The 556883-nt window shown below is 53.3% G+C and overlaps 23 protein-coding genes, 3 long non-coding RNA genes, 1 other non-coding gene and 2 pseudogenes across 60 annotated transcripts; 16 read left to right on the top strand and 13 right to left on the bottom strand.

Moving 5' to 3' along the window:
- Positions 1 to 23829: 23829 nt before the first annotated feature.
- IL12RB1 (interleukin 12 receptor subunit beta 1) lies at positions 23830 to 43172 on the bottom strand. The gene is made up of 17 exons (XM_055590901.1): positions 43162 to 43172; positions 42436 to 42495; positions 40946 to 40953; positions 38555 to 38672; positions 37966 to 38135; positions 36492 to 36631; positions 36047 to 36080; positions 35191 to 35313; positions 34353 to 34435; positions 33277 to 33514; positions 29842 to 30009; positions 29022 to 29159; positions 28362 to 28517; positions 26615 to 26749; positions 25346 to 25451; positions 24960 to 25041; positions 23830 to 24195 (listed from the first exon to the last, which is right to left on the bottom strand). The coding sequence occupies exons 1-17, from the start codon at positions 43170 to 43172 to the stop codon at positions 23830 to 23832; spliced, it is 2136 nt and encodes a 711-aa protein (XP_055446876.1).
- Positions 43173 to 49831: 6659 nt separating this feature from the next.
- Positions 49832 to 56539, top strand: LOC129623681 (uncharacterized). Its single transcript, XR_008700621.1, has 3 exons — positions 49832 to 49913; positions 56042 to 56073; positions 56444 to 56539. It is a non-coding gene; the product is annotated as an uncharacterized LOC129623681 (long non-coding RNA).
- A 2305-nt stretch (positions 56540 to 58844) lies between these two features.
- Positions 58845 to 91407, top strand: MAST3 (microtubule associated serine/threonine kinase 3). 2 transcript variants are annotated; one of them, XM_055541471.1, is made up of 28 exons: positions 58845 to 58967; positions 59244 to 59333; positions 67653 to 67741; positions 67844 to 67916; positions 68104 to 68124; positions 68641 to 68719; positions 69171 to 69331; positions 69515 to 69590; positions 69897 to 70106; positions 70216 to 70317; positions 70587 to 70719; positions 72230 to 72297; positions 72707 to 72792; positions 73561 to 73769; positions 74456 to 74594; positions 79293 to 79425; positions 79576 to 79741; positions 80530 to 80631; positions 81317 to 81439; positions 82532 to 82641; positions 84488 to 84627; positions 85150 to 85394; positions 85846 to 86052; positions 86540 to 86766; positions 87005 to 87127; positions 87893 to 88029; positions 88144 to 88325; positions 89337 to 91407. In XM_055541471.1, the coding sequence occupies exons 1-28, from the start codon at positions 58921 to 58923 to the stop codon at positions 89867 to 89869; spliced, it is 4011 nt and encodes a 1336-aa protein (XP_055397446.1). In that variant the 5' UTR covers positions 58845 to 58920; the 3' UTR covers positions 89870 to 91407. The 2 variants fall into 2 exon arrangements, with proteins under 2 accessions (XP_055397446.1, XP_055397437.1); XM_055541462.1 differs by lacking the exons at positions 58845 to 58967; positions 59244 to 59333 and adding an exon at positions 65187 to 65385.
- Positions 91408 to 92493: 1086 nt separating this feature from the next.
- PIK3R2 (phosphoinositide-3-kinase regulatory subunit 2) lies at positions 92494 to 105136 on the top strand. 2 transcript variants are annotated; one of them, XM_055541450.1, is made up of 16 exons: positions 92494 to 92615; positions 94413 to 95156; positions 97870 to 97962; positions 98297 to 98338; positions 98445 to 98576; positions 98667 to 98880; positions 99377 to 99462; positions 99606 to 99714; positions 99792 to 99890; positions 100028 to 100208; positions 100319 to 100438; positions 101698 to 101840; positions 102074 to 102250; positions 103195 to 103266; positions 103450 to 103620; positions 103933 to 105136. In XM_055541450.1, exons 2-16 carry the CDS (start codon positions 94835 to 94837, stop codon positions 104138 to 104140), a joined length of 2169 nt encoding a protein of 722 aa, XP_055397425.1. In that variant the 5' UTR covers positions 92494 to 92615; positions 94413 to 94834; the 3' UTR covers positions 104141 to 105136. The 2 variants fall into 2 exon arrangements, with proteins under 2 accessions (XP_055397425.1, XP_055397413.1); XM_055541438.1 differs by having other exon boundaries at positions 100313 to 100438.
- Positions 105137 to 107611: 2475 nt separating this feature from the next.
- Positions 107612 to 111009, top strand: IFI30 (IFI30 lysosomal thiol reductase). The gene is made up of 7 exons (XM_055566486.1): positions 107612 to 107783; positions 108797 to 108979; positions 109069 to 109143; positions 109398 to 109490; positions 110317 to 110469; positions 110596 to 110649; positions 110738 to 111009. Exons 1-7 carry the CDS (start codon positions 107670 to 107672, stop codon positions 110798 to 110800), a joined length of 735 nt encoding a protein of 244 aa, XP_055422461.1. The 5' UTR covers positions 107612 to 107669; the 3' UTR covers positions 110801 to 111009.
- Positions 111010 to 138211: 27202 nt separating this feature from the next.
- MPV17L2 (MPV17 mitochondrial inner membrane protein like 2) lies at positions 138212 to 141425 on the top strand. Of its 2 annotated transcripts, XM_055541403.1 has the most exons (6): positions 138212 to 138505; positions 138792 to 138935; positions 139145 to 139315; positions 140295 to 140371; positions 140505 to 140633; positions 140935 to 141425. In XM_055541403.1, exons 1-6 carry the CDS (start codon positions 138274 to 138276, stop codon positions 141025 to 141027), a joined length of 846 nt encoding a protein of 281 aa, XP_055397378.1. In that variant the 5' UTR covers positions 138212 to 138273; the 3' UTR covers positions 141028 to 141425. The 2 variants fall into 2 exon arrangements, with proteins under 2 accessions (XP_055397378.1, XP_055397387.1); XM_055541412.1 differs by lacking the exon at positions 138792 to 138935 and having other exon boundaries at positions 138235 to 138505.
- Positions 141426 to 141942: 517 nt separating this feature from the next.
- Positions 141943 to 147220, bottom strand: RAB3A (RAB3A, member RAS oncogene family). The gene is made up of 5 exons (XM_055541425.1): positions 147034 to 147220; positions 145685 to 145912; positions 144429 to 144547; positions 143285 to 143409; positions 141943 to 142332 (listed from the first exon to the last, which is right to left on the bottom strand). The coding sequence occupies exons 2-5, from the start codon at positions 145910 to 145912 to the stop codon at positions 142142 to 142144; spliced, it is 663 nt and encodes a 220-aa protein (XP_055397400.1). The 5' UTR covers positions 147034 to 147220; the 3' UTR covers positions 141943 to 142141.
- Positions 147221 to 151617: 4397 nt separating this feature from the next.
- On the bottom strand, positions 151618 to 163492 carry PDE4C (phosphodiesterase 4C). Of its 3 annotated transcripts, none has more exons than XM_055541363.1 (15): positions 163296 to 163492; positions 159492 to 159683; positions 158887 to 158923; positions 158726 to 158799; positions 158458 to 158510; positions 158079 to 158191; positions 157906 to 157999; positions 157207 to 157370; positions 156910 to 157008; positions 156322 to 156486; positions 156136 to 156235; positions 155406 to 155560; positions 153908 to 154030; positions 153469 to 153651; positions 151618 to 152949 (listed from the first exon to the last, which is right to left on the bottom strand). In XM_055541363.1, exons 1-15 carry the CDS (start codon positions 163439 to 163441, stop codon positions 152572 to 152574), a joined length of 2076 nt encoding a protein of 691 aa, XP_055397338.1. In that variant the 5' UTR covers positions 163442 to 163492; the 3' UTR covers positions 151618 to 152571. The 3 variants fall into 3 exon arrangements, with proteins under 3 accessions (XP_055397338.1, XP_055397347.1, XP_055397356.1); XM_055541372.1 differs by having other exon boundaries at positions 158079 to 158188; XM_055541381.1 differs by lacking the exon at positions 163296 to 163492 and adding an exon at positions 161500 to 162069.
- On the top strand, positions 161909 to 166210 carry LOC129623646 (uncharacterized). Of its 2 annotated transcripts, XR_008700607.1 has the most exons (4): positions 161909 to 162268; positions 163840 to 165575; positions 165737 to 165892; positions 166144 to 166210. It is a non-coding gene; the product is annotated as an uncharacterized LOC129623646 (long non-coding RNA). The 2 variants fall into 2 exon arrangements; XR_008700606.1 differs by having other exon boundaries at positions 165737 to 166208.
- Positions 166211 to 180533: 14323 nt separating this feature from the next.
- CIST1 (colon, intestine and stomach enriched 1) lies at positions 180534 to 185487 on the bottom strand. 2 transcript variants are annotated; one of them, XM_055566484.1, is made up of 4 exons: positions 185304 to 185487; positions 182319 to 182708; positions 180796 to 180947; positions 180534 to 180679 (listed from the first exon to the last, which is right to left on the bottom strand). In XM_055566484.1, the coding sequence occupies exons 1-4, from the start codon at positions 185410 to 185412 to the stop codon at positions 180632 to 180634; spliced, it is 699 nt and encodes a 232-aa protein (XP_055422459.1). In that variant the 5' UTR covers positions 185413 to 185487; the 3' UTR covers positions 180534 to 180631. The 2 variants fall into 2 exon arrangements, with proteins under 2 accessions (XP_055422459.1, XP_055422460.1); XM_055566485.1 differs by lacking the exons at positions 180534 to 180679; positions 180796 to 180947 and adding an exon at positions 180979 to 181299.
- Positions 185488 to 186453: 966 nt separating this feature from the next.
- On the bottom strand, positions 186454 to 199194 carry IQCN (IQ motif containing N). The gene is made up of 2 exons (XM_055590775.1): positions 198519 to 199194; positions 186454 to 197428 (listed from the first exon to the last, which is right to left on the bottom strand). The coding sequence occupies exon 2, from the start codon at positions 197396 to 197398 to the stop codon at positions 186527 to 186529; it is 10872 nt and encodes a 3623-aa protein (XP_055446750.1). The 5' UTR covers positions 197399 to 197428; positions 198519 to 199194; the 3' UTR covers positions 186454 to 186526.
- A 12322-nt stretch (positions 199195 to 211516) lies between these two features.
- Positions 211517 to 213735, bottom strand: JUND (JunD proto-oncogene, AP-1 transcription factor subunit). The gene has a single exon (XM_055541350.1). The coding sequence runs from the start codon at positions 213456 to 213458 to the stop codon at positions 212205 to 212207; it is 1254 nt and encodes a 417-aa protein (XP_055397325.1). The 5' UTR covers positions 213459 to 213735; the 3' UTR covers positions 211517 to 212204.
- Positions 213736 to 221818: 8083 nt separating this feature from the next.
- Positions 221819 to 227009, top strand: LOC129641911 (uncharacterized). 2 transcript variants are annotated; one of them, XR_008709504.1, is made up of 3 exons: positions 221819 to 221889; positions 226407 to 226626; positions 226822 to 227009. It is a non-coding gene; the product is annotated as an uncharacterized LOC129641911 (long non-coding RNA). The 2 variants fall into 2 exon arrangements; XR_008709505.1 differs by lacking the exon at positions 221819 to 221889 and adding an exon at positions 222408 to 222631.
- Positions 227010 to 231787: 4778 nt separating this feature from the next.
- LSM4 (LSM4 homolog, U6 small nuclear RNA and mRNA degradation associated) lies at positions 231788 to 244096 on the bottom strand. The gene is made up of 5 exons (XM_055541337.1): positions 243962 to 244096; positions 239596 to 239637; positions 236979 to 237077; positions 234276 to 234459; positions 231788 to 232422 (listed from the first exon to the last, which is right to left on the bottom strand). Exons 1-5 carry the CDS (start codon positions 243962 to 243964, stop codon positions 232331 to 232333), a joined length of 420 nt encoding a protein of 139 aa, XP_055397312.1. The 5' UTR covers positions 243965 to 244096; the 3' UTR covers positions 231788 to 232330.
- A 7493-nt stretch (positions 244097 to 251589) lies between these two features.
- On the top strand, positions 251590 to 516790 carry KXD1 (KxDL motif containing 1). Of its 2 annotated transcripts, XM_055541278.1 has the most exons (6): positions 251590 to 251593; positions 509325 to 509360; positions 511918 to 512039; positions 513048 to 513200; positions 514965 to 515011; positions 515835 to 516790. In XM_055541278.1, the coding sequence occupies exons 3-6, from the start codon at positions 511939 to 511941 to the stop codon at positions 516062 to 516064; spliced, it is 531 nt and encodes a 176-aa protein (XP_055397253.1). In that variant the 5' UTR covers positions 251590 to 251593; positions 509325 to 509360; positions 511918 to 511938; the 3' UTR covers positions 516065 to 516790. The 2 variants fall into 2 exon arrangements, with proteins under 2 accessions (XP_055397253.1, XP_055397261.1); XM_055541286.1 differs by lacking the exons at positions 251590 to 251593; positions 509325 to 509360 and adding an exon at positions 510446 to 510465.
- Positions 260354 to 301826, top strand: PGPEP1 (pyroglutamyl-peptidase I). 8 transcript variants are annotated; one of them, XM_055541194.1, is made up of 6 exons: positions 260354 to 260399; positions 261000 to 261043; positions 263628 to 263680; positions 284946 to 285062; positions 291653 to 291885; positions 297263 to 301588. In XM_055541194.1, the coding sequence occupies exons 2-6, from the start codon at positions 261013 to 261015 to the stop codon at positions 297453 to 297455; spliced, it is 627 nt and encodes a 208-aa protein (XP_055397169.1). In that variant the 5' UTR covers positions 260354 to 260399; positions 261000 to 261012; the 3' UTR covers positions 297456 to 301588. The 8 variants fall into 8 exon arrangements, 7 of the variants coding, with proteins under 7 accessions (XP_055397169.1, XP_055397179.1, XP_055397188.1 ...); XR_008700598.1 differs by lacking the exons at positions 260354 to 260399; positions 261000 to 261043 and adding exons at positions 261431 to 261545; positions 301597 to 301826 and having other exon boundaries at positions 297263 to 298927; XM_055541204.1 differs by lacking the exon at positions 260354 to 260399 and having other exon boundaries at positions 260998 to 261043.
- Positions 272454 to 272560, top strand: LOC129642514 (U6 spliceosomal RNA). The gene has a single exon (XR_008709783.1). It is a non-coding gene; the product is annotated as a U6 spliceosomal RNA (small nuclear RNA).
- On the bottom strand, positions 272633 to 279234 carry LOC129641238 (60S ribosomal protein L30-like; annotated as a pseudogene).
- LOC129623609 (coiled-coil-helix-coiled-coil-helix domain-containing protein 2-like) lies at positions 279490 to 280244 on the top strand (annotated as a pseudogene).
- On the top strand, positions 342175 to 344606 carry GDF15 (growth differentiation factor 15). The gene is made up of 2 exons (XM_055541180.1): positions 342175 to 342457; positions 343496 to 344606. Exons 1-2 carry the CDS (start codon positions 342175 to 342177, stop codon positions 344137 to 344139), a joined length of 927 nt encoding a protein of 308 aa, XP_055397155.1. The 3' UTR covers positions 344140 to 344606.
- On the bottom strand, positions 347245 to 351108 carry LRRC25 (leucine rich repeat containing 25). The gene is made up of 3 exons (XM_055541166.1): positions 350793 to 351108; positions 349477 to 350267; positions 347245 to 347558 (listed from the first exon to the last, which is right to left on the bottom strand). The coding sequence occupies exons 2-3, from the start codon at positions 350256 to 350258 to the stop codon at positions 347420 to 347422; spliced, it is 921 nt and encodes a 306-aa protein (XP_055397141.1). The 5' UTR covers positions 350259 to 350267; positions 350793 to 351108; the 3' UTR covers positions 347245 to 347419.
- On the top strand, positions 365818 to 381785 carry SSBP4 (single stranded DNA binding protein 4). 11 transcript variants are annotated; one of them, XM_055541083.1, is made up of 18 exons: positions 365822 to 366271; positions 374659 to 374731; positions 375113 to 375174; positions 375262 to 375346; positions 378141 to 378230; positions 378597 to 378662; positions 378879 to 378938; positions 379024 to 379093; positions 379243 to 379310; positions 379392 to 379462; positions 379788 to 379833; positions 379920 to 379955; positions 380056 to 380110; positions 380198 to 380268; positions 380348 to 380426; positions 380781 to 380809; positions 380926 to 381149; positions 381396 to 381785. In XM_055541083.1, the coding sequence occupies exons 1-17, from the start codon at positions 366213 to 366215 to the stop codon at positions 381133 to 381135; spliced, it is 1230 nt and encodes a 409-aa protein (XP_055397058.1). In that variant the 5' UTR covers positions 365822 to 366212; the 3' UTR covers positions 381136 to 381149; positions 381396 to 381785. The 11 variants fall into 11 exon arrangements, with proteins under 11 accessions (XP_055397066.1, XP_055397048.1, XP_055397058.1 ...); XM_055541114.1 differs by having other exon boundaries at positions 365870 to 366271; positions 380926 to 381033; XM_055541091.1 differs by lacking the exon at positions 379920 to 379955 and having other exon boundaries at positions 365818 to 366271.
- ISYNA1 (inositol-3-phosphate synthase 1) lies at positions 382060 to 385312 on the bottom strand. Its single transcript, XM_055541020.1, has 11 exons — positions 385218 to 385312; positions 384983 to 385111; positions 384669 to 384830; positions 384172 to 384304; positions 383896 to 384089; positions 383559 to 383708; positions 383262 to 383477; positions 382986 to 383150; positions 382785 to 382898; positions 382492 to 382709; positions 382060 to 382366 (listed from the first exon to the last, which is right to left on the bottom strand). The coding sequence occupies exons 2-11, from the start codon at positions 385100 to 385102 to the stop codon at positions 382165 to 382167; spliced, it is 1674 nt and encodes a 557-aa protein (XP_055396995.1). The 5' UTR covers positions 385103 to 385111; positions 385218 to 385312; the 3' UTR covers positions 382060 to 382164.
- On the bottom strand, positions 388797 to 468204 carry ELL (elongation factor for RNA polymerase II). The gene is made up of 12 exons (XM_055541009.1): positions 468009 to 468204; positions 417883 to 417930; positions 411078 to 411199; positions 410533 to 410696; positions 408078 to 408352; positions 404192 to 404316; positions 398601 to 398697; positions 396985 to 397468; positions 393190 to 393256; positions 392749 to 392920; positions 391689 to 391733; positions 388797 to 390997 (listed from the first exon to the last, which is right to left on the bottom strand). The coding sequence occupies exons 1-12, from the start codon at positions 468141 to 468143 to the stop codon at positions 390881 to 390883; spliced, it is 1851 nt and encodes a 616-aa protein (XP_055396984.1). The 5' UTR covers positions 468144 to 468204; the 3' UTR covers positions 388797 to 390880.
- FKBP8 (FKBP prolyl isomerase 8) lies at positions 479404 to 489687 on the bottom strand. Of its 4 annotated transcripts, none has more exons than XM_055541043.1 (9): positions 489666 to 489687; positions 487887 to 488200; positions 484800 to 484969; positions 484591 to 484679; positions 484072 to 484292; positions 483082 to 483254; positions 480987 to 481064; positions 480356 to 480487; positions 479404 to 479924 (listed from the first exon to the last, which is right to left on the bottom strand). In XM_055541043.1, the coding sequence occupies exons 2-9, from the start codon at positions 488173 to 488175 to the stop codon at positions 479838 to 479840; spliced, it is 1239 nt and encodes a 412-aa protein (XP_055397018.1). In that variant the 5' UTR covers positions 488176 to 488200; positions 489666 to 489687; the 3' UTR covers positions 479404 to 479837. The 4 variants fall into 4 exon arrangements, with proteins under 4 accessions (XP_055397018.1, XP_055397021.1, XP_055397028.1 ...); XM_055541046.1 differs by lacking the exon at positions 489666 to 489687 and adding an exon at positions 489555 to 489650; XM_055541053.1 differs by lacking the exon at positions 489666 to 489687 and adding an exon at positions 489451 to 489578.
- Positions 516791 to 517893: 1103 nt separating the features above from the next.
- On the top strand, positions 517894 to 520392 carry UBA52 (ubiquitin A-52 residue ribosomal protein fusion product 1). 2 transcript variants are annotated; one of them, XM_055541314.1, is made up of 5 exons: positions 517894 to 518032; positions 518955 to 519065; positions 519334 to 519420; positions 520012 to 520114; positions 520196 to 520392. In XM_055541314.1, exons 2-5 carry the CDS (start codon positions 518963 to 518965, stop codon positions 520287 to 520289), a joined length of 387 nt encoding a protein of 128 aa, XP_055397289.1. In that variant the 5' UTR covers positions 517894 to 518032; positions 518955 to 518962; the 3' UTR covers positions 520290 to 520392. The 2 variants fall into 2 exon arrangements, with proteins under 2 accessions (XP_055397289.1, XP_055397299.1); XM_055541324.1 differs by having other exon boundaries at positions 517900 to 518032; positions 518952 to 519065.
- A 1559-nt stretch (positions 520393 to 521951) lies between these two features.
- Positions 521952 to 524637, top strand: REX1BD (required for excision 1-B domain containing). 2 transcript variants are annotated; one of them, XM_055541254.1, is made up of 5 exons: positions 521952 to 522110; positions 522205 to 522287; positions 522583 to 522787; positions 523698 to 523777; positions 524417 to 524637. In XM_055541254.1, exons 1-5 carry the CDS (start codon positions 522009 to 522011, stop codon positions 524487 to 524489), a joined length of 543 nt encoding a protein of 180 aa, XP_055397229.1. In that variant the 5' UTR covers positions 521952 to 522008; the 3' UTR covers positions 524490 to 524637. The 2 variants fall into 2 exon arrangements, with proteins under 2 accessions (XP_055397229.1, XP_055397239.1); XM_055541264.1 differs by having other exon boundaries at positions 524398 to 524637.
- A 314-nt stretch (positions 524638 to 524951) lies between these two features.
- On the bottom strand, positions 524952 to 535653 carry CRLF1 (cytokine receptor like factor 1). Its single transcript, XM_055566483.1, has 9 exons — positions 535542 to 535653; positions 530205 to 530486; positions 529756 to 529885; positions 529436 to 529605; positions 528279 to 528436; positions 528020 to 528188; positions 525921 to 526108; positions 525764 to 525806; positions 524952 to 525269 (listed from the first exon to the last, which is right to left on the bottom strand). The coding sequence occupies exons 1-9, from the start codon at positions 535651 to 535653 to the stop codon at positions 525256 to 525258; spliced, it is 1266 nt and encodes a 421-aa protein (XP_055422458.1). The 3' UTR covers positions 524952 to 525255.
- A 6087-nt stretch (positions 535654 to 541740) lies between these two features.
- On the top strand, positions 541741 to 548355 carry TMEM59L (transmembrane protein 59 like). 3 transcript variants are annotated; one of them, XM_055566481.1, is made up of 8 exons: positions 541741 to 541999; positions 542939 to 543098; positions 543182 to 543285; positions 544797 to 544862; positions 545424 to 545526; positions 547151 to 547268; positions 547369 to 547486; positions 547730 to 548355. In XM_055566481.1, the coding sequence occupies exons 1-8, from the start codon at positions 541835 to 541837 to the stop codon at positions 547856 to 547858; spliced, it is 963 nt and encodes a 320-aa protein (XP_055422456.1). In that variant the 5' UTR covers positions 541741 to 541834; the 3' UTR covers positions 547859 to 548355. The 3 variants fall into 3 exon arrangements, with proteins under 3 accessions (XP_055422456.1, XP_055422455.1, XP_055422457.1); XM_055566480.1 differs by having other exon boundaries at positions 544710 to 544862; XM_055566482.1 differs by lacking the exon at positions 544797 to 544862.
- The last annotated feature ends 8528 nt before the right edge of the window (positions 548356 to 556883 follow it).

Genomic DNA, 556883 nt, shown 5'->3' with positions numbered 1-556883 from the left:
CCCCCACCCCTGTCCTCAGGCAGGGCTCTTTGGAGGGGAGCATTGAGTAATTGAGTACTAAGGCACTGGGTCTCATTGTCCCACTTGAATTCTTCTTCTGCCCATCCCTGGCTGTGCCATGAATTAACTTCTCTGGACCTCCATTTCCTTATCTGTGAAATGAGCACAATGATGGATCAGGGTTCCATCAAGGTACAAGATACCCAATTAACTTTAAGTTTCAGATAATTTTTTTTAAATTTTAGTATTGTTGTTCAGTCGTCAAGTCGTATCTGAATCTTTGTGACCCCCATGGACTGCAGCATGCCAGGCCTCCCAGTCCCTCACCATATCCTAGAGTTTGCCCAAGTTCATGTCATTGAATCAGCGATACCATCCAACCATTTCACCCTTTGTCATCCCCTTCTCCTCTGCCTTCAATCTTTCCCAGCATCAGGGTGTTTTCCAATGAGTCATCTGTTCGCATCAGGTGGCCAAAGTATTGGAGCTTCAGCTTCAGCATCAGTCCTTCCAATGAGTATTCAGGGTTGATTTCCTTTCAGATTGACTGGTTTGATATCCTTGGTGTCCAGGGGGCTCTCAAGAGTCTTCTCTGGCACCAGAGCTCAAAAACATCAATTTTGATATAAATATAGGCAATGCAATATTTGGGGTTATACCAAAAAAAAAAAAAGTGTCAGTTGTTTATCTGAAATTTGAAGTTAACTGAGTGCCTAGATGTTTATTTGCTAAACCTGACCCCTCAGTCCCCTTTTTTAGCCGTGCCATGTGACTTGCGGGATCTTAGTTCCCTATCCTGGGATTAAACCAGGGACCCAGCTGTGAAAGTGCCGAGTCCTAACCACTGGACCATCAGGGAACTCCCTGACCTCCCTTTGATGAAACCTCAACCACTGAAGTTTGTGAACATCCTGAGGGGATCCCAGGCCAGAAACAGAGAAAGTGGTACTGCCAATGGTTCATCATCCTTGTCCCCTAGGAGCTCAGGGGAACGGATCTGTTTTGATGATTGACTCATAAATACATCATCTGTCTCTGGGGACCAGAGCCTGGGGACAAGAATATCTCCATTACTCGAGAATTTCACCAGAATTGTCTGCAAGAAGCTCTGGACCACAGGGGTCCACAGGAGGGTTGGGGGTCCAAGTTGTGTCCGAATCTTTGTGACCGCATGAACTGCAGCACGTCAAACCTCTCTGTCCCTCACTAGCTCCCAGAGTCCAAATTTCTTCATTCGCCGTGTCCCCCAGAAGTCAGAGTCTGGCCTGGTGCCCTGCAGGGCTCAGGAAAGAGTTGCTGAATGAATGGAAGATGGGATTCAATAAGTAGTTATCAAATTCAGTGATTGATCCCATCACTGTTTATTGAATACTTACTATTTGCCAAGTAAGTATTGCCTGCCCAGGACTTGCCTGCCCAGGACTCTTCATAAACAAAGGAAATGGATAAGTGCAAAATTATAACCTGGACAGGACCTGTCAAAGGAAGACACCCCCCGCCAAGTGCTAGGACCACCAGCATGGACTCCAGAAGGGCTTCCTGAAGGGACCTGACAGAGACCTGGAAAGGGAGATATATAGGTATTATCAGAGGGAAAAGAGTTGGAGGCAAAGTGCACAGCATGTGCAAAGGTCCCAGAGTGGGAGGGAACATGATTTCAAGGGCTCTTTTCATACCACCCTCAGTTGCTTTGACAATTTGCAGACTCCCACGGATAGTCAGTAAGGCTAGGTTTAGGGTCACCAAGGTTGAGTGGCAAGTTGGGCAGGACATTGTGTCCTGAATCGCCCACATGGAAAAGGATGAAAGCCCCAGAACAAATTCAGCCCTGGCCAGGGCAAGACAAACAGCACCCAGTCCTGCCTCTGCCCTGGAATTTCCAGAGTCTTCTGCCTCCCGGGCATCCCCTGCTCTCCCATGATGTCCTGGCCATCTCAGAAGACGCAGGAGGAATGGGATGGGACACAGGCTGCTAGGTGGGGTCAGGAGGGAGAGAGAAGAGCTTCAGGGTGTCCAGCTGGGAGGTCTCAGAAGCAAGAACCAGGGCTGAAGGGCAACGATAGCAACCCCCATAATAGTAACCGTGGCTGTTGACACCTATGAGTGCCAATAGCCAAGCCCCCCAAACCATCAGGAATAGGAATATAAATTGCTGTAGCCACTATAGAAAGCAGTATGAAGCTTCCTTACAAACAAACAAAAAACCAAAAACCACAGAGCTACCATACGGCCTGGACTTCCCAGGTGGCGCTAGTGGTAAAAACCCGCCTGCCAGTGCAGGAGATGTCAGAGATGTGGGTTCGATCCCTGGGTTGAGAAGCTCTCCTGGAGGAGGGCATGGCAACCCACTCCAGTGTTCTTGCCTGGCGGGGGACAGTCCATAGAGTCTGAGTCAGACATGACTGAAGCAACTTAGCAAGTGCGCTCACACACCATATGACCCAGTAATCCCACTCCTGAGTATATATCTGGAAAAGATGAAAGCGAACTTGAAAAGACACGTGCTCCCTAATGTTCACAGCAGCACTGTTTACAACAGCCGAGACACGGAAACACCCCAAGTGATTGTCCACAGATGACTGGTTTAAGAAGATATATACACAATGGACTGCTACTCAACCATAAAAAAGAATGAAATATTCCCATTTGCAGCAACAAGGATGGTCCTGGACAATATTATGCTCAGTGAAGTAAGTCAGAAAAAGAAAGGCAAATATTATATGATATCACTTATATGCAGAATCTAAAAAATAATACAAATGAATCTATATGCAAATCAGAAACAGACTCACAGACATAGAAAGCAAATTTATGGTTACCAAAGGGGAAAGGGAGGGTGGGGGTGATATATGAGAAGTATAGAACTTTGTGATATAAATAGATAAGCTATAATACGTAAGCAATAAGGATTTACTGTATAGCATAAGAAACTATAGGGCTTCCCAGGTGGAGCTAGTGAAAAAAATCCACCTGCCAATGCAGGAGATGTGGGTTCTATCCCTGGGTTGGGAAGATCCCCTGGAGGAGGAAATGGCAACCTGATCCAGTATTCTTGCCAGGAAAATTCCATGGACAGAGGAGCCTTGCGGGCTACAGTCCATGGGGCCACAGAGAGTCTGAAAATGACTTGAGCATGCACGCACAAGGAAGTATATTCAATGTCTTCTAATAACAGATAATGGAAAACAGTCTGAAATACACATATATAACTGCATCACTTTGTGGTACACCTGAAATGGACACAATATTGTAAATCAACTATACTTTTTTAAAAAGCCCCATCAGCTGGAAACAGGATCCAGAGGAAGAAACAGCTGGCTGAGGACTCGTAGTTGAGCCCAGGATGCAGCAGATTTTACTTTCGGTTGCTATGACAAAAATACCAAAGGTTGGAGAGCTTAAACAATAGACATTTATTTCTCAGTCTGAGAGGCTGGAGAGTCCAAGATCGAGGTACCGGCAGATCTGGAGTCTGGTGAAACCCACTGCCTGGTTTGCAGACAGCTGCCTCCTTATTGCATCCTCACATGGCAGAAAGCACAAAACAGGCTCTCTCAAGTCTTAGAAGGGCACCAATCCCATCAATGGGAGTTGCACTCTGATGGCCTGGTTACCTCTCAAAGGCTCATCTCCTTATAGCAACACTCTGGTGATTGGGATTTCAGTTTATGAATTTTGGGGACATATATCCCTGGTGGCTCAGACAGTCAAGAATCTGCCTGCAATGTGGGAGGCCTGCATTCGATCTCTGGGTTGGAAAGATCCCCTGGGAAAGGGAATGGCAACCCACTCCAATATTCTTGCCTGGAGAATTCCATGGACAGAGGAACCTGGTGGGCTACAGTTCATGGGGTCGCAAAGAGTCGGACACGGCTGAGCGACTAACACACATGTATGTGGGATATAAGCATTCAGTGTATAGCACCACCCACTTTTCCTTTTTAAAAAATTATTTTAAAATTAATTTTAATGAATTTATTTGGCTGCACCAGGTCTTAATTGCAGCACTGGGGTCTTAGTCCCCTGACCAGGGAGGGAACCCGGGCCCCCTGCATTGGGAGCCTGGAGTCTTAGCCACTGGACCACCAGGGTAGTCCCTCTACCTTTCCCTTTAATAATCTTTTTTTCCTTTTGGTCACATCACACAGCATGCAATATCTTAGTTCCCTGCCCAGGGATCAAGCCTGTGACTCCTTCAATGGAAGCAAGGCATCTTGACCACTGGACCACCAAGGAAGTCTCTTAATTTTCACTTTTAAGATGTGGAGATGAAAACCCAACATCTAGGGCCAGAATTGAGGCCACAGGACCCACTGAGGCATTTGTCTCTAGCCTCAGTAGTACTGGCTGTAAAATGGGACTTTGGCCAACTGTGGCTATGTGCAGGCAGACCCCTCACCCCAGGCCCTGGGCTCACTCTGGGCTCAGCCAAGGGGGATTGTGGCATGACAAGTTCCCATCTCCCTCCAGTTGAATCTTTAACTCTGACTCTCTATATCCAGTGGGAAAAGATGAATGAGCTCACTCAGGACTCATCACTTATTGTATACCTGCAGTCGGGGAGGAATTGGTTGTAAAAGGGGCCCAATGGAATATTGGGGGTTGTGGGAATATATCCAGATTGACAGTTCCAAGACTATGCATTTGTCAAAACTCATCTAACTGTACTCTATGGTATGTGAATTATAATCTAACCAAGCAGACCTTAAAAAATAGGTATATGCTGGGCTTCCCTGGTAGCTCTGTGGTAAAGAATCTGCCTGCCAAGGCAGGAGACACAGGTTTGATTCCTGATCTGAGAAGATCCCATATGCCGCAGAGCAACTAAGCCCAATCACCACCACTACTGAGCCTGCACTCTGGAGCCCGGGAGCCACAAGAGAGGCCACGACAGCGAGAAGCCCGTGCATTGCAACAAAGAATAGCCCCTGCTTGCCCCACCTAGAAAACAACCCGATGTGGCAACGAAGACCCAACACGGCCAAAAATAAACAGAAATTTTAAAAATAGGTATGTATTTTATTTGAGACTTTGGGGATAGGGGACAGGGTCGGGGGGTGGTGAGGCAACATAAGAACAAAAATCTAAATGCATTATTATTGGAAGTCTGTGTAAGGAAGAAAAGTGATATCTTACTATATCTCTTATAACAGTATTTTTATTTTATTTTATTTTATTTATGGGCCACGCTGAGTGGCTTGCACTAGTTACCTAGTCACCTGCACCCTCAGCAATGAAAGACTGGAGTTGCAAGTGCTGGGCCACCAGGGAATTTCCTAACAATCTTTATTTTGAAGTCTCTTTTGTCTGATACGAGTATTGCTACTTCAACTTTCTTTTGATTTCCATTTGCATGGAATACCTTTTCCATCCTCTCGCTTTCAGTCTGTAAGTGTCTCTAGCTCTGAAGAGGCTCTTGCAGACAACATACATACGGGTCTCGTGTTTGTATCTATTCTGACAGTCTGTGTCTTTTGACTGGCACATTTAATCTGCTGTACATTTAAGGTAATTGTCGATATGTATGTTCTTATTGTCATTTTGTTAATCATTTTGGATTTGTTTTCGTAGGTCTTTCTTCTTCCTTTCCTCTTTTGTTCTTTTCTCTTGCAATTTGATGACTATCTTTCATGTTGTGCTTGGATGCCTTTTTCTCTTCTGTGTGTTTATCTATCCTAGATTTTTTCATTTGTGGTTACCATGAGGTTTTGATACAGCAGTCTCTATGTTTCCATGGCTGTTTTAAATTTCTGGTCTCTTTATTTCAAATGCATTTCCAGTATCCTGCATTTGTACTCCATTTCTTACTATATACTCTAGCAGTCCAGATGGGCCAGGAAATATTCTTTTCCTCCCTTCAAAATAAAAGACATCTGGGACTTCCAGGGGCTACATGTTCCCAATGCAAGGGGTCTGGGTTCGATTCCTGGTCAGGGAACTAGATCCCATATGCCACAGCTAAAGATCCCACATGCCACAACTAAGAGCTAGTGTAGCCAAATAAATAAACAATTTTTTAAAAATCTGTATTTTAAGTTGTGTCAATAAAAACATGCTATGTATGAAGCATTTGTGAAGGATATGTGAGCACACCATAATATAAAAACAGAAAAAGGTTAAAAAGCAATCCATTTGGAAATAGAGGCATTATAGCTGTCACAGCTGCCCTGAGACGCTGCCCTGATGAGGCAGCCCTGTACCATCATCTGTACCATGGGGGTAATGACCCCCATCTGCTGCGTGGGGCTCTTGTGGGGATCAGGTGGGTTGGGGGTGATGCACTCGGTGCCATCAGGATAAGATAAATAAAGCCTGGGCTGGATTGAGTATCCTTCTGATGCATTTATTTATTTTATATTAATGAAAGTCAACTTAAAGTCTAGCTCACATATCTCACCATTGTCCAAATGCTCAGACTGTTAATGTACAGGCCCGGCGAGGTCAGGGCCACCCTGATGAGGCAGCAGCACTGTCCCAGCCTCACCCCAGTGCGCAGCTGCCCCTTGACCACGGTCTAGTCCTGGGCCTGCTTCTATTCAAGAACAATCTTGGGGGTGGTGAGGAGCCCCAGGCTGGTGTCCTGGGATCCTGGAGTCTCTGGATCACCAGGAGCTGGACTCAGGGTGACCAGTGGGGGAGCTCCTGGCCTGGCAAGGGGATCTGGGGAGGCTGCTTTGGGGACTCAGCAGTGTGACCAGCAGGATGGGGGAGGGGTTTCACAGGGTCAGGGCAAGGTGGCCAGGCCCAGGTTGGACCCAGTGTGTGTAATTCTGACCTCATCAGAAAGTCCAGCCTGTCAACCATTCTCTGGAGGTTCAACAAGAGCTTGTAGGTCTCTCTCCAGCTCAGACTGGAGGTCCCAGGGGAGAGGTAAGGGTTGCAGGGAGATCAGACAGCGGACTCAATAAACCTGCAAGACAGAGGGAGACATAGATACAAGAGAGAGACAGGGATACAGAAAAAGAGGGAGTGCCTTCCAATCCACACAGGGGTCACGGGTTCGATCCCTGGTGCGGGAATCAAGATTCCCAAATGCCATGGTGCACCCCACAACTAGAGAGAACCCCTCGCACCACAGTGAAGAGCCTGCCTGCCTCAACTAGGGCCCAATGCAGTCAAATAAATTAATATTAAACACAAGAACTCTGCAATGACCTATGTGGGAAAAGAGTGGATATATGTATACGTATAGCTGATACTCATTGGAAGGACTGATGCTGAAGCTGAAGCTCCAATACTCTGGCCACCTGATGCAAACAGCCGATTCATTGAAAAAGACCCTTATGCTGGGAAAGATTGGAGGCAGAAGGAAAAGAGGGCAACAGAGGATGAGATAGTTGGATGGCCTCACTGATTCAACGGACATGAATTTGGACAAACTCCAGGAGACGGCGAAGGACAGGGAGGCCCGGTGTGTTGCAGTCCACGGGGTCGCAAAGTCAGACACATCTGGTGACTGAACAACGACAACAGTCACTGCTTCACTTTGCTGGACAGCAAGAAACTAACATTTTAAATCAACTATACGCCAGCAAAAAATTTTTTAAAAGAAAGAAAGATAGGGAGAGAGACGCACACAAAGAGTGGGACAAAGATCATGAGAGACAGACAGACACACACACAGAGATAAGGAGTGAGAAGATGAGACAGGAAGAGAGAGATGGATGAGAGACTGGGAAAGAGAGAAATGAGGAGAGACAGAGAAATGGAAATAGAGAAACAGAGAGTAAGAGACAGATGGTGGAGAGACAGAGGGGAAAAAACAGAGAAGAAGAGAGAGAAACGATAGGAAGGACAGAGGGTGGGGAGAGAGATTTGGGGGCATTAATCCCACCCTCCTGCATCTGGCCTGTGGACCCCTCCCCAGCCCCAGCCAGACTGGTGCCCCTTTGACATACAGACGGGGAAACCGAGGCCCCAGCTCCCGACCTGCCGCTGTGACATAGGCTGGAACCCTCAGGATAGAGATGTGCCAGTAGGGCCCCAAAGGCTGGGAGGCAAGGAATGAAAGCGACCCTAGCTTCTGGTGAGTTTCAGGGGTCAGGTTTGTCCTGTAAGAAGAATTTCACATCTTGGATGAGGGGCATGACCTTGGGATAAACATGAACCTTATAAGGTCACGACAGGGGTGGGTAGCGTCATGGACGTGGGGAGAGTGTGGCCTGCGTCACTGTGAATCTGGGGATGGCCCTCGGGCCACTGTGTATTCTTAACTGCAGGGCACATTTGAAAGTTTCCATGACACAGAGCATTTTTAAATGAACTCTGGGCTCCTGAGGCAGATCCCAGGCCTGATGTCCAGGATCAAGGAAAATCTCAGCTCTTCCTGGAGACTGGCCCAGAGGCACCAGAGTGGGGGATGCTGAGAAAATTCTGAGAATGACCAGGGTCTGAGATGGAGGCGCCAGACAGCCTAGAGGGGGTGGCTGGGAATTCTGTTCCTGGCATCCCCCCACCCCCGCTGTGGCCATTGCAAGAACACATGATGCACACCCCCACACCTGCTGGCAGGGTGACCTGAGCAGGGGGCTGCCCCTTACCCCTGGGGAGGCACTTGCAACAGACGGAGTGGCCCCCCACCTCCCATCAGCTGCCTCCCTGGGACATGCTGGAAAGGAAGCTGGAACTAGAGAAGGAGGGGAAGGGAGAAGTGGTGGCCTAAGGTTTCAGGGGACTTGGGGACTCATCTCATTGTCTGAGACTGGGGTACTGCAGCTGGCCTTATCATTGAGTGTTAGGTGCTCAGTTGTGTCCGACTCTTTGCAACCCCATTGACTGTAGCCCATGGGATTCTCCAGGCAAGAATACTGGAGTGGGTTGCCATTTCCTCCTCCAGATGATCTTCCCGACCCAGGGATCAGACCCAGGTCATCTGCATTGCAGATTCTTTACCATCTGAGCCACCGTTATTGTTGATGTTCCTGAGAAAATGGGCTGGAATCAAAAAGATCAGAAATGAAACCCATCATTTCACGAGGAAAAAATTCTGAACCATGGCTTCCACTGAGAGCGAGGGCAGAAGGTCAGATAGGCCCGGAGCTTAAAATGAGCTCGACGTGCATCCCAAACTGGGCAGGAAAATATGCCGGCCATGTGAAAGTGGGCCTATCTGCACAGAACAAAACAAAATTCAGAAAAGAAACAGACAGAAATAAAAAATACCACGCGTGAAAACAACCCTCAAAGTGAAAACAAGTAAGCTGTAATAAAACAGAAAATCAGATGGAGGGCCCGCTGCATCAGGGAAGAGTAATAAATGAAACAATTGATGTTCTCAGCCCTTCAGGGAAATATAAACAGCAGTACTGAGATTCTAAGGAAGTGACAGGGATGGTGGGTGTATCATATTCATGGACAGTGAGGTTGAGGCTCAAGATGCTGATTCTCCCCATCTGAAGTTTTAACAGCCCCAGTCAAGTTCACAACAGGATTGTGACTCCCCCCTGGAACCGGATGAGTCAAATTTTTATCTAGAAGAACAGAGTTTTGCAAGGATGCTTCTACAGAAGAACAGAGTGGTGTTACCTGCCCTACCAGATACTGAGAGCCATTACAGAACCTATAATTGAGTAAGAGGCACAGGGAGAGACACATTGACCAATGGATTGGAATGAAATGCCTTCATACAGCCAATGCAGGTCAGAGATTTTGTTCCAAAGTGGAGAAGGTCTGTCCTAGTTGTGGGGAAGGGAGAGTATCTCATAAAAGAATCTGGGAAGTGAGAGTCCAATTAAGTTGGATCCTTACATCACACAAAACTCAGCTTCATGTGGGGGAAGGGACAATATGGAGGAAAAGAGCTTGAATAAAGCTTGAATGTCTTGGTAGGAAATATAGGTGAACTTCAGGAAAGAAAGATTTCCTTGTAAAGAGCACCAAGGCTCTCTATGTACATGTTAGTCACTCAGCTGTTTCTGAGTCTTTTGCGACTCCATCAAGCTCCTCTGTCCATGGGATTTCCCAGGCAAGAATACTGGAGTGGGTTGCCATTCCCTTTTCTAGGGATCAAACCCAGGTCTTCTGCATTGCAGGCAGATTCTTTACCATCTGAGCCACCAGGGAAGCCCAAGACATTGTATACTATGCAACAAAATATTGATCAACTTGTATATATTAAGACTTTTTGTTAATCAGAGGTACTTTGAAGACAGTAAAGAGACAAATTGTAAACAAGGGGAGGATATCTGCAACGCACTGGACTGACAGAGGAGTAGTATCAAGCATATATAGGGAACTCCTATGACTAATCATAGAAACGGTTCCCAGGTGGCGCTAGAGGTGAAGAACCTGCCTGCCGACGCAGGAGACGCAGGAGACACAGGAGACGAGAATTGGGAAGATCCCCCGGAGGAGGAAATGGCAACCCACTCCAGTATTCTTGCCTCAAGAATCCCCTGGACACAGGAGTCTGGTGGGTTACAGTTTATAGGGTTACAAAGAGTGGGACTCAATTGAAGTGACTTAGCATGCACGCATGCCTGACTCATCAAAAATAGTAGGAAGAAGCAAAGGGGAAACCCATGTGGCGACATGTTCAGAATCAATAGGACATAAGGAAGATGCAAACTGAAACTCCAGTGAGATGCTGTTTGATTGACAAAAGCTACAAAAACCAACAAAACCAGTGGTTCCCAAGTCACAGATTCACAAGAAACTCAGACTTTCTAACACTTTAGGAAACCATCTGGAGTTTCTACAACCCTGAAATCCCCAAAAGACACGCCTCTCTACTCCTGGCCAGAATGCCCCAGGGGTAGGCACCCCTGTCTCAGGGCTGGGAGACCTTCGGGAAGACAGGGAGCAAGTTATTTGGATGAGAGGAAGCGTGGGAGTTTCCTGGGGAGAATCTGTCCAAGGCCTCTCTCCCGGCCTCTGACTGGCTGGCAGAAACGCTTAGCATCCCTTGGCTTATAGCAGCATCATTCCAGGCTCTGCCTCTGTCTTCATATGGCTGTCTCTTCCCCCTCCTTTCTCTCATTTTATTGGGACACTTGTCATTAGATTCAGGACCCATCCTAATCCAGGATGAGCTCATCTCAAGATCCTTACCTTAATTATATCTGTGCTCAGTTGCATCTGACTCTTTGAGACCTTATGGACTGTAGCCCACCAGGCTCCTCTGTCCATGGGATTTTCCTAGCAAGAATACTGGAATGAGTTGTTATTTCCTACTGCAGGGGATCTTCCCCACCCAGGGATCGAACCCTTGTCTCCTGAATCTCCTGTACTAGCAGGCAGATTCTCTACCACTGAGCCACCTGGGAAGCCCTGAAAAGACCTTATTTTCAAATAAAGTCCCATTCATCGGTACCAGGTAGACATGTCTTCCAGAGGATAACCATTCCGAGTCTCAGGGGAGACTCTCAATCTTAAGGTCACACCCTAAAGTGAAACAGCCATCAGCCTGAGGTTCAAAATCTGTGTCCCTGATATTGTAATTCTTGTTCCTCTCTGTGTCCCCAGCTCCTGGTGAAGACTTGGCACAGAGCAGACTGGAGGTGATTCCAGAACAGTGAAGTGAATAAATCTTGGCTCCAGTGGGCTGGGGTTTAAGTCCTAGTTCTTCAAATCAGCGACCTGATATCTCTGTGCCTCAGTTCTTTGACGTATAGAGTTGATAATATCTGCTTGGAGAGGGTTGAATCATGGTCCCCCGAAAGATATATCTACCCAGAACCTCCGAATGTGACCTTACTGGGGACAAGGGTCTCTGCAGATGTAATTAATTGAGGATCTTGAGAGAAGATCAACCTGGATTAGGGACTTCCCTGGTAGTCCAGTGGTTGGGAATCTGCCTGACAATGCAGGGGACACGGGTTCAATTCCTGGTCTGGGAAGATCCTATGCCGCCGAGCAACGAAGCCTGTGCACAACTACTGAAGCCCGTCCACCTAGAGCCTGCGCTCTGCAGCAGGAGAAGCCCCCGCAATGAGAAGCCCAGGTACTGCAACTAGAGAGTAACCCCTGCTCCCTAAAACTAGAGGGAAGTCCATGCAGAGCAACAAAGGTCCGGTGTAGCCAAAAATACATAAGTACATAATTTTTCTAAAAAGATCAACCTGGGCTAGGGTGGCCCTAAATCCAATGACAGGTGTCCTTGTAAGAGACAGAAAAGGAGAAGACCAAGAGAGACGGGGAGAAGATGGAGACAGAGGCTGGAAGGATGCGGCTGCAAGCCAAGGAATGCCAAGGGTTCCTGGCAGCCTCCAGCAGCCAGGACAGAGGCAAGGGGTAGATTCTCCTTCAGAACCCTCAGAAGAAACCAGTTCTTACCCCAGTCCACACCTTGATTTCAGACTTCTGGCCTCCTGAGCTGTCAGAGAATACACTGTTATTGTATTAAGAACCAGATTTACGGGCGCCTGTTACAGCCACCACAGGGAGCTCAAACATTGCCCCAGAGGATTACGGGATGATGTTTAAGCCAGTGAGTACCTGGTACACAGCCTGGCATGCACGTAATATATGCTCACTGGGAAAATAAAATGTGCCAATATAGCAAACATGAAGTATGCGATAGTTGTTGATTGAATGAGGGATCAAGGCTAAATGAGGATGAGGGGTCAGCGCACCCCCAGGCTCCTGACCCCTGACCACCCCCAGGCCCCAGCAGCACCCTGCCTCTCTGAGCCAGTAGGTTAGGTGTGCCCTTAGCTCAGATACTCTCCTGTAGGCAGCAGTCCAGCAAAGCTCCCCGGGTGAAGCAAGCAGTTGGACCCAGACGCTATTTGCAAACTGAAACCCAGGCCTGCGGCTTTAGCCACCCACTTGTGCAACCAGCTGCTGCTGCTTCTTCCCCATGAGAAAGTCCCCTGGTGAGGCTCCTCGGTGGAAGGGCAGGGCGCCTGGAGGGGGCGGGCTCTGTTCCCAGGGGACAGCACCTCCGTGCCTCAGTTTCCCCATCTGCAACTGGGCCGCATGGGATGTGTGTGGGGGGCAGGGAAGGGGATTGCAGGCTCCAGGCAGGGGAGATTGGACCTATGGAGGCTTCTCTTCACATCTCTGAACCTCTATGTGTGAACGAGTGAGAGATACCCTGCCGCCAGAGTGAGCGCACGCGATCATGTCTTTACCTTGGAGACACAACAGTCCTCTGCCCTTGCCCCCTGAGACTCCCAGGGTGCCTGCTTGCTTTTTTTTTTTCTGGCTGCACTGTGTGGCATGCAGGACCTTAGTTCCCTGACCAGGGATTGAACCTGCGTCCCCTGCATTGGAAGCGTGGAGTCTTAACCATTGGGGCCAGTGAAGTCCTCACTGATTGTTTCTAAGGACCATCACCCTGGGACTTCCCTGGCAGTCCAGTGGTTAAGATTCTGAGCTTCCGAGGCAGGGGGTGCGGGTTTGATCCCTGGTGGAGGAACTGAGACACCACATGCCATGCAGTGTGGCCAAAAAAAGACAGAAAAAAAAAAAAGACCAACAAACTCCCTATAGCCCTCAAGGTCCCATGAGGTCCAGCCCTCCTGCCCTTGCCCCATCATCTCACTCCACAGCCTCCTTGCCAACAAGCTCATTCCCGGGTCAGAGTCTTTGCCTGTGCCTGGAACCTTCTCATCACACTTCCTGATCTCTTCTTCCCCTCATTCAGACCTGGACCCCAATGTCACCTCTTCCAGGAGGCCCTCCACGACTGTTCATTCTGGAAAGACCCTCCCTCTGGTCCTGTGTCCCATTTTATCTGTACTGTCCATCTCTCTCCCTTCTTCCAGACCTTGAGTCCCACAGGAGCATGGATGCCTCCACTGTCCCCAGCTACCAGCCCAGGCTTGACAGTAGGCATCTGAGTTGTGAGCTCATTAACCTGACACCGCCGTGAAGAAAATCGAGACTCCTGAAGGCAGGAGAGGAAGAAAGGGCAGGTGGGCAGGAGTTGAGCCAAGACCTGAAGGAGGTTCAGAAAACACTTGGGTGACTCTAGGAAGATGGTCCCAGGCAGAGGCACTGCATGCACAAAGTCCCTGAAGCACGAAAATGCCAGACTTATTGGAGGGGTTTTGAGGAGGCCGAATGTGACCAGAGCTTCTCTGGTGGCTCAGCGATAAAGAATCTGCTTGTCTATGCAGAAGACCTGCATAGGTTGGAGCCCTGGGTCAGGAAGATCCCCTGGAGGAGGGCATGGCAACCCACTCCAGTATTCTTGCCTGGAGAATCCCACGGACAGAAGAGCCTGGTAGGTTATAGTCCATGGGGCTGCAAAGAGTGGGACACGACTGTGACTCAATCAAGGTTAAGAGGAGAAAGGAAGTGGGAGCAGCAAGACCAGCAGGGCCTTGTGGTCTCGAGGAAGACTTCGGCTTTTACCTTGAGGGAGGTGGGAGTCATGGAGGTTCTGAAGAAAGGAAGGATGCATCTGACTCGGGAAGAGACTACAGGGGAAGACGGCAGGAGTGGGGAGGACAGGGACGCCTGCGCTGGTCCCATCAGTGATGGGGCTGGACTAGGTGGGGGGGGGGATTCTGGAGCACTTCGCTGGTGCATGGGGGTGGGGGATGGAGAGTCAAGGATGCCTGCTTGGTCCCATTTCACAGACGGGGAACTGAGGAGGCTCTTGATCTGAGTAAAGGAGAGGCTGAAAGGGTCACCAGGAAGTCAAGAGGCAACCGAGTCTGGGAGGGAGCCTTACACCACACCCTCCTTTCCCAACCAAGTGTACCAGCTTCCTTCTGATGCAACTACTCTCTTTCGGTCTCTGATTTTATCTCTATAATTTCAAACCTTGTCACAGGAGGAGGTTTACCATTCACAGTTGAAGACAGGCCTGACCCAGCTTCACACAGATTCACTTACTCCCGCAACAACCCTGAAACAAGGGCACCATACCCATTTTACAGATGGGCAAATGGAGGTTCCGAGAAGCAAAATGGTGATCCAAGTCAATGAGTGACAGAGGCTAGATGTGAACCCTAACTTGGGGCTCTGGGGCCTGGGCCTGGGACTGCACCGCCCCCCCCCACCCCACAAAGAAAGGAAGGATGCGTCTGACTCGGGTCTCCACATTGGGAGGAGACTACAGGGGCAGACGGCAGGAGCGGGGAAGACAGGGATGTCTGTGCTGGTCCCATCAATGATGGGGCTGGACTAGGTGGGGAGGGGGCAGAGTGGGGTGCAGATGGGCTCGTGTGTGCTGCATGCTTAGGTGTGTCCAACTGTTTGCGACCCCATGGACTGTAGCCCACCAGGCTCCTCTGTCCATGGAATTTTCCAGGCAAGAATATCGGAGTGTGTTGCCATTTCCTCCTCCAGGGGATCTTCCCAACCCAGAGATGGAACCCGTGTCCCCTGCATCTGGTGACTTCCTGGTGACCCTTTCCTTGGCAGGCAGATTCTTTACCACTGCCACACGTGGGCTGCCCGGGGGCGCAGACACACACCGTCAAATGTCCTTCCCTCCCTGGAATGTATTATTCACTTCAGGCTTCAGACGCAGGCTACAGTGGGAGCCCCTGGGGGGAGAGGGAGGCTAAGAATTCCAGCTTCAGTGTTTAGGCCTACGTTTCCATGGTTCCAGGATGCATGTAAATCATGCGTTTGTTCACTCATTTGCTCACCGAGCCACCGTCAGGTACCTGCCTTATTTGGGTCAGTGTTCAAGGCCCCAGCTTGAGAGAGTCCCGGCCCAACACAGATACCTGCCACAGGGGTACCTATGGTTCCACGGGGTCAAGGCCAACCCAGAGGGACGTACTCAGAGCTGGGGGTCCCCAGGAGTTTGGGAGGCAGCAGGAGATGCTTCCAGAAGAGGGACCCTCAGTCTGCAAAGTGGCTCCCTCCCTGCCCCACCCCCGCACACACCATGATGAAAGCCAGCAAGAGTGGGAACACTGTGGGACCCACCTCAGACCCCACCCTCCGGTCCCCATTTCCAGCTGGCACTAGGCAGCTGCCAATGCCACTGGGACACAGCCCGAGCCATCGGCCAGCTCTGCCACCAGGAAACCAGCTCTGGGAGGTGGGAGTGTCACTGCCTGGCCTGTCTGGGTGGAACCAGGTCGATTACCATTCACCGGGCAGGCCAAGGGCAGGGGTGAAGAGGTGGACGGGGGGAAGGGGAGACTGGAGGGCCGCCTGAGAGCCACAGACCCTAGAGGCTGGACAAGGATGATGAGTGATGGCCCTGGAGCTGGCGGCTCTGGACAAGAGTCTTCATGATACAGGCCTTAAAGTCAGTCACTCAGTCGTGTCCGATTTTTTGTGACCTCACAGGCTGTAGCCCGTCAGGCTCCCCTGTTATGGGATTCCCCAGACAAGAATACTGGAGTGGGTAGCCATTCCCATCTCCAGGGGGATTTTCTCAACCCAGGATCTAACCCAGGTCTCCCTCATTTACTATCTGAGCCACCTGGGAAGCCCTATACAGGCCTCAGTTTCGCCATCTAAACGAATCATGGGGGAGGAGGAGTCGGTGTGTCCAAGACTGTGGGTTTTGATCTGCTGGGCTTTGGGGGGTTAGAGAGAGACTCTTAAGCTGTTTGGTGTTCCAGGCAGCAAGTGAGGGCCCCAAGCTGCCTGGATCCTCACCCTGAGGCCACGGGGGCGGGAGGTGGGGGGGCGGCTTCAGGGAGATTAGATTGGACCTTGTCTCACGGAAATGTGGGCTTAAGACACTGGTCAGGCCTGGGCTGAGCTGGCTGATGCAGGCCTGGTCTAGGGGATCTGGAGGAGATTTTAGGGAAAGACAGAGACCGTGAGAAATACAGAGAGACAGTGAGAGCTAGAGAAGTGAGGTTGAGAGACATAGACAGGGAGAGATGAGACAGAAGAGAAAGGGAGGAACTTCCCCTGTGGTCCAGTGGCTAAAACTCTGGGACCCTGATGTGGGGTGGGGTGACCGGGTTGGATCCCTGGTCAGGGAACTAGATCCCACATGGCAAGTAAGAAAAAATAAGGAGGAGGAGGGCGAGAAACAGGAGAGTTGGGGAGACAGAGACAAAGAGAGAGGGAGGTGGGCAGTTAGGGAGACACAGGTGCCCCACCTGGCCCCCTGGGCGGAACTAATCTCCCTGTGCTCTTGAACAAACCATGACTTTCATATTATTGAGGATGAGGTTACGGACAGCTTCCAAAGGTGTGTGCTTCCAGAGCCAGCCACCCTCTTCACCTCTCACAACACCGAAGGAGGGTTTTGTGTGTGTGTGTGTGTGTGTGTGTTAGTCAGTCGTGTCCGACTCTTTGCAACCCCATGGGCTGTAGCCCAACAGGCCCCTCTGTCCATGGGATTTCCCAGGCAAGAGTACTAGAGCAGCGTAGCCATTCCTTTCTCCAGGGGATTTTCTTGACCCAGGGATCGAACCAGAGTCTCTGGCATTGCAGGCAGATTCTCTACCGTCTCAAGCCCTAACTAACTCCCATCCCACCGATGGGGAAACGCGGCTGGAGAGCCCCAGGCTGCACAGCCAGCTGGAGGCAGAGCAGAACTCGGCCAAGACCTGAAAGACGTTTTCCCGTCTTCTGAGTGACACTGCATCCCTCCAGCCTCCCACCTGAGAGCGCACCAGGCTGGTGAAGAAACCTGCCCCGCCCCCCCTCCCCACCCCACCCCACCCGGCCCGGCTCGCCCGCCACAGATTATTTTTCTTCTCTGCTCCTGGATGTTAGGGTTTCATCCGGAACCGCCTTACCCGCAGGCGGTTCCCGCCCGCCAGGGTCAGCCCAGGGCAGGGACCGGAGCCAGAAGCAGCTTGAAGGGGGCGACCTCCGCCATCACCCCAACCCGGCGACCAGGCAGGTTCCCTCCGTTCCCTCCGTATTGTGGTTTCCCCACCTGGAAAGTTGCGGGCTCCCACGCGTGGCCATGGGGGAGCGGCGCTCGATGTGGCCAAGGGGCGGGTGCCTACGGGCGGGGTTTCCCGCGTGGCTGCCAAGGTTTTGAGCGCTCCGTTATTAAGCACTGATGGGAGCTGCCCGGGGTCTGCCAGGAGGCCTCCCAGTGCGGAGACAGGGTTGGACGGCTGATGCCCCAACAGGAATTGATGGTGGGGGGCGGGGCGGGTGGGGGGGAGGTCAGCGCTGGCTGGAGGGAGAGGCTGCACAGCGGCAAGTGTGTATCTGTGTGTGGGGGGCGGGGGGATCAGTCGTGTCCAACACTTTGCAACCCCATGGACCTCTGTGCATGGGATTCCCCAGGCAAGAATTCTGGTGAGGGTTGCCATTTCCTTCTCCAGGGGATCCTCCTCACCTAGGGACTCAACCTGCTTCTCCAGCTTCTCCTTCATTGGCTGCTGCTGCTGCTAAGTCACTTCAGTTGTGTCCGACTCTGTGTGACCCCATAGATGGCAGCGCACCAGGCTCCCCGTCCCTGGGATTCTCTAGGCAAGAACACTGGATTGGGTTGCCATTTTCTTCTCCAGGGGATCCTCCTCACCTAGGGACCCAACCTGCTTCTCCAGCTCTTCATTGGCAGGTGGATTCTTTACCACTGAGCTACCTGGGAAGCCCGTGCCTGCAAGAGGGGGCGTCAAAGACAAGGAGAATTCTTAGATACGAACCTAAAGCGCAAGGGACCAAAGGAAAACACATAAATTGGACTCCGTGAAATGTAAGACTTTTCTTTGATAAAGGACACTTAAGAGAGGGAAAAGCCAACCCATGGAATAGGAGAAAAGATTTGCAAATCATACATCTGACAAGAGATTAATATGCAGAATGTATGAAGAACACTCATAACTCGATAATAAAAAGAGAACCCAGTGAAAACTGCACAAAAGACTTGAATGGACATTTCTCCAGAGAAGATGTACAAATGGCAATATGAACATGAAAAGATGCTCACCATCATTAGTCTTCGGGGAAATGCAAATCAAGCCCCCTGAGATACCACTTCACACTCACTAGGATGACCAGACTCAAAAAAAAAAAAAAAAAAAAAAAAAAAACTTGGAAATAATAGATGTTGATGAGAACGTGGGCAAATAAGGAGCCCTCACACACTTTTGATGGGAATGAAAAATGTGCAGGCACTTTGGAAAACAATCTGGCAGTTTCTTAATCATTTAAACATAGAATTACAATGTGATCAAATAATTCTGCTCCTAGGCATTTACCAAGAGAATTGAAAATAGGTTTTCACACCAACCCTTGTATGCAATGTTCATAGCACCATTAGTCACAATCGCCAAAAGGCGGAAATAACCCAAGTGTCCATCAGTAGATGAATGGATAAACAACACAGCCCATCCATACAACGAAATATTACTCAGCCATAAAAAGAAATGAAGTGGGGAATTCCCTGGCAGTTGGTTAGGATTCCAAGCTCTCAGGGCTGGCCTGGATTCAATCCCGGGTCTGGGAACTAAGATCTCGCGAACCTTGCAGTACCGGCAAAAAAAAAAAAAAAAAGGAATGAAGTTCTGATATGCACTACAGCGTGGATGAACCTGAAAAACACCAAGCTGAGTTTCTTTAACAAAAGAACAGACACAAAGGTCACATATTATATGATCCCATTTATACAAAATGTCCAGGCAAATCCATAGAGACAGAAAGCAGATTAGCGGTGGCCTGGGGCTGGGGGAGTGGGAATGAGGGTGACTGGTCATGGGGATAGGGTTTTCTTTTGGGGGTGATGGGAATGCTCTGGAACTAGATAGTAATAATGGTTCCATAACATTGTGTATGCCCCTGAATTTTTCACTTTAAAAGCATAAGGGGACTTCCCTGATGGTATAGTGGATAGGAATCCACCTGCCGGTGCAGGGGACACAGGTTCGATCCCTGGTCCGGGAAGATTCCACATGCCTCAGAGCAGCCATGCTTGTGAGCACAACCCCCGAGCCCCCGCTCTAGAGCCTCCAAGCCTCAAATGCCCTCATGGTGCAGCTACTGTAGGCTGTGTGTCTAGAGCCTGTGCTCCGCAACAAGAGAAGCCACTGCAATGAGAAGCCCGTGTAGGGGAACAGAGAGTAGCCCCCACTTGCCGCAACTAGAGAAAGCCTTCGTACAGCAACAAAGACCCAGTGCAGCTAAAAAAAAATCAATCAATCAATAAAAGGGTGAGGGAATCCCCCGAGGTCCAGTGGTTAGGACTCTGTGGTTCCACTGCAGGGGGCATGGGTTCAGTCCCTGGTTAGGCAACTAAGATCTCCCATACCTGGAGGCCAAAATAAATTTTAACAAATGAAAGGAGGTTAGACTTCCCTGGTGCTACAGTGGATAAGAATCTGCCTGCCGATGCAAGGGGCATGGGTTCGATCCCTGGCCCAGGAAGAGTCCATATGCCACGGGTGACAAAATCCTATGAGCTGCAACTACTGAAGCCCGTGTGTGTAGAGCCCATGCTCTGCAACGAGAGAAGCCACCACGATGAGAAGCCTGGGCACCACGATGAAGAGCAGCCCTGAGCGCTGCAACTGGAGAAAGCCCTTAATGAAAGGGTGAATAGTGTGGTATGTGGATACAGCCTTAAAAAAAAAAAAAAGATGAATGGGCAAAGATGCACAGTTAGGGGAAGGGCATTTCAATTCAGGCCAAGGGCCTGGCATCTGCAGGGTGAGGGCAGGGTCACATAACAGGCCAGGCCAAGGCTGTTCTGTGTCACCTTCTGCACCCCAGAGATCCCTGATATCCCAGCCCCATCCTGGCTCAAGGGAAGAGGCAGAGACAACATCTCTTTATGACCAAACTACCCAGAGGCTGCTGGAGTGACAGAAGAAGCAGGTTATCTGGGGAGGTAAACTGAGGCAGCCTGTCTCCCTGATGGAAACGTGCATCTTGACTCATGGGGGGATGAGTCTCTTTGTCTCTTGAGATCCTCCACCTCTCTTGCTCCAGAACCTCCCCTCCAACCCCCCACAAACTTAAGAATAAAACTCTTAGGTTCCCCAGGCTGCTGGAGGCTGTGACCTCTATTCCCACCCCCACCGATTCCCCACCAACCACATCTGCCACAGGGCCTCTGCTCCTGCTGTTCTGTCCTCTCTTCACCATTTGGCCCCAGCACCACCTCTTCCAGGAAGCCCTCCTTCACTTCTGTTCCTCACACTTTCACTTGTCACTCGCCCAGGTTTATTGTAACTCTCTTTGTGATGATTAGATTAGCTTTTGTCCTCCCTACCCAACCAGGAGCCCTTCATGACTAGACCAATTCTGACCCAGGCAGAACAGGAACTGGTATACGGTAGATGTGCGATACTGATTTCCTGAATCAAGGAAGGAAGGAGACTGTGAAACAGGGTCTACCACAGTCTTGATTCCTGGAACTGCTGGGAGCAGCTGAGGAATCAACACTCAGAGAAGCCCTAGAATGATGAGGACACAGCAAGTGCTCAGTTAACACTGGGCCAGGGCTCTGCTAAGTAGGATAGCCCAACCCACGGAGGTAGGGCCCTCAAGCCAGTGCCCTGAGCCCTCTCCTATTACACAGATGGGCAAGTAGAGGCCCAGAGAGGAACTTCTTATGGGTCATTTTCTAGCAGCAGAAACAGAGCTCAAAATGCCTTTAACAACAAGAAAAACCAGAATTTTGGGCTTCAGGCATGGCTGGATCCAGGAACTAGGACGCCATCTCTCTGCGTTGCTATCCTCTCCACAAGCTTCTCTTCCAGGCATGTTCAACCTTCCCTGAATACAAGCAGGGTGTTCAATTTTCTCCATTCATTTCAGCAAAAATTTCCAGTGGTGCTCCATAAATATCAAACTCCTAACTCCATGGACCCAGGAGGTGAGTTTGCCAACTCCAAGGGCCACCTAAGTGGGTGCTGTGCTACTGATGGGTCCAATACTGGTCCCATACTGGGACGGCCAGCATGGGGCATTTAGTTCCCTGAAGCACCATGTACATGTGTATGTTGGGTGAGGGAGAGGGGAACTCTGGACTTGAGGTGGGGAGCTCCGAACCTCTGGGGGTCGGGTCACTCTGGTCTTTCTCATGAGTCTGCTAACCCAGCATCCCTTCTATCCTGTCCACTTGGTCCTGCCACTGTCCAGGCCTCCTCCTCACGCTGCAGCCCAGCCCTCAGGAATGAGGAGGGCTAATCTTTAGGGGAGGGTTTATCTAGCAGAGGGCACAGGTTGAGTACTTGGACCAAGTCTTCTATTTCCCCATCCAGATGGGGAAACAGAAGACCCCAAAGAAGAAGGGCCAGGACCTCTTGATTCTCGATCCTACCGGCTGCCAGACCTTCTTCACCCAGAGGTCTCATCTTCTTTTGCCATAAAATTCAGTGGTTCTGAGTTTTAATCTCTATCCTGTCCGTGTTTAAAACCGGAAGAGCGTGTTTTGCAAACTCTCTGGGAGGTGGGAGGAGGCTGGGCGGACTGGGCGTGGGAGACACGCGCTGCTGCTGCCACCTGGTGGCCGTAGAGGGAATCAGCACCAACTCGTTTAAGAATGAGGGAACGTCTGGTCGGGGAAAGTATCGGAAGCTGTGGTTTCAGGGTGTGTCTGGGGAGTAAAAATTCTGCTGCAGGTGTTCGACGTTAGGATGAGCGAAGAATCCCAGGTCTCCGCCGGAGCCCTGGACAGAGAAATGGGGTTGGGAGCAACCAAACCTGCTCCTGTTATTTATTTATTTATTAAGCCTTAGACACCCCCTGCCCCAGCAGCTTGTGAGGTCTACATGATCATCACCCTTATTTATTTTTTAATTTTTGGAGTTTAGGTGAATTTTATTCTAAACGGGGTAAGAAAACTTAATAGTAACAAAAGCAGTTAACTATTAAACTTAATGACTGATTCAGTAAGTTTAAAGTCCTATCTTTTTATTTTTTTTAAATCCTATCTTTTTAAAACCACTCAATGATTTTTAATATTTAATACAATCAAACCCAGTGAAAGCTCTTTTTATCTAAACCTTTAAAATGACTGGAAAACTAAAGCTTAATTCCCATTCATGACTGCATTGCACTCTTTGCTAATGCAATAATCTATACCTTCCTAAAGACGTTGTGGCTTATAGCAAGGTAGTTTCTTCCTCTCCACCCTAGGTTTACTGAATTTTCTCCTTAGTTTTCAGTTTTTCATTTTCTCTTACAATAACTTCATATTTCTCTTTCAATTTTTCCAGTTCTAGGCAAAGCAGCTCTATTTCTGGATTTTCTGGGGTAGCAGCTCCCGAGTGATGCTTTAAAAAAAAAAAAATCCAAAGCACTATTAGGTTTCTCTGGTTCTTCATATATGTCCAGGACTCCCAACTTTTCCAGGTACCTCTGGAACTGCTCAGCAGTTTTGTAATGTGATATAGTGACAGCAGGAGCGACCTCCCCCATTTTATTATTTGTTTTATTTTATTTTTTCACCCCCACATTACAGGCGAGACATCTGCGGCCAGGGAGGGGCCATCACCTCCCTCAGAATGTTTAGCCTTCTTTCCCCTACATCTGGGTCATCCAAGCCTGGAGACCCTGCAGTGCAACAGAGAATTCAGCACCCAGATTCCCCATTCAGACAGGACGCCCAGCCCAGGATCTGGGATCAGCCTGAGCCTCTTTGGGCCCCTCTTCAGTCTATCCCACACCCCTTCAACCGGCCAACCACAGCACCCTACTCCATGGATGCCAGGTCCTGGCCCTGGGCAGCAACTTCCGTTTCAAGGTGGTTTTTAAGGTTCCCACCATAGGATTGTGGCAGCTGGTGCTGGGCAGAATCAGCGTCTATGGAGGGGAGCAGCTCCAAAGCCTGGGGAGTAAGGATGGAGTCTGAGCCACTGGGCGTGGATTAGAGTCTTGCGTGTGCTGTGTGGCCCCAGGCCAGCCACTAGCCCTCTCTGAACCTCACTGAGGCTCACTAAACTAGGTCCATAGGACAGCCATGTCACTCAGGGGCATCACGTGAGTGTCTGGAAAGAGCAGGCTGAGTATGCAGTAAACAATAACCAGCCGACGTGGCGGCAGTCGTCAGGCTTCTCTGTAGGAGGAGGCAGATGCTCCTGCTTCTCCCTGGGAACCGAACCTGGGGGTCCGCCCTAGGCCCCCCAGGAGCAGCAGTGGGGACCTAGCCGCCTGGGCAAGGCTGTCCTCCACCAGACCGTCCTGCCAGCCAGGCCCCGGAGCCCCAGCCTCAGGGCATCCTTGCATCCGCTTCCTGTCCTTCAAGTCCAGGGCTGGCTTAGGGGCACGCAGAGGCAGCTCCATCTTCTCCTTGAGAGTCCCAAGTGTGCCCATGTCAGCTCCCTCGCCTTTTTCCCAGGATATATTCACCATCAGGGCCTCTTGTGGAGACACCTCCTCCGGGAAGTCTGCTGGGCTGGTCCACTGCCAAACCTGGAGAGGGAGGGCGGGGTCAAGGCTGTGGGCGGGGCCTTATTTCTCATCCCCACAAGGATGGAGTGCACCAGGTCCCTTCGAGCTAAATTCTCTAAAATCCTGAGGCCAATTCAAGGATCAATAGGAAGGGCTCCCCATTTCTCTTTGGAAAACTGTCTCTCTTCCTCTGATGAGTGATGTGGTTGGGCAGGGCAGTAGCCCCAGACTGGTTCTTGCCATCAGCATGTGATCCTGGCCCAGTCGATCAGAGCATTCCAGCCCCCTGGTTCCAGTGATAGGCTCACGGATGGGCATGTGACCCAAGCTGGGCCAATCAGTGATGGCCCAGAATTTCGCTGCAGTTAATGGGAAAAAGGGATACCCTGTTTCCACAAGAGGAAGGCTGAACCTGCCTGGAAAAGAAGCCTGCAGGGAAGCTAGCACCCCAAAGAGATGGAGTCCTCATTCCTGGATCCAGCCATGCCTGAAGCCCACAACCTTAGAATTTTTTTTCCATCAGGTTATGTTGTGAAGTCATTCGAGTTCTGTTTCTGCTACTAGGAAATGATCCACATGAGGGTCACTTTGGATTTCTATTTGCTTGTCTATAAAATAGGGTAGGTTTTGTTGTTGTTGTTGTTTTGTTTTGTTTTGTTTTGAGTCCTTGCACCAATGGTTTGGAAAGAATAAAATGAGTTAACGCATGGCCATTACTCTTCAGAGCCCTAATCCAGATACGGACCCAATAAACAAGACCTGGAATTAGAAAGAGGGGCCCTTACCTGCTTCCCCTGGCTGCCAGAGAACTTGATGGCGGTGCTGGCACCAGGTGTGGGCAGGGGTGGGCACAGGTGCCTTACAGCCCTGGGGAGAGAGGGGAACCGGTCAGTGCTTCTGTTTGTTCTTACTTTTTCATTGTTCTGACTTATTTTTTTCATCTCCATTAGGTTACAATAAGGGGAGTGAAGATGCGACTGAGAGGTCAGAGCAGAGGGAAACTGTCAGACCCAGGGTGAAATTCCAGCACTGCTCGATGCCCTGGGCCTGACTATCTGGGCCTCAGTTTCCCATCTTGAAAGTGGACATAAAAACCTATTCGGGGCCAACAATTATTATTATTCATACTACCACTATTACAGATCATCTCAGGGGAGGGGGTGCAAGTTACCTGTTCAAGCCGAGGTACCCAAAGATTCCCAGGAGAAGGATGCTCACGAAACTCCCCAAAGATGCGAGGAAGATGGACAAGTCGGACAACTCAGAAACCTGGACTTCTAGGAGCAGAAGAGCTTGGGCTGAGGGAGACACACCTTCTGCCTCTCATTGAGAGGGGCACTGGCAGGGGCGGGTCCCCCATCAGCTCACTGCTGACCCTGGCGCAGCGCGAGCTGCTCTGAGCCTCAGTTTCCTCCTCTGGGAAGTGGGGCCCGGCCTGCCCTGTGACTGTGGGATAAAGCCCTGGGACACTAAGTGCTCAGGACATCGTAGCGCTGATCACCTGCAGGTGGGGCTCGTGTGGTTGCCCCCCTGGACCCAGACCTGCCCACCACACACCTAGTCTGACTCACTGCTTCTTTTACAACCAGATTTCACTGCGAGGACAACAGGTAGGGACTATGGCAAGAAGAGGGGTCATTCGGTCCCCAAATCTCCCACTTCCACATGCCCCAAGACAACAGAGCCCACCAACTTCCTTATGTCTGTGATGAGAGATATTCATTCATATTCATTCATTCCCTCAATAAATACCCACCCCTGCTCCCTCCCTCTCCCCAGTAGCTCCAAGGTTGGGGGAGGCAGAGCCCAGAAAGACACCCCCACCTGCTCCCAAGGTGTCAGGCTAGGTAGGCGGGGCAATCACAGCTGGAGGGGAGGGGGATGCCCCAGAAGGAAGCCTGGAAGGCTTCCTGAAGGAGAGAGCTTTTGAGCTGAGTTATGAAGGGTGAATAGGAGTTTGACAAGGAGACCAAACATTCTAGGCAGAGGCCTGCAAGGGCAAGAACATGGGAGTGTGAGAAAAGGTTTATGGGAGGAAGATACAGCAGAGGAAGCTGGTGAAGGAGGTGGGAGCAGGTCAGCCTGTGACTTGCTCCTGAAGGAGATTCATGGGGAGCAATGGAAATCTGGAGGGTCAGGGCAGAAATGCTTGTTGATGTGGGATGTGGGGCAATGTATGCTGGGTGAATACAGGGTCCACCCCCCACCCTCCTCCATTCAGGCTTCCCTAGTGGCTCAGATGGTAAAGAATCTGCCTGCAATGCAGGAGACCCAAGTCCGATCCCTGGGTTGGGAAGATCCCCTGGAGAAGGAAATGGCAACCCACTCCAGTATTCTTGCCCGGAGAATCCCATGGACAGAGGAGCCCGGCAGGCTACAGTCCATGGGACTGCAAAGAGTTGGACACGACTGAGTGACTGTCACTCACCCCCTCACTCACCGATGGTGAAACGCAGGGGCTGGCTCCAGGCGCCCCTCCACTTGGCTGTATCTGCGCGAACCTGCACCTTGTAAGCTGTGCCAGCCCGCAGGCCTTGGAGGGTGACCTGGGTCTCTGTGGGCTTCACGTGCAGCTCTGTGAACGGGAGGCAGCCGTGAATCCCCAGACCCCCTTTATTCTGAGCTCCACCCTGGGAGGTGAGGATGGGGGTGGGGATCACAGACATTTTGTGGAAAACTCTTCCCTAAATGCACCCATTCGCCTCGAGTTCATTTGGAAAAATATTCTTCATCAAAATCTTCAGCAAACGATGCTATTTTTCTCAAATTCTGACCAATATGCCCTTCCCCCACTCCTAGCCCACTCTCTGCCAGCCACGTGTGCCTTCTCCTCAGAGCTCCCTAAAGGCATCAGGTCCCATCGTCAACCTCAGGCCTTTGCACTGGCTGACTCCCTGGCCGCGTTTACCCTTTCCTCAGATGACTACATGGTTTCCTCCCTCACCTCTTTCCCATCTTTCAGGTGAGGGTCGGGGTTACCTTTGTCTAAGTTGTTCCCCCACAGTGTCCCCAGCACCTCAGCACCTAGTAGGACCTCAACAACTGTTTGTGGAATGGGCTGACTTAAAAAAATAAAGCACCTTATAAAAATCTTTAAAATGAGAATACAGTTGGTGGTGGTTGTCCAGAAGAAAAAAATTCCTAGAACCCTAAATCCATATTCTTTGTAAATATCCACGAGGACTATTCTTCAAAAGAAATTTCAGGGAAGTCGGTACATTTGGCCAAATGGGCAGTTGGTACATGAATCTTCAGCAATTTGGTTTTTGGCAAATCGGTTTTCAGCAAACGGGGCTGTTTCTGGCTGTGCTGGAATGCATCACCAACTCCCATTAGGCTTCATTTATCCCCTCTAAATCTACCTGTTGGAGATGCAAGAGATGCGTGTTCCATCCCTGGGTTGGGAAGATCCCCTGGAGTAGGAAATGGCAACCCATTCCAGTATTCTTGCCTGGAGAATCCCATGGACAGAGGAGCCTGGCGGGCTGCAGCCCACGGGGTCGCAAAGAGTCAGACACGACTGAGCGACTGACAGTGCATGCGCGAATGCACACTCCCTCTAAACATCACAGGGTGACCAAACTGGTGGCAGGACGTCTACGTCTGAATCTGGAGAGCCCCCATCCCCCCATCCCCCCATCTCCCCTCCCCCTCCCCTCCCCCTGGCATCATGCCTTGCCCCGTTCTGGGCTTGTGCAGAGAAGGCAGGAAGTAAACCCACGGTCTTGCTGGCCTGGCCTGTTGCTGCAGGAGATGGTTGGATGAGGCTGTATCTGCAAGGCTGTGCTAACCAGTGGGAGAATGAGGCTCCCAGTGCAGGAAATGACAGGAAGATCCAGCCTTGGTGAGACCTGCCCTGTACATCCTCATTTCTTTCCCTCTTATGGGGCAGGAAGGGGCACCTGAGTTCAAATCCAGACTTGCTTAACCTTTGGGCAGGTGAATCCCAGGTGGGCAGGTGAAACTGGGCAGGCCTCAGTTTCCCCATCTGTGGAATGGGGACAGTCATTCCTGCTCCATGGGAGTTGCTGTCAGGGTCAATCAAACGATGAGTCCAACTCTATCATTTTATGGGTGGGGAACCCAAGGCCCAGAGAGGGACAGTGAGGTGCCCAGGGTCACATAGCAAGGCAGACTCCAGCCCAGACCCCTTTCCCCGCAAGCCAGGCCTGTGCTGCCTCACCTACCAGATACTTGGTTGCTGTCCTCCTCCTGGCAGCACACAACGTACTCCTTCAGGACACCAGGGCAAGTGCTCAGCAGAGATGGTGTCCAGTCCACAGACACCGAATCCTGGCTGAGTTTCCTTACCGACACGTGCTGTGGGCTTCCGGCCTCTGAGGCTGCAATCACACCATTGCAATGGTCATTTCCAAGGGTGCTGGCTCAGCATGTTCTGCCTGCCCAGCTGGTACCGTCCAGAGACCCAGGGAACCAGGACCACCAAGTCAAGTGGGCCTGGGTTCAAATCCTGGCTGCACTACTCTGGTACCATCACTTCCCCTCTCAGAGCCTCAGTTTTCGTACCTATAAAATGGAGCAGTGCCTCTTGGGGTGTCTTAGAAGTCGATTGAGTTGACTCTTTTGGGGTTTTTTGGCCTCTCCACGAGGCATGTGGGATCTTAGTTCCCTGACCAGGGATTGAACCCACACCCCCTGCAGTAGAAGCAGAATCTTAACCACTGAACCACCAGGGATGTCCTGACTGAGCTGACTTCTAAGTGTCTGGCTTTTGGCCAGCCCTTGATAGGCAGTAGGTGCCTCTAAAAGGTATTCCCCGTTCCTTATATCCAAGGACCACTGCTGAGTCCCCAGAGGAGACCACCCTGCAGGTTTGGGCCACTCACCATTGCCTCCAAAATGGTAGGTGGACAAGACTGTAGACCATGAGGTTGGCTTCTCTGGGTGTGCAGAGGCAAAGATGGTGACGCGGTAACATGCCTTCTGTTCCAATGCCCCAGATTCTTGGCTCCAGCTGTGAGTTGCTGGAAGGATTAGCAAGGGCCAGGCCAGTAAATAGGTTGTGTCAACACCTTTGTACCTGTGCCATCTACCAGGAACTTTTAGAACACTCCTACTCATGCCTCAAAACCCTTGCACCAATGTGCCTTCCTCCAGGATTCCTCCAGGATTCCTTTGTTTTGCCCTCTCCCAAAGCATCCCCAGCACAGCTCTTACTCCGTGGTGCCAGGGGTGTCTGTGTCCAGCCTGTCTCCCCTGGCTGGAAGCTCTTGGAGGGCCAGGCTAAGACTGAGGATTTTGGGGGACCTGGCCAAGACCAGGGCAGAGAGCAAGAGGCTGCCTGGGCCATTCAGTACCCTCTCTTTCCCTCCAGAAACCTCATTAATTTGCCACTAGCATCTTGCTAGTTGCCACCTTTCCTGGCACCAGTGAGTGTTTACAAACACCCTGGGACGTGAGACTCATTTCCTGCCAGGGTGCAACATGCCCAGGGCTGAGCCCTGGCAAACCAGGATTGCAGCAGGAAACTCCAGACTTGCGCGAGTAGGAGGGTCTGACAGGTCTTGGCCCGTCGCCACTTCTGTGTGACCTTGAGAAAGTAGCAAGAGCTCTCTGGGCCTCAGATACCCCACATGGAGGATGCCTATAGGTTTGAGTTGACTGGGAGTGCTAATGGAGGATTCAGGGTAACCAAAACTACCGTACCCATTCCAGCAGCGTCCGGGTCCTGGGGGGCCGTCACGATGCAGGCGGCAAGGTTCTCCTCCTGGCCCTGGAGCTGCCACTCAATGCAGTACCTCATTCCCTGGGCCCGGGCTGGCCAATGTATGGTGGTCCCGTTGGCTCCGGCACTGATATTCAGAAGCCCTGGTTCTGGAAGAAAACAAGGGAGGCACGTCAGACCAGCGGTCTTATGCCCCGCCCCCACCCACCCACCCAAGGCTCCGAGAGCCCCATCCCACTCTCTCAACAAACTCTAACCCCCAGGGGGCCGGGAGTGTTTGTATCTGACTCTGTCTCCCGGCGCTGGGGGCTGCCAAGTTGGGGGCTGAGCACCAAGGGGCAGCAGCGGCCGTTTGAATAAATCGAGCCCTTCCCCAGCCTGACCACGGGTTCTCTGCCAGGATGCCCACCATCAGAGCTCCCTATGCTGCCACTTCTACCCTGCCAGGCTGGTAAGCAGACGCTCCAGCAGATGCCTGGCCGCCCACCGGCCTCGCGCTGCGGCAGTGGGTGGCTGTGGTGGGGGAGGGGCCTCCTCGTCGGACCGGCGCTCAGAGGACACACCCACTCAGCCCTCTTGGGCTCATCTCTGCCACTCCCTACAACAAGGGTATCAGCGCCAACCTGAGAGGTGGGTACTGCTTCCAGTTCTAGAGAGAACAGCTGTCATTGACTGAGTTCTGACTGTATGCACCAGGCCAGGGCTGTTTTACAGTCACCATGATCAATGATATAAATCGTATCAATATCATACCACATCAATATCAAATTATATCAATGATATAAAAACTGAGGCTCAAAGACAGAGAGCCACCAGCTCAAGGTCACATAGCAAGGCCATGGCCCAAACCAGACCAGGAACTGACAGACTCCCTGATGTGCCGCCCTGGCAAAGTGGCTGCATCTGTCTGAGCCTCAGTCGTCCCATCTCTGAAATGGGCATCATCGTAACCACCCTGCTGGGTGCTCAGCAGGATCATGACTAAGGTGAAGCAAGCAGGGCACTTATCTTGGGCATGAAATTTAAGGAGGTGTCAAAGAATTCACTTATCAGTATCAATGCTCTTTTAATGCAATATTTTTTAAAAATAGAAATGAATGGAAAAATATGTACTGAGTACTATTCAGGGTTGCCAAACAATGGAAACAGCTTACATGTTCATCAGTGGAAAAACAGATAAACGAAATGTGGCCCATCCACACAGTGAAATATTACTCAGCCATAAAAAAGAATGAAGCATGACATGTGATACAATGTGGTTAAATCTTGGAGACATCAGGCTGAGTGAAGGAAACCAGACACAAAAGATCACAAAGCATACGATCAGTTTCTATGAAAAAGCCCAGGAACATCCACAGAGACAGAAAGGAGGTCAGTGATAATCAGAGGCTGGGAGAGGGGATGGGAAGTCACTGCTAATGGGGCAGGGTCTCCTTTTGGGGGTGATGAAAAGTCCCGGAACCAGATGAGGTGATGGTTGTATAACACTGTGAAGCGATTAGTGCAGCAAAGTGTGCTTGTTAACATGGTTCATTTTGCCATGTGAACCTTTCCTCAATAAAATATATGTGTATATACATACACATAAATCTTGATTTTTAAAATTTTAGATTTATTTTTTATTGGGGTAATGCTGGTTTATACTGGAGAAGGCAATGGCACCCCACTCCAGTACTCTTGCCTGGAAAATCCCATGGTGGAGGAGCCTGGTAGGCTACAGTCCATGGGGTCCCTAAGAGTCGGCTGAGCGACTTCACTCTCACTTTTCACTTTCATGCACTGGAGAAGGAAATGGCAACCCACTCCAGTGTTCTTGCCTGGAGAATCCCAGGGACAGGGGAGCCTGGTGGGCTACCGTCATGGAGTCGCACAGAGTCGGACACGACTGAAGCGACTTAGCAGCAGCAGCAGCTGGTTTATAATGGTATGTTTCATGAGTACAACATTATATTTCAACTTCTGAATACCCTACTGTGTGCTCACCATGGAAAATTTAGTTTCCGTCTGTCACCATAGAGTTGATCTTCTTTACCCCTCCCCTCCCCCGTCTCTTCCCCTCTGGTAACCACTACTCTTTTCTCTCTGCCTATGTGTTCGTTTTGGTTTGTCCGTTTATTTATTTAGTTAGTCAGTTAGTTTGTTTGGTTTGTTGGTTGGTTTTTATATTCCACATCTGAGAGAAATTATAGCCTATCTGTCTTTCTCCATCTGACTTATTTCACTAAGGATAACATCCTCAAGTCCATGCCTGCTGTTACAAATGCCAACATTTCACTCTTTTTACGGCTGAGCGGTTTTCCATTGTATACATGCACCGCATCTTTTTGCTCCATTGATGATCATTTAGGATGTTCCCATATCTTGGCTATTGTGAATAACACTGCAATGAACATAGGGGTGAATATGTTGTTTCCAATTATGTTTCTCTTTTCTCTGGATAAATACACAGAAGCGGAATTGCTGGATCATATAGCTCAGATGGTAAAGAATCTGCCTGCAATGTAGGAGATCTGGGTTTGATCCCTGGATTGGGAAGATCCCCTGGAGAAGGGAATAACTACCCTCTCCACTATTTTTGTCTGGAGAATTCCACGGACAGAGGAGCCTGGCAGGTCCATGGGGTCGCAAAGAGTCAGACACGACGGAGCAACTAACACTTTGACTTTTCATGGTAGTTCTAGTCTTAATTTTTTGAGGAATCTACATACTGTTTTCCCTAGTGGCTGCACCAACTTGCATTCCTACCAACAGTGCGCAAGGATTCCTTTTTATCCACATCATCACCATTTATTTTTTCATTATATGTAAATATATGTATATATTTAATATATGTATGTGCCTGTGTGCATGCTAAGTCGCTTCAGTTGTGGCCGACTCTGTGACCCTATGGGCCATAGCCTGCCAGGCTCCTCTGTCCATGGGATTCTCCAGGCAAGAATACTGCAGTGGGTTGCCATGCTCTCCTCCAGGGTATCTTCCCAACCCAGGGATTGAACCTGCATTGGCAAGCAGGTTCTTTACCACTAGCGCCACCTGGAAAGCCCTTAATATACGTATACCTGTATATAAAGTGAGCAAATTGCCTAGATTTTAAATGAAGACAGGATCAGCCCTGTTCTTGTACAACCCTGCCTCACTTGACACCCTGATCCTGCCTCTGGTCCCAATAAAACTTTATTTACAAAACCAAATGTTTGACCTGAGCTGTAGTTTGCCCGTGAGGTTATTTTTTGAACCATTCCATTATAACACTATGCCTTTTTAAAAACACTATGCATTTTTGATGACTAACTTTTGATACACTCCTAAATTAGACACCCCCTTAAATTTTTGTGCTTCACTTGTCTGACCTAGTCTAGCTGAGGTTCAGATGTGCTCAGCTCCAAGGGGCCCTCCCACCACCCAGCCAAAGGCACCTGAGTGGATGCAGGCAGGAATGTGCCATGTCTGATTGGGGCCGAGGCCAAAGCGATTCCGGGAAACGACGGCCAGATCATAGGCAGCACCCGAGAGGACGAGCTTTTTCTTCAGGCGCAGAGTCCTCTTGGCCCTGGTCTTACATGGGCAGGACAGCATGTGCAGATGGATGTGGTAGGTCACCTCCAACCCAGAGTCAGGCCCAAGGCAGCCTTCCGGAAGCTCCAGTTGGGGCAGCTGTCATGAGTGTGAGAGATGGTATTTTGGGGACCTGAACATGCTCCTTGTCCCCATGGGTTGACATCAGGATTCAGCCCATGAACACAGACTCATCCACAGGCCCAGGTGATGACTTGAGCAAAAATTTACAAACTAGTAAACCTCAGTGCTGGCAAGACTGTTGGGAAACTGACACGGTCACTGATCGTTGGTCTGGGGGAACGGGGGAATAATTTGGCAAAACCCACTGAAAGCCAGGGGAAAAAAAAGTTTCCATCTTTGAACCCAGTTGCCTCAAGTCTGGAAATTTTTTCTAAGAGAAAGGATTCAAATTATAGGAAACCTAGGAAGAGAAGGAGCTTCCCTGTAACTTCACTGTAACAGGTCACTGGGGATCTGGCTGAATCGATTATGGTGAAATCAGGGGTTGAAACATATGTTTTTGCCCCTGACTCAGGCAGGAGACTTTTCCTCTGTACCTCGGTTTCCTTCTCTGTAAAATAGGTACATTTGACCATACTTAATGAGTTGTTTGGGGGACTTCAAAGAAATTATCTCCCATCCAGACCAACTACAGTCAACTACTTCCTGGCCTCCCAGCTTCCACCTGAACCCCCCACAATTTATTCTCCCGATGGCCACCACAGGGAGCCTGTGAACACCTGAGTCCAGCCATATTCCTCAGCTCACACACCTACCATGGCTCCCCATTGCCTTCAGATTTCAACCTACAGTCTTTCCGGTCTCAGTTACCTTCACGGTTCATCTCCCTGAGCTTTACACATTTCCACTCTAGCCTCCTGTTGCCTTCTCTCTCTTCCCAGGCTAACCCACAGCCCAATGACAACCCTGTTACCTGCTCATGCAGGGTCACCTGCCTCCTCCCATCTGGGCGAAGCTGCTCTACTGAGAACCTCACCTCAGCCTGTGGAGGGGTTTCTGCAATGAGACAGCAAGACGGTAACACTGGGGGTGGTGCCCTGGCTCACAACCTCCTGCAGACCCTGGATGAAGACATGGGACCTTTTCCCTCCCTCCCATGAAACACAGGATTCTGCAGGTTAAATAGTTTGCAGAATCTGCAAACATGGAGATCCACCTCATGAGGGTGAATATACCTGATGCAATTGGCTAAAAATGGTTCAAATGGTCAGTTTTATATCATGCCCTTTTTTAAAAATACTACAGATTTTTTTAGACAAATCTGGCAACAACTGGAGCTGTTTCCCAGCAGATACACTCTTGGGCTGGCAGGAGGAAGCTCCAGTTCAAAGGGTGGGGGCCAAATATTGACAGTCACCCCTTCTCTCCCTTGCACCCCCACCTTGGGCTACATGTCCACTCTGGAACTGCTGGCTCCAGCTTCCCGTGTTGTTTGGGAAAATCCATCTTCACAGCACAGCTACATGCACCCATCAACTCCCTGTTCAGCTTTCAGAGAACAAAACCCACCAAACTAACCAGAAGGAGAGAAGGACTGAGAAATGTTTTCTTTTGAGATGACAGGTTGGCTGCATTTTATAAAGTGAAACTCTCTCACTGCCCTGTCACCTGGAGCCAGGTTCCCCTAATTTCTCCTGCCATCTTATTTCCAACACCCATCACCTTATTGCTAATACTCGCCACCTTATTTCTGATCCCACTACCATCTTTCAAATGCCTGTCTCCCTTCCTGTGGCCCAAGGTTTTCTCACCAGGGGGGATGCACACAGGGCTGCTCCAACTGCTCCAGGGACCTCTGGGGGCCCCTGGCCCCAGACGCCGCCGCAGCTGGAATTCCTGGGCCATGTCCATCTCCAAGGGGCAGAGGCATGACTCTGAGGAGAAGCAGAACAAACTTCAGGCCAAGGGGCTGTCCCACACAGCTAGCAGTACCCAGAGCTTGGGATGATCACTTAGCCACCATGTACATATGAAGCGCCAACTGTATGTGCACTTATTGAGCATCAACTGTGTCCGTGCACTTATGAGTGCCAACTGTGTTCATGCATTATTTGAGAGGTACCTGCGTGCCAGACCCTGGGGACAAGGACAGTCAGAATAGGCCAGGTCCTGTGCTCTGGGGCCTCAAGGATCACCCAGTTCTTACACTGTCTGGGGTTCGAATCTCAGCAATACCATTCCTTGGGATGTGACCTTGGCCTTATTGGGCTTCTCCAGCCCAAGCCTGTGTTTCCTCCCCTGTGAAATGGAAATCATCCAGTATTGAACTACAAGGGGGCACAAACAAGTCTACAAAGAATTTAGCACTGGGCCTACGACACAGTGGGGGCTTCTCCAGTGGCTCGGCAGTAAAGAATCTGTCTGCAATGCAGGAATTGCAGGAGATGCAGTTTTGATCCCTGAGTTGGGAAGACCCCATGGCAGAGGGCTTGGCAATCCACCCAGTATTCTTGCCTGGAGAATCCCATGGACGGAGGAGCCTGGTGGGCTACAGTCCATAGGGTCGCAAAGAGTCAGACACAAGGGAAGCGACTTAGCACTAGCACACCATGGGTGCCTAATTAGTGCTAACTTGCTGCTGCTGCCATTATTCATTATTATTCTCACCGAAGCCGGCATCATCCTGACGTCCGCAGTCACCCTAAAATGAGATCATATTTATCCATGATTTTACATTTGGTGTTGAAAATATTAGTTAGCTCTTTTGAAATCTTCAACAATTATTTTGCCAAATGCCACACAGAACCCTGGATTGGATCTGGGAACAGCGAGAGGACATCCTTGGAAAAGCAAATGAAGGACTTCCATGGTGACCCAGTGCTTAGGAACCCGCCTTCTAACTCAGGGGATGCAGGTTCAATCCCTGGTTTGTGTGAGCAAGGGCAGTCATAATCAGATCTTCAAGTCAGAGACAAACCCCAGAGGCTAACTATGGGGCAAGAGTGGAGGCCAGGTGGAAGGGGTGATAGATACAGAGACTGCAAAGCTGATGGGGAAAATGTGAAGGTGCCCTGTGCCCTGTCCAAACCGCTGATCTGGGGAATAAACTCACCAGCTTCCACGGGCTGCCAGGTGTGCGGTGCCGGAACTGTACCTGGGCACCATCCTGGCGGGCTGGGGTCTCCCACTCCATACGCAGCTTCCCGGCTGACTTGGACACCTTGATGTTTTCTGGGGGAGGGTCGTATTTAACTGGAAGCAGAGGTGGGGGTTGGGGAAGGGAAGCAGGCGTGTGTGTGAGTTGCTGGTCCTGAAAATCCCAGAAAACCTGCACGTGATCCTCCTGGTCCAGAGAAAGCCCCAAGGCCCACCCTAGCAAGACCCCTCTACGCCTGGGATTCTATGAGTCAAAGAGTCAAGATTCATACACAGGATCCTGTTAGTAAAAATATCTTTAAAATATTAATACTCATTGCTGGCAAAGCTATGGTGAGACATACTTCTGTAAATTGCTGATGAGAGAGTAATTAACTGGTTCTATGTTTCTGGAGGACTATTGGGGAACTCTTGCTAGCTTTTTAAACTCACTTCAGGGAGCCTGACCTAAGGAGAGACATCTGTCACCCTTCCTGTCTTTTGGTCAATGGTGTTTGATTCTACCTCAGGGCCTTGGCACTTGCTGCCTGAACCACACTTCCCTATCTTTATTCCTGCTGGACCTTTTTCATCCTTCAAGGACTCAGCTTGAACCAGGGGCCTTCCTGATCTGCCAGGAGTATCTCAGCATGTGTAATGATCATTCCCTGTCCATCACCCTACTTGAATCTGGGCTCCATGAAGCTTTGTCCATCACCCTATTTGAATCTGGGCTCCATGAAGCTTTGTTCATCACCCTATTTGAATCTGGGCTCCATGAAGCCTTGTTCATCACCCTACTTGAATCTGGGCTCCACGAAGTAGGGATAGGGTTCGGATTAGGGTGAGGAGAATGAGGCAGGGTTGTACAAATACAGGGTCAGATCCTCTCTTTATTTAAAATCTTGATATTTTGTTCGTCATGGCTTTTTTTTTTTTTTGCATCAATATTGATTTTTTTAAACATTGCATCATGATACCATTTATCTTGACTACTGAGGTTTTTCACCACTGCCCCCCCTTAAGTTCTGTGGCCAAGGAGGGTGCCTCATTCACCCCTCCCTCGTCCCAGCCCTGGGCTCTGACCTCCTTTGCCCTTAACCATGTCCTTTATGACTGAGCATGGCACACAGTGGCAGCTCAATACATCTAAACCAAGGGTGTGTTGTTAATTAAAAACAGATTCTAAAGACCCAACAGGATCTTGGGAGCATTACGGTATCAAGGAGAAACCAGAAGCTACCTAAATGTCCAGCAGTAGGGGATCAGTAAGGGAACCATGAAAGACTCTGCCAAGTCATAGGGCAGTGTTGGATGGGAAAACAGCTGGCACTATTCAACCCCTTGCCAGAAACCCAGAATCTCCCCAACCCCGGCTCAGGTCTTGGCTTGGGGACCAGAAGCTTCTCTGGGTGAGGAGAGGGTCTTGGGGAGGAGAGCAGGGTGCTGACCTGAGCTGTAGAGGTTCAGGGTAACGTTGGGGGACTTCTCTGTCCGGTTGGCGGCCCGGGATTCCACCCAGAGAGTGACATTATGGAGCACGGATATGCCATCCTGGTCAGAGAACTGCAGCTTGGTGGCCGAGCCTGTGGCAAAGTAGCAACAGCGGCCAGACTGGAGGCTGCGGGAAGGAAGGTATTGGTGCTGGGTCTCGACGGCCGCGGTGGATGACGTGCATCACAGCCCACTGTCCTTTCCTGCCTCTTCCACCCCTCCTCCCAGCCTGGGGGCTTCTTGGGGATCAGCCTGGGGGCTTCTTGGGGATCAGCCTGGGACTAAGGGTTTTAGAGGACCCCAGAATCTCCTAACAAAGCCTGTCACGGAGGGAAGGAAGAAATGAATGGGTGGATGAGTGAATAGAAGTATGAGTCAGTGGGAGGGCGAGGAGGAAGGAAGGACAGAGGGGTCCTAACTGCCCCCCAAACTGGGTACCCACCTGTGCTGAGCACCCACAACACAGAGCCCCAGCCAAGGCCCAGGAAGGGGCACAGACCCCGAGAACAGAGGCAGCCGTTGCGGAGCAAAGGGTAGGGTCCTCACCAGCATCTGAGGAAGTGGCTGACTCCAGCTGCAGGGCCCTCGTACTCCCAGGAGCATTCATAACCAGCGCTGCTGAACACCCGGTAGCAGCTTGGGGCCCTGGGGCCTGAAGCTGAGCCTGGAGGTTTGAGAATAGGCTACAGTGTCAGGGAGGGGGTGTCCGCAAACTGACTCAACTCAGGGAGGTATCTTTGTGACACTTATGTAACCCAGTAGTACCTCAGCTTAAATGCGCTGTGGCTTCCAGCACCTTCCACTGCGCTTCCCACCTGTCTCCTGCCATCTCCCCTGCACTTCCTGCTCCAGCCACTTCAGCCTCCTCCCTGGTGTTCAAACATATCGGACTCACTCCTACCTCGGGGCCTTCGCATGTGCTGTGCCCTCTGCCTGAAACGCCCTTGCCCCAGATCGTCACATTCCAATTTCTCCTTCAGAGTCACCACCTCAAACACTAGGTGATTTGAAGCAGCCCCTTCCCTCTCCACCTCCCGCTCTGCTCTGTTTATTTCATAGCACATCATTATACACAGGATATGCATTAGTGTGACTGTCTTCCACCCCCTGCACTAGGCTGTGACCCCAGGAGGACAGCTGGGTTCGCAGCTGATTCCTTCACATCCAGGACCGTGTCTGCACATAATAACTGTTCAGTAAATATCTCTTGAACAAAAGAATAGATGAAACGCCTGCCCGGGGCAGATCAGTGAATTTGTTATAAGCATGAGTGTTCCAGCAATGCTTGCTTCGGGGAAGGCAAAATGTTTAGCGGCTGCTTAACCCCCCATGCTGACCAGTCGTGTGACTCTGTTAGGGGGCAGACAAAGCTTACAGAGGTGGATGACTGCACTGAGTTTGATGCGGACAGGCTGTCAGGATGTCAGGGCAGGGCTCCCAAGACCCCACTCTTGGGCTGAGCAGGAAGGAGCTAAGGGAGGGGCTGCTAGGGAGGAGTCAGTCAGAGCCCAGCAGCAGCCCTCCCTTCCACGATGGGGAACTGCCCAGACCTGAGTCTGCATCTGGGTATGGTGGGTTCTGAAAACAGCATCCGACGGTACTGCAGGCTTCAGCTGCAAAGGCAATGAAGAGATAATGATAGTCTCAGCCTTTCACTGCAGAGGGAGAGGCGCTCACCCAGGGGTCATCCACACACCTGTCCACTTTCCCATCTATGCACCCCCACCCTTCCATCCAGCTTTCTATCCATCCGTCCATCCTCCCATCCACCTATCTATCCATCCAGTCATCTATCTGTCTTTCCATCTACCCGCACATCCATCATCCATCCACCCACCCACTCATCTATCCATTTACTCACCCACCCACTCATCTGCCCATCCATTCATCCATCCATTCACCCATCTGCTTCTCAGGCTGCTCCTCTAAAGCAACTCAGTGTCCTCTGCCCCCTCCCTTTTGCTGGTCTCTGGCACCCCACTCCAGTACTTTTGCCTAGAAAATCCCATGGACGGAGAAGCCTGGTGGGCTGCAGTCCATAGGTTCACTAGAGTCGGACACGACTGAGCGACTTCACTTTCACTTTTCACTTTCATGCATTGGAGAAGGAAATGGCAACCCACTCCAGTGTTCTTGCCTGGAGAATCCCAGGGACGGGGAAGCCTGGTGGGCTACCGTCTCTGGGGTCGCACAGAGTTGGACACGACTGAAGCGACAGCAGCAGCAGACCTGCCTGACCTCCTAAAGTCCCAAAACCTTGCTGATCTTCAGTTCACAGAAAGGGAAACTGAGGCACAAGGAAGTTATCCAAGTTTATGCAACAGCAGAGTTGGGATGAGAGTCCAGACTTGGCTCTTAGAAAGGGCTGAATCCTTTCCGTTGGATTCCACAAGATGGAGAGAGAGTATGTATGTTACATACACTAGATACATATCTATTATATACATACTTGCTCTTTATCCCTTCCTTAGCTACTCCTCACTAAACTCTGGCAAGTGGGAAAGATTCAGAGATTTAGCCCACTCCACCCTGTTAGCTCAGCTGGTAAAGAATCTGCCTGCAGTTCAGGAGACCCTGCTTCGATTTCTGGGTCAGGAAGATCCCCTGGAGGAGGGCATCGCAACCCACTCCAGTATTCTTGCCTGGAGAAGCCCCAGTGGCAGAAGAGCCTGGCGGGCTACAGTCCATGGGGTCACAAAGAGTGGGACATGACTGAGTGACTAAGCACAAAATACAGAAGACAAAATCAAGACCGGAGAGGAAATGCCCAAGTCTGACTTTAGAAGTCATAATTACTGTTGTCCCATTTGACAGAGGGAAAGACTGAGGCACAAAGACATGGAACCAAACCTGGAACCCAGTCCACTAGCCCTCCACATACACACAACCCCACTACCCCCAATAAGAAGAGGCAAATTGTCAGGGTAGGGGACTCACCGCCCTGTCTGTGGCACAAGAGGAGAAGGAGGGCAACCAGCCTGAACCCCCATTGCCCCATCCGGTCCTTGAAGAGGGCAGCAGCCCCAGATGAACTTCTGTGCTGCCGGTGAGGCCCCAGCCACCAGGTCTTTCCTCACCCAGGAACACGCTGAAGCTGATAAAGAAAGACTAAAGAGATTAAAAAAAAAAAAAAAGTTATGAGACACGGCCCCTCCCAGGGCAAGTCAAAGTGAAAGAGAAACCCAGGAAGTCAGCTTGGGGGTGGTGGCCTCATCTAGGCCACAAACCCACCTGAGCCCTAGACCCTGAGCTATACCCCCTGAGGGTCTGGGGTCTTCTCTGCTGGCTCCAGACGGGAGCAGGACACCAGGTGAGAGCCCTGTGGGTGGCCTGGGGCTCTGTGTACTTGGCTAGGTCTCCAGCCCTCTCTGAGAGAGGGCAATGGCAGCCCCCTCCAGTGTTCATGCCTGGAGAATCCCAGGGACGGGGGAGCCTGGTGGGTTCCCGTCTCTGGGGTCGCACAGTCGGACACGACTGAAGCGACTTGGCAGCAGCAGCCAGGCCTCTCTGGCCCACTTCTGAGATCCAGGAGCTCAATGAGAGGCCAGGGGCCTTTGGATGTCAGAGTTCACTCTTCTGACAAATTGTTATGAAGTGCATTCTATAGGCTGGACCACCCCCCCAAAATGTCCACCTCATTGTTTCCCAAACTCAAACCTCAGGGCACCCTGGGTCCTGTGTCTGAAGAATTTCCTTGTGTCCTTTAGATTCAACTTAGTCTTTTCTCTGTATCGGTTTCTCAGCCAGAGACGGGGAGGCTGGGGACAGGGGTGAGGGGGCGTTGTCTCAGTTTCTGATCTTCTCTCCCCACTGTCAACAAAGGTCCAAAATGTCCACAGAGAAGAGCTGATTCATGTTACAAAAAGTGGATAGCACCCCCAAGCAACATCCTGAGCGGAAAAAGTCAGACCCAGCAGCCCACATGTTGTACGATTCTGTATATACAAAACGTCCAGAACAGGTAAATCCACAGAGACAGAAGGTAGAATGATTGCCAGGGGCTGGGGAGGGGATGAGGAGTGACTGTTCACGGGGATGGGATTGCCTTTGGGGATGCTGGAAATGCTTTGGAACTAAATAGAGGTGATCATTGTACAGTTCAGTGAATGTTCTCAGTGCCACTGAATTGTATATATTAACATAGTTCATTATATGTTGTGTGATTTTCACCTTAAAAAAAAAAAAAGCTGTTCTCAGAACCCAGGTGGACAAAAAACAGGATAAGGGTGTCTCCTGGGGAAAAGCATCTGGGGAAACTGAGGCCCGGGGTGGCTGGGAGGAAGCACTTTTTCTGAGAGCCAGTTCCGAGAGGCAGCTGGGCCGGCCAGGGTCAGGCGCCCAGCAGGCCATGAAGTCAGAGCCATTGGAACAAAGAGGCAGTGTTCCAGGCCTGGCACAGTGGGGACGGGGACCCTGTGATCCTGTACAGAACAGCCTTCACTGGCAGCAGGGCCCAGGCCAGGCCAGGGGTGGAGTAGCTGTGAGGTCTGGGGGAGGGGCAGAGACAGAAAGAGAGAAATGAGAGACACACACAGAGAGAAATGTAAAGATGGAAGAGACCACTGGAGATGGGGTAAATCAATGGGCCCCCTCTCAATGATCCTGAGACTCTTACCCCAGGCGCCCCATTTCACAGATGGAAAGACTGAGTCCAGAGACACTCAGCCTACCCAGGGCTCCAGCTAGAGGTAAAGACATAGATGCAAACCCTGAGGCAGAGCCCCCCACACAGTGGGGCTGAGCTTCCATGAGCAAGGCTCATGCCCTAGGGCTACCTCCTATACCCAGGAAAGTCAGGCCTCCCAAGCTTCAGCTTCCTCATCTGCAAATGGGCTAGAGTGAGGATAAACAGGGCTTCCCCAGGGGCTCAGTGGTAAAGAATCCGCCTGCAATACAGGAGACACAAGAGACGTGGGTTCCATCCCTGGGTCAGGAAGATGCCCTGGAGAAGGAAGTGGCTACCCACTCCAATATTCTTGCCTGGAAAATCCCATGGATGGAGGAGCCTGATGGGCTGCAGTCCATGGGATCACGAAGAGTCAGACATGACTGCCCAACTGAGCCCAAGGATAAACAAGGGTTGCTGCCCACCAGACAGCCAGTACGATTTGTCATTCTTTGGGGGCTCTCAGTGACCTCTGCTCTTATCACACCTCTTTCCCATTCCCCCGAAGTTAGAGCAGCCACTGAAAAAACATCAAGGGGGTGGAGCAGAGCTAGACACAGATGCTCCCAGCTCCTTGGGGGTTAGGGGCTAGCTGCAGGGAGGGGTAGAGGTTGGGGGGCTCTGAGGGGGAACAGAGAGGGCTGCCCAGAGAGGGGAAGTCTTAAACTGGCTTTGTAGAGCTAAAGGGCATTCCCAACAGAGGTCAAAGGAGAGGCAAAAGTCTGGGGGATGTGCTTTGGGGAACACCAAGATGAACTGGCAGGTCTGGGGCTCCATGTGAGAGATGAAGATGGCAGAGTGGACCAGACCCTTGACTGCTGAGCTGAAGGGCTGGGCTTTTCCCCAAGGAACTGCGGCAGCAGTATGAGCAGGATTCCAGCCACGTATGAGGTGTTGTTTCTACCCTTATTGAGGTCACAGTTGGAGGCTCACCCTGAGGTTCACTGCAGCCCACCTTCCCCGTGTCAAAACTTTGTACGCCCACCTCTCTTGGCCTGCCTGCCACCTACTTCAGGAAGCCCTCCCAGCTGCCCCAGAAGCACAACTGAGATACGTCCCCAGCGCCGTCCCACTTTCAGATGCCCCACAAACTGAGGAGAGGCAGGAAGGATAGGGTCATAGGCCCCCCCTGCCCAGGAAATGGTAACAGGAGGAACCACAGAACTTCCCCACCCCCTCAGCTTCCGTCTTCTGTGGGGAGGGTGGGTAGTGACCTTTAGCCTGAGAAGAACTGAGCTGCCCTCCATGTGGTCAAGAGATCTGATGCCCTTGAGGGGTATCTAAGGAGGATCTTGAGGGATGAGTAGGAGTTGGCAAGGAAACGATCCATTAACCCATTTAACAAACACATTTATTAATAAGAACATTTTTTCACCAATAAGAGCATTTTTCATTCACTTAGCCAGGACTTTCTGATCCTCTCCAGAGGATCATTTGAGGATGTTTTAAAGGATACATAGTGGTGACCATTTTGTAAGGTATAGAAATATTGAACTAATATATATTATATTATATATGTATATTATATACTGATATAATGCGGTAGGTCAATATTTATTCAATTTTTAAAAAACATTTATTTAATTTATTTGGCTGTGCTGGGTCTTAGTGGGCTTCCCCCTGGCAGACTACAGTCTACAGTGTCACAAAGAGCTACTTAGCAGACACAGATGTCACTAGTGGTAAAGAACCTGCCTGACGATGCAGGAGACGTAAGACACGTGGGTTCGATCCCTGGGTCCGGAAGATCCCCTGGAGCAGGAAATGGCAGCCCACTCCAGGATTCTTGCCTCAAGAATCCCGTGGACAGAGGAGCCTGGCGGGCTGCAATCCCTGGGGTTGCAGAGTCGGACGCGACTGAGTGACTAAGCCCAGCACGCGATGGGTCTTAGTAGACGCATGTATGTGTATGCCAAGTCGCTTCAGTCGTGTCTGACTCTTTACGACTCTATGGACTGCATACCACCAGGCTCCTCTGTCCGTGAGATTCTCCAGGCAAGAATCCTGGAGTGGGTTGCCATTTCCTCCTACAGGGAATCTTCCTGACGCAGGGATCAAAGCCGCATCTCTTGCGTCTCCTTTGTTGGCAGGCAGGTTCTTCACCAGTAGCGCCACCGCGAAGTAGCGGCATGTGGGGTCTTTTTTCAGTCGTAGCGTGTGAACTCCTAGCTGCATGTGAGACCTAGCTCCCTGACCAAGGATCAAATCCAGCCACCCTGCATTGGGAGCATGGAGTCCTAGCCACTGGAACCCCCAGGGAAGTCCCTCATTCATTTTTTTTTTTTTTTAAAGAATACATACAAAGTGTGTGTGTTGGTTGCTCAGTCATGTCTGACTCTTTGCACCCCCATGGGCTGTAGCCCCCCAGGCTCCTCCGTCCATGGGATTTTCCAGGCAAGAAAAGAAAATCCCATGGAGTGGGATACCCACTGGAGTGGGTAGTCATGCTCTTCTCCAGGGGATCTTCCTAACCCAGGGATCAAATCTGGGTCTCCTGCATTGCAGGCAGACTCTTTACCATCTGAACTACCAGGGATGCCCATTTGCATACACATTATTCACTCCCTGATGCCCCTCATGGAGACATTTGAGGAGGGTTTTGATGAATATGTAGAAAATTGCAAGGAAAAAAAAAACCATTTATTTCCATTCAATAAATGATTTCTGATGTTTCTCAAAGAGAATTTGAAGTGGATTTTGAAGAATAGGTGTTCACTGTGGGAAAATTGCATTCAGTCAGTCCATCAGTTTGTCAGTTAACAAATGCTGCCTGTTGCCCGTTGAAGTGGTCTTTCGGGAAGGAGTTTTGGGAAGGAGTTCTTCAGAGGGATCAAGGACATTGAAACCTCTCTGGTGGCTTCCCCTCTACTAGCTCCTCATCTGTCCACCCAACCACCTCTGGTACATGAGAGTAACAGGGAGGAGGAAGGCCAGAGGTCCCCAAGCGGCAGGAGGAAATAAACTTTAAGTGGCAGACATTGTCTTCCTTCTCTACACAAAATTAAAAGAGGCTTCTTTTAACTATGTGTTGACGACACCTGGTTCTGCCTTGACCTCACCAATGCCTTTTTCTTACAGAGATGTTTTTCTTAAGCTATGTTAATGAAACTATGTATTTGTTTTGGAATCTGCCTTTCTTTATCTGCCTAAGACTAACTTTTTTTACTCTTCTCAAATCTTGGGCTGATAATGGCTCAACAAGCCAGTTTTCCTGGCAATTGTTTTATGGCCAGGGGATGGCACACCTCATGTCATCCTATTTTGAAAATACATGTTGTTGGAGAGGGGCCTGGTGAAACTCCCTCAGCCTTGAGGTGTCTCTCTTATCTGATTAACAGTTTTCTAACAGACATAAACAGAGAAGGCAATGGCACCCCACTCCAGTACTCTTGCCTGGAAAATCCCATGGATGGAGAAGCCTGGTAGGCTGCAGTCCATGGGGTCGCACAGAGTCGGACAGGACTGAGCGACTTCACTTTCACTTTTCACTTTCATGCATTGGAGAAGGAAATGGCAACCCCCTCCAGTGTTCTTGCCTGGAGAATCCCAAGGACAGGGGAGCCTGGTGGGCTGCTGTCTATGGGGTCGCACAGAGTTGGACACAACTGAAGCAATTTAGCAGCAGCAGCAGCAACAGACATAAAACACCTTGCTAAAAACTATCAATGGGGCACTCTTTCTGTCCACTTCTGATGTCTGTGTCAGAAGTTTTCCCTATCTCTATTATACTTTAATAAAACTTGGCTACACAAAAAGCTTCAAGTAGTCAAGCCTCATCTCTGAACCCGGATCGAAATCCTCTCCTCCGGAGGTCACGAAACCTGGTTTAACGTGCAGCTCGCAGCAACCTTTCACACATGGAACCTCTCCACCTCCGGATTCCGGCCAAGGTCCCAGGAAACATACTGATTGGCTGAATTTGAGTCACATCTCCATCTTGAGCCAATCACAGTGGCTGGATGCAAGACTCTAGGTCACATGTCCACCCCAGCCTGGACTACAATAGAACTTTTAGGCAGAACTAGCCAGAGACAGCCCACTCCAGTACTCTTGCCTGGCAAATCCCATGGACGGAGGAGCCTGGTATGCTGCAGTCCATGGGCTCGCTAGGGGTTGGACACAACTGAGCGACTTCACTTTCACTCTTCACTTTCATGCATTGGAGAAGGAAATGGCAACCCACTCCAGTGTTTTTGCCTGGAGAATCCCAGGGATGGGGGAGCCTGGTGGGCTGCCGTCTCTGGGGTCGCACAGAATCGGACATGACTGAAGTGACTTAGCAGCAGCAGTAGCCAGAGACAGAAAGTTGGCTATTTTAGGGCATGAGTTCACGATTTCCTGGGTGTATGCAAGCTCCAACTGAAGCCGATTTAGTGTAGGGTTGTCAGATAAAATACGTGACCCGCCTCCCCACCCCCGCCAGTTAAATTGGAATCTCAGATAAATGAAAGTGAAAAGAGAAAGTCACATCCAACTCTTTGGGACCCCATGAACTATACAGTCCATGGAATTCTCTAAGCCAGAATACTGGAGTGGGTAGCCTTTCTCTTCTCTAGGGTATCTTCCTAACCCAGGGATCAAACCCAGGTCTCCCACATTGCAGGCAGACTCTTTATCAACTGAGTTATCAGGGAATCAGATAAATAATAGAGGGCTTTTTGCATACTTACATCCCAATTATTGTGGAGAGTAATATACTGAAAAAGTATTCATTGTTTATCTGAAATGAAATGTAACTAGGGGTCTGTATGAGTTTGGTAGAACTGCCATAACAAAGTATCATAGTCTGAATGATTTCAACTACAGAAATTTTCTTCCTTATAGTTCTAGAGGCTAGAAGTTTAAGACCAAGGTGTTGGCAGATTTGATTTCTTCCAGGATCTCTCTCCACAGCTTGAAAATGGCATCTTTCCCTCCTGTCTTCACATAGTCTTCCCTCATACATATTTGTATACTAATCTCCTTTTCTTGACTATCTGAGCCCCCAGAGAAGCCCATAACTCCTCTTCTTATTAAAATATCAGCCATATTGGATTAGGATCCACCCATATGAACTCATTTTACTTTAATTACTTCTTCAAAGGCCTTTTCTCCAAGTACATTCAGAGGTACTGGGGGATGAGTATTTCAACTTACAAATTTGGGGAGAACACAAATCAACCCCTAACAGTGAGTGCTTTGGAAAACAGTTTGGTAGTTTTTTTTAAATATTTAAAAGCAGGGTTACCACGCATGCGTGCTAAGTCCCTTTAATTGTGCCTGACTCGTGACTCTGTGGACTGTAGCCCACAAGGCTCCTCTGTCCATGGGGTTCTCCAAGCAAGAATACTGGAGTGGGTTGCCATGCCCTCCTCCAGGGGATCTTCCTGACTCAGGGATCGAACCTGCGGCTCTTCCATCTCCTGCATTGGCAGGCAGGTTCCTTACCACTAGCAGCACCTTGGAAGCGCAAGCGACTATAGGACCCAGGAATTCCACTCCTAGGTATATTCCCAAGAGAACTGAAAGCATATTCATGTCCACACAAAAGCTTGTAATACAGGTAATACATGAATGTTCACAGCAGCACTCTTCACAAGAAGCAAAATGTAGAATAACTCAAATATCCATTAATGGATAGATGAATAAACAAAACACTCTCCATGCAATAGAATATTATTCATCCCTAAAAAGAAAAGGAGCAGCATTTGCTGCAATGTGAATGAATCTTGACAACACTGTGCCGAGTGAAAGACGTCAGACACAAGAGACCATACGTTGTGCGAGTCTATTTGTGTGAAATGTCCAGAAAGGCAAATTCACAGAGACAGAAAGCAGATTGGTATTTACCAGGGGCTGAGGGGAGGGAGAGTAGGAGGTGACAGGTCACTAGTATAGGGGTTCTTTTGGGGTTGATGAAAGTGTTGCGGAGTTAGATAGTGGTGCTGATTGCACAACTCTGTGAATATGTCTAAAAACCACAGAATTGTACGCTTTAAAAAGGTAGACTTAGGGTAGGCAAATTACATGCCAATTTCAACACATGTATGAGAAAAGCAAATTTTGCCTTGGAGTCCTGTATTTTTTTTTTTTAACAGGCTTCCCTGGTGGCTCAGTGGTAAAGAATCCACCTGGCAATGCAGGAGACATGGGTTTGATCCCTGTGTCAGGAAGATCCGCTGGAGAACAAAATGGGAACCCACTTGAGTATTCTTGTCTGGGAAATTCCATGGACAGAGGAGCCTGGCGGACTATAGTCCATAGGGTTGCAAATTGTTGGACACAACTTAGCGACTAAACAACAACAACCACCTATATTTCTATGTGCTCAGTCTGGCTACCATAACTTGGTGGGATCTTACAGTACCGCACAGATGATTAGCCAGGTCACCTCCAACCTGAGAATGTACAGTCATGTCAGGTGGAACATTAGGGTAAAAGAAGGAACCTGCGGCTGCAGAGACAGTGGGAGTTCCAGGGAAAGAGAGAATGCAGATGCCACCTTGGGACTTCAGGCTTTTTCCAGCCTCCCTTTCCCTTCTACAAACTCAGGTTGAACAAGTACCATCAGATACCTTTGAGGGGAGGTCCTCATGAAGCATTTAGTTGGGTGCTCAGTTGACACTCAGCAAAGGCAGTCATCATCAAAAAAGAAACTGACAACTAAGGTGGTTGCTTATTCTTCTAAATAAAGTTTTATTGGGACAAGGGCCAGGATTGGAGTGAGGCAAGCAGTCGAGGTCGTGCAAGGGCAGAGTCTGATCCTGTATTTAAAATGTTGCTGTCTAGTTCATCACGCATTTTTGCGTTAGCTTTGATTCTTTACACTATTGTTTTTAAAATGTTGTGTATCTTAAGGATTTTTGTGTGTGTGAGAGAGTCCTTGTTAAATTTTGCACAGCAGTGAATACCCCACCCACCTCACCCTTGTTGTGTGCCCCAGGCACATGGATCCTGAGCCTCAGTTTCCTCGTTTGCAAAATGGGGATAATTCTCTCTTCTAGGAAGATGTATCGAGAAGTGTTTACTTCTAGGGGCGGGGCGGGGCCTGGAAGGGCGGGGCAGGCTCTCCCGAAAGGGGCGGGCCTTTCGCAACCAGCTCGGGGAGAGGGGCGGGGTCAGGCCTCGTCAGCTGACCAGCTTGGCCAATGGCGCAGGGTGGCGGGGCCTGGCTGGCCGAGGCCGGGCTGGGAGCCGGCCGGCAGTGCGGACTAGCGGGCAATGGACGAGCCGAGCCTCCTGCGGCGCCGTGGGCTCCAGGTGAGGCCCCGTGCGAGCGGGCAGAGATCGCTGGTGGAGTGAACCTGCCTGGGTGCGGGGTGCGGGATCCGGACTTGGACGGACCAGGGGGAAAGCCGAGGCAGAGGGAGGGGCGCGCTCCGGGGGCTCCCGCTTGTGCACTCACATCTCAAAGTGCTTTTCGCTAGGTGAGAAGAGGGTATGCCCATTTACCATATGGAGAAACTGAGGCTCCTTGGGGGAAAGGGGCTGAGGGTTTCGCTCTCTCCAGCAGGAGCTCTAATAATACGAGCAACGACAGCCTTTGAGCGCTCATCGTATGTTCATGTCGTTGGTGTTAATCCTTTTACTAGTGATATGTTGTATTAATCTTTTTACTAGGGATATAGTAATATTAATTAATGTGTATTAATACGTGCTTCGTGCCTTCGCAGCGCCATCGCACCCCTGTCTCAGCTCACCCATAAGGCAAGATGGGGAGGCTGGGGCTGTCAGGCAGCCCTTTCATCAATCAGACAAGGAAATTGAGCCTCCAGTCTAAGAAAGTCACAATCCCGAGGTCCCCCAGCGGCATGTAATTTGCCCACCCTTAACCAGCTCTCTGGTGCACCAGCCACTGTCAACTGGCTGTGTGGCCTGGGGTGTGGGGGCAGGGGCGGTGGGAGGCACTCTTGGCGTCTCCGGACTTCAGTTTCCCCATTCACTATAAGGGCCCTCCTTTTCTGACCCCTGGCCTCGGGTTTGTGTTGCGGAGGCTGCGCCACGAAGAGATAAGAAAAAAGACATCACAACTAGCAGAGGCTGCCCTTCCGATGTGGGTGACCTCAGGCGGCAACTCCTTTGATCTCTCTGGACCTCAGTTTCCCCGTCTGTTCAATGGGAATTTAGACAATCTAGCCCTTTCCCTGGAGCTTAGACCACACATGTAGAAGCCACGAGTTGCAAGTGGGGAAACCGGGATTCATCATTTACCCAACAAACATTTATTGAAGAGGCAGTGGTGGTGGTAAGGGGTGTTCACCCCTGGAACTGCCCTCCTGGATCTCCCAGCTTGTTGGGGGAAATGAGTGCCTGAGCAGCTGTGACCCCGCCGAGGGGTCAGGTGCCATGGGGCACCCGCAGGCGCCCCTGGAGAAGGTACCTGAACTGATGGTTGCCAGTGGCTTTGGGACAGAGAAGGCAGCCCCTGGTGGCAGGGCAGGGGGTTGGTTTTGGGGGAATGAATGAGGCTGAGAGAAGCCAGAAAGGACAAGGGTGGGGAAATGGGCACTGAAGCTGAGGAGAATGGGGAAAGGCAGGCTTTGAAACTGGCTGCCAGACTGTGAACTTGTCTGAAGGTGAAGAGGCTGCGGTCACCTGGATTTGGGTTGGGGAACAGGGAGGGTGTGGGTAGAGCTGCAAGGCAGAGACCCTGATGGCATGGAGAAGGAGGGGCAGGAGAAGGGCAGGGGTCATTGCCCAAGGCAAGAGTGGGGGGGCCCTGAGCATAGACTAAGGGGTGCAGCTGGACTAGTGAGCACTGGGGAACCAGGCCCCGCCCAGAGCCCCAGATAGATTTGAGCCCCGCCCGCAGCCTCTTAAAATAGAGAAACTGCCTTTGGGTAGGCGAATGGGGGTGCAACTGACGTCAGAAAGTGGGGGCCTGTTCCATGGGGAGGAGGTACGCATTCCCTGAGGACGAATCCCACGTTACAAATGGGGAAACTAAGGCTCATAGACTCATAGGCTCTGTCCAGGTGTCCTGGTGGGTATCAGAGTCAGGATCTGAACCCACACAGACCTGGCTCTCCCTCCAGACCAACCCCACATTGGCAGGACTCCATCCAAGGAGGTGGAGGGACGAGTAGGGATTGCCCAGGTGAGTGAGGGCAACCTGAGCAGGGGGAACAGCACATGGAAATGCTCAGAGGTATGCAAACATATGTGTTTATGGGGCAACCAGAAGCCATTTCTTAGCACTGGAACTGGGCACGTGAAATGGATTCATCTACTTCCAGGGCTTCTAGCGCTGATTTTGAAGAGGTTAGACTTTCTCCCTAGGGTGATTAGGAGCTGTGGAAGGTGCTGGAGCAGGGGAGGTCATGTCAGATCTGAGAGCTTTGAAAGACTCCTCTGGAGCAGGTGCGGGTCTAAAAAAGAGCCAGAAACAAGGAAAGCATCTACAGTAAAGGACCAAGTAGGAGATACAATGAAAATATTTTTTAAAATAACAATAGGAGTGTAAATAACTGCTCACATTATGCGGCACCTACAAATGCTGAATGCTAAGCATGTATTTAAGTTTCCAACAGCCCAGGGGACTATTAGCTTTATTTATCAGAGGGGGAAACTGAGGCTCAGAGAGGGAAAGTAACAGCCGGGAAGTCAGAATTGAAATTCTAACTGGTCTGGCACTTGAGAGTGCAAAGATGTTGAGGGCTTAGATTTGGGGGATCAGTCACACATTCCTTTAATTGGAGCCCTGAGAGCCACCCCCCACCCCCAATCAGGGGGCAGCCTGCTGATCAGAGTCAGTCAAGTCAATCATTTATCCTGGAGGCTAATCTTTGCCACAGGTCAAGGAGTCAATTCATAAAAGTTTGAGAAAGTCATGAGCTGATTGAGCAGTCCAGACAATACATGGAGGTGTCCTGGCCAATCTGACTGTGGCCATGCAGGGTATGCTGTTGGTTGAGTGTTTTTGTTGTTGTTTAGTTGATAAGTGTGTCCAGCTCTTTGCAAGTCCATGGACTGTAGCCCAACAGGCTCCTCTGTCCGTGAGATTTCCCAGGCAAGAATACTGGAGTGGGTTGCTTTTTCCTTCTCCAGGGGATCTTCCCCACCAAGGGATCAAGCCTTTGTCTCCTGCATTGGTGGGCAGATTCTTCATTGCTAAGCCACCAGGGAAGCCTGACTGAATACTAGGAGGTCATAAATAAGACCTGTCTTGGCCCATGGGCCACCAGTTTGCCTTGGCTGTGGGTAAAGGGAAGAGGAGACTGGCTCTTCCTGGTTTGGGTTAAGCTCAGCCTTCTGTGTAGCGATTGTCGGCGCCAGTTAACATAAGCTGTTATTACTAGGATTACTACCACTATTATTCTATCATTATTTTCATTTCCCATTTGGCCCTTTGCTTCACAAATGACAGAATTTTATAACACCAGATCCCCAAACAGAGCATGCAGGGACAGAGAAATTGGCCAGTCTGTGCCTGGACTTTGTCTCTTGTTGCTGCTGGGGAAGCTCCCTGGAAGGACCATCTGGCATTCTCATGGCCCAGTTCCAACTATTCTCCTCCTCCAGGAAGTCCTCTGGCTGGTGCCATGTGGTCCCTACTGGTCTCTCTCTCTCTGCTCCAGCTGCCATCTCCCCGTGAGACTTGGTCCCACTGGGCTGAGTCCCACCTCCACCCTACTGCCTCCCATTAGCCTGCTGGTCCAACTTGAAGACCCCTCCAGGAAGTCTTTTGTCTCCCCACTCCCTCCAGCCCCTTCTCTTCCTCTGGGTCCTTGCTGGTGCCTCCAGTATGGGGGTGTCCATGCCTTCCCCTGTCTCCTTCAGACTGGGGATTCCTCCAGGTGGAGCTGAGGCTTCTGGTGAAGAGGCAGCATCACCCAGCCCAGAAGCGGATACCATAAATATTATCTTTAAAGGGCGGTTCCAGGGGGTTGGACCTGCGACACATACACACCTCCACCCCCTTTCTAGGCGAGAACCACTCCCTGAGGAACAGCTGGCAAAGAGGAGGCTGAAGGCAGAAGCAGATGGTTCAGGGAGCAGAGGGTCCGGGGGTGGTTCCGGGAGAGTTCCATGTGGGCCCAGTGTTCCACTGAGCCTATGCAGGGGGCTACTGACCTTCCCTCATTTCTCTTTGCCACTTTTCACCTTTTTGTATTTTGGGAGTAAATTAAAATGTGTAGATTAATTGTGATTTATCAACCTCACAAAACAAGTGTCTTGGCTTCTTTTTATCAAAGCCTTCCCCAGCATCAGGCCCTGAGCCTGCTGCTTGACTCCTTCAGGGCCCCATGTAACTGGACCATTTCCAAACAAGGAAACTGAGACTCAGAGGGATGAAGTTGTTTGGAGGAGATCATACAGCCCAGACTGGGGAGCCAGACTGGGAACCAAGGACTGTCAGGGTTTTAGAAGGAATTGGCTGGGATGGAGGGTATGTGTGTGTGTGTGTGTGTACACGTGTGGGCACAGCAAAAACCCCTGAGCTCAGATCCCAGCTCCTCACTGTTTTGTGGGTTAGTAGGGGAAGGAGGAAGCTGGCATAAGAACTCACAACAATTGGAGGGGGCCAATTAGGGGAGCCCCTAATGGTGGTGGGTCTGGCACCCTTTGCCCTACACGATACTGAGCTCTCCATCCCCAGAGGTATTCAAGCAAACAAGGAGACCTCAGGTTGGCAAGTGAGCCTCCTCCCATCTTGAAGGGCTCTGACTTGATTTTCTGAGCTCAAGGTAGTTGGGGTCCAGCCTCGGGGCTTCGCCCCACCCCTACAGATCCATTTCCTCTTCTGCCTGGAGACCCTGTCAACCTTTCCCAGCCCTGTCATCTCGCGCCCAGCAGCTTCCGGCCCCCTCCAATTGGCAGCGGGGGCTGATGACGTCATTGTTGCCATGACGAACGCCCAACTCTAGATGTGGGCAGCCCTGAACCCACCGAGATAAAAATAGTTGTGCATCCTCGACGCTACCGCCCCAGCGTGTGTGTTTGTGTGTGGTGTCCAGAGACCTGGATTCCCGACCCTACCTTAGTCAAGAGATGTGGGCAGCTGCTGCCCTCCGCGCCTCAGTCACGCTGCCTGTAAAAAGGCCTCTGCTCCTGGTACGTAGTAGAGCCTCAGTGAATGTGAGTAAAATTTAGCGAGTATTGCGATAGTCTGCGAAGGCCCTTGCTAAGTTCAAAAATAACACAACAACAACACACGACGGTAATAATTTCTGATCATTTTTACCCCAGACCCTGTTTTACATTATCTCCACATTACACGTGGGGAAACCAAAGCACAGGGGGTACCAACCACTTGGCCCAGGGTCCCACGGACAGGAAAGAAGAGATAATAGATCTGGACCCAGGTCTGAGTCTAAACTTAGGCTACACAGCCTTTTGAGAATTAAAAAGTCCTCTTGGGCAAACCACATTTGAGGGTGGACTCTGGGATCACAGTGGACCCCAAGCATAGGGATTTCTTGTATATGGTAAGGACACCCAGGATTGGTGCAGATCAGCTTGCTGAGCTCTGCATCTTCAATAGGGTTTGTGCCCCCAGCCCCCATTGATGACCAGGACCCAAACCTGCCTGGATTTTGCAGAGGGTGAGCAGAAATAGCTTTCAGATCTGGGAGGGCACAGGGTAAGGATGATGCAGGAATCTCCCTTTCCTCAATTGTTGTTGTTCAGTTTCTAAGTTGTGTCTGACTCTTTGCGATCCCATGGGCTGCAGCACACTAGGCTTCCCTGTCCTTCACTATCCCCCAGAGTTTGCTTAAATTCATGTCCATTGAGTCAGTGATGCTATCTAATCATCTCATCCTCTGCCACTCTCTTCTCTTGCCCTCAGTCTTTCCCAGCATCAGTGTCTTTTCCAATGAGCCAGCTCTTCGCATCAGGTGGCCAAAGTATTGGAGCTTCAGCTTCAGCATCAATCCTACCAATGAATATTCACAGGTTGATTTCCTTTAGGACTGACTGATTTGATCTCCTTGAAGTCCAAGAGACTCTCAAGAGTCTTTTCCAGCACCACAATTTGAAAGCATCGGTTCTTCACTCTCAGTCTACTTTCCTCGATAGAATATTAGTATTAATATTTAGCCACTACTGATAGAGTTCTTTTTAAATCAACTAATTTATTTTAAATAATGAAGTTATTTTTAATGTAAGGAGTCTGAGAGGGCTTCCTGGAGGGAAGGATGTTTGAGCTGAGAACTGAGGGATGAACTTCAATTAACTAGCACCAAAGGGAGGGAAAGTGGTCCTGACAGAGGATACAGCTGGTGCAAAGGCCCTGAGGCAGGGCTGAGTTCAGTGTATGGGGTAAGCAGAAAAGAGGCATTGGTTGGAACAGGGTGAACAAGGGGCCAACTGGGAGATGAGGTGAGTGGAAGGCTAGGGAAGTGAGGGGTTTGTCTCCATGGGAATGACTCCTGTTTTCTTTTCAGAAGGAGCTGAGCCTACCACGCCGGGGACGTGGGTGAGTTCACCTGGGGCCAGTTGGCTGGGTGGAGCCCTATGGTTCTGGGCACAGATATTTCAGCGGCAGCATCTGAATTGTGAATTTATTTAATAATTACTACAAAGCTTCTCACCTTGATCCTGCCCTGCCCCCTTTTCCCCCTGGTGTTTGCAAAGTGCTTCACAGGCACCTCACCACAGGCTGGGAGGTGAGGTACAAATCATGCCATTTTGCAGATGGGAACCTGAAGTGCATAAGAGTTGCATCACTGGCTCAAAAGCACCCACCTTGAAAGGGTGGCATCCAGGGTCCAGACTATAGAATTCCAATTTGGTGTCCTGGAATCGGCTTGCATGCCTCCCATGACAGAAAGCTCATTCTATTTCAGGGAACATCGGTGGAAAATCATACAATTCAGGGTCACATTAATGTTCCTGGTGGTTGGCATTGTGAGATCCCTCAAACTCAAAGAAGATTTGTTAAGTGTCTTCACTGGTTTGTTGATGTTGTTTAGTCGCCAAGTTATGTTCTACTCTTTGTGACCACCTGGACAGTAGTCCACCAGGTTCCTCTGTCCATAGGGTTTCTCAGGCAAGAATACTGGGGTGAGTTGCCATGCCCTCCTCCAGGGGATCTTCCTGACCCAGGGACTGAATCTGCGTCTCTTGTGTGTCTTGCATTGGCAGGCAGATTCTTTATCACTGAGCCACCTGGGAAGCGCCCAGGTTTACACAGGTTTATGTGTGAGCTACCCTGGTAGCTCAGTTGGTAAAGAATTCGCATGCAATGCAGGAGACTGCCTACAATATAGGAGACGCAGGATTGATCCCTGGGTCAGGAAGATGGCTAAGAGAATGGCTACCCACTCCAGTATTCTTGCCTGGGAAATCCCATGGTCAGAGAGCCTGGTGGGCTACACAGTCCATGGGGTCACAAAGAGTTGGATATGAGTGAAGCCACTTAGCACACTTGGCAGCATTGGTGGGAAAACCAAAGTCCAGGAAGGGGAGGAGTTTGCCTTGTGCTGGTGGTCTGGGGCAGTGTGATGGCAAACACTCCCTCTTTGGAGGCTTGGAAGCTGTGTTGGCCTGAGTTAAGGGTGGGAATTCCCTTGCGCCTCAGTGAAATCACTCCCTCAGCAAACTTCTTTTGAGTATCTACTGTGTACTAGGTTCTGTTCCAGGCACAGGCGACAGGGTGAGAAGTCAATGCTGGACCCTGTCATGCAGCTTGCACTCTCTTGGACAAAATGATGAAGTGATGTTCTATAGTACTGTGTGTTTGTGTGTGTGTGTGTGTGTGTGTGTGTGTGTGCGCGCGCTCTCAGTCATGTCTGATTCTTTGCAACCCCATGGACTGTAGCCTCCCAGCTTCCTCTGTCCATGGGATTTTTCAGGCAAGAATACTGGAGCGGGTTGCCATTTCCTACTCCAGGGGATCTTCCTGACCCAGCGATTGAACCCGTTGTCTCTTGGTCTCTTGTATTGGCAGGCGGATACTTTACCACTGCGCCACCTGGGAAGTGATGTTATACAGGGGAGAGATTAGAGGCACACAGAGTGGGCTGGGGGGTGGCTTTAGAGGAAGTGACATTTGAGACTAGATATGGAAGACGAGGGAGAGAGGCCAGGGGAAAGGGTAGGGGGAACAGCATTCCAGGTAGAGAGAATGGCATGGTCGAAGGTCCTGAGATGCAAACCTGCTTAGTATTGGAGAAACAGCATGGAGACAGGAGTGGAGAGAGAGGGAAAGGGGTAGATCCTGGGGGCTGGATGAGAGTTTTAAGTCTGGTGGTGGGGCTGGTGTCAGAGTAGCCCCCAAGTCCAGATCCTCTCTTGTTGGACGGAGGGTAGTGCAGCAGGTGGGGAGGGACCTGCGGGCCCCGGTAGGGGCGGGGAATGGACGCCGTCCGGAAGGCCGGCACTGTCCCCAGCCTTTGCCCAGGATGGGGGCGGGTGGTGGGCGGTGAATCAGTCCAAACTGCAGAGGGCGAAGTCCGGGACCGCTGCGTAGGACCAGGACAAACACTCCCTGAAGGCGGTCTACTCTTAGCCACCTGCGGTGTGCCTGACTCGTTCTAACCAGGATTTCTAGGGGGCTGCGGCCAGACACAGACAACCCCAGGCTTTCGGGAGTCTGGGCTGGGCAGGAGGGAGGCTGGGGCTCGGAGCGCCGGAGGTCCACTTGTATTAGGGAGGCTGGTGGGGCTGAATTCGGATATGAATGAGGGCGATGATGGTCCTGGCAGAGGGAACCCAGGGAAGCAAAGGCCCGGAGGCGTGGTCGGGGCCTCCGGTGTGCGGGGAGATGCTGACACCGGCTGCGGGTGGCTAGGGACGTGGGGCTGAGCCCCTGCGGCGGTGGCCAGTGGGAGGATAGGGGCGGGGCACGCTCAATCCCGGGTCAAGAGACAGCCCCCCCCCCGAGGGCGGGGCTTGGCGAGCGCCGGGTCTCCTCCGGGAAGGGGCGGGGCCAGTTGATGGAGCAATGAAACTGGTTGAGAGGGCAGTGACCGCCTTTCTTTCCGACTGTGCAGCTCAGTGACTCGAAGCCCGGCACCCTCGCCGGCCCTTCCTGGGAGAAGGTGGCACCGGTGCCTCCTGCCTCCCGCAATCCGATCTTTCCTGCTAGGCTGGGCCTGCGCGTAGGTGCAGGGCTCGGAGCCCCGCCCCTGGGCGGAGAGAGCCCGCCCCCCCCGCCCCCCCGCAGCCCAGCCCCCACTCCGCGTCCGCCTCGCCTGCTAGGCGTGCTGTCCTGGCGTGCTGTCCTGGCGTCCTGTGTCTGTCCGTCCGATTGCGACACGATCAGGGCGGCCACGAAGGGGGCGTCAGTACTCGGTCGCGGTCGCATAGACGCGGCCTCGGCATGAAGTCCCGCAGGGACAAGCTGCACATCCCGGCGCTGACCCTCGAGTGAGTGCTTGACCCTGGAAGGGGAGAGGGAGGGGAAGAGGGACAGGATGACAACCACCCTTCCTCCGTGTCTCTGTTCAAGTCGCCCCGAATCGCACCACCGCCTCCGGGGAGCCCTCCCGGCTTATCGATCTGGCCCCGCCCTCGTGGCCTACAGTAGACCCAGTATCCCCAGCCTCAGGCCCCTTCTCCCTAAGGGAACCACGCCCTGGTCCGTCTCCAGCCACACGCAGGGGCTGTTGGCAGGTTCACCGTCCCCGGCCTCTTTCTTTGCAGTCTGTCTCCAAGCAGCCAGAGCCCGTCCTTGCTGAGTCCCAGCAGCCCCTGCAGCCCCTGCAGCCCCTCGCTGGGCCTGCACCCCTGGAGGTAAGTGACCGTGCACGCGGGCGGGCCACGGACATTGCCCTGGCACCCCAGAGACTTGGAAGCCGCCCAGATCCAGCTCCCTCCCCCAAGGTACTGTGGGCTGGTAACTTGGACTCTCTGGGCCTCCGTTTACCCCTCCATAAAATGACACTGTGATCCACACTAGGACCATGATGGGAAAATTCCATATTCAGTCAGAGCCAGCGGGTCCCCCTTCTGGCAGATGGCCAGGGGGAGGCCAGAACTTGAACTGTTGCCCAAGGACTTCCTTGAGACAGGTGCTGGGTTCCCAGCCAGTTCAGGGCCTTGATGAATTGGCCTGGCCTCCTGGGCTGTGACCCAGCTGAAGCTGGCCTGAAAACTCCTCCCTCTGAATGTACACAAACACACACACACACACACACACACACACACACACTCACTCACTCATTCACTCACTCACCCCTAAGGCTGAGAGTCCACCATTGGAGCCCTGGCACTGAACTGAACCAGGCAGAGTGGTATAGGGAGAAAAGAACCAGCTTGACTGAGCACCAGCTCTCTACCAAATGCCTTCTTTTCCCCTCCATACCCTTGGGAGGGAAGCGCCCTTTCTGATCCCATTTCCGAGCAGAGGAAACTGAGGTTCAGATAGGAGACATCAGCTCTCCTGGTTCAGTATGTCTGGGGGCTAAGTGTCCGGACCAGCTTTGCCATCAGAGTCTGTTAAGGGTTTGAACTACCCTCTGTAACTGGCATCACCGACTCAATGGACGTGAGTTTGAGTGAACTCCGGGAGTTGGTGATGGACAGGGAGGCCTGGCGTGCTGCGATTCATGGGGTTGCAAAGAGTCGGACACGACTGAGCGACTGAACTGACTGAACTGATTGTAACTGGAGAAGTGGATGTCTCAGGCTCTTGCTCCTGTACAGGAAAGAACATCAAGGTTATAATGGGCTCCTTGCACAGCGTGGGCAAAATTTAGGGAGGTGACAGAGGTACAGGTGAGTGATGTCTAGAATTTGATGGCCTATCAACTATTTACACCTTAATATGAATGGGCTGCTCGGACTCTTTCCCTGGGCCTTTAATGGAGAGAAGAGAGAGCACCTTGGAGCCCACACAAGGTGCTGGGCACCTACTGTGTGCCAGGTGCTAAGGGCATATCTGTGAACCAGAGGTGCATAGTTTCTTCTTCTTGGGGCTCTCAGTCAGTTCTCAGGCAGCAGGCAATGAACAAGGGGATGGGCTAACAAGACACATTCAGGGGGAGACCTCTGAATATGGTGTCTGAGCCAAGGCCTGAGCAGAGCTAGGGGAAGGAGGGTGCCAAAAAGAGAGACGTGAACATGCAGAGGTTCTGAGGCAGGACCAAGACTTTTTATTTTATTATTTATTTATTTATGACCACGCTCCCCGCACTATGTGGGATCTTAGTTCCCCAACCAGGGATCTAACCCACACGCCCTGCAGTAGAAGCACACAGTCTTAGCAACTAGACCACTAGGGAAGTCTCAGAACCAAGATGTTAAAGCCTCTGTGGCCACCTTGGGGAGAGAAAGGGTGGCTGGGGACAGGAGATAGGAATGGAGGTGACGGAGTCAGAAAAGTGGCTAGGGCAACATCCAGGTAGGAGATGGTGTGGTCTGGACCAGGCTGGGGTGCCTCAGTGGAAGGCAGAGATGGTGTCGCCCCCTGTTTAGCAGAGGAGGCGATTACAGCTTAGGACCTCTGAGTGTGTTGTCCAGGGGCACCTTGGGAGAGAGTATCAGGCCAGATCTGACTCTTGAGTCTTTGACCTCAACCCCAGGTGAGGACCGGATGACGGGAGGGACCTGTGGAAAGCAGATAAGCCAGTTTTACCAGGAGGAAATGGAGACAGAGAGCTTGGGGCCCAAGCTCAGTCTGCCGGTCCCCTTTCTGGCCACCGGGGGGCAGCAGAGCCGCATTGCCTTGGGCCAGGCAAAGAACTGGGTCCTGGTCTCCTCTGCTCTGAGCACTTTAGGAATACGCCCACACTTGTCCCCTCAGCCTCCAAAGCCCTGTGGGTCCAGCCCACGGTGTGCCAGTAACTGTGTAAATAGGATAGTGTTAGGTGGACACAGCGATGCACCCCTCCACCCCCGCCCATCCATCTCTCTCTCCGGAGCTCACCTGAACTCATGTGGCTTCCTGGACTGCCAGAGTATAAGCTGGTCCAGCCTCAGGGCCTTTGCATTTGCTGCCCGCCCCCCTGCTTAGAGCTCCATTTTCTCTATTTACTCTTTTATTCATCTGTCAAGTCTCTGTCAAGCTCTCAGATAGGAAGCCTTTCCTGACCAACCCTCCCCGCCCCTGCCCCCCCATAAGGGCCCCAAGCCCCACTTACATTCATGTTGTACATCCTGACCCCCCCATGAGTGTGACGTGGCGGGCCTTAGTTACAGCACTCAGGCTCCTGGTCGACGTATGCGGGATCTTTCATTGCAGTGCACAGATTTATCTCTAGCTGTGGTACTCGGGCTCAGGATGTAAGCTCAGTAGTTGGGGCGGGGTCAATTGCCCCGCAACATGTGGGATCCCAGTTCCCCAACCAGGGATCGAACCCGTGTCCCCTACATTAGATGGCAGATTCTCAACCACTGGACCACCAGGGAAGTCCCTCTATGTTTTCTTGTGTGATTATTGGGTTGTTTTTTTTTCACCCAAAGGTTTGGGAGTCCCTTGAGGGCCTGACTTCATCTGTCCTGGTCATCCTATAGCCTCAGGCACAGCCTGGTAGACAGCAGGTGCTCAGTTAATGCTTGGGGCACAAATAGCAAGTGGCTGGGAGGGCCCCACCCGTGTTGGGGTGCAGGGAGCAGATTAAAGAGAAGGTCTTGAGTTGGGTCCATATGGCCAAGGGGACAACAAAGAGGCTGTTCCAAGCAGGAACAGCGTTGTCAGAGGAGGGTTCCCTCTGGCCTTAGATACCAAGGACAGGAAGATTTTGGATTTTCTACTGAGGATACTGGGAACCCCACAAGGTATGGAGCTTGGAGGGGTGTGGACAGCTCATAGGCAGGTGGAAGGGGCTGTGATCATCCGACCGATGTGGGGTAAGGAATGGGGGTCTGTATGTCCACCAAGGGCTTTCCTGTTTACACAGTTACTGGCACAGGCAGAGAGAGGCAAAGCCCTAGACAGAAAGCTAGGATCTGAGCTCTAGGAAAGGGATTAACCCAGGAGTGCGGATTTGCTGTAAAATGAGGAGCCATGGAGGGTGTGTGAGCAGGGGAGGACCTTGATCTGGTGGGCAGTGGGCTGGTGCTGGAGATTACTGGCTCAGCCAGTCTTTCATAGGAGGTCTTTGCCATGGCCATGGGTCCCTTGGATTGCCAGCTGTGGCCTGGTCTGCAGAGGAGGAAACTGAAGCCAGATGGGCGTGGGAGAAGCAGCTGCTGGGGATGCCAGCGCCGTGGGCGTAATGGGAGGCAGGCAGGCAGTGCAGGCTGGGAATGATGGGCAGCTCCTTTCCTAACTGTGTGTGCAGAAGTGTTCCTGGTACATGTGGTGGTGGTGGAGGAGGGGAGCTTGTGGATACAGCGTGTTAGTGTATGGTGCATGAGACTATGACTTCATCCCCACTTGGGTTCCTAGACCTATGGGACCCCGAATTCCTCCCAGGCAGGAGGCTCTGTTTCCTGTGCGTGGCTCTGGCTAAATACCTGAGGATCCTGGGTGACCTCTCTTATCCTCATCTCTTCATCTGACCCCTTAACAGCACCTCTTCTTTAGCCTCAGAATACATCCAGAATTTACCCACTTCATTCTATGGCCCCACCCTGGTCCAACCCTCAGTATCCCCCTCCCAGGCCCTGTTACAGCTCCTCACTAGCCTCCTGCCGCCTTCCACTCCTGCCCCAACAGCTCCTGTTCCCCATGGCAAACATGAGGGAGGCTGTTTTACAATAGTCCGGATCACACCCTTCCTCTGCACACACATCCTCCATGGCTCCCTATTGCCCCTGCAGTAAAACTGCCATCCTCCCTGCAGCCCACAAGGCCTGTATGGAGAGTCTAGCTGGTGTCTTCCTCTCAGCCCTGCCTCAGGGCCTTTGCATGAGCTGTGCTCTCTGCCTGAGATGCTTTTTCTCCATGGCTGGCCCCTCTGCCTTCTCAGTGTGTGGCTGGCTGCAGTGTCACTTCAAAGAGGCTAAAGTTGTCTTTTGCCAGTGTTGCCCCTCTTCTTTGCCTTCCTTGACTTCAGAAATTAACTGGTTCACGTAACTGTTTCCTGTCTCCTCTCTGCCTCCTCAGTCCCCAGACTGGGGACCCTGGCTGCAGGGATTATTTGTGTCCTGCATCCCCCGTGTCCAGTACAAAGGGTGTTTTTTTGAGTGAACGAGTGGCTAGGTATGTGTTGTTTGAGCCTCAGTCTGGAGGGCCTGGGGAGACACTCAGCAATATCTGGGCCACCTGAAGGTGACATCAGGCTTGGAGGGAGCAAGGTGGGGAGTCTGAGAGAGACTTGAGAAGCAAAATCAGTGGCACGATGGATGCTCAGGGTTAGGGCTATAGGGCTATGTACCAGGCAGCAACGCCCTCTGTATGCCTCGGTTTTCTCCTGTGTGGGGTCAGGCTCCAGGTCAGTCCTGCCTGGGCTAGTTCCCAAAGTGTTGTATGGCCTGTGGAGGGTTCACCTTCAGAGTGACACAGTCCCTGATTTCCTGGGGGGCTGTCATGAAAGGAGGAAGCATTAACTCACAGTCTACTGTGTGACACATTACATAATGAAGGTGATCTGTGCCCCAGCTCTGTATCAGGCACTTTCTGTGCCTCTGATTTCATTGTTATTCAGTCGCTAAGTCCTACCTGACTCTTTGGGACCTCATGGACTGTAGGCTACCAGGCTCCTCTGTCCTCCACTGTCTCCCAGAGTTTGCTCAAATTCATGTCCAATTGAGTTGGTGATGGTATCCTCTGCCGCCCCCTTCTCCTTTGGCTTTCAGTCTTTCCCAGCATCAGGGTCTTTTCCAATGAGTCAGCTCTTTTATTGCATTTTCACAAACAGACATGTGTAGATGGGGCCTGTAAACAGGCCTGAAGTTTACCTAATGCTAACATTTATCAAATGTTTACCAAGCACTCTTGGAGACACAGAGTAATCTTCGTGTCAGCCCCGTATTCCTCCCATTTTACAGTTGAGAATACTGAGGCTTGAGAAGTTAAATCAGGTGTCTGATTCCCGATAGTAGCCAGGCTGATGGCCTTTCCTGTCATACAGACAAGAAGAGGATATCAGGTGCTCTGACTCAGTTTGCTAAACACGTCCACTATTGGAAGATGCTGGGACAAAGAATCCCAAGCCAGGGGAAGACAGAGTTGGACAGACAAAAGAGAAGTCTTCCTGGACTAGGGGGACACTGGATTTTGCCAGACAGGAAAGGCATTCCAAGGAGTAAAGCTAGCGTGGGCGTGGTAGCACGAGCTGAACCAGGCCACTGGATGGGTCTGAGTGCCACACTCCCTCCCGAAGGGCTTAATGCCTAGGGAATGGGTAGAGGGAGAAGCTGTCGTATTTACATTTTGCTAGAAGAGAGCCAAGTTCCAAGGCCCTGCATCCAGGTACCGCCAACGCCCCGCCCCTGCCGCCTGCAACCCCGGCAATGTCCCGCCCCTCCGCCCGCGGCCCTGGCAACGTCCCGCCCCTCCGCCCGCGGCCATGGCAACACCACGCCCACTCGCCTGCACGCGAGTCCGCCGGCCTTGCTTCCGAGTCGCTCACCCCTCCCAGCCAGGCCAGGCCCCGCCCCCGCGCGGTCCTGGGCGGGGTTCTCGGCCTCGCTCCCGGGCGCGCGCTTCCTCCTCTCCCTATACCCCCAGCCCCGCGGCGCGCCCCCCGCCCCTCACCGTGGGGCTCCGGGAGCAGATTCCACGGTGAAGGTTCGCGCCCCGCCGCCGCTGGTTGCGCCCCCGTGCCTCTCGGGCCTCTAGCGGCGGCGGCGGCACAAAGGGAAGAAGCATGTCCGACCCCAGCTACTGGACGGCGGTGGCGGCGCCCGGCCACCGGAGCCGCCTGGCCAAGGGCGCGTTGCTGCAGCGCTCCAAGAGGTAGGGGGCTTCGCGCGGACCTACCGAGTGGCGCGGCGGCCGATCGAGCAGACACGAGTTGCTGAAAGTGCGTCTCGGCAGCGTGGCGAGGGCCACAGTGTGCGGCGGTGGGGGGAAGTGGGAGGATGCTTTGGGATCTAGGTATCCCCTGGGGTCCCAGGTACCCTCCTGTTACCGCTCCTTACCCAGACTGGAGTGTCTGTCCGCCAGGGCCAGCTCAGGTGGTGACAGGCTGTAGGGATTTGGGACTGAATCAGGATTCGAACCTAGGTCAGTCCTCTGGCCAGACCTGGGGAGGAGCTTCTTGGAAAAACTGAGGCTCTTTGGTCCTTGGGGCCCAGTCAGCGGAAATGTTGGTTCAGAAGTAAACATTTGCTGCAGGAGGCTGATGTGTATGTCGGTTATCAGCGGGGGTGAAAAATCACTTCGTTCTATACAGAGCAAAGTGGAGTCTCAGTTTCTCCTTCTGAAAAGCAGAGAAGCTAAGTGAGGGCTGTGAGCCCTGCTGGACCTGTGTGAAAATTCCAGCTCAGCCAATGTCAGGATCTGTGACCTCAGGCAGTTCCTTAACCTCTCTGTGCTTAAGTGTCTCACCAGTGCTTGGTCTAGGCATTCCCAGAGGGAACACAGGCAAAGGCTGAGTAATGGGACCAGCAGCTGAAGGACCTTGTATGCCTAGTTTAGGGTTCAGGCTCTTCTTCCAGAACCCGGGGAGCCGCAGAAGGCTCATGGGCATCTCAGGGATCAGGTGCCAGAAACTGACCTCAGGCCCCTCTTTTCTAACATACTTCTCACTCTCTGTTGAACCACAAGGGTGATTATTGAAAAACTAGGCAGCTTCTTGGGGTCCCATGCCTTCTCCAGGAACGGCTGAGCAAATAGTTGGGGCTCAATAGATGCTCAGGAATTGAACAGAGGATGCCCAGTTCCCCTTTGAGAGCTCAGATATAGCTGTTTTTGAGAAGGCCCTGTCTGAGAGCAAGAGGGAGGAGGCCAAGTGTTTTTCCCAAATGCTGTTGGAAGTGAAAAACGATGCGTCGGAATGAAGAGTCCGGTGAGGGGTTGGAAGAGGATGTGGGCTGTGAGTGTGTGTGTGTGTTGGGGTGGGGGGTTGACAGGAAGTTTTGCAGGAACCTGTGGGTTTCACTTTTGCTTCTGCGCCTCAGACTAGAGGACAATCTCTGTGGCTGGTGACATCCATGGCCTCAGTTTTCCCGGCTGGGAAATGGGTGTAGCCGGTCTCTCCCTCCTCTGGGCTTATTGGTATTGGTGAATGCTGGTGATTTCTCTGGCGAGTCATTGTCTTCTCTCCCACCATGCACCAAGCCCTGTGAGTAATGGATACGTACCCGCCACACTTCACCCTGTGCCCCGCCCAAAGCTGAGAATTGTGTATGCACCTTGCAAGGTGTACAGATGGGGAAACTGAGGCTCAGGGGGGCAGCGGCAAGTAGAGCAGTGGGTAGGCGGAACCCCTCCTCCCTGTGCATTGAGTCTCCTGAGCGGGTTGCTGACCTCGCCTTCCTCGGCCTGCATTGTGCCTCTGCCTGGAACACCGTTCCTGGCCCCGCGAGGCCCCAGCGTTTCATCTCTCCCTCTCTGTGCAGTTCCTCCGAGGCCGGGCTGCGTTGGCAGCTCGGGCTGCGTGGGCTGATGCACTTGTCGGGCGAGCAGAGCCGTTGCCAGGCGACTGCCAGGGTTGGGGGGGGAACCATGTTGCTCGCAACTTCCCTATGCCAGGGTGGAGGCTGGGGCCAGGGCCCAGGTGGGAGAAACTGGGCCAGGGATCTGGTGGCCAGGAAGGAGCTGGGATGAAGGGAGGAAAGCACGTGGGCCAAAGTTTGGCAGAACAAGATGCAACTGTGCATGATGCCGGCTTTAGGGTTTCCAAGGGTCACATTGGCGTTTTAGGGGGTCTCGGGGGAGGGGATTGGCCAGGAGATTGGAGCAGTGGTCCTGGGAAGAGATGCTTAATATGGAGTAGGGGATCTGCCTCAACTCCTCTGTGGGTTCCAGGGTCCTCTTCACCCCCTGTCTTGTTTGCCAGTGTTCCTGGCAAGGCTCTGGGAGTGGGATTGTGAACACAGAAGCTGGAGAAGCAGGGCCAGGGGCTCCCAGGCTGAACTGAGGGCCATGGGGGAGTCCACCTGGGGAGCAGAGAGGGCACGGTCATGCCCCTGAAGCTGCCGCCCATGGGCTCCCGGTTGGGCATGTGGTTCTCTGAGCCAGGAGGCCCGGGTCTGACCTTATCCCCCCTCCCCCAATAGCTGCCGCAGCGGGAACCGCAAGAGCCTGGTGGTAGGAACACCCTCACCCACCCTTTCCCGGCCCCTGTCGCCACTGTCCATCCCAACAGGTGAGTGCGGGGCGGGGTGGGGGGGCGGGGGAGGCAAGTGGGGTGGAGTGGAGGTGTCCTGTCTCCACTCCCGCTGACTCAGTTTCCCCACCTCCTCCTCAGCAGGCAGCAGCCCCCTAGATAGTCCTCGGAATTTCTCAGCTGCCTCTGCCATCAACTTCCCTTTTGCACGGAGGTGAGTGATTGCCAGTTTTGGGGGATGGTGGCTGATACCATGGGCAAGGGGCCAGGCAGGGGCCTGCTCTTGGTGGCTGGACCTGCCTCCTCATCAGCCTTTTCCCCCTCCCCTGGCCTCTGCCCTGCGTTGGTCCCCCCTCTGGCTCCCGCCCCTGGCAAACGCATGCATGCACGACCTCTTACAGCCACATCGCACGCACAGACAGGTAATTTCTAGGAGCCCTTGGGGAGGAGGTGGGGGTGGGGGTGGCATGGCCTGGTCCAGGAATCTCACTCACTGAAAGTTATTAATTCACCTAACAAGAGCTGGCGGAGGAGCTGTTGTGTGCCAGGTGTTTAAATGCCGTTTATTCATTCAACAACGTTTATTGCGTTCCCGTTGGGTGCCATGCCCTCCGCTGGGGGGCTGAGGAATGGAAGGCTGGACTTTGGCCCTCAGGGCATCCTCAGGCTGGTGGGAGTGGCCAGCATGTACCCTAGCAGCTGCAACTCAGAGAGCAGCTTTGATGGCAGCTGGCATCAGGGAGGACTTCCTGGAGGATGCGTCTGGAGAACAAGGAGAAAAACACAGTGGACTTGCTCCCCATGTATTCCTGTTCTTGGCCTTTGCAGAAGGTCCTTCCTCCGGCGGGGCCAGGATCTGCCAGCCATAGTGCCTGCCCTTGGTCCCCACAAACCACAGGGGCCATGCCTCCCTTCCAACGTCTCCTTCTCCTCCCCAGGGCCGACGGCAGAAGATGGTCCCTCGCGTCGCTCCCGTCTTCTGGCTATGGAACCAACACGCCCAGCTCCACTGTCTCGGTACACACAGTCCTACTTTGGCAGGCAGACCAGGGAGTGCCAGGTTGGGGGTGGGGGAGACACATCTTTGTTTTGTTTTGGTTTTTTAAGGTGTTGAATAGTTGTCTAGTCAGTAAACATCCTGGCTTCCCCCCTCTGTGCTCCATTTTGAGCGATGTGGGGGTCCCAGCCTTGGCCCAAAGGGCTCCTGGTCGGGTATACACAGATATCTGCATCCTTGTGTGGTCAGGGAAGGTCTGGTCAGAGGGGGTCCTGGAGTTGCCACGCAAGCAGCGAGGGCTTCCTGGAGGAAGGGGCATCACGGCTGGAGTTTTGAAGGATGCACAGGAGAGAGGCAGGAGAGGTACCATGCTGACCAATAGACAGCTGGGCCTTGAGAGTTAGGCTAATGCTGGGGTCCTGGCTATGGTGCTGACCGTGAACGCATGGCCCTGATACCCCCTCCTGCCAGTCGAGCTCATCCTCTCGGGAGCGCCTCCACCAGCTTCCTTTCCAGCCGACGCCGGACGAACTCTGCTTCCTGTCCAAGCATTTCCGCAGCTCAGACAGTGTGGCTGATGAGGAGGGCGGCCACCGCTCACCTCGCCTCCGCCCCCGCTCCCGCAGCCTCAGGTGGGCCTCCGCCTCTGACCCCAGCCCCAGCCCTTCCCTGGTCGCAGCTCCTCCTCCGCCACCTCCGGTCCTGACCCCACCCAAGCCTGGCCTCTAGCCCTGGGCCCTCAGTCCTGGCTCAGCCACCCTTCCCTGGGCTGTGTTTCGGGTCCCGTGTCTTAAGCCAGTTGTCCCCTCCTTCAGCCCCGGACGCACCACAGGGACCTTCGACAATGAGATCGTGATGATGAATCATGTGTACCGGGAGAGATTCCCCAAGGTGGGCAGCACCTGGTGGCTGGACCAGCCCCAGCTCCGCTCCCTCTGCTGTCCCTCCATGGCGTGCGCTGCCCTCTTGGTTGTGTCCCTCCCCCCATCTGTGCGTTTCTGTTTCTCCCTGTCACTCTGTCTCACACTGCACCCCCCGCCCCCTCGGCATCTGTGCACATCTCTTCCTCCCCTCCGATCCTTGGACCCTATCGTCACATCTTCGCTCTCTCCCGCCCCCATCTGCACACGTTGCTCCCAGGCCCCGTCCAATGACCAGGTTGCCCCATCTCCCCCGCCGCCCCCCACTTCTGCCTAGGCCACAGCACAGATGGAGGGCCGTCTGCAGGAGTTCCTGGCCGCCTTCTCACCCGGCGCCCGGCTGGCACTAGCTGACGGCGTCCTGGGTTTCATCCACCACCAAATCATCGAGCTGGCCCGCGACTGCCTGGCCAAGTCTGGAGAGGCGCTTGTCACCTCCCGCTACTTCCTGGAGATGCAGGAGAAGCTGGAGCGGCTGCTGCAGGATGTGCGTGTGGGTGGGGCGGGGGGCAGTGGATACAGGGTTTCGGGGTCCCCAGGCAGGGCAGGGCAGGACCAGGGGCTGGTGTATGATGCTACCACCCACCTGCTCCCAGGCTCACGAGCGCTCAGACAGTGAGGAAGTTGGCTTCATTGTCCAGCTCGTCCGGAAGCTGCTGATCATCATTTCGCGGCCAGCAAGGCTCCTTGAGTGTCTGGTGAGTATCTTGGCACATGGCCGGGTCCAGGCCTTCAGTAGTCCTGCTGAGATTAAAAAGAGACAGTCCCCATCATGTACTTTGCGAGGAACACCGGGGGCCACCAGACTCGGGTGGGCTTCCCAGAAGAGGGACCAGGAGCTAGGATCCCAGGGACAAGTCAGAGCCACTGGTAGAATGCTTCAGACGGAGGTTGGGGGCGGGGAGAGGTGTGCAAAGACCTTAAGGTGGGACCAGGCCTCGATTGACCAATCCCTCTGCATCCCCAGGAGTTTGACCCCGAGGAGTTTTACCACCTGCTGGAGGCTGCCGAGGGCCAGGCCCGAGAGGGCCAGGGCATCAAGACTGACTTGCCACAGTACATCATTGGGCAGCTGGGCCTGGCTAAGGATCCACTCCAGGGTGAGCTGGAGTGGGGGCAGGGCCAAAAGAGGAAACTGGGGTGAGAATGGGGAGGGGGCCAGGGTTCCAGCCTATGCCCGTGTGGCTCCATAATGTGCCGCACTGTCCTTCCCCTCCGTCTGGCCCTGTCCTCAGCCACCTGCAGGGCACATTTTGGGTAAGGTGCCCAGGATTCCAGGATAAGGTGGCCACAAGTTGGATCCCCTGACCTGCCAGCTGCCTTGGAGCCTCAGCTTTCTCAAATGCTAAATCGAGTTGGGCCAGGGTGCCAGGGAACCACCGTGAGCAGTGGCATTCGCTTGAATTCCAAAGCATTTTCCCAATTTCTTCTGACTGTGGCCCGGGAAGTGGGACACAGAGTTAGACAGGGCAATCCATGGGCACAACTGAAACGGCCAGGAACCTCCCCCAGTCAGGACAGGGAAAAAGACATGGTGCTGGGGGAAGCATTGAACTTGAACCTGGCCTAGTCTCGGGGTGGTCAGGGGAGCTCTGGGGAAAGATTGTTTTCAAACTGGGGCCTGGAGGATGGAGAAGCGACCGGGTGCAGATCGGGGGGAGAGAGGAAGTGAACCAGGCAGGGGAACCATGAAGGCAGAGGTTGCGAGATAGGCGAGTGTCTGGCCTTTTGGAAGAGCAGTGAGGAAGGGGTGTGGCTGAGGAAGGGGCGATGGGGTCAGCAGGACCCAGCCGCAGTGGCCGGCACCCACGGGGACCAGGCTGCCACTGTCCCATTTGAAGTTGCAGAGACTGAGGCTCTATGCTGTTGAGCAGGATTCAGGTCCAGGCGTGCCCAAGGCCAGATCACGCTCAGACTAGCTGTCTGGCCGAGACTGTGCTCCGCCGGCGGGGCTGTGGCCGGGGCGGGGCCCCAGTGACAGAGGAAACGGGAAGTGGCCAGGCAGACAGGTGGCAGCTGAGGCTGAGTGCAGATCACCCGCCCAGCGCTGCAGGGGGCCCTCTGAGAGCGTGAGGGGCTGCATCAGACCCCAGGCCTCACTCACCCGAGGCTGTGCTGCCCCATCTCAGCCTTGCTCTGTGACCCTGAGACACTGTCTTCATGGTCACCGTCACCATTGATGTTCATCAGCTACTCACTCTCACTCAAGACTGCCCCTGCTAAATCCCAGCTGAGGCTGGAGACTAAGGGGGCTACCCCAGGCCCTGCCCTGAGCTGAGGAGCATGTCAGCCACCACCTAGAGGGCCTGCGTCACAGCGGGTATTCACGGCCCCAAAGCATAGAGCCAGGATTCAAGATAGCCAGAGCAATCAGAACCTGGGCTTCCCACCGGCCCGTCTAGAAGGTTCCTCAGTCATTGCTCAGTCCAGCCTCCTGGATTTGACTGAAACCTGGACGCAGTAGGGACTCAACAACAGGATCATGGGAGCTGGTCAGGAGAGGCACTCTCTCCCCGTTCCAAGATGGGCCCTGGAGGCCTCAGGAAGTCTCTGACTGGTGGAGGGGCCGGGCTCAGAAACCCCATCTGAGGCTCCTCCCACATTTTACAGAGATGGTGCCTCTGAGTCACCTCGATGACAATGGAGGACAGCCACCGGCACCAGAGGAGTCCCCTGAGGTAAGACAGCATGGAGCTTTAGTGCCCCAACCTGTCTTGTTCTTTTGATGATAGACCAGGTGGCCCTGAGAGGGGCTAGGTTTGCCAGTTGCTGAGGGTTTGTATATAGTAGGTGTTTAACGAATGCCTGTGACTTTGGGAGAAGGTGGGGGCAGGTGAGATTGCCCTGCTGGGAAGGTTGGACAGGGCAGGGTTGGAGGGGGCACTGGAAAGTGGGATTTTGCAGGCTGTGTAGGAGTTTCCTGGTAGGAGGGCATGCATGGCTTCAGCTAAAATCTCAAACTTGGAGGGTGAGTTTCAGAAGTATGTACAGGAGAAGTAGCATTAGGTGCCAGCTGGGACTTGAGGGCAGGAAGAACACAGCCTGCTCTGAGCTGGGGCAGGACCCTGACCCCTGTTGCCCCGCCAGAGTCGTGCCCTGGTCGGCCCTTCACGGAGGAAGCCATGTGAGAGCGACTTCGAGACTATCAAACTCATTAGCAATGGGGCCTACGGGTGAGTCCTTGGGTTCCCCGTAGACCCATTTCTCAGATGCCCTTGGGGATGACTGAAGCCCACACAGCCCCTGAGTATGTAGACAGAGAAATAGACCTGCAGAGGGAAGTAAAGGCACAGCCCAGCAGGGACATGGCTTGGAAGGGTTCATCCATGATCTTGGTCCTTCCTCGCCCCGAGCGTAGGGTTCTAGGAGTTTGGGGACTGAGCAAGCAATGGCAGTAGTGTGAGCATTATTTAAATGCGACTTGGACAGATTTGCTTTGGCAGAGGTGGTAGGGGGGAATCCCTCATAGCTAAGACTGTCATGTAGGGGAGGGTGGACGGGGGAATTACGGAGGGGGCTTATGTGTCCAGGCTTAAGTGTCAGCAACGCGGTGGGGAGTCGCTGAGTCAGAGCGCTCCATCAGGCGGAAGCAGCTTGGGGTTTTCATAGCCCCAGCATTTACCTTATCTGAGGGTATGCAAAACCAACAGGCTCTAAATGGCTAAAAATCTGCTTATTTGAGTTGTAATGGACACAATTTGAGTTTGTGCCAGCGAGGCTCCTGAACTAACGGGTCTCAGTCAGCTGAGAAGAAAAAACAACCGAGGAGCCGTCTTTGACTCTTTATATGACACCAGGGAGTGTGGCTTAAACCCTCGGAGAGGCTGCCTGGGTGGAGGGCACAGGCCAAGGCACGGTGTGTGGGGTTCTGGACCCAGGTCAGGTCCCGGTGCCTGCCGGGGCTTCAGCAGGCCCCCACCCCCGCTGCAACCCCACCCCAGGGCTGTCTACCTGGTGCGGCACCGGGAAACGAGGCAGCGTTTTGCCATCAAGAAGATCAACAAGCAGAACCTGATGCTGCGCAACCAGATCCAGCAGGTCTTCGTGGAGCGCGACATCCTCACCTTCGCCGAGAACCCGTTCGTGGTCAGCATGTTCTGCTCGTTCGAGACCCGGCGCCACTTGTGCATGGTCATGGAGTATGTGGAAGGTGTGGTCACGAGGGCTTGCCTGCCTCCAGCAATGGGGAGCTCACCCCTTATCCAGGAGACAGTCTCTTCTTTGACCCAGCTAGAGTCTGCTCTGTCCTCCATGGGGTCCCAGCCTGCCTTGGTGAGAGGAAGGGCTCAGCCTGCAGTGGGGGACCCAGGAGTGGGGTTGGTGATGGGGAAGCCCAAAGACGAGTGTGAAGGCAGAACCCTAGGGGATAGAGTAGGGGTAGGATGGACAGCCTAGGCAGAGGGGACTGGTGGGCAGAAGCTTGGAGGCTGGAATAAAAGCAAGGGAGGGCAGGAGGTGTGGGTTGGAAGGACAAGGATGGTTGGAAGCCAGGCTGAGGAGTTGTAGGATCAGGTTTCCAGCTCAGGAAAGAATAGTATCTTCAGAATGGCAGGAACAAGCATTTACCAAGGTAGCTGCCAGGCAAGGAGAGGGAGCATGCACTTAGGAGGCACCAGCTCTGTACAAGGGAAGGGGCTGTGTGCTTAACAAAGCTGCTGCCCTGCCCAGGGCAAATCAGAAAGTAGGATCTGCATCCCCTCCCGCCCCTACCAGCTCCCCACCCCAATTCAGGACAGACTGGGGACACTGTGCCGGAGGTGGGGAGGGCAGGTGGGTACAAGTCTAGGCACAGCTGCAGAACCAAGGATCTCTGCAAGCGTGTCCACGCTTCTGCAGGTGGCGACTGTGCCACGCTCCTGAAGAACATGGGCCCGCTGCCCGTGGACATGGCGCGCATGTACTTCGCCGAGACGGTGCTGGCGCTGGAGTACCTGCACAACTACGGCATCGTCCACCGGGACCTCAAGCCTGACAAGTGAGTGACAGGGACCCCTGGGAGCGGGGTCTCTGGAGGGGGTCTGGGGCTGCTCTGAAGCACCATTATCTGGATCCTGCTGGATCATGGGGCCCCAGTGGCGAGCAGATAATTAATAGACGCCTGCTATGTGCAGGGGAAGGACAGTGCATTTATGGAGGTGCTCTGGCAAAGAGGGTGCCCAGACCAGACAGGGGAAAGGCCCATGCACTCAAGCACTGCTACAACGTAATGGAAGTGAACTTGACCATATGAGGCACCAGCTGTATACAAAGAGCAGGGCCATGCACTGTGCAAAACCTCATGTGTGAAGAAAGGGACTGTGCGTGTCTTGAACACCTGGTGTGTACTAGCGCAGGGAAGAGAGTCTGGGGCTGTTTATTTTACTCTAGCGTCTAGTAAGCATCTATTGAGCGCCAGGCCCTCTGTGAGTGGCTGGAAAACACACGTGTGAGTGTGAATGACCCCTCAGGCTTTGTAACCCCTCTATAATTTTCAAAGCACTCTCTTCCTGCATTAATTGAGCACCTGCTGTGTACACAGGAAAGGGCTGCTCTTATATCAAGTACCCTCTGGACATCAGGCAGGACATGCGAGTCTCAGGTACTTGCTGTGTGGAGCTGTGAACGTAAGCCTCAAGAGTCTGCGTGTTTTAGGACTTACTTTCCTGGTGGCCCAGTGGCTAAGACATGGCACTTCCAGTTCAGGTTACACAGGTTCATTCCCTGGCCGGGGAACTAAGATCCCACGTGCTGTGCTGCGCGGTGTGGCCAATGATTAGTTAATTAAGAGAGTCTGCATGTTTTCAGGCCATCTTATATTTTGCAAATGGCTTAGAAAACAAAACACATGTGTTTGGCACTTGCTGTCTACCTTGGGCCTGTGCTCTCATTTTAAGAAGCCCAGATGGCGGCGTAACTGACTCCTCACACACTGATGACTTTTGAGTTTATAAAGCACCTTTTTTTGCTGGTGTGTATTTATTGGTCACCAGCTGTGTAGAGGTGATCAGAGCACCTCTGCTTAATAAATGTGTTATTAAGCGAGGACTGCGGAGAAGGCCATGGCACCCCACTCCAGTACTCTTGCCTGGAAAATCCCATGGGTGGAGGAGCCTGGTGGGCTGCAGTCCATGGGGTCGCTAAGAGTCAGACACGACTGAGCGACTTCACTTTCACTTTTCACTTTCATGCATTGGAGAAGGAAATGGCAACCCACTCCAGTGTTCTTGCCTGGAGAATCCCAGGGACAGGGGAGCCTGGTGGGCTGCCGTCTGTGGGGTCGCACAGAGTCGGACACGACTGAAGTGACTTAGCAGTAGCAGCAGCAAGCAAGGACTGTGTGTCAGGCCCTGAACACTGCAACTGTCTTTTTATATTAAGTGTTTATGTTGAGGTCAGCATGGAATGAACACCTGCTGTATGCTGGGGACAGGGGTCCTTTTCTCCAATGAAGGTACTTGCCATGTGGAGTTGTGAACCTGAGCCTTAAGAGCCCTGTATGTTTTCAGGGCATCTTGTAGTTTGCCAGAGGCTTAGAACAGCGGTCCCCAGCCTTTTTGGCACCAGGGACCCATTTCATGGAAAATAATTCTCTCACGGACCAGGGTGGCACAGAATGGTTCCGGGATGATTCCAGTGCATTATATATATTGTGCACTTTATTTTTATTATTACATCAGTTCCACCTCAGATCATCAAGCATTAGATATTCGAGGTTGGGGACCCCTGGCTTAGGAAACAAGCAAATGTGTAGTTGGCACCTGTTGTATACCTAGGCCTCCATGCTCCATGTTCTCTGGCTGCTTGCTTTGTGCCCATCAGACCTCTTTGCGATCATCCTGGACTGGGGTCTTCCCAGTGTTCCCGAGGCAGGACTGGCCCCTCCCATGCTCACAACCCTCATCTGCAAAACGGGATGGGAATGGGTCCAGCCCCAGAGGGTTCAAGGAGGGATAGGTCCCCACAGTTGGTGCTGGAGATAAATAATTTTTCCTTTGCAGTTCAGAAAATTTCAGGTACACCCCAAGTCAAGAGAAGGTGCATTCATTTGCTAGGGCTGCCCTAACTAAGGGCTTAAACAACAAGAAATTTATTCTTGGGACTTCCCTGGCTGTCCAGTGGTTAAGACTCTGCACTTCCACTATAGTGGGCGTGGGTTCGATTCCCCGTTAGTGAACTGAGATCCCACATGCTGCACAGTGTGGCCAAAAATAAATTAATTAATTTAAATTTTTTTTAAAAAAAGAAATTTACTCTCTCAGTTCTGGAGGCTAGAAGTTTAAGATCAAAGGGTCGGCTCCCTTTGAAGGTACCAGGGAAGGATGTATTCCAGGCTTCTCTCCTGGCTTCTGGTAGTTCCTAGGCTGTGGTGGCATAATTCTAACCTTCGCGTGGTGTCCCCCGCTGTGTGCAAGTCTGTGTCCAAATCCCAGCTTTTTGTAAGGACTCCAGTCCTGCTGGAATTGCGGTCACCTGGTGGCGCAGTGGGCAAGGAATCTGCCTGCAATGCAAGAGCCCCAGGAGAGGCAGGTTCGATCCCTGGGTCAGGAAGAGCCCCTGGAGCAGGGCATGGCAACCCACTCCAGTATTCTTGCCTGGAGAATCCCTGTGGACAGAGGAGCTTGGCGGGCTACAGTCCATGGGGTCTCAAAGAGTTGGACACAACTGAGCGACTAAGCACAGCATAGCACAGCAGCTAGCTATGTACTTCAGAATGACCTCATCTTAAGTAATGACATTTGCAGTGACCCTGTGCCCAGATAAGACCCCATCATAGTTCCCGGGGGTGAGGAGCTCAGCGTGTGAAGTTGGGGGATACACAGTTCAGTCCATAACGGAAGAGGGGTACAGCCTCCCACCCCCACAGCTGTCAACGTTCATCCAGTCCCGTTTCCTCCCAGGCCGTTCAGTCCTCCCCACTGGGTGAGTTGAAGCAAATTCCAGGCATTGTCTCGTTTTCTCTGTGACAAGGAAACAAATTTCTAAATACCACATATAGTCAACATTCAAGAAATGAACTTTTAAAAAAGATTTATTTATTTGTTATTTTATTTTTATTTGGCTGCACCAGGTCTCAGTTTCAGTTTGTGGGATCTAGTTCCTTTAGCAGGGGTCAAACCTGGGCACCTTGCATTGGGAGCGTGGAGTCTTAGCCACTGGACCACCAGGGCAGTCCCAGGAAATGAATGTCTTTGAGGCAGGGACATGCCCATAGGTGCTCAGGAAACATTGGTTTGTCTTAGCAGAGGATGGCCAAAGGCCTGCCAAGAGGCCTTGGTTTTTGGAGGGAGTTGGCTTAGCTGGTAGCTACACCAAAGTGTTTCTTCCACAGCTGGTATACACAGTAGTTGCTAAGAAGCATCATTTAAAAAAAACAAACAAGAACCAGCAGAGGTATGGAGTGGGCACACAGAATTGTTTCTTTCTAGAGTTGAGGTGGGCTTCCATCTATGGGGTTGCACAGAGTCGGACACGACTGAGGCGACTTAGCAGCAGCAGCAGCAGAGTTGAGGTATGCAGTAGGTATCAAATAAATGACTCCTGCAACAACTTGGATACAAACAGTGAATTCTCCAGAAATTTATGTATTTAAAAATATTTTTAAAAAGACTTTTATTTACTTATTTTTGGCTGTGCTGGCTCTTGGTTGCTGCGTGGGCTTTGCTCTAGTTGCGGCGAGCGGAGGCTCCTCTCTAGTTATGCTGCTCAAGCTTCTTCTTGTGGCGGCTCCTCCTGTTGCGGAGCACAGGTTCTAGGGCTCACGGCTTCAGGAGCTGCGGTTCCCGGGCTCTAGAGCACAGGCTCAATAGTTGTGGCGCCTGGGGTTAGTTGCTTCATGTCATGTGGGATCTTCCTGGACCAGGGATCAAACCTGTGTCTCCCGCACTGGCAGGCAGATTCTTTACCTCTGAGCCACCAGGGAAGCCCCTATTTATTTGTTTCTCATTTTATTTATTTTTGGTTGTACCATGTGGTATGCACAATCTCAGCGCCCAGACCAGGGACTGAACCCATGCCCTCTGCCCTTGGGGGCACAGAGTTTTAACCACTGGGCCACTGGGGAAGTCCTGCAGATATTTATTTTTAAATGGGCAGGCGTACCCAGGAGGTGCATGAAAACATGACTTTATAAAGCTGATGCATGTGATTTTTATCACTTAAAATATTTATATATTTAAACTTGCAAGAGAACAGGAACAGCAGCGTACATGATAGGTGTGTGAGTTTTAAACAACTGGTGCACCCATGAGGGTCACAAATATTTCTGTATAAAGCAAGTGCTAAAGACATGTTCACTTCACAGTAGGTGCTTGCACAATATTTAATTTGTTAAAAATAATGGCTGTAGGTACAAAAATATGCTGCAGCTCTCCTGCTAGGAGGTGTTCAGGAAATGTTTTATTGCCCAGTGGGGAAATGCCATGATTCTCAGGAACTTAATTTTTGCACAGCAAAGTATACAGTAGGTGCTCAACGGTAATACCCGATGCACCCAGAAGATGCACAGAGATGTTTGCCAAATTTGTAATGTTCCCCAAGAACCTCTGTTTCTTTCAGTAATGTAATCAGGCATAGGACGTGTGTTCCGACCCTTGGTGGGGTTGGGCTACCTTGGATGGGACAAAGTTCGTGATGGGGGGTGGCAGGAGCAGCCAAGTACCCCCCAGCCCTGAGCGCCCCACCCACTTGCCCACAGCCTGCTCATCACCTCGCTTGGCCACATCAAGCTCACTGACTTCGGCCTGTCTAAGATTGGGCTCATGAGTATGGCCACCAACCTCTACGAAGGCCACATCGAGAAAGACACCCGGGAGTTCGTGGACAAGCAGGTGGGCAGCCTCCCCCTGCCCAAAGCCCAGCCCCGGGCTGTGGGGAGACTCTGCAGCAGAAAGGCGTATGTAAACCCTTCCCTTGATTCTCCCCACCCTTCCTTCCCCGACTGGGAGCCGCCCTCAGTTTCCCTGTCCCACCCGGCCCAGGTATGCGGGACGCCTGAGTACATCGCCCCCGAGGTGATCTTCCGCCAGGGCTACGGGAAGCCAGTGGACTGGTGGGCCATGGGCGTCGTCCTCTATGAATTCCTGGTGGGCTGTGTGCCCTTCTTCGGCGATACCCCCGAGGAACTCTTTGGCCAGGTGGTCAGTGGTGCGTTCCCCATCCCCGTGGCCCAGGTTTCATCCCTGTGTCAGGGAGGGGAGCAGCCCCACCTGTGGATAGATTGGGCACCTTTGGCATGCCGGGCCCTGGCTGAGCACTGGAGATACAGCCAAGGGCAAGATGGACAGTAAGGGAGATAAATAAGCAAACTATGGAGGGACTTTCCTTGTGGTCCAGTGGTTAAGACTCCACCTTCCTGTGCGGGGCTAGGGGTGGGGGGTTCGATGCCTCTTGGGGAACCAAGATCCCGAATGCCCCCCTTGTGTGGCCAAAAAAAACCAAACAAACTATAGAACAATCAGAGGCAAAAATGCAGAGGAAGAAAAGAAGCAGGAAGAAGGGAGGGCGTGGGGTGGCAGGTGGAGGAGCCCAAACGGGCTCCTCTGTCCATGGGATTTTCCCAGGCAAGAATACTGGAGTAGGTTGCCGTTTCCTCCTCCAGGAGCTCTTCCCAACCCAGGGATTGAACCTAAGTCTCCTGGGTCTTCTGCATGGCAGTGCAGGGAAGCCCCAGGTGTGGGGTAGAGGAGCTGTATTAAAAGAGTCACAGAGAATGACACTGGGGTGACATGTGAGCAGAGTTTTAAAGGAGCAAGAGATGGAGGAAAGGAAGGTGCTCAAGGCAGAGAGTGTGGCCAGAGCAAAGGCTGTGAGGGACCAAAGCTGGAATGCTGAAGGAGCAGAGCAGGCTGATGGCTTGGAGTGCAGAAAGCAGAAGGGCTAGGAGATGCTAGGAAGCACTAGCCCGGCTTCCTCACTCCCTCCTCTCACTTCAGACGAGATCATGTGGCCAGAGGGAGAGGAGGCCCTCCCAGCTGATGCCCAGGACCTCATCACCAGGCTGCTCCGACAGAGCCCATTGGACCGCCTGGGCACTGGTATGTTGGTGTGGGTGGGCCAGAGGCTGGAGTAAGCATGAGCTCTATTTGAGAGGCTGCATAGAGGAAGGGGACTTGAAGCTGGCGTTTTGAAGGATGCGTATGAGCTCACTAGGAACTTGCATAAGACTGAAAGTAGCTGGGTCTAGTGCAGACATGGGGCACTGAGGCTGTGTATAGGAGCCCGCCAGGTCACCATGGGCTGTGTCCTAAGGTCTCTAAGGACCAGCGCAGTGGGTCCCACTGTCCAAGTTTCCCCAGCCACCAAAATGGTGATAAGAGGATTATTTAATACTGATGCAGCCACCCAGTATGTGGCCACTACGGATCACTTTCAGGATGAAACTTGGCCACTGGAGAGGACCACGAGCACTGAGGTTGGGGAACGGGATACATTTGTGCAGTCGACTCTGCTCGTTGGGGTAGAAACATGTGGACAGGGGCCCCGGAAGGAATCTCTCCTGAGGTCCTGGGGTTTCTCCGGGTGTTGGGATCTCAGAATCCAGCCGAGGGAAGATCAGGGCCTAGGTTTTAGCCCTACCTTGGTTCCCCTCCGGGCTCTTAAACGACTGCTGTTTTCCCTTCCCATCTTTGTGGCTCTGCGCTGGCCAAGTTTGGGTTCATAACTGGCCTAGGGGGTCGTGGGGGGTGGGGCCCAGCAGGGCTCAGCCGGCCTTATCTGCAGGAGGCACCCACGAGGTGAAGCAGCACCCCTTCTTCTGGACGCTGGACTGGGCCGGGCTTCTGCGACACAAGGCCGAGTTTGTGCCGCAGCTGGAAGCGGAGGACGACACCAGCTACTTCGACAGTAAGTGGGGGCCCAGGAGACGGGCTGTGCTGTCCCGTACTCTCCTAGGGCAGCAAGGGGTCTCTGCCAGGGTCCCCATCCCAGCTTGGTGCCTCACACTGGGCCTGGAGCTTCTGACTTGCTGAGCTTTTCAGGACTCTGGGTATGTGTGTGCTGGCTGCCCCACCCCACACACCCCCACACCCCCCCCACCCCCGCTAGGATTTCCTTTGCATCTGAGCTCAGGTACTGCAGCACCCCCTCATGTTGCAGGAGGGGACACCAAGCTACTTAGGGTGGAAGACCCTTTTCTGGGATCCCGCATCAGGTTCAGCCTCCTGAATCTCAGTCCTGACCAGGCATGGAACCTTGCCTGTCACACAGGAGGGTGGGCTGCCTCACTCAGCTTGGGTGGAGGTGCTCCCCTCAAGCACTTCAGATGGGCTCAGAGAAATCTCCCTCTTCCTACGTGGGGCTCTGGCCAATCCCAGAGTAAATGCTCTTGGCTTCCAGCGCCTCCTCCAGAACTGGATGTGTGACCTTGAGCATGTCAGAGGTCCTCTGTGAACATCTGTTTCCTTTTCTGTAAAATGAGGAACATCCTTTATGTTTGAGCTGTGCAGTGTTACCTAGCCCTAGGGGACCCATCTCAAGAGTGAGGAAACTGAGACAGGAATTCCCATCCACGGCCCCACAACTTTTAGGGACACACCTGGGATTTATTCCCAGACACTAAATCTGCCAGGGGTTCCCTGGTGGCTCACAGGTAGAAAATCCACCTGCCAATTCAGGAGACGTGGGTTTGATCCCTGAGTCGGGAAGATCCCTTGGAGGAGGGCACACAAACCCTTCCAATATTCTTGCCTGGGAAATCCCACGGACAGAGCAGCCTGGCAGGCTACAGTCCGTGGGGTCGCAAAGAGTCGGACATGAATGAGCAACTAAACAGCAGCTGAATCTGCCACCCAAGCCTCCTCTGCCCTTAAACATACCAGGCATAGTCCCGCCTCAGTGCCTGTGCTCTGATGGTGTCTCCCCACCCGGGAGCCCTTCCCACATCACCCCTATGTCCACCTCCGGGGATCAGGTGGGCAATGCCTTTCCCTCCTGCAGCCCGCTCGGAACGTTACCGCCACCTGGGCTCTGAAGATGACGAGACTAACGATGAGGAGTCATCCACAGAGATCCCCCAGTTCTCGTCGTGTTCCCACCGCTTCAGCAAGGTAAGCCCGGGACCCTGGGTGTAGCTGGCACTCAGGAAACAGGGCAAGGTGTTTGTTTGGGGTTGTTTTGTTTCTTTGGGCTGTGTCAGGCCTTAGTTGCGGCATGTGGAATATTCACTGCAACCTGTGGGCTTCATCTCTAGTTGAGGCGCACGGGCTCAGCAGCTCACGGGCTTAGTTGCCCTGAGGCATATGGAAGCTTAGTTCCCCGTCTGGGGAATCAAACCCATGCCCCCTGCATTGCGAGGGGATTCTTAACCACTGGACCATCAGGGGAGTCCCTGTTTGGGTTTTTGGTTGTTTTTTTTTAATTTTTGTTTTCATTGTGGTGAAATATATATAACATAAAATATACTATTTTAACTTTTTTAAACTGTACAGTCCAGTGACATTTAGTACATTCACAGTGTTGTGCAACCATCACAACATTTATCTGGTTCCAGAACATTCCATCATGCCCAGAGAGCAACTTTGTACCTGTGGGTAGCCACTCCTTATTTCCCCCTCCTGTCTCCCCTTCCCTCACCCCTGCTTTCTGTTTCTATGCATTTACCTGTTCTGGACATATCACATACATGATGTATGTATGTGATACATGTCATGTATCACCCAGTCCAGCGTCCAGAAGAAGGGGTGCTGCTTCACCTCGTGGGTGCCTCCTGCAGACAAGGCCGGCTGAGCCCTGCTGATCCCCACCCTCCACAACCCCCTGGGCCAATTATGAGCCCAAACTTGGCTAGCACAGAACCACAGAGATAGGAGGGGAAAACCAGCCATTGATTAAGAGCCTGGAGGGGAACCAAGCTAGGGCTAGAACCTAGGCCCTAATCTTCCCTCGTCTGGATTCTGAGATCCCAACATGCGGAGAAACCCCAGCACCTCAGGAGAGATTCCTTCCGGGGCCCCTTTCCATGTTTCTACTCCATACACTCTGTGGGCTTTCGTGTCTGGCTTCTTCTTCTTCTTTTTAATATTTATTTATTTGGCTGTGTGGGCTCTTAGTTGCAGCACGTGGGATCTAGTTCCCTGACCAGGGATCAAATCCGGGCCCCCTGCATTGGGAGCTCAGAGTCTTAGCCACTGGACCACCAGCCAAGTCCCTGGCCTTTTTTTTTTTTTGACTTCCCTGCATGGCTTGTAGGATCTTAGATCTCTGACCAGGGATTGAACCCAGCAGCAATGAGCACTCGGAGTCCTAACCACTGAATCACTAGGGAAGTCCCTGTTTCTGGCTTCTTAGGGCTGATCTACGTGACAGCGTGTCAGTACTTCACTCCTAGTTATGGCTGAGTAATATTCCACTGTGCGACTGGGCCACAGTTTTGTTTATCCACTCATCAGTTGATGAACCATTTTGCTTTTTTCCACTTTGGGGCAATTGTGAATAGACCTGCTATGCTGGGTGTTACTTTATAGCATCATTAGCTTCACTCAAGTTCCTTCCTTTGTTTATAATTGGATCAAAAAACCTGCACAGGGACTTCCCTGGCGGCCCAGCGGTTAAGACTCCAAGCTTCCACTGCAGGGGGCATGGGTTCAATCCCTGGTGGGGGAACTAAGAGCCTGCATGCCGTGCAGCATGACCTAAAAAACCCCCAAACCTGCACTGCTTATGGGCCTGGGCCCCACGCATGGGAAACGCCAGCCGGGGCCCCTTGGTAACCAGGCCTGTCAGAGCCTCAGTCTCTCCATCTGTACAGTAGGGTAAAGACACTGTGTCTTTAAAGAAGTGGTGAGAAAGGATTTGAGGAAATGACTCAGAAGCGTCAGGCATGTCGGAAGCACTCAATTGAGCCATCCCCCAGGGATGCGGTTGTTGTGACTGTTATTTTTAATTGCTTCCCAGGTCTATAGCAGTTCTGAGTTCCTGGCCGCCCAGCCCACCCCAACCTTCGCTGAACGGAGCTTCAGTGAGGACCGGGAGGAAGGGTGGGAACGCAGCAACGAGGGGGACTATGGGCGCCGGCTGAGCACCACTGAGATCCGGTAGGTGGGCTGGGGAGTGGAGCCTGCTGGGAGGTGGAGCCACCAAGCCTAACATTGGAAAGAGCTGCCCAGTGGCCCAGTAGAAAAGGGCCAAACATACTGGCCAGCCTATCAGACCCCTGCCAACCTGGCCTGTATCATCACTCCCTTTGGATTTGCATTCCTAACCATACTAAAGGTAAAAGCAGCCATACACCATCATGCTTCTAGGCTTTTGCTTGTTTCCTCTGCCCAGAATGCCCTTTGCTCATGCTCACGAAGTCTCATTCATCTGTCAAAGTCCAGACTCAACACAAATAATCAGTGTCTGTTTGAGGAGGGGCATTGGAAGCTGGGTTTTAAAAGATGAATAGGAGTTCTCTGGGCAGTCACAGAGGATGGAGCAGGCACAGGGAGCTCACTTTGTCTTTACAGATTACCTCTGACTCTAGGCTGAGGGTTAAGATGCAGCCACTAGAGGAGACTGGGTGCTCTGGGGTGAGGGCACCGGGCAAGTGTGACACAGGCTGTTCCCCACTACAGGCTGAGACCCTGCACATCTTCTGGTTCATCTGGCCACTCATCCTCCTCCCAGCCTGAGCGGGGCCCTAGCCCATCTCTCCTGAACACCATCAGCCTGGACACGATGCCCAAGTTTGCCTTCTCATCAGAGGATGAGGGAGCTGGCCCCGGTCCTGTGGGCCCCAAAAGGCCTATCTTCATTCTAGGGGAGCCCGATGCTCCCCCAGAAGCCACCCCAGTGATACCCAAGCCCTCCAGCCTTTCTGGTAGGTAGAATCCAGGATGGGAGCAGTAGTCTTATGGCAAATCTCCCACAGGAGGGACTATTTAAGCTGGGTTTTGAAGGATGAGTAGGAGTTCTCTAGAGAGAACATTCACTTGTCTAACAAAGGCCTCAGTCTAGGGATGTTACCCTCAGCTTCAGTGGATCAGGACAGGAGAGAGGAATTGAACTGGGGAGGTCTGAGAGTGGGAGTAAGGATCTAACTGGAATGAGGGGGAGGCTTCGTGAAGGAGGGGACCTGAAGAATGGAGCTTCCTAGGGAGAGCAGTGCAGGAAGGGTGTGCAAGAAAAGGGAACAGCCTGTGTAACAGCCAGGAGACTGGACTGTGTGCATGCCGACCAGGAAGGAAGGGGCTTTGCCTTCTGAGGGCAGAAGGGCCACATGGTAAGCTGGAGGGTGGGGCAGACTAACCCCCGACCCTGTTGTCCCTCAGCTGACACCGCCGCCCTCAGCCACGCGCGCCTACGGAGCAACAGCACCGGTGCACGGCACTCCACGCCACGGGCCCTGGACACTGGCCGGGGCCGCCGCCTCGGGAGCCAGAGAGACTCTGCCCCCGAGAAATGCAGGACCTCCCCCAGCGGAGGCCGCGTGCCCAAGTCAGCCTCCGTGTCCGCCCTGTCGCTCATCATCACAGCAGGTAACACCCATGGCCCAGCCTTGTCTTGGCGTGCCTGCCCACGTCCATTTTTAACCACAGGGTGGAGGCCGTTTTGGCCCGTGGTAGCTGGCAGGGGTCCTTCCAGGTGATGTGGGGGCTGCTGTTTACGGCTGAGTCCAGGAGAGGGGAAGCAGCAGGGGGAGGGGACTGGCATTCTTGGCAGTGGGCACTGCATGTGCCAAGACTCGAAGGGGCGGGGGAAGGTGTCTGGGGGCATTGAAGCAGCAGCAAAGCAGCCAGAGTGATCAGTATGGGAACTTCCCTGGTGGTCCAGTGATTAAGACTCTGTGCTCCCACTAGAGGGGGCATGGTTCGATCCCTGGTCAGGGAACTAAGATCCTACAGGCTTCGTGGTGTGGTCAAAAAACAAAAACATGAAACAGCCATCAGTGTGCAGGGGGAGGGGAAGGTGCCTTGTGAGGGGCCCCCCAAGGCAGTGAATCCTCCCTGAACCTTGTCCCTGCAGATGATGGCAGCGGTGGCCCCCTCATGAGCCCCCTATCCCCACGCTCACTGTCCTCTAACCCATCGTCCCGCGACTCCTCTCCAAGCCGAGACCCTTCCCCCGTGTGTGGCAGCCTGCGGCCCCCCATCGTCATCCACAGCTCGGGCAAGAAGTACGGCTTCAACCTGCGGGCAATCCGCGTCTACATGGGCGACAGTGACGTCTACACTGTGCACCACGTGGTGTGGGTAAGTTGGCCCCGGGATGGGCAGGAACAGCCGGACCTGGTTGGAGTCCGGCTCTGCCCTGGTGTGGGGCTTTCCTTGCAGATCTGCGTTTGTTAGTCTGGGAAAGCTGGGAAACCAGGCAGAGTGGAAGCATCAGCTTGCTGGGGGCCCGAGGCTGACTCAGCTGGGCTGGGGTCTCTGTCTGTGGGGCCCAGACCACTGACCGTCTGCCCTCCGTGCCCCGCTACCCCAACCCCAGAGTGTGGAGGAAGGAAGCCCTGCCCAGGAGGCGGGTCTGCGAGCTGGGGACCTGATCACCCACATCAATGGGGAGTCCGTCCTGGGATTGGTGCACATGGATGTCGTGGAGCTGTTGCTGAAGGTGCAGCCCTCTTCCCCCCTACTCCCACCACCCACCCCGGCCTACCCATAGGGCTCTGAGCCCCCACCCCTGGTCCATCCTCAAAGTACCCTGATCTCCCCGCGCTGCTCCTGTAACCCCCGTCCCCTCCCCTTTGTCTCAGCTGCCGATTCCATGTAGTTCTCTCCCTCCAACCACAGCATTCCACTTGGGCCCTGCATTCCTCCTCCCCTCTGCTTCTTTCTTCTCTTTTTCTTCCTTCTTTTTTATTTTTTTGGCCAAGTGGCATGCGGCATCTTAGTTCCCTGAACAGGGATCAAACACGCACCCCGTGCAGTGGAATTGCAAGTCCTAATAACTGGACAGCCAGGAAAGTCCCAGCTTCCTTCTTTAGCCCTCTTATATCACCCCTCATAGCCACTCCTCCAGGAAGCCCCCTGGGGCCCCACTCCTGACCTTCCCTCTGGCCCACCTTGACCCTGTGGGGGTGGTATCTGGGCCATCTTTGCCTCCTGCCTCCTCGAGGGCTGAGGCCCAGGGGAGGAAAGGTGGGCACAAGTGAGGAGGCAGGCCACTGGGTGGATAGCTCCTGGGACCAGTGGGTGAGTCGATGGCTCATTGGATGGATGGACAGATGGCACACATCCATCTTTGGCCCAGTGAGTGGGGAGGCCATTAGTTGAGAAATGGGTGGTTAGGATCCAGGGCTTTTGATGGACGAGTAGGTGGGTGGAGGTCTCACAGGCTAGGAGGCACAGTGACGACCCCTCGCCATCCTTCCTGCAGAGTGGCAACAAGATCGCCCTTCGGACCACAGCACTGGAGAACACGTCCATCAAGGTGGGCCCCGCGCGGAAGAACGTGACCAAGGGCCGCATGGCGCGCAGGAGCAAGCGGAGCCGAAGGCGGGAGACACAGGACCGGTGAGCGGCGGGCCGGCCCCCGTGGAGGGTTGATGCAGGACGCGTGGCATGGTTGTGCAGCCCCGGCCACTGGGGGGGCGGGACTTGTAGAGAATCTGGGTTTCTAACCCCTAGGCGGAAATCGCTCTTCAAGAAGATCTCAAAACAGTCGTCCGTGCTGCACACCAGCCGCAGCTTCTCCTCCGGCCTCCACCAGTCCCTGTCATCCAGCGAAAGCCTCCCAGGCTCCCCCACCCACAGCCTGTCCCCCAGCCCCACCACACCGTGCCGCAGCCCGGCTCCCGATGCCCCAGCAGGTGGGTGCACCCCCCAGAACCATCCTGGGAAGAAGGACCACATGGGGCTGCAGTGGTTGGCCCAGGGAGGCGGGGCGAACAGAGTTGGAAGGATGAAGTGACATGATGAATGACTGCCTCAAAGGCAGCCTGGGGTGGGCAGGGCAGGTGTGAGGGCAGGGAAGGGCGTGTCCAGCAGAAGGGAACATCACAAGCAATGGGCGTCTAGACAAGAGGGATGCGGAAGCTAGAGGGAGGCTAGGCAGAGGGGATTGGGGGAATGGATCAAGCCAAAGAGCTGGGCTTAAATTGGGGCGGGGGGCAATAGGGATCCACAGAGAGTGAGTGAGCCAGAGAAGATATGGAAGGATAGTTCTAGAGCAAGAAAGGATGGTCCCCCTGAGGTTCCCCAGTCTGTGAGAGACAGCCAGAGATGGACACCCCTGTTTCCACTAGGTTAGCATCAGTCTAGAGGGAGAGAGAGACAGGCTGAGGCAGTCCACAGAGGAAGGAAGGCATCCTAGAGGAGAGCCACAGAGCTGCTCTCCCAGGAAGCCCTCCCTGCCTTCTGAGGGCCCCACTGCTGTCTCTCCCTCTAGCCTTCCCTGACCTCAAGAGGCTGGGGGTATCTATGCCATCGTTGCCCTTCTTAGACCAGACATCCTCTGAGGCTGAGGCCTAGGGGTGGAGAGTGGGTACAGGCAGAGGCAGGGCCCTTATTGGATAACTTCCTGAACCAGTGGGTAGATGGCTCATGGGATGGACAGATGGACAGTGGACAGGTACCTTTGGCCGAATGATTTGGTGGGACATTTAGATAAGAAGTGGGTGAAAAGGTGCTAGAGCTTTGATGGTTGAATAGGAGTTTACCAGATCTAAGCCAAAGGAAGAGCCCGTGCAGACAAAGGGAAAACCAGGCCTGATAGGTGACCACATGCCTGGAAATGATATGGGCTTTGCAGTCAGTCCCAGGGCCCACCTCGAGGCTGGGACATTGAGACTGGTGGCCTGACCCTCCGCTGTCACCCACAGACACAGCGTCTCCACCCAGTATATCCCCAAGCTCCAGCAGCCCTGCATCTCCAGCTGCCGCTGGCCACACCCGCCCCAGCTCCCTGCATGGCCTGGCCGCCAAGCTCGGGCCACCTCGCCCCAAAGCCGGCCGCCGCAAGTCCACCAGCAGCATCCCACCCTCCCCACTGGCCTGCCCACCTGTGCCTGCGCCCCCACCCCGCTCACCCTCACCCCTGCCAGGGCATCCGCCTGTGCCTGCCCGATCCCCAAGGCTGCGCCGAGGCCAGTCAGCTGACAAGCTGGGTACAGGTGAGCGACTGGACGGGGATCTGGGGCGCCGCAGCCGTGGGCCGGACTCTGAGCTGGTGATCATGCGACGGCTGCATCTGTCTGAGCGCCGAGACTCCTTCAAGAAGCAGGAGGCCGTGCAGGAGGTGAGCTTTGACGAGCCACTGGAAGAAGCCACTGGGCCACCCACCTTGGTGCCGCAAATTGCCGTGGAGGGTGCTGAGGCTGTGTCAGGAACCCTCGGACCCTCTGGGAAAGACTAATCTACCTGGCCTCCCCCTGGCCTGGCAGTCAATGCATTTTCTGTGGAATGTGTTTTCCATAAACTGACACCTGGATGGAGACTGAGCCACCAGCCTTTGACATCTGAAAGAAGAGAGGTCATCGCAGTTCTTGCCAGAAGGTGTAGACAGTGCCTCCTTCATGTTCTGGAGCTGGTCGATCTGGGGCCCGTAGGGGCAGGAATGGGAGACTAGGGTGGCATTGTAAATAGCAGCAAATCCCTGCAACTAATTTATTACTTTTTATAAGCGATAGTCAGACTGAGTCGCCACCCTTAAGGCGGCTGCCCGGGTCTTGCCCCAGGCACCTGGGACCCATTTGTAAACCCTGCCCCCCTGGGCTGAGAAGGAAGCACTTTGGACAAGTCAACGCGTGTTCATGTTTTATGGTTTTTCTGTTCTTTTAAAGTTTTTTTGTGTATTGTGTTACTTGACCCATCCCTGACTTAAGACCCATACATTTGAAGGGATGCAGCCTAGCTTATCAGTCCAGGCCCAGTTTGGATGACTTGGCGAGTCTGTAAACAATTCCCCTCCACCACAAAACGAAGTAATTCTGATGATGGACTGGATTCTGCAGGCCACTTCCCACCATCATGGCCTCCATCTCCAGGCCAGCCTTGCTAGAATCTGCCTCCAGTTCTATAGGCTTAGGGGTTGTGGGAACTGGGGCTTTGATGTATGAGTAGAAGTTCACCAAATACAGACAGAGGAGTCATGCACTTCACACTGATGCCCCAGGAGGCAGAGGCCTCAAAGGGCACTGCCAGGGTAGGGGAAGAATGTCCACCCTGGACAAGATTGTTTTGTATTTGATGCCTACCAGGGTGAGAACTTGACCATGATGTGTCTGAAACACCCCCTGGGAAGTGCCCTCTATATGTCAGAGCCTTGCTGGGATGAAATCCGAATAAGAAAATCCAACTGGGGGTCAGTGAGGCCCAAGTTGCAATCTTGGCTTCACTGGCTCTGGGAAAATGGCTTCCCCACTCTGTGCCTCAGTTTCCTTGTGTTTACAAAACTAATACTAATGACTATTTATTAAGTACCTACTGTATGCCAAGCGCTTTTACTTGTGGCTTCTCCCTCAGTCAGCCTTGAGAAGGCTAGGGGTGGTGGTGTCCTCCCCATAACTAAGGCCTGGCAAGGGGCACAGACATGCCCCACGCTTTCCTGGTAAGAGTCATGCAGCCAGCCCCTGTCCTGGGCATTGTCAAGGGAGCTGTGGAGAATCTGTTGTCAGATACAGCAGACTCCAACTCCAACCCTCTCCCCTGAAATGCTGTGTGACCCACCGGGCATCTCAGAGCCTCCATTTCCCATTGGGAGATGGCTAACGTAATGGCTGTGTCCCACATGATAAGGGCACTTTCCAGGCTCTGCAGCCCACTCTGCGTTCCTTCCGGAGACACCCACACAGCACTGCCTGGTGTTGGAGCTAGATCAAGGCTGTGCATGATTTTTGCTCCCGCCTTCCATCCTGGAGCTGACAGTGAATAAAAGCTCACATTTACAAAGAGGAGGTCCGATGTCTGGATTTCTGAGGGGCTGAGAAAAGGGTAAGGGAAGAGTGGGGTGGGGTTGGGATGAAAATAGACCCTTGGCTCAAAGTCACCTGAAGTGGGTTTTGAAGGCTGCTGGGAGTTCACCATTGAGATCCTTCTTGATGCCTTCTCTGATCCAGGGCTCCTGCTACCCTCTCCCGGTTGAGTACCTATCATGGGCTCTGTCCCTAAAACACCGTCTGGGCCTTGAAGCCGTGATAATAAATAAGCCATCTTTGTGACCTTTTTATACTGGTCTTCGCTTGGGCTGTGCCCTAAAATTCCCCTCACCACGTCGGAACCCAGCCTGAGCGCGTTCAGATTACTTCTGAAGTGTTAGGAAGGGTCGGAAAGCTTTGGCCACGCCCCTTGTCTCCGAGTGTCTTCGGCTCTTTCCGGAAACAGTCGTACGCCTGTGGGCCGGCATTGGGGTAGTTCTCTCCGCCCGCGAGTTCAGTTGTTTTCTAGACGCTCTGGGCTACCATGGAAACCCCGGCTTTGAAGCCTGATCCCTTCTCGGCCCTCAGCTTGTTTCCTGAAAGGTTCAGCTTTCTGTGGCGAGCCCCTTCCACCTAAATGCCACCTTCAGTTCCTTGAGCTCAGGGCCACCTCACTTGCTCTCGGGAGCCGTCCCTGCCTCGGCAGTTTCCAGAAGTGGGTAGTCGCCTCTGGATCTAAGTTCTCAGGGCCTCATTTGAGGCCAAGCCCACTTGGTTCTTTCCAGTAAGTTTCCGAAGTTTCGGGGGCCAGCCTGTTTTGCGAGTCCGGCTGGAGAGCGCTCGGCCGTTTCCAGAATCTTGGGCATCTCAGCACAGCCGAGCCTAGCCGAGCCCAGCCTCCGAATGACTCATCTGACCCGATTGTGTTCGACTGTTTCCGGAAATGATCGGCTGTCTCGGGGCACGTTTGCTCCGCGTTACCCTCCAGTCCCGCGGGAGTACGTTCGGCTCTTTCCGGAAGCACTCGGGCGTCCTCTGGCCCCGCCTCGGCCCCAGATCGCTCGCCCGGCCCGAATGCACTCGGCCGTTTCCGCCGGGGGGAGGGCCCGACCGTTCGGAACCGCGGCGGCAGCGGCGGAGGCGGGGATCCCGCGGCTGCGGCGACGGCGGCCGCGGTGAAGCCACGGGTCTGGCTCGGTTCGGCGTGACGGTGGCCGCGGCGGCAGCGGTGGCGGCTACGACCAGGTGTGAGCTGTCCGCGTGGCAGGCCGGGTTAGGGGTGCGCTCAGATGCGGGGCGCCCAGGCAGAGTATGGGGCCGCGGTGGAAGCTGGAACGCGAGCAGGGCTGCATCGGGCCCCGCGGGAACTGGGGGCCGCAGGGAGCGGGAGGCCTCGGGCTCGACCTGGCCCTGGTGCAGCCTGCCCTGTAAGATGAGGGTGGAACGGCGAACTGTAGGCAGAGATAAGGGGTTGGAGCCGCGGCCTTGAATTGAGGGAGGCCCTGCCGGGAGTGGGGCGTCGAGCAGTAAAGAGGGGGCGCCCAAGCATTGTGTGGGGCATAGTGAGGTGGTGGGGTGCAAGACGGTAGAGGGTCGACTGCGCTTCCGGCCCCCGAGCTTGGCTTCGGGGTCCACGCAGGCCCGAGTGCACGTTTGCACACGCGTGAGCGCGCAGGCCCTGCGTCCCCCGCCAAGCCCCCAGCCTGGCCCCTCCACCCCGCCTCTTGGATTCGGGGAGCGCTGGTTCCTAGGCGCGCACACCGGGGCGTGTGCAAACGTGTGCACGGCGGGGCGCGGAGGCGGGCAGGCAAGCGGATTCAGGCGGTTTTCTGGACGTCCCTGTCGCTGGGCCTCAGTTTCCCCATCTGTAGAATGGGGCGCCAGGGGCCAGGGAGCGGATAAGTTGGGGCGTCCTGGAATGTGGAGCTTGTGCCCAGTACTTGGACACCTCTAGCGGTTCCCCGCGGTCGACGGATAAAACCTGACCCTCTGCCTGGCCCCCAAGGCCCTGCATGGCCTGTGGCTTTCTTAAGGCCACTCTGAACTCTTGACAAGTATTTCTGGCTATCCAGCCTTTGCCTGTACTAGTCCTTCTGACCAGTGCTCCTCCTGTCCTCTGTGAGGACCCGCCTTTTGGAAAAGCACCGCCCCCCACCCCACCCCACCCCCAATCTCTCAGGAAGACCCAACCTGCAGGGCTGTGATTGAGAATGCGTCTGTGCTGGGCTGTGTCTCCTGAGATTGGTGGCTCCTTGGGGGTGATCATTGCCCCTGCATACAGCAGCCACCCGCTTGGCAGCTGCAGTGCCCTCCTTCCTTCTACCCTTTCCGAGCTCTATGTCTGTTGTGGGGCTAAGGCCCTCTTGGCCTCCCACCAACCCTTTTCTGTTTTAAGTACCTATTGTGGGCCTGAAGCTGAGACATGTCAGGGACCCCCACCACCACTGCCCCGTTCTCTCCTCCCCTTGCAGAGATCAGAGATCCATTTGCTTGGACTCACCTTTGCTTGTGCTATGACATCTGCTTGGACTTCATTCCCTATCTCTTTTGGCCCCTGCCGCCTCTTACTGCACTCAGCCATCCCAGCCCCTCCTCAGGGCTCCACAGCACGCTGAACATCATCACCCATACGCCCTGAGCATTCAGGGTTTAACTGGCCATTTGGGATGGATGCATCCTGGGCCTTGTGAAAATGGGCAGCTCTGAGCTTTTCAGTCCTGGCTTCCTGGCCCACTGAATGGTCCAACAGAGACCTGCCTACTCTGAGCCTTAGTTTCCCCATCTCTAACAGGGGCGAAGAAGAACTTGTTTACTGAACTTGTAGTATGCCCAGGACAGATTCTTGGGAGCTCTGCCCCCAACAAACCCAAGGGAGGGCTATTCACCCATTTTACAGCTGGGGAAACAGAGGCCCAGAGAGGTGCAGGGACTGACCCAAGGGTACCCAGTTAGGGGATTCTAACCTGGGATTTGGGTTTGGCTCTGAATTGAGGGTGGCAGGAGTTCAAACCGACTCATGCTGCCCCACCCCTCTCCCCCTAGGTCGGTGTCCCGAGCCGAGCATGGTGACAGCCCGTGCCCTCGGCCCCCTCGCCTGGCGCAGCTGGAAGAGCCGCCAGCCTCGGGAGCCGATGGCCCCCCACGTGAGGGAGTGAGCGACCCGGCCCCGCCCTACGGATTGAGGGGGGACGCAGCAGCTGAGTGACCTGAGATCAGGCTGCCGACCCCCTCCCACCAGTTGACGAATGGTGGACAAGCAACGAGTGACCCTTGTTAGGGTCATGAAATAATGGTGGGAAGCAAAGCGTGAGCATCCCGGGTGGTCACCTGTAACTTCTTGGTGAAAATCGAAGCCTGAGTCCCCAAGCCCTCCCAGCGGACCCTCCCGGCCCCCCACCCCGGGCTGATGGGGCCACTGGGGCCCCAAGCAGCCACCTGACCATCCAGACCCCACCCTGCCAGCCATGGCTGGCCCTGAGGGCTTCCAATACCGTGCATTGTACCCATTCCGCCGGGAGCGGCCGGAGGACCTGGAGCTGCTTCCGGGTGATGTGCTGGTGGTGAGCAGGGCCGCCCTGCAGGCGCTGGGCGTGGCCGAGGGCAATGAGCGCTGCCCGCAGAGTGTAGGCTGGATGCCTGGCCTCAATGAGCGTACCCGGCAGCGTGGCGACTTCCCTGGCACCTATGTGGAGTTCCTGGGGCCCGTGGCCTTGGCCCGGCCTGGCCCTCGCCCACGTGGCCCCCGCCCACTGCCCGCCAGGCCCCGAGATGGGCCCCCTGAGCCAGGTGAGCAGCAGACTGGGCCCCTGGCAGAGATGAGAGAAACCGGGAGTGCCCGCATACCCTCAGTTTCCTCTTCTTTCCCATGAGGCAATGGTGCTTCTCCCCAGAGAGGAGGAATGAGGATATCTGATTGGTTGGCAGGTATCAATTACACTGCTATGGAGGGCTGGGTGCAGTTCGTGGCTGGGCACCCAGAGGCGGACACACTAGCCTCGCCCTGCTCTCATGGGGCTTCTGGTTCAAGAAGTGAGAAGAAGGTGATTAAGTGATGACAGATGCCGAGAGAAAGAAGCCTCTCAGAGAGTAGGGGGAGAAGGCAGCAGGCAAAGCAAAGACAAAGGCCCTGAGGGAATGTCACAGCAGGTTCAGGGAACCAGCCCTGACAAGTGGAGCCGAGTGAGGAAGGGGCAGGGTCCTCACCTTGGATTTCATGGGATTGATTCTGAAGACAATAGGGAGTGTCCAGGAAGATTCAGAGGCTCAATTTAACTTCATCTTGTGGTTTGCAGACGGAATCCCTTGAGAAACCCGCCCCCCTTTGTTATAACCCTGGTTTTCTGATTTCCAGAATGATGGGAGCCAAAAAGCCCAAAGGTGGGCTACTCAGTTGAGGCCACACAGCACAGTGGCATGTGAGGATGCTCCGTCCCTTTCAAAGAGACCCTTGGCCCCCCCTCCCTCCAAAGAGCATGCTGGGAGTGGAGAACCAGGGCACTGAATGTGCATTGTGACTGCATGCCAGCCTGTATGCTGGGCGGGGAAACGAGGCACAAGTTGTAGGAAGGAGGCTGATGAGTGCTGAGCACCCAGCGTGGTCTGCCTCATCACTCACGGTGGCCCAGCGTGGCCCCGTGTACACATAGGGAGACCAAGGTGCTAGGGAGTCGAACCACTCGCTCAGGGAGTCACCCAGTGAAGGCCAAAGCCTTGAGAGGCACCATGGCCCCTCCCAATGGCCCACCTGGTTTTGTGCCCAAGGGACTCTGATGCCCAAAGAGGGTCAGCCCAGAGTCCCCATGGTGTGGGGTGGCGGGGTGCCGAGGCGGCATGCTGCAGGCTTGGGCTTTGCAGCATCTGGTGTCTCCGGAACCTGTGCCTGCGTCCCGCCTCAGCCTGGAGGAGCAGGAGGCGGCCCCATCCGGGCTCCCCGCCAGAGTCTGCCTCTCCCCCTGGTAACAGCCGCCTCCCTCCTCTGCCTGGCCTGGGTCCAGCCACCACACACATCCCCACTCCCAGGCAGCCACCCAGCTCCGCCCTCCCAATCTCCCAGGGCCACGTGACATGGGCTAGGGCCAGCCCTCTCCAGGCCTCGGTCTCCTCATCTGGAAATGGGGGGTATTGGTCCTTCTGTTCAAGCCCTGACCCTCTGAGGACCACTAGGCAACACGCTGTAGCTGCCTGCCTTCCCTCCATGCAGCTTTGCACAGGGAGCTGTGTGCCGAGCCCTGATGTCACCTGGGCCCCCGCTGGCCTGTGCATCTAGGGGAGCTTGCTCTTTTCCTGAAACTCGGTTTCTCATCCGTAAAATGGAGGGTGACGCCTATTCTAATGGGACCTCCCTCCCTGCGTTGCAGACAGGCAAATTTCAGAGTGGAGTTTCGGAACTGTGGCCCCCTTACCAGCTGGATGTCACCCACCTCCCCTTGTTTGCTCTTTTTTTTTTTTTGCATTTTTGACACAGCTGGGCCTTTCTGCAGTTCAAGCACCACCTGGCCCATCACTCAGGGAGGCCCCACAGGCCCTGGCTTGCCCCTGCTGTGTGCCAGGGCGTCCCCGCCAAGGGCCAAAGCTGCATCAAATGGTGGCTGTGCCGGCAGAGCGCCTGAACACAGAAGGTTGGGTGGGGCGAAACGTGGGGCCAGGAGGGGGCTGGGACACGGAAGGGGGTCAGCATTTTTAAAAGGGGGGACTTTTTTTTTTTTAAAACAAAGTGACTTAGAAAATGGAGACTTTTCTTGGGATGAGATGTCCTGACCCCGATGAGATATTTTCCATTTATTCTTTTCAACTGCTTTGTTGTTCCCGCTAAGAAAGGAGAGATGATGCCATTGACCAGTTTCTCAGCTGCAGGATCCAAGGCACAGAGAGGGTATGTCCTGTGCCCGAGGTTGGCCAGCAAGCAACAGCAGAGTCCTAAGCCTGCTGCATGAGTGTCCTGTGGCTGCTGTAATGAATTGCCACGAGCCAGGGGCCGTTCAAACAACGGGAGCGTGTTCTGCTGGTTCTAGAGACCAGAAGTCTAGCCCAAGGTGTGGGCAGGGCTGTGCTCTCTCCACCTTACGGGAGGAGCTTTCCTTGCTTCTCCCAGCTTTTAGGGGTTCCAGGCATACTTTGGTTTAGTGCGACATCACCCCAATCTCTGCCTCTCTCTTCAGATGGCCTTCTCTTATAAAGACACCAGTCCTTGGGTTTAATCCAAGATGGTCTCGTCGTGAAACCCTTATCGTCATTATATCTGAGAGATTAGGAAGTGGACATCCCATTTGGTTGACACTGGTCAATCCGCTCCACCTCATGTCTGAAGTTGTGTGAACTGATCTTTTAACCCAGAACACTGTTTCCCACCAGCTCAGCCCTCCCAGCTCCACCAGCTGGGCCTTCTGTCTCCCCCAGGGTAGTGGGCCAGATGCCAGGCCCTTGGGCTGAGATGCAGCAGGCAAAGATGGGGCTGGGGTCCTTCTAGGGACCCTGCCAACACTGCGTCCCCTCCTGCCAGGCCTTACACTCCCTGACCTACCCGAGCAGTTCTCCCCCCCTGATGTGGCTCCCCCTATCCTGGTGAAGCTGGTGGAGGCCATTGAACGGACAGGTGAGCCTTGGCCTGCCTGCAGCCCCTGGATTCTGCTTGCTTACCTCTGGGGATAGGCAACTCATCCTCTTCCCTGGGCTCAGGTTGCATGGAGAGGCTGAGTCTGGATGCTCTGGGTCTCCCTGTTGAGTTGGGGAAGGAATAACTCCCTAGGGAACGTGGACCCCTGCATAGCATGTGCCATGCCCTCTGCTACCATTTCCCTCCCCTCCCTCTGCTCTTACCTCTGGGAGGTTGAGTAGCCACCCCAGACCCCACATGGGGTAGAGGCAGCATTTCAGAGCTGGTCTTGGCACCTAGGGTGACGCTGACCTACCCTATCCCTTCCCCCCAGGGCTGGACAGCTACAGGCCTGAGCCACCCGCTGTGCGCACAGGTGAGGGCAAGCTTCAGTGGGTGAGTGGGAAAGGAACCTGCCCTGGACAGATGTGTCCCCCTCCCTGCGCCCGCCTTGGACCGAGGTATCCCCCTTGCACCCACAGACTGGTCCCTGAGTGACGTGGAGCAGTGGGATGCGGCAGCCCTGTCAGATGGTGTGAAAGGCTTCCTGCTGGCGCTGCCAGCGCCCCTCGTGACACCCGAGGCTGCGGCCGAGGCACACCGAGCCCTGCGGGGTAAATCTGGAGGGAAGCCCGGGCTGGGGAAGGCATTGGGCAGGCGGACTCAAGCCCTGGCTCAATTCAACCCTGGCCATCTGTCCGCAGAGGCTGCGGGGCCCGTGGGGCCGGCCTTGGAGCCCCCGACGCTGCCACTGCACCATGCGCTCACGCTGCGCTTCCTGCTCCAGCACCTGGGCCGGGTGGCCGGGCGCGCCCCAGCCCCGGGCGCCGCGGTCCGTGCCCTGGGCGCCACCTTCGGGCCGCTGCTGCTGCGCGCGCCGCCGCCGCCCTCTCCGCCGCCAGGGGGCGCACCCGACGGGTGAGAGGCCGATTCTGGGGGGCGGGGCTGAGTCGAAGCAGAAAGGGGTGGGGTTCTAGAGAAAGGTGTGGCCGGAGATGTAGCCAAGGAGGGGTCTAGAAAGGAGAGGAGAGTGTGGATGAGGGCCCCATGGGGAAGAGGCCAGAGCTGTGGTGATGGGCGGGCTAGGAAAGATGACTGGGGGTGAGACTTGAGCTCCAAGAAGACTCCATCAGGGCTTGGGACAAGGCGAAGGGGCTTGGACCAGAGAGCAGGCAAGTGGATTGTGTCTGTTCTTCTTTCTGCTTCCCCACCCCACGTGCTGGACTCCTGTTTGTTGCATGAGACTTACCCATCGCTTGCTGCATGTGCAGAGACAGTAGTGGGTCTCCCACGCCTGCCTGCAGCATCTACTCTTCTTCCACTCGCATGCTTTCACACGTACCCCCTGCCAGGTGTGCAAGCACACACAAGGCCATGTGCACACCAGCACTCACCACACTCCCCTTCCCCCTAGGACCGAGCCCACCCCGGACTTTCCTGCGCTGCTGGTGGAGAAGCTGCTTCAGGAACATCTGGAGGAGCAGGAGGTTGCCCCCCCAGGTGACCCCCACCCCCTTGGATTAGCTCTTGGGGATGAGAATGCTGACTCGGGGCCCTGCCTGTATCAGCAGGCTCAGTTGCCAGGGGAGCTCACCCTGGTATACAGTTGGTGCTCAATGCGTATTTGTTTTCCTGTCCCCCAGCACTGCCACCAAAACCCCCCAAGACAAAGCCAGCCCCCACAGGTCTGGCCAATGGGGGCAGCCCACCCTCCCTGCAGGACGCCGAGTGGTACTGGGGTGACATCTCCAGGTAGGACTCTTGGACAGGGCCGCAGAACCTGGGGGGCAGGGCCTCCCAGCGGGCACCCATCCCGGCTGTCTCCACAGGGAGGAGGTAAACGAGAAACTGCGGGACACGCCCGATGGCACCTTCCTGGTCCGAGATGCCTCCAGCAAGATCCAGGGAGAGTACACGCTGACCCTCAGGTGGGGGCCCATCCCTTCAGGGAGACTGGGACGAGGGGTGGGAGCGGGCCACTCAGGTCAGAGGACTAGGGGTCACACAGGCAGTGCCACACAGATGGACCTGCCGCTGGGCGCTGACACCCCCTCACCCACCCCAGGAAGGGCGGAAACAACAAGCTGATCAAGGTCTTCCACCGAGACGGGCACTACGGCTTCTCGGAGCCGCTCACCTTCTGCTCTGTCGTGGACCTCATCACCCACTACCGCCATGAGTCACTGGCCCAGTACAACGCCAAGCTGGACACCCGGCTCCTCTACCCAGTGTCCAAGTACCAACAGGTCGGGGGCTGGGGTGGGCGCTGGGGGCGGGGGTTGGCGGTGCCCGGCTGGCGCTGGGCCTCAGTTTCCCAGGTAGCTTGCCTGATGGCACTGGGTATTCCCAGGACCAGATCGTCAAGGAGGACAGCGTGGAGGCGGTGGGTGCCCAGCTCAAGGTCTACCACCAGCAGTACCAGGACAAGAGCCGCGAGTACGACCAGCTCTACGAGGAGTACACGCGCACCTCTCAGGTACCACGGGCAAGCACACCCCAGGGAGGCCTGGGTGCAGAGGGCAGTGCTAAGGTCGCAGTGCCAGACGTCCACTTCTAGGTCACAGAGCAGGCTCTTAGCACCAGGGACTGCCTGAAAACATAGAAATCAATGCGGGGGTGGTTTAGTTGCTGAGTTGTGTCTGACTCTTGCTATCCCATGGACTGTAGCCCGCCAGGTTCCTCTGTCCATGGGATTCTCCAGGCAAAAATACTGGAGTGGGTTGCCATTTCCTTCTCCAGAGGATCTTCCCGACCTAAGGATTGAATCTGTGACTCCTGCATTGCAGGCAGATTCTTTACCAATTGAGCTCTGAGGGAAGCCCAGAAATCAATATATATGGTTCTAAAAAACAAACAAAAACACAGATGAGGAGGTACCAAGCAGCCTCATGAGCGGCTAAGCCATGGGAGGTGTCTTGGTTGAGCCTCTGGGTCTCAGTCTCCCTATCTGGAAACTGGGACCATGAGTTTCAGTTCCTTTTCTTCTCCATCCCCTTCAACCTGGATGTTATCAAAATGATGGTAACCACCTCACCAAGAGTTGCCTAAGACAAAGGGTCAGGAGGTCATGGGATAGAGCAGTATCTTTTAAAAACAGGCAAGTGGGGAAAGGTTTTATCACTCCAGGACTGTGTTAATAAACTTCTTTTGTAAGTTGAGATGCAACTTATTCACATTGAACATCCCATCTCCATCAGGGAGTTTCTCTGTCTCCCCTGTAATCTCTGAGCAGTCTCTTTCTTGTCTCCTTTCTGAAGACAGGTTACCTGAGGTTCTGAGTGGACAGGACAATTGTCTGGGATCAGTTAGGAGCATCATGACCTTGGAAATGGCTTAGGCCTCCCAAGCCTCAGTTTCCCCATTAACAATTCTGACTTTGTGTAGGCTGTTGGGAGGTTTGATGAGAGGATGCATGAAAGGGGCTTGGTGCAGCATCTACCCTGAGAAGGAGCCCCACGAATTGTAGCAACTAGATTTATCATTAATTCTGAGCAGCGCTCACGCACCCAGTTGTTTTGTAAGATGCCCAAAGGAGAATCTAAAAGAAGAGTGGGTTGGGGTATGTGGGCTTTGAAGGCGGAATAGGAGTTCGTTCGGTGCAGCTAGAGGAACGGTGCCCCTGGTGGAGGAACCAACTTGAACAATGCCTCCATATCAGAGTTGGGATCTGCCTTTACCTCTCATGAGGGACTTGCCGGGAGTCCCAGGAGGTGCTCAGACTTACCCCTCTTTCAGGAACTGCAGATGAAGCGCACAGCCATCGAAGCCTTCAATGAGACCATCAAGATCTTTGAAGAGCAGGGCCAGACGCAGGAGAAGTGCAGCAAGGAATATCTGGAGCGCTTCCGACGTGAGGGCAACGAGAAAGAAATGCAGAGGTGAGTCCAATTCCTCTTCTCTGCCCTACCGCACCCTGCTCCAACACAGCTCAAGTGGGGAAAGAAAGGAAACAGGGTGGGCAGCCTGGGTTCCAAGAGAGGGAGAGGGTCAGTTGAAGTGGACTTTGAAGGATGAATAGGAGTTTGCCAGAAAGAGAAATCAGGGAAGCAGCCTGTCCAGAGGCTTAGAGACTGGGAGCCAGTCTGAGGCCTCTGAGCCACTCCTCCCACAGGATCCTGCTAAACTCGGAGCGGCTCAAGTCTCGCATTGCCGAGATCCACGAGAGCCGCACAAAGCTGGAGCAGGAGCTGCGGGCACAGGCCTCTGACAACCGAGAGATCGACAAGCGCATGAACAGCCTCAAGCCAGACCTCATGCAGTTGCGCAAGATCCGAGACCAGTACCTTGTGTGAGTGCCTGGCTCCGCGCTTGCCTGGGGGTCCCCCCATTAATGCAGGGGCACCTGGAGCGGTGACCTCTGCATGTATCTCACTCACTTTCTCCACCAGGTAGTCCCGTCTACCTCCCTACCCCCTCATCTGTCCACCAGCCCCCTTCCCTCTCGATCAGGCCCCTCCTGGCCCACTCAGAAGGGCTCTTGGACTTCCCTAGTGATCCAGTGGTTAAGACTCTGTGCTTCCATGGCAGAGGGCACAGGTTTGATCCCTGGTGGAGGAACTAAGCATGGTGCTGCCAAAAAAAAGGGCTCCCTGTACAGCAGCTCCATTCAGCCTCAGCTGTGAAATGGGAGCGCTACTGCAACATGGCTGAGTCACTGGGAGCCCCGGACAAATGCCAACTCCGTGACCCGGCATGCAGTGCCCAACCTGAGCCCAAGATCCCGTTTCTGAGGCTTCCCCCTCCCACCTGGACCTTTGACACTTGTGTGCACCTAGTGTGTGCTGAGCACCGTGCATACATTAGCTCACTTGGTCCTCTGAAATATTGTCAAGTTTCTCTTTTGCAGGTGGGGGAAACTAAGGTTCAGAACAGACAGCTGCCATGTGCAAAGGCGCACTACCGTGCAGCCCCCTGGACTGAGCTTCTGATGCTGATAACAGCTTGTGATGGCACAGTCTGGGGTCTCAAAAAGTGTTAACAGACGCGGGTTGGGGGAGCAGAGCGGGGTTCCCTGGCAGAGCCTGGGGCATCCACCTGAGTTGAAGCTGTCCTTGCCCTGGCCAAGGCTGACCCCTTGTGGTAACCGGGGGTACTGCTCCCAGAACCTACTCAGGTCAGCCCTTGCCTCCAGCCTGGCTGGCCAGGACCACGGAGGGCTTGCCTTTCCTATGCTGCAGCCTCTGTTCCCCTCCCAGCCAAGCAGCAGGAGCCCACCTTTCCTCTTCCCTCCAGGTGGCTCACTCAGAAGGGTGCCCGGCAGAAGAAAATCAACGAATGGTTGGGGATCAAGAATGAGACTGAGGAGTGAGTGACCACTTCAGGCAAGGGGTGGAGGGGTTGGAGGGGTGTTCTTAGAGGAGGGGCCGTTTTGTGTGGGTTTTGCAGGGTGAATAGGAGTTCACCAGGGAAGGAGCGTTGTCCAGGTGACAGGGGGACCTTGGAGGCTGGTGAGTAAGTGACCAGGGCTCCTCCCTGCCTCCCCCACAGCCAGTACTCACTGATGGAGGATGAGGATGACCTCCCCCACCACGAGGAACGCACCTGGTATGTAGGCAAGATCAACCGCACCCAAGCTGAGGAAATGCTGAGTGGCAAGCGGGACGGTACCTTCCTCATCCGTGAGAGCAGCCAGCGGGGTTGCTACGCCTGTTCTGTGGTGTGAGTGCCTGGCCAGGGAACTGAGAATGGCTGAATGTTGGGAGGGGGATCCACCCATTCCTTTTGAGGGCTCTCATTGAGCACCAGCTGTATGTTCGGCCTTGGGAGACAGCCGGGAAGAAGCCCTGGGTTCTTGGGGACAGGGGGGGAAGCTGGGGCAGGATCAAAGCAGGGTCGGGGCCTGGTCAGCAGCCAGCACCCAGGAGATGGGGAAGTAGGGGTCCCAGGCGGGGTCACCTGAGAGGAGCCGTGGGGCGGAGTTGGGAAAGCCTGCAAGGGCGGGCGCCCTTCTGACCCAGCCCGCCTCCGCAGGGTGGACGGGGACACCAAGCACTGCGTCATCTACCGCACGGCCACGGGCTTCGGCTTCGCGGAGCCCTACAACCTGTACGGGTCCCTGAAGGAGCTCGTCCTCCACTACCAGCACGCCTCCCTGGTGCAGCACAACGATGCGCTGACCGTCACGCTCGCTCACCCCGTGCGCGCCCCCGGGCCTGGGCCCCCGCCGGCTGCGCGCTGAGCAGGCGCGCCCCCAGGGCCTGGGCCCCGCCGGCTGGGCCCAGAGCGGAGCCGCTGCATCTGGAGTCTGTCTGTCTAATCTGTCTCTTCCTTGGGTCTCCTCCGCCTGTCTCTTCTTTGTGAATCTCTCCAGGTGTATGTTTTTCTCTTCCTCTCTCCGCAGTTCTGTCTGTCTCTCTGTCTGCTTCTCTCTCCATCTTTCTCTGAGTCTCTTTCTGTCCCCTGCTGTCACTCGGTCTCTTTCTAGCTCCATCTGTCCCCCGCGCCCCCCGTCTCTGTGTATCCGTGTTGGGGGTCCCGCCTCCCCAACTCCACAGCCCTTGCCCCCACAATCACTGCCCTCCAACGGCTCTGGCCACCCACAACCTTGTGCCCTGTCCCCCACGGGCCTCCGGGGGTCCCCAGAGCCCCACCTGGCTGCACCTGCCGTGTTTACAGAGGCCCCTGGGCTGCGTGGCCCCCGCCTGGGTGCCCCCATTTTTAAGCCATAGACCTGGGGTCAGGGCAGGAAGGAACTTCGCTTGGCCACTTCGAAGAACCTCAGCCGTGACGTCTGGGGCCAGGCGGGACCTGCCCCATAGACCCCAACTTCCCTTTCAAACCCTGAAGTGAAACCCGGCCCCGGGTTGTCCCCACTGTGGGGCTGCTGCCAAGAAGTACCCCTGAAAAAGAAAATAATTAAAAATAAACTCACAGGCTGACCCCAGGCCTCCCAGGAACTGAGGCCACCAGCACCTCCGGGCAGCCGGCACATAACGGTGCCAGCACCCTAGTCAACGCAGACTCAAGGCTTCTTCTCCATCATGTTGGGCTCTGGTTTCATTTTCCCTCAAGTGTACCTAAAGCCCTCTTTTCTCTCCTCTTTTGGGACGAGAGCCCTGATTTTCTATGCCACCCACGGACCCCACCCCCCTTTTCCTGCCTGTCTGGCTAGGCTGGCAGGCGGGTTTTGTATGGTACGTTGATACTGATAATGGATATAAAACATTGAACTCGATGGACGCTTCTGTTTTCAGTGACAGGCTTTAGCTCTGGGCTGCCGAATGGAGGCTGCCAGCCCCTGCCTCCTCCCCCACCTCCCTTGCCATCGCAGCTTAGACTGCTCATGTGCAGAGAGACTGAGACCTGCCTGAGGTCACACGGCAGAGAGGCTCAGACCCCAGCCTCTGCTGCAGGGACCCCAGGCCATAGCTCCCAAGTTTTGAGTTTGAGTTTGAATTCTGACACTCAGCCACCATCCCTGGCCCCAGAAAATCGCCACCCCTCTAATGTGCAGCTTCCTTGTGGCCAAGCAGAAAAGACTGTCACACCCACTCCCATGCCACCCAGAGGGGCCTCCTGTGTCCTGGATCCCCACAGTGTCAAACCCCTCTTCTCCACACCTGCCCAGTGCGGCCTGCCGTGGCTCTAGGGACACTGAGCTGGGTCCTCATGGTGGCACTGACCCGGACTCAGTCACCATTCCCTCTGCCCTCCCCTCACACACCCCCAGGGCTGGGAACCTCCTCTCCTCCCCAGCCCACGGCACCTGTCAGGACCCAATGTGGCTGAGACAGCCCCCAGGGATGAAGGAGCCGCTGTCTGATCCATCTCTCCCCTGGGCTCTCAGAGGGACAGGAGTTACCTTCTTTGGCCTCAAAGCTTCGGTCCTCCCCAAGCACTGTCCCCACTTGAGTGACTGACCAGTCAGGAGGCACCCTCTAAATAACTCCAGCCCAGACTCTGCCCCCACTGAGGGCTTCCCCCACGCCCTGAGTGGAAGCAGGGTAAAGCTCACCTTCTCAGTCCCGTGAGCCCAGCCGGGTGGAGCCTGAGCACAGAAGAGAACGTCCCACATAGCCTCTAGCTGGTCTCCACACTCAACCAACTGTGTCTCCTTGGGAACGTCACCTCCCGTTTCCGTCCCATTTCCTCTTATCAAGTAAGGCCAACAGTCTCTACTGGGCATCTCTGAGGATTTCATGCTCAAATGGGTGAGGTTACCTTTAGGAATTCCTCCAAATAAGGCTGGTGCTTAATACCCACTGGAAAAATTGTAGCAATTATATTTATTGCTATTTCTTCAGCCCAGTACAGGACTGAATACAAAGTTCCCCAAAGCCGTGTCGCTTAGCCTTGCAGAGGCTTCACAAAGGAAAGGGGTTCTGCGAAGGGTTCAAAAGAATGAGGTGGGATCTTCCAGCCATGGGGACTTCAGGGGAACCCCAGCACCCGAACCTGCTGCTATGAATGTGGCCATGTGGGCTGGGGTTTCCCCAGAACTCGAGGGGGACCTGGGCTGTGGAGCTGGGGGCTGGACTGATTTCCCGGCAAGGGTGGGGAGCGTTTCCTCCCGTGGGGCCCAAATCCTTGCCTTGCAAAGTCTGAACGTGTTGGTTCCTTCCCCAACACTCCTAGCCTCCAAGCCTTTATCTAGGTTATTCTCTCTGCCCAGTCTGCCATCCTGTGAACACCTTCCACCCTACCCCCATCCTGGGGCAATGCTCCCTCTGTTCCGAGCCCTTCATGATAGCTTTAGTCCCTAAACCTCACTTCTACTTTATAGAAAGAGAAGCTGGGGCTTCATCACCTGAGGTGTCCAGCACAGTCCTGGAGCAAAATTGGGTCTGCCTGATGCCCCTGGATTTGGGTCCTACAGGGCCATCCCACATCCCATGTATTAATACACCACACAGGCTTCAGGTAATGACTGCTCCAACCCAGGTGTCTCTTCTACCAAAGGAGCTGGCAGAGGGCAGGGGTGCATCCCTCCTCAAGCCCAGGAGAGCGGCAAGAAGGAAGACCAGCTTTCTCTTCCCACCCTCCAGCCAGGGATGGGGGTGCCGAGAGAAGTGAGGTGCCCCTCCCAGCACTGGCTTCTGCTTTCTGGCCCTGCTGTGGTCAAGCCTGAGTCAGCCCCACGCGACCACGCTGTCCGGGTTGGGGGGGAAGCCTGAGAGGGGGAGGGGTGAAGCTTGGGAATGAGGAGGGGTATGGGCCAAGCTAGGAGAGGGGGCCTGGCTGCCCACGCCGGGGCAAGGGATCACCTCCCGTGGGAACACAGGGTAGGGAGGTCGAAGAGTCGGGTCCATGGGCTAGGTCCGGGGTGGGGGCGGGGCAGGACTGCTCTAACGGCCCCCAGAGGAATCCGTGGGCACATAGAGACCTCCTATCTCTCGATCTCTCTGTTTCTCTGTCTCTAAGCCCCGACCTCACCTCTGCTCGAGGTGCTCAGCCTCAGTTTCACAGGGCTGGGCCGGGCTGATTGCGGGGAAGGGTTGGGGGAGACGGAAGGGCAGCGCGTTGTTCAAGAACTGCGGGGCCCAGCACCTGGCGGGGGGTGGGGGCAGGGAATGGGGCTGGGGTGGGGTTGGGATGGGAAGAAAGACCCAGAGAGAAAAGTAGAGATACCCAGAGGCACCAGCCCGGGCCCCCGTGGGGCGTGGGCACCGGGAGGCGGGTTCCGCCTGGGGGCCGGGCCACCGCCGAGTTAAAGGCGGCTTCTTCCCGGGGCCACGGCTCCCCGCCGTCGCGTGTTCGCCGCCGCTGTGATGGCCTCGTCGCCTCTCCTGTTCGTGCTGCTGCTGCTGCTGCCGCCGGAGGTCCCCGCCGCAAAGCGGTGGTCCTTGCTGGAAGCACTCCCCGAGGGGGCGGCCCCCTGCCAGGTAGCGTCGGCGACGCGGCGGGCGGGCCAGCCGGGACCCGCGCCCAGGTGGGGGACCGGCCGCTCCTCTCTTCCCACCACCCCCCCGACTTCGACGGGGACCACCGGGGTCCGGAGAGGACGCTACCCGGGGGGAGGGGGGTGGCGAGCCCCTCCCCAGCCCCACCCTTCAATCCGGCACTTTAGCCATACTTTCTTTTCCCTTTCGCTTTCCTATCTGAAGTCCGAGTCCCTCAGCTGTCCCCCACCCCATCCTCCCGCAACTCCCTCCTCCCCCCAAGGTGCATTGAGCACCAACTGTGTACATCTGGAGCGAGAATCAGAGTCTTCTCTTTTAGGCCAGGGGAAGGAAGCCCAGACTAGCTGAGCTGCCGGCCCCTGGCCACGGGCATTCATCGAGGGTGCGTTTCGTTCCGGGAAGAGCACGCGTTTTTGTGGGCCGGAGTAAACAGATGCCCCGGAGGCTAAACCACTTGCTCACAGACTCGGCCGCCCGCACCCCTCAGCTGGAGCCGGAAGTCAGCACCTATTAGGCGCCGCCTCTGCAGTAGCCTTGGGAGGAGTTCAGTGGGCTGGTGGAGAGGAAGAGTAAATAAGGAGTCAGTGAGGTGTAGGGCCTTGCTCAGCCCGGGGCCATGGCTCGAGGGGATGAAGTGGCCACAAAGGAGCAGGCGGTGGTGATACACACCACCGGAAGTCAGGGCTGACCCGCAGTGACCCAGGCGGGTGAAGGCCATGACTTCTTCCACCCTGTCTCCCCCTGGGTAAGAAGTTTCATCTCCTGGAGGAAAGCAAGTCTTGTGCCTCCATTAACTGCCTACTGTTTGCAAATCTGTGTCACATCCATCTTGCAATCTGACTGATATTTAGGAAGATTTAGGCTTTCGGTGAAGCCTCAGCATCAGACTCCCACCTGGCAAGGTGGGGAAGGAGTGTGAGATAGAACACCTACTGTCTGCAGCTTCCTTCCTCCGAGAGAGTTTAACTTGACTCACACCCCTTCCTCCTGTGCAGCTCGGTGAGCTGTGCCTGCAGGCATCGCCCCAGAAGCCTGATGTTCCCCTGGTCAACGTGAGCCTCTACTATGAGGCGCTGTGCCCTGGCTGCCGGGAATTCCTGATCCGAGAACTCTTCCCGACGTGGCTGATGGTGTTGGAAATCCTCAACGTCACCTTAGTGCCTTATGGGAACGCTCAGGTGCCTGGGGACTGGAAAAGGGAGGCACGTGGCCACAGGAAGGAGGTCTGGGGGAGGGGCCAGCCAGCACTCACCTCCTTGTTTTTCAGGAAAGAAACGTCAGCGGCAAGTGGGAGTTCACGTGCCAGCATGGAGAGCGGGAGTGCCTGCTTAACAAAGTGGAGGTGAGCAGCTCCCCTCTCCCCCAGTTCCCAAGGGAGGGGCACAGAGGCTGGGGCGACTGCCCTGATAAGGAAGGTGAAATCATGACTCAGAAGGGATTGCAGACAGCTCTGTCCCTTGCCTCTGTGCCTCCATTTAATCGTGTCTTTGTTCTCCACTTGATTGGTGGACACCTCGTGATTATTCCTGGGGTGGTCCTTGGGGTGGAGGGTGCTCTGAGCCATTCACATCCTTGCCTGCCCGCTTCCACCCCCAGGCCTGCCTACTGGACCAGCTGGAGCAGAAAATAGCCATCCTGACCATTGTCTGCCTGGAGGAAATGGATGACATGGAGCAAAACCTGAAGCCGGTGAGTAGCACCCCTCATTCAGCCTGGGTTGGGGGGCCCTGGCCTCCCTGCATCCAGACAGACTCAGGCTCAAGTCCTGGCCCCAACTGCCACTCTCTGTGCAGTCCCAGGAATACAGCCTCCTTTCTCAAAGATTCAGTCTCTGAATGGAGAGAACCAAGATCTTCTGCGGGCCTGCCTGATAGATCAGGGAGGGCTTCCTGGACGAGGTGCCTCTGAGCTGGGCTTGGTTGAACAGGAATATACAAGGATACAGACAGTGATCCTTCTCTGGGGTATGGAGATGACACCTCTGGCCCACCTCCCTCCCTGGAGGATTATGAAAAAGAACTCCCAAAAGGGTGACTCATCTGCCCTGATTGTTTATTTATTCATCAAGCATCTGGGCCACCCAAGAGACCTGAAGCCTCCCTAAGACACCTCCAAGCCCTGCAGAGTCATAGTGTGGCTGGGGGTGTGCAAAAGAGGAGGGAACACTCAGGAGACTCAGAGGAAGGAGGAGGAAAAGTGTTCCCGGCAGAGGGAACAGCGACTACGGATGCTCTGGGGAAAATAAAACACTGCAGGGGTGGGGCTGCAGGTCTGGTCTTCTTGGAGGTCTTCTTCCTGAGCCCCTGCCCTGGGGCCTCCACTCAGGCATGTCTTAAGCACTTGCTGTTTAGGAGCCTTGCTGCATCCCTGGAAACCCGACTGTCTCCTGTCGTCAGTAAGGAGGCAGAAACTGGGCTTGGGGGCGTGGGGGTTGCTAGAAGGAGGACCGTTGGGGAGATAACAGGGAGGAAGCTGAGGCAATGCCCCTGCTGACCAGCTCCCCATCTGCCCTCAGTGCCTGCAGATCTATGCGCCAAAGGTGTCCGCGGATTCCATCATGGAGTGTGCTACAGGAAACCGTGGCATGCAGCTCTTGCACATCAACGCTCAGCTCACGGACGCTCTGCGGCCACCCCACAAATACGTACCCTGGGTCGTCGTCAATGGGGTAAGAACTCTTGGGGCCCCCCGGCAGGGACTGGGCTGATGGGCATGTGCATTGATCTGGGAGGCAGGAGGCAAGGGCCAGACTGGGGGCCAGTGGAACTTTTAACCCCCTGTCTTGCTTGTTCAGGAACACATGAAAGATGAGGAACATCTCCTACACCTTGTCTGCCGGTTGTACCAGGTAAGCCAGGCAGGGAATGGAGGGATCTGGCTGGGGGGGTAGGGTAGGGTCTCCCTTCAGGACCCCAACTCACGTCCACCTTCTCCAGGGCCAGAAGCCAGATGTCTGCCAACTCACAGCTGAGCTGTCCAAGGAAGTCCACTTCAAGTGACTGACAACCGGTGTCCTGGAAGGGAGCTGGTGCAAGAAGAACGAAATCACACCTGTCCTTGTTTTTTGATCCCTGACTCAGCAAAGCCACTACTTCTACCTATTCTACGAAGCCCAGACTCAAAATTCTGCCCCAGGATCAAGAATCTTGTCTCACTGTGAATGGTGCTACATCGAAACTCACTTAATAAACACTTTTGGATTTTGTGATTCAGCAAATCTCCTTTTTCCAGATATGCACAATGCTGGGACCCCTGAGAACCTCCCTGTCCTGGGGATGAAGAGCCAGACAGATAGCCCTAGTCCCATGGGGCAGGGATGGGCCAGAGTGGGAGGCACCAGTACTAGAGGAGCCCAGAGGAGAAATGAAGGTTCTTCATAGGAAGGAGGGACATTAGGGCTGGGGTTTTGAAGGGTGACTAGGAGTTCATTAGGCAAAAAATATACCCGTTACATCAACACACATCCCTAGCTACTCTTTTACGCTGCCCCACACTAGGCGTTATGGGTTAAGCCAGAAAATGGTAACTGGAATCATGCAAGGCCACAGGTGGGGCAGTGACCTTGTCTGGGGAGTTTGAAAGAATATGTTTACTGGGGAGAAGTCATGGAGTTCCAGGGAAGGGGAACAAGTGTGAAAAGACCCAGACAGCAACAAGATCTGGAGTTAGAGTGCCAGGCTGAGACATCTAAGAACAACAGGCCATGTTACAGGATAACTTTCAAAGAAGGGGAACAAGTCATGGTTCTCACGCTGGTGTAAAATGAATGCATGTTAAAGATTTTCTCTATTTCATGATTTGTGAGGGGCAACTGGTCAGATATTCAAAGAACAAACAGGTTTATAGATCAGGAATATTGAAATGATTGGGCAAACTGACTCACAGGGGCAGAGAAATGATCAGCTTTCCCTTTTTTTGCGCCCAGTTTTATGATGTTTTTATAATCTTAATACAGTTGACCCTTGACCAACACAGGCTTGAACTGCATAGATCCACTTCTGCACAGATTTTGTAAAATAATTTTGTTTATTTATTTTTGGCTGAGCTGGATCTTCGTTGCTGCGTGCAGGCTTCCTCTAGTTGCGGCGAGCTGGGGTCTGCTCTTCACCGCAGTCCATGGGCCTCTCACTGCGGCGGCTTCTCCTGTTGCCGTGCACGGGCTTGAAGGCGTTCAGGCATCATGGCGGCCCACAGACTCGAGAGCACGGGCTTGTCGTGGCGCACGGGCTTAGTTGCTGCTCAGCATGTGGGATCTTAATAGACCAGAGATGGAATCGGTGTCCATACATTGCAAGGCGGACTCTTAATCACTGGACCACCAGGGAAACAGCCTACACAGATTTTTTCCCCCCAATAAATACAGTCCTACATGATCTGCAGTTGGTGTATGTGGTTAGAATGCTTAAAATTTACTTGCTTAGCAACTTTCACATGTAACAATACAGCGCTCTAACTATAGGCACCATGCTGTGCCTTAGATCCTCAGGGCTTATGGTAAAAGTTTGTACCCTTTGACCAACGTCACCCCATTCCTCACCCCATCCCCTAGCTCCTGAAAACCGGCATTCTTCTGTTTCTGTGAGTTGGGCTATTTTAACTTCCACACATAAGTGAAATCACGCAGATTTTAATCGTTCTCTGTCTGGCTAATTTCTCTTAGCATGACACCTACCAGCTTCATCCACGGTGCCACAGATGGTAGGATTTCCTTCTGTTTTTTTATGACTAAATAATATTTGAGCTGTCCCTTTTGTTAAAAATAATCTCAAAGAAAGACCTTCCTTGCCAGGTCTCATCGAATTTGCCCTGATTATTTTACATGGGTACAGCAAGAGTTCAGCTTGCTTTACTGGAAGTTTCCATAAGGAATCTCAAAGTGGACTTCCAAAAGCCTCTATCCTTTGCTAACTGAAGATACGAGCCTGAGCTTCACCTGCTATATCTATGCCTTTTGGTGAATTTGACTCTTCTTTGATGTCCCCGAAATCTGCAAAGGTTGGCCTGGCTGGATCTGTAAGGCTTACCCTGCAAGCTAGGGACAAGCCAGCTTTCCTGAGAGGGTTTTGTAGCACTTCTGCCAAAAGTCCAACTTAGTCTCTTGACACTGGTTGATGAAATCCTATCTGGGGATGGTCTCTCTTCCAGAAAGTGGAGCTTAATTCCACCCCCTCACCCCAACGCTGAGAGTGGGCTGGATTCAGGGACTCAATTCCAAAGAAGGGAAAGTGAGAAATGGTAACTCGATAGTGGAGCAGAAACAGCTGGCAGACAGCCCCTGAACCATGTGGTCCAGGTGAGGGTCACATGCTTCGGGCGAGCGTCACCAGGAGTAAGTCATGCAGTATCATGCGCTTTCTCACGGACACCTTTGTGAACCCCAATCTAACCACGAGAAAACAGCACCTGACCCCAAATGGAGGGATATTCTACCAAGTGCCCCACCGGTCCTCTTCAAAGGTGTCATGGTCATAAAAAGCAAGAAAAAACCCTGAAGGACAAGAAAAAAACCAGAAAGATCAGAGACTGGAGGAGCCTAAGGAGAGGGATAGCTAAATGCAATATGGTGGGATCATGGCCAAGTTTACATTTGAACAAATAACTGGAATTAGGACTGATAAGTCTGTCCTGTGGTTCCCTGATATCAGTAAATGCCCCTTCAGGAATCTGCCACATAGAAATTTTTCACAGAGCTAAAAAATGACAACTTGCTAGTGAATATACCAAAAAAGAGGCAGACTCCCAGATATAGAGAACAAAATAGTGATTACCAGTGGAGAGGGGTGGAGGGGCAATATAGAGGTAAGGGATTAAGAGGTACAGACCATCAGGCATAAAATATGCTACAAAGGGGCTTCCCTGGTGGCTCAGTGGGTAAAGAATCTGCCTGCAGTGCAGGAGATGGAAGCAGATGAAAGTTCAATCCCAGGGCTGCGAAGATCCCCTGGAGGAGGGCATGGCAACCCACTGCAGTATTCTTGCCTGGAGAATCCCATGGACAGAGGAGCCTGGTGGGTTACAGTCCTAGGGTCTCAAAGAGTCGGACACTACTGAAGTGACTGAACACACACACAAACACACACACACACACTCACACGCTACAAGGATGGGCTTCCCTGGTGGCTCACATGGTAAAGAACCTGATTACAATGCGGGAGATCACGATTTGAATCCCCCAGCCAGAAAGATTCCCTGGAGAAGGAAATGGTTTCTCACCCCAGTATTCTTGCCTGGAGAATTCCATGTTGCCGTCAGACACGACTGAGCGACCAACACACATATGCTACAAGGATACATTGTATATCACGGAAACTATAGCCAATGTTTTATAATAACTACAAATGGAGTGTAACCTTTAAAAATTGTGACTCTACAACTAATTTGTGTTGTTGTGACTGTGTACAACTAATTTATATACTAGGATATATCAACTATACATCAATGAAGAAAAAGAAATATGTCACAAGGAGGGCACTAGCCAAGCTTCTTTTTAATTAACTGACTAGAGTAATTATGACTACAAAATCCCTTCTAAAAATTAATACAGCATTGTAAAGCAACCATACTTGAGTAAAATGAAATTTTTTACAAATTCCTTCTAAAATACAACATCACATCATATTTGCCATTTTATCATATTCACGAGTTCTACCTACACTTAAGGAGGATGTACAGATATAAATCTGAGGCAGAAATCTTGGGACCATGTCTTAGAATGCTGCCTCTCACACTTCCTGATATAGAAAAATATACTCACAGTGAGAAGTAAAGGCCTCTGAATTATAGACACAACTGAGCGACTTCACTTTCACTTTTCACTTCCCTGCATTGGAGAAGGAAATGGCAACCCACTCCAGTGCTCTTGCCTGGAGAACCCAGGGATGGGGGAGCCCGGTGGGCTGCCGTCTCTGGGGTCGCCTAGAGTCGGACACGACTGAAGCGACTTAGCAGCAGCAGGCAGGCAGATGGTGGCTCATTCGGTAAAGAATCACCTGTAATGCAGGAGACCTGGGTTTGATCCCTGGGTCAGGAAGATCCCCTGGAGAAGGAAATGGCAAACCACTCCAGTATTCTTGCCTGGAAAATTCCATGGACAGAGGAGCCTGGTGGGCAACAGTCCATGGGGTCTCAAAGAGTCAGACACGACTGAGCCACTAAGCCATCACCAGGCATGCAGACAGAGTTTATAGCTTCATAAAGTTCAGCTGTGGCTCAAGAGGAAACAGCATAGGGGAAGTAAAATTCAGAATTCGATTTTGGGAAGCTTGTCCAAAACATGAAAGATTTGAACACTTGGTTAAAAAATTCATAGATTACTATGCAACCATTCTTCAGTTCAGTTCAGTTGCTCAGTCGTGTCCGACTCTTTGCGACCCCATGAATTGCACCATGCCAGGCCTCCCTGTCTATCACCAACTCCTGCGGTTCACTCACACTCACGTCCATTGAATCGGTGATGCCATCCAGCCATCTCATCCTCTATCGTCCCCTTTTCCTCCTGCCCCCAATCCCTCTGAGCATCAGAGTCTTTTCCAATGAGTCAACTCTTCGCATGAGGTGGCCAAAGTACTGGAGTTTCAGTTTTAGCATCATTCCTTCCAAAGAACACCCAGGGCTGATCTCCTTCAGAATGGACTGGTTGGATCTCCTTGCAGTCCAAGGGACTCTCAAGAGTCTTCTCCAACACCACAGTTCATTAGTAACTCTAATTTCCAATGAAAACTAGGAAGCAAGCAATTGTAAACTGTCTGTGGCCATACCAACATTTATACTAATGTCTATACCAATATTCTGCAGTAGACTCACAAAATTATGAATATATCATTTAATAATCTGTAGAGGCATATGCTTCCTTCTAATACAATTTTTTGATGTGGCAAAGGACACATTAGTAGTCTAAACATCATTAGTGCCTCTGTAAAAATTAAGAAGCCAAAGAGATAAGCTTATGTTTATTAATTAATATTGTAGTATTTTCCCTTATTTGAAAATGATCTACATATTCAATGATCCATCATTTCTTAACTTAGTGTAACTCCAAGGTTTCAAGCTTCCATAATGATTCTGGAAGTTATTTTTAAGCACACATATTGTAACACATAATTATTGTTGAAAAGCTCACTTATAAACGTGTATCTCATTTATACCTATTACTTGTTTTCTAACAATTATACTTAGATTACTCGTGAAATTTTCATGAGTCGTTAAATAGCTAGCCATGACCTTACTCTATTTTTCTTGTTGATAAATCAGGCAAGTGTCAAAAATCACAGAAGCAAAGAATATAAAAAGTTAAATATATGACTTCCTTTATATAATTTTTTAATCAATCGATTATTTTTGGATCTGCAGGATCTTTGTTGCTGTGCACAGGCTGTCTTTAGTTGTGGTGAGCGGGGGCTACTCTTTGCTGCCGTCCCCAGGTTTCTTATCGCGGTGGCTTCTCTTGTTGCAGAGCACGGGCTCTAGAACACTGGCTCAGTTGTGGCACACAGGCTGAGTTGCTCCCCAGCAAGAGCGATCTCCCTGGACCAGGGATCGAACCCGTGTCCCCTGCAGTGGCACGTGGATTCTTATTCACTGTGCCGCCAGGGAAGTCCAGACTTCTGTTATTTTAAAGTTTACTGTTGATATATGTCAAGCAACTCACTTTTATCATTTGTTTTGTCCTTAAGTTGAGTTCATGGTTTTAAAATCTTAAACATTTAGCCGAGACAGCTAAATTTGTTTGTTTGACTAATCCATGTAAGTACCTTTTTTAAAGCCAACTAAATAGAGCTCTTTTACAAGTTAATTTTTAGCAATACTTCCTAGAGGTAAAAAAAAAAAATATTACATACATGTAACAGTGTCAGGAAATGTTTAACAGGAGGATTCCTGTGTGCTGTTTTCTGTCTCTCATAAATCCTTGTTCCTTATCAGCTCCTGACAACAGGAACGAGTGGAGTGGCACGCTGCTCCCAGGAATGAGGTCATGAGATAAAACACATTTGTGGATTTCCTTCAGTAAACAGTCTCCTTACGACAAAACTGCTTGTTCACGACTCTCTTTCTTGACATATAGATTGTCTTCTGACCTTATGACCATTGCTAATTCCTTGTTTCCTTGATAACGGTTGTTGTACGTTTGGTTTTCTGATCTTTATCATTGTTTAAAGAAATTCCTTGTATACCAGCCTATATATACTCACAGAAAGATCATTGAAGCACCCTTGCTCCACCAGAGACTTGGGTCCCCGTGTCTTTCTTTCTCTCTCCCTCTCTCTCTCTCTCTCTCTCTCTCTGTCCCTCTGGCTAATTCTCTGGAGTGTGGAAACCCACTGAGCTCACTCTCCTGCCCGGGCTTTCAAGACCTCCTCGAGAGGACACCCTGTGCCTTCGTAAGTGGTGCAAGCCCTGTTCTAGGGTTTTATTGGTTTTCTGCGTAAACCAGGAAATACTAGCTTCTTTCTCTCTTTCACTTTTATCGTCGACTCTGGACCACCAGGTTCCAGTCCATTAAAGGACGCAACAACATGGATACACAGGCAATCATAGAGACAAAAGCAAACAGAGAGTTTGTAGCTTTTATTTTTAAAGTTTAGCCATGAAACAAGTACAAGAATTTTAAACTCATTATTTAAGAAAAAATAATTGGATGCAAATTGTGTTTCTGGCAGATGGAATAAGTTAACTAGTATTTGTGAAGAAGGCTTTTTGAAAATAATTTTATTTATTTATTCATTTATTTATAGCCATGCTGAATCTTTGTTGCTGCAAGGGCTTTTCTCTAGTTGCAGAGAGCAGTGGCTACTCTCTAGTTGATTCTCTAGTAGATTCACAAGCTTCTCATTGTGGAGAAGTTCTGGACATGGGCTTAGTTGCTCCAAGGCACTTGGGATCTTCTTCGATCACGGATTCAACTCATGTCTCCTGCGTTGTCAGAGGGATTCTTTACCATTGAGCCATGAGGGAAGCCCTTGAAAAAAGGCTTTTAAAACTTTTTTGCTTGCCAGTATGTTTCCAAATAGCCCTCTGATATATAATTCCATTTTAGCTTAGGAGAGAAGGCCTTGATTATCCTTCCAATCAGACTCTGAATATATCTCCAATTAAGCCAATTTCTCCAAATAAGCCATGCTGCTGCTGCTGCTGCTAAGTCACTTCAGTCATATCTGACTCTGTGCGACCCCAGAGATGGCAGCCCACCAGGCCCCCCCGTCCCTGGGATTCTCCAGGCAAGAACACTGGAGTGGGTTGCCATTTCCTTCTCCAATGCATGAAAGTGAAAAGTGAAAGTGAAGTCGCTCAGTCGTGTCCGACTCCTAGCGACCCCATGGACTGCAGCCTACCAGGCTCCTCCGTCCGTGGGATTTTCCAGGCAAGAGGACTGGAGTGGGGTGCCATTGCCTTCTCCACCAAATAAGCCATAGACTTCCTTAAAAAAAAAAAAAATCCTTTCAATATCTGGTTTCAGCTCAAACAGTAAAATTTCCCAACAGTACTGAACTCATTTTTTTCCTACTATTTTTAAACCAAAAGCATACTTATTTCAAGTGATTCAAAATCAGTCAGTCTCCTGTGACTAAACCATGGGTGCATGAAGTGAAGTGAAAGTGTTAGTTGCTCAGTCGAGTAACCCCACCAGGATTCTTAATCCATGGAATTCTCCAGGACAGAATACTGGAATGGGTAGCTATTCCTTTCTCCAGGGAATCTTCCTGACCCAGGTCTCCCACATTTCAGGCAGATTCTTTCTTATCTGAGCCACCAGAGAAGCCCTCTCATGGATGCATGAGATTTTCCCAAAGAGTGCAAAAAATGGCACCCTCTCAAATCCAGCAAGTATGCTAAATCGTGTCCCGCTCTTTGGGACCCATGGACTGTAGCCCACCAGGCTCCTCTGTCCAGGGGATTCTCTAGGCAAGAATACTGGAGTGCATTGCCATGCCCTCCTCCAGGGAATCTTCCCGACCCAGGGATCGAACCCACATCTCTGCTGTTTCCTGCATTGGCAGGTGGGTGCCACCTGGGAAGCCCCTTCAAGATCCAGAGCCTCTCTCAAAGATGACCAAAAGAGAGAAAGACTTGGACAATTTCCCTCAGAGGCTCAGTGGTCGGTAGGACCCTATCCACAAATGGGGTGCAAAATACATTTGTGTGTGGCTATCAGCATATTCTCAAGGTTCTCACCTGAGGGTCTGACACTCAGGACCAAACATGCCGGCATGTCCCGGCAGACAGAAAGCCAAGCCAAGCTCTCAGCACACAATAGGAAACATAGAGGAAATAGCTGTCCCTGGGAGGGAAAGGGTTGACAAGTGGGTACCCCACACAAAATTTACAAGAGTTCTGGGAATTTCCTCGTGATCTAGTGGTTAGGACTCAGAGCTTCCACTACCGGGGGCACAGGTTCCATCCTTGGTCAAGGAACTAAGATCCTGCTTTCCTTACAGCACGGCCAAAAAAAGAAAAAAAGCTCACAAGAGTTAACTACCCAAAGAACTAATCCTTTCAAATGCTTTTCTCTGGCCAATCCACCCGGAAAGAAAAAGATAAAGAGAAATTGTTTACCATCCTCTCTCTGCGAGGTACCACAGACAGCAATCAGGGAGACAGATATGGTAAGGATTCTAGCTTCTGCTCCAGCCTGGTCCTTGGATCTCTAAGTTGCAGACCCAGAAGTCAATTGCATCCCTGCCAATGCTAGCCCATTCTTGTCTCCAGAACCATAGTGGATGTAGAATTTTCCTCACCTTCTAGGGTCTCCAACTGAAACTGACATACAAGACAGATTAACAGGGGCGAAAGCACACAAAATTTATGTGTATGTGGGAAACTTTGCCAAAAAAAAAGAAGAAAATGAAGACCAAAAGACTTGTTATTTACTAGGTGGAACAGAGGAGCAACTACAGAAAAGCTATTGAAATACCTGGGGAGACAAGGAGGATAAGTTATTTCAAAAGACCTGTTAGTACGGATTGTCCTCATGGAAAAAAATCTTTTGAGAAAAATCTGACTCTGTCTCTGAGGATAAAAGGTTTCTTCCTCCCAGTATAGGGAAGAAAACTTTCCCATGGGAAGTTTATTTCTTGCTTTCAGGAATAAAAAGGAAGTTCCCAGAGCCCTTCTTGCATCTTGCTGTTATACTAATGCCTTGAACTCAAAATAATCAGTCTGCTAGAGTAGCATATTGGTGGAGGGGTGGCATGTTCTGAATTCTTTCAACAGAAACACTCAATATCACGTCCAGACATCAAAAGCTGTTCCTCGATGGGCGCTAAATTCTTTTGACATTTTGACCTTTAAGAAAAAACTTTGTCTACACCATGTGGATTCTTGGTTCCCTGACCAGGGATCAAACTCAACCCCCCTGGAGTGGAAGTATGGAATCTTAACCACTGGATAGCCAAAGAAGTCCCTAACTAGTCCCTGGGCACTAAATCCGGAATAGACCTTCCATTTCTTTTCAACCAGAAATCAGTAATCCATTGATAGGGAATGCCAAATGGTCATATAAAGCCAAATTCCCAGTCCCTAATGACATCGTGTGGGAGAAGGCAATGGCACCCCACTCCAGTACTGTTGCCCGGAAAATCCCATGGATGGAGGAGCCTGGTTGGCTGCAGTCCATGGGGTCGCTAAGAGTCAGACATGATTGAGCGACTTCACTTTCACTTTCCACTTTAATGCATTGGAGAAGGAAATGGCAACCCATTCCAGTGTTATTGCCTGGAGAATCCCATGGACGGAGAAGCCTGGTAGGCTGCCGTCCATGGGGTCGCACTGAGTCAGACATGACTGAAGCAACTTAGCAGCAGCAGCAGCAATGACATTGTGTGTGTGCGTGCTAAGTCGTTTCAGTTGTGTCCGACTCTTTGAGACTCTATGGACTGTAGCCTGCTAAGCTCCTCTGTTTATGGGATTCTCCAGGCAAGAATGCTGGATTGGGTTGCCATGCCCTCCTTCAGGGGGTCTTCCCTACCCAGGGATTGAACCCATGTTTCTGGTGTCTCCTGCTTTGGCAGGTGGGTTCTTTACCATCACCTGGGAAGCCCTGCCAATGACATCATCCATCAGCTCAGACTGTGGGCTTCCCTGGTAGCTCAGATGGTAAGGAATCTGCCTGTAATGTGGGAGACCAGGGTTTGATCTCCGGGTTTGGAAGATCCCCTGTTAAAAGGAACAGCTTACCCACTCCAATATTCTGGCTTGGAGAATTCCATGGACAGAGGAGCCTGGCAGGCTATAGTCCATGGGGTCGCAAAGAGTCGGACACCACTGAGCAACTTTCACTTTCAGCTCAGACTAGGACTTGAACCCATGGGGCTGGGACTGGAACACAGCCAAAACCCAGTCTTCCAACTGAGATCACAACACCCGGTTTCAGGGCCTAATGAAGCTCAGGTTCTTGATGTCTCATCGCAGAAAGAATTCAGTGAGAGACAAAGTGATAGGTAAGAAGTGGATTTGTTTAGAAAGACATCCCACAGACAAGCGTGTGGGCTGTCACAGAGGGCGAGTGTGGCCTCAAAATGTGGTGTGGTTAGCTTTTATGGGCTGGGTAATTACATCAGTTAATGAGCAGGTTATTCCAACTATTTGGGAAGGGGCAGAGATTTCCAGGAATTGGGCCGCCACATTCTGATCTTTAATGATCAGCCTGGGAACTGTCATGGCATGTGCGAGTGTGTGACTTAGCTTGTTGATGTGTTACAGTGAGCGTATACTGAGGCTCAAGGTCTAGTGGAAGGTGGCTTGTCCACCGTCTTGAACCCATTTGGTTCTTATCAGTTTATTTTGTGTCCTTGGGCTATGTCATTCTTTCAAAAATTGTGCCCTGTCTCCTCCCGTCCTGTTGTGTTCTCCCCTCAGATATTTTACTCCCATGTTCTTATAAGAAGCAGAAGGACAACGGTGGTATCTTCTGTAACTGCTTCAAGGCTGAATAGGGGTGTGGACCCTCCTGTCAGTGAGTAAAAATCTCCAGATACCTGACCTAGGGGCCCCGGTTCAGGACAGCTCCTTGTTTTAATCTGTATGGACTGGAACCCCCACATAGCCAGCATCTTCATGTGGAACTGATGCCACTGTGTCACACACACAAAAAACCCGGGCTCTGTTCACCGATGCCGAATATGAATATGGAGACAAGAGTTTTAGAGGAGTAGAAAGGAGTAGGTTTATTACTTTGCAAGGCAAAGGGGGACCACAGCAAGCTAATGCTTTCAAGACCATGCCCCACCTCCTGGGAAGTTAGAAAAGGCCTTCAAGTTTTAGGATGAAAAATAAGGCTGAAGATAAGTATCAGAGTTGCTGTGGTCTTACATTCTTCTCCTCCTCCTGGGGCCACTGAGATCATGAGGCATCATGTGATTCCAAGACAGGTTCTGGTAGTCTTAGAGGTCACCCTCCTGTAACATTCTTTCTGGAATGAAGAATGCTCCCAGAGGAAAGGACTGTTAGGGAGTGCTGTCTTGGGAGGATACACATCAAGTGTAGCTAGATGGCAATCATTTTCAGAGTGCAGTTAAGCAAGAAAGAGAGGGAGAACAGACATCTGTAGGTTAAATGGGTGGAGAGAAGAAGGACTGGATAAGCGCTAACATAACAGGGTCCCGCAATAAGTATTGGCTACAGCAAACACTTCCTTAGCCTTCTAAGAATCTTCTGGGTGATGAAGTACTTTTTGTAACAGCACCAGAGTACAAAAATATCTATAAATGACAAAAGACTCAAAAGGCATAGTTAAATATCTGATTACAGTATACTTGTAAAGAATCCGCCTGCAATGTGAGAGACCTGTGTTCGATCCCTGGGTTGGGAAGATACCCTGGAGAAGGGCATGGCAACCCTCTCCAGTATTCTTGCCTGGAGAATCCTTATGGACAGAGGAGCCTGGTGGGCTACAGTGCATGGGGTTGCAAAGAGTCAGACAAGACTGAGCGACTAAGCATGCAACCCACTGTGTAACTGATAAAAAAAAATCTTGGTTACAATAACCATTTCCATTACATGACATTACAATAATATTTAACATAACATACCAAATATGTGTGTGTTAAATATTTCTCTTTCAGAGACCCTCCAAAGCTGGAAATCAGAACTTTAATTAAAATTAATTAAAATTTGGTATTCCAGATGTTTGTCAAAAAGTTTTAAAACTTGTCAAATAAGACTATAGGTCACTGTCAAACAACACTTATTCCTTAACCAAAGTTACAAAAGATCTCACAAGCACATACAAATCAATTAAAGGCCAAGAAACTCACACAATCTGTTGTGAAAAGCAGCATTTCAAGAATACTTTGGAGGGAGAATCCAAATCCAGTCTTGTCCTAGCCCATTCCCAACAAAATCCATTTGCCCAACTAAATTTAATCCAGTCTTAGAAAATCCTGATCATGCATAATTCTTTTCAGTATTTTTTCATTCCTCACACCTTTTTTTTTTTTACTAAAAACACGTATCTGATTTTTCTTAAAAGTTTTTTCCATGTTACTATTCTTGCTGACAAATGTTCGATAGATACAATTAGATCTAGTAAACCTAGGTACAACAGAAGTATTATACTTAACATCGATGACTCTAAAGACATGTCTGTATTAATCAACCAACAAGTTTAAGCCACCTTCAATACCAGATATCAGTTTTACCCTGAATACTTTCCAGATAACATGAACCTGAAACTTACTCTGACCAGATTATTTTGTATTTCTGAATATATATATGTGCTTAATTTCCTTTAGGTCAATCAAATAGAGCCATTTTATGAATTAGTTTTTGGCAATACTATATGTCTATAACACACACATAGACACATATGAACACACAAACAAACACAGAGGCATCATAGTTCCTGTTTCAACATTTTAGCCATGATCTTAGGGACTTGAACCATTTTCCCAAAATAGTTCCTAAATCTGGGAGAGGGTCATTTACAGCCTCTATTTTTTGTGCAATGTGACTTAGTAATTGAGATACATTAGCAGAGTTATCTGGAATAAAAGCACAATATTCTGCCTTTGCAGTAAATTCCAAAGAGTGTCACGTTTATCGTGGATGGTTTCAGGTAAAGCCTTGATTACTTTCCATCACTGAGTTTGTGGGATCATAATCTTTTCATCTAACATATACCATATCTTTTGACTTATTAACCCCCTATTTTTAGCCCAATCTTCCTCCTTCATATAACAGGGTTGTGGCATTTCCTCTATCAAGCCTGGGACGTGTAAAACTGCTTTTATTTTATCTGTTGGTGTGCATGCTGCTTTCTTCGCTTCTTGGTCAACGTGGTGATTTCCCTTTCCAATTTCAGACCTGGGAATCTGAGACTGATGTCCCCTACAGTGAACACCAGCCATTTCTTGAGGGTCTTGTTTAATAACCACTGGCTGGATATCTTTGGCCAGGCCTGGATCCTCGATACTTCACACTCCAGGGTCTACTAAGGCTTCCATCTCAACTTCAGATTCAGTCTGTTGCTTTCTGCTTTCTGTTAGAGCCATTTGGCGATAAGGGTGGTTCCCTTGCCCCTTGAGAAACGGAATGACCCTAACTTAGTTAACAAATCTCTTCCCATCAAAGGAATGGGACAATAAGGCACAAATTGAAAGGAATGTAAAAACAGCTGGCCATTGACGTTGCACAAAAGGGGCTCCAGGAAAGTGTGCCCCTGTTTCTTCCCTGACAACCTCATTATGTATTCCTTACGATTGCTAAGTTTTCCAACCCTTGGGTTAAGATCGAGAAGGTTGTCTACAAGAAATTCTATCAAGTAGCCTGGCACATCAATAACCACCTGAGGCTAGTTATGCAGATAGTATCTCCAGGAAGAGCCCCTTTTAGCTTCGGGCTGGTAGGTCTTCTGACAGTGAAACCGACAAGGGTGGAAGGCCTCCCCACCTCACTCTCTGGCCCCTGGGACATCCATCTGCCAATGCCCTGGCTATGTGCAAAGGGCACATTGATCACAATCTTCCCTCCAGTGTCCCTTTTGTCCACATAGGATACACCTTCCTTGTTTGGGTACCCATGGACCTAGTGGTCTGCCAGGGCCAGATTGGCCACAAGAAGCAGTCTCCCAATTGGTCGACTCTGAGCAGACAAAGCAGCTGCAATCATTTGGGCCTCATGCATATTTCTCTGAGCTCGTTCATCCTTTGTAGCCATATCCCAATCATTGAAAACTAAATAAGTCAATTGGAGTAATGATGGCTCATTGGAGTCTGAAGACCAGCAGTTGCTTTCTGAATTTTCTGTGTTGACTAAAAAACTAGTCACAACCTGAAAGCAGAGAGTTATGGGAATACCAGACCACTTTACCTGCCTCCTGAGAAACCTGTGTGCAGGTCAAGAAGCAACAGAAGCAGACATGGGACAACGGACTTGTTCCAAATTAGGAAAGCACTACGTCAAGGCTATATATTGTCACCCTGCTTATTTAACTTACATGCAGAGTACATCATGAGAAATGCTGCATTGGACGAATCACACAAGCTGGAATCAAGATTGCCTGGAGAAATATCAACAACCTCAGATATGCAGATGATGCCACCTTAATGAAGAGTAGGAACAGTATGAAAAGGCAAAAAGATATGACACGGAAAGATGAACTCCCCAGTTCGGTAGGTGCCAATATGCTACTGGAGAAGAGTGGAGAAATAACTACAGAAAGAATGAAGGGACAGAGCCAAAGCAAAAACAACACCCAGATGTGGATGTGACTGGTGACGGAAGTAAAGCCCGATGCTGTAAAGAGCAATATTGCATAGGAACCTGGAATGTTAGGTTCACGAATCAAGGTAAATTAGAAGTGGTCAAGCAGGAGATGTCAAGAGTGAACATCGACATTCTAGGAATCAGTGAACTAAAATGGACTGAAATGGGTGAATTTAACTCAGAGACCATTATATCTACTACTGTGGGCAAGAATCCCTTAGAAGAAATGGAGTAGCCATCATAGTCAACAAAAAAGAGTCTGAAATGCAGTACTTGGATGCAATCTCAAAAATGCCAGAATGAACTCGGTTCAGTTCCAAGGCAAACAATTTAGGAGACCTGGGTTCGATCCCTGGGTTGGGAAGAGCCCCTGGAGAAGGAAAAGGCTACCCACTCCAGTATTCTGGCCTGGAGAATTCCATGGACTGTATAGTCTATGGGGTCGCAAAGAGTCAGACATGACTGAGTGACTTTCACTCACTCACTCACGCACTCCAAGTATATGCCCCAACCAGTTGTGCTGAAGAAGCTGAAGTTGAATGGTTCTATGAAGAGCTACAAGACCTTCTAGAACTAACATGAAAACAAGATGTCCTTTTCATCAGAGGGGACTGGAATGCAAAAGTAGGAAGTCAAGAGATACCTGGAGTAACAGGTAAATTTGGCCTTGGAGTACAAAATGAAGCAGGGCAAAGGCTAATAGAGTTTTGCCAAGAGAACGCACTGGTCATAGCAAACACCCTCTTCCAACCACACAAGAGAAGACTCTACACATGGGCATAACCAGATGGTCAATACTGAAATCAGATTGACTATATTCTTTGCAGCCAAAGATGGAGAAGCTCTATACAGTCAGCAAAAACAAGACTGGGAGTTGACTGTGGCTCAGATCATGAACTCCTTATCGAAAAAGTCAGACTTAAACTGAAGAAAGTGGGGAAAACCACTAGGCCATTCAGGTATGACCTAAATCAAATCGCTTACAATTATACAGTGGAAGTGACAAATACATTCAAGGGATTAGATCTGATAGACAGACTGACTGAAGAACTATGGACACAGGTTCATGACATTGTACAGGAGGCAGCTATCAAGACCATCCCCAAGAAAGAGAAATGCAAAAAGGCAAAAAGGTTGTCTGAGGAGGCCTTACAAATAGCTGAGAAAAGAAGAGAAGCAAAAGGCAAAGGAGAAAAAGAAAGATATACCCATTTGAATGCAGAGTTCCAAAAAAGAGCAAGGAGACATAAGAAAGCCTTCCTCAGTGACCATTGCAAAGAAATAGAGGAAAACAATAGACTGGGAAAGACTAGAAATCTCTTCAAGAACATTAGAGGTACCAAGGGAACATTTCATGCAAAGATGGGCTCAATAAAGGAGAGAAATGGTATGGACCTAACAGAAGCAGAAGATACTAAGAAGAGGTGACAAGAATACACAGAAGAACTATACAAAAAAGATCTTCCTGACCCAGATAATCACGATGGTGTGATCACTCACCTGGAGCCAGACATCCTGGAATGCGAAGTCAAGTGGGGCTTAGGAAGCATCGCTACGAACAAAGCTAGTGGAGGTGATGGAATTCCAGTTGAGCTATTTCAAATCCTGAAAGATGATGCTGTGAAAATGCTGCACTCAATATATCAGCAAATTTGGAAAACTCTGTAGTGGCCACAGGACTGGAAAAGGTTAATTTTCATTCCAATTCCAAAGAAAGGCAATGCCAGAGAATGTTCAGACTATCTCACAACTGCACTCATCTCACACGCTAGCAAAGGAATACTCAAAATCCTCCAAGCCAGGCTTCAACAGTACGTGAACCGTGAACTTCCAAATGTTCAAACTGGATTTAGAAAAGGCAGAGGAACCAGAGATCAAATTGCCAACATTCACTGGATCATCGAAAAAGCAAGAGAGTTCCAGAAAAACATCTATTTCTGCTTTATTGACTATGCCAAAGCCTTCGATTGTGTTGATAACTACAAGCTGTGGAAAATTCTGAAAGAGATGGGAATACCAGACCACCTGACCTGCCTCTTGAGAAACCTGTATGCAGGTCAAGAAGCAACAGTTAGAACTGGACACACAAAAAGAGACTGGTTCCAAATTGGGAAAGGAGTACATCAGGGATGTATATTTTCACCCCACTTATTTAACTTATATGCAGAGTACATCATGCAAAATGCCGGGCTGGACAAAGCACAAGCTGGAATCAAGATTGCCAGGAGAAATATCAATAATCTCAAATAAGCAGATGACACCAACCTTATGGCAGAAAGTGAAGAGGAACTGAAGAGCTTCTTGATGAAAGAGAAAGAAAAGAGTCAAAAAGCTGGCTTAAAACTCAACATTCAAAAAACGAAGACTATGGCAACTGGTCCCTTCACTTCATGGCATATAGATAGGAAAACAATGGAAATAGTGAGTGACTTTAATTTCCTGGGATCCAAAATCACTTCATATGGTGACTGCTGCCATGAAATTAAAAAATGCTTGCTCCTTGGAAGAAAAGCTATGACCAATCTAGACAGCATATAAAAAAGCAGAGATGTTACGTTGTCGACAAAAGTCCATGTAGTCAGAGCTATGGTTTTTCCACTAGTCATGTATGGATGTGAAAGCTGGACTATAAAGAAAGCTGAGCACTGAAGAATTGATGCTTTTGAACTGTGGTGTTGGAGAAAACTCTTGCGAGTCCCTTGGACTGAGAGGTGATCAAATCAGTCAATCCTAAAGGAAATCAGTTCTGAACATTCATTGGAAGGACTGATGTTGAAGCTGAAACTCCAATACTCTGGCCACCTGATGCAAAGAACTGACTCATTGGAAAAGACCCTGGTGCTGGGAAAGATTGAAGGCAGATGGAGAAGGGGACGATAGAGGATGAGATGGTTGGATGGCATCACTGACTTGATGGATATGAGTTTGAGCAAGCTCCAGGAGTTGGTGATGAACAGAGAAGCCTGGCATGCTGCAGTCCATGGGGTCACAAAGAGTTGGACACAACTAAGCGACTGAACTGAACTGAACCACCTTAATGGCAGAAAGCAAAGAGGAACTAAAGACCCTCTTGATGAAGGTGAAGAGAGTGCAAAAGCTGGCTTAAAACTCAACATTCAAAAAACGAAGATCATGGCATCTGATCCCATCACTTCTTGGCAAATAGGTGGGGAAATAACGGAAACAGTGACAGACTTTATTTTCTTGGACTCCAAAACCACTGCAGATGATGACTGCAGCCATGAAATCAAAAGATCCTTGCTACTTGGAAGAAAAGCTATGACAAACCTAGACAGCATATTAAAAAAGCAGATGCCACTTTTCCTACAAAAGCCTGTCTAGTCAAAGCTATGGTTTTTCCAGTAGTCATGTATGGATATGAGAGTTGGACCATAAATAAGCCTGAGTGCCAAAGAATTGATGATTTCAAACTGTGGTGCTGGACAATACTCTTGAGAATCCCTTGGACAGCAAGATCAAACCAGTCAATCCTAAAGGAAATCAACCCTGAATATTCATCGGAAGGACTGATGTTGAAGCTGAAGCTCCAATACTTTGGCCACATGATGCTAAGAGCTGACTCACTGGAAAAGACCCTGATGCTGGGTAAAATTGAGTGCAGGAAGAAAAGGGAAAGACAGAGGATGAGATGGTTGGATGGCATCACTGACTCAATGGGCATGAGTCTGAGCAAACTCAGGGAGATAGCAAAGGACAGGGAAGCCTGGTGTGCTGCAGTCCATAGGATCACAAAGAGTCAGGGACAGTTGATTGGTAAGTCAGACTGCTGTGAGTGCTAGCTAGACTGAGGATAGTCCCTTGCGTAACTCAGGGTACAAAGAAGAGGTTCCTGAATGTGGGTGGGGCCTCTTTTCTTCCCCAGCTGTGTCTTCCCTTTGGCCAAAAGCCTTGGCGGAGGAGGGCCTCCTGTCGGAGGGGTGGCCTCTGTTGCCACAGCTGCTTCTGGTACGGTGGCCTCTTCTGGGGCAACAGCTACTCCCAGAAGGCAGGGAGTAGCTCCTCTTTGCTTGGATGGCCCCATCGGGTAAATTAAAATGTCATCCGTGTCCTTACTAGAATTCTCCCCCTGAGCTACACACATCTTAAATTCCTTTTGGGTCTCATAGTCTAAACTCAAGGCTATGAAAATTTGAATGTACAGAAGCTCACTCCATTTAAGTTTCTTTTTACAACATAAATCTAACAGCAATATAGTATCATAACTCAGGGATCCATTTAATTTAATTCAGATAACATTATATCTACTACTGTGGGCAAGAATCCCTTAGAAGAAATGGAGTGGCCCTCACAGTCAATAAGAGTCTGAAATGCAGTACTTGAATGCAGTCTCAAAAATGCCAGAATGAACTCGGTTCGTTTCCAAGGCAAACAATTCAGTATCACAGTAATCCAAGTCTATGCCCCAACCGGTTATGCTGAAGAAGCTGAAGTTGAATGGTTCTATGAAGAGCTACAAGACCTTCTAGAACTAACATGAAAACAAGATGTCCTTTTCATCAGAGGGGACTGGAATGCAAAAGTAGGAAGTCAAGAGATACCTGGAGTAACAGGTAAATTTGGCCTTGGAGTACAAAATGAAGCAGGGCAAAGGCTAATAGTTTCTCCAAGAGAATACACTGGTCATAGCAACCCTCTTCCAACCACACAAGAGAAGACTCTACACATGGGCATAACCAGATGGTCAATACTGAAATCAGATTGACAATATTCTTTGCAGCCAAAGATGGAGAAGCTCTATACAGTCAGCAAAAACAAGACCAGGTGTTGACTGTGGCTCAGATCATGAACTCCTTATCGAAAAAGTCAGACTTAAACTGAAGAAAGTAGGGAAAACCACTAGACCATTCAGGTATGACCTAAATCAAGTCCTTTATGATTATACAGGGAAAATGACAGATAGATTCAAGGGATTAGATCTGATAGAGAGAATGCCTGAAGAACTATGGACAGAGGTTTGTGACATTGTTCAGGAGGCAGTGACCAAAATCATCCAAGGAAAAGAAATGCAACAAGGCAAATAGATGTCTGAGGAGGCCTTACAGATAGCTAAGAAGAGCAGAGAAGTGAAAGGCAAAGGAGAAAAGGAAATATATACCCATCTGAATGCAGAGTTCCAAAGAAAAGCAAGGAGAGATAAGAAGCCTTCCTCAGTGATCAATGTAAAGAAATAGAGGAAAACAATAGACTGGGAAAGACTAGAGATCTCTTCAAGAAAATTAGAGATACCAAAGGAACATTTCATGCAAAGATGAGCAGAATACCGGACAGAAATGATACGGACCTGATTTTGGACCTGGGCAGCAGTAAACAGCAGCTTGAAGCAAGCGGAAGCAAGGGGTAGCTGGAAGCGAGGTGTTAGTTTCCCAGACCTGGAGTCTTAACCACTGGACCACAAGGGCAAGCAGCTAAGACTAGCGTCCCTAGTCCTTTTCTGCCTAGTCAAGGGCGAATTCAGGCAAGGAGGAAGAAGGTAAAGAGTAAAGCAAAAAGTTTATTGAAAAGAAAAGCATATGCGGAAAGGCATACAGGCGAGCTCAGAAAGAGTTGCGGCTTTGGGAAGTTAAAAGCCTATATAAGGGGAGAGTCCTCTAGATCTTTGTCTTCACTCAGGCCAATCATCTTGCTCTGTCCCCTCCCTGGTTAATTTGTCTCAGGACCCTCCCCTGGGGTGCACAGGCACACCCTAGCCAAGATGGTTCTCCAAGTGAGAGCTTCTGGGAGGAGCAAGACTCATTGTGGTTTGGATTATCCTCTGACTTTTGACTCCATGGAGCCTTTCTGAGCAGATGTAGTGTCTCCCTTATCCTTTACTGTGAGGGGTTTTTTCTTCCCTCTCTTTGTCCTTGCCATGATTATTCCCATAGATGTTTACAAGAGACAAAGACTAGCTATTTACCCTGTTTCTGTGGTTACTTCCATTCCAGAGAGCAAACAGGAGGCTGGTTGTAAATTCCTCAACTTGAGTCCACCTGTCTGTTGCCTCAGGAAATGCAAACAGGAGGCTGGCTGATGGTAATGTCCAAATGGGAGCCCATCTATTTCCAACCTCAGACCTAACAGAAGTAGAAAAGGTGGCAAGAATACACAGCAAAACTGTACAAAAAAGGTCTTAATGACCTGGATAACCATGATGGTGTGATCACTCACCTAGAGCCAGACGTCCTGGAATGCTAAGTCAAGTGGACCTTAGGAAGCATCACCATGAACAAAGCTAGTGGAGGTGATAGAATTCCAGTTGAGCTATTTCAAATCCTAAAAGATGATGCTGTGAAAGTGCTGCACTCAATATGCCAGCAAGTTTGGAAAACTCTGCAGTGACCACAGGACTGGAAATGGTCAGTTTTCACTCTAATCCCAAAGAAGAGCAATGCCAAAGAATGTTCAAACTACCCCACAATTGACTTCACATGCTGGCAAAGTAGTGCTCAAAATCCTTCAAGTTAGGCTTCAACAGTATGTGAACCAAGAACTTCCATATGTTCAAGCTGGATTTAGAAAAGGCAGAGGAACCAGAGATCAAATTGTCAACATCCACTGGATCATAGAAAAAAACAAGGGAATTCCAGAAAAACATCTGCTTCTGCTTCATTGACTATGCGAAAGCCTTTGACTGTGTGATCACAACAAACTGTGGAAAATTCTTAAAGAGATGGGAATTCCAGACCACCTGACCTGCCTCCTGAGAAACCTGTAGGCAGGTCAAGAAGTAACAGTTAGAACCAGACATGAAACAATGGACTGGTTCCAAACTGGGAAAGGAGTACGTCAAAGCTGCATACTGTCACCTTGCTTATTTAACTTATATGCAGAGTACATAATGCAAAATGCTGGCTGAATGAAGCTCAAGCTGGAATCAAAATTGCTGGGAGAAATATCAATAACTTCAGATATGCAGATGATACCATTCTTATGGCAGAAAGCAAAGAGGAACTAAAGAGGCTCTTGATGAAGGTGAAAGAAGAGAGTTAAAAAGCTGCCACAAAACTCAACTTTCAGAAAACAAAGATTATGGCATCCAGTCCCAACACTTTATGGCAAATAGAGAAAAAATGAAAACAGTGACAGACTTTATTTTCTTGGGCTCCAAAATCACTGCAGACAGTGATTACAGTCATTAAATTAAAAGACGCTTGTTCCTTGGAAGAAAAATTATGACAAACCTAGACAGCATATTAAAAAGCAGAGACTACACAAAGTTATAGCTAGTCAAAGCTACAGTTTTTCCAGTAGTGTATGGATGTGAGAGTTGAACCATAAGTAAAGCTGAGCCCCGAAGAACTGATGCTTTCGAACTGTGATGCTGGAGAAGAATCTTGAGAATTCTTTGGACAGCAAGGAGGTCAAACCAGTCAATTCTAAAGGAAATCAACCCTGAATACTCATTGGAAGGACTATGCTGAAGCTGAAGCTCCAATACTTTGGCCACCTGATGCAAAGAGCTGACTCATTGGGAAAGACTGAAGCTGGGAAAGATTGAGGGCAGGAGGAAAAGTGGGCAACAGAGGATGAGATGGTTAGATGACATCATCAACTCAATGGACAGGAGTCTGAGCATGAAGGAGGAAACAGAACAAGCTCTATCTTGAAAGCAGGGCTCCATCTTGGGCCAGACTGTGGACTTTGAGCTATATGCCCAGTATCTATGGAAACAATATACCAACTGGAAAACCAGGCCCCTGGAAGGAAGAGCCCCAGGGCTCTCCATCATCTAAAAGAATACCCTAATTATCTGTGTAACCGAATAGACATTCAGTTATAATACATTAACGTATTATTAATGTATTATTAATACATTAATGTATTATTAATGTAATACATAATACATTCTATTATGCTTATTGGGTTATGACCATAGGTCTATTGATAATTGTCCACAGTTAACTACCTAGGCTTAAGGCATAGAATCACAGGTTAACTTTGATTGTATCTTTCTTTTTCCTTTGTTCAGACTAGTTTCAGGAAATGTTTTCACAAAAACTGGGTGGGGTCCTTGGCTAAGAGGAGTCCTTGGGCCCGCCGGTGTAATAAACTGCACTCCACTATCTGCATTGTCCTTCTGAGTGAGTTTGTTTTCTGGAACATGTGGCTTCAATGAGCAGACTCCGGGAGATGGTGAAGGACAGGGAAGCCTAGCGTACTGCAGTCCATGGGTTCACAAAGAGTTGGACATGACTGAGCAACTGAACAGCAGCAACAAAGAGTTGGCACTTGGAAGGGCCAGAGGGAGAGGAGCAAGAGGAAAAAGAGTACGCCTTGGTGGTCACACAGGTGTTCTGGGGTTAACAGAAGAAAAAAAGAAGTGGAGCAGGAGTGAACAAGAAAGCAAGAACGTAGGAGAAAAACCGAAGAGTCAAGGAGAGGAGTGTAGATATTAACAATTCTGTCCTAGACCTGCTGTTGGATGTGTAGACTACAAAAACAAAAAAAACAAAAAAAAACCCACAAAAACCAGTCACAACCTGAAAGTAAAGAGTTATTTTATTTTGTGGGAATGTTAAGGACTCCAAGCCCAAGAGACAGTATCTCAGTAGCCCTGTAAAACTGCTCCAAGCAGGCAGGAGAGGGAGTCGGGCTATTTACTAATTTGCAACAATGGGGGCAAGCAGCCTGAACATCAAAGATTATTGTTAAGTAAGGAAAACCAGATATCAAGTTAAGGAATTTAGAGTTCTTCTATGCACGGAACAATGCAAGAGTCTGGGATTATCGATGTGATTCCTTTCATATGTATCTCAGCTCTCTGGGGCCAGCATCCTGCATTTTTATAGCAATATTCTTCTCTTCTTGAATTCCCTTAGGTCACACTGAAGGGCTGTAGTCATGATAACTGTCACATCCTTAAATTCTTTGTGTAGGAAATGGCACCACTTGCCCTCGTCCATATGGCTCAGAAATTCAGAATATCGGATAGCTGTGACATTTCTTGCCCTACAGCAGGAAATATTTCACAGATGTGCAAAAGATATGGATTTTACCCACCAGGTCAAAAGTGAGCAGATGTTATTTGCCCCAAGAGTTCTTTTCCCAAGTACTCATGTGCATACGTCAGAGAAGGCGATGGCACCCCACTCCAGTACTCTTGCTTGGAAAATCCCATGGACGGAGGAGCCTGGTAGGCTGCAGTCCATGGGGTCGCTAAGAGTTGGACACGACTGAGTGACTTCACTTTCACTTTTCACTTGCCTGCATTGGAGAAGGAAATGGCAACCCACTCCATTGTTCTTGCCTGGAGAATCCCAGGGACAGGGGAGCCTGGTGGGCTGCCGTCTATGGGGTCGCACAGAGCTGGACGTGACTGAAGCGACTTAGCAGCAGCAGCATGTGCATACGTGGATGTGCACGTGCGTGCACACACACGCACACACTTTTCCACCCTCTCTGATATTGTGAGTTTAAATCTAGATCATCATTGAAACCCTCATTGTGTTGGTATTCACGGCAGTGGTGAAGGTTACCTTGGCAACGTGTCCATTGCTTTTTTGATGTTTATTATACGTGTGTGCATGTTTAGCTGCTCAGTTGTGTCTGACTCTTTGCAATCTCATGGACTGTAGCCCACCAGGCTCATCTGGCCATGGCATTCTCCAGGCAAGAATACAGGAGTTGGGAAGTCATTCCCTTCTCCAGGGCAAATTCCTGACCCAGGGATTGAATCCAGGTCACCTACATTGCAGGTACATTCTTTACTGTCTGAGCCACCAGGAAAGGCCTGGTGGCTTTATTGTACTATAAATTCTCTGTTTTGAGTTTTGTAACTTTGTAGTATTTGAGACGAGCTTCCTTTGTGGCTCAGCTGATAAAGAAACTGCCTGCAATGCGGGAGACCTGGGTTTGATCCCTGGGTTGGGAAGATCCCCTGGAGAAGGGAAAAGCTACCCACTTCAGTATTCTGGCCTAGAGTCACAAACAGTTGGACACCACTGAGAGAGTTTCACTAGTCACTAACATTTGAGATAATGTTATGTTTGTATTTTGTTGTGTAGAGTAAAGTAATTGTGTTGAATAAACCTAGGATTAGAGTTGGGGGCAGGATGGGGAAATGGGCAGACATCAGTAAAAGGTCCTCTCCTGTATACTTGGCTCATGGTTCCCCAAGGGCCTCTGTAGGACCAAGGCCTAACTCTAAACCTCTTCTTACCTTTTCACTGTCCCTTTGTGGTTGCCAGCTACAACCACTCACCTCAGAATGGGACTTGAACCCATGTGCCAGGACTTGAGCTCGGCCAAAATCCTGCTTGGGACTTAAACCCAAGGGGCTGGGACACAGACCCAGCCAAAACCCACGGTGCCTGGTTTCAGGACCTAATGAAGCTCAGGTTCTTGATGTCTCATTGCAGAAAGAAGTCAGTAAGAGACAAAGTGATACGTAAGAAGTGGATTTATCCAGAGAGAAACACTCCACAGACAGACTGTAGGCCATCTCAGAAGGCAAGAGTGAGAAACACACTCCCCAGACAGTGTGGGCTGTGGCAGATGGTGAGTGCTGCCTCAAGTGTACTGTGGTTAGCTTTTATGGGTTGGGTAATTTCATAAACTAATACACAGGAGGATTTTTCCAACTATTTTGGGGAAGCGGGCAGAAATTTCTAGGAATTGGGCCACTGCCCACGTTTTGATCTTTGGTTTGCCTTGGAACTGTCATGGTGCCTGTGGATGTGTCACTTAGCCTGCTGCTGCTAAGTCGCTTCAGTCGTGTCCGACTGTGTACGATTCCATAGACGGCAGCCCACCAGGCTCCCCCATCCCTGGGATTCTCCAGGCAAGAACACTGGAGTGGGTTGCCATTTCCTTCTCCAATGCAGGAAAGTGAAAAGTGAAAGTGAAGTCGCTCAGTCGTGTCCAACTCTTAGCAATCCCATGGTCTGCAGCCTACCAGGCTCCTCCGTCCATGGGATTTTCCAGGCAAGAGTACTGGAGTGGGGTGCCATTGCCTTCTCCAGTCACTTAGCTGGGTGATGTGTTATAGTGAACATATACTGAGGCTCAAGGTCTAGTAGGAGCTGTCTTGTCCACCATCTTGAACCCATTTGGTCTAATCTGTATATGTTGTGTCCTTGGGCTATGTCATTCTTTCAAAGATTGTGCTATGCCCCCTTCCCTCCCATTTCAAAGGCATCAAAATCATATTTAGAGAAAGGAAAACAGAAATGAGAAAAATAGAGAAATAGCAAAATTCTCTTACTCATTTGGAGTTGCCAGGGCTTCAGCTACCATGAAATGTACTTTCTCATGGAAAAAGTTTATCTGACTCTGTTTTGTGAACCATAACTTGACTCTTACCCCTCTTCAAGCCATTTTGAAAGTTTCCCACCAAAATGCAGTAAAATCTGGAGCCCGGAATACCAGAATGAGGTACTTGACTGCAATAGGAAGTGTTTGAAGGATCATTTTTCCCGAAAAGTTAAAATCACACCTCTCATACAGATATAAAAATGAGCATGTGTTAAAAACTACTGTTAACTCGTTATTAATAAAGGGAACTTGTCAGGCGTTAAAACCATTTCAAAGAAGTTCCAAACAAGAGACAGAACAGGAAGTGTAAAATGAATGTGCAAATAAAGGCCAAAAAAAAAAAAATGGGGTGAGTGTCTCTTTACTTGGCAGAATTCATTTGCATGTTTATAAATAAGAATTACTTTTTGGTGTTCTCAGTTATAACCATGCGGTTTATCAAATATCTCCCATAGAATCAAAATCAGGAAACTGAAGAGTGTCCTCTAACAAAGAGCAAAAAAATAAAATAAAATAAATAAATTTTTTTTTGTAAAAACAGTTTAGTTTTTGTAGACCATACAATCTTTGTTGCAACTCCTCATTGTAGTTGAGAATAGACAATAAAAAAAACAAATGGGCATGGCTGTGTTCCAATATATCTTTATTTATGGATTCGAAAATCGGAATTTCATACAATTTTCCCACTTCTCAGAGCAGTACCTGGATTTTTTTCATCGACCAATCAAAAAAAGTTAAGAAAATTCTTAGCTCTTGAACCTCACCAAAACAGGTGGCGACAGAATTTGGCCCACAGGCTCTAGACACCCTGCTCCTGTAAGTAATGCATAGACTTCCACTGAAACTCAGATTATAATTATCACTGCAGCAACACAAAGTTGCTGTCAAATTTCTTAAAGCACGTCATGTGCCCAGAACCGTGCGTAGCGTCTTAAGTACTATCATTATTGTGGAACTTAGGTCAGACCCAGCAGTAGTCAGGACCAAGGTCAACGTCCAGACAGGAATCCCGGCAGCCTGCGCGTGCAGCAGAACCGGAGCCCCGCCTGCACGTCCCCGAACCTCTGCGGGATTGGATTTCCGCCCTGGTGGCCATCACTTTTCAGGAATTGAAGGAGAATCTGGAAATCTGCAGGGCAATTTACACGGGAGAACTCGGTAACGGCCGTAGATTGGCCATCTCAATGCGGGAGGCAAGACAACAGGCTGTGATTTTTCCATCTTAAAGTCAGTGATTGGTCAGTGAAGTACTGGGCGGTCAAATAAGAGGGTGACGACGGTTACCCATAGGCCAGAGCAGAAGGGGGCGGGAAAACGAGGGTGGAACGTCAGTAATTGGAGTGACGCTAAGCCTTGTGTGATTGGTCCGTAAGGCGCGGAAGGAGGTGTGAGGCTTCGAAGCAGTCGGCGATTGACTGGAGCGATTTGGGGCGGGCATACAAATCACGAAGGCAGCGTTCGATTGGGTACCACCGCGCGGGGCGGGTAACCGGGACTCGGCGGCGACTTGGGATTGGCCGGCATGGGCGGGGCGGCCCGGTGTGCCGGTTCCTGTGTCCGGCGGACGATGCCGTCCGGCGGCTGGCGCTGGCTGCGCGGCCTTTGGGCTGCGGGTCAGCCCCTGTTCCAAGGCCGTGCGTTGCTCGTAACCAATACCCTGGGATGCGGCGTTCTCATGGCGGCTGGGGATGGGGCGCGCCAGACCTGGGAGATTCGCGCCCGGCCCGGCCAGAAGTTCGACCCGCGGCGCTCAGGTAAGGGCACCGGTGCTGCTGGCTTTTCACCCCAGATCTTTGCCCCCAACTTCAGATCCGGAGACCTGTGAACCGGACCTGAGCTCCGTGACTATGTCCAGTGACCTCAGTTCCTTAAGACCCTTTACTTCAGCGTGCAACCTAGACACGCCCTCCCCGTTCTCCCGTCCCTTCCCCCTCGAGTCTTCATCTCATCTCCAATACGTAGGGTTTCTGTCCGCTGCCATCCTGACGGTCAGGTCTTCGCCCACCCCCTAATCTGCTACCCTCTCTCTTGCACTGACAGACTTACCATTGAGCACGATATGCTGCACCCGAGGTAGTCAAAGGCACAGCATCTGGCTGCCAGCCAGCTTGGGTCGCACCCTGGTCCCACACTTCCCTATTAGCTGTGCCTCTGTTTCCTCCTTCGGAAAGCGGGGCGATGGTGGTATCCTTTGATAGAGTAGTGAGGGAATGAGGGAAGATGCAAAAGCACCTCTTGGAATGGTACCTGGCGGTGGGGCTAATAATGGAAGAATATTCGGTTCGGCCCTAGGAGGGCGTCAGGCTTACCCAGGCCTTAGCCAGGGAGGGAGTGAATTGGGGGGGAAGGTTGCTGGCCTAACGTGCCCCCCTTAACTCTTGGACTGTCCACAGTGAGCATGTTTGCAGTCGGCTGCAGCATGGGCCCCTTCCTGCACTATTGGTATCTCTGGCTGGACCGCCTGTTCCCTGCATCCGGCTTCCCTGGCCTCCCAAACGTCCTCAAGAAGGTCCTCATTGACCAACTGGTGGCCTCTCCTATGCTTGGCGTCTGGTACTTCTTGGGTAAGGAGTCCCGTGAACTTGGGTTTGGTCTCTCCTGGATCAGGGGGTCAGGGGGGTAGAGTCAGTTTTGTGTCCAGAACGTGGAGATGTGTTATCGATGCACCTCCTGTGTGGGTGGCCCGGGACTGGAGGCTGGGGTACAGTGGTGACTGGATAGACCCAATGAAGTCAGGTGTGAATGGCAGAATCACAGACAGTGGTGCTACGTGTAGGAAGGGTGAAGACAGTGTCTGAGATGATGATTGGGAGAACCTCTCCAAGGAGAAGACGCTGAGATGAGACATGAAGAAGGAGCCAGCGGGCCGGGAGGGAGGTGGGGGGCGGGGGGGGGTGTGTGGAGGGGGAGGACAGCTGGTGCAAAGGCCCTGAGGCTGGAGGAAGGGGAGGTGAGACTGAGGTTGGCAGGGCACAATCACCCTAACCCTGCAGAGCTGTTCATTCCTTGCCACCCAGGGCCAGTTTCATTATCTGTAAAGGTAAAGGAAGGTACAGGACTGGTAATAAAACCGCCTCAGCAAGGGTGTGTCACCGTCCCACAGGGTACGAGTTTATACAGGACAGACCTCTCACTTCTTGTTCACCCATTTCAGCCTCCCTGCTGTGCCCCACTTCCCACTGCAAGGCCTTTAAACGTCCCGGTTCCTCTGCTTGGGACACTGTTCCGCTGCCTGGGGTGGTGATTAGTTGCTCAGTTGTGTCCGACTCTTTGCGACCCTGTGGACTGTAGCCTGCCAGGCTCCTCCCCATGGGATTTTTCAAGCAAGAATACTGGAGTGGGTTTCCATTTCCTCCTCCAGGGCATCTTCCTGACCCAGGGATCAAACCCGAGTCTCCTGTGTCTCCTACACTGCAGGTGGATTCTTCACCTGCTGAGCCATTAGGGAAGCTCTGTTCCTCATGGGTCCTACCCTACCCGCTTTACCACTGTACTCCATACTCCCCAGCCCCTGATACTCTCATTTCTTGGTTTCCTTCCTAGGCCTTGGCTGCCTGGAGGGCCAGACCCTGGACAAGAGCTGTCAGGAGCTGCGGGACAAGTTCTGGGAATTCTACAAGGTGGGCATGCCTGCCCAGGCCCCGCTTATCCCTTCTCCTCCACCCACTTCCATCTCGCTTCTGACCCTCCTTTCAGGCCCCACCCAGGTCCCTCCTGGCTCCGCCCCTCACTACATTCCACCCCTCCCCATAGGCTGACTGGTGCGTGTGGCCTGCTGCGCAGCTGGTGAATTTCCTCTTCGTGCCCCCCCAGTTCCGAGTCACCTACATCAACGGCCTGACGCTAGGGTGGGACACCTACCTCTCCTACCTGAAATACCGGGTGAGCGCAGTGGGCGGACCAAGCACCCAGGGGACTCCTGGGGGAGGGGGGCACATGTGTGAGCCCCAAATGGCAGTACAACTACCCTTCAGTGTGAGGGCTGCCTGTGTCAGCCTTTATTTCCTGACAGCCTGCCTGCACCCCATGGTGGGTGGGCAGGTTGCTGATCACCAATGAGGTGAGGACCAAGCCCACATCTGTCCAGCGAGGCTGACCCCAGTGCCAAGGGTTTGGAGGAGGGTTCAGTGGGGTGCCTAGGGGGGTGAACAGCACATGTAACCAGATGCTCTTGTGCGGTCAGATCCCAGGCCCTCTGACAGCCCCAGGCTGTGTGGCCCTGGGCACCATACAGACTGAGCCCCCAGATGCCAGACAGCAAGGCAAGACTGACTGAGCTGCCGCTGACCAGCCACCTGGGCAGAAAGGGGAACCGACTCCTAGGCCAAGTCCTAGCCACACCCTGACTTCTGGGCATCTGCTTGGGCTGCCCCTGCCAAGCCCACTGCCAGGCCTCAGTTTCTGCCTCTGGAATACAACCATGAAGATGGACAGTTTGTACCTCAGCCTTTCTGGGACAGCTTCAAGTGACTCGTGATGGGCCATCCTCAGCTCTGGGGTCTCAGCCAGCCAGCTAGCACCAAGCCCTCAACACTACTGTAGCCTGGGCGCTGGGACCAAGGTGGGGGATATCGCCCATCCGCTTGGATCCGGGCCCCAGAATTTGGAGCCTCCAGTCTTATCCTCTAGTCATGGAGTGTGGAAGTACCATTAAATTCTCTTTGTAATTGAAAATCTTGTGGATGAATAGAGCCAGCATTATCAGGCCGGTGCTCATAGGGACATTGTGTCATCCATTCACTTTATTGGGTGTGTGTAGTGTTGTCATGACATCTCCTGGGGGGCTGGGGGGCATGTATGACACTCATGACGTCAAAACAGGTCTGGTGGGGAGTGGTATCCCAGGGTGGTGCATATCTGCAGCAGCCTCCCCACCCCCACCCTGCTCCCATAAAAGGTACAACCTTGGGGGTGAAGAGCCAGGTGGGCCATTTCCTGGCTCTGACCCACCCAGTGGTCCACGTTGAGATGCCTGCAGCCGCCTGGACCCACCATGCCACAGCCAGGAGGCTGGCTACCTCCCATCACCCGACCAGCCTGCCCTGGGGTGTCATCTGGCCGCCTCTTCAAAACTGATAACTGTTGATGGGGGTGAATTTATAAAAAGGTGGGGTCTGGAGGGAAGAGTGAGTGGTGAGTTCACAGGGCCACGACACGCCACTGCAGAGCGAGAACAGGGCTGTATGTACAGGGTGGGGCATGGAAGAGGGGGGTGCCCGAGCCCCTGGGGGACATCTCCAATAAATAAATAAATAGCTACGATAATAAATAGGGTGATGGGCTAAATCGGGGCAGGGGACTCACGCCCATGGCCAGTAGGGGCCCTGGCTCAGGCCCAGAGGGTGGGCAGGGGCGGGACCAGGATGGGGCGGGGCGGGACAGGGCGGCTCTCAGCAGGCACAGTCCTGATGCGGAGGCGCCTGCTGGTCCGCGAGCTGTGGGCCCTGCTTAGCGCCCGTGACTGCGGGATCGGCCGTGTCCAATGACTCAGACATCTTCTCGCAGATGACATCCACAAGGCGCTCAAAGGTCTGCTTGACATTAATGTTGTCCTTGGCACTTGCCTCAAAGAACTCGAACCCTGTGGTCGGGGAAGGGAGGGGTGAGGACGCTGGACCCCCCACGCCCAGACACACTTTGCTGAGGACAGGTAACACCTGGAGTTTCCCAGTGCCAGATGCATGTTAAAGGCATGGACAAGTCCCATGGCGAAGCAACAGTGGACTGAGTCAGCCTTTATTTCCTGGACTCCTTTCTTCACCCTAAAATTCTCCTCTTCTCATTGTTCCCAGAGCCCCTGCATGGAACAAGGGGGTGCCCAAGCCCCTGGGGGACATCTCCAATAAATAAATAGCTATGATAATAAATAGGGTGATGGGCTAATTCCCTGCTCCCACCATCTGGCCCAGCCCTGGTCCTGGCAGCATCTGACACAGATCCAGGCCTTTCCTGCTCACACAAACTCCGTGGCTTCCTACTCCCCTCTGAAGAGTCTGACTCCCCAGCTTGTAGTTCAGGTCCTGCATGATCAATCATATTTCCTCCAAGTGATCCCCATGTTCCAGTCATGTAAAACTATTTGCCAAAAAGATCTTTCCCACATCTGGTCACACTGTTTCTTCTGTCTGAAAGATCACCCTTTTTCTTCAAATACCAGTTCCAATGCCCCATTTCCAGGAAGCCTTACCTATGCCAGGCAGAGCCTGGCTCCCTGCTAGTTCCGCCAGCCCAGATCCCTCCCTTTCACAAATCTGGAGGCCTCTTGGACCCAGCAACACCCAGCACTAGTCTGGGCAGTGACAGTATCAGAATGAATCATTAACTTCTTGCAGAGTGAACTCCTAAACATCCCTCAAGACCCACCTGAAATGGCCCCTGGATCAAAGGCCAGCTCACAGAGAGTATAAATTATCAGGATTCAAATCCAGGCCACATCGTGGCTTAGCTGTGAGACCTTGGGTGTGTGTCTTCCCCTTTCAGGGCCTCAGTGTCCCTTTCCTAGCCTGTGATGTCCAGCATCACTGGGTACTCACCAAGGTGGTCTGCCAGTTGTCGACCACGTTCCGATGACACCACCCGCTCGTCCTCCATGTCACACTTGTTCCCTACCAGCAGCACCTGGGCATTGTCCCATGAGTAGGTCTTGATCTGGGTTGACCTGGAGGAGATGGTGACAGAGGAAGGTTGGGGCTTGGAGAATCTGAGCACCAACCCCCTCCCCCATCTCCTTGTCACTCATCCTATTCAAGCCCCCACCTCCCATTAATTCTCTATTTTTAATATTTATTTATTTGGCTATGCCAGGTCTTAGTTGCGGCATACGGGGTCTTTGATCTTCCTTGCAGGATGTGGGATCTAGTTCCCTGACCAGGGATAGAACCTGGGCCCCCTGCACTGGGAGTGCAAAGTCTTAGCCACTGGAAAGTGAAAGTTAAGTCACTTAGTCATGTCTGACTCTTAGTGACCCCAGGGACTGCAGCCTACCAGGCTCCTCTGTCCATGGAATTCTCCAGGCAAAAATACTGGAGTAGGTAGCCATTCCCTTCTGCAGGGGATCTTCCTGACCCAGGGATGGAACCTGGGTCTCCTGCGTTGTAGGTAGATTCTTTACCATCTGAGCCACCAGGGAAGCCCACTGAACCACCAGGGAAATCCTGTCCCATTAATTCTTGAGGAGGGCAGTTTCAGTCTCTCCTCCTGCCTTTGTCCTGCCAGGAACACTCTTCTCTCTTCAGGGGCCTGCTCCCACAGTTCCTGAACTTGAGAGTCCCTCTTTCAAGAAGTCTTTCCCACCCTTCCCAGATCCCCCACCCGCAGAGGAGAATTCTCCCTCTTTAACAAATTCAAACATTTTCTCAAAATTTATCATTACTCTCAGCAGAAAATGTAAATGTTTATACCTTCAAAACTTACAAGCTATCTTTATATTTTCTGTCCCTCCCAGTCTTTTTTTTCCCTTTATATGTTTATAGTTTCATTTTCCTACCTAAAATCTTTCTTTCCCATTATTTGGAGCTGATGCCACATTGTTTTAATGATTATAGATTTATAGCATAGCTGGGACCCTGATATTGTTATTTACATTTCTGGCAAGGGGCTGGGATCTCTCATCTCTGCCTGTACCCCAGGCTTTACACGAAGCCTGGCTCAGAAGAGGGCGGGTGGGGGCTCACGTACCAGTCCTGCACAGCATTGAAGGACTCCTCGTTGGTGATGTCGTACATGAGGATGAAGCCCATGGCGCCCCGGTAGTAGGCTGTCGTGATGGTCCGGTACCGCTCTTGCCCTGCTGTGTCCTGGGAAGGAGAGGTGGGGTGTCAGAGCAGAGATACATGGAAGTTCCTCCGCATGGGAATGAACTCTGAGATGGTGGGGTCCAGCCCCCTTGAGGCTCAGAGGAGCAGGGGCTTGCCCAGAGGCACAGTGGGTCAGGAAGAGTGAGTCAGCTGCCTGTCCCAGGGAAGGTAGTACCAGTGATCCCAAGGTACCTACAGCATCATTCCTTCATTCATTCCACACATAGGGACCTGTGCCACACCCTGTGCTGGGCACTGAGGACACAGTCGTTAACAAAATGGGCCCAAATCACTCCCCTTTTGGAACTGACAGTTCTGTGCAGGAAACAGAATCAACCCAGGACAAGAAAGAAAATGCATCCTCATCACGGAAATGTACCGTCAGAAAGTAATGAGACAGGAGAAGAAAAAAAACCAGGCAAGGATGGGCAGTGTGGGATGGGGGACAATTTAAAAACTTGCAGGATGAGGGAGGGAGTCATACGGGGGTCAGGGGAAGGAAAGTCTAGGCAAATGCCCTGAAGTGGGACTGGGTCTGGTACATTTGAGGAACAATGAAGAGGCTGGAGACAGAGGGAGACAGATGAGATGAGGCACCAACAGGGGCTGACCAGGCAGGGTCCCCTCAGCCAGGGGAAGGTTGCAGGTGTTACCAAGAATGAGATGGGAGCCATGGAAGGACTGTGAGCAGGGGACAACCAGCTCTGGCTTGTGATTTATCAGATCCCTTTAGGACCCAGAGGTGTTGAGGGAGGTGGCCAGAAGACCCTGGTGGAGAAGCCTGCTCTTGGCCCAGGGAATGAGGTTGAGGAGTCAGGATCCCTCTGAAACCTCATCCAGACACTCGTGGAGGAACTTGAACATGGGGAAACTGAGGCACTAAGCAAGCGATGCATCTGATGATGCCAGGGGTAGGACAGGACCCAGCATTTACCCCTTCCCCACCCCTGGAGAGCACTGATGGGAGAAAGGGGACACTCTCTTTTGTGCCTCTAGCCCCTGGTACACAGTAAGCGCCTCATAAATGCCCAGTGTGTAATGAGTGAATCTAGACAGGAAAGAAATAGGCAGAGCTGGGGCTGCTGTTCCTGGTTGGGGGAGAGTGATGGAGCCAGAAGGCCCCCCAGCTGGACCCACCCAGATCTGCAGCTTGATCCTCTTATCGTTTCGGTAGATGGTCTTGACCTTGAAGTCGATGCCTACAGTGCTGACAAAGGCAGGCGTGAAGGAGTCGTCTGCGTAGCGGAAGAGGAAAGATGTCTTGCCCACGCTGCTGTTTCCGATGATGAGGATTTTGAACATGTAGTCGAAGTTCTGGTCCGAAGATTCCTTCTGCCCATAGCGAGCGTCTGTGGCAGATGCCATCTGGGGGTGTGGGGCGTAGGCGAAGGTGAGGGATCCCTCTCCGTCCCCAAACGCCCAGGCTCAGGCTAGAGAGCTCCCAGCGAGAGACGGAGATTACTCTTATCCCTTCAGGAGCCCCAGTACTAACGGCGCGCCCCACCGCAGAGGGCGGGCCGTGACCTTGAAAGGCCTGAGGTTCCAGGGGAGGACCTCAGAGCGAAGGGGATGGAGACACCTTGCAGCCCCCTCCAGCAGGCCTGTGCCCCGGGCCCGGTTGTAACCTAAGCCCTACAGCTGCGCCAGGAGAGGTGACTAACTGCGGCCGGCCCCGCCCCCCATCAATCATTCATGTTCCTCAGAACTGAGCCTCGCGGGCGCACGTGCACACGCGTGTACTGTACCGCGGGGACGCGTGTCTGCCGTCCTTCTCCAGACTCCCAGGCTGGGAGAGCTCGAGCTGTGACAGCTATATCACGTGATAGGCACGGGACGTGCACACGCTCACGTGCACACAGCAGGGCACACACTGGGACACGCTCGGTGCACGGGAAAGAGCCAGACACCTGTCTGCACGCCAACATGTATATACAAATGTGTAAATCCACCGTGCGCAATGCGTCCTCCACCCATGCAACCCAGTACACGTCACCCACACAGGCACACATCTCTGTGCACATAGGCACACTGTTGTGCACGCACACGCGCAGTTCACGCGTCTGCCTCCACATGCCTGTAACACTCACAATCTTGGGTCGGGATCCCCAGGGTATGCACGAGCACACCCTGGTAAACAAGCAAGGGTACACATAGACCCTCTTGCACAGGCGGGCGCGCACACGCGTGTGCACTCCACGCGCACGCGCACGCAGAGCCTCCCGCGCGCACAGCTTCCCGCAAGGCACTCTCCTCATCTCCCCTCCCCCTCCACCGCAGAGCCGGGGGTGGAGGGATGGAGGTGGGGGTGAGGACAAGGCAGGTAGAGGGAGCCGAGGCCCTCCCCCTCCCCAGGCTCGCGACCGCCGCATCCTCCTGCCTCATTTAAGGCCGGCCAACTTCGTCCCCTATCCCAACCAGACCACCAGTCAAATGAAGGTTATATAGGTGCTCGGCGCGGAAGCGCACCTGGAGGCCTGGGAGCTCACCTTGTTCTGCACTGATGCTGTGGCGACCCTAGCGGCGGCGACTTTTTTGGCAGTGGCGGTGAAGTGACGGGGTCCCCGGTGTGGTGATGTGGGGCTGCGCTGCAGCGGAGGCGGCGGCAGCGGCTGAGGCCCCTGCAGTCCTCGGTGACGTCCTGCAAAGGGCGGGGCGGGGCCTCACATGCAGATACGGCCGTGATGCCATTCTAGGGCGGAGCCACGGATGGAGATATGGTCTAGTGTCGCAGGCAGAGCCGGGAGGGGCGGGGCTCTTGCGCAGATTGACGCGAGAACGGGGCGGGGCGCAGAGAGCTCATCCAGTAGCTAGCAGAAGCGGTGCAGGAGGGGAGGAATCGCTTGCTGGCTCCGCCTCTCTTCAGAATAAGGGAGGCGGGGCTTAGCAGCGCCTTCTCACTGGCTTAAGTGCTCGAGCGACGGGGTAAGTAACCAGTCAAAGATTGCCACCCCCCTCCTCCTGTCCAATGGTGGCTTCAGGGCGATTGAAGGGCCCAGAGGTTGAGGCCTCAACTGAGCCTGAGTCTTCTGGGGGCGTTCCCCTTCCCCGCCCCCACGCACCCCAGGTCTTAGACTCAGGAGGTCCCCGTTCAGTCCAAGGTGCTGTGACCGCTCATTAAATTCCCCCTATTCCCAATTTCAGAAAAGAGGAAGCGAGGTTCGAGAAAATGCTCCATATCTCCTATTTACGGGGTTCAAAATAAGTATAAAAGAAGAAATAGCGGAAATAGGGATCAAGATAGACCCTGTCTCATTGCTGATATGTACCCTGGTGGCTCAGACGGTAAAGAATCTGACTGCAATGCGGAAGACCTGGGTTCGATCCCTGGGTTGGGAAGATCCTCTGGCGAAGAGAATGGCTACCCATTCCAGTATTCTTGCCTGGATAATTCCACGGACAGAGGAGCCTGGTGGGCTGTATAGTCCATGGGGTCGCAAAGAACTGGACACGATTGAGCGACTAACACACTCAAGACCCCTGAAGGGGGTCGGGCTAGTAGATGCTCCACCCTTCTTCTGAGATGAAGAAAGGAGAAATCGGGATCAAGAGAGCCACCCTCTGCCACCAATTTCCGGAAAAGAGGAGGCTGACGGACACTCCGGGAACCCCCGGGAACCCCTCTCCTTCCTGCGCCCCATTTTCCAGAGAAAAATTCAAAGTCAAATTCAAGGAAAAATCCAAATGGCGGAAGTAGGGCAGGAAAACAGCCTGTCCCCTAATCTCACAAAGTCTGCGGTTAAAACAAACAAACAACAACAACAACAACAAAAAAAAAAACGTAGGAAACAGTGAGGTTCAAAGACCCTGCAATAAAGGAGTGGGGTGGGGTGGGAGATGCTGTACTCCTGTCGGACTCCTGAGCTAAAAGACGGGGATGGAGAGTCCTCCCTCCACCATCCTGGCAAAACTAGACTCAGAGATGGAGACTCTGGGGTCCAAGATTACCCGTTATCCCCCAACGATCCTGATGTGAAAAAGTCAGAATGGGGGGTGGCGCGGAAGAACAAGACCTCGGCCTCGATTCCTGGGCGCTACCGTCCGCCCCAGCTCCACTCTCCACACCCGGCAGGGGGCGTGTGGCCCCAGGAAAATTCTGATCTCCCTGATTCCTCCTCTGGAGACGAGGGGCGGGGCTGGTCCTGTTTATAAAAAGCTCACCAGCTGCAGAGGCGCCTAGAGACCAGAATAACTTAGCGCCTGGAGGCCGCCCCCCGCCCCCAGCGCCCCGGAAGTGCGGAGAAGTACCCCCCCACACCCGCTCTCCCTGCAGTTGGGAAATCTATTTTTTCCAAAGGATAACATCTTTGTCCCTCCTCCTCACTCGGACTATAAAAGTATCACAAACCCACTGCGGTGAATTGGGAAAAAATTTTTAAATATAAATATAAATCCACCTCCAACTCGCCCCACTGGAAGACCAGCAGTCGAATTTCCGCTTTGGGGTGGGGAGTGGGGGGCTCCAGGCGTTGCCCTGATGGAGGTGAAGGCATGCGAGTTTGCCAGGCTCCCTGACCTCCCAGATGCATGTTCAGGCGAAAGTCGGCGATACCCATTTATTTTTTCCCCAAAGGGTAAAAGCTCACAACAATGTGCACCAGCTTCTGCCCAGAGGTATTTGGTATTTTAAAGTAAAAATAATGGAAGGACTTCATTGCTAAGAATCAGAAAAAGGATCTGGAGTTAGGGATGGTTGAATTGGAGGTGCGAGCTACAGACTTCAGGGGAGGTGTCCTATGTGGCCAGGGAGACATAGCTGGGGGTGGGGGCGCTGGGACAAGGGCTCCAAACCCTCTCAGATCCCACCCCACTACGTCCCCACTAACTCATCTTTCTCCTCTGGTGAGTCACTCCATATTTTAGGTTCCAGATGCAATCTTGCCTCAGGGCCTTTGCACCTGCTGTTTCCTCTGCCTGAGCTGTTTCCCTAGCTCTCTCTGTGCCTGGCTCTCTCATCTTCAGGTCTCCAATCAACACCCACCTCCCTCTGGAAGCTCTGCTTTCACCCCATCACTTCCTATCATGTCATGTATTTCTCCTTCCTGACACATCCCATCAGAAGTGTCATGCTAACTCATTTATTCAACAGCCAGCTGTGAGCTCTGAGAGTCAGGGATTGGTGTCCTTAGCACCTACACCTGTAGACACAGTAGGTGCCCTGTGATGGTATGATATGAATGGATCAATGAATCAATGAAGGATTGAAGGGAGGGTGACTTTGGCCACTGAGGTTAGGGAAGGCCTCTCCGAGGAAGTGACATTTGAGCAGGAATCTTAAGGAGGAAAAGGAGCTGGCCACTGGGAGAAGTGGGGGGACAGCGCTCTGACAGAGGAAACAGCAAGTGCAAAGGCCTTGAGGCCAGAACTCACTAAATAAGCTCAAGGGACACCCCTCTTCAGCTCTGTAAAGGAGGCCAGGCAATATTTTCTCCCTAAACAGAGGGCAAACAGGTCCTAGAGTCAAGGCCTGAAAGTTCCCAGGGGTCCTAAAGAACTTCTCCTTCCCTTTGGGTCTAGGGTGGGCCACAAAGGCAAAGAGTGTGCCCCTCAGGAAAGACCCTAAATGGGAGAAAATGGGGGACCTGGAGCATGCGAGTGACTTCTTCCTCCCTCTCTCTGTGAGCTTCAGTTCCTACTTCTGTGAAACGGAAAGAAGAGGGCACTAGTGGTAAAGAGCCCTCCCGCCAATGCAGGAGACATAACAGATGCGGTTCAATCCCTGGGTCGAGAAGATCCCCTGGAGAAGGGCATGGCAACCCTCTCCCGTTTTCTTGCCTGGAGAATCCCATGGACAGAGGAGCCTGGGAGGCTACAGTCCACAGAGTCACAAAGAGTCGGATATGACTGAAGCAGCTTCGCACACACACACGCACAAAGCAAGCCCATTCTACCTGTGAAATGACAAAGGCTCAGGAAGGTTAAGAGATTTGTTGAAGTCATCAAAGTCAGTCTCTGGGGGAGTCTGAAGATCTCAGTCTGGAGAGGGTGGTAGAAACAAAGCAAAGAATCCCAGAGAGCTTCTACTATTGCCAGCCTGGAGTGGGGGTGGGAGAGTCAGGAAGGACTTCCTGGAGGAGGGGATGCTGAGCTGAGACCCAAAGGGTGAGGATGAGGCACAGAAGTATTCCAGGTGGCAGGCACAGCATGTGCAAAGGGCCTGAGGTGGCACTGTGCTTGGGGTATGAAAAGCCAGCCTGCATAGTGTTCACAGTAAGGAGGAGAGGGAGGAATAGCTGTGGCCCAAATTGAAGGAGAACATATGAATGTTCTTATGAATGAGGGGGAGAAGAAAACAGAAATAAGGTGAAATGCTGAAGGCAGATGATCTAGGGGTGAGGTTACAGCAGAATTTTATTTTCATCCTTACATGTTTCCATTATTTGCAAATTCTCTACAGTGACCATATATTACTTGCAGGTAAAGGGGAAAGGATAAAAAAATTATAAATAAAAATCCCATAAATCTCTGCCTTTTAAAAGCCTGGAAGGAAATGTACCAAGTTCATGATCCAGATGCCCTTTAATTCTCCCTCAGTGAAGTTAGATGATTAATTGTGATGACGATGAATTATCAATGGAATGGAATTATTAATGAAATTATTTAGGAATGAAGCCAGAGGCTGGTCTGTAATGACTTCTGTCATGTATAAATCTTCAGACACACAGGGAGGGAGGGTAGCAGGGTGGGGGGACGGGGGATGGGGGATACTGAGGACTCCGGAAGTGAAAATTGAATCTGAGACTTGAGCACAGAGCCACCCACCTGCTCTCCCCCACGCCCGCAACCCTCAGGATGAACTCCACTTAGCCGGGCGCGGAGAGACTTCCTGCAAGGCGAGGACCCCCCCGAATTCTCCCCGCCTCCCCTCGCGCCTCCTGCCACCAGGGGGCGCCGCTGGCTAACGTCTGGAGTCCAGCAGCATGGCCTTGAGCCCTGAGACCACAGGACAGACTCTCCGCTCCTGTTTCCCCATTCGTGAAACGGGCACGGTACTAATTCTGTGTGATAAAGTTTATTTTAATCCAAGCAAATGCCCCATATTTCTAAGATATTTCAGGGAGGTCACACACATCACCCTCCAACCATTATTTACCCAAGTACCAGGATCAGGCCATAGAGGGGAAACTGAAGCCCAGAAGGGGTGATGACTCACAAGAAAGTCAGAGGCCTCCTTTTCCCTGTGGGGAGTCTAGACAGCCTCAGAATCAGAAGATGGAGAGAACCTTCCTTGAAGGAGAATCCTGTGCTTTTGTTACTGTTCTAGAAAACGGAGAGACTATGAGGGAGCCAGCAGGAGGCCCTGGGGCCAGGGAGAACCAGGATCCTTAGACCTGAAGACAGAAACCACAGCAACTTAAAGCAACATCCAGGGCACAAGCAGTGAAGGCTAAATCAACGTTCAGAGACAGTTCCTGACACAGAGCCCTCTCTTCCTTGGCCCCTACCATCACCCCCCTATCACCACCAGAACTCCAGAGCCAGAATTGGGTCCAGATGAAGTTTGGTGCTGAGAACTCCCCCATTCAAATTCTTGTTCTCTTTCAGTGAGCTGCCTGCCTGGTAGACTTAGGGGAGGTGTCTAAGGGAGGGGTCATCTCCTCGAGACTGATTCCCCATCTCCTCGTGCAGAGGTACCCCAGAGGCACCTAAGAGGCACAGGCCTGGCACACAGTACGTGCCCAGTAAATATCTGATAAAGCATGAAAGAATAAAGTGATGGAGTGGCTCAAGAGTGACCACTGGACAAGATGGACAAAGGTGCCTGGCAGACACTCCCTTTCCACACCAGGGGTGGAAGTCCAGGAGGGGAGAACACAAGGGCCCTGGAAGACGCTGCCCCCCCACCAGCCCAGCTCCTTGGAGAGCTCTCTCAGCTGATCCCAGGGTCAGAGTGGACCCCAGTCAGGTGCCTCCGATTCAACCCTGAGACCTGCCTGTAGCAAAAAGCCCAGTTGTCTCCCTGCGGAGGCAAGGCAGGGGCCACCTGGGACCTCTTCCTGGAAAGTCCACCCACCCATCAGGGGCCATTAGGTGCCCAAAGGTTCAGCCATTGCATTGCCCTCATGGTCCGTGCAGGGCTTGCCCACAGTCCTCTGGTAATCCAGGTGTGGGGCCCCAGGGTCTGGGCTGGCCTCAGAGGATAGGAGCTCAGTGTCAGGTGACTTTGAGGCCTCCCCATCCAATGCTTCCTCCTCTTCTTCTGCCTCCTCCAGAGTGAGCTGAAACTGAAATCTGTCAGGGCTACCCTGCTTGGGGCTGGTGGGGTCCTCAGGGCTGCGTGGGATCTTGCTCTGGTACCACTCGCGGTTGTCCTCCAGAGTGTCCAGCAGGTCCTGTGCATCTGGGTGTACCAGGTCAGCCCACGTCTCCCACAGTGGATGGGCAATATAGTCAATGAAACCCACCTGTGGGTAATACAAAGTTGAGGGGGTAGAGGTTGCTGAATGGTGAGTCATTGTGGAACCTAAGCCCAGTCCAGACAGGCTTGTTCCCCTCTGCCTAGAATGCCATTTCCCAACTCCTATTCATCCTTCAAAACCCTCTTCAAAAAAACCCCTCCTCTAGGACACCTCCCCTGCCCCTTCTAGGCTTCTCCAGCACCTAAGTCTTTCCATCCACCTTAGCCCTGACTCCTGACTCCTCAGGGCTGATGAATGTGCCCCCAGATTGGGACCCCTTCTAAAATACTCCACGTCACCCAGAACAAGCATTTCCAAACTCCATGAGTAAGTGCAGATCTCTCTTAAGGCATCCCAGAGGGAATATATCCCGGGACACATCAGACCCAGCCCAGGGCAGACCCTTAGGCTACATTGCCTCATTTGCCAGCCTGGGGTCAAGCCAGGAATCATAGGGTCAGCTCGGCCACTCCTTTCTCTCCCCTCTCCCCAGTGCCCAGCAGCTCAAATCAGTCACTCTCAGACCTGGGACTTCTCCACTGAAGCTGTGTGCTTATCACACATGGGGCTGATGTCCAGGCCTGATTCCCGTTCAGAGTCGCCCTGCTGGAAGAACTCGGCCATGATACGGTCTGTCCACTGGCGGTAGAGTGGTAGCGGCTTGGTGGGGTTGCTGAGGTCAGCACAGTGCACGAGGCTTTGCAAGACCTAGTGAGATTGAGGGTCGGGAGGGCTCAGGCCAGGCCACCCCCAGGCCTGGTACCTGCCCTAAAAAGGCCGGTGCCATGGACATGCCCATCTTACAGGTGGGGAAGCTGAGGCCAGGGAGGGGAAGAGGTGGCTAAAACAAAGGCGCATGACCATAGGTGCCTCTGTTTCTTCAAGTTGGACATTCAGTCGGCACGTCCTACATGGAGCTAAAGGAGAGCTGTGGAAATCAGCCCAGGGCTGCCGAGCCACACACCTGGATGCGGTCAGAATAGTTGTCTAGCAGCAAGACTCCAAGACTTGTCACCTTCTTGGTCTCCACCATGGTCTTGAGGTCAGCCAGGAGATTCATGTGTTTGGACATGTCCGTGGCCAGCACCTGGAGGCAGGCGAGGGAAGATGACAGGTCTGAAGATAATGCCTGCCCCATCCCCATTCCCCACCTCGCAGATGCTGGACCCACTTGGTTCTTCAACCCTCTGAGCCTCAGTGTCCTCACCTGAGAAATGGGGGCATGTAACGAGATTTGTTGCAAAACCAGCTCACAAAGAGGCTGAGTCAATAGTCCCTTCTCCAAGGTTGCTGGACTTGTGGGGTGCATCCCACACGTGGGACAGGGCATGGGGGAAGGAGATTAAACCTGGGGGCTGAGATGAGTGTGCCTGAGGGCAGTAGAGAGACCCCACTGAGGACACAGCCAGTGAAAGGCTCTGAGGCTACAGAGGAGACCGCTGTGCCTGGACAAATGAGCGCAGGCGCAACAGAGGAGCAAGTGAGGGTGATAAGAGTGGGGACGGCCTCAGGGGGGAGTGGGGGATTTATCCGGAGGGCTGTGGGAGTCACAGCTGTACTTGGTGCTCCCCAAACTTCTCTGTGGCTGCTGCGTGGCTGGGAGGACTGTTTTCAGCCATTAGAAGGGAAGTTCAGCCTTGAACATGACTGTTTAAAAATTACTTAGCTGTACCCCTACAGGCCCAGCCCAGGAATGACCCACAGGTTTCTCTGAGAATCAGACAGAAGTCTCACATCTTCTCCCCAAACCTCCCATCTGGCCCAAATGATGCTTCTGCTGGGGGTGCCTACTGCCCAAAGCTCCCACTCTCCCTTACCAAACTTTTAGTTATTCTTTACTTGGAGCCTTGGTTTCCTCTGAGCCCTCCCTACATGCTTTTCCCTCTGCTGGAAACACTCCTCCCCATCCCATGATCTTCTGCACTCTGCAGGCCCTGGCTTCAGTGTTCCCTCTTGGGGAAGTCCTCCCACCCTGAGCACTTCTGTATCACAGGGTCAGTCTACAGGTCCCCCATCATGGCTCTGCCTATGTGTCCATCTCCGCCACAGAGTGTAAGTCTCATGAAGGTAAGAATTCTAATGGTCACTGGCAAAGGGCAAGCACACAGTAGATGCTCAATAAATGCTAGTTAAATAAATGACTTGAGACATAAGATCACAAAATGTACTGGTGTCTCCCAACTTGAAAAATATCAAATGCAGATAAAGTTGCACCTGAAATTCTAGAAAGAAAAGTTTCTGGAAAAGAAAGAGTTTCCCAGAAAGAAAGAGTTTCCACACAGTTTGCACGTGAATTGTATTGAAGACTTGATTAGCCTAACCAAGTCCCACCCAAGGCTTGGACAGTCATTGTCTCATTTTACAAAACCAGGAAGCTCAGGCTCAGAATGGGGAGATGCCCTCATCCAACTGAACCCCCAGCCATGCCAAAATCACCCTCCCATCCATCACTGTGATCTCACTATGTCAATGACCATCTTGCGCAGGCTCAGCCGCTGCTTGGTGCTGAGGTTCTGAAAGATGTCACAGTTCTCTGCTTGCAGCAGCTTGAAGCCCACAGCTAGGTGGTGGTTCTCCAGCACGGAGGCATCATTGTACATAAGTGCAAGCTCTGAGTCTGTGGGGGAGGTGGAGAGTCTCAAGACCCGCACACCCAACCCACTCCACCCAAAGGCTGGTTCTGTAAAGTCTTGGCAAACTCCTACTCATGCATTGAAGTCCCAACTTTAATGCCCCCTTCCTCTAGAAAGCCTTCTAGGACCCTGTCTCTCCCCATGGCCCTGATCTGGTTTTTCAGAGCTGGGGGCATCTGTGTTCAGCTCTGCCTCCTTGAGACTGGTGACTCCTTGGAGACTCGGCATGGCAGGAGAGAGTGCTGAGTGCTGGTTGAATGAACTACTGAGTCAGAGCTCCACTCTTTATTTCCAGCTCTCCAGGGATGTATCAAAATATAAGAGGTACCTAACCATTGCTTACACCTCCTACAGTATCCTAAACTTTAGAATCTCAGCCGGCTCACATCAGCTCTGCCACATTTATTATTCTCTCATTTACTGGGTATCTGCTGGATATCTAGGCCTGCTCCGAGCACCTAAGGGAGAGAAGATTGTGGCAGCTGTTTCAGAGCAGGGATGGGACCACCTAACATCACTTGATTGACAGGCGGTGGCAGGGCCCAGCTCCCTAACTCACTGGTGTTAATGAGAAACTGATTGGAGACTCCTGGATGGTCCACATCGTGGATGGCACTTGCAAAGATGGCAGCCAGGACTTCCAGGTCTGTGAACACGGCCTGAGTGGGCATGGAGCATACGAGGTGAGGGACAGGGCCTCTGTGCCCGGCACCCACCAGAGCTGCCCGCAGCCCGAGGGCCCTACCTCGAGCGCAGGTGTGGCGAGCAGCACGTGTGTGGACTGGGCCACGTCAGCAGCATGTAGGCTGTTGTGGTAGGCCACATCGTTGTGGTAGTGGCCCTCCAGCATCAGTAGGTAGGTGGCAAGCGTGTCTGCTGGGATCTGAAATGTCTTGAGCAGGTCCCGTTCCTGGTCCATCACAGGCCCCTAGTCAGGACCTCGGCCTCTGGGCGGCAGCACGCACTATTCCTGTGCCGCCTCTCCTTCTGAATCCCTAGCCAGCTCTCAAGCGCCCCCTCTTCCAGGATGCCTCCCCTGCTTTCCCTCTCAATTCCCTTGGTCTCTGTCCGTCCCCTCTTTCTCATCTCTGACCGCACAGTTGTTCCCTCCAGACTGGGTCTCTTCAGGCCTGGCCCAAGGCTGAGTTTTGTTGATAGTCAGCAATGAACTGTTAAACCTAATGAACTCCTATCCATCCTTCAATGCCCCTACTCAAATGACCCTATTCAGACATGTTAGGGAGGATGTGAGGATTATGTGTCCCCTGAGGTCCTGAGGTAGGAAGAACTGGAGGAGACACAGGGTATCAGAAGCCACAGGCAGGGGAGGTACCTGAAAGATGCTGAACATGATAGCTGTGAGAGGCCGGTTCCCACTTAGCTCTGCCACCTTGAACACATCAAGCCCCCACTTGCTGGTGTCTTCCAGTTCCTAAAATGTGAAGGACTGTGGCTTAACTCCAGCCCAGCTTCCACAGACTCTGGAGCCTTGACCCCCATCCCCAGCCTCAGGTCCTACCATGAGCCCCACCTGGTCAGTATACAGGTGGGCAAACTGAGGGCCAAGACAGGGTGTCCACACAGAGCATGCAGCCAAACCTGGGTTTCAGCATTCCCACTGGAAACCCACCTTGGCCAGCTGCCCCTCCTGATCCGTCTGGACCCCAAAGCGTGGGACGGTGGCTGTGGAAAGACTGGAACTGTGGGGAAGTCCACGCAGGCTGCTGATCTGGGACACGGGCTGCGGGGTCTCCGCGGGGGTCGCCCTGGGTAACTCCACCTCAGTCTGCTGCTCTGCAGGTGGGGCAGGGTAGGACTCGGAGAAGTCAGTTCGCCTGCTAGCGTTAGTCTGCTTGGCTTCAGGCACTGGACCTTGCCAAGCCTTGAGATCAGCTTACTGCCTTTTACCGGAATCAAAGTAATCTCAGAGTAAAGTCCTGTCTGGCCTGTAGCTACCCTTCCCCTCTGTTCAAGGTCTATCTCAGTAACCCCTTCTGCTGGACATGGCCTCTGGGCATCTGGAGCGTAGCATTTTTTCTGGAAAGCCAAATGTCCTTTCCATCTCCCAAACTGGAGACCCGGCTGCGTGGTTCCTGCTAGCTCCTCCTTGGCAAACTTCTACTCATGCTTCAAAACCCTAACTTTAATGTCCCCCTCCTGCTGGAAGATCCTCCTCTTCCTCCCTCTGGTCCAGCCTTACCCCATAGGGCTGGAGGTGTCTGTGTCTGGTTCTATCTTCCTCAGTTGGACTCTGCAGTAGAAGGCTTTCTTTCTCTTCCCTCTTCCTATCTCTGCAATCTGGCCTAGGCAGTGACCCACCATAGCTCACCCAGGAAGGTCTGGGATATGTACTCGGACACTTGATTCCCTGAACGGCTGGTTTCAGACAGGTGAGTCAGCTCCCGGTTCAGCATCCGCTTGAACTGCAGAGGAAGATGAGAACAGTGAGGACGGGGCCCTGTGGACAGAAGCAAGGGGTCGCAGTTATCTGGCCTCCCTCACCTTGTTGGAGGCCATCTCCCCCACTGAGTGCCGCGTCTGCAAAGTCTCCAGCTGATCCAGACACCAGTCCAGCTCGTCCAGTGTCTCCAAAGCCAGCTTCTGCCCAGTGTCTTCTGGGGGCCAAGTTGATCAGGGGTCTGCCCCACCCCCCACTCGGGAACCCCGCGCCCCTCCTGCCCCCATCTCTGCATCTGGACCCTGCAGCTCTTCCCAATGAGGCCACTCAGGACCCCCGGCTCTCTCCATCCCCAAGGGTGTTTGGGGGAAGAGGGCTTAGAATTAGCACAGCTTAAAGATTCATGGACTGGAGAGGTCACCACAGAGAGGAAGTTCACAGCTGTCCCACAGTGGAAGGAGGGGATAGGAGTAGGCACATTACCTTTTGGTGGAGGGGGCTGGCTGCCAGATGGGGTGTTACAGACGCACGCCTGCCTGCAGTATAGTAGGCTCAGGAGTGGCCTGCCTCACCCATAGGGCCCGCCCCCAAGACCCCCAGGCCCCGCCCCCTCCTACGCTACTCCCCCCTTCCCGCCCCGGAGAGTTGACAGCTGCACCCCTTCCGCCCACGCCCAACTCTCCTTGGCCCACCTCGTCTTTTGAACCCGCCCCTCTTTGCCAGGCCCCGCCCCGCCCCGCCCCCTGCGTACTTGGCTGCCCCGCGATCTTGCACGCCGGCAAGGGCCGCAACGTTGCTTCGAACTGTCCGCAGACTGGCTAGGACCTGCCGGGAGAGGGGTGGTGAGCGTTGGAAAGGAGGGGTCGGCTCTGCCTGCTTGGCACACGACGGAAGGAAGAGGTGGGCACTCACCTGGGCAAAGGGCGTCACAATCAGGTCTTCTCCGTGTCTGTGGGGAGACGGGACATGGAAGGGCGGTCAGGAGGAGCCCTCCCAAACTTTCCCATCTTCCAGCTTTTACCCACACTGTGCCCTCAGCTGAGCGCTTCCTTGGAGTGTCTTCCTGGAAGTCCCGGGTCTCCCCTCACCCGACGCTTCTCTGAAGGCCATCACAGCCCCTCTGACCAATCACTCACTTTATCCCCATCTCACAAATGGAGAATCTGAGTACCAGGGACAACAGGGGTCTTAGTAGAGGCAGGAAATGATGGCTACTAGGAAGCTCAAATCAAGGACTTTGTTGGGTTGCTGTTAATTGACTTTCTGGATTACCACCCAACCCCAACCTGTTCTGTTAATTGACTTTCTGGATTACCACCCAACCCCAACCTGGAGTCAAGCATAAAGAATCACGGGTTAGCATTGTCATCCTGCTCAATTAAGTGATTTGTCTGGCAAACTGCTATCTATACTTCAAAGCCCAGCTCAAATGGTCACCTGAAGGAGGTGTGTGAAATGGAGGAATAAAGGAAAGAAGAAAGTAAGAGGAGGTGTTATCCCACCAGCCTCAAACTCACAGGTCGCTGGCCATGGAGGAGTTCCGAGACATGGTTTTGGATGAGAGTTCATAGTCACTGTCTGAGCGGTACAGGAAGGACTCCCGCCTCTGACTGTGCTGGGCAGGCGCTTGGATGATCTGGCCAAAGCCAGATCCGGCCTGAGGGTCCAGGATGCTTCTCCCACACGAGAGCCCATTTTCCAGGTCCAAGCTGAAGGCAAAGGAGACATAGTCAGAGCCGAGGGTCCTGGCGTATGGATGCCACATCATAGTCTAAATCCATTTTCTCATGTCCTCCCCAGGGCAGGGCAGGAGTAGCCTGCAGCTTGTCCATCTGTTACAGTCATACCCGCACTAAGGGACACAGTGCCCCTCATGCCTCCATCTCTGCCTCTGAACCCCAGAGTCTTTTCCACTGGCACTAATCTGGACTCCAGCACGTGAGTTTTGGATTTGTCTCTAAGTGGCTGTGTGACCATGGGTCACAGCTTTTCTGTGGACATCAACCACTCTGTTTCTAGTATGGGTATCGTAGACTACATCCAGGCTTCCCAAGTGGCGCTAGTGGTAAAGAACCCACCTGCCAATGCAGGAGACTTAATAGACATGGATTTGGTCCCTGGGTTGGGAAGACCCCTTTGGGTAGGACATGGCAACCCACTCCAGTATGGAGAATCCTATGGACAGAGGACAGAGGAGCCTGGCGGGCTACAGTTCATAGGGTCGCAGAGTAGAACACAACTCAAGCAACTTAGCACGCATGCAGACTTCATCCCCAGCGCACTTTTAGGGAGTTACAACCCAACGCCTGAGGAGGGCGACAGGGCGCCCGTAACTTACCCAGATTACTAAGGGTAAGTGCATGGAGACTGGAAATTACTTCCTGGGCATTCCTCTCAGGAGGGCACCTGGGTTTTGCCTAGATGGGGCACACTGGAAGGCCCCCCACAGCCAGGAGAGGCTGCACCCTTAGCTGTCCTTGGCTATGCCCTGAACCGCCTGTCCCTTACCCCAGCTCCAGGCCTCACCCTAAACCATAATATAGCCCTGCCCCCATGCCCGGAAAATCCCATGGATGGAGGAGCCTGGTAGGCTGCAGTCCATGGGGTCGCACAGAGTTGAACACGACTGAAGTGACTTAGCAGCAGTAGCAGCCATCTCATCAACCTCGCCTCCAGCTCACTCAGCCCCATCCTCAGCGCCCCAGTTCCTCAGCTTTATTTTTGGCCTGAATGCTTTGTCTGTTCTCTTCCTTCAGGCCTTTGCACGGGCTGTACCCTTTACCCAGGGCCCGGTCCTCCCCTGTTCAAGGCAATCCCCAACCCCATCCCCCTATCTCTCAGCCCCATCTCTCCCTCCAGCCACACTCTGACGAAGTAAGGGGAATCTAGGCCTCTCCCACTTGGAGTCAGAGGTCAGAGAAAGAATGGCAGGGGCTGTGGGGCTAGAACAGAAGTGTGAGGCCAGGAGTTTGCAACCAGGGAGAGGGGCTGCAAGTGGGTCACAGAGAAGGGAGTAGGCAGGAAAGGCGGAGACAGGAAGACCCTGGGGGATGCCCCTAGACAAAGGGCTCCTTGCCAAGGTCCAGTGTCCACCTGGTCCCCTGCCAGGTCATCCCGTCCAAGTCCACGGGCTGGGATCGGCGCCTGCCAGAAGGAAGACTCTGAGCAGGGAATTCAGTTCTGAGCAGGGAATTCGGTTCAGACTGAGTTGGGGGTCAGGAATTCGGCAGGATTCTGCCCGACTCAGTCATGAACGGCCGAGTTTGACTAAGTTGGGTCTGGTCATACAGAATTGGGCCTCTTCCCTCTGAGTTCAGTCAGTGGGCTTTGCTGTGTTTAGTTGCTCAGTCGTGTCCCACTCTTTGCGACCCCATGGACGGGGGCCTGCCAGCCTCCTCTGCCCATGGGATTCTCCAGGCAAGAATACTGGAATGGGTTGCCATGCCCTCCTCTAGCGGGTTTTCCCAACCCAGGCCAACCCAGGGATCGAACCCAGGTCTCCCGCATTGCGGACAGATTCTTTACCGTCTGAGCCACCCGGGAAGCCCAAGAATCTGGGTTCTCTGAGGGTCTGGTCTTACAGGATTGGGCCTCTTCCCGCTGAGTTCGGTCGGGTGAGTTCAGCCGAATTTGGCTACCTCCGACTGCACTCGGGTATGTTCGGAAGTTTTCGGGCATGTTCGGCTGTGTCCGGCCGCACGAGGTTTTCGAGCAAGTCGGGGTGGCGCTCAAGCCATGTCAGGCACATTCGGTTTAGTCCGGCCCCATTCGGATGTTCGGCTGTGTCCGATCGCTCTCGGTCCGTTTCGAGTTGGGCTCTCGCAGAAGTCCCTACTCCCAGAGCTTCTGAATTCCCGCCTCATGACGTCACCCGGAGGGGCGGGGCTTCCTTGCGCTTCCCCGGCCTTGGAGCTGGCGGAGTGAGTGGCGGAGACTCTTGGGGGCGGGGTACTGGCGGTGGATACCCTAAACCTGCGATCCGAGGGGGAGGCCCGGGAATGGCTACCACCTACCCCTCCCTCCCCTCTCCCCAAAGGTTCTGGAAAAGGCACAACTGTGGATAAATAGGGAAACTGAGGCCAGGAGAGGTCACAGGGTGCTGGGTTCGAATCCAAAAGCGAGTGCGGAGAGTTAGGGCTGAGCCGGTGTTTTCTCGCTGCGGACGACGCTGTTTTTCTTTCTGCTCTAAACTTAGCCGAGAGCGGCGGGGTCAAGCCGTGGTTCCATGACGCGGGCGGCGGGGAGAAAGTCGCACGGACTGTGGGAACGGCGCGTCCGTCCATCGGTTAGACAGGTAAACTGAGGCACAGGGGCTTCGGAGAGACCCGCCCTTCTCCAGCCTCACACCCTTGACGTCCTCGACACCTTTGTGCTCACTCCCAAGCCCTCGGCTGGGACCCCTCTTCTCAGGCGGCTGGTGCACCGGGGGGGTGGGGTTCTCCCAAACCCGGAACCCCACTCTGGCCTGAAATGGTGCCATCAGGGACCACCGTCACGACTGCCCCCACACACACCCCAGATGTCATTGGTCGTGTGACCTTGGAGAAGGGACCTTTAGTCTCTCAGCCTCCAGGTGCCAAGTTACCAAATTGGGTGCTAAAGCCGCGCGAACCAAGCGCAAGGTACCAGACCCAGTCGGCGCCCACCAGCCCCACCTCCAACCCCAGCCTCTGCCTCGCAACCCACGACGTTACAGTGGCTTCTTGAAGGGCCGGAATTTAAACCCAAAGCAGTGGGACGAGTCTTTGAAGGAGGTAACTAAGTGGGGCTGCGCAGAAGTGGCGCTCCGCGCCTGTGAGCTCTCAGCCTGGGACAGCAACAAGCCCTCATACATCGCGAACACCCTGCCTCAAAGGCTTGCATCAAACCACATCTTCCTCCGAGGATACCGAGGGCTTAGTGTGAGGCCACCAGGCCACCCCGTTGTTGGCACCGGGGCGGATGGCCCGGGCACACCAAGGCGGGGAGTGACCCTCATCCCTTCACTGCCTGGACGTTCAGCCCTCCCGCCCCGGGTTGGCAAGGGTCAGAAGGAGACGTGAGCCTCAGCCCGTTCTGCTCCAGGGCACGCAGCTGGAAAGGGACAGACGGCTGGTCCCCTGGGCATGTATCCAGGCGGTGGGTGGAGGGAAACAGATGGAGAGAGAGAGGCAGTCATCAACTAAAAGAGACAAAGAGCAGGGGCGGAGAGATAACCCCGAAAAAAGGGCAAAGGAGCAGAGGTTTTATGCCCTGACCCTCCAACCTGGCTCCCGCTGTCCTTGACTCTGCCCCTCCCACCTCCAGCCCGGCGGTTCCTGCGGGGCCTTGTCTCGCCTCACCACAGCGGATGGGCCACGGTGAAGCGCCGCTGCAGGCGAATGCTCTGGTTCACCAGGAGCTTCCTGAAGAGCCCGGGGGAGCCCCGTGGGGAGCCCCGAGGGGAGCTCGGCCCAGGGGCCGGGGCGGGAGCAGGGGCACCCTGCATCGCCAAGACCGCGTGGAGGCTGGACGCAGCACTGGCTGCGCGGGACCTTTTCTGGACAGCCACGGGGGCGGGGCCCGGCGGGGAGCGAACCCAAGGCGCACTCGCCCCGCCTTCGCCGCGGGACCCGCTCAGGGACCCCCACGGGGACACATGGGGAAACTGAGGCACTGAGCTAGACGGGGCTCTCTGCTTCCCTTCTTTGGGGGAGCCCAGAAACTGCATCTTACACCACTTCCCTCTGTCAGCATGTCCCCCAGAGGTGTAGCTTGCTGGGCTGAAAAGAGAGATACGGAAGTCAGAAAAGGAAGTGCCCTCCACTATCAGGGAGTCTCCGAGTATGCCGAGGGGCTGCCCGGATTCCACACAGTACTTTCAATCCCCCTCTGCCCATTTTCCAGATGGAGAAACTGAGGCCAGAGCCACCAAGAGCCTGCTCAGAAACTACAATCCTTGAGTCTTTTGTCTGGTGGAGAAACTGAGGCTTGGAAAAAGGTGGAAACAAACTCAAGTCTTCACTGCAAGTCTCCTCCCCCTCTTTCTGTCCCCCTCCACAAGCCCCCACGTGACCTCCACCTGCTCTGACATTCTCCAGTCCCTGTCTCTGGATCCTTCCCCGTCTCCTGCTGTCTCCGCTGGACAAACATCCGCACTCTACTCCTGCCAAGCCTTCTGCCCTGTGTAGCTTCAGCTGCCACAGCCCACCCCTAGAAGGACCCCCGAAAAGGGAAGCTTTGCCCCTAGTGCCAGGGATGGGGGGCATTCAAGAGTCTGTACCAGCTGGCTTACCCTGGATTGCTGGGGTCAGGTGGCCCTGCCTCATTCTTCAGAAAACAAAACCAAGTCTCAGAGAGTGTCATGCCTGGAGGTGAGACCCAGAACACCCAGCTGCTGGTGACAGAAGTCACCAAGGTGCAAGGAGACTGGGCCTCCCAGCTGAGGCCCCACAGGAGCTCTGGGCTTGACTGTGTCCTGCTGTGTGATAACAGCCCCCCCTGCCTGAGCCGTGCTCCAGGGGACTTCACCAGTTTTGGGGTGCCCAGACAAATGCCACCCAGGTTTCTGGCAGTCCTGGGGGGATGTGAGATATTATTTCAGGAGATCAGGCTTCAGTGGGGAGACCCTGACCCTCCCCTGACATCTTGATCATACTATGGTCCCTACTGTTTAGATGAGAAACTGGAGGCCCACAGAGGAGTCACGCTGGGGCCCAGGAGGACAGAGTCTCAAGGGTCTGGCTAGGAACCCCCTTCTGTCACCAGGGCCCTGCAACCGGACACCTGGTGGGAATCAGACTCTCTGTCCCCAAGACAAAAATACCATCTGTAGCTGCTGTGACTGGACCTAATTATAGCTAGTCCCCAGGGGATAAAGGCCGCCGGGCTCAGCCTAGTGGAGAGACTGGGGTTGGGGCCAAGGAGTCTTGACACCACCCCCAGCCCTGTGGGAGGTGCTCAGGATGCTCTCGTGGCCCCAAGGAGACACTGAGGTGCAAAGAGATTTAGTCCCTTTCCTGAGTTCACAGACACAAAATGGAAGGTTAAGACTAAACACGTGGGTACAAACTGAGCATTTCTTGCTCTTCTGGTGCCGAGCCAAGGGCTGTGCACGTAAAAGTCATTTGCTTTTCAGAGCAGCTCTATAAAGTGGGGACTAGTATTCTCATTTTGTGGATGGGGAAATTGAGGCACGGAGAAGGGTGCTCATTGCCTGAAGTCACTCAACCCTGGGTTGGCAGGCTCCCCAGCCTCTCCCAACTTAATGCTTAACTAGCTCCATCCCCTGAGTTTGAGTAAGCTCCAGGAGTTGGTGATGGACAGGGAACCCTCACGTGCTGCAGTCCATGGGGTTGCAAAGAGTTGGACTGAGCAAGTGAACTGAACTGAGCTCCATCGCCTGTGTAGTCCCAGATGCTACTCTGACATTAATGCTTTATCGATAGTTTTAATGTTAATGTTTCATTAATAGATTCAACTTTAAATATTTTATGACCAGTTCTAACAGTAATGCTTTTACTGTTATCAGTTGCTTTTTGGATGGAGAAACAGCTGCAGAGCCAAGACTCGGCATTCAAAGCCTGGCCTGCCTGACCTTGGGAGACTCCAAGCTTCACCCAGGAGGGCAGAGGCCAAAGGAGGTGCTGACATGACTTTGTCTCACCCTAACTTTGTCTCTGCATGCTATGTGACCTGGGGAGGTGACCAGCAGTCTCTAGCGCCCCTGACACATCAATGTCTCCATTTCCCCTACTTGAGGGAGCCTCTTCCTTGGGCGAGCACTTATCTCCTCTGCCACTAGGTGGCGCTAGTGAGACAGGAGGTACGTGCTGTTACCCTGTTTTCCGTACAAATACACCTGGGTCTGGAGAGAAGCGATGACTTGCCCAAGTCTCCCTGAAGAATCTAGAGAGAGAGGAGAGTGGAGGCTGAGTCCCATGTGCAAGTGCCCACAGGGGTAAGATCTCACTCTCCTCTGCTCCAGATCCTCCCGTGGCTCCCCATTGTCCTCACTTCTGAATCCGCACCTCCCTGGCAGCCTTGTGTAGCCTAACCCCTGCCTGTCTCCCCAGCCTCCTCCTCTTGGCTCACTCTGCTCCAGGCTCATCATCTCCCGCTCCTTGCTGTTTTTTTGGAAGCATCCAGGCTCATTCCTAACCCATGCCCTCTCCGGACGCCTCCTCCCCTGCTAACTTTTTTGGTTTTTAGGTCACAGTTGAAGCATTGCCCTCTGCAGGAAGCCCTCCCTGACCAGCTAAATAAATGAATATCCTCAGAGCACCCTCCTCTTATTGGTACAATTTCCTATGTAATGTCCTGATTATTTGATCTGTGTCTGCCTCACCCACCAAAGCTTCCCAGGTAGCTCAGCTGGTAAAGAATCCACCTGCAATGTGGGAGGCCCCGCTTCGATCCCTGGGTCGGGAAGATCCCCTGAGAAGGGATAGGCTACCCACTCCAGTTTTCTTGGGCTTCCCTGGTGGTTCAGACAGTAAAGAATCCACCTGCAATGCAGGAGATCTGGGTTCAATCCCTGGGTTGGGAAGATCTCCTGGGGAAGGGAACGGCTACCCACTCCAGTATTCTTGCCTAGAGTATCCCATGGACAGAGGAGCCTGGCGGGCCACAGTCCACAGGGTCACAAAGAGTCAGACACGATTGAGCGACTTTCACTTTCACCCACCAGCCCCTTGAAGGAAGGACCAGGTCTGCCTCGTTCCCACTTGTGCCCTCCATGGCCAGCACTTAGTAGGTACTCAATAAATGCTTGAGAAATTATTAGAGAACCTCCCCTCCCACCCTCCAGCCACATTGGTCTGTGTTCAGCTCCTCACACATCTGATCTTCTTGAGTCTGAGGCTTTACACTTTCTATTCCTTCTTGGCACACCCTTCTCTACACTCCTCAGTGGACTTCACTTTATCCTTCAGGCTAAGCTTAGAGGTCACTTCTTCCAAGTGGTCCTTCCTCACCTCCTGGCCCCAGCTGCTGGGTCAGAAGCCTCCTCTGGGCCCTACAGCACCCTGATCTCATTCCATCACAGTATAGATAACTCTGTATGGTCTCCAGCTGGTATGTCTGTCTCTACAATTAGCCTATGAGTGCCCGCTTGCCCTTGGCCTGTGCCCCAGTCCAGGGTGTGGCACACAATAGCTGTTAAATAAATGTTTGCTGAACAAGATACTCAGACCCTCCCAGACTTTTGTGATCCACGTGGGGTGGTGGGGAGGCAAGCCACCCTGAGGCCTGTGCTCTGGCACAGAGTGTTCTTGACAAAATTCAAAACCTGTGAGTTTTTGTGTTTGCGTTTTGCTGAAGACACTGAGACTCAGGGAAGCACCACCACTTGCTTGGAAGTGCGCAGAACATGGGCCTTGAACCCAGCTTCCCTGAGGGCTGAGCCTCTCCCACCATATGTGCACATACACGCACAAGCAGAACACACACACACTCACAGGAACACAACCCACCACTCCTGCCTTCCAGGGCCACGTGGTTCTCCCCCGAGATGGGCCCAAACCTAGTTTCCGTTTGTTCTTTCTGGAAGATGGAAAATCATGAGTCACCGGGAGGGAGGGGTGGGGAACTGAGGGTTAGAGGGTGGGGGCAAGGGGCCTGCTGGGCCACCTGGGGAAGCGCCAACCCTACGGGTCGTGGAGCCCCGCTGCCCCAAACACCAATCAAGGCTGCTGGAGGGCCAGCCTGGGGTGTTAGGCCAGGCTTGTTGACCAAGAAATCAGTAGCCCTGGGAGGTCCATGGACCAAAGTATTAATAGGAGAAAAGCCCAGAGAGGATAGGCTTCCCCAATGGCTCAGCAGGTAAAGAACCCACCTGCAGTGTAGGAGACACAGGAGACATGGGTTTGATCACTGGTTTGGGAAGATCCCCTAGAGGAGGAAATGGTAACCCACTCCAGTACTCTTGCCTGAAAAATTCCATGGACAGAGGAGCCTGGCAGGCTACAGTCCACAGGGACACAAAGAATCAGATATGACTGAATGACTAAGCAGGCATGCTAGAGAAGAAAATGACTCATTCAAGGTCACCCAGCCTGGCCTCAAACCCAGAGCTCTAGGTCTGGCCTGATTTAGCTCCCTCTCCCATCCAAGGGCTTCCCAAGTGGCACAGTGGTAAAGAATCAGCCTGCCTATGTAGGAGATACAGGAGACACAGGTTCAATCCCTGGGTGGGGAAGATCCCCTGGAGGAGGAAATGGCAACTCGCTCCCGTATTCTTGCCTGTGAAATCCCATGGACAGAGGAGCCTGGTGGCTACATGTAGTCCAGGGTGTTGCAAAGAGTCTGACAGAAGTGAGCACACACACACTCACACACCCATCCAAGGAGGACCCTGCTCCTTGGTGGTGCTGAGACCTCTCTGGCCCCTCCAAGGCCCCTGTTTCTCTGTGTTTCTCTTCTGTCTTTGTCTTATTCTGCCCCCCTCTCTCAGGTTATATGAATCAGGAGCAGCCCCCTACACGCCTCGATTCCCCTCTTCTCCACCTCATTCTCACACTGGAAGAAACATCCTGTGCTCAGGCTCCCCAAGAGGCTTTCCTCTGATGGCAGAGGACGTGTGTGTGTGTGTGTGTACGCGCGCGCACGCGTGTGCGCGGGGGGGGGGGGAGTGTGTGTGTGTGTGTGTGTCAGGATATGCAACAGAGGAGGCTCCTCCCCCTAGCACAGCAGACGGCTGACCCTGGCACTCTAGTATATCTAGCCCAAGCTCCCCTCAAATGTTTTCTGTGACCACAAACCCCACAAACACCCGAGGACAATCCAGGATCTGGAGGACCCTTGGACACCCAACTGGATCACAGCAAGAACACACCCAGCCACAAACACACACGGGCACCCCAAGGGGAAACACTCAAGCAGGCACACAACTGGTATACAAGCGCATACATAACTGGTATACACACACCCGAACACCCCGTCACCCACAGAGACCCAGCCAGCGGAGCACACACTGAGTCGTAACTGCTCAGACCCACACATACTCGGATGCAGCAGCACGGTGTCACACACATCATAAGCAATCATGACACCACCGGCCCCCATCTCCACCCCCGCGTAAAACAGCCTTTTCCTCTGAAGCGCCGGCCGCAGCCACGAGGCAGAGACCCCCGCTCCTGAAAAAGCAAAGACCCTCCCCTACTCCCGCCAGGCCCTGCGCGCCGCCCTGCCCCCGCCCACCTACCGCCTGTGGAAGGAGGTGGGCCAGGAGCGCCGCGACTTCTCGAGAGCTGGCCTCAGGCTCAAGTCCCGCTCCCTGCGGCCCACAGACTTGTCCGGGTCTGAGTGGAAGCGCTGCTGGATGCGGATGGGGCGCCGAGGCTGCCGCCACAGGTGCTTCGGGGCCCTGGCTACGCCTTGGCGGCTGCGAGCGGAGTTCAGCTCGCGGGATGCCTCTAGCCCTTCTTGGACCTTTGGGGTCTCCATGCGCCAGAACTGGGGAGCAAGCGGATTGCAGGGCTCGAGAGCCGTCCCCGGGAGGGAAGAGCGTCTGAGCCGAAGTCCCGGCCAGAGCCGGGAGTGGAGACGACAGCGAGGAGCTGTCCGCGCTGAAGGTGCTGAGGCAGGAAAAGGTAGCAACAGGGGCTCAAGGTGGGGCCGATCCCGAGGAGCTGTCCTCACTGAGGTGGTGCTGAAGGATAGATAGCAGGGCAAAAAGAACTTGAGGGTGGGGGTTGGGGAAAGGGGCTGGGGAGGACCCCTGCGCCAAGGATGGTCTGCCGTCCCCTCTAGAGCTGAACGAAATAGGTTCAAGACATGGACTTGGGGTGAAGACAGAAATTGTCCTCCCGTTTTCTGCCAAACAGAGAGCAGGGAAACAGGGTCTCTGGAAACTCCCAGCACTGAAACATTGATCCTACTCCTGATGCTGAAAGTGTAGTAGATTCAGGAGCTCCGAGTGGCAAAGACAGAGAGGAGCTGTCCGCGACCTGTCGGTTCTGAAGGCAAGGGCAGGAAGACAGACAGGGGTTCAGGAAGACCTCCAGACCAGGGCGTCGATGGCCCAGGAAATGCTGAAAGCAGTAGCGGGTCTTCAGCCTTCCTCTGTGACTGTAGCAAAGAGGTGTCTGGAAGCAGAATCAAGGGCTCTAGTCTTCAGAGGTAGGCACAGATGGCGGTCTTTCTGCTCAGGAAGGTAGGCTTAGCAGTTCAGCCCCAGATCGGGTCTCTTTGGGATCTTAAAAGCCCCATACATGCTGGGCAGAAATCAGAGAAGTAAAGAGAAATGGGGAAGGGCTATGGAAGAGTGCTCCAATGCCTGGGGTGTGCACACAAGAAGCTGCCTCTGGTTGGGGTGGGTAGAGAGGGGCACTCTTTTATAACCACACTGACGCCCAGACCCTCAGCGGAAACGGCAGGATCTCATTTGCCCCGTGACGCCCTGGGCCCCTCCTTACAGCCACAATTTCTGCCCTCAAATCTCAGGGTGCCCCTCCCTTCCCCAGTTCTAGAAACTCAAGGCCCTGCTCACCAGACATTCTAATCTCAGGGGTTATTTTCTTGGAAGTAGCAAAGGGAGGGCGAGCATATTTTCTATCATGATTAACAGAAGTAGACATGGACAAGAGCAGGTGTAAGAGGGTGGGTGTGGGCCGAGGCAGGGAGGTATTTGGGACCATTTGGTGCAACAGATTTGGGGGTAGGAAGAGCTCCGATCTTTTCAGAGAACTCACAAGGACATCTCAAGGGTATCTCCCATGAGGACTGTCTATCCTCTACCCTAGTTGTGTCCCCGAGTGGGAAGAATGGAAAATGCTTGTACCAGGGAATCAGACAGACTGAGCCCCAGCTACAATACTGCCATGTCTTGCTGGGTGGTGCCAAATTGCTCCTCTCTGTCCATTCCATCTGGCTCAGTCCCCAGCCCCCCAAAGCTGATAGTGGGAGACAACTTGGTCCAGCGGTGGGGGGTGTGGGTTCTGCCACTGGCTGGCTCTTGCTTTCCCTCCCCAAACCTGTTTCTGTTCCAGAAAATGGGGATAATGATGGTGTTCCCATCTCTTGGCTTTGTTACAAGGATGAAAAGGGATGTCGCATGTGAAGGGTCAAAGACCAGGAGCTGTCCACACCAGATCCCCTCTCTCTTACCTACTGCTGGTGCCCACCAAAGCCTGGTGTGTCTATTTTATACATAACTTCTGAATCTGCCTATTTCTCTCCAGCCAATGGCTCCCACCCTGGTCCAGGCACCACTATCTACTGCCTAGAACTGTCAAGGGGTCTTAATTGGACCCCTGTTGTTTTCACTTCTGCTTTTGACAGTGCTCCCTACAGTAGCCACAGGGATTTTTTTTTTTAATGCCAATCTGATCAACTCACTGCCTTGAAAACCCACCCATGCCTCCCCTTATATCCCATGAGATCTTGGGTGGTCAAGCCCCTGCCCACCTCTCCAGGCTCCCCTCCCATCTTCCAGCCACACTGGTCTATGTTCAACTCATGCAGCTGATCCTCTTGAGTCCAAGACTCCAGACATTCTGTTTCTTCTAATTGGCACACACTTCTGGCTCAGTCAGTAAAGAACCTGCCTGCAATGAAGGAGACCTGGGTTTAATCCTTGGGTTAGGAAGATCCCCTGGAGTAGGAAATGGCAACCCACTCCAGTATTTTCACCTGGAAAATCCCATGTACAGAGGAGCCTGGCAGGGTACAGCTCATGGAGTTGCATGAGTGGGATATGACTTAGCAACTAGGCCACCAGTCCCTGTCCTCCTCCTGGCTGACCTCTCTTTGTCCTTTAGGCTAAGCTTAGATACCATTTATTCCTAGCAGCCCTTCCTCGTCCCATCCCCCTCCCCCTCCCTCCACAGTGCTGGGTTGGAAGCCTCCTCTGGGCTCCCTTATCACCCTGATCTCTCCAGTTAGTATGAGTCTGTCTCCACCATCATCCTGTGAATATAGCCATATGCCCATGGCTATATTCCAAGTACAAGGTCTGGCACACAGTAGGTGCTTAACAAATGCTTGTTGAACAAGTTAAAGAAAGGTCCAGCTAGACAAGGCACTCTCTTTCTCCTGGGACAGGCCCCCTTGATCCCCACAAGCCTCTTGACCTGCCTGGGGCCAGCCCTGTTAGTTCCCTCCAGCCCCGACGTTGAACAGCACACAGGCCCTGGGCTCCACGTCTACAGAGGTCCTGAGGCAGTGTGACAGTCGTGGCAGCAATGGGGTCCCTGAGAAGCATGTCTGGATGACACCATTGCCAAAGGGGCTCATGGGGGCCAAGCCGGAATCAGCCAGCTCCCGGACTGGCTGGGGAGACAGCAGCAAAACATGAGCACGTTCCCAGGCGTGGGAGCTCTCTGGAACCCTGGGGACAAGGAGCCTCTGAGGTATCTTCACCAGGTCGTGTGTGGTCAAGCCCCTGCCCATCTCTCCAGGCTCCCCTCCCACCTTCCAGCCACACTGATTTATGTTCAGCTCATGCACCTGATCCCCTTGACTCCAAGACTTTGCACATTCTGTTTCTTCCAGAAAACATTCTTCTAGGAACTGACATTCTCTCAGTCCAGATTCCTGGACTGACACAGAGAGTGGTATCTCAGTCCTTCTTTTCCCCTCAGTGAATTTCCTTCTCTCAGCCTCAGTTACCCCATCGATGAAATGGGGACGTGGATCTCAAACCTTGCAGGATATGAATAGTGCCTGGCCCACAGTAGGCACTGAAAAAATATTTTTTATCAATCAATTCATATATAGTATATTTATTGTTTATAACATTATATATATATACTGCTATTTATTATAATATTATAATAATATGCACTGTAATGGTATTCTAGCATGTCTTATTATTATTAAAATGTAAAGATAAGACATGCAGTAAATAAACAAGTGAATAATAACAGTACCAATAGCTACTCTTTCTTACACACTCATTCCACATAGGTGGTGTTCTAAGGATCCCTCATGGATCAGCTCACAAGAACACAATGAGACCATTTTGTACAATTATCCTCACTGTAAAAACAAGAAAACTGAGGCTCAGAGGTTAAGTAACTTTCCCAAGGTTGCAGGTGGTAAGGAAATGGTGGAGATGAGGTTCTGGATTCTGAGGCTTCTGGTTGGAAGGACTGAACAGGAAAAATTAAATGAGATAGTGTTTGCAAACATGCTCTGGGTAAACACTTGAGACCTTTAGAAATCAAACAGGGAACTTCCCTGGTGGTCCAGTGGCTAAGACACCAAGCTTCCAATGCAAGGGGCATGGGTTTGATCCTTGGTCAGGGAACTAAGATCCCATATACTTTGTGCATAGCCAGAATATATGTATATATAAATCAGACAGAATCAGGATGAATTGATGCACTCTCCATCCCATCAGATCTGAGTTCAATCCATGCGATATGGTCTAGGCCAAGCATGCTTCAGTTTCCTCATCTGTCAACCAGTAATGAAATCCACATGGGTTCCTTGGAGTTGCTAATAACAGAATCGTCCAGCAGGCATATGCCAGCCATAGGCTGGGAACTGTCCGCAGTGCTGACCCCAGGAAGTAGCGTCAAAACTGGAACCCGCGGCCATGGGGATGGGGTAGGAGCCAAAGGCACAAATGAGGACTTGGGAGAGGCAGAGCTCAGAACCAGCCTTCTGCGTCTCTGTCCCTGCACTACACAAGTGTGTCCCCACCATCAGGCTCAATATTCAGATGGAGAAACCGAGATCCAAGTGTGTGTGCATACTAAGTCACTTGAGTCTTGTGTCCAACTCTTTCCAACCCTATGGACTGTATCCCGCCAGGCTCCTCTGTCCATGGGATTCTCCAGGCAAGAATACTGGAATGGGTTGTCATTTTCCTTCTCCAGAGGATCTTCCCAACCCAGGGATTGAATCAGCATCTCCTGTGACTCATGTATTGCTAAAAGATTCTCTACTTACCACTGAGCCACTTGAAGGCCAAGACTAGAAGGCTAATCTGGGCCAGAGCCAGGGCAAGGGTGGATGGGGAAGAAGGTAGGAGAAGAGGACATCAGTTGAACCTCTTCTAGGTTCACTTCCTTCCTTGTGAGGTGGCCCCTCTTATTCCCATGTCCCAGAGGAGGATGTTAAAGCTCAGAGAGGAAATGAGCTGCTGAGGGTCACGCAGCCAGGGGCGGCTCAACTCCCCACTCTCCCTTCAGCTCTTTGCGTGAATCTGATCCTCCTAGGATGCAGGACACCTGACTGTTCCCACACACACACGTCATCCTTCTCTCCCAGGGGCATCTGAATTCTAATGCAGAAATCGAAGTGTTCCATCCTAGGTTCCCCAGGGAGGATCCCTGGCAGCTGGAGGACGTGCAGGGAAAGCTGAGGGTGGGGAGGTGGAAACAATGGGCTCCTCCCAGAACGGGAGGCCCATGGAGACATCAGCTGCCTCTTCTTCAGGAAATGGATTTCTAGATGGGAAAATCACTTGCCCACATTTATGTTCATCCATTTATTTATTGAATACAAAAAGATGGCTTGTATGGTGCTAGGAAGAAGAGGAAACCACGCCAGGGACTGGGGGTGTGACTGGGGGAGGGGCCATTAATGTTGCTCAGGGGTAATTGAGGGTCTTTTGAGGAGAGGACTTTGAGCTGAGACTGGAAAGAGGAAAAAGAGCTGGCCAGGGGAGAGCTAGGGAAGTAGCATGCCAGGCAGAGGGAACAGAACATGCACAGGCCCTGAGGTGGGATCAAGCTGGTCAGTTAGATGGACAGTGAGGGGAGGCGGGAATGGAGTTCGAGGAGGTGAGTTGGTGGGAAATTGATGTGGGGCCTCGGGGATGGGGTGATGAGTTGGGTGTTGCTTCTGGGTGTGGATTGAGAGCTCTCAAGTTACACCACTTGCTTTATGATTTTTTTAAAAAACATATTTTATTTATTTATTTAGGCTGAGCCAGGTCTCAGTTGTGATATTTGGGATCTAGTTCCCTGACCATGGATCAAACCTGGGCCCCCTGAATCAAGAACTGAGTCTTATCCACTGACCTACCAGGGAAGTTCTTCCCTTTATGATTTTAAGGAGCCTCCTGTGTCTGCCAGGGAGCAGGGACCACTGGGGGAGAATAGAGGCTGGGACAGCATCTGGGGGGAACATGGGCCAGGCTGGGGCCCATGAGTGTATATGGGACATGTTTTGGTGGTTGAGAGACAGGCTATAGCTATAGGATGTTCAAGGGGATTCAAAGGTAACTCATGATTTCGATGGGTGACGAGTCACACAGTTCTCTGGGTGGGTGGGGCAACCACCACCTAGATGGGGAAGATCTGGGAGGAAGCACCAAAAGCTGGTGAATTCAGGTTCCATTTGAGCATCACAGGACTCCCAGGGGAAACCAGAGGAGGCAGCTTGAAATTTGGATCTGGGCTTTTTGGGGTGGGGAGATAGCTGGTTCTGGGGTGAAATAGACAAGCCAGGCCCTATAGGGAGCAGTTGATAGCCCTGCAGTGGGTTGGGAGGGGTGGTTCTTCAGCAAGCCCTGACTCCTGGGATCCAGCCCGACTGCCTCTCCCTCATCCAGAGTGAGGGTAGGAGAAGGGTGGTGGGAGGGTGGAACTCTCAGAGCTGCAGGTGGGGGAGGGGAGGGTCCTCTGGGCCTCTCAGCTGCAGATTAATCAACCAGCCACTCCAGACTAATTGCTTTCCTCACTGAGAGGCTGGAGTGGGGACAGAAGGCCTGGCAGAGGAGGGGTGGGGTGGGTGGGGAAGGGATTGCAGAGAGGCTGAGAAGCTGGCTTGATTTGTGCATCTCTCTTGTCTCTGAAATCCTGATATGCCGTAGCTCTGGCTGCTAGTCTTGCCTCTAAGACTAGCCTCCAATCTGTTTCTTGCCTACTCCTGACCCTCCTGTGGCTCCCAGCACCTCTAGATCACAACCCACACCCCTCACCTCGGCCCCAGCGGCTCCACGTGCCCTGCCCGCCACTTCCTCTCACCTTTCTCCATCTCCTCTCACTCTACCTGCTCCAGCACCATCAGCCTTGTCATAGCTGCTCCCTTAAACCTGCCTCAGGGCCTTTGCACAGGCTGTGCCCTCTGTAGGAAGTGCCCTGCCCCCAGCTCTCCCCGTGGCTGGCTCCTTCTTTACATCCATTCTTCAACTCAAATGTCACCTCCTCAGAGAAGCCCTCCCTGCCCAATCTGGGAAGCCTCACTCACATTCTCCCACCTTCAGAGGTTATCCTTCTTCTTGGTTTAAGGTCTGTCTGCCCAGCCTGTGAGTCTCTACGTCCCCAGGCCCAGGGCAGGAGGCACCCCACATGCAAGTGGGGTGCCTGATGCTGTAAAAGAGTGTTTCAGGGAATGTCAAAGACCCCCACTTTAAAGAGAAGGAAGGTGCAGTTTGGAGAGGGAGCCAGCTGCTGGGGTTCACCAGGGCTGCCTGATCACACATCACAGTAAAGAGGGCAGCCAGGGAGTGTCCTGGGCTGTTGGAGTAGTTGGGGATTCGTCTCAGTTGACAGGGGTTCTGAGCTCAGAAAAGGGTCCTGAAGACTCGGGTTCACACTCACTCAGCCACTCAGCTTAAGGGAGAGAGAACCTCTCTGTGCCTCGGTTTTCTTGTCTGCAAACTGGAGTCACCTTTATCTTTCTCACCACCTGCTAGCAGCTGGGGCATGGCTAAGCAAGGTAAGGTACGTGGGACCTTGCTGCTGGGACCACCTCATACTGACTTCTCTCCAGCCACACAACTTTAGCTTTTTTTAAAAAAACACAAGCATATATAGAGTCCCAGGGGCTTCCCAGGTGGTGGTAAAGAACCCACCTGCCATTGCAGGAGATGAAAAGACACAGGTTCAATTCCTGGGTCAGGAAGATTCCCCTGAAATGTGAAGACCCCCTGGAGGAGGGCCTGGCAGCCCACTCCAGAACTCTGGCCTGGAGAACCCCATGGACTGAGGAGCCTGGCAGGCTACTGTCCATGGGGTCGCACAGAGTTGGACATGACTAAAGCAATTTAGCATGCACGCTCACAGAGTGTGAGTGTCCCAGCTGCTCGGGCAGTAACCTGGGATTCAAATCCAGCCCCTTCCCAGTTCCTCACTCACTACTGTCTTTTACTCCTGCCTCAGTTTCCCTGCCCTGTAAAGAAAGGAGGTGTGAGAGGCTTCACACTCTCCTCACCCTGGACTGAGGACACCCAGACCCCCTTTCCTTGGGCGAAACCTTGCATCCAGACCCAAGGGGACCCTACTGCCTTCCCTCCCCTCAACCCCCTCCACTGGTCTCCTTCCCGTAAAGCAACAGCTGCAGCCAGGGGCTGGGTCCTTGGAGCAAGCAGCCTGCTTGTGGCCTCTCAAGGTTTCAGTCTCCTCACCTGCATGTGGGTCTTCAGGCTGCTCAGGGTGTTCCGAAGTACTGGGCCCCCTGCCCCCACAGCACAAACAAGGCCACCCCGCTTCAGTCACATCCCCACCCCTAGTGAGAAGGAGAGCAGCGTTCTGTTATGCCTCAGGGAAGCCTGAGGTGTCTTTGAACCTGGGGAGATGAACATGAGATCTCTGGGCTCCGGGAGCCCAGCTACTCCCCTGCAAGACTCCCCTAGACAGGGAGCCCACTCCCACAGCCTGCACCCTCTCCTGGAAGACACTCAATCACGGTAGCCTGGGCCAGGCCACTGATGCCAGTGTAGGACGACCGTCCAGCCTTCCTCAGGGCCCTCTGTCCAGGGGCAGCAGGTCTGGAACCCCACATGTACTCCCCAAGCCCCTCCCAGCTCCTTCCCAGAGTCAGCAGCCTTGGAGCATCAGGACCCTCAGGAAGAAGTCCTCTGGCCCCCATGGGCTGTCCATTTAGCTCCCAGCCCAGCACTGGACAGTTCAGGGACCCAAGCCCACCACTTGGGAACGCCTCAAACTCACACAAGTTCTGAGAGGCCTGGGTAGGTCTGAGCTCACTGCCACCACTGAGTCCTGTGACCCAGCAGGAAGTGGGGGCAGGGAGGACGAAGCCTGCCCAAGAGGCAGCCCAGGGTCCCTGCCCTGGTGGAGCCCCTTAACTGTCTGAGCGCCAGCCCTGAGCAGGACACACCCACACCCACGTGCTACCCTCAGGAACCAGCCGGAAGTGGCAGGCAGAGAGACTGGGAAGGTGTGAAAGTGTCACGAGTCGGTGTGAGACAGAGTGGACAGGAGCGTTGACCATCTGTGTTTGTGGGGGGAGATGGCGGGTGGGGTGAGCCCAGAGTGGGCAGGCATTAAGTTTAATTGTTCCTGTGTTTGCTGAGAGAGGGAGGGAGGCAGAGAGAGGAAAGGACAGAGCCAGAGAGAGAGTTGGAAAGAGAGAGATGGAGACGGAGAAACAGGGACAAGGGAGGCAGAGAGGCAGAGGGAAGCGCAGTTCTGAGGCCAGAATGGGGGGATTTGGGGAAGGTGGGACGAATTAGGAGGTTAGGGTTGACATGTATACACTACCATGTGTTAAACAGATAATCAGTGGGAAGAGCTGTATAGCACAGGGAGCTTAACTCGCTGCTCTGTGAGGGGTGGCGTGGCAGAGTGGGAGGGAGGGCCAAGAGGGAGGGGATATATGTATTTGTTGTTCAGTCACTAAGTCGTGTCTGACTCTGCGAGCCCAATGACCACAGCATGCCAGGCTTCCCTGTCCTTCACCATCTCCTGGAATTTGTTCAGATTCAAGTCCATAGCGTCAGTGATGTTATCCAACCGATTCACGCTTTGCCACCCTCTTAAGCGGATACCATTTCCTTCTTCAGGGGATCTTCCCGACCCAGGGACTGAACCCAGGTCTCCCGCAGCGCAGGCAGACTCTTTCCCATCTGAGCCACCAGGGAAGCCCTAAGTGGATATCTGTATATGTGAAACTGATTCGCTTCATTGCACAGCAGAAACCAACACAACATTGTAAAGCAACTGTTCTCCAAAAAAAAAAAATAAAGAAAGAAAAGGATGGGAGGATTTTATTTATCCCAGTCCCTGGGGTCTGGAACATGGGCTTCACAGCAGAGTCCATGAGGAATGGCTTCAGGAACATGCGGATGGCTTTCGGGGGGTCCCTGGAGGCTCTGGGAGAGTTACTTGTCATGCTCTGCTGCCCCAGGCAGATTGATGACCTTCTCTGGTCCTCTGGTTAATACTCACTTCACAAACAGTAGGGGCTGGAGCTGCAGCAGGAACTGGGGGCCTCCAGGAGGGGCTGTGGGGTGAGGGGGCGCTGTGGCCAGGGGAAAGGCCACCTCCCAAGCTGCCACAAGTTAATGTTTCACCAGACCCGCCGCCTGCCCAGGAGGCCTGGTGTCCTCTCCTCCTCCAAGAATCATCAGAGCGTGACCCTCCCCTGGGCAGGCTTCACCTCCATGTTCTGGATGACCTTGACCCCCAGCCTCTCTGACCACCCATTTTCACTGCACGGTAAACCCAGCTCTGAGGGGGCAGCTCCAGACCTGAATCGTGGCCAAGGGACAAGGCCAAGACCCAGCCTGAAGCCTCCATGTCCCAAGCTGCTAGAGAATCCTGGAAGGTCCCCTTAGAAGGGAAAGCCCATAACCACCGTGGGCCTGAGCCCCAGGCCTGCCCCACCCTGAACTCAGTTTTCCTTCCTGTACGATGAGAGGGAAGAGAATGGATGCCCAGCTCAGACCTTGGGAAACGGGACTGAGATAATGGAGGGGTTGGGGGTGGTGGTGGCTGTTTTCTAAACTGTTTATTTATATTTGCTGTGTCAGGTCTTAGCTGTGATGTGAAGGCTCAGTAGTTGCCACAGGAGGGCTTAGCTGCCCCCTGGAATGTGGGATCTTAGTTCCCCAGCCAGGAATCGAACCCACATCCCCTGTATTGGGAGGCATTTTCCTAACCACTGGACCACAAGACTGGGGCAGGGGGGGTGGGGATTGTTTTGACTCCGTGTTCTCTGCCTGCTTCTGTCCCTGTCTAGTCTCCAAGCCTTTGCACAGGCTGCTCCTGCCTCCTGCAGAGCCTCTTCCCCTGCTGATCTGCCCTCCTAAAGACCTGAAGTTGGATTTTGGCACTTGCTGCCTGAAAATGCCCCCATGGTGTTCTGGCTAAAACTCATGCTCTTTCCCATAGCCCACCTGGTGCTGCACGTATCCCTCCCTCACCCAGCTCTGACCTCACTCATCTCCTTGTTTCCCAAACACCCCAAGTTTTTCCTACCTACCACAGGGCCTTTGCACTTGCTGTGCCTGCTCCCAGGCACGCCTTCCCTGGCGTTCCCCACAGTGGCCCTGTTATCTCTTTCAGGTCTCAGCACAAACATCACCTTCCAGGGAACTCCCTGGTGGTCCAGTGTTTAGGAACTCCATGTTCTCACTCCTGAGGGCCTGGGTTCAATCCCTGGTTGGGGAACTAAGATCCCACAAGCTGCATGGTATGGCCAGGGAAAACAGTATCACCTTCCAGAGAGACCTCCCTGCCCTCTCGGCAAACCTGGGTACACAGGACCCTGGGACCCAGCTGCAACCCCACTGTGCGGCCCTCAGCCATTTGAAATTACATCAGTTGATTACCTGGCTGCTGTCGGTCTTCCCTCTTGAGACTGTGGGCTCCATAAGGGTGGAGAAAGGGTTCCCACTGTGACCCCAGCACAGAGTAGACACTCTAAAATGTTTGTCAAATGAATCCATGACTCAAGATGCCTCAGAGGAATGATAGGGGCTTTATTCCCACAAACTTTCCCCCCGCCAGATGCCCCAGCCTCATCCAAGTCCCTCTCCCTCAGCTTCAAAGATCGAAGATCACGGCAGTGTGTGATGGGCAGAAGATGACCTTTGGCTCACAAGCCCCTGAAGGAGGAACACACACGAGGGGGTGTTCAGGGACCAGCAGTCTCTGCAGCAAGGGCCTGCCCTGCCTGAGGGTGCATCCCCACCCCAGTCCAGCCTTCCCCCGCCATGGATACCTCATCCAGCTTCTGGAACTCAGAAACCCCGTTGTGACAGCGCCTCACTGCCATGATCACACCTCCGATGAGCAAAGCAGACACCAGCAGACACACGGCCACCACCACACCAGGGTTCCTGTGCAACCTGGGAGCCCCAGAGCCACCTGGAGCTGAAGGGAGGAGCACCGAACTCTTCTAAGACTGAGACACACCAGGGCCCCAGGGCCTTTTTTTTTTTTTTTTTTAACTGTGCCGCGAGTCATGTGGGATCTCAGTTCCCTGAATCAAACCCACATCTCCTGCAGTGGAAGTATAGAGCCCAGGGCCTCTAAGTCCCTTCTCGGGACTTCGATACTTACTTCCCTCTCTAGTGGCTGCTGTAACTATCTTTTCAAGCACATTTTTTTACCCTTTTACTTTCACTTTTGTTTTTCTCTTTCTTTTCTTTTGAATAGATTTGTCTACAAGGCATTCGTTTTCTTTGCTGTGTTCCCACTCCACTGCTGGCCATTTCTGGGAGTTCTTGCAAAGTGAAAAAAAAAAAAAAAATTCAACCTAAAACTCAATTCCCAAATGCAGTGTCTTTCTGAGGATATGTACAAAATTTGACACTTTGTAAAGATGGTTTTATATCCTGTGACTTTAAGCAAAATGTTTTTATTTATAGCAAACTGTTATTAAATTTATAGCAAAATGTTATTATACTTCATGTTTGCACTCTTCTTTGCATGTTTTGGAGACAACATATTATTTTGAATGATAGATTTTTCTAGACTCTCTAAAAAATGCTTGGCTTCTGTTGGACCCCAGGGACACTGTATAACCACACTGTGCAAATTCCCCACCCTCACCACCCCAACTAGTACCCCACTCACCCCATTTCAGCCACCTCACTTCTCCTTGGTTGCTCCTCAGATGCACCACGAACAGTCCTACCCCAGGGCCTTTGTACTTGCTGTGCTCACTGCCTGTCCTGTTTCCCTCAAGGTACCGGCACGGTTCCCTCCTTCACCTCCTTCAAACTAAGACCTCTGCCGAGTAGTCTTTTAAAATATCAAATCCTTTGCACTCACATTTCGACCCTTTATCCTGCTCTACTTTGTTCTTTTATAAACAAATTTACTTATAGCCTATCTTCCAACATAACCATTTCCCACAATAGATGGTTAATAAAATGTGCTTGGGATGAAGGTCTAAAGAGGCTTAGGTGATGGGAGGTGAGGGGGTGGGGTGGGGAAGAGGCCCGTCCCAGCACATTCTTAGGACTGTGTTTCCCCCTGGTGGCCAATTCCAGAACTGCAACTTGGTACCCACAACCATCCCCCCTTGCTGTTCAGTCGCTCAGCCTTGTCCCACTCTTTGCGACCCTATGGACTGCAGCACTCCAGGTTTCCCTGTCCCTCGCGATTCCCCAGCGCTTGCTCAAACTCATGTCCATTGGAGCGGTGATGCCATCCAACCATCTCGTCCTCTGTCATCCCCTTCTCCTCCTACCTTCAATCCTTCCATCCCCCTCCAAGCCCCAATGTCCCAATACTCACCATAACCAGAGGTCTCGAATGTCCGGTCAGTGGTGGCCAAGGACACAGAGGGAGGCCCCGTGCTGGGCTTGGGGTGAGTGGGACTCCAAGGCAGGGTGGCCAAGGAGACAGAACCCAGGGCACTAGAGGGGGAGGTGACGGTGTGCTCCGGCCTGGGGGAGCCAGAGCTGGGGTGGGTGTCTGGCTCTGGTTGTGAGGAGGTGGGCTGGGTGGTGGAGGTTGTCCCTGAATTTGAGGGGCTGTGGGAGGTTGTGGACTCTGAACTAGAGCTGTTGGGATGGGATGTGGAGGCCGTCTCTGGCTTCTCTTGGCTGGTGTGGTTTTCCCCGACAGTAGGGGAGCTGGAGTTGAAGGGAGAAGTCAGAGGTTTGGAAGTCGAGTTGTCCGTCTCTGAGGAAATGGAAAGAAAACACCATTGGGGTGTAGGAAGGAGATGATTAGGAACAAGGATATGCAACCCTGGCCCCAACCCGCCAGATGCCTCTTTCCCAATTATGCCAGTAGACAACACCCACCATTTAGGGAGACTTGGAGGGATTAGTGCACACTGGGAGTGCTCAGTGGGAAACTGAGGTGTTGGTGTCTGAAGTTCCTCATCTGAGTTCCCACAGCCAGCATTTCAGTCTGGGGTGGACCCTCCCTGCCCCCTACTCTTCTTCAGGGCTCTGGAACTCTTCTGGATATAGGGAATGGCTGCCAACCCAGGCAGCATGCTGGGCAACTCTTTCAACCCTTCTGGGACTCAGTTTCCTTATCTGTAAAATGGACATCACAGAAAGTCAGTCTCTGAGAGCACACGCAGGTCTGATACTCAGTGATGCTGAGCAGCAGAGATCCATCTCAGCTCCCAGAGAGTATGGACCCTAATCTCCTTTCCCAGCTACCTGGAAGGTCCCCATGGCTAAACTCAAGGTTTTAATGGGGGCACTGAGGCCTGAGCTCTAAGAACAGTCAGCAGATATTCATTGGAAGGATTGATGCCGTAGCTGAAGCTCCAATACTTTGGCCACCTGATGCCAAGAGCCGACTCATTGGAAAAGGCCCTGATATTGGGAAAGATTGAAGGCGGAAGGAGAAGGGGATGACAGAAGATGAGATGGTTGGATGGCATCACCGACTCAATGGACATGAGTTTGAGCAAGCTCCGGGAGAAAGTGAAAGACGGGAAAGCCTGGCATGCTGCCATTCATGGGGTCACAAAGAGTCAGACACGACTGACCAACAAGACTCTGGAACCTCTGCTACCTTGCTCTAGCTGCTCCCTAGCTTCAAGCCCAGGGGCCAGGCTGAGGGTGGGTAACGATTTCATGGGCCACCTCCCACAATTACTTCCTTCCCAGTTCCAGGCTGCTGGTAAACTTAACTGATTGCAAGTTCATTCATCAACCATATCTTGCCACACCCAATCCACTCTGCCCTGGGTGGATCTTTGTGCTTGCCTCACCCTAAGCAGCACAAATGAGGAAATAACATGTGGCCCTGGCCCCAGGAGGGGGCTGGGTCCTCATGCAGACCCCATTTCTCTACCCAGTTTCCCAGTTCCTGAGGGGATGATAGATGAGTCTGGAAGGAGACATGGTGTACTGGCCTGACTTCATCCTCATTTCACAGGTGGGAAACTGAGGCTCACAATGGCAGAGTGTCTGGCCCACAGTGACTGGGAAGTAAGAAGGCTCTTCAACCATCTCCAGGGAGAGTAGCATGGAAGCATATTCACTACCTCATGTAAAATAGACAGCCCATGGAAATCTGCTGTATGACTCAGGGAACTCAGACTGGGGCTCTAACAACCTAGAGGGGTGGGAAGGGGTGGGAGGTGGGAGGAAGGTTCAAGAGGGAGGGACATATGTATGCCTAAGGCTGATTCATGTTGATGTATGGGAGAAATGAAACCAATATTGTAAAGCAATTATCCTTCAATTAAAAATAAAGTAAAAAACAAAACAAAACCTCCAAGGCTTCAAGGACTAAGAGCCCAGCCTGCTCAAACTGTCTCCTACCATTGAGAAGGAATCTAGATGACAGGTTTCAGCTGAAATGAAGATGACTCAGGGGCCACAGTGGACCCCAAGCCAAGCGAGACCTCTGAGGAGTTGTACTTCTAAAGCAAACTAAGGCAAACTGGAAAGAGGAGGTTGTGGAGGATGTAAGCTCCGCTGAGTGCCTGGCGCAGACAGGGCACTCACGAGCTGCTGGAGAGTCGACCAGAAGGTAAAGTGGGGCTGAGTCTATGCACCGTGCCAGGACTTTGCTTTGCCCAGAGACTCCTAGACCAGGAGGCTGGCGTGAGTCAAGTCAGTTGGTTTAATCTGGGTCTGGCACAGGTTGGGAAATGTGGCTTGTCTGAGCCTCAGTTTCCTGAGCTATGTGGACCTTCTGAGTAAAGCTTTTGTCTGCTATGAGAGTCTCCTTTGTGGTGGCCTCCACTCTGATATTCCAGGTTTGGGGCTGGGACACTGATCAGAGACTTGATGGGGTGGAAAGGATGGGGGCCATGGATGCGAGAAATTCAACTCTTCTCCACCCCCGGAGTTGTCTTATAGGGAAACAGAAAGAAATTAAGTCAGGGGCCAAGAACCTCCCGCTGGGAGCCATGGATGTTCAGCGAGCAGGAAGTAAGCCCTTCTCCCGCCCGCATCCCCACGGTCCCTGGGTTCTCACCCCTCTCCCTTTGGGGGCTGGCTAAGAGAAATTGAGATTGGGAACGGAACCTCAGATTGGGTAGGAGGCATTCACCAGCCTGTCGCTCTTCATGTAATGCTGGGGCGGCAGACCTGGCACCCTCGGGACTGGGGTGAGGGGTGGGGGGTGGAGGGGCTGGTGCTCCCGCTGTTCTTGCTTCCAGGAGCAACAGCTCCGGGCGAGGAGGGGGGTGGGGGGCGGTGGCAGACTAGTGTGGCCTGAGGGAGGTGTCCAGACACCAGGTGTGCGACTAGGCCACTTCCCCCTCCAGCCTCCTGGAAGCCGGATCTTACCTGTTCTTACCTGTAGAGGTGGCCGTGGGAACAGAGGAAGTCGTATCAGAAGCTTTCAGCAGCAGCAGCAGCAGCAGCGCCAGCAATAGAAGCGGCGGCGGCGGCTGGGAGCTGGCCATTCTTGCGTGAGGACAGGGGGAAAGACGGCTCCGCACAGGTGTGTGGCCCGGTGCCCGCTCTTTACACCTGCGCGCCCCCTGCTGTCGGCGCGCGGCACTGTTCAGGGCCGAGGCGGAGGCGGGGCCTCCGGACGCAGGGCATGTGAACGGCGCTAGTATTCACCAGGGCTGATATTCCTGACTTCCCCCTCCACCTCTCCTAACAAGCCCTCTTGGTTCATGACCCCAAAGCGTTACACTCTGCCTGTCCCCTCAGGGGACTTCCCAAGTGGCGCTAGCGGTAAAGAATCCGCCTGCCAATGCAGGAGACGCTAGAGACTGCAGGTTGGATCCCTCGGTCGGGAAGATCCACTGGAGGGGGGCATGGCAACCCACTCCAGTATTCTTGCCTGGAGAATCCCATGGACAGAGGAGCCTGGTGGTCCGAGGGGTCAGTGTCGGACCCGATTCAAGTGACTTAGCACGCACACACGTCTCTCCAGGACACCCTTGCCCCCCTAGCTTCCACTGATGGCCCCACCACTCTGCTGCCCCCTATGCCTTCCCAAGCCCATGCTGTCAGCCCCATGCCCCTCCGCTTGGCCAGGCTGCCCGCTCTGGGTGCTCTCTGTTGTGTCCCTGATCCCACCTGTGCCCAGCTCTCTCTCACCTACACTGGGGCCCCTTGAGGGTGGCCCAGCATGCCCCCAAGTCAGGATGTGGCTGGAAGCCTCTAGGATTTTCTAGGAACAAGAGCCTCATGGTGGCCATTCCAAGTCAGGCCCCCCAGACAATGGCTTCTGGAGTGCTTCCGTCCACAACTGGCTGGACGCTGCCCTGCTCGCCCTGGATGAATACGGAGGCACATGTGAGTCCAGGCTGGCCGCCCTGACCTCCGCAGAAGGCTTAGGGTCCCGATTCCAGGCACAGACCCCAGGTGCCTGCGGCGTGGCTGGAAGTTTTGGACCCCTCCGGTCCAGGATGTTCTAGGTCCCCCAGATTCCCACCCCACACCATGCCCAAGATGCCCACACGCACAGGAGGCCAAGATCCAGGCTGTGGAGGGCTTTATTCATGAAACCCAGAGAGCCATGCGGCCCCTCCCCTGGCATCCCCCCACCAGTAAGCCAAGGTCCTAGACGCCTGGCCACTGCGTGTGTCGTGAGTTGTCCCACACCGCTGGCCCCAGGAGCGCATTCGTGGTGAGGGAGGCCCGGGTGCTTTGGCCGCGCCAGGTGGCTTGAAGCATCTTGGCTGCTTCCTGTTGCTGCTTCAGCCGACGACGCACGACAAAGCCCCTCCAGGCAGACTGGATGGCCGTGGCTGCCTTGGTCTGACGATGGGGTGGCCGCCAAAGGCTCTGGGCGGTTGACTGGGTCAGGCAGCCCCGTGGCACACCAGCCTGGCTGGCAGCACCCCGGCCCGTGCCATGCACCACCCGGGTGGGCAGGGTGTGGCCGCACGTGTGGCATGTGCGGGGACTGGAACCCACAAGCATCACCACGCTGGGTGGGCTTCCGAGTCCGGAGGTCAGTGACTGGCAGAGAGCACAGACATGGGGCTGGCAGGACTGGAAGCAGCGGTGGTCAGACGTCGTCCTGGCCCCACTGCCGGTCTTAGCCCACACGTTCTGGAGCAGCATTTGCTGGGTGCGGCTCTGGCGAATGACGAAGCCTCTCCACGCGGCCTGGATGATGGTGGCAGCTTGGCAGAGGCGGGCCAGGTCCCGCCGCACACAGTAGCCACGCCAGGCAGCCTGGATGATGATGGCCCACTGGTGCCACACCTTGATGGTACGGCGCACCAGGAAGCCACGTGCACACGCCTGGATAATGACCGCAGCGTGGATGGTTATCTTCTCTACAGCCTGCACTGATGCCACCAACTCCCTCGGCTGTCTGGGGTCCACCGCTGCCTTGCTGCCCACGACGTCCCACGGCACAGTGCCCCCAGCTGGCTCCCAAGCGCCGCCAGGGGCCATGGTGCTGTCCCTGGGCCCAACTGCTACGCTGGGGATGGTAGAATTCCACGCTTGGCCACCAGACATGGCAGTGTCCTCCGGGCCCTGGAGTACAGCGGGAGTCAGGGACATCCCGAGACTGTCAGCTGGAGTCAGGGACGTCCCGAGACTGTCAGCTGGGGTCAGGGGCACCCCAAGATGGTCAGCTTGAGTCAGGGACACCCCGAAACTGTCAACTGGAGCCAGGGGCGCCCTGAGACTGTCAGCCGGAGTCAGGGACGCCCCCAGATTGTCAGCCGGAGTCAGGGATGCCCCGAGACTGTCAGCCGGAGTCAGGGAAGCCCCGAGATGGTCAGCCGGAGTCAGGGATGTCCCGAGACTGTCTGCTGGAGTCAGGGACGCCCCAAGATGGTCAGCCGGAGTCAGGGATGCCCCAAGACTGTCAGCCGGAGTCAGGGACGCCCCGAGACTGTCAGCTGGAGTCAGGGAAGCCCCGAGATGGTCAGCCGGAGTCAGGGATGTCCCGAGACTGTCTGCTGGAGTCAGGGACGCCCCAAGATGGTCAGCCGGAGTCAGGGATGCCCCAAGACTGTCAGCCGGAGTCAGGGACGCCCCCAGATTGTCAGCCGTAGTCAGGGACGCCCCAAGACTGCCAGCTGGAGTCAGGGATGCCCCAAGATTGTCAGCTGGAGTCAGGGATGCCCCAAGACTGTCTGCCGGAGTCAGGGATGCCCTGAGACTCTCAGCAGGAGTCACAGAAGTTCCAAGAATGTCAGCGGGAGTCGCGGATGCCCTGAGACTCTCTGCAGGAGCCACAAAGCTAAGGGAAATTGGAGACGCCTGCGGCAACTCCTGCCTAAAAAGGGGCCGCCGGGAACCCCTTGGTGAAGACTCATAACCCAGAGACACCCTCCGAATCCCCGGGTTCAGCTTAGAGTTGGCCATGCCGTGTGCCAGCTCATTAGTGTGGATTATTGGCGTTAAGTCTGGCGGTGCACGCAGGGAATGTTTAGATAATTTCTGCGAGGACTTGGGGGCATCCTGCTGCTCCTGACCGGAGGGCACAGTCCCAGCTGCAGAACTGTCTGGCTTTTCTGGTACAGAAATAGCATGCATGGACCTGAAGGATGTTCTAGGGCCAAGGGGCCCGTGGCCATTCTGAATCAGACCGCCAGCTGCTGTCTTCTGGGGTGCGCTGGGAATGGCTTCCTTTTGGAAACCACTGTACATCATCTTTCTAATCAGGGATGGATGAGGTGCAACATGTGGCTGTGACCTCCGGGAAGTTCTAGGGGTCCCCGTCCTAGCCACAGACCTTGGGTGTAGACCGGTGGCCGCAGTATTGTCATGGGTCGGCTTGGGTGACCCTGAGACTCCAGTAGAAGCCATGATCCCACGGGACTGGTGAGTCACTGAGGGGCTCTGGGGCAGTATATGAGCCACCAAAGCCTTTTGATAAGCCGAGGGGCTCCGGAGTGTAGTGTGAGAGCTTGGCGTCTGCGGGTGAGTCAGTGGGGCCCCAGTGCCCTTGATGGGCACCGTCTGCACACTGGGGCTGGCAGCCACAGTGTGGGAACCAGGGGCCACCAAATTGGTCTCTGACCTCTGCTGCAGGGTTGGGGTGCCACTACTGACCGTGGAGGGCTTGGCAAGACTCAGGGACTGGGGAAGGACAGAGGCCACACTGCTGGGCATTGACTTAGCTTGGCCGGGAGCTACCTCCTCCAATAGCGGCCTCTGGTCTTTGGGAAGAGCCTCATTCTCTACAGGGAATTCTTGGCTGTAGTCAGTGTCTATTGCCAGGGGACTATGATATATCCATGGGGTTGCCGCAAGGACTTCGGACCCCTGCCTGGATACGGGCCCCTGGGGAGGAGCCCTGCCCGGGTCCTCTGGCCTCATCACAGTCTTGGGATCTGTGGTCTCAAATGCCGTCACCACCCCAAGAGCCTGGTTCAACTGTGAGGCTCTTTGCAGAACCGAAGGCACTTGGTATACTCCACCGGCCATGCCAGGAGCTTCCTGGAGGGGAGCTTGAGCCAGGCCAGGGGGATGGGATGCCTGCAAGGTGGTTGTGGACCCTTCCCCTGCCAGGCCCCCATGGTATGGACGAGGAGAGATTCCAATCAGCAGGGACCCCTGGGGAAGGCTCGGGGCCACGCCTCCCACTGTGGAGGGCGGACTGGCTGTACTAGCCATGGACTCCAGAACTAGGTTCTGACTGAGTCCCCCAGGCATAGATGCTGTATCCACAGTAGAGTTCACAGGACAAGGAGGGATTCTGGAGTCCACTGCACCTAGCACTGAATCTAAGAGCAGGTCCGGAGCAATTAGACTAGCTGACGGTTTCATCGAGAGACCTTGCTTCTTCCCATCACTGCCAGATGCTGCAATCAGACTGGGGGACACTGAAGTCGCCACAGAACTCATAGGCACAGTTCTGGCCATGCCAGTTGCCCCAGACCCTGGAGGAAGGCCCTGGGCTACAGTGCTGCTAATGGGATCTAGAGCAAGGCCCTGGCCCATGCCACCAATCACAGGCCCTGGGGAAAGGCCCTGGCCCACGCCACCAATCACAGACCCCGGGGGAAGGCCCTGGCCCAGGCCACCAATCACAGACCCTGGGGGAAGACCCTGGCCCACGCCACCAATCACAGACCCAGCGGGAAGGCCCTGGCCCAGGCCACCAATCACAGACCCTGGGGGAAGGCCCAGGCCCACACCACCAATCACAGACCCCGGGGGAAGGCCCTGGCCCACAACACCGATCACAGGCCCTGGGGGAAGACCCTGGCCCACGCCACTGATCACGGATCCTGGGGGAAGGCCCTGACCCAAGCCACAGATCACAGACCCTGGGGGAAGGCCCAGGCCCACGCCACCGATCACAGACCCTGGGGGGAGGCCCAGGCCCACACCACCGATCACAGACCCTGGAGGGAGGCCCAGGCCCACGCCACTGATCACAGACCCTGGGGGAAGAGTATGGACTACACCATTGACCACATAACCTGGTGGAAGGCTGGGGGCCACACAACTCAATATGGGCCCTGGAGGAAGGCTCTGGCCCATGCCTGTGATCATGGACCCTGGGGGGAGACTAGAGGCCATGCCACCGGCTATAGAACCTGGGGCCACAGTTGTGGTGATCCTACCTGCTATAGAACCTGGCACCACAGCACTGGGAATGCCCATTGCAGGCTCCTGGCTGACAACATCAGCTTGTTGGTAACTACTGGAGATTGTGGACACAGAAGGACACCGGTGGTCCAGAGATACTGGAAGATCCACACTGACCTGAGATATGCTGGGGCCCACACTGGTCACGGAAAACTTAGACGAACTCACACCCAGTCTACTGGACACTGAAGCCTGAGAGAAGCCAGGAGCCATCCTGGCCGATTCATGAGTCAAAGGGGCAGCAGCCACAGAGGCACGGGATGTCATGGGAGCCATGCCCCTGCTCATCTGAGATTGGCTTGGGCCCATAGCAGTAGCCACACTCCTCTGGGCCACCCTCCCTGATCTGCCAGGGGACATGGGTACCTGAGACATACTCAGGAACATGCCAGTAGCCAGAGTCCCCTGAGACACATCTGGGAGCACTTCGGAGGCTGTGGCACCCTGGGATCTGCTCACAGACATGCCCCTGAACAGAGACACACTGGCTTCCTGGCCTAGACAAGAGTGCTCCCCACTGGCCACAGGCGCCTGGTAGAGCTTTGGAGCAGAAACGATGACAGCAGGTTGTTCCGTTACTCTTGGGTGCCTCCCACCAATACCAGGCAGCTGGTGAAAGCCCAGGGCCACCTCGCTGAACTCGGGGACCTGGGGATGCGGGACCACCCCTCTGACCGTCAGAGGATCTTGACGTGGGTCCACCCTAGCAGACACGGCTGGCTGGCTCAGACCCTGGCCCATGCCATTAGCCACTGATGCATATGGTGCACCCGAGGTGACTTCAGTGGCAAAGGATGAATAATGCTGACTGGGAGCCACTGCGTTCACCCTGGAGGATGGTAAATTTGGACTCACCCTAGGGGCCCAACTGGGCTGACTCATAGCACAACCTGCACCACTGATCACAGGTAGCTGGGCCAGGCTGGGGGTCCCCCTGGTGGCCACAGATGGCTGGGCTAGGCGGGGGGCCACCACACAAGTCATAGAAGGCTGGCCTAAGCTAGGAGCCATCCCACTAGTAAAAGATGGCTGGCTTAGGCTAGGGGCCACCCCAGTGGTCATAGGTGACTGGGCTAGACTGGGCTCTACCCCAGAAACCTTAGATGCCTGGCCTAGGCTGGGGACAACCCCACCAGTCACAGATGTCTGGGTCAAGCTGCGGGCCGCCCCACTGGTCACAGGTGGTTGGGCTAGGCTAGGGGCCGCCCTAGTCGGCATAGTTGGCTGGGCTAGTCTAGGGGCCACCTCACTGGTCACAGGTGGATGGGCAAGTGTGGGAGTCACCCCACTGGTCACAGGTGGCTGGGTGAGACTAGAGGCCACCCCACTGGTCATAGATGGCTGGGCCAGGCTCAGAGCCAGTCTGCAGGCCATGATTGGCTGTGAAAAGCTGGGAACCACCCCCTCAACTATCAATGGCTGGCCTAGGCTGAGGGACACCTTCTTGGTCCTGGACATCTGGCCTAAGCTGGGAGTCACCTTATTGACCACAGATGGCTCAGATAGGCTGCTTGTCATTCTACTGGCCATAGAGAGATGGCCTGGATTTGAGGCCACCTTACTGGCTACTACAGGCTGAGATAGGCATGAGGTCAACCTACCAGCCACAGACGGCTGCTGATAGACAGTAGGGACCACGTTACTCAATGACAAACTTCTGGTCAACACAGTCCCATAGGGTGCCTGGGACAAACTCTCCTTCAGATTCATGGAACTCTGATCTGAGGACATGTCTTCCTCATCCTCTGAGTCCCAGTGCACACTCAGTGTCATGCGACTGGCCAGTGAGCTATGCTGTAGAATGGGGATCAGTTCTGAGTCTGCAGAAGACTGGTGGTCATGGAGGCTTGGGGCCAGGTGCCTGTGACCTGCTCCCTCAGTCTCTTCCACACTCCTGGGTCCCTGGGACCTCTCCATGGCCTCTGCGAAGAGGAGAGCATCTAGATCAAAGTCCCTGTCCAAGCTGGCTTCCCAGGGCTCCTCGTCCACCACGTCAACAGCGGCCATGCTGGCCATAGACGTGGTGGAAAGGCTGAGTGAGCCGCAGCTGCGCGGCGAGCTCTGGGAATTGCTCATATTTAGGCCGTAGTCTGTGGAGCCCTGGGAGAAGCTTCTGGACAGGTCATTGTCTGGACCTTGTGGCATATTGGCCACCAGTTCACTAAGTATATGGCCAGTTATCCGCTCCTGTGGGCCATGTGCCCTGGAAAGGCTACCCCGTGTTTGATTCTTCTCCTTCCCAGGGATGGCTGTTCGGGAAAGGGTGGGTGTCAGCTTATTGCCTGGGGAGGCATGGATCAGACCGGGATCCACCGGACCCCGTCGCTTGGGTGTCCAGCAACGACCAGGAGCCACGGAGCCGGGCCAGGGACCTGGGGTTATGACGCAGGCCTTGGGGGCATGCAGTTGTGCTTTGCTCACTGTGGAGGCCTGTGGCGGAACTGGGGTCGCTTCTTTGGTCACCTGCCTAGGGCCCCTGCAGCCTTGTTTATGATTCGGGGGCCGAGTTCTCTGCACGGTCTCCTCGGGGACCACAGGTAGCTGTTGTGGAACTTTGGCCCCTTGGGGTTGGCCCCCACTGGGGAGTGCCCTGCTGATCCCCGAGGGCTGACACCAGCAAACAGACCCCCCATAGTTGGTGGCACAGCTGTGGGAGTGGGTGCCGCTCCCACGACCTGTGGTGCTGGGAAGCTTGCCCGGTGCTAACCTGCACTCCCCTGGGGATGCCCTTGTGTGTGGGGCCACCCTGCTGACCGCGTGTGGACTGTGGGTGCTTGTGGTTGAGCTGCCAGTGGCCAGTGACGGCTGGCTGGTGCTCGGGCCCACGCCATTGGCAAGGAGTGGCTGCCACAGACCGGAGGCCGGCTGTTGGTGGGGCACGTTGGGCAAGTTGGGGTCCACATCACTCACCATTGGGCCGAGAGCTGATGCCAATTCACTCACCCTGGGGTGCAGGCACACTCTTTCCTCACAGACCTTGGGGGTCAGGTCCAGATTTAAGGGGCTTCTGCTGGGTCCCATCTCCCATGACAGAGTGGGACCCGGGGCAGAAAAAGGGGGATACTGGTGAATGGTGATCACCCCAGCAATCAAGGAGGCACCTACAGAGACCACGGATGAGCAGGGTGACCCCCCGAGCATAGCCCCATCCCCCCTGTCTTCCAAGAGCCCGGACGGCCAGCCTGTGACAAAACCCTCCCAGGCCCCACCCCAGGGAACCCTAACCTTGCTGGGCTGTAGTCTCATGGGGCGCAGGGTGGGCCCCCACGCGGCCGACAGGCTCCCCCTGCAGTCCACCTCCACGGGGGCCGGCATCACGGTCATCCCACTTCCCATCGTTTCAGAGGCAGCCTTGGGGAGGCCGACTCCAGACCTCAGGGCCGCCTGAGAGAGAGATTGGCTGAGGACTGCACCCAGCTCGCCCTGACACAGGGCCTGGCGCAAGGTGGCGCGCTCCTCCTCCGTCACGGCCTTGCTAAGCACGTCCACCAGTCTACTCTGAATGGCCTTAGTGAGCTCGCCCCGGGACAGTGCGCGGGACAGGCTGGTGCCCAGCTCGCCCCAGGAGAGCGCCTTCACCAGCACCGTGCCCAGGATGCCCTGGGGCAAGGCCTTGGCCATCGTGGCTCCCAAGACTTCTTTGGACAGGGCCTGGTTCAGGGCCGCCCTCACCTCCCCCTGGGAGAGGGCTTTGGCCAGCAGGGCGCGGAGGTCCTCCTGGGAGCCCAGCACGGCGGCCAGCTCAGCACACAGGGAGGCGAGTTGGGAGGCCGCTAGCTCCTCCTGGCTGGGTGGGGCTGCGCTGGGGGTTGACGGCTGGGCCCGGGCAGCCCTGCTGTCCCCCCAGGGTTCAGCGTTGCACGTGGTGTGGCCAGCAGAGGCCAGCAGAGGCACCAGCATGTTCTGGGTCTCAGAGACCCCCTGGTGCAGGCCCAGGGTGGCCTTGCCCTGCATGTAGCTGTGGGATGAGAGCTGGGTCAGTCTGTCTTCTGGCTTGGCTCGAGGCAGAGCGCCAATGTGCTGGCAGGGCTGGGTGGAAGCCTTGAAGCCCACCAGGAGTGGCTGCGACTGCGTCTTGCTGCTGAGTTCAGCAGCCTGGTGGGCCGCATAGAGGCTCTTAGCTGTATCTGTGACCAGCTGGGCCTGGGACTGCGCCTTTGTCAATCCGGTGGGGAGATGCCCTTGGGACTGTACCTTGATCACTGCTGTGGTCAGCTGTGCCTGGGACTGCGCCTTCATCAGCTTGGCGGGCAGGTGTGCCCGGGACGGCGTCTTAGACAGACACACACTCAGGTGTGGTTGGGCCACGGCTGCGGGGGGTTGGGCTTGTGGGTATCCTTGGCCCTGGGCCATGGTCAACTTGGCAGACACGTGCTCCTGGGGCAGGGCCTTAGTCAGCTCGGCCAGCAGATGGGCCTGAGGCAAGCCTGTGGTTGAACGAGGGGCCAGTTGCTCTTGAGGCAGACATGTGCTCAGAGGCGCCCCAGCGGTTCTTGCAGGCCCATACAGCTGGGATTGAACCTTCAAGACGTCCGTCCTCGGATGTGCCCACTTGTTCCTATCGCTGGCCACTTTTGCCCAGGTCAGATCCCCGGGCATTTCCACGGCCATACTGGTGTCAGACGTGGTTTCCGTTTTCCCTTGTTTCTGGGAGAAGGCCTTGATTTTCTCGCCTTCCCAAGGAGGCCTGGCTGGAGGCTTGGGAGCCCCAGCCCCCGGATGCGACGGGGGAAAGCATTTCACTTTTCCCTCTGTCAAGTATGAGCGGGACGGGACCTTGACAGCCCTGGTCGCCTGTCTCACGTTCACCGTGGCCCTGGCCTTTGGTCCACTTAGACACGTGTGGGATGAGGTATCGGAAATTCCAGCTGTCGCCGCTGCTGAAAACGGAGGCTTGGGGTTTCCAGCTGCTGACGGGGGCAGGCACAGCGTTTTGAGGATGGTGGCCACTGAGCGTAACTGAGCTGGAGTCTTGGTGATCATGGCCGCCAGGCGCGTCTGGGGAGGAGCAGTTTTCGCCACCGTGGCTCCTTGGATCATCTGATGAGAGAGGGTCTTGGTCACTGTAGCCACCTGACACGTCTGCAGTGGGGTCTTGGTTCCCGTGGGTGCTGGGCGTGTCTGGGGTGGGATCTTGGTCAGCAAGGGCACTGTACACGCCTGGGGCGGGACTTTGGTCGCCGTGGCCGCAGGCCGTGTCTGAGTTGGAGACTTGATCATCGAGGCCAGCAGGCCTAGCTGGGGTGGGGCCTTCGTCATGGTGGCTGCCGGTCGTGTCTGGGGTGTAGTGTTGGTCGTGGAGGCTGTTGGTCGCATTGGGGCTGGGGTCTTGGTCCCTTGGGTCACCGGGCAGGGCTGGGGTGGGGTTTTGGTGATGGCTATCATGGGCACTGGGCATGGCTGGGGTTGGATCTTACTCATCATGGCCGCCAGGCATGACTGGAGTGGGGTCTTGGTCGCTGTGGCTGGTGGGCACATCTGAGGTGGGATCTTGGCCACCGGGGCTTGGGGGTACACCTGGGGTGGGGCCTTGGTTATTGTGGCAGTTGACATCGGGCACGGCTGGGGTAGGGTCTTGTTCATCATGGCTGCCAAGCACGACTGGAGTGGAGTCTTGATCATGGTGGCCGCCGGGCATGTCTGGGCCGCAGTCTTGGTCATGGGGGCTGCTGGGTCTGTCTCTGGTGGAATCTTGGTCATTGCAGCTGCCAGGTACATCTGGGGTGGGGTCTTGGCTATTGTTACCATGGGCACTGGGCAAGGCGGGGGCGAGGTCTTGGTTATCGTGGCTCCCGTGTACATCTGGAAGGGAGTCTTGGTCGTGGTCATAGTGGGCCTTGACTGGGTGAGGGTCTTGGCTATCACAGGCGCTGGGCCTGTCTGAGGTAGCATTTTGAGGACCTCTGCTTCCATGTGGGCCTGGGTTTGGGTCTTGCATTGTCCTTGAACTGCCTGGGCGCACCTTCCAGATGGTGGTGGCCCCATGGCTCCTGCCTTGTTGGCTCTGGAAGTTATTTGCTTGGTCTTCATTGGGTCCCCTTCTACTTGGACAAGGCAGGTACTTCTGACAGTTCTTGTCATCAGGCATGGGCGGCACTTCGCATCGAGACTCATGGGACATGGAAGTTTGATGGCGACTGTCTGGTGTGGCAGGAAGGTGACGCTGGGGCCTCCGGCAGAGCACGTCCCAGGCGGTGACATGCCCTGGGACTGCAACAGAGCCAGTTGGTGGGTATAAGCGGCCAGGCTGTCGGAGGAAGGGAACTGGGTCTCCTTGTTCACCATGGTGGGCTGGGCCAGAAGGGACTTGCCCTCTTCCGGATGCTGGAATCGCACCTGCTGGGGCGGGTGGTAAGGGATATGCCCCTCCTCCACCTTCGCTTTTTTCTCCATTGTCTTGCCAGACCGGAGGAGGCGCCTGGTGTTGAAGCGTCGCCAGGCCTCCTGGATGGCCTTGGCCGCCATCATCTGGGAGATAAGCTTCTGCCGGAGCCGGTATCCCCTCCAACAGGCTTGAATGAGGGTGGCTGCATGGGACACCATTATGTCCATTTCATCCACCAGGACATTCCTGAAGGCCCGGCTCTCCACCACAGCCCGGAGGCGAGGGACACGACGAACCACTGTCTTGTCCTTGTCAGGCTGTTCCAGAAGGGTCTCCTTGGAGGCAGGGGGTTCACTCTGGGGCTGTGGATGCAGTGTTCCCGGTTTGTCTTGGAGACTGGGATCGGGCTGATAGGAGCTCTGCCCACTGGGTGACGCCTGTAGCTGTGAACGCAGTGTCCCCATTCTATCTTGGAAGTTGGGGATGGACTGATAGGAGCTCTGCCCACTGGGTGACGCCTGTAGCCGTGTTGCTTGCTGCATTGTCTTGGTTCCTAGGCGGGTCAGCTCTGCCTGTGGGGGGCAGTAGGGAGGTGGTCAGGGAGCAGAGTCATGCAGACACGAGGCCTCCTAGCGGGGGCGGGTACTCACCCCCAGAACCTACATGTTCTTGTTCCTGGTATCTTGCCATCTTCCTCCTCCACTTGGCAGGTACTCCTTCCAGTCACATGCCCGGGTGCCCTTTCGTACCCAGGCCACATCATCCTGTGGCTACTTCGACATCAGCACACAGGGCACGTTCTCACCTGAACGCCTGACCACCTACCTGCTCTTCAACTTTCCTCTGTATCTGGAACACACTCTAAGGACAGCACTGATCATACTGTTTTGGAAATATCCTGCCTGTGTCCATGTGCATGGTGTGATTTGCTTTTTCCCACTGACTGATGGTATTCTGAATTCTTAGATGGTAGGAACCAAGCCTGACTCATTTCTGTGGCCCCATCTCAGTCACAGGGCCTGGGCTCCCAGTTGTGAAAAGGTAGATGTTCTGAGTGGCTAGCTTGGCTGTAAATGAGTAGGGGAGCAGATTGAAGGTTGGATGGGTAGATGGATGACTAGATCCTGAAGGGATAAATTAGTGGACGAATGAATATTGGATGGGTTGGAGGAACAGATAAGACTGTTTGGATTGAAAATGGGTGAGTAAATGAAGTTGATGAATGAATGGGCAAACAGATCAGTAAATAAGGAAATGGATACATGGATGGATGGATGGATGGATGAGAGGGTAAACAGATAAATGGACGGGTATCTGGGTAGCAGGATAATTGGAGGGATGGAGGATAGATGAGTGGGTGAGTGAATAGATGGAAAATGAGTAGATAAATGAGTGAGTGAATGAAGAAAGGTAAAGGAATTGGTAAAGAGATCAATGAAAAAGAGGTGGATTGATGAATGGCTGGATGGATCAGATGGGGGATAACATAGATGATGGATAGATCAATGACAGATGGAAGGATGGGTACAAGAAAAAATGAAGAGATGACTAGATTTCAGAAGTACCCCGGTGCAAAGTATTCAGACACTAAGGCAGCCCTGAAGCATAAGACACTTACTTTACAGGAGTCCCCCCTTCTGGCTGGGACAACAGACTTCATACCTTGGAAGATCATAGAGTTGGAGGAGGAGCAGGAGAAGAAGGTGCAGTCTCAAAAGCCAGCTTGCAAGAAGCAGCAACCTTCAGCCCTTCATCCCACGCAATGTGCAGCAACACTGCCCTGGGCTGACTCTGTCCCAAGACCAAAATGAAGAGATGTTAAAACCAAAAAAAACCCCCCAAAACAAAAAACTAAATTCTATTTAAAAAACAAAATAAAACCTTTTTTGTTACTGCAAAGTTCACTTATTCAGAGGTAAAACTAGAGAAATAACAGTCAGGTCAAAAAGTAGGGTAAAGCCACCATCAAAAATTGGTATTTTGGAACCTGGGAGGTATGGGGGAAAACTGGCATTTTGGGTGACTTCCCTGGTGGCTTAGTAGCTAATGTAGTGGCTATATCTTGTGTCCAGTGGAGGGGACCTGGGTTCGATCCCCGGCCAGGGGACTAGATCCCAAATGCCGCACCTAAGTCTTGGTGCATCCAGATAAATAAATAAATCTTTTTTTAAAAAATTGGCATTTTGGCTATGACTGTCAGTGAATTTCCTCCATGTTCATGTCTTTGGATTAACGATGAAACATCAAAAACAAAGAATATTAAGTCCAAAACGGAACGTTCAAGGAAGTTTATTCCTTTTTAAAAATTTTTTTATTGAAATATAGTTGATTTACAATGTTGTATTAGTTTCAGGTATGTAGCAAAGTGATTCAGTTATATATACATGTCTATATTCCTCCTTAAAATATTTATTTGTGCTATTTTATTTATTTAGCTGCACCAGGTCTTATCTGTGGCACATGGGGACTTCAGCTGTAGCACAGGAGATCTCATTCCCTGACTGGGGATTAAACCCAGGTCCCCTGCACTGGGAGCTTGGAGTCTGAGCCACTGGACCATGAGGGGAGGCACATATATATTCCTTTTTTACATTCTCTTTCGTTATAGGTTATTACAAGATATTGAGTATGGTTCCCTGTGTTATCTTGTAGGTCCATTTGGTTATAGATTTGATATGTATCCAGTGTTATTTTGTACCTAAAAAAAAAAACCTGGAAATAACCAAAAAGGTGATTGCTAGGGGGTCAGTTAACAAGTGCATAAAGAAGGGTACTAGGGGATGTTCATCACCGTATTGTTTATGAGAGTCAAAACTGAAAACAACAATGCTTTTTAGCAGGGAGGTGGCTTAAATGCAGGAGGCCCAGGTTCAATCCCTGGTCAGGGAACTAGATCCCACAAGCCACAACTAAAGTTTCTCATGACTCAATGAAGACTGAAGAGCCTGCATTCTGCAACTAAAATAGGGCACAGCCAAATAATATTTTTTTAAAAGAAAAGAAAGGATTTAAAAAAAGAAATAGTGTCCAGATCCACCAGAATAGGTAAAATTTAAAAGGGAAACAAGTTACAACCACTTGGATCTCTATCTTGAAGACAAGTCATCAATTCCACTCAGATGAATATACTCAGGAGGTTCAAGTGTTTACACTCACCCCAAACCAGAAACCATTCAAATGTCCATCAGCAGAATAATGAGTAAGCCAACTGTATATCTATCAATATATTAATATAAATGAATAGAATTAAAAATATCGACCTATTTATAAATCGATATTTTTAATTCTATTCATTTATATAGGATTCATTTAATAGGATCCATTGATTTATATATTTATAAATCAATGGATCCTATTTGACATGTCAGTGAGAAAGCGGTCAACAGTATAGAGGAATCTCACATACATTGTTTTGAGTGAAAGAAGCTGAACATAAAAGATGACAAATTGGTTACTCCAGTTATAGGACATACAAAAGAGAAGAGAAGTAATTAAGCTCTGCTATTGAAAGTCTAGACAGGGGCTTCCCTGGTGATCCAGTGGTTAAAAATCCACGTTGAAAGGTAAGGGACACGGGTTTGACCCCTGGTCCCGGAAGCTCCCACATGCCAAGGAGCAACTAAGCCTGTGTGCCACAACTGCTGAAACCCGCACAGTTAGAGCCTGTGCTCCACAACAAGAGGAGCCGCCGCGATGAGAAGTCCTCGCGTCACAACAGAGAGCAGCCCCTGCTCACGGCAACTAGAGAAAGCCAGTGTGTAGCAAGGGAGACCCATCACAGCCAAGAAATAAAATAAATACAGAAATGAGGTGATTGAGAGGGGACATGGGGGGGCTTGGGAAGCCAGTCACGTAGGTTTCTTTGGATTGTGAAAATATGGCCTGGCTTTTCTCTTTGCATCACCTTCATATAGAGGCCAAAATACTCATAAGTGATGATGAGGAATATGTAAGGAGATAAGCAAATAATCAGAGCATACCTTAAATGAAAAATGCAAGTTATAAACAACAAGTGCACAGGACTTGACCTTTTTCTTTTATTCATGTGCTTGGCTGCATCAGGTCTTAGCAGTGGTGGGCAGGCTCTTCTCTACTTACGGCATGTGGGCTAAGTAGCTGCGGTGTGCCGCCTCAGCTGCCCCCGTGGCATATGGGATCTTAGTTTCCCGATCAGGATCAAGCCCACATCCCGTCTGTTGGAAGGTGGATTCTTAACCACTGGACCACCAGGGAGGTCCCAGGACTTGACTTTTAAAAAAATAGCCCATACAAACACACACAACACACACACACTGGAATAGACATTAAAAAATCTGGAAGGATAAACATTAAATTGACAAGTGATTGTGTGTGTGTGTGTCTGTGTGTGTGTGTGTGAGGAGTAGTCTCAAGGGGTACTTTAATAAACAAAATTTAACTTAAAAAATTAGAATTTGGCCTTTTAGTCAAGCCGGCAGGAGGATATGATGTGGGGACCTGGCCTCCCTCACTCCTTCACTCAAACATAGAAAGAATGATGGAATATTTTAAAACAGTGTTACGTGGTGATCATGGTTTAATGCACAGAAACATCAGATTACTAAATTGTAAACCAGTAACTAACTTAACACCGTGTGTCGATTACACTTCAAAAACAAACAAACATGGACTTCTCTGGTGGTCCAGTGGTTAAGACTCCACACTTCCACTGCAGGGATCTCGGGTTCAATCCCTGGTCGGGAAACTAAAATCCCACGTGCCTTGTGGGTGCAGCCAAAAACAAACAAATGAACTCATAGGAAGAGAGATCAGATTTGCGGTTACCGGAGGGAGTGGGGTAGGGAGAGGGGGAAGTGGATGAAGACAGTCAAAAGGTACATACTTCCAGCTATAAGATAAATATATATTAGGGATGTAATGTACAACATGATTTAAAAATACTGTTGTATGTTGTATATGAAAGATTTAAGAGAGTGAATTCTGAGTTATCATCACAAGGGAAAATAATTTTCTTTTTCTTTTATTTTGTATCTATATGAGATGATGGATGTTCACTAAACATTTTTTTCTTTTATATATTTATTTATTTATTTAAGGCCATGACTTGCAGCACGTGGGATTAATCCTCCAAGTGCAAGTGGAAGTCGCCTTGCTGCTGCTGCTGCTAAGTCGCTTCAGTCGTGTCCGACTCTGCGCGACCCCATCGACGGCAGCCCACCAGGCTTCCCCGTCCCTGGGATTCTCCAGGCAAGAACACTGGAGTGGGTTGCCAGCTCCTTCTCCAATGCATGAAAGTGAAAAGTGAAAGTGAAGTCGATCAGTCGTGTCCGACTCTAGCAACCCCATGGACTGCAGCCTACCAGGCTCCTTTGTCCATGGGATTTTCTAGCCAAAAGTACTGGAGTGGGGTGCCATTGCATGTCCAAATCTTTGCAACCGCATGTTCTATACAGTCCATGGAATTCTCCAGGCCAGGATACTGGAGTGTGTAGCCTTTCCCTTCTCCAACGGATCTTGCCAACCCATGAATCAAACCGGGGTCTCCTGCATTGCAGGCTTATTCTTTACCAATTGAGCTATAACCAGAGATCAAATCAGCACCCCCTGCATTGGGAGCTCAGAGACTTAACTGCTGGACCACCAGGGAAGTCCCAATGTTCATGAAACTTCTTGTGATCATTATTTCATGATGTATGTAAGTCATTATGCCATACACCTTAAATTTACACAGTGCTGTATGTCAATTATATTTCAATAAAACTGGGGGAAAACTTTTCTTTAAAAAGAAAACTATACCTCAAAAACAAACCAACTCATAAAAAAAGAAAGAAAGAAAGAAAGAAAAGTCGCTCAGTCGTGGGCCACTCTTTGCGACCCCATGGACTGTAGCCCACCAGGCTCCTCCATCCATGGAGTTTTCTAGGCTAGAGTACTGGAGTGGGTTGCCGTTTCCTTCTCCAGGGGATCTTCCTGACTCAGGGATCGAACCAGGGTCTTCCGCAGTGCAGGTAGATGCTTTACTGTCTGAGGCACCAGTTACCATAAAAAAAGGAAAAGAAAAACTTTGTAATTTCCTTTTTAAAAAAGAAGAAAAAAGAAAAATGTTATCAAAGTCTAGCTCTCACCAACAGATATGATGCAAATACTCTAAAAAGAAAAGACCAGTTATCAGAAGAATAATACTATACCCAAGTAGGATTTATTCTAAAGATGTAACATTAGTTCAGTATCTTTAGATTCCCAAGGTAATTCATTACATCTAGGACTTTAAAAGATAGCCATATCGTTTTCCAAATAGCACCCCAAAGCATTTTCCTCAATCCATAGCTATTTATAATAAATATTTTTAAAAATAGATAAGATAGCACCTAAAAATGGTAAGTCTAACCACAAAACCATAACAAATGCCATTTTTACATTGAAATTCTAAAGTCATTTTTGCTAAAGGAAGGAGAAAGATGTTGCCCACCCTTGCTGTGGGTATCATTATTTTTGGTAATCATAGCAAAAGCAAGATAACAAGGACTTGGACAATCAGTGTAAATGTTTGAAAAGAGAGCTTAGCAGGAATTCTCAATTAGAAGATCCAAGAGATTCTAATTTTTAAAAGCAGATCTGTATACACATACAGAACACATGTATGTATATATATATATCCCATCATCCTAAGGCACATGGCTGCATACAAAAAAACGAGCTGCAAATGGAAATGAGAAAAAAAAATTCATAGTGATGTCCAAAACTCTACAATTCACAGGAACAAATATTACACAAAAGCCTAAGGAGTTATATGAAGGCGAGGAAAAGAGACAAAAGATCTCTTGGAGGCTTTTCTCTCTGCATCACCTTCATACAGAAGCCAAAATACTCTTAAGTGATTTTGAGGAATATGTAATGAGGTAAGCAAATAATCAGAGCATACATTAAATGAAAAATGCAAGTTACAAACTACAGGCACCCTAGCACCTGATGTACCACCAGCAGAAAGAAAGAATTCCTATAACAATTATTACACAATGTCACAATTCACAGCCTATAATTCATGTCCGATTAGAATCTCAATGTGGAGTGTTTTGGAAATACTGAAATAATTTCAGTATTCAGATGGAAGAGTAAGTGAGAGTAGCCAAAAAGATCAGAAAAAATAACAGTAATAAGAAAACGGTGACCCGTCAGATGTATAGACTTAAAAGCCATCGTCATCACAGTATGGTTCACATCTGTGACTAGAGAAACAGACCAGTGGGCCAGAAAAATGAAACCAGAAATTAATACCATTGTACCAAAATACCAATGATATAATGTATTTCAGCTCAGGAGAGGGAAAGTCTGTGTTTAAATAAATGGTACAGGGCAATCTATCTGCAAGAACATATGCTTGGACCTCTACCTCATACCATATTCTAAAAATTTCAGATGGATTAAAAAATTATAAGAATATTTATTATTATGTGTGTATAAGTCAGTGAGCTCTTAAGAAACTAAATAGGAAACCCAAAAGCTTTGAAAAAGATAGACATGTTTGACATCATAAAGACCAAAAAAAAAAAAAAGGCATATGACTAATGATGCCATAAATAAGGCCAAAGTACAAGAGACTAGGAAAAAAGTTTGCGATGCATGTAGTAAAGAGTCCAAGTTGCTATCCTGCTAAAACAAAAATACCCATACTTTTGGAAGACGATGACAGTATCCAGAGTGTCCGCAACTTAACATTTGCAGTGTCTAGGATATAATCCAAAATGGCAACAAATGAGTTTGAATAAACTCAAGAAAATGAAACATTCTCATGAGAAAAGTTTATCAATGGAGTGTGACCCCAAGAGGCCAAGTTCTTGTAATTATCAGACAAGGATTTTAGAGCAGAAATGCTAAGAAACTTCTTCAAATTGAAGGAGAATCATACTTGAGGGAGACATATCTGGGGAGAAATGAAGAATACATAAGGGATAACAGATACCCACATAAAAAGGAAAGACTATTATTTTCATCTTTGAAAAAAAACCACATATGGCAGTATAAGCAAAGATTAAGACATGGTCTTGCAGCATCTATAATCTATGTAGATGTATTTCACCGGAGAAGGCAATGGCACCCCACTCCAGTGTTCTTGCCTGGAGAATCCCAGAGACAGAGGAGCCTGGTAGGAGGCCGTCTATGGGGTCGCACAGAGTCAGACACGACTGAAGTGACTTAGCAGCAGCAGATGTATTTCACATGAAAAGTAGAGAATAAACAACAATGTTGAGGGTAAAAGGATCTATACGGTTGGAAAATTTTTACATTTTAGATGAAGTAGAACAACAGTAACTCTAATTCAGTTATCACTTAATGTTTGTTAAGGATTACAATTCCTTTAGCAGCCCCTAAAAAGGAAAAAAAAGGCAGTAGAATTTAAAATAGAATTCTAAAAATGATTCAAATAATAAAAAAAAAAGGCAGAAGAGGGAATGGAGGAATAAAATTCAGACCACAGAAAGAACACTAGTAAAATGGTATATTTAAATTCAATCATATAAATCACTGAGATGGTAATGGACTAAATACCTTAAGACAGAGATGATCACAATCAATTTGTTTTCAAAGACCCAAGCACCACCTCCTTTCCCACTAGACATTTTGACTTCACTTGTGTGATGGTCTGAATATCTGGCCCCAAGATGGGCCAGGCCCAGGCACAATGGGCATCAGTGGGAACTGACTCATAACAGCAAACTGGCCTGAGGCTGGATCCCCTGGGGGTCTGCACGGTCGCTGTCTGCATGTCACAGAGGAGGAAACGAAGGTCCAGAGAAACCAACATACCATGACTTACTTCTTTATATCGTTTCTTATTTGCCTCCCCCATTAGACTGGGAGCTGATCATCAGGTAGGGCCCTTTGTCTGCTTTTGAGTCCCAGTGTCTAGAACAGTACATATAGTAGGTGTCCCAGATATATTTATGGGGACACTTCCCTGGTGGTCCAGTGACTGAGACTCTGTGCTCCCAATGCAGAGGGCCCGGGAATGGATCCCTGTTTGGGAAACTAGATCCCACACGCCACAACTATGGGTGTGCATGCCTCAGCTAAAGATCCTACATGCCACAAGGAAGACGGAGATCCTGAGTGCCGCAGTTAAGACCCAGCACAGCCAAATAAATATTTTCTTAAAACAGAGAGATTTATGGATAAGTGGAAGAATGAACGGAAGGATGGATACATGGATGGACCAACAGATGGATGGATGAATGTGGTCCACCATTCAGAACTTGGAGACGGAAACTTCAGGATCTGAATTGGTCCATCTCAGGTTCTGAGGTTTCCTCAACCGCATGATTCAGCCTGTTCCATAAACTCAATCAGAACGAGACAAAGGAAGGACAGGGTGACAGAAACAGGATGTCGAGAAATGAGAAGGAGTAATAGCCGCAGACACATGAGCTGAGTGGCCAGTTGGGCAATTCTGAGTAAACCCTTCTGGGTCTCCATTAAATGTCACCTGAGCAAAGACCACCTTCCCAGGTTCCCAAGAAAATGCGATAGGCTCTCCAGGCTGGGTGCCCAAGGCAGACAAACTCACCATCAGGCCTTTGGGGGCCCCTTGCGCCTTCGCTGTGAGGGGCTGTCCCACCTCTCAGAGCAGCCTGGAAGGCCCAGGAGGACCCTGAAGGCCCTGGGGGCCTTGGGAGAATGACCAGGTCTCCACATACCCACCCTTACTAAGCCCACCACCAGCCTCACTCACCTGCCCTTGAAGCTGAACCCACCAGCCTGAATGGCCAGCCTTGGGGCGCTGGTATCAGGGTGGCTTTGTGACTCACAGCCAGGTTCTGGCCAATCCCTACCAGTTCCTGATGGGAGGGGATTCTAGAAGGCTGACTCAGTGGGATGGGGGAGGGGACAGGACCCAGGTCAGGGCTGAAGGGTATGGTGGTTGCTGCACCTTGCCTGCCCATCCCAAATATAAAAGTTAGGGCTCTGAGCACAGAGGGGACCCCAAATTCTCCCCCTTCGTGTGTCCGGAGATGGCCTCAGTCTCTCTCATCCCTTGGGCATTTCCTGAACACCTACTCTGTGCTGGGACCCTTGTGTTGGGGACACAAACAACTCAAATAATTTAGGGGATGTGAAACTGTTAGGAAGGAACCTGTCGACTAAAAGATAGTCACAACCTGTAAATAGAGAATTGTTCTATTTGGTAGGAGTGTTAAGGACACCAAGCCCGGGAGCCAACTTCTCAGGAGCGCTGAGAAAACTGCTCCAAGGAGGCTGGAGGGGGAATCAGGCTATATCCAAGTTTGCAACAAAGGGAGCAAGTAGTCAGAACATCAAAGATTATTGTGAAGTAAGAAAAATCAGGTATCAAGTTAAGGAATTTAGCGCACTATGTAAAAGATGTAAGCCTCTGGGCTCACTGAAATGCTTTCTTTCCTATGTACCTCAGCCATCTGTGGGGCCAAATCCTGTTTCCTTGTTGGCAGGTGTGGTGAGTGGCTACTTTTTGCATCCTCCCCCAACCCCACACCACCCAGCTCCTCAGCAATCACCATGAGGGAAAGCTGCTGGATCGCAGGGATCTTGTCCCCTTTGGGGAGCCCTCATTTACAGTTAGAAGCCAGAAATTGCTAACGGCTGTGACATTTCTTGCCCACTGGATTCAGAAGGAAATATATCATTTCACAAACCAAAGAGGGGGTGGGATGGGCTGAACCCCACAGAGAGAGAAAAAGAGATTCCTGGGGGCCAGCTGTGAGAACGGCATCCCAGATGGATGGCAGGGCACATACAAAGGCCCTGAGGTGAGAACAAGCTGGTCACGTTTAGGGAACTTGTGAAAGCGTTAGTTGCTCAGTCATGTCTGACTCTTTATACCCCATGGGCTGTAGCCTGCCAGGCTCCTCTGTCCATGAAATTCTCCAGGCAAGAATACTGGAGTGGTTTGCCATTTCCTACTCCAGGGGATCTTTCTGACCCAAGGATCAAACCCAGGTGTCCCGCACTGCAGGAAGAATTCTTTACTGTCTGAGTCACCAGGGAAGACCATAGAGATCATGGAGGCACTAAAGCCATTGAGAGAGGGAAAGGAGGGTAGTGAGGGTGGGGCTTCAGAGAGGAGGATAGCAGCTTTGGTTTTGTTGAGAAGGTGCAGGGAAGCCATGAGAGGGTTTAAAGCAAAGGAGCACAGGCTCTGGGCTCCCGCTGTGGAGGATGGGGGCTCCTTAGGGTAGTGCCAGGTCCAGGGCCCCTTGGCAACTTACCACTGCTTGGCAAAAGTGGGCACTGACCCTGAGCCACAGTCCTGGAAGGGGAAGTGAGGCCACCATCCCCAGTCACCTCCTGGGGCTGGGCCAAGGCCTGGTGTGAATCACTGCTGGCTGGGTCCCGGCTGACACATACTTTGGCCTCAGCTCAGCAAAGTCCTGCCAAAGCCACACAGCCTGGCCCACAGGCCTCTGGCTGGCCTCCCTGGGGAGCCTGCAGGGTTGGGGGGACATCCAAGCAAGAGGCCTTCGGGGATGCTCAGCCTTCCTCTCCAAAGACCCTGTCTTTTCCACACCATGGGTGAGGTTCTGGGCAAAACCAGGGACATGGCAGTTGGACAAAACGTCAGTCTTTTGTTTCAGCAGTCACCAGGATAGCTCCTATCCAGGCCCTAAGAGAGCCAAACACAAATCCAGGGTGACCAAGGCAATAATAGTAGAAGCACAGAGCACCGATGGAGCCCCGTAAGGGCACCTGCAAGCAGAAGCTGAAAGGTGGAGATGAGCTGTGTGGCTGAGGGAAGAAGTGTATCAGGCTAGGCAGCTGTGCAAAGGCCCTGAGGCCAGAAGGAAAGGCAGTAGTTTGGGTGGGGAGGTGGAGCCTGGAAAGAGACACATGCCCAGGGCCAAGTGCAGTCAAAGCCTTTTTTCCAGAAAAGTATCAAGGAGGGGTCAGATCTGTGGTTTCCAAAAACTCCTTCTTGGCACAGGCTAGTAAAAAGACTGGGCTTCCACTGAGCCCCGAGGCTCCTTCGAGGGAGGTCAAAGGCTCCCATGCTGCCATTTAGCAGGAAGGTGTAAGACACACTTGATCCTTTTTTGGTTGTGCAGGGTCTTCGTTGCAGCATGCAACTTTTAGTTTTCACATGTGGGATCTAGCTCCGTGACCAGGAATCCAACCTGGGTTCCCTGCCCTCTGAGCATGGAGTCTTTATCCACTGGACCACCAGATAAGTCCCAAGATATATCTGATCTTTGTCCTTGGTTTTTAGCACACAGCTTCTAAAACTTTGGTGAACTCCGGAGGGATGTGTCTTTTGTATGCTAATAACAAAAGCAGTGGCCCAAAGCACTTAAATAGCTTCAGAATGGGGGCTGTTCTCCAAAAAGACCAAGGCATGATCGTGCTGTGCGAAGTCATTTAGTGCTCTTCTCTTTGCAACCTCATGGACCTTAGCCCACTGGCTCCTCTGTCCATGGGATTCTTCAGACAAGAATAATGGAATGGGTTGCCATTTCCTACTAAGTTTCAGCCCCCACTTCCCAGACCTCCTGGGAGGGGAGATGGCTGGATTTTGAGTTAATCCCCAAATGCCAGTGATTTCATCCCATTGGTGAACACAGGGGATGCTCAGAAGATGAGGTACCTGGAGAGGGCAGGGAAGCTCCCCGCCCCTCCCCCATACCTTGCCCTGCGGGTCTCTTCCATGTCCCTGAGTTGTTTTCTTTATAATCAACTGGAAATAGTCTGTGAGTTGTTTTAGCAAATTACTGAACCTGAGGAATGGGTAGTGGAAACTCTCGGGTTTATAGTCAGTCGTTAAGAAGTACAGGGGGCAGCGAACTTCTTAGCGCTCCAGTAAGGTTAGGATGCTGCACTTCCACTGCAGGGGGCACAGGTTCAAATCCTGGTTAGCATGCTCAGCGAGGCCAAAAATAAATAAATAGGTAAAAAAATTTTTTAATTAAAAAATAAAGGAGTACAGGTTGTAATCTAGGATTGATCAGTATCTGAAGTGGGGCAGTCTTGAACTCTTCACCTATGTGGCCCCTTCTAATTCCAGTAGAGAATTGTAGGATACCCAGTTGGTGTCTGGAGTTGGAGAACTGGTTGGTATGGGGAGAAATAAAACAAACATGCATTTGATGTCAGAAGTGCTGTGAGTAAAAACATCTCAGGGGGCATCAGCAGATTTTTTAACCTCCCTGGGGTCCCCCCTTCTCTATAGGTTTGGGGCTGCACAGGGTGCACCTCGCCTGACTACTCTTTCTCTACTCTTTGTCTCCTGAGCACTTCCAACTTCTGACCTGAGACACATTACCTGGACACAGGAAACACATCCTTTTTCACAGCATAGGAGGTAAAGGCCAGAGCAGGAAGGGAACGTGGCTGAGGGTTACAGCGGCACGCTGGCATTCAAGCTGGGACCCAAGTCTCCTGAAGAGTGAGGCTCTGCCCCCCAGGCATGGCTCTGCTTGGTCCCCTCTGTGTGGACACCCCAAGCTCAGTTATCAGCCCTCTTCTCTCTCCAGGCCCCTCTCCTGAAACGTCTTCCTGAAGGTTGGACCAAGGAGAGGTCACATGGTTAAAAAACAAACCCCAAAGCAGCTCTCGAAGCCTTAAAAAGTGGGCAGCCAGGGTGACCTGGAGGAAAAATGAACTTGTAAGTGGAGGCCCCTCTCTTTTGATGGCCAAGGGGGACTGTGGGCACAAGGCCTTCCTTCTCTGCATCTGTTTCCTTATCTGTAAAACAGGCATTATTTGCCCACCTTCCCTAGCAGGGTTGGATACACAACTGGAGTTCAAAACTCACTTGCCCTGTGTCCTTGGCCACCAAAGCTCAAGTCCCTAGGGACCCCAAATTAGGCAGAAGCCCAAGGTCTGGGGTCTTTTGCCCCCACAATAGGAAAGGCCAGAGCAGACAGGGGAAGAGGGGAACCTGGAAGTCAAGGCTCTGGAGATGAGAGGTCCAAGGTCCATACATCCCGGCACAGGCTCCTAAAAAGGCTATGTGACCTCAAGCCAGTCACTCAACCTCCCTGAACCTTAGTTTCTTCAAAACGGGAGAATAGGATGTTGGGGGAGGGGTGTTTCAGAAAGTTCTTGAAAAGTCCTGGATTTCAAGTTAGTGCTCTAACAGGGAGGTCCCACAGAACCTACCCACACCCCAGGCTTGGGGGAAGACAGCCTTTCTTCTGGTCCTGAGATTCAGGTTTCCCATCCAACAAATGATAACACAAGCTTAGATTGAGCACCACCTGTAAGCCAAGACCTGTTCTGTAAACAAACTCTCTGAATCCTCACAACTTTATGGGACAAGTTTAAGATTGCTCTGCCCATCTTAGAGACAAGCAGACAACAGCCCGGAAAGTTCAAGTTTCCGCCTTTCACTCAGTCTCGGGCTGGAGTTGCCTTCCCCGCTTCCCTCCCGCAGTCCCTCCTACGCAAAGGGGACACCCGCGGGCTGGCTATTTCCAAAGGCAGGTTGCAAACCCCAATGTCCCCCACCCAAGCCGACCGGAGTCGGCCCGGCGCCCAGGAGCGCCTAGATGGCGCTCGCTGAGCGCCAGATGTGCAGGCTCTTCCCGGACGCCGAGTCCGGCCTCCTCCGAGCAGAGGCGGAGGGAGGAGAAGGAGGCAGGAGCGGATGGGACCCGGCCAGGCCCCGCCCACCCTGTCAGGCCCCTGCAAGAGAAGAAGGAGGCGAAGAGCCGAGCTGGCGTTAACGAGACTTTACTGAAAACAACACCGGGCGAACCAAGGATTACAAACAGGAATGTGGACTCGTAGCAAAACAAAACAAAAAAACAAACAGAGGAAAAGGGCGGGAGGAGGGGGTGTCGGAGGGATGGAAGGGAAGGGGAAGCGAGAGCGAGGAAAGGGGAGGAGGGCTTTTTTTTTTTTTTTCTTCTTCCCATTTCCTTAAAAAACCAACACAGGAGAACACACACACACACAACCAACGTTTGTTCCCGAGTAGAAACATAAATAGGGCAGAATCGAACACTCTGTTCTTCTCTCTTCCAAAGTCAAAAAAAAAAAAAAAAAAAAGGGTAAAAGAAAAAGGAAGCGCAGGGCTTGAGGCTGCGCCCCCTCGGAGCCTCCTTCGGCGGCGGTGTGTACAAAGGGGCGGCCAGGACGCGCGGGTTTGTGCAACACGGGGTGACCGCGGCCCGGGATAAAGGCAGCGCAAGAGCGGGGCAGGGGAGGTCATGCGCTCACCCCCCCGGGAGCAGGGGGTCCAGCTTGTCGAGTCTGAGGCGCCCTCTCCGAGTCCTGGCACCATGGGGGAGGGGGTCCCCGGGGCCGCGCCCTCTCCGAGTCCGGGGCGCCCACGCCCCCCTCCCCCCAACGCGCGAGCCCGCCTCTCTGGGAGGGGGCCGCGCATGCGCCCCGTGCGCGGGCTCAGTACGCGGGCACCTGGTGCTGGGGCAGCAGCTGGCAGCCGCTGTTGACGTGGCTGAGGACCTTCTGCTTGAGCTGCGCCACCTGCTCGCGCAGCAGGCTCGCTGTGGACGCCAGCTCCGTGTTCTGGCTCTTGAGCGTCTTCACTTTTTCCTCGAGGCGCGAGATGCGCTCCAGCTTGCGCTTGCGGCACTTGGAGGCAGCGATGCGGTTGCGCAGCCGCTTGCGCTCTGCCTTAATGCGCTCTTGCGTGTCCATGTCGATGGGCGACAGCGGCGGGCTCTCGCCGAAGCTCGGCACGTCGGGCACCGTCTGCGGTTCATCCTTGAGCGCGGCCAGGCGCGGTGGCCCCAACGTGCCTGGGGGTGGCGGCGGTGGGAAGGGCACAGGCTCCGCGGCGAAGGCGACCGTCGCAGCACCCCCAGCACTCCCGGTGCCGCCCGCGTAGCTGCTCAGGTTCGCGTAGACGGGCGCCTCGGGCGTGGCCGCCGCTGGGGCCAGCTCGCTGGGAGGCGCGGCGCCCGCAGCCGTGCCCGAAGGTCCCCCGGCGGCGGCTGCAGCGGAGGCCGCGCCCGCGCCCAGCTGGTTTTGCTTGTGTAAGTCCTCTAGGGCCTTGACGAAGCCCTCGGCGAACTCCTGCTCCTCGCTGGCCGCCACCTTGGGATAGAGGAACTGCGTGCTCGTCGGCGTGGTGGTAACCAGCCCGTTGGACTGGATGATGAGGCGCTCGAGCTCGGGCGAGGCGAGCTTGAGCAGCCCCAGGTCGGGCGAGGCAAGCAGACCGTCGGGGGGCGCCGTGCCCGGGGCGCCGTCGGTGCGCAAGGGGCCCGGGGGCGGCGCGGCCGCGGGCTTGAGAGCTGCCGCCACCTGTTCGCTCAAGCTCAGCGTCAGCGCGTCCTTCTTCATCATGCTGCCGGCCGCCGCCGTCGGGGGCGCCCCGGGGAACAGACGACCCGGGGACGCGAAGCTGCCACCGCCGCCACTGCTACTGCCGCCGCCGCCCAGGCCGCTCAGCGCTTCATCGCCGTAGAAGGGTGTTTCCATCCTCCGCCTCCCCCGCCGCGCCGGCCCGGGGGGGGAGTGGCCGCGGCCGCCCGGGGGCCCGCGCCCCCCCCGTCCGCTCGGCCCTGCACCCTCCCCGGCTGCGGCCGCTGCGCCCGGCCCTCCGCTGGCGGCGGCTCCTGCGCCGCGCAACCGGTGCGCCCCCTTATAGCCTCGGCCCGGCGCGATGAGCTCACTGTCCCCGCTCGCCATTGGGCACGAGTGACGTCTCTCATTTGCATGATGGGGTGGGGCCAAGTCAATGACGCCCCCCCTTATCCCCCACCGACTGCCGTTGTCCGGGTGACGCGCGGTAAACGGCACAACAGCGCGCTGCCTTGTGGGTTGACGTCATGGGGGCGGGCCGAGCTTCAGGCCTGGTCACTCCGCCCCAGGAGTGCCGTGTACGACCAATGCCCCCAGCGCCGCCTCCCGCCAAGGCACGTCCCGGGTGGCGTGATGGGCCCGGCCACCCGGCTCCCGCCCTCCCAGAGGCCCCGCCCCGCGTCCGCGCGTGGGGCCCCGGGCGGGAAGGGGGCGGTGCCGGCCTCCGGAGACCGGAGGAGGGGGATGGGGCTCCGGATGGATAAATAACTCCCTGGCGCCTCCCGCTTCACTATGCTGTGTCTCCCTTATCGCGCCTCACACTGGACATAGTGCGGGCCTAAGGGAGCTGTGCCCGGCGGCTCGCTGCGGCTGTGGGCCAGGTCTGTTTCCAGCTCACCCCCCACCCCGGTGTGTTTGCCCCAGAAAGGCTGGGGAGGGGAGAGGAGGTTCCAGTCAGAAGTTGTTGGAAATGCTTTGATCCTGCTGCTTTTCATAGGGTGGGGTCTAAATCGCAGGAGTCCGATTTCCTGACTTTACAGACGGGAAATTGAGGCTCTGCGAGGTGGAGTGACCTGCCCTCGAGGCCAGAGCGTGACCAAGCCTGAGCTCTTATCCATGCAGTAGAACCCGGGCGTCCATGCCCCGGGCAGCGGCTTACGTTTTTACCTCTGCGTCTGCCAGAGCCTCCTGTGGGTACCCCGGTGGCTCCCGGACTGGGCTGTTAAGTCAGGAATCCCAGATGGTAATTATTACCTGTTAATGACTACTATGATTGTCAGGTCAGGCTTAATGGGCCTCCATAAAGACTGGCTGGGGATGGGAATATGAGGGAGGTGGGAGGGGCCCTTCACCACACTGCCAGGAGATCCTTGGGACATCTGGGTCTGACCTACGACCCCTGCACAAAACCCCCCCATGGCTCTCATCACACACTGGATGGGGCCCAGTCCATCACTAGTCGGTGGAGGGCCCATACATTCCTTTGTTCTTTACAGTGACACCCTGTAACCTTTCACTCACCCTCTCTGAGCCTTGTCTTCCCAACTCCTTGCTGCCCTCAGGGCCTGAACAGGTGCTGGCTCCCTTCCCCCAATGCCAACGGCTGATTCTCAGAGAGGCCCCTCCCACTCACCTTGTTTCCATTATACCTGGAACCATCCACAATGCTGCTGCTGTCAGTCGTGTCCGACTCTGTGTGACCCCATAGACGGCAGCCCACCAGGCTCCCCCGTCCCTGGGATTCTCCAGGCAAGAACACTGGAGTGGGTTGCCATTTACTTCTCCAATTCATGAAAGTGAAAAGTGAAAGTCAAGTCGCTCAGTCGTGTTTGACTCTTAGCGACCCCATGGACTGCAGCCTACCAGGCTCCTCCATTCATGTGATTTTCCAGGCAAGAGTACTGGAGTTGGGTGCTACTGCCTTCTCCGAATGCTAGGGTGGACCATAAGTCCCAGCAGGGCAGGCTATCTTGGGCCTGCTGGGTCTCCAGCTCCCTGCATGGGGCCTAGCATCCAGTAGCCAGTGTTAAAGAAGAGGGCTGGTGGGATTACTGTGGTACTTTCTGGCCTCAGTTTGTCTGATTGACCTATGGACATGAACACCTGGTCTTCTGTTTCCCTTCCTCACCTGGCCTTGCCCCTAACTGGGCTGTGGAGCAAGAAGGCCTTGAGGGAGGCTGTCACCATGAGCAAGAGGCCTGGCCTGGCTGGTGGAGAGTTGGGGGTATGGATGTATGTCTGTGTTCCCACAAATGTCTGTTTGTGCCCACATGTGCCTGTATGTGTTCATGTATGAACCCAGGTGTGTTCACACACAGGAGTGGATGTCTGTGCTTGTGTGAATCCATGCATATGTATACCCATGTGTATGTATGTATGTGTATATCTGTATGTGTTTCCAGGCATGTGGGTTTCTGTAGCCTCCAGTCATGTCCTCTTGGGTCCCAGTACGGCCAAGTTCAGTTCAGTTCAGTTGCTCAGTCGTGTCCAACTCTTTGCGAGACCCCATGAATCGCAGCACGCCAGGCCTCCCTGTCCATCACCAATTCCCAGAGTTCACTCAGACTCACGTCCATCGAGTCAGTGATGCCATCCAGCCATCTCATCCGCTGTCGTCCCCTTCTCCTACTGCCCCCAATCCCTCCCAGCATCAGAGTCTTTTCCAATGAGTCAACTCTTCGCACGAGGTGGCCAAAGTACTGGAGTTTCAGCTTTAGCATCAGTCCTTCCAAAGAAATCCCAGGGCTGATCTCCTTCAGAATGGACTGGTTGGATCTCCTTGCAGTCCAAGGGACTCTCAAGAGTCTTCTCCAACACCACAGTTCAAAAGCATCAATTCTTCGGCGCGCAGCCTTCTTCACAGTCCAACTCTCACATCCATACATGACCACAGGAAAAACCATAGCCTTGACTAGATGGACCTTTGTTGGCAAAGTCATGTCTCTGCTTTTGAATATGCTATCTAGGTTGGTCATAGCTTTCCTTCCAAGGAGTAAGCATCTTTTAATTTCATGGCTGCAGTCACCATCTGCAGTGACTTTGGAGCCCCCCAAAAATAAAGTCTGACACTGTTTGCACTGTTTCCCCATCTATTTGTCATGAAGTGATGGGACCAGATGCCATGATCTTCGTTTTCTGAATGTTGAGTTTTAAGCCAACTTTTTCACTCTCCACTTGCACTTTCATCAAGAGGCTTTTGAGTTCCTCTTCACTTTCTGCCATAAGGGTGGTGACATCTGCATATCTGAGGTTATTGATATTTCTCCTGGCAATCTTGATTCCAGCTTGTGCTTCTTCCAGTCCAGCGTTTCTCATGATGTACTCTGCATATAAGTTAAATAAGCAGGGTGACAATATACAGCCTTGACATACTCCTTTTCCTATTTGGAACCAGTCTGTTGTTCCATGTCCAGTTCTAACTGTTGCTTCCTGACCTGCATACAGATTTCTCAAGAGGCAGGTCAGGTGGTCTGGTATTCCCATCTCTTTCAGAATTTCCCACAGTTTATTGTGATCCACAAAGTCAAAGGCTTTGGCATAATCAATAAGGCAGAAATAGATTTTTTTCTGGAACTCTCTTGCTTTTTCCATGATCCAGCAGATGTTGGCAATTTGATCTCTGGTTCCTCTGCCTTTTCTAAAACCAGCTTGAACATCAAGAAGTTCACGGTTCACATATTGCTGAAGCCTGGCTTGGAGAATTTTGAGTATTACTTTACTGGCATGTGAGATGAGTGCAATTATGCGGTAGTTTGAGCATTCTTTGGCATTGCCTTTCTTTGGGATTGGAATGAAAACTGACCTTTTCCAGTCCTGTGGCCACTGCTGAGTTTTCCAGATTTGCTGGCATATTGAGTGCTGCACTTTTACAGTATCATCTTTCAGGATTTGAAATAGCTCAACTGGAATTCCATCACCTCCACTAGCTTTGTTCGTAGTGATGCTTTCTAAGGCCCACTTGACTTAACATTCCAGGATGTCTGGCTCTAGGTCAGTGATCACATCATCGTGATTATCTGGGTCGTGAAGATCTTTTTGTACAGTTCTTCTGAAGGGACCCCTAAATGAAGGGGATGCAGCCCCTAGCCTATAACCAGCCACACCCTAGGACCCTGCTCTGGGCCTATGCAGTGGGGCTAGATTGAAGGAGATGGGGCCATGCTTCTCCCCAAGGCAGGAGGGTGAGTGGGTAGCCTAAGGAGGCTCCCCCCTTACCTTGGGCCTTGACTTTGATAGGTAAGAATGGTCTGGTGAGCTGCGGGCAGGGCTAGCCTGAGCTGGTCACCTGCGGGTGACCAGCAGACAGGCTTTGGAAAATGGAGGCAAAGGAAAGCCAAGGCATATTACCTCTGTTTGTATTTATTGCTTATGAAAATGGAGCAAATAATCCCACCTACTTCATAGAGTATTGTGACTTCTATTGGAAGTATTTGAACACATAGTAAGAGCTCAATAAATGTTTTCTGTAATTGTTTTATTATCATTTGGCCAAACTTAACTGCAGTTCTTTGGACTACCCTCAGCCTGGACTGCCCTTCCTTAGCCTCCTGGCGAACTCCTACTAATCCTTCAAAACCCACCTCCAGTGTCCCCTGCTCCAAGAAGTCTTCCATCATCATGCCTACAGGGATTTCCCTAGACCCTTCCATCTGAGTGAGCCCTTCCCACTCTCTATGTCTGATTTACTCTGCCCTAGAAGGGTCCTTTGGAGAAGGCAATGGCACCCCACTCCAGTACTCTTGCCTGGAAAATCCCATGGATGGAGAAGCCCGGTAGGCTGCAGTCCATGGGGTCGCTGAGGGTTGGACAGGACTGAGCGACTTCACTTTCATGAATTGGAGAAGGAAATGGCAACCCACTCCAGTGTTCTTGCCTGGAGAATCCCAGGGACGGGGGAGCCTGGTGGGCTGCCGTCTATGGGGTCGCATAGAGTCAGACACAACTGAAGTGACTTAGCAGCAGGAGGGTCCTTGGAGCTAGATGGGGAAGCCCTGTCTTGGCTGCCCTTGGCAGCCTCTGCCATCCCTACTCTCCAATACCTACCCCATTAGGCTCCTGTGCTGTGACTTGGCATTCCTTGTGACCCAGTGTCCTTCCTCATCCTCTCCCTTTTCCGTCTGGGACATCCCAGTCCTGATCCTCCATTTGGGCCAGGGGTTGACCCCCTAGAGCTGGGGTGCAGCTGTTTCCAGCTTAGTCTTCCCAGACGGAGGGCTCCTCAGCCAGGTCAAAGGGGGCCTGAAATCTATCAACCAGTCCCAGGCAGTGAACATGGGCTATCTCCCATTCATTCATTCATTCCACATACATTGACTGAGCACTTACTGTGAGCCTAGTGATGGAACACATGAATGACACAAACGCCAGCAACCGCTCAGGCACGCAGTCTGAGGGAGGAACCTGACAAGCACAGCTTCAAGAATAAAGGGTACCTCCTTCCTGCAGGATGCAGGGGGAAGTGGTTTTAGAGTTGAGTACTCTGGGAGGGTCACCCCAGGAGATGATGCTGAATTCAGGAGGAGCCGGAGCAAATCATGAGATAATTCATTTGAGGGCAGTGTCCCAGGGAAAGCAGCAAGTGCAAAGGTCCAGGGGCAGAAACCTGCTGGCCACATCTGTGCAGGGTAGAGAGGGAAGTGAGGTTGGATTCACTGAGCCAGGGAAAGCCAGAGGGAGAGAAGGTAAGGGTGGCGGTGAAAGGTGAAAGTGCTTCCACTGAAACCCAGGTGCTATTTGAACTTTGGGAAGTGGTAAAAGATAGGGAAGCCTGGCATGCTGCAGTCCATGGGATCGCTAAGATTCGGACACGGCTGAGCGCCTGTCTCAAGGGCAGAAGTGGCAGATGGAATTGAGGGACTAGAAGGGAAATGGGCTAGGTTGGGACTCCTCATTTTCCCGTTTATTCTCCCTGCAGCGTCTTAAGTCTTGGGAATTATCCCACCCCACCCCCCACCCCCAGCAGGGTCCAGAGAAGATGGGTGACCTGCCCTGGGTCACAAAGCCGAAGCTGAAGCCCCGTTCCCACCCTAGCCTTCCAAAGGGAGGCTGTCTAATCTTAACAGCCCCCTCGCTCGTTTTCAAATCTCCCGGCTCTGGCCTCTCCACAGCGCGAAGAGATTGCTCTCTTGTTTAAAGGAACCTACAATTCGATTTAATGTTTAGTCTTTATTTGAAGATCGAGACCTAAAATCTACTTAATAAAACACAAAGCCCCAAAGGAATAAAGTTAAGGAGGAAGCCGAAAGGAATGAAGCGGAGGGGTCCTGGGGCAGAGGGTCTTGCCCGGGCGCTCGGGACCCCGTGGGGCGGGTGGGGCTCTTGCCTACAGAGTCCCCGGCGCTTAGGACCCAAGGGCTGGTGGGGGTGGAGCTTGCGGAGACCGTCCCCAGTGACAGGAGCTGTGGATCGGCCGGGGGAAGGGCGCCGGGCTCGGGCTGGGGGCGCGTCTGGCCCCGGCGCATTCCAGAGGATCGGGTTACTGGCGCAGGCGGCGGCCCCTCCCCTCCTGCCCCGCTTCCGCCCTCGCCTGGAGCGGGAACGGCAGTCATCTCCCTCGTCCAGTACAGGTGTTTGTCCGGTCGCTGGGTGAGGACCCAGCCCCAGCCCCAGCCCTCTGGCTCTTTCTAGTCTCACAAGACCATTTTACAGGCGAGGAAACTGATGCGCCGCCAACCCCCTTCAGCACCAGAAAAGCGGGCAGAGCCTGCTTTACGACCCGCGACCCTGTTGGCTGTTCCCCGAGATTGTGATGTCCCTAGGCTCCCAGAAGAGCCGCTAAGTCCAATATATGTTGATTGAATTGACCGTACCAAGTAAGCCCAGAAGGACTATGGGACAAGAAGAAAATAACTGAGGCCACGCTGACCCCCACCCCCGCCCAGGACAGGCAGGACTCCTGCACTCATCCAGTGAACATTTTATGTACATTTGCTGAATACCCACGCCCAGGTTCCCAGGTGGCTCAGTTGTAAAGAATCCACCTGCCAATGCAGGAGACAGAGATTCCGGTTAGATCCCTGGGTGGGGAAGATCCCCTGGAGTAGGAAATGGCAACCTGCTCCAGTATTCTTGCCTGGAAAATTCCATGGACAGAGGAGTGAGTCTGGCAGGCTACAGTCCATGGGGTCACAAAGAGTCGGACACAACTAACCGCATGGTACAGGCCTAGGTGAGTACACTTGCTGCATACACAGGCCAGGCCCAGTGTATTCACAGGTGGACATTGGAGAAACAGATTTAAGGGTCAGATGTCACAAGACCAACTTCAGAAGTTGATTTTTGCTTTTGGTCAAGTTGAAGCATCATCACTCATCTACCACCCTCTACTGAACCATTGCTGTATGCCAAGGTCTATGCGCTGGGGGAGGGTTTAGGGCCTTCCCTTAGCCTTCCCAATTCAATCAACCCCTAAGCTGACCAGAATCTCACGGGGGATGGGAAACCACCACCATAACAGAAAAGCCCACTTTAGGTCAGTGTCATCATTTTCTTTTCCTTTAAGTTGACCCCTTTCCAGCTTTTACTTCAGTAAATACATTTCAAAAGGGAAGCTTCGAGTCAGCACCAGGAATGGAAAACCAGTTTCTCTTGCCATAAATAGAAGGAAACTGAAAAACGAAGAAATGAGAGCAAAACTCAGGCATTCCCTCCTCCGGGACACTCTGGGTCGATTCCGGACCCCAAATGTTCCATTATCCAAAAAATATTAAAGGCTGGGAAGCCCCAAACCAACAAGACAGGCATGTGTGTTCACAGGGCAGGAAGGGCCGCAGGGACCCACACAGCATTCCAGTCTCCAAGAGTGGGGTCAGCACACAGTAGGAGCTCAATAATGTGCCCAGCCTGGGTGATAAGCACCTACTATAATATGTGTGGGGTTTGCCTGCATCAGCCAGAATCCTCCCAAGGTTCCTCGAGGTACTGAGCTGTTTAGGGGGCGGGGGGGGACAGATGGCAGTGGCAGGCAGAGGCCTCTTGGGTGTGTGTCGCCAGGGGTCTCTCTGAGGAGGCTTCAAGTTGGTTAAGTGGAAGCTCTCATTTCTGCCTAAAGACCTTGGGGATGCCCCACCCACAATACTGTGGGACCCTGACATTCTTCCCATACTACCTGGGGTTGGAGAGGGGGGATGTAAGTCGTGTCTGACTCTGTGACCCCATGGACTGTAGCCCACCAGACTCCTGTCCTTGGAATTATCCAGGCAAGAATACTGGAGTGGGTTAGCCATTGCCTGCTCCTGGGGATCTTCCCCACCCAGGGATCGAACCCGGGTCTCCCGCATGGCAGGCAGATTCTTTACCATCTGAGCCACCAGGGAAGTTGGGAATCAATGGATACGGTAACAAATAATTAAATGAATAAGTGTATCATTTAGTGGAGTAATGAGCAGATGCTTCCAGGAGGCCAAGATGGGAAACCCACTCTTGACATTGTTCTTTAAAAGCCCCACAGAAGCACTGAGAAGAGGGACACCTGTCCCCATTTTTCACATAAACTGAGGTTCTGAGCAAAGCATAGGTCCAGACTTTGGAGGAAGACTGGAATCCAGGTGAATCTCTACGGGCAGACAAGGCTCAGGGAGGTGGGCATCTTGGGGAGATGAGGCTGGACCTGGGGCTGCTGGGGCCCTTGGGGGAAGGCACCACGTCGGCAGCTCTACAGGATCCTGGCCCCTGTAGGGGAGTAGATCGAACGAGGGGGTGAAGCAGCAGGGAGGAGGCGGCGGGGGCCCCCAGGGTGGGGAGGAGCAGGCGGAGTCCGCGTCGCTTAGGAAGAGGCCCCAAGGAAGGAGCAGACTTGGGGCGAGGGCCTACAAATGGGGTATGTATTAACGCCAGTCCTGCGCTTAATGGGCGAGGGGGCAGGACGACCCTTCCTCTGAACCTGAGGACGTTCTTCCGAACCCCCTCGCCCGTCGCCTCCTCCCCCTCCCCCCAGGCTCCGCCGCCGCCGCCTCTCCCAGGGAGGAAGTGGTGAGGATGCGGGGGAGGGCCCCCCATTCTCACTTCCCCTGGGGCAGGGCGGGGCCTGCAGGGTTCCCTCCCCCTTAGCAAGAATCGAGGGCCCCCCACCCCCGCACACACACAGGGGTGGGGCCCAAGGGGGGCTGCCCGAGCTGGGACTGGGCCAGGGTTGCACGCCCGCCACCCCCCCACCCCACCCCGGTAACACAAGTTCTCTAGGCTTTGACGGTTCTCATCTTAAATGTGGGGATAAGAAGCTCGACCTTGAAACAGTGAATTGCTGGGTGAGAGGTCCCCGCCCCGGACCTGACGAGCCCCTCGACCCTATTCATTCCCCACCCCCACCCCCGGCCCGGGGCGGGAAAACCCAGCCGGACAAGGACACGCCCAGCCTTAGAAGGGTCAGGGCCGGGCCGGAGGGAGCGACGTCGCAGTAAACACGGACTTGGAGGGAGGAGGGAGGCGCATTCCGCGGCGCAGGCAAAGACCTGATCCCGATGGGGCTTCTCGGCTTGCCTCGCGGCTGCGCTGCCCAAAACCTGTCTCACGTCGGTCCCCGCAGCCTGGCCCCGCCTCTGGCGGAGATCTGGGAGAGAAAGGTTGTGGCGGGGGGTGGGGGGTGGGGTTCGGCGCAGCAGGCGGCAGCGCAAGAGTTAACCCCTGCTGCGACCGGACTCTAGCGTGGGGGTGGGTGGCGTCAGAACCGACGTCAAGGCAAGGAGGAGCGGCGTAGACGCGGATGCTCGGGCCGCGTGGCCCGCGCCCCCGCCGCTCGGGAGGCGGTGGGTGTGGTTGGTGGGGGGAGGCCTACCCCCGCAGTTTCCCCCACGCGGTGCAAAAAGACGGGGCAACTGAGGCACGAGAAGGGGCGTGGCCTACCTGGAATCGCCGCGGGTCCCTGGGCTCCAGGCCCCCGCCCGCCCCTGTCCCACCTGGTCACCCTCATCCAAGCCGGGACTCCTCACCTTTGTCCCCCTACCTGGGGTCGCCTGGCTGGCACGGACTGATATGTTAGTTTTGTTCTCCAGCACGCGGACAAAACCGCCTAAATACTCGCTGGGCGGCCCCGGGTGCTGCCGGACTTAGTCGCCACTTCAACGTGGGCCTCAGTTTTCTCCACCCGACAATGGGGAGAGAGCTGACGTTTACTGCTGGGGCCCTCTCGGCCTTAGGGAGGGGGTTGGGAGGGGATTCCCACCCCGAGGGGCGGGGAAGGGAAACGAAAGCCCAGAGGTACGAGCTGGGGACACTAGCCAGGCAAGATTCGAATCCCCCACTGGCTCCCGGCCCCGCCTCCTTACCTCCAGCCCTCTCTGGTCCCTCTCCCTCCGTTCTCTTCCTCCCTTCCACTTCTCCCCCCTCCTCCCCTCCTCCCCTCCTCCTTCCCATCGCCCCGCCACCCCCGGGCTGGCTTGGCCTCCCCGCGGGGCCGCTAATTAAATGCAGGGCTGGGGAAGGGAGGACCGCACGCCTTAACCCCTTCGATGCCGGGCCCTGGAGCGCTGCTATTGCCCGGGAAGGAGGGAGAGTGTCAGCTGCCAAACTCCCCTCCGCCCAGAACTTCAGGCCCCAGGACAAGCCCATCTGATCAATGGGTTGTTGTTGTTTAGTCGCCAAGTCACGTCTGACTCTTTCGCGACCCCATGGACAGGGGATTTCCCAGGCAAGAATGCTAGAGTGAGTTGCCCTTTGCTTCTCTAGGGGATCTTCCCCACCCCGGGATGGAACCCGGGGGTTCCATTGGCAGACGGATTCTTTACCACTGAGCCACCAGATAAAACTGATGAATGGATCAATCAAGGCTTAGGGGCTGGACAAGGCAGACTCTTCATGGCCTCCTAACAGGAGGGCTGGAGCCGACAAATAGTTGGGAGGGGAAAAGGAATTATAGTGACTGTGAAATAAACAAAGGGAGAAAGGCAGAGATGGAGGAAGAGAACAGGAGGGGAGGGAGGCAAAGTCTGGTGGAGACTGACAGAGACCAGAGAGAAAGGAGGTGGGAAGAGAGACCAGTTATAGAAGACAAAAGACACAGCAAGAGACTCTTGATTGTTATAAAATCAAGCCAATTTTCACTGGGGTCCATGGTTCTTGGCTGGGGATTGGAACCAGTCCTCAGTCTTGTTGGCATGATGAGATGGGTGACATTATAAATCTGTACAAGGAAGATACTATCCAAAGTGACTGTCCGAGGGCAGCCTAGTTGGAGCTAGTGAGGGCATGGCGGCCCTAGCGATGCTCAGTATGTGTGGTGATAAGGGATTCAGGAGGCCACCTTGCGAGCTGGAGGCCTCAGCTCCCATGGAGGCTCACAGGGCAAGATCCTTGACGCTGACTTCTGGCCACGGCCTGGCTCACCCACTGCTCAGTGACCTCTGACTTGTGGGCAGAGCTCAAGGACCCCGATGCCCACCTTCTCAGTGGTGGTCACTGAGTGAGGTCACCCTCAGTGACCTCAGTGCTTTGTGGCCTGAACCACCCAGGGAGCTGTAGCTCTCACTCCCAAGTCCCCAGCCTGGCCCTGCAGCTCTGGGTCAGGTGGAGAGGACCCAGACACTGGCATTTCATGGCCTGGCTTCCCATTCCCTCGGCACACTGGCTACTGCCGTCGTTGGATAGACCGACACTCTGAGAGGGGCCTGCATTCTTGGGGTGGGAATATCTGAGAATGTAGGTAATATAATATCTGGCAAGAGCTGTGAAGAAATCTCACCAGGAGGAGGGGAGTGGGGAATACAGAGGGTCCATGACATCTGCAAGGAGGCACCAGGGAAGGATGTTCCTAAACGCTGGGTTAGCAAGTGCAAAGCCCCTGAGGTAGAGATACAGAGTGTGTTGGAAGACAATCAAGGCTGGAGTAGAGTAAGGAAAGGGGAGATGGGGGAAGGTAAGGGCAGGGGCGAATCACAGGGGCATCCATGTTGTCAGTAGCTGGGGTGGGGGTAGGTGGAGTCCTTGCCAGCTCAGGTAGAGCCTGTGACTACCCTTCCTGCCTCCGTTTCCCCACCAGTGCCCATGTTCCAGAGGATGCAGGGGAGACACGGGGCATAGAGGTTGCCCAGGGTCACAGGGGTCTATCTCCTGCTCTCTGTGGGTGCCCCCTGGCCTCTTCACATGCCCTGTGGCTCCCTGCTCAGCCCATCTCCCTGTCACCCCCTAGCTCTCTGCCCACTGCTGCCATCCAGCCACCTAACCTTTGTCCATGATGTTCCCTCACTAGTGCCCACAAAACACTCTGCAGCCCCCGTATCTAGCCGAGCCTGACGACTTTCCCTTGGCTGGCTCCCCAACCCCACTGGGCCCCTCACTCAGCCCCCTCACCCCATGTTTGGCCGCAAGCTCTGCAGGGAGGGGGTGGCTTAAGAGACAGAGAGGCTGACAGATGGGAGAAGGTGGGCATCGGGGTCCTTGAGCTCTGCCCACAACCTGGTTAAAAATAGCTGCCCCTCTGCCCCAGCCCCCTGTGAGGAGGTGGCAGTGATGGTGGCTGCAGTGATGGGGGATGTGCCTGGAGGAGCATCCGGCAGGGCCCGCGTTGCCATGGTGATGCTGACTCAGAGGCAGAGGCAGGTAGCGGCATCTGGTACCCGGAGGCCGCCTCTGCACGCAAGGCACCCTGCCCAGCCCCCACCCTGCAGCCTGCACTCCACTCATCTTCTGAGACCAGAGAGGGGCGGGTGAGGCCCTGTGGCAGCTGGTTAAGTTTCTCCACAACCCGCATCCAATCACCTGCTAGCAGGTGGGAGATCATGTTCTCACTGCAGTGACTGGGTACCAGCTCTTCCTCCCTCCATCCACCTGTCATCCCGCCCATCTGTCTGTCTATCCACCCATCCATCCACCCACCTATCCATCCATCCCTCTGTTCATTCATCCACCTAACGTTTATGGACCACTTCCTGCGTGGCCACACTGTTCTCAGCACAGGGCAATCAGAGTATCAGAGAAGGGTTTGGGCTGAGAGGATGCTGGCGAAGACCCTTGGCCGCTTGGGCCCAGGCCTCGAGATGCTGAGGCCCTCTTTTCTCCCTTCTGCTGTCAGTCTCTCCCCCTCTTCCTGTGTCTCTTTCAGTCTCTCTCTCGGTCTCCATCTCAAAGTACAGCCCAGACGCTTCCCCACACCCTTCAGGCCTCACAGCTGTGCCCACCTCACTCTTCACTTATCCTGCTCTATCCACATCAGCCTTGTGCCTTTCCTCCAGTACATCAGCTCATTCCTACCTCAGGGCCTTTGCACATACTGCTGTCTCTGCCTGAAAGACCCTTAGGGTCTTCACCAGGTATCTGTCTTGTTTAATTCTTGGTTTCCTGATTATCTCTCTACCCTCCATCTTCAGAGTATATAGACCTAAGAGATGGCCTGTTGTTCCTTAGGTGTGAACACAGAGTAAACACTCAGCGGACAGCCCAGGAGCTGATGAAGGATAAACACAATGTATCCAGTCATATGGGGTATTATTCAGCCAAAGAGAAGAATGAAGCACCGATACACACTGCAACATATGAACCTTAAAAATCCTATGTTGAGTGAAAGAAGCCAGATGCGAAAGGCCCCATAGGATATGATTCCGTTTATGTGAAATGTCCAAAACAGGTCAGTTCATAAACACGGCAAGCAGATTAGTGGTAGTAAGGGGCTGAGGAGGAGGGAGTGGGTGTGAGGCTTCTTTCTGGGCTGATGACAGTGTTCTGGAACTAAGTACAGGTGGTGGTTACACAACATCGCAAATGTACTAAATACGCTGAAGTGCTCACTTTCTTTTGGTTGTTTTTAATTTGGCTGTGCCAGGTCTTAGATGTGGCATGCGGGATCTTTGGTTGAAGCAAGTGGGATCTAGTCCCTCCTGACCAGGGATGGAACCCTGGCCCCCTGCACTTCGAGCACAGAGTCTTCACTGGACCACCGGGGAAGTCCCTGAATTGCTCACTTTAAAAAGGTTGATTTTATGTTACTGAATGTTACTTCAATTGTTTTTAAAGCACTTTAGGTAAAAACTGTCTCTGTGTTAGCTGCTTGGTTGTGTCTGACTCTTTGCAACCTCGTGGACTGTAGCCCGCCAGGCTCCTCTGTTCATGGGATGTCTCAGGCAAGAATACTGGAGTGGGTTGCTATTTCCTTCTCCAGGGGATCTTCCCAATTCCAGGGATGGAACCCAGGTCTCCTGCATTGCAGGCAGATTCTTTACCTTCTGAGTCATCAGGTGTGGACTTTAGGCAATAATGCTCAATTTGCTGTGTCTCCAAGACACCCAGCATGTGCCTTCCCCAGGGCCTTTGCACCTGCTATTCCCTGCAGCTGGAGGCTTCAGGGCATAGAGAAGTGGATCAGACCCCAGTGGGCCAAGCCACACTCCAACTCGAATCATTCCCCTCTCCTTCCTGGGGCCACAAGAAAGGTCAAGGGGCTTGGGGTTAGAATGGAGTGTGCCCAGGAGACTCAGTGGTTAGGATGATGTCAAAGTATTTGGGTGTGTTGGAGGGGGACAGGCTGCTCCCTGGGGGAGGGAGAAGGACCAGTAACCTATGTGCGGTCCCAAAACAAGTGGCCAGCGGAGGCAACAGGATTGGACCCAGCTGGGGGCCCTGTCCTAGGAGCCTGCTTCCAGCAGCCTCCTGAACACAAACAGCAAGATCCATTTTCTAATTTTGAAGGAAAACTGCTGAGTAATGAAGATCTCCCTGATCCATGTTGCTGTGTCCTGGCCTCCCTCTCCAGGAATCGAGACTTCTAAGGGTTGTGGAAAAGGCTTTGCCCTTCCAGAGAGTTCTGGGGAACCTTGTGGAGTCTCTCCATGGCAACAGGGAGGAAGCAAGGCCACCTCACCACACTTGACAGGGATGTGGGCACTTGGGGACCTCCCACAGACCTGCTGGCCGGGGAGGCATAACCTGCTGGAGGGGTGTAGCGTGGAGGGACGGGCCCGGGGGTGCTTATAGGGATGGTTTTCCAAGGAACAGAGACGGGAACGAGGGAGGGGAGATGCATGCCTGTATTCCCCAAGTATTTTTAGGCACTGAACTCGGCCCTGAAATATTCCACGGCCACTCCCAAGAGTGAGCTGGGTGACTATTTTGGTGCCTGGTTCCAGCGGGGGCGGAGTGGGGGTGAGTCATCCCTGGGTGGCTGGGCCCAGACCAGGAGGGGGGTCTCAGGGCAGGACCCAGGGCCTGTAAGGTGACAGCTTAGGGACCTGGGGCCAGGCATCTGGTGTCGGCCTCCGGGGCACAGAGGACAGTGGCCCGGCCCCTCCCTGTGGCATGGCACCGCTGCTCAGGTCCCCCTGGCCAGTCAGTCACGCTGCCCCCACAGCTAATGGAGAGAAAGAGGGTCCTAGGTGAGGTTTCAGACACTCCCCAGGTGCCCAGTGAGGTGCTTCTCCTGTGTTTTCAAGCAGGAATGAGGGACTTCCCCAGAGGTCCAGCAGTTAAGACTCCGCGCTTCCACTTGCAGGGGGCATGAGTTCAATTCCTAGTATAAAAAAAAAAAAATTTTTTTAAAAGCAAGTATGGAGCACTGGCTGTGTGTCTGAGGCACAGTGGGGTTACACGTCCCAGGGTGTGTCCTGGGGTAGATGGCTCGCCCTCTGTGCTTGCGCACGGGCACTGCCTGCGCCCCGCTCAGCTGTTGCTGGGATTGAGCCCCTGGGTCTGCTCATCCTCGCGTCCCTCCCCAAGCAGGCCCCAGAGTCTCAGGGCTTTTGTGCTGACTGTTCCCTTTACCTGTTGTTCCCTGCTCTCTTCCCGAGGCCAGAGGCTTCTTTTTCTTTTCTTTTTTTAAGACTTTTTTGATGTGGACCACTTTTTAAAGTCTTTATTGAATTTGGACAGTCTTGTTTCTGTTTTCTGTTTTGGTTTTGTGGCCCAGAGGCATGTGGAATCTTAGCTCCCTGACCAGGGATCAGACCTGCACCCCATGCATTGGAAGGCAGTCTTAACCACTGGACTTCCAGAAAAGTCCTGAGCAGAGGCTTCATGTCCTTCAGAAACCAATTTGACCATGTGCCCCTTCTAGTCTTCAAAAAGCTCCCAGCCCAGCGTCCTGAGTTTGCAGAACAGCCCTGCCTGGGCCCTCACGGCACCCCTGCCTCCGCCACCTGTGGCCTCTCCCTTGGGCTGACCCCACCCCCACCCCAGCACTGCTTCCTCTGGTTTCTTGGCTTACACGCTTGCCTCAGTCTGTTCTAGAACCTTCTTTGGCTTCCTATCTCACTCAGGGCCTGCACCTGCCCCATTTCCTGCCCTCTCACTTTGCTCCTGTCACCACCTGGCCCAGGACCTTTGCACAGGCTGTCTCTCTGTCCGGAACACTCTTTCGCCAGGGGTATGACTCCTCTGCCTCCCTCCAACCCTCTTCTCAAATGTCACCCCTGGCCTGCCCTGACCGCCTCTCTTCCCCACCCTCATTTTCTTCTTGTCATTTATGCATTCGGCCTGTTCGTTGCCAGCTCACCCTTCTGGAAGGTAAGGGTCCCTGTGGTGGGGGACTCTTTAATTCACAGCTTAGTCTCCAGTGCCTAGGATTCGGTTGTGGCCCCAGTTCCTCCACCCCCAGCCAGGCCTCTGTTCCTCTTATGGCGAACAGCTGCCCCCATTGAGACTGTCTGAGTGGACATCAGACCACCTCCCATACCTCCCACAGACCAAGCAGCCTTGTCCACGGAGGGCTGTCAGAGGACACAGACAGCGATGGGCGGGTACGGACACAGGCCGGGACACACAGACCCCAGGGCCCAGCTGGATGGCTGGGGAGGGCGCCTGCCATCAAGCCTGCCTGAAGTGGGAGGCAGCAGGCTGGGGGCAGGGCTTCCAGGGGAGGTGCTGGCGGAGCCCCAGGTGAGGCCCAGTGGAGGAGGAGTCCGTGCTGAGGGGTGTGCAGGCAGGATTGACACGGGAAGGCACGAGTCCCCCTCCTGCCTGGGGGGCTGCTGCTTATGGCTGCCCACTGGATCCAGCTCCCTGAAATGGACTCAGGGAGCTGAGTCCTGAGCTCAGGTTGAAGGAAAAGGGCAATCCAGGCAGGCCCCAGGCTGAGTCACACCTGGGTGTGTGGGCCTCCCTGGCCTGACAGCTGGAACAAACTCCAAAGGGAGACGGTAGGCCCGCGAGAAACACCTACACTTCACCACCCACACTTAAGGTAGCCCGCAGGCTGCAGGTCATGCAGCAGTCAGCTGATGGGGGCGTCAGCCCCCGGAGACAGACCATCAGGAGGGCAGAAAGGAGGCCGACTTGTGGGAACCAGCCCGGCACTTTTGGTTTCTCTTCTTGTTCAGGGCGTTGAGGCTGGTTTCTTGAAACCAACCAGGAAGAAGAACTGGAAAACCGGGCTGTCCTGACACTCAACTCAGGAGGACGGAGCCTTCCGGCAGCCCCTTGGCACCTAAGCGGCCAGTGCCGGGGAGGCGGCTCACGTCACCAGCCGGCTCGGAGAGAACTGGGCCGTGAGCCGGGGCTGCCCGTCTGGAAAGGTCAGGGGCGGCTGGCGCGGCTGGCAGGAAGCCGCGATTACGCACGCTGCCGGGGATGCGCCCCTGTGTGGAGACGGGGCGCGTCGGAGACCTAAGACCTTGAGCGGCGAAGGGGCCCTTGGGAACGTCTGAACATGTTCTTGGTCCAGAGCTAAGGAAGAAAAACCAAACCGCGAACAGCAGGAAGGGGCGGGGCTTCTAAGGGGTTTCTCGTTCACAACCCCCCGCTTCCATCAAAGCTTCACCAGAGACATCACGCCCCTGGCAAGTGGGAAACCCAGACTTCAGACCAAGGCCCCCAAAGGCCATTAATGGGATTCTGTGTCCAGGGCTATGGGGAGGGGAGTTGTGAACACAGGCCCTCCCTCCCCGCCATTCTTTTTGTGTCTTCCTACCAGCCTGGCCTGGCACCGCCCACGTCTCTGAGGGAGGTGGGTTCCCAGGGCCCAGGTCGCACTCAGACCCCGCACCCCTGTCCCCAACCTATGCCAAAACAAGGACTCAGGCAGCAGCAGGTCCCTGGAGGGGGTGCAAAGCAATGATGAGGAAGTGGCAGGGAACAGCACTCTCCAGATAGGATCCGACTGAGAAATCTTAGAGAATCTTTGCAATAGCTAGGCCAGTACTTTGCAGACCCAAGTGGAGTTCCACAGGCACCACCATCTTTTCTTCCAATCACCCTTCAGAACCGGTCACAATACGGTATCGGTGATAAGTAGACCTCAGGCCAGGTAGACCTGACATCCATAGGCACCAGCCTCTGAACACCAGGCTGTCCAGGAATATAGGTCAAAGCACCACATCGCCGGAAGTGCTCTGCACAAGCGCTGGCTCAGCGTCTCAGGCAGATCGCTAAGTCACAGACAGGCAAGTGCCCCGACTCCAAGAGGAGGCAAAAGCTTCGCGAAAAGCCTTCCTCTTGTGTTCCTGGAGGCAGCTCCCTGTCACAGCTTCTCAGGGAGCTCTGCTGTGAATAGTGCTTGCACAACAGGAACGGAGGCTGAGGACAGGCAGTGTGGGTGTCCCACTGGCTCCCGCCTAGGACTTCCCTCCCCCACTTCCCCACGAAGAGGTGAAGGGGGTCCCCTACTGCCCAGACCCCCATCTTGCCTTCCACCTTTGGTAAGAGGCTGCTGAGGGTCATGGGAACCAGTGTCCCATTGAAATGCTTCCCCGTGGTGAGAGGCCACAGGGTGCAAAAGGAAACTTCTTGCGTGGGGCTGTGATTTCCTGGGGACACTACAACTAGATGCGCCCAGTGGTTTAAAGGAATTACGAATTTCACAGTTTGTAGTTGTATTTGTTTTTATTTTTCTAAGACAAAGAGGGAGAGAAGAAGGGACGGAACAGGGCATCATCCCCCAGAACAGCTTCTGAGGCACAGCTTCTGTTTGCCTGGATTCATTTCGAAAAGGCAGTTTCAGGGTCCGTGTTTCAGGAGACCCTCCAGGCTGTCAATCTCAGTGCAAACAGCTGAAAATAAAAACCTCCGGTCTGTTCACCATACAGAATGCAAAACAAACCTGTTTGGAAAATGCCTGCCCTTAAAACAAGAGGGCTTTACAGATGCATTAAACACAGAATCTTCCAGGAATCCAGTTGGCTGCGGCTTCACAAAACCAGAAGCACAGAATAACATTTCCAACCATAGAACTGCTGGCTAACAAAAAAAGAGGAGGACCACGAGACGACAGGCAGGGGGTCCTCCCCGACCCCTGCCTCTTCTTTTTGTTCTGAACAGTCATAAACTGGAGAGCAGGAAAGCAGCCTCGGGGTGGGAGCAGATGCTCCATGCGGCAGCTCAGTCTCGGGAATGGAGGGAGGGGCGGCTCACTGCTTGCCCGCCTGCCTGCCTGGCTTCTTTTCTGGCTGACCTCTGCCAGTCCCGGGGATCCCACCTCGGCCCCGGCCACCGAACACACCTGTGAGACAGAGGAGGGGGGCTTCAGTAGAGCTGGGCTGGGAGGGTCACTGTAGGCAGGGACCAGGAACTGGAACTCTTAGACTATAGCCAAGTCGTTGAACCCCTCTGAGCTTCAGCTTTCACCTCTGTGAAGTGGGGGCAGTGACCGTACCTTCAGTGGGAAGAGCAGGCTGAAAACCTGAGGTGGAGCGTCTGACCAGTGCTGGGCAGGGGTACTGCTCCACAACGTTCTCAGTGTGACAAGGGATATCAGACCAGGCGCCCCAAGGGTGCGAAGGATGCCAAGGAGGACAGAGGTTGGCACCAAGTCACACTGGGGCTTGCGGGGCGGGGGGGGGATGCTTCCTGGAAGAGAGGGCTGAGGGCCAAGGTGAGGGGGTGGGTGGTCATCAGCAGGACAAAGTCAGAGGGTTTCCAGGAGGAGGAGGAGGGAGTACAAGCTAGAATGAGGCCTGGACTCAGCCCAGGGGTGGAGCAACGATGCTCAGCTGTGTGGCTGGGGCTGCACCAGGGACCCCAGCCTGTCTTGCTGGCCCTGAGAGAAACAATGGGGTGGGGTGGGGTTTCTGTGTGTCCAGCCCAGAGAAGGGGCGGGGGAGCCTCCTGAGCTCTGACCTCTGCAGCCAGAGGTGGGGCTGTTTCTGAAAGACATTTTACGTGGCGCACACAGCACTGCTGCTGGGGAAGGTGAATAGCCTAAGGGTGGGTGCAGCCCCTGCCCAGGAAGTCGCAGCAGCAGCAGCCTGACCTTCCAGGGCCCCCTTCCTCCACACACATGCAGGGGACACAGCCAGTGCTGACAGGGCCTGCCTGGCCTCATCTCTCATGGAGCAAGACCCAGCTTGGCCAAGGGGAGCCTGGTCATGCAGGGGCCCCTGTGCAAGCAAGCTGCTCTCCCTGTCCTCCCTGCTCCTTCAGGCAGTTTACTCGACAGTGACGGCACCCTGGGTGGAGAGCCTAGCCCTGCGGGCAGGTCCTGGGACCCCTGGGGCCCTGCTCACCCCCATCCGAGGTTCTTCTCCACCTGCGGTGCCCTCTTCTCTCTGGCTCCTTTCTGTCACTCAAGCCTCAGCTCAGGGAGGGCTCCTATGTCCCTCCTGGCTCTGCATATAAGCCCCTAAGGTGGGTTCCTGGGACCTGGCATACAAGCCCCTCCAGGTGGGCAAGACAAAGCCAGGTCCCTCCAAGGACGGAAGTCGGGTGGGGAGGCGGGGAAGGGTGGGGCCCACCGCTGGCCTCTGGGCTCCGGCTCTAGCTGACTGCATGTTTAGTTTTATGCTAGATTTATCATTTCAGGGTGGCACGGGGTGATCTACCCAAAAGGCATGACCTCGGTTTTGTCTAAAGGAGTCACAGCAGGGAAGGGTCCCAGGCTGGGCACCACGGAGATCTTCTCCGCAGCGGGGAATCTGAGCCTCGCAGAGGTGCCCAGAGCACCTGCCAGGAAACACAGGTGGGGCTCAAGTCCCAGGTCTGTGTGGGTACCGGGTTAGTCTGCCGGGCGGCACCTGGAGCTGAGGGAGCACCAAGAGCCACTGGGGGGAAGAGGGCCCATGTTGCGGGGACGGGCGCAGCTAGCACTGACCACCAGGACTTAGCTGGGCTCCTGGGGTGGGGGACACGGGGCATGCAGGTGGCAACCAGCAGCATCAGCTGTTCCACAGAAGAGCCCTGTGAGTCACAGCCCCCCAGCGCTATGGAGGAGGGGCGCAGAGCCAGGCCCTCGGCAACATGACGACGCCAGTGGAGAATGTCAACACTGGGCCAGGCCAGATGCCGTGTGCGGCAGTCACCCTCCAGCGGGGAGGCCCCGGCTGCCTGCCAGGGGAGAAGGGGGAGAGGAGGGCCTACCTCGCCCGGCGCCCCCCATCCCGCGGCCCTTCTGCTGCTTCTGCTGCTGCAGGCCACCGCGGCCACGGCCCTTGGCCACCACCTCCTCCTTGACCATGTCGATGATCTCGTCGGGGATGCGCAGGTACTTGATGGTGCTGCCTCGGATGTAGCACTCGGGCATCCGCCAGAATTTGTCCCCGTCCTGCAAGAGAGGGGGTATACGTCAGAGCCGTGGGGAGGGACGTGTAGTCAGCCGGGGCAGCATCGATCCGCTCAGGCTCCCTGCACCTGGCGTCGCCCCCGCAGGGTATGAGGTTCTTCCTTCTGCACAGGACACGGGAGGGGCCGCCCTCCAGCAGGCTCTCTCCAGATCCTTGGCAGCCCTTCATGCACGAGGGCGGGCAGGCAGGGCAGGGCCTCGTGAGCAGCCTGTGTCCTCAGCCTGTCCTCTGGTGGGGGATGCCGTCCAAAGCCCCGAGAGGGGCGAGGCTGCCTCACGGGCAGGTGCTGCCACAGCCCAGCTCCTCCCCCTTCTGCTCCCAGTCTTCCCGAACTCTCCCGGATCCGCTCCACGCACCGTGACTCATTCATTCACACAAGTGTCTCGTGGCAGGGTCTGAGCTGGGCATGGGACACAGGTGAGCAGGACACAGACGCTGCGTGGTGGGTGAAGAGGGCCAGGAGGGGGTGGGGAGGCCGGTTTGCGGCCAGCCGGGGCGGCACCCAGTGATGCCAGTTTACAGGGGAGCTAATAGAAGCTAGCGAGACAAGGGGGCTTGTACAGCTGTAGACTCTTGAGCAATGCCGACCTTGAAGTTTTCAGGATGCTGTCTCCCCCTGACCCTCAAATACCCTGTGACCAGCACAAGGCCTCGCCCCACCCTCCTGCTGCCTTTGGGCAGGAGCCCGGGACCTCGTCCATCACATTGCTTCTCCTGCCCCACCCCTGCTGCCCCAAGCCAACCTCTCCCCCACACCCCTAGAAATCAGACCAAGACATCTCCCTGCTTAGATCCCAATCAGGGCCCCGTTGGCCGAGGATGAGGTCCAACTCTCTCAGTGTGGCTCCAGAGGGCCTGAGATCCAGCCCCACTCTGGCTGCCCTCTCTCAGCATTCGATGTGCCTTCCAGATGGAACATTCTGGAACACACACAGTGGGCTTCTGGCCTCCAGCATTTTGCACACGCTGTTCCCACCTTTTCGTGTCTGGCTAACTGCAGCCCTCAACAGGCCTCGCTTGCAGCCTCCTTGAAGCCCCCAGTCCTCCTGCATGACATCAGCAGTGCCTGGGCCACTCGGCCCAGCCCAGTGCAGGCGCTCGGTGGGGACAAGCGGAATGTCTGAGGGCCAGCTCTTCCCAGGAACATACATAAGAGCCCCCGACCCATACAGGAGCCCCAAGAGGCCTCAGAGCATTCCTTTCCCAGAAAGGGTAGGCAAGCAGCCAAGTCCGTGGGGATGCAGAGTACAGCCAGGCAGAACGATGATTCTGTGGAAGCTCAGGGCTGGGACCGGGGCGGCCATTCAGTGTGAAGCTTTTCCCCGGCCAAGGGCAGGCCCAGCCCAGCGCACTCCCTGGGGGAACTAGGCTTATGTGCTTTCCACGGGGGCAGCTCGTGCCTCCAGACACTGCTCTCCTGCACACTGTCAGTCCCTGCGGTCTCTGCATCGGCTGCTTGAGGGGAGAAGGGGCTGCTGTCACCTGTTTACAGGTGAGGAGGCCTGATGGCTGCATAGATTGGTTCCTCACACCCAGTTTCTCCTCCCAACCGCTGGGTCCCAAGGGGAACCTTCCAGGGGGAGCCATACGTCCAGGCTTGGCCATGGAGGTGGGACTGACCTTGCCCCAAGACCCAGTGATTGGCTCAGCGTCCTCAAAGTGGACAGAAACCTACTGGCCGTGTACAGAAGGACATGTGCCAGCTGTGCACCATGGCACCATGTGCCACAGCCACCTGCTGCCTGGAGTTTGGTCCCAAGAAATAAGTCACAGAGCTGAGCAGCTGAGGGGGGAGGGGAGGTGGTCCCCCCACCCCCGTCTGCCTTCGAGGATGAGAGAGGCTGCCTCGTGCTCTGCTGAATGCTGGCGGGGCAAGCCCTGGGGGTACCCTGTCCTTGGCTCAAGACAGCCTGGGCCTCCCAGCAGCTTCTTCCCCATAACATGGGGGGGCTACCTTGGGCAGGTGATGGAGACAGGAATCAAGGGGAAAGGAAAGTACTAACTAGCAGAACCCAGTGCAGGGAGAGGGAGGGAGTCTGCCCTGGAGGCCAGCCCCTTCCTGTAGAGAACGGGTTTACAGCCAGAGGCACCCCTAGGCCCAAGTCCTTCCTGGTCAGGAGTGGTGTTGGGGTTGGGGGGTGGAGGAGCAGCTCAGTACCTGCTGGGCAGCATCCACAGGTGCAAAGTCCAGGGCACCAGAGACTTAGAGCCTTGTCCCTCTGCCCAGCTCCACACCCAACCCAGTCCCTCGGGCCCCGCCCCTCCACAGAGCCCCGCCCCTGGCAGGATGACCTGCAGTAGAGGCTGGGGTGTGGGCCGTCCGGTCCAGGCAGAGGGCTTGTACCGGACTTGGAAACGAGAAGGCCGAGGCTCTGGAAGGTCATCCCAGGTCCCAGTGCATGACCCTGGCCACACAGCCTCCACTCAAGACGCCCACCAGACCAGCATCACCTGAAGGCCCCCACACAGGGGGTACAGGCTGAGGGCACAGGGCACTCACCCTGGACGTGCAGATCACCTCGCGCAGGTTGATGTTCATCCAGTTGTCACAGCTCACCAGGTGCCCGTTGTATGTCTCCCCGTTTTTGAGCTCCACCAACTGGAGAGAAACAGGCCCCACATCAGGCACAGGCCCCAAGGAAGGTGCAAACCTACCCCGAGGAGCAGGTCGCCACCATCGGGCCTTGCTCAGACACGGCCTTGGCTCCTCTTGGGACCCAGCGGGCACAGCGCCCGGTACCCAGGCCCCCAGGGGCCCATCTTGCAGGAGATGTGCTCTGCTTTCTCAGTACACTTTGCTGGGCATTGTACACTTTCTATGATGAAATCGTTTTCTTGTGTGTGGAAGAAATGAACACCCACACATCTTTAAAAGAATGAGTAGTAACAGGGTGGCCAGGTGCCCAGTGATGCCACATGTGTGATCTATAGTGGTCTGGAGATAGTCTTTCATTGCAGGAATTACTTGCCTGTCTTGATGTGTTTGGGGAAAAGCACCTCATTCAGAAGACATGCTTTTGCTAGAAAAGCCTGTCTTAAAAAAATATCAACTCAGAGAACAAACTTATGGTTACCAGAGGGGATGGGGGCAAGGAGGGATAGTTAGGGAGTATGGAATTGACATGTACACACAACTATATTTAAAATGGATAATTAGGAACCTGCAGTATAGCACAGGGAGCTCAGCTGGGTGCTGTGTGATGACCTAGACGGATGGGAAGGGGGTGGGGTGGGACGAGGTCCAAGAGGGAGGGGATATATATACACATATAGTGATTCACTTCATTGTACAGCAGAGACTAACAGAGCACTGTAAACCAATTATACTCCAAAGACAAACAAACAAAAAACTGAGCAAGGATCTACTCTATAGTACAGGGAATTCCTTGCTCAATATTATGTAACAACCTAAATGGGAAAAGAATTTTAAAAACAACAGATACCTGTGTATACATAACTGAATCACTTTGCTGTACACCTGAAACTAACAAAATGTTGTGGATCAACCATATTTCAATATAAAATAAAAATTTTAAAAAATAATCAACTCTTGGGGCTGGAGAGGCACTGGGCTGCCCAGACACCACCTCTGCACCATTCTGTGGGCCAGGCCTGAGCACTGGCATGATGCCAGGTGCTGGCATGATGAGCGCCAGCGGCAGCCCAGCCCATGCCCGTGACTTCCTGCTCAAGTTCCTGCTGGTGGGTGACCAGTGACGTGGGTGAGGGTGAGACCCTGGTAGGCCTGCAGGACAGCTCAGCTGAGTCCCCGGATGGCCACCGGCAGTCATCACGCGCTCTCCCCTGCCTTCCATGGTGCTGTAGACATTTTACAGCCACTCTGCCTGTTTCCCTTGGCAACCACTTTAAGGTTTAAACACGATTTAGAAAGTCATCACTTTCAAGTTTGAAAAAATTAAAAAAAAAAAAAAAAAAAGAATCAACTCAGCTATCTGCCCAAGAGAAATGAAGGCATGTACCCACGGAAAAATGAGTACACAAATGTTCCCAGCAGCTCAAATTTTCAGTAGCCAAAAAGCAGAAACAACCCAGACGTCCGTCATCAGGGAACAAAGGGATGTGTGTTAGCGGCTCAGTCGTGTCCGACTTTGTGACCGCATGAACTGTAGCCTGCCAGGCTCCTCTGTCCACGGAAGTTTCCAGGCAAGAATACTGGAGTGGGTTGCCATTCACTTCTCCAGAGGATCTTCCCAACCCAGGGATCAAACTCTGGTCTCCTACACTGCAGGCAGATTCTTTACCATCTGAACTATCAGGGAAGCCACCAGGTCAAATGGATGAAGTGTGATATATCTACACAATGGAATAGCACCTGGCCATAAGGAATGGTGCTCTGACACACGTTATAACGTGGACAAACCCTGAGAACATCATGCTGAGTGAGAGAAGCCAGACACGAAAGGCCACGTGTTGTGTGATCCCATTTATGGGAAATGTCCAGAACAGGCAAATCCACAGAGACAGAAAGCAGAGTAGTGGCTGCCAGGTGCTGGGGGAGGGGGCTGTGGGGGTGGCTGCTAGTGGGGACTGGGCCACCTTTGAGGGTGACAGGATCACTCTGCAATGACACAGAGGTGGTGGTTGCACAACCCTGTGAACATGCTGAACGTCCCTAAACTGTCCCCCCGAAAAGGCTGAACTGTATGGTTGTGTGAATAATATCTGAATTAAAAAAAGACAACAGAATATACTGACAGATATCACACTCTATCACAAAGGAACAAAAGCAGATTAGGGAATGTGTATTGCATGAACCCACCCACATTTTAAAAATTCATTCATGCTTATACACACGTTAAAAGTCAAAACGTGTAAAAACCGAAGAATAAATTGTTGGAAAGATTAATGAAGAGGGGCTTCCCCTTCCTCTGAATCTCTAGTATTTGACACTTTTAATAAGTATGTATGACTTGGAACAAGAGCAGAAATGACACAGGCCCTGACGTGGGAGAGGGAGGAGAGGACAAGCTGCTGCTTCGGGGACAGGCAGGAGGCGGGCTTGTCTGGAGGCACCTCGCCCTTTGCCCAGTGTCCCTGTTCCTGTGCTGAGGCTGGGCCCTGCTGAAAGGCACCACTCCAGAGTGGCACATACTCACCATTGGGTGATTCTGAGCCGTTTTCAGCAGCGACAAGGGAAGCTGAAAGGCAAACAAAAGCGCATGACCTGTCTGGCTCATCAGCACCGTGGCCCCGGCCTCTAGGCAGGGCTGGCATACCCCTCAACAGAAACACAGCCTCTGAACTCTGCCCAACCCCAGGCCACATACCCGCCTCCCAGGTTAGCACTCAGGTCTAGAAAATCTCATTTCAGCAATTCTGCAGCTGGGGAGATCTCAGCCAGGAGGAGGACGTTAGATCTTTGTCCTCCCAGCCTTTTGACCCTCCCCTGAAGTCCTTCAATAAAACGGTTTGATCTTTCCCCTGACAATCTCAGCAGCAGCTGCCCTCCGGTGTTGGGGCTGATCATTCTGGGTATTTCTCTGTAGCTCATGCCTGACAGGACCAGGCATAGCCCTCCAGGTTTATCAACAGCATCATGGCACACGGGTCCTGCTGCTGCTTGTGTGTTTCGCTCTGCTGCTGCTTCAGAGATACATCCAGGTTAACACATGCAGCTCTAGCTAAGCCTTCATTTTCAGTATGGTAGATGGTTATCGTCACACACACTTTTCAGTTGAGGATGATGAGCTTAGAGACTGAGGAACTTGCCCAGCGCCAGAGACCTAGAGATGGAGTGTGGCTCGACCCTATCTGTCAGAAGGCAGCTCATCCTGGGCCCACACCTTGGGGGGCAGCCCTGACTGTCCCCTAGCAGAGTGATCCATCAGGCTCAACTGGCCTCATGATCTAAGGAGGTGACATCTGAGCTGGGCATTTGAGGGAAATTTACCAGGTGAGAGGAAGAAACATTTCAGAAAAAGTCTGTGGTTACTGGAAGGGACAGTAGATAAACAATGGGATTTTAAAACTCACCCAGATAAGGTAAACTTTCAAGACAGTTCTGTTTCCTTTATTACTGAATTTTTCATTAAAAAAACAAACAAACAAACAAACCATATAGTGTTAACTGGGGGGGCGGGGCGGAAATTAGTTTTCATTTTTGGAACACAAATCTTGAGCCTTACCCTGGGGCCTGTCTCTGGGCCTCCAGAAGGGCAACTCAAGGGGCAGTGCTTGGGTTCAGGGTCCAGTGGAGGAGCTCTGGACCAGGAGGAGGAGCTCCTATCCAGCATAGGTGGGTGAAAGTTCTAGACCAAGGGCCCCACCAGACAGGAAATTACCTCAGGGAAAACCTTATCATGCCCCAGTAACTGGGGAACTCTAAGTTGGCCTGACCCCTAGGAGCTTTTTGCTGGGGAGTCCCAGCCTACCCTCAGGCTCTATCTAATAGGGGGTAGCTGTTTCTCCAGGTGGTGGGGGCTGTGAGCCTCTCTGTCAGGAGGCCACAAATGGCCCTCAATCTCCAGAGGAAGGCTCCCTGTGGAAGGGCTTGGAGGGAGGGGAATTCCACATCCCACGGGCCTTCCCTACAAGCCACCCAGGGGGAGGTCCAGCGGCGGCAGGAAGCTAGGCCCAGGCCCACTTCCTGCACAGGCTTCCTGGAAGGGCAAGATAAGGAGGAAGAAGGGGCTACGTGGAAAGGAGGTGGTTGTTCCCAGAAGGACACGTGGGTGGCCAACCTGCCCTCTACTCTGGAATGAATCTGTGCAAGGCTGCCCGAGTGCGGTGAGCCGGAGGCTCAGACACGCATGCAGCAGCCACACACCCAGGTGGTATTTACAGCGGCGAAGCCTCGCACTCTTCCTGGGCAAGCCTGTTCTCTTGTGTCCACAATGGGAATCTGGACAGGGGCACACCTAGGTCCTCCTCCCAGATCACCAGGTTAGCCCTGGAAGGCGAGAATGAAGATGGATTCTGAGAGGTGGAGGGAGGGTCGGAGCAGTCCAACCAAGGAGCCTCTACATGAGACACCAGCGGCTAGAGCAGGAGGAACCTACCCAGGGCCACAGAGCAAGGTCCTGGTAAAGCTGGGGAGAGTAGGCTGATGCCTGTCAGCAGGGAACCCACAGATGTCCTTTTATGGCACACAGAGCCTCTAAGCTGGTCCCTCTCAGGCTGCCACCCTGTCCCAGCTACCAGCAGCACAGACCTGCAGGACCCACAGCCTCCACAGCTGCTGCTGGCAGTATGCCCTCAGAGGATGGCTGCGGCACAGATGGGACCAGCACCTGTTCACAACCCTCCCTGTGCACCCCTCCCTAGGCAGCCCACAGAGCCAGACCCGATCCAGCTCCAGCAAACCGGCCCCCTCTGCGCCTCACACACCACGCCTGGTGCTGCTGGTAGCCCTTGTTCTAAGGCTCCCTCTGCCTGGGGTGCCCTGCCCCCAGCTGGTGACTGTCCCCTCAGCCAGGTCCTCATTATAACCCTGTCGAGGGAAGAAAGGAGGTTTCCACCTGGGTCACCCTCTGCTGCTTCTATTACAGGACACAGCCAGTCTCTAATTAACTTGTTTATTTATTATGTCTCCCTGGCTAGACTGGAAACACCAAACCTCCTGCTAGACTGGAAAATTCGGAGGGTGTGGACTTTGTCCAGCACTAAACACCCGGTCAGGCACACGAGAAGGTCTCAGTAAATATTTGCTGAACAAATACAGCACACACCACCCCCCGGAGGCACATGGGGTGGGGGGATTCCTGCTCCACCCCGCAAAGAAAGGAGAGGCTTGGGTAGGGAGAGGTGGAGCTGGGACAGCCCAGGGCCTGGAGCCACGATCACATCTCACCATCTTCTACAACCCCAAACTGTGCTGAAGACAGGGGTGAGGGGAAGGGGAGGATTCTGATGAACCTGAAAGCCAAGGGGAAGGGACAGCAGCACAGGTGGGGGATGGAAGATGCTTGAAGGTGCCAGGGAGATAGGAGAGGGCTGAACACTCAGTCCTGGGGGAGATAGGGTCCTCTGGAGTCAGGGGAAAATGGTTGAGGAAAGAAAGGCCTTTCTTTGGCCTTTCTCAGAATGCCTGGGGCCTGGTCCTCAGGCCTAGATCTAACAGTATCCCGAGGCTCCCAATTCAGGAAGTTGTTGCAGACCACCCACTCCTTCACCCAGACCTCTGCTTCCGGCCCTGCGGGGACCACAGGGAAAAAGCCTTGTCGATGGCCTCAACACTCCCCAGAAGGCAGGAACAGGCTGAACGAGTCTGTCCTTCACGCAGGCACTACTCTAGGCTCTGGGACTCCCATGAGAATAAAAAGCGAAAATCCTGTCTCCACGGAGCTTAACACATGGATTTTTCCAGTTTTGCTCATTCCCTGAGACCAACTCTACCCTTGAGCAGAGAGGAACCTGTTCCCTTCTCTCTAGCCTTACACTGACCAGGAGAAATTTAATGAGCCCTCATGGGTTGGCTCAGAGAAATGTGCAGGGACCACCTCAGAGCAACCTGGGTGCTGAAAGGCCAGGTACTCTCTCAGGAAGCCTTCAGCTCTCAATTCCATTGTGGGGCCACAGTTTCCCTGTCATACACTGGAGGGGGCGGGGTACACGCACTCTCTGGTTTAGATCTATAACTTGTCCACAACTTGTGAATAGCATGCCTTTGGAGAGGTTTCCTGTCAGGGTCTCAGTTTTTCCTTCTGTGAACTGGGAGGATAGTTAGCCCATTCTGGCTCAAAATGACCCCTCTCCCTCTGAACCGCATGCTGTGTGACCCTGGGAAAAGCAAACCCATCTCTGGGTGTTTTTCAGCCTGAAAAGGAGAGGCACAGGAGATTGTGCGGCTAGCATCCTAAGGGCCTTGTTGTTCAGTAGCTAAGTCGGTCCGACTCTTGCGATCCCATGGACTGTATCCCGCCAGACCCACCTGCTCACGGTATTTCTCTGGCAAGATACTGCCATTTCCTTCTCCAGGGGATCTTCCTGACCCCGGCGGGGAACTCGCGTCTCCTACACTGATAGGCGGGTTCTTTACCACGGAGCCACGAGGGAAGCCCTCTAAGGGCCTTACAAGCTCTGAAATTCCCCAAGTTGGCTTAATCTGAGAACGCACAACGGGTTTCTACTTCCTGGCGCTCTAGCTTTACATTCTACGAGGTCAGACTGGGTCTGATCACTCGGAGTCACTTCCCTAACTGAGAAGTCATTCTGTTTCATTCACTGGGGTTCTGGGAGGGGGAGGGGGGTTCCCCTTCTTCTCCGGCCTCATTTTTCCCATCCAAAAAATGAGAAGACTGCGTCTAGACTGCTATACTATGATTACACGTTCGTCCAATCCTCTGTTCCCCTGAGACCGACGTGCCAGGTGCTTTGAGAGAAACCCCTGCATTCTCTGGTCTGTTTCCCCTGCTCCGACCGGGTGGCAGGACTCGAGGCCCGGATAACACACTCGCTCTGCATCGCCCCTGCCCCAGCACCCGCCCCGAGGGCCTTTGGCGGCCGGATCCCCCGTCGCCTCACCATGGTGTCGGTAGGGACCGGCCTCCCCGGCCACTTCCGCCACCGCCGCCGCCGCTCACGTTCCCGCCGGTAGCCGCCGCTGCGCGCCACTAGGCTGAAATAGAGTGGCAGCGACGCGAGCCAGTCAGAGCGGGGCTCGTGGGAAGGCTAACCAATCCACTCAGAGTAAGGCGGGGCCTACTAAGCCCGAGGGGCGGGCCGGGCCGTGTTCTCACCAGTGAAATAAGGACCAGAGTCGTAAAGTGCCGCCGTGAGTGCTGCAAAAGGGGGCGGAACAAAATATGCCCGAGCAGGAGGCCTTGTGGGTAAAGGCGCTTGCGCAGGTCAAACGCTCGAGGATCTCATCGGCTCCACGCTGTGGGCAAAGTCGGTTATTACTTCCAATTTCCTTGAGAAATGGAGGCTGTTCGGTTATTATCGGTTATTATTGGAATGTGCTTAATGTCTGCCTTCCCGCCCCTTTTCTGATTCTCATTACTGTCGTTCAGTCGCTCAGTGAGTCGGACGCTTTGCGACCCGCATGGAATGCAGCACACCAGGCGTCCCTGCCCTCCACTGTCTCCTGGAGTTTGGTTAAACTCATGTCCATCGAGTCGGTGATGCCATTCAACGATCTCATCCTCTGTCGTCCCCTTTTCCTGACTTCAGTCTTTCCCAGCATCAGGGTCTTTTCCAGTGAGTCGGTCTCGCATCAGGTGGCCAAAGTATTGAAGCTGAAGCTTCAGTATCAGTCCTTCAAACGAATACTCAGGGTTGAGGATCGACTGCTTTGATCCCTTTGCTGTTCTGCTGCTGCTAAGTCAACTTCAGTCGTGTCCGACTCTGTGCGACCCCATAGACGGCAGCCCACCAGGCTCCTCCATCCATGGGATTCTCCAGGCAAGAGTACTGGAGTGGGGTGCCATTGCCTTCTCCGCTTTGCTGTCCAAGGGGCTCTAAATAGTCTTCTCCAGCACCACAGTTCAAAAGCATCAATTCTTCCGGCGCTCAGCCTTCTTTATGGTTTAATCCTCATATCTGTACATAACTACTGGAAAAACCATATCTTAGACTATACGGGCTTATGTCAGCAAAGTGAAGTCTCTATTTTTTAATACGCTTTCTGGGTTCGTCATAGCTTTTCTTCCAAGGAGCAAGTGCCTTTTGATTTCATGACTACAGTCACCATCTTTTTGGTAGGTTGGAATCCTGGCTTTGTCCCTCGGAGCCTTGGTTCACCTCCCTTTAAAATGGGCGTAATAAGTGCTGTAGAAGGTTGCAGTGAGGAGGAAATGAGGTAAGCCATGGGAAAGCACATAGAACAGTGTCTGCTTGATATATTCAGATGTGCAGTATTTATTGAGCACCTACTATGGGCCTGCTCTGGGAAACACAAAGCGAATAAACCAGACGAAACTCCTGGCCCTCCCAAGGCTTAGGAGGGGTGACAGCTGGTAAACAAGACAAATTGGCAAATGTATTAGTTCCCTTGGTCTGCCATAACAGAGCAATCAAACTGGGTGGCTTTAAACCACAGAACTTGATCCAGAAGTCTGAACTCAAGATGTGGGCAGGATTGGTTTCTTCTAAAGGATCTGAGGGACAATTCATCCCAAGCCTCTCCCCCAGCAATCCAGCAATCCTTGTAATTCTTGGTTGTAAACATGTCACTCCAATCTCTGCCTGTCATCACATAGCTTTTCTCTTTCCTCTTCTTTTCTTATGGGGACACTCCTTTCTCTTATTGTGTGCTGTGCGTGATAAGTTGCTTCAGTCGTGTCTGACTCTTTGCCAAGCTATGGACTGTAGCCCTCCAGGCTCCTGTGTCCGTGGGATTCTCCAGGCAAGAATACTGGAGTGGGTTGCCATTTCCTTCTCCAGGACTACCCTTTTCCAGCCCTCCTTAGTGTCATCATTGGCCTGAGAGATTTTTTCCTTTTTTTTGGCAGCGTTGCATGGCTTATGGAATCTTAGTTTCCCAATCAGAATTTGAACCCAGACCCTGGCAGTGAAAGCGTCAGGTCCTAACCACTGGACCACCAGGGAATTCCCAAGAGCCCAGAGCCAAGCTCTTCCAGCTGAAAAGACCCGATGCCTCTCAGAGCTGGGAGCCCCTGATGCTCCGCTTCTCAATAAAAGATTCCCCTGCCTCAGGTCTCAGAGACCTGGGCAGAAGAGGATGAGAACTGCCCAGCCACATCCCACCGTGCAGGGCACTAGAATCTCCCCTCCAGGACCTAGTGAAGGGAGACGGTCTGGGGGTCAGTTTTGTTATGAAGGGACTGAGTAGCTCAGGCTTGTTCCTCCCTCTTTCTTCTCGCTAAAAACAAGAATACAGATTTCCCTTCATTCGTGATAGGGTGGTGGTTGTTTAGTCGCTGAGTCGTGTCCGACTCTTTTGCGATCCCATGGGCTGTAGCCCGCCAGGCTTCTCTATCCATGGGATTTCCCAGGCAAGAATACTGGAGTGGGTTGCCATTTCCTTCTCCAGGGGATCTTCCCTATGCAGGGACTGAACCCAGGTCTCCTTCATTGGCAGGTGGGTTCTTTACCACTGAGCCACCAGGGAAGCCCTGTGATGGGGTTATGTCCCAATAAACCCATCGTAAGTTGAAAATATAATAAATTGAAAATACATTTAATACATTTAGCCTACTAAACATCGTAGCTTAGTTTAGCCTAGCCTATTTTAAACGTGCTCAGAACACTCACATAAACCTACAGTTGAGCCAAATCATCAAACACAAGCCTATTGGATAATAGTGTTGAATACCTTATATAATATATTGAATACTGTACTGAAAGTTAAAAAAAAAGTGTATCAGTTGTTTACCGCTGTAACCACATGACTGACTGGGAGCTGAGGCTCATTGCCAGCTGCCCAGAATCATGAGAGAGCATCTTACCACATATCACTAGTCCAGGAAAAGATCAAAATTCAAAGTTTGGTTTCTACTGAATGATTGCTTGCCCACATCATGAAGCTGAAAAATCTGAAGTCAAACTATCAAAGTTGGGGACTGTCTATGATCATCTCTACCAATCAGGGTTATTGTGTGGAGGGATCAAATGTGAAACCCGTTTAAAGATGGAAGCAGCAGATAGCCCTGGACCCACAGTTGTCTTTCATGTCTTTGTTTGGGGTCTTCCCTGCCTCAGAAGCTGACCCTGAGATGAGAACTCAAGGGTACATACAGTACTCAAGACATGACCCTAGGAAATCCCCACTGGGGATGGAGACCTGAGACACGGAGGGAAAGATCCCTGCAGTGGATGCCAGTGAGCAGATGGCAAAGTGGGCACCTGAGGGTTAGTCCAGCTGTGGACCTTAGGGAGACAACATAAGAGCTTGTGTCTCAAAGAGGTCCCACCCAGGTCAGGGCAGTGTTTATTTTCCCCTCTCTCATGGGCTTGGGGATGATCCCAGGGGAGCTGGTGGGGTCTGGGAAGTGTTTAGGACATTAGTAGTGGGCAACAGTGATATGCCAACTGGGTTAGAGGGATCAGCGTGACCAGCCAAGCTGTGTTTGGCAAGGGTAAAGGCCGTTTTGATGTAAACAACAGAAAGTGGGGCACACGATGCGCTCCAACGTCAACATGGTGCTGGCAAAAAATTGCATGGTCATTCACCTCTTCCTGACTTTTCTAGATCTTTCTATGTGCACTTTCTCCTTTTGCGCAATTGATAAACTCTTATTTATCCTTGAAAACTCTGCTTGGGTGACCCCTTGTGGCAGACTATGGTTACTACAGTTTTGCTCAGCTCTTTCAACATGCTGCTGCTGCTGCTGCTAAGTCACTTCAGTCGTGTCCGACTCTGTGCAACCCCAGAGACGGCAGCCCTCCAGGCTCCCCCGTCCCTGGGAGTCTCCAGGCAAGAACACTGGAGTGGGTTGCCATTTCCTTCTCCAGTGCATGAAAGTGAAAAGTGAAAGGGAAGTCGCTCAGTTTTGTCCGACTCTTCGCGACCCCATGGACTGCAGCCTACCAGGCTCCTCCATCCATGGGATTTTCCAGGCAAGAGTACTGGAGTGGGGTGCCATCGCCTTCTCCATAGTGGTGGCCAATTGGAATTCAATCCTAAAGGAAATCAGTCAGTCAGTCCAAAAGGAAATCAACCCTGAATATTCATTGGAAGGACTGATGCTGAAGCTGAAGCTCCAATACTTTGGTCACCTACTGCAAAGGGCCAGCTCATTGGGAAAGACCCTGATGTTAGGAAAGACTGAGGGCAGGAGAAGAGGGGGGCGACATAGGATGAGATGGTTGGATGACATCACTGACTCAATGGACTTGAGTTTAAGCAAACTCCAGGAGATAGTGAAGGACAGGGAAGCCTGGTGTTCTGCAGTCCATGAGGTCACAAAGAGTTGGACACGACTTAGCAACTGAACAACAACACCAAATCAGTTCTCTGTCCACCTGGGCAAAGTGATTGATGGGTTTAATAGGAGCAAGTGACCAACCAAGGCCGATTAGACTCTCCCTTGAAAGGGATACTGAGGGCTAGAAGGGAGAAAAGCACTTTCTAGGGAGGTTTTTGAAAAGGCAATAGTGAAAGCCCAGGGCTATTACAACTGATCTTCTAGAAGAAGCTCTCTACTAACATACTCTCTTTTCCTCTGTGGAAAAGAGGCATGTTTTCAGCTCCTGAAGTCATAGGTCTACTTTCTACATATATTACAAGTAGTTGTCCTTTGTTGCTTAATCCACTTGGAGTTTAGACTCTGTCCCTAGCAATTGGTAAGCCCTCCACTAATGCATAGCTGCTCTGAATTCTTGAGTGACTGTCCCCCAAAATCTAATCATTCCGTTTCTTATACTTTGAACTTCAGTATCTTGTATTGACTTTCAGTCAATACCTGGTTTGGCCCAGGTTGTAATTGCTTGTTTGCACAATTAATCTTTCTTGATCCTGACTTATAAGGACAATGTGAGAGTTTGCATGGGTCACTGTTGGAGGCTGTCAGCAGTTTTTCCTTCCCCTTTATCATGGACACATGACACAGGTTCAGCCAATCAGAGGTCTTCCCTGGGAAGCTTCTGGAATCGCAGAGCTGGAGTAATGTGAGTCAGGTACAGACATAGCCATCTTTCCACTTTGGCATCTTGGTCCTGTTTAATCCTAGATCCAGCTGTAGCTGAGACTTCATAAATTGTCATCATTTCCTATCCCTTGAAAATACTCCTCCATTTTTTTGCTGTCCAGTTTAAATTATATTTCTGACAGTAGAAGCCTAAAGAGTTTCTGCTAAACCTATCAAATTAAAAAAGATACACTAGAGACTTCCTCGGTGGTCCAGCGGTTAAGAATCCACCTTTCAATGCAGGGGACAGGGTTTCAGTTGATGGATCTGGGAACTAGGATCCCACATGCAGCAGGGCAGCTAAGCCTGAGTGTGCAACCAAGACCCCACGCAGCCAAAAATAAATAGATAATTAATAATAATAAAAAAAGATACACCACCCTCCACTTTAAAAATGAGGGGAGGAGGATTGTAAAACTCCATACTGACAAAGTGAGACTGGTAGACATATATTTTCTTTTAAGGAAGAAAATGGCATTATGTTTCAAAATCCATAAAAGTGTCACACCCTGCAACTCATTAATTCATTTCTGAAGACTTACACTAAGGAGGTCTTGCAAATGAAGGGAATTGCTCTGTGCCAAGGCCTTGCAGCAATATCACCAATTTTAAAATAGCAGAAAGAATATAAATATCTAACAACAGTGGACTAGTTGAGTAAGCTATATTTCTTCCACTGGACAGAATATTTTCCATTCTTTAAAAAATTATATTTTAATCCTCCCCCACCCCTACCCTGGTGGGGGGCTGCAGTGGGCTGAACTTAGTGGTTAGATTGTAAACAATAGAGAAAAGGGAAAATAGAAACTCAACAGCAAAAATACTAGCAACACCTCCTGTAGTGGGTTGAATGTGTGGTGTGCATGCGCTCACGTGCTTGGTCGTGTCCAACTCTCTGTGACCTTATGAACAGCCTTGCTCACCAGGCTCCTCTGTCCATGGAATCTTCCAGGCAAGAATACTGGAGTGGGTTGCCATTTCCTCCTCCAGGGGATCTTCTCAACCCAAGGGTCAAACCCATGTCTCCTGCATTGGTAAGTGGATTCTTTACCAAGGAGCCATCTGGGAAGCCAGTGGGTTGAATCGTGGCCCCCTAAACACATGTCCAAGTCCTGACCCCAGTACCTGTGAAAGTGACCTTATTTGAATAAAGAGTCTTTTCAGATGTAATTCAGCTAAGGAGCCTGGGGTCATCTGGGATTTAGGTTGGAGCTGGAACCCAGTGACTGATATTCTTCTAAGAAAAGGCAGAGGAAGATTTGAGACACAGACAGAGAAGACAGAGATGGAGACTGGAGTGATGTGGCCACAAGCCAAGGGATACCTGGAGCCCCCAGAAACAGGGTGTGACAAAGAAGGATTCTTCCCTATAGCCTCTAGAGAGAATGTGGCCCTGTCAACACCTGGATTTCAGACTTCTGGCCTCCAGGAGTGCAAGAGAATAAATGTGTGTTATTTAAGCCAGAGTTTGTGGTCATTTGATATAGCAATCATGAATCTCATACACCGCCTTCATCAAGTAATTCAGATTATGTCACTGTGACAAGTCATGTGGAAGTCAGGGATCCCTGATATGGCGAGATGGGAAGGGTGCCTCAACTCTGTGGCTTTCCTCAAACACCCATTCTAATCATGACAAGGACATCAGACAGACCCAGACTGGGGGCAGCGTGAAGGACGCCTGGCCTGTCCTCCCCAAGACTTCAAAGGTCACAAGCAACAAGGAAAGTGCAAGGAACCGTCCCAGCCAGAGGAAACTGAGGATCTGTGAGGACTTAATGGAACAAGGTTCCCTGGCCAGGGTCCTGGGCCAGAGAGAGGACATGAATGGAAGAACTGGCGGGCGACATCCAAATAAGGTCAGATGTTTGGTTGACTGCAGTGTGCTGGTGTCGATTTCTTAGTTGTACAAACATTAGAACTGATAATGTAAGCTGTTCCTATTTGGTGACTATGGGTAAAGACATAGGGAACTTTCTGTGTTGTCCTTGCAACTTTTCTGTAGATCCTAGATAGATCCAGTATAAACAACTTATTTAAAAAGTCACATAAGGGACTTTCCTGGCAGTCCGAGCTCCTAACGCAGGGTACTCGGGTTCAATCCCTGGTCTGGGGACTAAGATCCTGCATGTCACAGGGTTGGGGCCAAAAAGACCAAAAACCAAAACAAAATTTCAAAATCGTATGACCAAAACATGGATGCAATCTAAATGTCCATCAACAGATGAATGGCTAGAGACGTGATATATTGTATATATAAATAAATAAAATGGATATTACTCAGCCATAAAAAGGGCTTCCCTGGTAGCTCTGCTGGTAAAGAATCCACCTGTAATGCAGGAGACCCCAGTTCAATTCCTGGGTCGTGAAGATCTGCTACAGAAAGGATAAGCTACCCACTCCAGTATTCTTGGGCTTCCCTGGTGGCTCAGCTGTAAAGAATTCACCTGCAATGTGGGAGACCTGGGTTTCATCCCTGGGTTGGGAAGATCCCCTAGAGAAGGGAAAGGCTACCCCCTCCAGTATTCTGGCCTGGAGAATTCCATGGACTGTATAGTACATGGGGTGGCAAAGATTTGGACACGACTGAGCGACTTTCTGGAGAAGGCAATGGCACCCCACTCCAGTACTCTTGCCTGGAAAATCCCATGGACGGAGGAGCCCAGTAGGCTGCAGACCATGGGGTCATGAAGAGTTGGACACGACTGAGCGACTTCACTTTCACTTTTCCCTTTCATGCATTGGAGAAGGAAATGGCAACCCACTCCCGTGTTCTTGCCTGGAGAATCCCAGGGATGGAGGAGCCTGGTGGGCTGCTGTCTATGGAGTTGCACAGAGTCAGACACAACTGAAGCGACTTAGCAGCAGCAGCAGCAGAGCGACTTTCATTTTCAGCCATGAAAAAGAATGAAATAACGCCATTTGTAGCAACATGGATGGACTAGATATTATCATATTAAGTGAAGTAAGGCAGATAAAGACAAATATCATATGATATCACTTGTATGTAGAATCTAAAAAAAAAAAAGATACAGATGAGCTTATTTACAAATCAGAAACAGACTAACAGACATTGAAAACAACTTATGCTTACCAAAGGGGATAGTGGTAGCTGGGGGAAGAGATAAGTTAGAAGTTTGAGATTAACATATACCACTACTACATATAAAACAAGAAAACAACAAGGACCTCCCATATAGCACAGGGAACTATACTCAATATCTTGTAATAACCTATAATGGAAAAGAATCTGAAAAAGAATATGTGTCTATGTATAACTGAATCACTTCACTGTATACCTGAAATAAACACAACCATGTTAAATGAACCATACTTCAGTTTAAAAAGGCACCTGGAACATACATGCTACATGTAGGACAGGTTATGATGTTCAGATGCACTGTATGGAGTAACTGTGATGAGGAGTAACTGTGACAAGGAGGAGCTCTTCCACAAGTTCAGGGTCTTTGAGCACAAGCCGCTGGAGCCACCCACTCTCCTTTATGGTGCCTTGCAATAATTGTTACTCTCTCCTTCCCCACAAACCCATATCAGTAGATTGACTTTACTGTGTGCATGTGAGCGGACCCAAGTTTGGTTCATTAACAAAAGCACCCCTTCCATTTTCTAGCCTGAGACCCCTAAAGGACTCACAGGTATCAAGACCACCTGGAGTACAAGAAGCATTCACCTTTTTAAATGTGCATATCTACCCAACTGTCCCTCTGCCTAATTTGGTCAAAAGGCCATCCACATCCCTGAACTGGGCCCAGTATGCCCTTTCAGTTCAGTTCAGTCACTCAGTCGTGTCCGACTCTTTGGGACCCCATGAATCGCAGCACGCCAGGCCTCCCTGTCCATCACCAACTCCCGGAGTTCACTCAGACTCACATCCATCGAGTCAGAGATGCCATCCAGCCATCTCATCCTCTGTCGTCCCCTTCTCCTCCTGCCCCCAATCCCTCCCAGCATCAGAGTCTTTTCCAATGAGTCAACTCTTCGCATGAGGTGGCCAAAGTACTGGAGTTTCAGCTTTAGCATCATTCCCTCCAAAGAAATCCCAGGGCTGATCTCCTTCAGAATGGACTGGTTGGATCTCCTTGCGGTCCAAGGGACTCTCAAGAGTTTTCTCCAACACCATAGTTCAAAAGCATCAATTCTTCGGCACTCAGCTTTCTTCACAGTCCAACTCTCACATCCATACATGACCACTGGAAAAACCATAGCCTTGACTAGACGGACCTTTGTTGGCAAAGTAATGTCTCTGCTTTTGAATATGCTATCTAGGTTGGTCATAACTTTTCTTCCAAGGAGTACACAGAGTCTAAAGAAAGGAGCCCCAAGAAGGAGTCATGGGGTCCTTTGGGCTTCCACTCTCTCCCTCCTCCCCCAAGGCCACACCCAGCAGCAGCTGGCAATGTGAAGAGTCTTGAAGATCCCAGGGGTAGGGTCTGAACCCAGGTCCAGTCCCAACCTCCCCAACCTGGCTCTGTGTGGCCACGTGTCTCTGATCTCCCAGTGTTGTCACAGTGGGAGCCCACAGGAAAACGCAGCTCCCTTCCCAAGCCAACCTCCAGCGTGGTGGGTTCTGTTCTACTTAGCACATTTATTGAGCATCTACTGCGTGCTGGGCCCTCTGTACAGCAGTGACCAAGTCACACCCGGTCCCCCCCTCCCAGGCTCACAGTCCAGAGGGAAAGACAGCCTGTAGCTGCATAATCGTATGAAGAAGTGTGAACTTACAGTGGTGATACATGTTAAGAGAGATTGGAGACGGTATCTGGAGGGACGGCATGTGGAAGACACTGGATAGGCTGTGGGCTTGTTGATCAACTAAGTAATATACTACACTCATCTTTCCATATTCAAACACGCAGACCATTCTGTTAAAATAAAAACACTGTGTAGTACAGGATACTATACTCAATATCTCATGATAAATCATAATGGAAAAGAATATGAAAAATAATGTATATGTGTGTATAATTGAATCATTTTGCTGTACAGTAGAGATTAACACAACACTGTCAATCAACTATACTAAAATATATTTTAAAAAATATGTCCCACAAAGACACACTGACCACATTTTTATCTATGCTGCTGCTGCTGCTAAGTCGCTTCAGTCGTGTCCGACTCTGTGCGACCCCACAGATGGCAGCCCACCAGGTTCCTGTGTCCACGGGATTCTCCAGGCAAGAACACTCCTATTACAGACTTTACCTTCCTTCCCAGGACTCACTGGGGCCTCGGCACTCTTTGATCATTATTTTACGGATGAGGAAACAGGTTTGGAATGTGAAAATAACTCATCCAAGAGTGCACACCATGTGAGGAGCCAGGAAGTATTTGAACCCAGGACAGTTTGCTCTAGCCACTATACTTCTTGCCCTCCATTCTCTCCCTAAGAAAAATGCATAATAATTTTAAGAGGGACAGTTCTCTTTTTTTAGGAACAATTCTTGACAAAGGAACTTTTTTTTGTTTGTATTGTGACTCTATGGCATTTGGGATCTTAGTTTCCAGACCAGGGATGGAACCCACACCCCCTACGTTGGAAGTGCAGAGTCTTAAACACTGAACTGGCGGAGAAGTTCCTGAAATGTTTTGTTGTTGTGTTGTTTTTTATTTTTTAACAACTCTGGGAAATAATATGTGGTACCTGAATCTATTGGGCTTTCCAGGTGGTGCGAGTGGTAAAAAACCCACCTGCCAATGCAGGAGACATGAGAGATGTGGGTTTGACTCCTGTGTTGGTAAGATCTGCTAGAGTAAAAAATGGCAACCCACTCCAGTATTCTTTCTTGGAGAATCCCATGGAGAGAGGAGCCCGGCAGGCTACCGTCCATGAGGTCACAATGAGTCAGACACAACTGAGCGACTACTATTTTGGGGCTTCCCTGGTGGCTCAGAAGGTAAAGAATCTGCCTGCAATGTGGGAGATTTGAGTTTGATCTCTCGGTCAGGAAGGTCCACTGGAGAAGGGAATGGCACCCCACTCCAGTATTCTTACTTGGAGAATTCCATGGACAGAGGAGCCTGGTGGGCTACAGTCCATGGGGTCGCCAAGAGTCGGACATGACTGAGTGACCCCACTTAAAAGGGAATGACACACGCTACAGTTTGGATGAACCTTGAGGACATTATGCTAAGTGAAATAAGCCAGGCACAGAAAGACAAATACTGTATGATTCTGCTCTTATGAGTTTCCTAGAAGTAGTCAAACTCACGAAGAAAGTAGAATGGTAGGTGCCAGGCACTGGGGAAGGGGAGAAGGGGGAGCTGTTGCTTTTTCATGGATACAGTTTCAGTTTTGCAAGATGGAAAGAGCTCTGGGCCTACCCTGGTGTTGCAGTGGGTAAGAATCTGCCTGCCAATGCAGAGGACACAGGTTCAGTTCCTGGGAAGATTTCACATGCTGCGAGCAACTAAGCCCGCGCGGCGCAGCTGCTCGGTCTGTGCACAGCATGCAGCTACTGAAGCCCACGTGCTCAGAGCCCATGTACCACAACAAAGAGTAGTCCCACTCACTGCAACCAGAGAAAGCCCAAGCAAAGCGACGAAGACTCAGCGCAGCCAAAAATATAAGAGTTCTGAAGACTGGTTGCACAACAATGTCAAGAATGTTCTTTTAAGCATCGCTGAAATGCACACTTGAAAATGGTCGATTTTATGTGTGTTTTACCACACACACACACACACACACACACACACAATCTAGGACTTCCCTGGTGGGCCAGTGGTTAAGACTCCACACTTCCATTGCAGGGGGCATGAGTTCAATCCCTGGTCTGGGAACTAAGATCCCATATGCCATGTGGCATGGCCAAAAAAAAAAATCTAGCGGTGTTTCTCAAAGAAGAGAGTGTCCGTATTATCTTTATTTCTGAGTAGTACAGTTCAGTTCAGTCGCTCTTTGTGACCCTGTGGATTGTGGCGTGCCAGGCTTCCCTGTCCATCACTAACTCCCAGACCTTGCTGAAACTCAGGTCCATCGAGTCAATGACACCAGTGGAAGAAATGTGGTGCCTCCCTCCCCACCCCCACTTTCGCCCCCACACCTTGGCTCCCTCCCCAAAGGCCTGACTGCCATCAGTTTCCTACTCTTCCTTCCTCAGATATTTTCTGCATTTGCAAACAAATCTTTTCTTTCTCTGACATTTGTATTTCATCCCAACAATGCTCCCACACTTAAAAAAAAATCATTATGACAAAATACAGTTCAGCTCAGTTCAGTCACTCAGTCGTGTCCGACTCTTTGCGACCCCATGAATTGCAGCACGCCAGGCCTCCCTGTCCATCACCAACTCTCGGAGTTCACCCAGACTCGAATCCATCGAGTCAGTGATGCCATCCAACCATCTCACCTCTGTTGTCCCCTTCTCCTCCTGCCCCCAATCCCTCCCAGCATCAGAACCTTTTCCAATGCGTCAACTCTTCGCATGAGGTGGTCAAAGTACTGGAGTTTCAGCTTTAGCATCATTCCTTCCAAAGAAATCCCAGGGCTGATCTCCTTCAGAATGGACTGGTTGGATCTCCTGGCAGTCCAAGGGACTCTCAAGAATCTTCTCCAACACCACAGTTCAAAAGCATCAATTCTTCGGTGCTCAGCCTTCTTCACAGTCCAACTCTCACATCCATGCACGACCACAGGAAAAACCATAGCCTTGACTAGACGAACCTTTGTTGGCAAAGTGATGTCTCTGCTTTTCAATATGCTATCTAGGTTGGTCATAACTTTCCTTCCAAGGAGTAAGCGTCTTTTAATTTCATGGCTGCAGTCACCATCTGCAGTGATTTTGGAGCCCCCAAAAAATAAAGTCTGGCACTGTTTCCACTGTTTCCCCATCTATTTCCCATGAAGTGGTGGGACCGGATGCCATGATCTTCGTTTTCTGAATGTTGAGTTTTAAGCCAACTTTTTCACTCTCCACTTGCACTTTCATCAAGAGGCTTTTGAGTTCCTCTTCACTTTCTGCCATAAGGGTGGTGTCATCTGCATATCTGAGGTTATTGATATTTCTCCTGGCAATCTTGATTCCAGCTTGTGCTTCTTCCAGTCCAGCGTTTCTCATGATGTATTCTGCATATAAGTTAAATAAGCAGGGTGACAATATACAGCCTTGACATACTCCTTTTCCTATTTGGAACCAGTCTGTTGTTCCATGTCCAGTTCTAACTGTTGCTTCCTGACCTGCATATAGGTTTCTCAAGAGGCAGGTCAGGTGGTCTGGTATTCCCATCTCTTTCAGAATTTTCCAGTTTATTGTGATCCACACAGTCAAAGGCTTTGGCATAGTCAATAAAGCAGAAATAGATGTTTTTCTGGAACTCTCTTGCTTTTTCCATGATCCAGCGGATGTTGGCAATTTGATCTCTGGTTCCTCTGCCTTTTCTAAAACCAGCTTGAACATCAGAAAATTCACGGTTCACGTATTGCTGAAGCCTGGCTTGCAGAATTTTGAGCATTACTTTACTAGCGTGTGAGATGAGTGAAATTGTGCGGTCATTTGAGCATTCTTTGGTATTGCCTTTCTTCGGGATTGGAATGTAAACTGACCATTTCCAGTCCTGTGGCCACTGCTGAGTTTTCCAGATTTGCTGGCATATTGAGTGCAGCACTTTCACAGCATCATCTTTCAGGACTTGAAATAGCTCAACTGGAATTCCATCACCTCCACTAGGTTTGTTCATAGTGATGCTTTCTAAGGCCCACTTGACTTCACTTCCAGGATGTCTGGCTCTAGGTCAGTGATCATACCATCGTGATTATCTGGGTCGTGAAGATCTTTTTTGTACAGTTCTTCTGTGTATTCTTGCCATCTCTTCTTAATATCTTCTGCTTCTGTTAGGTCCATACCATTTCTGTCCTTTATCGAGCCCGTCTTTGCATGAAATGTTCCCTTGGTATCTCTAATTTTCTTGAAGAGATCTCTAGTCTTTCCCATTCTGTTGTTTTCCTCTATTTCTTTGCATTGATCACTGAAGAAGGCTTTCTTATCTCTTCTTGCTATTCTTTGGAACTCTGCATTCAGATGCTTATATCTTTCCTTTTCTCCTTTGCTTTTCTCTTCTCTTCTTTTCACAGCTATTTGTAAGGCCTCCCCAGACAGCCATTTTGCTTTTTTGCATTTCTTTTTCATGGGGATGGTCTTGATCCCTGTCTCCTGTACAATGTCACAAACCTCATTCCATAGTTCATCAGGCACTCTATCAGATCTAGGCCCTTAAATCTATTTCTCACTTCCACTGTATACTCATAAGGGATTTGATTTAGGTCAAACCTGAATGGTCTAGTGGTTTTCCCTACTTTCTTCAATTTAAGTCTGAATTTGGCAATAAGGAGTTCATGATCTGAGCCACAGTCAGCTCCTGGTCTTGTTTTTGCTGACTGTATAGAGCTTCTCCATCTTTGGCTGCAAAGAATATAATCAATCTGATTTCAGTGTTGACCATCTGGTGATGTCCATGTATAGAGTCTTCTCTTGTGTTGTTGGAAGAGGGTGTTTGTTATGACCAGTGCATTTTCTTGGCAAAACTCTATTAACTCTATTGTTATGACAGAATACACGTAACACTTAACACGTCAACCATGTTAAAGTGTCTCATCCACTGGTATCAAAGACATTCACCATGTTGCACAAGCGTCGCCTCTTATCTAGTTTCAGAATGCTTTCATCACCCTCAGGAGAAGCCCTGTCCCCATTAGCAGTCACATCCTATCCCCCTCCCCTAGCTCCTGACAACTACTGATCCACTGTCTGCCTCACGGATTTGCCGGTTCCGGACACTTTGTATACTTAGAATGATACGCTACGTGGCCTTTCCTGTCTGACTTCTTTTACTCACATGATATTTTCAAGGTTCCTCCAGGCAGTACCATGTGTCCATGCTTCATTTACTGTTGAGCAGTATTCCACTGTTGGGAATGATGGAAAGTAAACAGTTTTGTGGGTTTTTTCTCATCTGCTAATGAGCATTTGTTTTCTTTTCTCCCTTTTGGTGATCCTGAATTGTACTGCCATGAACATATTCAAAAACTTTCACAGTATTTGGACACTTATTTGTAATTATTTTGGGAGCATCCCTAGGAGTAGAATTGCTGGGGCCTTCAGTAACTATGTTTAGCCTCTTACTGCTAAGTCACTTCAGTCGTGTCCGACTCTGTGCGACCCCAGAGACAGCAGCCCACCAGGCTCCCCCGTCCCTGGGATTCTCCAGGCAAGAACACTGGAAGAACTGCCAAACTTTTCCACAGTAGCTTTGCAGGAGTGGCTTTCCAATGTAACTATATATATATATTTTTATAAAAAAGCTCTCTCTCCCACCCCTTCCCTTCACCTAGGAGTGTCACGGGCACTGTGCTGCTGGTTACAGTGTTGCCAAGCCAGACTGTGAACTCACAATTTGGCTCTTCCAGCCAACTTTCTTTCACCCTGCTTGTCCCTCTCTAAGGACTCAGTTATTCCTGATCCGAGTCCCAGCCCCTTCCATGTGTGACTTGGGACAAGTGACTGAGCGGCTCTAGGTTCCTTTTCCTCACTTGCAAAATGGGATAAGAACCGTTCCTCCCTCCAGGGGTTTGTGATATTAAAAACAAACATACACACACTAGGGACTTCCCTGGTGGTCCAGTGGCCAAGACCCTGCATTCCCAATGCAGGGGGCCTGTGTTTGATCCCTGGTCAGGGAACTAGATCCCACATGCTGCAACTGTTTGAATGCCACAGCTAAAAATCTCGAATGCCGCAACGAAGATCGAAGATCCTGAGTGCCGCAACTAAAACCTGGCACAGCCAAATAATTTTGTTTTAAAGACCTTAAAAAGAAAAAAAAGAACACTAGTGATATGCTTAAACGGGGACTGCATCCAGTGAACACGAACTTTTATCCACAGTCACTCGTGCCAGTAGCGTGTGACTCAGTTTCTCTGATCACCATTCACTCTGGGTGTTAACAGTTTCCCTTTATTTCCCCAGTGCAATGGGGGGAAAATGACACCCACTGTGGTTTCTCTCTTTCCAAAGCCCCGGCTTCTAGCAATGCATGCACTCCATCCCAGACACTTATTACATGTTTGAATGATAAAATCTGATTCTTGGTTAAGATTTTAGTTCTGTTCTCTTCTTCCCATTGGCTGAGGTCTCACTCCCAAGCCAGCCTAGGCAAGATCTCAGATTTTCTGAATTCTACCTGAAGCTGCCAGAGACCAAAATAGCCACTAAATATGTGATCTCGGGCTTGAGCTTATAAACAAGGCTTCGGGCAGTTCAGAGAATGCTGCATTGGGTATTGTGAGGCCTGGTTTCAGAGACAGACGGTCCTTGGTCAGCACCCTGGTTAATTCAGGCCAAGGCTGCTTGGAATGAGAGGTCAGTGACCCAACTCCAGGGTCCAGCCCTGTTTCTAAGGATGTGGCCAGAAACTCAGCATTATTTTTCTGGCTATCTTGGGAGGAATTCTGACCTCTGATGAATGTGGACTGGGGACCTACTGTGTGCCAGGCACAAGGCTCTAATGCCCCTGCTCTGGAATTTAGGGCAGAAGTGGGAAATAAACCAGAACAGCAGTGCCTCTAAAGGGATGATTTCTGAATGTGATTGCTGCTCTGAAGAGAGTGGAACTAGGAAATGAGATGGACCTACCAGGGTGGTGGTGAAGTGGGGTAGGGATTTCAGCCGAGGTGAGGTGGACACCTAGGGGGAGTTTATGTTCCAGCTGAGTTCTGAAGGAGAAGCATTTGGTTTCGCAGGAATCTTCAGAACAGGGTCCAGGCAGAGGGAGCAGCAAGTGCAAAGGCCGAGGTTGGGCCCTTGGAGGACTGCTGGGGTTAGAGCTGCTGTGTACTGGAGAAACAAGCAGGGGAAGGCCTGGTCTCTGGGGCCACATCAGCCTCCTGGCTCAACGTAGGAGCCTGCTTTGGGCACCCAGTTCTACCGTGTTTTCACTTTATTTCGTTCCCCCGCCTTCAGATTCCTGGCCTGAATGCCGCATCTGTGGCCCCAGGAGGCTTTAGGTGAGTGGCTTTCCGAACTATGCCTCAGTTTTTCTCTGTCAAAGGGACGGAGAAAAAGAGCCTTACTCACAGGGAGATGGGAGGGGGGTTCCGATATAATTCACAGAAAGCGATCAGTGAATATTTGTGGACTAAATGACCAGCTCGTCCCCAAGGGATGACTCAGTGAGTTCGAGAGGCCACAGCCTGCGAGACGAACCGTCCGAATCCTGCAGGTGGGGAAATAGGTTGGGGACCGCGAGCAGCCACGCACTTGTCAGCGGAGAGTTATGGACGCGGCGCGCACGCTGCGCCTCCGGCCCGGGCACGCGCACGCCCGGCAGCCCGGACGGGGGCGGGGCCTGACGGGGGCGGGGCGGGCTCGGGGGCGGGGCCGAGCTCGGGGGCGGGGCGGCGCGGGTCCGAGCGGCGGCAGCTGACTCGCCAGCGCCGACCGGGAACCGGTCAGAGGCACAGCCTGAGCCCGCCATGGAGCAGCCCAGGAAGGCGGTGGTGGTGACGGGTACGAGGGCATCGCGCGGATGGCGGCCGCGGCGGCGGCGGCCCGGGGCAGGGCTGGGTGGGGCGGCTCGGGAGGGGGCGAGGCGCGTCGCGGGAGGGACGCGGCGGCCCGGGTGGGGTGGGTGCTAGAAGTCGCCTCAGGTTTGGAAGGTGTCATCGCTCGCGGCAGCCCACCGCAGTCCGCGCGAAACGGAGAACGTGGAGAAGGGGGCGCCCCTGTGGTCCCACTGTCAGGGGTCGGGGCAGCCAAGGACGTGGGGGGTCCTGGCAAACGCCCCGCACGGAGCAGGCCCCTGGGCGTCCTTCCTTTCCCCGTTGGGGACAGTGACCCTCCGGACACCTGTTTGTTGTGTCTGCCCTCCCGAGGTCGGGTTTGTCACCACCCCCGGTCCCAGGGGACAAAGGCCGATTTGCGGGCAGGAAGTGCCCCGGTGACAAATGAACGTCTTGCCAGACACTGCTCCCCGAACCCTGCCCTAATGAGGGGCTGCTCCCCCGAGGCAGGGGCAGGCGGAGTTCGGGAGACCTCGGGTGCCGGCCGTTCTTCCGGTTGTTTCAGGGACTGTCTTGATCAAAATCTTTCCTGCCCGGGCTGTTTGTGGATAAGCCTGCTCCCCCCTCCCCCCGACCCACTCCTCTGTCACCAACTCCCCGAAACTAACTGCGCCTCCCCCTTCGAGAGACTCCGCCTCGGAGCCTCGTGGGCGTCAACTTCCGCCGGGCCTCTGCGAGGGGGTGGGGGTGGGGGACCGTCATGAGGGGTGAGTGTGAGAAATCCGGCCACGATTCAAACAGGTGGTGTGTGGCCCAGGAAGGTCCGGGCTGGTCCTGGAACTCCTGGGAAGATGGAAGAAGCCACTTACCTGGCAGGTGTGTCGAGTTGCCAGAGGGTCACTTTCCCCTGCAGCCCTCCTGTGTCTGCTTGTTTATTACTTTAGTGCTGACTCTGGCGGCGGCCCTGGGAGGGACATTTTTCTGGCCTGAGGTTATTACATCTTTACCGTCTCATTTTGCAGAAGGGGAAACCGAGGGTCACAGAGGTGCCCTTGTTTGTCAGTGGCTGAACTGGGACGGGGGAGCCTCGTGGGCTGCCGTCTATGGGGTCGCACAGAGTCGGACACGACTGAAGCGACTTAGCAGCAGCAGCAGCAGAGCTGGGACCCATATTTGGTCCATGCAGGAGGAGGAAAGGGGTAGAGAGATTCTGCCCCTACTTGGGGGCCCCCTGCTATTCCAGGGCACAGTATTCCTCCCAGGGCCATGATACCACCTGGGGCACTTGGCCCAGCTGGAGTGACCCATGACACGTGATCAAGGACAGCCTCTCTTCAAGAGATTTATGTTTTAGATAGTGTGTTTGGGTTGGTCAGAAGAGGCAGGCCCCAGACTCTGCTGGGCCTGGGTTTGAATCCGTGCTCTTCCGTCTTCTTGCTGTGTGACCTTGGACAGCTGGTTTCACCTCTCTGTGCTTCAGTCAGGAAACACCCTTGCCTGAAAGGGAGGCACAGGGGGGCTGAAGACCACAGGGCATGCAGAGCACCTGGCATCTCCTCAGGTACAGTCTGGTTTGTAAATGAATGGGGAGGAGGATGATGGGATGGTGCCTGGACAGCCTGACCTGGGAGATACCCACGTACACTCCTTAAGGGCCATTCCTTATCAGACCGTGAATCACGGAGCACCTCCAGCCCTGTAATTCCAGAGTCCAGGAAAGGTGCACCAAGACAGTGATGGAATAGTTATATTTGGGGATCAAGGATAGGGGAAGAAACTGAGAGAGGAACAAAGTCAGCCTTTTCTGGAGCAAAAAGGGGGCACTGCCCCCTTGCTGGCACAAGATCAGGTGAGAGTGAGAACAAGATAGGACTCACAACTTCAGTTAAGAACAGTTATGTGGCAGGACGCTCTGAAGGGACCACTGGGTGTACCCCAGAACTTGGACCAGGCCCCTGACATTGTCCCCGGGGATGGCTGCTCCTGAAGCTCCGTGCTCCATTCTTGTGGATACACGCAGCCGCCTAGCCCTGGGCAGGCCAGGAGGGGCCACTGGGTGGTGATGTGCCGCTTTTCGTTTTTTTTTCAGGATTCGGCCCTTTTGGGGAACACACTGTGAATGCCAGCTGGATTGCGGTCCAGGTAACTGAATCCAGAGGGGAGGAATCAGGCTGGGCTTCCCCTGGCAATATTTGGTGCCAAGGAAAGTGAGCAGCCTAAGAAGAGAGTGTCTCCTGTGAAGCTTCGTGGAGAGAGATGTTAGCAGTCTGACAGATATTCCTGCTCAGATAGTTACTGCTGTACTGTTTGTTGAGAGCTTGTTCTGCGCCAGACATTTTTTCTGTCTAGAGCACTGAGTTCTTCCAACAACCCTTAGGTGTGTTTATTCTTGTGCCCACTTTACAGATGAGGAAACTGAGGCCCACAGAGAGTTATTTGAGGTCATCCAGCTCAGAAACCAGAATGGTCTTTCTTCAAAAGAGTTCCCATGCCCCAGCCAGGTTTAGGGGGGACCAAGCACGGATATTGGGAATTGTGGCAACCTTGTAGAGGGGATTGCAGTGATCCTCTGTGTTGCCTCCTGGCAGCTGAAGGAAGCAAAGACTGCATATTGAGGGCGGGGAGGGGGGAGTCCTTCCTGTTGTCCCAAGCCTTCTGGTTTCTTTGTCAGCTGGGGCATTTGGAGAGACAGACTGGGGAACAATGGGCAGAGAGAAAGAGAGAAACGTTTTCTCCTTATATAAATCAGATCTGCAGAGACCGGAGCCAAACTAGTGTTAATCCTAGCCCATTAGCTGCTTGATTTACAGCACCCCCTGCCCTGGCTTTCTACGCCAGAGCCCCGAGTTTGGAGAAAACTCCAAGTTGAAACCTCAACGTGTCAACACCTAGTTGGGAAACCCCCATGTTTTTTTTATCACCCTTCTTCCAGACCTCAAAATCTCAGCCACATTCGTCTCCCTTTTTTAAAAAAAATTTCACCCCACTTTGGAAGCAGGACAGAGGGACGGGATCCCCGGGACTCCACAGATGGGAGCGTGTCTGAGGCTCTGCTCTTCGCACCCGCTCCCTGGAGCCTCAGACAAAAAGGAAACAGCGTGTTTCTCAAGGCGTGTGTGTCTGGCTTTGTGCGAGTTTCAGACAGGAGCCTTCACGGGGCTGAGTGGATACAAAGCCGTGTGTCTGAATTCCCGGGCCCCCAGACACTATGATCTGCATCTAAATAGGAGAAAAATCAATTAAACAATCTTTGGAAATCCCTCAGAGCATCAGGACTCGGATGGTGACGGATGGCAGCTTCTCCTCCTGCTGCCGGAGGGGAGATCCACTTTCTATTTCAGTCAACCCTCTCTCCAGACCTCGCCTCTAGAAGTCTTTCAATTTTCTTCCTTTACTTTATGAGACAGCAAGAGAGGGTTCTCCACCATTGCAGATAAAAAGATGCCAACCTTCCCAGACCTGATCATTTCCCTTTTAAAAAGCTGGAGCCGCCCCCAGGTACCCTGAGTGCACTCAGCTGTCTAACTCCATGATGTTTGACGCCTGTACACCTCTGTGGCGCCTGAGCCCAGATTGAAATCTAGAACATTCTCAGCCCCTTCTCTGCTCTTCTGCATTGCAGAATCCCCTTATTCCTTTCCCAGCTACTCCCACCACCCCCTGCCCCCCACCCAGGTGCAGACGTCTCTGCAGACTTTATGGCCACCATAGGTGCATTCTGCCTCTTCTAGAACTTGCTGTCAGCGCAGTTGCAGCTGTGCCCCATGCCTTTGCACTCCAGTGTTCTTGCCTAGAAAGTCCCATGGACAGAGGAGCCTGGTGGGCTACAGCCCATGGGGTCACAAAGGGTTGGACATGACTGAGCGACTGAACAGCAACCCACACCTTCTGTACAGCAGGGCACCTGCAGGAGCCGCCCTTGGGGTACCTTGGAGCTGCTGGTGGTGCTTTCCAGTTACTCTGGATGGAACACGTTTGCCCATGGGAGGGGTGTAGCCATTGGACGGGTCTAACCCATTCCTCAAGAAAATATGCCTAGGAGTGCTCTTGGTGTGGCCCAGACATTAGCTGTGGGCAACCCCTGATGTCATCACCTCAAGCTGAAGATGGGTGTTGGGTGAGGGGAGGTGAGCAGCAGTCACCTCCTGTCCCAACTGCTTTTTCCTGAAGCTTAAGCTGCCACCTGGGGAAGGAACTCCTCCTCCTCTGCCAGGGACCAGATGGCCCGTCTCAGCCTGTCTCTCCACATCTCTCCCTCTCGGCTTCTCTCTGGGTGTCTCTGTTTCTCTGTTTCTTGCTCTCTGGACCTCTGTCTTTCCCCTTCTCTCTCCATATCTCTCTTCCCTTCTGTCTCTCTCTCTTCCAGTTTCCCATGGCCTCTCTGGGTCTCTGTCTTTCCCTGTCTCTGTCGCTCAAGCTCTCTCTCTCTCCCCTTCTCCCTCCATCTCTGTCTTTTGCTCCCTCCTTTCTCTCTCCTTCTCCCCACTTCTTTCTCTCTGTCTGTCTCGCTCTCTGTCTCTCTGTCTGTTTCTCTCTCTCTTCTCTCTCTCATCTGACCTTCCTTCCTCACGCCCTGGGTGAAGTTGTGCCCCAGCAGAGGGTGACCTGTTTCCCACCAGCTCCATGGGGGAGGTGGGAGCTCTGGGGATAGAGGGGCACCCCCCTTTCCTTTTGCCCAAGACGCCGCTACCTCTCAACACCTCAGGCAGGAGGGGAGTGCGTTTTTCAAGTGTCATATCTCCTCGCAGGTCTTGGGTGGTTAGCATGAGATGCTAGCTGTGGGTGTGTCTCTCCCTAGGAGGCTAAGGTGGGTGTCAAGGGCTGGGACCCCTTAGCTTGGGGATGTCTGGAGCCTTCCCTGACCAAGCAGGGCAAGGAGGAACTGGGTCACAGGTCCTAGTGACATCACGGGACAATTACTGCCACAGTGAGTCTAGACAGACCTGCTAAGGATATTAACCAGGGAACAAAGGGGGTCTTTGTTGTGGGGTCAAGGGAATCGGTCAGACGCAGCCGAGCAGCAGGGTCTTGTCAGGTAGATGGGTGTAGACAATGCGTTGTCTGGGGTGCGCAAGTCCCTTTCCTTTCACGATATGTGCCTGGCGGACTCGGGGTGCACTGTTACCCTCCCCCCCCCCCAGGAGAACCATCCAGACCTTTTGGAGCAGAAAGTATTCAGAAGCCAAGAATTTAGCTTCTCCTAACTTTTCCAAACTTCAAATGAAAAGTGTAGCTATTCCTGTCCCACCCTTGCCCTTCTTAAAATTTGGGGAATCATTTGTTTAAAGTCATGTACCCATGTCTTCAATGCCCTCATCACTTTGGTGAAAAGTATTTATGCCTAGGACTTCCCTGGTGGTCCAATGGTTAAGACACTGTGCTTCCACTGCAGGGGACTTGGGTTCAATTCCTGGCCCAGGAAGATCCCCATATACCGTGCTGTGTGGCAAAAAATAAATAAATAAAAAGTATCCATGTCCATGTCACTAATGCTTTGAGCAAGACAGTTGTTTGATTCCCATCAACCCCGAACATTCCTTCCTGCTCGGTGCCCACCCGCTGCCCCCATGGCCTCATCCTGCCCTGTAGGCAGCTGCTTCCTGAGCTCTTGTCACCACGGATGGGTGTTGCCTGGTCTCAAGTGGCAAGCAAAGGAGGTGGTCCATGGAGCAGGCTCCGTGATCCTCTCGCACTGGCTGCTTTTGCTCAGCCTGCACTGGTGTGTCTCTGGGGGCAGGGACAGCTGTCCTCTCTCCCGACCCCTCCTCTTCCCCTTGGCACTGGCACTGGGGCCTTCAGGGTTTGCTCCCCAGGAATAAAGCAGCAAGGATGCCCCTCTCAGGGTCTTTGATGAGCTTGTGGATGCCTCTCTGGGGATGCTGGCCATGTGATGTGTGTGTATCTTCAATAATGATTTTCTTTTCTTTTTAAATTTCAGCGGCGGTGCTGGGTCTTCATTGCAGTGCGGAGGCTTCTCTAGTCTCAGCACATGGGCTTAGTTGCCCTGAGGCATGTGGAGTCTTGGTTCCCCAACCAGGGATCAGACCCACGTCCCTCGCATTGGAAGGCAGGTTCTTAACCACTGGACCACCAGGGAAGTCCCAGGGATGGTTTTCTTATTTTACCCCCAGGTGGGGAGGGGTAGGTGAGGACCCAGAGAACACGAGGAGAAAAGGTTAGAACAAGAAGGTGATCTTATGAAAAAAAAAAAAAAAAAAGAAGGTGACCCACTCCATGACACCCTGCTGGCATCAGGTGATTTTTGAATCATCAGCAGTCAGGTGGACAATTGTTCGCACTAATGCTCGGTAAATATCACCCAGTGGGAGTGACCCTTGAGTTACTGTGTGCAGATGAGGGTGATCAGCAGGCGGGAACCAGTCTGCTAGGTGAAGAGAGGCAAAGAGAGGATCCACAGGGTGGGGCTGGTGCTTGTCCGTCTGGCTCATCACATCGTGGTGGCCACCGAGGGGGTTCCTATGCCCTCTAGAGTTTCCCTGGCTGGGTTACTAACCGAGTCAGCAGCATCTTTAGTCTCCCAGCCCCCCACCCACAGAGATGGTTCCACCAGTTGACTTGCCCGCATTGGGTGGCCCGTTGCAGTCTCGCTTTGAGGACAAGTCCCCAAGCGAAACTCTAAATGAATAAAGGTAATCCTTTGAAGTCCTCACTTAACCTGGGGGATGGATCTTTTTTCTTTAGAATTCTTTTAACAAATTATTTATTTTCGGCTGCACTGGGTCTTCGTCGCTACGCGCAGGCTTTCTCTGGTGCTGGAGCGTGGGGCTCCCCTCTGGTTGCGGCGCGGAGGCTTCTCACTGCGTGGCTTCTCTTGTTGCCAAGCACAGGCTCTAGGGCTCCGTCTTCAGCAGTTGCCGCACACGGGCTTAGCTGCTCTGCTATACGTGGGTTCTTCCCGGACCAGGGACTGAACCGGTGTCCCCTGCATTGGCAGGCGGATTCTTAACCCCGGGACCACCAGGGAAGTCGTGGATTCTTTTAATTACTGCCCTTTCATCTTCTGTTGCCAGAAAGGGCTGCCAGGTCCATGGGGAAGAAAAGCCGGAGAGGGGACAGGACAGTTTCAAGCTGCAGAGGGCAGGAGGGCAAGGAGAAATGAGGTTGTCATTGACAGGATATAAAGATAGATGAAATTATTTACCTTATGTCGAGAGAAGGTCTTTGCTGGAGATTTCTCCTCTCAGCAGTGGTGGGAGAGAAATCCATCTTTAACCCCATTCATTTAAAAAATTTTATTTTTTGACAAGTTATAAGGATAGTGCCAAGAAGTCTTTTCACACCCGGAGTCTCCAAATGTTAACATTATATTGCATTTTTCTATAGATAATTAGGGGCTTCCCAGGTGGCTCAGTGGTAAAGAATCTGTCTGCCTATGTAGGAGACTCGGGTTAGATCCCTGGGTTGGAAAGATCCCTTGGAGAATGATGGCAACCTACTCTAGTATTCTTGCTTGAAAAATTCCATGGACAGAGGAACCTGCCAGGCTACAGTCCATGGGGTCACAAAGAGTTAGACGTGACTAAGCACATAGATAAATAGATAGGGAGAAGGCAATGGCACCCCACTCCAGTACTCTTGCCTGGAAAATCCCATGGGCGGAGGAGCCTGGTAGGCTGCAGTCCATGGGGTCACAGAGTCGGACACGACTGAGCCACTTGCACTTTCACTTTTCACTTTCATGCACTGGAGAAGGAAATGGCAACCCACTCCAGTGTTCTTGCCTGGAGAATCCCAGGGACAGGGGAGCCTGGTGGGTTGCTGTCTATGGTGTCGCACAGAGTCGGACGCGACTGAAGTGACTTAGCAGCAGCAGCAGCAGGTGGATAAATAGGTAGGTAGGTAGATAAATATAGTTCAAAATATTTTCTTACTGCTAAGTAATTTTTTTAATTGTGGTAAAATATATATAACAAAAACTTTACCACATTAACTGTTATTAAGTGTGCTGTTATAAATTCAATGGCATGAAATACATTCACATTGTTTTGCATCCATCACCGTCATTCATTTCCAGAACTTTTTCATCTTCCAAACTGAAACTCTGTTGCCATTAAACCCTAACTTCCCATTCTGCCCTCTCCCCATGGCCCCTGGCGGCTATCATTGTACTTTCTGTCACTAAGACTGACCACACTAGGGACTTCATGTAAGTCGAACCATCCAGTTTTGTCCTTTTGTGTCTGGCTTATTTCATTTAGCATAAGGTTTTCAAGGTTCACTCATACAGTAACATGTGTCAGAATTTCCTTCCTCTTTAAGGCTGGTTAACAGTCCATTGCATGTATATACCACATTTTGCTTATCCATTAATGGGTCAGTAGACACTCGGGTTGCTTCTACATTTGAGCTCCTGTGAGTAATGCAGCCATGAACACGAACAGGGAGTATCTCTTCAAGACCCTGCTTCCAGCTTTTGTGGGTATGCACCCTGAACTGGCGTGGTTGCATCTTAAGATAATTCTGTGTTTCATGTTTTGAGGAACTGTCAAGCTTTGTGTTGTTTAGGAGTCAGCTGCAGGCGCGAGACCCCTCTATCTTTAAATACGTCACTGTATGTTTCCTAAAACACGACCTCAGCACGGTGATCAAAATCAGACTCCTTGAACACTGACATAATTCTATAATGTACAGCTCTGATTCAGATTTTGCCCCCCATCCTATTAAAATTCTTCATGGCGAAAGAGAATTCTGGATTGTGCATAGGGTTCAGTCGTTCCATTTCTCTAATCCCTTGTGATCTGGAAAGTTCCTCAGTCTAACTTTGAGTCTCACGGATGATGTTGTTGGCTAAGAACCTCCCTCGGGTGGTGTTTCCTCAAGACTAGACCGGAGGCTGTGTGTTTGGGGCAAGAATCCCACAGAAGTGATGTTGTGTCCTTCTGCAGGGATGGTGTCAGGAGGCACTGGATGCGCTGATGACTCGCTAAAGGTGAGAGCAGATGGGTTTCTTCTCTGCAAAGTTACTTTCTGATGGGTTTCTTCTCTGCAAAGTTACTTTCTTGCCCTTTGTAATAAAAAAGTATTCCATAGAGAGTTACATCGAGATCATATTAGGATCTCCTGATGAGTCTCACCTCAATTAGTTTTTATTTTCCTATGATGGTTGCCAAATGATGGTTTTCTAATTCCTTCTTTCCTTTGATACTATTTATGGCTTTCTACTGGAAGTGTATTTGTATCTGTGTGAATTCATGGGTACTGACTGTCCTCCACAGATGATAATCTCTTACTCTCTTAATTTTTAAAATTATTTTTTCTTTGACTATGCCCCGTCTTAGTTGCGGCACATGGATCTTCGTTGCAGTACGCAGGATTTTTAGTTGTGTCAAACAGAATCTAGTGCCCTGACCAGGGATGGAATCTGGGCCTCCTGCATTTGGAGCACAGCATCTTAACCACTGGACCACCAGGGAAATCCCTCTCTTAATTTGTTTAAAAAGATTTTATTTTATATTGGAGTAGAATTGATTGACAATGTGTTAGTTTCAGGTGTACAGCAAACTGATTCAGTTGTATACACACACACACTCTCTTTTCCAGATTCTTTTCTTACTATCTTAATTTTGATGTTCAAATTGTCCCACATTTGGCCCATGGCAGTCTGTTCAGGCTGGCTCCTGTGTCTGTAGTCCATGTCCCTATCATTCTTGTCTTGTGTCGTGTCGCTTCAGTTGTGTCCAACTCTTTGCGACCGCATGGACTGTAGCCTGCCAGGTTCCTCTGTCCATGGGATTTTCCGGGCAAGAATACTGGAGTGGGTTGCCATTTCATTCTCCAGGGGAGCTTCCCCATCCAGGGACTGAACCCAAGCCTCTTGTATCTCCTACATTCTCAGGTGGGTTCTTTACCACTAGTGCCACCTGGGAAGCCCATTCTTTTTGAGCACTTTCTTCTTTTTTTGATTCCATGCTCACTTTTTGAAAATATACCTTTTAGAAAAATAAGAATTTAATCTATTTTTGGCTGCCCTGGGTCTCCATTGCTGCAGGTCTCTCACTGTGACGGCTTCTCCTGTTGCAGAGCACGGGTTCAGTAGTTGTCACATACAGGCTTATTTGCTCTGTGGCACGTGGAATCTTCCTGCACCAGGGATTGAACCTGTGCCCCTGCACCAGGAGCATGGAGTCTTTAGTCACTGGACCACCAGTGAAGTCCCTGGAAATACATATTTAATTTCCCAGTAATTTTCGATCTACTGATTTCTGCCTGAGTGTTGGATGTCAGATGCTTTGTGTGCTTTTTAGAGTTGAGATATAATTTTATTGCTATATAATCATATACCATAGATTTCACCCTCTTAAAGTGTATAATTTAGCGATTTATTAATTATAGTCACAGAGTTGTACAACCATCACTTCGATCTAAGTGCAGGACATTTTCATCGCTTCAAAAACGCCTCATACCCACTGACTGTCATTCCCATTCCTCCTTTTCCTCAGGTCGCCACTCATTTACCTTATGTCTCTATGGATTCGCCTTTTCTGGACACTTCATAAAAATGGAATCATATAAGACGTGGCCTTTTATGTCCCTTTCATCCACTCAGCACGTTTTTGAGATCCATTCCTGCTGTAGCATAAGTCAGTGCTTCACTCCTTTTTGTGGCTGAGTAATATTTCACTGTGTGGATGAGATCATGTTTCATTTATTTGTTCACCTGTTGACCATGTGGGTTATTTCCACCTTTTGGTTGTAAGAGTAATGCTGGATGGACATTCACATACAAGTTTTTGTGTGGATGAAGGTCTTCATTTATCTTAGGTGTGTATGTTTGTATTAGAAGGGGAATTACTGGGTCATATAGTATAGTCTCCCTGCCCCATCCCTGAAATGAGCCACTTCTCCAAGAAAGCCTTCATTCTTAGTGGATAATAGTATTGAAAACTGAAAGCTGGAGCTCCCTTCTGTAGCACATATACTAAAATTGGAACAATACAGAGAAGATTAGCATGGCCTCCACCCAAGGATAACAGGCAAATTCATTAAGCATTCCATATTTTTAGCATTGACATATATCCACTACCATGTGTAAAGTAGATAGCTAGTGGGAAGTTACTGTATAACATAGGGAGCTCAGTCCAGAGCTCTGGATGACCTAGAGGGAGGAGATGGGGGTGGGGTGGGAGGGAGGCTAAGGAGGGAGGGAGCATATGTATATTTATGGCTGATTCACATTAATGTTTGGCAGAAACCAACACAACAGTGTAAAGCAATAATGAAATCCTCCAATTAAAAATTTAAAAAAATCATGAAGCTGGAATCGGGGAGCTGGGTGTGCTCACTGCTACTAGGATGTCATTGTTTCTGAGCTCTGTCAGTGGGCAGAGCCAGAAAATGGAGGTGTGTACATTCATACCCACTCACCCACCCCTGCACCTCCTTCTTTAAAAAAAAAAAAACACACTTTTTTTTTTTTTATATTGGAGTACAGTTGATTTAGGGCTTCCCTGGTGGCTCAGTGGTAGAGAATCTGCCTGGTGATGCAGAAGACGTGGGTTTTATCCTTGGGTTGGAAAGATCCCCTGGAGAAGGAAATGGCAACCCACTCCAGTATTCTTGCTGGGGAAAATCCCATAGACAGAGGAGTCTGGCGGGCTAGAGTCTATGGGGTCGCAGAATTGGACACGACTGAGCAACTAAACACCACCACCGGCACCAACATAGTTGATTAACAATTAGTTTCAGGTGTCCTGCAGAGTGATTCAGTTATACATATACATATATCTGTTTTTTTTTCAAATTCTTTCCCCATTTAGGTTGTTATATAATATGGAGTAAAGCTCCCTGTGCTATACAGTGGGTCCTTGTTGGTTATCCATTTTAAAAATAGCAGTATTTTGAGAGTGCCCAAACTCACACCCATTTCTGTACCCTGAAATTTGCACGGATACCTCCAAATTGGATCCAGCATCACAGACACATAACGCCTTCCCCCGACAGTGTGGACCTCCCCCGCCATGACCCCTAGTGTGTTCACTTCTTTGATCGATCCCAGAATAAATAGAAAGGAACTTCAGAATGGCTAACCCACACTTCCCCCAAAGAAAACCTACTCACTAGAATTTAGTATTTGCTGACGGTTCTTTTTGTCTTTAACCTGAGGGCAGAGTCCGAACACCGTGTTCAAAAAAATTACTTCCGTTAGTTTTTTTTTTTTTTTTTTAAACAAGCTCTGGCCAGTTTTATTAAAGAAAACTTGTACATGATGTACTTGTCACCAGTCTGTTCTGGTATGCTTCTAGTAATATCGGAATCGGCTGGCTCGACGATAGCCAGTGTGCGTGCTCGGTGGGCTTTCCCACATGCTGTGCCCGGGTCAGCATTACTGCCACTGTGATGGACACCAGTGTTGTTGGCCAACATGGCGGATACTCTCCCTCAGATTTCCTCAAGGCTGCGCAGTTGTTGGCGAGGAAGGCCAGTTTCGCTTTGCCTTGTCTGATCATTTTCAGAGTCGGTTTGTACCCCAGCACGTACTTTCCACTTTTCATAACCAGCTGGAGCCTAGAGCTGATCGACTCCAGTGACTTTTTCGTCTTCTTTGCGGCCACCAGCTTCCTGCCTTAGATGCGGGACGCCCCGACCAAGAGCAGCCGCCAAGATGGCCAGGGAGCGAGAGAGGCTTCAGTTAGTTTTTATTTATTTATTTTTAGTAGAAATATAGTTGATTTACAATGTTGTGTTAGTTTCTGATGTATAGCAAAATGATATGTATATATATACACACAATATTATATATATGTATGTATTCTTTTTCAAATTATTTTCCATTATAGTTTATTACAAGATATTGAATATAGTTCCCTGTGCTATACAATAGGACTTTGTTGTTTATCTACTTGAGTTAGTTTTCTTTTTTTTTTAACTTGAGTTAATTTTTAAAGGAATACCTTAAAAATACTTTTGGAAGAAGAGAGAAGTGCTTTAAATTATTTTTGAAATATTTCTTTTATGAAAAGTATATGCACACTGTATATAGGGCAATCGTGAAATTATGGTGGCCATGTCTTTAATAATACACAACTGGTCGACTGAGCACGAAGCACATGTCTTTAATGTAATGTATCTTATATTAAAGTTGCCCTGTAACTCATGGGTATTGTCACCTAGTATGTGTGTGTGTGTGTGTGTGTGTGTGTGTGTGTGTGTGTGCACGTGCTCAGTCACTCAGTCATGTCCGACTCTTTGTGACCCATGAGCCCGCCAGGCTCCTCTGTCCTTGGAATTTCCCAGGCAAGAATACTGGAGGGGGCTGCCATTTCCTTCTCCAGGGGATCTTCTCCAACCCAGGGATTGAACCCATAACTCTTGTGTCTCCTGCATTGGCAGGTGGATTCTTTACCACTGCCACCTGGGCACCTAGGGATACGGCTAAATTTATTTAAGGGAAAAAATTAAATGATTGAGCCTGAGGAAAATATTAAGTAGTATTAGCTCCACTGGGGAAAAGGAACTGAACGTGGTGGACTGTCCAGCCTGAGGCCTGGGCAAAGGTGCACTGTGCTCTGAACTCATGGCTTTCTGAGAAATTCACATTTCTTGCAAATGAAAAATTTGTACATCCCCATTTCCCCTACATGCTCAAGATCCTGACAAAGGGACACAGTTCGTCTTTAAGGAAACCGAGGGGAACTCCACACCGGGGCCTTCGCATGTCTGGCTCCTTCCTGTGGGAGACTGAAATCGTGAGTGTGTGGAGGGCTTGGAAGTGGATGTTTACTCTGTGGTGGCAGTTTAGTCAGTCAGTCGTGTCTGACTCTGTGACCCCATCGCTCCTCTGTCCTTGGGATTTCCCAAGCAAGAATACTGGAGGGAGTTGCCATGTCCTCCTCCAGGGGTTCTTCCTGACCCAAGGATCAAACCTGGGTCCCCTGCGTTGCAGGTGGATTCTTTACTAACTGAGCCACCAGGGAAGCCCATTTACTGTGTAGATTTTATTTTGTTTTATTGATTTATTTGGCCATGCTGTGCGGCATGTGGGATCTTAGTTCCCTCTCGCCCCCTGCAGTGGAAGCTCGGAGTCTTAACCACTGGACAGCCAGGGAAGTCCCATCCTGTGTAGATTTTAGATTTTTCCATTGAGCTTGAGAGAAAAAGTAGGAAGGAATTCCAGAAAGTTCTGGAGGATTTAGAATTGGAATCTAATAGTTCCTAGCTTTCAACAAATGAAGTACAGTTGGTAAAGAGCCAAATTCGAAATCTCCAACGTGGAGAGTCCGGTGCACAGGGAACAGCTCAGACCACAGAGAATCATGTGCTAAGATCCCACAGTCAGGGAAGGAGGCCTGATGGAAGCTGTTTGTCTTCCTGATAACAAGTGCCTGAGAGTCCTTGATGTCAGCACTTCAGCAGATGCCTTTAGTGTCCCTGCTCAGTAAGGTGATTGATACAGACTGTAGCGTCCAGCTTTTTCTTTTTCAAATTGCAATAAAATATACAGAACATAAACTTTGCCCTTTGAACCATTTGCAGGTGCACAAGTCAGTGGCACTAAGTACCTCCCCACTCTTGTGTAGCCATCCTTACCATGGGCTTTCCAGGCGGCGCTACTGGTAGAGAGCCTGCCTGCCACTGCAGGATGCTCCAGAGATGCAGGTTTGATCTTCCCTGGTTGGGAAAAGATCCCCTGGAGGAGGAAACGGTACCCCACTCCAGTATCCTTGCCTGGAAAATCCCATCGGCAGAGGAGCCCCATCCGCAGGCTACAGTCCATGGAGTCACAAGAGTCAGACACGACTGAACACCACACCATCACCACCGTTCATCTCCCGAACTTTTTCATCTTCACAGCTGAAACCCTGAAACACTAATTTCCCCATCTTCCCCTCTTCCCAGTCTCTGACACCCATCCTTTTAAATACTTTCTGTCTCTATGAATCTGACTGCTCTGTGCATGCTCGGTTGCTTCAGTCATGCCTGACTCTTTGCAACCCCATAACCTGTACTATCTATGAAATTCTCCAGGCAAGAATGCTGGGGTGGGTTTCCATTTCCTACTCCAGGGGATCTTCCTGATTCAGGGATTGAACCCAGGTCTCCCTCATTGCAGGCAGATTCTTTACCATCTGAGCCACCTGGGAAGCCCTAGGAGGCTCAGATGGTAATAGGGACCTCATATAAGTTTTTGTCCTTTTATGTCTGGCTTCTTTGATTCAGTGTAATTTTTTTCTTTTTCTTCTTTCTGGCCATGCCCCATGGCATGTGGGATCCTTATTCCCTGACCAGGGATCGAACCTGGGCCCCCTGCATTGGAAGCATGGAATCTTAGCCACTGGAGCACCAGAGAAGTCCCTGATTTTTTTTTTTTTTTTTTAAGGAAACACATGAATGTTTTACAATATAATTTAACATGTTTTGAGCCCTTTTCAGCACTAGGCCTTTCACGTGTATTGTTTTATTACTTTTCCCCCTATGATATGGGCACCACTGTTCATCCATTTCCAGATGAGGGAACGAAAGTGGAGTGCCTTGCCTGGAGTCACCCAGGCAGGAAGTAGGGGGAGAACAAACCCGGTCGGTCCCCTGGCTCTAGAGGCTCTGCCCCAACTCCCTCCCTCCACCATCTGCACAGTGAAGAGCTGCTTTTTTTCCCTTTCTTAAAAAAAAAAAAAATGAGATGAACTTACATAATATAAAATTAAGTCTTTTAAAGTAAACAAATCAGGGGCATTTATTACATTCACCATGCTGTCCAACCACCGCCTCTAATTCCAGGATGCTTTTATCATCCAGAGAGGGAATCTTGTCCCCATTGGCAGTCATTCCCCATCCCTAGGCCCCAAGCCCCTGGCCACCACCAGTCTGCTTTCTGTCTCTGTGGGTTTGCCTGCTCTGGACATTTTGTGTAAGTGGAATCACTTAACACGTGACCGTTTGCGTCTGACTTCTTTCACACCACGTGATGTTTTCAAAGCTCACCCACGTTTTAGCTTGTGTCCATGTTTCCTTTTCATGGCTCAGTAAAATTCCACTGTGTGGGTGGACTGTGTTTCGTTTATATCCTTTCATCCGTCAATGAACACGCAGGCTGTTTCTGCCTTTCAGCTGTTGTAAACAGTGAGGCTACTTTTATTTTATTCTATTAATGTTTATTTATTTAGCTCTGCCAAGTCTTAGTTGTGGCCCGAGGGATCTAGATCTAGTTCCTGATCAAGGATCATATTCGGGCCCCACTGCGTTGGGAGTGCAGAGTCTTAGCCACTGGACCACCAGGGAAGTCCTGAGGCTACTTTTTAAAAAGATTTTATTTATTCTTAATTGGAGGATAATTGCTTTACAATATCGTGTTGGTTTCTGCCATATATCAGCATGGATCATCCATAGGTATACATCTGTCCCCTCCCTCTTGAACGTGCCTTCAACCTCCCACCCCATCCCACCCCTCTAGATCGTCACAGAGCGCTGGCTGAGCTCTCCGAATCACGCAGCAAGTGCCCGCTGGCCATCTGTTTTACATATAGTAACGGTGCATGTTTCCGTGCTCCTCTCTCAATTCGTCCCACCCTGTCCTTCCCCCGCTGTGTCCGCAAGTCTGTTCTCTGTGTCTGCGTCTCCATTGCTGCCCTGCAGGTAGGTTCATCAGTACCGTCTTTCTGGATTATGGAATATATACGCATTAATATATGGCTTTGTCTTTCTCTTTCTGACTTACTTCACTCTGTATAATAGGCTCAAGGTTCATCTGCCTCATTAGAACTGACTCAAATGTGTTCCTTTTTAGGGCTGAGTAGTATTCCATTGCGGAGAAGGCAATGGCACCCCACTCCAGTACTCTTGCCTGGAAAATCCCATAGATGGAGGAGCCTGGAAGGCTGCAGTCCATGGGGCCGCTGAGGGTCGGACACGACTGAGCGACTTCACTTTCACTTTTCACTTTCATGCTTTGGAGAAGGAAATGGCAACCCACTCCAGTGTTCTTGCCTGGAGAATCCCAGGGACGGGGGAGCCTGGTGGGCTGCCGTCTATGGGGTCACACAGAGTCAGACACGACTGAAGTGACTTAGCAGCAGCAGCAGTATTCCATTGTGTGTATGTACCACAGCTTCTTTATCCATTCACCTGTCGATGGACATCCAGGCTGCTTCTGTGTCCTAGCTATTGTAAATAGTGCAGCAGTGAGTACTGGGGTACATGTGTCTTTTTCAAGTATGGTTTCCTCAGGATTTATGACCAGTTGTGGGATTCCTGGGTCATATGGATGAGGCTACTTTTAGATGTAAGAAAGGATAAAAAGAAAAGAAGGATCTTAGCCAACAGCAAGTCCAAACCCATTTACAGTTAAGGAAAGCAAGGCACCCTCAGGGGCCTCAAGTACTTGCCTAGGCTTGGCTAGTTCTGTATTTGTTGTCAGTCCATGCTTGAGCTGCTCACTTGTTCAGCTGACATTCATCAGCATCGAATGTGTGCACATCCTGGGCTGTGGCTGGGACCCCTGTGGGGTCAAGAGAGCATGTAAAGTGGGCTGGACTTCCAGAAGGTCTTGGGAGGCTGAGACTTGAGGGCTGAGAAGTCAGCTGACTCCTCAAAGAGAGGGAAAAAGCATTTTAAGCAGAAGGAACAGGCAGTGCAAAGGCCCTGAGGCAGGAGTGAGCCTGGTACATAGGCGACTGTACTGGGGAGATGGAACAGAAGGGGGAGGAGGGCAGCATCCAGACCCCCAGGGCATCACGGGCCATGGTGGGGAGTTTATTCTGAGCGTGGCAGGAGTCACAGCAGGGAAGAAGCAGGAAAGGCTGTGATATGACTTGATTTATTAAAAAAAATATTAATTTATTTGGCCAAGCTGGGTCCCACTTGCAGCACATGAGATCTTCGTGGTGGCATGGGAACTCTCAGCTGTGGTATGTGGGATCTAGTTCCCTGACCAGGGATCGAACCTGGATCCCCCGCATTGGGAGCACAGAATCTTAGCCACCAGATCACCAGGGAAGTCTCATGATGTGATTTTAGATTCTGCCTTGGGTTGGGAGGATCCCCTGGAGAAGGGAATGGCAACCCACTCCAGTATTCTTGCCTGGAGAATTCCATGGACAGAGGAGGGGCAATTCAGGAGAAGAGAGGAGATTTGGTCTCCAGTCAACTTGCCAAACAAAACTTGTGCTGTGCTGTGCCTAGTCGCTCAGTCATATCCGACTCTTTGCGACCCCATGGACTGTAGTCCACCAGACTCTTCTGTCCATACGATTCTCCAGGCAAGAACACTAGAGTGGGCTTAGCAGTGCAGTCAAGATGCCTCATGGAAGCCGAGGCCACACTTCCTGCGTGGCCCCTCCTGCCAGCCTGAGATGAGAACAGCGCCCAAGCCAGCGCCCACAGCTCAGCCACCAGCAGCGGCTCCCCCACCTGCTGCTGGCTCCCCTGCTGCTGCTCCCCAGCAGTCAGGTCTGATGGCCCAGCTGGCAACCACGGCTGCCAGCGTGGCTGTGGCTTCTGCTGTGGGCCACGCTCTGGGTCACATCATCACGGGGGGCTTCAGTGGAGGAAGCAGAGCTGAGCCCTCAAGGCCTGAATCACCTATCAGGAGCCTCAGGGAACCCAGCCCGCACAGCTGCAGCAGAATGGCCCCTGCTTCTATGCGGTGAAACAGTTTTTAGAGTGTGCCCAGAGCCAGGGTGACCTTAAACTTTGCGAGGGTTTCATCGAGGTGCTGAAACAGTGCAGATTGGCCAACAGATTAGCTTAATCAAGAAGTGCCGATTGAAGACGTAAAAATCACCTCTCTTGACCGTGTTGATTTAGCAATTAAAGTAAAATTAATAGTGAAGATATGAAGTGTGAGACCACCCGTTAAACTTCTCCTTAATCATTAATAGCTGTTGTGCTTCAGGACTGCAGTGGAAGAGGGCATTGTCACTATATGGAAGTTCATCAGGATGGTATTGAGTTTGGGGTTGGGCAGAAGAAGCAGTTGTGCCCTCTTAAATGTGCTTTTCTGCTGTTATTGTTTGTGAACTAATTAGAATAAAGTGATTTCCTTTCTAAAAAATAAAAAAAACACTAGAGCCATGCCCTCCTCTCGGGAATCTTCCCAACTCAGGGATCAAACCCTGGTCTCCCTTATTACAGGCAGATTCTTTATCTGAGCCACCAGGGAAGCCCAAACAAAACTTGGGTGTATCCAATAAGCCTCAAGCAAAGTGGTCTGTAATGTCTTTTTTTTTTTTTTGCCCACACCGAGCAGCATGTGGAATAGTTCCCAAACCAAAGATTGAACCCGAGCCCCCTTCAGTGGAAGCACGGGGTGTTAACCCCTGGGCCTCCAGGAAAATCCCAAATCTTGTTATTTTTAATGTGTGGCCATTCAGAATAATCGGCCTGGGCGTGGAGTGTGCGGAAACAGGGTGAATATTGATAAAATCAGGGGAATGGGAACAGGGAGCACAGAGCTAAAACTCCCAGCTCTTCTCAGGGGTTCGATGGTGTAAAAAACAGTGTAGTCAGGTAGAGATCGTGGCTGTGTGCCAGGAGCACCAGGCCTGTCTCATCTCTGGATCTGCAAACCTTTAAGGAAAGTCCCCCCCCCCCCCCCGATTCCCATCTCCACAGAGCGGGGAGTTGAGAGGACAAGGGAGCATGAAGAATAGAAATATTAGTGACCAAGAAAAATGATTGTGCAAGAAATTACGTATTTTACAAAGTTTTTTCTTTAGTGTGTTTTAAAATAGATTTCACATAAAATATAACCCCGTCTCCCCCCAGCCATCTACCACCAGTGTCTGCAGCTCACCGTGCACCAAGTCTGCATTCTGCCCTCATCTCTCCAGCTGTGGAATTTCTTGGGGGGCCCCTCCTGGTCTTACACATCACTGGGCTTGGCAAGAGGGTTGGGGTCCTAGTTCCTGGTGTTGGCATTTGAGACCCCCCCACACCGGCCACTACCCTCCAGATGTCCTGGTCTCCAGGTGACCTTACACACCCTCTTTGGGGAGCAGTTTGGAGTTATCTGTCAGTGAGGGGGTGCTTCCCAGGTGATGCTAGTGGTACTGTAAAGAACCTACCTGTCAACTCAGGAGACATAAGAGACGTGGGTTCGATTCCTAGGTTGGGAGAATCCCTGGAGGAGGGCATGGCAACTTGCCTGGAGAATCCCATGGCAGAGGAGCCTGGCGGGCTACAGTCTATGGGGTCTCAAAGAGTCAGGCACGACTGAAGTGACTTAGCACACAGCACATCAGTGAGGAGAGACCCGCCTTTCCTGGACACTCTCTAGGGCAACTGCAGTCGACGGGGCACAGAGTTGGAATAGCGTGGGTAGCAAGGTCAAGGTGACTGGAGAAGGAAATCCTGCAGCCGCTGCAGGAGATGCAAGAACTCACCTCTGGGGACTTCCCCTGGTGCTCCTGGAACCATTCACCTCTGATTGGGGCTTGAACCCATGTGCCGCAACTTGAATCAGGCCAGAACTCACGGTCTTCCAACTGAGATCACAACACGGGTTTAAGGACTTAATGATGCTTAGGTTCTTGAGGTCTCAACGCAGAAAGAATTCAGTGAGAGACAAAGTGAGGCAAGAAGTAGATTTATTAGTGTAGCATGCTTGGAAGAGATGCAAGGGAAGGAGCTCTGCCCTGAGGATTAATTGGCTACAATTTTATAGTCAGAGGAAAGGGGGCGGGGAAGACTGTCTCCCTCGAGTGGATGTGAGGCTTACATCACTAGCTCTTCCTTCTTTTCAGGTAAGAGAATATCTGACCCCCTGAGGTCAACTCAGAATATTGCGATGCTTGTTCAAATCAGGGGAAGGGCGGTGGGGCTTCCCAGGCGGCACTCAGTCAGTTCAGTCACTCAGGGGAAGGGCGGTGGGGCTCCTCAGGCAGCACTCAGTCAATTCAGTCGCCCAGTCTTGTCGGGTCTCCCTGTCCATCACCAATTCCCAGGTGGCGCTAGTGGTAAAGAATCCGCCTACCAATGCCGGAGACTCCAGAGACAGGCGTTCAGTCTCCGAGTAAGGAAAATTCCCTGGAGGAGGAAATGGCAACCTGCTTTGGTCTTCTTGCCTGGAAAATTCCATGGGCAGAGAGCCTGGCAGGCTGCAGTCCCTGGGGTCACAGAGTCAGACGTGACTGAGCATATATACATACATAAAAGGGTGGTGACATTTTTCTTCCACCTAATGGCCCGGGGCGTATCTCATGCTTTTATTTTTGGCTTTATAGTTAAGCATGCTGTTTCATTCCATGACATTCCGATAGCTTACATGAGTGATCATTAACTTACAGTAATCTCCCAAAAGTTCCTGGGTTTCCCTCTCTACTCTCTACCCATAGTCCCCTCCTGGAACTTCCACAGTCACCTGTATAACCATCCTGTTCTGTCCCTACCAGTCCAATGGTTAGGACTCCACAATTTCACTGCCAGAGGCCTGGGTTCGATTCCTGGTCGGGGAACTAAGATCCCAGAAGCCATGTGGCATGGCAAAAAAAAAAAAAACCACACATAAAAACTCACCTCTAGTGAATCCCACAAGTTTTAGATATCCAACTCTTTGTGACACTTTGGACCACAGCCCACCAGGCTCCTCTGTCCATGGAATTCTCCAGGCAAGAATATTGGCGTGAGTTGCCATCAACTTCTCCAGGAAATTTTCTGGGTCTGCTGTGCACCGGGCCTTGTGCCAATCTGGGGGAAGAAGCCCAGTCATGAGCACTGCCACCGTGAGAATCTGAAGAAAACACCTGTTTCCCAGAAAAGTACCCCTGTGGTGGTCCATCAATACCCCTTTTTCCAGATATATGTTTATATGCGTGCGTGTGTGCTCAGTCAATGCCTGACTCTTTGCAACCCCATGGACTGTAGCCCACCAGGCTCCTCTGTCTGTGGAATTCTCCAGGCAAGAATACTGGAGTGGGTTGCCATTTCCTCCTCCAGGGGATCTTCCCGACCCAGGGATCGAAACTGCGTCTCTTGTGTCTTCTGAATTGGCAGGTGGATTCTTTACCACTGAGCTACCTAGAAAGCCCCATTTTTTATTTATGTAAATATATATATATAATATGTATATCCATATGTGTATCTATGCATATAGATTTTTTCCATTATAGGTTGTTACGAGATATTGATTATAGTTTCCCATGCTATACAGTAGGTCCTTATTGTTTGCCTGTTTAATATATAGTAGTTCATGTATGTTAATCCCAAACTCCTAATTTATCTTATTCCTTGACTCCCCCCTGCCCATCCCCTTTGGTAACCATGTTTTTATCTTTATCTGTGAGTCTGTTTCTGTTTTGTAAATAAGTTCATTTGTGTCATTTTTTTTAGCATCCAGATAAGTGGTAAGGATAATATCACTTATACAATATTTGTATTTCTCTGTCTGGCTTACTTCACTTAACATGATAATCTCTAGGTCCATCTACATTGCTGCAAATGACCTTATTTCATTCTTTTTTGTGGCTGACTAGTATTCCATATATATACATATCTATAACACACACATCTTCTTTATCCATTCATCTCTTGATAGACTAAATATGTCCTAGCTATTGTGAATAGTGCTGCTATGAACATTGGGGTCATCAGAGCCCATTTTTGTTTATAATCCATGATGTTCTTACACCTCTTCATACCTGAGATGGTTAGAGTCTCTCTAATGAGTTGGGTCCATCTGTAAATATATTGGGCCCTGCTATGTACCCTGCACCAACATCATAAATAATTCTTAACAGGTATAACAAAGGAAGATCATAATAACAAGCAGCAAAAATAATAGGAGTAATGGTAGCCAATATTATTTGAGCACTTATAATATGCTAAGCATTGCAGCATTGCTTGAAACTCTTTACTGTGAATTAGTTCCTTCAATTATTACAACTACCTTGTGAAGAAAATACGTCACTATCCCCATTTTACAGACGAGAGAACTGAGTCAAAGAGAGGTTAAGTGACTTCCCCAAGGTCACATGTGTGCTCAGTCACTCAGTCCTGTCTGACTCTTCACAACCCCATGGACTGTAGCCTGCTAAGCTCCTCTGACCATGGGATTCTCCAGGCAAGAATACTGGAGTGGGTTGCATGCCCTCCTCCAGGGGAATCTTCCCGACCCGGGGATTGAACCTGCGTCTCTTGAGTCTCCTGCATTGGCAGGCAGGTTCTTTACCACTAATACCACCTGGGAAGTCCAGGATCACACAGGGAGGGTTCAAATCCAGGAGCCTAGCTTCAGAGGCCACAGCACCGTGCTGCTGCCCACGGAGATGCTGAGAGAATGGGTGCAGAAGGGGCTGAGGGAGGAGCTTTGGGGTGGTTGAGCATGGATGCCTTCCTGCTCTGCCGTGAGTCCGGAGCCCTGCTTGTTTTCTGAGGACAGGTCAGCTTATCCCCAGAGACTGTGTTATCCCTGCAGCCTGGACCTAAGACCACAGCGTTTCCTCTGCTTTGCTTTCAGGAGCTGGAGAAACTAGGGCTTGGGGACAGCGTGGATCTACATGTGTATGAGATTCCAGTGGAGTATCAGACAGTCCAGAGGCTCATCCCTGCCCTGTGGGAGAAGCACAGTCCACAGGTGAGTGGGGCAGAGGTGAGTGGGGTAAAGGCAGGTGCTTCCCTAGCAGGATCTGCAGCTGGTTGCCCCAGGCATGGATGGTTTGTGTGGCTTTGTTCCTGCTCTGATCACATGCTTGATGCCACAGTCTTATCCCCCCAAGTGCTACACTTTTCTGGGTTACCCTTGGAGGTGAGAGAGGACAGCAAACATCTGAAACTTCACAGAGGCTGATTCTGTCCCACTAGAGTTCTGTATTAGTCACAACATGTTTCATTATAAGTGACAGTCAAAACACACCTCAACCCAGTGTGAGCATCAGCATTTGTATGCTTCAGGTATAGCTTGATCCAGGTGCTCACCCAATATCATCAGCCTCCTCTCTTGACCACTCATCTTTGCTTTGCACTTTGCTTTTGTTATGGCAATGATAGGTGGCTGCTGACTGATAGCCTCTCAACTCAGTTCAGTTCAGTTCAGTCTCTCAGTCGTGTCCGACTCTTTGCTACTCCATGAATTGCAGCACTCCAGGCCTCCCTGTCCATCACCAACTCCAGGAGTTCACTCAAACTCATGTCCATCTAGTCGGTGATGCCATCCAGCCATCTCATTCTCTGTCATCCCCTTTTCCTGCTGCCCCCAATCCCTCCCAGCATCAGAGTCTTTTCCAATGAGTCAGCTCTTTGCATGAGGTGGCCAAAGTACTGGAGTTTCAGCTTTAGCATCATTCCTTCCAAAGAACACCCAGGACTGATCTCCTTTAGAATGGACTGGTTGGATCTCCTTGCAGTACATGGGACTCTCAAAAGTCTTCTCCAGCACCACAGTTCAAAAGCATCAATTCTTTGGCGCTCAGCTTTCTTCACAGTCCAACTCTCCCATCCATACATGACTACTGGAAAAACCATAGCCTTGACTAGACAGACCTTTGTTGGCAAAATAATGTCTCTGCTTTTGAATATGCTATCTAGGTTGGTCATAACTTTCCTCCCAAGGAGTAAGCGCCTTTTAATTTCACAGCTGCAATCACCATCTGCAGTGATTTTGGGGCCCCAAAAAATAAAGTCTGACACTGTTTCCACTGTTTCCCCATCTATTTCCCATGAAGTGATGGGACTAGATAACCATGATCTTAGTTTTCTGAATGTTGAGCTTTAAGCCAACTTTTTCACTCTCCTGTTTCACTTTCATCAAGAGGCTTTTGAGTTCCTCTTCACTTTCTGCCATAAGAGTGGTGTCATCTGCATATCTGAGGTTATTGCTATTTCTCCCAGCAATCTTGATTCCAGCTTGTGATTCTTCCAGCCCAGCATTTTTCATGATGTACTCTGCATATAGGTTAAATAAGCAGGATGACAATATACAGCCTTGACGTACTCCTTTTCCTATTTGGAACCAGTCTGTTGTTCCATGTCCAGTTCTAACTGTTGCTTCCTGACCTGCATATAGGTTTCTCAGGAGGCAGGTCAGGTGGTCTGGTATTCCCATCTCTTTCAAAATTGTCCACAGTTTATTGTGATCCACACAGTCAAAGGCTTTGGCATAGTCAATAAAGCAGAAATAGATGCTTTTCTGGAACTCTCTTGCTTTTTCCATGATCCAGCGGATGTTGGCAATTTGATCTCTGGTTCCTCTGCCTTTTCTAAAACCAGCTTGAACATCTGGAAGTTCATGATTCACGTATTGCTGAAGCCTGGCTTGGAGAATTTTAAGCATTACTTTACTAGCGTGTGAGATGAGTGCAATTATGTGGTAGTTTGAGCATTCTTTGGCATTGCCTTTCTTTGGGATCGGAATGAAAACTGACCATTTCCAGTCCTGTGGCCACTGCTGAGTTTTCCAAATTTGCTGGCATATTGAGTGCAGCTTTTGTACAGTTCTTTTTGTATTCTTGCCACCTCTTCTTAATATCTTCTACTTCTGTTAGGTCCATACCATTTCTGTCCTTTATCGACTCAGCCCCTCAGCAAAAAGAGAACACCTGTCTTCCAAATAATTCCCCAAAGTCTATAGCTGATTCTCATTGGCCAGCTTGGGTCACAGTCCAGTCCCTGAGCCAATCACTATGCTGGGGAAGAGGGAACGCTGTAATTTGTGAAGCCTGGATCCCACATGCCCACTCTGGTGGCCAGGGGGTGGTGTCACCTCTCTCCAGACCTCCTAGAATGAGCAGGAGTCGGGGGAGGGAGTGGTGTTTCCAAAGGGAGAATGGCTGTGGGAGGGAGCTGTGGTTTTTAACCGCATGTGATGGATTGGAGGCCGGACAGGCAGGGATCACACCCTCCTACCAGAGGTAGTGGTGGCCCAGCCAAGACCCTGGGCACAAGCTGGGTAGGAACTTGGCTGGTATCTCTGACAAGTGGTCCCAGTCTCCTGAGGGGGCCCCAGTTTCCCACTCTAGCCTGTTATTTCAGATTCTCCAGGGCTGGCTAGAGGCATCTTCCTTTTTAAGGAGCCCTCCCATTGCCCCTCAAGTGGAATTTGCCTGTTTTTACAGAGGGGGGCCTGGAGGCTTAGTGAGAATTGGCTGAAGTCTCTTTGAACGAGCTGTTTCCTCTGCTGTGTCTGTGCAGCCCTGCCTTACCCTAGTTAAAAAGGAAACCTCATGCATGAAAATGTTTTTAGGAAACTTCTCACCATACAGAAAGCCTTCCACATGCCTCAGTTTCCTTCTGTTACAGGTGGAAATAACAAGTCAAGATAGTCAAGATTCAACCCAGCACAGATCAAAAATATTTCAAAAAAAAATTTCCAGGGAATTTCCCGGTAATCCAGTGGTTAGGACTCTATGCTTCCACACCCTGGGTTCCATCCCTGGTTGAGGAACTAAGATCCTACAAGCAGTGCACTGCAGAAAAAAGAAAAATTCCTGAAAGTCCCAAAGCAGAATTTGAATTTCCTTGAGCGGGAACCTATTTATTGACATGGTGTTTACCTTCTGTGAGGTATTAGACGTAATCTGGAGGTGATGTCATGTGTATAAGAAGATATGAGTAGGTTATGCAAATGCTAGGCCATTTTAGATAAGGAACTCGAGCACCCCCAGATACCCAGCCAAGGGAGGAGAGGCGACCCGGAAGCTCTCACTGGTAGATACCAAGCCAAGGGGTAACTATAGTACTGAAATTCTACCACCCAGTTCAGTGTGTGTAGGGGATTATCCACACACCATGAAATTCTTGGACAGCAGCTGGGAGTCCTACAATTCAGCTCAGTTCTCACACTCCAGGACTTCCCTGGCTCTCTAGTGGTTAAGACTCCGCCCTTCCACCGCAGCGGGTGTGGGTTAGATTCCTGGGTAGGGAACGGATCCCACATGCCTTGGGTGTGGCCAAAAATATAAAAAATAAAAAGAATCAAATTCCACAGGTTGAGGACTGCCCTCCAGATTCCAATCTTTTTTTCTTTACTGAAGTACAGTTGATTGACAATGTTGTGTTAATTTCTGCTGTATAGCAAAGTGATTCAGTTATACACACACACACACATACACACACTTCTTTTTAAAGCTATTTTCCATTATGGTTTATTATAGGATATTGAATATAGACCTTGTTGCTTGTCCATTTTATATAGAATAGTTTGCAGATGGCAGTCTTAAGTCCAGGTTGTTACCTGTGCTTCTGTCCAGTTGACTATAAATCAGATCCCTTCTTTGGGTTCAGTTAATTTTGCTGAAGCGGCTCACTACTCAGGAACCCATTTACTCACTGGATTACCAGTTTATCATAAGAGCACGTAACTCAGGAATAACCACTCAGATAAAAGTGATGCCTAGGGCAAAGTATGGGGGGAGGTGTGTAGAGCTTCCACGCCCTCTCTGAGTGCCCCACTCTCCCCAAATCTTCATTTCTTCACTAATTTAGAAGCTTTCCCAACCCTGTTGTTTAAGGGTTTTATGGAGGCTTCATGACATAGGCATGACTGATTAATTCTTTGGCCACTGACATCTGGACTTTCTGTCTGGGGCCTCTCCCTTCCTCTGAGGTTTGGGGAACAGGGGTTGGAGTTGAAAGTTTCAGTGCTCTAATCATGTGGCTGGTTCCCCTGGCAACTAGCCCCCATCCTAAGGTGCTTTCCAGAAGTTATCTCATTGGGCTTCCTTGGTGGCTCAGTGGGTAGGAATCTGCCTGCCAGTGCATGGACACGGGTTCGATCCTTGGTCCAGGAAGATTTCACAGGCGGCAGAGCAGCTAATCTCGTGCACGCGACCACTGAGGCCCGTCCACCTAGAGCCTGTGCTCCACCAGAGAAGCCTCTGCAGTGAGAAGCCTGAGCGCTGCAACCAGAGGGGAGCCCCCGCTCTCTGCAATTAGAGAAAAGGCACACAGCAATGAAGACCCAGTGCAACCAGAAATAAATTTTAAAAATATATTTTTTAATTATCTCATTAACAAAACAGGGGATTTCCTTGGCAGTCCAGTGGTTGATTTTGCACCTCCCTTGCATGAGGCATGGGTTTGATCCCTGGTTGGGAAACTAAGATCTCGATGCCACGAGACCCCCCAAAAAACACAGCAGGACCCCTTTATTGCTTTCATCACTTATGGAGCTCTAGGGGTTTTAAGAGCTCTGTGCCTGAAATAGTGGACTAAGAACAAATAAATATTAAGATTTTTGGGGGGATGTAGACCATTTTTAAAAGCTTTATTGAATTTGTTACAATATGGTTTCTGTTTTATGCTTGGCTTTGTGGCCACAAGGCATGTAGGATCTTAGCTCCCGGAACAGGGATCAAACCCGCACCCCCTGCATTGGAAGTCGAAGTCTTAACCACTGGATCGCCGGGGAAGTCCCTATATTTCTTATTATAGATCAGAATATCAACCGTACCAACATCCTGAGTTTGTGGTGGTGATGAGGGAGTTGAGGCCAGAAGGGTGATAAACGGTTCCTTAGCCTCCCCAGGATTTCTTAGCCTCGCTGGGGCCAGAGCCTTCCCTGTGATGGGCCGTGCTGTGCACTGTAAACGGGCCTAAGCACCTTACCTGGCCACCACCCATCAGATGCCAGGAGGTCTCTGTCTCCAGTCTGATACCCCATAATGTCTCCAGATATTGCCAAACCGCTGCTTGAGAACTTCTGGCCTACAGTAGGCTCTCAGTAATGGTTGACTGATACCATGGTTATTGCCATGGCTCACATCTTCTTCTCACACATGTATCTGCGTATACAAATGTGCCCGCCTGCAAGTAGTACTTAAGCAGGGGACTTCGCGGTTAGGGCTTTCGGGGTGGCACAGTAGTAAAGAATCCTCCTGCAGTGCAGGAGATGCAAGACATGAGGGTTTGATTCCTGGGTCAGGAAGATCCCCTGGAGTAGAAAATGGCAACCCACTCTGGTATTCTTGCCTGGAAAATCCCACGGACAGAGGAGCCTGGTGGGCTACAATCTATGGGATCGAAAAGAGTCGGATGCCACTGAGCAACTGAGCATGCGCTACACGGATTAGCGCGGCTGCTGTAACAGTTGACTGCCGACGAGGCATTTTAAAGCAGCAGAAATTTATCTGCACACGGTCCTGGAGGGCAGAAGTCCACAATGACTGGAGCTGTGGCTCCTTCCAAAGGCTCTAGGGGAGGATCCTGCCTGTCTCTTCCGGCTCCTGGGGGCTCCAAGCATTCCTCGGCTTGTGATTGCGTCACTCTATCCTCTGCGACTGTCTTCACATGACTTTCTCCTTCCCTCTCCCTCCGTCCCTCCTCTGTGTGTCTCTTTTAAGGGCATTTGTCAATGGATTTCGGGTCCATCCAGATAATCCAGGAGTACTTCATCTTGAGATCCTTTACTTAATTGCATCTGGCATGACCCTTTTCCCAAATAAGGTCCCAGTCACAATTTCTAGGTATTAGCACAGGGACATACCCTTTTCGTGTGTGTGTGATGGTGGCAGAGTCCCCACTCGGCCCTATAAAGTATACAGTGCAGCTGCTGGTGTGTTTTACGCTCGCAGGAGAGCACCGTGTCGTCGGGCGCTGCTGGTTTACGGAGCACCAGGTAACAGTGTTAGTGCCAGGCGGCCAGTAGCAGATAGAGCAGCCCAGGAGCTTGTGATCGCACGGGTCGTTAAGAGTTCTCCCTCGACATTATTTTAATAGCTGGGTAATATTTAGTAATTAATATGGCCATTCTTCTATTTTTGGGCTTGCTCTTCATTTCCATGTTTTTTTCTCATTTTTATAAATTACACTGAAGTGACCATTGGCAGATTATTATCTCTCTGACTATTTTTAGGTTAGATTCTTGGAAATTATACCTTGCCTTTTACATCTGGCAATATGTCTTGAAGATTATTCCATACAAACTTGCCTTGAGCACAGTAGCTCATAATTTATTTAGTCAACACCCCTCCCCATGAATGGCCAATTAGATTGTTTCCAGTATTGTAATGACAAAGCTCCTATGAACATCTTGGCATATTTCACATTCTTGCATGTTTCAACTGGCACATCTTTCTGTAAGAGTGATTGCAGGATCGATTCCAGCAGCAAGACGTCAGAAAGCACATAACCACCAGCAGGGCTCTGTGAGGCCACTGTCCTCTCCTTGGCCTGGGGGGATTCCCCAGCCCCCTGACCAGACCTTATTAAGCTGTACCCATCTGTCTGCAGCTGGTGGTGCACGTAGGCGTGTCAGGCATGGCAACCGCAGTCACACTGGAGAAGTGTGGACACAACAAGGGTTACAAGGGCCTGGACAACTGCCGATTCTGCCCCGGCTCCCAGTGCTGTGTGGAGGATGGGCCGGAAAGCATTGACTCCATCATCGACATGGATGCTGTATGTAAGAGGGTTACTACACTGGGCTTAGATGTGTCAGTGACCATTTCACAAGATGCAGGCAGGTAAGGCACCTTGGGGCTCCTATGGTGTAGGTGTGAATGGGGTTTCCCTCCTATCAGCCCAGGCTGAGTGTTGAATAAGCCAAGTGTGTTTGACTGTGACCTCTTTGGGCCAAGTGCTAACTTATTTATTTATTTATTTTTACTTTTGGAAAGGTCATTGATTTACCACTTGATGGACTGTTTATTTATTTATTTATTTATTTTTATTTTTTTTTTAATTTTATTTTATTTTTAGACTTTACATAGCTGTATTAGTTTTGCCAAATATAAAAATGAATCCGCCACAGGTATACATGTGTTCCCCATCCCGAACCCCCCTCCCTCCTCCCTCCCCATTCCATCCCTCTGGGTTGTCCCAGTGCACCAGCCCCAAGCATCCAGTATCGTGCATCGAACCTGGACTGGCAACTCGTTTCATACATGATATTTTACATGTTTCAATGCCATTCTCCCAAATCTTCCCACCCTCTCCCTCTCTCACAGAGTCCATAAGACTGTTCTATACATCAGTGTCTCTTTTGCTGTCTCGTACACAGGGTTATTGTTACCATCTTTCTAAATTCCATATATATGCGTTAGTATACTGTATTGGTGTTTTTCTTTCTGGCTTACTTCACTCTGTATAATAGGCTCCAGTTTCATCCACCTCATTAGAACTGATTCAAATGTATTCTTTTTAATGGCTGAGTAATACTCCATTGTGTATATGTACCACAGCTTTCTTATCCATTCATCTGCTGATGGACATCTAGGTTGCTTCCATGTCCTGGCTATTATAAACAGTGCTGCGATGAACATTGGGGTACACGTGTCTCTTTCCCTTCTGGTTTCCTCAGTGTGTATGCCCAGCAGTGGGATTGCTGGATCATAAGGCAGGTCTATTTCCAGTTTTTTAAGGAATCTCCACACTGTTCTCCATGTTCTCTCTCCACTGTTCTCCATTATTTATTTTTAATTTTTAATTATGAAAGTGCGATAACGCATTTACAGGAGACTTGGAAGATACAGAACAAGGTTACATATAGTTCCACTACCTGTTAGTCGCTCATTTGTGTCCAACTCTTTGGGATCTCATGGACTGTAGCCTGCCAGGCTCCTTCGTCCATGGAATTCTCCAGGCAACAATACTGGAGTGGCTTGCCATTCCCTTCTCCAGGGGATTTTCCCAATCCAAGGATCGAACCCAGGTCTCCTGCATTGCAGGCAGATTCTTTACCACCTGAGCCACTAGAGAAGCCCAGGTCCTCTATATATTACAATTATTTTTTAAGTAGATAAATTAAGATTTTTTAGTTGGAATTTTAATATCAAATCTTCAAAAATTAATAGAATAAATATACAGAGAAGTAGAAGGATATAGTAGACCTGAAAAGCACTGTGAACCAATTCAACATAATTAAGATTTATACAATTTTCACAGAGCAGTAGGATACAAATTCTATTCAAGTTCCCTTAGACTGTAAACTAGGAGACATTGGAACATATCCAGGGATGTAAAACAAGGTACAAAAATTTCATGGTCTAAAGGTATTGAAATCAAAGCACAGACTGTTTAAATAGTATGGTTGAGAAGAGTCTAATATGACTGAAGCGACTTAACATACACACGTGCTAAGTCGCTTCGGTCATGCCCAACTCTTTGTGACCCCCTGGACTGAAGCCCGCCAGGCTCCTCCATCCATGGGATTCTCCAGGCAAGATTACTGGAGTGGGTTGCCATGGCCTCCTCCAGGTTTCTTCCCGACCCAGGGATCAAACCAGCATCTCTTACATCTCCTGCATTGGCAGGTAGATTCTTTGCCATGGACAGCTGCCAGGCAAGCCCAGCACACACACATGATATTTTACACAGTAAACTTTACATAGAATGTCATAGTATATAATTCTCAATGTGCATAAGGCACACAGCTAAGTATGTATTCCTAACGGGTCCCATCTGCAACTCATTATGCGTGGCTCTGTCCACTTTTCCCAGCCCAGGCCCCTGGCATCCCCTGGCCGTGGCTCCGGCTGCCTCCCTACTCTCTTCCCGCCGCCTCTGCTCCAGCCCTGATGGCCTCCTCCCCTAAGCAGTCAGTTTCTATGTTAGTTTCCTGTGGCTGCTGTAACCAATTACCGTGTTGGTGGCTTAGAACAACAAACATTTATTCTCTCTTGGAGGCTAGAAGTTCAAAATCAAGGTGTCAGTAGGGCTGGTTCCTTCTGGAGGGCCTGAGGGGGAATCTCAGACCCTCTCCTGGCTTCTGATGGCTTCTGACAGCCCTGAATGCTCCATGGCTTGAGACACTTTACCCCAGATCGCTGCCTTCATCTCCGCATGGCTTCCTCCTGGTATGCGTCTTCACATGGCCTTCTTACAAGGACACCAGTCATTGGATATAAGACTTACCTCATCCAATGTGACCTCATCTTAACCAATTATGTCTGCAAAACTCTATCTCCAAATCAGGTCACATTTTGATGTTCTAGGTGAACAGAAATTTGGAGGAGAAACTAACTATTCAGCCTATTAGAAAGTCTTTTATTAATTTAAGGCAGATGAAGTCCCTAACTTGCTTAATTCTTCCTGCAGTTCCCACTGCACCGCAAATAAAATCCCAACTCTCTGCCATCCACAGGGCCTGTGTGGCCTGGCCCCTGTCCACCTCTCCAGCCCCTTCTGCTTCTGTCTCCCCTCACCCATTGCCTTCCACACCCGCAAACCACTCTCCTCCTGTCCTCACACACCTCAAGCTGACTCTGACCTCAGGGCCTTTGCATATGCTACGGACTCTGCTCAGAACTCACTTCCCACTGGCAAGACTGTTTCAGGTCTTAACTACACGTGTTGGCTCTTTGGGAAGGCCTCCGCCGCCTACCAAACTTCTCTGTTCTATGTGCTCTCAACACCAAGTGCCTCAGTTTCTCAACACCATGTACACCTCGCCAGCCCAAAGGCAGCAGGGAGCAAATTCAGTTGACGGAATGAAGAAGTAACTGAATTTACCATCAGTCTTTTTTTTTTCTTTTTTTAATTGAAGTGTAGTTGACGTAGAATATTATACGTTACAGATGTACAGTACAGTGATTCACAATTTTAAAGGTGTATATACTCCATTTATTGGAGAAGGCAATGGCACCCCAGTCCAGTACTCTTGCCTGGAAAATCCCATGGACGGAGGAACCTGGTGGGCTGCAGTCCATGGGGTCGCTAGGAGTCGGACACGACTGAGCAACTTCGCTTTCACTTTTCACTTTCATGCGTTGGAGAAGGAAATGGCAACCCGCTCCAGTGTTCTTGCCTGGAGAACCCCAGGGACGGGGGAGCCTGGTGGGCTGCCGTCTCTGGGGTCGCACAGAGTTGGACACGACTGAAGCGACTTAGCAGCAGCAGCAGCAGCAGCATATACTCCATTTATAGTTATTATAAAATATTGGCTATATTCCCTGTGTTGTACAATATATGCTCTATTTTTGTAGCTTATTTTATACCTAATAGCTTATTTTGTACCTCTTAATTCCCTACTCTTGCATTGTCCCTCCCTTCTCCCATTAGTCTTTTTTTAAAACTATTTTTTCTTTTTGACTGGGCCACACACATTGCGGGCCCTGTCAATGAAAGCCTGGAACCCTAACCACTAGGCCACCAGGAAACTCTCCTGAAGCTAATTTTAAGTTACTCAGATAATTCTGAAATATATTTTCATGTGTTCCCGTTGTGAAGGATTCTCTTGAACTCTCTCTCTCCCCACCTCATTCCCTGCCAGTGATCCCTCTGTTAAATCAGAGACTCAAATTGTGACACTTCCTTCTTAGCTACACGTGTTTCTGTACATGTGCAGGACACTTCATGTGCTGCTTTCGCATTTTGTTCTGTTTTTGCTTTGCTTTTACGTGGATGAGGCTATATGGTGTGGATTTCATGAGAGTGCCCTTCCTCGGCTTCATCTGTGGGCATGTGCTAGGGGTCTTGGTGAGTTCTGTCTTCCTCTGGATCCACCACATGCCTTATAAGCCACTGCATAGTATCCCACTGTGCCGATGAACCAGTTTATTAAGTCATTCCTCTGTCAGTGGACAGGCTTCCCTGGTGGCTCAGCTGGGAAGGAATCCGCCTGCAATATGGGAGACCTGGGTTCGATCCCTGGGTTGGGAAGATCCCCTGGAGAAGGGAATGGCTACCCACTCCAGTATTCTGGCCTGGAGAATTCCGTGGACTGTACAGTCCATGGTCCCAAAGAGTCAGACACAACTGAGCGAATTTCACTTTCACTGTCCGTGGACATTTAGGGGGCATCTTATTCTATTCAGGCCTCTATAACCAAAAAATCCCAGCTGGGTAGCTTGTAAACACCAGAAAGTTATCGCTTATAATTCTGGAGGCAGGGAAGTTCAAGATCAAGGCGGCAGACCAGTGGCATTCTGATGGAGGCCTCCCTGCAGGTTGCAGACTGCTGACTGGCTGTGTCCTCTACAGGGTGGGAGGAGTGTGGGAGGGGACCACCAGTGCTCACATTCTACCAGTTTGCTTCCTGCTTTTCTGTTTTCACACATCACGCTGCAACAAATACCTTGTTCATCATCCTGCTCTGGTGCACATGGCTCCTGAGATAGATTCTAAAAACTTGAAACATCAGGTCATAAAGTCTGTGCATTTGTAATTTAAAAAAAAATTATTTTTAAAAAAAATTATTAAAGTATAGTTGATTTACAATATTGTATTAATTTCTGCTGTACAGCAAAGTGATTCAGTTATATATATATATATATATATATACATATACCTTATCTACGTGTGTGTGCGCATATGTGTGAAAGTCTCTCAGTCATGTCTGACTCTTTGCCACCCTGTGGACTGTAGCCTGCCAGGCTCTTCTGTCCATGGAACTCTCCAGGCCAGAATACTGGAGTGGGTAGCCATTTTCTTCTCCAGGGGATCTTTCCAACCCAGCTATTAAACCCAGGTCTCCCACATTGCAGGTGGGTCCTTTCCCATCTGAGCACCTAGGAAGCCCATGGCTATGTGTGTGTGTACATACATGGTATATATATCCATATGTTCTTTTTTGTATTCTTTTGCATCATGGTTTATCGAAGGACATTGAATATTGTACACCTGTAATTTTACTTGCCTGCCAGATTGCCCTCCCCTGGGGCAATTTGCATCCCAGCCAACAGCATCTCCTACTGCTTCTTTCTCCACATGTACACCAGCACTGGGAGTTACTGTTTTGTTTTGTTTTTTTTTCATTTTTGCTGCCTGGGGAGGGAGGAGCAGCATTCTATCTTGCAGATGACTGGGGAGGTTGAGGGGCTGTCTTATGATGGATTTGGATGGAACATTCACTCTCTAACCCCATTTTGGTTTCCCTCCCATCCCCAACGCCCTGTGGCTTAGGTACCTCTGCGACTTCACCTACTATACCTCTCTGTACCAGAGTCACGGCCGCTCAGCCTTTGTTCACGTGCCCCCTCTGGGCAAGCCGTACAATGCAGACCAGCTGGGCCGGGCACTTCGGGCCATCATTGAGGAGATGCTGGACCTCCTAGAGCAGTCAGAAGGCAAAATCAACTGTTGCCATGAACACTGATTGCTGCTCAGGCCTCCCAAGACCTCATCCTGCCAAGGACCCTGAGAGAGACATCCACCCTCTGGGCCCTGACCAGGAAAGACAAGCCCATCCAGCTGGGGATCTGATTTGGATCAAATATGCCAGCTTGCACATCTCTTCTCCCTGTTTCTCTGCGTACGCACTGGTTGGTTTGAAGGCAGCAACTGAAGATTTTTTTTTTCTCTATTTCTCTTTGCACCTGGGGATACAGCTGGGGCAGTCAGGAAGCTGGGAAGTCCTGATTTCTACCCAGAACCCCAATCAGGTGGATCTCTACTCTGCGATCCCCTGGCTGGGGCCACCTGCTTTTCTGAGTCTATGGTGGAAGGATTCCAGAATTCCCTCTGTCCATGACTGCTTTTTTCCCAAATTGAAAATCCTCATGAAGACCCTTTGCCCTGATCCATGTCCCAACAGCCTGGATAGCTCCGGCAAGGGTCAGCTTGGGATCTGGCGTGGGTTCTTTTTCTTTCTTTCTTATTCTGTTTTTAAAAGCAATAGTGCCAGTTTGGGCACAGAGTTATTTATATTCCCTTTGGTTAAAATGAGGGCTTTAGCCGAACACAAGTGTCTTTTCTCTTTCCTGGAGTGCAGCTGCTTCTGCCTCTGGCTTTGAACACTGGACCTACATTTTTTGTTTTGGGGGTGACATTAAGATCCCCTTGTTCAGCGGGGGTGGAGGCTAGGCCCTTGGCCAGACCACGGGGAGAGGGGGTTGCTGCTGCCCCAGGAGACTGAAAGGGGTGGCTAATCCTTTCAACAACCGAGCTGTGAGCTGTACCCAAAGGACCTCCGCAGCTGGGCCACTGGTGGGAAAGCAGATTGTCCTTTCAACACACACACTTTTTTTTTTTAATATGTAAAAGTGTGTAGCAACTACAAACCTACCCCACATCTGGCCTGGATTTTTCAGTCTTGGTCTTGGGGACCAGCTTCTTGTTTTCCTTAAGAGGAGGACAGACTGGAGTCTGGGGGCTGAGCTCCGTGTGTGCTGGTGTGTTTGGCCGGAAGGGCCGCAGGGCAGCCAGCGAGCTTTTGTGTAGCTGGGTTTTGGACACGCCTTGGACTTGGTAAATTTTTATCTTACTCCCTGATGACTTTGAACTGACCAGCCAGGGATGCACATCTCCCAGGAGGCAACTAAATTCAGCTGGACCTTGACACCCATCAGAGAGAGGGGGTTGGCAGCAGCAACCATGAGGAAAACAACGGTTTGGAAAGTATTCTTCTGTTTCTTTGGAGAACATGCAGTTTTATCACTTCCCTATGTGTGAGGCGTGCTGGTGTCTGATGTGGTGTTAGATCATGTTGGTGTTTCCCAGCAGGCGCTTCTTTTGAAAACAGCTGAGATTTTTGTTTTGTTTTCTTAAATGTTCACCCTCTCTCCCTCCTGTTCTGATGCCCAGGGTAGTTGCTGCCTCCGCTGAGCTGCTGTGTCACTCGGAGACCAGGTTGGTGGGTTTCTGAGTGAAATGCATTTTCTGAGTTCTGTGTTTTCTCTGGAAGGGAAGCGTGATGTGGGGTCAGCATATGGCAGTGTGTGGAGCATGCCCTGCAGGGTGAAATGATCAGGACCTTCTCCCTCCTCCATGCCAGCCCTCCCTCTTCCAGAAACCCCTCCTCCACACCCCCAGTCTGTGTTTGCAGTCTCCTGAGGAATCGGGAGTATAGGATGCCATTGCATCCACTCAGTCAGCCAGCTTCCGTGAGCAGAGCTTGCGGCTCTTTTAAATGAGGGTCTCCCAGAGGCCTCATTCAGAAGGGCATTAAACTCTGATGAGCTCTGTTCTCTAAAGGTCTGATCTGGGGGACTCTGAGGAAGAAATGGATCTAGGCAAGTTGGGGAGGGGAGGGGGGACTGGAAGTGAGTCAGGTTTGAGCTAAGCTGGGTACCCACTGGAACCCGGACACACCATCCCCAGGTTCTGCATTTCCATCTTTCTTTTGTCCTTATTTCTTCTGTTTAAAGCACCGTGAGATTCAGCCACTTAGAGATGTGACTTATTGTCTGATCATTATCGAGTGTGTGTGTGTCATTGTTCTGTTCCTGCGATGGTGTTAGATTTCCTCAGCGAGTCAAGCCAAAACCTTGTCCTTTTCACGATGCAGAGCATATAGCTCGTTTTTATTTAATTAGACAGCCATTAAATATTTCACTCGCTCCCTGCCAGCTTTTTAATGTTCCTGTTTTAATTATTTTTATCTTTTTCCTTTTGGGCAAATTCATCCATTCACTCCATGACGTATCTGTGTGCATTTGTTGGGTCCTGGACTGAAATGTCCTTGTGTAAGAAAGGGGGGCCAAGTCCCATTACTTCTCCCTTGTCATTTCAGAGTCTCAGATTGTGGGGGTGGTGGTGGGGGCACAGAATAGGCAAAGGGATGGTTCTGTGAAGTGGGTGCAGCCTGGCAGATATGAAGGTGAGCGATGCCAGAAGGGGTGGGTGCAGTGAGTGTTAAGGGTGGAAAGATGGACTGAGCAATGTCGTGGGAAGGCTGGTGGAGGAAAGGTGAAAAGTGGAGGGGGTCCTGTCGCTGATAAGCTCCTGTGGAGGGTGCAGAGGTGGGGGGTGGTGTCAGGTAATGGCATCTCCCTTAGGATGCCAGAACCTCGGCCCCTTATACCTTTATTCTTCTCTCAGCCCCTTTGCTTCCCCACTTCCCACCAAAGAGAAGGCCGGTGGTCTGTGCGTAAGTGGTTTGAAAAAGAAACTTAAAAGAGTGGATAGAAAGCAAGCAAGGTGGGAAGCAGCAGCAACCCCTGTGGGTGAGGGCTTGCTGCCACCCGGCTCATGTGGTCCAGTCAAGAAACAGCCAAGGTCCCGGCCACTGAGAGTCACAGGGCCCAGGAGGCGGGGGCAGGAACCCTTGTCAGTGCCACGTCTTTGGGGGAAACGTCAGACTCTGACCTCTCTGACAGTTTCAGCAAGAAAGATAGTTTTACGCTGCCCTGCTCTTTGCTGGTGCAAAAACTTCTCGAACAGAAAGGACCTGCTCAGGGGGATGACTCAGAAAGTATACATGTGATGCCTTTTTGTCATCTTGGAAGTTTCTGCCAAGAAGCCAGGCCAGAGGCTGTGCCTGTGCACCCCCAGGCCTGTGCTCCCCGCCCCCTTCCCGACTCAGGGGTACCCAGGACGGGGAGGGGAGCTGCTCCTGGAAATCGGCCCACCACACAGGCCTCCTTTTTCTCTGCTGCTGTCTAGACTGTTGACCTTTGACCTCCCCGCCCCTTGGAGTGTGTGAACCCAGAAGTCTCTTGTCCTTGTCGGGGTTGGTGGAACAAAGCCTCATTCTTCTCTGTGGCCCCAGCCTCCCCCCTGAGACCACTGGAAGCTGTCCTGAGCCTGCAGCCAGCATGGGGCACTGATGGAGGTGCCTCCCCTCGTGGCCACGGGCCCCATGGCCTTCATCCACAGGCTTCTGTGGAACCGCAAAGGGCTTTGGTTTTATATCCCCAATTAAATTTCTCTTCTCCTGGAACAAGTGCCTGGTAAAGGGCCTGGGGCTGCCACCAGGAGGAGAAGCGTCTCCATTTCTGCAGAAAGAAAGTGTGTTAGAGGCCAGGATCCCCCTCATGATTCCACATCTTGTGAGTTGCTTCTTGGATGAACGCCACTCAGAGACCCCATCCTCGAATTCCGGGGCAGTGGTCGCAGCTGAGTTTCAGGAGCTCCCAGACCTCCAGGGGCTCCAGTCCAGCCTGAGCTGCTCCCCGGATTTGAAATCCATTTCCCCTCCTCCCTCTCCTCACCCAAGCCTTCCCTTCAGCTGCCCAGAGATCCCAGAGATCCACAGAAGTGCCTGCCCCTGCAGTACACATGGGGCACAGAGAGGGGAGCAGGACAGGAAAGAGACAAACACCCCCAGACCCTGGCTCCCCGCTTCCCTGGGTGGGGCTCACCCAAGCCCTTCACAGGGGTGGGACCTGGGCCAGGGGCTTTTGGGTCCTGCACGCTTTGAGGAAGCCCCAGGGAAAGCTGGTGGGGAATTGGGCTCTCTGCCCACAGGGCCTGGCTGGAGGCCACAGGAGATCCATCTGGGTCTTGGGGGTACCCGGCATGTTTCCAGGGCTCCCTCCACATCTCAGGTTTCAGTCTTGTCCTAAATCTCTCTCCAGGAAGAACCCTGCCTCCTGGAGGTGACCCTGTGTCCTATCCCCAAAGGAGAGACCAGCCCCTGCAGCCTTGGGGTGGCCTCTCCCCGACCCCAGGAAGAGCCCTTGAGTGCCTTGTCTGAAAGCCCTGTGTCTGGGACCCCAGGCCAGCCAAGGTTCTGCCGGACTTTGCTGGCGGCTGGGCCCTGGGACACCCCAAACTTGACATCTCAGAAAGCAAATAAAACAGTTAAAATATGCAATCTCTTGTGTGTCTTTATGAGCAGCTGGTGTCCACTAGGGTCACCCTCAGCCTGGGGTTATTGGCTGGCAGAGGGGGCCCCGAAGCGCCAGTGTTTCTGTCTGGTGTGTGACCTGGTGCTTGGTTTGTAGTGGCTGCTACGAGTGTGCTGAATGGATAATGATGAGAGCATTTCTGTGCTGAGTGTTTTTCCTCCTACAGCCAACCCCCTGCCTTTGTTTTGATGCCCAGAGAGGTTGAGTAACTTGCCTACAGTCACACAGCAAGGGGTGGGTGCGGCGTGCAGGAATTTGAATCATGATCACGTTGATCCCCAGGATGTGTGGAATCCCCCTGTGGAGATGCCGTTACCACTTTTTACAGATGGGGAAACGAGCCTTTGTCAGTTGAAACCCTGATCCCAGGGAGAGGAGTGAGAATGGGAACCCAAGCTGGCTTCCCTGGAGCTGAGAAGCTTAAATTCTAGAAACAGGATTCAGTCATCCCCCTGTGTCTGTCCTCAGGCAGAATGAGGATATTCCAGGATCAATGGCCTTCTAAGAAGAAGGGGCTTCAGCAATAAGGAAATGGCTTGTCTTTGGGAATATGGGTCCCAGGAGAGGGGGTGCCGGCTCCAAGTCCCTGAGGTCCCAGGGTATATACACCTCCCAATGCATAAGTAAGGTACGGGAGGTAGGGGACAATCGGAGTCCCACTTCACTGAGCCTCAGTTTCCCCATACTCGGGCATCTTGAGTGAGCTCTGGCACATAGTGAAGTCGTTCAGTCGTGTCCAACTCTTCGCGACCCCGTGGACTGTAGCCTGCCAGGCTCCTCCGTCCATGGGATTCTCCAGGCAAGAATACTGGAGTGAGTTGCCATTTCCTTCTCCAGGGGATCTTCCCGACCCAGGGATTGAACCCAGGTCTCCCGTATTGCAGGCAGACGCTTTAACCTCTGAGCCACCAGGAAAGATGGTAGTTACTGGCACATAGTAGTTACTTAATAAGTACAGATATTATTACTTCCTTCTCTAGGAAGCCCTCCTGACTGTCTAGGTACCTTTTCTGCCTCCCATAGCTGCCTGCTCCCCACCCATCCCCATGCCAACATGCTCTGGGTAGTAACAGGTCCTGTGGGAGCCCTGAGCAGTCAGATCTCGCTGGGGTCCCCTGTGTGTGTGGCACGCAGCACAGCACAGGGTATGCAGTCAGATCTCGCTGGGGTCCCCTGTGTGTGTGGCACGCAGCACAGCACAGGGTACGTAATGGTGGTGGTTTAGTCACTAAGTTGTGTCCGACTCTTGCAAGCCCGTAGACTGTAGCCCTCCAGGCTCTTCTGTCCATGAGATTCTCCCAGCAAGAATATGGGAGTGGGCTGCCATTTCCTTCTTCAGGGGATCTTCCCAAACCAGAGATGGAACCCATGTCTCCTGTGGCTCCTGCACTGGAGAGCCAGTGCCACTGAGCCAACTGGGAAGCCCATGTGTACATATAAGCCCATACACATATGTGTATGCATATATGTGTGTGTGTTAAGTCGCTCCAGTCACGTCTGACTCTGTGTGACTCATGGGCTGTAGCCCGCCAGGCTCCTCTGTCCATGGGATTCTCCAGGCAAGAATATTGGAGTGGCTTGCCATTTCCTTCCCTCGAGGAGCTTCCTTACCCAGGGATCAGATCTGTGTCTCCTGCATTTGCAGGCAGATTCTTACTGACTGAGCCACCAGGGAAGCCCTGGGTATGTACTAGCCGTGCAATAAACACCTGGGAAGCCCCAAAAATCAGATAGTGTGGAAGGGTTTCCCATGAAATGTCTCTTTCCCACCTCCCACTCGGGAAACCAGGTCTTTATCTCAGAGGTAACCCCCTGCCAGCAGTTTCCTGGGTATCGCTGGGTTGCCATTTTCTCCTCCTGGGGGATCTTCCCAATCCAGGGATCCAACACGCGTCGCTTTTGTGTCTCCTGCATTGGCAGGCGGATTCTTTACCACTGAGCTACCTGGGAAGCCACGCGCGACGTTCGATCCTGGGGTCGGGAAAAACCCCTGGAGGAGGAAATGGCAACCCACTTCAGTATTCTAGCCTGGGAAATTCCACGGTCAGAGGAGTCTGGCGGGCTACAGTCCATGGGGCTCGCACAGAGTCGGACAGGCTGAGGGAGCGCACACTCACGACTAACCAGGCGAGAGGAGAGGCGGGAGTGCTGGGTGTTCCACTCCTCCGCCAACAGGGGGCGCAGAGAGGCGCAGGCGCCCAGGGAAGGGGAGGGGATGTCCAGACCCTGAAGGTCCGCCCCTCCTCCCGCTGAGGCCCCGTCCTGCCAGTTCTCTGCCTCTAGAGCCCTGACTTCTCTTGGCTGAGCCACCTAAGAATTGCCTACTGTGCGCTGGGCTTTGGACTGGAGACACACCAGGAAACCAGCAGCTCCTGGTCTGGGGGTACAGTACAGGGGGTGCCAGCTGTGATGAAGGACAGACAGGCAGCTGAAGGGTCCGGGGACTATTCAGGGAGGCTCATTCAAGGGTAGGGCTTGGCCCCCTTCAACAGAGTTTCCCTCAGCTCTTGCCTGGATATTCTCCATCTTAAAGGAGAGGGTCTCAGGCTAGCGTCCTTCGAGTTCTACCGATCTGCCTGGGCCCCTCTCCACCTCTTACACTCTCAGTGGCTCCTGTTGGCCCACAGGAGAAGCTAGACTCTTATGCTGGACATCTGAACCCCTTTTCCCTGGTCTCTGCTGATCCCAGTTTGTCTTTTCTTCCTGGAAGTCCCCCCTCCTCCATTTACACCTAGAGAACTCCTAGGCATTCCACAAAACCCTAAGTTTTGGGGGAAGATGCTGAGGTCATCTTGGGACACTTTGAGTGGGACGGGTCTGGGAAGGGGTAAGAAGGGCAAAGTACCACACCGGAAACCCCAAGCTAGTCCTTCTCCCACACCCTCTCTAACCTTCCTACCGGCTCCTTCCTGCACTGGGAGCTTGCCAGGCATTCAGCAATTTCTGCAAGTGGTCAGACCTGCCTGGACATGTCCTGGTCCCCCAGAAGACAAGAAGAGTGGGTTCAGGCTGCCCCCCCAACACCCCAGCGCATACGTGCGTGCGCGCGCGCGCACACACACTGTGGTCCTCCAGAAGACAAGAAGGGTGGGTTCAGGCTGCCCCCCAACACCCCAGCGCATGCGCGTGCACGCGCGCGCACACACACACACACACACACACTGTGGTGTTGGTGGTGAGAAACTGAAAAACAGCAATGCAGTGAGGTGCAGGTGGGGCAGAGGGAGCGAGGGAGGCAGAAGAGATGTGGACACTTCCTAGCTGTTTTTTATTCTAAGCTGCCGTGTGTCGGGTGAGGACACCTAGAGACAGAGAGGTCCCCACCCAGCCAAGGAGGAGGACCTGGGGTACTGGGTGACTGGACCTCCACACTGAGTCAAGCGCGTTCTGGGCTTCAGTTTCCTCTGTATCAGGGAGCTGACTTCCACGTGCTCACACAGCGGGCGCTCCATCAATGCCCATGGTCTGTGAAAGCATTACAGGAACAGGCATGCAAACCAGGGTGCTTCAGCAGGCTGTGTGGGGGCAGCTTGGGGTTCCGGGCAGTGAGCATGTGGGGCCTCAAGCCCGAGGCCTCAGCTGACCCACTTCCTGCCTGGCCTGGGCTGTCTTGGTGACCCCTGCCCTCCGTGGCCAGGAACCCACACAGCTGGTCCCAGGGTCTGAGCTGACCACTTCCGTCCCCCTTTCCTCCTGAGTCCGGCTCACCCTGCTGACTCATTCTCAGCTGGCCTCATCCTTCCCCGACTAAGCGCTGATCTGGGGGGTCTGGCAGAGCCCCAAACCCAGAAGGCAGGGAAGTCACGGCTGACTGGAAGCATCACAGAGGAGAACCATACCCCAGACTTAACTGCCTGACAAATGAAAACCTGCCCTTGATAAGGAAGAAAATGAATACTTTAGGGATAGTCTATTAGGATCCATTTCAAACTTTCCAGCGACCAAAGAAATTCATTAAAAAAAAAAAATGAAAAGATAATCCAGGAGAGATTGATATCTGTGATGCATTTAACTAACCAAGAAATGACTTCCAGGACATGTGAGCCCCAGCCCCACCCCACGAGACACACTAGACAGGAAAACGGGTAAGTGGTAGGAATTCCCTGGCAGCCCAGTGGTTAGGACTCAGTGCTGTCTCTGCCAGGGCACAGGTTCGATCCCTGGTCGGGGAACTAAGATCCCACAAGCTGTGTGATGCAGCCAAAAAAAGAAAGAGAAATGGGCAAATGGTATTTTTTTGCCATAACAACAACCACAAACTGGGTGGCTTACAACAGCAGAAACTATTCCTTCACAGTTCTGGAGGCTGGAAGTCCCAAATCAAAGTGTCAGCACAAGTGAAGGCTACGGAAAAGAACTGGTCCCAGGCCTCTCTGTTGGCTTCTGATGGCTTCCGGCACTGCTCAGGGTCTCTTGGCTAGTGGCTGCATCACTCCAATCTCTGCTTCCATCTTCATATGACCTCTTAGAAGGAAATCAGTCTTGTAGCGGGCGTTTAGGGCCCACCCTACTCCAGTATGACCTCAGCTTAACATAATTACATCCACAAAGACCCTCATGGTCACAATCTGAGGTTCTGGGTGGACATGAATTTGGGGACTCATTGTGCTTCCCGGGTGGCACAGTGGTAAGTAAAGAATCCACCTGCAGGAGACACAAGAGACGTGGGTTTGAGCCTTGGACTGGGGAGATCCCCTGGAATAGGAAATGGCAGACTGCTCTAGTATTCTTTCCTGGAAAATTCCATGGACAGAAGACCCTGGCGGGCTACCATCCATGGGGTCACAAAGAGTCAGATACAACAGAGTGACTAAGCACACACAATCACACGTTCAGTGCCGTGCAGGAATGAACAGGTAATTCCAGGAAGATGAACCCAGGACAGCCAATAACTAGAAACTCAATCTAGTCATCAGTGAACAGAAATCACTGAGACGTCTCTTCATTCTTAGGAAGCGGACAGAGTCACTGGTGATTAGGCTTGAGAATTGAATTGACCATTGAGAAGAACAATTTGCTCATGCCAGTATAACCGAGTCTCCCTCCTGGCCGTTCTGGTCTTGGTGTGAACCCCAGAGAAATCTACATGTGCATGCCTTCCCAGCGGCATGGTTCATAATAAGGAGGATCTGGAAACTAGGGAAAGGTTAGAGTGTGTTCCTATGAACAGAGTGCTATACAGCACTGAAAAAGGATGGGCCAGACTTACAGGCAAAAATGTCCAACTCAGATCATTTAGTGAAAATAATTGTAAGAGTGTGATACCTTTTTATAAAGTTTTTTTAATTTGCGTTTTTGTGTTATAAAAAATATGTATAACATACATAGAATTTGCCATTTTAACCATTTTGAAGTGGACTGTTAGTCACTTAAGTATGTTCCCAATGTTGAGCACACACATCATACATAACCACTGGGGACTTCCCTGGTGTCCAGTGGGTCAGGGAACTAGATTCCACATCCTGCCACTAAGACCTGCTGAAGCCAAATAAATAAACATTTTTTTTAAAAGCACAAAACATCACTATTATCTACTTCCAAAACTTTTCCGTCACACCTAAACAGAAACTCTGTAACCATTAAGCAATAATCCCTCATTTCTCCCCCTCCTCCTCCAGCCGCCAGTAACCTCAAATCTACTTTGCCTTATGAATTTGCATTTTCTAGATATTTCATACCAGTGGAACCCTATAATGTCTGTCCTTCTGTGACTGACATTTCACTCAGCATAATTTTCAAGGTTCATTTGCATTGTGGCACAGATCAGAATGTCATTGCATTTCTATGGCTGAGTAGTATTCCATTGTGAGGATACACCAAATTTTGTTTACCCATTTGGCTCTTGGTGGACATTTGCATGGAGAAGGCGATGGCACCCCACTCCAGTACTCTTGCCTGGAAAATCCCATGGACGGAGGAGCCTGGTGGGCTGCAGTCCATGGGGTCTCGAAGAGTCGGACACGACTGAGCGACTTCACTTTCACTTTTCACTTTCATGCATTGGAGAAGGAAATGGCAACCCACTCCAGTGTTCTTGCCTGGAGAATCCCAGGGATGGGGCAGCCTGGTGGGCTGCCGTCTCTGGGGTCGCACAGAGTCGGACACGACTGAAGCGACTCAGCAGCAGCAGCAGCAGGACATTTGCATTGCTTTCACCTTTTGGCTGTTGTGAATAGTGCTGCTGTGGGCATTGGTGTACAAGCTCAGTTTGAGTCCCTGCTTTTCAATTCTTTTAGAAAAATATCCAGAAGTGGGATTGCTGGATTATATGGTCATCTTATGTTTAGACTTTGAGGAATGCCAAACCATTTTCCACAGCAGCTGCACCATTTTACATTCCCCCAGAGGCACAAGAGGGTTCCAATTTCTTCACACCAACACTTGCTATTTTCCTAACAGCCATGCTAATGGGTATAAAGTGATATCTCATTGTAGTTTTGATTTGCATTTCCCTGATGATTAATGATTTGAGCATCTTTTGACCTACTTCATGGCCATTTGTATATTTTCCTTGGATGTAAAATTCTTTGCCCACTTTTAAATTGGATATTTGTTGTTGAGTTGTAGAAGTTCTTTATATATTTTGGATAATGAACCCTCATGATACATATGATATGTAAATATTTTATAGCTTTCTTGTAAATTCTTTGGGGTTTTCTCTGACATAGGGTCATGTCATCTGTGCATAGAGATAGTCTTACTTCTTCCTTTCCAATTTAGATGTCTATTATTTATTTTTCTTGTTTTATTGCTCTCATCGAAACTTCCAAATATCATGTTGAAATAGCAGGGGTAAAAGTATACATTCTTGGCTTGTTCCTTGTCGTAGGGGGAAAGCTTTCAGCCTCTGCCTGTTGATGATGGAGCTAGCTGTGGCATTTTCATAAATGTGTTTTATTATATGTATGAAATTTCTATTCTTCTGAGGGTTTTTATCATAAAAGGATATTGGATTTTTTCAAGTGCCTTAAATGCATCAGTTGAGATGATCATGTGGATTTTTTTCTCTTCATTTTATTAATAGGATGTATTACATTGATTGGTTTCCTTATGTTGAGACATGCTAACCTTCCTGAGACCAATCCCCCTTGGTTATGATACGTAACTCTTCTAATATGCTTTTGGATTCCGTTTGGGTTTGCTAGCATTTGGTTTAGCAGTGTTTCACCTTTATTTGTAAGGGATATTGATCTGCGTCTTAAGAAAAACCTCAGTCCTCCTCCTTTGCGTCTCACTCTTTTTTTTTCCATCACACCACACAGCGGGCCAGCACATGGGATCTTAGTTCCCTAACCAGGGCTCAAACCCACAGCCCTGCATCCCTGTATCGGAAGTTCAGAGTCTTAACCACTGGATCGCCAGGCAGACCCTCCGCGCCACTCCTTTACTCTCAACCGCTATCCCCCTCACAGCACCTCTGACCCGAAAAACGCTTCTGTGTTTCCCCCACCACAAGCAATTCTCAAGCAACTCACCTGGGTGATAATTTAACTCCATTCTGATACTTTCTACCTGGAGATAGCATCAGATTCCACAGGTTAAGGGCTCAGTCTTGCAAGACGGGCCCCACTTGAGATGCCAATCGCAGGTCCAGGTGGTCACCTGTGCTTCTGACCACTGGTCATGAACTGAAGTCTCCCACAGTCCCATGTCTGGGCTGTGTTAGTTAGAGCAGATCACAGAGCTCAGTACAATAGGTTACTTAGTGTCTCTGACTTTTTGTGACCCCATGAACTGTAGCCGGCCAGGCTTCTCTGTCCATGGAATTCTCCAAGCAGGAATACTGGAGTGGGTAGCCGTTCCCTTCTCCAGGGGATCTTCCCAACCCAGGGATGGAACCTGGGTCTCCTGCATTACAGGCACATTCTTAATCACCTGAGCCACCAGGGAAACACTTCACTTAGTATAGATCTGTTTATTATATTAATAAAAGAACACGATAAGAGCTGAAGGCTCACAGAAATTTGCAACCCTAAGGCCACACAGTCCATGGTAAATTGCTTACTCCTTTGGCGAAAATAAGAGAAAAATTGGAATGACGTCACTGGAATGGTAGATTCACAGAGGGTAACTCGGACAGGCTCTTTCAGCTCTTCGCTTTTCTTTTTGGGAAGTACTTGTGAAAGGGCATCCTCCCCACGGGGAGGACCCACTGAAGAGCCGATTGACAGGTGAAGTCAAGTCATAATGAAGTCATACTGCAGTAGCACCGACCCCTAGTCCAATGTGACACAGTGATAGGCACACACAGGAAGAAGAAGGCCACGTGACAATGCAGGCAGAAGCGATCTGGGGGGCACCGCACCCTGCGGCATGTGGGCTCTTGACTTCCACACCGAAGCTCGAGCCTTCAACCCTGCAGTGGAAGTGAGGCGTCTTCACCACTGGACAGCCAGGGCACTTCCTGGAGGCAGAAATTGGAGTGATACCTCTACCAGCCTGGCAAGAATACACAGAAGAGCTGTACAAAAAAGGTCTTCATGGCCCAGATAACCACGATGGTGTGACCACTCACCTAGAGCCAGACATCCTGGAGTGCCAAGTCAAGTGGGCTTAGGAAGCATCACTATGAATGAGCTAGTGGAGGTGATGGAATTCCAGTTGAGCTATTTCAAATCCTGAAAGATGATGCTGTGAAAGAGCTGCACTCAGTATGCCAGCAAATCTGGAAAACTCAGCAGTGGCCACAGGACTGGAAAACGTCAGTTTTCACTCCAATCCCAAAGAAAGGCAATGCCAGAGAATGTCCAAAGTACCACGCAATTGCACTCATCTCACACGCTAGCAAAGTAATGCTCAAAATTCTCCAAGCCAGGCTTCAACAGTACGTGAACTGTGAATTTCCAGATGTTCAAACTGGATTTAGAAAAGGCAGAGGAACCAGAGATCAAATTGTCAACATCTGCTGGATCATCAAAAAAACAAGAGTTCCAGAAAAACATCTACTTTTACTTTATTGACTACGCCAAAGCCTTTGACTATGTGGATCACAGCAAACTGTGAAAAATTCTTAAAGAGATGGGAATACCAGACCACCTGACCTGCCTCCTGAGAAATCTGTATGCGGGTCAGGAAGCAACAGTTAGAACTGGACATGGAACAACAGACTGGTTCCAAAGTGGGAAAGGAGTACATCAAGGCTGTATATTGTCACCCTGCTTGTTTAACTTATATGCAGAGTACATCATGAGAAATGCTGGGCTGGAAGAAGCACAAGCTGGAATCAAGATTGCCGGGAGACATATCAATAACCTCAGATATGCGGATGACACCACCCTTATGGCAGAAAGTGAAGAGGAACTAAAGAGCCTCTTGATGAAAGTGAAAGAGGAGAGTGAAAAAGTTGGCTTAAAACTAAACATTCAGAAAACTAAGATCATGGCATCTGGTTCCATCACTTCATGGCAGATAGATGGGGAAACAATGGAAACAGTGAAAGACTTTATTTTGGGGGGCTTCAAAATCACTGTAGATGGTGACTGCAGCCATGAAATTAAAAGATGCTTGCTCCTTGGAAGAAAAGCTGTGACTAACCTAGATGGCACATTAAAAAGCAGAGACATTACTTTACCAACAAAAGTCTGTCTAGTCAAGGCTATGGTTTTTCCAGTGGTCATGTATGGATGTGAGAGTTGAACTATAAAGAAAGCTGAACGCTGAAGAACTGATGCTTTTGAACTGTGTGTTGGAGAAGACTCTTGAGAGTCCCATGGACTGCAAGGAGATCCAACCAGTCCATCCTAAAGGAGATCAGTCCTGGGTGTTCATTGGAAGGACTGATGCTGAAGCTGAAGCTCCAATACTTTGGCCACCTGATGGGAAGAACTGACTCACTGGAAAAGACCCTGATGCTGGGAAAGATTGAAGGAGGAAGGAGAAGGGGACGACAGAGGTGAGATGGTTGGATGACATCACCGACTCAATGGACATGAGTTTGAGCAAGCTCTGGGAGTTGATGATGGACAGGGAAGCCTGGCATGATGCAGTCCATGGGGTCGCAAAGAGTCAGACATGACTGAGCACTGAATTGAACTGAACTGATCTACCAGCCTGGGAACACCAAGGATTGGCAGCAAGTGCCTGAGGTTAGAAGACACAAGGAGGGGTTCTTCTCTACAGCTCTCAGAAGGCCCTATCAGTGCCATGATTGCAGACTTGTATCCTCCAGAAATACGAAAATATAAGCTGTTACTTGTTGTTGTTCAGTTGCCAAGTTGGGTCTGACTCTTTGCCACCCCATGGGCTGCAGCACACCAGGCTTCCCTGTCCTTCACTGTCTCCCAGAGTTTGCTCAAAATCATGTCCATTGAGTCGGTGATGCCGTCTGATCATCTCATCTTCTGTTGCTCCCTTCTCCTTTTGCCTTCAATCTTTCCCAGCACTAGGGTCTTTTCCAATGAGTCCGTTCTTCCCTTCAGGTGGCCAAAGTACTGGAGCTTCAGCTTCAGCATTAGTCCTTCCAAAGAAATTGCTACTATTTCAAGCAAAAAAAAAAAAGGATACAGAGATGTAGAAGGCAAGGCATGCAGGAAGAGGCCCAGGGGTTCCATGCCGTTTCCCAGCACCTCCACATGGTCGCTCTCTGAACCCGGTACTTTGGGGATTTTTATGGTGGCATCATCACATCAGCATGGTCAATCATTAACTCCATTTACAGGAGAATGGGGGGAGGGGGCAGGGAGTGAGGCTGCAAATTCCAAACTCCCGAGAAGGAAATGGCAACCCACTCCAGTGTTCTTGCCTGGAGAATCCCAGGGACAGGGGAACCTGGTGGGCTGCCGTCTATGGGGTCGCACAGAGTTGGACACGACTGAAGTGACTTAGCAGCAGCAATCATGGCTTGGCCCCTGTGGTGACAGGCTCCCATCCAAGAGCCATCCACATGCCCTGCCAGAGTCACCTCATTGCAATGAGAGACACTTCTGTCACCCAATAAATTCCAGAGGATCTAGGAAATCTGTGCAGGGAATGGGGGTTAAAGACCAAATATAAGCACAAAAAGTGCTCATAGTAGGAAGTTACAAGGGTTTCAGGAGTTCTGTGCTGGGAACCTGGGGGGCGGAGACCAATATAGATATATACACATATATATTTTCTATGATCTCATGGTGTATAATTTTATTTTCTGGTGGCATGTTTATCTGTCATTATTAGAGTAATTCTAGCATTGTTAGAACTGTTGCTTCCCCTTCCATTTTTTTTTGAAGAATATGATAAGAATTGGGAGAATTGGTTTTATTCCATAAATGACTCAGAGTTCAGCAGTGAAGCCATCTGGTCTTGGCCTTCTGTGTTGGAAAGTTTATTACTGGCCACACCTCAAGGAATATGGGATCCTACTTCCCCAGCTAGGGCTCAAACGTGTGTCCCCTGCATTGGAATCTGGGTCTTAACCACCGGACCCCCAGGGAAGTCCCAGAAGGTTTTCTTTCCTTTTTTTTTTAACCGGGGCCCTCGGCTCCGCACGCCGCTGCGGAAGCTCAGCCTGCTGCTCCCTCCTCCACCGGGATCCCCCCTAGAAGGTTTTCGACTTTTGATTCCATCTCCTTATTTGTTATGGGTCCATCTACTCCTGTATTCTTGTTCCATGGACAGAGGAGCCTGGAGGGCTACAGTCCATGGGATCACAAAGAGTCGAACATGACTGAGGGACTAACATTTTCACTTTCCAGATTTTCTATTTCTTCTCTTTAAAAAAAACATTTTATTATTTATTTATTTTGGCTGTGCTGGGTCTTTGCTGCTATACACAGGCTTGTTCTAGTTACGGTGAGTAGGGGCTACTCTCTTGAGAAATATGAGCTCAGTAGTTGTGGCTCTTGGGCTTAGTTGCTCCAAGGGTTGTGGGATCTTCCTGGACCAGGGATTGAACTGGTGTCCCCTGCATTGCAAGGCAGATTCTTAACCACTAGACCACCAGGGACACCCTCTATTTCTTCTTGAGTTAGTTTAGGTAATTTGGTGTTCTTAGGAATTTGTCCATCTCATCTAGGTTATCTAATTTGGCATACAATTTTTCATGATATTCTCTTACCATTTTTTTTTTCTTTTTATCTTCTCTATTTATTTTGGCTGTGCTGAGTGGCATGGCATATGGGATCTTAGTTCCCTGACCGGGGATTGAACCCGTCTGTGTACCCTGCATCGGAAGCATGGAGTCTTAACCACTGGACCACCAGGGAAGTCCCTTATCTTTTTTATTTCTTTTGAGTCAGTAGTTATTCCCCACTTTTATTTCTGATTTTAGTTTTCTGAGTCTTCTCTCTTTTTTCTTTGTCAACCTAGCTAAAAGTTTGTTGATATTCTTAATCTTTTCAAAGAAGCACTTTTTGGTTTCATTAATTCCTGTGATTCTATTACTTCTTTATTCTCTACTTAATTTGTCTCTGTTCTGATCTTTAGATTAGAATAATTCCTTCCTTCTTCTAGCTTTGACTTTAGTTTATTCTTCTTTTTCTACTTCCTCAAAATATAAATTTAGGCTATTGATTTGAGTTTTTTTCTTTTTCAATGTAGTCATTTAAAGTTGTCAGTTTCCCTATGAGCACTGACTTTGCTGCACCCCATAACTTTTAGTAAGTTTGTAATTGATCAGGACTCTATGGGGCTTCCTGGGACAGAACCCTCTGCTCGCCCTCACCATACCTTCTGCCTGCATTTTGTCTACAGGAAAACATTAGCCTCCCAGTCCTTCCTCAAGTTCCAAAGAATAAATTTAATCAGAGATGTGAGAAAAGGCAGAAAGAAGAAAAAATAGCCAAGCAAGACAAAATAATAATAGTTTAGCCATTAAACAAAGTCAAGGATCTTTAGTTCCATCTCAAGGGCTATAAATAATATTCTGAGTCACATCCTCTGAGCTGGTTTTTAGATAGTGAAACCTCCACCAGGTGGAAGAAGTTAACCTTATGATGTCCCCAAGCACAGAGACCTCAGAACAGTTGAAACAAGAAGGTCGATGATGTTGACTCCTGATTACCTCACCACCAGCCATGAGCAGATCACAAACCCACAATCCCTTTCCCTCACCTTGTCCTTAAAAACCTTTCACTGAAAGCTATCAGGGAGTTCAGGTGTATTGAACACTAGCTTGGTATACTGCAATAAATGCTGCCTTTTCCTTCCCTACAGCCAGGTGTCAATAGATTGACTTTACTGCGTGAGGGTGAGTGGACCCAAGTTGGGCTCGTTAGCATGTGGTATTTTTGTTTTCATTCATCCTTAAGTATTTTCCAATTTCTTTTATGATTTCTTCTTTAATATGTTGTTTTTTGAATGGTATGTGGTTTCATATCCACATGTTTGTGAACATGCCACCTTTCCTTCTGTTATTGACTTCTAGTTTTATTCCATTGCTGTTGGCAATGATTTCGGCCTTTTAAAATGTATTGAGTACACCTGCAACATATAATATTTTATATCAACTATACTTCAACAAAAATAAAATTTTAAATGACCAAAAGTGTATTGAGAGTTTCTTTTTTTTTTTTGCTGAATAACTGGTCTGTACTGGAGCATGTTCTAGATGCATCTGATAGGGATATGTGTGTGCTATTGAAGGAGTGTTCTTCCTATAGATGTCCATTTGGGCTAAAGTGTTGTTCAAGCCTCATATCTTTAATCTTCTGTCTAGATGTTCTATCCATTATTAAAAGTATGGCATTATTAAAGTATTAATAAATTATTATTAAAGTATATTAAATTATTATTAAAAAGTATACATTATTCAAAGTATTAATAGTTGAAGTCTCCAACTATTATCATAGAACTATTTACTTCTCCCCTCAATTTTTAGATTGAGTAACAGCTCTGAGTTACTATTTAGGGTAACTTTCAACCAGCCAGACTCCTTCTAGCATTTCTTGCATTGCAGATATAGTGGCAACAAACTCCCTCAATTTTTGCTTGCCCGAGAACGTCTTGATTTCTCCCTTTTCTTTCTTTCTTTCTTATTTTTTGGCCATGCCACACGGCTTGCAGAATATTGGTTTCCTGACTAGGAATTGAACCCAGGCCCTGGCATTGAAAGCACCAAGTCTTAACCACTGGACCACAAGGGAATTCCCTCTCCCTTAATTTTGAGAAACACTTTTGCTGGATATAGAATTCTTGATCAACAGTTTTTCTTTCAGCAGTTTAAGTACATCATTTCATTGCCTTCTGTACTCTAGGGTTTCTGATAAGAAATTGGTTTTGATCTTATAGAGGATCCCTTGTACTTGATAAGTAGCTTTCTTTTGCTACTTTCAGAGTTCATTTTTCTCTTTGGCTTTCAACAGTTTGATTACAACGTGTCTCAGTGTGGGCCTGTTTGAGTATATTCTACTTGGAGTTCATTGAGCCTCTGAGATGTGCAGACTTGTTGTTGCTTAGTCACTAAGTTTTGTCGGACCCGTTTGTGAGCTCATGGACTGTAGCCTGCCAGGCTTCTCTTTTTCAGGCAAGAATACTGGAGTAGGTTGCCATTTCCTTCTCCAGGGGAATCTTTCCAACCCAGAGATTGAACCTGCTCTCTTACATCTCCTGCACTGGCGGGAGGATTCTTTACCAGTGAGTCACCAGGGAAGCTCACTAGGGTGGTTTTGTATCTTTCATCAGATCTGGGAAGTTGGGGCTATTATTTCTTCAAATATTCTTTCTGACCTTCCTCTCTCCCCTCCCTCTGGAACTCCCACAATGTATATGTTGGTCCTCCTGATGGTGCCCTACAGGTCTTTTATTTTATTTTATTGTCTTTTTACCTACAGGTCTTTTAGACTCAGTCCACCTTTCCTCATTCTTTTTATTTCTGCTCTTCAATTGATTATTGATCTTCAACTTGATCATTTCAATCAGATTTGCTGATTCTGTCTTCTGTCTGCTCAGATCATCTATTGAGTGCCTCTAGTGAATTTTTCACTTTAGTCATTGTACTTTTCAGATTCAGAATTTCTGTTTGGTTTCTTTTTATAAGTTGTATCTCTTTAAAGATGATCTCAGTATTGACCATCTGGTGATGTCCATGTGTGGAGTTCATCTCTTGTGTTATTGAAAGAGGGTGTTTGCTGTGACCGGTGTGTTCTCTTGACAAAACTCTGTTAGCCTTTGCCCTGCTTCATTTGTTACCCCAAGGCCAAACTTGCCTGTTACTCCAGGTATCTCTTGACTTGGTACTTTTGCATTCCAATTCCCTATGATGAAAGGATATCTTTTTTTTTTTTTTTTTTTTGGTGTTAGTTCTAGAAGGTCTTGTAGGTCTTCATAGAACTATTGAACTTCAACTTCTTTGGCATTAGTGGGGCAAGTTGGGGCAAGACCTGGAGCTGAGATCATGAGCTCCTTATTGGAAAACTCAGACTTAAATTGAAGGAAGTAGGGAAAACCACTAGGACATTCAGGTATGACCTAAATCATACCCCTCATGATTATACAGTGGAGGTGATGAATCAAGAGATAAGATCTGGTAGACAAGAGTGTCTGAAGAACTATGAATGGAGTTTCATAATATTGTACAACAGGCAGTGACCAAAATCATCCCAAAGAAATGCAAGAAAGCAAAGTGGTTGTCTGAAGAGATCTTACAAACAGCTGAGAAAAGAAGAGAAGCAAAAAGCAAAGGAGAAAGGGAAAGATGTACCCACCCAACTAAATGCAGAGTTCCAGAGAATAGCAAGGAGAGATTTTTTAAAAAAAGGCTTCTTAATTGAACAAACCAAAGAAATGGAGGAAAATAGTAGAATGGGAAAGACTAGAAATTTCTTCAAGAAAACCAAGGGAATATTTCTTGCAAAAAATAGGCACAATAAAGGACAGAAATGACAAGGACCTAACAGAAACTGAAAAAATTAAGAAGAGGTGGCAAGAATACACAGAAGAACTATACAAAAAAAAGATCTTAATAACCCAGATAACTATGATGGTATGGTCACGCATCTAGAGCTAGAAATTCTGGAGTGAAAGTCAAGTGGGCCTTAGGAAGCATCACTATGAACAAAGTTAGTGGAGGAGATGGAATTTCTACTGAGCTATTTAAAATCCTAAAAGATGGTACTGTCAAAGTGCGGCACTCAATGTGTCGGCAAATTTGGAAGACTCAGCAATGGCCACGGGACTGGAAAAGGTCAGTTTTCATTTCACTCCCAAGGAAATGCAATGCCAAAGAATGTTCCAACTACCATACAATTGCACTCATTTCACATGCTAGCAAGATAATGCTCAAAATCCTTCAAGCTACGCTTTAATAATATAAGAGCCAAGAACTTCCAGATGTTCAAGCTGGATTTTGAAAAGGCAGAGGAACCAGAGATCAAATTACCAGCATCCACTGGATCATAGAAAATGCAAAGGAATTCCAGAAAAACATCTACTTCTGCTTCATTGACTACGCTAGAGCTTTTGACTGTGAGGATCACAACAGACTGTGGAAAATTATTAAAGAGATGGGACTACCAGACCACCTTACCTGTCTCCTGATAAACCTGTATGCAGGTCAAGCAGCAACAGTTAAAACTGGACATGGAACAACAGACTGGTTCAAAATTGGGGAAAGAGTACATCAAGGCTATATATTGTCACCCTGTTTATTTAACTTATATGCAAAGTACATCATGCAAAATGCTGGGCTGGATGAATCACAAGCTGAATTCAAGATTGCCAGGAAAAATATCAACAACCTCAAATATGCACATGATACCACTCTAATGGCAGAAAGTGAGAGGAACTAAAGAGTGTCTTGATGAGGGTGAAAGAGGAGAGTGAAAAAGCTGGCTTGAAACTCAACATTCAAAAAACAAAGATCATGGCATCCAGTCCCTTTACTTCATGGCAAATAGATGGAGGAAAAGTGGAAACAGTGACAGATTTTATTTTCTTGGGCTCCAAAATCACTGTAGATGGTTACTGCAGCCATGAAATTAAAAGACACTTGCTCCTTGGAAGAAAAGCCATGACAAAGCTAGGCAGTGTATTAAAAAGCAGAGACATCATTTTGCCATCGAGTGTCCATATAGTCAAAGCTATGGTTTTTCAAGTAGTGATGTACCAGTGTGAGAGTTGGACTGTAAAGAAGACTGAGCGCCGAAGAATTGATGCTTTCAAACTATGGTGCCAGAGAAGACTTTTAAAAGGACACCAAGGCGATCAAAAAAGTCAATCCTAAAGGAAATCAATCCTGAATACTCATTGGAAGAACTGATGCTGAAGCTGAAACTCCAATACTTTGGCCACCTGATGCAAAAGGTGATCTTTTCATTGGAAAAAGACCCTGATGTTTGGAAAGATTGAGGGCAGGAGGAGAAAGGGGAGGCAGAGGATGAGACGGTTGGATGGTATCATTGACTCAATGGACATGAATTTGAGCAAACTCTAGGAGATAGTGAAGGACAGGGAAGCCTGGCTTGCTGCAGTGCATGGGGTTGCAAAGAGTCAGACTCAACTTCATGACTGAATAATTGATCATCTCATTCTGTTCGTATACCACTTATGGCTGCACGGGTCTTTGTTGCTGCACTGGACTTCCTCTGTTGTGCTGCACAAACTTCTCGTGGTGGCTTCTCTTGTTACAGAGCGTGGGCTCTAGGAAGCGTGGGCTCAGTAGTTGTGGGCTTGGACTTAGTTACCCTGTGGCAAGTGGGGTCATCCCAGTGTGTGTTTAGTCGCTCAGTTGTGTCCGGCTCTGTGTGACCCCATGAACTGTAGCCCACCAGGCTCCTCTGTCTATGGGATTTTTCAGGCAAGAGTACTGGAGTGCGTTGCCATTTCCTCCTCCAAGGGATCTTCCGGACCCAGGGATCAAACCTGTGTCCCCTGCGTTGGCAGGTGAATTCTTATCCACTCTGCCACCAGGGAAGTCCCGTATATACATATGCTTTTGAATGGCCTCATTTCCTAAAGAATATCCCCCCAGCTTTTCCTCCCGGGGATTAAGTGGCTGTTAATATGCTTTGCCATAACCTTTTACCCTAGCTGTCTGTATGTGGTTGGTTCAGCTTGCAATGCTTTTGAGCAATGTCCACCACTTTTCCAGCCTGAGCTTCAGGTTAGGCAATTCAGAAGTGAGCGCCCATGCCAGTCCTTCAAGAAGTTTCCAGACAGGTTAGAATAGACCTACAAAATGGTCTGTGAATGAGATCTGTTCTGCTGCCTCCAGATCCGGGGACCAGGTTCCTGTTCTGGGAAACAGGGGTAACCGAGACCGCTGCCAAGCTGCAGAGTGGGTGTGGTGAGGGCAAGTGGAGATGCCGCAAAGCCTTCCTACCATTTTCAAGTTGCCTCTTTCTTGTTTCAACATTCGCTTTGTTGCTGCTAACTTCTGTTTTCCAGAGTTCTTTTTTTGTTTGTTTTTTTTTGTTTGTTTGTTTTCCAGAGTTCTAACAAAGTGGATTCTGAGGGTTTTGTCTGATGGTCCTGCAGGGGAAGGAGAGGTTTGACCTTCCTTGTTCTTCAGTCGCTCAGTCGTGTCTGACTCTCTGTGACCCCATGGACTGCAGCACGCCAGGCTTCCCGTCTTTCACCAACTCCCAGAGTTTGCTCAAATTCATGTCCATTGAGTCAGTGATGCCATCCAACCATCTCACCCTCTGTCGTCCCTTTCTCCTCCTGCCTTCAATTTTTCCCAGCATCACAGTCTTTTCCAGTGAGTCAGTTCTTCACATCAAGTGGCCAAAGTATTGGAGCTTCAGCTTCAGCATCAGACCCTCCAATGAATATTCAGTGTTGATCTCCTTTAGGATGGACTGGTTTGATCTCCTTGCAGTCCAAGGGACTCTCGAGAGTCTTCTCCAACACCACATTTCAAAAACATAAATTCTTTGGCGCTCAGCTTTCTTTATGGTCCAACTCTCACGTCCACACATGACTACTGGAAAACTCATAACTTTGACTACACGGACCTTTGTTGGCAAAGTGATATTTCTGCTTTTTAATATGCTGTCTAGGTTGGTCATAGCTCTTCTTTCAGGAGCAAAAATCTTTTAATTTCATGACTGCAGTTACCATCTGCATTGATTCTGGAACCCAAGAAAACAGTCACTGTTTCCATTGTTTCCCCAACTATTTGCCATGAAGTGATGGGACTGGATGCCATGATCTTTGTTTTTTGAGTATTGAGTTTTTAAACCAGCTTTTTCATTCTACTCTTTAACCTTTTATCAAGAGGCTCTTTAGTTCCTCTTTGCTTTCTGTCATAAGGGTGGTGTCAGCTGCATATCTGAAGCTGTTAATATTTCTCCCAGCGATCTTGATTCCAGCTTGTACTTCAACCAGTCTAGCATTTCTCATGATATACTCTGCATATAAGTTGAATAAGCAGGGTAACAATATACAGCCTTGATGTACTCCTTTCCCAATTTTGAACCAGTCCACTGTTTCATGTCTGGTTCTAACTGTTGCTTCTTGACCTGCATGTAGGTTTCGTAAGAGGTAGGTAAGGTAGTCTGGTATTCCCATGTCTTCACTGCACCGTTTTGCTGATAAAGTTTTAAATACAACTTACCGTATGTATGTATGTGTGTGTGTGTATATATATATATATTATATATATATATATATTATATATATATATATATAGGCTTCCCAGGTGGCGCTGGTGGTAAAGAACCCACCTGCCAATGCAGGAGATATAAAAAACTCAGGTTCAAACCCTGGGTTGGGAAAATGTCCTGGGGGAGGACATGGCAATCCACTCCAGTTTTCTTGCCTGGAAATTCTGTGGACAGAGGAGCCTGGTGGGCTACAGTCCATAGAGTTGCAAAAAGTCAGGTATGACTGAAGCGATGTAACACGCACATACATACATAGATACATGGATACATACATACACATATGTATATTTATATGTACACACGCACTTCCCAGGTGGCTCAGAGGTAAGGACCTAACCGCCAGTGCAGGAGTCTCAGAAGACATGGGTTCCATTTCTGGGTTGGGAAGACCCCCTGGAGAAGGAAATGGCAACCCACTCCCCTATTCTTGCCAGGAGAACTCCATGGACAGAAGAGCCCGGAGGGCTACAGTTCATGGGGTCACAAAAAAGTCAGACACGACTAAGCAACTGAGCATGCAGGTGTATATATATACATATATATGGGGATGATCAAATCCCAATTTTAGACAAGGGCTTGTTGAGCGGTAGGGGGGTACAGTGGCTTCAACTGTCTTGGGAATGTTTTTCCTCAGGGCACCAGGTACATGGGTGTTTGTTATTTTACTACTGATACCTTGCTGTATGCCTGGAATATTTCATAATGAAAAATAAAACTGACAAGAGAAGGCTTGGTGATTTCTCAACAAGTTAAACATAAAATTACTACGTGACCCAGCAATTCCATGCTTTGGTATATTCCCAAGAGAACTGAAGACAGGTGTTCAAACAGAAACTTGTACGTGCATGTCGATCCCCGTGTTACAGAACTGGGTCCATTGCCTGGCACGCAGCAAGCCAGATGCTGAAATCCTGAAGTTTGCAGCAGAGAAAGAATTTATTCACCAGGCAGTCAAGCGAGGAGATGAAAGAACAAGGTGAGGGGGCTGGGATATTTATAGGATAAGCGGCGCAGCCTTGGGCATGAAAGGTTGGAGGTAGGAGAAAAGGTGACGTAACTGGTGTTCTGCACAGGTGTATATGGTTACCTGCTTCCGCATCTTCACACATGGAGGTACTTAGCATGACCTGAGTGTGGACTTTTCTGATCCTCTGACATCAAAAGGTCATTCATTCAACACCTACACGGGCCCAGTTTTAGGGTCAGTGGTCCCCATCAGCCTTAGTTGGACAAGCGCTGACCACAAGTTCCTATAAAGCAACTGGGCTACGTGACACTCGGGAAGGCAGGCAGTCAGAGAGGAGAAAAGAGTGAAATGAAGAAAGCACTAAAGCAAGCTTAATCAGCAAAAGCAGGTTACAGCCAGAGGGGTTTCAACAAGCTGCTCCCCTATGTGTTGCTTGGCAAGACAAACTCAAGAATCCCTGCTCTTCATCTGCTTCTCTTATCTCTCCAGTGTCTAAGGCCGTTTCAGTGGTTGCCAAGGGCTGGGGGAGGGTCATGGGGAGTGACAGCTAGTGGGGACATGGTTTCCTTTTTGTGCTGATAGGAAGGTTCTGGAGATAGATAATGGTGGTGGTTACACCACGCTGAGAGGTACTAAATGCCACTAAGGTGCACATTTAAATGGTTAAAACGATACACTTTATGTTGTATTTTGTGTGTGTGTGTTCAGTCACTCAGTTATGTTGGACCGTGTGCGACCCCATGGACTGTGGGGGCCCACCAGACTCCTCTGTCCATGGAATTTTCCCAGCAAGAATACTGGAGTGAGTTTCCATTTTTTACTTCAGGGAATCTTCCTGACCCAGGGATCGAACCCTTATCTCTTGCATCTCCTGCATTGGCAGGCAGGTTCTTTACCACTGGGAAGCCCCTGTGTGCATTTTACCACAATTTAAAAAATTTTTTAAAGACAAGGTCCTATTGACACTTCCCTGGAGGTCCAGTGGTTAAGACGGTGCTTCCACTGTTCAGTTTAGTTCAGTTCAGTCGCTCAGTCGTGTTCGACTCTTTGCAACCCCATGAACCGCAGCACGCCAGGCCTCAGTGTCCATCACCAACTCCTGGAGTTTACCCAAACCCATGTTCATTGAGTTGGTGATGCCATCCAACCATCTCATCTTCTATCGTCCCCTTCTCCTCCTGCCCTCAATCTTTCTCAGCATCAGGGTCTTTTCAAATGAGTCAGCTCTTCCCATCAGGTGGCTGAAGTATTGGAGTTTTAGCTTCAACATCAGTCCTTCCAATAAACACCCAGGACTGATCTCCTTTAGAATGGACTGGTTGGATCTCCTTGCAGTCCAACGGACTCTCAAGAGTCTTCTCCAACACCACAGTTCAAAAGCATCAATTCTTCGGCACTCAGCTTTCTTTATAGGCCAACTCTCACATCCATACATGACCACTGGAAAAACCATAATCTTGACTAGATGGACCTTTGTTGACAAAATAATGTCTCTGCTTTTTAATATGCTGTCTAGGTTGGTCATAACTTTCCTTCCAAGGAGCAAGCATCTTTTAATTTCATGGCTGCAGTCACCATCTGCAGTGATTTTGGAGCCTAAAAAAATAAAGTCAGCCACAGTTTCCACTGTTTCCCCATCTATTTGCCATGAAGTGATGGGACCGGATGCCATGATCTTAGTTTTCTGAATGTTGAGCTTCCACTGCAGGGGACATGAGTTCAATCCCTGGTCCAGGAACTAAAATCCCACATACCTTACAATGAAGCCAAAACAAACAAAACCAAAAACCAAGGTCCTTTTGTATAGCATAAAGAATGATATTCAATATTAAGATCAATGTAATTTTAAAAAATTCTTTTCCATTATGTTTCATTATTGATATTACTATAGTTATTAATTAATATAATTAATAATTAATACATCAATAATACATTGATTATTAACTATGACTTTGTTCACGTGATCCTGGCCATCAATTGGGCACTTTTGGGGGTGCATTCACATACTCACAGATTTTTTTAAACTTACCTTGACTATGAAGAGCTTAAAAAAACACCTCTCCAGGTGAGGAAAACTACCTTTGAAAAGCAAAAGATTACAGAACGTGAAGTGCTTGCTGGCCCAGGTCACAGAGCCAAGAAGTCAAACTGGGATTCGAACCAGGCCTGCTTGCTGTGAATGGCCTCATGGGCTTGAGTCAACTTTCCAGTTCCTTTGCCAGCCTGGTGCCTGGCATTGCCTATCTGACCTCAGGGCCTTTGAATATGCTGTGTTCCCCTGCCAGGATCCCCTTTCCTCTCCTTCTCCCATGCCTAGAGCCTTTCTTTTGCTACTTGAAAGGAGTCCAGGCACATAATAGAGGTGAAAGAAATATTTGTGGAATGAACAAATGAAGGAGTGAATGGATAAATGAACGGATGTGTTCCCTTAAAACACCGCCCCAGCGAGCACAAGGAGAAAGACCTGTGGATCCTCACAGCTGCTCCTGGTCCAGGGTTCGGGACCTTGAAGGGAGAGTGGCGCAGAGAGGCCGAGCCACCCACTCAAGGCCCCATGGCCAGGAACTGGCAGAATCAGGACTCGAGCCTGGATCTCCCTCCCCTGCACCTGGGCTCTCCCCACAGCGCCCAGGTGCTGCGAGCCTATTTTATGCCTGACATCACCAGTGTTTCAGTGCCGTCTGAAGGCAGCAGAAGGCGCCTATTCAGCACAAGGATTCTTTTGAAAAACTGCAGATACTGGAGAAGCTCTGAAAACCGAGTAGAAGTTACTCTTTTTAAGAGACATCTCCATTTCTGTTTATAAAGGAAGTCTCCATTTGTAAGTGTGGGGTCCCTTTGTGTACCTGGAGGAGACACATGGCTCCAAAGGACGGGAGAATCTTCTATACGGAGAAAGCATTAATTAAAACCTGAAGGTCCAGGGGTTAGGATCCCACGTTTTCACTGCAAGGGGCCCAGGCTCACTCCCTGGTTGGGGAACTAAGATCCTGCAAGTTGCATGATGCAGTGAAAAAAAAAAATTTTTTTTTAAATTAAACACACACACGCATAATCCCAAAAAACTGCAGAACAAATCCTTATTTACTCTGCTTTTCCTGGTCACTTCCCAGAATTGGCCTCAATAGCCCCCACCAACACCTTTCAAAAAAAAAAAAAAAGAAAAAAATGTGTTTTTATTCTGATAAAAGTCACATAAAACATACTATTTTAACCATATTTAACCATACAGTTCAGTGGCACTAAATACATTCACACTGTTGTCCAACATCATCCGTCTCCCGAAATTTTTACCTTCTTAAACTGAAACTCTGTTCCGGTTAAATACTAACTCCCCTCCTCCACCCGCCAGTCCCTGGCATCCACCAATGTACTTTCTGACTCTATGAATTTGACTATTCTAGGTACTTCCCACAAGTGGCATCAATCCCAGGTGGCACAGTGGTAAGGAATTTGCCTGCAATGTAGGAGACACAAGAGACTCGGGTTTGATCCCTGGGTCTAGAAGAGTCCCTGGAGGAGGAAACGCCCACCCACTCCAGTATTCTTGCCTGGAGAATCTCATGGACAGAGGGGCCTGGTGGGCTACAGTCCCTGGGGTTGCAAAGAGATGGACATGATTAAACACACACACACAGTATATTTGAATGCATTTTTAAGATTAACTTAATATATGTCCTGCAAACAGATCATACCTGCTGAGGCAGTCCGAGCGCAGGTTGGAGAAGAATTTCCAGACACAGAGCATTTCAGAAGGGAGTGAGTTTATTAAGAACAAGAAACAGAGATAAAGTGGGCACTGTGAGCACAGTGCCGACCTCCTGACCAGGGAGAGTCAACAATTGTCATGGGTTAACAGCCAATTTTTATAGCCTCAAAACAAAGAAAATTCCTGCCAGACGGTTGGCATTAGATGATTGGTTGGGGCGCCATAGGGTGTTGCTGGAGTGGCCATCTTCACCTAACTGGGAGTCAGGAAGCTTGTTAGTGATCATCAGGGACTTTTAACAACAGTTACAAAGGGGCTCAGTCAGCTCCAAAGGTGACTTTGGTTCTGGGCTCCGCTTCCGAGGCCCGAGTGCAAGGCCTCACACCTGTGGCCTTGGGGCAGGACTGAGCAATACCTTCTTATGATTTTCCCCCTGTGCTATACACTAGGTTCTCCTTAGTTATCTATTTTATATATAGTAGCCAACACCCTTCTTTTGTCTTTAGGTAAAAACTCTTGAGAGTCCCTTGGACTGCAAGGAGATCAAACCAGTCAATCCTAAAGGAAATCAGTCCTGACTGATTGGAAGGACTGATGCTGAAAGCTGAAACTCTAATCCTTAGGCCACCTGATGCAAAGAACTGACACATTGGAAAGACCCTGACGCTGGGAAAGATTGAAGGCAGAAGGAAAAGGGGATGACAGAGGATGAGATGATTGGATGGCATCACCGACTCGATGGACATGAGTTTGAGCAAGCTCTGGGAGTTGGTGATGGACAGTGAAGCCTGGCGTGTTGCAGTCCATGGGGTCGCAAAGAGTCAGACACAACTGAGCGACTGAACCTAACTGAAAGACGGTGTTTAAGGGAGTGGCTTAGGCACTTTCGGGGAGCTTTACTCATTTCTGTCTGAAGTACACATGTTAAACTTCTGTGTGTTTCTCTCTTGCCAGTCTATTTTTATTACAGGGGGTCTCAGCCAGTAACTTGGAAGGGAGGAGGGCAAATTCATCTCTCTCCCCACCCGCCATCACATGCTCATCCCTGAGGGCAGCCGTATCCCCTGTTTTAAAGGCTCCAGTAAGTTGACTGCCTAGGGCTCCAAGCCCAGCTTCACTGACTTCTGGCCTTGGCACACCCGCCTCTCTGGCCTCAATTTGTCACCCTTGAAATGAAGACACTGATTCCACCTTATCAGGTCTTACAAGGATTATGTCTTACCTGCTGGATTGAGCGCCCCCCCAAAAAAAGAGTTCCCTTACCAAGTTTATGATTAATTCATCTGTCCCAAACTTTATTCCCTTTCTTGTCCCGTGTGACCTCAATCCTGTGCTAACCAAACACTAATCAAGCAGTCAGATGATTACAATTGCTGATGTCGATAACAACATTAATGTACCAAAATGATCTTTGGAGATAATATTGCTAATGTACAAACTCAGGTTGTTTCTCCAGGGCAACATGAACTCACAGATCCTGGAGGCATGGAGCACCTGGCCGGAAAACCATAAACATCTGATGCTTGGAACTATGATTAAGAAATGTCATAGCGGAACTTCCCTGGTGATACAGTGGATAAGAATCTGCCTGCCAATGCAGGGGACACGGGTTTGATCCTTGGTCCAGGAAGATTCCACATGCCTCGGAGCGACTAAACCCATACACCATAACTCCTGCGTTCACAAGCTGCAGCTACCGAAGCCTACATGCCTAGAGTCTGTGCTCCACGAGAGAGTAGCCCCTGTTCTCTGCAACTAGAGAAAGCCCCAGCATAGCAACAAAGACCCAGGGCAACCAAAAATAGGTAGCACAGGGGTAAAGAATCCACCTGCCAATGCAGGAGACACATGAGACGCAGGTTTGATTCCTGAGTTGGGAGGATCACTGGCATAGGAACTGGTAACCCACTCCAGTATTCCTGCTTGGAAAATTCCATGGACAGAGGAGCCTGGCAGGATACAGTCCATGAGGTGGCAAAGAGTTGGACACGACTGAGCGACTGAGCGCACAAATATAAATAAATAATAAAAGAAAGGAAGAAATGTCATAGCGGGACTTCCCTGGCAGCCCAGGACAGGACAGAGTTGCTCAGTCGTGTCTGACTCTTTGCGACCCCATGGACTGTAGCCTATCAGGCTCCTCCGTCCATGGGATTTTCCAGGCAAGAGTGCTGGAGTGGATTGCCATTTCCTTCTCCAGGGGATCTTCCCCACCCAGGAATCGAACCCGGGTCTCCCACATTGCAGGCAGATGCTTGATCATCTGAGCCACCAGGGAAACCACCTTCCAAGGCAGAGGATGCAGATTCGATGCCTGATCAGGGAACTAAGATCCTGCGTACAGCAGGGCAGCTAAGCCCCCGCACTGCAACTAAAGAGAAGCCCAAACTCACTAACAAACAAAAGATTTAAATTTTTTAAAAAGTCACAACAATGCCACAAGATGATTAATTTCAGCCTCTTTGTTCTCCCCCTTAAAAAGAAAAACAAACTCCTAACTCGAGGTCCAAGGTGCAGTGGTTTGGAGGCTTGTCTTCCCTTCCCTTGCTTGGCGCCCCGCAATGAATGGTGTACTTCCCTTCAATACAGCCATGTTGCGTGTAGAGTGAACTGACCTGAGTTCACTTTGGCAACAGTAGGTGTTCAAAACTTTTTCACCCGGTGTTTATTTCTTTGCTCCACACTCTGCTGCAGACCTAGGTATCCCCACACCGTCACTGCCATTCACTGTTGTGCTGTCTCTTAGGGAGGTTCATGGCTCTTCTCTGGACCACACCTATCCTGATGATCCATACCTAACCTCAGTCCCTGTGAATGTGACCTTATTTGAGAAAAAAAAAAAGGTCTTTGCAGATGTAGTTAAATTAAAGATCTTGAAATGAGGTTGTTTTGTTCTGGATTTACACTGGGCCCTAAATATACTGACAGATTGTCCTTAGAAAAGAGGAGAGATAAGGACTTTCCTGGTGGTCCAGTGGTTAAGACTCCGAGCTCGGGGTGCAGGGGGTTCAGGTCCGATCACTGCTCAGGCAAGTAGATTCCACATGCTGAAACTAAGAGTTCACATACCAAATCTAAAGACCTGGCATTGCCAAATAAGTAAATACATATTTTTTTAAAAAAAGAAAACACGGGACAAGAGTCCACCTGCCAATGCAGGGGACATGGATTCAATACCTGGTTCAGGAGGATCCCACAAGCAGAGGAACAGCTGAGCCCACGTAATATAACTACTAAGCCTGCGTGCTGCGACTACTGAAGTCCGCGCACCTAGAGCCTGTGCTCTGCAACAAGAGAAGCCACCGCAATGAGAAGTCCGCGTATCACAACGAAAAGTAGTCCCCACTCGCCACAGCTAGAGAAAGCCGTTGAAGACCCAGCACGACCAAAAATAAAAATAAGTCAATAAAAATAAAGTAAGTTATTTTTAAAAGAAAAGAGGGAAGATAGAGAAGAAGGGAAGGACATGGGGAATCAGAGGTAGAGACTGAAGTGATGGAGGCACAAGCCAAAAAATGCCTGGAGCCCCGGAAGCTGAGAGAGACAAGGACACTTCCTCTCCTAGAGCCTCTGGAGGGACCAGGGCCCTGCTGACACCCTAGTTTCAAACTTCTGGCCTCCAAAACTGTGAGAGAGTAAATTCCTGTTGTTTTTAAGCCTCCCGGTTTATGGCGATTTGTTACGGCAGCCACAGGAAACTAACATAGTGACAGAGAGGCTTGGTCCTTGAGTAAGCTCTGGTCTGGCAGGACATAGAACCAGACTCAGACACTCCAGTTCTGTGTGGTCAGGATGGAGCCAGATGGAGGCCTGAGGGAACCAGGGCAGAGAGCAAGGAAGACTTCTGGGAAGACAGGGCATCAAAGCTGGGGCTGAAGAGATACATAGGAGTTTGCCAGTGGGGGCCATTCTTTGTAAGCAAACTTAACCAGGCTTGTCTGAACCCAGCTCTGGCTGAAGCTGAGACATTATTGATTGGCCAGCTACCCAAAATAATGAGTTATTAGTTCTAAAACATTGGGATCACACTTCAACCAATCTAACCAGCACTACCCTATAAGGGGGTAACGCAGAGAAGCAGGTTGCACTGAGAGACGAGATTTGGAGAGGAAGTGAGGTTCCCCAATCTGCTTGGCATTTCAAGGACTAAGCCAGGATTCGAACCCAGGCTGCCCGGGGACTCCCCTGGATGACACATACACACGTTGACCTGGGGCATGTTTGCAGTGATACGACGGTGATTATCCTTGCCTGTTGAACTCAGAGATTTTTAAATAACCTGCTTTTTAACTTCTTCCAGATTTCGTGATGTGACCATGTTTGCCTTACATCATGAGAAACAAACAGCCAGGTTTGAGTTGTTTCTTGTGTGGGGAGTGTGTTTGAGGAAGGTGTCTATGGCCAGCAGGAGGTAGTGGGGAAAATTCTAGGCGGTTGGGAGCTAAGCCAAGTGGAGGGAGCAGCATGACCAGTCACTGTGCCCTGTTTATACCGCTGCCCTGGCTTGGCCTCCGGAACCCATGGAAGCTGCCAGTGAAGATTACAGAGCTCATCACTGGCTGGCTTCCTGCAGTCTGCCCCACCGCTCCTCCCAGCTTGGCCAAGGCTGTGAGGTCATCAGCTAAAGATGCTGTGAAGGGGAGCCAAATTGGCCTGGTTGCCAGCATTCCAGAATTTGATAAAGTGGAAACACCATGGAGCTAATGTTCCCTTTTCCTGTCCCTAGGGACCACCCATGGGCTGTGTCCCCTTGAGAAGTTCCAGGAATAAAGGGAACTAATTACTGTCGTGCTTGTAAAGTGACAGACACCCACTCATGAGTCATCAGCTCCACTCTTGGACGTGCCCAGTGGAATACTATATAGCAAGGAAAAAGCATGCATCCCATACAGATGAAGAACACAGCCATTCGCAGACATGGTATTGAGTGAAAGTCACCAGACAGAAAAGATGCTGCACTGGCTGGTTCTGTTTATATCAAGTTAGAGATTGGGAAAGCTCACCCATGGTAACAGAGGTGGGCACAGTTGTTACAGGAGGTAGGGAGAGTGGTGAAGCTGGGAATGTCCTGGAAACTCATTTTGGGAAGTGGTTATGTGAAATGTCATCAGGATGAACAGCTAAGATTAGTCCTTTTTTCTTTCCATAACTTATATCTTGATAAATAAAAGGCATCCGGGAGCTACCCTGGTGGTCCAGTGGCTAAGACTCCGTGCTCCCAAGGCAGGGGGCCTGGGTTCAATCCCTGGTCAGGGAACAGGACCTGGAACGGTGCAGTAAATAAAAATACTAAAAAATAAATAATAATAAAAGACAGAGGGCTATAGAAAACATTCTGGTCATGCCTCAGAAAGTTAAACACAGGATGACTATATGAGCCAGCAATTCCATTTCTGGGTACAACCTCACGAGAATTAAAAACAGATCCTCAAATCTTTATGTATGAATGCTCAAGAAAGCGCTACTCAGCAGTAGTTCAAAAGGTGGAATGAGCCCAAATGATCATCAGTGGATGAACTGATGAACAAAGCGTGGAGTCTTCACACACTGGAATATCATTCAGTCATAAAAAGGAACAAAGCACAGATAGACGGTCCAACAGGGATGAACCATGAAAACACGCTGAGTGAAAGAAGCCGGATTCAAAAGGTCACATGCTGTGTGACTCTATTTTTATGTGTTTATTGGGACTTACGGGCTTCCCTGGTGACTCAGCTGGTGAAGAATTCACCTGCGATGCGGGAGACCCTAGGTAGATCCCTGGGTCGGGAAGACCCCCTGGAGGAGGGCATGGCAATGCACGCCAGTATTCTTGCCTAGAGAATCCCCATGGACAGAGGAGCCTGGTGCGCTGCAGTCCACGGGGTCGCAAAGAGTCAGACACAACTGAGCGACTAATCGCATCACAAAGCACCACACGATGTGACTTACAATAAGGTATTTTTGGTCTTCCACCCATTTCCGGCATAGAACTCCTAAAGTCCTTGGGGTCTTCTGTGATGAGACAAAGGTGTCTTTTGTTACGGCACAGAGGTGACTTTGGGGAAACAACCCAAGGGTGGGGGTTGGTTGCTAAGAGCACAACCCGTGTGATCAGAGGCCTGGAACATTCAGCTCCACCCCCTCCTGCCAATTTCAGGGGTGGGAGAGGGGCTGGAGCTAGATTTCAGTTACCAACCAATGCCTTAGTCAACTGTGCCTGTGGAATGAAGCCCCTATAAAGCCCCAAAAGATGGGCTTTGGAGAGTTTCTGGGTTGATGAACATACGGAGGTCCTGGGAGAGTTTGGGGGCATAGAAACCCATGCCCTTCCTGCACACCTTGGTCTGTGCATCTCTTCCATCTGCCAGTTGATCCATTTCCTTTAATATCCTTTGTAATAAACCTGTGGTCTAGTGAGTAAATGGGTTTCTTGAGTTCTCTAACTTGCCCTTGTGAATTAATCAAACCCAAAAAGGGGATGGTGGAAACCTTTGATACAGCCATTTGGTCAGAAGTACAGGTGACAATTTGGACTTCTGATGGGCATCTGAAGACAGATGGTGATGGAGGGCAGTCTGTGGGACTGAGCCCTTAAGCTGTGGGGTCTGATGTTTTGTCTGGATTGCTGCTATTTAGTCACCAAGTCATGTCCAACCCTTTTGCCACCCCGTGGACTGTAGCCCGCCAGACTCCTCTGTCCATGGGATTTCCCAGGCAAGAATACTGGAGTGGGTTGCCATTTCCTTCTCCAGGGGATCTTCCCGACCTAAGGATCGAATCTGCATCTCCTGACAGGCGGTTTCTTTTCCACCGAGCTACAAGGGAAGCCCTATCTCTGGGTGGACAGTCACATAAAGTAAAGTGAAACCGTGGTGTCTGACTTTACGACCCCACGGACTGTAGCTGGCCAGGCTCCTCTGTCCAGTGAGATTCTCCCAAGCAAGAATACTGCAGTGGGTAGCCATTCCCTTCTCAAGGGGATCTTCCTGACCCAGAGCTCAAACCCAGGTCTCCCACATTACAGGCAGATTCTTCACCGTCTGAGCCACCAGGAAACCCTAATTGAGTTGAATTAGAAGGCACCCGGAGAGGGCAATGGCACCCCATTCCAGTGTTCTTGCCTGGACAATCCCATGGATGGAGGAGCCTGGTAGGCTGCAGTCCATGGGGTCACTAAGAGTTGGACACGGCTGAGTGACTTCACTTTCACTTTTCACTTTCATGCATTGGGAAAGGAGATGGCAACCTACTCCAGTGTTGTTGCCTGGAGAATCCCAGGGACGGGGGAGCCTGGTGGGCTTCCGTCTATGGGGTCGGACAGAGTCGGACATGACTGAAGCAACTTAGCAGCAGCAGCAGCAGAAGGCACCCAGCTGGCATCAGAGAACTGTTCACATGGGGAAAGAATGTTTAATGTGAAATGTCCGGAACAGGCAAATCCAAAGGGATAGAAAGCTGACTAGGGGTTGCCGGGGGCTAGGGGTGGGAGGATGGGGAGTGACTGCTAACGGGGGTGGGGTCTCCTTTTATGGTGACGGAATCTTTCAGAACTATAGGGTGGTGGTAGTACAGCATTGTGAATGTACTAAAAGTCACTCAATTGTTCATTTTAAAAGGTGAATTTCTGTTAATTTTCTGGGGAGGCGCATACCTGGGAGGCATAGTCCTGTGAAAGTTTCCCAGGAGAGGTAGTGAGGGGAGCAAAAATAACTCCCCAAAATTCCTTCCAGGCATCCAAGCTCTGGGTTCCCGGGGAACCTAGGCATTCTGACAACACTCACTTGGATGAAGTCATGGCCTGTGCAGACACGTGCACGATCCCAGAGTGGAATTGTCCCTGACAACTCTACCCACCTTACTTCCCCCAGAGTCTTCGTTTCCTTATCCCTAGAAAAGGAATGAGTTGTATGGGAAGAAGACTGGTCCAGTCTCCTAAACAGCTGCAGTCACATGGACGTGATGGTGATGTGAGCAGACAGATGTCTTACGGAGCACTGCTGAGCGCCTGGGGCATCACGGGGAGAACCTCAACCCTCCCCCAACCGCCCCCTGCCGTAGTGCAATCCCCCACACGCAGTCCGAGGCTAAGACCAAATGGAGCCTGAGGTCTGGTGGGGCTTACACAGCTGTAGGTGGGGAGGGCCTGGATGTCATTCCTCCAGTGAGAGAGCCTTGCTATGCCCCTGCCTTGTAGCTGTAACCTGCACACACCCTATCACACTTTACATGCCCCTACAGTCTGCTCCCACAGCTGCCCATTCTCTGTGAAGCCCGGAAGCTGGACGCAGGCGCAGGGATGGGTGTCTGGGGCCAGGAGTTCTGAGCAACAGAGCACAGACTGGGTACCCCTCGGGAAAGGATGCTCCTGGGGCACCCTCCACCCCTCCATCCTCTGGTGGCTGGACCTGATGCCAGCCTCCCCTGCCCTGGGCTCCAGCACCCCAGTTCTCTGCCACTTCCTCTTCAGTCTCAGCCAAAGGGTTAGGGTCCAAAGTAGCTTCATCTGACTTATTTACAAAACAGAAACAGACCCACAGGGACTTCCCTCGTGGTCTCTTGGTTGAGACTCTGCACTTCTAATGCAGGGGGCAGGGTTCAATCCCTAGCTGGGGAACTAAGATCCCACATGCCTAAAATGCCACGTTATGGCCGTGGTGTGGCCAAAAAATAAAACACTAAAAAAAAGAGAAAGAAACAGACCCCCAGACTTAGGGGGCTTGGGATCAACATATAGACACTGCTATATTTATTTAATGGATAAATTATCTCAACATTGCTAACTGGCTATACTCCAATACAAAATAAAAAGTTTTGTTTTAAAGTTTTTAAATAAAATGGATAACCAACAAGATCCTACCATATAGCACAGGGAACTCTGGACAATGTTATGTGGCAGCCTGGATGGGAAGGGAGTTGGGGGAGAATGGATCCATGTAATATGTATGGCTGAGTCCCTTTGCTGTCTGCCTATCATGACATTGTGAATCTGCTATGCCCTAATACAAAACAAAAAGTTAAAAATGAAAAAACTGAAGAAGCTTCATCCCTAAGCCTTTAAGATGCTCCCAGTCTGGAGCAGACAGGGCAAAGCACACACACACACTCTCAGTGCTGAGGGGTCAAGGCTGGGCTGGAGAAAGGGATGGGGTTGGAAGCACACTGCTGAGCCTGGAAAAGTAATGTCAGAGGTGGGAGGGGCTTTTTGAGTAGGGTTTTGAGGAATGGATAGGAGTTCTCCAGCTGAGGATGAATAACTGCAAAAATAGCCAGTCTATTAAGCACCTGCTATGTGACCCTGTCCTTTATACCACATTTGATCTTCTCTCAAGTGAAAGTCTCAATCTTTATTTTCCAGGTGAAGGAATAGAGGTGTGATAGAGAAGTATGACTTACTCCAGGTTATCCTTTCTGGCTCTTTCTAGTCATTTCCCCTCTGCTTCCTGTTTTTTTTTTTTTTCAACATCTTCAGGCTTTGATCCTAACCAGAGGGAAGAGAGGGGGAATCCCATGGGTGAAGAAAGCCACCTCTTAAACTCCTATATAGAATTTAGCACAGCATAAAGTTGGCTTTTTATTTTGTTTTTTGACAAAATCATTCTTTCCCCAAGCCCATCAGGCTGGAATGATGTTCTCAGTTAATGGAGGAGGATACTGAGGCTCTGAGTGGTGCCTCAGCTTCCCCAGGAGCACATCCCTGGTACCAGGCCCAGCTTGGACCTCTTGAGTATTTATTCTTCACACAAGGGCAAGCAGAAGACCCCAGGCAGGCCAGAGTGGATAAGCTCAGACTATGCAGGAGGTACGAAGGTGTCAGTTCTGGCTCAGAGCACTCCAAGCACAGACATGCCTGGGCTTATCACCAACCTGCTCTCTGATGCTGCTGATGCTCTTGGGGTGATGGCTGGGGTGCACTCAACACTGCCTGACGAGGGCCTTCTGGCTGTCCCAGGACCCTCAGAAGTGCCATCCAGTACAGACATCCCCAGATTCCAGGAGCTGCAGAAATCCTACAAAGATTTGCTGACTAGGCTGCGAATGAAGGGGAACTCAAAAGACTGGAACCCAGACCTCAGACTAAAGCCCAAGCGGAAGTGCTGAGATTCCCCCTGGGAAGCCCCCACATCTGACCAGTGGTTCCGTGTCATAGAGACCCAGAGCTGCCATTCAGCCTCAGTTTCCCCATCTGCGAATCCTGCGAGAACATCCCACTCATCTTTGGGACTGATGGGGGAATCAGCGGTCTCCTTTGTGGCTGGAGACGGTGGGACTCGGCCACTCTAGGATTGTAGTAACCCCTCCTGGGATCAGAGATGGGGATACTGAGGCCCAGAAAGCCCAGTGACTCTCCTGAAGGAGCACAGCATCCGAAGAACACAAAGGCGGGGTCTCCAGGTGGGCGCAGTTCCTAGCCGTCAGCTGCGGGAAGGAGGGAATTCAGGAGCAGGGAGCTGGGTAAGCCTGTAGGGGGCACAGGGTGGGGGGCAGAGCTTGCCCAGATTAGCTCTGGATTTGAAGCAATCGCGTGTCAAACACCACTGAAGCTGCCAGCAGCAGGAGCCCTCACAATTTCCCCTAATTCCTTGCATTCCAGGGAGGCTCCAGGGGGGTGGAAGGAGATATGGGCTACACCAGGATCTGGAAGGGCTTCCTGTGTGTGTGTGTGTGTGTGCGCACACACACGCGCGTGTGTATGTGTGTGTATGTCAGCGAGTTGGTGGGGGGAAGGGCCGTCAAACCTCAGAAAGCGCTTTCACCCCTCTCTAACCTCACCTGTGCTGTGTGACTCCAAGCAAAGCCCCGTCCTCTCAGCCTAGCGACGACACTGAGGGCCCTAGACCCACAGCCCCGCCCCACACTCAACTCCAAGATCTGGACCACTCTGGGAGAGGGGGGGTGGTCCATGGATTCTGGAAACTAGATGACCTGTGTGGTCTGCGTGCGTGCTAAGTCGCTTCAGTTGTGTCTGACTCTTTGTGACCCCATGGACTGTAGCCCGCTGGGCTCCCCCATCCATGAGATTCTCCAGGCAAGAATACTGGAGTGAGTTGCCATGCCCCGCTCCAAGAGATCTTCCCGACTCAGGGACTGACCCCACGTCTCTTATGCCCCCTGGATTGGCAGCCACGTTCTTTAGCACTCTACAACCACCTGGGAAGCTAAGGTGTGTGGTCTGGTACCTTGCATTTCTCAGCTATGGCATCTGAGACCCAGAGAGCTGAAAACACAGTAGCTGCTGGCTGCATCCTCAGCCCCAGAAACTTAGTGGACCTTCAGTAAAAATTATTCTGGCTAGCAGGAGGCACAGCCAGTGCTGGAATCTGTCTAAAGATCAGACATACATTCAATATTCCTGCAAGTATTAACTAAGCATCTACTGTGTGCCAGGCCCAGTGGCAACCAAGCAGACAGAAATCCCTGCTGTGACTCTGGTGAGGGAGGCAAATGATGGACAATCAGGGAAAATAGGGTTGTGTGTATTTTAGGAAGGTTGGAGGGACATGTAAGCAGCCATGCTCAGGTTCAGGGGAGCAGCGTAACTGGCAGAGGAAGCAGCCTGTGCAAAGGCCCTGAGGCAGGAGCCAGCTTGGGATGCTGGAGGAAATGGGTCTGTGGGTGCTTCCCTCTTTGTCCCCCTGGGAACTTCCAGCCTAGCATTCCCCCTTGCCCGTGAGAAATTTCACCTTTTCTGGACCCTGCTTCCTCTGTCCCCAGTGGCACCAAGTCTACTGGGAGTGTTAGGGGAAGCTCACTAACTAAAATCGCCCACCCTGGCCAGACACCCTAGCAACCATTTGTAGGAGTTGTTTTACGACAAGAGGTCCTGGTGAGGAACACAGAATTAATAAGCCGCCACCAGCTGGAAGAGCTCGGGAAAGGTCATGTGCCCGGCCACCTCCCAGAGTCCTTCTCGCTGGCATCCATCTTGGCTGAGCGATCTGTGCGCCACCAGGAAGGACTCTTGAGTCAGAACGATTGGCCAAAGACAACCCGGAAACTAATCCCATCAACATAAAACCCGAGACTGCGAGCCACGTGGCAGAGCAGTCCTCCTGAGCTCCCTTACCCTCCTGCTCTCCACCCGGGTGCCCCCTCCCTATAAAATCTCTTGCTTTGTCAGCACGTGTATCTCCTCGGACAACTCATTTCCGAGTGTTAGTCAAGAGCCCACTTTCGGGCCCTGGAAGGGGTCCCCCTTCCTGCAACAGGAATCTGAGGGTCCCTACAGCACCAGGTGGGGGTCACTCATCACCCAGTCCAGAGGTTGTATTCAGGCCCCTGAGGCATTGGATCTGCCAGAGAGGGTACCCATCACCCAGTCTGGGATTCCTGTCAGCCCCTTGTCTGACCACAGCCATGATGCCAGCCAAGAGTCTTAGTCCATGCTAAGCCCACAGGTCAGAATGGCAGCATTTAAAGTGAGGAGATACTGGCCAGGGTCCACGCCTTGAAGCTTAATTCTTTTCTTTTTTTGGCTCAAGGCTTGTGGGATCTTAGTTCCCCAACCAGGGATCAAACCTGTGGTCCTGGCATCAGAAGGCAGAGAGTCCTAACCACTGGACCGCTAGAGAATTCCCGACATTTAATTCTAACAGATGCCAAGTAAACGCTCCAACAGACCCTGTCCCATGACTTAGTCCCTGTGAGAGCTCCCACAGCCTGGTCAGAGGTAACATTAACTAACATCTTTTACTGATGAAGAATCTGAGGCTCAGTGGTCACAGCTGAGTTTCAGGAGCTTCCAGACCTCAAGGGGCTCCAGTCCAGCCTGAGCTGCTCCCCCAACTTGAAATCCGTTTCCCCTCCTCCCTCTCCTCGCCCAAGCCTTCCCTTCAGCTGCCCAGAGATCCCAGAGATCCCAGAGGTCCACAGAAGTGCCTGCCCCCGCAGTACACATGGGGCACAGAGAGGGGAGACAGGACAGGAAAGAGACAAACACCCCCAGATCCTGGCTCCCGCTTCTCTGGGTAGGGCTCACCCAAGCCCTTCACAGGGGTGGGACCTGGGCCAGGGGCTTTGGGTCCTGCACGCTTTGAGGAAGCCCCAGGGAAAGCTGGTGGGGAATAGGGCTCTCTGCCCACAGGGCCTGGCTGGAGGCCACAGGAGATCCATCTGGGTCTTGGGGGTACCTGGCATGTTTCCAGGGCTCCCTCCACATCTCAGGTTTCAGTCTTGTCCTAAATCTCTCTCCAGGAAGGACCCTGCCTCCTGGAGGTGACCCTGTGTCCTATCCCCAAAGGAGAGACCAGCCCCTGTAACCTTGGGGTGGCCTCTTCCCGACCCCAGGGAGACCCCTTGAGTGCCTTCTCTGAAAGCCCCGTGTCTGGGACCCCAGGCCGGGCAAGGGTCTGCCGGACTTTGCTGGGGGCTGGGCCCCAGGAGACACTAAACTTGACACCCCAGAAAGCAAGTAAAACATTGAAATATCAGCTTTCCAGCATGTCTTTTTGAGAAGCTTGCATCCACCAAGGTCATCCTCAGCCTGGGGTCATTAGTGAGAAGAGGGGGGCCCACATCACCAGGGTTTCTGTCTTGGTGTGTGACCTGTGTGACCCATAGCAGCTGCTATGGGTGCCCTGGCTAAAAACTATACGAGGGTTTCTGTAACGATTGTTCTCTCTCCTGCAACCAACCCCCTGCCTTGGTTCTGATGCCCAGAGAGGTTGAGTAACTTGCCTGTGGTCACACAGCAAGGTGGTGCGGGTGGGGGTAGGTGCTGAGATTTGAATCCTGGCCACGCTGACTCCCTGTGTTCCCTGAAGGCTCAGCAGTAAAGAATCTGCCTGCAATGCGAGGCGTGGGTTCAATCCCTAGGTAGCGAAGAGCCCCTGGAGGAGGAAATGGCAACCCACTCCAGTATTCTTGGCTGGAAAATTCCATGGACAGAGGAGCCTGGCGGGCTACAGTCCATGGCAGGGTAAAGAGTTGGACACGACTGAGTGACTAAGCATGCACACACACACACACACACACTGATACCCAGTGTGTGCAGAAATTCCCACTCACACACAACCCTGTGTGTATGTTGCGGGGGGGCGGGTGTGCTCTTACGCCTTTTACAGATGGGGAAACTGAGGTTGAAACCCTGTGTTGCGGGTGTCACAGTCAGGGAGAAGAGGGACAGGAACGTGAACCCAGACTCACCTCTCTGAAGCCAAGAGCTGTCCAGACTGTTGGATCAAGGATCAGGGCAAAGTCTTCATGAGGCTTTTCAACTGGGAGGAAAACCAGTAACAAATGGAGGAATCTCAGAAACCCCTCACAAGCCTAGAAATGCCAGGTAACAGATGGCCCAGCTGAAGGCTTGATGAGTCCAAGCCCATTGTGGAGTCCAACCTTTCAGCCCTAGACACACACCAGTCCCCCGGGGCTTAGTTCCTTTATCCATTAACGGGAGTGCGTGTGAACTGTGCCCACAGCCTGGAGTCCAGTAAATGTTGGCTTCTCACTATATTGACCTTGCAGTGATGCCATCCCAGACAGCGCCCCCTCTGCCCCACCCACCCCTAGTCAAGCCTGGGCATGATGATCCTGGCTGAATAGCCCCTGCCGAGTTAAGCATTACTCAGCGTTCTGCCTTGCCTCCAGGGTTTGGCCTCTGCAGGGGTGGTGGGGGTCGGGAGGAGGGTGTGGTGCGGTGGCTGTGGGGCATCCCTGTCTCTTCAGTCCTGCACCCTTTACTGAGGACTTACTCTGTGTGCCAAGATGTGGGTGCAGAAGACCCAGCCTCCCAAACAGCCACAGTCGGGATGGTAGCGCATTTACTCAAGTGTGTTTAAGCCCAGAGCATCACCAGGAGAACCTCTGAACCCCTGCACAGAGGCTGAGACTGAGCCTCAGGGGGTGCCGGAGGCATAGCTGGGCTCACACAGCAAGTGGGTGTGTGCCAGGGGTGGGAGAGACTTGGACTCCATTCTTTCACGGGGATCATTTCTGTGTGACCCCTAATAAGTCCTTGAGCCCCTTCCCTGCACATATCCTTTTCACACTTTACACACCCCCACGATCTGCTTTGAACAGCTGCCCACCCTCTCTGAGGCCAGGGAGCTGGGAGAAGGCACAGGGAAGGATGCCTGGGGCCAGGAGTCCCAAGCAGTAGAACAAGGTCTGGGTGCCCCAGGAGGAAGGGTATTCCTGGAATACCTGCTGCCCCTCCATTATCTAGCAGCTAGATTTGACAGCAGCCCTCCCTGACCTAAGCCTCACCACCCTAATTCCCTGCCATCTCCTCTTCAGGCCCAGCCAAAGGATCAGGGCCCAGATCCATTGTCCCTGTCCAAGCCTTCAAGAAGCTGCCAGTCTGGAGCAGACAGGGCCAAGTACACACACTCCCAGTACTGTGTGGTCAAGGCAGGGCTGGAGGAAGGAATGGGGTAGGAAGCACACTGCTGAGCCTGGAAAAGTAATGTCAGAGAAGACTTCCTGGAGGAGGGGCTTTTTGAGTAGGGTTTTGAGGAATGGATAGGAGTTCCCCAGCTGAGGATGAGTAACTGCAAAAACACCCAGTTTATCAAGCACCTGTTCTGTGCCTGGCCCCTGTCCTTTACACCTTGTTTGACCTTCTCTCAAGTGAAAGTCTCAATCTTTACTTTCCAGGTGAAGGACTAGAGGTGTGATGGATAGGAATGATTTGCCCCAGTTTGCACTTTCTGGCTATTTCTGGCCCTTTTTTCCTCTTTTTTCTTTGCTTTTCACTATCTTCAGCCTTTGACTTGAGCAGAGAGGAGAGGGGGAATCTCATCAGAGAAGAAACCCACCTCTTAAATCCCTGCTATGGGGTTTAGCACATAGTAAATAATAAATCTTCTTTGAGAAAATTATTCTTCCCACCAGTCCAGGTGGGATGATGACCCCATTTCACAGTAGAGAATACTGAGGCTCAGAGGGCTCTTGAGGGGGGTTCCCCAGCATACCTAGGAGCAACACCCCCCCCCGCCCCCCGACATCAAAAGCACCGCCTTCTGAAAAGCAGCGGAAGACCCCGCCCAGTTTTGGTCCCTGGAGTGTTTACTCTGCACCCACGGCAGGCGGGACCAGGCAGGCGGGGGCGGACAAAGTCCAGGATTCCCTGAATATAAAGGCCGGTCCAGCAGCGACCGGTCAGTCCTAGTTTAGAACTTAACATAGCCATGCCTGGTCAGAGACCGGCAGCACCACATCGCTCTCGGATGTTGCTGATGCTGCTCATGTTCTCCTGGCTGCGGTCGGGAGGCGCCCTGTCTCTGACCCAGGAGCACCTCCAGACTTTCCAGGGACCCTCAAACGTGCACTCCAGCCCGGACATCTCCAGATTCCGGGAGTTGCGGAAACGCTACGAAGATCTGCTGACACGGCTTCGAGCGAACCAGACCTGGGAAGACTCGAACTCGGACCTCATCCCCCCTCCTCAAGTCCGGATAGTCACTCCAAAACGTGAGTAAAATCTCGGAGACCCCACCTGGGCAGCTCCAATCATCTAACTGGTGGTTCTTAGACCTACCGCCGAGCCTCAGTTTCCCCATCCGTGAACCAGGCAAGAAAGTTGCCCCTTGGGGGAGCAAAAGACCGGATGTGCAGCGGGACCAGGCGAGGCTTAGCCAATCTGAGATGTTACAACACCTCCAGGGGTCTCAAGGGGAAACTAAGGCCAGAGAATCCAGCGACTCCGCTAAAGGCTCAAAGAACCCAGGAGAACCCAGAGACAAGGTCGGGCGAGGGGGTGTGGTCCCTGCCCTTGGATATAAGGAAAGGGCTGTTTGTACGGGGATTTCCCGGGGGAAAGATCCAGGTGTCCCGCGGAAGGAAAGGAAGCGGGGAGGACGGAGCGGTGCGCTGAGATGCGCTAAACCTCCTTGGGCTGGTTCCGAATGTGATGCAATCGCGCGCCAAGACTCTGCTAAAGGTGCATGTGACTAGTGTCTTAGCGAGGGAGTGGAGTATATTCACGCTCTCCACCGAGCCTCCAGCAGGAGGAGCAGGCGCAAGATCTGGGCTGCGTTAGGCACTGGGAGGAGTCAAGTCAGAAGCTAGAGCTTTTATCCCACCTTAATCCCACTTGTGCCGTGGGACTCCAGGAGAAAGGAGGCAGAGACAGTGTTGGAATCGCAGACTCTCTAAAGATCAGATATACATTCATTCCCGCGGGTACTAAGCATCTACTGTGTGCCAGGCACAGTGGTGACCAAGGAGACAGAAGTCGCTGCTGTGATTCTCATTTGGGGGAGGCAAATGATAGACAACCAAATGAAATCGATCGATGCCAATTTCAGTCAGGCTGGAGGGGTATGTTACCAGCCACGCTGAGATTCAGGGGACGAATGTGGCCGGCAGACAGAGTAGCCTGTGCAAAGGCCCTGCGGTAGGATCCAGCTTGGGGTGTTGGAGGAAATGGCACAAACACCACCACCACCATCCCGCGCTCAGCACACAGTAGGCCTGTGAGTGACTAGCTTTCTTTCCTCTTTTCCATAGTGCGACTTGGGCCAGGCGGCCACCTGCACCTGCGCATCCCCCGGGTCAACTTAACTGAGGGGCTCCCTGCAGCCTCCCGCCTGCATCGGGCCCTTCTCCGGCTGTCCCCGAAGGCGTGGAGATCGTGGGACGTGACGCGGCCACTACGGCGACAGCTCAGACTCGGAGGCTCCCGGGGTCCCTCAATACGCCTTCGACTGTTAGCAAGACCGGACCAATTGCAGGAGGCGTTGCCTTCTTCACCGCCCCAGCTTGAGCTGCACTGGCGGCCAAGCGCCACCAGGGGGCGCCGTCACGCGCATGCTCACACTCGGGACGGCTGCCCGCTCGGGGAGGGGCGCTGCTGTCATTTGCAGAGCCTGCGCGCGTCGCTTGAGGACCTGGGCTGGGCCGACTGGGTGCTGGCGCCGCGGGAGCTGGACGTGCGCATGTGCATCGGCGCGTGCCCGAGCCACTTCCGGTCCGCTAACACGCACGCGCAGATGCAGGCGCGCTTGCATGGGCTGAACCCTGATGCTGCGCCAGCGCCCTGCTGCGTGCCTGCCAGCTACGAGCCGGTGGTGCTCATGCACCAAGACAGCGACGGCCGCGTGTCACTCACGCCTTTTGACGACCTCGTGGCCAAGGACTGTCACTGCGTGTGAGCGGCCCTGGTCCTTCATTTATGGCATGGACGCACTGGAAAGACTTTAGTTGTCCTTCCCGGTCTAGTGGGCTCCTGGAACCTGAAATACCCTATTCATAACCGTTGCTGTCTGCTCCCTCCCCCCGCAAACCTATGTATTTATATTTCTATTTATTATTAATTTATTGGGGTCGTCTGCCTGGGGACTAGAGGGCTGGGGAGGGGTGGTCTGACAGGGTGTGTGTTTATGAAAAAACCCTTGTAATAAACGTGAGGCTGTCTGACCAGCCCTCTGTGGTGCCCAGGCTGGAGTCAATGACCTTGGGAAGAGCCCCAACCCCAGCCCCGTTGGCCTCAGTTCCCCCAGGGGATCTGATATGGGATGATTGAAATAGGCCAGGGAATGGGTGGCAGGACGTTCTCTGGGGATGCGGGGAAACTGGATGATGCTCATGCTGTCAATGGGCTTCCCTGGTGGCTCAGACGGTAAAGAATCTGTTTGCAATTCAGGAGGGGGGCGGGGTTCGATCCCTGGGTCAGGAAGATCGTCTGGAGAAGGGAATAGCTACCCACTCCAGTATTCTTTGTGTGTGTGATTTTGTTTTTTAAAATTTATCTTTTAATTGAAGGATAATTGCTTTATAAAATTTTGTTGTTTTCTGTCAACAGTCCCAACACTCCAGTATTCTTGCCTGCAGACAAAGACAGAGGAGCCTGGTGGGCTGTACATTTCATAGGGTGGCAAAGAGTCAGACACGACTGAGCGACTGACACTTTGTTTTCACTGTCAGGACATCCATGGGACCCACAGGCAGCCGGGGACATCCCTCTCGCTGTTTCTGTGTTTCTCTATCTCCCTGTTCCTCTGCTTTTGTTTCTGAGACCCTTTGGGGTCTTATTCTCCCTCCATGTCTTCTCTCTTGGTACTCCTGTCTCTGTAGGTATCTGGCCCCGTCTTGATCACCATCCTGCGGTCTCTCCCCCCATGGGGGTCCCCTTTCCAAACATGGGCAGCCCAGAGTCACATCCATCTGCCATCAAGTGCACTGTGTGTGAATCCACCACTGACCTAGAGGAGCCCCCTTCCCTCTGCTGTTGTGGCACCTCCCTTCATGTTAATGGTGCGTCTATCCTTTCATATAAAAAGAGCATGCGTGGAGGGACTTCCCTGGTGGTCCAATGGTTAAAATTCCATGCTTTCACTGCAGGGGACATGGGTTCGACTCCTGGTCAGGGAGCTGAGCATGGCTCATGCCTCATACCAGTGTCAAAAAAAAAAAAAAGAGAGAGAGTAGGGAGACAAAAGGTGTGACATTTTCATGCACGTCATATCTCCCAGGTTAAATCCTTTTCTACTTAGGATCGTGGAATTGCTGAGATGTGCCAAGTCCAGCCCCCTCCTCACTTGCCTGTTCACCCTAAGGAACTGGAACAGGGGTCTGGAGGAGACAGTTCCAGCTCCAGCAGTGAGTGCAATGTCCCCTGTGAAGCCCCCCACCCAGAGGCAGATTGGAATGACTAGGTGCCCCTGAATGTATCTAATGAGTACCCACTTTGTGCCAGGCCTTGGCTGCGCCCTGAGGAGAGGAAGTGACAAGGTAGGCAAAAACCACTCCATTCCAGCTCGGTCAAGTGCAGGAGACAAATGAGAACAAGATAGATGAGTAAGAGAGCAGTCATAGGGGAGCAGCTGATTTGCAGCAAGGACTGTGCCAAGGAGTCAACCCAGGCAATGCATTAGTGAACGGAGGGAGATAGATGATTGGGGGCAGGAGTTGGGGCTTGAGCCATGTAGGACCGGGATGCAGGGGTGCAAGGAAGCTGAAGACCCTCATAGGTCACCTCTCCCACTTTGGATCACTCCCAGGTGGTGTGATTCAATAAGACTCAATGTCAGGATGACCCAAAGGCAGCAGATGCTATGCTGAGTCTTTCCCCAAACACCAAGTGTTGCCTTTGCTGGACGCCACTGCCCCTGTGTCTTTTCATGCCTCCAAGCTGGTCCCCCTGCCCAGCGTGCCTTGTCCTTTCTACTTCTCAAACACCTATGCATCCTTCAAAACCCACTCCAGATTCCCCTCTTACATACAGCCTTTTAAAAACGCCTTCATTCATCTCTCTCTGGGGATCCTGGCTCTCACTTTCCCTCTGGTCCAGGCTTGACCTCCCAGGACTGGGGCTGTCTGTGTCCAGCTCTGTCTCCCATAGTTTGAGGGCTTGAGAGAAGCCAGGCTGGAGACAGCTGACAGGAAACCCAGCTGAGGCATGAGCTGGGCAGTGATGAACTGAGTTCTGGCAGTGATGAACTCTGCCTGAGGAAGAAGCAGGAATGGCTTCTTGGAGTGGCAATGGTGCTGTACCTAGACCCAGAAGGATGAGTTACGGTGTCTCAAGATATTAGAGCTAAAGCAACCTTAGAGACCAGTTCTGATCACCCTGTTTTACACGTGGGGGAACTGACGGCCAGAGATTTCACGATGGGGTCAGGAATTGGACCCGTGCCTCCTGATGCCCAGGCCAGAGTTCTACACCTGCATACAGATGCTTAAGAGTAAGAAGATGTGGAAGGGGATGGCAGTCTGGGCAGACAGATGGCATGCATAAGGGGTGTCAGGAAATGAAAGCTGCAGGAGGGAAGTGAGCTTGATGGGAGAGGAGGCCCAGATCAGAAGGGCAGAGGAATGGGAGAGGGTGGTGAGTTGGACAGGGCTGGGTCCACGCAGGTCTCAACCACCAGGCTGAGAATCTGGGGGCACTGTGGAGCCATAGAGGGTGTGTGAGCAGGGGAGGAGCACAGTCCTATTCTTGAGTTATAAAGACCCTTCTGAGGCTGGTGTGGGCTGCCTTGGGGGCCAAGACTGGATACCAGGCATCTGAGAAAGGGGCCTGAAAGGGACAGAGGGGAGAGACTGGGGGGTTGGGAGCAATTGAGGAGTCTCAGCGTTCTTGTCTTGGGAGCTCAAGAAATCCGCACTCTGAGGAGCCCACTCACCAAGCCTCGTCTGTCCTGAAGAATTTATTTGGGCCATGCTTGCACGCTGACAGGGAATGCCAACAGAGTTCACACATTGACTCTCCCATCCCCATCCACATTGGGGTCTCTCCTCCCGTTCTAGCAGCCGAGTGGCCTGAGGGGGCAGAGTGGGCTAGGGATGAGGCTCCAGAGCCGCTCTGGGGCCTCAAGGATGACCCTCCTCTGGTCCCATTCCTCAGACGGGAGGACTGAAGCCAGGGAGGAGCCAGAATGCCCCATCACCTGGAAGGGGACAGGCTGGAGTTTGAGATGGTGAAGATGTTGCTCAGCGCCCAGGGACCACATACTCCTCGTCATCCAATGGGACCTGGCTCAGCGACTGCAGGTTGCAGTAGACAGGCTGGGATTCATGCTGGAGGCTGTCATAGGTCATGTAGAAGTCGCCGCCCTCTGAAGGGGGAGACCTATGGGGAAAAGACAGATGGGAGGTCAGGCAGGACTCGGGGAGCAGGCACATCAGCTTTTAGAGGCAAAGTAGTTCATGGTGATTGAGTCCACTCCTAATTACCTATGGGGCTTCCCTGGTGACTCAGAGGTTAAAGCGTCTGCCTGCAATGCGGGAGACCCGGGTTCGATCCCTGAGTCGGGAAGATCCCCTGGAGAAATTACATATGAGAGGAGTGAGGACCCTGGCAGTGGTCTCCCAGCCTGGCCCAACTTTCTGTGAAGAAAACAAGCAGGGAGCAGTGATTCGGGGAAGATACTGTGCATTCAGCATTGTAATGCTGTGGTCTGAGGACCTTGAGTTATGGCAGGGTTTTTGTTTTTTTCTTCCTTAAAGCTGAGATAGTTGCCCTTTTTTTACATTCAAATTTAGTTTTTGGTTTCCTCTTGAAAAACTGGAAGCTCTGGTGCCTGGAGCTGAATCAGCGCCCCTTCAGATGGGAAATTTTCCCCCAGGTCTCCTGAAGCAACTGACTTTGGGCCTCAATACAAAAATAAATCTCTGAGGCTCAGTTTCCCCACCCATTGAATGGATCGGGGAGGAGGTAGCTTCTAGGAATGTCTTGCTATGGTGGGCAAGACCCCAAAGAAGAACTTTCCTGCCTCCGGAACATCCTAACCCCACCCCTGGCTCCTCCTGGAACAAAGGCCCTATTGACGAAGTGGTGTCTATCAGTCATTTATACTTTAGTATAAATTACTCCAAAATACATAAATGGTTGTATGGGGATGGAAGTCAGGGTTTGTTTTAGTCTCTGCTTCTGACCTTGAGCAAGTCATTCTCCTGCCCCCCCAGAACCACCATCTCTTTCTTTTTATTCGGCTGGGCCGCCTAGCTTGTGGAATCTTAGTTCCTGGACCAGGAATTGAACCTGTACCCTCAGCAGTGAAACCACAGAGTCCTAACCACTGGGCCGCCAGGGAATTTCCAGAAACTATTCCTGCAACTGTGAGGTGTAGGGTGAGATTGACACATTCTGTTGTAAACAATGTTTTTAGAGGAGCCTGGACCTGAGATCTTGGGGACAGCGAAGCAGAGGCGGGCATCAGAACATACACTGCCTTAGGAAGTCTGGTGCCTTCTACTCCCTACTGCAGACCACTTCTGCTTTTGAGCCGTATTTGTATCTGCTTTGCATATGCTCTCATTTCTCATCAATAACTTCCCACAGGCCTCCCCATCTTTTGGATTCTGCTGCCCAGCCCAGTCGTGACCCTCTTCCCTTCCTGCTTGGGTCCTCCCAGCTCCCTCCAACCTCAGCCCTGAAGTCTTGCCTTCTTGAAACACATTCACAGCAGTCTCTGTTCTCTCCCACCTCCAGGGCTTTGTTCCTCCTTGTGCCTGCCCCCCAGAAACCCCCTCTCTCATCCAACCTGGAAACAGACCCATCTGTCTAAGCCTAGCCCATTTGGGGGGCAGGGCTTTGTGGGGGTAGAGAGATACAGATGGCTTTCTTGGCATCTCCTATGTGTCAGGGGGAGATGGGGATGTGGTCTCATTTTACAGAGACAGAAACAGAGGTTCAAAGGCAGCCTGGGGTCACACGAGATCTAAGCCTAGGCTGCTGACCACGAACACAGAGCCCCCACCACCTTGAACACCTGCCTCCTCCCTCCACATCCTTGTCAGCCAGAAACTGGGTTTGCAGGTCATGCAGGGGAACGTGTGTCTTCTCTACAGGAACTCACTTAATTCTTATCCCAGCTCTGTGAGGCAGAGGGCTGTTATTAACCCCATTTTATCTAGGAAGAAACTGAGGCCCAGAGAGGGGAAACTACTTGCCCAAGATCACACAGCCTATGAGAGGCAGAGCCAGGAGTTGGACCCTGGCCATCCAGCTCCAGAGACTCACAGACACACGCGTGTGGGTCACTCACCTGTGTTCATCCCACTGGTGTCTGGCAGCCGGTGGGCCCACGAACATGTTCTCGTAGTCAGGGGTGGAAGATCTGGGCGGGGTGTTGGCTGGGGGCTTAGGCCTGCGGCCTTGGCTACTGTACCTTGGCTGCCTGCCCGAGCCAGACCTGGAGCCATCCTGAGCAGCCAAGGTTTTGCTCAGGTTCTGGCCCATCCGATGTCTACAGAATCTCCAGGCCAGCACTGGGCCAGCAATGGCAAGCACAAGGAGCAGGCTTCCGCTGGCCGCCAGGGCGCCAATGGCTATCTTGGTCAGGCCAGAGGGGCAGCTCACGTCCAAGAAGACAGAGAGGTTGTGCCAGGCACCGGTGGGCACATCCAGGCACCTTGGAAGCTCTGGGCCAGAGCAGTTGTCCTGCCGATCTGTGTGCCAGTCTAACAGGGCACAGCTGCAGTCAGCCAGAAGGTCGAGGCCGCAGCGCTTGGCCAGCGCCCTGTCCACGAAGTCCAAGGAGTTGTTGGTCACAATCAGCAACTGCAGCTTCTCCAGGTCCCTGAAGAAGGACCACGGGAGCCGCTGAAGGCCGTTTGCAGACAGGTCGAGGAGCTGCAAGGATCTGGCCTGCAGAGACTGGTTCTGAGGTAGCTGGGTCAGGATTTTGCCGCTGAAGTTGAGGCAAGTGTCAGAGTATTCCGTGGTCCAGTCCATGTACCCCGAGACCACGCTGCACGACGACGTCTGGCTGCCTGCCTGGTGCAGCAGCAGCGGCAACAAGAGCGCCCACATCAGGGGACCCCCCATTCAGGCAACCTAGGCAGAGACACCGGAATCCAAGCCCAGACCTCAGCTTGTGGTCGTCCTCCCCCTTGCCACTTGTATATATATAGAGAGATAGATAGATGTATATATTTTTATAGCTCAGGCCACTTCTGAAGTGTTAAAACGCAGCCTTTCGCTGGTTGCTCCTCTTTGATTGGCTCTGGCCTCAGTCTCCCCTTCTGGGGAATGGGTACCTAACCCTGATGCCTCAGGGGCTTGAAAGGCAAAGAGGTGACTTGGCCCAGTCAGCCCCTTCCCTTTCTTTCAGATGTGCCCCTTCGGGCTAGGTTGCCCAATTTCCCCAAATATTTTGGGAGAGCTAGCCGGCCAAGACAGGACTATATGCAAATGAGCTGTTGCCCCGGAAACGACCCCGCCCCTCTGCCTTTCTACTGACCTGCAGGGCACTGGGAGTCTGGGTCTGAGTCTTGGGTTGGAGTGCTAACGAGTACCACCACCCCCCACCCCCTCCCGCTCTGGTTTGCACAGACCCAAGTTCCAATGCCTCCTTCCTACCTTTCTGGTCCTACTGCCTGGCCTTGGCCTCGGTCGTGCTGGAAGTTGCCGGCCGCGTGGTGGCTCACCTGGACGTGGGGGGTCAGAGGGTCCGACCCTCCCCGGATTCCGATCCACTGCGATGCCTGGCGCTCCTCACGCTCTGCACCCAGCTACTCATGGGGAAGAGGAACTGGTGCAGAGTGAAGTGCAGAGGGGAAGAATAAAGAAGACCCAGAGACCCGCCCCCGCTCCCCTCCCTTCGCCGCAGAAGGCCTCAAGAATCAGGATTCTCACGGGAGGGGCAGGGGCGGCAGGCCTGCTTCCTTCTTGCTGAGACTCAATGACTATATGTCCCCCAATAACACCCCAACTAACTGCTACCTCATCAACTCACTCTCACTTCCCAATCTCAGCTCAGTTGACTCCCAACCCATGCGTTCATTTATTCATTCAACAAACTTTATCCATGCTGAGCCCCCCAAGAGGCTCCGCCCCCGGTCGGTTTCTCTAGGAGCATCCAGTCTTGGAAAAAGATAAAGCTGGACACAGACACCCCCAGTCTGACGGAGTCAGGTCAAGGTCAGAGTGAGGGTCAGGGTACTGGAAGGTTTCCTGGAGAAGGAGGCATTAGAGGTGGGGTTTCAACACATGAATGGGAATTTGCCAAGGATTCCTAGAACCTGCCTTTGATTTTCCAAGCTCTTACCCTCTCCCACAGACTCAGAACTCTCCTTGTGTATGAACATGCTGTGGGGGGCATTGAGAGGAGGGCTCGCTGGGAAGAGGACTTTGGGTCTGGGGCTTGGAGCAAGAGTTGCAGTCGCAGGCAGAAATGAAGGTGGCGCAGACTGCAGCGAGAAGGCACAGCAGGAGCACAGGCGCTGTCGCTTGAGAAGCCACGCCGGCCTGGGCTAGAGTGGTTAAGAGTGACAGCCTCGTTAGGAGTGGAGCGGCTGGAGGGGCGAGGGTAAGTGGAGGAACTGGCGATGGGTTGGGGCCAGGCAGCGAAGGCCTCCAAAGCCAGGCTTTATTCCCAGGGCCAAGGCAGGTGTGTGAGCAGGGGAGGGCCACTGTGTGAAAAGATTCTTCTGAAGGGAGCCTGGGCTCTGGAGGTGGGGAACCCTTTCAGGAGCCTGGAGTCTCAGGAGGCGAAGGCAGCCTGAGTCAGATCCCAGGAATAGGAACACAAGAGCGATTGGGGGGACTGCCCTGGTGGTCCAGTGGTTAAAACTCAGTGCTGTCAATGCAAGGGACACAGGTTCAATCTCTAGTCATGCCACATTGTTATTCAGTCACTCAGTTGTCTCCGACTCTTTGTGACCCCATGGACTGCAGCACGCCAGTCTTCCCTGTTCATCACCAACTCCCAGAGTTTGCTCAAACTCATGTCCATTGACTTGATGATGCCATCCAACCGTCTCATCCTCTGTGGTGTGGGAAAAAAACAAAATGAGGGCTTGAGGAGGGAATGGGCACAGGTGGGCTGGGAGAGGGTCTCTGCCTCACTGGGGTCCTGGCTTTAGGCAGACCAGGTTCAAATCCTTTCTAGTCCCTGGTTCATGGCTTGACCTTAACTGTTCTTTATCATAGTTTCCACATCTGTAAAATAGAATAAATGTCAAGAGTCTTCTCCTGGACTTTGGGAGGCTGGAGTCTACTCCCCCATGCTTTCCCCTCTCCTCAGACTCTGCCCCTTTCTATCTTCAAACTCAGAGGAGTTTTGCATATTTATCAGATGTGCAAAAATTCAAAAGTGTGATGACCCCCTGTGCTGGCCAGATGTGGGGAGACAAGCAACCCCACACGTTGCTGGGGGAGCATCAGTGGCTCAGAGCAATGGAAGGCATCCTGTTGGAATTTTGAATGCCCGGGCCCTCAGATCCAGCATCCCACTCTTGGGACTCTCGAATAGGTGCGTGTTTACAAAATGACAGGAGCACGAACTGATGAGGGGATAAACTAAATGTGGTCCATCCATACAGTGTATATTATTTGGCCATAAAAAGGGATGATGCTGGGGCTTCCCTGGTGGTTCAGAGGTAAAGAAACCACCTGCCAATTCAGGAAACACGGGTTCAGTCCCTGGTCCGGGAAGATCCCACATGCCGCAAAGCAACTAAGCCCATGCGCCACAACTATTGAGCCTGCGCACTAGAGCCTGGGAGCCGCAACTACGGAAGCCCGAGAGTCCTAGAGGCCACGCTCTGCAACAAGAGGAGCCACCGGAAAGAGAAACCTGTGCACGGCAATGAAGAGTAGCCTCCGCTCACCACAACTAGAGAAAGCCCACATGCAGCAACGAAGATCCACACAGGCAAAAGTAAGTAAATACATTTTTAAAAAGGAATGAAGCTCTGGGACCTCCCTGGTGGTCCAGTGGCTAAGACGCAGCACTCCCAATGAAGGGGGCTTGGGTTCAATTCCTGGTTGAGGAACTAGATCCCACATGCCAAAACTAAGAGTTTGCATACCTCGAGGAGGAGACCCTGAATGCCTCAGCTGAAGATTCTACTTGCCGCAACTAAGACCCAGTGAAGCCAAATGAATAAACTTTTCAAAAAGGAGTGACGCTCTAAATCACAGCAGGAGCCTCTATGACCCACCTCCCAGAGTAATGGAAATAAACGCAAAAATAAGCAAATGGGACCTAATTAAACTTAAAAGCTTTTGCACAATGAAGGAAACTATAAGCAAGGTGAAAAGACAGCCTTCAGAATGGGAGAAAATAATAGCAAATGAAGCAACTGACAAAGAAATAATTTCAAAAATATATAAGCAGCTCATGCAGCTCATGGCACCCCACTCCAGTACTTTTGCCTAGAAAATCCCATGGACGGAGGAGCCTGGTAGGCTGCAGTCCATGGAGTTGCTAGAGTCGGACACGACTGAGCGACTTCCCTTTCACTTTTCACTTTCATGCATCGGAGAAGGAAATGGCATCCCACTCCAGTGTTCTTGCCTGGAGAATCCCAGGGACGGGGAAGCCTGGTGGGCTGCCGTCTATGGGGTCACACAGTCGGACACGACTGAAGTGACTTAGCAGCAGCAGCAGCAGCATGCAGCTCAATTCCACAAAAATAAATGACCCAATCAAAAAATGGGCCAAAGAACTAAACAGACATTTTTCCAAAGAAGACATACAGATGGCTAACAAACACATGAAAATATGCTCAACATCACTCCTTATCAGAGAAATGCAAATCAAAACCACAATGAGGTACCATTCAGCCACCTTTGAATCAGTTCTAATGAGGTGGATGAAACTGGAGCCTATTATACAGTGAAGTAAGCCAGAAAGAAAAACACCAATACAGTATACTAACGCATATATATGGAATTTAGAAAGATGGTAACGATGACTGTATATGTGAGACAGCAAAAGAGACACAGATTTAAAGAACAGTCTTTTGGATTCCGTGGGAGAAGGCGAGGGTGGAATGACTTGAGAGATAGCATCGAAAACATGTATATTATCATATGTGAAATAGATTGCTAGTCGAGGTTCAATGCATGAGACAGGATGCTCAGGGCTGGTGCACTGGGATGACCCTGAGGGATGGGATGGGGAGGGAGGTGGGAGGGGGTTCAGGATGACCCATGGCTGATTCATGTCAATGTATGGCAAAACCACTACAATATTGTAAAGTAATTAGCCTCCAATTAAAATAAATAAATCAATTTTTTAAAAAAGGAGTGATGCTCTGACATACACTATGTCGTGGATGAACCTCAAAAACATTGTGCTGGATGAATGAAGCCACACACAAAAGACCACACAGTGTATGATTTCACTGGTAGGAAATGTCTAGAACAGTCAAATCCACAGAGACAGATAGTATATTTGTGGCTGTCAGGGGCTGGGGAAGGGGAATGGGGAGTGATTGCTGGTGTGCACGGGATTTCCTTTTGGGGTAATAAAAATGTTCTGGAACTAGACGGGGGGATGGTTGCACAACACTGTGAATATAATAAAAATCACTGCATTGCTCACTTTAAAGTGGGAACAATTACAAATTTTATGTTAAGTGTACTTTTGCACAATTAAAAACAGAAAGGCACCTGAAACTTAAGGTGACATTGTGAATCAACTATACTTCAATAAATTAAAAAAAAAAAAGCCAAAAAGCATAGCATAGCTACAGGGTGATTCACTGCGGTACTCTTTATTAAAAACAAAAAAAAAAATCAGAAGTAACCTAAAGAGTTGGTTAGATCAGTAACGGCTATTTACCCTGGGAGATGCCACAGAGTCATGAAAATGAAGTTATAGATCTCTGAAACAATAAGGAAACACTCGTTGACTTATTCCATAAGCCTTTATTGAGTTCCTACTGTGTGCCAGGCGCTGATCTAAGAGCTGCAGATAAAGCCATGAGCAAAACAGACAACTCCCAGTCCCTGTGGAGTTCTTGTAGCATCAGGGAGGCTGGCAACATGCAAAATCTATCAAGAAAATATGTAACAGGTGGCAGAGAAAATATGGTTGGGAAGCAAGCAGGGAAGCTGACAACATTTTAACCCGATGATCAAAGGAGACTTTATTGCAAAGAATAAAGGGGCTTGTTTAAATAAAGGGATTGGGGAGGGCATCTGGGAGATAGAATAGCCAGTGCAAAAGCCCTGGGGAGAGAGTGGATCTAGGTGAGAGCAAATGCCTCTCAGTGAGTGTGTTAATTGGAACAAATAAAGAAATAATTTTAAAGCAGCTTCCTAAAAAAGACTTCTGATGAAACAGGAAAAACAAATACCCTGGGGTTACTTCTTAGTGGCAGATGAATGGAAGGGACAAGCTCCCCATATGCGTTTTTATGTTTTTCCCTTAGAATCTTATCATATCATGTGAACAAATCACAGGCAGCAGGTTCAGTCCAAACACTGGGATCAGCCAAGGGGCACAGACAAGGGCTCGGGCTTTCAGGAGAGGGACAAAGGGGCACCAGTCACTGCGGCTCTGGGTGGATTCCAATGCTGAGGCCCCTTAGAATAGGAGGAAATGAGGAAACGAAGTGAAGGAAATGAGGAAATAAGGTTCAAGGCACTCAGGCTTGGCGGGGGGGATGGGGAGGGACAAGCGGACATGCGGCCTGAGAGAGTGGGTGCTAGAGATGGGTCTGGGAGGGGGAGCTGGGGCCTGGCCCTTCCTGCTTCGGCCCCCGCCCCCCCAGGCCATGGGTAGGCTGTGGGAAGAGGGGCGGTTCTGGGATCTGCGGCCCCTACCCTGGCTGAGAGGAACCAGAAACTTCAAGAAGACACGTCTTCATGCTCGCCTTCTTGCTGATCTGAGTCCCACGCAGCCCAGCCTGTCAGTACAGAGACCTCGGAGAGTCTCCAAGACTTCTAGAGACTTTCTGAGACCCCCATGTGTGCATGCTCAGTCGCTTAGTCTGTCCGACTCTGCAACCCCACGGACTAGCCTACCGGGCTCATCTGTCTATGGGATTTCCCAGGCAAGAATACCGGAGTGGGTTGTTATTTCCTCCTCCAGGGCATCTTCCCGACCCAGGGATCGAACCAGAGTCTCCTGCAGCTCCTGCTTTGGCAGGTGGATTCTCTACCACTGAGCCACCTGGGAAGCCCCTCAGAAACTCCCAGATACCCACAAAAATTCAGACATCCCAAAGACCCCAGAGATACCTAGATTCAGAGGTCTCCCCCAAAGACAAAAACAGAGATGCAGGGGGTTGTCTGGGGTAACCCAGCCTTGGGGTCACCAACTCATGGTCCCTCGATTTGGTCACATGCACCCGACACCTTCTGATCTCCCTGTACCCCCCTCCCCCCCCCGCCCCGTGCTAGGTGTGGCCTCGGTTTGCTCCCAGAGGCCCCTAGTCTGGAGAGCCGGAGTGGGGCCAAGGGCTTCCCCTCCCCCACATCCAGCTCCAGCCCTGTCCCAGGGCGCTTATCCAGAACCAGCCCCTCTCCACCTCGAGCCTCCCCAGGGCCAGCCCTCCCCATATCTGGCCCCAGCCCCTTCTGCCACCTCCTTTCCTCCTGTGACAGCCTTTGTAGTTAAAATTTTTAAATTTTATTTATTTATTTATTTCTGGCTGCTCGTGCTCTTGGTTGCCGCCTCTCTAGATGCAGGGTTTGGGCTTCTCATCGCGGTGACCGCTTTTGCTGTGGAGCATGCGCGTTAGGCACTCGGGCTTCAGGAGTTGTGGCGTCATAGGCTTAGTTGCCCCTCCGCACGTGGAGGCTTCCTGGACCAGGGATCAAACCTGTCTTCTGCGGTGGCCGGCGGATTCTTAACCGCTGGACCACCAGGGAAGTCCCCTGTGACAGCCTTTGAACCACCAACCCCCCATCCCCTGGCCTTGGTCTAGCTACTCTCAGGGTCCAGTTTCACCCCAGGGAGGGTGGGGGACACGGTGCTAGGCAGCCAGGGCACAGTGGAAGCTGTTTACAGGCCCTGGGGAGCTTGAGGTATCAGAGGGGCTATGGAGTTGGCAGGTCGGGACCAGAGGCAGGTACGAAGCCCGAGGGCTGGGCTAAGATGGCCAAGCCAACTTAGGGACAAACCTGGAGTGTGAGCAAGCTCGGGCAACTGCGGATCTCTGTGCATTAATTCAGCAGTGACAGGTTCGTTCAGCCACTTCATTGCTGTGTGTCCTGGGGCCAGTACCTTAAACTGTCTGTTCCCCTATTTCCTCCTTTGTAAAACAACTATAGGAAAGGACTGGGAGACAGAGGTGGACGTGAGCATGTGACGGGTACCAGGGACGTGTGTGACGCGTACACCAGCTGAGGGTCCATCAGGCACAAAAATCGAATTCTGAAGGCCAAGCTTGATTTTCAAGGAAATGGAAAGACTTTGTTTGAGGTCACACGGCTTCGCTGGTGATAGTAAAAATTTAGAAGCCACAGAATGCCTCTGGGAGAGGGGTTGGCAAACAAAACGTGGCACCAGGGCAGCTGTGGTCAGCAACAGTGCTCCACCTGCGAGAGGGGTATTTCTTTGCTGAGGTTGCTCTGGTCACAAGAGGCCACGCCGTTGGCCCAGATTGCTCTCCTGGGAGCAACCCTGACCACAGACCGAAGGAAGAGTTGATTAAAACGCTTCAGCCCCTTCCTTCCTCGGGTAGGAAGTCTCTGAGGCACGTGCTCTGCGCGAGCTCCCCGAGGGCCTCCTGGGAACGCGGCCGCGTGGAGCCTGCTCATTGGCGCCCCCTGCAGGCCACCGTCTCTCTTCTCACCTGGACCAGGACTTCTTTCCAAATAATTCTGTTTAATTCCGATCTTTCGCCTACTGCTGCTGCTGCTGCTGCTGCTAAGTCGCTTCAGTCGTGTCCGACTCTGTGCGACCCGGTCCATAGACGACAGCCCACCAGGCTCCCCCGTGCTTGGGATTCTCCAGGCAAGAACACTGGAGTGGGATGCCATTTCCTTCTCCAATGCATGAAAGTGAAAAGTGAAAGTGAAGTCACTCAGTCGTGTCCGACTTTTAGCGAGCCCATGGACTGCAGCCTACCAGGCTCCTCCATCCATGGGATTTTCCAGGCAAGAGTATTGGAGTGGGGTGGCCAACTACTCCGTTGGCCTACTCCTCAGTCAGTCAGTCAGTTCAGTCGCTCAGTCGTGTCCGACTCTTTGCAACCCCATGAATCGCAGCACGCCAGGTCTCCCTGTCCATCACCAACTCCCAGAGTTCACTCAAACTCACGTCCATTGAGCCGGTGATGCTATCCAGCCTTCTCATCCTCTGTTGTCCCCTTTTCCTCCTGCCAGGGACCCCAAATTAAGATAGGTGGACGACTGGGACTTCCCCGCTGGTCCAGTAACTAAAGCTTCTCGCTCCCAAAGCAGGAGGTCCAAGGTTCAATCCCTGGTCAGGGAACCACGTGCTGCAACAAAGACCCAACTGTAGTCAAATAAATAAAAATTGAAAAAAAGAAAAAATAGGTGGAGGAGTATAAAGGAATACTATAAGCAGTCGTATTTTTAAAACATTCTAAGAATTATAAATTGCAGCAGCCAAGCACTGGCTATTTAAGTACCATGAAGTGATGTCATCTTCACATGATCTCCTTGAGGAAGGAAGCGTCATTACCCGCCCCCCCCCCCGCCCCTCACCCATTTTACAGATGGGGAAACTGAGCCACAGTGTGTTTGAGTAGCTTGCCCAAAGCTCTACAGCAACTGAGAGTCAGCCCCCAAATCGTGTGGTTGACCATTAGCCTGCACTGTGCTCAAACAAGTTCATTTGCCTGGATCTACCTGGAAGAGTGTGCAGAGCCACTGTATGGCGCAGGATGGCAATCTGTTGCTCCTGGATGTGCGGGTTTAGACTTGACTTCGTGGCAGTGACCGCCTGCGGGGGAGGCGGGGGGCGTGGAGGAGGGTTAAGAAGGTTATTTAGCTTTATCTGCTAGGTTTTATCTGTTTCTTATAGTTGAGTAAGATTTCTTCTTTCGTTCCAAAAATATTACTGAGCGTCCCCTGGATGCAGCAAAACTTCCGCCCTTGGAAAGCTGACATTCGGGGGTGGGTGGGGAAGACGCGATGAACTGTAAATTAGTAAATTTCAAAGAGGTTAGGAAATAACAGTCCTGGAGAGGAAAAGTTAAGCAGAATTTGAGAGATTCAGAGAGCAAGACAGGGAGGTTTGCAGTTTTGAAGAGAGTTAATCAAAGGCCTCTCGAGAAAAAAAAAAACAAAAGATGCGCAGCGAAGAGCTCAAAATGGGAACGTTTTTTTTGAAGGGATGGGAGAACAGAGTTGATTTTTTCCTTCATTTGTGCCATGAACTAATTTGGCACATAAATATGTAAATATATATTTGGAAACCTACTTGGGTGCATGGGCTAGATCAAGAGGTGGACTAGGTTACAAGCCTGAAAGTTGGGGTCTCAAGAGCCACTCCAAAGGGGCGCTAAGGCGGGCCTGCCAGGTCCCCCAGAATCGAACTTGCGGGTCTCTGCTGCCCCCGTGTGGCTATTCTCGGGATTGCAATCTGGGTGGCCTCGACAGAGGCAAAAAATGGTCCCGCCCACTTTTTTTTTTTTTTTTCCTTTAAAAAATTTATTTATTTTTGGCTTTGCTGGGTCTTCCTTGCTGCACCAGGTCTTTCTCTAGTTGCTGGGCGCAAGAGTTACTCTTCCTTGTGGTGCACGGGCTTCTCCTGTTGCAGAGCATAGGCTCTAGGCACATGGACTTCAGTAGTAGTAGCATGTGGACCCTGGGGGAGGGGGGCTTCAGTAATTACAGCACAGAGGCTTATTAAGTTGTGGCTCCTGGGCTCTAGAGTGGTTATGGCCCGCGGGCTTTAGTTGCTTGAGACATAAAGAATCTTCCCAGATCAGGGCTCCCCAGTGTCCCTTGCATGGGCTGGCGGGTTCTTATCCACTGTACCACCGGGGAAGTCGTGGTCCCTCCCACTCTGATCCCCAGACTCCACCTCGACCAAAACGGGAAGGGTGGGGCGAGGTCACGATGGTCTGGGTCGCCCTTTGGTGACGATCTGTGTTGCCCCCCACTCCCGGCAGAGGGGACACTGGTAATTTTTAACTCACTGGTTCAGCAACAGGTATTTATCAAACACCTCCTGTATGCCAAGACTTGTTCTAAGTGCTAGGGACACAGCACTGAACAAAATCATCGAATTCTCTGCCCTCCTAGAACTCATGGATTACTGGGGACATGGGCAATCAACGTGCAAAACCATGATTTTCGGGAAATCCAACACAGCAATGTGCCCCAGATGGTTGGAGGGCCTCTCTGAGGCCGGAAGGACGAGGAGAGGCCGGCTAGGGGAAGGGCTGGGCAGGGTGTGGGAGGCCGGGGGCACAAACGCTGCTGAGGCTTCGGGGTGGGAAAATGAGCTGCGAGCTTGCAACAGTAGTATGAACAGAAGTGACCAGTTTCTGGTGCTTAGCAAGCATCTACTCCTCAGTGCTGTTATTCAGCAGAGAAAAGTGAAGTGACAATGAAAGTCACTCAGTCGTGTCCGACTCTTTGCCACCCCATGGACTGTACAGTCCGTGGAATTCTCCAGGCCAGAGTACTGGAGTTCCCTTCTCCAGGGGATCTTCCCAACCCAGGGATCGAACCCCGGTCTCCGCATTGCAGGCGGATTCTCTACCAGCTGAGCCACCAGGGAAGCCCCTCAAAAGGGAAGAAAAGCCTCTCTAGTGTATCAGCCCCGTGCACCGAACCTGAGTCTTCGGCAGGGTCCTTCCTGTCTAGAGCCCAGCGTCCCCAGCATTCTCCCTGTACTGCCTGGGGATCTTGGGCCTTTGGGTTGCCATGGAAACACCTCCACCACAGGAAAAGAGGCGGACCTTCAAAGAGGAGGTGACGGAGGGGCGTTGCCAGGAGACGCCAAAGTGGGACCCAGTGCCTCCACTCTCTACTGTGTGTCCCGGGCAAGTTGCTTCCTGGCTCTGAGCTTCAGTTTTACCTGCAGAACTTTCTCTGCAGCTGCTATAGGTTTCTCCCTCCCCGATTCCTCCCTTCCTTGCTCTTGAGATCTCCACAAAATGCCTCCAATTTCCCAGAGTGTTCTAGATCCGGACGGGGAGCTGAGGGCGCTCCAGCCAGTGAGGTGCTGCCTCTGGGCGTCCCGTGTATCTGCCTATGCTTTTCTGAGCCTCAGTCTTCCCATTCGGTAACCTGGGGAGGGAAAACAAAGGGCTGCCTCTCTCCTGAGGCTGCTGGGAGGATTTACGGGATTATCAGAGCTGGGTGCACCAATTTCTACTGATTAGTCTAACTCTGGAAAGGGCAGGGCGGAGGGGCGGGGTCTTGATTTGTGGGTTGCGGAGCCAAGGAAAGTGCTGGAAGCAGGGCAGTCTGTGTATTGGCTCAGATTAAGCTTTGTGGAAGATGAACAGGGTGTGGTGGGGGAGGGGCGGTCTGTAGGTCAGACTGAGGCGCGTCCACTCGGTCCTGCAGTGTCCCTCCTCACGCCTGGAGTTTCTCAAGACACCGAGAGCCTGGGGGCTGAACTTCAATCGGCTCCAGCTGGCCCGACATCGCCAGATTTCCAACCCTAGGTGGAGACCCTCCATCCGGGGAGTTCCGCCTCCAGGTGATCGATTTGGGGTATAACCCGAGACTACAAGGGCTTGCTGGCTCTCCAGAATTCAGCCTGTCTCAGCGACCCTCCACCCTGTGTCCCTTCACACCTCCCTGCCCCCTCCCCCGTGCTCGCTCCTCCCCCCACCCCACGGGTCTAGGCCAGAACACGCCGCTCAGCCTGCCCCGGTGCTCACCAGCTGCTATGGCTTCTTCCCTCCCGATGTTGTTTGGGTTTTAATTTTTGTGTTGCAGTTAGATAATTACCCATAATTACAGTTTCTGAGAGGAAACGTCTCATGGCGCAGACCCTGCTCCCAGCTGTGGCCGCCTCCCACGCTCCGCTGGGGAGGGGCTCAAGGGGTCTCGGGTTCGGATCCTGGACCCTGCCTGAACCCCTATCCCATCCCGTTGACGGGCTGCACCCACCTCCTGTGGAAAGGAAACCCACCAACGGGAAAACCCAAACTAGCCTTCCCAACGACGCAAGCAACATATTCATGAACCCCTGCCGCTGTGTCTGCAGGGAGGGCAGATTCAGAGGAAGGCGAGGGCTGCCAGCAGATGACTTAGGCATTATTTTATCACAACAGTGACAAATCCAACCAAGGCTAGTGCAGAACCAGTAATCTGGAGGAGATGGCCAGGGAAGGAGAGGAGGAAAGGGGAGGGAGAGCCGGAGGAGGAGAAGAAGGGGAGGGGAAGAGGGAAGAGAGAGAGAGGAGGAAGAGAAGTGGGGGTGGGGAGAAGAAGGAATACTGCGGCCAAAGGCCGAAGGAGGAGACCAGAACTGACCAGGCTAGTAACCAGAGAAAGCGCGCTGCAGGCGGCAGGAAGGGCTAGTGCAAAGGCCAGGAGGTGGGCCTGTGAAGTAGGGTCTGCAGAATGCAAGGGCCGGAGGGGAGTAAGTGAGGGGACGGATGGCTCCTCTTCCAGGCAAGCTCCCTGCCGTACCAGCGGAGCCGACTCCGAGCTCCCGCGGACAACGACCACGACCTCGCGGGCCTGGGTTTGGGGGAGTCAGTGGTACCACGAGTCAGAGACCGGGCTAAGGGCTGCAGTCCCCGCGCAGCCACACGGGGGCGACGGGGAGCCGGCAAAGGGGCCGCAGGTCTGGGACCCAGCCTTGACCCTTAGCTCTCCTCGTTTACTGTCCCTCCCGCCCCCACTCCCGCTCCTAAACCAATTCCCTCGTCGGCTGTTTACCTGGGCCTCTTCCTGAAACAACCTCCCTGCCTCCTCAACGCCATCCCTACCCACCCGCCAGCCCCTTGGAGCGTCTTAAAATCCTGATGTAGACCCCGCCCCTTGCGACCTCCCAATTCCCTTCAAAACAAAGCCCAATCCGTCCCCGTCGGGAATGGCCCGGCTCCTCTGCTCCTTTCCTGCCGGCTCGTCACGCTGCCCTCCTCGCTCTGCCTCCAGCACTTTAACCGTGTGCCCGCCTCAAGGCCTTTGCACTTGCCGCCACTGCAATCCGAATATTCTTCCTCCAGCTCTCTCAGATCCACCCTCCCCTTGTTTAAAAAAAAAAAACAAAAATCCTTTTCTCCTCATGCCCCTCCCTTGCAAGGGTGCGGGATGGGGGTGGGGGGTTTCTACGGGTTCTGCGTTTGCAAGGCGTGCGATCCGGTTCTTGAGGCGCTCGGCTCAGCTTCCCGGATGCCGCTTGGGACCCAGATCTTGCTCTTCTCGGACTTTTCCGCCGGCGCCGAGGCTGTTTTGCAGATCCGTCACCGTTGCCATGAGAACTGTGCTAGTCTCTCCCGCCCGCCGCGCCTCCCCCCTCCGCAGCTAGCCCGGCCTAGGGCGCCTCCGCCTCCCAGCCTCCCTCCCTCCCGCCGCCTTCTGCCTCAGCGGTCGCCCCGTCCTCTTCACCGGGGTCCCTTCCCTCTGCTCAGCACATGGCACTCTCTGAAATTATCCTCCTGTTCGCCAGAAGCCTGTGCTCCACAAGCTGTAGCAGTGTGTCCCGATTGGCTCCACAGAGTCAGCATTCAGCAGGCACTCAATGAATGTTTGTGAGGAGAAGGAAGACTCACATCGACTCAAGGAACCGCAGATCAGAGCAGGCCAGGGACCTGCCCAGGGCACACAGAATTCTGGAGAGCCACCGAGCTTTAAGAGATAAATGGGGGCGTCCAGGGTAGCGACTGGAGAGTCTGGGGGACCTGGGAGTCACAGATGTCACCAATACACTGTGTGACTTGGGTGAGTCACACCCTCTGTGTGCCTGGCTGCGAGTAGGTGCTGGAAAGCAGTGATGGGAACCGGTATTAGGACAAGGGTGTCCTTGATGCCAACGTCCATCGGTGGCCCCCGGGACATTGAACAGTCGCCAGCTCACCGTCCGACGGAAGCGGGCGGGCCGCGCCCCCATTAGCGCGCAGCGCGGGCCCCTCCTCTGCGCCTGCCGGGGGCCGGGAGGCCCGCGGGAGAGGAAGTTGGGGGAGGGGACGACCGGCTGGACAGGAAGTGGGAAGGGCTGGCGTCCCCCACCCTCAACCCCAGGCCTGGGCCCCTCGGGATGGAGGCGGGGCTGGAGCCGGCCAAGCCCTTCCCTTCCTCTTCGCCTGTTTGGAACCCCAGCGGCTCCAGACTTCCCGCCCACCAGAAGGCCTGGGTCGGGGGAAGGCCACTGGAGGGGAGGGGTACCAAGAGGGAAGCTTATTAGGGGGTCGGCCGGCAGCGGCTAGGGAGCTTCGATCAAGACGCACACGACACAGGAAATCTGAGCGGACAACCACACACAACACAGGTCCCAGGGGGCCAGCAATCCACCCACTCGCGGAGGCACACACACTAGTGTACAGAACCTAACGCGGCATCACTCGGTCAGCACACGACCGCCGCGGACACAGCCACCGTCGCAGAGTTAGGAACAACTGCCCGGACAGCGACTGGGTCCCCGCCAACCCCCTACGCACAAAGACGAACATGTGCACTCAGAGGAACCGCGTGTTTACACACACACTCGCGGCTGTACAAAGCAAGGAAAAAGAATCTCCACGGCAAACATTCACAGAAGCATCTAGACCACAGTCACAGCTGGACGGAGCCCCCACCCAGCCCAAGCAGGTCCAGCGCACACTGCACACGGGTACCCTGGCACACAGGTCTCCACCCCCCAACCCCAGGCGCCCCTGTCCTGCGGGTGTCGGCCTCCACCTCCTCTGCACTCCCCCAGGGGAGAGAAGAGAGGTCCTAGGAGGGAGAATGGGATGCCTACTGCCTGCACCCCGACTCCTGCAGAGGTGATTAAGGTTGAATATTCACAGCGGGCACAGGCTGAGAGGCGGAGCCAGCGAAAGTGCCCCAGTCAGTCAAGTCACCCAGCACTGCTACTGACAACAGGTGTGACTGTGAGGCAGTGTGGGGTAGTTCCCAGGAGGTGGCCTGGATACCCCAGGAGCGTCTTGTCCGTGTGGTGTCTGTGTTGCGTGTATCTGTGTTGTGTGACTGTGTGTTGCACGTGACTGAGTCATCTCTGGCTCGGTGAGACCCCAGGTCCCTGTGTGAAGCCCTCAGGAGGCTGCGACGGTGTGCCCCAGGGTAGCTGCGTGGATTCTTTGCACAGCTGTTGGAAGCTGTAGCATAGCGGTGCCTATGCGTGTCTCCGTGTGGCTCAGTACCTATGTGAGTGTGGAGTGTGTTGCAGTGTTTTGTAACAGCCGCTCTTTGAGCTGTGTATACCTACGTGAATGACTGTGTCCCGAAGGCGGGCTATGTGTGTGGCAGTTCCCTCCCGTGCTGGGTGTGGGTAGCTCTGCGGGGGCGATACACCCAGTGTGACTGCCTGTAGCTTTATGGGGCTATCGGTAGTTGCTCCAGCAGCCATACGGACTCAGGAGTCCTGTGTTCGGCGAGTGTAGCCGCAGCTAAGTGTGTGGCTGTGTTCCTGTGTGCAATTTGGGCTTATCTGGACGCTGCGTGTGTAGCAGCTATCAGCTGTGTCCTGTTGTTCGTCCTCGAGTGGCAGTCCCCACTCGCGCCCTCAGAGTGTGTAGCCCCGCGCCCCTTCCCCCCGCGGCGGCCAGTGCGCGTGCGCGCCCGGCCCACGGTCCCGGCAGCGGGACCCACCCGCGCTCCCGCCATCGCCCTTTTAAGAGCGGCGCCCGCGGGCGACAGGGTGGCGGCGGGCGGGGGCGCGCGCGGCAGGAGGAGGGGGCGCGCGCTTCCCGGAACAGCCCGCGCTGAGGGAAGAGAGGAAGAAAATAAAACCCGCGGCCGGAGCCAAAGCTGGAGCTGCCGCCGCCGCTGTCTGGAGCTCCCCCGCGCGGACAATGCCCGCGATGCCCGCACGGGGCTCAGGGCGGTGAGGCCCGGGGCGCGGGGTAGCTATGGCGACAGGGAGCGCGGCCCGCGGCGCCGCCTGACAGGTGTGGGGCCCCGGCGGCGGCGGCGGCGGCGGCAGTGCGGAGCAGCATGTACGCCAAGGGGGGCAAGGGCTCGGCCGTGCCCTCCGACAGCCAGGCACGAGAGAAGTGAGTCGGTGGGTCGGGAGCCGGGGGCGGGGCTCGGCGACCGCGCCGCTTCCGTGGGCCCCAATGCCGGCGGGCATCGCGTGGGGCACGTGGGTGCGGGTCCGAGCGAGATTTGTGGGGGTGCGCCAGACCGGAGGGGCTCGGGGAGTCGCGAGCTAAGTGAGAGCGCGGTAGAACCGAGAGGCATGAGAGCTTTACGGGGTCGCGAGATTTGAGGGGACACGCGAGATCCGAGAGGTCGTGAGAGTAGAAGGGGCTCAGGAGACCCGAGGGATGCGAGATTTGCGGGGGCGTGCGAAATCCGAGGGTACTAAAGGGTCGCGAGACCTCCCCGACGTCGAGACTTGGGTGTGCGAGGTTGCCACCGGTGTGCGCGCTCGCGATTCGTGCCACTTCCCCCATCCTCTGGGGGAAGTTTCCCGGGCAGGCGATACTGGCCACTCTGCTGCCCGCCCCCTACTCCTCTCCTTGGTGAAAGCTTGAGGGGCGGCGGGCCCACCCCCGCAAGACCACCTGTCCAGCGGGGCCTGGGGCAGCTGGGTGGGGCCCTTGGGGAAGCCGCAGGGCTCACAGTCTTGGGGCGCCCACTTGTTCTGGGCATGGCGCTGGACTTTGGGTGGCAGATGCTTTCTGGCTGTTAGAGGGACAGGTACCTAACTCCCAGACTCTGCGATGAGGGGCTGGGGGCGCTCGAGCTTCTTGGAGTGGGGTGGTAGCTGAGCTGCTGCGCCTGCCTCCTGAAACTGCCACTTACCTGTGGTGTGACTTTGGGTGAGGGAGTACAGCCTCCTAAGCTCACTCGTTATCCTGAGAAATGCAGACATAATAACAGTTCCATTTCTTAGGTTTAGGGAGCTTTTGAAAAGTGCTAGGATCTGTGACTATCACAGCAAGGGCACCCAATGGTGGTTTGTGATATTGTTATAGTGCCAGGGAAAACGGAAGGCTTGCGAGGGCTGATTTGCAGGATCGTAGAAGTCAAGCCACCTAGTGTGGGAAACCAGTTGCTGGAGATGTTAGGAGACTGGGTTCTCAGGGAGAGGTCCCATGATGACTCTTCAAGGGACAGAGCAAGAGTGAGGACTTGAAAGTCTGGGCAGTGAAAAGGGACCCTAAACACGGGCCCTCTCCTGTCCTGTGTTTCCTGCCTGGGCTGACATTGGGACCCTTTCCCGCCCCCACCGGGACCTTCAGCTGTCCCTGTCACCTTCATCCCCTTATTTAAAGCTTTATTTACTTATTTTATTTTTCGGCTGTGGTGGGTCTTTCTCTAGTTGTGGAAAGCAGGGGCTACTCTTTATTGCAGTATGCAGGCTTTTCATCTCTTACAGCTCGGCAACCGTTTCTCTCTTGGCTGAGGACAAGCGAAGCTTGAAGGCTCAGTAGTTGGGGCTTTTGGGCTCGAGAGTGCTGGCTCAATCATTGCGGTGCACCGATTATTGCTCCACAGCATGTGGGATCTTCCCAGACTAGGGATCAGACCGGTGTCTGTTGCATTGCAAGGTGGATTCTTAACCACTGAACCACCAGGGAAGCCCTCATCCCCTTATCTAAAAAGATCTGAAAACAGTGACCCAATGCAAGCACAGTTAGGTCTTGGTGGGAGGTGCTCTTGGGGCCTCCCTGTAAGCTGGAGCGTTCTTCATTTACAGGAGAGGCTGTGTCTTCCTGCAGGCAGCCTACTCAGACCCTACCTCCCCCTCACCCACCCTGCCTTCCCTCCCCTGTATTCCTTGGACCCTACGGTCACCAGTGTGTGCTGTGAACCCCCAAGGGCAGGGACCCACCATCTGTGCACCCAGCAGACGTTAAGTCCATTGCTAGGACAGGCTGGCCCAGACCTCGTTCTGAGACGGGGAGCCAGAGGGGGCTCAGGACAGGGGCCAGAGAAGGAAGGAGAAGAACTGCAGGAGGAGGCAGGAAGGTGAAATCAGGGAGAAAAGAACAAGCCTGGAGAGTTAAGGACCTGAGCAGTGGAACCCCCTTCACCCCATTACACAGAGGAGGAAATGAAGGCCCAGAGACGGAAGTGGCTGAGTTGCTGGTGGCCTGTGTGTGAGAGGTGCTCCACCTGCAGCCTCAACCCCAGCCCTGCTGAGAACCCTGCAAGGCTGACTGTCAGCGTTTCAGAGGGGAGACGGAACCGGGCTCAGAGCCCCCAGTCTGCCTCTCTAGTGTATCAGCCCCACGCTTCAAAGAGCTCTCCTGTGCCCCTGAATTTGAGTTTTCGATGGGGTCCTTCCTGTCTAGAGCCCAGCATCCTCGTCAGTGAAGCAGATGCCACCATCTGCTGTCTTCCTAACTTTTTTTGCAGCAGGAAAACCTTGTCTCCAAGCCAGCACTTCTGCTGGACCCTCCTGACAAGAAATGGCTGAGTGTAGGGTAGCTCGGGCCAAAAATGATGGGGGAGGGGGACCGAGAACTCAGATAACCCCCTCTTCCCTCCCTGGCCAAGAACTGAGGCTGGATTCAAAGACGCAGAATCTCCCCTGGGTTGTCCAGTGGGGTTGAAACTCAACTCCAAAGCCCTCCTCCCCAGCTCAAACCTGTTTCTTTTTTTTTTTTTTAATTGGTTTATTTTTAATTGAAGAATAATTACTTTATAATATTGGTTTGATTTGTCATACATCAACATGAAGTAGCCATAGGTATACATATGTCCCCTCCTCTTGAACCTCCTTCCCGCCTCCCACCCCATCCCACTCCTCTAGGTTGATATAGAGCCCAGTTTGAGTTCCCTGAGTCACACAGCAAATTTCCATTGGCTGTCTATTTTACATATGGTACAAACCTGTTTCTTCCCTTCTCTTATCTCCACGTCCCCTAAGCTGCCACGATCAGCTCTGTTCCAGATAACTGTGCCTGCCTCCCCCAGGTTTCCTGGCCCTCCACCCCCCCGGCAGACCCCCAAGAAGCCCCACTCCACAAAGGAGCTGGAGCGTACTTTAAAACACAAACCTCTCCAGCCCACATGGCATGCCCCCACCCTGGGTACCAGCCCCAGCTCTTTGGCCCGGCCTCACCCCAGCGCCTTTGTGCTTGCTGTGCCCTTAGTAAACGGCTCTTCCTCTAGACCTTCCACATAGCTGATCCCTCCCACACCTCACTACCACCCACTTTTCCACTTCACTTTCTTAATCGCACAGCACCAGATCCCCCCACCAGCTTGTGGAGTAACTCACCTACCTCTTAGCTAGGATGTGGGCTTCTTCTCGGCCAGCATCTGCCTTTCACTACACCCCAAGACTCAGCCCAGCACATGTCTGAACAAGCAGACCATTCCCACCGGGAGAGTGGTAGCCCCCAGACCCCAGCCAGGGTACAAGGATGGCTGGAGATGTGCCAGAATCTCCAGGAGTGGGGTGGTCAGACACCTCCTGCTTCCAACCTGGGCAGAAGACAGGTGTCAATTTTAAAAAGTCTCCTGCTTAAGGGTGCTTGGAAATGGAGCCCAACCTCACAACTGTGCAGCTAGATAAGAGGGGGCCAGAAAGACAGTCATCTGTCTGGCATCTTCTGGCCGGAAGAATCTCTTCTCCAAAATGACCCCAAGGCTGGGTAGAGAGCAGACGCTCGTTGTGCACTCGGGGCTCTAGGCACACAGTGGCGACTGCAGGGTCCAGAGGGTACAGGGGAAGGGAGGGCAGGGTGGGCCGGAAGGTATAGGGGAGGGGAGGGCAGGGTGGGCCAGAGGGTACAGGGGAGGGGAGGGCAGGGTGGGCCGGAGGGTACAGGGGAGGGGAGGGCAGGGTGGGCTGGAGGGTATAGGGGAGGGGAGGGCCGGAGGGTACAGGAGAGGGAGGGCAGGGTGGGCCAGAGGGAGGTGGGATCTGAGTGGGCTGCCTGCAGGGAGACACAGCCTCTCCTTCTGTAAATGATGAACACCAACCTACAGGGAGGTCCCCGGAGCACTTCCCACCCAGAATGAGCACCTGCGTTTGGTCATTGGTTTCAGGTCTTTTTAAATAAGGAGATGAAGGTGACAGGGACAGCTGAAGGTCCCTATGTCCTCTTGGCATCCTTTCCCCCTTCCAGCCCCAGAGGCTCTGCTGTCCTAAATTGGGGGGCAACGTCTAAACGTTAGCTTCTGGGACACTCTGAGCGCTGCCAGCTGGATTTAGAATAGTTCCATGAACGACAGTCGTGGTCAGTGTCACTGGGCATCTTGCGTGTTTTTCCGCCAGAATTTGTTTTGATATGAGCACGTCACCTCAGGTAGTTCGTCCATCTTCCCAGTGGATAAGGGAATGACCGTGTGTCTGTCCCATCCCTAGCTGAGCATCCAGGTGTGGCCCTGGGCACCCTTGTTGGAGGGGAGCTCGTGGGTAAGAGGTTCTTGAGAAAGGCTGAGTGGAGCCAGCCGCACAGGGGAGCCTTCTGGGAAGGCAGTATCTGGGGGCAAATGCTGGGGTGGAGTTTATGAGTGGGGGTCGTTCCTTTGGCTACTGGGTGGGGGGAAGGCCATACCATGAAGGCTGGTGAGGAGGGGGCCTCTGGAGAGCTGAAGGCCTGGCCCTGTGGGTGGTGGAGAGGCGGCAGGAAACGTGTGGGTGAGAGTCCCTGAAGGGCGTAGGTGGGACTCGTGACGGATTAGGCGAGGGTGCAGGGGTGACCGAAGGCCTTGAGTAGAGGGCTGCTCCCAGCCCCCAGCGGCACACGCCTCCAGGGGCTCTGGGGGAGGGGGAGCTGAGCAGGGGGCACCTGTTACCTCAATTCTTGGCCAATTACGGCAGTTCTTGATAATGAAGGTGGCATTGCTGAGTTGCAGTCTGGGAGGCTCCTGTACCCCATTCTGCCCCCACTCCATGTTCAGCTGCAGGGAGGCCCGTGGGTAATTCTCCCCATAAGCACTCCCAGTCCAGGCACCCCGCATGCTCCAGGTCACTGGTCCTTCTGGAGGGAGGCCCTGCTCTCTCCCGTCTCCTGCCCTCTTGAAGTGGGGATCCCCCGATGGATGGGCTCTTCGTTCTGTAGGTCATTTGCTGACCAGGGCTGGGGCGGGACCGGGATTTGAACCCAGAGCCCTGGCCCTTTCCCACAGCCCTGCTCAGGGCCTGGACAGGGACCCCCCCCAAGCCAGAAGCGCCCCAGAGGGGAGAGCTCTGTAGGTCCCCCAGCCACCTGCCCAGGCTTCAGGCAAACAAAACTGCTCCCAGTTCTCTGAGACCTGATCCAGATGAAAATGAAAAGTACGAGCATGTAAGGTTTTAGGTTTCAGCAAAACTGAAAACCTTCTCTGGCTTCTCTATGCTCTTGGGATAAAACTCCAAATCCTTAACATCAGAATAGTAGGTGCTTACCTTCTGCAGCGCTTTCCCGACATCCCCAGGGGGTTCAGGGTCCATTCCTCTGGATGGCTGAGGGCCCAGGGCTAGGTAAGCTCAAGAGTGAGATGAAGTCCCCACCCGCCCAAAGCGACATTCAGTGGAGGCTGCAGGCAGTAAGCGGAGAGCCCGGTGTCAAACCAGAGATAAATTAAATGATGGGGGGCGAGGGGAGACTGGAGCGGAGCTGGGGTTAGAAGTGATAACGACGTCTCTTACAGGTGACATTGGAGCCATGAGGGTCTCTAGCTGGAGTGCCCCAGGCAGGGAAACAGCCTATGCAAAGGCCCTGGGGTGGAGAAGTAGTGAGTGGTCAGTGTGTGTATGTGGGAGGGGGGACTAGGGGAGGGTCTGTGTGCAGAGTGCTGGTGGGGAAGGAAGGAAGCAGCCTTTGTTGAAGTCCAGGTAAGTGATGGTGGCAGCCTGGACCCAGAGTGTGTGGAGCAAGGCAGGGAGAAGGCTCAGGATGAGGAGAGAGGGCTTTTTCCTTAAGTTATTTCCCCTAAATTCGGTAAAACGTAGTGATCTCTGGGGGATAGCTGGGTGGATCTTCACACTTGCACAGCACACTTGTGTGTTCAGACCACCCAGGTTGGGGAACAGAAGGGGAAGGGGAGGAGAAGAAGCTGGGGTGGGGCTGGGCCTTTAAGATACCAAGTGGGCAGTGGACACTGAGTTCTGAGCAAGCCTGTGGGCAGCTGCAGCAGTCAGTCATCCGGGCAGGAGGGGAGGCCACCCAGGGAGAGAGGAGGAGAGCAGGCGGGGGGGGGGTTCCCGGACCTGTGTCCTAGGTCACATGCCACCCTGAGGGTGGAGGGTGAGAGGCAATGAAGAAGGACATGGTGGGCTGGTGGCGTAGACCCTTTGGTGGGAGCCAGCATGTTCTTCAGAGGACTCCAGAGCCCTGGGAGAGCCTCTGCCCTTGGGGGGGGGGGTGGGGGGTAGCAGACTGTAGCCCCCTGCTTCCCTGCTAGGGCAGCCTGTCTTGCTCCCTGTCTCTGGGTATCTCATGCCCCTGCCTTTCCTGCTCCCTGCACTGCCCGCCGAGGTGACGGGGTCAGCTGGGCCTCTCACAGCCTCTGTCTTTGCCTGCAAGGTGAGGAAGTGAGCTGGCTGGAGCTGGTCAGCTCTGCTCTGGCCTCATCGGCTTTTTGTATTCGTTCTTGTACTGATGGGCTTGGACCGGGCAGATGCAACCAGGCGGATGCAGACCACTGGTGAAGGCTCAGGAGGCCTCTAGAAAAGGAGGGGGCTCTGGGAGTAAGTTGGACAGATGAGCCCCGAGGCTGAAGGGTGAGGAAGATCACTGGGCCGGAGGAGGGAGGATGCTGAGGACTGCTGGGTGCGATGTTGGAACCTGGGGTCGCCTGGGCCTTGAGGAGCTACTGAGAGGAGTGTGATGACAAGGCGGGGACCTTGGCTAGTCTTGGGGGAAGCCCACACTCAGAACTACGTGAACCCCACAAATCCTACCTCTCAGCGTCCCGCTTCTGTCCTTCTCGTGGCTGTCACATTCGGGGTACAGTGCGAGCGGACATACCTTGCCCTGGGACAGCTGCCCACCCTGACTCCCTAACAGCCCCCCTCGTCCTCCTGTAGCACGTACCGCCTTCAGCCCACCAGGTCACTTACCTTCTCCTTTGAATTGTTGCTCCTCCGTCTCTCCCCGCAAGCTGGTAGCCTCTGGGAGGACAGGAGTCTGTGGTGGTCACTACTCAGGGAGGCGCTGCGTGAACGTGTGTTGAATGAATGAAGGGATGGATGGATGAAGAAAGGAAGAAGGTCCAGTACAAGGGCGGAAGCCATGGGGCGGGGGCCGGGACAGAAGGACCTTGCTGCGGTCCGGGGCCTGGGTGGTCTGCTGAAGGGGCTGGGATGGGAGGATTGAGCAGCCTGGCTGGGAAAAGCGAGAGAAAACAGGAGCATGAGTCAAAGCAAGATTATTTTAAGATGGGGCTGCCAGCCAGAGGAGGGCGGCCAGCTGAGAAGGCAGGCATCTGGAAGGGCCTCCAGCTTTCACCAGAACAACCTCAGGCCGGCCCTCGGGGAGCCTCCAGTCTCGGACCCAGGCTCCCCTCAGCCCATCTGGGGCCTGGTTGGGCAGTGGAGGACCCTGGGGGCACCCCAAGGGGCTGGGACGGTAGAGGGTGACTGGGTGAGCCCAGCGGGTGGGGAGTTGTCCCTCTGCTGGCTGGTGTGGAAGACAGGCTGAGGGGTGGCGGAAGCCAAGGATGGAAAGGCCTGGAACGCAACATGGATGGTCTGGCTTCCTTGTGTGGCCCACGAGTGGTGCTGCTGGTTGGAGCGTGGCCCGTGCTGTTGGCCTGGGCAGTAGCCAAGCTGCTGTGTCCGTGGGCGCTGGGCGCCATGGGCATTTGGACAGGCGGTGTTGTGACAGCTGCGTGGCACTGGTGGCCCCACGCCCTGTGCCCCAGGGCCTCCTAGGGGCTGGCACGGGGGCGTCGCAGCCGCCACTGGTGGGTGCACACTGGCCCTAGAGAAGGACGGGGGTCCGGGGAGACCTGGAGGAGGAAGGCCTCAGGTCAGAGAGCCCCTCTCTTTTCTCGGCAGCTGAGGCTGGGCATGCACTAGGCGCTGGGCCCTGCCCACGTGGCCCAGGGTGCCTGCTGGGAGGCCCTACCCAGAGCACAGTCTGGAATGGAGCCCACGAGCCCTTCTCCAAGCAGAGGGCCTCTCTGGGGTCAAGGCTGCTCCGAGGTCTCGGGATTGGTGGGATGGGCCCAGGACTTGGTCCATCAGGGGGTGTTGAACAGAACAGAATTTGACCTGGAAGTGGGTCTGGGGACTGCTAGGAGGGCTGCCTAGACGAGGGGCCTGCAGGCTGGGTGTTGATGTGGGAGGTGGTCAGGCTGAGCAACTGGCATGGAGGCCATCTATCTCTTCTGAGGAGTGGGGGAGCTGGGACAGCGGGGGACCAGTGAAGGGAGTGAGGCTGGCCGGAGGCGCAGGTACTTGGCCTGAGAGCCCCTCCTAGGGACCCTTGGGGAGGGGCACTGAGTCTGGCCCAGGCCTCTGACCTGGGCCCTACCTGACTGCCTGCAGGCTGGCGTTGTACGTGTATGAGTACCTGCTACACGTCGGTGCCCAGAAGTCAGCCCAGACCTTCCTGTCTGAGGTAAGCTGGCCCAGCCAGGCGGGGACGCCCCACAGCCAGACCCTTCCTCAGCCCCCACACCCTGGGGGCTTCCCTACCCCATTTTTATCAGGTCTCCGGTGGTAGGGTCAGGTCATGCCCTGGAAGCTGAGTGCTGGGCTGGGGCTGGGCCCGCAGATGAGCATCCTGGCATCTGTCCATCCATCTGAGGCTCTGCCTCCCGCTTCTCCACTGGGCTCCTCACCAAGTTGCCCTCCTTGTGGCTCCCCGGCTCTGGCCCACTGGTTTCCTGCCCCACTGTTCCCTGGGCCCCCAAGCGGGGCTGGCGCTGCCTCTTGGGAGGGGAGGGTGTCAGGCAGAGCTGGGCAGAGAGTGCCTCACCTTCTTTCCTCTCCCCTGCAGATCCGATGGGAGAAGAACATTACGCTGGGGGAGCCCCCGGGCTTCCTGCATTCCTGGTGGTGGTGCGTGCGAGGCAGTGCGGGCGGGCCTTGGAGGGGGGCTGGGTGGGGGCGCATGGGGAAACCATCTCCCCCCCCTGCCGCCCACAGCGTGTTCTGGGACTTGTACTGTGCAGCGCCCGACCGCAGAGAGGCGTGTGAGCACTCGAGCGAAGCCAAGGCTTTCCAGGACTACGTGAGTCCCCGCCCCAGGGGCTGGGACCAGGGCTCGTGGGCGTGGGCAGGGGCCTGTGCTCTGAGGGGCTCCAGTGGGCAAGTGGGCCGGACTATGGGATTTGACCTGAGATTGTGGCTTTCGTGGGGGGTCCTATGCTCCTCCACTGCACCCAGCTCCTGCGGGTCCCCATAAGCCCGAGACCCTCCGGAGCCCAGCCCCTCCTTTGCTTCCCCTCCTGTGAGCCCCATGTGGAACCCGATAGACAGAACCCCAGTTCCTGCCTCCCTGCCTCTTTGTGTGCAGGGTGGGGCTGGCCGTCCCCCACAGCTGGCCCCCTCCCCGCTAGCCTTCTGAGGTGGGGGCCCAGGCAGGGGTGCACCCTGGCGCTAGAGAGGCCTAGCTTGGCAGACCTCCCAGCCTTGCTCGGCGACTGGGGCTGCTCTGTTCACCTCTTCGGCCTCGGGTTTCGGTGCAAGTTGAATTCAGTGTCGTCCAGAGCAGAGGCTGGGTAACAAGAGGGGACCGGCGGCACCGTGTGGTCACGTGGGAGGCGTTGGCGGCCCCCTGCCTTTACCCTCTTCCTCCTGGTCTGTGGGGCTTGCTCACCCAGCGCCGCGGAGACATCCCCCCTGCCCTCCCCCCCCTCCTTCTCCCCTCCACCTTCCCTCCTCCCCCCTGCAGCCGGCGCGTTCACGTCCTGAGCCCTCCGCTCCGCTGTGCCCCTGGGGCGGGGTGCCTCCCAGGGCCCTCCCTCCACCCTCCCTCTCTGCCGTTAGCGGGAGTCCCACACCAGGCACCGCCTCCCGACAGAGGGCCCCCCCAGTACAGGAGGGCCAGGGTGCAGTCTGAAAAGGCCGGGGTTCACCGTGTCCCCGAAGACGCCCCGGGCACTCTGTATGTGCATTTACGGGAGGGGCGGTCACTGCTGTTCACCCCTGTCAGGTTCCACTGGTCTTGTTGTGGTCCGGCCAGAACGGGGGTAACAGACGTGTCTGGAGCTGTGTGCTCGTGTGGCTCGGCGTGGGTCCGACTCCCTCGCCCCAATGCACCCCACTCCTCCCTGTGCTTCTGCGGGGTCCCTGGGGCTCTGTTCCTCCTCCGGGCTGAGCAGCCCGCCCTTCCCTCTCCGCCCCGGGCTTCGTCCCCGCCCCCACGTCTCCGGGGGAGGGAAGAGAGCGCCGTCTCCCAGGAGTGAGCGCGCTTCCGGGAGCACGCTGGTTACCATGGCAGCAGGGCGCGTCAAGGTAGCGGGGCGGCGCCCCGGCCGCGGCCGGGCTCCGGGGTGACAGGGTCCCTGTGTCAGCAGACTGGAGCCGGCTGCATGTTCTGCCCCACCTCCGCACTTAGTGGCGGTGGGGTGAGGGGCGTCCTGCCGCCTCCCCCTCGCAGTCGGGGCTCCCTCCTCCCTCCCACCCCCCAGCTTCTGAGGGGGCTCAGCGCCTCTGGGCTGGGGGCCGACCTCGGCGTCTCCAGGAAACGGGAGCGCGCCCAGCCTGTCGTCATGGCAACGCGGGCCCGGCTGGTGCCTCTGGGTGGATGATTGACGTGGGGGGTCCAGCTCAGGTCACCCACCGGGAAGAGTGGGCCCGACCCGTCCCCCCCGGATTAACCCTTAAAGGCCTAGACTTGGGGAGCCCCATCTTTTCCCCACCCCCACACCTCAAGGTCTGGAAAGCCCGCCACCCGCACCGCCAGCCACCTTCCCCGACCAGGAAATGCTCTGGCGCCGCCTGCCAAGGCTCAGAAGGGGGCGGGGGAGGGGGCTGCCCTCCCTGTGGGCTGGGGAGGGTGGACAGACGCAGGGCGCAGAGCTGTTTCTCTCTGGCCAGGGAGAGACACGCGTCAAGGGGCCTCAGCAGAAGCACTCTCAGTGCCTGCAGCGTCCTCCTCCTTCCCTGTCCTTTGATGGATCTCCTCTGCCCTGAAGACTAGGCCTCTTTCTACCCCCTCCTCCTGCTCTGTGGGCCCCAAAGGCAGGCAAGCCTGGGACTTGGAACCAGCCAGAGGAAGTGGCCTGTCAGCCTGTGCCCCTGCCAACTCTGGGCCTGCCACCAGCATCCCCACCCTTGGCAGACAGGAGAACTCCCTTCTCAGGCTCCCAGTCTTGTCCCCTCCTCCATCTGAAGAGAGACGGGTGGTTGGGGGGGAGGCACCTGGAGAGGCACTGTGGAGTGCTGCTCTTCCTTCTCCCTCCTTCCTGGAGGAGGAGGGGAGTGGTCTGTACAGTTGCTCTAAGAAGGAACCCTCTGGGAGGGAGGTTCATCTCCAAGCTGCCTATTGATTTTTGTTGTTGATTTGAGGGGTCTTGGGGGCCCAGCTAAGCTGCCTTGCCAGCCAGAAGGATTCAGGGCTGGTTGAGATGGGCTGGAAGTGGGGGACTGTGCCCCCACCCATCTGAAGTTGGATTCAGACCAAAAGAACAAGCCTGTGCTAGAAGGATGAAGCACACACTGGAGTTCTCAGCAGAAGGCATTTTCAGACCCCTAGAATCCTCAGGGTGGAGACTCACGGGCGGCTGGAGTCCCTGGCCTCCTCCCTAGTCTGGGGTCTCAGCAGGTCGGGGCCCTGATCACCTGCGGGTCATGAGTGCAGCACAGAGGCAGAGCCCTTGCTTAGAGCCACTCAGCATATGGGGCTGCTAAGCCTGGGGTGGGGAACAAGGACTCTTTCTTCAGTGTTAGCCCCCCTCCTTCCATGCTTGAGTAGTTAGATGGCTTGGGTTCCTTGTTCTGTGGGGCTGGCTATCTGGGGAGAAGAAACTGGTTCAGAAAGGGACCTGACTTGGGTCTTGCCATCTCTCCCGCTCCTGCAGAGTGCTGCAGCGGCCCCAAGCCCGGTGATGGGGAGCATGGCCCCCAGTGATGCAATGGCATCAGGCCCCATGGCACCCGGCTTCTTCCAGGTACAGCCAGGGCTGGCACCCCCTGTCTCCCTGGGTGGGCAGTGACAGGGTGGGTATGTACTGTGCGGTCCGTAGTAGGGCCAGAGAGAGGGGCGGAGCTGCCTGGGCCCCTGTGCCAAGGAGGGCGGGGGGCTCTGCGCTAGGACTGCTCTTGTGTCAGGGTGCTTGGGGCCACAAAGCTTGGCTCTATGAGCCAGGGGTCCTGCCCATAACCCTACCTTTAGGGTCCCGTAGAGGGGGCTAGCTGGCCCCTTCTGCCTCCACGGCGTCCCCGCCCCTGCCCTGCCAGGCTCAGCAGAGCCACAGGAAACCGTGGAACTTCGCGTGACCTCGCTCCTCCCAACCCGCCTGGTTCTGTCCTCCTAGGGCCCCCCCGGCTCCCAGCCTTCCCCCCACAACCCCAACGCCCCCATGATGGGGCCTCATGTTCAGGTAAGGACCTGTAACGCCCCGCCCCTTTGCGCACGCACACCCCTCCCCAGGGCCCCTGGGCTCGTACCACTGAGCTCCACACACCCAGGCACCGCGGGCTGAGGTATGCTGGCTGGTGCTGGAGGAAGGCTGGGGGCCCGGCGGCAGCAGGAACCGGGTAGTTTTGAGGGCTGGGCAGGTGGGGGGAGGTGCTGATCCCCGGCCCACCTCTTCCAGCCCTTCATGTCACCGCGGTTCCCAGGGGGCCCCCGGCCCACCCTGCGGATGCCGAGTCAGGTGAGAGAGGGATGTGGGGGGGGGGGGCAGGAGCTGGGCCGGGGTGGGGGCACCTCCACTCAGTGCTGCCACTCCCCATCCGCAGCCTCCCGTGGGCCTCCCCGGCTCCCAGCCCCTCCTCCCTGGCACCATGGAGCCCTCCCCGCGAGCTCAGGGTGAGTAGGGAAGCTCCAGCCAATCAGGACCCCAGAACCAGGACCACCCCCCTTCCCCTGCCCCCCCCCCGACCCCCCGGTGCCATCACAGTGCGTGTCCACGCTGGGAAATGGTCCAGACCTGAGCCCACTTTTCCTTCTGCCCCCAGGGCACTCAAGCATGGGCCCCATGCAGAGGGTGACGCCTCCCCGGGGCATGACCAGCGTTGGGCCCCAGGTAAGGGCTGGCCCAGGTGACTGGGGAGCTTCAGGGGCTGCCCCCGCTAAGCCTGCACTCACGGCCCCTTTGCCTTCGCAGAGCTACGGAGGAGGTGGCATGCGGCCCCCACCTAACTCTCTTGCTGGCCCCGGCTTGCCCACCATGAACATGTAAGGCCCTCAGGGACCCCTAGGAGCGAGCCCAGACGGGCAGCACCCCATTTCACGGGCTGCGTGTACTGAGGCAGACCGACACGGCAGTCCCTGGTACTGTTGACTTCACTGCTGGGTGGGGAAGCTCAGGCTCAAAGACCTGTGAGCCATGGCTGGCTTGGGATTTGAAGGCTGGCCTGGAATTTGAAGGCTGTGCTTGGTTACTTCCCGGCCAACATCTGCTGCTCTGAGGGCACGTGGGGCAGAGTGGGTGTGTCAGGGAGTGTGGTAGGGGACAGGGTACCACCGGGCTTAGACCTGGGTCCACCACTGTCTCTTCTAGGGGCCCCGGAGTGCGCGGCCCATGGGCCAGCCCTAGTGGCAACTCGGTGAGTATCCCGGTCGGGTGTGGGGTGATTAAAAGCAGGTGGGGTGGTAGTGTGGGTGGACTGCTCACAGCTGCCTCTGTCCCCAGATCCCCTACTCCTCCTCCTCCCCTGGCAGCTACTCGGTGAGTGGGACCTAAGCTGGGACACCTGGGACCTGAGCGCAAGGGTTGTAGGGTGACACATGGGGGGCCTTTCTCACCGTCTGTGCCTCCCTCTGTGCAGGGACCCCCAGGAGGAGGCGGGCCCCCTGGAACCCCTATCATGCCTAGCCCTGGAGGTACGACAGCCTGAACGGGGCATAGGGAGGGGTGTGCTTGGTGGGGCAAGCCCCTCTGACACCCCGCCCACTCATATGCTGTCTCAGACTCCACCAACTCTAGCGAGAACATGTACACCATCATGAACCCCATCGGGCCGGGCGCCGGCAGGGCTAATGTAAGTAGGGCTTGGGAGAGGGTTGGTTGGGGGGTGGGGAGCCGGTGGCCCGAGGCCTAGGCTGTTTCTCTGCCTGCAGTTCCCGCTTGGCCCTGGTCCGGAGGGCCCCATGGCCGCCATGAGCGCGATGGAGCCTCACCACGTAAACGGATCCCTGGGTGAGTGGGCGTCCGGGGACATCGACACCCACACACCCGCCCCCGCCCCGCTGCTCCGCGAGCCTCGTGCGCCCCCTGGCGGCCTCCTTCATCCTGTCCGCCTCTGTGTGCTGGGCGGGTATTGAAGGAGCCTTTGCTTCTCTGGGCTGCTGGGTGACCGGCTGCGCTGGGGGAGGATCCAGCATCTAAACCGTGGGGAGGCCCGGCCGCCAGTCCTGACGCCCGCCCCGATCTGGGCCCTCCCAAAGGGCTGGGCGGAGGGAGGGGACGCGGCCTTCGGGGGTGGGCGGAGGGGAGCGGATTTGCCGGCGCCTGCGCGTCTGAGCCGCGTGTCCGCCGTCTGTCGGTCCACAGGCTCGGGCGATCTGGACGGGTTGCCGAAGGTGAGGGGGCGGCGCTCCGGGGGCGGGGATGGGGCTGCGGGGTCAGACGGGTGGGAGAAGCAGAGGCCCGGCGGGGCCGCGCGGCCAGTCTTCGCGCTGACCGCGGCCGCCCCCAGAGCTCCCCCGGCGCCGTGGCCGGCCTGAGCAACACCCCGGGCACCCCGCGGGACGACGGCGAGATGGCGGCCGCCGGGACCTTCCTGCACCCGTTCCCGAGCGAAAGCGTAAGCGACTGCGTCGACTCCCCCCCCGCGGCGGCGTCGGGCCGGAGGGGCCTGGCGGGCAGACCCCGGCGGGGCGGCCGGGGGGCCAGAGCAAGACCGTGACCGCGGCGGGCCAGGTGGGGGGGGCGGCCGCGGCATCCTTCCCTTCCTCCTCTCCCCTTCCCCCGGCCCGCCCCATCTCACCACCCTGTCCACATCCCACCCCTAGCCCTGGGACCCGTGGCTTCCCCTACGCACCGCCACCTGATCCTTTCCTCTCCCCTGTCCACACCGCCCTGTCCCCCATTCCCCCCGGGGGGCGGGTCCCAGCCTAGGCCGGAACTGAGCCGGCCCCCGCGCGCCACCCCCTCGTCTTTCCGCAGTACTCCCCCGGGATGACCATGAGCGTGTGATGGGGCCGCAGACCCTTGCCCACTGCCGGCCTCGGCTTCTGCCCAGCGCCCCTGCCCGGGGCCACGGTCCAGGGGCTCGGGTGGTCCGCAGGGTGAGGGTCTGAGGTCACACCGCGGGCAACTGGACTCCCAGTCAAGGCTTGGATGGCTGGGAGGCCCCGCACCAAGGACTCATTCATTTTATACATATATATATATATATATATATATAAACGAACACACAAGGACCTCAGAGATGTTCTTTCCTGTTTGGGCCCTTCCCGTCATTTCTATTTTGTCCTGGGGGGCGCTCCTTGGGGGACCTTCCTTTCCCCTGGACAGCAGGGGTGGGCCCCATCAATAAATGTAACTTGATTTTGGTTTTTGGTATCTGGTCTCAAATTTCTTCTTTGGCTTGCAGCAGCCACACCCTACTTATAAGCCCAGCCTTCAAGGGTTGTGGTTAGGCAAAGCCGCCTGCTCCTCCCCGCTCCTCCCACGGGGCGGAGTGGGGGGGGGGGCGGTTCTAGAAAGCTCGGGAGGGTAGGGACAACAGTTGGGAAGGGGAGGTAGGAGTCTACTGATGAAAAATGGAGACGGGGCTGGAGTTGGGCCGGTTTAGGGTTGCAGGTGCCAAGAATACAGATGTGGCTCATAGTGGTACTGGCTTTATTGTCTTCAGGGGGCCTAGGAGGGTCGGGTCCTGGGGAGCAATGGGGGCAGGAGCTGTGGGGGAGCCATAACTCCTAAGGCCATGGCCTTAGGTGGTGGGCATCTGGGGTGCCTCAGCCTGTGAGTGCCCATTGGCATCACCAGTACAGCCATTGGGTGCGGTCGGCGCAGATCCTTTCTTGCAAAGCACCGGAGAGGTGGTGGCCAAGGGCCCAACTCTCTTGAGGCCAGGGCGTTCCATCTTGTGCTCCAGAAGCATGTGGTTCTGCGGCGGGAGCCCCACGCAGGCCCTGGGGGATGATCAGGGCTCAGCGGGGCCAGAACCGGAGACTGCCGTGCAGTCCCTAGGCCCTGTGCACAGCCCAGCCAGCGGACATCCGGGCCGTGGATGGGGACCCCCAAGGCTGGGGCACACCTGAGGATATTCTCGATGCAGCTGCGCTGGCGGAAGAGCGCATTGACCACGGGGCTGCCGGGCGGTGCAAGTGGCGCCTTGAAGAGGAAGCCGAGCAGTGACAGCACCGGATGGAAGCTCTGCGGGTCCGGGTCGACGTCGGTGCAGAAGCTCACTCGCTGACACAGTTCAGTCAGCAGGGCCAGGTCCAGCATGATGGGTGCGGCCAGGAGCGAGTCCTAGGGGGCCAGCGGGTCAGGAGGTGGGCCGGGCTGGCGGCTGCCCCGCTGCTCCTGCCCCCTCGCGCCCCACACCTCGCACGTGTTGTGCAGCACCAACGTGTTGGTACCACCCAGCATCAGCTCCGATGTGTACTCATCCAGGGCACGTTTGCTGTCGCCCACGTATGGCACGTACTTGATGACCACCTGGGGGGCGGCACAAGGTCACACGGGGCCCTCGGTTGGGCGCGCCCTCGCCCTGGCCCCTGCCCCCACTCCTGCGCCCCCACGCACGCAGTGGTCGGGCTGCTCGCCCGGCGAGTAGAGCACCGGGTTGCTGTGCACCATGTCGTCCACCACGCTGCTCTTGGACACCTCCTTGGAGCGGAACTGTGGTGGCGCTGACAAGTTCTGCCCGTCGTTGTTGCCCAGGTGGTTGTAGCTCACGATGGACATGGTCTGGGAGGACAAGGGGACCCGCGGTAGCTGCAGGCCTCGCAGCACACAAGCCCAGCCCTCGGGGGTCCAGGCCTCCCCTCCTGAGCTGAGCAGTCCCCCAGGCCCACACACCTTGAGGCCAGAGCCGATAAGGAAGTCCACGAGCACAGATTTGACCTTGGTCTGGCCCGACTTGAAGTCGTCTCCACCCACAAAAACGCGGCGCTGCCACGCGAGCTCGAGGGCACCGGGTACCAGCGTGTTCTGTGGGGACCCATTGAGGAAGGCACAGCCCTCCAAGATGCTGGCCACGGCAAAGAGTGTGGAGGGCGACACTTCCAGGCCCAGCTGCAGGCAGAGGGGGCCAGTCAGCACAGAGGAGTCCTTGGGGGCTGGCCCTGATCCCACTCAGCCCCTGGGCGCACCCACCTGGATGGTGCGTAGCAGGTTCTCAGCAGTGTCATTGAGGCCTGGAATCACTTCGCAGAAGCGCTCCGTGTTCGCTGTCCACAGCACGATGACTTTGTCCAGGCCGGCGCTGGACCGAAAGTCGCGGATGTCCCTACGGATCTGCTCCAGCTGGGGTTGGGGAAGGTAAGGGGAGGTTGTACAGGCTCCTCCGACCTGTGGAGGCCTGGGCTACTCAGTTTCCCAAGTGCTCTGGACCCTCGGGATGGGAGCAGGAGGACAAAAGAGGGAGAGCAGGTGCGGGGGGTGGGGAGGACAAGTGGCTGGGAAGGACAAGTGGCACGGGGCGGGGCTGCACCTGCTGCGCGCGCGTGCCCGGGATGACGTTGTCGGCGCGCGCACTCTGGTTAGCTGCGATGAACTCCGGGATGTAGACGGAGGGCCGCGGGCGCATGGCCTCCATGTGCGGCCAGAGTTGCTCCTGCAGTCCCCAGTCCAGTACCTGTGCACGCCGCATCGCCTCCGCCAGGTTCAGCGAAGATATGTCCCAGCCTGGGGGGTACCCTCAAGCTCGGCCCGGCCCCAAGCTTCGGCCCCGCCTCCCGCCCCACCCCCGGCCCAGCGCTCCGCCCACCGTCGAACACGAGGTCGTCGGGCGCCACCATGGGCAGCAGCGAACTGAAGGGCACGAACACTTCCTTGCCCTCGGCGTCCAGGCCCAGGCTAACAGTGCCCGCCTGCGTCAGCGAGCCGTAGTAGTTGGCCTCCTGGGGGGCGGCAGTGGGAGCTGAGTGAAAGGTGGGCGTGGCGTGGGGAGGGCCTCGAGCCGGCCAGGGCCCCGCCCGGCACCCGAAAGCTCCGCCCTGCCTTTGGGCACCTCCCCTCTGAGCTCCAAGCCTAGGCGGAAGCCGCTCCGCTCGGGAGATCCCACCCTGAAGCCCTCCCACACCTTAGGCTCCGCCCCCGAAAGACCCCTGAGGAATCCCCGCCCCCCGTGGAAGCCCCGCCCGGAGTCCGCCCGCAGCCAGAAACCCCGCCCCCTATGGGCCCACTCCTCCGTTGGAGCCCCTCCCCCGCCGCAGGGATTCCAGCGAAGCCCTCTCTCCGACCGAGCCCCACCCGACCCCCCACCTTGCGGCCCGTGCGCGTGGGCCAGGACAAGCGCAGTCGGTTGGCCAGCACGGCAGCGGTCAGCGTGGAGCCGTTGTTGCCGCCCCAGCCGACGAGCATGACCCCGAGCCGGGGCACCTGCCGGGCGGTCCGGAAAGTGAAGCGCGTGGACGTGGGGTGCACCTGGGGGCGGGCAGCGGGGTAAGCCGGGAGCCACAGGCCCCTCCCCGCTCGCTACTACTGGGCCGGGGATCGCAGACGTTGGGCAGTTCCCGCTCCCTCCCCGCGCCCTGACTCCCCCAGCCCCGTGGCCCGCCGGACGGGCCCTCGCCTACCTTGAGGACGCCGCCCTCGCGGCTGACGCTCGTCGTCCGGTACTCGTACTGCGCCTCGATGGTCTCGGGGCTGTAGGCCACGTCGGGGCTCTCGACCACGAACTCAGTTGCGGCCTCCATCGCGACAGTCTGGGGGCGCGGGGTTGGCAGGAGGTCAGCGGGGTCCCAAGAACTGGCCGGGCCAAGCCGACTTCGGTCCCCAGGGAGGCTGCACCCCTCCCGGGGCGGCACTCACCGATTAAGTGTCGGCTGGGGCAGCGGCAGACGGCTAGGGCTCCGGGCGCGCGAACTCCAGAGAAAAGAGCCGCGGCTCCACCCCCTCTCCGCCCCTCGCTCCGCCCGCGCGCGGGAGGAGGGGCGCTCGCGGCGAGGGGAGGGCGCGCACCGACCTTGGGCTCGGGTTCGAGGCCTTTTGGTCCCGAGCCTCCGCCGCTGTCTGGTTCTTTGCCGGCCGGGCAAATAACCTGGGCCCCAGGCCCCCGGCCCTAACTCGGCCCGCGTGAGTCACTTAGGACCCCCGGCCGCCTATCCCCACTGTACAAAAGAGGACTTTAAAGCTCTAAGGGAGCGCCAAGCCCCAGCCAGGGGGCAGAGGCAGGAGTTTGAGTTAGGCTGGGAAACTCATTATTTGGTGGGTTGGAGGAGGAGGCGTCTCTAGAGAAACTAAGGCAAGGGAAACTGAGGCAGAAGACTAAGCGAGGAATCGGATTTCAAAGCGTGACACTCCTCCAGCTCAGGCTCCCTCCTCTTCTCCCTTCTTGAGCAGCGGTCACTCTCCACTAAGGAGAGGGGGTAAGGGGGGGCTGTGAGTTCTCGGTGCCCCCACCTGTAGCAGGAGGGCTAGCAAGCCTATCAAGGGCAGGGCTGGGGTGGGGGCGGGGGGAGAGACTGCTCCGTGGGGAAGCGAGGGAAGGCGATGGGCAGGGCAGAGGCGGCCAGCTGGGAGGAGCTAGGCCTGCACAGCTCCGAGCCCCTCTAAGCGCCCAGTGATAAAGGAGCGTGGGAACCCGGCAGGCCGGCGGGGGCGGCTCCCCCAGGAACTTTCCAAAACAAGCGGCCTCCTCCGGCTGGAAAGTTTCCACCCCTGGAACTGACCCAAAAGGTGGATAGTTGGGAACGTTTGCAGGAAACATGGTCAGAGTCTGGCCTTGGGGAATGGGGGCTCTAAAACTAGTCCAGACTTTGCCCTCAAGGGGCTCCAGTTGTGGGGGAGTCAGAAGTGAACTGGGGGGACTTCTCTGGTGGCCCAAGGGTTAAGAATCTGCCTGCCAATGCAGGGGACATGGGTTGGATCTCTGGTCCAGGAAGATTCTACATGCCACAAGGCAACTAAGGCTGTGCACCTCAACCACTGAGCCTGCGCTTCAGAGCCCCACTGCAATGAGAAGCCCTGGCTCGCCACAACTAGAGAAAGCCTGAGCACCACAATGAAGTCCCAGCACAGCCAAGAATAAGTAAAGAGAAGTGAGGGGGGCACTCCTAACCGGAGGGACCTGAGAGGCAGCGGTGGACAGGGCAGGCTGCCTGGAAGAGGTGGCTGCTGGACAGTGTCTTGAGATAATGGACATCTTATCAAAGAAAGATATGAAGAGCTGCCTAGACAAAAACCTGGGGGACTGGTTTCAGGGGCAGATGAAAAAGGGCTGGATGCGAGGGGGAGGGAGGCAGTTTGGGGACCAAGGCAGACCTTCAGGGCTGGGCACAGGGCATTTAGTATAATAAATATTTGGGTTTTGTCCTGCTTTCTGGCTTGGAGATTGAGTTTGATCATTAATTGCCAGGGGCTTCCCTGACAGTCCAGTAGTTAAGACTCTGCACTTCCACTGCAGGGGGCTGGGGTTCGATCCCTGGTCAGGGAACTAAGGTCCCACATGCCCAGCAGTGTGGCCTAAAATTAGAAGAAAAAAAAAAAATTATCAATGGCCAGTGATTTATTCAATCATGGAACTTCTGTAAAAGCTCCTAAACAATGGGGTGCAGGTGAAAACATGGAGATGCTGGGAGGGTGACAGCTGGAGAAGTCGTGGCAGCCGTGTACCTTTCCCCACACCCCGCTCCTCTCCATTCAGCTGCTGAAGTGTTTGCTTAGCTCTGTGAGCCATTCTGGCAAACCTCTGAGCGGGTGGGAGAGAACCCAATTTATGGCGGGTTGTTCAGAAGTATGGATGGCCAAGGACTCGAGGCTGAAGTGGGGACCTGAGCCCCATAACCTGGGAACGGAACTGATCGACCCCTAGTTGGTATTGGAGAATCTGCAGGAGCTGGAGCCCTCCAGGCCACATGTCATACATACCACAGGACTGTGTAAAAAGACCCAGCCCTGGGGAAGCCCAGCATTCACAGGGCAGCCTGTGGGAGGTGCTGGCAGGAGGGGTGTGGGCTGAGCAGGTCCAGGCAGGCTCCCTGGAGGGGCCGTGTTGGAGTAGTTCCAGCTACTACTAGTACTACTCATACTAACTACTCCTCCTAGTAGGGACCAGCTGGGGCTGTGACACGGGGTGAGTGTGCTGCCTGGTGAGTACTGAATGACCAGGGACCCCCAATCCCACCAGACTGCAGGCTTCCAAGGGCAAGGGCAGAACTGCCGCCATCACTGCTGAGTGCCAGCACCCGGCCAGAGCCCGGTGCACGGGAGGCATCGACGGATCCAGGCGCTGGCAGATGTTGTCCAGAAAGTGGCAGGGACTGCTGGGCACCCCTCAGCCCTGTGGCCATAGTGTGGGTTGTGAGGGCGGGAAGTCCCCTGGAGACCTGGACTCGGGGTGTCTTGGGCTCAGGAAGGATGGTCAGGGAACTGCCTGTGGCCACAGGGCTGTGAGGGAGGCCGGTGGAAGGCTGGGGGAGGCGGGTGGGCAAGGCGAGCCTGAGACGAGACGAGGCTGAAGCAGGCAGGGGTGTGGGGACAGAGATTTATCCACTAGAACAGCGTGGCCAGGCTGCCTAGGGAGCAGGGTACACTCTGCCCCACAGGGCCTGCCTGACCTCCCCTCCGCGCCCCTCAGATTCCTGGGCCGCCTCAGAACTCAGGCCAAGGCCACTGGCCAGCAGGGCCACCAGGGAGGCTAAGGCCCACAGTCCCTGACCCCTGGACCCCTTTAATCCTGGTCTTATTCTTTGTTTTTCCTTCCTAAAATAAACATTCCCCTCCACTGTGTCCTTGGAGGGTAGAAACTGCCCCCTGCCTTCTGCTCCTCACCTGTAACCCAGGGCAAGGCTGGCTTTCCGGCTGGTGTCCTGCGCCTATGGGGCTCCACTAGGCCTCAGGTTCGGTACCCCTGTTCCCACTGGGGGGCAAGGGGAACCCCACCCCCACCCCAGTGTGCGTCCGGGAGGAATCATCAAACAGTGCCGTTTACTCACTGCCGTTTCCATCAGCCAAAGCTCATCAGCCCAAATAAAGTACTCCCCGTGCTGCACACGGCTCCACCTGTGGGAGCCCTGGGGTCCCCCTGGCCGGCTCAGCCCACTCTGTGCACTCCACAGGGGCGGCGCTCTGCTCCTGTGCTGACCACGGCTCCCCACTGCCTCCGCTTCCTGTCTGTCAGTCCTCACTGTGAGCAGCCTGGCTGGTCTGCTCTGGCACCTGCAGGGCCCTCTGCCTCAGGTCCACCCTCCACCTGCCAACCTCATTCCTGGGCAGCGGCTGTGGCAGGCTGCCCAGAAAGCTTTCTCCATGCTCAGCCCATGCCCCCCCCCCCCACGGTTGCCCCATGGCCAGGTGGCCCCCTGACCCCAGCCCACCCCAAGACAGAACCAGTCCCCCCGCCCCGACCCCTGGGGAATGACATATGTACTCCCAGCTTGGGCTCACAGATTCAGTTCAGTGAATTTATTGTAGGTTGAAAAAAAATCAGCATTCACCTCTTTAGTGTACAAAAAGGACACTAGATCTTTTAAGAAAATATTAGGAACTGAAGATGCAGACGTCTTTCAATTGTAACATTTTGGCAAAAGTGAAAAGTTCTTGTAAACACCAACTCCATGGCTCAAAAGTTTTTCTCCACAGTACAATATTAAAAGAAAAAAAAATAGTATCAATAAGTTAGACCATATTTAATCAGCTAGAGCTTCTGTCCATCAACCCCGCCCCAAGCACAAAACTCCTCTTAGCTTCATAATTCCTTAAAAGGAGAAAATAAACAACAACAAAAAACAGTGAGGAGGAGGAGTTAATTCAACTGAGAGTCCCTTGAACTGGACCCCAGGGCAGAGGGCAGGTGGGCCCTCCGGGGTGGGGCCCGTTGAGCGATCCCGCGCCACCAGAGTCTGCGCGTCCAGGCTGAGTGCATGACGGCTGTCCACAGAACTCAGGGCCCCAGGGTATGCTCAGCCAGTCCTCCTCCATCCCAAATGAAAAACAAAACGACAGCTACTGAAACATAAAGGATCAGCTTCCTCAGTGCTCCGGGCACCCCAGGGGTCCCGCAGAGACATTGGGGTGGGGTGGGGGCACTGCAGGCATGACTGCTCTTTGGGTAGCCATTAGGAGACACCCCCACAGCTTAGAAAAATAGACATGTCTATGCGAGCATTTCCGCTCTCCCTGCCTCACTAGGATCCTGGCAGCAACCCCTGCCCCCGCCCCCCACAGTGACCCCTGGGCTGGGGGTTGCAACCAGCCCCACGGCCTTCCCCCATCGTGGCTTCGCTGAACGTGGCTCTGAATTAACGTGAACACGCACTTTAGACCCCAGCACGCCCTGGCGGGGCCACACACACACACACACACACACACACACACACACACACACATATACATGCCCCCTGACGCTTTCAGGGACATTAGACTAGGCACAGTGACTAAGCAGCAATTGGGGTGTCCTTGGGCCAGCACCCCCAGAGAGGGGGGATCAGGCACCTTTTCTGAGCTCACTCCCCGGGGGCTCCCTGGCTCCCTCGACCCCCAGCCCCTCCCTGAGTGCAAACCCCGTGGTGGCTCTGCAAAGACGACCCCAGAACCCATACATGGGGCTGAGGGGCGGAGCGAGGCCGGGACACGGAAGCCACCTGGCCTCAGCAGTACGAAGTGAGGAGCAGCAGCAGGAGAGAACGGAGGAGAGAGAGAGAACCCGACGCTGCTGCTGCAGAGCGCGGGCTACAAGCACAGAAGCTCCCGGCGACCCCCGACAGCTGAGGGCCTGGAATAGCAAGGCGGGCCTGGTGGCTCCCAGCAGCTGCTCCCGGGCCAGCTGGAGTTTTCCAAATAGAGCTGCAGGGCTTGCATTGCCCAGCCCGCCCCACTCAGAGCCAGGAGAGGTGGTGTGCGAGGGAGACCAGCGCAGGAGAGGGGCCCCCGGCGCCCCCCACTGGTTCTCTCCTCCGAGCTTGCAGAGGCAAGGGCAGACTTCCGGAGCATCTGTAATACTGTAGAAAGGACCCAGGGCAGCGTCTAGACCCTGGGCGTCCAAGGAGGGGAGGCACAGGTGTAGAAAAAAGATGCTTTTTCTTTCGTACAAAAATAGACTCGAGTCTCGTCAGCAGTAGCCTGTCTTTGTATAAAACTAGAAAAGGCAAGCAAGCAGGCTGGCCTTGGGAGTCTTTCTCTGACAAAAAGTTGAAGTCCCCTGTGGGGTGGCTGGCGAGGAGAGGGGCTTCTTGGGGAGCCCGTCCTAGGCAGGGAGCCTGCACAGGAGGTGTGGGGGGCCTGGGGGGAGCTGGACACCCTACCTGGGTTTGTGTGACCTCTGGGCGGCCAGGCCTGCGTGGGCTCCCCTGAAAGCCGGCGTCGCTGGCTCAGATGACTGTATTCTTCCTCACGTTTATTGTGTTAAATAAATCTCTGTTTTCTTGTCTTTAGCTCCCCCTTGCCCCCAGCTCCCCCACCATCCAGAACAGTCAGCCCGGTGAGGTGAGCTGTCCTGGCTGGTCGAGTGGGACCTCCTGCCCCATGGCCTGGGGCTAAGGCCACGCCTGAAGCTGTCGCTGGTCGTACTCGGCGATGAGCCTCTTGATGTGGGCCAGCTTGCTGTGCAGGTACTCGCAGCGGTGCTTCTCCTGGCTGTAGTTGGTGTTGGTCTATGAGAGAGCGGCTGGGGTGAGCCTCACCCACAGGGCCAGGGTGGAGAGCCCAACACCAACCCAAGTCGCCCCACCTGGCTGCCCCCGGCCCCCACTCACAGGCCAGAGCCCTCAAGCCCTGACAGGGACCCCTGAGCTGCCCCCAGGCTCCACCCTGGGAAACAGGGTCACGGCTAGGGTGAGAGGCTGAGGGGAGATGGTCATGCAGCTTCCGTGCCGGGCTGGGACACGGCCGGCGGGAACCACCCCCGGCACACTTGGCCCTAGGGAACGAGAGCTGCCGCGGTGGCACCACATCCCAGGAGACGGTCAGGGAGCCCGAGCTGGGGGCAGCTGGAGCCCACGAGACTGCGGCTCCTCCCTGACTCGAGCGCTGAAGGACTCAGGGGGGCCAGGATAGGGTGCGGGGGTGCGGAACTGTGCTTCCTCCCCCGGACCTTTGAGGGAGCTGCAAAGGGCCTGGGGCTATGCTCACCCACAGCGGGAGAGTGTGTGGGGTGCTCAGGGGAGGGGGGACTCCCAAGTGCCCAGAACAGACTTAAGCTCCTCAGCTATCAGGGGAGGAGCTACTCTGAGGACCGGAGCCCAACTCAGGGAGGCCCGTCCGCGCGCCCTGCCTCCTCTAGACCACAGCGCCACTGACCTGATCCCACCCCACCCTAACCCCACAAGGGGATGGAGGCTCAACCTTTTTGATTTTTCGATATTCCTGAAGGATCTGCCCACGAGTAGTCTGGATGAAAAACAAAAGAAAAAGTGAACAATACATTATCTGCAGGATACCCAACGGAGTGACCCCTTCTCCCGAGTAACGGTGGCCTGCCCGGTCACTGCACGCTTGGGGACAACGGCTGCGGCTGTGTCATGGAGGCCTGAGGGTGTACAGAGCAGGGGCTGGGCCAAAGGAGGCGGCGCGGGGACACGCGCGAGGCTGCACAGCGGCCGGGGAAAGGCAGGGAGCAGCTGGGAAGGCGCCTTCCCTCGCACCCAGCTGGCTGGTGCCCAGGTCGAGGCCAAGCACAGAGGCCCCCTGACCACCTGCGGGGGTTGCAAGGAGACGGGAGGATTGGGGTGTCCAGGGGGTGCTTGCCTGTCCTAGACCCTCAGAACCCCGACTGTGCCTCCAATCACAAGCCATCTCCTCGGGAAATCAACCTGGCCTCCACCAGGGAGACAGAGCCCAGCACCACGGTTCATCAGGGCCGGCCCTGTCATCAGGTAACCAGCTCCAAAAGGGGTCTCAAGGGGGAGGCTGGTGTCCCAAGGCCCCCTGCAGGGACCAAGCCCCCTGTGCTGAGGTCCCACTCGGGATGGCCGGGGACACGCAAGCGGCCCAGGTGGGTGAAGGGGTTGGGGCCCCCGGGACCCACCATCCCCCCTCCACGGGGGCCGTGGCGGCTCTGCCGGGCCGCGGTGCGGCCAGGCTCCGCCCCTCCCGCTGGCGGGCGGCGCTGAGCGCTCTCCAGTGACACAGCAGTGGGCCGCAGAGAAGCCCCAAGCGCTTAGGGGTGGGGGGCACGCAAGCACCCCAGCCCCTGGTTTCCTGGCTGTCTCCACGGCTGAGGCCACCCCTGGCCCCACGGTCACCTCCCACCTACAGCGTTGGTCTTGCCCAGCCTCATGGCTGAGGCGGCGGAGCTCCCTAAACAGGCCCGACTCACTCGGAGTGGGGAAGAGGGGAGGGCAGCGCCCCCGCCCAGAACAGGAGGGGACGCATCTGAGGACACAGGCGCCAGGCAGGGCACTACCTCGTACTCCTCAGAGCCCTGCGAGAGCTGCCGGAGCTGGGCGTCGAGCTGCGTGAAGCGCCGCGTGACCCGCTCGATGCGGGCGTGCAGGCCTCGGTACTCGCTGTACTCAGCGTTGAAGTCATTTTTGTAGCTCTGGCGCTGCTCCGAGGAGGAGATGGTGGCGTATTTTCTGGGGAGATGGGAGAGAGGGGCCAGAGGGGGTTAGGGGGCTGCAGCAGAGAGCCTGAAAGTGTCCACAGCCAAGTGGCCAGCCCCACCCAGGAAGCAGCCCTGACTCTGAGCAGACTGGCCGTCAGGAATACACACACAGCCGCGGAGTCAAGTCAGCACACGCGTGTGCACACAGGCAGGAATACACACACAGAGCCACGGGGTCCGTGCTGCCTCTGCTAACCTGCAGGGTGGGGGTGGGGAGCAGCCGGCAAGGGAAGTACTCACAGCAAGTAGTCAGGCGTCTCCGAGGTCGATGTGGGGACACTTGAGCTGCTGCAGGTCCCGTTTAAACCTACAAAGAGAAAATGTGTCTCCTGAGTCCGTACCTTGTGTGTCTGTGATGAGATCTACAGAAGGTTGATGCTCTATTGTCTGAAGGCCTCAGGGGGGAAGCCATGCAGAGGGAGCCAGGATGGGCAGAGGAGGCGTGAGTCAGGGCGAGCACCATCTGGCCACTGTGGGGGGCCGCCTGGAGCTGGAAGTGCCCCCTGCCCAGTGGGCGAGGTGGTGAGCCAGCGCGGTGTGCGTCCCCAGAGCACAGCCGTGCAGAGATGGCATCGTGGGCGCAGTTTTCAGCAAGCACCCAAAAGTATGGGTTCACTGTAGGGTCAAAGCCTGGGAAGCTGGTCCAGAGCCTTTGCTGACCCCATGTAAAAGCCACGAAGATGAAAACCGGTGACCCCTGGCCAGTTGAGTCCCAGGGGCATACCATTCTCGGGCCCTACAGGACAAAGCCGGATGGCTGCCAGGATTTTCCCTCTCTTCTCCCTGTGGATGGAGCTGCAGGCCCTGCAGGCTCTGGTCTCTGGCCTGACCACCCCCACCCCGCCACCCCACCCATCCTCCCATTCTTCCCACCAGACCCAGGACTGCGAGATCAGAGGGCCAGCCCTGGGACTGTGACCCGAGACTGTCCTGAGACAGTGCCCGAGGCCTGCCTGGGCTACAGTCTGCTCCTTTTCCCCGGGGACTTCTTCCAGATGACCTTTGTAACCCCGAGACACAACTGATGTTATCACTCTGAAGCATTTGCTGAGCGCCCATTTTGGTGCCTCTCTTGGCAGAAAACAGCCCTCCAGTGGATCAGTGGTTTGACGAGCCCCCGTGAGGTTTTATACTCCATCCAGTGCAAGGGGAGATTCCCACCAATGGATGGAGCCCACCCACACCCCCATCCGGGTGTTGTCTCTGAAAAGGCCGTGGCCTCCCTGGGATGCAGCCCAATAGGCACAAACACGCAGATTTAGTCTACATCCCCACCTCCCACAGCCCAGGCACGTCAGGCATCCAGGGGTGCTTCACCTTGAGCCTGAGAATCAGATGGACCTGGCAGGACACCACTGGGGTCCAGCCTGTGGCAACCAACCCTCTGTGGGCCCCACTCCTGCCCCGCACTCAGCCACCCCTGCACCAGCCCAGCTGCTTTCCACTTGTGTGCCCCCTCCCAGGGCAGTGGGTGCAGGGACGTGTCTGTAGGGTCACCCTGCAGGACTCAGGTCTGGGTGCCAATGAGAGAGGGTGCCCCAGTTCCCACATAGGAGTCAGTAGGCCTGAGCTCGGCCTGGATGAACCAAAGCACCCTCCTGCCCAGCACGTGGCCTGGCCAGGAAGGTGCCCTTGGGCCACAGGTGGGGTCCACAGTCTGAGCGAAAGCTGGGGGCAGGCACGAGGGTGGGTCTAGGAGCCAGGAGTGGGCCCGCAGCACAGGGGGAGGGAGGTGGTGGAGGGGGGCCTTGGAGGGGTGGGGGGGGTGGGGGGTGGCACAGATGGGCTGGGCTGAGGAGTCTGCCCAACTGGAGGAGGCTGCCACACCCATCAGGGTCAGAGGCGATCACAGGGCAGGGCTGGGACCACGGGCCAGACGAGGGGGACAGCAGCAGGCAGAAGGGTGGGCCACCAAATGGGACACAAGGGTGAGGGCGCTTCTGCACTTGGGTACCAACCTGGAACCCTGGCCAGCGAGGCAGGGGAAACTTCAGAGAACAATGCTGCTGCTAAACGCGGGCGGGGAGCTCTAGCCTGCATAGACACCCACCCAGGAAGGAGCCACAGCAGGAGGCTGTGTGTGGTGGGGCTCAGGAGGCAAGGCAGGCCCCACCCACCGGTTATCACTATCAGCTGAGCTGCCAGAGAGGCCAGTCAAGGGGGCTCGCTCGGTGCCATCCCAACTTCTGGTGCTGCACTTGTCCTTTTCCTCCCCCTTGGGGCCCCTACTCCTGGCTTTCCTGATCCCAGACCTCCTTCTCACCTTGGCCTGGGGCCAAGCTGCCTGTGGTTCACATACACTGGGCAGGAGCCAGCGCCTTCTGAGCCCTGCAGGCGGGGCCGGTCTGGGCAGCATCTTCCTGGCCTGGTCTGCTGCCTGGCCCCATGGTCCTACTTCCCCAGACCCTGCCAGAGCACATGGAACCTCGCTTCTGCTGTCTGGGCTCCCTGAGCCCAGCTGCTCAGGTCTGTGTCCCTGGGCAGGACCCGGGTCAGACGGCCTGTGCTCAGGGAGCCAGGCTCCCTTCCCCTCCGGGAAGCCTAGCATGCGGCAGGGCCGAGGGGTCCCAGAGGACTGACGGAGCTGCAAGGTCTGTCTTCATCAGACCGACCCCGGACCCGGTCTCCAGCTGCAGAGTGAGGAGCGGGCATGGCCTTTCTGGAGGACAGCTGAGGGACAAATTCAAAAGCCTGAAGGAGCAGGGGCTCCACCTCTGGTCCAGGAATGCCCCCTGCTGGGGATCCTCCTGAGGAAGCCACCTGGAAGCCACACCAGGTGAAATGGCCCCCAGGGCAGGCAGGGCTGCGCCTCTGCTGCTGTGACGCGCTGCTGAGGTTAAGTTACGTGAGAGGAAAATCACAATGGAGTCAGTACTGCTCAGAGAGCTCTCTAAAAATGGCATCAAGAAGCCATTAAGGAAGTGTGACCTGTGCACGGCTCAGCCTGCGTGGCATCTGACCTTGTGACCACCCCCATCTGCCAGGAACTCGTGCCAACTGATGGATTTATCAGACCTCTAGCCCCAAACCACGCGACACTGTCAACTTACTGGGCCCCCAACCTAAAACAAATGTTTTCTGACTCGTCTTACTTGCGTCAGAGTTAAACCATTCTCACCAGAAACCTTTAACAAACTAAAGGCTTTTAGTTTTCATAAACCCAACTCTTGCTCTTCCTGAGAACTCTCGTGGTCACCTGAACCTATGTCTCTCGAATGGTAATTCTTAAGACCCTACAGAAACCATTTCCCTATTTGCAGCCTCCAGAGTTATTTTGGGGTTGCCAGTAGCCACGAGGGGTGCTCAGCTCAGATGCCTGGGGCTCTAACTGGGAGTGGGTTGGCTCTGGGGGTAAGGACGCCGCCCCTACGAGCCCCAGGCCCTCGAAGGTCTCCCTGGTCGGCGTAGAGTCCTGGCAGCCTCACACCCCTCATCCCGCTGAGGGTCTCCCGAGTGCCAGCTTCCCTACAGGCGAGGCCTTGCTCTGGCTCTTACCAACTGCTGTTCGGTAGACGAGTCTCCCACCTCCTCCTGGACCCGCCTCTCAGACCCTGTCTCTGCAGGCTCAAAGGTTTGCTCCACAGGTCACAGCAGGTACACAGTGATCCAGGGACCCCCTCCCCACCAAGTCCTGCCCCCCACAGCCATCTCTGAGCCCCAGACCCCTGCTGTATGCTCTCTGTGTCTGGGGTCTCCCTGCAGCCAGAACCGGGCCCTGGAATTGTTCCTCTCCCTGTGAAATATCCCCTCCTGTGAGCCTCAGCTCCATCAGGCTCCGTGCCCCTGGCCCTCAGGGCTGGCCTGGCACACACCTGACTGTAGGAGCCTTCAAGAACAACACCTCCAGGGCAGTCACGTGAGCCAGTGCGAAGACGCAGAGGGCCTTAATGTGCAGGGTGGGCCCAAGTGGGGACTCAGGAGGCAGCCCTCTCGGCATCCTGTGGAGTGAGGGTGCGCAGGCACAGGGCCAGTGCTCAGGCCCCCACTGACCCCACTTCTGCAGAGCCCTCCGCCCCTCGACCTCCTGACACCTACCCGGGGCGACTGGTGGGGCAACTGGAGGGGCTGGGGGGCCTGGCATCTGGCTGAGTGGCTGGTCCCGGGGCCTGTCTTCGGCTGCCCTCTCCTTGTCTTTGTGCTTCTTGGATTTCTTCTTGGATTTGCCGTGCAAGGAGCCGCCGTGGGGCCTGCTGGGCTGGGCACAGTCCGTCAGCAGGGGCATGCTGAGGCGCTCAGTAGGGGCTGGGGCGGCCACTTCCCCACGCTCACAGTCCCGGCCGCTGTGGCCCAGGTCGTTGCTGACATCGGCCAAGGGGTCGTGGGCCCGCGGCGGCTCCAGTCGCAGGGGAAGGTGGGTGTCCGTACCAGCCAGCGGGCCCGGGGTGGGCAACAGGCCCTCGCGGCCGAGGGTCGTGCTCAACTTCCCGTTGACTGTGGGCTGAGCTCTCTGGGTGAAGTGCGATATCCTGGGTTTCTTGTTGGCCAGAGGGTCAATGAAATCAGGAGGCTGCGGCCGTTTCTGTGACGGAGAGGAGAGAATTTCAGGAGTGAGCCTGTGCCTGGAGTCACTGTGTGCCCCAGGGAGAGGCTGTGCAGCAACAGGCCAAACCTGAGCTGACCAGGAGCCCCACCGCAGGCCGAGGGGACCAGCGCCCACAGGCAGGGCCACTCCGGCCACAAGGGGGCGCGCGAACACCACAGCAGGCCTGAGAGGCCCAGCGCTCCGGGCCTGCCTGCCCAGGGACCCGGCGGGGCCATGGGCCAGGAGGGCAGAGAAAGGGCGGCTGGGCCATTAGGGGACCCGCTTCAGCCCATAAGGGCCACCCCTGGGAACTGATTTAAAACATTACTGTGCTCAGCATCCCCCCTTGATGACAGTAAGAGCAAGGGAGCCCAGTCTGAGTGACACAGGGCAGGCCCCACAGGCCAGGAACGTCCTCCCCAGGGCCCTTGAATCCCCATGGTAACCCTGTCACATGGTGCAGGCCTCATCCCCATTCACAAAGGAGAAGACTGAGGTCCGGAAGGCAAGGCCAGAGCAGAGGAACGGAGCCAGGATCAGACCAGTCGGCCCGGGCCCAGGGTGCGGCAGTGTGGACCAGAGTGAAACGACGCCCTGCCCTCCACGCCACAGCCACGGGGTGCCCTGGGAGGCTTCAGGACCTAGGCCGGATGCCTCCAGGGGCAGGCAGAGCGGGGAGGAGAGTGGCTGGCCAAGCAGGGGATGGAGACATGGGACTCACTGGTCAGAGCACGCAGGGGGAAGAGACAGCTGTCACCAAACAGCTCCGACAACGGTGAGGGACCCCACTGCTGAAGATCAAGCCCCCGACAGCAAGGCCCTCCCTGCCTACTAACACGGCAGAGCCCGCTGGGGACACAGTGAGTTTTAGAGCAGCCCTGAGAATCAGAGGCCTCCAGTGGCCAGAGCAGCCAGCGGCCCGCGCACCCTCAGCCACACTACCCCGAAAGGCAACCCAAGGAACCTATCCAGGTTCCAGGCCTGGGACCCCCAGCCCCCAGTCAGCTGCTTACGCCTTCGAGAAAACTCACCAGCCCTGAGTGATAGGCCCAACAGGCTCCCCGAGAAGCAAGGTCAGGCCCACCACCTCTGCTGAAGCCCGCCCACCCTCCCTGCCAGCCGCTCCTACCTGAGGGGGCGAGGCTGAGCTCCCGTGCTCGCCCGGAGGACTGCTGGCAGCAAGGTCCCCAGGGAGGCCACCTGTGCTCTGTGGCTGGCACAGTTTCCTGCAGAGGAGAAGCAAGGCAGGTTGGAGGGTCCTGAAGCAATGCCCTCATTGCGAGGCGCACCCAGGCCCATCCACCTCTGCACTGATACTTTGCACCCAGCGTCTGGGGGAGGGCCTGGCTCCCTGCTGAAGCAGGGCAGTGCTGGGTGTGACGGGCACACCCGGCAGGCAGAGAGCAGTCGAGCACACCCAGCCCTGGGCGCATCCGCAGTGGCCCCGTGGCCACGGCCTCAGCCTCACTGCCAGAAGGCCAGCCACACTGGATGCTCTGTGCCCAGAGAAGGGCCAGGTAACCAGACGCTCGTCCCGACCTCCATGACCATGGAGACCAAGGACTCCCGGTGCAAAACTGACCGGACACTCAGGGTCCATGCTGTGTCCCCACGGGAGCTACAGACATTGGGTGTTGGCCCTTTTTTAAAAAACATTTGGTCCTTACTTTTATAAACAACTGTCATCCCAATAACAACGCTCACTGCAGAAACAGAATGCAGAAGAGGGCTGAGATGCCCTGCTCTGAGGTGGGAGGACCCCCCCCAGGTTCAGCTCCCATCTTCCTGGGAGCCGGGCCCCACGACCTCCAGGGATGGCAGGAGCAGCCAGCAGACCACTGGAATCAGCTCAACAGCGCAGCCAGGGACGAGAGAAGAATTGCCCCGACGCCTGACAGAAAAACGGAGGCCCTGAGAGTCATCCTGGCTGGGTGGGGTTGGCCCCTTGAACTCCTTGAGGCTGAGAGTCTCAGGGGAGCCCAGGCACCCAGCTGGCCCCCCAAGCCCTGCAGGAAGCTGAGCTGAGGTCCGGGGCCACGTCCGCTGCTCCAACCAGTGGCCAGCAGAGCACCTCCCTGGCCCTCAGCTGCACTTCAGACTCCGGTGGCTGCCCTCCCCACAGCGGCCTGAAATGCAAGGAGAGCCGAAAGGAAGGTTCCGAGAGTGGGCGGGGCAAGTCTACTGTCCAGCCCTGTGGAAGCATCTAGAACTTACAGTCAAAGACAGAGAATCAGGTGTTCACATCCACTCTCTCTCAAGTCCCCACTAAAAAGGCATAAAAGAGAAGGGGAAAAAAAGACAGCAACGCTACTTAACGCAGGAAGCAGAAGCACAAGTGGTGGCTGTTCTGGAGGAGCCAAGGAAGCAGTCCTGGCTGCAGAGCCCGCAGGCCCGCAGCGTGCGCCTCGGAGACCTCAGTGGAGGGCCCTCTGGGCTGCCCCCCAGCAGCCCTGCTCTGGGACCTGGCCTGCTGGGGCCAGCTGCAAAGGGAACCCCCAGCATGTCTGGGAGTAAAGGAGCCCAGGTCTTCCCCAGGGGGCCAGGAGGCTGCTCGGGCCACACAGGATGGACAGAAGCAGAAGCATGGCCTCCAGAGGAGAGGAAACAGAGGGGCCTGTGGAGGGACCCAGAGATGCCTCAGGGCTACCAGGGAGGCTGGACTGCCAACAGCAAAGTTCTGCGGAGGCGGCACCCCGGCTTCCAGGCAACAACTGTCAGGCCCTGAAGCAGACAAGACTACGCATTTGACAGGACAGAGAGCAACCAAGCCCCTGTGCCACTGCTACTGAGCCCGCATGCCACAACTACTGAAGCCTGAGCCCCGCGACAGGAGAGGCCGCTGCAGCAAGAACCCCGAGAGCCGCACCTGGAGAGCAGCCCCCCGCCGCAACTAGAGAAGAGCCCGCACGGCAACGAAGACCCAGCACAGCCACAAATAAATTAACTTTTAAAAAGAAAGGAAAGAGAGACTAAGAGGATGAAAATGTTAAATCCACCAGAAACACACCGGCCTTAACAGCCTCAGAAAGACAAAGATCTGAAATACACAGCTCTCCAAAGAAAATATACAAATAGTCGATAACTGCACGAACAGATGCTCAACATCATTCACTGCTCATCCAGGGAAACTCAAATCGATACCACTATAAAATACCACTTCGCACTGGCTAGAATTAAAAAAAAGAAAAAGAAAATATAACAAATGTTGGTGAGGCTGTGGAAAAAGTGGAATTGGGCACTGCTGGTGGGAATGTGAAATGGGGCAGCCACTGAGAAAGAGAGTCTGGCAGTTCTTTAGAAAGTTAAACACAGGATTACCACATGGCCCAGCAATTACACTCCTCAGGACTCGTTTGAGAGAACTGAAAATCTGTGTCAGTTATATTTGTGTCCTCGTACACAAATGTTCACGGCATCACTGTACACAATCCTGAAAAGGCGGAAACAGTTCACATGTCCACTGACAGAAAAATGAATAAGCAAAAACTCAGACACAATAGACTATGGAAAAGAACCAAGAACCTGGCCATAGAAAAGAACGAAGTTCTGCCACACGATACAATGTGGAGAAACCTTGAAAACGTAACACTGAGTGGAAGGAGCCAGACACAAAAAGCCACACAGCATGCAACCCCATTGATACGAAGTGTCCAGAACAGGTGAATCCAAGAGGCCGGGGCAGGTCAGCAGCTGCCAGGCGCTGGGGAGGTCGGGTGGGGAGTGACTGCTAAGGCAGGTTGTTGGGTTTTCTGGGGGGTGAATGGTTTGGAACTAGATGGAGGTGGTGGTTGCACCTGGGGAACTAGAAATGATGGCAAAAAGAGAGACAGATGGGAGAAGCTGAAGAAATCTCCCCAAAGTATTAGAAATAAAAAGAAACAACCAGGAGGACAACGGTGAATGGTGTAGAGGCAGGGCCCGCGGGGGCAGACTGAGGAAGCCCGCGGGAGGACGAAGAGGGTGAGGCAAGCGTTCAGACTGCCAGCCCCAGCCACCCTCCACGCTATACGGTGACCACGGGGACACACACAGGCCAGGGAGGGAACTGACGAGGCGTCTGCGGCCAGACCTTCAGTGTGGAGGGAAAACGCCTTCCAATCTAAAGGCTAGATGTGGCCAATTGCCAGCTTGTGTGCTGGCCACCCAGGTGTGGAGCTGTGGCCGAGGGCCGTCCCAAAGCCTTCTCCTCGGAGAGACGCTCCAAGAGCTGGGTCCCTTCAGCATCAGGGCAGAATCCCAGACCCGGAAACAGGAGGTCCTGCGAGGGAGGGAGGCAGCTCCCTGTGGAAGCCCTGGTCCCTTGAAAGTGATAAAAGGCCATGAGACAAAGACAAGGAGCTTGTGGCTGGACATGAAGGACACAGAAGGCTGAGCACTTGGCCAAGCAAGTTACCAACTTCAGGGAAAGTGCACTGCATGTGAGGCGGACGGAGGCTCGGGCTGTCTAGGCTGTGCCCTGGGGGAGGGGAGGCCAGGCCAGGGCAGGTTGGGGAACTGGTTTCAAGGCCACACGGGGTCCAGGCCTCATCCTGCACTGGGACATCCAGACTCCACCTGGGCCAGGCCAGGCCTGAGCTGCACACATGGGGACTGACAGCGTGGAGGACACATCGCAACAAACAGCTGAGGGCTTCCCTGGTGGTCCAGCGGTTAAGAACTGCCTGCCAAGGCAGGGGACACAGGTCTGCTCCCTGCTCCAGGAAGATTTCACATGCTGAGGGGCAATTAAGACCATGTGCCACAACCACCGAGCCCGTGCTCCAGAGCCCGAGCGCTGCGCCCAGTGAGGTGCGCGCCCCCGAGTCAGTCCTCTGCAACGAGAAGCCCGAGTGCCTGTCTGCAGAGCAAAGCCGCGGGGGCCCAGGCAGACCCTGGAAGCACAAGCGTGCTCAACTCAGGCCCAAGTTCAGAACAAGCTGTACGGTAAGGGCGGCTGCAGCCCCTGGGGTAACACGAGCCCCACACCCAGCCTGTAACAAGAGGAACACCCTAAGACCTCATTTCTCCTTCTTGCCATGAGACCCACAGCATGAAGACCGGTTGTAATAAGGGCCTTCTTCAGGGAGGGAGCAACCTAAACATGGAAAAAAAAAAAGCTGCACAGAGCAGCACTGGGTTGTGGGTATCAGTGATATTGACCCTGACTTCTGCCCACCAATCAGGTCAAGCTCCCAAGAGCAGCATATGCTGCCAGCTTCTGGAGAGGCATCGGGCCAGGCCACCCTCCAGCTGGCCCACGTAGCCCTAGAAGAGAGCGCCAAGACGGCCCAGGGCAAACATGAGAGAGGAAAGGAGACCTTGGCATGGCCCTGAGCGCTGGGAGTCAAGAGCCTGAGGAACCTCCCACCTGATACCCCTCAGTATTCAGCCCAGTTTCCTAGGGACCACACCCACCCATGGGCAGACTGCCCACAGGCTGCTGGATCCTGGCCATGCCCCTCCTGGAGAGCTCTGGGAGGCCAAGGGCTAGGGGCCTGAGATCAGCAGGCAGTGAGAGGCTCTGAAGGGAGGAAGGATGGGAGCAGCCTCAAGGCACCCCACCCCCACGTGCCCCTTGGCACCTCAAAGCACTCAGGTGGGTATAAATTACTGTTTAAACACTACCGCCATGCGTGCATGCATGCTCTACTGCTTCAGGCACATCCAACTCTTCGCAGCTCCACGCCCTATAGCCTGCCACTAGAGTCCATTAGAGTCTCCAGGCAAGGATACTGGACTGGGTGGCCATGCGCTCCTCCAGGGGATCTTCCCAACCCAGGGACTGAACCTGCATCTCCTGCATTGCAGGCAGATTCTTTACCGCTGATGCAAACACCTGCAGGAGGTGACAGTGTCTGAGACATGCTTGGTGGGCAGCAGATGACGCCCAGAGAGGGGAGGGAGAGCGTCTTCTGCCAAAACCATCCCCTCAGCCTCCCTGAGCACCTAGAGACGTCTAGAGAGCCACAGCAGTGACCCCGGAACAGCAGGTGAGCACCCCACAGGGCCAAGGAGGGACTCATGGTTCACCTAGAGTGGCCCCAACTTGGCTCTGATTTCCAGATGCAGTTACTGGTTTAAACTTAAAAAAAAAAAAAAAAAACCTTCATAAATTGCTCCAAGTCCCTGAGAAACCACTTAAGGACTAATTAGCATCTCAGGCTGCTCTGAAGGGCGCTTCACAGCCGGGGCTCCCAGGCATCAATTGAGAAGGAAATCATTAACTGCTTGCCTTAGACAGGGGCCGACTTAACCACTTCTCCCCAGAGCCACCTTGGCTACTCCTGACTTTGGGTCCCCATTAACCCGAGAGGGGATCCTTTTAATTAATGCTGCTTAATAGTGTCTGTGGGGAGGTTTGTTTTGCTTTGTTCCTCTCTGCTTCCAGTCCTTGAGACTTCCTTTTTAAGAAAGGCGGCCTGCAGCAGTAGCCTGTGGGGACGTGCAGATTTCAGAAGGAGCTTGATAGGAGGGGCAGGAGGGGCAGCAGGAACGGCTGCTTCAGGGCCTTCTGTCCTGAAGTTCTCATGTTCAACGCAGAGACTCATGCCCTCCACCCCACTCAGCAAGGCTCGCCTTTTCCCTACAGGAGGCCACGGTGGGCTACCCAGGCAGTCTCTAGAGACCCCCTCCATCCTCCTGACTTTGGCGCCGCGGGAGGCCGCCCCAGCCTCCTGGAGATGAGACGTGCCCCAGGCCCAGGGGACAGGGACCCACTGACGGACGGGGCGGCAGTGTTACCGGATGAGCATCCGCTTCAGCAACTGCTGGTCTCCCTCCGAGTAGCCGGGCCAGTCCTTCTGCACATCCTTGTACACACAGTCCTTCAGTGTGCACGTGCCATCCTTGGCGTTCACGTTGGCCACCTGCAACATAGAGCCAGAGATGACCATGAAAGCATTTTGGGAGGTGGTGCAGGGAGAGGCGGAGACAGACATTAAAGGGGAAAGAGGACAGCACACTTCTGCCCAAGCCAACACTTGGCCCCCCAACTCCTCTGCAGGCCGAGACGGCGGCCCTTGGGGTGCCGAAGGGTCAGAGCAGCAGGCCCAGATGCTGCTGGAGGCCAGGCTGGCTCCACAAGGGGGTGCTGCCATCTCCACTCCCAAGACTCCATCAGCAGCCCATCCCCCTGCTATGGACTGAACCATGTTTGTCCTCCACAAATGCACATTAAGTCTTACCCCCTGCTAACCTAAGGCGATGGTATTAGGAGGTGGGGCCTTTGGGAGGTGCTGAGGTCATGAGGGTGGAGCCCCCATGAGGGAGTGTCTTTTTGGGGGAGGGGCTGTGCTGGGTCTTGGTTGCTGTGAGTTTTCTCCCGATGTGACAGGCTGGGGGCCACTCTCTAGCTGCAGCGTGCGGGCTTCTCACCGTGGCGGCTTCTGTTGCAGAGCACAGACTCTAGGGCTCTTGGGCTTCAGCAGTCGCGGCGCGTGGGCTCAGCAGGCGTGGCTTCCAGGCGCTAGAGCACAGGCTCAACAGCAGTGGCACAGGGGCTTAGCTGCTCTGCAGCACGTGCGATCTGCCTGGACCAGGGATCGAACCCTCGTCTTCTGGACTGGCAGGCAGAGTCTTTACCACTGATCCACCAGAGAAGCCCAAGTGTCTTATTTATAAAAGAGAATCCAGAGTTTCCTCACCCCTCTCCCCTGGATGACCATAAGAAGGCAGAACGCAGGCCCTCACCAGACACCCAATCTCCCGGTGCCCTGACCTTGGGCCTCCCAGTCTCCAAAGCTGTGTGACGGGTCTGTGGTGTCTAACCCACCCAGGCCATGGTGTTCTATGACAGCAGCCTATGGACTAAGATACACGTTCTCAAACTCACAGCTCCTGTGGCAGAGTTAGCCGATCTGGGGGAGCTGGGGGAGGGGTGCCTTCAGGGCCCAAGCTGAGCCCACCTTCCCTGCAACCAGCCAGCCCTGCTGCTTCTGGTTAACACAAGCTGAGTTCGTCTTCAAGACTCTGTGCAAAGATGCATTTAGAACATTTGCCTTAATGTGCTTGATGGAATTCAGGCCCCTGACCCGCAGAGGGCACTTTCCCGAGCATCTCGTCCGGCACCATGATCTCCAGAAGGCGCGTGCGGAGCTGTGTGATTGGCACGGCAGCTGCTGTTTTTCACTACAACTGAGACTATGAATTTATTCTCCACGTCACGGCAGTTTCCACAAAGAGCATTTTTAATGGTTGAGTAACATTCCGCCAAGAGGCTGCACTGTGACTCACTCAGCCTCTCTCCTTTGTTGGACGTGGTCTTTGTTTCCAGCTTCTCTGGAGCATAAACACATGTCACTTGTGCAGGTTTTTCCACGCTGGTGATGGTTTTCTTCGGCTGGCTTCCCAGAAGTGGGATTAGCGGGTCAAAGACTCTGAACATTTTTATGGCTTCTGAGATGCTTTGCTAAAATGCTCTCCAGAAGAGCCACCCATCCATCCACACTCCCACCAGGAAGGTGGAAGGCCTCAAATCTTCTCTCCGGATGTTTTCACAAAAGTGAAAGAGGAGGTGTCTTTGCACAGTGCTGCTTGTCAGAGTCACTGGGTGGGGGGGCGGGAGGGCTGGGAAATGAGCATCCTTTGTGAGGTGCAGCCCCCTATACCTATCCTCACGCTGGTGGGGTCCCAGTGCCCCTCCCACAATTGCTGGGGAGAACAAGTCTGGTAGCAAACACAGAAGCTCAAGGCAGATGGGACAGGAAATCAGAGAATGGGAGAAATCAGAGCGGGCACCCAGGATGCTCTAGCGCTCTAGTGCAAGACACTGCCTGGGCCGCCTCGGGGAACTGCCAAACCCAAGTTGGCTGGGGAAGCTGGCACCCAGCACGATGCCTCTCTGGCCCCAAGAAAGGACCAGGAGCGTTGAGAACACCTTGGAGGTTAAAAGCGAAGCAGGTGCCCCGGGCACACCCAGGTCAGCACCGCCAGCCCCCTCTCTCTCCAGAGCACTAAGCCTGGCACCACCAGCTTCTAAGGGTCACTCAGTGGGTAAATCTCAGGTGCCATCAGGTGCTGGGTCGGCCAAGGTTCACATTCTGCATGTGCTGCTTTTTTACTCTGGGCCCGAAGAGAACAAGATTGGAGAGCAGGAGCAAGGACATTTTTCAGAATGCTACCCCAGGGGCTAAGGACCTGGCTGGACGGTGATTCGCGCTCCAGGCACCAGCCGGGGCAGGCACGGCTGTCACCCCTGCCCTGTCTTGGCTCACAGCTGACGACCCTGCCCAGCTCCCTTAGCCCTGCCTCAGTCACCCTATGCTGCAAGAGGCAGCTCTGGGTGGCCCCCGGCCCAGGGAAAGGGCCTCCCGTATGCTTCCCCCAATTTCCCAAGGGTGAGCCAACACATGTGACTTTCCAAGGAAATGAGCACCCTGGGAAATGTTCTTGGTTCCAGAGCTTTCTGGATGCTCTAGCAAGCCCCAAGAAAACTGGACTACAGAGTAACGTATCTGTCTTCTCTAGGCCCCAAGCCGACTCCCGAACTTGCCGGGAGAAACACTGCCACTCAGTCCTCGCCAGCACAACCTCCACGTGGGGGGCGGCGGCTCAGGAGGCGAAGTTTGCACAAAGGCCACCAGTGAGCACACGGAGGAGCCCCTGACGGGAACGAAGGCTCCGGGGAGTACCTCCTCTCTCAGGACACAGGGGGCTTCTGCACGGTGACGGGGAGGGGAGGCACCTGCCCTGTGGGGCGGGCCCAGCCCCAGATCAGCACTCATGCTTGGAGTGTGGGGCTGGTCACAGAGGCCCCTCTTCACCCCTGCCCTGTGCCCTGAACTCGCTGGGGGGTGATGACGACACAGAGATGCCAGTCGGAGCACGGGGGGACAAAAGCCATGCCGATGTTCTCCTACCAAAGGTGTGTGTGGTCACCCCAGCCTCGGGATGCGCTCAGGGAGGGGGAGAGGGGCAGAAGGATGCCCATGGGAGAACTTGGTCAATCAGAAATCCTCAGAAATGCGCGGAAACTCCTTAGACACAGTTCTGGATGGTCATGGCACCAACCTTAGACCATAGGAGGCAGCACCCAAGAGCCCAGAGTGTCTGAGGCAGGCCACAGCTCCTCCCAGGACACTGGCGTGACTGCCGCTGGCTGTGGGTCCTCACAGCAGCAGTGCTCTGAGGTGGCCTGTTGCCCCTTCACGGCCAAGCGCACGCACGCGGCCCGGCTAAGGCAGCGCATCGGGAGCAAGCCACCAGCCCTCTCAGGAGTCTGTGAGCTCCGTCCTCCAGGGCTGGGACCCGCGCTGTCGCTCCAAAGCCCTGGCTGTTGAACAGAAGGCTCTGCCTGCTGGCCCCACGTTCCTGCCTGATTACCTCTTGACCCCAAAGGGAGGTGCTGCAGTCACTTTCCAGCCACAGACAGAAGCCTGAGGGTCCAGGCATGAAGTCCCTGGCCTAGCGCCACAACTGATAAGCTACAAGGAGACCCACCTGATATGAAGCCTGAGTTCTTGCTAACTTGTGCTTGCGGATTCCCCAGGCTTCATTCAATTCCAAAAACCTTGTGCATCTAAAGTCTTGGGTCCCCCATGCTACACCCACTGCCTGCGAGCCTACAGTTATGAGGAGATGAGACCCGGACAGTAAAAGTGCCCCATGCCCCGCCCCGGGCAGCACGCACCTGCTGGAGGAGGCTGTCCAGCGCGTCCTTGTCCGCCTGTGCCAGGCCGTCCTTCTGCAGCCGCAGCAGCAGCTCGGCCTTCCGGTAGGGCCTCAGCGCCAGCAGGTGCAGCACGCGGTCCCGGAAGGGCCGCTGAGACACCCCGCTGCCCCCGCCAGCGCTGCCAGCGCTGCACTTCTTGATGGCGCTGGCCGGGTTGATAGGTGTTGCCCGCTTCCGGGAGGGCACAGCATCCACTGCCCCCGGGGCCGGTTTCCGAAACTGAACCTTCTTGCCTACAGTAAGAGCCAGGTGTCAGGGACGGGAAGGGCTGAGGGGTGGTCGCCGTGTCCCCCTGCCTGGAGCGATGGCACGTTCCTAAGCAAGCACACAGACACCCACGGATGGCCCACGGCCGACCGCGCCGAGCTCTCACCAAGCCCAAGGCACCTTAAGCCTCGTGCAGCCCCGCTTGTCCAGTGAGAGTGCCACCTGCTGACCACAAGCAGATCAAAGGGCACTTGCGGGGTCTCCAGTCTCAGAAGTGGGCTGAGAGCCTTAACTACTACTACTACTACTAAGTCGCTTCCGTCGTGTCCGACTCTGTGCGACCCCATAGACAGCAGCCCACCAGGCTCCCCCGTCCCTGGGATTCTCCAGGCAAGAACACTGGAGTGGGTTGCCATTGCCTTCTCCAATGCATGAAAGTGAAAAGTGAAAGGGAAGTTGCTCAGTTGTGTCCAACCCTTAACGACCCCATGGACTGCAGCCTTCCAGGCTCCTCCGTCCATGGGATATTCCAGGCAAGAGTACTGGAGTGGGGTGCCATTGCCTTCTCCGGAGAGCCTTAACTAACTTCATCCAAACCCCTGGCCCCTATGGGGAAGGGGGCTGATAGTTAAAAGGGAGTCCCAGAACGGCAGGAGGAGCAGCCCAGAGCCTGCAGTTCCCAGCTCTCTGCTGGTCCCCTGGGTCCCGCCATGCTCTTTTATGACCAAGGAGAAAATAAAGTGTCAGGTCACTTGGGCAGACCTGCCTGTGCTCGGAGCCCGGGGGCTGCAAGCCTCTCTCCACCCTCCTGGTGCAAACAGAGACGTGTGAGGGGGTCCTCCATGGAGCCCCCCGGGGTGCTCTTGACGGAGGGGGGCTTCCATCCAAAGTCGCTCACTCCACCTTGGACGACGCCCCTGCCACCGCAGGAAGGAGGACCTCTGAGCAAAGTCAGTGCAGGTCTTAAATCCTTGGGCCACAAAGCTCTCCATGACAACTGTCTTTTGCACATATCCCTCAACTCTGACTTGTTAAATGAACACAAGAAGGAAAGCTTTTAGAACCTGCAGGGCCAGACTTCGTCCCCAGAGAACCCTGATGACATGGAGTGGGGGAGAGGCCTGACACAGCCAGGACTGCGTGTCTGTGGCTTCTGAGGCCAGAGAACAGTAAAAGCCTTCATTGTGTCCTAAGTGGAAAGTAAGATAAATTCTGGCTAAAAGACCCACCCAAAACTTATTAAAATGTGTACAAATGTCTGTATTTGCATCTTAAGGCAGGAGCAGGCAGCTGCAGCCCTTTGGGATTCTGGCTGGCACCTCCTGGGTGGCTGACAGCCCGGGCCCAGGCTCCCCGGGCACACACTGCCACGCCCACCGGGGCCCCGTGCTAACAGGAGGACCAGCACCATCTAGGGTTCCATTCAGAGCCAACCCCACCGCTAGGCAAGGGAGACTGCGTGCTCTGTAGAGCAATGTGAAAGAGTGACTTTTTCTTAAAGAAGAAAAAAACTCCAAAAGCCATCAAGGTTCTCCTGTGCTTCATGCCTCTCTCAGGCCTTTCTTGCCTGACAATGAATTCACTGGAGACTTCGTCTACACCCAGAGGTGGGAAGACTGAGGCAGCGCGATGGAGCTTTCTAAATAAACAGTACTTCTCTCTGCACTTTTAATGTGGTCAGTGTCCCAATGTCTCTGAAATTGTTTCCAAGCAGATACTGAGGGGGTGGAAGGTCCTAGGAAACAGGGATCAACGCGTTTCCTTCCAGGTCTCCACCCCATGGTCCCTCGCTGGCCCCAACACAGCAGCAGGCTGCCCGGAGCAGAGTGCATCTTGCCATCTGCACTGTGTCCTGGCCAGGTCAGCCATGGGAAAGAGACACCTGGGCAGGTGAGGGCAGGGGTGGCCACTGAAGGGACAGGCTGAAGCTCTGGCTTCATGCACGGTGAGAGGCAGACGTGCCTGAGGCTAGAGCCTGGGGAAGGGGCCCTGGGATTCAGAATTCCTGGAACTCTCAGGCCCTCTAGTCCATCCTGGACTCAGAATGCAGCAGACACCACCCAAGAAGGACCCAGCTCCCCTGGCCTCTGTCAGCCCACCACTCCTGTTCCTGCTCCTGACGGGCCCTGAGACTCGCCAGCTCTCCTGACATCTGCCCAGCAGGCACAAGACCCCCGTGGGTGAAGCCCAGGCCCCCAAGCCTCACCCAGGTAACGGCCTCCGGCCTTGATGACGATGGCTCCTCGACTGCGCGTCTCCTCCTCAGCCTGCGCCAGGCTCTGCCGCGCCTTCTGGTAGGAATCGTCGGTGGCGCACACTGTGATCTTGTCCTGGATGCTGCCCAGGCAGTCCAGGTGGACATCCCCATGGCTGCAAGACAGAAGCCAGAGGTGAGGCGAGCTCCTGGGGTGACCACAGAGGTGGCCTCGGGGCCGACACCGCCCCCGCCCGACACTCCCAGCTAGGAAACAGGGTCTGGTGCTGACTTGGGCAACAGGGTTTCTGCAAGGCACATCTTGACCTGAAAGAAGCAAGGGAACCCAGGTTCCTGGGCAAGAGGGGGCACGCCAGGACCCACGCCTGCACCCTGGACACACTGTAAGAGCCAGGACGGCTCATCTGAGAAGGAGAGCTGGGGCTGGAGGTGAGAGTAAACATCCGCATGGCGGGCCGGCGTGGGGACGCCACGGTGGGGGTCAAGGGAGGTGGGCCTGGCCCCATGAGAGCTGGGGCAGTCTGGGCAAGGCTCACCTGGAGACGTACTGCTGGATGCAGTCGAAGCTGCCCTGGGGGCTGTCACGGCCGATGTTGGAGAGGTAGAAGGAGAACGTCCGCGCCTCCGTGGGGCAGTCAGGTTGGGGGATGGAGATGTGCTGCATGGAGAGGGGGTGTCACTAGGGGGCCCACAGGCAGGGCCAGCACACGATCCTGGCCCGTCCCTGGCGATATGTGAATGCACCCCCTTGGTCTCCCTGTCAGTGACAGACCAGCCTGTCACCATGGCCAGGCTGCTGGTGGGTCCTGGGCCCCACACAGAGCAAGGTGGGGGTGCGGGTTCCCATGTCCGCAGCAATGGCACCGTGGGCTAAGGAGCACAATCCCTCAGCACACAGCGGAGGCAGGGGCCCACTCCAATCTGAGCCACGGCTCAGGTCCCCCACCAAGCTGGGCAGACCGGGCTTGAGACAACCCGGATAGCTGAAGTTGGGCAAGACAGGTGGGCGTCAGCAGCAGGCTGGCATGCTCGGCCGAGATACCCTGGCACACACTCCCCCTCCTCCCACGTGGCGAGGCCCTCTCCACCTCCTCCAGGCCAGAGCCACCCTCCACCTGGGTGTCTGGGAAGAAGGCAGGCACGCAGGCACGGGCCTCGAGGGGCTCACAGACGGGTAGCACTTGCCCCCGCCGACCACGACAAGGGATGTGTACACATGGTTCACCTAACCCTGACAGCAGACGGCACCGCTGTAGCCTAACTAGGCAAAGCCACAGCCGCAAGAGAGGAAAGACAGACGGCCTGGCAGGCCGACAGACAGATGGCACTAGCCCTGGCTGAGGTGCAGGGCTCAGCGCAAGGCAGGAAACCCAGAGGCCGCTTCATTCCAGGCCGACCCTCTGGCCCCCTGCCTACCCTGGGCGACAGCCAGCAGCTGCTGAGAAACACAGACAGGAAAACCTCACGCTCCAGCTGCCAGCCCCTGGGCTACCGGGACGGGCCTCCAGAGCCCTGTCGCCAGAGGAGACCAGCCTTAAGGTCCGCCCTGGGCTGGACCACCGGGGTTTGTCACAGTTAGGGAGACAAGCCGGGAGGAGTCATGAATGGTCAAAAAGGGGCAGCACCAAGGCTGAGGGGGCAGCCAGCTGTCCCTGGGCTGTTGTGCCGCCTCCGCAGGCCGAGCCGAGGCCGCCTCCTCTGAACGTGAGGACACAGCACGCTCCATCGGCGCTGGACAGCATGTGACCCTGGGCTGCACGCCTCCTGCCCCGTGCCCGGCTGTTACACGCGAACACAGCTCGGCCTGTCTGAGTAGTCTGTGTGATCAAGGACACGAAGCTCCGGCCACAGCGAGAGCAGCAGCTCCCCCACCCCAGCCCCCAGTGGGGTATGGAAACCCTCGAGGGAAGCTGGGAGGGCATGCAGCCCAGGATTGGCTCCGAATGCTGCAGAACCCCCTCCATGCACAGCCAGTCTCTGCTGCAAGGAGAGGCTCCCTCCTCGCACAGGGAGAGCCAAGGCATCAGAGAGCAGCCCCCAGGCCCAGCTGCTCGGGACAGGAAGAGCCTGGCCTGGGGGAGAGGGGCAGTCTGCGGCGGCTGTCCAGGGACTGCAGACGACCTTGGGCTGACGATCACGCCGCCCCCAGCTCCCCGCCCCACAGCTGGTGTCTGCCCAGCGTGATCTCCTGGTCCTCCAGCATCCCCCTATGCACGCAGCAGGTGGCAGAGGGCCCGGTCAGGATGCGCAGCCAGCGGCAGGGAGACCAGCAGGGCACCAATGTCAGCCCTGGCCAGCCACACAGACCCTGATCTCCACACACACACGTTTCTGTAAGGGTCAAAAAGGGGACGAAGCAGCTCACATTTGGCAAGTGTGTTTATACTATAAACCTGGACCTCCTGCTATGACTCACTCACCTTGGGCAGGAAAACACCTATGTGCACACACACACGCACACACACACTGGAGTCCACGTGCAGCATCGCAGTGTCCAGCACTGGCAGCCACCCTGCGCCGGCCGCACACACTTCCGGGCAGACGCGACTTCTGCTCTCCATTACGGAAGTAACTGGACACCCAGCGCCCAGACGCTCCTGAGGGTCACTGCGGGAGAGGCCCCCACAGGCACCGCAGGCACGTACACCCTGACGCAGTCACCCAGGACACAGCGGGAGGGGTGTGCACCATGATGTCAGCAAAATCAGAAGTGCCTCTGATGGAGCCTGAGCCCTGACACGCGGCTCCCCCCCACGCCCGACCCTGAGCCTCTCCCTCACCACATGCTGGCTCCGGCGGAGACCCAGCCACCCCCAGCGACGTTTTTCCATCTCTGGCTGCTCAGAGGGCAGTGGCTGCCCTGACTGCCTGCCACAGCCCCCGTCGGGGAGAGCAAAAGAGAGGGGTACAGCCTAGGTCCCAACACCACGGTGCTCCTCTCTGGGCAGGGGCATGGGGGACCATTCCCTGTGATTCTTCAGCCCAGTGAGGACTTTTCCACACGGGTATGTATTGGCCCTTTCAAAATCCTCGAGTCGGAGTGGGGGGGGGGGCAGGGGCACAGGCCAGCGCCCAGAGGAGGGTCTGTGCAGCCACCAGGGCCGCGAGACAGGGAGGGGAAGGCCTGCGTGGAGCCTGCCACAGCAGTCCTGAAGCCTCAGCCCTCCCCAGCTCTCTGGTGCCAGAGTGCACGGAATCCTCTGGTTAACGGGCTGTTATGATGCTGGTTAATGGCTACCAGTCCCTGGGAACCAGTGAGGGAAACCAGCCCGCTGGGTACGAATGGCCCAGGACACCTAGCTTTCTCTGTGATGGCAGACAGCGCGACCCGCATTCTGAAATTCGGCCTCCGCTCCGCAGTCTTCTGGACCGAGTCCTGGCTCTCCTAGGGGCCACCACGGGGCCGCAGCGGGCCTGGGCAGGGCAGGTTTAGTGCATCTGATGTCAGCCCCAACTTCTGGGAGGAGGAGGCCAAGGGAGGTGCCACAGACTCATGGATGTGCCTGAACGCGGAGATGCACAGGCAGCCCTGGCCCTCCAAACAGCCATGTCCCACCCGGAGGACCCGAGTGGCTGACATCCAACCCTGAAGCCGAGGAGCGTGCTGGTTCCACCGTGGGTAGGTCAAGCCCCTTTGAAATTCATCCCAAGTCAGGCTGGCAGCCCTCACCCCACGTACACGGGGTCTGATGTGTCTGCAGTGCAAGCGAGGGCTTCAGAGAGACAAATGAAGCCCCGAGCAGGCTGTGGGCAGGAAGAAACAGTGAGGGATGCACCTGGAATCCTCTTTGGGAGAGAGCAAGACCAAACAGGGCATCCAGGAACCAAACACTGCCTAGCCAGACTCTGGCCAGAGGGTTTTCAGGGAACACTTGTTTTATTATCTTTATTTTCAGGGAACCCTCAGCATAAAATATATTTTGGATCAAGAGTTACTACTGCACAGCTGCACAGTCGGGAAGATCCTCCGGAGGAGGAAATGGCCACCCACTCCAGGATTCTCGCCCAGGAAATCCCACTGACAGCAAAGCTGCCGGGCTACAGCCCAGGGGGTCCCACAGCGTCGGACACAAGTGAGCACACACACCCTGGATGGCTGAAGAGGCCTTCCAAGAGCAAAGCAGCCTCTTCCGCCCACTGGACTGCCCACGTCCGCAGCCCCAAACCCAGGTGCTTTCTGAGCTCCTCCTTCCTTTCTGAGAGCTGCCGCGCACTGTGGACAGGGAGGGGGAGCGCACACCGCCCCCCGCCCACCACTTCCCAGGCTTCCAGGTCACTCCCGCCTCATAGCAACGGGCAGCCCTGGGCTCAAGCGCAGGCCGGCCCTACAGACTCCTGCAGAGCCGGCGCCTGGACCGCAGACAGACACTGGTCACGGCCTCTGACCAGGGCTGTCAAACCTCATTCTAGAAACCGCCTTTGGGTCCCCGCTGCAGCACACAGAAATGCCTCACACAGCCCTGGACACCGACCCCACCCCTCTTTCTGTCCTCATCAGCTGAGGAGTTCTGGGGTGGGGCCAGCCCGTGAGGGGGTTTTCTCTTCCCCTCGCGAGGCTGATGCTTCACCAGCTGTCAGGGATTGAGAGCTCAACAGTGACCCCTGATGGCAGAGGGACCCAGGGCAGCCACCCCAGTGTCTGAGAGAGAGCAGAGAACACACACACAGGCACGGACACAGCAGACGAAACAAAGTCGAGTGCTTTGCGCCGCTGCCCCGATGCTGGGCATGCCACAGGCTGCCATGCGGTCGCCCCCAGGAAGCAGCCAGCACCAGGGCCTGGCCGCACACCACCATGGCCAGGCCCCGCAGCACTCCCTGCACGAGTGGGGAAGAAGCCAGGTCGGACCTGACTCCCACCCCAGGAGCCAGGGGACACGAGACCCTGTGCCAGCGCGGCTGCATTCACATCGAGGGGGACGAGCACCAGGAAGCGAGTGAGCACGTTCTGGACTGCAGGGGGACTCTGCTTCTCCTTGGGCCATGGTTTATTCTGTTGGCTGCAGAGGGTCTCACAGGCCCAGCTGCGGCACCTGGGATTTCTGATATGCGCTGCAGCAGGAGGGGTCTTCACTTGCAACATGCAAACTCTTAGTTGAGGCGTGTGGGATTTAGTTCCCCGACCAGGGATGGAACCCAGGCCGCCAGCATTGCGAGCGCCGAGCCTCAGCCACTGGGCCGCCAGGAAGGCCCCTCCCAAGGCCATGTTAGCCTGCGTCCAGCCCTTAGGTGCGCGGCCCCTCTCCTGGGCGGGGAGGCCAACAGCCAGAGGGAGACCTGGCCGAGGTCCCTGAGTGAAGGAGCAAAGAGGGTCTCAATCTTCAGTCCGCCAGCTTCACGGGCCTCTGGGAAGCAGGCCCTGCCTGCCTAACACGGGGTCCAGAACATGGAGTCAGCACAGGCACCAGGAGTGCTGAACAAGCTGGGCCGACCCGCCCTGCCCACCCGCTGCTGTCTCCAACCTTGAGGCTGGAGGGCATGACCAGGAGAATCGGGAGCAGAGAGCAAGGGCCTTGCCTCCTCCTCCACTGCTCCGAGTGACCATGACAGCATCTGCTGTGCACCTGCCCCAGGCCAGGCCGCTCACACCTGGCGGGGAGGAACGGTCATGGTCTATCAATACCCAGGACAAGGCCCCAGAGGTCACAAGGGGCAGACCGAGCGCCTGGTCCTTCACAGCCAACTGGGAAAGAACAGGCCTCCTCCAGTCCTCACACGGTCCCACCCAGGAAGAGCCTCTTAGTGGAGACTCACGGCCTGGCTTGCTCCTGGCTGCAGCACATGGCCTCCACACCCTCAGAACCTCTAGGAAGTCCATGACACACGAGGATGCCCAGAAGGAAAAAATGTGGGCAAAGCATAATTCTCAATTCAAAGGCAGGGGCCCTTTCTTGAATGGATGTGGCTCTTAAATTTGGCACAGGAATTTGGGCGACACAGCGTAAAGCCCAGGAGGCCCTCACAGCACTTCTATGAGCATCCCAGTGGCGTCTTGCTGACTAGAAAGCACTGCTCACGGATAAAAGAACGGCAATCTGTGCCCTGGCTTCATTTTCCCACAGCTGCTGAGGGCACACTGTGACTACGGGCCACAAGAGGGCGCCACTGGGCCAGGCTGGCAGCAAGCCCAGGCGGCCCTGCCCCGTGGGGAAACATCTCAGGGGAAAAAGCAGAAGCAGGCGGCCAGGGCCAAAGAAGGTATGGAAGCCCCAGAGAAGGCACAGGGCAGGGCGTGTGCCCTGGGGCCTTTAAGGGCATCTCACTGACCTTGACTGGTCTTGGTGTGATGGTGTTCCCCTGGCCAGGTCACAGCCTCTAGTGACTCCATGAAAGGTAACCTGGGTGTGCTGTGCAGGTACTCTGTAGATGCAGTAAATCCCTGACCAGGTCTGGGCAGGCCTCATCCAATCAGTGGAAGGCCTTAAGAGGGAAATTGAGGCTTCCCTGATGAGGAAGAAGCTCGCCCATGAACCTCGGGGCCAGCTTCCTGCTTGCCCCCATGGAATTCAGACTCATCAGCCCCACAAACCTGTGAGTCAACGTCTTGCAATATATCTCTTGGTATCACTGTATCTGCACTTGCAGACATGTTATCTCCTCAAGGTTCCATCTCTCTGGAGCACCCTGCCTGGGGCGAAACCTACAGATCTCCCTGCTTCTGGAAGAAGCCTGCAGGCTATCAGATGGAAACTGACTTAGACGTGTGTGGCAACTCTTCAGATTTAAAGAAAAAAAAAAAAAAAAGACTTGCAATAAAGACTAGGAAAAAAACTAAAGTGTTGCAAAGCATCTTTAGTGGGTGGATGATATGTGGGTCCTAGGACCTGGGTGGCAAGGATTATGGACAATGTGCCCTTTCTCCCATTCCTCAATTTTTCTGTAAGATGGTCATTTATGATCAAGTATCTTTCACGAAAAAACTGGAATACTGAGTTTCTATACTTCCCGGTACTAAAAAGTTAAATACTTGTGGTCCTAGGTCCACTGACAGAAAGAAGTGCCCCGCCCTTGGGGGTGGGCACATTTCCAGGTTCACTTGGGCTCAGGGGGCATAGTTTCCAATCAGCACAAAGATCAAGTCAGAACAGGAGTTGGCAACGACAGGAAGTGGGAAACTCGGGAACTGCTGGACAGAAGAGCTGCCTTCAGCCCACAGAGGGCCTGCTGATGTGGCCCCAGCCATGGGGCCGGCATGGAGACGACCAGAGGCAGACCGTGGCTCAGCAGAGGGCCCTGCCTGGCACAGAGGGGGATGGGGCCAAAACACTGCTCCCAACGGGCTGCTGTGCCCAGCAAGCCACAATTCTAAATAAGTATGATTAAGACCAAAAAAAGACTCACCCCTTGACTTCCCTGAAATCGGATCGAAGGTCTCAGTGAAACAGAATCCTGCAAAAAAAGCAAAATGGGAAAATGTCAATGAAGATATCTGGAACATGTTTATGTATGGCTGAGTCCCTTCACTGTTCACCTGAAATTACCACAACGTTGTTAATCAGCTAAATAAAAAGTTTAAAGTCTAAAAAAAAAAAAAAAGATACCTGGAAATCCAAAGACTCACTTCCCAGGCATATAAGGAGCAGGATAAAGACAGTTTTCAGGAGGGGTGAAAAGAATAAACTACATGTGTTGAAAATGACAGGAAAAGTCACCGGAGCAGGGTTTTGACGGATCAGTAAGAGCTCCTCAGATGGCCCAGGGGCCAGGGCTGAAGGTACATGAGAGGCAACGCGCAGCGCTTCACCATCCTCCCGCAAACCGGCCCCAGCCCAGGCCATCCCGCCCAGAGGGGCTCCACGCTGAACGGAACTGTGCGGGGGGAGCACCGCCCGCCAGGAGGCAGGCTGATGAGGAGATGCCCTCCACCCCAAGGCCCTGACAGGACACAGCCCAACGCCTGCCCAGCTCCCACGTCACAGCTTCAGAGCAGCTTGTCCCTATGCTTGGGGCAGCGGAATTTCCAAATGTCACAGGAAAAAAATACACCAAAAAACTCTACTAATTTAAGCTTTAGCTATTCAGAGATCAGCCTTCTGGTGGGATTTTAGAAAGAACACGGATCCAGATGGAGGGCACACTTCTCTTTCTCATTTATCCTGGGCCCTTGGCACTTTCTGTGTAGCTGACCTCACCCCACAGGGTGGTGCTGGTTCATCACGACGACCCCCTCCCCTCCATCTTCAAACCCACAGGGCCCAAATCAGCCTCTGGGCCTGTGGTTCTCCTCAGCTTTCCTCCACGTGGCAGCCTAGATCTTGGGCTCGCCAGTCTTCAATAGAGCCCACCTCTCAGGCCTCCGCCCCAGGGCCCCCAGGTGTAAGGGAGGCCCCACCACCTGGACCCCAGGTCCAGTCTGCAGTGACTGTCTGTCTGCTCTGCACCCAGAATGTCAGGCCCACCGTGGGCCCAGGGTGGGCAGAGCAGCTACACACACAGGGGAGAGCCAAGCAGCAGGCGGGCTGGCCTCTCAGTGCCTGTGACCTGTCAGACCGCCGGGCAGGTGTCCACAGGTGAGGGGGACCGCGCTCAGCCAGCCTGGACCATGGGGGCCACACGCTCACCCTGCTCGGCTTACAGGGGCCTCCCCTTTGGCCAAGAGTCTCCAAAGACTTCACTCATGCACCTGGAGCAGACCTGAGCGGTCACACCCAGCTCCGGCACTCACCTCCACAGAATCAGACACCCCAGAAGCTAGCCACACTTTTTTTTCTTAATTTGAGAAAGACTAAAAACATTTTTAAATTTTTTTTTATATCTAAGAAAGAATGTCAGGATTTATTTTATTTTGGGGGTCTTAGCCCCTGACCCGTGCCCCTACAGTAAGGATCGAGCCCACATACTGTGCACTGGAAGATGGAGTCTTAACCACTGGGCCAGGGGGAGTCCCCACTCGACACTTTCAAAGCACATCACGCCTCACTGCCACGAGGGCAGACACAGCACGTCCTCCAGCCCCTGCAGGTGCAAGGGCTACTGCGTTGCTGAGACAGGGGCCAGGCTCCCTTCACGGCAGGCTCGAGACCAGATGACCTGTCCCCTAAACCATGGTCAGACTGCTGCCTGGAATGCAGTTCACAGGATTAGAGGGGCAGCACCAGGGGGGCCCCGTCTAGCTGGGCCCTTGGAGATGCAACATTTAAGCAGCCTTTGCTTGGAACTAGGTTAAAGACAGAGGCCCAAAAGAAGATCTGCAGGTGGCCAGTAAGCACGGGAGAAGCCATGTCTCGTCGGTGCGGTGCAGACTACTCAGGCGCCTACTGGGATAGCTAAAGGAAGAAAGATGACACCCGAACCCTCGTCCCTTACTGGTGGGAGCGTACAAGGTCCTGTAGAGAAGCCAGCAGGTATTTCAATATCCATTAACTCGGCTGCGTCAGGCCCTAGCTGCAGCACGCAGGACCTCTGCTGCAGGGCACAGACTAGCTGAGGCACACAGGCTCAGTACCTGTGACGCACCGCGTAGCTGTTCCACAGCACGCGGAAGCTCAGTCCCCTGACCAGGGATTGAACCCACATCCCCTGCACAGTAAGGCAGATTCTTAACCACTGAGCCACCTGGCGGTGGAGTCCCCTGGCAGTTTCTTAAAAGGTTTAACACAGTTATCACGTGACCCACCAATTCCAATTCCTAGGAATATACCCAAGAGAAATGAAAACATAGGAATGCACAAAAACATATATAAATGTGCACAGCAGAAATAACTCTTTACTTCCCTGGTGGCTCAGCAGTAAAGAGTCACCTGACAATGCAGGAGACACAGGTTTGATCCCTGGGTCGGGAAGATCCCCTGGAGAAGGAAATGGCAACCCACTCCAGTATTCTTGCCTGGGAAATCCCCTGGACAGAAAAGCCTGATGGGCTACAGTCCATGAGGTGGCAAAGAGTCGGATAGGACTTAGTGACTAAACAACATTCAAAAAATAGCCAATAACCCAAATGTCCATCAGTTGGTAGAGAAACTAAATACTACCTAGAAATAAAAAGAAATGAACTCCCCAGTGGACAGGACACGGACAAACCTTAAAGCCACCAGCTAAATGAGAGAAGCCCAATGTAGAACGCCATACAACGGATGACCCCACCTATGTAAATTTCCAGAAAAGGCCAAATTAACGAGAGAGCACAACTGTGAGAGCCTGAAGTGGAGAGTGGCTGCAGACGGGCTGGAGGGAACTTCTTGGGTGGAGTGTTAACACTCTTGACTCTACACCTAAAGTGGGCGTAAGTTCTATGAGCTGTCAACGACCCCTAGAGCACTCTGGAGCCTCATGTGGGCGCTGAGGAACGTCACCTGAACATACAGAGAATTACTGAATAGGCGGGGGGAGACTCTTGTCTCTTAACCAGTGTCAGTCAGCAGCGATGCAAAGTGAATGAAGGGAGACGGCAGGGCAGGGCCCATGAGAAGGCTGCCGAGAGGGCAGCCGACACACCAGGGCAGAGCGGCGCCCCCCCACCCTTACGGAGCTCTCTAGCGCCCCACCTGGCCCCAAAGCCAAGAAGGCAGGCTGCCCTCGCTGGGGAGCAGCAGGTGTAAACTTGGAGCAGAGACACGGGGTGCCACAGAAGCAAAGGGCTCGCAGCACCTGGTTCTCACGCCCTCAGCCCAGACCCCCAGAACCCAGCCCGGGGCTCACCGCAGCACGCCTAGTCATTCACTCACCAAGGGCACTGCAAGTAAGATTCTATACCGCAGGGAAGCTGGCCAAGGCTAAAGCTCAAGCTAAAAGGACCGCGATGCCAAGAGGGCTGGTCTCCAGTGTGTGTCCCCGTGTCGCCCGACTTTCATCACAGAACCAGGCTCTGGGCCACAGGGGTTCTCGTAGTGTCTCCTCCCTCCAGCAGGAGGACCAGGCCAGGTCAGTCCTGTTAACAACAGAGCAATTCACTCATACCATCGTGCACACACAAACACACACACGAGTGACCCCCACACTCAAGTCACCTGTCTATAGCCATTAGCAAGAGACACCACACGGAAACCTAAATTACACCAGCCCCTGTGGCAGGCAGAGAGGACAGGAGCCCCATTTGGAAGATCTTAGAACAAAAGGAGGAGTCAATAACACTTGGTCAGTGACTGAGGTGTATTCCTTTTTTTTGGCCGTGCCCCATGGCTTATGGATCCTAGCTCCCTGACCGAAGATGGAACCCACACTTTCGGCAGTAAAAGCGTGACGTTTTCACTTCACGACCACTCGACCACCAGGGAATTCCCCTGAGGTATGTGCTTGTCTGTCTGTTCATTGACTGACTGATGGGCTGCAGCCGGAGGCTTGTGAGATCTCAGTTCTCCAAGCAGGGGTTGCGGCTGGGCCCTCAGCAGTGGAAGCATGGAGTTCAAACCATTGTTCCACCAGGGCATTTCCCCTCCTGAGGTGCATTCTAATGGCACTCAGCCCTTGCTGCTCAACAGCAGTCAAAAACACATCTGCTGGCACCAGAGGGTCCACCCGTGGCTCTCATCCTCGGTCTTGGGGGCGATAGCCTTGACCTTCTGTGTGGGCCGTTCCAGCCGGGGTGCCTGTCAGTAAGCTGTCTGCTCACCACTGCGCGCCCAGCCAGGTTTCCAGGAGGCAGCGCTGGCACTGGCCGGGGCGCCTCTCCAAGGGTTGCAGGAGCCTCTGCTTTTGGAGTGCCCTTCGCACTGGCACGTGACCATCCATCCCACCTGTCACGGATCTCAGGCTCGGAGGCCCAGTGACATTTTAATGAACCACAACAAAATTAAAACTGTTACAAGAAAAGGAAATTTCCTGAAGAGTTCTAAAATGTACTAAAATTACTTGCGTGTCTTCAACACCGACCAAAGTGGCCTTTGGCACGTACTGTTCTGTTGTGAAGATGCTGTCTGTTTTAGATCAAAGTAAGGTTTCTCCTTTCTTTTCTGAACGTTTGTTTATCTGGCTGCACCAGCTCTCCGCTGCAGCACTCAGGATCTTCAGTCTTCACTGTGGCATGTGACACGTCTAGTTCCCTGACCAGGGGTTGAACCCAGGCCCCCAACACTGGAAGCACAGCCTTAGCCACTGGACCACCAGGGAAGTTCCAGGCTTTTATTTTGTCAAACCAAAGTTTACAGATATTTACTGTGAAGCAAATACACTTCATCTGAATGACTCAAAGTGCATCCAGCCCTATTACCTCCAAGAACCTACTGGAAGGAAGCTGGTTGCATGATAACTTGCCAGCTTTCTCCCTTCCCTCTGAGTCACGTTCCAAGTGGGGCAGGTAGGCTAAGGGGAACCCCAAGTGCCATGGGTCCCTGTGCCATATGGGTCGGTCACACTGTCAGAGGGGGCTCCCGGCCCCTGGGAACGTGGCCCCATTTCCTCCCTCCACTGTTATACCAGGCAGGGCAGGACCACCTGGGTTTCTTCCTGCACCAACCAGCAAGCTGTGGTAGGTGCCAACAGGGACTCTCAGGTGAGAGGTTTCTGGGTGTCCACTGGGTTTGCTCAGGACACACACTCCACCATCAGAGGCGGGGGCCTGACCCCAGCAGCTGGCCACTGGGCCAGTGGGGGCAGGAGCGGCTGCAGGTCTGCTTGGACCGCGTGCAGGTCTGACGCTGGCCGTTCCCGAAGGCTCTGGAAAACCCTGGGCAGAGCAGCCTCAAGGCCCCAGGCCAACAACTTCCAAACTCCTACAGGCAGGACACTGAAAGCCAAAGGCCTAGGATCCCTGATAAAAAGCCCGCCTGCACCTCCCTCGACTTAAGCCTCCATGGCTGGTGATGGCTCGGACACCCAGAACCATCCTGAGTGGGGGGCAACCCGGGACCAGGGCACATGGCTCCCGGGAGCATGGGCTGTGGGTCCCAGGCTGAGAGCTGCATTTTAGGCTTGTTATCGCTAAACTCTATCACAAACCTCAAGGATCAGAAAAGGTCAAAGGACTTGCCCAAACCCACACAGGGCCAGGAGCCAACTCCACCTGTCACCTCCAAGGTTCTCTGCAGGGATGGTACACACACTCGCAGGTTCCTTTTCTCAGAGGAGGACTTGGAAGCTGACCCCAGGAGGATACAGCTGCAGTCACCTCCAACATTTTATCTGGAGATTTCTGTGTTTAGGTCGGTGATGCATGCCCTGGAGATTTCTGTGTTTAGGTCTGTGATGCACGCCCTCCACTCCGAGGGGCAGGCCTTTCCACCCAGGGAGGCCACGATGGGCCACCCAAGCCCAGGAGATATTCACTGATGGATGGAAGAGCAAACGGACAGAGGGCAGTCCTGCTGAATCTTCTCGGGTTCTTCCCAAGCAGGCACGCATGTCAGGGCCACACAAGCCACCCACCGGTGACAACCAGGGTGCCGGACAGCACACACAAGCATGCTCGCAAAGTGAACACGGGCAGCACAGGCCAGACACCCTGCAAGAAGCGAAAGGGCCAGGGGAGCCTCCTGAGGCTGCCAGGCTCACTGCCTAGAGAAGCCTCTGGACCGTGGTGGGAAGGCTGACGGAACCGGAAGTGCGGGCAGAGGCCCATGAAGGAGAGATGATGCAGAGACTGCTCCTGGCACCAGCACGGGGCCTGAGCTGCTGCAGAGGAAGGCTTCAGGACTCTCGCTGCGGTGGGGCCCCAAGCCTGGGGTCAAGAGATGCCATCCACAGCCAGCTCAGAGGAGTCCTCCCTGTACCCCGTTCGGTAGTGGAGCTCAACGAGCCCTCATTTAAGGGCTTCTCTCATTCCTCTTACTAAGGAATTTCAAAAGCAAGCTTCCCCAAGATCAGCTGATCCACCGCTAACCAAACTGCCTGTCAGTAGCCAGAACCGTCAGGCTCTAAGAAAAGACAACCAAATCCAGCACACAATCCCATGAACTCTGCAACACTCAGTACCCCAGACCAAAAGCCTTCAGATGTGGGAAGCTGTAGGAAAACGTGAGAAACATCAGTCAACGGAAACAGACCCAGAAAGGACAGAAAAGATGGCATTGTCAGACAAGCGTTTCACTTAGAGCAACTATTCTAAACTTAAAATGCTCGCGAACTTAAAGGGAAACTTGAACTGATGCAAAGAAGAATACGAAGTGCCAGAGCTCTCGAGCCACACAGAGCTCCTTGAGCTGAGAAATGCAGGATCTTGAGGCACTGAGTGGGATTAATAGTAGACACTGAAGAAAAGGTTAGTGAATCTGATGACAAGGCAACAGAAATGTTTCCAAAATGAATCACACAGGGAAAAAAAATCTATTAGGAAAAGGAACAAAGCCTTGGTCAACTGCTGGACAGTACTAAGAAATCCATTATACACGTAACTGGAATCCCAAGGCCATGGTATCCAAAGAAATAATGGCCTCAAACCTCCAAATGTGACAAAGATCCAAAGAACTCCAGCAGGAAAAGAAAGAGCCACATGGCAACACACCTTGCAAATTAGCGCAGCAGCTGACTGAGGCCCACAATCGGAGAAGCTAAGATAAAACTCACAAGATCAAATGTGAGAAACAAGCTCAGAGACCACAGAAGACATCTGCAAACTATGGAGGAAAGAAGACCGCCAGTCTAACATCCCATACACAGTGTGAAGAGACGGTAACATCAAGATTGGTTCAGACAAAGGGGGACAGACTCTGCTTGCAGCACCTCTGCACTACGAGGAAGGTTCTGGAAGCTCTCTAGGAAGAACTGATAGTGACACCAGATGGGCAGGCAGATCTGCACAGAGGATGAAGAAGGCTGGGTTATGGTGAGCATGTATGAACATGAAAGACTTCTTCGTCATGATGCTTCTGTAAAAGGCTCGACAGGTTAAGGTGTAAATAACGGGAACGACGTGCGGGACTGGCACGTGCAGCACTGAACGGGTGGCACCCGGGTGCAAGGATGGGGGCTGGGGGGTAGCAGCAGGCTGTCCAAGGGTCCCGACTCCGTCTGATCCACTGGAGGGCGTGGTCTCCAGGTGCCAGAGCTGACCCTGATCTCCCTGCACCTCGGCTCTGGGGTGCAGAGCAGATGCACTCGAATATTTGCCTGCTGGACACGCTGAATGCGACACTTCCGGCCTGACTGGATCATTGTCCTGTTCCTGCGCCCAAGGGGTACTGCCCAAGCCTTGAGGCTGAGGGCAGAGCGCACACGGCATAGGGAGACACAGCTGAGACACTGAGCTGGATACAGGCCGCAAGGGGGGCAAAGACCGCGGCCGTGGTGAGAAGGCACAGTGTATGGCACAGCCGCAATGTGAGGGGGACAGGGTTCCCCTGGGCTTGTGCCCCCAAAAGAACCACCAGGCTCTTCTGAGGATGCAGGAGAGCCCGCCTCGGAGGTGTCCTCATAGCAGCATCAGGGTCAGCCTCCAGACCCGCCCAGCCTGGCCTGGCCCCCGGGGCACGAGGGCTCACCAGGCAAACACGGCCTTCCTTTCTGCTGCAGGGCGGACAGCGCACAGGGTCAGGGACACACCGCCTGTCCGGGAGCCCCACCACTCTGTCACCGCCCCTGCAGGTCGGTGGGCCAGAACCGCTCATTTCCCTGCTCCCTGGGAGCAGCTTTCGGGTCAGCCCCAGACTGTGACCAGCAAGCAGGCAAGTAATGTAATTCCCGTGACACCCCCGTCCAGGCTCAACATGGCCCATTTGCATGCCTCTCGCTCTCGGCACTTGCACGGGTGATGCCTCAGGCTGGCAGCATTACACACGACACATGGCGTCTCCTCAGACCCTCTGAGGGCTCACACCGCTCACCGCAGGCTCACAGGCCACACACCCCTCTGGGGCCAAGCTGTCCACCGTGGCACCACCTGAGCAGCAGGCGCCGACCCCTGCACGGGCCCTGTCAGCACCCCGAGTGGCAGGACACCGTTTCCCATGAGCAGTGCAGGGGGATGAGACCAGGAGCTTCTCGGGGCCAGTGGCACTGCGCATGCCGAGGTGCGGCTGAGAGCTAGGGCTAAGTTGGGAGGCTTGGCAGGGCTGAGCAGTGGGAAGGCCTCCACACGGCAGGGCAGGGGGTGTCCACACCCCGAGGTCACTCAGCACCCAGGATACTCCATACGACTTGGATGAAGAAACCCATGTAATAAAGATGTTGATGGACGTAAAAAAATACAGAATGGGCAGAGGACAGTGCCAGGCAGGGAAACAGGAGGGCCTGAGGTGCGGCAGGGCAGGCGTGAGCACTGGCCTTAGATTCCTCTTGCCTAAGATGGAGCAAGGAGAGGGTGAGGAGGAACTTGATGGCCGAAATCCCCTCCTCTCCCCATGAAGAAGGCTTCAAGGGTGAAGCAACAGGAAGTGGCTTACGAAACCCACCTCCAGGTCTAGCGACCAGTTTGCAGGAAGCGCAGTGGCTAAGGCATCCAGTTATGCTTGTGGGTCTCACTGGGTGACTCTGCCCGGGGACACTGGCCACGTCCAGAGACACGTTTGGGTGTCAGCACTTGGATGTAGGGCGCTGCTCCTGGCATCTGACAGAAGACCCTGCCCAGCAGACTACAGTGCGCAGGGCAGCCCCACCACCAAGTCACCCAGCCCCAGACACCAGTGGAGCCAAGGCCGAGAAGCCCTGAGCGAGCGGGCGGAAAGCAACGAGGACAGCAACTGGCAGAGCCGAATGTGGGAAATTCCACGGGACCAATGAGCTAGCTTCTTCAGTGAGAGCCTCCAGGGAAAGAAGAGCAGAGTGCTGAAGCCACCACAGACTGGCGGGACTGTCCCGAGTGGCTCTGTGTGGATGCTACTTGACCTAGTCCCAGCAAGGGTGCTCTCAGGGAGCTGCACCGAGGCGATGTCTGAAACACACACGTCTGTATCTCTTGAAATTCAACACAGTGACTGAAAAAAGCCACGGGCGAGATGAAAAGACACCTGGGCTTGTTCTAAAGATGTTCTATCAAAACCAAAGAAACCAAAAATGTGGAGATGAGGGCACCAGGCAAAGCTGAGAAGAAGGTCACAGCTCAGAGGGTGAGACCGAATCTCAGCCCGGGGGCAGTTGTCCTTCTCAGCCCTGTCCCATCAACCCCAGAACACTTCCAGGTGAAAGGTTTACCCGGCCCAGCCCTCACCGGCACAGAGCAGCCGGGGCAGGGTCCCGTCTGTGAGCACAGACCAGTGTGTCCGCAGGGAGAAAGGGGCCGAGGCGGAAGGAGCGCTGCGCTCAGGGCAGATCTGGACACAGCGGCAGGATGCTCAGCGCTGACTGAGCGTGGGGAGCGGTACCCAACACCGCCCTCCAGGTCCTCCACTGCCCACCAGGGGGTGCTGACCGTGGCCAGGCAGCACCTTCCCTGTGGCCTGAGGCCCTCGTAACTCAGAGGTGCCTGCACAAAGTGATGAAGGCGAAGGCTTCTGCCTCTCCTTGAAGAGTTTGTCTTTCCAACTCTATGAAGCACAGAGTTCCTGAGCTGATTCTTCAGAGCTGGGATGCCCCTTCCCCTGGGCAGTGTGTGGTCAGCAAAAGGGGAGGTTAAGTCCTGAGACAAGGCCTGGCTGCTAACCTCCTGGCAACTGCCCACCACCCCACACACCCATTTCCAGTAAAGCAGAGACGATTGGGAAACGCCTTTCAGGAATCCTTCCTGCGGCTTCCTGGCAGGTTCCAAGGGGATGGCAAGGCCGTGGAGAGTTTAGACTGTGGTGTTGGGGACCAAGAGGGGGGCCTTTCTGTGAACCACAGGCAGGAAGAAAGGCCTGGGATGCAGCCCCAGCTCAGTGCAGTGGGCGAGGCCGGCTCAGGGCCAGGCTGGGAAACCTGAGTGGACACACAGATTCTACCCTTCCTGGCTGAGCGCAGAGATCAAGGGCGTGGCAGGCCAGCACCAGGGCTCACAGCAGCTCCTCCCTTTAGCTGGGAGGACAGCACAACATTCATAATTAAGTGAAGGGACACCTAAGGCAAGAAAAAAGGGATTCTGGATGGGAGCCAGGTGTAAATCAAGACCCATGTTGGTTGCCAGCAAACAAATATTTGTGTCAAAATATGCGTCACCAAAGAACACAGAAAGCTTAGGGGAAAAAAAATTTAATTTAAGACATCTTAGGGATTAGAAAAACGGATGTAAATCACCCGTAACTGGCCCTGACCCTGCTGTGCGTTTGCTTTGCTCTTCCTGGATGAGCGAATCGACACAGCCAGCACTGGACGGCCCACCTCCCTTTCTGCTGGAATTTCCACGGGCCCACCTGGACGCCACCTCTCCCCTCACCCCCAGCGACCTCCAATCTGGGTCCTGGCCCTGTGGGCGCACCTCTTCTACATGGTCACACCAGTGGGGTCACACTGTATTAGCTTTTCTGTGGCTATGGAACAAGCCACAACAAACGTGGTGGTTTACACCGACAGAAATGCATTTATTCCCTGGGTCCTGGAGGCCGAGGTCGGGCTGTCACCCGCAGGGCTGCACCCCCGCTGAGCGCGCCAGAGGAGGTGCCGTCCCTGACTCGTCCAACTCTGACAGCCCCAGGCATCCGTGGCTTCTGGACACACCACTCCAATCTTAGGGTCACATCACCTCCTTCTCTTCTGACTGCTTCAAATCTCTCTCTGCTCTCAAAAGATCACTTGTGATCACATTTAGGGCCCAAGAATCCTGGATAATCCCATCTCTGAACGCTTAACTTAAAAAAAAAAATTTTTTTTCCTGGCTTTTTTTGGCGTCTAAATATAGATTTACATGTATCAATCTTTTTTAACTTTTTAAAGCTCTTTATTGAATGAATTTGAGCAAACTCTAAGAGAGTGGAGAACAGAGGAGCCTTGTGGGCTGCAGTCCGTGGGGTCAAAGAGTCAGACACGACTTAATGACTGAACAATGCAACAAAGTGAATAAGTCTTTAAATCCCACAGTGCTTTACAATTTTCAAAAGCTTCATATACATGGTTTCATATAATCCCAGAACAACCCTTTCTGTAAAATCCCCTATTCCTATCTGCTCCTCCTCATTCCCTCTCCTCACTGGTAATCACTAGCGTGCTCTCTATAACTGTGAATCAGCTAAAGAATCCTTAACATTTTCTTATCCGCAAAGTCCTTTTTTTCATGTTAAGACCAAATTCACAGGTTCCAGGGGTTAAGACTTGGACATCTACTGGGGGTCCTTATGCAGCTGACTTTATGCTAAAGCCTCTGACTGTGTGGATCACAACAAACTGAAGAAAATTCTTCAAGAGATGGGTACCAGACCACTTTACCTGCCTCCTCAGAAACCTGTATGCAGGTCAAGAAGCAACAGTTAGAAACGGACATGGAATCAACTTCCATCAACATTCACATGCAGGTTCTGTGCAGACATGCGTTTTCATTTCGCCTGATGAACAGCCAGAAGCACAGGCTGGATCTTAGTGGCAAGTGCATGTTTAACCTCATGAGACCTGCCCCCATCCGTGCCAGGACTTAGTGTTCTTGGGTTTTCTACCTGAGCCATGCTCCTAGCTATGAAGTGGCATCCCGCGGTTTCAACTTGCATTTCCCTAATGACTGATGTCGTGAAGAACGTTCTCATGGACAAATCTGCCATCCCGCATCTTTATGGAGAAGCTATACAAATCTCCAACGCATTTTTTAAAAACTGGGTCAACTTTTCACTACTGCATTTTGAGAGTTCTTCATATATTCTAGATACTCAAGGTTTAGCAGATGACTTTTACAAAGATTTCCCTCCCAGTCTGTGGCTTGTCCTTTCGTTCTCTTAACAATGTCCTTCAAAGAGCAATTACAGACTCTGATAAAGTGCACTTGACAATTTTTTTGCTCCACGGCTCACACACCAATAGTCAACAAGTCTAGGCCTAGGCCACGTGGAAGCAAGACCCCTCCCCGCCAGGCTTCCTGTGTCCCCACGTGTCAACCCAGCCAACTGCCCAGGTGCCCAAAGCAGTGATGCTACAGGCGGGTGAGTCGCGCCACAGGGGCTGTCGAGACTCCGGGAGGGCAAAAGGAGCCGCGGGGCAGCAGCGCCTGACAGGCGCTCTACTTGGATGTGGGTGCGTGGGGGGCCTCCGAAGCCTGACTGGAGGTGGGATGCACGGACTCGCTGGGCACAGGCTCCTCATGGAAATCACAGCCATATGAACGTGATGACTTGTGGTATCACGAACAGCCGACCTCCATCAGGAAACTCACTCTCATCTTCAACTACTCATAGATATCAGGGTTCTTGTTGTTATGACTGAGGAAAACGAACTCCAGAGCGGGGACAGGGCTGTGGGAGGTCCCAGGGCAGGGCTGGGGTCCCCACTTCACAGCAGAGCTGACCCCAACCTCAAAGGAAGACCAGTCGTGGGCGCTGACACAGTTCATTAGACTATCCCAATCCTACAATTTACTCTTTGTGAAACACACATGATGTGACAGGATGAAACAAACATTCATTAAACTATTAACTCTTCACATTAAAGTGCTCCTAGGGCTGCCCTGGTGGTCCAGTGGTGAAGAAACCACTTGTGACGCAAGGTACATAGGTTCGATCCCTGGTTCGGGGAATATCCCACATGCCGTGGGGAACCAAGCCCGTAATCCACAGCTACGAGCCCATGTGCAGCACCCACTGAAGCCCTCTCACTCAGAGCCTGTGCTTTGCAACGGGAGAAACCCATGTATCATACGTTCTAGATACTTTAGCTTTAGCAGATGACTTTTACAAAGATTTTCCTCCCCGTCTGCGGCTTGTCCTTTCGTTCTGTTAACAACATCCTTCAAAGAGCAATTACAGACTCCAATAAAGTGGCACAACCAGAGAGCAGCCCCATTTGCTGCACCTGGAGAAGAGCCCACAGGCAACAGTGAAGACCTAGCGCAGCCAGTAACAGATAAATAAAAATAAGCATGCATTTCTAAGTGGCTCTGTTCCACTGAGCCCTGTTCCATCCACGGCTGCTGGCAGCACATCCCAGGCCTGGCCCCAGGGAAGTGTGGCTGCCGTGAGCCACCAGCCCCTGCCACCGCACCGAGCTCTGCAACCCACGCCTGCGCCAGGCCCTCTTTTCAACACCTCTGCCTCATTACTATCCCATCTTTCCCATCTGCCTTTCCTCAAATAGAAAAATGAAGGAGCCGCCCCACAACAGTACCTGCTGCACGCCCCCAGCACACACAGCCTGCAGCACTGGGCACGGGCTGTGGAGGACCAGGCCCACGCGCTGGGCTCGGTCCCTGGTCCCCACGGCAGTGCAGGCGGCCAAACCGCGGGTCTCGTCTCCTCTGCCACCCGGGCCCTGCGCGCACGGAGCGAGCTGTGCACGAACAGCACCACATCTTGGGGATTGCAGCCCGCGCCCTGGTTCCGCCCCGGGGACCTGAGCCCCTGCTCCCAGCAGAGGCCCACCCCAGAGTGCGTCCTTGGCCTCATCCCACTCTCTCCCTGGGAGCCCTGATGAGGCTAATGGGAGCCCTGGGGAAATGGACAAGTGGGCGGGACAGTGCACAGGGCGCTCTGCACCGACGTGCTCCTGATGCGCCTCGCCAGGAGCCTATGTGCTGAGCGGGCTTGTTTTTCCTCTTCTTTAAAAACTGTACTTGTTTTTTTATTTTTGGCTACGCTGGGTCTTCCTTGCTGCGAGCGGGCTTTCTCTAGCTGCAGTGAGTGGGGCTCCTCTCTAGCTGTGCCGTGTGGACTTCTCACTGAGGTGGCTTCTCTTGGCGTGGAGCACGGGCTCTAGGTGGGTGGGCTGCAACAGCTGTGGAGCACGGGCTTAGCGCCCCCGGTCTGTGGAACCTTCCCACACCAGGGATCAAACCCGTGTCCCCTGCATTGGCAGGAGGATTCTCAGCCACCGGACCACCAGGGAAGCCCTATTTTTCCTTTTTAATTGCTTAATAAAACTTATCAACAGGCCCTGAGCTTGATACCAAACTTCACCCTGCCCAAACCTGTCTTTCGCCCACAGCCTGGGAACACCATGACAAAAAACACACACACACACCCCCACCCAGACAGCAGTGACTAGGATGGAATCTTCTAGCAGAGGAAGCTGAGGGCCTGACCTAGATGGCCCAGGCCCTCTGGGGGTGCAGCCCAGGATGTGGGCTGCCCGGATGCTCTGCATCTCAGCACAGGGCTCAGCTCAAGTTTCTCCCTTCTCATCTTCTACAAAGTGCCCCAGATCCGTCCCAGGAGATGCAGGCACAAGTCGCAGAAAAACAAAAGCCGTGGCTGAGAACTCAGCCTTCTCCTCCCTTTAGGATGAGACCCTCCCACCCCACCCCACAGCCTCCAGCTGGTGCCTACAGCAGGGTCCCTCACTCGCATCCACTTTTAATGCACACACACACACACACACACAGCAAGCCAGGAGCTGCCGGGTCAGGGACCCGCATGCCCAGCCTAGGAGCTCTCTCAGCATCAGTCCCACGAGGTTACCTTGGACACGCTCCAAGCTCCCACACCTCTGCGCCCCAGCAGCCTCCAGCAGCCGCGGGCGCCGGCTTCGCCTGCTCAGCACGCCCCGCGGCCGACACTGTAGCGCTGACTGCGCCTGGCCATGCCCCTTTTGCGACCCCATGGCTACAGCCTGCCAGGCTCCTCTGTCCACGTTCATGGAATTTTCCAGGCAAGAACACTGCAGTGCCTTGCCATGTGCTTCTCCAGGAGACCTTTCAGACTCAGGGTTTGAACCAGCGACTCTTTCATCTCCAGCGCTGGCGGGTGGGTTCTTCCACTGCGCTCCCTGGGAAGCCACCACGTTGCTGGAATAAATCCTAACTGCTCAGGAATAGAGAAGGCCCCACCACGCAGACCCTGCCTTGAACACCCCACCACTCACCAGCTGGGGACCCCAGGGAAGGGGACTGCCTCCGAGCAGAGCCAACTCTGGACCAGCTGGGCTGTGAAGGCTGCCTCCTCACAAGGTCAGGTCACAGACGTGGCCTTGGACCACAGGCTGAGACACTCCTCCTGGGGGCTCCAGAGACATCCCAGAGGCATGGAGAAATGGCTGGACAAGTCAGCCTCCCCAGAGAGCTCCTAACTTTCCTCTTTCAAGTAGTTCTGATATTTTGAGCCAGAAGACTCCAGAAGTTTCAAAGAGCCATCAAAATCTGGGAGAAGGAACTTCCCTGGTGGTCCAGTGGTTAACATTCTGAGCTCCCAATGCAGGGGAGCCCCAGGTTTGGTCCCTGGTCAGGGAACCAGATCCCATGTGTGGCCACTAAGAGTTCACATGCTGCAACTAAGACCCAGCACATCCATACACAAACACACACACACACACACACACACACACACACACACACACACTTAATGTGGGAGAAAAGATGGTCCGGGGCTCAGGACCCTCCCACAGCCTTGGTCACTGGTGCGCTTCTGTGGCACAGAGCGGGCACTGACTGGGCGCAGGGCCCAGCCTGGCCACTCCTCAAATGCGTGGGGCAGGGGAGAGCAGAACGAATGTGACGAACACGTGGAAGGCAGCCACGTCTCAGGAAGCTGGCCGGCTGAGCTCAGTCCATGCCCTTTCTTCTCCGGCGGAGCATGGGGGTGCCGTGCGCAGAGCCAGGCTGGGGAGCGCCCTCCAGCTCGGGACAGTGCTTGGAGCAGCCAGGTGGCAGGCTCAGACGTGGGTCCCCAGTTACCAGCTACCTGTCCCAACAAAGTCCTCACCCTCACAGGGTCTGACACAGAGGCTACCAGAAATTGCTTTGAGAAACAGCTCCTGACCTGGTTGAGGCTGGCTGTGCTGGACCCATAGTGAGGCCCAGGAACCAAACACTATCTGGAGTCCTGCACCCGCAGAGCATCTCCACGGTGAGGAACCGAGCGGCAGTCAGAGGCTCAGGCTTCATCCCTACCAGAGCAAAGGATGAACTGTTTCCTTCCAATTCTTGCTTGGACTCCAACACACCCAGGTGTTAGTCTCTCAGAACAACAGGGTCCTCTATCAGCCAGCAGACAGAACGGACCTTCCTGGAACAACTCTGGACACTCATGAGCTGCTGGAGCCCAAGGAGGGTGGGGGCCCGGCTGCCCATCCAGCTGTCATCCCAGCCACTGGCTCAGACCCAGCCCTCAAGGGGCTCTCTGCTGCCCCCAGCAGGTGTAAGGACGGCGCTCTCGGGGCACGTATGGGCCGACTGGAAAGAGCTGGCCAGGTGGGTGGCTTTGACCGCCCTCCACCTGCCCTGGGGCTCTGAGAAACATGCCTGTGGGCCCCTTCTCACCTGGCGGGCTGCCCCTCCATGCACATCAGCTGCCCTCTGGCTCTCATCAGGCAAGGATCAGCCCCGTTCTTGGGTTAAGTTGTACCTTGGTGTCCACCCAGGTCTGCCAACTGACTGCTCCCTGGAAACATGACTGGCCCTCAGAGTGAACCATGCAATCAGAAATGTCACCAAACGGCCCGTCCTGCAGAGCTGACAGGGCAGAGACGCTAGTCTCTTCTCGGGTGGGAGCAGTGTGTGTCCTGCCAGGGCCTTGGTGTCCCAGTGGCCCTTAGGAGCCTGAGTCTGGGGACCTCCTGTGGACAAGGCACGTATTTCCCTCACCAGCTCGGAGTGGATGAGGAAACTGGGGCTCAGGGAAGCCAGCAGCTCTGCTCAAGGTCACCAGCTCAGGAAGCGGCAGAGCCCACACTCAAACCCAGCACTGCCCCCCCAATCAGGAGGTGGCGGGCCCTCTACTACTGTAGGACAGCACTTCTCCCCAGTCTGCCTTTCCTTCAGCGTTCATGGGGGGTCCTGCTGCCGTGGGCGCTCCTGCCCCCTCAGCTGGCTGACCAGTCCTTGCCGGTGCCGGGCACTCACTCCTGCTCCTGCAGGTCGGTTTTCATTCCCCAGCCTGGGCTGCCCCCAAAGCACAAATGAGCCAGGAGTCTGAAACCATCAGCCACCTTTTTACAGAACATCTTGTCACCTGCCGAAAAACAAGTGACTAATCTTGGCTCAGAGTGACAAGATCAAGCACTGTGTATCTGCCTGGAGCTGAGGTGCCCCAGAAACCAGGAGGGAGCTAGAGTGCTGCAGAGAGAACCGCGGATCCCGCAAGAACAGAGAGCAGACGGAAATGAGCAGTCCTTCACGGACACTCACAAGCATCCGTCAAATCACACCCCACAGCCCGGGGGCCCATGGTGACCCCCTTTACAACACTCAGACCAGCACTGTGAGACCACTCCGCGCACCAAGCCACTGTCCAGGGCATTCCTCCCCGGATCCAGCCAGCTGCCTCCTCCACTGAGGCTTCCTCAGAAAGGCTCCCGGGGGGCATGCTCACTCGGACCCCTGCTACCAGGGGAGGACTTGACCTACATGCTGGGCTGGTCTCTCCCACGGGAAGCTGAGTCCCAGGAAGGGGAGGATGTCCCGCCACTGCTGGCCTCCAGGGCGTGCACCAGGTCACCTGATTCCGGGCTCAGCCACCTGCAGAGCAGAGACGGGAGCCGGCCCTGACCACACGGCACGGCAGGCGAGGTGCTGCTTCCAGGAGCAGGGAATAAACGCCCTGCCTGGCTCTCTCTCCTAGATGTGATGTGGAAATAATTCCAAACTCGCAGAAAAGCTGCCACGGCATGAAGAATACCCAAGTACCTTTAAACCCACAAGCTCTCTGCCCCACACATGCACCCCATGGCATATAGATCGGGGTGCATCTACTTGCTTCCTCAAACCAGTTAAGAGGAAGCTGCACACACCACCACGCTTCACCCTAAACACGTGGTGCGTTTCTAAGGAGTAAGCCACACGCCAGCCGCCAGCTGCACTGTGTCCATTATCGACAGGCCACTCTGCACCACTGCCTCCCTTCTGCGTCGCCACCTGGCTCGGTGGTGTCCCCCCACTGCCCTCCCTCCAGCGAAGAGAACCTCACACGGCATGGAGCTGCCCCGTCTCACCAGCCACCTTTCTCCTGGAGGCTTCTCGGCTGTTCTTTGACGCTTAAGACGCGGACATTTTTGGAGGATTCCGCCCACCCCCCTTTACTAGAACATGCTCCCCAGTATTGTGGGTCCACCTAGTGTGAGTGTGATGAGCTGTGCTGTGCTCCAGGCACGTGCCTGGAGTGGACCGTCCTTCTCAGTGGCGCCCCACCCAGAGGTCCTCCCAGAGGGGTCTGCTTGCCCTTGTGGTACCGTGAATTCTGATCACCCAGACCTGTCTGGCCTGCCTTCTGCCCATGCAGCTCACAACAGATGCTTGCTCCCCACCCACAGCCCAGGTTCAGCCAACCTCACCGTCCACACGTTTATGGCAGCAGCTGTAAAACACAGCTCCTGTCTCTGCCAGCTGCGGCATCCCACCATAAGCAGGAGCTCTCCCGTTTCCCCACCAATTTATTTACATGCTATCATCAGCAATGTGACAGTGAATTTTATGTGTCAACTTGGCTAGGTCACAGAACTGAGCTGTTTGGTCAAATACCAGTTGCAGTGAAGGCATTTTTTAGACTAGATTAACATTTAAATCAAAAGCTTCCACTAGTCTCCCAATCAGTATCTCAAGATCCAACTTCAGCTCTTCCCTGGGTCTCCAGCCTGTCAACCTGCCCTACAGATTTTGAACTTGACATTCGCCAGAGATGCAGGAGCTAATTCTTTAATATGTCTTTTCTCAAACACAAATGGCCAACAGACCCATGCAAAGATGCTCAATAGCGTTAACTACTAGAGAAATGCAAATCAGAGCCACACTGGGGCACACCACCTCAGACCGGTCCTATGGCCATTGTTAGAAGCTCTACCAAAACAAATGCTGAGCGGGTGGAGAAAGGGCACCTCCTACACCGCTGGTGTGAATGTAAGTTGGTGCAGCCACTATGGAAAAGAGTGTGGAGGTTCCTCAGAAAGCTAGAAATAGAATTACCATATGATGCAGGAATCCCACTCCTGGGCATAACCAGACAGAACTGTAACTCAAAAAGATCCATGCACCCCTATGTTCATAGCAGCACCATTCACAACAGCCAAGACATGGAGACGGCCTTAATGCCCACTGACAGATGCCTGGATAAAGGAGATGTGGCGCATATACACAATGGAATACTACTCAGCCATCAAAAATGAATCAATGCCATTTATAGCAACATGGATGCAAGCAGAGACTATCGTATTAAGTAAATCAGAACGAAAAAGGCCAATACCATACGACATCCCTTATATGTGGCATCTAAGCCCTGACACGAATGAACCTGTGAACAAAACAGACTCACGAACAGAGAAAGGACTTGTTTGCCGAGGGGAAGGGGTGGGGAAGGGGCGGGGAAGGGCTGGGGCGGGAGGCTGGGGTTACAGATGTAAACTACCCCGTATAGAATGGATAGCAACAAGGTCCCACTCTATAGCGCAGATTATATTCAATATCCTACGATAAGCCATAATGGAAAATGCAGTTTAAAAACAAAGCATATAGGGATTTCTCTGGTGGTCCAGTGGTTAAGAATCTGCCGTGCAACGCAAGGGATGTGGGTTCGATCCCTGGTCGGGGAAAAAGAATCCCACATGCCACGGAGTAGCTAAGACCCCATGCCACACTCCAAGCCCTGGCACTCTGGAGCCCCCCACCACAATCAGAGAGCCCATGTGCTGCAACTAAGACTCAATGCAGCCAAATCAATTAAAAAAAAAAAAAAAGGAACGTGTACACACATACACACACACACCCCAGAATCACTTTGCTGTACAGCAGAAATTAGCACAACACTGTAAATCAATTATACTTCACTCTTTAAAATTAAACACACACACACACAAGGGGGGGCTTTCCTGGTGGCTCAGTCATGAAGAGTCTGCCTGCCAATGCAGGAGATCCGGGAAGATCCCACATGCCTTGGAGCAGCTTAAGCTCGGGCACCACAACTACTGAGGCTGTGCCCTAGAGCCTGGGAAGTGCAGCCACTGAGCCCACCTGCTGCGACTGCTGAAGCCCGAGTGTGCTAGGGCGCATGCTCCGCACAAGAGAAGCTGCTCAATATGAAGCCTGCACACCGCAACTAGGGAAAAGTCCATGCAACACCAAAGAGCACACACAGAACTAAATAAACTTACTTTAACACACACACATGTGCATACAATGGAGTTTCCTGGAGGCCCAGCACCCAGGACTCAGCGCTTTCACATTTTCACGCTTTCATGTGCTGTGGGGGAAGTAGATCCCGCAAGCCATGCAGCATGGCCAAGAAGGAAAACACATGCACACACACACACGCATGCACACATGTCTCTTCTCACTCTCTCACTCCTATTGGTTTCTGTTTCTCTGGAGAACCTTGACAGACTCATGGACTGCCTTTTGCACTGTAGTCCTTAGTTATCCTGATACTCGGGGCCTCCCAGGTGGCTCAGACAATAAAGAATCTGCCTGCAAAGCCGTAGATGCCGCTTCAATCCCTGGATCAGGAAAATTCATGGAGAAGGGAATGGCAACCCACCCAAGTACTCTTGCCTGGAGAATCCCATGGACAGAGGAGCCTGGCGGGCTACAGTCCACGAGGTCACAAAGAGTCAGACACGACTGAGCGACTAAGCACACACCCTGACACTCGGATGGTTTTGCTGGTCCCGGACCTTTGGTGCTGGCTGCCGACTCATCCCAACCCTCTTCTGAGCCCTCTCTAACATCTGAGGACCACGAGGGATCTGACCAGAGCCGTGGGGTCAACCACCTCTCAAAAGAGCCCCGCTTCCAAGACTGAAGCTGGGAGGCTTCCTCATTCATCACAGCAGATTACAAAAGTCCACGCCAGGAACAGCCACTGAGGGCCCTGCATCGGAGGACATGGACGGAAAAGGGCTCCCATTTGGGCTATCCTTGAATTTGGGTGGGAAGCAAAAACATCTATTTTCTTAGCATTTCCTTCAGCAGTTATGAACAGTATCAACTCTGATTTGCTTTATCAAATGATAGATAGTATGTTGCTGTTTTCCAATGCCACTTTTGCTCACCACCATTTCAAAATTATAGCAATAAAATCCTCTGCTTCATCTCATTACTTAACATGACATAATAAACTTGTACTAGGTCATAATTCCTTGTTTTTAAAGTTTTTTTAATGCTTTGTTTTTGGCTACACTGAGTCTTCCTTGCTACACACAGGCTTTCTCCAGTTGCAGCGCATGGGCTTCTTCCCGTGACAGCCTCTCTTGTTGCAGAGAACAGCTCTAGCGCACGCAGGCTCCGTCGCCGTGGCGCTTGGGCTGAGCGGCTGTGGCATGTGGAAACTTCCTGGGTCAGGGATCGAACACGTGTCCCCTGCACTGGCAGGCAGATTCCTAATCACCAGACTACTAGGAAGTCCCTATTACTATACCTTTAAAATTCTTCTAACATTCAACTATTTATTTGGCTGTGCTAGGTCTTAGGTTCACCATGTGGAATCTATTTCCCTGACCAGGGATCGAACTCAGGCCCCCTGCATTGGGAGCACAGGATCTTAGCTACTGAACCACTAGGGAGGCTCCTGCACCTTTCTAAAACACTATTTACTCCTGGCTTCAGAAAGCTGGGGAGGGGGTGAGGACTCACCAGACAAGCCACGTAAAGTGCTAACTCGGGCACGGACTGTCAGCACCCCACCCTACACCAGAGCTGCTGGGGGACTAACTTCCCCAGGGCTTCCCGATGCCCACCGGGGTGAGGCGGGGGCGTCTCCATGCAGTAGGGAACACGTGGCTGAGTTCTGGAGCACCGGGTTCCAGTCATTTAAAATCTCACTACTACTTCATCAACACAGGTGCACGAAGGTGCCCCAGGAGGTCACACAACAGAGAGGACATTCGGAAATGAACACCCCCCTCCCAGGGGCCTGTCTGGAGCACGCCCACTGACCGGGCCCCTCTCTAAACCCTCACTCAGGGTGCTCTTCTGCAGGGTCAGGCTGCCTCTCCCCACCCTGTATACTTTGCTCCAAGGAACGGCTGTCCCTCCTGCCCCATCTCCCCAGGCATCCAGGCAGGAAGAGCCGTGTGCTGGCCTGCATCAGCCGAGCTGAGATGATGCCAGGAAAGGCCAGAATAGTCCGTGCTCCCCCCACACCCAGCGGTTCCTAACCCCCCTCCATCCTCCAAATGCAAAGCAGGGCCCTGAACGCCTCACAGAGCATGCTGGGCCACACTGCTGCTCCTGGTCTGCAGGGTCTCCTTGCTTTTTCTCCCCTGGTTTTTGTGTCGTTGGCTGTGTCAGGTCTCAGCTGTGGCTCTCTGGCTCATTGTCACACGGCACGTGGGATCTTAGTTCCGCAACCAAGGATCAATCCCACGTCCCCTGCGCTGGCAGGCAGATTCTTAACCACAGGACCACCCAGGAAGTCCACAGTGTGGTTTCTAAAGCCAACGTGGACAAACAGATGTGAGTGCAGGCTACCTTCACCTTCAGCACCAGGAACAGACCAGGAGGGTAACTGGGGGGAGTGGGGACACATACCAAACACAAACCATTTCTGTCAGCCCAGAGATGTGTAGGAGAAATTAAAAAGGAGGCTGAAATGGGCAGCTCAGAGGCCAGGGTGATGAGAAGGGGGTCCCTGGCACTAGAACTGCCCAGCAGGCCAGGCTGGGGTAGAGAACCCACCTCCCCCAGATGCCTCCGCTGCCCACAGGAGGCCCTCGAGCGCGGGCACTGGCTGAGATTCCAAATGAAGCAGGAGATTCCCACTGCATTCTGTGATCTTGGAGACCCTGGAGCCAGAGCCGCTGCCAGACTCGGGAAGCAGCAGGGCCTCCGGAGGGGTGACCCTCCACGCCTTGCTCGGCTGCTCGCTGGGCCAGACCTGAGAGACCCAGCCCCATGCCACACTTGTGGGTGACAGAGCCCACCTTCCTGGGCTTGAACATAAATAAAACCAGGTCAGGTGTAAGAAAAAACTTTTTTTCAAGTTCCCAGAATCTTCTGGAAAACACTGCACTGCGGCTCTGCAGTGCTCACCTGGTTCTAGGCAGTGTAACGGCGCTTTTGTCCCTTGAGGCTGCTGACCAGAACAGAGCGAGGTGGGCTCCGTACACGCAAGACATGGGGCTTCATCTTGGGCAAAAGCAGAGACCATTAAATGGGAGGGAAATGCCCCACTCAAGAGGATGAAATGACAAGAATATGTCATATTTTCCCATCTCTAACCTACCCAGGTGACCCAACAAGCAGGAAAGCCACAGCTGGAGAGTCCTGCAGACAAAGGGAAGGGGCCCACCACCACCTGGGCCCTGGGAAACATCGTTCTTTACCCCGCAACCCAGGGAAGCTGTGCTGGGTCACTGACTACTCTTCCCAGCACTTCGTCTGCTCTAGTCCCAGAGGGGACAGACCCAGAGACCCCCAGAAGGTGATCTGCCCTACAAGGGCAGACCGAAGCCTCTCTCCCCAGGCAGGGAGTCAGAAACAAAAATCATTACTAGAAATCTATCCCAGGGCAAGAGGATCCCCAAAGACCCCCCGAAGTCCCCCCAGGTCTTCTACCTTCTAGCCTCGTCCCTCCTCTCTGCTGCCTGGCGCTAAAGACTGCAGAAGAAAATTTCCAACTCCCTGTCTCTGCCCGGTTGGACCCCCTCCTGCCACCGCACACCCACTGCCAGCGTTCTGGTGCCGGATCAGGTAACTGCATCTGCCACAGTGTCATCTGCACCTTCACAGCTGGGTCAGCTCTGCCCATGCCAGACTGGAACCTGCTCCCTCCTCCACTTCCTGAGCCGGCAGCACCTGGACACCAGCCACTTCCAGGCAGGTGAGATCTCAGAACCAACTCGTCTAGGATTGAATATGAATAGCTAGAGAAAGCAGCGGAAGCACTACAGCAAGGCAGAAGGACAGAGGCAGCAGGCGGGGACACAGCAGCCAGTAAGAGAAGCTGCCCTGTCCACCGAGGACCCCTCAGCACAGTCTCAGAGTCGGACGACAGAGTGACACCGCGAGAGGCTATTCTGACAAGCTGAGAGGTGGTGATGAGCCAAGACCAGAAGGACAGGAGGCGCGCAGACCTTAAGGCAGGCCAGGCCAGAGAAAGGGAGCACGGAGAGAAGGGCCCGAGCACCCAGAGGGGCAGTGCTCGGTCCCTTGTCCATGTCAACCAGGGCTCTGGGCAGCTGGGGCCCAGGGCAGGAGTGGATAAGCAGCAGCAGGGGGCCCCAGATGGGAGATGCTGGGCTCTGCATCTCCTGCTCACTCGTGTCCCCATTAGCTCCCCGCTGCAGCAGAGGGAGGGAGGCCGAGCCCTAGACAGAGACCAGCCTTAAGGAGGCTGAGCCAGGCAGAGCAGAGTGACAAGGGAGGGCAAGAGGGGGCCACAGCCCGAGGCTGGGCTGACAGAAGCCAGGTCTCCCGCACAGGCACTTCGGGGGGATCTGCACTAGGGGAGGGGACAGGCAGGCTGGCCCCAAGCCCCTCAGCCTGGGCTGTGAGGAAGATTCCGCCTCGGCCAGCGCCTCCATGGACCTTCTAACCCAACCCTGGGCCAGTGGGGCTCGGGAGGTGGGCCAAGGAGCACAGTCCCCTGCACGTTCCAGAAGGGGCCTCTCCTGCCCTGATGGTGGGGGTCTGGACACCCCAACAGATGAATCCAGGGCTGGGACAGGTGTGGAGATGTGGCCGAGGGCATCCTCTCCTCAGGGCGACAGTGGTGAGCGGAGGATGCTCCTACACTTGGCCCTTCATTTGACGCTCCACTCAATCCCTTACTACCTCCAGGGCAGGGGCGACTGCTCACTCCTCACCCAGGGAGAAACTGAGGCTCGGGCCAGGCCTCAGCCCATGATGGGGGAGGAGGACTCAACGCAGACTGGCCAGGTCCCCCCGCAGGGGCCTTTCAGCATCACCAAGCCAAACATCAGCTCGAGATGGGCTTGAGCTGTAGAAGCCACGTGGAGGGAGCAGAGCCCACCTCGCCCAGACGCCTCCGCTGCCCACAGGAGGCCCTCGAGCGCGGGCACTGGCTGAGATTCCAAATGAAGCAGGAGATTTCCGCTGCATTCTGTGATCCTGGAGACCCTGGAGCCAGAGCCGCTGCCAGACTCGGGAAGCAGCAGGGCCTCCGGAGGGGTGACCCAGGCAAGGAGTGACCCTCCACGCCTTGCTCGGCTGCTCGCCGGGCCAGACCTGAGAGACCCAGCCCCATGCCACACTTGTGGGTGACAGAGCCCACCTTCCTGGGCTTGAACATAAATAAAACCAGGTCAGGTGTGAGAAATAACTTTTTTCAAGTTACTAGCAGGTTAGTCTGTGCAGGAGACACCGTGAGGCCAGCCTCGGCGACGGGAGGTGCGCTGGCCCCTCACTGCGGCCAGACACCGAGCCTTCCGAGTGAGCAGACACCACGGAACACTCTGAAGGAAAGCTCAAGCTGCCCGCCTTCCTACTCATCAAGCCCAGGTCGACAGAACCATTTTATCTCAGGCCTGAAATTAGATTCGGGCGCAGCTTACCATCTGCGCCATCACAGAAGTAGAACCTGGCGGGACTCCCAGGCCAGCTGCCTCGGCGGAAGCAGGACCAGAAGGTCTATTTAGGAAAGGAAGACGGAAGGGCCCCGCTGGAGCTGGAGCTGTGTGTGGCGGCAGTGGCTGCACAGCACAATCCACACCCTTTCTGAACGTCTAAGCTGGGAACCCCTGGAGAAGGCAGTGGCACCCCACTCCAGTACTCTTGCCTGGAAAACCCCATGGACGGAGGGGCCTGGGGGGCTGCAGTCCATGGGGTCGCTAGGAGTTGGACACAACTGAGCGACTTCACTTTCACTTTTCACTTTCATGCATTGGAGAAGGAAATGGCAACCCACTCGTGTTCTTGCCTGGAGAATCCCAGGGACGGGGAGCCTGGTGGGCTGCCGTCTATGGGGTCACACAGAGTCGGACACGACTGAAGCGACTTAGCAGCAGTAGCAAGCTAGGAACCCAGCATCAAGCAGGGTAAGGAGTCAGGTGGACTTGGGGGCCCTCGGCTGGTCCGGCCTCACATCACCAACACGCTGCCCCGGGGTCCGGGCTAAGGAAAACATGAAACTCACGGCCTGATGGCAGGAAGGACAGGCAAAAGGTGCTAACCCCCACCCCCACCCGAGGCCCAGGGTCCCCTCCTCCACACCACTCCAAGCCGTTCAAACCCAAGCCAGAGCTGGGGTGCAGGGAGGGGCTGGGTGCTGCCTGAAAGCTGAGGCAGCACCGGGAGGGGTTCCGTCCTTTCCTAATAGGAGATCAGAGCAGTGCCCTGGCCCCGCCTCCACACCAACCAACCAGTCCCCAGAGAGCTGGAACCAGAGGCTTCAGAACCAGAATGACACACTGGGGCGCTCAACAGCTGCTGTGAATCAAAAACAAAACTTCAGTCTCGGGGCCCAGAACTAAGATCAGAAAACTCGCTTCCACTTCAGGATCTGCCATCTAGAACCTGCGTGACCTAAGACAGATATTTAACCTCTCTGACTTGGTCACACGGGGCTGGCAATAACTCAGCAGCTGCTTGAAACTGCGTACGGAACAGCACAAACTGGCTCTGCCACACGTGAGCTCCAGCTCCTACCTCTCAGTTTTTGAATGCTGTTAAATAAACCACTGCAACACTCTTTAAAACAACAACAACTCGAATACCAGGAAGAAGGCAAAGAGAAGAGGCCTCCAAGAACCTTCAGGGTGAGGGAGCCCATCCTCTAACCAGCCATGTGGCCTTGGGAGACAGACTTCATGCCTGAGCTAGTCAGTTTTCTCATCTGCGAAATGGGAACGACCTTGTTCCTACCTTTCAAGGCAGCAAGGGCACTGCAGGGGTAGCCTGGGTCATATGATCTCACTGAGTCTGCTCTCCCATCAGGGAAATGACTGGCTGCAGGGGAAGAGGGCTGGGAGAAAGGGCACTTAAGGGCCCTAGGCACACTGGGAGCCCCACCAGGGACAGCTGACAAGACAGACTCGGACAAAGGGAGCGCCCCGCACCCAAACCAAGAGAACATCAGAGCCACAGAACCTTTCCCCAAACTGTACTCATGACCTCAAATAGTACTCAACAAAGTGATGACAAGTCAATAATAAGTGCTCACTTAGGGACTTCGTTGGCAGTCCAGGGTCTTCCCTGGTGGCTCAGAGGGTAAAGCATCTGCCTGCAATGCGGGAGACCCAGGTTCGATCCCTGGGTCAGGAAGATCCCCTGGAGAAGAAAATAGCAACCCAGTCCGGTACTCTTTCCTGGAAAATCCCACGGACGGAGAAGCCTGGTAGGCTACTGTCCATGTGATCGCAGAGTCGGACACGACTGAGCGACTTCCCTCTCACTCTCTCTCTTGCTGGTCCAGTGATTAAGAATTCCAATGCATGCAGGCGGAGCAGGGGGTGGTGTGGGGGCTGTGCCCGGCAGAGGTTCAATCCCTGGTCAGGGAACTGAGATCCCACATGTCACATGGTATGGCCAAAAAACTTAAAGAAAGAAAGTGCTCATTTACATAAAACATGGCCACTAGCCACACTCCTGTTTCCTGCCTCCACCTCTACCATGCATGTGGTGGCTAACTCTGCAAGGACCCCAGTGCACGTTCAGCATCTGACTGCATCCCCTTGGAAGGCGCTCACCAAGCACTCACCACGCAGACATCTGCCATGGATTCCTTTAACAGCCCCCTCATCAACCCTCCGGTTGTGACACCTGAAATCCTGCAGGCTAAATCCAGTGCTCTCCAAGCAAGACCTGTCAGCAGAGTCCTCCTCAAGGAATCAACTCTGACAAAGGCAGAAACAGGAACCACCCTTGCAGGACCAAATGATGGGGAAATCACAGCTCCCTTCGGGGAAGCAGTGACGTGTCGGGGCTGATGGATAGTGTATCCTCATCCCAGTCAAGGCTGGCCCGGCACCAGGGCCCGGGCTTCTCGGAGAGCCCTCACCATGCCCAGGGACAGGCAGCACAGCTCCCACGGCCTGGCACAGTCCCCCTAACTGACCGCTGGCGCCTCCTGAGGTTGGCATGGGCTCAAACACTCTACATACATGGAGTAACTTTGGGAACCAACGGGACTCATATAGAATGTAGTATTTCCCAATCCACCGTCATGTTTTTTCCACTAATATGTCACAGAGATAAATGCAAGGAAAGCCAAGACCCTGAAAACGAGCCTAACAACACAGTCTAAGTGCTTCACAGTCATCAGCCAGCTGGGCCCATGGCCACACTTAGGGAAGTGGCAAATGGCCGGCTGGCTCCCACCTCACACGTCTGGCTCGCCGGAGAAGCGCCGATGAGTGCGCACTGCTCGCGGGACAGCCAAGCCCAAACTCACAGCAGGCGAGGTGATCTTGTTCTGTCAACAATGTGATGGGTCACTCCTGGGAGAAGGAGTGACCACGCCACGATGCCATCTGGTGAGCAGACAGCACACCACCCTGTGAGAGAGCTGCTGAGGTCAATCTGCACTGGAGTGAGCCCCAGTAAGAGACACACGCACCCCAACAGAAAAAGGTGATGAATACGGTACAGGCTGAGACGACAGTGCAAGTAGCTAAAACACAGAAGTCAGCAAGAAAACAATGAGAGATTTTTTTGCCCAGCACTGCCATAAAATTAGGAAGAATAAGACAAGCTGGTGTGCAAAGGACGTGGGAATGTCCTGGGACACACGCACAGAGGCGGCAAGAAAAGTCAGTTGTTGGACTTCCTTGGTGACGCAGTGATAAGAATCTGCCTGCCAATGCAGGGGACACGGGTTCGATCCCTGGTCCAGGAAGATTCCACATGCCTCGGAGCAACGAAGCCCATGTACCACAACTTCTGAGCCCAAGCTCTAAAGCTGGCGAGCCACAACTACTGAGCCCACGCAATGCAACCACTGAAGCCCAGTGCCCTCAATCAAGAGCAGCCCCTGCTCACCCCAACTAGAGGAAGCCCATGCACAGCAATGAAGACTAGGCACAGCCAAAAATAAATAATTAATATAAAATAATTTAATTAAAAAAAAATTTTTAAGGCAAGTCAGCTGTTGTTGGGGGAGGGGAGGGGTGGTGGGGAGCGAGGTACAACCCACAGGCTGGCAGAGCAGCCCCCGGCCCTCCTCGAGTCTGTGGTCAGGCTGGCCAAACGTCTTGGGCACATGCCAGTTGCTCAGCTGGAGTCCTGGGGTGGGACCTGAGGGGCCTCAGTGCTCAGCAGGGTGTGCTCCGGGGTAGTGAGGCACTTCCCACTGGTCTGTCTGACACACCTGGCTGATGTCGAAAAGCTGGCTGCACTGTGTAAGAGCAAACGGAGGTGGGAACCGCTGATCCGGGGAGGGAAGGCCCGACTAAATGCACAGGCTCGTGGCAGAGGCCTGGTGGGCGCCAGGCCCTCTCATGCACTCTGTCCCTGGGAAGCGCCCAGGGCTGCAGGAGGGTACTTCCCAGTGGGCAAGGAGGAGAGGCAGCAAGGGCACTGCCACCAGAGAGACATTTCCTTGGCACACGGCACAGGCTTGCGGGATTTTAATTCCTTGATCAGGGATCAAACCCACACCCCCAGAAGTGAGCGCTCAGAGTCCTAACCATGGAACCACCAGGGAATTCCCCAGGAGATTTTCAAAGAAAGCCTTGGGCAGCCGAGGAGAGAACGCTGGGGCCTCAGCAGCGGGACCCCAGGAACCGTGACTCACAGCCGGCAGCCCGCAAGGGTCCCCAGCAGCCATAAGCGGCACCACCCCCCAGCTGCCCAAGATGAGGGGTTTGTTAACAGGTGGCAGACACTCCACGTTAGGCCACCAAACATCCCAGAGCTCTGTAGGACAGGAGGGGCCCCATCATGCGGCTGGATACCCCGCTAAGTCCAATGGCAGTGACGCATGGGGCTCCAGGAAAGCAGCGGACCCAGAGAAGAGACACAGCGACCCCGGGGTGATGGGCCATGGGAACACAAGGCAGGCCCCATGTCTGTGGGTGCCGAGAGGCTTCCGGGAGCCATGACCACAGTGCTATCTATGCTGACAGAGCGCTTTCCGTGAGTCGTGGTGTGACAGGAGGGAGTCAGCAGGGAACAGAGGGCATCCAGGGTGTAGGGGCAAGGGGCACAGACCCCCAGGGAGGGCGGGGTGCAGGCCTGCAGCTCCTGCTCCAGACGGAGGCCCTCGTGAGCAGCAAGCCTCGCCCCGTGGCATGCTGGCGACAGGGGTGTTGCAGGCCGCTGGGGCAGCTGGGACCAGAGTGAGCTCGCCTCAGCCAACCCTGCAAACGGGGACTCCCCCACCACGGAAAACCCTGCAGCCAGCCAAATTAGGTGCAAACCTGTAGAGTCTCATCAAGGACATGTCAGGACCCTAAACAGCGGCTTTCGGGGTTTCCCAAAACCCCATCCAGTGAAGGAAGACAAAGAGCAGTGACACTACCTGCCAAAGCCCACATCTCCAGGACAGAGGAGCACGGATGCAGGGCACGCGGCGCAGTCAATGCTCCGCAAGGAAACTGCTTCTGAACCAACTGAGGGAAGAGGTTCTGGGCCCATAAATGCAGAATCCAAGAGCCCCAAAAGTAGGGGAAAGCACTCAGCAGCCTGGCGAAGTCTGCGATGCCCAAGGAGGAGCCTGGTCACTGGGAATGATACCAGGCTCCACGCAGACGCCCCACAGCTGCCATCTGAGGTGCCTCCACCACAGGCAGGCGGAAGGGGCTGGAGCACCCTGGCAGTGGGAGGACACTGCCCGGGACCCCATGAGGCCAGAATCTCACCAACAGCTGCGAGCTCCTGGGCAGAGCTGGCCCCAACCCCCCAGGGCACAGGCCACCCAGTAGGACTCCCCGGCCCCCGCCAGGGTGGCCCATCAGCTGCTTTATAAAGTGGCGCGTTAAAGCTGGTCTGAGGGACTCCCTGGCCATCTAGTGCAGCTAGGTGCTGCAACTAAAGATCCTACGCGCCCCAGCGAAGAACCAAGGTCCTGCGGGGCTGCAACCAAGACCGGCGCGAGCAAATAAATGAATAAAGATAAACACTGGGCTACCCTGGTGGCTCAGAATCCAAACCCTGATCCGGGAGGATCCCACATGCCGCAGAGCAACGAAGCCCACGAGCCACAAATATTGAGCCTGTGTTCTGGAGACCGGAAGCCTCAATTACTGAAGCCCAAGTGCCCTAGAGCCCAGGCCCTGTAACAGGAGACCACGGTAATGAGGGGCCCCACTGCAGTTAGAGAGCAGCCCCCGCTCATCAAAACCAGAGGAAAACCTGCACAGTAACGAAGACCCAGCACAGACAAAAACGAAAACATAAAAATGAATAAACAGAGACGGCCCTGGTGGTCCAGCAACCAAGACTCTGTGCTCCCAAAGCAGGGGGCCCAGGTGTGATTCTTGGTCAGGCAACAGGACCCCGCATGCCACCACCAACAGATGTTGCATGCCACCACTAATCATTTTTTTAATAAATAAATATCTAAAATAAGTACCAAGCTGATTTTATTTGGTAAAAAGGGAAGCCAGCTGAAAAAGAAGTGTTACAGCCAGCATCACAGGCCAGGCCCAGGCCCGCCCCAGGGCAAGTGCTGTGAGCAGTGGTCTGAGAGCTCCAGGCAGCGGCCAGCCCAAGGCCCCGCGCTGCTGCCCTGGGCAACTCCAGCGGGGACTTGACCTCCACTTCACCACCCTGGGGTGAGAGCTGGGATAAAGCCAGGGAAGAGGAGGGGCAGGGACTTTTATTTCTGGAAGAGGAATCTGGCAGAGCTGGAGGACGGGGAAGGGAGAAAATCAGACACAGGCAACTGAGGAGAGCCCCCCACCGGGAAGACGGGAAGACTCCCGGCCTCCAGGGCAGGGCTCTCCCTGCAGAGGGAGCTGAGCTGACAGCATCCTGGATCCGGAGCAGGATGCTGCCCCTGGAACGACAGAACACCCTGTGCCCAGTGAACTGTTCACGGGGACCACACAGGACCGCGCGCCTCCCCGGCACGGCCCCACCGCGAGTTCCCGAGCCCGGCTCGCCCGGCTGCTAGTGTCAGTGCGGCCCCAGACGTCGCGACAGGAGCACACACCCCTCAGAGGACGCCCTGAGCGTGGGGCCACGTGGAGAAGCAGGCCTCTGAATACAGGCTGCAGGGTGGGCGGGAGAAGCCCAGGAAGACCTAGAGGAACCACAGACTTACTTGCCTGGGGGGAAAACTGGGGGAAAGATACGGGGTTTGAGATGGACATGTACACGCTGCTATATTTAAAACGGATAACCAACAAGGTCCTATTGTATAAGCACAGGGAACTCTGCTCAATGTTATGTGGCAGCCTGGATGGGAGGGGAGTTAGGGGGAGAATGGATGCATGTGTATGTTTGGCTGAGTCCCTTTGCTGTCCACCTGAAACTATGGCAACATTGTTAATTGGCCTTCAGTTCAGTTCAAGTCGCTCAGTCGTGTCCGACTCTTTGCGACCCCATGAATCACAGCACGCCAGGCCTCCCTGTCTATCACCAACTCCCGGAGTTCACTCAGACTCACGTCCATCGAGTCGGTGATGCCATTCAGCCATCTCATCCTCTGTCTAATGCAAAATAAAAAGTTTAAACAAAAAAAGATTTTTTTTAATCCAGAGGAAAAGGGTTTGAGGCACAGGCACACAGGCCATTTCCTGAAGCCTCTGCCTTGCAGTGGCGTGTGCTGGCCACCCTCCCCAACACTTTGGCCTCTCACCCTGATCTTGGCTCTTCTGGAGGAGGATGGGCTTCCCATCAGCACAGCCTGCTGGAGTGGAGGCTCTTCCTCACCACCTGCTCTGACCCCAGGAACTCCACTTTTCAACAGGTCCCAGCAAATATTCCTTCTCCAGCAAGCCCTCCTGACCTGCGGTGGAATCTGAGCCCACAGGACTATCGCTCTTCACTCAGAACCCATGCAGCCTGGCACTGGGCCGGGCACTCCCAAATTGGGGATGCCACTCCTGGGGCCTGGCTGCAGCCCGCCCAAGGTGGAGAACAGGTGCTCTGGGCCAGATGCCTGGGGCTGACCAGGCCCCCATGTCCATTCGCCACTGGTTTATTCCTCGCGGTCAGGGTCTCCCCTGGGCCTCAGAGCCTGGGGAGGGCTTGTCAGGTGGCTGTCGTGTGCAGAGGACACACACACACACACTGTTTCACCTCAGGCCCTGGAAGATAGGTGCTCGGCCACTGTGCAGACACGTGGGGGCAGTCCTGGGAGCCTCGGAGAAGCAGGAGGCCAGCCGCCCTGCCGAGGGGTCTGCCCGCGTGGGCTGGCCGATGCCGCTCTTGTTCTGGTTTTCAGTGCCGTCGTGTGACTCTGCGCTACCAAGTTTCAGAGCACATCCTGAGTGACAGTGATGACACGGGGACCGCTGTTCTAAATTTCCCCTAAATTTTCCGCAGACTTCAGGATTCCTCCCGAACGCCTACATGAAGCCGCGGTGCACATCTGATTTCTGTCACATTCGTCTATGACTGGGCCGGAAAGGGAAGCAACTTGAGGCTCCAGAACCCACAATCCTAGCATCCGGTTTTCAGAGGAGCAGCAACCCTCTTCCCTCCAGAACTGGCCGGCTTGCCAGGCCTATGGAGCCCAGCAGCCAGGCCTCCCGGAGGTCTACAATGCTGGCACGCGGGAGACTCTTGGCCTAGAGCTCCAGCAGAGAAGGGAATGCCTCCCTCTCAGACACCTCAGGCCTTGACTTCTGCAGAAGGAGGGCACAGACCCTCACAACACGACCCCCATCTTGCAGGGGGCTAAGCTGAGGACCAGTCAGCCCCCTCCTCCTGGGCCGGCTCGGGCGCTGCACTCTACAGTTGGTCTCCTGCCCTGGCCCTCACTGACGGAGGGGCGGCGCTCAGACACCCAGAACCTCTGCACCTAGCCCTGCGGGCTGCCCCCCAGAACGTGGGGCCGGAGGCCGCCAACCCAGGGCAGCGGGCTGGCTCAAAAGCAGCCCCAGCGCAGCCGGTGTGAGGCGTCCTGCTGCCTGCCCCAGGCCTGGGCCACACGTCCTCCAGGGACCTGCTTCAGCGCTTCTGAGTCTGCCCACCCCCCTGAGCTATGCAGTAAGAGCCACCACCCTGGGTGCTCCCTCTCCAACGGCTGAGCCCTGGGAAACAGCAGCACCAGGAGCTCCAAGGAGGAGGTGTGGCGAGATGCCACGCGCACTCAGGCCAGCCACTCACCTGGGCTGAGCTGTGCCCTGCAGCTCACCTACTTGGCAATTCCTGTCACACAATGTCTGGGCCTCTGAAATCTCCTATAAGAGACCAAAACCAGGAGGAGCAGAGGCAGGTGGCAGGAGCTGTGTGAAGGTCCCAGGATGAGGGACAAGGAGAGGCCTGGCTCTGGAGCACAGACTCTGCAGGGTCACCGTCAACCCCTGTGGGAAAAGGAGTCCAGAGCCTTGTACTTTTGCATCCCTGCATCAGCCCACCTTCTGCAGACAGCCCGTGAGCCTCACCCTGCGCTCTTATGCACACACTGGGAGACTCCACTCTTGGCCCCACTCTCATGGCCCAGCTCACCTGGCGGGGGAAGGGGGAGTCAGTTATTAATCTCACCCACTCAATAACAGAAGGAGCCCTCCCCACAGAGACATCAGACGGCAGGGCTAAGCCCAGGGCGGGCCAGGGGCCATGTACCATTCATCCCACACTCGAAGCCAAACGCCACTTCAGAACCCTTCTTAACACAGCTCCACTTCCTGTCGGGAGAAGCTGGCCCAGATCGCCAGATCTCTACACACACGGCCCTGGACTAGCAGGACTCTGTGCTCAGGAAAGGCAGCGAGTAGGGGCCTGGTGCCCTCCCCTGAGCAGGCGGGAGACAAACTGGACACAGGCCACCAGGGCTGGCTGTCCTTGTCCCGCTTGCCAGATCTACTGTGAGCTGAGCGTATTTTGTTGGAACAAGCAGACATCTGTGAGCGTCCAATACCAAAAATAGTACAACCAGGGGAGGAAGGAACACATCCTTCTAGCTGCAGCCTGCCCCCGCCTCAGACATCTCTCGGCGGTCTCTCCACCCTGGGGTGTCCCCCCTTGGACCGTATCATCCCCCCTTGGAAAGCCCCCTCCCCTCAAACTCCCCCCTACACCACCTTTGCATGTCCTTCAGCAGCTCAACAGTCCCATCCAATTCTAAAGAGGAAGAAGTGACACTACCAGATAACGGCAAAATCATGCCTTTTCTGTGAACAGAACCCAGAAACCACAGCCCCTTAGCAGAGGCCTGCCCCAGAAGGCCTTCTCCGGGATCTAGGTCATCAGAATCACCTGCAGATGGCGCCCAGCAGAATCTAACTACAGCTGGCACTGGCCCCGAACTGAGAAGCGCAGAAGGTTCACCAAAGCCACAGCGCGGGCCCGCCGGTGAGAGCTCTCTCCTGGAGAGCAGGAGACGCCTGGTGCCCACCGTCTCCACACCAGGGACTCATCGGAAACCACCGTTACCTGACTGTTCCTCAGGCCGGGTAGCACACGCTCGAAAATAGTGTGAACAACTGACCCCTTGCTGGACACCAGCCCGGCCTTACACCCACAGAGGTGAGGCAGAGGGACCGGGGGCTCCGCCAGAGCCTGACTCGGATCAGAGGCAGACCCCTGCGCTCCCAGGGACTCGCGCACAGCTGTTCCCACCCAGGCTGCGCAGCTATGTTTTCCCAAGTTCACCAGAAGGTCACAAACAAAAAGGCCAGGCCCACTGGAAGCTGTGCCAAGCCTGACACTGTGCTTGAGGAAAGCTGCCACCAGGAAAGTCAGCGCCTCCCTCGAGGGGCAGAAAGCACGCAGTCTGCGCGAAACGGGGAGCACAGGCAGGCCCTAAGCGGACCGTCGGGTCTTAGGCTCGCCACCACTCTCTAGACACTCCCATTCATGAAACGGAGGGGCTGGACCAAAAGAACCCTCTGAAGCGTGGGCCTAGCCCTGAGACAACACCAAGCTGTCTGCCGGGGCTCACGGGGCTGCACCCAACAGCACAGGGGCCGAGGCCTGAGTTTCGCCCAGGACAGCACACTCTGCTAACACACCCATCCCAGCACTCCAGACCCAGCACTGCAGGCCTCCTCCGTAAAGGGCCAGGGTCAACGTCTCAGGCTCTGGCGGCCAGACAGTCCCTGATGGAAAAACTCGGCCTCTGTCACGTGTGACAGCAGCCAGACAGCGCCACTGCATCCCAATAAAGCTTGCTTTACAAACCCTCCTTTCAGACTCTAAGGCTGGCACTGGAAAAAGGAACATGCCGTAGCAGTGTACGTCCTCGGCATCCTCTGATTCTGCTCACCTAACAAGGTGGCAGACTGCCGGCACCTTGGTTTTGCAACACTGGGCACAACAGACTCAGCTTCTTCACGGGCAGAAAGGGGCCCCGGGAGTTCTACCACCAATCCCACAAGCAAAGGGAGCAGCCAAAGGGTGGCGTGGCACAGGCTCACCATCAGGACCCTGAGAAGGTGGCAGGTAAGCACCAGCCAACACGGGCCAGACCCAGCTGCGCTTGCCCCCACTCTGCCCCGGTGAGGCAGGCTGCCATCACCCAGCTCAGGGGGTGTTTCCCTTGGTGGAGACATGGCCCCAGGACCCTTAAGCCACTCCCTCCAGGTGCAGAGCAGCAAAGGCCACAGCAGGAAGCTGCACTTCCCCAAAAAGCACTGTTGAAGAAAGACGGCGGGGCGGGGGGCAGGACTGCGCTGGTGGTGCAGCAGATGGCTGTCTGTCTGTCAATGCAGGGGACATGGGTTCAATCCCTGGTCCAGGAAGACTCACACGCCTCTGGGGAACTAAGCCCGCGGGCCACAACTACTCAAGCCAGCATACTCCAGGGCCCACAGCCACAGCTACTGAGCCTGCACGCTGCAACAGCCGAAGCCCGCTCCCCCAGAGCCTGCGCTCCACAGCAAGAGAAGCCACCACAAGATAAGCTCGGGTACCACAAAGAAGAGTAGCCCCCACTCACCGCAACTAGAGAAAGCTGACACTCAGCGACAAAGACCCAGCACAACCACAGAAGTTAAGTAAAACATAAATAAGTCACTTTTTAAAAAGCCGGGGGAGTATTTCCCTGCTGACCCAGTGGCTAAGGCTGTGTTCCCAATGCAGGGAGCCTCGGTTCAACCCCTGGTCAGGCAACCAGACTGCCACATGCTGCAACTCAAGATCCCAGAGGCTGCAATGGAAAGGAAAGATCCCGCACGCCACAACTAAGGCCTGGTGCAGCCAAATAAATCAGTATTTTTTTAAAAGGGAAGAATTTCCTGGCAGTCCAGTGGTTAGGTAAAGAAGGAAATGGAGGTCCACTGCAATACTCTTGCCTGGGAAATCTCATGGACAGAGAAGCCTGGCAGGCCACAGTCCTTGGGGTCACCAAGAGTCGGACACAATTTAGCAACGAAACCATCACCCACCACCACCAGCAGTTAGGACTTGGTCACTGCCAGGGCTTGGCTTCAATCCCTGGTTGGGGAGCTAAGATCCTGCAAGCCTGTCGGCGTCGCAATCGGTCAGTCAATTTAAAAAAGGGAAAAGGAAAAAGAAACTTAGTCAAGGAATTAAGATCCTACAAGCTGCATGGCACGGTCATAAATCAGTAAGTAAATCATTCCCTTTTTAAAGGGAAAATGAAAAAGGAACCTCCTGGCCTACTTACCCTCCTCAGGGCAGTGGGACAGGGCAAGGTGCATCTGGCCCCAGCGGCACCCTCACCAGGAAGGAGACATGACAAGATGGTCGCCCCAACCAGGGCCCTTGGGTCCCCTCAGAGCAGCCTTCCCTGGACCGAGCGAACCAAAAGTGTGTGGCCAAGGCGCGCACATACATACACACACGTACACACATACGCACACACCGTGCAAGAGGAGGGGAGGCAGAAGCAGGACCAGCCAGGGGGCCCAACTTCCCCTGCGAGAGCCCCACCACCCAGAGGTAAGCGGGCGGGATTTGCCCACAGGGTGCAGGAAAGCACCCTGTTCCTCCTCCTCCCCTCCCCATGCACCTTCACCCAGGCCCTGAGGTCAGGTCAAGCACAGGAGTGGGGACAAAAGCACTGGAGGTCTTGAAGGCTGAGGCCCAGCCTGCACCTGCCCAGCGCCCTACAAAGGGCAGTTCCAGGCCCTCGGGGTCTCCAGGCCGCTTCCCACCTGGAAGACAGCCCATTTTCCAAAGCATTCCCCCTGTGATTCAACATGGGTCACGAACTGCTAAACTCACAAAAGCACAGCAGATTCTGCCCCATCCAGGTTCAGGACCAGGGAAGGGTCCGGGAGCCTCAGGTGCCTGTAGGGAGGTGCCCAGCCCCTCCCTGTCACGTGAGCTCAGGACCTCCCGTTTGGGTTTAGGGGAGGGGGGAGCACAGAAGTCTTGCCTCTAGGAGGGCAGGAAGTGGAGAGGGTGGCCGAGAGCTGAGCTGCCTGGGCTGCCTCATGTCACACACACTCCCAGCCTTCCCTGGCCCTCACGCCGCTCTGCCTGCCCCCTCCCGACAGGCTTTCTAGACCACCTAAGTTGAAAGGGTTGAAAACTTGAAAGTGTTAGTTGCTCAGTTGTGTCTGACTCTTGGCGACTGCATGGACTGTGGCCCACCAGGCTCCCCTGTCCATGGGATGCTCCAGGCAAGAATACTGGAGTGGGTTGCCATGCCCTCCTCCAGGGGGTCTTCCCGACCCAGGGATCAAACCCGGGTCTCCTGTATTGCAGGCAGATTATTTTTTTACTGCCTGAGCCAACCAGGGAAGATCACCCAAGGTACTTACTAACTCTCCCAACTTAGGTGACACAGGTCCTGACTGGCCCAGACTCCCGCACAGCCGCTGCCATCTCTACGCATCACGGCTCTCCTGCCTTGTCAGCATCAGCACCACTTGACCACAGCTTCCCATTCAGGGCGGGGCCGCACCTGCTCTCCCTGCCCTTCCTGTCATCTGCTCCCGGGTGACCCTGCTCCAGCTCGTCCCTCAGCAGGCCTTGAGTCGTGTATGTATTAAGTCACTTGAGTCGTGTTCAACGTTTTGTGACCCTGTGGACCATAGCCCTCCAGGCTCCTCTGTCCATAGGATTCTCCAGGCAAGAATACTGGAGTGAGTTGCCATTTCCTCCTCCAGGGAGGATCTTCCCGACCGAGAGATCAAACCCACGTCTCTTATGTCTCCTGCACCGGCAGAGGGGTTCTTTACCACTAGCACCACCCGGGCAGCCCCTGAAGCTGGCCCAAGCCTACCTCAAGTGTGGGTGCCGACACGCCCCCGTCCTGCTGGGGCCAGGCTCTCTGTCACCTCAACCAGGGAACTCCTAAGCCTATCAACGGTTCAGCAAGCGCCAGAGGCCCTTCAGACTGCAGCTCTCCTAAGAGTCACAAGTATCTCAGTGCATTTTAAAGGCTCGAAGACCACCTCTCACTTGTCAGAATGGTGACTATCAACAAGAGAAAATAGCAAGTGCTGGTGAGGATGTCTACTCACCAGGCTCCTCTGTCCATGGGGATTCTCCAAGCAAGAAGACTGGAGTCGATTGCCATTTTCTTCTCCAGGGGATCTTCCCAACCCAGGGATCAAACCAGCGTTTCTTAAGTCCCCTGCATTGGCAGATGGGTTCTTTACCACTAGCACCACCTGGGAAGCCTAGCAAACTTGTAGAGACAAACAGAACTGTAGCTCCTAGAGACAGAAAACAGAATTGTGGCTGCCAGGGGCTGAGGGAGAAAAAAATGGGCAGATGAACAAGCTCTGGAGATGGACGATGGTGATGGGTGCCGAGTCACGTGAATGTACTTCGTGGCACGGAACTGCATACTTGCAAATAGTTAAGATGGCAAATGTACGCTATGTGAACAATAATAAAAAGAATCTTAAGGCTCTGAGAGGTCCCAGGTTTAAGACTGGGGTTGACTCATCTTAGCACTGGCAAGGCCTCCCTGACCACAACCTGCCCCCAGTCCTGCCTGTCACAGGAGGAAGCCCCCGGGGGAAAATGTTCACACACAGAGTGAAGTCAGCCATGGGGTTGAGACTTCCACAGGGAGCCCAGGAAGGGGTGGCAGCCATCTACACCCACACAAAGAAGAGCAGCCACAGCAACTCACTCAGGGCTTCCCTGGATGACGAAATTAACCCCAGCTTCCGGCTCAAGCACCCCTTACCCCCACCTCCTCCGGCTGCCCCCCAACTCCCAGCCTCCCTCCGTCAGCTGCTCTCTCAGACCTCACGCAGATAGTCCTGGCCCTCCCCGTGGGGTTTCACTTGCCCTGCACCCCCGGGGCACCTCCTGCCCATCGCCACCGTGTTTCTCCCTCCCTCCCGCCCCATCACCACGCCCTCCGCTGGCCTCCCCCACAGGGATGCGGAGGCTGCAGGGCAAAGCCAACTCAATCCGTCTAATGAACAGGACGTGGCGGCCACGGGCACACAGCCAGGTGGGCAGAGAGGTAGGCCAGGGACTCCTCAGGCCCTCATGCCCATGTCCTGCCACTCCTGCCCAAAAAGAAGCCAAAGGACCCAGGAGAGGGCAGGGGTGGGCCCTTGCTGCTCGGCTCTTACACACCTTTGCCAGGGCCACATGCAGCCAAGCTGCCGACGGAGGGGAGAGCACTCCCCAACCCTGCAACACACCTGGGGACCAGCATTTTTGAATGGAGGGAGGTTTGACCCCTCGAGGCTGCCCTCGCGTGAGTCCCCAAAGCCACACGCTTGGGCACAACCTGAAGGCAAAGACAGAGCCACCACAGCCTGGGCTCTGGGCCCGACTCCTCACGCTCCGCCATCAGCAGCCACCAGCCCAGCGGGCTCGGCAGTCAGCCCGTGGCCCAGCCAGACGTGTCTCCAGAAACCTGGTCGTGCCCTCCTGCCCCCCTCAACTCCAGCTGGGCTCTGCTCGCCGCCTGCTCCACCACCACTGTCCACCGAGACCACAGAGGGGACCAAGAAGAGGGAGGCACGAGGGGGCCCAGCTCCCTCCAACACCGTGCGGTGGACTTACAGGCGCAGGAACATAGCTCAAAAAGACCGAGGAAATTCACTTAATCGCTATTCTTCATTTTACAAAAAAATCTTTGACAGTATAGACAAAGAAGCGGGCGTTTTATACTCTGAGGGCCTTCGCGCGCTCAGGTCATTTGTAGCATGCACACGCACAGCGGGGAGGCAGGGGTGCTCAGCGTCCGTGCGCCTCCCCTGGCCTGGGAGGCCAGTACACCTGCGGGGCGGCTTCAACCAGGGAACCTGAGGCTGGGGAAGAAGCCAGGAGCCCGGGAGCTGGCTGGAGCCAGGCCACCTGATCCCATCGCCTCCTTCGACAGAGACACCTCCTTGTGAGGACATCCTCCCGGCATATCTAAGATGGACACAGAGCAGCCAGGCAAACCACGAGGAGCTGACACCCTCCCGACAGGTGCAGGTTGTAGAAACCAGAGGTACTGGGAGACCACACGCTCGGGATAGGTGTCCCCGTGCCACGCCTCAATTTCCCTTGCTGAAGGCCTACCAGGAGGACGCTGATGATGGACCAACGACACTGAGCATTAACCTCGGCCCTCAGTCACCAGCAGCTTATTAATTTCTCGAAAGCAGAGCAGGCCAAGGCAGGCTGAACTCTCCAGGACCGCCTGTTCAGGAGTGTGCCTAGGAACCCTGGGAAGTGCTGAGCAGGCCTTGGGCCCCTGACCCAATGTTCTCTGTGCGTGGACAGCATAGCCCACTTGTTGTCTGCCCAGGAAGCTGACTAGGGGTGACACTGACCCCCAAACGCTGTCTCAGGTCCAGGGCCCAGCCTTGGCTCTCCCAACATCCAGAACATCCACTGTCCAGGAGCTGGTAAAGCCAGCACAATCGAGGAAACCTGCCACCCAACTGCCCCCGAGCCACAAACACAATCCAAGAACCAGAAAAGAAAGGCTGCTGGCTTCCACGACTGTCACATCCATCCAAAACCACCTCTAAATTGCACTCGGTAGGACTCTGGCAAGAAGCTCATGACATCCACACCCTGAGACAAAGGCAGCAACCCAGAAAGACATAGGCCCTGCAGCAGCCGTCGCCAGGGCCACACACACGTCCTCCACCTCGCCCCCTTGTCGTTCACCCTCCGCAGACCCGCAGCGGCTCTCGCATGGGCCACAGCCGCCTTTCCTCCCCTGCCAAGAGTCACTCCAGAGGTGATCACCAGCGTCTCTAAAAGCCCTGCATAAGCTGACTCTCACAAACCTAGCTCAAGCGCGACAATGAGCCGGGCCCGCAAAGGCATTTCTGCTCCGTGGCCAGAATCAGGAGGGGTTAGGTACGTGCACCTTCCCCAACCAGGCACAGGTGGCAGCCCCAGTACTTCCACGTGTGTCCCCCCGCCTGACCCCAGGGGACCCCAGCTCAGGCATCCAAGTTTCTACCCCAGGCTCCCCTGCCCCATGCCTGACCGAGCTGACAGTCCAACACCACAAAACAGCCCATGTCCCTCCTGGGTCTCGGTTTAGCCAGACAAGAGTTCAGTTGCTCAGCACCTGCGAGCTTCGGCTCCGCCCCTCTGCAATTCTGCATCTCTGCACAGCCCTGCTCAGCACAGGACAGAGGGCAAGGCACCTGGGAATCCCCAGGGTCGGTGTGACGCCCGAGGACTACAGACCTGTTCAGAGTCTGCACTGCAGGAGAAAACGCAGCCACTAAAAAGCAAAGCTTAGCACTGTGATTTAAAGAGGAAAAAAAAGCTCATACAGTTTTGGGGAAGAATTGAGACCTAAGATCATGTAAGGGGCTTCTCTGGTGGTTGAGTGGTTAACTACTGAGCAGTGATTCTGGAGTCCAAGAAATTAAAATCTGTCACTGCTTCCACTTTTTCCCCTTCTAGCTGCCATAAAATGATGGGAGCAGATGCCATGATCTTAAGTTTTGGGGGTTTTTTTAGTTTAGTTTTTTTAATGTTCCGTTTTAAGCCAGTTTTTTCCATTCTCCTCTTTCACCCTCAAGAGGCTCTTTAGTTCCTCTTCACTACTGAGCCTGCAAGCTGCAACTAAAGAGCAGCCCGTGCCCAGCAACAAAGACCCAGCACAGCTAAAAGTAAGTATTTTTTAACAATAACATTTTAAATTAAAAGAAGACTACATGAGAACACCACTGTGATACCTCAGTGCCTAGATGCAAGAAAGAGGAGGGCACCAAGGTGTCAACACAGCCCATGGAAACAGGGAATCACTAGCATTCATCACTGTGCTATACTGCTTTATGGTAGAAAGAAAGAAATTCTGACCCACGTCACTTTTAAATAGGAGCTCAGTGACCCCAAAAGGCTTCCCTGATAGCTCAGTTGGTAAAGAATCTGCCTGTAATGCAGGAGACCTCGGTTCGATTCCTGGGTAGGGAAGATCCACTGGAGAAGGGACAGGCTACCCACTCCAGTATTCTTGGGCTTCCCTTGTGGCTCAGCTGGTAAAGAATCTGCCGGCAATGTGGGAGACCTGGGTTCGATCCCTGGGTTGGGAAGATCCCCTGGGTAAGGAAAGGCTACCCACTCCGGTATTCTGGCCTGGATAATTCCATGAACTGTGTGGTTCACAAGTTTGCAAAGAGTCAGACACGACTGAGCGACGTTCACTTCACTTCAGTGACCCCACAAACTTCCCAAACCCGTGAGGGCCCCCTCCCCTCTGGAGGGGTTGTGGCAAGTCACCAACACCCCCCTCTGGCCTGGTGACTCAGCCAGGAGCCACAACTCAGTGTGGCCAGGGAGGGCCCAGCTAGGAGGATATAATTAGCATCAGACTCCAGCGCAGCCACTTGGTGCGGGGACAGGAGCTCTCCCCCTGGATGCTTTGCTCAGACACCAGCTTCTTCAGTAAAAAGCGAAATGACAGAAATGCACATCGCGGCTGTCTGTGCCACCTACTGCACAACCAGTCAGAGGCTGTCTCTGGAGGGACTGTTCTAGAACACATCCCTTTGGGCTCTGGGTGACTGCAGAGTGGCCACAGATTGCAAAAGATGAGATCTCAGACAACTGCAGGTCACGCGAGCCACCGAGAAGAAAGAAGACCAAAAAGAAAGTCATACAGGTAGAGCAAGGGAGCGAGGCCCTACAAAGGAGGAACCCAGGGGAGGCAAACCCCAAGGCGCAGGAGGGACTGACAGCCGGGCCCGTCAAGCAGGGCTGCTGCCACAAAGAGGCAGCTCTCTCAAAACCAGGGTCTGATCTGGGACCAGGAGAAGCAGTCTTGTTTTTCAAGATGTCACAATCCGGGTATGATGTCAAAACTACTTCAAGGGTGATGAACTCTGGCCTTGCCGATGAGTCAACAGAGGATGGGTTTCCGAGAGCCGACGACTGTTTACACACAGTCCCCATGGCGAATGGCTGCCGGAAACCCAGTCAAGGGTCACAGCGGCCAGCGGGGGCTTGGCCCCTCACACAGCCTCACAGGCTAGCCACAGAAATGACCAGCACTTGCCCCACACCCCTCAGTACCTGTGAGGCATGCGCCTTCTGGGAGGGAGTCCCCACCCTTCAGAGGGGCAAAGCTCAAGGCCACACACCACGTCACTGCCCTCCAGCCAGGTGCCTGACTCCTGGCCCATCTCAGCTGCAAGATGCCATTGGGAGACTCGGCCTCCAGGAGTCTTGACCTGTGTCCTCATCTGAGCAATGGGAACCACTCCCCACCTGGGGCTGACAGCCAGGAGACAAGATGAAGTCATGTGTACAGCTCAGGCCAGCGCCAGCACGTGGGGCATGATCCACAGGCACTGGTCATCACCTGCAGGTCTTCTCAAGGGAGAGGGGACAAGGGACAGCCAAAGCTGGCAACTTCAGGCACCTGCATGGCCACTCACGTCACCAACACTCCCAGGAGCCTAGAATGCTGGCATTTCATAAGGACTTGAGACCACAGTGGGACTCCCTTTCAGAGCTAGGTCCCAGTGGCTCAAATTCCCTCCTAATTTGAGAGGCAGCCTGGGCCAGTGAGGACAATCCAAGGGACCTCAGCTAGCAACACTGCCCTTCAGAGCCTCACCTGCCCACAAAGAACAGTGCGAACAAGAAGCTAGTCTACCAGCCAAGACTGTCAAGAAGATACTATGTGCCTGGACAAAGGGCTTACGGGGACCTGGCTGGAAGCCAGGAGAGGCAGCGAATTTAGCCAGTCGCTATTCCTAAAGACAGCCCATCTGACAGACAGACATGGCTGGCAAGAAGCCACCACCAGTTAGGGCCAAGTGGGGTGCCCCACCCCAGGAAGGAGACGAACCCACCTCCCAGGGCCTCACCAAGGTGGAGGGGAGCAGAGGCTAAATTAAGGGTCCTCCTGCCACTGGTGTCCAAGCTGAGGCCCACACAGCTAGCCCCTTAGCAGCAGGCGAGCAGCCCCCAGTGTGAGTCCAGAACAGTCTTATGGTATTTGCTGCAGAGCCCCTCTTCCTACACCTGTCCCAGGACAGAGCCCTGTAGCCGCCTCCACCCCTTTACCTAGCCCCCAGCCCCCACCCTCAGCAAACACCCTCCCCAGCCCCTCATGTTTCAAGGCCTGTATATGTCCATGCCTGGAACCCCTACCCCTTCCCCCCTGGGGACCCCTCGCCTGGCAGACCTCAGCTCTGGCATGCCCTAAGCATGCCTCTCTTAATCAGCGCCCTTTCACGCCACCCCATTTTATTTCCTTCCTGACACTGACCGCTGACAAGCTCTTCATGCCAATTTCGCTGCCACCCTGTTCATTATCTGTCCCCTGCCTCTAGCATTCCAGCTAGAGAGACTAGGGACACATTCTGGTCGCTGGTAAACATCTAGCCCCTGAACGGTGTCCCTGTACAGACCAGACACTCAAATCAGATTCAGGAAGATAGTCTCCCATAGTCTCTGCTCGGAGAAGGCAATGGCACCCTACTCCAGTACTCTTGCCTGGACAATCCCATGGACAGAGGAGCCTGGTGGGCTGCAGTCCATGGGGTCGCTAAGAGTCAGACACAACTGAGTGACTTCACTTTCACTTTTCACTTTCATGCACTGGAGGAGGAAATGGCAACCCACTGAAGTGTTCTTGCCTGGAGAATCCCAGGGACGGGGAGCCTGGGGGGCTGCCGTCTCTGGGGTCGCACAGAGTCGGACTGAAGCGACTTAGCAGCAGCAGCAGTCTCTGCTCAAACCTCCAGGTGGGAACCGGCCCTGGGTCCCCACCTCAAGTGCTGAGAACCTGTGAGGGATCAGGGCTGCGCACATGCCAAAAGAATCCAGATAGCCCCAAGAGGAGAAGCCAGAGCTCAGAGAGGGCAGGGCCCGAGATCCTGGGAGTCTGGAGAGAAGGACTGGCCGCTGGGAGGGCTCAGGTACTAGGACTTTCACAGTCCCGAGAGAAGAATCCAGAGCTCAGAGAGGGTGGGGCGCTGAGACACCCCAACCCTGAGGGCAGGATTAGGAGTTAAGAGGGCTCAGGTACTGGGACACTCATAATCCTGAAGAGAAGAAGGATCCAGAGCAGCCACTGGGATGCTCTGAGGAGGAGGAGCTGGACTGGGAGGGGTCAGGCACAGAACCAAGGCCTCATGCAGGTACACCTGAGATGCAGAGATTCAAACCCAGACAGGCTCCAGTTCGCAGGCTTCTTGGGCCCTTCCCTGAGCCCTCAGTTTTCCCTAAACAACATCATCTTCCTCTTCATTAAGAAACTTATAATCCAGGAGAGGGAAGGGTCACTCAGCAACAGATCCATCAAATCTGACGATGAAATATCCACGTGATCGAGGAAGGTGCCCCAGCATCGTCGGAGTCACTGTCAGGGACACTTCTCTGAACAGACCCATGATGTGATCTTGGAGTGATATGCTGTGTTTACACGTCCTCTTTCTTCTCTCCCGGAAGTAACCCATCACAGCAAAAAGGGAGCTCCACGGGAGTGCCTTGGGACACAGGCGAGACTGCCCGACACCCCACTCTGGACAGTGGCAGCCACACGTGACTTCACCTTTACCTTCCACCACGTTCCAGGCTGGTCACCGGGTCTACACAAAGGCAGCTCAGACTCCAGACCCCTCGGGAGACGGAAGCTGTCAGGGACTCCTACTTGGGCTAGTCCAACAGCTAGGATTACAGGCTCCTGGAAGCCACAGAGAAAGTTTTGAAGGAAGCTCCTCGCCAGTCCCCTGCCACATCTGAGTTTGTAAAACCTCTTTGCCATTACAGCTCACCCTTGAACAACACCAGGGTTAGGGACACCAAGCCCCTAGCAGTCAAAAATCCTGAATAAACTTTATAGTCGGCTCTCCATATCCTGAGTTCCACATCTGCAGAGTCAACCAACCTAGTACTATGGTATGTGTTTGGTGGAAAAAAGAAACCCATGTATAAGTGGGCACTTCAAACTTGTGCTGTCCAAGGGGCAACTTAAAGTAAGACATAAACATAAAGTAACAACATAAAGTACAACATAGACAACATAAAGTAAGAGTGAAAACCCTCCCTCTCCACCGGTTGCAGTTGCTAAACCACATAGTCGCAGTGCTAGAGAAGAGAAAACGCTGAACTGTGACGGTCGTACAAATGGGGATGCAACAAAACACGTATTGTGCTAAGAGCCAATACGCTGCTCACGGGTTCATCAGGTCACCTTCCTGTGCCCACCACCCAGGAACACTGAATGCCCGCGCTGCCCCGGGCTTACCTCAGGCCACGACACTGCCTGCCTGATAGGATTAACTACGAAATTGCCAAGAAACTTAAATCACCTGTCAGCCTCTGAGAAAAATGGAACTTTGAGTCACCCCCAAAACTCAGCCCAACCAGTCAGGTTAACACGACCGGCTTGCAGGAGCAGCTCTGCGAGGGAGCCCCTTCTGGCTGACCAACACTGGCGTACACAGCTGGGCTCTGCGTGGGACGAACTGGAGTCTGCAGTTATACCTTCACCCTCACAGGAGGAAGATCCAGCTTAAGGGATGTAACCAACACCCTAAATTAAAAATAGCAGCGTGACAGCATGAGGTGGACGCACAGGCGGGCCTTCCGGGCGACTGAAGCCAGGGAGGGCAGCATGGCAGGGAAGGCGGGGCTCCCAAGCCACCGTGACCAGGTGCCAAGTTCACCTTATTTACATGGCGCAGGAGCTCTCCCCCAGCTGTTTCGAGGAAAGCCCGCCTTCCTGCAGAACGAGTCGGAATTGCCCAGGGGGGGAAAGACTCTGGGCTGGGATTCCACAAGGAAGGGAGGCTCCAGCTGGCCATCCGGCCCCCTCCTCACCTGCAGGGGCACCCCAGCCTCACCTGGGTGAATCCCTTTTGGACAAGGTGGGCACTCGCTCTTCCAAAATAGACGAATTCCCAGTTCAATGAAGGGGAAACCGAGACACGAGGACAGGAAGGAAACTGCCCCCCAAAGTGGGAAGAAGGGCGGGAAGGGTGGGCACTGGGAACAAAACAGGGAAAGAAATTCCGGGCTTAGCTAATGGTGCCGAACAAGCCCAGGGCAGGAAGAAAGCCGCATTCCTTCCTAGTTAGTCTCTCTCCTAACCCGCCCGAGGCCCCCCCATCCCCAGTATACACACACACACACACACACACACACACACACACACACACACACACACGCACACACGCACACACAGGGCAGGGCCTCCCCGAACCTGACACCAGACCCAACCCCCTAACCACTGGCTATGAAGCCCCTACTTTCCAGGCAAAGAGGAAAAGGACCCCCTCAACCATTTCCCCTCAGGACCTGACCATTGGGCACCTGCAACTTCTGTCCCAACACAGGAGGAGGGCGCCATGACACAAACAGAAATGGGAAGAAGCAGCTTCTGACCACGGGCCCAGATGTGCTCCCCAGTCAGGCCTAGAGAGATGGTGCACAGAAGCCCATCCCCAACACCCCCTCCCCCGGTGGGCCAGGTGGCAGAACTGAAACGCCTCCAACTTCCCCAGAAGGGCCCAAATCGGCCCCTGAGAAGTGTGAGAGTCAGCGGCCAGGTGCGGTGGCCAGAGTGCCTCCCCAGGTGCCCACCCCAGGCTCCCAGCCTAGGAAAGGCTCCAAGCCAGCAAACCCCACTTCAGAAAGACTCCCTCTTCCTAAAGGTGTCCAGCGATTCAGGGTCACCTGGGGAACTGGGGAAACGCTGTCAGGTTCTGCCCAAACTTCCCTTCCCAAGAAATAAGAGTGAACCCAACTCCAGGAGCCTCACTGGAAAGCGTCAAAGACGGCCCCCAAGCGCAGATAGAACCTCCCCACACAAAGTGAACAGGAAACCCAGAGGCGCCCCGACAGCGGTGACCCACTGACCCACCCTGCCAGTGACCTAGACGGAAAAGCTGTTCCCGGGAACGCAGTCAGCCATCCCTACCAGTCTCCCTGCCAAGCAGCCAGACAGAGAAGTCCTAACCCCCGACCTCCTGTGCTCGGACAGCGCTACCTCCACCCGCTCCCCTGGGTCAGGTGAGAAAACTAGTTCCTGCCCAGGTGCCGGGTGAGTCAAGAAAGGCCCCGGACGCCTCCAGGTGCCGACAAAGACGCCCCCCGGATCAGGCGCGCGAGTTCTGGCCCTTCGGCCGCCCTCGGCCGCCCGCCAGGGTCGCCTCCCGAGCCGAGGTTCCCCGCTCTCCGAGTGGGACATGAGCCCACCCCGCGGCCCGCTGGTCCAGAAACCCGCGAGCAACACCTCAGACGCCGGACCCCGCACCCCCAAGCCAGAACGCCGCGGAGAGGGGCGCGCGAGGCCGACCTGCGCCCCGACGCCCGCGCCGAGTCCGACGCTCACCTGGCTGGCGCGGTAGCTCTCGAAGGCCCTCAGGGCACTGTCGGTGAGCTTCACATGGAACACGGACACCTTGCTGCCGTCGCTCACCCGCCCGCACGACAGCCCGTAGCTCCGATCCTCCTTCAGCGCCGCCATCTTGCGACCATCGCTCCCCCGCCCCCCGCTTCCCGGCTCCTGGGCCAGCGGCGCGCCGGCCACGCCCCACCCCTCCGCCCGCTGACGCACTGTATTATTCATGAGACGCGGCTGACCACGCCCCCTAGGGGCTGGGCTGGCGCCGCATTGCCCGCCGACGTGCTGCATTATTCATGAGATGCGGCTAGCCGCACAGCGCTACAGGCCGAAGGCGGCCCGCAGTCACCGCCCCTGTTTTCTGCATATTCATAAGGACGGATGGCCCCACCTCTCAAGGCCCCCAGAGGCGTCCACTTCCGTGCCCAGACTCCGCCCCGACACGCGCACTCCTTCAGGCCCCGCCTCAATGTGTATTATTCATAACCCTGACTCAGCCAGGCGCGTCGAAGCCCCGCCCCACTAGCCGCTGACGTGATGTATTATTTATGAGGTCTCTTCAAGTCTTCCGTCTTTGGCTTCTGTGGAGAGCCCCAGCGAGGGCGTGGAGGGACCGGGCTGCGCAAAACACGTGGGGGCGCGGAAGCAGGGGCTGGCTGGGTGAGTGGGCGTGTCTATGCAAACCGAGCCCGAATTGGACGCTGGGTTGCGCTGGTGGCTCTTCCCTAAGGTGGGCCCGGGGCTATTGGGGAATCGTGGGGGTTAGTGAACTTTGCTCTTCTCTAAGAGTAGACTTTTTATAGAATAAAATCCTACATTCCCAAAGGACCTTGAGAGATGGCGGTTATCCAGCTCTCCCATTAAAAAAAATGTCACATATCATAAAATTAACCCATTTAAAGTGTACAATTTTTTTATTACCAAATTCAGACTTAAATTGAAGAAAGTAGGGAAAACCACTAGACCATTCAGGTATGACCTAAATCAAATAAATCCCTTATGATTATAGAGTGTAAGTGAGAAATAGATTTAAGGGACTAGATCTGGTAACAGAGTGCCTGATGAACTATGGATGGAAGTTCACGACATTGTACAGGAGACACGGATCAAGACCATCCCCAAGAAAAAGAAAAGCAAAAAAGCAAAATGGCTGTCTTAGAAGGCCTTACAAATAACTGTGAAAAGAAGAGAAGCAAAAAGCAACGGAAAAAAGGAAAGATATACCCATTTGAATGCAGAGTTCCAAAGAATAGCAAGGAGAGATAAGAGAGCCTTCCTCAATGATCAGTGCAAAGAAATACAGGAAAACAATAGAATGGGAAAGATTAAAGATCTCTTCAAGAAAAATAGAGAGACCAAGGGAACATTTCATGCAAAGATGGGCTCAATGAAGGGCATAAATGGTATGGACCTAACAGAAGCAGAAGATATTAAGAAGAGGTGGCAAGAATACACAGAAGAACTGTACAAAAAAGATCTTCACAACCCAGATAACCACAATGATGTGATCACCCACCTAGAGCCAGACATCCTGGAATGCTAAGTCAAGGGGGCCTTAGGAAGAATCACTATGAACAAGCTAGTGGAGGTGATGGAATTCCAGTTGAGCTATTTCAAATCCTGGAAGATGAGGCTGTGAAAGTGCTGCAGTCAATATGCCAGCAAATTTGGAATACTCAGCAGTGGCCACAGGACTAGAAAAGGTCAGTTTTCATTCCAATCGCAAAGAAAGGCAATGCCAAAGAATGCTCAAACTACTGCACAATTGCACTCATCTCACACGCTAGCAAAGTAATGCTCAAAATTCTCCAAGCCAGGCTTCAGCAATACGTGAACCGTGACCTTCCAGATGTTCAAGCTGGTTTTAGAAAAAGCAGAAGAACCAGAGATCAAATTGCCAACATCTGCTGGATCATGGAAAAGCAAGAGAGTTCCAGAAAAACTTCTATTTCTGCTTTATTGATTATGCCAAAGCCTTTGACTGTGTGGATCACAATAAACTGTGGAAAATTCTGAAAGAGATGGGTATACCAGACCGCCAGACCTGCCTCTTGAGAAATCTGTATGCAGGTCAGGAAGCAACAGTTAGAACTGGACATGGAACAACAGACTGGGTCCAAATTGGGAAAGGAGTACATCAAGGCTGCATATTGTCACCCTGCTTATTTAACTTACATGCAGAATACATCATGCAAAATGCTGGACTGGATTAAGCACAAGCTGGAATCAAGATTGCTGGGAGAAATATCAATAACCTCAGATACACAGATGACACCACCCTTTTAGCAGAAAGTGAAGAAGAACTAAAGAGACTCTTGATGAAAATGAAAGAGGAAAGTGAAAAAGTTGGTTTAAAACTCAACATTCAGAAAACTAAAGTCATGGCATCTGGTCCCATCACTTCATGGCAAATAGATGGGGAAACAGTGGCAGACTTTATTTTTGGGGGCTCCAAAATCACTGCAGATGGTGACTGCAGCCATGAAATTAAAAGATGCTTACTCCTTGGAAGGGAAGTTATGACCAACCTAGACAGCATATTCAAAAGCAGAGACATTACCTTGCCAGCACAGGTCCACCTAGTCAAAGCTATGGTTTTTCCAGTAATCATGTATGGATGTGAGACTTGGACTATAAATAAAGGTGAGTGCCGAAGAATTGATGCTTTCGAACTGTGGTGTTGGCAAAGACTCTTGAGAGTCCCTTGGACTGCAAGGAGATCCAACCAGTCCATCCTAAAGGAAATCAGTTCTGAATATCCACTGGAAGGACTGATGCTGAAGCTCCAATACTTTGGCCACCTGATGCAAAGAGCTGACTCATTGGAAAAGACACTGATGCTAGGCAAGATTGAAGGCAGGAGGAGCAGGGTACAACAGAGGATGAGATGGTTGGATGGCATCACTGACCCAATGGACATGAGTTTGAGTAAACTCCGGGAGTTGGTGATGGATGGGGAAGCCTGGGGTGATGCAGTCCAATGGGGTCACAAAGAGTTGGACACAACTGAGTGACTGAACTGACCTGAGTGGCTGCACAGCAGTGTGAATGTACTAGATGGCATAGTATTGTACACTTTCAGTTCAGTTCAGTCGCTCAGTTGAGTGCAACTCTTTGTGACCCCATGGACTGCATCATGCCAGGCTTCCCCGTCCATCACCAACTCCCGGAGTTTACTCAAACTCATGTCCATTGAGTCAGTGAAGCCATCCAACCATCTCATCCTCTGTTGTCCCCTTTTCCTCCCGCCTTCAATCTTTCCCAGCATCAGGGTCAGTTCTTCGCATCAGGTGGCCAAAGTATTGGAGTTTCAGCTTCAGCATCAGTCCTTCCAATGAATATTCAGAACTGATTTCCTTTAGGATGGACTGGTTGGATCTCCTTGCAGTCCAAGGAACTCTTAAGAGTCTTCGCCAACACCACAGTTCGAAAGCATCAATTCTTCGGCACTCACCTTTATTTATAGTCCAAGTCTCACATCCATACATGACTACTGGAAAAACCATAGCTTTGACTAGGTGGACCTGTGTTGGCAAAGTAGTGTCTCTGCTTTTTAATATGCTGTCTAGGCTGATCATAGATTTCCTTCCAAGGAGCAAGCATCTTTTAATTTCATGGCTGTGGGTACTGTCTCCAGTGATTTTTGGAGCCCAAAAAAATAACTTCTGTCACTGTTGCCATTGTTTCCCCATCTATTGCCATGAAGTGGTGGAACCAGATACCATGATTTTACTTTTCTGAATGTTGAGTTTTAAGCCAACTTTTTCATTTTCATCAAGAGTCTCTTTAGTTCTTCTTCACTTTTTGCCATAAAAGTGGTATCATCTGCATATCTGAGGTTATTGATATTTCTCCTGGCAATCTTGATTTCAGCTTGTGCTTCATCCAACCCAGCATTTTGCATATGTACTCTGCATATAAGTTAAATAAGCAGGGTGACAATATGCAGCCTTGATGTACTCCTTTCCCAATTTGGAACCAGTCTGTTGTTCCATGTCCAGTTCTAACTGTTGTTTCCTGACCTGCATACAGATTTCTCAGGAGGGAGGTCAGGCAGTCTGGTATTCCCATCTCTTGAAGAATTTCCCACAGTTTATTGTGATCCACACAGTCAAAATCTTTGGCATAGTCAATAAAACAGAATTAGATGTTTTTCTGGAACTCTCTTGCTTTTTCGATGATACAACAGATGTTGGCAATTTGATCTCTGGTTCCTCTGCCTTTTCTAAATTCAGCTTGAACATCTGGAAGTTCTCGGGTCATGTACTGTTGAATCCTGGCTTGGAGAATTTTGAGCATTACTTTGCTAGCATGTGAGATGAGTGCAATTGTGTGGTAGTTTGAATATTCTTTGGCATTGCCTTTCTTTGGGATTGGAATGAGAAGCAACCTTTTCCAGTCCTATGGCCACTGCTGAGTTTTCCAAATTTGCTGGTATATCAAGTGCAGCACTTTCACAGCATCATCTTTTAGGATTTGAAATAGCTCAACTGAAATTCCATCACCTCCACTAGCTTTGTTTGTGGTCATGCTTCCTAAGGCCCCCTTGACTTAGCATTCCAGGATGTCTGGCTCTAGGTGAGTGATCACATCATTGTGGTTATCTGGGATGTTTTATGTATAGTTCTGTGTATTCATACTGTGTATGAATACTGCTACAGGGATTCCAACTCCAGCCTGTCTGAGTTCAGGGATGAAGTTATGGGATCCTCCACCCGTCATCTGGGATCAGTTCATAATTTTAAAATATACAATTTAAAAATATACAATTCTGTGTCATTAAGGATAATTCACATTGTTATACAACCATCACCATTGTTCATTTCCAGAATTTTTTCCATCATCACTGATCAGACATGCTGACAAGTTTGCCCACTGCTGTGCCGAAGTGTTAATCTGGAGGCTAGGCCAGGTAAATATAGGAGCAGGCCAGGGCTGCACTGCCCCTAAGAAGGGCCACATAAGGTCAGGAAGGGCAACTGAGAAGCAGGTGGTCTGGAGTTAGAGGATGGAGAGCGGACAGCCAGCCAGACTGCTGAACAGAGTGAAATATGGGAGGAGCCAGCTCTGAGTGCTGACCAGCTTGTGTATGCCATTAGGAAAGGCACTTCCCCTCCTGGAGCTGAAAGTGGTTTCAGCTGAGAAACAGACAACAGCACCTACCCCACGATGAGCGCTTAAAATGCACCAGGCTCTGTTGGAGTGACACTCACAAGTGCCCTTTGGGGTGGATACTGTGGTTTGGTCCCATTTGCCAGATGGGAAACTGAGGGCTCAGCGAAGTTAAAAAGAATTAAGAACACTACAACTATGGGCTGTGCTGCTTGGCAATATTTATTTCTCCATTTTACACTGAATGCCCCAGTGTCTCCCAAGAGGACCCTGGAAACAATAATGGAGGAAATCATCAGGCATTGGCATGCTCTCCAAAAGCCTCTAAGAACTAGGTCACCCAAAAAATTGGAAGCCAGTTGATTACCTTGGGGTGGTCTCTCAACATATAGTCCATGTAGCAAGCCCATTGAAAATGTTCTAGTTCTGTGATGGAAACAATGACCCCGGCCTGACCCTCACCATATGGGACCTGGGATGTGTCTTGCCCTCTCTTTTCCTCACTTTGCTCATCCATAAAATGGGATAATAACAGCATTTACCCAAGAGCCTAGGCCTAGACCAAAGAAGATGCCATTATCATGGGGATCATTATTAATGGTTTTACAAGAGTTTAATCTACATAATCCCTTTCCTTTAGACATCTATGTTGTTTACAGTTCATGGAATTTTAAGCCACACTGGGAGGAACCCCACTATTCATTAGCTGGCAACTGCTAATATATATATTAGTTAGCTATTGCTGCCTATTGTGGCATAACAAAGTGGCTTAATAAAAGGAGCAGTTATTATTTCATAGTTTCTGATTGCTAAGTCTGGTATGTTTTAACTGGTTCTCTGTTCAGGGGCCCATGAGGCTGTAGTCAAAATGTTGGGTGGGCTATGTCCTCACCCAGAAGCTCACCTGAAGAAGGCTCTGTGTCCGAGCTCCTTCAGCTTGTTGGTAGAACTCATTTTTTGGTGGTTGTAAGACTGAGGTTCCTACTTCCTTGCTGTCACTGGGGGGCAATCTCAGGCACTGGCCACGTGGCCCCCTCCATCTCAGTAATAGAAACCTCCCTTGTGTTGAATCCCTCTGATTTCCTCTTCTATAGCCAGCAGGGTTGGGCCTACCCAGATTATCCCCATATCTTAAGGTCAACCGTGCCCAGTGACAACACAATCATGGGACCGAGATACACCGCATTCCCCATCCAGGCATGATGCAGGATGAGAAATCTCAGGAACGCCTTAAATTTTCTGCAACACACAGCCCTGAGAGACGCATTGCTGCACATCTGTCCCACAGCTTCCTGAAAGTTGAGTTGCTAGGTCAGAGCAAATGGACCTTGGGGATTTTGAAGCAAACAGTTTTGCAACAGAAGGAACATGAAGATCCCTGAGAACTCTGTTTGGAGCTGGCCCCTCTGCATGGTGGGGTGGCCAGCAAGCAGTCTGCTCCAACCGCTCTCTTAGCTGGCCACCTCAGAGCCAGCAAGTCCACCTTCGGGGGCCTCAGAGCTTATTTGTGCAATAGGGAGACTCACATCTCTTCTCGGGATGAGGCCAAAGACACCTGTTGTCAGGAATCGCTAAGACCATTGTCAGGTTTGGTAATTCACTAGGACACACAGAACTCAGAAAAGCTCTTATATTCATGGCTGTGTTAATCACAGTGAAAGGATACAGTCTAGGATGAGCAAAGGAAAAGGATGCAGAAGGCAGAAGCCAAGAGAAACCAGGCACAAGCTTCTGGTTGCACACAGCACTTAATTCTCCCAGCAACGATCGTGACAGCACACACAGAATACGGCCATCCAGGGAAGCACACTCAAGCCTTGGCCAGGGTTTTTGTGGAGGAGGAGGGGTCAGTCATGTAGATATGGCTGATCACCCATCCAGAGACTGAGCTGATACCATGTGACCAAAAGCCCCTACCCTATTTTTCTCTCTTTTTTTTGGGGGGTGGGGGGAGCGGGGCGGGGGCAGATGGCATGTGAGATCTTAGTTTCCTGACCAGGAAATGAACCTGTGTCCTTCGGATTGGAAGTGCGGTGTCTTAACCACTGAACCATCAGGGAAGTCCCCCCCCACCCACCCTAAATCATATTGTTATTGTGGACTATTTGGCATGGCCCATGGCAACAAAGGTTCGTCTAGTCAAGGCTATGGTTTTTCCTGTGGTCATGTATGGATGTGAGAGTTGGACTGTGAAGAAGGCTGAGCACCGAAGAATTGATGCTTTTGAACTGTGGTGTTGGAGAAGACTCTTGCGAGTCCCTTGGACTGCAAGGAGATCCAACCAGTCCATTCTGAAGGAGATCAGATCAGCTCAGATAAGATCAGTCGCTCAGTCTTGTCCGACTCTTTGCAACCCCATGAATCGCAGCACGCCAGGCCTCCCTGTCCATCACCAACTCCCGGAGTTCACCCAGACCCACGTCCATCGAGTCAGTGATGCCATCCAGCCATCTCATCCTCTGTCGTCCCCTTCTCCTCCTGCCCCCAATCCCTCCCAGCATCAGAGTCTTTTCCAGTGAGTCAACTCTTCTCATGAGGTGGCCAAAGTACAGGAGTTTCAGCTTTAACATCATTCCTTCCAAAGAAATCCCAGGGCTGATCTCCTTCAGAATGGACTGGGATTTCTTTGGAAGGAATGATGCTAAAGCTGAAACTCCAGTACTTTGGCCACCTCATGCGAAGAGTTGACTCACTGGAAAAGACTCTGATGCTGGGAGGGATTGGGGGCAGGAGGAGAAGGGGACGACAGAGGATGAGATGGCTGGATGGCATCACTGACTCGATGGACGTGGGTCTGGGTGAACTCCGGGAATTGGTGATGGACAGGGAGGCCTGGCCTGCTGCGATTCATGGGGTCGCAAAGAGTCGGACACGACTGAGCGACTGAACTGAACTGAACTGATGGCCTCAGGTAAACTGATACTCTTATCAGTCAGGACATTCCAAGAGTCTAGAAGTGACCTCTCAGGTGCCAGTCAAGGGCCAGTCCTTTAAATGTGCAGGGTTTGCACAACCCATGCCTTTAGTTTCTTCTTTACTGCTCTACAGATGGGGTTGTAAGAGCCCTCATGGCTCCAGAGGAGGTACCAGGGAAGGCCTTGATTGGGTCACTGTGGGTCACATGACCGCCCAGGAGCCAATCACTGTGGCCAGACCGCTGGACTGCTCTGATTGGTCAGGCCTGAGATGCGGATCCACCCCTGAAGGCTGGTGGGGCACCAGCCTCATCTGTGTGGTAAGGAGTAAAGGTGATTTCTACCAGGAGGAGAAATAGAGAACAGGCATTCAAAGCCACTGATGATGCTACACTGGGTGACCCCAGCCAGCACTCAAGTTGTCCTTTAGGGAAGATGTGAGATGGAGGCGTGTAAAGGTCACCCTGTTGAAGTGTTCAGGAGACGTGAGCTTTCACACACAAAGCTCATTCTTCCGTGTTCACTTCCAATTCATGGCCCACTGCAAGTCGCACCCCTTGAGGGCAAGGGCCAGGCTGAGTCATCACTCAAGACAGGGTACACAGAAGGCACTGGTATACATTTTGATAAGAAAGAAAATCCATCCATCCAATCTCTGAGCACAGCACACGCTGTCCAGCCAGCACACCTTTGCACATAACCATGTCTGAAATCGGGAGTAAGCACCGTCTGACACCCCCCACAGGCCTCCTGTGTCCTTAGGGTAACCTCATTGCCCCTCCAGGGGATGGATATACTAAAGTCCCCACCTGGCCCTGGCATTCAAGGCCTTTCTCACCTCTTGGCCTTAACCTGCAGTAAGATGCAGAAACAGCTGCCTGGACTCTGGAGGCAGGCTGACCTGGGCCAAATCCTGCCTGTTACTTCCAGGTAGTGGGACCCTGGGCAGGACCTGTCTCCTCTCTGAGCTTTCATCTGCTCGGCTAATAATGGGCACAACCAGAGTAACCGTGCACAAGAGGGGCAAAGGAAGGAGGCACAACCAGCCTGACTCCATCATCACTAAAAAGCTAGTCTTCAGGACACGTGAAACCTGCCAAGGGGACACAGAAACCCTCAGCATGGAGCAGAGTCAGAAAAGACTCACAGGTGTGTGGTCAGGTGCTTTTTCTTTTTTAAATATTTATTTACTTGGCTGCTCCAGTCTTAGTTGCAGCATGCAGAATCTTTAATTGTGGTATGCCAACTCTCAGTTGCAGCTTGTGGGATCTAGTTTCCTGATGAGGTATAGAACTTGGGCCCCTGCATTGGGAATGCAGAGTCTTAGCCACTGGGCCGCCAGGGAAGTCCCTCAGTTGCTATTTGACAAAGCTATCATAGTAACTCACTAGGGGAAATAAAGTCTTCCCCACAGATGTTTCTGCAACAGCTGGACACATGCGTGCGTGTTCAGTTGTGCCCAGCTCTTTGCGACCCCATAGACTAGCTGCCAGGCTCCTCTGCCCTGGTATTTTCCAGGCAAGAATACTGGAGTGGGTTGCCATTTCCTACTCCAGGGATTTTCCCCACCCAAGGATCAAACCGGTATCTCTTGCATCTCCTGCATTGGCAGGCAGTTTCTTTACTAACTGCACCACTGGGAAGCCTGACTGGATGGCTATTTGGAAAAATTTGAACCTCAACCCCAACCTCACACCACTTAGAAAAGTTAACTCAAAGTGGCTCCTGGATCTCAATGTAAAAGTTAAAGCCATAAGAGGTTTAAAAGAAAAACCAGAAAATCTCTATAAATGGCTCAGCAAGTTTTGACAAAAAGCATGTGGAATGAAGGGGGAAAAAAGGACAAATTGGACTGCATTAAAGTTTAAATGTCTGTAAAGTGAGACACAAGGTGGGAAATACATTCACAACACACCTGACGAAAGACTTGCCCCGAGTATATGATGATGAAACGGGCACAGAACAAGGCTGCTGCGGGTCCGCGGTGGGCGGACGCCAGTGCGGCACAGCCGGCGCTCGGGAGCGACAGCAGCGACGGCCCTCACAGCCAGGCCAGGAAGTCGCCCCAGCCAGCCCTCAGTCCATCTGGCCACCCCGTCTCAGGCCAGCTTCCCAGCCTGAAACCACAGAGACCGAGCAGAGAAGGGGCATCCTGCCTGAGATGCAGGCCTCCTAGGCCTGGCCAACCCACGGCCCCCACCCCAGCACCTCCCACGGAACCCCGTTCCCGTCAGAGGCCAAGGCAGAAACCCAAGGGGATTGAATGGTGCAGAGTAGGATCAGTTCCAAGCCATGGCCAGATGTGCCCTCAGAGTAATCCAGGTGGCCCCGAGAGGGCCTGGAGCAAGCAGGGCAAAGATCAAGTTTCAAGGCCTGACGGCCACCTTCTGCTGGGTGGCTGTGGCCAGTGGCTTCTCCTCCTGGACTGTAAGGGGGTGTGCACTAAGTCGCTGAATTCACATCCAACTCTGTGATCCTATGGCCTGTAGCCCACTAGGCTCCTCTGTCCATGGGGTTCTCTAAGCAAGAATACTTGAGTGGGTTACCATTTCCTCCTCCAGAGAATCTTCTGAACCCAGGGATCAAACCTGCTTCTTTCACACCTCCTGCATTGGCAGGTGGGTTCTTTACCACTAGCGCCACCTGGGAAGCACTAGTAAGGGGGTGGGCATGAGCCAAACACTTGTGTGGTCTACCTCAGAGATCTCCTTTCCCGGAGGCAGGCTAAAGCAGCAAGAAGGAACTCAGATTGATAAAGGTGCCAAACACTGGCTTTGGCTATTCTGGTTGGGACAGTGGGCAGCGTTTTGGGGTGAAGCTCCTATAGCCCTGGGCTGCCAGGAAGAGATGGGACGCATCTCCTGGAATCAACCCCACCCCTCCCCAGAGGCCCTGCAGGGTCTGGCTCTGCTGAGCACCCACCTTTATCACCTTTGAACATACCGGGTTCCATCCTGCTCCAGGGCCTTTACACCAGCTATGCTGCTGCCCAGATACAGGTCTGTCTGCTTGCTGCACAGCCAGACCTCTGTGGTCACTGAGGGCTCAGCACAGTCCCAGTGAGGTCCCATCAGGGTCCTCCATTGCAGATGAGGCGACAGAATTGAGAGGTGGGGTAAGGAGCACACCTAGCGGTGAACTCCCGAGTCTGACCAGGCACCCTGAGCACAAGGCCCCGCTAGGCCAGGTCTGTTTCCCACTCGGCACAGAGGGTCTGCTGTGGCCTGGGAGCAGACGGGCCCCCTCTAGTCCTGGCTTGGCCACATCCACTGTCCTCTGTGACCCTGTACGTGGCACAAAAGGCCTCTGGCTCAGCCCCAAGTGACGCTAAAAGAAGGTTCCAGAACGAGCAGGGAGCGGGGTGGGAGGCTTTTATTTCACTGTGTGTGGGTGGAGAGGGCCTGGAGAGAGGGCAGCAGGCAGGGCAGGAGGGGCTGGAGGGTGGAAAGGGGCTGGGCAGGGGGAGGGCTGCCCCCAGGCCTGTTGGGAAGAGGATACTGGGACTGATCCCTGCTGGGACCTCACCCCGGGGGTGGGGTGGGAATCGGGTCTGGAGCAATGAGGGCCCCCTTGCTCCGGGCTGGATGTGAGGTCAGGGCCCTGCCTTGCTTTCCTCCAATAGGGCTCAGTCCCTCCTGCTCGCGGGGCCATGTGACCCCCAAACCTCACTGCCCCCGCCCCAGAGGAGGGGGCTAAGCCAGTTAGGGCAGTGGACAGGGAGCCTGGGGGAGTTAGGGAGCACAGGGTGGGGGTCCACGGTGAGTGGAAGGGATGGTGGCCACCTGGGTGGTCAGTTCCTGGCAGCAATGACCACAGAGAGAGCCACGCCCCCCAAGGCGACAGCAGTTGCCCCGAACAGCCACTTCCATGGGATGGACTGTGGATAAAGGAGAGGGAGAAGGCTAGACAGTGGTCAAGACAGATGGCTTGCACCTCAGCTAACAACTACGGTCCCAACGGGCCTCCCAGGAAACCACTGCCTGAAAATGCCTTGCCTGCCTCTTGGAAAACTCCCACACCCGCATCAAAACTCAAGCCAAGTCTCCCCTCCTCTGGTACACCTCCCCTTCCCCTCTGAAGGGAGCCAGCACTCCTCTGCCCGAGCCCTCCTGATTGTGTTGTATCTTCTGCTCTGGGTCTGATCACACAGTGCTGGGGATTCTCTGTGTCCATGTCCCAAGCATGATCCAGCATGACCCAGTTCAGGAAGACACTGATGTTGCAAAATGAAGAAACTCCCTCTGCATGGTGTACCCTGCACACAGCCCTCCTCTGGGAGCTTCCCTGTGCCTGCCCACCCCTGCTCACCCAGGCACCCTTGCCAGGACACTTGGCAGGCAGCCGGCTGGGGTTGCCCAGCATCTTCCGGTACAGGGCGGTCTCCGTGCTCCTCTGGGCCGCATGCTTCTTCACCAGCTTCGAGAGCTCTGCGTGGATCGTCTGTGAGAGAGGGGTGCTTGTGAGAGCAGGGGCAACCACTGCTGCTGGCAGCCTGCTTCCCTGGGGTCCAGGGGCTCGTTGGGGCTGGAACCACTGGGACATGGGAGCTGTCTACTACTCTCCGAGCATTAGCAAAGTGGGGGGTGCTGTCTGCATCCTCTGAGGAAGCCAGAAGATGAGCTGGAGCAAGGGTGGCCAGAAGAAACTTTCCGAGAAGAAATATTCTGGGAAAGAAGCTGAAAACACTGACACTGGCCAGGCTGGCAGTGCCCTTGACCTCTGGAACCCCTGCTGAGGGTGAGAGCCCAGACTGGCTCTGCGGGGGTCAAAAAGGGTCTCAGCAGGCAGGCTGGGGCCCTTCAGTCACATACCCCCTGCTACTGCCCAGATAGAAGCTCTTTAGGGGAGAGCCACAGCAAGAAAGATAAGGGGCAGACTACAAGAGGAACTTACCGACAGGTCAGCATGGCAAGTCTCAGGGTGCCCCCATTCTGCTCACCTTGTTGGAAGGTTCCAGCTTCAGGGCTGCTCTCAAGATGGGGATGGCCTCACTATACTCGCCTTGCTGGGCCAGCACCTGCGGGAGCAAGTGGGGAGTTATCACTTGGACCCAAGCTGGGCCACGTTCTCCTTCAAGAGGTCAGCCCTGCCAGGCTCCCAGTCATCTGACTAGTTCCAAGTCTATCTCCAGCAACTGCCCCAGGGCTCCAGTCACCCCTACACTGCTCCCCGGAGCCCTCAACTACCTGAGCGGCCCGCCAGGCTCGGTGCCCCTTCCCATGAATGTTGGTTTCACTGTGGGCAAGTGGCCCAGGCACTGCTCTCTCCTCCTCCTCCATCACCACCTTGGCTGACTCGAGAAGCCAACCGGATGCTGCCAAAGCTTTGGCCACATTGAATGGTTCAGAGCCAGGCGTGTGACTCAAGCCAGCCAATGAGATCCAGCCAGAACTATGCTGGGAGCACTGGGAGGCCAGTTGCTTAGTGGAAAGGATGGAGACCTGGCACTTTTGGCAGAGCAGGAGGGAGCATCTGGAGAGAGGAGTGTGCCTGAGAAATGAACCCAGCAGGCAGACACAGGTATCTCCACAACACTGCTAACACCTGGATCCAGCCGCGACTGAAGCCAGCTAGGCCTGAAACTTGGCAGGTCCACAAGCCATCAATTCCTTCTGCTTGAATCTGAGTGGGTTTCCATCACCTTCGACCAGCAGACCCAAACAGGTGTGAGGCTACAAGGACAGTCTCATTTCCCACAAGAGGATTCTTTTAAACCCTAAAAAACAGGGACAGCATCTTTTCTCTCCTCATGTTTCTATACCCAGAAAGTACTTTAAAAACACTGGCTGGCCTGCTCAGTAAAAGTGAAGTCGCTCAGTCATCTCCAACTCTTTGCAGCCCCATGGACTGTAGCCTACTAGGCTCCTCCGTCCACGGGATTTTCGAGGCAAGAATGCTGGAGTGGGTTGCCATTTCCTTCTCCAGGTCTCTGACAAACGCACTAAGTGACCCAGCATTTGCTTATGCCTAGTTTCCTCAGTTTACTGCTAAAAAATACTGAAGGCACCCCCTCTCCCAGCAGAGTGAGGATGAACAGAGATAAGGACAAAAGCAATTCAGGTCAGGTCCACTCTGGCCAAGCTCCCCACCATGCTCCACCTGCACTTACTCAGCACCTACTGTGTGCCTGGCTGTATTTGCAGCACTAGAGATGTAGCAGTGAATGAGACATACAAAGGGCTTCCCAGATGGCTCAATGGTAAAGAATCCCCCTGCAATGCAGGAGCCACAGGAGACGCAGGTTCAATTCCTAGGTCAGGAAGATCCCCTGGAGGAGGGCACGGCAACCCACTCCAGTATTCTTTTGCCTGGAGAATCCCAAGGACAGGGGAGCCTGGTGGGCTATAGTCCATAGGGTCGCAAAGAGTCGAACACGACTGAAGCGACTTAGCACGCATGCATACGACATACAAAATCCCCACCTTCTGGGAAGGGAAATGCACAAAAGGCATGACACCTCCCATGCTGACAGTGACAAGGCAAACAGGAAGACAGGGCAGAGGGGTTGTAGGGAGGCCTTCCTGAGGAGGTGACATCACAGCAAAGGCTTTAAGAAGATGAAGGAAAGACTCATGGGAGTAAATAGGGTATGGACAGCCCATGCAAAGGCACTGGGGCAGCAGCAGACCTAGCCCAGTAACAACCAAGAGTAGACTGGAAGGTGATGGCAGGGCGAAAGACCAGATGGCTTACAGCCTTGAAGTCCACGAGAAGAACCCAGCTTTTACTGAGGGAAATGGCAGTCACAAAGAGTTATATGCGAGGAACAATTACGCATGGGCCAGGTTGCAGTGCCGGGGAACAGAGGGAACCTAAGACCCAGGGCTCAGCTCAAACGTGGCCTCAGTCAAGGAACTGCTGTGACCTAAGCCACACCCCTGCACCTATCTGAACCTCAGTTTTCCCATCTGTACCCCGGGGAACTTGGTTGGCTGATGCTTATGCCCTTCTCAAGTCTGGGGTGGGAGACCAGCCTCACTGCCCTGGGATGGGGAGCCAGCCTGCCCGCTGGGAGCCTGCGGGCTGCAGCTCACCTTGCCCTTGCGGAAGAGCGCCTTGATGTTGTCAGGCTGGTGCTCCAGCACGAGGCTGCAGGAGCGCAGCGCTGCGCGGTAGTGATCCAGCTTCAGCTGCGAGGCCGCCAGGTTGTTCAGACACTTCACCTTCAGCTGCAGGAGCTGCTCCTCCTCCTCGAATGTCATGTCCACTGAGGGGGACAGCACACAGCCACAGCTGCTGTGACCATGCCTCAGCCCTCCCCCCAGCCATCCAGCTGTAGAGGGACTAAGCGACCCAGGCCGGGCCCACCCCTCCGCACCTGGTGGTGGAGGAGACTCGGGGGAAGGGTCTCTGAGTGTCCCAGTGACAGGAGGCAGGGATTTCCAAGCTCCCAATGCCGTGGGACCTCTACCACCTACTCCTTGAGGAGACTCAGGCCTCTCTGGCCTCAGCTTTCCCATCCTAACACAGGCCAAGACCAGCACCATCCTCAGGGCACTCCTAAGGAGTCTACAAAATGGAGTCTAAGTGAACAAGGGCCTGATCACAGGACACGTGGATTGACAATGTCTGCAGTCAACCACATTTTAAACATCTATCTGCACTCCATAACATTCCACTGACCTGGGATATAAGTCTAGAGATACCTAAGGAGGCTTAGTCACCCAGGTGGCTCAGTGGTTAAGAATCTGCCTGCCAAGCAGGAGATGCAGGTTTGATCCTTGGCTCGGGAAGATCCCCTGGAGAAGGAAATGGCAACGCATTCCAGTTTTCTTGCCTAGGAAATTCCATGGACAGAGGAGCCTGGTGGGCCACAGTCTATGGGGTCGCAAAAGAGTTGGCCACAACTGAGGGACTAAACCTCCACCACCAGTGATACCTATAGGCTAGGCATAGTTGAACATCTACCCAGATTCTAGAATTTTCTAGAACATTTTGAATCTGGGGCCCTCTGTGGCTTGACGTTTCTAGCACTAGTGGGTATGGCTGTGCAGGGAGGTGCTGGGATTTGACCTGGCGGTCACCTTTGGCACTGGAAGTGATGGCCTTGATGGCGAGGTCGTAGGAGTTGGCGGCCAGCACGAAGTCGGCCCGCTGATAGTGAGCATTGCCACACTCCCGCTTCCGGTTGGCCAGGGCCACACGCTCCTGCCCCGTGAGCATCTCCAGGTCAGGCCCATCCACAGCAGTCTTCAGAGTCACCTCCAGGCACAGGGCCGCATGCGGGGGGATGTATGGGCTCCTGCTGGGGGATGGGGTGGGAACAGCACTCAGACCCAGCGGCCGCCGTGACTGAACCCCCAGGCACACCGGGGTGGCTCAGGAGCGGGCGGGAAAGGGCTGTCACCCCCTCCTCAGGAGAACACAAGGGAAGGTAACTATTGCTCCCCTTGAGCTCCGTGACCTGGGGCAGGAGTTCCCTTCGCTGAGCCTCAGACTCCTTTTCTATAAAGTGTGTGGGCAGATGGGATGAGATGGGGGAACAACCTGTCCCACCCACTCCTGTATCCCCACAGGGACCCCTGTAAGCAGCAGGTTCTCACCTGCCCTGGGGGCCATAGCAGTACTTGGAGTCAGCAGTGACCATAGCCGTCTCCCCCACGTCCATGAGCGGAACACTGAGATCCAGGGCCTGGGAGGGTGGGGGGAGCAGAACTAGTGGAGTGGGTCGAGGCGCAGCACAGCAGTGCCCGCACACCCCACCACGACCAGCGCATCCCCCAGCTCACCCCCGCCCCGCCCCTCTTCTCACCTGGATGACGTCGCAGTCGCCCAGGGTGAACACCAGCTCCGGCTCCTCCTGTACCCGCGTGCCATTCTCCAGCGACGTCTGCAGCCGCACAGTGACCACCTGGCCCTTGGTCGGGCGGCTGGAGCCCGGTGGGCCTGGAACCAGCGTCTTCTTCCTCAACAGCCCATTCCCTGCCAAGGAGAGGGAACAAACAGCCTGTCACCGAGCGGCTCAGATGAGTGGCTGCCCCCTGGGCAAACTCTCCCCTCACCAGCAGCTCTGCCTCTCCTGGGGGTGGCACAGCACTAGGGCACAAGCTGAGTTTTCAGTGGCCCCTCTCCCACTGACTGCACAGGTGATCCCATGCCTCTGGGCCCCAGTGTCCCTGGCTGGACACTGGGCATGAAAGTATTGATTTGGGGACTGACAATACTGGCCCTGGGATGGGCTCAGTGAATGCTGGCTGGTCTGTTATCTTAAGAAAATCAAGCGGGGGCGGGGGAGGGGACATCCCTGTAGGTCCAGTGGTTAAGAATCCACCTTCAGGGTTTTGATGCAGGGTTTGATCCCTGGTTGGGGAGCTAAGATCCTACATGCTGCAGGGCAACGAAGCCCATGGACTGCCACTGCTGAGCCGGCTCACCCCAGCTAGAGAAGCTCACACTCCACGACAAAGAATCTGTGCACAGCAGTGAAGATCAAGCACAGCCAAAACTTACGAATGAATAAATGAGGCTTCCCTGGTGGCTCAGTGGTAAAGAATCCACCTGCCAATGCAGGAAATATGGGCTCAACCCCTGATCTGGGAAGATCCCACACGCCACAAAGCAAGTAAGCCCATGTGCCACAGCTATTGAGCCTGCGCTCCAGAGCCCGGGAGCTGTAACTGCTGAAGCCTGTGCTCAGCAACAAGAGAAGCCAGAACAATGAGAAGCCCACGCACTAAACCTGGGGAGTAGCCCCTGCTCGCCAAAACTAGAGTAAAGCCAGAGCAGCCATGAAGACCCAGCACAGCCAAAAACAAATTAATTCAAAAGAAAACTTTGGTATAAAAATAAATCTAGTTAATTGTTAAATTAAAAATAATTTTTAAAAAGAAAATGGAGTTCCCTGGTGGCCTAATGGTTAGGATTCTGCACTTTCACTGCTGGGGGCCAGGTTCAATCCCTCGTCAGGGAACTGAGATCCCACAAGCGGCCAAAAGAAGAGGAGAAGAAGAAAAAACATCTCGGCTCAGTGAGGGCAAAGGGCTGAGAAAAGCCCTCCTGCCTATCACAATCAAGGCAGCAGGGATGCCCAGAAAAGAGACTGGAGCCCTACCGTGTCCCCTCTCCTTTGGTTCCAATCTCAGCCCTGAGACATCTGGGTCTTAGTTTACCCAGCCATGAAATGGGGTGGCTGGGGCTTCTCCTGGTGACACCCAATGATTAGCCTGCTTGGTTAATAGAGTACCTGTGATGCCAGGAGTGTGTCCCAACTAAAGCACGACATCACACGGAAAGACCTAAAAGCAAAAGTAACCCCTAGTTCCCCCCTCCAGCCACCAAGGAGACCACTACGTTCCTCTCCATACCCCAAACAATTTTAGGGATGACCAGATGGCCACAGCCAACACCTACTGAGTACCAGGCACAAGGCCCCAGGCCCTCACAAATCCACTCAAGGAGCCCCCACAATGATGACACCCACAGTCATCCCATTACAACTGCTGGGGTGATAGAGGGCTTATACGTAAGGGGCACAAGAGACTGACGTCATCTGCAGCCACCCAGTGTACAAGAAGTACCTGTATTCTATAAGTCCCCAGGTCTGGAAAACAATGCTGTGAGTCTGAGTAGATCCCAGTCTAAAGATAAAGGGCAAGGAGATCTATTCATATTGTGGAATATTCTAGAGTGTTCCAATTTTCTGCAGTGCTCCCACACTTATACCTGCTCCTGCATCCAGTTTCAGAATCACTTATCTAGTGGATGCCGAGGGATCCCGTGTCTTGAGGCTTCTGGACACTAATAGTGGATATGTTGGTAGGATCTCAACTAGGCGTTGTCTCTTGCCCGGGGAAACTCTGGGTAAATCACAGCTTCTCTCAAGGCCTCAGTTTCCTCGTCTAGAAGCCTGAATTCTGGCCTCAGAGAGTGGCTGGCTCGAATATAAACAAACAGAGCCATCTTCATGCTCACAGAGGGAGCAGGGCAGTCCTTCCCGTCAGTAGAGAAGAACTTCCCAAACTTTAACAGAGCCAAGGGGGCTGTGCAACCTTGGACAAGTGCCTTCACCTCTCTGAGCCTGTTTCCCTAACTGTCAAACAGGGATATGGTAGGAATTACATCACAGGGTTGCTGTGAGGATAAAATTAGAGGATGCACAGGCCTGGCACGGAACCACTGCTTAGTAAACATCACCTGGTGTTTGTTTTTTTTTAGGCATAGTAAAGTCTGTATCTGTAGTGGAGGTGAAAGCAGTACCAACTTGGTTTTACTGTTGTCTGTATCGTTTGATCATTAACAGAGATAGCAGCGATGTACCATCATTGTGTGGACATCAGCATTCCCTGGTGTTCTCGGCATCAGAACGAGCAGTACTGTTTATTTTCCAGAGTTGCCGTGATGCAGTGGAGGTGCAGGGTGCACATATGGGTTCTCCTAGTTCCCCTCTTGCAGGGCTTTTTCTTAACACTGAGCACACTAATGAAGACTATGAATGGGATGTTCCACAGATCTATTTGACCTTAGAACACAGTTTTGGGGGCGTGGGTCAGGCACTGGTCGGACAAATGCCAAGAACAGGAATGGGGGTTGAGAGCTCTGTGTGGCTCTGAGCAGGTGATTCAGCGTCTCTGAGCCCTGTTAGCAGCTCTGAGAAAACAAGTCGTGTGTGTGTGTGTGTGACAGAGAGAGAGACAAGAAAAGGGCTCATAAACATGAAGAGGCTCAAGCAATTGCCTGTGGCTAGTGATCACCGTGGTTACCACGTTTTACTTCCAATCTCCTTCACGACAGAGATGGGGAAACCCGAGGCTCAGGAGAGGAGAAGGCCTAGGCCAAGGTCACTCCCAAACCTGAGCTGTCTGGGCACCATGGGTCAACCCAAGACACCCCTGCTCCTTACCCAGGATGTCCAGCCACTCGTCGGGGGCCGGGGCGGGCTCAGGCTCGGGCTCCATGGCGGCCAGGAACTCTCGGGCCAGGGCCCCGGGCTGCTCGGCCTCCTCCAGTGGGGGCTGCCCCACATCCTCAAGTGGCGGCAGTTCACTCAGGTCCTCCTCTTCTTCCTCCTCCTCGCCCTCAGCGTCTTCCACCCCGTCCAGCACCTCGAAGTCCTCAAGTGGTGGGACCCCAGCAGGTGGCGGGGCAGTGGGCTCAGGGTCTGCAGCAGAGGGCTCAGCACAGGATGCCATGCTGCTGGGGGGATGGGAACTGGCCCTGGGGAGGGTAATGGATGGGGGTAAGAATTCCACCACACCCCTCAAATCTCCTCTGCCTCCATTCCCCACAGTGCCCATCACTTGCTGTGTGACTCTGGGGCTCCAGGCCTTAGTTTCCTCATCTGTACAGTGGGTAGAGTAACAATCCTGGTTTGTTCCAAGGACTTAACAACCCACTCACCAAACCCTGGCATCAGGTTCAATCAGCAGTAGCTATTATTAGAGTTAATTATTATTTAATCTTTATAAACACCCTGGGAAGTAGAGAACATCCCCTTGCAGAAAAGGAAATTGAGGCCCAGAGTGGCAAAGCCATTTGCCCAAGGTCACAGAGCAAGGCAACCACAGGATGCAGGATTTGGAACCTGGGGCTTTATCTGCCCAGAGTGGGTGCTGGGATTTTTTTCTGGGGGACAACCCCGAGATTTTGGGGAGGCTATTTTTAGAGCCCAAGAGAAAAATAAAGTGAATCTTTACCAGGGCTCCCCACCTTCAGTTGTCCCGTCTCCTAAGGGGAGCCTCCCAGAAACCCCAAGGCAAACCACCCCCCAACACCAGGGACCGTGTCCCAAACCATTCCCTAGAGCCCCTTCTTCTCTCCTCAGGCCTTCTGACCACCTTCGAAGTAGCCTACCCTTTACAGAAGTGGTCGAGACCCCCACGGCTTCTTTCCTGGACCATCAAGAACTGACTCCCTCCCCTAGGCCCCAAGCTCTGGAAGGTGGTAAAGCCGTCATTATAGCCCACAGCATCTCCTCCCTAACTCTCACCTGCCTGCTCCTTCCGGGCTCGGGTCCCCTTTTCTGAGACCCTCCCAGCCCCAACCCCCACAATCCCCTGCGCTCGCATAAATAGCCCTCCCCCAACCCCAACCACCGCCCCCAGCCCGGGCCAGCTTCCCCCACAGCTGGTCTGTCGCCCCTAAACACTTTGATCTCCCCAGACGCCCCCTTCCCAATCCCATAACACCCTACGCTCTCCAGACGCCCCCTGCCCCAGCCTGGCCCTCCGTCAACCTCCCACCCCAGTCCCCAACGCCCCACGCCTATTTGACGCCACCAGTCTGGGGCTCCCGACCCCCCGCAACCCTCGGGCACCCCTGGCCCTGCACGACTCAGCCGGCAGCGCCCCCACCCGCTGCTCTTGACCCTCCGTGGCCCCCACTCCTGGTCGCCCCTACCAGGTAGCACCCCCTCGGGCACTCCGACCCCCCGCGCCCCCCAGCTCGCCTCCCCCGCGGCCCTTCACCCCGCCTAGCAGTCGCAGCCCCCGCCGCGCCGGGCCCTGGACTAGCCCAGGCCCGGGCAGTGCTTCGGGCCGACGCGGCCCCGCTGGCGCCCCGGGACACGTGCCTCCGGCTCCGGGACCCCAGCCTGGGGTCCTGCGCCCCCCTCCCCGCCCCCAGCCGCGGCCGCCGCGCCTCGGGAACCAGGCTCTGGCGCCCAGCCCCGCCCTCACCGCACCCATTGGACGCCGCCGTAGTGACTACAGCGTCCATTGGTTTGCGCGCACATCCGTCTCCGGTACAGGCACCGCCCCCTTCCTGCTTGTATCAGCGGGGCGTTCTTAAAGGGGCAGAGGCCGCCGCGCCACCCCCCGAACGGGGGCGGGGCGGGGGAGAGGGAGAGGGCGAGGGCGGGAGGCGGGGTAAGGGTGGGGGTGCTGTAGATCCTAGTCAGTTCACAGGTCAGCACCGCGCAGCCTGGCCAGACTAACCGCTTGTCTGACATTCGGCTCATCTGCGAAATGGGGATAAACACCTCTTTCGACGCACTCTCACCTTGAGGGACGTTGGGAGGACAGCATTAAATGGTACTTTCTTAAGGAACTCAGGTTTGCGGGTCAGGGCAGTTCTGAGACTGCTGGATAACCCACCATGAATTCCTAGTTACTTCTGTAGAGCACAGGCTCCGAGGAAGAGCGACGTGCCCAAGGGCACACGGAACCTTGGTACCCCTCCCCCACCCCACCCCACCCCACCCCCACCCCCACCCCTACCCCCGGCGCAACGTGGTCTGTCTAATCCCGGGAAGGTTGCCTGGTGCAAACAGGAGGAACTCAATAATGGCTAGGTTAACTGCTGAAAGAGCAGGGCCACTGGGAGGAATCCCGCCTCCCTTCCTCCCCTGCTGGAGTATGATAAGGTGCCCATGGCCCCAAGGAGAAGGTGGCAGCTTTGATTAGAAGGGTTTTTATGGCTCGTGTTTTGAAAGGAAGGGCACTTACTCCTCCTTCACTCTATTTTTTTTTTTTTTCTTCCTGGCAGTTACCCCCTTCCAGAGTGATTTTGCTAATTCTTTGGCTTCCCCCAACTCTGCTCCATTCTCCAAAGAATTTTGCCGGTTTTATCCTTACCACCTTCTTGAATGATGCTTAGGGTCTATGGGAGTTCAACAGATGAATGAGTAACTGAATTAATGAATAAATGAAACGCTGGCTTTTGGAGATAGCTAAGATTGTGGGACAGAGAAGGCAATGGCACCCCACTCCAGTACTCTTGCCTGGAAAATCCATGGACAGAGGAGCCTGGTAGGCTGCAGTCCATGGGATCACTAAGAGTCAGACACGACTGGGCGACTTCACTTTCACTTTTCACTTTCATGCATTGGAGAAGGAAATGGCAACCCACTCCAATGTTCTTGCCTGGAGAATCCCAGGGACGGGGAAGCCTGGTGGGCTGCTGTCTCTGGGGTCGCACAGAGTTGGACACGACTGAAGCGACTTAGCAGCAGCAGCAGCAAGATTGTGGGAGGTAACTCGCTTTTGGAGATAATTTGTCAGATAGGAGCTCTGAGGTCACCTCCTACTGGAGGCCCTCCCTGACCTCCCCAAGGCAAGACTAGGAGTTTTGATTGGTGCAGTCTTAGTATACTTCATTGGTGATTCACTTCTGTCTGTGCCATCAGTTGACTTCTGCCTCTCCCAGTAGACTGGAAGACCCTCCAAATCTGGGAAGAATATGTTGTCTCATTATTTTAGTCCTGAGACCTACATAGTGATAGCTCAGTCAGTAAAGAATCTGCCTGCAATGCAGGAGACCCAGCTTCGATTCCTGGGTCAGGAAGATTCCCCTGGAGAAGGAAATGGCAACCCACTCCAGTACTCTTGCCTAGAGAATCCCATGGACAGAGGAGCCTGGCAGGCTACGGTCCATGGTGTTGCAAGAGTCAGACACCACTTAGTAACTAAACCACCACCAAATCTGGGAAGAATATATTGCTTCTCATCATTTTAGTCCTGAGACCTACATAGTGATAGTGCCCAGCACAAAACAGGGAGAGGTATTCAGGGAAATCATTGTGGAAGGAAAGAAGGCTGGCCAGCCAGAAGAGGTGGTCAGGTAGCAGGATTATGTGAAATTGCCTGGGAAGGAATATCAAATAAACCTTGGGCCAACCCTGGTTCTGAGGGACTTGGACTAATCTCTGCTCATCTCTGAATCTCTTTCATCTGCATAATGGAGTCATTTACCCAACCAGTCCCACCCCTGTTATAGGGGCAGAAGGAACTGCCCCTATAACAACAATAATACAAAAACAATTAAAATGAACAAATATAAAGTGATAACATCCATTATGGTAATGTAATAGTGACTGACAGGTGCCACAGAGGCAAACACCTTACGTGTACTTAATCCTCCGGAAATGGCAACCCACCGCAGTATTCTTGCTTGGAAAATCCCATGGATGGAGGAGTCTGGCAGGCTACAGTCCATGGGGTCACAAAGAGTCAGACACAACTGGGCGACTTCACTTTCACTTTAGTGAAATCCTCACATCAGCCTTGTGAGCCAAACACTCTGATATTTGGAAGCCGCATCATTGGCTGTGCATAGGGCTGCAATTGTCCTATTCTCGCGGTGAACTGAGCTTTTTATTATTATGACACGCCCCTCTTTATGCTTCTTGCCTTAGAGTGGACTCGGATATAAAAATCACACACCTGTTCTCCATTGGTGCATGTTTTAAATGCTCCATTCTCTCCCACCTTTTACCTCCACCTTTATGTAGCCTTGTGTTATTCATGTGCCCCTTGTAAGCAGCAAAGAACTGGGTTTTGCTTTTTGATTTGGTCTGCCCATCTTTGCCTTTTAACTAGGGCATTTGGTCTGTTTACGCTTAATGTAATTATAGACATATTTAGACTTAAATCTGCCTTTTTATGTGTTTTTTTGCCACCTAATTTTTCTCTCTCTTGTCTTCTTTAGGATAGGATGTGAATGTTTTGGTAAGACTCTTTATTATCCTCATTTTAACAGAGAGAGAAACTGAGGCACGGATTAATGAAGGATAAGATGGGCCAGGTCTTTTTTACCCATTGAACTTCTCTTCCAGCCAGGCAGCCGGATATTGCACAAACAATAATGTAGATAAATATCTAATTGCAGCTTCGGTGAGCGCCGTGCAGGAAATAAAACTGAAAAAAGTAGCAGAGAAAGGTTTCCTGTCCCCAGCCTTAGGTTTCCCCCAACCAATGTCACCATCGCTGAGCTGACTGAGCATTCCCGCCCCTTCCCACCCTCTCTCTCAAATACACAAAAGAGGAAAATATTTTCTTGTCTCTACTCCACTGTGCACAGAACATTTGGAGCCAGGCAAGTCCCTTTTGGCCTCAATGTGCAGCTCCCACCCCTTCCAGGACCCTTGTAAATGTTTCCTGGCCTCCAACAAAGCCCAAGAGACCTACTGAAAAGTTTCTGCAGTCTGGGCCTCTTCTGCTACAGCCTGCAGACACAGTCATGGTTCTACTTTTCCCAGCAGCCATCACCCAGACTCTTCTCAGCACTGGCTGCTGTCTGACTCATGGAGTTCCAATATTCGTAAAAGATCCAATCTACACTAGATGCTTTCACACCATCCTGTCTTTGTTCCTGTGATCCCTTCAGCCCTGGATGATTGTCAGCACCCAGAAAACTCCTAATCCTACCTCAAAACTCCATCCAAGGAACTTCCCAGGTGGTCCAGTGGCTAAGACTCCACATTCTGAACGCAGAGGGCCTGGGTTCAACCCCTGGTTGGGGAACTAAATCCCACATGCTACAACTAAGAGTTTGCACACCGCAACTAAGATTCTACATGCTGCAACTAAGATTTTGCATGCTGCACTGAAGATTGAAGATTCCATGCACTGCAGCTAAGACTTGGCAGAGTTGCTCTGGCCACCAGGCTCTCTATGGGATATAGCAGTGAGCACACACTTGGAGGCAGGGCTCACCATCTTGGACCACCAGTGTCCCCCAGATGGGCCCCTGCATCTGGAGAACCTGCATACTGACCACCCCAACCCCAGCCCCCAAGATCTATCCCATAAAGATGCTTGGAAATGGCTTTTTGAGACCCCAGCTAGGAAATCAGGGGAAGATTCCTGAAGAGTCTGCCTCCTTTTTGTTCTTATTCTGAACAAAACGTGCACATTAAAGCTGCTATTTCTTTCTTTCTTTTTTTTTTTTAATATTTATTTGGCTACGCTGGGTCTTAGTTGCAGCATGCAGAATCTAGTTCTCTGACCAGGAATCTAACCCAGACCCCCTGCATTGGGAGCACAGAGTCTTAGCCACAGGACCACAGGGAAGTCCCAAAGCTGCCATTTCTTAAAGAAACAAACATTCAGATGTACCTGCTTCCTGGCCTTGAAAGTCTTCACATCCAATTCTTCAGGCTCCTCCAGCTCTGAGTCTCTCCTCCCTTTAGCCCAGCACTGTTTCCTTCAGGGCTGGGAGTGTCTGTGTTGGACTCAGCTTCATTACCCAAGGCTAGGCAGGGACTGAGTATTTTCTGGATCCTCAGAATACAGGCCAAAGCCTGAAAGGGTGGCTAGAGTTTACTGAATAATTTTTTAAATTGTTGGTTAAACTATAAGAATGCATAAGAATCCTCACCAGCATTAACTTTTCAATGAATGAAGGCAGGAGAGCATGGGAGTAATAATACAGTTTACCCACAGATAACCCTCAGTTTATCAAGGGCTTACAATGGGCCAAGTGTTACAAGGAATTAATCCTGAAGGAATCACGAGGTTAAGCCCCTCAAGGACAGTCAGCTAGGATGTGACAGCTGGAATTTTAACTCAGATATGTCCAGTTCTAGGGCTCTCAAAGAGTCTTCCCTGTGCCCAAGGGCATGTGTGTATCTCTCAAGCTCTTAGCAACCATAAGAGACAGACGCCGTGTCACCCAGACTCACAGTTAACAAATTGAGACCCAGAAAAATTAGACATGTAATACAGAGCATACACATGATAAGACCTCAATAACTGATGATACTTGCTAACACTTAATCTAGGGCTTCCCTGGTGGCTCAGAGTAAAGAATCCACCTGCCAATGCAGGAGACATGGGTTTGATCCCCAGGTTGGGAAGATCCCCTGGAGAAGGAAATGGCAACTCACTCTAGTATCCTTGCCTGGGAAGTTCCATGGACAGAGGGGCTTGGTGGGCTACAATCCATGGGGGTCGCAAAAGAGTCAGACACCACTTACTAAACAACAACGCTTATCTAGCAATTTCTATTTGCTCTACTTTGTTTATGTGTTTAACTTGGGTTATCTAACTTAAGAATGCATCCTGCTGCTGCTGCTGCTGCTAAGTCGCTTCAGTCGTGTCCGACTCTGTGCAACCCCATAGATGGCAGCCCACCAGGCTCTGCCGTCTCTGGGATTCTCCAGGCAAGAACACTGGAGTGGGTTGCCATTTCCTTCTCCAATGCATGAAAGTGAAAAGTGAAAGTGAAGTCACTCAGTCGTGCCCGACTCTTAGTGACCCCATGGACTGCAGCCTACCAGGCTCCTTCGTCCATGGGATTTTCCAGGCAAGAGTACTGGAGTGGGTTGCCATTGCCTTCTCTTCAGATCAGATCAGATCAGATCAGTCGCTCAGTTGTGTCCGACTCTTTGCGACCTCATGAATCACAGCACTCCAGGCCTCCCTGTCCATCACCAACTCCCAGAGTTCACTCAGACTCACGTCCATTGAGTCAGTGATGCCATCCAGCCATCTCATCCTCTGTCGTCCCCTTCTCCTCCTGCCCCCAATCCCTCCCAGCATCAGAGTCTTTTCCAATGAGTCAACTCTTCCCATGAGGTGGCCAAAGTACTGGAGTTTCAGCTTTAGCATCATTCCTTCCAAAGAAATCCCAGGGCTGATCTTCAGAATGGACTGGTTGGATCTCCTTGCAGTCCAAAGGACTCTCAAGAGTCTTCTCCAACACCACAGTTCAAAAGCATCAATTCTTCAGCACTCAGCCTTCTTCACAGTCCAACTCTCACATCCATACATGACAACAGGAAAAACCATAGCCTTGACTAGACGAAACTTTGTTGGCAAAGTAATGTCTCTGCTTTTGAAAATGCTATCTAGGTTGGTCACAACTTTCCTTCCAAGGAGTAAGCGTCTTTTAATTTCATGGCTGCAGTCACTATCTGCAGTGATTTTGGAGCCCAGAAAAATAAAGTCTGACACTGTTTCCACTGTTTCCCCATCTATTTCCCATGAAGTGATGGGACTGGATGCCATGATCTTCGTTTGCTGAATGTTGAGCTTTAAGCCAAGTTTTTCACTCTCCTCTTTCACTTTCATCAAGAGGCTTTTTAGTTCCTCTTCACTTTCTGCCATAAGGGTGGTGTCATCTGCATATCTGAGGTTATTGATATTTCTCCCGGCAATCTTGATTCCAGCTTGTGTTTCTTCCAGTCCAGCGTTTCTCATGATGTACTCTGCATATAAGGTAAATAAACAGGGTGACAATATACAGCCTTGACAAACTCCTTTTCCTATTTGGAACCAGTCTGTTGTTCCATGTCCAGATCTAACTGTTGCTTCCTGACACTCATACAAATTTCTCAAGAGGGAGATCAGGTGGTCTGGTATTCCCATCTCTTTCAGAATTTTCCACAGTTTATTGTGATCCACACAGCCTTCTCTTATCTCAGTATAAATCATGGTTTTTGGTATAGACACAAGGGGACAGATAATAGAACTAAAAATAGATGTGTGTATGCGTGGGCTTTTAGAAATACATGTATTTCCTAACTCTGACTGATGAGCGAGTTTCTAAGCAATAATACCTGGGTAGCAGTGAGCACACCCAGCGCCTAGATCTTGGTGTCTAAATACCATTCTCCAAGAAAAGGAACCAGGCTCCTTGGAGAAAAGACTGATAGCAGGGATATTCCAAAGTAAGCACAGAAAATCTTGCAGTGCCAAAAGTAAGGAATTACTCACAGAAACACTGAAACATATTAAAAGGACACAGGAGCTAACTTAAAGGGGAAGCAAAATAAATAATATAGAAATTAATTATAAGCCACAGAATAAATACTCATGATGTCGTGATATAAATACTTGAATAAATACATAATTGAGAAGAATGGGCAGCACTTGTTTACAATAGAATTACATTAAAAGGCACCTTTATGCCTTTTAAAACAACCATAGTAATAATTATTGCTGCCAGGAACGATGGATGAGTGCCAAAACTATAAGGCAAAAAATATGTTAAAAACTAAACAACAACAAAAAACAGAATTAAAAAGCCAAGGGTGTTCATATGGTTCATATCCTATCCCCCCATAGGATACTTATTAATTGCAAAAAATAGTTACTTGACAGTTGAGAAACAAGAAGATGCTGCCTTAAGTAAGTAATTGAAGTCAACATCACCAACAATGAGACATAGCAACATCCCAGTGCCTCCTGATACAGGATGCATTGAGAAGGATGCTATGTCACTTTTGTGGGGTTCTTGCCCAAATGGCTCAACTTCAGTCTAATCGTGAGAAAATATTAAAGAAGTCCATAATCATAAGTATTCCAACAAAACCAGTGGCTCTTTAGTTCTTCTTTTTCTGCCATAAGGGTGGTGTCATCTACATATCTGAAGTTATTGATGTTTCTCCTGGCACTCTTGATTCCATCTTGTGCTTCATCCAGCCCAGCATTTCGCATATGTACTCTGCATATAAGTTAAATAAGCAGGGTGACAATATACAGCCTTGACGTGCTCCTTTTCCTATTTGGAGCCAGTCTGTTCCATGTCTGGCTCTAACTATTGCTTCTTGACCTGAATACGGGTTTCTCAGGAGGCAGATAAGGTGGTCTGGTATTCCCATCTCTAAGAGTTTTCCACAGTTTATTGTGATCCACACAGTCAAAAGCTTTAGTGTAGTTGATGAAGCAGAAGTAGATGCTTTTCTGGAATTCTCTTGCTTTTTCTATGATCCAGCGGATGTAGGCAATTTGATCTTTGGTTCCTCTACCTTTTCTAAAACCAGCTTGAACATCTGGAAGTTCTCAGGTCACGTACTATTGAAGCCTGGCTTGGAGAATTTTGAGCATTACTTTGCTACCATGTGAGATAAATGCAATTGTGCGGTAGTTTGAGCATTCTTTGGCATTGCCTTTCTTTGGGATTAGAATGAAAACTGACCTTTTCCAGTCCTATGGCCACTGCTGACTTTTCCAAATTTGCTGGCATATTGAATGCAGCACTTTCATAGCATCATCTTTTAGGATTTGAAATAGCTCAGCTGGAATTCCATCACCCCCACGAGCTTTGTTCGCAGTGATGCTTCCTAAGGCCCACTTGACTTAGCACTTCAGGATGTCTGGCTCTAAGTGAGTGATCACACCATCGTGGTTATCTGGGTCATTAAGATCTTTTTTTTGTATAGTTCTGTGTATTCTTGCCTCCTCCTCTTAATATCTTCTGCTTCTGTTAGGTCCATACCATTTCTGTCCTTTATTGTGCCCACCTTTGCATGAAATGTTCCCTTGGTATCTCTAATTTTCTTGACGTGATCTCTAGTTTTTCCCATTCTATTGTTTTCCTCTATTTCTTTGCATTGATCACTGAGGAAGGCTTTCTTATCTCTCCTTGCTATTCTTTGGAACTCTGCATTTAGCTGGGTATATCTTTCCTTTTCTCCTTTGCCTTTTGCTTCTCTTCTTTTCTCAGCTATTTGTAAGGCCTCCTCAGACAACCATTTTGCCTTTTTGCATTTCTTCTTCTTGGGGATGGTTTTGATCACCACCTCCTGTACAATGTCACAAACCTCCATCCATCGTTCTTCAGGCACAGGACTTAGAGACTACAAAATGGCCTGGGTTTCCTAAGAAGGAAGCTAAGATAATTCTTTGATAGAAAAGATTACATTATTCCTACAAATTTCCCCTCTTTTGTGATACATTTTTACTCTTTCAAATTCAGTTAGCATGAGATGGTTCTCATGTTCTGATATGTCTAATAGTAAGAGATTGTTCTGATGGGGCTTCTGTAGACTGTTTAGTAAGGGTAGTTTCTATTGATCTTACCAGAAGACCTCTGATACAAGGGATTATACAATATCCTATTAGGGCCATTCCTTCAAATACAATGATTAGGGAGGTCAGGACAGAGATCATTATTATAACTTTCCATTTGACCCCCCAACCATTGTTCCATCAGACTGGAGAAAGGATCATTTTCCCTGAGTTTTTCACCAACTTATTAGCCAAGGTGGTCAGACCTTGCAGGGCTCTTGTTATTGTGCCATCAGGAGTGGTGGTGTTGGGTATGAAAGTATAACACTGACTTCCTATCATAACACATGCTCCCCCTTTTTCTGCCAGGATCATGTCTAAGGCAGTTGGTTCTCCCAGGTGGTCATCTTACGGGTTGAGTCTAATTGTTCTGCTATTCCCTTGACAGTGTCTCTAGTACAGTTGACAAAACTCTGCTGGTTATAATAAATGTAGTTTATCCAACCCACATTTTTACTGATGGTGGACCACTAGAATAATATTGATTCAAATTCCGATATCTGGTTTCTAGCCTTGAATTCATTAGGGGCACCTCTGGGAACTCTAATTGAGTCAATGTAAACATGTGTATCAGATGACCCACCACGGCTGGTGACATCTCTCTTGCTTCCATGTCTGGTTTGTACAGGGGTTGAGTCAGGGGGTAGAAATGTTAGAGTGAAAGGGACAGCCAGTTGAACTAAAGTGCAAGTCCCACGCCAGTCAGCTGAAGAATCCCGAGCAATGGTTCTCCTCAGTACCACCAGATATCCATCTGGGCCAACGACGATGTGGGTGGATTGCTGCTCTCAAAGGACTGGCTTTCTCTGCACCCAGATACATTGCCCGGGAATGCTAATTGCTCCCCCCACAGAGAGAGGCACGAGGTGTAATTAGCGTCATGGAATGGGGGTCTGACAGTCTTTGGGGGCCATTGGAACCTTTCACTCGGGAACAACAGTGACAAGGTCCTGCAGGATTTATTGCCCCAAGCTGTATTGTCCTGAAAGAGGGATATCATGCATCCCACACCCATAGGGTCTGAAGTCCATTCAAGTGGGAATGGTACCACCTGGGCTTCCGGCTTACCTGCCACGAAAGCGTAACAACTGCTCTTGTTTAAGGCTTGGACAGAATATTTAATCCATTCCAACTAGGCATTTGTTTTCCCATATCCAGTCTCGATCTCTATGGTTTGGTGTAAATCCTTCACCTCTACCATGGTGACCTTAGTAGGGTCATTGGGAACTGGGGGTTGAATTGGTTCAGAAGTTTTGCGTCTGTGGCACTAATTAGGAGGTAATTTTTAACAAGTTTAATAGTTATTCTTCCCAGTGGATCTCTCCCAGATATGTCTGCCCCTAGTCCATACCAGGGCTTCCCTGGTGGCTCAGACAGTAAAGAATCTGCCTGCAATCCCTGGGTTGGGAATATCCCCTGGAGGAGGGCATAGCAACCCACTACAGTATTCTTTCCTGGAGAATCCCCATGAACAGAGGAGCCTGGCGGGCTATAGTCCATGGGGTTGCAAAGAGTCAGACAAGACTGAGCAACTAAGCACAGCACAGTCCATACCAATGCTCAAGAGATGGACTGGTTTTCCCTGGTTTTATCATTAATAGGAGTGGGTTATGTTGTAGATTCCCACAATCATCTCCGGGTACCCCCCCTTGTCAGGGATAATCTATCTTTTAGTTCCGCTAGGGTGAGAGCTGCTTTAAGTGGCTCAGCCATATAACCCCCATACTGGGTAATCCACCATACTTTGGCTCAACTAGAGCAGGGGAGTTGGTGTGGATCATTTCCTGACATGACCCATACTGGTTCAGGACAAAGGTACTTATGTTCTATAGATAGCTGTGTAGGTTATCACAAGGTAAGACCTGGCAAGCATCAGATTTCACAGTTAGGGGATCCCTGCTTGTGGTCATATTAATAATTAAGTTGACCAGGTAAGGGCTGCCCCCAACAATCTGCATCTTGGTATACAGAATGACCAAGATGGGTATTAAAGTCTTTTCAAAGTCAGCTGTGTAGGATTGGGATGTTGGACCATGGACCGTTGTTCCTCTTGATTAGGGGATTCAGTCCCTTTGACTTGCATGTAATGAGTCCAACCTTTCTCTGCAGTGCAAACAGCTGTTTCAGTTGTGAGCAGCATCTGGTAAAGTCCTTCCCAGGGTGATTCAAGTTTGTCTTCCATCCAGGTCTTTATCAGGATATGATCACCAGGCCAAAGAAGATGCACCAGAAATCCAAGGGGTGGATCCTGACACAAGAGGCCCTGCAACCTAAGAAAAGACAGAGGAGAGGAGAGGCCAAGTATATAGTTTCTCAGAAATTGGTCTTTATTTCCATGGTTGACAGGTCAGCAGTTTGACCCAAATATGGTAACCCATACAGCATCTCATACGGGGATCATCGAATATCCTTATAAGGGGCAATTCTGATTCTGAGAAGAGCAACTGGGAGGCACTTGGTCCAGGGAAGTTCGGTTTCTAACATTAATTTAGTTATTTGTTTCTTTAGTGTCTGGATTATCCTTTCTACCTTTCCTTAGGAAGTTATTCCCATTTTATCCCCAGACTTTTTGTACTCCTTAACAGGAGTAGAAATAAAATAACTTCCATTATTTGAATCTATGTTCTCAATTAATCCAAAGCAGGGAATTATGACCTCTCATAGTATCTTAGTTACGTTGCTAACCATGGCAGTTGACAACGGGATGGCTTCAACCTCATTAGTTAAATGGTGTACTATTACTAAGAGGCACCTGAGGCGACCAGCTCGAGGCATCCTCCGTATGGTCGACTTGGATACTCTGAAATGGCCTCAGACTCAGGTTTTTCCCCACTGAGGGCTGTTTTTTTAACACTAGTTTACTTACCTTTCTGCAAGTAATACAACTTTCATTCAGCTGTTTAGCTATGGTATATATACCTTTGTTATCCATAAACTCTTAAGGCAGATTCACACAGGGCGTGTGGGTCCCAATGACTTCTTCTATGTAACTTGAGTTAACAGTTCTCTCATAATCCGTTTTGAGAGCATCTCTTTTCCGTCAGGTAGAAGCCATTTCCCTTCAGAGGTTTTAGAGGCTCCCAGCTTGGCCAATTGTTCTTCTTCCTGGGGTTTGAAAAACGGGGCGATGGAAGGAGGAGGATGGACGGGGATAGGATGGAAATTCGGGGCCTCTGACCTGAGGGCCGTCTCCTTAGCAACTCCATCTGCCAGTCTGATTTTCTGTGTCTCCATAGAATGGCCCCGCTGGTGTCCAGGTATATGTACTACTGCTATTCCCTTGAGTAACATTAAGCTTTCCAGCACCTGGGTGATTAACTCTTTATGAATTAGGTCCCATCCCTTGCTATTAATAAGGCCACATTCAGTGCACATCTTTCTGAAGATATGTACCACTGCAAAGTCACATTGAGAGCTGTGTAGATGGTTTCCGCTTTTCTTTTAGGAATTTTAAGGCTTGGATAAGGGCAAATAATTCACATATCTGGGCAGACCAAGTGTCAGGTAATCTTTCTGATTCAATAACTGTGGATTGCTCCCCATCTGTAATAGAGTACCCACTGTGTCTTTTCCCTGCCAGCACTGGGAGGAGCCATCTACAGAGAGCTGAAACCCTGTGGAAAAAGGAGTTTCCTTGAGGTCAGGTCGAACTTTAGTCTGGTCATCTATGAGATCTACCCAGTGATGTTCCACAGGACCCATGTTTCAACTCTGGTCAAGAATTCGGCTGGGTTTCGACAGCTGTCAGTAGTGAGGATTAGATCATCTCTTTCTAATAGGATAGCTTCATACTTCAGTATCCTGGAATCAGGTAGCCACCTTCCTACCTTCCGATGGAGAATTTCCCTGCCCTGATGTGGTGTGCTGACAATCACTGCCCCACCAAATGTCCATTTTCTACTTTGCTCAGTTAATATCACCGTTGCTGCTACTGATCGAATACATTTAGGCCAACCCCCAGTTGCTGAGTCTAGTAACTTAGATAAATACACCGCCGGTTGCCTCTCACCTCCGTGTTCCTGGGTCAAGACTCCTAGGCAGTCCCCGTATCTACATTAACATATAGACAGAAAGGTTTTCTAATGAGGGGAGTACCGGCACAGGGGCAGCGATCAAGGTTTGTTTGAGGGTATCTATTAACAAGAGCTGTACCAAAAAGATCTTCACGGCCCAGGTAATCAGATGGTGTGATCACTCACCTAGAGCCAGACATCCTGGAATGTGAAGTCAAGTGGGCCTTAGAAAGCATCTGTACAAACAAAGCTAGTGGAGGTGATGAAATTCCAGTTGAGCTATTTCAAATCCTGAAAAATGATGCTATGAAAGTGCTGCACTCAATATGCCAGCAAATTTGGAAAAGTCAGCAGTGGCCACAGAACTGGAAAAGGTCAGTTTTCATTCCAATCCCAAAGAAAGGCAATGCCAAATAATGCTCAAACTACTGCACAATTGCACTCATCTCACACGCTAGTAAAGTAATGCTCAAAATTCTCCAAGCCAGGCTTCAGCAATGTGTGGACCGTGAACTTCCTGATGTTCAAGCTGGTTTTAGAAAAGGCAGAGGAACCAGAGATCAAATTGCCAACATCCGCTGGATCATGGAAAAAGCAAGAGAATTCCAGAAAAACATCTATTTCTGCTTTATTGACTATGCCAAAGCCTTTGACTGTGTGGATCACAATAAACTGTGGAAAATTCTGAAAGAGATGGGAATACCAGACCACCTGACCTGCTTCTTGAGAAATCTGTATGCAGGTCAGGAAGTAACAGTTAGAACTGGACATGGAACAACAGACTACTTCCAAATAGGAAAAGGAGTACATCAATGCTGTATATTGTCACCCTGCTTATTTACCTTATATGCAGAGTACATCATGAGAAACGCTGGACTGAAAGAAACACAAGCTGGAATCAAGATTGCCGGGAGAAATATCAATAACCTCAGATATGCAGATGACACCACCCTTATGGCAGAAAGTGAAGAGGAACTAAAAAGCCTCTTGATGAAAGTGAAAGAGGAGAGTGAAAAACTTGGCTTAAAGCTCAACATTCAGCAAACGAAGATCATGGCATCCGGTCCCATCACTTCATGGGAAATAGATGAGGAAACAGTGGAAACAGTGTCAGACTTTATTTTTCTGGGCTCCAAAATCACTGCAGATAGTGACTGCAGCCATGAAATTAAAAGACGCTTACTCCTTGGAAGAAAAGTTATGACCAACCTAGATAGCATTTTCAAAAGCAGAGACATTACTTTGCCAACAAAGGTTCGTCTAGTCAAGGCTATGGTTTTTCCTGTTGTCATGTATGGATGTGAGAGTTGGACTGTGAAGAAGGCTGAGTGCCGAAGAATTGATGCTTTGAACTGTGGTGTTGGAGAAGACTCTTGAGAGTCCCTTGGACTGCAAGGAGATCCAACCAGTCCATTCTGAAGATCAGCCCTGGGATTTCTTTGGAAGGAATGATGCTAAAGCTGAAACTCCTGTACTTTGGCCACCTCATGGGAAGAGTTGACTCATTGGAAAAGACTCTGATGCTTGGAGGGATTGGGGGCAGGAGGAGAAGGGGACGACAGAGGATGAGATGGCTGGATGGCATCACTGACTCGATGGACGTGAGTCTGAGTGAACTCCAGGAGTTGGTGATGGACAGGGAGGCCTGGCATGCTGCGATTCATGAGGTCACAAATAGTCGGACACGACTGAGTGACTGAACTGAACTGATTAACTGTATTTCCTCAGGCCTCCAGAGGAGAGGGTCAGCTTCTTCCTCCAAGAAATTGAGATATAGGTCTTTGGTTTTGAGTGTATAGCAATCTATCCATAACCTACAGTACCCAGTTAATCCTAAGAACTTCCTGAGTTCCCTTTTTATGCTTCAAAGGGGCATATGGGTATTCCCTGAGATTCGTTTCGGGCTGTCTCCGTTTCCCTTCAGTGATCAAATGTCCCAAATACTTGACTTCTTTTTCAACAAACTGTAATCTGGTGTTGGAGACCCTCAGGCCCTGCTGTCCTAGAAAATTAAGTAAGTCTGTGTTAGTACTGGTGACCCCTTCCTTGTTTTCCCATCACCTACATATTGAAGGAGTCTTAAGGGAAGGGGGTACCTCAGGTTTTTCTAGTACCTGTTCGAGGACTTGCCCAAATAACTTGGGTGACTCGGTAAATCCTTAGCGAAGGTCTCTCCAGTGGTCTTGTTGCTCCCTTCCAGTTTGAGGATCTTCCCATTCAAAGGCAAATAGGTCTCTACCGTTCTCAGCTAAAGGTCAAGTCCAAAAGGCATCTTTCGGGTCTACAACACTAAACCACTGATGATTATGAGATACTTTGCTGAGGAGCGTACAAGGGTTGGGAACCACAGGGTGTCCACTTCAGAGTAGTTCTCGGTTTACTACCCTCAAATCCTGCAATAATCCATAGGATCCATCAGGTTTTCTTACTGGTAGTATTGGAGTATTGAATGGGGACATGCAGGGTCCAAGGAGCCCATCACAGAGCAGGCCTTCTATAACAGGTTCTCATCTGAATCTCCCTTCCAGGGGTGTAGGATATTGTCTTCTGTTTCCCTTTTATCCTTAAGCTCAGTGTGAATCGGGGGAATATTTAGTCCCCTGTGGTTTTCTTCCCTGGTCCAGACGTCAGGGAGAATCTTCTTTTCCTCCTGAGCAGATAGAAAGTTAAGTGAGACTCGAATTTTCTTGTGAGTGATTGTTAACATGATTCACTTATGGCAGAAAGTGAAGGAGAACTAAAAAGCCTCTTGATCAAAGTGAAAGAGGAGAGTGAAAAAGTTGGCTTAAAACTCAGCATTCAGAAAACTAAGATCATGGCAACTGGTCCCATCACTTCATGGCAAATAGTTGGGAAACGGTGGCAGACTTTATTTTGGGGGGGCTTCAAAATCACTGCAGATGGTGACTGCAGCCATGGAATTAAAAGACACTTAATCCTTGGAAGAAAAGCTATGACCAACCTATGACCAACCAACAGCATATTCAAAAGCAGAGACATTACTTTGTCAACGAAGGTCTGTCTAGTCAAAGCTATGGTTTTTCCAGTAGTCATGTATGGATGTGAGAGTTGGACTTTAAAGAAAGCTGAGCACCAAAGCATTGATGCTTTTGAACTGTGGTGTTGGAGAAGACGGTCGCAAGTCCCTTGGACTGCAAGGAGATCAAACCAGTCAATCCTAAAGGAAGTCAGTCCTAAATATTCATTGGAAGGACTGATGCTGAAGCTGAAACTCCAATACTTTGGCCACCTGATGTGCAGAACTGACTCCTTGGAAAAGACCCTGATGCTGGGAAAGAATGAAGGCGGGAGAGGGACGACAGAGGACAAGATGGTTGGATGGCATCTCCGACTCAATGGACATGAGTTTGAGTAAGCTCTGGGAGTTGGTGGTGGACAGGGAAGCCTGGCGTGATGCAGACCATGCAGTCGCAAAGAGGCAGACACGACTGAGCGACTGTACTGAACTGATTCCTAGTTTAGTCATTAGGACTAAATTAGTCCCCTTGGGCACAAAGAGGAATTCTGTCTGAGTCTGCATAGTCTTATACTTGAGTCTCTTTAAAGACAGGAACATTGAAACCTTCCCCTTTTACCCCTGAGACTAACAAATGCTCATTGGACAGAGGTAGGTAAGGGGGGTGACATGTCAGAGAGGAACGTGCCACTCCAGAGTCGATCAGGAAGGTGACCTCCTCTTTCTCAGGTCCTACCTCTAAATTTATCAAGAGCTGTTGGTAGGACCCTTCAATGTATAAAAGCTCCTGACCCCTCCATTCCTCATCAAAGGTCATGAAAGGTATCACTTTTTCTTTTTTTCTCAACTGAGGACAAAGGCATCCCTCTTGAAATGTCCCTCCTTCCCACACCTGTAGCACTTGATTTCCCCTTTTCCCCTTAACAGCCCCTGGATCCCGCTTCCATTAAATCTTCCTGGAGATGGTCTTTGTTTTTGATTCTTGGGGCCACCTCTTCCCTGAGTGACCTGTTCTATGGTGGTAAGCATAATCTTAGTTTTCTGTTTTTCTTCATCCCTCCATACATATACTTCTGGGCTTCTCTTAATAATTCTAAACTTTTATCTTTCCAATTGTCTAATTTCTGGAATTTCTTAGACATATATGGCCAACTGTTAGTTACAAAACGAATTTTAACATACGTTGGCCAAGAGGATCATCTAAATTGGATCCAGAGTATTTTCTTATTTGGTCTTTCAATCTATTCGGCTGACCCTTCATCTTTTCCTTGCTGTATATCAAAGGACTTAGTAACGTTTTGGAATCAGGGAACTCTCTGATCCCTTTTATAATTAGGTCCCTGAGATCTCTCGTATGACCCTCTGTTCAGGACTGTTATTATTCCATTGTGGTTCTTGGTTAGGAAATTTTACTCCAGCTGCTAAGACATTTGGGCCAGCTAAGTGTTCCCTTTCCCGAGTGGCCATCACTGCTGTTCAAATCATTGATATTTCCTCTCTGGAAAACAGAATGCCTAAAATAGATATAAGCTCAGCCCACTTGAAAATGTAAGGGCCTAAAAATCGATCTAACTGGTTTGCGACCCCAGGGGGATTCTCTAATAAGGGCTTCAGTTCTTTCTTCAATTCTCAAACCTCAGAGCTCATAAGAGGGGGTTGTTCACAAATCCAATTCCCTTTCCTCCTAGGGGACCCTCTTGGAGGGGTTAGAGGGCCTAAGGTTCCTCTGTTTCAGGAGGGAAGGGTAAATTTTGAATGTCCCTTTTACATTGTTCTATGTCCTTCTTCAACCGAGGAAGGGAGGGATGTAGTGCTGGAGAGGGCGCCGAGGCTATGATGGCCAGCTTGAGTTCTCTCTCTTCTGTTATTTCCTCTCCTGCGGCAGTTTCGGCTATTCCGGGGTGGTTAAGGCTATAGGCCTCCTGAGTTATAAGGAGAAGGCAAATAGTCGAGAGGATCCCACTTACTATTTTCCCTCTCCTTGTCTTTACCCAGTCCCATCTTTAAGGGGAATAGAACCACCAGCCCCTTTCTCCAACAAAGAGCATACTCTATTTCTTCCTGGGCAACTGGACTCTTGTCATTAACATACTGTACAAGCAATTGGCAGATCCAATCTTTATCAGACCCGAACTTAGGCCAAAATACTGATGGTTTCAATATAGGTTCTTGAGTCCAAAAGAAACAGCAATACTTTATCATCTGTTGTTTCTTTTTACCTTTCATCCTAGGACTATCTCCCCAGTATTGGAGCGTGCGTCCTAGGGGACTGTCTGGGGGAATCTCGTTGTTGGTCTTTCTCTCCTTGGAATCCTCCCTGCCTAAAGAAAATTCTTATTACCCATCCCTATTGTCTGACTGTGTGCTCTTGACTAGAGCCTCAACCCCCTTTTCTTTCTTCGGAGGTTTCTTGCACTCTTCCCGAGTCACTTCGACTGTCTCTGGCCGTTTCCCTCAAGGGAGAACTATGCCAGAGGAGAGTATATTTCTGCTCTTAGCTTCTTAGCTACTGGCAGGTCTGTATAATCCCCGGATTAGGTCGGAAAAGACTGCCTTATGCCATATGAAATCACCAAAGGATATTAACGGAACTATGGACCAGGACTCCACACTCGCTTCCACACACAGGTCCCATGCACACAAGACAGCCTCCGGGATGACCCGGCCACCAAGGAAGTAGTTTGTCACCTCTTGTGACGTTTCTTAGGGCTTTCCAGGTGACGCTGGTGGTAAAGAACCCACATGCCAATGCAGGAGACATAAGCGACTCCGGTTGGATCCCTGGAGGGCATAGCAAGCCACTCCAGTATTCTTCCCTGGAGAATCCCCATGGACAGAGGAGTCTGGAGGGCTACACAGTCCATAGGGTCGCACAGAGTCGGACACGACTGAAGCGACTTAACACGCACGTGACGTTTCTTACCTTGGTCCCTGCACGGAGTAACCTGGTGGCCAGTGTGCCTGCCTGGGCCCCTCCCCTGCGTTGCCGACGGACTTCCGACCCGGAGTCCACTGTCAACCCAAGGGGTAGCAGATTTCCCCTCCCTGGAGGCCACCATAACGAGACAGTGGGATGCATCTCCTGGGGTGGGGAGGAGCGTTCATTCGACCCCTCCAGATGACATGGATCCCAGACGAGCCCCCAAATAGTTGAAAATGTCTTCCGCCGGAGCCGCGCGCTCCGAAAATGGATTGGCAAGGCAAACTTTACTTTTGCAGAAGGATGCACAACCAGCAAGTGTGACCGGCGAACACACTGAGTGGGAAGCCCGCTCTGTTTAGCGTGGTTTCACAAGCTAGCGCGATTGGCTAATTCAAGGGAAGGGCGAGAACAGTGAACCAGCTAGGTGGGGGAGGGGTCGCCAATGTGCAGTTTGTTTACACGAACTTGAAGTGAAAGTGAAGTCGCTCAGTCGTGTCCGACTCTTTGCGACCCCATGGACTGTAGCCTACAACGCTCCTCCGTCCAAGGGATTTTCCAGGCAAGAGTACTGGAGTGGGTTGCCATTTCTTTCTCCAATACGAACTTAGAGACTACAAAAAGGCATGGTTTTCCTAAGAAGGAAGCTGATTATATCCTTTTATTGAAAAGGTTACGTTATTCCTACGTCCCTTCCCGGTTCTGGACTGCCGCCGAGTTCAGCTTTTGCAAACTACGCCGGCGCGAGAGGGACTGTTCGATTGGCTATTTGTTGCGATGAGCCCGCAAATAGAAGCTACATGTAAGCCCCACCCCTTCCTGCCACGCCTCCACTCACGCAAGTCGGCCCTGGGCACGTCGCCGCCACGCGCGCGCTCGCACGCAGGGTGCGTGGTGACGTTACGGCGGCGCGGGCGCCATCCCGGAAGCGCGAGCAAGGCCGCCAGATGTGCAGGTGCTGCTGCCACCGACGCCCGGGCCGAGTTCTGGGTGGGATTGGGGACGCAGGGTCTTCTGGGGATCCAGGCCAGGTTGGGCGCGGTCCCCGGGCTGTCGTGGGGTGGGGCGCGCCGCTGGCAACATCTGGGCACCCCTCCTGCGCACAGGCCTCAGTTTCCCCGTCTGCGCAGTGGATGCGCGGGTGGCGCTGTGGGCAGGATTCGGGTCCGCGGCGCGAGAGTTGGGGCCGCTTCTGTTCAGGCTGTGCCTTGTCTCTCCAAAACCGGGCGTTGGCCTGTTTGGGCCTCAGTTTCCCGGTTTCACAAGGGCGGGGCATGAGAGGATTGGGGAGCCCCGCCCCACTCGCGGGTTTTGCTGAGCTTGTGCAGCCCATTTAAATTATATTAAAAGACCTGGGTGGAGTAGCGGCCCCTTCCCGCACTGGTGTGTGACCTTGGGCAATGGAGCCCACCCCTGTGTTGCCCTCGGAGGGGTAGTGTCTGCCTTGTAGGGGGAATTGGGGATTAAATGAAGTGCTGTACAAGTGTTTGTTCTTATTCTTGGAAGCACTGGGGAGGCCATCCTTAGATTTCTTCACGCTGCCCTCGGAGACGCTCCCTGCCCAGAACCCAGCGCCTCTTATCACTGTTGGTTTCCGTCTCACAAACAGCATTGTGATATTCTAATTCTTTGTTATTCCTACTTTGTGGATGACAGATCTAGGAGGTGAGATGACTTTTCCAAGGTCACACAGCCTTCCTCTCTGCGTGTTTTCCCCATAAATATATTTGGAGCAGGACCAGAGCCTATGCTGGGTCATTTCCACCCTGTATATAGGCCAGACTAACAGTTGGGGAAGGCTTCCTCCACGAGGCATCTGGTGGGAGAGTGTGCCTTGAATCCCTCAGCCCTCACATCTGGGAGCCAGAGACAGGAAAGAGCCCTGCTTTGAAGCAGAACCATTTTCCACAGGTCCAAATGCTGTGCCTGCCAGGCTCTAGCTGCAGGCATCCCACCACACTACTCTGTCCTTTGAGAGCCCAAGTGTCCCCTTTATACATGATCTTCTTTGGAAATGTGGAGGGTGTTGGTGTCCAGACCTGGCACGGAGTAGGAGCTCAGTAAGCATGGTGACTGGCGCTGGAGGGTGAGGGGAGAGGGGGAGTTATATTTCATCAGGTGTGACAGTTTACCTTGGGAAGGCACATGGGGGCTGCAAACCAATAGCCAGATTCAGCACAAAGAGAAATGTACTCTTGGCCTCTATGGGGTAAATATTAGTTGCTGACATTTGTAAATGAGGTGATTTCACAGGGACAAGAAATCCGTGTTTCGGTTTTTTCTTTTTTTCTGGAAAGAATCAGAAGTCTGGCAGGAATCGGGGACAGTAATAAGCAGCTGTTTTGTCAGAGGTAGATACTGAACATCCAGGTCACGCATTTGTGGATCCTGTGGGCTGCGGGCATTTGAGTTGTGACCCATGGTTACTGGTTGTGTGTCAATGGCCCAGTACCTCAGTCTCTGAGCATCATTTTCCTCATACATAAATAAGGATGATAGCAGTTGCTGGTGTTTGAAATTGGTGTCTTGTTTAGCATAGAGTTGATGCTCAATAAAGAGGAGGGTAGACGTGGACTCTGAAAGCCCTTCCTGATCCTGTGCATGAATCTTAACCAGTTGCAAGTGGGCTTTTCTGTTGGCCATTAAATGTGCAAATCCTAGAGCCAAGCTATGTCAGGATTCTGGCTTTTTCCTGAATCTCCTCAGGAGGGCCAGTGCTGAAGCTGTGGCCCCTCCTGCCCTAGCATGGTCTTGGAAGTCCCCACCTGCTGGGATGTAATCTGTGTGCCAGAGAAGCTGGGAGCTGCAGAGCCATCTGGGTTGCTGGGGCTCACTGCTTGGCTTTAAGTTGCTAACAGAAGTCCAGCTTCAGAGCCGAGTTTGAAAGTTTCTGTTTTGCTCTCACCAAATTAAATTCCGGCAATCCCTTGCTGTGAGCTGGGTTCTGGGCTTGGCTCTGGAGAAAGCAGCAAGCCAGAAAGACATGCCTTTGTTCTGCTGCAGCTGACACTGTGGGGGTGACTGGCAAATGGGTCACCTGATAACTAAATTTCAGGAAGAGATGAGACAGTGGAACCATTTAAAAAGGTGAAGTGATGAGAGTGACCAGAGTGGGGGGGGGTCTCTTGGGAGAGAAGGCATTGGATGGGGGGGTGATGATTTGAGGGGACAGCCATGTATGTTCTCCCAGTGGGGACAGCAGGTGCAAAGGCAGGGGCGTGTGGGAGGAGGGTGGCAGATCTATGCAGGAGGAAGTTGCCTGTGACTTTGGGCACATGGGAATTGGGGATGTGGAGGTAGAAGGGGTGATGGGATTCTGATGTGCTTGGGTACAAGTTATAAATATGAACTCGTGACTCTCAAAACACTTCTGAATTTCTGGGATGACAAAGCTGAGGCTCAGGTGGCATGACCCACTTCATGTGGCTTGCAAGGTTCCCAGACCCTCTTATCCATCCCACCTCCCCCACTTCTGATGCAGACCAAAAATTCTTTCTTCCTGCCTGTTTCAGGCAGCGGAGGAGGAGGAAGAGATGGACCCCCCGGACTCGGCCTCGAGGGTCTTCTGTAGCCGCATCCTGAGCATGGTGAATGCGGACGATGTCAGCGCCATCATCCTGGCCCAGAAGAACATGTGAGTGAGGCCAAGGGCCCTGGGTCCCTGGCGTGGGAAGGAATCCACTTGCTGGCCAACATTCTTGCCCTGCCCGCCTCTACCCTGGTCCCACACTGGTGATAAAATGAAGGAAATGAGCAAATCTTCTGGCTGGCTCCAAAGTAAATTCCTTCCTGGCCTGGAGGCGAGGCCTTGGCACAGGAAGTGGGGCTCTGGGACAGTTTTGCAGCTGTGGACAGTTTGGCGGGGGCTGCAGCAGCTCCTATCCTGAGGCCTGGGGTGGGGAGACTTGGGTTGGGGAGAGGATAAGGAAGGGGCTGTGGGGTTTAAGGGAGCCATGGCTCACTTCCTGTTGGCGCCTGTTCTCAGAGCCAAGGCTGTCTCTGCAGCGCATGCGGGGCCACTTGGAAGCGCTGGGAATGACCTTTGCCCTCTTTGGGGCCTGGCACTGCAGCCAGCACAACTCCCCCTAATTCCAGCATGCTCTCTGACACAATCTCGGGGTGCAGTCGTCTCCAGTCTCCTGGGGCTTTATTTTTGTGTCTTTAAGCTAAAAGTTCTTCATTCCATGTATGGCACAGCATGGACCTGATACCTTATCTTTCTCGACCTGTGACAAGGGTGCTGGATCTGCCTGGGTCTCAGCAGCACCCATCTCCCTCCTGGGTCTTAAGGTCAGATTCAGACCTGGCCCTGGGGGAACTCCCAGGCTGAGAGGAGACAAAATCAGACTTGAACCTTCCTGGCCTCAGGGTATCAGGACTGGACCAGAGAAAGAACCTGGGGAAGCAGGAGAGTTAGAGTCTGCTTGAGGGAGAGGGTGAAGGCTACATGAGAAGGGCACCCTTGAGGAGGGTTTTGAAAGCTGAATAGGAGTTTGCTAGCTGTCTCAGACACCAGGTAGAGCTCCGCAGGACACGGGAATGAGGTACACCGAGGTCACGGAGCAGGAAAAGGCCTAGCAGGATCAGTTGGCAGGGCCCTGGAGGCTGAGCAGAGGAGTCGGTGCCCTTTTTCTGCTGCCAGGCTGGACCGCTTTGAAAAGACCAACGAGATGCTGCTCAACTTCAACAACCTGTCAAGTGCCCGCCTGCAGCAGATGAACGAGCGCTTCCTGCACCACACAAGGACCCTGGTGGAGATGAAGCGGGACTTGGACAGCATCTTCCGCAGGATCAGGTGGGTGCTCCCCATCCAGCCTCCGCCTCCCACTCCATGCCTCAGGTTCCTCTCCTCTTCCATGAGGGCCATCCTTTCCACATAGCAGGGTGTGAGACTCAGCTTGTTTGTTTTACAAGGCTTCACCGCACACTTAGTATTAGAGAAGGACCTGAAAACCTTAGAGTTTCTGAACTTAAGTTTTATTTCTTTTTGAACATGCAACATAGCACCAGACCCATAATGCAAAAGGTAGGCCAGAGCAGACAGTGAAAGGCTAGCCTCCTGTCCGCCTTGGCCTCCACCCAGGTCTTCTCTCCAGAGGAAAATGAGATTCCCGGGTTTTGTGGGTCCTCCTCGAGCTGGTTTCCATGAGGACAGGGAAAGACTATGTGCAAGTCCCCAGCCACACAGAACGCTTGACACCCGCACCCCCAGAGCTCACACTGCTGTTGACAGCTGGGCTCCTGGGCCCAGAACCAGCTACAGCGGCATTTCTGGCCGACCGTGCCGCTTCTGCTATTTCAGGAGCAGCCATGTCTGCTGGCAAAGTAGGTGCCACAGATTGAGGGCAACAGGTTGGAGCAAGCTCTATGCAGAAATCACGCAACAGGCCAGATAGATGCTACATAAGAGGGCATGTTTTCTGGGGCCTCTCACCAGGCTGCCTGCCCACGTGTGGTGTCTCAGGGATGGGGCTAGAGCAGGAACCCCAAAGGTTGACGTGTATCTGGGTCACTCAGTGAAGGTGGAAGTGTTAGTCAGCAAGTTGTGTTTGACTCTTCGCGACACCATGGACTGTAGCCTGCCAGGCTGCTCTGTCCATGGAATTCTCCAGGCCAAAATACTGGAGTGGGTTGCCATTTTCTTCTCCAGGGAATCTTCCCGACCCAGGGATAGAACCCGCGTCTCCCACATTGCAGGTAGATTCTTTACCATCTGAGCCACCAGGGAAAGCCCTGATGTCCCTCGGGAAGGAGATAAGTGTGTCTGCCCAGGCAGGGACGCTGCAGCAGTGATACTTTTGGGGGACGGTTTGGGGCACAGTGCTGGCTGACCAGAGTCAAGGGTGAGAGACTGTTCTGAACGTCCTTTTGTAACTCTTTGTAAACAGAATTGCATTGTAAAAAGTGAAAATCTCAGTTGCTCAGTCATGTCCGACTCTGCGACCCCAGGGACTGTAGCCCGCCAGGCTCCTCGTCCATGGGATTTCCCAGGCAAGGTTACTGGAGTAGGTAGCCATTCCCTTCTCCAGGGGATCTTCCCGACCCAGGTCTCCTGCATTGCAGGCGGGTTCTTTACCATCTGAGTCACCAGGGAAGCCCAAACAGAACTGCATTACTTCAGGTACGAAGAAAAAACCAACAGTTAAAAAAGGGAAACTGGTGCCTCTCTGTGAACTTCAGTTTAATGAGCCCCGGTGGACAGGCAGGCCCTCCTGGCCCCTGTACAGACATCCTCACCCCAGGATGGAAAGACAGGCTGGGACAAGTCCCCAGAGGAGTGGCTGTTGAGGTGAGGGGAAGGGGAGCCTCCTGGAAGGTGGTCCTGGTAGAAGAGGGTGAGACATGAGGCATTACAGGTGGGGGCCGGACCCAGCACTAAGGCCGCGGGGAAGCTGGGTGACAGCAGAACAGTAGCTGCGACCCATCATGGGGGTCGGAGGGCAGGCTGAGCGCCCAGCCCCTCCAGCCTGGAGCAGTGAGCAGGGGGGCCCTGGCCTGCACCAGGCCCAGCCTGTCTCCTCAGCAGGCTCAGCCCTGTGTGCCTTCCCTTCCCCAACAGGACACTGAAAGGGAAGCTGGCCAGACAGCACCCGGAGGCCTTCAGCCGTAAGTGTCACCCAGAACTCCTGCATCCCACTTCTGGGCTCTGCACCCTTTGATGTCAGTGCCCTCAGCCCAGGGCTGGCTTCTGGAATGTACCCCAAGGGCTAACTGCAGGCCCAGGCCCTGGTGGGTCGTGGGTCCAGAGAGACGTGGGGCAGGGGTCTGGCCTGGTCTTCTTGGCAACCTGCAGAGCAGCTGTTGAGATCAGAATCTCCTCCTTCGGCAGAGGTCGTAACAACGGGGTGTTGACAAGGATGACAGTCCTTAAAAAAAAAGGAAGGATGACAGTCCTTAGCCCAGTGAGTGCATGCACCCACTGCGAGGCAGGCTGTTACCCGTAGCCACCTGTGGGGGGGGACTGTGCCCAGAGGGGCAGTGACTTGGCAGCGGAAGCACAGCATCGTCCATGCTGAGCCTCACTTTACCCAGTCTGCAGAATGGGCCAACAGCTCCCCACCTCAGGGCTGCTGAAACCACAGGCACAAAGGCAATGCCATCGTTTCCCAGTTTATAGAGCGGGGAGCTGAGGCACAGGCAGGTGAGGGGCCAGGCCCAGGTGACACAGTCAAGAGGGCAGAGCCAGGCTCAGGCTCACCGCCCAGGGCCCATGTAGGCCAGACTCCGGAGAACCTGAGTCCTTACCTCACTTCACCTGGAAGAGAGGCCTCTCACCTGCCAAGGCCTCAGTTTCCTCCTCTGTAAAATGAACAAAGTCCTGTCCTGTGGGGTGGAGGTAGCTGTCAGGGGTCATGGGCCCAATTAATCCCTCGTCACAGTGCCCGATGATGCCAGTGACTCAGCCAGCTCTTGGGTGGTCTTCCCCCAGACATCCCAGAGGCATCTCTCCTGGAGGACGAAGATGAAGACCCCATTCCACCTAGCACCACCACCACCATCGCCACCTCAGAACAGAGCACAGGCTCGTGTGACACCAGTCCCGACACTGTCTCGCCCTCCCTCAGCCCTGGCTTCGAGGACCTGTCCCACATCCGGCCTGGTTCCCCCGCCATCAACGGTCGCAGCCATACAGATGAGGAGGAGATGCCGGGCGAGTAGCCCTGCTCCCAGGAGCTCCGAGGGGTCTCAGGGCGGCAGCAGCGCCACTCCCCAGGTGTCTGAAGTGGCAGTGGAGCACCCTGCCTCGAGATACTCAGCTTTGCCACCCTAGTCTGTCATTTAGGGCTTGCTGAGGGGACAAGGCTCCCTCCTTAGAATTCCTGGGGATCTTTCATTCTTGCTCCTTCCTCACTGAGAACATCTCTTCTGTAGATTCCTCTATCAAACTGGGGATGACCAGTCCATCTGGAGTTGGGCTGGGCACAGGGAGCTTTTCCAGAGTCAGGCCTTAGGTCTACTCTGAACAACACTTCAAGCTTCCCAGAGACCAGAGCCAGATGTGCCCTGCCCCAGGCCCTGGTCAGAACCCCCTCAACAGTCAAGGACTGTCATCTGAGTCTGCCCAGCCCACCCCTGCGCCTACTGATTCTGCTCTTCTTGCCCCTTCCTCCAATGAGAGTACTGAATCCTTTCTCCAATCATTATCTCGAGGTTTCTGAAACAGTTGTAGAAGGCTCCAGACAGAGATTAGCCATCCACTCAGCCCCAAGCCTGTTTCTCTGACCAGAGGTGTAGACCTCTAGGGCCTAACAAGCCTCTCCTAGGGCCTTTGTGGAGCAAGCCGAGCAACCTTGGAGAACAGAGTTAAGTGGAATATTTTTGTACCCGATGTTTACAGATGCTGTTGGGAAGTTATCAATAAAGAGACTCTGTTACTAAAAAGGGGAGGTGCATCTAGCAGCGACTTCCTTCCATCCCTGGGCCCAGCATCCCAAAACAGGGACAGGTGCTGCACGTGGGACAGGCTGGCTATGGATCGCCAGGCACCACTGGCCTAGAAGGAGATGGGGCTGCTTTGGGTGGGGGTCCCCAGTGGTGACAACCACAATGACCCCACTTCCTATCACCACAGAGGCCTTCCCACTGCTCACAACATCATTTCCTTACTTCCTTGAATAACGCCTCTAAATCTCAGCCCCAAAGTGGGCTCCTCAGGAAGCTAGATGGGGTCCCATTCCCCATCAGACACTGTCACAGAGTCCCCTCATCTTTGAAGCACTTTCCATTATGTTATTAAAGGTCTCTTCCCAGACCTCAGAGTGTCTACATTTGCCTGGTCCATAGGGGAGTGGGTCAGTGAAGAAAGAAGGTACCCTGAGCAACGGCTCCATTGTAAAGAAGCCCCCTACAGTGCAGACGTGGGTTCGATCCCTGGGTCAGGAAGATTCCTTGGAGGAGAGCATGGCAATCCACTCCAGTATTCTTGCCTGGAAAATCCCATGGACAGGGGTCTGGCAGGCTACAGTCTACAGGGACAGAGTCAGACACGACTGAAGCGATTTAGCACAGCACGCTGCCAAATCCACAGGTAACTTCGTCCTCTCTTGTTCGCAGCGCTCAGTACTTTTTAACTTCTTTCGTCCCAGGAACAAGACCTTGGGTCCCACCTCATTTCCTTGAGTGAATGCACCAACCCCACCTGCCCTCGGTGCTCCTGTACGCACCCGCCCTGATATCCAGTTATGCACAGCAGCCAGAGAGCCTCCAGTGGCTCCCAGGGGTCTAGCCCCCGCGCCGCCTCCCGCCTCGACCCCTGCGTCTTTGGACCTGCGGCTTAATACCTTTCCTTCAGCACAAAGGTCTCTCCTAATCTGTTTAAATATCTCCGGAGCACCCGCTATGTGCGGGCCGTCTTCCAGGAGGTTTGGAGACAGGGCAGTAACACCTGGAAAGGTGCGGCAGTCTTACTACGTGACCCGATGGGTGGGGCTCACAGCCACTCCCGCGCCGCGACTTCGTTCGCCAGCACCCACCATGGGGGCGGGGCAGGGTCGAGGGCGGGGCACGACGCGCGGCGCGGATTGTGACGCAAGCACGCAGCGTGCTCGGTGCGCAGGCGCTTTCGGCGGCGAATCGGCGGTTTCCGGTTCCGCCGCCCTCTTTCTCTTCAACGAGGCGGCCGAGCAGGTTGGTGGTGGAGGCCTTGCGGGTTGGCGCTGGGCCGGATTGGTTTGTAGGGTGCGGGGGACTATGGGGACCCAGGGAACGGAGGCGGCGGCCTGAAGTTCGTGTAGGCGGGCCAGGTTCTGGGGGGTGGCTTAGCAAGGCACGTTGGGCCGGGTTCCGGTCCCGAACTGGGCCCCGCGAGGGAAATCGGCATTTGGAGGGGGAGCTTGCCCGCTCCGCCGGCCCCAGCTATCTGAGGAGGTCTTGGGCAGAGCGTGTGTCCTTCGGGGATGATCCAATTTAATGCGGAGGGGTATTAACTGTAAATTTTTCTCATGGCGGAAGCTGTTCCAGTCCCTTCGAAAATATGAAGCCCCTCAGCTGGGTTTCTATCGCCTTTTTCTAAGTTTGTAAAGAGAGTCTGGTAGTAGCAACTGTTTTCTTAACTTGGAAAATGAAAACGATACCTGTGTAAACACGTACCAGGCACGTGGTTAGCAGTTGTTATTTATGGATTGGATAAAACGCAGGAAGTGTGGTCTGAGCATTCGGGTGTAACCCAGAAGGAAGCCGGAGTTTTGGGTGTCTGAGCTTGGTATTGGAGAGGAAAAGGGATTGTAGGGAGGAAAGTGTGCGTGTTGGGATGCTACTAAAATGAGATTCCCACCCAGGCTGCAGGAAGAGCAGGGGCTGGTGAGGAGAGGAAGGGTGGGACCTTCAGACCACGCTTGGAGAAAATATGCTTGGCAGGGTGGTGCCCTAAAGTTGAAGGTGCAGGCTCAGAGGGGCAGAAGGAACCAGGCACTGAGGTGGGCCTGCAGTTGAGGTCGAGGCATGCATGGGGCTGGCTTGGACTAAACCTGGTCAGCCTGTGAGCTGGGGCTGCTCAGACCTTTAGTGATCACCACTCCCCCCATCCATGCTAACCCTGTCTCCCAAGCAGGCGCAGAGATGCAGATCTTTGTGAAGACCCTGACGGGCAAGACCATCACCCTTGAGGTCGAGCCCAGTGACACCATTGAGAATGTCAAAGCCAAAATCCAAGACAAGGAGGGTGAGTTGGGCTGAGTCTGAGTGCTGTGCCCAGTAGGAACCCCTCAGCCCTGGGTATCTGCTGTCCTGTGTGCAATGGGTGCTGGGCTTCAACAGATCTCAGCCATGCCAGTGTTCCCCAGTGTCATCTTGGGAAGGCAGCTTGCCCTCCCCACCTCAGTTTCCCTTTTGACAGATTGGGGTAATCCTGGCACAACCTTGTGGTGGTGGTGGCAGCTGCCAGCAGTGTGCTTGCAAGAGCCTCTGTAATGGAGGTCCTCTCTCCTTAGGCATCCCACCTGACCAGCAGCGGCTGATCTTCGCGGGCAAACAGCTGGAGGATGGCCGCACTCTGTCAGACTACAATATCCAGAAAGGTACGGGGTGCGGTGGCTAGCAGGGCCTCAGCGAGGCCTAGGACCCAGGAGGCAATGCTGACAGTCTGTCACCAGGAGGGAGCTGTAGAGGCGGGTGGTCCTTAAGGTGGGGATCAGATGGCGCTAGGGAGTGTTGCTCTGTAAAGTGCTCTTTTCATCACTGAAAAGCATCTCCATCAGTGTTTTCCAAATGCCCATGGTTTCCCATGTTCTTAGTCAGTTTTCTTTTAAGGCCTATGTGTGTGTATTAATGTTATAAGTATTGTAAAGGAAATCCCCACTTTTTCCCTAGCAAAATAAAAGGTTATCCTTGCATCTCTTAGAAATTGCCTTGCCTGTGGGGAAACCGAGATGGATACCACTGTTGGTGTATATTTATATTAGTCTCCGATTTCGTGAGGACTGGTGACATGACAAGGTGGAGGTTCTGTGGGGTGGCATGTCCATGTGCACATACCCAAGGGATTCTGATGTAGCCCCATCATACTTGATAAGCTGTGGTCTGGAGGGCCCTGAAGGCTGCCCTCCACCCGTGGGACTGAGGTGGTGAGGCTAGGCTCCGTCAGTGTCTCTGCCCTTCATTTCCTGTAGAGTCCACCCTGCACTTGGTGCTTCGTCTGCGAGGCGGCATCATTGAGCCTTCCCTCCGCCAGCTCGCTCAGAAATACAACTGCGACAAGATGATCTGCCGCAAGTATGTGCTCACGAGTGGGGGCGGGGACCGCCCTGGGCGTGGTCGGGATGCGCCCTCACCGTCCCTGGTGTTCTTGCACAGGTGTTACGCCCGCCTGCACCCCCGTGCTGTCAACTGCCGCAAGAAGAAGTGCGGCCACACCAACAACCTGCGCCCCAAGAAGAAGGTCAAATAAAGCTCTTCCACCTGCTTCTCCTTTGCCCGCAGGGTGGCCTCCTGCCCAAGCCCCGTGGTCCTAGGCCTCAATAAAGTTTCCCTTTCGTTGACTGGAGCAGTAACTGGTGTCCCTGTGGCTGGTCTGTCCAGTGAGGGGGGCGGGGGTGACTGAGATGTGGACATCTATGGGACTTCGTGTCACTCAGCTCTTCATAGCCTTTGGGGGTCCTGGGTCCTGAGTTCCAGTTGTCTTATTTGTAAATTGGACCATGGTCCCTGCCCTTCACATCTGAAGTCAGAACCACAGCACAGGGAAGTCTCAGACCTGGCCCTCCGCCACATAACCTAGTGAGCCCACCCATTTGGGTTTTATCATCTGAAATAGAGAATAAAGACCTTCACCAAGTGACCTGTGGGACCTGGTCAGGCACATTTAACAGCCCTTATGTCTGGGCCCTGGAGGTGTTTGGGTGTGGGTGGATGGGTGGATAGGCTGGAGCATACCCCCTAGTGTAATAACACCTCTCCATTTTGCCTGACCACTAGCCCCCCTGGCTCCACCGAGGACTGATGTCTGTTGGGTGCGGGTTGCAGTGCCTGGCAAGGCTGTGTTTTTTTTGTCTTAGGATGACTGGGGCTTGATGTAGGTGACAACTCAGGCCTAGAGTGATGCCTGAGAATAGCTGAGACCTGGAGTGCCAGTTAAAGGCTGTCACTTCATGCCTCAGGTAGTTGAGTTTCTTGTTAGCTGCCCCTTCCTAAGGCCAGGCCACCATTTTCCTGGTCTACCCACTTGTCCACTCCTAGAAGAGGGAGGTTCTGAAATTAAAATTAGGCAGTGTGTATCCAGCTCTCAGGCCTTTTCTTAATATGAAACACTACCACCACCATCTCCCTGCCCTGCCCTGGACTCCCATCTCGGGGGCTTTTTTTCAGCTCACTTCCAATCAGCGCTTCCCTGATATCTCAGTTGGTAAAGAATCCACCTGCAATGCAGGAGACCCTGGTTGGATTTGGGTCGGGAAATCCCCTGGAAAAGGAGTGGGCTACTCACTCCAGTATACTTGGGCTTTCCTTGTGGCTCAGCTGGTAAAGAATCCACCTGCAATGCTGGAGACCTGGGTTGGGAAGATCCCGTGGAGAACGGAAAGGATACCCACTCCAGTATTCTGGCCTGGAGAATTCCATGGACTGTATTCCTGGAGAATTCCATGGAGAGTCCCCTGGGGTCACAAAGAGACTGGACTGAGTCACTTTCACTTTTTTTCCAACCAGTTCACATAGGACCTGCTAGTGAATCTGCTGTAGGCTGGGTTCCAGCGACTTGAGCTTTCCAATGTCAGAACCTGCGTTCAGATCCCACTCTTGTCACAACCTGTGGCCTCTGATGACGAATATCACTTGCCAGATTTCTTTTTCTTTGTGTGGGAATGGGATGTGAGGAAGTGAAGTAGGGTGTTGACAGTTGTATAGAAACAAAACCTTGCTGTATATAGAACCTTATATTCAAGATCAAAAACTTTAAGAAGGCAAGCGCTGGACAGGAATAAACACGGGGTGGGGTGGGTAGAGGGTGTCAGACCTGAGAAGCCCTCCAGTATTCGCCTCCCATTGTTCCCCGGGGTTTCTTCCAGGTTGGCTGTTCACCACAGGCTACGTTCCGAGGCCTCCCGGCCTGTAGGGGGCGCCAGGCGCATCGGAGCAACCTGATCCCGGGCGGGGCCAGAGCTGCGCAGTCATGATCACAGCGGAGGCCGCATCAGAGTCCACTGTCCCTGCGGTGCCGGGTGATACAGCCGCCACTGGAGTCCCAGAGCGCGAGGAGCTGGTGTGGCCCTGGGTGAGCTCAAGCCCGAGCGGGAACATGAGTGGGGCGGGCGGTGCAGGCCCGGGGGCACCAGCTTCATGCCCTAGCCATGCTCCCCGCTCCGTAGAAAGATGCCCCGATCCGGGAGCTGGTGCAGCGCATCCACCAGCTGCAAGCTGAGCGCGCGCAGGCCTTCCGCCGGCTGGAGGAGTGAGTGTGGGCGTATGGGAGGGGAGGGGTCCCAGTGTTCGGCCCTCAGCCCACTCTGGGGATGGGCGAGCCTTGAGGGAGGAACTGGGTCCCCGTGCGCCTCAGTGTCAGAGGTGGAGCGGGGTTTGCGAGGAGACCAGATCGCTCCCTTCCTTATGCGCTGGGGTGCGCTAGTCTCGGGTTACCCTCCACACTCTGGGATCGGGGGACACTTCTTGGGCGGCTTTCAGGCGGTCGACGCGGGTGCAGGGCCTGAGAGCCGGGGCCATAGCCTCAGGACCCCCACCTGCCACAGAGGCCACCGCCAGTACCTGAGCAGCGGCCCGCCCTACGACTTCCCGCGCTACCGGAGCACGGTCCACGAGGTGACCCAGGTCTTCGCCGCCGCCTCGAGAGAGGTGCTGGCGGTGGAGGCCGAGCTAGCCGGACCCCGAGCGCAGCCGCTGCTCGCGAGCCACGTGCGCAGCCTGCAGCAGCTGGAGGAGACACGCCTGACCACGGTGAGGCCCCGCCCCCCGGCCGTTTCCCCCGCGCCCACTCTACGGCTTGTGTCTCCCGGGGCTTGGCCCACGGTGCACCCCTTGGGGGAGGGGCCACATTCCGTCCCTGTAAACCCCGCCCCTGGCGCCCCAGCAGTCCCCTCTACATGTCCCAGCTAAGTCGTCCATTAAGATTTCACTTGCGAGTCTCAGGCTTAGCCCCCTCCTTTCTGCCCCCACTTTTATCCAGGACACGCCCGCTCCATCCCAGACCCCACCTCTACAGTGCTCCTCCCCTCTCTGGCTTGTCCCAGTGCCCCAGATCTGTTACTCAACCCTCAGATTGGGTGCAATGAAACTCCAGGTCAAGTCCCCTTCCTAGTAACCCTAGATCCCAGCCTAAGTTGTGGGCCTGTGACCCGGCCTACTCTGCCTTCACAACCAATCCTGATCACCACGCCCACACCACACTCGCAGCTGGGATTCCCAGGCCACCCTCTTTTAAAGACCCAACCCAAGTCTAGGTTTTTGGCCTATTTCCAAATTGGGATTACACCGTCCTGGCTGGTTTCTGAAACTAAGAGATTCCGCCTACTTTATACCCCCACCTGCACCACTCCTGTCCCCCAATCCCTGGCTGAGATTTTACCCCTATTCCCCTTCCCCGCCTACATGAAGCCACACCCACACTTCTCGGACTCTAGGGCCCGCCCACTAGGCCCCCCTGGTCAGGAGCCTCTCTAAACCTAATCCTAGATTCCTCCAGCGTTAAAAGTACTGCTGCCCTTGAGACTCCTGCCTGCTTTGCCCTCCTCCCCCTTGTGCTGCCTTTCTGGGGGCTTCAGTGTTTCCCCCTCCCTCCTATGTGGGAGGTCAGGGCACGGCTTCTGCCAACCGTGACGTCCTCCTCGCTGCCCATTCCCCCAACCAGGTGGCCCTGCTGCAGCTGATGGGGACACCAGAGCTGACTGGGCAGGAGGACAGCCTGCAGATGCACCAGCTGAAGATGAAGTGAGTGCTGCGTCCCAGTAGGCTGACCATGCTAGATTTGCGCAGGCATCCTTGGGCACCCAGCCCCACACAGGCATGCCCCAGGGCTGGCAAGGTCAGACCGCCAGCCCTCTGGACCCGCACGCAACCCTTTGGCTGTGCACACCAGAATCTTCACCTGGTGACCCTAGGCGCACTACCCACCTTCCCCCGGTGCATATGCCCTGCCGTTTCACGCCAGGCTCGCTGTGTATTTTCAGGACACAGCTGCATACCTCACACCCGTCGATCCTGCTCACATGGCTCGACTCGGAGCTTGGACATGGTTGCCCAGGCCCTACCAGGCACACACCTGCACATTCCCGCCTTTCGCCTCCCAGACACACACATGTGCACACCCACTAGACATCTGCCACAGTCGCCCTGCACACCTTCCTGATGGCACACACTCACCCAAGATGACCTTTCCTCCTGCCACTCTGACCCACAGGACCACCCCTTCTCCCAGGCACCTAAATGATCCTCCCACTGCTAGTGCTGCTTGGAGGTTTGGCGGGAGGCAGGAGGGCCTGGGGCTTGCCACAGCCCCTTTGGAGCTGCACTGTGGCGGCTAATTCACCCCATCTGGGTTTTATTTATAGTTCCCATCCACTCTTGTAGGGTAATTAAAACCATGGAAGCAATCAGTGAGGTTCTCCAGGACCTCAGATTTGATGCGGAGTCTGCCGAGTGATGGTGGCTCCGCAGGGACAAGAGAGATGGAAAACGGGGCATATGGCGCCCTGCCCTGCCCACCCAGCCGGCTGGGGTCACACCCCAACGGACCACTGACCCTCCTCCAGTTCACTTCACCTCTCATAATAAAGAACCTAAAGAACCTTCTGTCTGCAGCTGCTCCACTATCTCTTGTGTGCTGGGGTGCTGGGGTGGGGTCCCACAAAGTCAGGGATGCTGGGTGCAAGAATCCCTCCCACCAACCCCTATTGCATAACTCTAGAAACTGGTGTTTTGAAGCCCACTCTCCAAGGAGTTTAGAACCAGATATTTCAGATCATGGAGAGAGCTGGAAATTCTGGGAGGTGAAGATTCCCATCCCAAAGGGTCATCAGGATTCCACGTGCCTCCCCTAAGCCCCACAGCCCCCCACCCTAGGCCACTCTAGCCCCGAACTCACCTTCACAATCAGGGCACCTAAATAGTTTTATTTAAAAAGATTCCTTGGAGGGGGTCCTGGGTAGGGGGAGTAATAACCCTTCTTCACACTCAGCTCTGGCAAGCATTGTGGGAAGCAAAGCCCCCCTTCACTCACACACACCCCCCACTGGGGTGCACCTCACATGGAGGCCAGAGCTGTTGTGGCCCTCAGAGCTCGGAGTAGTCGCCCCCGCTGCTGCTGACAGGGCTAGCGCACCCTGAGGGGAGGGTACAGAGATGGGCCCCAGTCTGGGGTGGCCCCTGGATCTCCATGCAGCAGGGAGGGCAGCCCCAGCCTCTAGAGCTTATCTGGCAGGACCTGCAGGCAGAGGGGAAGCCAGGCTTAGCAAGAAGCCTGGGAGGGGCCAGGACCACAGAGCAAATGAGGCCCAGGTCCTGGGCCCACCACTTTCAGCCAGCTGCCCTCCGTAGGCTGCTGCTCCTCTCTGGGCCCTGGTTTTCCTATCTGAGAAGTAATATCTATCCATCCCATGGGTTGTCCTGCAGGGAACACACGTGGCACAGGGCCAGTATGCAGTAGGTGCTCATACATGCTCTGCAGGTGGCTATGTGCATTCATTCCTGAGAATGATATTCCCTCTGGACACTTTGAAGGGGTCCGGGTGTTCTTACTTGGCTAAAGGCCACGGGGTCAGGCACACAGTAGGTGTTAGGTAAATGCTGATAAATAAATGCTGGAGGAAAGACTTGTACCTCAGCAACTCTAAGGCTGAGGATGGAGGGCCCATGGCCTGTGGTCACCAGGAGGGCTCTTGACTCCTGGCCTGCCCACCCACCTGGGCTCCCCCTTACCTCTCGCCGCGCCCCGTCTGCCCGAGGACAGGATCCCCTCGTCCTGTGCTTGGAAGGAAGGAGGCAGTGTCTGAGGGCTGTGGGCCTACCTCCCATCCCCTTTACCCCCACCCGGCCCCACCCCTCCACCCCTCTCCCAGGGGTCCCATTTTCCTACCTGGTTGCGGGTCTTATGTGACTTTTGCATCCAGGCTCGCCACTGGTCATAGAGGCGGAAGCTGAGGTTCGAGCAGTACGCGTGCTTCTTGAGCCAGCCCAGAAACTGCTTGAGCTCGCGCCGCACCGGCCCCGAGCTCGGCTCGCTGCCCCGCGGCTCGCAAGCCCCGCCGCCCGGGCCCGGGCGCTCTAATGGGGGCGGAGCGGCAGCGTCAGGGCGCGGCCAGCAGAGGGCGCGCGCGGGCAGGAGAGGGAGGTTCCCTCGCGCGGCAGGACCGAGTTCACCTCGGGGACCCACCCCGCCCGTCCCTGTTTCAGCGCGACCCGGTCCGCCCCACGGCCCGGCCCAACACTGCAGCCCAGCTGCGCCCCCGAGGAGACAGGGGGCAGGGGGAGGAAGGGGTTCCTCCTCCACATCTCCAGGCACCCTGAGCCAGGTGTGAGTGAAAGCGGGGGAGTGAGGAGAAGGGCCAGGGCCAGAGGGATAAGCCGGAGCAGGAGGCAGGGGAAAGGAGAGAGAGACGCTGATGAGAAAGCTGGAGAGACCAAGGCAGACATTAAGAGATGGAGGCAAAGAGAGACAGATACACGGGGAACGAAAGCCACGGGGGGCGGCCAAGGAGGTGCAGAGGGTGGAGAGATGGAGAGGGAGCCAGAACAGGAAGGGACAGAGACACTGGGGATGTAGGGACGCAGAAACCAAAAAAGGCAGAAAGACAGACACGGGGAAAGAGAGTGAGCGACAGATGAAAGGAGGCAGACAATTCGAAGTGACTCTGAGGGGAGGGACAGTCCCTAGGACAGGCCTGAGAGTACAGCCGGATGGATGGGGAGTGGGCCAGGAGGGCCAGGTGGGAGGCCGGCCTGTCCATCCAGCCGCCAGCCGCAGCCAGCCCTGAGCAGCCTGAGCGGGCCGGCGGATAAGGACATCGGCCTCACGTCATAAATAATGCCGGGGACCCGCTGACAGGCCCTGGCACAGCCACGGCCCCCACTGCCCCTGGCGGCCTCCCCTGGCCTCCCCCAGCCTCCCCAGCGGACGCAGCCGCCTGCTGGCTCCCGTGCAAGAATCGCAGGTGCTGGGCACGAGCAGGGGCCAAGGCTCAAGCCCCTCCTGGCTGTGCTAGTTCCCGCCCACCCCTGAACCTGGAGGGGCCCCGGATGGGGGCTGGGGAACTAGTTGGAGCCTTGCTCTGCCACTCCCTGACTCTGGGACCCTCTCTGGGCCTTGGTTTCCCCATCATTCCAAGAGCGTGAGCCTAGACTTCAAGGGAACTGCGTTCAGATCCTTGTGTGACTTTGGGGGGCTGGGTGTACCTCTTGGGGGCTTGGGGTCCTCGTCTGAGAACAGGGGGCCTCCCTTGGGTGAAACCATGGCAGGAGCAGGCGATAGGAGCCTCAGTAACTATTACTTGCAAACACTTGGGTGGCACCCACCATGAGGGCACTTTCCATGGGTTCTCTCTCATCTAGCCCTCACGATAGCCTGAGGCAGGCATGACTGTGATCCCCACTTTCCAGATGGGAAAGCTGAGGCCAGAGGTACCAAGCAAAATTTCATACCATTTCACAGAGGAGAGAAGATGGCAAAGGGAATCAGACCCAGGCGTCTGATCATTTCATCCCCCTACCTTGATCTGAAGGGGAAACCAAAGCCTGTTGTAGGGAGAGTTGGCAGCCCACGGTCTTAGAGAAGCAAGGGTCTCAAGTTCACTTGCCCCTAGGGGCTAGGGAAGGGGTCCATGTGGGTGCAATGGGCCAAGTGGGGATGGCACAACCAAAAGAGCAAGGGCCATGACTTGAGGGCAGCCTCTGCCGATGAGGGCTGTGGAGTAACTCTGTGTCCTCTTACAGACAACTTTTTCTAGGGAATCTAGAGTATTTGTGACTGTTTTTAAAAGTCTGCAAGTGGTTCAAACTTCCCCCCGCCCCCAAATGACAGGCTAAGAAAATAGATTCAAGGGCCACAATTGCCCCCCTCCCCCCAACCACAGGGCCAAGAGTTTGAGACCTCAACTCTCCCGAAGGAAATAAGGAAACAGAGGCTCCGGCTGTTTTGGAGCTGGTCCCAGGCTCACCCAGCCCCACTGGGGTGCTCACCACTTCGGGGGGTGGAGGCAGCCGTGGGGTGGCTCCATTCGCTCCAGATCCCGGCCTTCTTGGAGCCGTAGATGCCGAAGGGGTTGCAGCGCACTTGCACGAAGTAGACGGTGCCGGGCTTCAGGCCTGCCAGGCGGCAGGAGGTCTGGTTGCTCACATCGTCCACCACCTGGGCAGCCAGCGCAGGGTCAGAGGCGGGGGCAGCGCGGCAGGGGATGGGAGGAGGGAGGAGCCGGCCGGGGAGGGGCGGGGCAGGCACCTTCCAGTCCACGCTGTCCTCCACTCGGTAGCGGATCTGGTACTTGGCTTGGAAGAGGAAGTCCTTGAGAGCAGGCGGTGAAACCCAGCGCACGCTCAGCTGGTCCTCCAGGCCCCCGACGCGGCTCACGTGCACGTCCGGCGGGGGGTCGGTGGTCACTAGGGGGCAGGACAGGCCTTCGTCACCGGGATCTCTTTGGACCTGGCTGGCACCCTCTGGGTCCAAGTACCAGAGCACGCGTCTTAGATGGCACCTGCTTCCGTTCTCTCTCCCCCGACTTGGGACGGGTGGATTATATTAGATAATATTCGGGTAACACTCAGCACCCAGAAGCACTCAATTAATGTTAGCTGTTATCACCACAATTATCTGTGACAGGAGAAACATAATCCTATCTTCAGGGAACTATGTAAAAAGCAGACACTGCCTGGATGATGATATTATTATTATTATGCCCAGGAGTGCAGGGGGCCCTTAGGCTGCCAGAGCCCTGGGAAGCTCCCCTTGACACACCCCCTCCACTGCCTACCTCCTACTCCTTCCGACTTCACAAAGGTGCAAAGGGACAACTGGGACATGCCCACAGCCCCTTCAGGATTTGAGGAAATAAAGTGGGAAGCAAGAGGAGGGACTTGCTGCAAGCCTTCCAAGGATCCTTCAGGGAGTCCTTTGGGCCACAAGGAGGGCTGGCCTCTTCCCCTGAGGCCTTGGTGAGGGGCCGAAAGGGTTAAGGCACAGGCCTGCTCGGGGCTGAGAAACACCCTAATTAGATTAGGCCCAATTCTGCTCGCGGATCATCCACTTCCTGCCTCCTGCCTGCACCCCCTCTCAGCTCCAGGCTGCGGCTTCCTGGGGCGCCTCCCGACCTGGGCGCCCCCTCCTAGCTCCCCTGGGCCCTCTCCCCGCACACCTGGGCTGCTGATGGGGGAGGCAGCCAGGCCAGGTGTTCTCCGCAGAGTAGGGGTATCCTGGTTGCTGCAGGGGGCTGGGGACCAGTGGGTGGATGCCTCGCTCCTCCCATCCCCAACCAGCCTGGTCCCTGAGACCTCAGCTGAGCTGCAGCCATGGCTGGGCCTTTGCGGGGCCGGGGAGGGGGGGTGCCTGGAGGTGAGGGTCGCAGGTGGGCCACGCTGGCCTCGGTAGGGGGCGGGGCTCACCCACATCCAGAATGTCCAGCGTCAGCACGTCAGAGCGGGCTGAGCCCAGCCGGTTGGTGGCCTCCACCCAGATCTCATAGGGCGTGAAGAGAGCCAGGTCCTTGGGGATGTGGCAGGAATGAGGTCCCACCGTGTGGTACTCCTCACACGTGTTGTCCTGCCCGTACCACCTGCAGGGACAGGCGGGGAGGAGGACACGTGAGGGGCCCCCAGACCTCCCCAGCCCAGCCCAGAAGTGCAGACAGGACCCCGGAGCTCAGAGAGGGTGGCCCAGGCCACAGAGCTGGGCTGGGACATGTCACCCGAGGGCCACCACCAACCTCAGCTTGTACTTGAGGGAGTAGTTGGTGTGGAGGAAGGTTTCCCCGTGGGCCCCCGGCGTCCAGCGGCATGTCAGGTCCTTCATGTTCCTGGACCAGCAGCTGATGTTGAAGGGTTTCTCTGGGGGCACTGGGGGAGTGGGTATGGGGGCTGAGGTCTGGGCTGGCCACGGACAGGTGGAAGGGGGACTTGTTGGCTGCCAGCGGGGGCCCCCCCCCTTGGAGCAGAAGGAGGATGGACAGAGTGGACGTGGGCAGTGCCACCTGCATAGCTCTCTTGAGAATGGTGTATGGGTGCCTCCAGGATCTCATGCCCACCTGGGGGGCCCATGCCCCTCAACTTGTGCCAGGATACCCACTGTTCAGGCCAAGACTAGAGGGCCCACGATTCACACCCCTCTCCAGAGGGAGATGCTGCCCCCAAGATCTGCCCCTGGGTGTCCACTTACGGCCAACATAGAGGCAGGAGCCAGCCAGAATGCTGCCGTCGCGGGCGTGGCACACAAGGTTGTCCCCTGACTGCTGCCTGGATCCATTGAGGTTGACCAGGGCGAGGGCCATAGTCGAGGCGTTGAGCATTCGGGATAGCTCAGGGGGCAGGCGGCGCCCGTTGAGGGTCCAGTAGAGGCCCTCGGCGGTGGCCCCTGGGGTGTCCCCATGCACTGAGCACGTGGCCTGCAGGGAGGAGCCGATGAGGAGCGTGGGGTCCTGGGGACTGATCACAGCCGTGTCTGGGGTCAGAGAGGAACACCTGTCAGGGCTGGGATGGAGCTGCCCTGGGCCTTCCACCAGCCTAGGACCTCCAAGGCTCATGGCAGTCCTGCAAAGGAGCTGTTTATGATTGCCGCCCATTTTACAGAGAAGGAAACTGAGGCTCAGTCAGGTCAAATGACCAACCTAAGGTTGGTGGCAAAGCTGAGATTCAGCCCCAGGACTGTCTGATTCCACAATTCAGTCCTTCCAAGCCAGTTCCTCACTGACTTGCTCAGGGCTTTTTCTGATCGGTGACAAACCTCATTCAGATCCAAGGAACTCCTACTTTGCACACACTTCTGACAACCACTGCACTCTGCTTTTTCTTTTTTTTCTTTTAAATTTCATTTTATTTTTTGACAATTAGAAATAACAGATTTGTGTGTTCCTTCTTTGATATCCCTCAGAACCTCACACATAGTAGATGTCTCTAGAGGAAAGCACTTCTAAAAAGAGGTGCCCTACTAGAATCCTGCTGATTTTATGGATGGAAAAAACAAGGCTCTGAGAGATCAAGGCCCTTGCCTATGGTCACCAAATAGAAGACAGGCACACTAAACCTGTATTCATCAGTCTCTAAAGTTCTGCTCTGCACCGCCACCAGAACTGAAGGTGGCTGTGGCAAGCTCTATGCTCCCAACCCTCATCCAAAAGGTCTGGCCATCGTCATCATCCTCCCCCTCAACTCAGTTTTCCTAATCTGCAAAATGGGAACAAGAAAGCTCACAGTCCTCAGGGCCATTGGAAAGATCAGATGGGAAGTGAGTGACTTCCTAAATTGGGTTGTGTGTGAACTGGGTTCTGAGCAGAGGAACCTCAGGGAGGCCATGGTTGATGCCTTTCCTCCCGACTGCCACTGGGGCAGCCCATGGCTTCTCCTTCTGAAGATTAGAATCTAAAAGGAAACTGTCTTTATCCAGGAGGAAATCAAGGCACAGAACAGGGAGAAGGGTGCCCAGTTCAAGTCCTAGATGTCGTTCTAAGCCTCAGTCTCCCCATCTGGGAAATGGGCATCATGGTATTCACCACATGGGGTTGTTTGAGAAGAGTGAAAATTTTAAGGACAACTCCGTGGGACTTTTAAGCCAGGCTGACCTGGTTTCGAATGCCCTCAGCTCACTCTGGAAGTTGACCCAGTTTCTTTACATCTCTGAGTCTTTAAGAAGCTCTCTCTCCACCAAGAGTGGTTGTAAGGATTCATTAGTTCACTCACTAATTCAAGGAGCACCTACAATGCGTCAGGACCTGAGGGCACAATGGTCGCCAAGACACTCAACATTCATGTTCTTGTGGGACTTGAGTCCAAGGAAAGTGAAGTCGCTCAGTCATGTCCGACTCTTTGCGACCCCATGGACTGTAGCCTACCAGGTTCCTCCCTCCATGGGATTCTCCAGGCAAGAGTACTGGAGTGGGTTGCCATTTCCTTCTCCAGGGGATCTTCCCGACCCAGGGATCGAACCCGGGTCTCCCACAGTCCAGGCAGACGCTGTAACCTCTGAGCCACCAGGGAAGCCCAGGGAGCAGCAGGAAAAAGCACAAGTATCTAAAAGAACAAACAAGGGAGAAAATAAAGCACGAATCAATGGTAGCAGCTAATTGACCCAAGAGGCCTGTCTGGGGAAGTGGCATTTGACCTGAGATGTGAATAAAATGAAAGTTAGTCGCTCAGTCATGTCTGACTCTTTGTGACCCCATGGACTGCAGCCCGCCAGGCTCCTCTGTCCATGGGATTCTCCAGGCAAGAACATTGGAGTAGGCTGCCATCCCCTTCTCCAGGGGATCTTCCTGACCCAGGGATCAAACCCGGGTCTCCTGCATTGCAGGCAGATTCTTTACTGTCTGAGCCACCAGGGAAGCGCATGAAATGAAAGAAGTAGCCATGACAATATATAGAAGAGGGTGTTCAGACACTGGAGCAGCAAGAGCAAAGATCCCAGGGTACAGGTGGTAGGAAATGAGGTCAGCAGGGGCCAGACCTTCAGAGAGGAGTTCTTCCAGAGTTGAGCACGGGAGGGATTTGTGTTTTAAAAGGATCACCAGGCAGCTGTAACAGGGGACTTCAGAGGGGACAGAGGGGCGGGGGGCAGGCCAGCTTCCCTGGCAGCCAAGGACAGGGCAATCCCAGTCCCCTTGTAGGCCTCCTACATTCCAGCGGCTGCCCTGTGCTGGCCCCCCACTGCCCCACATGGGTGAGATGGGGTGGACGCAGTTCCGAGGCCGGCCCTGATGACTTTCCCGGGCAAACTTGGCTTGGAGGGCCATGTCTTGCTAGAGCCTGGGATCGCAGTTGCATTTGGGGCTTGGCCCAGGGCTCGCTGGAGGTCTCAGCGTCCGTGCGAAGGAGCCGGCTGAGCGGGCCAGAGCTGAGGAGGCGGGGGCGGCCGGGGGCGGGGGGCCAGGGGGCCGCCCCGGAGGTCCCAGGCAGCCAGCCGCCCGCTAATTCGGAATTCCTTAGGCATGAACTCGGGCGTGCCAGCGTCTCTGCCCCGGCCCACCCACCGCTTCCTGCCTGGGCCCCCCCAGCAGGGTGGGAGGCACGGCCAGGCCTGCCCAGACCCCAGGCCCATCCTCAACCCTCAGGGGTGGGTCCCGCCCCTCCCGTCCCCCACCCACCACCACAGCCAGGGCAGGAAGGGGGCGCTCTGGGGGGTCCTGGCTGGAGGCGGGGGCAATGCCCCTCTGCCCCACCCGCCTGGCCTGGGCTGGTGTGGCCTGCCTGCCAGCAGCTGCAGCTGCCCTCCCGGGGCTGGGCGGGGGATGGGGCGAGAGGGCACGGCCAGGCGGGCTTGGACAGGCCAGTCCCCCAACCCAAGCTCCAGCAGGAAAGGTCACGGGGAGGCCTTCTCCTCCTGAGGATGTGGGTGCCCATCTCAGCTGGAGCACCTGGGCAATTGGCTTGCTTTCTCCTGTTCTGTTTCCTCCTCCGTAAAATGGGAGGAAAATCCATTCTACCTGCTGGGGAGATGAATGCGATGAGCTCATGATGTCGAGAGGGCCCAACACACTTTAGTACAGAGGAGCTGTTGGGATCAGGGTCCCTCCCGGCTCTGGGGTCCTGGCTGGCTGGTGCAGTCTCTCCAGTCCTCCACGAACAAAACGCCAAGGCATTCAGCAGAACTGGGATGCATACATTCCAGCCCCGGCAAAGCAGCTGGGGACAGTCCACTGAGGTTGGGGGGGGGGTGCCTGGCTTAGTTTGGGGGCTTCCTAGAAGGCTCCCCAAGCAGACCCCTGGGCTAGGCTTTTGGACAGCACCCCCCACCCCACCCCACCCCCACCCCCATCCCGTGCTCCCTGCCTCCCCGCCCTTTCCCGCAGAGCTGGGGCCTTTAAAAGTTTTTTCCTCTCCCCCTTCCCAATCTGGAGCCACTGCCGTTATTAAAAAGGAACACCATGTGTTTTAAAAGCGAAAAGTGTGAGATTCTCTGCAAGCAAGGCAGGAGGGTGGCCTCCATCCTGGGGTCCCCATCTCCTGTCCTGCTGGTACCTGCAGACACTTTACGACCTGCTGGCCTGCTGGTCAGGTGCTAAGACACACCGTAAGTAGAAACATATTGCTGAGGTGTGAGAATCTTTTATTTAATTTCTTCCCCCTTAAAGGAAAAAACACACGCACAACAATCCCACCACCACCTTTGCTTGTTGCTCTGCTGGATGGAAAACAAAGCCTGCCACTAAAGGTGGCATTCACGAGTGCTGCCCACTGCCTGGCAGAGCTGTCAGGAATCCGAGGAGGGCCTTGGGGCAGCCCCTCACCTGTCCAGGAGCCTTGGGCTTGCTAGGCTTTCAGCAAGTGCCCCCAGGGCACGGGACCCTGAGCCTTCTGGAGGCGCACCGCAAGGAGCCTGCAAACAGCTCTGTGCAGTGTAGGTCCACCAGGGGAGAGGGACGTGCTCCTCCTGGTCGACTTGCGAGCCTGCATGGGGCCCTCGGGGTGACTGTGAACATCCAGGGCAGGCTGTGCCTGTGTGTGTGCCCTGTGTCGCCTCCCCCTTGGAAAGAGTGTGTGACCATGAATGTGTGTGTGTCAGGGATGGAATGTGTGTGTGCGCGCCCCGATGGTGTGAGAATGTGCATCTGGGATGCAGTGTGCACGCATCCGAGGGCGAGGGTGATGGGCCACAAGCCAGTGTGAGTCTTTGTGTGTCTCTGGGTGTGTCCCAGAGTGGGTCGGGATGTGGAGACGGTGTCCTGGCGAGGGTGTGCATCGGGTGGGGGACCGGAGAGTGCCGGAGGCCAGGAGCTCCCAACAGGGTGGGGGTCTCTCGGCCTGCGGGGGTTGGGGGCTCCCAGTGACTGCCCCCCCACACACACCCAGGCTGGGCCCACGGTGCCCGGACTCGCTGGCTCCCGCTCCCTCTCCCTCTCACCCACTCTCTCACAAAGATTTCTCTCGCTGGAGTCTCCTAGTCCGGCGCAGCGTGGCCGGGAACTGTTTTAAACGCTGCCGGTGGCGGGGACTCCGTAGAACCCCGCGCGCGGGGTCCCGCCGGGGGAGGGCGGCGGCGCCGGCCCGCGGAGAGGCGCGTCCCCGGGGACCCCGGGCCGCGCGCCAGGCGGCCAGAGCGGCCCCCTCCCGCCCCGCCTTCCTCACGGGGCTCATCCCTCCACCCGGGGGGGCCCCGTTCAGGGCCGGCACCCAGCGCGCCTACTGCGTGCGCCCCCGCCCGGGTGCGGTGACCCGCAGTCTCCGCGACTCCAAGTCAGCAGACGCTGTCGCGTGCGCCCCCCGCGTCCCGCCGTGCAGACGGTCCCAGGCCGCGACTCCTCGACCCCCTGGGGCCGAGTCGGGCGTCCTCCACAGGGCAGCCCAGGTAAGAAGGCCTCGGTAGCGGAAGCCGGACCCTCGGGCCAGGGAACTTCGGCGCCGTGCGCCCCACAGGTGAGGGCGCCCCGAGGGCCGCCCCGGGGGCGCCTTCCTTTGTTCCCGGGCCATCCAGGTGGCGCCCGCGCCCCCTCCCCCCCGCGGTTGCCCCCGGGGCGCACGCTCTCGGCCCAGGCGGGAAGGAGGGAGCACGGCGCCGTGTACTCACCGGCTCCTGATCCCGCTCGCGGCGCCCCGAGGACGCAGAGCAGCAGCAGGGGCAGCGGCGGCGGCGGCCGCCGCGCGGATTGGGCGGCGGGGCCCGGGCGGCCGGCGGGCATGGGGCCGGCGCTGCCGGGGGCGCGCGGCGGGCGGCGGCGAGGGGCGCGGGGCGCAGGCCGGGCGTAGGAGGGCGCGGGCCAAGCAGCCCGCACGTCGCTGGGCGCGGGCGCGGAGGCCAGAGCAAGTCTGAGCAGCCGAATTGACAAGGCGCTAATGCGCCGCTGGCCCCGCCCGGCCCCGCCCCCGGCCCGGCCCCGGGGGGGCGGTGGGCCCCGCACCGGCCTCCCCGCCGCCCGCCCGCCGGAGGGCACCGCGAGCCCCACCCGTCCGGCCTCCGCCCCGCTGCGCACCGCACGCGCCGTTTTTCCCGCGGCCCCAAACCCCCCAACTCTACCCTTACCGACCTGGGACCTCCCTTTCCGACCCTGCCAGCTCCAGGCTCCCTACCCCCAGTCTGGGACCTGGCGGCCCCCAATCGCGTTTCCATACCCCCGCCCACTTCCTCGCACCCAGCCCTCAGCCGTGTGCCCCTTCAGCGTCGCCTGCAGCCCCTAGCCCTGGTCCGCTCCTCCCCCCCATCCTCCGTCTCGGCCCCCACCCCGGCTCTGGCCCCGCCCCCCCCACTGAGCGGTCCCTGAGCCCCGCCTGCTCGCATCTCCAGCCCCTTTCCTCCCCGGGGGCCTAAGAGTCGCCCTCCGTCCCGCCCCACGCCCTCGGCGCGCGGGTCCCACAGGTTTTGGCCCAGCGCTCCCCCTCCCATTTCATCCCGCCTCTTCTGGTGCTCCGCGCGCGCAGCCTCGGCCCCAGGCTTTGCTGGAGGGAAGACGGAGCAAAAGCTGCAAGGCTTGGAGTCCCCGGACCTCGCCCAGGCTCAGCTGTCCCCCTCGGGCAGGTCCGAGCCGGGATTCTGTGGGGGCGCCCGGGGGCCTCAGAAGGGAGTTCTCGCGTGGGCAAGAGGGGAGAAATGGGCCCCGTGGGAAAGGAGACGGGGGCCTGTGCGGGTCCCGTGTGCGGGCAGGAGGGATCCCCCAGGAGGAGAGCGGTAAGCAGGCCCTCCCCCGACTCGCTAACACCCCCCCCCACGGAAAAATCCGCTCAGCGGCCCGCGGGTGGGGTGCGCCACGCGGTGAGTAATCGCTGGGGCGGCCGCCGCCCGCCGACTCCAGGTAACGCCGGCTGCCCCGAGCGACGCATAGTTTGTCTTCCTTTATTTTGCGCAGGGATCCTTCTCCGTGTTATTATTTTTGGCCACTGCTTGGCTTTCGGGACCCCTCCCGGCCCCGCTGCCTCACCCTCCTTCTCTCGGTCCTCACCCGATTCGGGCGCCCACGATAAAAGGGCTCCTGGACTCCAAGGCCCCAGTGGAGGGGGGAGCTTAAAATGAGAGTTCCGGGGCTGCCTCCTGCCCAATCGTTGGAGTCGCAGCCCCGCCCACAGCCATGTGCCCTCAGAAAAGAAGGGCTCTATCTCCCCCTTCAGGGGCTCCCTTAGAGACCTGGACCCTCCCTCCAGGTCCCTAACTAGCCAAGGGGATAAAAGTGTTTGAGGAGGGCTCAGGAGTTCCCGCCTCCTTTGGCTAAGGCTGCCCTCCACCACCCCTGCTAAGTAAGTAGTCTGAGGTCCCCAAATCAGACCTCAGACTATCAAAAAAGAGGATTGAAGGCCGGAGTCCCGGGTGTGCCCCCCACCCCGCAAGCCCAATCTGGGCTGGATGAGTTTGTGAAGGAGAGAGTTGAGCCCTGGCATGGTGCACTGTCATTTCCTGGGGAAAATCAGACCCCTCTGCCTCAGTTTCCTCCTCCGCACCATGGGGGACTCCTAGCCAGCCTACGCCTTTCTGTGGGAAGTTGTAAGGTAGCAGAAGGCTCCACGGTCTAAACACTTAGGACAGTGCCTGGCACTGGGGCACATTCTTTTGGAGTCTCAGTGTGTCACCTCTGAAAAATGGGGCCACAGTCCCACCTGCCAGAGAATTAAGTGAAGGTGGCCGTTCTTGGCTGGAATTGTGTTTTCAGGATATATCCCAAGCCTCCCCCACAGCCTCAGTTCAGCAACGTTTGACTTCCACCTGGAGGGCTTCAGGCTTCTGGAGAAAAAAATCTCAATATCCCCCCCACCCCATCTCTGCTCCTCCCCACCCCCACCCCAGTCATTCCCAGTCTCGGGAAAAAGCTCCCCCATCCACTCAGGTGCTCAGGCCAGAGACCTGGAGGTGCGCGTGACAACTCTCTCCTTTGCTCATCTCCCACATCCAATCCATCAGCAAATCCTGTTGGCTCTGATTCCAAAACGCATCCCCATTCTGAGGTTCGGACCTCTTTTCTCCACCCCATCCGGGTCCAGGCCCCACCATCTCCATCTGGAATGCTTGCTGCCCAGCGTCCTAGGATTCCCGGGTAAACCCTCCTGCCCTTGTCTGTACATTGGGAAGAAGGAGCTTTTAAAAGAAGCAAAGCAGGTCTTCTCTGTCCTGCCACCCTCTCCCCACTCCTTCTCTCCTCTCTCCTCATCCTCTTCCTTCCTCTCCCTCACACTGCTCCAGCCCCGAGGCTTGTATGTTTGCTGTTCCCCTCTGCGGGGATGCAGTTCCCCCCCAATTCTTCCCCCAGTTAGCACCTTCTTTTCCATCAGGTCACAGGTCAAGTTTTCTCAGAGGGGGCCCCCCAACCTTTCCAGGCACTCTCTGTCCCCTTCCTCTTTTAAAATTATCTTTGTAACACAATTCTTCAAACATCATCTTCTCTTGAGACATTTTCTTTACATTGTGGGCATCCGGAGAGCCTGCACCCAGGGAGGTCCACTGGAGAAGAGCTCAGTGAACATTTGCAGAGATGAAAGGATGGAGGTGGAGGTGGGAGGATATTACAAAAAAAAGAAGAAGAAAGAAAGAAAGAAAGAGAAAGGATGGAGAATTCTCAGTCCCTTGGAGTAGCAAGAAAACTCAGTCCCCGTGAATCATGCTGTCTTGGGTCCCAGCCAGGCCCCGGATTTGCTCTGTGACCCAACCTGGTAGCCACCCCTCTCTGGTCCTTAACCTGTAGAAGGGTATGCACTGTTGGCTCAGTCCCTCCCTGGAGCATGCCCTCTGCCCTCAGGGTGACCCTAACCTCATACCTTTGACTTTCTAAGGAAAGTGATTTGACCTCTAGGTGCATCCTTCCCTGCCCTTGGTTCTCCAGGCGGCTTAACCCCTTCCTCGTCAGTCCCGCTGCCTCTCTGTGCAGGAAGGGGAACCAGCTCTGGTGGAACTTCTGGCAAATATTGACCCAAGTCCTTGAAGGTGGCTGGGAATGTACTGAGGTGGCGGATGAAGGGAGGGCCCCCAGGGGGAGGGGCTCCTCCTTAGTCTTTGCACTTAAGAATTACCTTGGGGGAGACCCTCCAGCCCAGCTCCCTGCCGAATTCCAGGGCACTGAGGGGCCCCTGGGGATGGGCAGTGGTAACAGCACCTTCAGAGTCCCCTAGGGAGTGAGGAGGGCATAGAGCTGCCTTTCCCATGCTGAGACCCACATGGTCAGGGCCCCTCAGTATGGGATTAGCTGCCTCGTGTTCCAGGCCAGTGTTCCCAGGGAGCAGGGACAGTGAGGGTCTAGCCTGGATGTGGGCTTAGAGCAGCAGAACCCAAGTTCCAGACCTGTATGCAGGAGAAGGTGGGGCTTTATCATTTCCACCCTGGAGGTTCAGCTGGAGGAGCTTGGATTCCGGGGTCCCCAGCTTTGTGCAGTATGTAATTTATAAACCCAGACACCATAGGTATTGGAAGTGAGATCTCAGGAGTGCAGAGCTGCCTGTGTCCAAATCCGGACCGGTGTTCACCCTGCCTGGGAGGTCTGGGTCCCCTGCCCTCTGCAGCCTGGAGAACCTCCGATGTCTCGGGTCCAGGAGGCGCCAGCTGTGTTGGGGGTGAAAACTGTGCTCCTTCCCCTCCCCCCACCCACTGTCAGCAAGTCGCCGGTGCCATGGTGTCCTGCTAAGTCCCCAGGCTGTACCCGGCTTGGGGGTGGGGGTCAGCGGGGTCGTGGCGAGGGCGGCAAGGGACAAAGGGTGCTTGTTCGATGCCCGCCCTGACCTCGGCCGCCGCTTCTCGGACGCCTGGCCCGCCTCTGATTCACGCCCAGGCCGGCCGCAGCGACTCCCCGCTAACCGCCCCGGCCGGGCCGCCCCGGGGGGTAGGAAGTAGGGGGGGCGAGGGGCGGCGCCGAGTCAACTTTCCCTCTTAAGCCCCGAAGGAATGTCGGCGGATTTCCTGAAACCCGACCCCGGCCGCCCGCCGGCCCGCCCGCCCCTCACCTGGACCAGCTCCCCCGGGAAAGGCAGGAGGGGCGCGGGGGCTCACCTGGGGGCCGGGGTCAAGTCCTCCTTCCGCTCCCGCCCCAGGCGGCCTTTTGCAGCGGAAAAGGGGGTGAGTAGGAGGCAATTAAACCTTCTTACTCCTCTGCCGTGACCTAGGCCAGCGTCCCAACTCCTCCAGCCTCAGTTTCCCTTCTACTTTACACACGCCGCGGGTGTCCTTCCTTTCGGTTGAGCCTTAAGAGACGCCTCTGAAGCCGGATTACCCTGACACCCCACCTCCCAGTCTTGGCGGGGCTCTGCCCACCTCTCTTTGCTTCTTTCGCTTGTCACCTGGGCCGACCCCCTTTGACCATCTGATCCTCAGCTTCCTCATTTGTAAATTGGATAACGCTACCAGTTCTTCTTTATAGGGTTGTTGCAAGAAAATACTGCGGAAGTGTTTTGTTTGGAATGAATGAATAACAGTAATTGTGGAAGGCTTCAGCGCGCGGGGCTCTGGAATTGACATGTGTGGGCTTGAATCCTGGCTCTGCGGAGGGGTCCTGGGGACTAAGTTTCCCACCTGTGAAACGGGGGACAGTATTGGTCAGAACCGTTGGCTGTTCCCCAAGGCGCAGGCCTGGCGCGCGGTGGGCTAAACGCGGGGTTCCCTGGCTCTCGCACAAACCGCAGGCTGGAGGCCCTCGCCGCAGGGTCGCGGCGGCCTAGCCCGGGAGGGGCGGGGCGGGGGAGGGGCCGCCCGGGGATCCAGATGTTCAGGGTCCGCCAGGCACAGCCGCGCCTGATTAAGCCACGTGGGGGCTGGCTGAGGCCGAGGAGATGAAAGCGCGGCGGCCGGCCGGGGGAGGGAGGGTGCGCTAGCCCCCCCACCCCGGCCCCTCCTCCTCGGCCGGAATCTGCAGCGCCCTCTGACCCCCCGACCCCGGGTGTCTGCCGCCGAGTCTGCTGGGGCGGAGAGTGGACGGAGGATGCGCGGGCGGCAGGCACCTGCGCGCCGGGCACACCAGCGAGGGCGAGGGTGCCGCTTTTGCAGGTTCTCGAACGTAGACGGGCGTTCTCACCCCCATGCCCGGCGAAGAGCAAGTTAGGTCAAGATTCACGGGGCTACCCTTTCTCATCTTGAAGTGCGGCAGTCATGAAAGCCAGAAGTATTCCTGTTTGTCCCATGTTTTCCCACAGGAATTAGAAATTTTAGCAGGACCCCATCGCCCCGTCTGTGCCCCCTCCTACTCAGCCCCAGGTCGAAGGGCTCCCAGTCTGGGAGAGCAGGGGCCAGACCCCCCAGGTCTGCGGATCAGGGCTGGGCCAGAGAGAGGCGAGGCTAGGGGAACCCTGGAGGGACTTGGAGAGCTTCCTACAGAAGCCAAACTGCGCATAAATTACCGGCTCTCTGATTTGGGTATCAAAAGAGATGAAGCTTCAGAAAGCCTTCTCTAACTCAGTTCTGCGACCCTCATGACCCTCCATCCCCACACTCTGGCTGGGTTCCAGCCAGCCCCACCGCCCTCCTATTTCCTTTTCCAACAAGCTCGTCCGGACCTCGCTGTTCCCTCGGCGGCCTCCTCGAGTCGCCAGCTCGAAATAACGCCTACTCTGGGAGGCCTTCCCTGATCCCCAGGCGAGTAGATCTCTCCTCCACTCTATCACCCTATTTGTTTCCCTTTGGCCCCTAGCGATGACTGAGATCCCCTCGTCTGTGGATACTAGTGAGGTGTCATGGGATCCCGACGTGGGACAGACGGCAGGGGCCACGATCCACCTGCCTCGCCCTGCGGGTATCCCAACGGTGCCGCAGCGCCGCGCCCCTGCCAGTTCTCCGCATCCCCCACCCCCGCTTCCCAGGCTGCCTCGCTCGGGTGACGTCAGCGACCCGGTCCCCGCCGCCGCCGCATCCTCCGCGCCCGCCAGGAGCCGGCGTCCCCCGCGCTCCTTGCGCTCGGCCTGGCCATGGATTCGGTCGCGCTGATGCCGCTCCTGCTGCTGCTGCTGCTGCAGCCTCCGCCCGCCACCCCCGCGCCGCCTGTCCGCGACCCCTTCGCCCTGCAGCTTGGGGACACGCAGAACTGCCAGCTGCGGTGCCGAGACCGCTACCCTAAACCTCAGCTTGCTCAGGTGAAGCGCGCGCAGCGCCAGCAGAAGGACCTGAGAGCTCTCCAGTGGGGGATGGGTTGAGGATGCAGCTCCTTCCGTTAGGAGCGGGAGGCCAGGGTTCCTCGGAGGGGGAAGGGGTCAAGAATGGGGTTCTTCAATGATGGTGGGCCCCTCTGGTGGGGGAAGGGCTGGCGTTCCTTCGACGGGGGCGAGCGCAGAGATCAGGGGTCCCTCCGATGAAGGTGGGGATGTTTCTGTCGCAGGAGAGGGGCCGTGGGGTCCTTTTGACACGGGTGGGGGGGGGTGGTTAGTGATGCCAGTCCTTCCGATAAATTCGGGGTTCCGGGAGTCCCTCCAAGCCGGAGGCGGGAGGGGACTGAGGCTCTATTGCTACCCAGCGGGTTCTGGCTCCCCTCTGCTGGGCCAGGGCCTTGGGGGCGCCCAACCCCCGCCTCCCTCAGGCCCGACAGTCCCCTTTTCCCCCTCTACTCAAGCATCTTCCACGTCCTCTTCCCTACCCACCTTAGAGCTACCAGGTCCCACCCCGATCCTGACCACCCCTCCCCCAGTCAGATCCCAATTTTCCCAGGCCTGAAGGATGACGGAACCTCCTCTGAGTCCCCCTTCTTTCTTCAGGCCCAAGAACCCCTCCTCTTTGAAGGGTTTTTTTTTTTTTTTTTTTTTTTTTTGGGTGAGGGGAGGATCATTGCCCTTCATCTTCTCCAGTTTTTCAACCATTACCCAAACCCAGCAGCACCCATTGTTTACTCCCCTCAAGCCCCCCGCCTCTCCTCCTTGGAGCTAACAGCCCCCACTAGTATTCTTAGCCTCCTCATCAGCCTCACCCCAAACCCCCTAGAAGATTTTGGGGGATCAAGTCTTCTACCTCCCCAAGGCCTTCCTGCGCCGCTGGCCGCCTCCTGCCCCTCCCCCTGCCTGAGCCCGCAGCTTCGCTTCCAGGAGGAGCTGGGGGAGGACCCCATTCAATCCAGGAGAGCGAAGGCGTATGACAGGGCCGTCCTGACCAGCGCTTGCGAGCGAGGCTGCCGCCTCTTCTCCATATGCCGATTCGTGGCCAGGAGCTCCAAGCCCAATGCCACCCAGGCTGAGTGTGAAGCAGGTGAGTGCTGGCTGGGTGGGCCAGGGTGGGGAGAGGTGGTCTGGGACGGACTGTCCCCCAATTACCCCCTCCTGCCCCTGCAGCCTGTGTGGAGGCCTATGTGAAGGAGACAGAGCAGCAAGCTTGCAGCGAGGGCTGCTGGAGTCAGAACCCAGAGCCGGAGCCTGAGCCCGAGCTGGAGCAGAAGGTGGGCGCCCTCCCACCTGCGGCCCCAGGCCCGTCCCGCCTCTCCTCTACCCCCCTCCCCAAATCTGCACTCATATCCAGTCTCTCCCAGGCTCTCCATGCCATTCCGGGCCTCCTGGGTGTCCTGGATTAAGCCATATGACATCTCAAGACTCAATTGTCATCTCTGTGACATGGGAAGTCCTCCCCCGCCCCCCGCCGCCTCTCCCACCCACACTGCCACCATTTACATTATTTAGCAAGCTTTTGTCCTGCTCCAGGCCTAACCTCAGCCTGTCCCAAATTTCTTGTGCCACCCGAGGCACCTGAGACAGTGTCATCCCCATTTCATGCCCACGGAGCAACTGGCCAAGGTCACCCAGGGCTGTGGAGAGGTGGCATTTAAAGCCAGTGCCACCAGGGCTTATGACCACTCCTCACATCCCTCATCTTCAGAGCTGACTTCTGAGCACCTACATGTTAGCTCCTGGTCTAAGCTCTGTCCTTGTGATGAACAGGTGGTCAGAACGGAAGTGTAGGGAGGAGGAGCCTCCCAAGCACACATAGCTCTTCCTTCCCCACCCCAGGGAGAAATAATAACTGTACACTTATCATACCCCGTGAGTCTAGACAGTGCTGCACCAGGGGAAACTGAGGCACAGGACATCCTTCATCCCAGTCAGAAACCCTTGGGCTGGGATTCCAGAGAAAGCTCTCTCCTCTCATCGCTCATTTTCCTGCACCCTTCCCAGGCTTTCCCTGTTCATGAAAGCCCTGTGCACCATCATTTCTTCCCATTCCATGTTCTCTCCTGATGCTGTTAAAACAAGAACAATGATGATGGTAACATTTTTAATCATAGCAGCTACTATATATTAGGCACTTGTGCTTTTTTTGTCTGTGTGACCCCATGGACTATACAGTCCATGGAATTATCCAAGCCAGAATACTGGAGTGGGTAGCCTTTCCCTTCTCCAGGGGATCTTCCCAACCCAGGGATCAAACCCAGGTCTCCTGTATTGCAGGCAGATTCTTTACCAGCTGAGACACAAGGGAAGCCCAGGAATACTGGAGTGGGTAGCCTATCCCTTCTCCAGCAGATCTTCCCGACTCAGAAATTGAACCAGGGTCTCCTGCATTGCAGGCGGATTCCTTACCAACTGAGCTATCAGGGAAGCCCTTGTGCTATTGTTTAATTGAAATTTCATAGCAGATCCCTGAGGGAAGAGTATCATTTCCCATTGTAGGACTCAGAGAGGGCAATCCACTTTCCCAAGGGCACACAGTCAGTCAGACAAAGCAGTGCTGAGATCTCTGTTCATAGTATGTAGCCCTGTTGCCTCAAACAGCTTAGTGAATTTTGATCACAGTGAATTTTCCCAGCTCCCCTCCCACTTAACACCCTACGTTGGTGACATTTCTGTGCCTTGGGCCTCCCCTTGGCAGAGAAAGGTCCTGGAAGCTCCGAGTGGGGCCCTCTCGCTCCTGGACTTGTTTTCCACCCTCTGCAATGACCTTGTCAACTCGGCCCAGGGCTTCGTCTCCTCCACCTGGACATACTACCTGCAGACTGACAATGGGAAGGTGGTGGTGTTCCAGGTGAGGGCTCTGGCAGGGGCCACACCAGAGAAGTGGCTGGGTGGTCAGGGTAAGGAGGTGGGATGAATTGGCTCTTGGCTCATGGGATGTGCAGTCTACAGGTCAGTGAGCTTCAAGCACAGCTGGATCCAGGGGTTCAGTGTCTCTCTCCACCCCTGGGTTCTGTTGTCCTCTTCAGCAGCTTCATTCTCAAACATGTCCCTGCTCACAGCAAGGTGGATGCCACGGCTCTAGATTACAACCTCTCAGGTTTTAACTAAGTTGTTTGGCCATGGTTGAGTCATGTGATGCCAGTCCCTGTGATTTTATTAGCTAGTCCTGAATCACATCCCTATCTTAGGTGTTGGAGGATGGGGTCAAGACAAATCAGGGTCCCACAATAGCAGGGAACAGTATCCCTGATATCACAGCCTGCAGCTGTGTCTTCTCTGTCCCCAGTGGAACTAGGTACCAGCCCGGCATGGGATACCGTAACCTACATGGGGCGCAGAGAGGTGCCTGCTAGGGTCAAGGTGGTGCCTTTCTAAAGGGCTTCTCTGTGCTGTCTTGTTCCTGGCCCAGACCCAGCCTGTGGTAGAGAGCCTGGGGCATGAGGGAGCCCGTCTGCAGAGAGTGGAGGTGACCTGGCGGGGATCCCACCCTGAGGCTTTGGAGGTGCATGTTGGTAAGGTTCAAACCTAGACGAGTGTTCCTTCCAAAGGTGGCTCCCCTGTCACAAGGGGTTCTCCTGGCAAATGAACCCTTGAGGATTGGTATTTCCATTTCTCAGTTCCTGGGGTTCCTTGATACATCTCCCTGGGTTCCATGGTCCATCTCCCTGAGTTCTATGGTCCCTCTCCCAGGGTTCCATTGTCCACTTCCCTTAGTTTCATGGACCATCTCCCTGAGTTCTATAGTCCCTTTCCCAGAGTTCTATGGTCCTTCTCCCAGGGTTCCATGGTCCCTCTCCCTGAGTTCCATGGTCCCTCTCCCAGAATTCCATGGTCCCTCTCCCAGGGTTCCATGGTCCCTCTCCCAGGGTTCCATGGTCCCTCTCCCAAGGTTCCATGGTCCCTCTCCCAGGGTTCCATGGTCCCTTTCCCAAGGTTCCATGGTCCCTCTCCCTGAGTTCCATGATCCATCTCCCAGGGTTCCATGCTCCATCTCCCTGAGTTCCATGGTCCATCTCCCTGAGTTCCATGGTCCATCTCCCAGGGTTCCATGGTCCCTTTCCCAAGGTTCCATGGTCCCTCTCCCTGAGTTCCATGATCCATCTCCCAGGGTTCCATGGTCCATCTCCCTGAGTTCCATGGTCCATCTCCCTGAGTTCCATGGTCCCTCTCCCAGGGTTCCATGGTCCCTCTCCCAGGGTTCCATGGTCCCTTTCCCAAGGTTCCATGGTCCCTCTCCCTGAGTTCCATGATCCATCTCCCAGGGTTCCATGGTCCATCTCCCTGAGTTCCATGGTCCATCTCCCTGAGTTCCATGATCCATCTCCCTGGGTTCCATGGTCCATCTCCCTGGGTTCCATGGGCCATCTCCCAGGGTTCCATGGTCCATCTCCCAGGGTTCCATGGGCCATCTCCCAGGGTTCCATGGTCCATCTCCCTGAGTTCCATGGTCCATCTCCCAGGGTTCCATGATCCATCTCCCTGGGTTCCATGGTCCATCTCCCTGAGTTCCATGATCCATCTCCCAGGGTTCCATGGTCCATCTCCCTGAGTTCCATGGTCCATCTCCCTGAGTTCCATGATCCATCTCCCAGGGTTCCATGATCCATCTCCCTGGGTTCCATGGTCCATCTCCCTGAGTTCCATGATCCATCTCACAGGGTTCCATGATCCATCTCCCTGGGTTCCATGGTCCATCTCCCTGGGTTCCATGGTCCATCTCCCAGGGTTCCATGGTCCATCTCCCAGGGTTCCATGGGCCATCTCCCAGGGTTCCATGGTCCCTCTCCCAGGGTTCCATGGTCCATCTCCCAGGGTTCCATGGTCCATCTCCCAGGGTTCCATGGTCCATCTCCCAGGGTTCCATGGTCCATCTCCCTGAGTTCCATGGCCCATCTCCCAGGGTTCCATGGCCCATCTCCCAGGGTTCTGTGGTCTTCCTCCCTGAGTTCCATGATCCATCTCCCTGAGTTCTATGGTCCATCTCCCTGGGTTCCATGGTCCATCTTTCAGGGTTCTGATTTATCCCAAGACCCCATGGCCCATTGCCTCAGGTCCTGGCCCCCTGTTCACTCTCCATGGCTGCTGTCACCTCTTGGCTAAGACCTGGAGGCTACTGAAAGTGACTTGTTCTCTCAGACCCTGTAGGTCCCTTGGACAAGGTAAGGAAGGCCAAGATTCGAGTCAAGACCAGCAGCAAGGCAAAGGTGGAGTCCGATGAGCTGCAGGACAATGACTTCCTCAGCTGCATGTCCCGGTGGGTGGCAGAACCCTGGGGATGGTGGCGGGGTGGGGCCTGAGGGAGGAGGCTGTCTGGTCCCACCGGGGCCCCTGAACATGCCTGCTGGGCGGGGCAGGCGCTCGGGGCTTCCTCGCTGGATCCTGGCCTGCTGCCTCTTCCTGTCCGTGCTGGTGATGCTGTGGCTGAGCTGCTCCACCCTGGTGACCGCGCCTGGCCAGCACCTTAAGTTCCAGGTGGGCAGGGCCCATGGGCAAAGAGGAGAAGAAAACTGTTCCCTCATCTGGATGGGGCCACCCCCTTTCCCATGGAGACAGGGACCCCTGACTTGCTATGTGGCATTAGGCAAGTTTCTTCACTCTCATGAAATGAGAGGAACGACTCCCACCCTTAGTAAGGGCAACCTGAGATTTGGGGTGGGAAGGAGCCTTGCCAGGGTGGGGACTCATGGCCCTCTCTCTCTCTTCTTTCCCCTACAGCCCCTGACTCTGGAGCAGCACAAGGGTTATATGGTGGAGCCAGAGTGCTCCCTGTACCCTCCCCCGTCACACGCCTATGCAGACAGCCCCCCGCCCTACAAGCTGAAACTGGACCTGACCAAGCTGTAGGCCTCCACTGCCAAGTTCAGGGGCCCCGGGGGTCTCACTTGCCCTGTGCCTACTGTCCAGGTCAAGGTGGGACCATCCTTGGGCTCCTCCCTCCCCCAAATTCTTCTCTCTCCAGCCCCGCCCTTCACCTCCTGGATCCTGGGGGTGCTGTGCCCCTGCTGGGGGGCAGGATCTGACCTTGGTTCCTCCCTGTCCCCCTTCCCCAGAGCGTGTGTTATTTTGTCTTCTATTCCGTAGCTTCTTGAGTATTTGAACCCCAGTTCTGTGCTGCCTTCCTCCTTCTTCCTCTCTCCCTTCTCTGGGGGGCTGAGGCCACAGGGGAGCCACTTTGTGCTAAGGCTACCCCTTTTCTCCCCACCCCACCTCTGGAGACAGTGCCCCATGAGAAGAGGTCCCCCCAAGAGAGGAGGCAGTGGGTAGCTCCATGCTGGGAGGGCGAATGAGGCTGGTGTTGCAACATGGGGGTCAGAAGGAATAAACCATGTATATAAAAACCATCTTGGACTGAGCTTACTGCTATTGGTCTTTCTGTCTGCCTCCTGGGGGGAGACTTGAGTGTGGCCATGACCCCTGCCCACCAGGCCCTTCCTGAGATGTGGGACCCCAGGAACTCCCCATGGCTTGAGTGGTGCGAACCAGCTGCCACCTGAAAGCAACCAGCACACATCATACTCCTAGCTAGGGGACTCTGGCAAAGTGGCTCCTGCCACCTGCCTGGCCCGGGGGGGTCAGTGCCCTTTCCCGGGCCTCCGTATTGCTCCTGTGAAATGGACAGGGCACATCTCAAAGAGGACATTTGTTAATTTTGTCACCAGCTGGCTTCCATCCCCCTTTCTTTTGGGGATGGAGCTCTGTACCATTGGAGGCAGTCTTAGGGCCCTGTCCACAGGTTCTCCCCACTTTCCTACCCAGGGGGTCCAGCTTTGGTGAGTTGGCATTCTTTCCCTGCACTCTGCATTCAAGAGGAGTCCTTGCCTGGGAAATCCTGTGGACAGAGGAACCTGGTGGGCTATAGTCCATGGGCTCACAAAGAGTTGGATACAACTTCGTGACAACATAAGTGCAACAGTGAAGACCCAGCATAGCCATAAATAAATAATCAAAATAAGAGGAGTCTTGTAGGACAGGAGCAACCACCATGATGAGGCGGTAGCTGTGACCCTCCATCCTTCCTGTCGATTCTGCAGACTCCCCAAGAGCCTCTCAATAAATCTTTTGGTTGAGTAGACTAGAGTTGTTTCTGTTGCTGGCAACCAGAGAGTTTTGTTTGGTGGAGGCCACATCTCCTGGAAAGAGTTTGGGATGATGGACATGGTGGTCAGTGGGGCAGACGTTTCCAAGGGCTAATAGAGGCCTGTGGGTGGTGGGTGGGTGGTTGGGGGGAGGTGAATTAGGCTGAGTGAGGCTAGTGCCCTTCCACTTTTCATCCTGCCCTGTGTCCCAAGAAGCTGATTCACTTGGACCCTCAACCTTCTGCTAGAGTCGGCCAGAGGGGGCCACCAGCAGGATGTAGAAGGAAAGAGAGGTGAGAACTCCCCAGGGTCCGGAGGGGCGGGGAGTGTTCTCTCCCCATTTCTCTCTCTGTATCCCCCAACCCAAGATGACATCTGCACCAACTGGACCGTCAGCCTAGGCATGTTAAAAGCTCCTGACTGTTGCCCCTCCTGTGTGCTGCACCACCCCATGTCAGTTACCTGCCCCTGCCGCACTTTGCAAATATCACCTTTATTACCGCTCTCCTGCACTGTCCATTCTGCCTGACTCCTGCTTGTTGCCTGGACCCTGCCTGTTATCATGAACATCGGGATTCAATCAAAAGGCAATCTAGGCCCTTGAGTAACATTCTGAGCCCAGCATGGGATTTCAGGGAAGCCCCTAGGAGTGTCACCAGGAAATACAACCTGGGCAGAAATGAGAAGTTATAGCAAGCCAGTGCTGCCCTGTAGAACATTCTGTGATGATGGAAGTGTTCTGTCTGTGCCGTCTCCAGCCACACGATGTTGCAGAGCTCTCGCAATATGGCTAATGCGACTCGATTGTGTTCATTTTCTTTAGTTTGCGTTGATGTACATTTAAGGTTTTTCCTCTATTTTTTTTCCTTTGTGGCAGTGAAAAATATGCATCATGTAAAATATGCCATTTTAGCCAGGTTTTTTTTTTTTTTTTTTTGGCTAGGCGGTATGTGGGATCTTAGTTCCCCGACCAGGGATCGAACCCGCACTCCCTGCAGTGGAAGCGTGGAGTCTTAACCACTGGACTGCCCGGGAAGTCCCTTAGCCAGCTTTTTGTTTTGTTTTTTTTTGGCTGTGCTGGGTCTTTGTTGCTGCTCGTGGGCTTTCTTTAGTTGCGGCAAGCTGGGGGCTACTGTGTGGTTGTGGTACGAGGGATTCTCTGTGGTGGCTTCTCTTGTCGTAGAGTATGAGCTCGCAATGTGTGAGCTTCAGTAATTGTGGCACGTGGGCTCAGCAGTTGCAGCTCACGGGCTCCAGAGTGCAGCCTCATTTTAAGCTGTGGTGGTGGAGAAGACTCCTGAGAGTCCCTTGGACAGCAAGGAGATCAAACCAGTCAATCCTAAAGGAAATCAGTCCTGAATATTTACTGGAAGGACTGATGCTGAAGCTTAAGTTCTTTATGGCCATGTGATGCAAAGAGCTGGGCTCATTAGAAAAGACCCTGCTGCTGGGAAACATTAAGGGCAGGAGGAGAAGGGGACGACAGAGGATGAGATGGTTGGATGACATCACCAACTCAATGGACATGAGTTTGAGCAAGGTCTGGGAGATGGTGAGGGAAGGGGACCCTGGTATGCTGCAGTTCATGGGGCTGCAAAGAGTTGGACATGACTGAGCTAGTGAACAGCAGCAACGGTATCGTGGAGCTATCACCGTCATCTATTTAAATGGTTGTTGTAATCCCTTAGCCCAGATTAAAGGGGAGCTTGGCTACCCTTGCGCTTGTAGATCCGCCCTGCCCCTGGCCTCCCCATCTCAGTGAGTCTAGATGCTTGAGTGGCACCTTGACTCCTCTCTGTCCTCACTCCATGTTGCTGCTTCAGCAGTGATTTTCCTCTTGGCTTCCAGCCCACATGCTTCTCTTTGCTTTCCTTGGCAATAGCCAAGGTCCAACCTCCCTCATCTCTTGCCCAACAAACGTGCCCATCTCTTCTTGGGGCTCCCTGCTTCCCTTCCGGCCACCCTCTAGCTCCAGGCAACAGCTGGAGAGCCATTGGTATAAAGTATATCTAATCCTAGACATCATCTGCTTCTGGGTTCTAGAGGAGCCCAAATATCCACATGATCCAACAGGTACCCCCATGACTTGGCCCAGTTAGCATCTCCAACCACTTCTATGAAGCTGTGTCCCTTGCTCGTTATGCTCCAGCCACACAGGCTCTTTCTGGATTCCTTGAACTTACCTTGTTCCTTCCAACCCCAGGGTCTTTGCACTTGCATTTCCCTCTGGCAGGAACACCTCTGAAGCCCTACTCTAACCAAGTTCTCAGCACAAAAGACTCCTCCTCAACCAATCACATCCTCGCCACCCAAGTTTGGGCCAGCATCCCCTGTTACACCAATGCTCAACTCCTTGTTCGTCTTCCCTGTGCTGACCACATTTATAGTTGATTAATAATTATTTGTTTCAATGTCAGCCTCCTTTAACATAATTTTATGAGCTCCATGAACTCAGCTCCCTAGGGTTTCACGTGCAAACTGGCATGGAGCAGGTAATCAGTAATTATTCTTGATTGGGTATCTTCCTGCTTCCTTCTCAGACCCCAGAAGCAGCATCATCCAGTCAAATCCATTCCCTATGTGGGCTCTGACCTTGTCCCTCTCTTACAAGCTCCTGTTGCCCTTGGATACCACCTAATTTCCTCTGCCTTCCTTATAAGGGTTTTTAAAATCCACCATGCTGGCAGCCACCACCTCCAATATTCCTCCAACCTTTCATTCTGAAGACAGAAGGGGCATCAATGTTCTAGCCTGCAGACCTTTGCTATAGCTGCTCCTTCTGCTCAGAATTCAGGAGACCCTGGTTTGATTTCTGGGTCAGGAATATCCACTGGAGAAGGAATAGGCTACCCACTTCAGTATTCTTTTGCTTCCCTGTGGCTCAGCTGGTGGAGAATCTGCCTGCAATGCAGAAGACCTGAGTTCGATCCCTGGGTTGGGAAGATCCCCTGGAAAAAAGAATGGCTACTCACTCCAGTATTCTGGCCTGGATAATTCCACGGACTGTATAGTCCATGAGGTCACAAAGAGTTGGACACGACTGAGCAACTTTCACTTTTACTTTCTGCTCAGGGCTTCCCTGGTGGCTCAGACAGTAAAGAATCTGCCTGCAAAGCAGATCTGGATTCGATCCCTGGGTCGGGAAAATCCCCTGAAGAAGAGAATGGCTACACACTCTAGTGTTCTTACCTAGAGAATTCCATGAACAGAGGAGCCTGGTGGGCTATAGTCCATGGGGTCACAGAGTCAGACTCGATGAGCAACTAAGACTTTCCACTCAGATACCGTCATAGGCTTGGTAGGAATCAGCTTGGCACCTGGCACAGTCATCTCTTCTTTCCTAACAGAACTGATTTGGTTTGGCCACACCTATGTGGTTTAGGTGGAGAAGGCAATGGCACCCCACTCCAGTACTCTTGCCTAGAAAATCCCATGGACGGAGGAGCCTGGTAGGCTTCAGTCGATGGGGTCGCTGAGAGTCGGACACGACTGAGCGACTTCACTTTGACTTTTCACTTTCATGCATTGGAGGAGGAAATGGCAACCCACTCCAGTGTTCTTGCCTGGAGAATCCCATGGACAGAGGAGCCTGGTGAGCTGCCATCTACGGGGTCGCACAGAGTCAGACATGACTGAAGCGACTTAGCAGCAGCAGCAGCATGTGGTTTAGGGGAAGTTGAGCAGCATGACTCCGCCTCCTCAGGTATTGATGGGATATATTGGGAGAGAGACATGCCCTGTTAACTGGGATTGTTGAGCCTGGGAGAATGAAACATCTGTCTGAAGCAAGAGGCATGGAGAAAGACAGTGTCTTCATGCCACTGATGGAAGTCCTGAAACAATAAAGTCATCCTTACTCCTTGGAAGGAAAGTTATGACCAACCTAGATAGCATATTGAAAAGCAGAGATATTACTTTGCCAACAAAGGTCCGTCTAGTCAAGGCTTTGGTTTTTCCTGTGGTCATGTATGGATGTGAGAGTTGGACTGTGAAGAAAGCTGAGCACTGAAGAATTGATGCTTTTGAACTGTGATGTTGGAGAAGACTCTTGAGAGTCCCTTGGACTGCAAGGAGATCCAACCAGTCCATCCTAAAGGAGACCAGTCCTGGGTGTTCACTGGAAGGACTGATATTGAAGCTGAAACTCCAATACTTTGGCCACCTGATGCAAAGAGTTGACTCATTGGAAAAGACCCTGATGCTGGGAGGGATTGGGGGCAGGAGGAGAAGGGGACGACAGAGGATGAGATGGCTGGATGGCATCACCGACTCGATGGACGTGAGTTTGGGTGAACTCCAGGAGTTGGTGATGGATAGGGAGGCCTGGCATGCTGCAATTCATGGGGTCGCAAAGAGTTGGGCATGACTGAGTGACTGAACTGAACTGAACTGTCCTTGATTTTTGGCTTAATCCCATTTGTGTGGGGCTCCTTGGAACTGAAAATTGTGACTGATTCCTCTCTTTGTCCTCCCTCAAGACAGAGTTTTGCAAGGACAGAGTTTTGTTTGTATACTGCTATAAAGCATCTGCCTACAATGCGGGAGACCCGGGTTCAATCCCTGCGTCGGGAAGATCTCCTGCAGAAGGAAATGGCAACCCACTCCAGTATTCTTGCCTGGAAAATCCCATGGATGGAGGAACCTGGTGGGCTACTGGTAGTCCATGGGGTCGCAAAGAGTTGGACATGACTGAGCGACTTTACTCACTAACTCATGTGTCTAGCGCATTGGTTATTTTTTTCTTTTTTCTGCTGTGCTGCTTGGCTTGTGGAACCTTAGGTCCCTGACCTAAGATTGAGCCCAGACTCCTGGCAGGGAGAGCATGGAGTCCTAACCACTGGACCACCAAGGAATTTCCTAATGCATTAATTCTTGAAACCCCTGTGAGCATCCCAGGGTTGGACCCAGAGTAGATGCCTCATAGGTATGAAATGAATAATGTCAGATGGTGCCGGTAGAAACCGAGTCCTGCGGATGTGTGGAGGTGGGAGAGGAGTCCTTTCCAAGCAGGTGGTGAGTGATGGCTTCCTGGAAGAGATGGCAGCTGACTTGGGCTTTGAAGAATGGAATGGATAGAATCCAGGGACAACAAAGGGTGTCCCGGGTGCATAGGTGTGTGTGTTCATTCAGAGAAAAGTAATACCTAGTCACATTACCTGTCTCTCTCAGGGTTTCACTGGGGAAGGGGCCCTGAGTGCCAAGTGAAGACTCTTCTGGAGTCCGAGGAGAGAGGGGGCCCTTCACCTCCATCTGAGGCTCCTTCCCAGGGAGCTGACCTGAGGATAACTCCTGACTCGCTGCAGTTCTTTGAACCTCAGGTTCCTTGTCTGCCCTCCCCAGCTCCACAAGGCATCTGGGAAGCCGCCCTCTCTGCGCCTCCCTCTGCCTTCCTTTCACATCCCAATGCAGACCTGGTGGAGGGTGGGTGGGTGACTGGTGTCATGGCAACAAGCAGGAGCGCCCATGTGTCCGTAGTGAGGGTTGCCATGGCAACCGGCAGTCCTGGTTCCCTGGCGACAGGCCTGAGTTCTGGGCTTAGGGGTGGGAGGGGAGGGAGGGAGGTGTCCCTGGAGACACTTTGCAAGTACTCGGAAGGAAAGATGGGGATTCATGTCTTTCCTGTGAAGAGAGAAGCTCAGGCCAGACCCCAGCTGAGGATTGCTGGGGTCCCTGCTCCGAGCCAGGCTGTGAGCCCAACAGGGAAGCTGAAGCCTCTGGGGTCCTGTGTCACAGGAGGCTGCCCACCACCCCCTTCACGCCTAGTCCCATCAGGCTCTAGGCGGCTCCTGGAATGCTCCCTTCTCAGTGCCCCCACACAGTCTGTTCCCTCTGGCTGGAAGGCTCTGCTCTCTTCCCAGCTGAGTCTTCACACTGAGTGTCCCTCCTTGGCCTCCTAGCTCAGCCTAGCCCTGCTAAATCACTATACCCTAAGCCTCTATCATGTTGACAATTAAGTTATTGCTTTTTTGCTTGTGTGATGATTGGTTTAATAAATGTTCCCTCTGCCAGATGCGACACTGTAGCAGTCTCGGTCACAGCTGTGTCCCACACCCTGAGGAGGCTGCCCTCAATACATCTTTGTCAACACGCTCCCTCCTAGCTCCACATCAGTACAGCCAATGTGGTCTCCTCGCCATCCCTGGGGCTCTTTCCTGCACCCAGTTGGTCCATACCCATGACTTCCACCAGAAATGTCCTGGAACATTCCGGGCCCTTCCACAATGTTCTGGAATGTCCCAGAACACCCCTCCCTGCTTCTCTCTCCCTGCTTTTATTAAAGCTGGAACATTGCTTCCTCAAAGAGACTCTCCTCTGCCCCCGGATTAAAACAGTTTCCCCCCCTGGGTCACTCTCAGCCCATGGCCTTCGTGGCAATTAAAATCATCTCGGCCTTTTATTGGTTCGTATGTCTCAGGTTTGTCCTTCCCATAACGATATATACATTCCAGAATACTCTGGAACATGAAGGGTAGGGATCATGTCTGGTGTGCTTACAGTTGAAACCCTAGACCCTCGTGCATAGCCCATGCATAAGTTCTTGCTTTTTAAAAACATTAAAGTTAATTAACGAACCATTGGCTGTGCTAGGTCTTCGTTACTGTGCAGGCTTTTCTCCAGCTGTGGCAAGCATGGGCTGCTCTCTGGTTGCAGCGTGCGGGTTTCTTGTTGCGGTGGCATCCCTTGTTGTGCAGCAGGGGCTTTAGGGCACACGGGCTCCCGGAGTTGCAGCACATGTGCTCAATAGTTGCGGCTCCCGGGCTTGAGAGTACAGGCTCAAGAATCGTGGCACACGGGCTTAGCTGCTCCGAGGCAGCGGGATCTTCTCGGATCAGAGATGGCACCTGCGGCTCCTGCACTGGCGGGCAGATTCTTTACCACTGCACCACCAGGGAAGTCCAATAAGCGCTTGTGGGTTGGACGGTGGAAAGGGGTGAAGAGACCAGGAGGTGGTGATGCGCTCTAGGGTAGGCAGCTCTGACACCGTCCTGCTGGAAACTGGGTGAGTTCCTTACCTCTCTGAGCCCCAGGGTCTTGCTTTTCAATCCAAGTGTAATTTATAAGCAAAGCACACTGGTTTCACTGTTGTGATCCAAATACAGAGTACTCCTAGTCCCCAGGGGCTCTCTGTGCCCCTTCCAGTCACCTCCCGGGGTAGTCCCACGTCTGACCTCTATCCCCTAGGCTCCATCTGACTTGTTTTTTGTTGTTGTTTTAATCATGCTGTGTGGCTTGTGGATCAGTTCCCCCACCAGCAATCGAACCTATGACACAGCAGTGAAAGCTTGGAATCTTAATCACTAGGCCACCAGGGAGCTTCCTATTCCGTTTAATAAACCAGCTTTAGTGAGGCAAACTTTACATTTAATGATGCAACTGTTTTAAGGGCTCGATGAATTTTGACAAATGTAACCCCCCGTTGCCCCATAATTCAAGATATAGGACATTTCCATCACCCCAGGGCCACATGCCCCTGTGTGGCCACTGCTTCTGCTCCCTGACGATCCCTACCAGGAGCCCCCAGTCCAGCCTCTATCTCCATAGATTAGTGTGGCTTACTTGTGAAGTTCACATAAATGGAATCACAACACGTGTCCTCTTTGTTTCTTTTGTTCAGTGTTGGTGAAGTCCCTTGTGGGATACATGTATTAATAGCAGTGGGTCATTCTTTTTCTTTGCTGCATAGTATTCCACCAGTGGCCATGTCCTTGTCCATTTATTCATCAACCTGTTGATGAACCTGTGTGCTGTTTCCTGTTCGAGGCTCTTATGACCATTTATGTTTATATCTTTGG

Source organism: Bubalus kerabau, chromosome 1 (genome assembly GCF_029407905.1).
Source record: "Bubalus kerabau isolate K-KA32 ecotype Philippines breed swamp buffalo chromosome 1, PCC_UOA_SB_1v2, whole genome shotgun sequence".
NCBI classification, from domain to species: Eukaryota; Metazoa; Chordata; class Mammalia; order Artiodactyla; family Bovidae; genus Bubalus; species Bubalus kerabau.
The sequence above is the reverse complement of the archived record's forward strand: the minus strand, read 5'-3'. Positions and strand labels throughout refer to the sequence as shown.

Coding starts and splice junctions, on each gene's coding strand:
- IL12RB1 (XM_055590901.1), bottom strand. Junction 29,160..29,841: donor CCCGGACGCTGCTGGAATGG/GTACGGTAGTTT, acceptor TAATCCTTCCAG/CAACTCACAGCTGGAGCCAA. Junction 24,196..24,959: donor CTGGCAGCCAGGGGAAGCAG/GTAAGGGCCCCT, acceptor CTCCCTCTCCAG/GTTTGGCAGTGGACCAGCCC.
- MAST3 (XM_055541471.1), top strand. CDS start 58,921: ATGAAGTCCCGCAGGGACAAGCTGCACATCCCGGCGCTGACCCTCGA. Junction 67,742..67,843: donor GCCACTGTCCATCCCAACAG/GTGAGTGCGGGG, acceptor CCTCCTCCTCAG/CAGGCAGCAGCCCCCTAGAT. Junction 84,628..85,149: donor CTGAGCACCACTGAGATCCG/GTAGGTGGGCTG, acceptor TCCCCACTACAG/GCTGAGACCCTGCACATCTT.
- PIK3R2 (XM_055541438.1), top strand. CDS start 94,835: ATGGCTGGCCCTGAGGGCTTCCAATACCGTGCATTGTACCCATTCCGC. Junction 98,339..98,444: donor GCCACCCGCTGTGCGCACAG/GTGAGGGCAAGC, acceptor TTGCACCCACAG/ACTGGTCCCTGAGTGACGTG. Junction 99,715..99,791: donor TACTGGGGTGACATCTCCAG/GTAGGACTCTTG, acceptor CTGTCTCCACAG/GGAGGAGGTAAACGAGAAAC.
- IFI30 (XM_055566486.1), top strand. CDS start 107,670: ATGGCCTCGTCGCCTCTCCTGTTCGTGCTGCTGCTGCTGCTGCCGCCG. Junction 107,784..108,796: donor AGGGGGCGGCCCCCTGCCAG/GTAGCGTCGGCG, acceptor CCTCCTGTGCAG/CTCGGTGAGCTGTGCCTGCA. Junction 110,650..110,737: donor TTGTCTGCCGGTTGTACCAG/GTAAGCCAGGCA, acceptor CACCTTCTCCAG/GGCCAGAAGCCAGATGTCTG.
- MPV17L2 (XM_055541403.1), top strand. CDS start 138,274: ATGGGCGGGGCGGCCCGGTGTGCCGGTTCCTGTGTCCGGCGGACGATG. Junction 139,316..140,294: donor TGGCGTCTGGTACTTCTTGG/GTAAGGAGTCCC, acceptor TTTCCTTCCTAG/GCCTTGGCTGCCTGGAGGGC. Junction 140,372..140,504: donor AGTTCTGGGAATTCTACAAG/GTGGGCATGCCT, acceptor CCCTCCCCATAG/GCTGACTGGTGCGTGTGGCC.
- RAB3A (XM_055541425.1), bottom strand. CDS start 145,912: ATGGCATCTGCCACAGACGCTCGCTATGGGCAGAAGGAATCTTCGGAC. Junction 144,548..145,684: donor GGATCAAGCTGCAGATCTGG/GTGGGTCCAGCT, acceptor TCTCCTTCCCAG/GACACAGCAGGGCAAGAGCG. Junction 142,333..143,284: donor ACAACTGGCAGACCACCTTG/GTGAGTACCCAG, acceptor CCCCGACCACAG/GGTTCGAGTTCTTTGAGGCA.
- PDE4C (XM_055541363.1), bottom strand. CDS start 163,441: ATGCAGGGTGCCCCTGCTCCCGCCCCGGCCCCTGGGCCGAGCTCCCCT. Junction 158,924..159,491: donor TCCTCCATGGCCAGCGACCT/GTGAGTTTGAGG, acceptor GTCTCCCCACAG/ACACGGAGAAGACCTGATTG. Junction 155,561..156,135: donor TCAGTTTCTCATTAACACCA/GTGAGTTAGGGA, acceptor CCTCCCCCACAG/ACTCAGAGCTTGCACTTATG.
- CIST1 (XM_055566484.1), bottom strand. CDS start 185,412: ATGGCCAGCTCCCAGCCGCCGCCGCCGCTTCTATTGCTGGCGCTGCTG. Junction 182,709..185,303: donor TCCCACGGCCACCTCTACAG/GTAAGAACAGGT, acceptor CCATTTCCTCAG/AGACGGACAACTCGACTTCC. Junction 180,948..182,318: donor ATTCGAGACCTCTGGTTATG/GTGAGTATTGGG, acceptor TCCTCCCTTCAG/CTCCAGGTGGCTCTGGGGCT.
- IQCN (XM_055590775.1), bottom strand. CDS start 197,398: ATGCAGCAAGCAACACGGCTACAGGCGTCACCCAGTGGGCAGAGCTCC.
- JUND (XM_055541350.1), bottom strand. CDS start 213,458: ATGGCGAGCGGGGACAGTGAGCTCATCGCGCCGGGCCGAGGCTATAAG.
- LSM4 (XM_055541337.1), bottom strand. Junction 234,460..236,978: donor AGGTGATCTGCACGTCCAGG/GTGAGTGCCCTG, acceptor CCTCTCTTGCAG/GACGGGGACAAATTCTGGCG. Junction 232,423..234,275: donor GATGGGGGGCGCCGGGCGAG/GTAGGCCCTCCT, acceptor TCTGTCTCACAG/GTGTGTTCGGTGGCCGGGGC.
- PGPEP1 (XM_055541184.1), top strand. CDS start 261,512: ATGGAGCAGCCCAGGAAGGCGGTGGTGGTGACGG. Junction 263,681..284,945: donor CCAGCTGGATTGCGGTCCAG/GTAACTGAATCC, acceptor CTTTGCTTTCAG/GAGCTGGAGAAACTAGGGCT. Junction 285,063..291,652: donor GGGAGAAGCACAGTCCACAG/GTGAGTGGGGCA, acceptor ATCTGTCTGCAG/CTGGTGGTGCACGTAGGCGT.
- GDF15 (XM_055541180.1), top strand. CDS start 342,175: ATGCCTGGTCAGAGACCGGCAGCACCACATCGCTCTCGGATGTTGCTG. Junction 342,458..343,495: donor CCGGATAGTCACTCCAAAAC/GTGAGTAAAATC, acceptor TCTTTTCCATAG/TGCGACTTGGGCCAGGCGGC.
- LRRC25 (XM_055541166.1), bottom strand. CDS start 350,258: ATGGGGGGTCCCCTGATGTGGGCGCTCTTGTTGCCGCTGCTGCTGCAC. Junction 347,559..349,476: donor CACCAGTGGGATGAACACAG/GTGAGTGACCCA, acceptor TTTTCCCCATAG/GTCTCCCCCTTCAGAGGGCG.
- SSBP4 (XM_055541064.1), top strand. CDS start 366,213: ATGTACGCCAAGGGGGGCAAGGGCTCGGCCGTGCCCTCCGACAGCCAG. Junction 366,272..374,658: donor GACAGCCAGGCACGAGAGAA/GTGAGTCGGTGG, acceptor GACTGCCTGCAG/GCTGGCGTTGTACGTGTATG. Junction 375,175..375,261: donor TTCCTGCATTCCTGGTGGTG/GTGCGTGCGAGG, acceptor TGCCGCCCACAG/CGTGTTCTGGGACTTGTACT.
- ISYNA1 (XM_055541020.1), bottom strand. CDS start 385,102: ATGGAGGCCGCAACTGAGTTCGTGGTCGAGAGCCCCGACGTGGCCTAC. Junction 382,899..382,985: donor GCGAGCAGCCCGACCACTGC/GTGCGTGGGGGC, acceptor GCCGCCCCCCAG/GTGGTCATCAAGTACGTGCC. Junction 382,367..382,491: donor TGCATCGAGAATATCCTCAG/GTGTGCCCCAGC, acceptor ATCATCCCCCAG/GGCCTGCGTGGGGCTCCCGC.
- ELL (XM_055541009.1), bottom strand. CDS start 468,143: ATGGCGGCGCTGAAGGAGGATCGGAGCTACGGGCTGTCGTGCGGGCGG. Junction 411,200..417,882: donor GATTTCAGGGAAGTCAAGGG/GTGAGTCTTTTT, acceptor CTCTCCATGCAG/CACATCTCCATCCCCCAACC. Junction 404,317..408,077: donor TGGACAGCCTCCTCCAGCAG/GTGCGTGCTGCC, acceptor TCTATGTTGCAG/GTGGCCAACGTGAACGCCAA.
- FKBP8 (XM_055541043.1), bottom strand. CDS start 488,175: ATGGCATCCTGTGCTGAGCCCTCTGCTGCAGACCCTGAGCCCACTGCC. Junction 484,293..484,590: donor TGCTATGGCCCCCAGGGCAG/GTGAGAACCTGC, acceptor CCCATCCCCCAG/CAGGAGCCCATACATCCCCC. Junction 479,925..480,355: donor GTCCTGGCAAGGGTGCCTGG/GTGAGCAGGGGT, acceptor CTTTATCCACAG/TCCATCCCATGGAAGTGGCT.
- KXD1 (XM_055541278.1), top strand. CDS start 511,939: ATGGACCCCCCGGACTCGGCCTCGAGGGTCTTCTGTAGCCGCATCCTG. Junction 512,040..513,047: donor ATCCTGGCCCAGAAGAACAT/GTGAGTGAGGCC, acceptor TTCTGCTGCCAG/GCTGGACCGCTTTGAAAAGA. Junction 515,012..515,834: donor GCACCCGGAGGCCTTCAGCC/GTAAGTGTCACC, acceptor GTCTTCCCCCAG/ACATCCCAGAGGCATCTCTC.
- UBA52 (XM_055541314.1), top strand. CDS start 518,963: ATGCAGATCTTTGTGAAGACCCTGACGGGCAAGACCATCACCCTTGAG. Junction 519,066..519,333: donor CAAAATCCAAGACAAGGAGG/GTGAGTTGGGCT, acceptor CTCTCTCCTTAG/GCATCCCACCTGACCAGCAG. Junction 519,421..520,011: donor AGACTACAATATCCAGAAAG/GTACGGGGTGCG, acceptor CATTTCCTGTAG/AGTCCACCCTGCACTTGGTG.
- REX1BD (XM_055541254.1), top strand. CDS start 522,009: ATGATCACAGCGGAGGCCGCATCAGAGTCCACTGTCCCTGCGGTGCCG. Junction 522,111..522,204: donor AGGAGCTGGTGTGGCCCTGG/GTGAGCTCAAGC, acceptor CCCGCTCCGTAG/AAAGATGCCCCGATCCGGGA. Junction 523,778..524,416: donor ATGCACCAGCTGAAGATGAA/GTGAGTGCTGCG, acceptor CCACTCTTGTAG/GGTAATTAAAACCATGGAAG.
- CRLF1 (XM_055566483.1), bottom strand. CDS start 535,653: ATGCCCGCCGGCCGCCCGGGCCCCGCCGCCCAATCCGCGCGGCGGCCG. Junction 528,189..528,278: donor AGGACAGCGTGGACTGGAAG/GTGCCTGCCCCG, acceptor CTGGCTGCCCAG/GTGGTGGACGATGTGAGCAA. Junction 526,109..528,019: donor TGCCTCCACCCCCCGAAGTG/GTGAGCACCCCA, acceptor CGCCCCCATTAG/AGCGCCCGGGCCCGGGCGGC.
- TMEM59L (XM_055566480.1), top strand. CDS start 541,835: ATGGATTCGGTCGCGCTGATGCCGCTCCTGCTGCTGCTGCTGCTGCAG. Junction 543,099..543,181: donor CCAGGCTGAGTGTGAAGCAG/GTGAGTGCTGGC, acceptor CTGCCCCTGCAG/CCTGTGTGGAGGCCTATGTG. Junction 547,487..547,729: donor GCCAGCACCTTAAGTTCCAG/GTGGGCAGGGCC, acceptor TTTCCCCTACAG/CCCCTGACTCTGGAGCAGCA.